The 553,273-nt window shown below is 53.5% G+C and overlaps 31 protein-coding genes and 1 long non-coding RNA gene across 58 annotated transcripts in view; 16 read left to right on the top strand and 16 right to left on the bottom strand.

Annotated features, from left to right (window-relative positions):
• LOC137150299 (actin-related protein 2-B-like) overlaps positions 1 to 6,714 on the bottom strand; it is a 10,508-nt gene extending 3,794 nt beyond the window's left edge. Inside the window, exons 1-5 of the mRNA XM_067544134.1 lie at positions 6,582 to 6,714; positions 1,765 to 1,875; positions 1,350 to 1,565; positions 1,081 to 1,153; positions 23 to 159 (exon numbers count right to left, since the gene is read on the bottom strand). Of these exons, the coding sequence (XP_067400235.1) occupies positions 23 to 159; positions 1,081 to 1,153; positions 1,350 to 1,565; positions 1,765 to 1,875; positions 6,582 to 6,629 (585 nt within the window). The 5' untranslated portion in view covers positions 6,630 to 6,714. The remainder of the gene's footprint in view (positions 1 to 22; positions 160 to 1,080; positions 1,154 to 1,349; positions 1,566 to 1,764; positions 1,876 to 6,581) is intronic.
• Positions 4,565 to 6,656, top strand: LOC137150312 (uncharacterized). Its single transcript, XR_010918943.1, has 2 exons — positions 4,565 to 4,711; positions 6,112 to 6,656. It is a non-coding gene; the product is annotated as an uncharacterized lncRNA (long non-coding RNA).
• A 2,067-nt stretch (positions 6,715 to 8,781) lies between the features above and the next one.
• Positions 8,782 to 16,762, top strand: PELI3 (pellino E3 ubiquitin protein ligase family member 3). Of its 3 annotated transcripts, none has more exons than XM_067544122.1 (7): positions 8,782 to 8,927; positions 12,201 to 12,353; positions 13,106 to 13,235; positions 13,625 to 13,726; positions 14,260 to 14,457; positions 15,115 to 15,303; positions 15,867 to 16,762. In XM_067544122.1, exons 2-7 carry the CDS (start codon positions 12,202 to 12,204, stop codon positions 16,431 to 16,433), a joined length of 1,338 nt encoding a protein of 445 aa, XP_067400223.1. In that variant the 5' UTR covers positions 8,782 to 8,927; position 12,201; the 3' UTR covers positions 16,434 to 16,762. The 3 variants fall into 3 exon arrangements, with proteins under 3 accessions (XP_067400223.1, XP_067400225.1, XP_067400224.1); XM_067544124.1 differs by lacking the exon at positions 8,782 to 8,927 and adding an exon at positions 9,794 to 9,895; XM_067544123.1 differs by lacking the exon at positions 8,782 to 8,927 and adding an exon at positions 11,933 to 12,033.
• A 10,452-nt stretch (positions 16,763 to 27,214) lies between these two features.
• DPP3 (dipeptidyl peptidase 3) lies at positions 27,215 to 41,070 on the top strand. 2 transcript variants are annotated; one of them, XM_067544106.1, is made up of 18 exons: positions 27,215 to 27,298; positions 28,088 to 28,370; positions 28,614 to 28,703; positions 29,026 to 29,163; positions 31,648 to 31,722; positions 32,012 to 32,105; positions 32,381 to 32,511; positions 32,853 to 32,983; positions 33,237 to 33,295; positions 34,039 to 34,233; positions 37,739 to 37,851; positions 38,129 to 38,221; positions 38,495 to 38,557; positions 38,834 to 38,958; positions 39,489 to 39,609; positions 39,839 to 40,018; positions 40,252 to 40,374; positions 40,851 to 41,070. In XM_067544106.1, the coding sequence occupies exons 2-18, from the start codon at positions 28,101 to 28,103 to the stop codon at positions 40,860 to 40,862; spliced, it is 2,013 nt and encodes a 670-aa protein (XP_067400207.1). In that variant the 5' UTR covers positions 27,215 to 27,298; positions 28,088 to 28,100; the 3' UTR covers positions 40,863 to 41,070. The 2 variants fall into 2 exon arrangements, with proteins under 2 accessions (XP_067400207.1, XP_067400206.1); XM_067544105.1 differs by having other exon boundaries at positions 40,252 to 40,414.
• Positions 41,071 to 43,752: 2,682 nt separating this feature from the next.
• On the top strand, positions 43,753 to 53,961 carry BBS1 (Bardet-Biedl syndrome 1). 2 transcript variants are annotated; one of them, XM_067544114.1, is made up of 16 exons: positions 43,753 to 43,892; positions 47,008 to 47,042; positions 47,388 to 47,660; positions 47,883 to 47,929; positions 48,309 to 48,347; positions 48,759 to 48,831; positions 49,111 to 49,242; positions 49,461 to 49,567; positions 50,061 to 50,181; positions 50,484 to 50,642; positions 50,979 to 51,048; positions 51,406 to 51,564; positions 52,136 to 52,269; positions 53,234 to 53,323; positions 53,404 to 53,490; positions 53,717 to 53,961. In XM_067544114.1, exons 1-16 carry the CDS (start codon positions 43,802 to 43,804, stop codon positions 53,801 to 53,803), a joined length of 1,704 nt encoding a protein of 567 aa, XP_067400215.1. In that variant the 5' UTR covers positions 43,753 to 43,801; the 3' UTR covers positions 53,804 to 53,961. The 2 variants fall into 2 exon arrangements, with proteins under 2 accessions (XP_067400215.1, XP_067400214.1); XM_067544113.1 differs by having other exon boundaries at positions 43,759 to 43,892; positions 53,189 to 53,323.
• Positions 53,962 to 54,330: 369 nt separating this feature from the next.
• LOC137150298 (cathepsin W-like) lies at positions 54,331 to 60,163 on the bottom strand. 4 transcript variants are annotated; one of them, XM_067544132.1, is made up of 12 exons: positions 60,042 to 60,163; positions 59,505 to 59,597; positions 58,414 to 58,480; positions 57,848 to 57,961; positions 57,608 to 57,741; positions 57,319 to 57,418; positions 56,678 to 56,758; positions 56,089 to 56,205; positions 55,564 to 55,628; positions 55,348 to 55,438; positions 55,145 to 55,203; positions 54,331 to 54,604 (listed from the first exon to the last, which is right to left on the bottom strand). In XM_067544132.1, exons 3-12 carry the CDS (start codon positions 58,463 to 58,465, stop codon positions 54,491 to 54,493), a joined length of 927 nt encoding a protein of 308 aa, XP_067400233.1. In that variant the 5' UTR covers positions 58,466 to 58,480; positions 59,505 to 59,597; positions 60,042 to 60,163; the 3' UTR covers positions 54,331 to 54,490. The 4 variants fall into 4 exon arrangements, with proteins under 4 accessions (XP_067400233.1, XP_067400230.1, XP_067400231.1 ...); XM_067544129.1 differs by having other exon boundaries at positions 59,505 to 60,103; XM_067544130.1 differs by having other exon boundaries at positions 55,352 to 55,438; positions 59,505 to 60,103.
• A 2,671-nt stretch (positions 60,164 to 62,834) lies between these two features.
• On the top strand, positions 62,835 to 63,293 carry LOC137150453 (Bardet-Biedl syndrome 1 protein-like). The gene is made up of 2 exons (XM_067544411.1): positions 62,835 to 62,966; positions 63,183 to 63,293. Exons 1-2 carry the CDS (start codon positions 62,835 to 62,837, stop codon positions 63,291 to 63,293), a joined length of 243 nt encoding a protein of 80 aa, XP_067400512.1.
• A 2,414-nt stretch (positions 63,294 to 65,707) lies between these two features.
• On the bottom strand, positions 65,708 to 70,985 carry CTSW (cathepsin W). 5 transcript variants are annotated; one of them, XM_067544137.1, is made up of 11 exons: positions 70,850 to 70,985; positions 70,260 to 70,326; positions 69,690 to 69,803; positions 69,433 to 69,566; positions 69,153 to 69,252; positions 68,503 to 68,583; positions 67,787 to 67,903; positions 67,297 to 67,361; positions 67,081 to 67,171; positions 66,879 to 66,937; positions 65,708 to 66,338 (listed from the first exon to the last, which is right to left on the bottom strand). In XM_067544137.1, exons 1-11 carry the CDS (start codon positions 70,937 to 70,939, stop codon positions 66,225 to 66,227), a joined length of 1,032 nt encoding a protein of 343 aa, XP_067400238.1. In that variant the 5' UTR covers positions 70,940 to 70,985; the 3' UTR covers positions 65,708 to 66,224. The 5 variants fall into 5 exon arrangements, 3 of the variants coding, with proteins under 3 accessions (XP_067400238.1, XP_067400237.1, XP_067400239.1); XM_067544136.1 differs by lacking the exon at positions 70,850 to 70,985 and having other exon boundaries at positions 70,260 to 70,827; XR_010918940.1 differs by lacking the exon at positions 70,850 to 70,985 and having other exon boundaries at positions 66,268 to 66,338; positions 67,085 to 67,171; positions 70,260 to 70,842.
• Positions 70,986 to 77,237: 6,252 nt separating this feature from the next.
• Positions 77,238 to 79,573, bottom strand: LOC137150306 (transmembrane emp24 domain-containing protein 10-like). Its single transcript, XM_067544143.1, has 5 exons — positions 79,189 to 79,573; positions 78,664 to 78,784; positions 78,330 to 78,403; positions 77,807 to 77,933; positions 77,238 to 77,666 (listed from the first exon to the last, which is right to left on the bottom strand). The coding sequence occupies exons 1-5, from the start codon at positions 79,390 to 79,392 to the stop codon at positions 77,545 to 77,547; spliced, it is 648 nt and encodes a 215-aa protein (XP_067400244.1). The 5' UTR covers positions 79,393 to 79,573; the 3' UTR covers positions 77,238 to 77,544.
• Positions 79,574 to 87,126: 7,553 nt separating this feature from the next.
• FOSL1 (FOS like 1, AP-1 transcription factor subunit) lies at positions 87,127 to 96,761 on the top strand. The gene is made up of 4 exons (XM_067544142.1): positions 87,127 to 87,302; positions 94,221 to 94,463; positions 95,686 to 95,793; positions 96,273 to 96,761. The coding sequence occupies exons 1-4, from the start codon at positions 87,174 to 87,176 to the stop codon at positions 96,759 to 96,761; spliced, it is 969 nt and encodes a 322-aa protein (XP_067400243.1). The 5' UTR covers positions 87,127 to 87,173.
• Positions 96,762 to 106,097: 9,336 nt separating this feature from the next.
• CCDC85B (coiled-coil domain containing 85B) lies at positions 106,098 to 107,920 on the bottom strand. The gene has a single exon (XM_067544146.1). The coding sequence runs from the start codon at positions 107,263 to 107,265 to the stop codon at positions 106,660 to 106,662; it is 606 nt and encodes a 201-aa protein (XP_067400247.1). The 5' UTR covers positions 107,266 to 107,920; the 3' UTR covers positions 106,098 to 106,659.
• A 2,248-nt stretch (positions 107,921 to 110,168) lies between these two features.
• FIBP (FGF1 intracellular binding protein) lies at positions 110,169 to 116,012 on the top strand. Of its 2 annotated transcripts, XM_067544462.1 has the most exons (11): positions 110,169 to 110,217; positions 110,490 to 110,674; positions 111,066 to 111,264; positions 111,691 to 111,817; positions 112,267 to 112,367; positions 112,861 to 112,994; positions 113,379 to 113,487; positions 113,730 to 113,793; positions 114,441 to 114,527; positions 115,197 to 115,294; positions 115,674 to 116,012. In XM_067544462.1, the coding sequence occupies exons 2-11, from the start codon at positions 110,590 to 110,592 to the stop codon at positions 115,741 to 115,743; spliced, it is 1,074 nt and encodes a 357-aa protein (XP_067400563.1). In that variant the 5' UTR covers positions 110,169 to 110,217; positions 110,490 to 110,589; the 3' UTR covers positions 115,744 to 116,012. The 2 variants fall into 2 exon arrangements, with proteins under 2 accessions (XP_067400563.1, XP_067400564.1); XM_067544463.1 differs by lacking the exon at positions 110,169 to 110,217 and having other exon boundaries at positions 110,528 to 110,674; positions 111,008 to 111,264.
• Positions 116,013 to 118,183: 2,171 nt separating this feature from the next.
• On the top strand, positions 118,184 to 129,523 carry EFEMP2 (EGF containing fibulin extracellular matrix protein 2). Of its 2 annotated transcripts, none has more exons than XM_067544092.1 (12): positions 118,184 to 118,406; positions 120,551 to 120,641; positions 121,391 to 121,439; positions 121,597 to 121,833; positions 122,155 to 122,277; positions 122,380 to 122,496; positions 122,755 to 122,874; positions 123,357 to 123,476; positions 124,123 to 124,249; positions 124,591 to 124,786; positions 126,033 to 126,207; positions 127,052 to 129,523. In XM_067544092.1, the coding sequence occupies exons 2-11, from the start codon at positions 120,558 to 120,560 to the stop codon at positions 126,192 to 126,194; spliced, it is 1,335 nt and encodes a 444-aa protein (XP_067400193.1). In that variant the 5' UTR covers positions 118,184 to 118,406; positions 120,551 to 120,557; the 3' UTR covers positions 126,195 to 126,207; positions 127,052 to 129,523. The 2 variants fall into 2 exon arrangements, with proteins under 2 accessions (XP_067400193.1, XP_067400192.1); XM_067544091.1 differs by having other exon boundaries at positions 118,185 to 118,406; positions 120,554 to 120,641.
• Positions 127,773 to 135,896, bottom strand: MUS81 (MUS81 structure-specific endonuclease subunit). Of its 2 annotated transcripts, XM_067544090.1 has the most exons (16): positions 135,433 to 135,896; positions 134,973 to 135,102; positions 134,350 to 134,495; positions 133,971 to 134,057; positions 133,704 to 133,784; positions 133,337 to 133,425; positions 131,448 to 131,606; positions 130,888 to 131,022; positions 130,532 to 130,659; positions 130,125 to 130,237; positions 129,927 to 130,043; positions 129,494 to 129,589; positions 129,204 to 129,326; positions 128,886 to 128,989; positions 128,589 to 128,672; positions 127,773 to 128,151 (listed from the first exon to the last, which is right to left on the bottom strand). In XM_067544090.1, exons 1-16 carry the CDS (start codon positions 135,568 to 135,570, stop codon positions 128,085 to 128,087), a joined length of 1,797 nt encoding a protein of 598 aa, XP_067400191.1. In that variant the 5' UTR covers positions 135,571 to 135,896; the 3' UTR covers positions 127,773 to 128,084. The 2 variants fall into 2 exon arrangements, with proteins under 2 accessions (XP_067400191.1, XP_067400190.1); XM_067544089.1 differs by having other exon boundaries at positions 128,589 to 128,989.
• A 2,790-nt stretch (positions 135,897 to 138,686) lies between these two features.
• CFL1 (cofilin 1) lies at positions 138,687 to 145,594 on the top strand. The gene is made up of 4 exons (XM_067544088.1): positions 138,687 to 138,841; positions 141,961 to 142,268; positions 143,614 to 143,690; positions 144,431 to 145,594. The coding sequence occupies exons 1-4, from the start codon at positions 138,839 to 138,841 to the stop codon at positions 144,541 to 144,543; spliced, it is 501 nt and encodes a 166-aa protein (XP_067400189.1). The 5' UTR covers positions 138,687 to 138,838; the 3' UTR covers positions 144,544 to 145,594.
• An 850-nt stretch (positions 145,595 to 146,444) lies between these two features.
• Positions 146,445 to 159,128, bottom strand: SNX32 (sorting nexin 32). 3 transcript variants are annotated; one of them, XM_067544085.1, is made up of 13 exons: positions 159,008 to 159,128; positions 158,650 to 158,754; positions 158,267 to 158,377; positions 154,619 to 154,740; positions 154,252 to 154,375; positions 153,558 to 153,662; positions 150,789 to 150,903; positions 150,308 to 150,383; positions 149,489 to 149,528; positions 148,983 to 149,069; positions 148,682 to 148,841; positions 148,458 to 148,543; positions 146,445 to 147,858 (listed from the first exon to the last, which is right to left on the bottom strand). In XM_067544085.1, the coding sequence occupies exons 1-13, from the start codon at positions 159,047 to 159,049 to the stop codon at positions 147,802 to 147,804; spliced, it is 1,230 nt and encodes a 409-aa protein (XP_067400186.1). In that variant the 5' UTR covers positions 159,050 to 159,128; the 3' UTR covers positions 146,445 to 147,801. The 3 variants fall into 3 exon arrangements, with proteins under 3 accessions (XP_067400186.1, XP_067400187.1, XP_067400188.1); XM_067544086.1 differs by having other exon boundaries at positions 148,983 to 149,066; XM_067544087.1 differs by having other exon boundaries at positions 150,798 to 150,903.
• A 4,433-nt stretch (positions 159,129 to 163,561) lies between these two features.
• On the bottom strand, positions 163,562 to 170,709 carry DRAP1 (DR1 associated protein 1). Of its 2 annotated transcripts, XM_067544083.1 has the most exons (7): positions 170,606 to 170,709; positions 167,343 to 167,415; positions 166,793 to 166,886; positions 166,134 to 166,253; positions 165,286 to 165,376; positions 164,773 to 164,858; positions 163,562 to 164,308 (listed from the first exon to the last, which is right to left on the bottom strand). In XM_067544083.1, the coding sequence occupies exons 1-7, from the start codon at positions 170,645 to 170,647 to the stop codon at positions 164,161 to 164,163; spliced, it is 654 nt and encodes a 217-aa protein (XP_067400184.1). In that variant the 5' UTR covers positions 170,648 to 170,709; the 3' UTR covers positions 163,562 to 164,160. The 2 variants fall into 2 exon arrangements, with proteins under 2 accessions (XP_067400184.1, XP_067400185.1); XM_067544084.1 differs by lacking the exon at positions 166,134 to 166,253.
• A 1,294-nt stretch (positions 170,710 to 172,003) lies between these two features.
• Positions 172,004 to 175,733, top strand: CUNH11orf68 (chromosome unknown C11orf68 homolog). Of its 5 annotated transcripts, none has more exons than XM_067544079.1 (3): positions 172,004 to 172,021; positions 173,106 to 173,296; positions 173,527 to 175,733. In XM_067544079.1, exons 2-3 carry the CDS (start codon positions 173,286 to 173,288, stop codon positions 174,299 to 174,301), a joined length of 786 nt encoding a protein of 261 aa, XP_067400180.1. In that variant the 5' UTR covers positions 172,004 to 172,021; positions 173,106 to 173,285; the 3' UTR covers positions 174,302 to 175,733. The 5 variants fall into 5 exon arrangements, with proteins under 5 accessions (XP_067400180.1, XP_067400183.1, XP_067400178.1 ...); XM_067544082.1 differs by lacking the exon at positions 172,004 to 172,021 and adding an exon at positions 172,053 to 172,167 and having other exon boundaries at positions 173,223 to 173,296; XM_067544077.1 differs by lacking the exon at positions 172,004 to 172,021 and adding an exon at positions 172,057 to 172,167.
• A 1,428-nt stretch (positions 175,734 to 177,161) lies between these two features.
• Positions 177,162 to 197,161, bottom strand: RELA (RELA proto-oncogene, NF-kB subunit). Its single transcript, XM_067544076.1, is given in 12 exon segments — positions 177,162 to 180,591; positions 180,872 to 180,964; positions 181,384 to 181,464; positions 181,631 to 181,843; positions 182,306 to 182,350; positions 182,353 to 182,409; positions 182,752 to 182,889; positions 183,227 to 183,318; positions 183,684 to 183,832; positions 184,666 to 184,817; positions 185,966 to 186,004; positions 196,538 to 197,161. Coding segments are annotated over 12 exon segments (1,677 nt in total). The 5' UTR covers positions 196,545 to 197,161; the 3' UTR covers positions 177,162 to 179,980.
• Positions 197,162 to 199,571: 2,410 nt separating this feature from the next.
• On the top strand, positions 199,572 to 210,056 carry KAT5 (lysine acetyltransferase 5). The gene is made up of 14 exons (XM_067544074.1): positions 199,572 to 199,658; positions 199,748 to 199,814; positions 202,185 to 202,253; positions 202,728 to 202,864; positions 203,300 to 203,479; positions 204,273 to 204,353; positions 204,845 to 204,919; positions 205,396 to 205,644; positions 206,151 to 206,240; positions 207,483 to 207,623; positions 208,341 to 208,434; positions 208,511 to 208,670; positions 208,962 to 209,043; positions 209,491 to 210,056. Exons 1-14 carry the CDS (start codon positions 199,647 to 199,649, stop codon positions 209,623 to 209,625), a joined length of 1,572 nt encoding a protein of 523 aa, XP_067400175.1. The 5' UTR covers positions 199,572 to 199,646; the 3' UTR covers positions 209,626 to 210,056.
• A 244-nt stretch (positions 210,057 to 210,300) lies between these two features.
• On the bottom strand, positions 210,301 to 213,863 carry RNASEH2C (ribonuclease H2 subunit C). Its single transcript, XM_067544075.1, has 5 exons — positions 213,764 to 213,863; positions 213,227 to 213,413; positions 212,782 to 212,894; positions 212,350 to 212,469; positions 210,301 to 211,419 (listed from the first exon to the last, which is right to left on the bottom strand). The coding sequence occupies exons 2-5, from the start codon at positions 213,378 to 213,380 to the stop codon at positions 211,387 to 211,389; spliced, it is 420 nt and encodes a 139-aa protein (XP_067400176.1). The 5' UTR covers positions 213,381 to 213,413; positions 213,764 to 213,863; the 3' UTR covers positions 210,301 to 211,386.
• Positions 213,864 to 213,991: 128 nt separating this feature from the next.
• AP5B1 (adaptor related protein complex 5 subunit beta 1) lies at positions 213,992 to 219,119 on the bottom strand. Its single transcript, XM_067544073.1, has 3 exons — positions 219,023 to 219,119; positions 218,097 to 218,271; positions 213,992 to 217,739 (listed from the first exon to the last, which is right to left on the bottom strand). Exons 1-3 carry the CDS (start codon positions 219,109 to 219,111, stop codon positions 215,139 to 215,141), a joined length of 2,865 nt encoding a protein of 954 aa, XP_067400174.1. The 5' UTR covers positions 219,112 to 219,119; the 3' UTR covers positions 213,992 to 215,138.
• Positions 219,120 to 226,345: 7,226 nt separating this feature from the next.
• Positions 226,346 to 237,520, top strand: OVOL1 (ovo like transcriptional repressor 1). Its single transcript, XM_067544460.1, has 4 exons — positions 226,346 to 226,474; positions 236,102 to 236,277; positions 236,630 to 236,816; positions 237,225 to 237,520. The coding sequence occupies exons 1-4, from the start codon at positions 226,375 to 226,377 to the stop codon at positions 237,518 to 237,520; spliced, it is 759 nt and encodes a 252-aa protein (XP_067400561.1). The 5' UTR covers positions 226,346 to 226,374.
• An 8,527-nt stretch (positions 237,521 to 246,047) lies between these two features.
• Positions 246,048 to 247,019, top strand: LOC137150267 (histone H4-like). The gene has a single exon (XM_067544072.1). It carries the CDS (start codon positions 246,357 to 246,359, stop codon positions 246,666 to 246,668), a length of 312 nt encoding a protein of 103 aa, XP_067400173.1. The 5' UTR covers positions 246,048 to 246,356; the 3' UTR covers positions 246,669 to 247,019.
• A 619-nt stretch (positions 247,020 to 247,638) lies between these two features.
• On the bottom strand, positions 247,639 to 465,213 carry PC (pyruvate carboxylase). 2 transcript variants are annotated; one of them, XM_067544070.1, is made up of 25 exons: positions 465,169 to 465,213; positions 428,758 to 428,862; positions 417,617 to 417,729; positions 416,440 to 416,640; positions 373,192 to 373,313; positions 372,191 to 372,326; positions 371,537 to 371,721; positions 366,853 to 367,018; positions 366,213 to 366,358; positions 364,993 to 365,110; positions 364,437 to 364,588; positions 348,919 to 349,037; positions 323,359 to 323,521; positions 290,451 to 290,633; positions 255,718 to 255,862; positions 254,961 to 255,050; positions 253,604 to 253,825; positions 253,149 to 253,305; positions 252,572 to 252,812; positions 251,941 to 252,190; positions 251,398 to 251,642; positions 251,040 to 251,219; positions 250,603 to 250,854; positions 250,124 to 250,264; positions 247,639 to 249,977 (listed from the first exon to the last, which is right to left on the bottom strand). In XM_067544070.1, exons 6-25 carry the CDS (start codon positions 372,324 to 372,326, stop codon positions 249,729 to 249,731), a joined length of 3,540 nt encoding a protein of 1,179 aa, XP_067400171.1. In that variant the 5' UTR covers positions 373,192 to 373,313; positions 416,440 to 416,640; positions 417,617 to 417,729; positions 428,758 to 428,862; positions 465,169 to 465,213; the 3' UTR covers positions 247,639 to 249,728. The 2 variants fall into 2 exon arrangements, with proteins under 2 accessions (XP_067400171.1, XP_067400172.1); XM_067544071.1 differs by lacking the exons at positions 373,192 to 373,313; positions 416,440 to 416,640; positions 417,617 to 417,729; positions 428,758 to 428,862; positions 465,169 to 465,213 and adding an exon at positions 393,445 to 393,558.
• Positions 266,835 to 272,400, top strand: LRFN4 (leucine rich repeat and fibronectin type III domain containing 4). 2 transcript variants are annotated; one of them, XM_067544459.1, is made up of 3 exons: positions 266,835 to 268,213; positions 270,693 to 271,095; positions 271,210 to 272,400. In XM_067544459.1, the coding sequence occupies exons 1-3, from the start codon at positions 266,835 to 266,837 to the stop codon at positions 271,399 to 271,401; spliced, it is 1,974 nt and encodes a 657-aa protein (XP_067400560.1). In that variant the 3' UTR covers positions 271,402 to 272,400. The 2 variants fall into 2 exon arrangements, with proteins under 2 accessions (XP_067400560.1, XP_067400559.1); XM_067544458.1 differs by having other exon boundaries at positions 270,693 to 272,400.
• A 12,490-nt stretch (positions 465,214 to 477,703) lies between the features above and the next one.
• LOC137150265 (cystatin-POGU1-like) lies at positions 477,704 to 485,393 on the bottom strand. Its single transcript, XM_067544069.1, has 3 exons — positions 485,069 to 485,393; positions 479,968 to 480,093; positions 477,704 to 478,097 (listed from the first exon to the last, which is right to left on the bottom strand). The coding sequence occupies exons 1-3, from the start codon at positions 485,297 to 485,299 to the stop codon at positions 478,008 to 478,010; spliced, it is 447 nt and encodes a 148-aa protein (XP_067400170.1). The 5' UTR covers positions 485,300 to 485,393; the 3' UTR covers positions 477,704 to 478,007.
• Positions 485,394 to 492,896: 7,503 nt separating this feature from the next.
• On the top strand, positions 492,897 to 495,537 carry LOC137150496 (cystatin-like). Its single transcript, XM_067544457.1, has 3 exons — positions 492,897 to 493,133; positions 493,691 to 493,810; positions 494,970 to 495,537. The coding sequence occupies exons 1-3, from the start codon at positions 492,912 to 492,914 to the stop codon at positions 495,042 to 495,044; spliced, it is 417 nt and encodes a 138-aa protein (XP_067400558.1). The 5' UTR covers positions 492,897 to 492,911; the 3' UTR covers positions 495,045 to 495,537.
• A 4,722-nt stretch (positions 495,538 to 500,259) lies between these two features.
• On the bottom strand, positions 500,260 to 518,838 carry CTSF (cathepsin F). Its single transcript, XM_067544068.1, has 14 exons — positions 518,615 to 518,838; positions 513,619 to 513,741; positions 510,973 to 511,048; positions 509,199 to 509,299; positions 508,579 to 508,654; positions 505,920 to 506,033; positions 505,536 to 505,681; positions 504,928 to 505,024; positions 504,050 to 504,130; positions 503,522 to 503,641; positions 502,816 to 502,880; positions 502,133 to 502,223; positions 501,508 to 501,566; positions 500,260 to 501,074 (listed from the first exon to the last, which is right to left on the bottom strand). The coding sequence occupies exons 1-14, from the start codon at positions 518,819 to 518,821 to the stop codon at positions 501,000 to 501,002; spliced, it is 1,431 nt and encodes a 476-aa protein (XP_067400169.1). The 5' UTR covers positions 518,822 to 518,838; the 3' UTR covers positions 500,260 to 500,999.
• Positions 518,839 to 520,982: 2,144 nt separating this feature from the next.
• BANF1 (BAF nuclear assembly factor 1) lies at positions 520,983 to 524,104 on the bottom strand. Its single transcript, XM_067544456.1, has 2 exons — positions 523,967 to 524,104; positions 520,983 to 521,722 (listed from the first exon to the last, which is right to left on the bottom strand). Exons 1-2 carry the CDS (start codon positions 524,090 to 524,092, stop codon positions 521,576 to 521,578), a joined length of 273 nt encoding a protein of 90 aa, XP_067400557.1. The 5' UTR covers positions 524,093 to 524,104; the 3' UTR covers positions 520,983 to 521,575.
• A 3,371-nt stretch (positions 524,105 to 527,475) lies between these two features.
• Positions 527,476 to 533,455, top strand: EIF1AD (eukaryotic translation initiation factor 1A domain containing). 3 transcript variants are annotated; one of them, XM_067544065.1, is made up of 7 exons: positions 527,476 to 527,606; positions 528,591 to 528,694; positions 529,346 to 529,516; positions 530,077 to 530,185; positions 530,444 to 530,552; positions 532,056 to 532,109; positions 532,667 to 533,455. In XM_067544065.1, exons 3-7 carry the CDS (start codon positions 529,430 to 529,432, stop codon positions 532,839 to 532,841), a joined length of 534 nt encoding a protein of 177 aa, XP_067400166.1. In that variant the 5' UTR covers positions 527,476 to 527,606; positions 528,591 to 528,694; positions 529,346 to 529,429; the 3' UTR covers positions 532,842 to 533,455. The 3 variants fall into 3 exon arrangements, with proteins under 3 accessions (XP_067400166.1, XP_067400168.1, XP_067400167.1); XM_067544067.1 differs by lacking the exon at positions 532,056 to 532,109; XM_067544066.1 differs by lacking the exon at positions 528,591 to 528,694 and having other exon boundaries at positions 527,506 to 527,606.
• A 377-nt stretch (positions 533,456 to 533,832) lies between these two features.
• Positions 533,833 to 552,952, bottom strand: SART1 (spliceosome associated factor 1, recruiter of U4/U6.U5 tri-snRNP). 2 transcript variants are annotated; one of them, XM_067544063.1, is made up of 20 exons: positions 552,561 to 552,952; positions 551,120 to 551,174; positions 550,041 to 550,096; positions 548,138 to 548,264; positions 546,469 to 546,574; positions 545,569 to 545,646; positions 544,015 to 544,114; positions 542,745 to 542,887; positions 541,090 to 541,296; positions 539,754 to 539,875; positions 539,496 to 539,662; positions 539,043 to 539,173; positions 538,452 to 538,625; positions 537,414 to 537,524; positions 537,088 to 537,175; positions 536,441 to 536,531; positions 535,708 to 535,843; positions 535,254 to 535,343; positions 534,607 to 534,728; positions 533,833 to 534,356 (listed from the first exon to the last, which is right to left on the bottom strand). In XM_067544063.1, the coding sequence occupies exons 1-20, from the start codon at positions 552,913 to 552,915 to the stop codon at positions 534,338 to 534,340; spliced, it is 2,478 nt and encodes an 825-aa protein (XP_067400164.1). In that variant the 5' UTR covers positions 552,916 to 552,952; the 3' UTR covers positions 533,833 to 534,337. The 2 variants fall into 2 exon arrangements, with proteins under 2 accessions (XP_067400164.1, XP_067400165.1); XM_067544064.1 differs by having other exon boundaries at positions 538,452 to 538,622.
• Positions 552,953 to 553,273: the final 321 nt, after the last annotated feature.

The raw sequence follows: 553,273 nt of genomic DNA, 5'->3' as shown, positions 1-553,273 counted from the left end.
CCCACCCCCACCAGGCTCTCACCTTGATGAGGTAGCGGGTGATGTCCCGTCCCGCGATGTCCAACCGCCGGGTGAGGTGGGGCAGGGAGAAGCCCTCATAGACAGGGCAGATGTGGGTCACACCATCCCCAGAGTCCACCACCACCCCAGTCAGCAGGCCTGAAATGGGAGGGGGAGGTTACTGGTCTGAGAGCCAAGGGGCCCATCTGTCCTGGTATCCCACCTCCAATGGCACCAAGACTGGCCACTTCAGGGGAAGGTGACAAAGCCCCTTACTGGCCAAACAAGAAAAAACGTGCCCAGAAGGGACATCTCTTTGGTCCTCCCTCCTGAAGCAGGGCTCCCCTGGTCACTCCCTGCACTGCCCCCCACTCCTCCTGAACCCTTCTCAGCCTCAGGACATACAGTGGCAGTGAGTTCCCCAGGCCAGCACCACTCTGGGTGGGAAAGCTTCCCCTCTGATTGGTTGGGAATTGACCCCCTTGCCTTCCACTGAAAACCTGAGGTTGGGGGAGCAGATGCCCCCAAACTCCCTTCACTTTAGTCAGTATCTCTCACCCTGGATCCTGCCCCTTTGCTGCACCCCTCTCCCCACTAGAGTGCTGGCTCAGGCCCAGACCCTTTGCATTCCCCAACTCTGAGCCCCCCCATGGGAGGCTGCAGCATCCTGTGGGAGCCCCCACGCTGGGCCCCACACCCTGAGTGCTTCAAGAAATCCCCATGGCACCTGCCTGAATGCCCGGTTAGCCATTCAGAGTCCCTACAAGGGGCCATCTGATCCTGTGGTCTGACCTCCTGTATAGCATGGGAGGAGGCTGTCCTGTCCCCTCTTTCCAGGGGGTGGGAGGAGAAAAGCCCCCCCACCCACTAGGCTGACAGATTCACTCACCTGCCATATGGCAGGGTAGATTTAACCACTGTAACATCTTCCTCTGCAAACTCTCTACTGCCCCCGACCCCTCCTCTCCTGCCCCCAGCCTCTCCCACCCTTCCCCTCTGACCCTCCTATACCTCACCTGCTCCACCCTTCCCCTTCCCCTTCATGCCCCCACACTCTCTCCTGCCCCAGCGCCTCCTTACCCTGGGCGTAGAGAGTCAGCACGGCCTGGATGGCGATGTACACACCTTCGAACTGGTACGTCTCGAACATCACCTGGGGGAAGAGGAGAAATCTTGGGCTCCCCCAGCACACAGCTCTGCCCTGCACCTCAGTCCCAGCCTCCTGCCCCCTGCCAGCCCAGTCCTGGGCTCCCCCTTCCTGACGTCCCTCTATCCCTGTAGCCCCTTGTCCCCCCAACCCCCTGGGCTCTGCTGATGCCCCTCTGTCCTGACCCGGCGCCCGTCCTGACCTCGATGATCTTCTCACGGTTCTTGGTGGGGTTCATGGGTGGCTCGGTGAGCAGGATCTTGCAGCTGCGGGGGTCGACGTTAAGTTTCTCGGGCCCGAAGGTGTAGTCCCACAGGTACTTCATGTCGTCCCAGTTGCGCACAATGCCGTTCTCCATGGGGTAGTTCACCTCCAGCATCGAGCGCAGCTCGCTGGCCTCATCCCCTACCATCAGGTCCTGGAGGGGAGAGGGGAGTTGAGATGCCCCCACCAGGAGCCCTGGCTCCTCTGCCCCAGACCCCTAGGGGATCCCCTCCCCCAGGTAAGACCCCTCCTTGGACTTCTAGTGGAGCGCTGCCCCTAGGGAAGGCTCCCCTTCAAGACCCCCAGGGGCCCCTCCCCTTATCTGACCTCCCCTCTCTCCACCAGACCCTGACCTTGATCTCGATGTCCCCGACGCGGGCTGTGGAGCGGATGATTGGGCGCCCAACCAGTGCGGGGAAGATGTGCTCAGGGAAGTTGGAGCCAGCAAAGCCGCATTTAACGAACTGTGGAGGGGAGAGAGAAATTAACCAGGTGACAACCCCCTCCAGTCTCCGCCCACCCAAACACACAAGATTCCCCAAGCTGGGGGGAGAACTGCCCCATTCCTCCCCCCCAGCTGGGTTAGGGGGATCGGAGAGACATGCTGGGGCCACCTGGCTACCCCGGTATCCTTGTGACACCTAGCGGGACCCTGGTTACCTCTGCTCTGCAGTGGGGGGGATATCAAGCTAGCTGGCCATTGGGATGATGTGGGGGGAGGAGAGCAGGATGATACCAGGCTGGGTGGTCACTGGCCGTATCCCCCTTTAAATCCCTCCCCTCCCCAATCGCAGATTCTCTACGCCCAGCCCTGAGCTACCCCCCCAGCGGGAGGGAGCAGAATTACTGCAAAGAACTGTGTCCAACACCCGCTGGGCCATCCTGCACCTCCCTGTGTGCACCCCAATGGCCAGCAGGAGGCACCATCTGTAGGTTGTGCAGGGGGCTCCATGCACACAGGATCACTAGCCCCATTGTCCTTCCCCTGCTCAATACCACATCCCCACCCCCGTCACTCTTCTCACCATGGAGGGAAGTAGCCCTGGACACGGAGTCTGGAGGAAGTGACACTTCTGCTTTTGTACATGCTCACTCACTCTCCCTCCATCCCTCCCACCCCTGCCAAGGCATGGGAGAGGCTCCCGAAGTAACCCCATGCAGGGAGACGTGTATACCCTGCTATTAGGAGTATTAATGTGGCACCTAGAGGCCCTGTAAACCAATAAAGTAATATCCCTTTAAATAGCATGTGAGCCCTTTAGGGGTGCTTACCATGTTCTATGCTTTAAAAGCCAAAGCAGCAGTATGAGATCTGGGCCCTACTGTGCCAGGCACATAGACACAGAGTGAGAGACGGTCCCTGCCCTGAAGAGCTCATAGTCTGAACAGACTATGGATGAGAGGGGAAACTGAGGCCCAGGGAGGGGAACGGTCCTGCCCAAGGTCACACAGCAAGTTAGCTGTGCTACATATCTACATATATATGTAGCTACAAAGAGAACTCAGCTGTCCTGAGTCCCAGCCATATCCCCACTAAAGCACACTGCTTAATTTTGTTCCTATCTCTGGATGGCCTCATTACCCATCTCTATGCCCTGCCATCTTTCCAGGCTTGGCCTCCTGAACACCCAGTGACAGTGAGCTCTGCAAGCTAATTAAGTGTTGTGTAAAAGCACTGGGCCTGATCCTCATCTGCCCCAGGGGATTGGCCCTCCCTGGGTGACAGGGCAATGGACACATTACTCTTTCCCAGCAGTATGAAAGATTCTGCTCTTCATTTTCACCCAGTGCTCCTTGGTTCCCAGAATAGGCAAGAGCGTCCCATGAGCCTTCCTCACTCCCATTAACCTGTGGAACCCTTTGCCACAGGATGCAGCTTGCAGGTTAATTCTGCCTCAAGGTTAAACAGCAGGCCAAGATGATCACAGCAAAAGCGTTGCAAGCTGGCCCTGCCTGCGGTGGGAGAGCGAGCCCTGCAGCGAGCGAGCGGATGTAGAGAAAGAGGAAATGCAAGAGCTGAGCCTGCTTCTGCTGGAACAACACATGCACTCACAGCAGCTGAGAGGCACTCACAGAGCCAGCCTGCAGGCGACTGGCACATCCCCTCTGGCCCTCTCTCTCTCTGCAGCACCCTGTATTCCTGGGCAATTTCCCCTTCTGGCTACAGACTCTGCATGGCCAAGGCCTCTAGAGCAACGGCCCTTACAGAAAAATCTTATTTCCAGTTCCTTTTACTGGCACTTTCCTGGCATCCTCCATGCAAAGGGGGTTTTGCTTCATGTTTCATTTACAAATTACCTTCCGCTTTGGCACAATGCAGGCCTGTTTAAGCCCCGAGTCGGGAAGTGCGGGCAGGCCCCTCATTGTGCCAGGTGCACAGAGCTCCCTGCCCCTGACTGAACGGGGACCCTGAGTGTTGGGTGCTGCATGGACCCAGGTTCTAGACAGTTCTGACAAACTCTTGTGCTGCTGGATAGCTCCAAGGAGACGTACCCGAGTTCCCTGCCGATCACCAAACATAGCTGTTAACCTGCAGCGCTCGCAGAGACATGGGAATTGCCAGACTGGCTCCAAGTCGAGGCCCATCTAGCTGGGATTCCTGTCTCTGACACTGATCAATGCCAGGTACTTCAGCGGAAGATGTAAGGCTCCTGCAGTAGGCAAATGGGGAACAATCTGCCCCACCGTTAGCCTCACCCTGCTCTCGAATGGGTAGAGATTGGCTCAAGCCCTGGTGCATGAAGTTTCCTCTCCCTGCCAGGATTTGTGTCAGCAGCATCAATTCCAACTCTGCAGATTCTGCTTCTCCAGAGATGGCCAAGCCCTTTTTGGAGCCTGCTGAGTTTTCAGCCTCAACTATATCCTGTGGCAGTGAGTCCCACCAGCTAAATACACCTTGTGTAAACCTTGCCTTCTCTCAGCCTTGACCTCACAGCCACAGGGCAAAACTCTCCAATGAAGCCGGTTAAAAAGAGTTTCTCGCTTGGAAAAAGCGAAGAAAAAACTCTTACAGTGTTTGCTATAAATGTATATCTCACACAGAGGCTTCTCTGCAGACAGAGGAGTGCATGTGGAGAGCTGCCCCATGCAGGTGAGCAAAGGGTTAATGTAGGCCTACAAGACCAGTTACCACACCTGGCTGCACCTGGTGGGTGGGCCAGGCCTCACTGAAGAGGAAGGCCAGCTGGGCGGAGCTGGGTTAAGCTATAAGGGGAGGAAGTGGGGGGAGGGCTACAGAAAGGAACTAGCAGGAAGAACTCTGCAGTCCCTGCTGGGGGGCAGAGAGCTCTGAGAGGCATGGTAAGACCCTGGGGATGGACAGGTGACACCTGGATGGAAGCATGCTCCTGTGGCTGATGTGACCTTAGGAGAGGGCCCAGGCCTCTGGGGAGAAGCCCTGGGACTTGTTGCTTGGTACAGAGTCCTGAGGGGAGCTGGGGACAAGGCCTCAAGAAAGGCCAATGGTAGGATGGAGACCAGGGAGCCAGTGCCAAGGTGTCTGAAGGAGCAGAGCTTGACTGCATGTGCTGCTAGGGTCCCTGGACTGGCACCCAGTGCAGAGGGTGGGCCTGGGTTCCCCAACCAGCCCCTGGAGGTGGTAGCGTGAGGCCTCCGAGAAGAGTGACTGAAAGCCTTGAGTGAAGGGATGTAGGGACCACAGGGGCAGGGCCTAGAGCTAAGTGCCAAAGACCCAGCACAAGGATGGGGACTGTGATTAGCTGGCATTTGGTACCCAGAAGAGGTAGAACTGAAGTGTGAGCTGGGTGAGAAAAGGCAGACCACCACAGGCAAAGGGACCATTGAGTGGGGCTGTAGAGAGGAAAGAGCTGCTACTCCTCACCTGGCCATGAGGGGGAGCACCAGGGGTGAGTCCACTCTTCTACAGGGATAGACAGGACTGGACTGGATGGGACCTCCTGGGCTGTCAAATCTATCACTACCACCCCTCTTTACAGCCAGCTCCAGCGGGGTCTGCCCCCCACTCCTAGAGGGAGGCTGTTCCAGAACCTCCCTTCTCTGAGGGACACAAGCCTCACTTCCAGCCTCAGCTGATGCCTGGCCTGTTTTTTTCCCCATTTCTTCTTGTGCCAACATTGGCCTTAAGCTTCAACAGCTCCTCTCCCTCCCTGGGGTTCCCCCTGATGTATATAGAGGGAGCAACCAGGTTAAAGGGACCCGCTTCTTTCAGTCTCCTCTCATAACAGCAGCTCCCTTCCACCAATCAGCCTAGGAGCCCTCCTCTGCCCTAGGCCAGTTCCTCTGTTGAATGGGGGGGCCCAGCACTGCACACACTATTCCTGAGGCACTCTCACCACTGCCTTGTCCAATGATAATGTTTCCCTATTTCCACTGGCCGTGCCTTGCCTACAGGGGATATATGAAGACCAGTCTCTACACAAAGCCATTCAGCCGAGGGGCTGAGGCAGGGTGGCCGGCTAGCTGAGATTCCTGGCTTCTGTTCTTGGCTGTGCCACTCTGCTGCTGGGTGATCACGAGCAAGTCCCTTTTCCTGCCTATTTAGATGGTGAGCTCTGTGGGGTAGGGGCTGTCTCTCGCTGGGGGAGCCGTGCAGTACCTGGCACAATGGGGGCCCCAATCTTGGTCAGGGGGTCTGGCACGACAAGGGCCTTGATTTCCAGCTGGGGCTGTAGGCCCGCCCTTAATGCAGATAAGAAAGAGACCTGCACTTTTCTCTGCAGGGAGCCGAGCCGGGTGTAAAAGCCAGGGCAAGCAGGAAGTGCCAGGCGTCTTGGAGGAGCCCCTGGGCCCCTTCCCGAGCCAGGCCGGTCCCTGCTCGCTCCCTCCCAGAAAGCAGCGCCGTGTAAACCCTGCCCCGGCCACCCGGAACTGCCGGCCAACCCTGAGGAGCGGGGCAGTCGCCCCTCCGCGCCACTGACCCACCCCTGCTTCTCCACCTTTCTCCGCCTGCTGCAAAAGCTTTTACACCGCTTTCTACACAGCTAAGGGCGCTGCCACCAGTCAACCCCGAACCCTCCTGCCCCGGTGGGCCCGATCCCACACTCCCTGCCCCGCTGCCAGCGGGGGCCCGATCTGCCCCGAGCCCCACTGAAATCAGCGCCATGGCAGCACGGCTGGGCCGGGGCTCAGGGCCGCTCTTGCACCCAGACACTTCCCCGGTGCCGGGGTGCGGCCGGGGCCGCCCACTCACCCCCGTGCCATTGTCGCACACCACCACCCTGCGGCCCTGGCTGTCCATGGGGGCTGCGCCTGTCGCCGCCCGAGTCTGAGCCACGCACGGAACCGCGGTACCAGCCCCGAGACCCGGCACCCAGCGGAGGAAACCTGCCCCGCTGATGTAACATCCTGGGCTGGGTCCCGTCGGGGGCGGGCTGGGTCTGTATGGGGGATGGTGCTGCCCCCTGCTGGGGAGAATCAGAAAAGCGGGTGTGGGGGGGACGGAATCTGGGGTCACTGACTCCAGGGGTTCCCAAGACACTCCCCCTCCACGGGAAAAGCTTCTCTTAGTATTCAACCTGCTGTAAAATCCAGGTGCCCAGTGCGAGTTGGGTGACTGCTGGCGTGTCATGACAGGTGTCTGCTTCGTGGGGCACATGGGGGGTCATTCGGTCAAGGAGATGGAAAGGTCACGTTGTCTCGATTGCCCCCATCACTGCAGTATCTCAGCACCCCTCCAGTTACCCTTCCCCTCCTTCTCCCCAGGAGGCGGGGTGGCGCTGGGATCCTCACTGTATGGAAGGGGAACTGAGGCCCACAGAGACGACAGTGGTGCCTGGCCTAGTTCAGCTGGCTAGGGTTTATGGGGCTTGGTTGCAGGGCTGTAAAATTGCTGTGTAAACATTTGGCTGGGGCTGGCTTCGATGGTGGGGGGGAAATTCCCAGAGCTCCAGCTGGAATGTCTACATGGTAATTTTACAGTCCTGCAGCTTGTGGGTGTCCAATTACTGTGTAGACATACCCACGGTGTTCTGGATTCATAGAGCTTAGGCCAGCAATAGATCATCCAGCCTGACCTCCTGTCTATCAAAGGCCCGCCAGTCTCACTCAGTTCCCCCTGTATTGAGCCCCAAGACTTTAGTCAGAACAAAGCATTTCAGTCTCCAGGAGATTAACCTGTTGTGAGCCCCAGGCAGAGAACAGGGAGACAGGGGGGCTCCCCAGTGCCTGCAGCTTCTGCAGTAGCAGGGAATTGCTGAGGTGAGCCATGCCCAAGTGATCCCAGCAGCTGATCTGTGTCCCACGCTGCAGAGGAAGGTGAAAACTCCCAAACTCTCGGCCAATCTGACTTGGGAAAAATTCCTGCCCACCCCCCACTCTGTTGATCAGCAGGACGCTGAGCCTCCGGCAGGACCCACCAGCCAAGCACCGAGCAAGATTCTGTGAACAAGCTCAGAGCCCCAGCGCCTGCCCACCCTTCATCACCCTCCTTCTGGTGTCACATCTCCAGCTGTGGCCGATCCCTGACCCTTCAGAGGAAAGTTGGGGAGCGGGGCGGGCAGGGAGGACTAAATCTGGCCCAGTGTGCATCAGTGAAAAAAATGACTTGGCCAAAGTGACAGTGGGAGGCTGGTGGGGAAGGGATGTGAACCCAGGCTAGGACCCTGGTCCCTGAACCAGCCTTCATTTTCCTCCCCCTGAGGGCAAAGAAGGAGGCAGGAGGCAAAGAACATTTGGAGGCACCATCAAGAGTTTGCCAGGGCCACATGCCCCTCACCCCCCCCCCCAGTGGAGATATGGCAGAAACCCATCTTGAAGTTCTTAGTGTGTGTGTGGGGGGGTCCATATCTCCAACCCCCATCCCCCTGAGCATCACTGGAAGGGGGGAATCTCAAGTCCCGCAACCCAGAGCAAGTGCCCTGTCCCCAGTCCAGCTCCTCTTTCCCATCCAGCGCCCATCAACTCAATCCCCGCATTCAGATTCAGCCTCCTCAACACAGCTTCACCCCCCCCCCCCCCCAGCTTCCATCCTCCCCATCATCTCAGCCCCACAAGCCTAATCCCGTTTCGGTTCCCCCAAGCCAGCTCTGTTTCCCCCACCCAACTCCCCTGCCCCCAGTCCAGCTCCAATCAACCCCGCCCCCACCCAACTCCCCTGCCCCCAGTCCAGCTCCAATCAACCCCGCCCCCACCCAGCTCCCCTGCCCCCAGTCCAGCTCCAATCAACCCAGTCCCCACCCAGCTCCAGCCAGCTCCGACCCCCACCCCCACTGCCAGTTCTAGCCTTTTCCATCCCTTCTCGCACCTGCATAGTAATAAAAGCGCCTCACCCCATCCCCCACGAGTGACGCAGGGGGTGCACGCGTGGCTGGGGGATCCCTGCCTGCGATGGGGTGGGGGGCACGCGGAGGCGGGGGTAGAGCCGGGAGGGGCGGGGTGGTCTCGGGGCCTCCCCCCTCACACCCCGCCCCGGGGGGGGGGGCAGTTCCGCTCCAGCACTGGCGGCGGAGGCAGCAGCAATGCAGGGCTATTCATCCTGGCGGCGCGACGCAGCCGGCTGCTGAGCCAGGCTGCGGGGGAGCTGGGGCCGCGCCGAGGGGTAAGGGGGGCCGCGCCGAGGGGCTGGGGGGACCGGTGCTGCTGGGGGGATTCCATGGGGGAGACAAGAAGGGAGGGCAGCGGCTGGAGATGGAGACCTCGGTGTCAGCCAGGGGCACCTCCTCTATCCTTCCGTACGCGGCTGGTCACCATCCCTCCCCACGCAGCCATGTAACCTTCCCTCCACAGCCCCGGATCCAGCCCTCCATCCTTCCCTCCACAGCCCTGTCACCATCCCTCCCTACGCAGCCCTGTAGCCATACCTGCATCCATCCCTACACAGCCCCGGATCCATCCCTCCATCCCTCCCTTCACCCTTCTGTACACAGCCTGTAACCACCCATCCCTCCACCCCTCCATCCTTCCCTCCACAGCCCTGTAACCATCCCTCCATCCCTCCCTTCACCCTTCTGTACACAGCCTGTAACCACCCTTCTATACACAGCCTCCTTCCATCCCTCCCTGCACAGCCCCGGATCGATCGATCTGTCTGTCTATCTGTCTATCTATCTAATCTGTCTGTTTCTCTCTCAAGGAGACAGAGATCGCACCATCTGTTCCACTCCTTGTCTCACTCACACACGCGTGTGTTTGCTGGAGGGGAGGGGATTGTTTCTTTTGCACCATGTTGCGTTAGATCCAAACCAAAAGGTCAGACAGGGGCACCCCACAGCTACACCCCTCCCCTGACTTCTTGCCCCCAGCAGCCCCAGTCACTTAATCCCCAGCCCCTCAACCCCTGATCCTGGCCCCCCTCCCATCTCACCCCTCCATCCCGTGGATGGCTTGGGGACCAAATGGCTCCCTGCGCGCCCACGCAGGGGCTGCAGTCTATGTCTGGCTGGGGGAAGCGCAGGGATCACCCGGCTCCCAGCCAATAGCTGCAGCAGCCACCGCCTCCCTCCATGCCTGTGTGTGTTTGGGGAGCCGGTTGTGTTGCTGGGAGGTGAGACCCTGGCCCCGCTCCAGGTGGGTTATGTTGGTGGGAAAGAAAGCCCTTGCTCACCCCACTCCCGTGTGTGTGCTGGGAGTGAGTTGTGATGGTGTTGTGTTGGAGGGGGATCCCCTGCCATTTGTGTGTTTGGGGGTTGTGTCAGGGGTGGCAGCCCTTGCACCCTGTGTGTGTGTGCATATGTGTAGGGAGAGGGCTGTGATGGTGGTGTTGTGTTGGTAGGAAGGGGAGCCCCTGCCCTGACTCTTTGTGTTTGGGGAAGGGGGTTGTGTTGTCCTTGTGCACATGTGGAGAGCCCCTTGCAGCCCTGTGTGTGTTGTTGTTGAGTTATGTCTCTCTCTGTCTAGACACCAGGAATTGTTGTGTTATGTTGTTTTGGTGGGGATTGTTTGGCTTCTTGCTTTTCAAAGCAGGAGGGGGCGGGGGGGATGAAGGATGTTTATCCTGTGTGTGTGTGTGCGTGCCAACAAATGTGTCTGTGTGTGGTGTTGGGGTGTGTGTGCCAGGTGAGTCTGCATGTGTCGTTCCCAAGTGTGTGGTGTCAGGGTGTGTGTCTGTGTCATTTCAGTTGTGTATGTCTCTGTGTGGTGACAGCGGTGTGTGTTTGTGTGGTGACAGGGGTGTCAGTGTGTTGTGTCAGGTGTGTGTGTGGATGGTTGATGTTAAAGTTGCGATATTAGAAAACGGACGTTTCCTCCCTCCCCAGATATGTACAGACCAAATAAACCAGTCCCTAGCGCTCTCTCCTTCTGCAGCCATCGGGCTTCTCCTGTTCCCTCGGCTGGGTGGGGGTTGGGGGCACTGCACTGTGGTGCCGGATGAGTTCCCCAGCTAACCACAACACGAGCCTCAATGCCCGCAGCTGCCCTTCCATCTCAGGGAACCCCACAGCCCAGCGATCCCTCCTGTGTCCCCTGCCTCCTATGCTGCTCTGGGGGGATGAGAAAACTGGCCATGCTTGTCCTTTCCTCAGATGCCCCTGCCTGGCTTATGCTTCACTGCCCGGCACAGCAGGGCTCATTGTGTGGCCTGGAGTCTATTGCAGGGGAAGGCCGGAGGGCCAGTGTCTGGAGGCTTCACAGGCCTCTGCACATGGGCAACCCATGGTAATCCATAGGGGCAACTCAGAGCAGTGAAGGGTTTTGGCCTTCAGGACCAGCTGGCTGGGGAGTGAGGAGAAATGGGGCATGGGGCCTTTCCCTCTAGGGGGCTGGCTCTGATCCGTCCTGAGGGAGTGGGGACTGACTGAAGGAAAAATGTTTTCATGGTAACAAGAAGGGCATTAAAGATCTAAAATGTCACCGTGGTGACAAGGATTCCAGTTCAGGAATGTTGCCATGGAAACAATGGGGTTGTTATGGTCAGGAGCGTCACCATGGGGACAAGTGGATGTCAGAAATCAGGGGTGTTGCCATAGTAACAATGGGTTGGGAGAGCTCAGGAGTGTTGCCCTGGTGACAAGAGGAGGTTAAAAGTTAGGAGCATTGCCATAGCAAATGTCAGGGTGGGGAGCTGGGCCCAGTGATGGATGGATGAAGGAAGTGGGTAGAGTCATGGGCTGCCCAGCTCTCCATGTTCCTGTTGGACACAGGGGAGCGAGGGAGGAGAAAGGGCTGGGGGGGGGTTTTAAAACTTTACCTCCCAAGTGGTTGGGACCCTCCTATCTATCCCACACACACCATTCACCCATCCAGATACAGTGGATAATCAGCTGACTGTGAGGTCCCAATGCAATGCTCTGGCCAAAAGGGCTAAGGAGGTCCTGGGATGTATAAACAGGGCAATCTCAAATAGGAGTCGGGAGGTCCTGTTACCTCTGTGTTTGACACTGGTGTGACCACTGCTGGAATGCTGCATTCACTTATGGTGCCCACAATGCAAGAAGGAGGTTGATAAATTGGAGAGGGCTCAGAGGAAAGCCTCACGAAAACATGCCTTATAGTGAGAGACTCCAGAAGCTGAATCTGTTTAGCTTAACAAAGAGAAGGTTAAGGTGTGACTTGATCCCAGTCCAGAAGTGCCTATGTGGAAACAGAAATGGGACAGCAGAGGGCTCTTCAGCCCAGCAGCCAAAGGTCTAACAAGAACTAAGGGCGTGAAGCTGAAGCTGGACAAATTCAGACTAGAAATAAAGTGCAAATTTTTAACCGTGAAGGTAATTAACTGTCGGAACAACAGCTAGATGGGAGTGTAGGGGGGCTGATGGATAGACAGAGGGATGAAAGGATGGATGGATGTAGAAAGATGAATGGGGATGGATGGCTGGGATCTAGGCCCCAGGTTGCATTAATTACCCCCTCACCGCCTGTGCTCTCTCTGCAGGATGGTGCTGGAAGGCAGCCCCGAGGCCGTCAACTCCCAGTCCTTGGATCTGCGGCGATCTTGCCCCAAGGGCTCCCGAATCTTCCCCTCTGCTGGAGAGGGCTCCCTGCTGAGCAAAGAGGCTGTGAAATATGGGGAGCTCATTGTGCTGGGGTGAGTGGGGGTCTAGGAACAAGGTCTGAGAGGGGGAGCCCTGGGGATATGCAGGTTGGTTTGTTATTCTAGAGTCTCGAGGGGTATTGGGGCTGTGCAGGCCAGTTGGTTGTAGCATCTCCAGGGGTGCTGGGTGTGCACGCTGGCTTGTTATTGTAGGGTCTCTTGGGGGTGCTGGGGCTGCACAGGCTAGTTTATTATGGAGGGACCAGGAACCCTCCCTGGTGACGCAGATGCAGCTGGAGTTGGCACCTTGCCCAGACAGGACTCATTCCTAGATCTGCCACTGACCTGCTGTGTGACCTTGGGCAAGTCCCATCCCCTCTTGGTGCCTCAGTTTCCTCTTGGCTATTCAGACTGTGAGCTCTTTGAGGCAGAAAAGTTCTCTTACTGTCTGTGCAGCACCCAGCACCAGGGATGCTTGGGGGCACTGGGGGGTGCTGCCATCCTTAGAAACACTGTTCAACCTTTTGTGTGCTGCTAAGGTGCCAGCTGGAGAGCAGGCTGGGCTGGGCTCCCATGCCTCGCTATCCCAGAATTCTTTGCTCATTGGGGTTGCTGTGCTGGCCCCAGAGGACGGACAGGGCACTGCCAAGACACCTGGTTTCTCTTGCTTTTGTTGCCATCCTGGGCACAGAGAGGAGTGTCTGGCGGGTTGCGGGCTGGACATGCCTTGTGCTGGCTCAGGAGGGGAGGGTGGTGCTGGGGAGGCAACAGTGTCTGTACAGGGCTAACATCCCCCTACCCCACAGGTACAATGGCTCCCTGGCCAGCGGGGACAAGGGCCGACGCCGCAGCCGCATTGCGCTCTTCAAGAGGCCGAAGGCCAATGGGGTGAAGCCGGACGTGATACACCACATCTCCACCCCCCTCATCTCCAAGGTGAGACATGCCCCTGCACCCACTGCCTCATGGCCACGGATGTGCTATTGCCCGCTTTGACCACCAGGGGGAGATACTGCATCTAGACACAGCACTGGGGGTGGGGGTCGCCTGCTCCAATCCAGTCCCAAGGCAGAGGGACTGGTTGGCTGCGGGGGGCCGGGGGAGGACAGGGAGTGGGACACAGGCACTTTCCCCTCTAGGGGGCGCCAGATCTGATCCAGACCCAGGGCGGGGGTACTGGCTGGCTGTGGGGACGGACGGACAGAGAATGGGGCAGGGGGCCTTTCCCCTCTAGGGGGTGCCAGCTCTGATCTGGCTTGGGGAGACAGGGAGATGGGAGTGGTGCTGAGGCCAAGGGGCTCAGGTAAGGCTCTCTGTTCCCCCAGGCGCTCAGTAACAAAGGCCAACACAGCATCTCCTACACGCTGTCCCGCAGCCACTCGGTGATTGTGGAATATACGCATGACTGTGATACCGACATGTTCCAGGTACCGCACCGCTGCTGCCTACAATGTACTGTGGCTCCCCCCCAGCCACCCGGCCACTTGCCCATGACCCCTTAGCTCAGCCCCTGCCACTGCTTTACCTGGCTTGGGGTCAGGGTGCCCCGGTATGGCAACAGCAGGCTGTACAGGCTGGGAACCCAGGCTTGACTAGAGATCCCCTTTTTCCCCATCAGAGCCCTGGCGTGGCCCTTCTGAGCCAGACACCGACTCTGTAGATCCCATTTTGCCACCCTGAACCCGCCCCTGCACCTGCAGTTCTCCCTCACATCCTGTCCTAGATTGTTGGGCATTATTGCTGTGCAGCCCCCAGGCCCCACTCCAGAGGCAGAAGCATCTCAGCACTAGGCGAGGGATCCTTGTATAAACAGTCCCAACTCCACCCCAGAGGTGGCTGCATCTCAGTGTGGGTGAGGGATCCCTGTATAAACAGCCCCCACACCTCTGCCAGAGGTGGCTGCATCTCAGCCTGTAGGGGGCAGGAGGAAGCTGGTGTCTCAGAGCTAGTGTCTGTACAGATCGGCCGCTCCACGGAGAACATGATTGACTTTGTGGTGACGGACACGGCGCCTGGGGGCAGCTGCACCAGTGAGGGGCAGTCAGCCCAAAGCACCATCTCCCGCTATGCCTGCCGCGTCATCTGTGAGCGCAGACCCCCCTACACCGCCCGGATCTATGCCGCGGGCTTCGACTCCTCGCGCAACATCTTCCTTGGAGTGAGTGAGTCCTGACAGTGTGGAGAGCGGGCCTCCCCGCTCAGGGGTGCTGGCTGCAATCCAGCCCCAGACCAGGTGCACTGGCTGGCACAGGGGGTCAGGGAATGAGACACAGGGCCTTTCCCGCTAGGTGGCACTGGCTTCAAGCCAACCCCGGGGCAGCTGGTCCTTGGGGCACTTGTTCAGGGAAGCAGGTGCCTGAGGTCTCTGCCCCCCAGTGGCTTTGGACCTGGAGGGAGTCCTGGAAGGGGAGCAGAAGCCATGGGTCATCGCTGGGCAGGGCACAGTCCTGGTTGGTGCCAAGGCTGAGGGGTCTGGGGTCTTCTCCCAGGGGTAATGGGAGTCCAAGCATGGGGGACAAAAAGGTTCAAACCCTGGGGACTGAACTTTAAGGGGCATCCTGGCTCTGGGTGACTGAGGGCAATGTGTGGGGCTGGAACCCATGGGGACAGGGTGACTGGGTCCTGGTATAGGTAGTGGGGCCCTCTGGGTCCAGAGGGGTGCTGGGTGTGTGTGTTGGACACGGTGGGGGTGGGGGAGATGTCTCCCTTGTGTGGGGAACATGGAGCTGGGTCCAAATGGGGTGATTTGGGGGAGAAGCTGTAGGGAGGCCCCTCCCCCTGCGTTACCATGACACCGGGCTACTCTCATTGGCAGGAGAGGGCGGCCAAGTGGAGGACACCGGACGGGCTGATGGACGGGCTGACGACCAACGGGGTGCTGGTGATGCACCCCACAGGGGGTTTCAGTGAGGACTCGGCACCTGGTGTCTGGCGCGAGATCTCGGTGTGCGGGAACGTGTACGCCTTGCGCGACAGCCGCTCCGCGCAGCAGCGGGGCAAGCTGGTACGTGGGGCCCCCCATCATCCCTTCTGGGGGGCTCCATCCACTGCATTGCTGGGGGGCCCCATACCCCACCCTGACAGGGGGTTTCTCCTGCTCCCAATTCCCCACCCAGGTGGTTCCCCCACATCCAGCTGGGGGGTACAGTGACCTGCCTCTAGGTCTGTGGGAGGCCCCAGTCCCATGTCGGCCACAGGGGAAACTCCCCCCCAATCCAGGATGGACTCAGTGCCCAGAGGGATCCCCCTGATCTGGGACAACCCTCCTCCCTTTGGCCTGATGCTCTTGCCCTCTCAGGAGCACCCCTCCCAGTCCCATGTGTCTTATATCCTCCCCCCAGCCTGATCCCACCCCCACAGTCCCCCATTCTGATGATCCTTCCCCCAGCACTCCTCCAACTTCACAGCCCCCCACACCTGTCTGCGGCAGATATCTCCCTCCCTTGGTCTGCCCCCTCCATCCTGACTTCCCCCTCTCCCCCCCTCCAGCCCTCCCAGTTTAACACCCCTCCCTCTGAACTGGTGCGCCCTGCTCCCCTCCCCTCCCCTGACTCCCGTGTCCCGCAGGTACAGACCGAGTCCAACGTGCTGCAGGACGGCTCGCTCATCGATCTGTGCGGGGCCACGCTGCTGTGGCGGACCACCGCGGGGCTGCTGCTGACACCCACCCTCAAGCAGCTGGAGGCGCTGCGCCAGGAGACCAATGCCGCTCGCCCCCAGTGCCCCGTGGGCTTCAACACGCTGGCCTTCCCCAGCCTGGCCCAGCAGGGCGTGGTGGACAAACAGCAGCCCTGGGTCTACGTCAACTGTGGCCACGTTCACGGCTACCACAACTGGGGCTTCCGCAAGGAGAAGGGGGGGCTGGAGCGTGAGTGTCCCATGTGCCGGCGGGCCGGGCCCTACGTGCCGCTCTGGCTGGGCTGCGAGGCCGGGCTGTACCTGGACGCAGGCCGGCCCACCCACGCTTTCTGCCCCTGTGGTCACGTCTGCTCCCAGAAGACTGTGCAATACTGGGCCCAGATCCCACTGCCTCACGGCACCCACGCCTTCCACGCTGCCTGCCCCTTCTGCGGCACCTGGCTCACAGGCGAGCGGGGATTCGTGCGCCTCATCTTCCAGGGCCCTGTGGACTGAGCCTGTGGACTCAGCAGGAGGGACGTGGCAGGGGATGTGGACTCAGCAGGGGCAGGGCCCGTGGACTGAGCAGGGGAACGTGGCGGGGGACATGGACTGAAAGGGGGGGCCAGGCTGGAGCGTAAGTGGAGGAGGAGCCTGTGGACAAAGTGTGCGTGTGAGTGTGTGTGGTGGGGTGGGGTGGAGTGAAGCCTGTGGCCTGAGGGAGGGGGGCATGTGGACAGAATGGGAGGAGATGCAGGAGCGAGGGGGCGCCCATGGACCAAGTGAATGTGACCAATAAAATAGCAAAAAAACCTGGGGGGAGGGAACTATCTAAAAAGACTAAATCAGGGTGTGTCCGTGTGTCAGTTACTGCCTGCCCCCAGAGGGACAGATGGACCCTGTCTGGCTGTGCAGGTTCCCGTCTCCCCCTCCCCTGATCAGACCCTTGCTCAAGTCGGTGTCCTCCAACCCTTCAAGCTGTTATCCCAGCCAGTGCCCCTTGCTGCAGGAAGTCCCACAGGTGAAGGACAGTGGTGAGGAGAAATGGGGGCAGTGACTGTCCCCAAGAAAGGGCGTCCCAGCTCTTCAGGGTCCCTGAGGCTAGTGTCCAAGCCAGGTCCTGTTACGCAGGCTGGGGCAGCGTCAGCCCAGCTCCATCTAGGTGCAGAGAATGTGGCTCACGTGGGCAGCTCCCAAGATGCAGCTGCCCTAGCAAGGACTCAGGAGTCCTGGAGGAAACCAGCTGGCCGGGAGCTCCCTGCATGATGCAGGGGCTGAGGACTAAGGGCCCGCTGGGTGTGTAATCAGCGGGAAGGGGGGGTCCCCTCTGCATACCACAGTGGCAGACTGCACCCAACTGTGGGGCATGGCAGGTCACAGAGGAGCCAGCAGAACAAGCCCAGTCTGGAAACCCCGAGATTCAGGGAGCCCCTTGGAAGAGTTCCTCCAAAGGAAGATCCCATAGGGGCTCAAGCCCAGTCTCTCTGCCTCTCTATGGGGCTGGGGGATTTGTCAAGCAGGGGTTCCTCCATCCCACAGATGAAGGGCCGAACTAGAAGTAAGGGGTGAGAGCTGACGCCGGTCACGTTCAGCCTGGAACAGAGGGGGGATGTTTAACGAGGAAGGGGATTCGTCCTCGGAAGAACTGACTGACTCTCCATCACTCGGGGGCTTCCAATCCAGGGCTCAGGGGCTTTGCAGGGGTCAGAACGGCCCTTTTTGGCCTTGAAAACTACGGACCAGGATGCGGAACAAGAGGTTATTGGGGATGGTTGACTCCTGCTGTCAATGGTGTGACCCACACGGACCCCAGCTCCTCCTAGTGGCCAGAGCCATAAAGAGGCTTGTGAGTCATCTGAAGTTGGAGCTACCACAGCTGCTCCTTTAACTCAGACAAGGAAGCTGCTGCTTTTACATCCAGGGATCCTGGGCTCAGTCCCTGAGATGCATCAGGGTGGGGGTGGCGTTACATTGATTCTGTAATAGCTAGAGGCTCAAACCAGCATCAGAGGCCCCATCGTGTCAGGCGCTGCCCAGACCCAACTAAGGTTGGGGGCTGGTCGTGCTGGGGACTGCGCAGACCCTGACCGAGATAAGGGCATCCTCATGCTGGGAGCTGCACACCGACACACGGTGAGAGACAGTCCCAGCCCCCAAGAGCCCTGTCTGGGATTCTGATTACGGGCCATGCAAAGCAAGGCCACAACCTTTGTTGCTTATGTACGCCCAGACGGTCTCTCACCCTCACTATGGTCAGGCCCCCCCACCTCTCGCCTGATTCTGACCAGGTCCCCCAGCCAGGCCTCTATTTGCATTTTAAGAGCTGGATAATTTAAGAGCTTGGCTTCCATAAGCAATGACCTGCGTGATGCTTTAGTGACGTAAACTGGGGCACCAGCTTTGTCAGGGAATGGGACACGGGATCTTTCCCCTCAAAGGGTCACCGGCTCCAGTCTGGCCCCAGGATGGGAAACTGGTTGGTTCAAGTGGGCAGGACCCTCTCCTCTGCTAGCAGGCCCAATAGGGAAGCTGAGCACTGAATGGCCACTGCCCTTGGGACCAAAGCCCACCCCAGGGCTGTCCCTGTGGGATGGGGGCAGTGCATCCCAGGGGTACTGGGAAAGGGAAGCTGACCCGTGTCCGCAAGTACATTTGTAAGCTGTGGTCGAAGCTGGGGGCTATGAGGCAGAATCCTGGCTGGGGAGCAGCAGCAGCAGCACCCATTGAGGGATCTTTGCAATATTGCAGGGGACCATGGAGGATCCCTACCTCCCCAGGGAAATGACACAGTCCCCACCCCTTGGGATCTGTGGCAAAGGCCTGAGGTGGGGAGGGGACAACTGGAGTTCCCATCTCTCTTGCACTGGAGTGGTGGACTCATGCACAGATACCACCCCCCAAGGTGCAACTCCCTCCTCCACACTGCCCTAGATCAGATGCTCTGGCCCATCCAGGTCGTGCCTTGGTGGGTTCCTGGTTCTCCAGCCCATTAATCTAGTGTGGGAGCCCCTCTCCGGTCCCTGGGTCGTGGTTTTGCGATGATGCAACATTGCCAAGTAGGGGTCCCTTTCCATCTGTTTTGCCGTTGCCATCAGTCTCTTGACTACCTTTACTGCTGACAGCCTGCCCGTTGCTTTGTGGCTCCCTGGGAGAAGATGGCTTGTGTTCCCATTCGGGGCTGGCTCATTTGGGTTCTGCTGCAGAGCTCTGTGCCTGTTGGCTGAGCCCAGCATGTCAGAAACCCCGCAACCTTACAAAATGTCCCTTCAGGTTCCTCATCACAGCTCCTGCCCGAGTGCCTCCAGAGAGTCCGCCTGCCTGACACGGGAATAACAATCTACGGTGAGCAGACAGACAGTTCCTGTCATCGAGCATGAACAGGTCTGTCCCGCCCTTTCCCCAGGGGTCGGAGGGGATTTTGTGAGGCTGTAGAGTCTCGTGTTGTCAGTCACTATGCTCTTTACACGCTCACACTGTTCCTCGCACGGTCTCAGCTGGGCATTCATGCCTGCCCTGTAGGCCCACTTGGCTCAGCTCAGGTGTGCAGCACCACGTGTGGGAAACGTGGCCATCTCACAAGAAGAGCCATGAGAATGATTAACGGAGTGGAGAACATGCCTCCCAGTGAGAAACTCCTGGAGCTCAGGCTGTTTGGCTTAACCAAGAGAAGGTTAAGGGATGACGACCCCAATCTGTACGTACCTGCATTGGGAACAGAATTGGATGAGGGGCTCTACAATGTAGCAGACTAAGGTCTAACAGAAGCCAATGGCTGGATGTTCAGCATGAACTACAGTGCACATTTTACCAGTGAGGGTAATCATCATTGGAACAAGACCCCAGCGTCTGGGATGGATTCTCCATCACTGGCAATTCTTAAAGCAAGGTTGGATGTTTTTCTAACAGCTCTGCTCTAGTGCAAATGGTAATGAATTCAGGGCAGCCCTATGGCTGTGTTATATGAGAGATCGGACTGCATGATCACAGTGGGCCCTTCTGGCCTTAGATTCTATGAATCTATAATGTCAGCTCTTACCTCTGCAGGAATTACTGCTTTGTCCCTTATAAACAAACTCTCGTCTTGCAGACCCAGCTCCCCCTCACCTGATGGTGAGGTATAACCTCGTGGGGCATTGCTCCTTGTCATCTGGCCATCTGGGTATCTGAATCGTTTTACTGCCCCATCCTATTCAAAACATTGTTGGGATGCCCGGAGTCTCCCCATGGAGATGCGGTGGTATTGTAGCATGTGGCCAGACTCTGTCTTCTTTCCCACAGAACCATCGGTGGCGCAGTCGGAAGTCTGCCCCACTCAGTGTATCTGTCCCCAGCACTGACCTTCCTCACTGGGCAGCACCTTATCCTCGCCTCATCGTCCTGGAGTTTCAATAGCCTGCGTCGTAGTTGCTTGGGTGCACTCAGCAGTGGCTTCTTCCTGATGCTTTCCAATGGCTTGTGATCAGCCTGCACGTCCGCCTTGTGCCCAAAGGCGGGGCTTGTTCCAGGAGTGGGTGAGCAAGGTGGTAGTCCTGGGCACCGACTTCCAGGAGGTGCTGGTACCGCTACGCCGCTGTTTTTTTGGGTTTTTTTCCCCCCTTCCACTCTGATCTTGGCTTGGCCATTAGGTGTTTTTATTCTCAGCCACGCTTGCATGTGGGGGAGGAGTGTGCAGAAACGTTTTTCACCCTGGCTGGTAAAATGGCTAGGGCCACTCTTGCCCCAGGGTGAGCTGACGGAAGTGTTCCTTTCCAAAGAGCACAGCCAGCAGCTTCCTTTCCATCTAGCGCATCTGTCGGGGGCTGCTGGCGAATGCCCTGGGCTGCTGGGTGTGCAGCAGTACTGCCCCAAGACCACCACCTGAGGCATCGCCCTGCTGCTCTAGCTGTTGTGCAGGGCTAGGACTTTACCGCTGGCATCTTACTTATGATTTTCTTTACTCTATCAAATGCCTGTTCTTGTGTCTCCGACCATCCACCTGCTGCCTCCGTGTGGGTTAACAGGCTTCTGATGGGTGTGACCAGAATCTGAAAAGACAGTTGGCCATCCCTGTAAATCGCCGGACTCCCTTCACATCCTTCGTTCTGGACTGTCAATGGCACTCCGCTTCTTAAGGTCCGGCTGTTGTTCCTCGGAAGCCGACAGGTGTCTGATGTAAGGGACTTCACTTCTTTTCAGCGTCTTGGCGTTCAGCTGGCTATTCTGCTCCTGACGCCGGTTTAGGGGTTGTTGCAGCTTGATATCATGGTCTGGATTGCCTCCTCTTTGACATCTCCTTCTCCTCCAGTGTCATCAGCACCAGTCTTGGTGTCTGAAAGCCCCTCTAATGCCTGCCTCATAGAGTCATAGATGCTTAGCGTTTAAGGCCAGAAGGGATCATTAGAGCTAGTCGACACTAGCGCTTGTGTAGCTGCATTATGTCGATGGGACGAGCGAGATCTCTCCCACCAACACAATAAAACCACCTAAATGAGCGGCAGTTGCTGTGTCAGCAGGCGAGCGTCTCCCACTGACATAGTGCTGTCCACACAAGCGCATATGCTGGCAAAACGTGTGTCACTCGAGGGTGTGTTTTTTACATCCCTGAGCATCAAAAGTTTTGCTGCCATCAGTGCTGGTGTAGGCAATGCCTTAGTCTGACATCCTGGATATCACAGGCCAGAGAACGTCACTGCATTCCACCTGCACTGAGCCCAGTCACTTGGGTTTGTCTCAGCTAGCAGCCAGTCTGGATTTGAAGACATCAAGAAAAGGAGAATCCACCACTTGCCTTGGGAATTTGTTCCATTGGTGAATCAGCCTCATGGTTAAAAACGCGTGTCTTTTTTTCTCAGTGGAATGTATGTGACTCCAGCTTCCTGTTGTTAGTTCTTGTTTTGCCTTTTTTTCCCTTTCTCTGCTAGCCTAAAACATCCTTTAGTAATGAATGTTGTGTAGGTGAAGGTGCGTGGATGCCGTAATCAAGTCACCTCTCAGCTTTCTCTTTGAGAAGAAGCTGAAGCTCTTTAAATCGCTCACTCTAAGGCATTTTCTCCAGTCCCTTGATCATTTTTGTGTCTCTTCTCTGCACCTCTCCAATTTTTCAACACCCTTTTTAAAATGTGGTTCCTCCCCCTGCATTGGACGCACCATTCCAGCATTGGTGTTATTAGTGCTGAATGCAAAGGTAAAATCCCCTCTCTGCTCATACTCACTACTCCCCTGTCTACACAGCCAAGGGTCGCACTGGCTGTTTTTGCCACAGCATCGCATTGGCAGCTCTTGTTGAGTTGCTTGTACACTGTGACCCCTAAATCCTGTCCAGAGTCACTGCTATCCAGGATATAGTCCCCATTCTGTAGGCCTGGCCTGCAGCCCTTGTTCCTAAATTTGGTACCCCACATGACAATTTGATTAAAACACTAGGCTGATATAAAATTAACATGGCCCACATTAAGTGGATTACTAGCTGGCTAACTGATAGATCTCCGAATGTAACTGGAAATGGGGAATCAGCATTGAGTGGGTCTTTTTCCAGAGGGGTCCCACAAGGATTTGTTCTTGGTCCTCTGCTATTTAACATTTTTATCAATGACTGGAAGAAAACATAAACTCATCACTGATCAAGTTTGCAGATGACACAATGGCAATGGGGGAATGGCAAGTAATGAAGAGGACAAGTTGCTGATTCAGAGAGATCTAGATCACTTGGTAAATTGGGCATAAGCAAAAAACATGTGCTTTAGTCCAGCTAAATGTAAATGTATACATCTGGGAACAAAGAATGTGGGCCATGCTTGCAGAATGGGGGACTCTATCCTGGGAAGCAGTGACTCTGAAAAAGATTGGGGGGTCATGGTGGATAATCAGCCTCACATGTGCTACCAATGTGATGCTGTGATCAAAAGAACTAATGCGATCTTGGGATGCATAAATAAGGGAATCTCGAGTAGGTGTAAAGAGGATTTGGCACTCTGTATTTAGCACTGGTGAGATTGCTGCTGGAATCCTATATCCAGTTCTGGGGCTCACAATTCAAGAAGGATGTTGATAAATTGGAGAGGGTTAAAAAAAAAAAGCCACAAGAATGATTTAAAGATTAGAAAACATGCCTTATTGTGAGACTCCAGAAGCTGAATCTATTTAGCTTAACAAAGAGAAGGTTGAAGGCTTGATCTCAGTCTAGAAATACCTACACGCAGAATAAATATTTAATACTTCAGTCTAGCAGAGAAAGTGATCCAATGGCTGGAAGTTGAAGCTGGACAAATTCAGACTGGAAATCAGGCATAAATATTTAATGGCGAGAGTAATTAGCCATTAGAACAATTTACCAAAGGCTGGGGAGGATTCTCCATCACCGACTATTTTAAAATCAAGATTGGAGGGTTTTCTAAAAGACCTGCTCTTCTTAAAGAACTCCCCATTTTTTCTGTCTAAATTTTTCTTCCCAATCCATTTCACTTATAATTTTCCTCAGTTTTGGGAAATTAGCCCTTCTGAAGAATCAAGTCTATGTTACTGGTTGGGACTGTCTTCTGTTTGCCCATTTTGAATGTAATCGGCTCGTGATCGCAGGGCCCTTATAGGTAACCAGTAACTTCCAGTCCAGTGATTCATTCATCTTTATCTGTGTACAGTGGAACACCTCGGGGGCTGATGCCAGTGGCATTCATACCCTGCAGTACCTGCCAAAAGGTGCGGCAAAGGTTCTCAGGTGGCTGGATGGCTCATTTAGTTCAACACAGCAGAACCCGTTCTTGAGACCCCAAACAATGTTGTTTGCAATGTTGGTCCCGGATGTTAGAGAGACAAGATGGGTGAGGCAATATCTTTTATTGGACTCACTTCTGTTGGTGAAGAGACAAGCTGTTGAGATACACAAATGTAGCTCGAAAGTTTGTCTCTTTCACCAACAGAAGGTGGTCCGATAAAAGAGATCACCTCACCCACCTGGCTCCTCTATCACAGACAGTGAACGCTTTTGCCCTGATAGATCAGGTGCTATGTCCTCAATGGCTGGCAGTGGGTAATGAGTGACTTCAGTGCTCTGTTCAGCAGTTTTGAGTCAATCCAGATCCTCAGTTTACCTGAAGATTTTCTCATCACTGCAAGGCTGTTGATCTACTTGTTTCAACAGGTATGATGGTGCCTCTTCTTTGCATGCGGGCCAGTTCCATTTTCAGTGGTGAAGGCTAGGGCTACCACGGATAATGGAACTCTCACTTTGATTGTCTCATGAGCTGCACGTGATGGTCTGTTTCTATTTTCAGCTTGCCCTCTTGTCCATCTCCTTGAGATATCTCTTTATTAGTAGCTGAAAGCCCGTGCTGTCACATAGGTGTGGTAGTGGGGCCAAGTAATTCACTACTTGTGCAGTCTCCCTCATATGACCACTGAAACTGTTGCATGCAAGTTAAATGTAGAGCAAGGGTGGTGATTGGTTGAGTTACCTCTGCTATCTTGTTATGGCATGGATAGGTGCCCTACTGAAGCTGTATATAACAATGGTGTAATTTGTAAAGTCAAAATGGCTGAGAACTTAAAAATTGGATGGTAACAAACAAAAAATTGGATTGAATCTGGTGATATTCTGAACCAAAAGAGCTCTCAGCCATACTCATAACTGCTTCTATCGCTTTGCACTGACTCAACAGACAGACCTCAGAGTGACACACAGACAGGTGACAATTGTGGAATCTTATTATATAGATATTCTGATATAGTGCTAGGTAGGGTCCACAATAACTGTTCTCCCTCCTTTCTCATGCTGAAGGTATTCTGGTGTTGTATTGTTATCAGATCCATCGCTTGCATCGCCCAGCAGCAGGTGGTACTTCTGTGTGTCAACTGCTATGAACTCCAAGTAATGTCTCCTGTCTTGTGGGTTTCTTATCAAGCATCTGCAGTTGCCCACTGGCCTCAGAATGCACATCACCAGCACTTGGTCGCATTTCTCCAGTCTGATATTGGTGCTGATCATTGTTGCTTGGATTGCATAGTAGCTGGCTCTGCAATCCAGCTGGAGTCCAACTGGTTGTCGATCCAGCACCATAGCTGTAAATATAGCAGCTGAATGATGGCCAGTTTCTTTTGCAGGGCATGAACATTGAGTGAGTGTCTCTGGACCTGCTAAAGTTACACCATAGATCCCCTCTTCACTGGAAGTCTCAACATCCTCAGTCACTGCATGTACTGCCGCTTTTTCTTTCTGAGGTAGTTGTGGCATTGAGACATAAAGTGCTTCTATATTCCACACACCTTGCACCATTGTCCATAGGCTGGGCATTTTCCTTTCTGCCTTTCATGTCTCTCTTCCCAGTACGTACACTGGCCCGTGATGCCTGCGTTCTTGGTTGGTGTGTCTCTGGCCTGCTTTCTGGGTTCTTTTAGCTTGAGCCTGTGTACTTGGTCTGCACTAATGGCTGTCACTGTTTTTGGTCCTTCCCCCAGATAGCTTAGTTGTCCTTGCTGTTTGGAGGCATATCTCTAGGGTTAGATCTGTTTCTCTCCATGATCTCTTCAGTAAGGTGGAATCATGTGTCCTGCAAATGACCCTGTCTCTAATTAGGGAATCTTTCATATCTCCAGAGTTACATGTGGATGCCTGTGTTCTCAGCTTTCTAACATCATTATCTATTTCCCCTTCTACTTCTTGGTTTCAGGTTAAACAAGGTATCTCTCTACACTGCAGGGATGTCAAACATCCGGCCCGTGGGCCGGATACGGCCCGCCAACGTTTTTGGTCTGGACATCTCACGGCGTTGTACTCTCTGGCGGCGGTGTGTGCTGCCACCAGAGGATACAACGCCGCGAGATCTTGTGGCGTTGTGCACTGCCACGAGATCTGTGCACTCTGGCGGCAGCGCGTGGAGTGCTGTGTGCACAAGTCACAGCGCTCCAAAAGTGCCTAGTATTTCGATGTATGGTATGTATGGCCCACTTGAAGTACATTTCATTCAAATCTGGCCCGCCATAGCAAATGAGTTTGACACCCCAGCTCTATGGTCTCTTTCTCACTCAGGTTGCTGTATTCAGTCCTGGCTCCCAGCCCCTCCTGCTGTAACCACTAGATCCCACTCCCCTCACCTGAGTGCTGTCCCTGGCTCTGGGAGTGGAATGGGGTGTAGTATGTTAGTGCGGGGATGGGCAGGGGCTGGTAGTCAGGGCTCCTGGGTTCTATTTCTGGCTCTGGAAGAGGAGTGGGGTAGAGTGGGGGAAGTGTAAGGGGAAGGGATGTTAATTAGCTTCATTATGATCTTTGCATGCAGCCCACCACCTCTTTGCAAGCCAGGGTGGACCAGTGGCTAGCGCACTAGACTGCAGCTTAAGAAACGTGAGCTCTGGTTCTCGTTCTGCCACAGACCTGGTTTTTCACAGCCCCACTCTCTGCCTCAGTTTCCCCATCTGTAAAATAGGTAAAATGATCTCATCCTGACCTCCTTTGTAAAGTACTTTGGGATCTGCTGATTAAAAGCACTATATAAGAGCTATGGATTATAACTCAAATTTATAATATACGATATTTGTATGATATATAAATGGGTTATGATATAGTAGATGGTGTCCCAAAGACTGGAAGCTAAGCTGTATCTTGGTACTGGTACCAGCATTCTGCTGAAAATGAATTCGTGGCAAGGAAAAGGCCTGGTCGATATTGCTCTCGGTCCGGTGCCGAAGGAGTAGATGAGCAAAGCACCAGCTGACGGGCCTGCAGGAGTTTGTGCCACATTTGATGAATACACTGGACCAACATTAAAGTATAGCCCCCAGAGCACCAATTCCTGGGAGCGCCATTGCTGCTGCGAGGAGACCAGAAACGGAACTCGGAGCCGCTTTCCTTTGCTTTGGGCTTAGGCTGGGGTCAGTGCAGGAGTTGCAGGGGCTCGTGTTACTCAAAGCTGAGGTTGGCCAGTGTGAACCCACAGCCAGATGCGCCTATGGAGCCTCCAGGGCCCACAGACGTGAGGGGGTTATGTTGGACCCTGGGTTGGGCTAGGGAGGGATACGAAATAGAAAGGAAATGAAACCAATCATCCAGCAAAGGGAAGGGCAGGTGGGGCGGGCTAGTTGGGCGGACTGGCTGATTGGCTGGCGGGGCGGGGCGGGGCGGCTGGCTGGCTGGCTGGGGGCTTTAGGACCGCCCCCTCCCGTTGGCTATACCACCAGAGCGCCTGAGGCGGCAGAACAGTGACCAGGCCTTTAAGGTAACGGGGGTGGGAGGAGCTTGGAAGGCGAAGTCCTGCCCATCCCGCAGCACGATTGGCTGCAAGGAGCGTCCGTCTCCCTGGTAAGGCGCACAGATTGGTGACTGGGCGTGGGCCGAGGTTATGAATGGGGGAAGCCGCTGGCTGGTGCCGGCCGGGCTAGGAGCCCCAAGCAGGAAGTCAGGGCAGCAGTGGCAGGTGCGCTGGGCGCGTGCTGTGAGGAGGAAGCTGGGTGCAGGGCGGGTCTCGTGCACCTTTCCGGGAGGGAGAGGGTGTGAAAGGGACTCGGGGTGAGGAAGGGAATCTTCAGAGCGGGCGGGCGTGGGGGTGGTGAAGGCCCCTCCGCGGTGCAGGGGGCATAGGCCTTGCCCGAGCTGGGGAGGCACCTGCTCTGAGCCAGAGCTGGGGGCTGGGCATAGGGGAACTGGGGGGTGCACCCGCAGCTGGGAGGGGGTGCATGGGTGTGTGCAGGCAGTTGGGGTGCAGATATTGTTGCAATACAAGGGTGTGAATGTGCAGTTGGGGGCAGTGTCATGGGGGGGTGGGGCAAAGGCAGAGACGCAGCCACCACCGGGGTGGGGAATGGGGGCTGATTATACAGGGATCCCTTACCCAGCACTGAGATATGTAGCTGGCTCTGGGGTGGGTTGTGAGGGCAATTTATACAGGATCCCTTATCCTGCACTGAGATGCAGCTTCTTCTGGGGTGCTGCATCCTGGGGTGGTTGTGTCATTGCACAGTTGTTTTGGGGAGGGCCGTTGTGTGTGTCAGCCAGAAAGGCCATTGCATGAGTGTGAGGCTGTCCCCCTGGTTGTGCTTTAGCAATGTTGGCTAAGCTGTGGATCAGTAGCCCTGCCTGTCCTCGCTGACACTGCTGTAACTGTAGTGAGGGGTGGGGGTGAGGCAATAACTAGCCTAGGGATGGCTATGGAAGTCAGAGCAGGCTGTGGGTTTGGGATTGAGGGGCACCCATGCTCTCCCCACAGACTGGCCAGCAAGATGGTGGACCCCCAGTACGTGTTGCCCAATGATGTGGGGCTGGCGCTCCTGGACTGCAGCGAGGCCTTCCGGCTGCTGCTGCGGAGCGAGCGGCTCTATGCCCACTACCTGTCGAGAGCCTGCTGGTACGGGGGGCTGGCTGTGCTGCTCCAGACCTCGCCCGAAGCACCAGCCATCTACGTGCTGCTTTCCCGCCTCTTCCGTGCCCAGGACCCCGACCAGCTGCGGGAGTTGGCATGCTCCACTGGCCTCAGTGACCAGGAGTACCAGGTACCACCAGGCCCAGATGCTGGGGTTCTTTCCCCAATTCTGGGAGGGGAGTGGAGTTTAGTGGGTTAGAGCAGTGGGGGGTAGGGCTGGTAGACTAGTCTCCTGGGTTCCTTTGGCTCTGGGAGGGGATTGGGTGTTAGCGGGTTTGAGTGGGAGGGGGGAGGGAGTGTGGGAGCCAGGACTCGGGTTCTCCTTGGTGCTGGAAAGCTTGTCTGGACACCAACTATTCCTCTCCCCACCCAGGCGTTCCTGGTTTACGCTGCTGGTGTCTTTTCCAACATGGGGAACTACAAATCCTTCGGGGACACCAAGTTTGTGCCCAACTTGCCCAAGGTAAGTCTGTGGTTGCAGGGAGGGGCCACATGCCAGGGTCCTGGGGACAGAACATGTTTTGGAGTCTCCATGGAGAGTCACTGTTCCCCAAATGGCCTCTTGTCAAAAACTCTGTGCCAGCCACCTGCACTGCAGTGTGTATTTATCTGCCTCCCCCAGCCAATCATCACTCTCCTTCTCTTTCATTGGCCAAGGAGCAGGTCCTAGATTGGGATAAATATTCTGTGGGGGGGCAGGGGGAGTTTGCTGTTTGGCCCCCTCCCACCCCACGGCTTATCCCCCTCACAATCACAACTCAGTCCCTGTCCCCCTTACCCTCTAGGAGAAGCTCCAGCGGTTGATCTGGCAGAGCCAGGCATTTCAGGAGAGGCCGGAGGAGATAGAATCTCTGTGGAATAGGTGTGGGGAGCTGATGTTCTCACTGGATCCACGGCAGAGACAGCTGGGGCTCAGGGAGAAGGTAATACCCCATACAGACATGCATGCTGATTCTGGCCTGGGGAGGGATGGGGGCTGGGAGCAGATGGGGTGGATTGATTAAAATCAATGGTTTAATCACTGATTTAAATCATGATTTAAATCTATTGTCATCTTGTTTATACTTTTTTAGTTGTTTTCCTAAAGAAAAATTTATTCTCATTGGTTGGTTTCAACCATTCAGACAGGTTGATTTATAGATTAATGAATTCTAAAGCTACCAGGAACCACTGCAGTCACCTAGTCTGACCTCCTGTACAACCCAGGCCCTAGGACTGCCCTGAATTAATTCCTGGTTGAACTAGAACACTAAGGCTATGTCTACACTAGCACTTTTGTTGGTAAAACATTTGTCGGGCAGGGGTGTGAAAAAATACACCCCTGACTGACAGAAGTTTTACCCAGAGAAGCGCCGGTGTGGACAGCATTATGTCTGCAGGAGATGCTCTTCCACCAGCATAGCTACTGCTGCTCGTTGGGGGTGATTTAATTATGCCGGTGGGAGAATGCTCTCCTGTCTGCATAGAGCGGCTACACAGGAGGCCGTACAGCAGTGCAGCTGCAGCGGTACAGCCTAAATGAAGGCAGAAGCTTTTCTGCAGAACAGAAATGAAAAGAACTGTGGTTTGGGTTAATGCAAATAGCAATGTTTGCTCCATTGTAAAACCTGAAAGTAACGGACTTAATAATGGCATGCCCAGGGCTCACTCTGCCCCATCTTCAGGAGACGCAGGCCAGTGTGACATGTATAAAGCTGGACTTGTCCTCAACCATTAAAGATGGTTTTCCCCTGATTGTTGTAATTACACAAGCCGTGGTCTCTCCCCCCTTTGAGATTTGAGGAGGCTCATCCAGGCTGCCTGTTAGATAATTGTGTATTTCGTTCAGTGTTTCTAATGGTTTGCAGTAAGTTTTGGCCTTGCCACAGCCTGTTGGGTGTTCAGACTGAATTTTTAACACATTTTCTTTGGAAAGAGAAATCGATGTAACGATAAAAATAATGGGTTTAAATTAAAAAATGTGATTACAAAAATATTAATTTATATCCACCCTGGGAGCCAGGGGAAGGGGGGGATCGGTGGGTTTGGCCAGTGGCAGGTGCTAGGGGAGGCAAATTGGTATGTGCGGCCAGTGGGAGATGCGGGGGGTGGGGGAAATGACAACAATGGGGGGAGGGTCAGTGGGTGTGGCCAGCAGCAGGCGTGGCTGGTAGCGAGGGGAGGATAGTGGGTGTGGTGTGAGGCGGGAGGGGGGGGGTCAGTGGTGTGAGGGGGTCAGTGGGTGTGGCCAGTGACGGGGGAAGGTGTGACCTGTACGTGCCTAGTTGGCCCACTGAAAATGCTAGAGTCAGGGCAAGCTGTAAAGAGGAGAGCAGATTCTCCTAAACTGGTGGCTATCATTGAAGTTAAATTCCCCAGCCAGTCACAAACAGTGTTTCTGATGTCCAAGACTGGTTATCAAGGAGCTACAACAAGAAATACACAGCTCCCTTTACTGCATTTCAGTCTCTGGTCTTCAGTTAGCAACTAGGTCCAGTAAAGTGAGGAGTTATTTAAAAACTCCATTCACTTTACCAAAATCTTCTCCTGCTCTCCAAAGGGTCAGCCACATTACCAGATCAATATGAGTTTGTTTTTCCCCAAAATACCGTGCTGCCAGCCAATCCTTTAGTATCTAAAACTAAAGGTTTATTATAAAAGGAAAGAAACAAACAAGATGAGAGATGTTATTTGATCAAAGCAATCAAATACATACAATTTACTTCAAAGTCCATATAGATCAGATTCTTATCGATATTGGAGTTTGCAGACTTGTACAGTTCCTCTAATCCTCTCCAGTACCTGGATGGGTCTCAGTCCTTTGTTTCACAGCTTCAGTTGTAAATGAGTTGATCCAGAGGTAGGAAGCAGGAATAAAGACATGGTGCAGCAGCCTTTTATGTCCATGTGGCTGGTGTCAAACACAGCCACAGAGCACATGGCATGGGAAAAACCTCAGATTCCCATGTCCATAGGGTATGTTCTATGTGTCCTCATGACTCATAAGGTGTAGCCCCTGGCCCTGGGTTCTTTCACTGGATTCTTTGTATAGTTGATGGCCCTCAATGAGTCATCAATGCTGACACTAATCTGCCTGGGGGTGTGACCTAATAGCACAGATTTTGGATACATCACACATATCTATAACTCACTGTACAAAGATGACACAGACACATAAACAATGTCGTTATATTTAGCAAATTATAACTTTTCCAATGGTACCTGACATGGCATATATTGTGAGAATTGTTGACATTTTGTCATATTGGTAATAATATAAATGGTAACTCATATTCCAGAAGGGTCACAGAGGGTCAGTGGGTGTGGTCGGCAGGGGGTGGATGGGATGAGGGTCAGTGGGCGTGGCCAGTGGGAGTGGAGGATGGAGGTGAGCTGCTGTCTTTCTAACACCCTTCCCTCCCCTTCAGGGCACCACCACATATTTCTCTGGGAACTGCTGTTTGGAAGATGCCCAGCTAGCCCAAAAATTCCTCGACTCGCAGGTAGCTGCTGTCACACTGACATAGGAAATCACCCCCATCCCTCCAGGGCAATCCCAAGCCTGACCACCTCTGTGGAGTGTGGCTGCTGCCTCTGCATTACTACAGCCCTTGTGCCCATGGGGCAGTGCCCGGCACCAAATCTCCTAGGGTCTGTGCCCTCCATGTTTCCCATCCCCTACTTTGATCCCAGTGCCTCTTCATGGGGTTGTAGGGTGCCCATTGCACGGCGGGGGTGTCATATGGGGGTAAATCTCCCCCCTTTGCAGCCCTATCTCTGCATCTCTTTCAGAACATCAGTGCCTACAACACACGGCTCTTCAAGAAGAAGGACGAGGCAGGAAAGACGTGCTATGAGGTGCGACTGGCGTCAGTGCTGGGCAATGGTAAGACACCGCTCCTCTGCGCCCTCACTGCTTGGGTCCCCCTGACCTGTGCTCCCCACAGCACCCGCCTCCCTGACTCCCTTCCCCCTCCAACCTGTGCTCTCCCCCTAATCCCTCATCCCTGTCCCCCAACCAGTGCCGCCCCCCCCCCCATGCCACCCACCTCTCCCGCTGTCGGGATTCCACCCCTATGCCTAGCCCCGGCCTGCACTCCCCACTCTCTTTCCCCCCCCCAGCCCTTACTGAATTATCTGTCTCTCTGGGTCTCTCCCCAGACGCTCCTGTCGACCCTGAGTTGGCCCCCAGGCTGCGCTGCTTTGAGTTTGAGGGCTGCACATTCCGTGTGACCCGCGGGGACTACGCACCCCTGCTGGAGAGAGTGGTGGAGAACCTACAATGCACCAAGGCATGTGCATCCCGATTCCCTGCCGTCCACTGCTCTGTGTGTGCAGTGCCTGGTGTGGATGGGTCTGTGGCTGTGGGGGGAGAAGGGAGGGGTCTCTCCCAGTGGCTTTTGTAGATTTCAAACCCTAACCCTGCTGCCAAGGGGAAGCCTTAGCTCTCTATCCAGAGTGGGAGGATGGTCTCGGGTCCAAAGTACTGAGAGCCTGGACTGCTGGGTTCTCACTTCCTGGGTTTGAGATGCTGGGGGTAGGAGGGAAGAAATTGATGGGGTGGGGAGAGGAATGGCTGAAGCCAGATGAATAGTCATTGATCAGCAAAGTGTCTGCCCCTCTTCTCTCCCAGGCTCATGCGGCCAACACCAACCAGGAGCGCATGCTGGAGCATTACATCGGTAGCTTCACCCAGGGCTCCATTGAAGCCCACAAGGAGGGCTCCCGCTGCTGGATCCGCGACAAGGGGCCTATTGTCGAAAGGTGGGGGCTGGGAACCAGGACTCCTGAGCTCTGTCCCTAGCTGTGGGAAGGAAGCGGGATTCAGGGGGTTAGAGCAGGGAGGGCTGGCAGCCAGGGGTTTTGAGAGAAGTCGTGCTAACCGGAGAGGGTGGGGGGCTGGAAGAGGAGAGGGACATTCACCTCCTGGGGTCAGTGAAGCAGAGGTCTTTCTCTTAGAGCCCCCTCCCCCTGGCCAGGCCAGGCCAGCTAATGTGCTCTTCCCCCCCTCCCACAGTTACATCGGCTTTATCGAGAGCTACCGAGATCCCTATGGCTCCCGGGGAGAGTTTGAAGGTAAAACACTCCGGGCCCAGATCCCAGCCTCAGAGAGCCCTGGGGAAGCTGTCTGTGCACAAGGGGTTAGAGTAGTGGGAGGGATTGGGAGAGGTGTGTGTGTGTGTGTGTGTGTGCGTGCGTGCGTGCGCGCGTGCGCGAGCGCACGCGCGCTTCCAGGTGTGCTTGTATACTGTAACTGTTAGGGTGTGGCTGATTGCTGGGGAGGGTTTGGTGTTTAGTCATGTAATGTCATGGTTTCAGTGGGGAGGGGGTGATTGTGTGTATCCTGCAACTGTATATTGTAGGTGTGTTTTGGGGGTGGTTGTCATGTATTGTAATGGCTTTGGGGTGGCTGTAGTGGAGGGGTGTGGTTTTGTGCAACTGTTGGTGCTTTGTGTGGGGTTGTGTTTTGCAGTGGGTTTGGGGAAGTTGTGGCGGTGCTGGGGGGCTGTCCCCTTTGTTCCCCAGCCCCTTTAGTTCGGGAGGCAGTTGGTGAAGGGGGGCGCTCAGTCACCCCTCCCTCCCAAAGGCACCTTCTCCCCAACCCTGCACAGCTCACGCTGGAGGTGTGATTCCTGTTGCAGGAGAGGATGCGGGCCCCTGGGTCTGATCATGGGGGTGGGGGATAGTGGGTTGTCTGTTCTGGGTGGGGACAATAATAGGCTGGGCCCATGTCTGCTGTGGGGGGAGGGTGGCAGGTTGGCTGGGCTGGGGGGGGCCAATACTAGCTAGCCCCGCCCACAGCATCTGCTTCTCCCCAGGATTTGTGGCCGTGGTGAACAAGGCCATGAGCGCCAAGTTCGCGCGGCTAGTGGCATCGGCTGAACAGCTGCTGCTGGAGCTGCCCTGGCCCCGTGCCTTTGAGAAGGACGCCTTCCTCACGCCGGACTTCACCTCGCTGGATGTGCTGACCTTCGCAGGCAGTGGGATCCCAGCTGGCATCAACATTCCCAACTGTGAGTGCCACCACACTCCTCTGCGCCCTTGCCCACACTCCTCTGCGCCCTTGCCCACACTCCTCTGCGCCCTTGCCCACACTCCTCTGCATCTCCCAGGTGCTACCCCGAATCCTCTCTGCCTGCATCCCTGCCCAGAACCCTGTGCACCTCCCAGGCACTGCCCACAATCCTTTCCCACCCTGTCACTATCCAGAATCCCCTGTGTCTGCATCCTAGCCATTGGCCCAGGAGGTCAGACCACATCTAAGGCCTGCTGGTCTGTCCCCTTGAAGTGCTGTCCCCCCCATGCTGAGTGCTGGCCTCAATGTCCCAGCAAGGCCGAATGGGGTGCTGTGCTGGGAGGAGTGGGGTGGAGGGTTCAGTAGGGGACGCTACCCCTTGCAATCAGTGCTGACCCCAATACAGCACTAGGGAGCGTTGTGTTGCCGGGGGGGGGCAGTTCCATAGGGGGTGCTCTTGTTACACTCAGTGCAGGCAGGGGACTTTTAAAACTGGAGTTGTACGAAGCTTTCTATCAAAAACCAAACACGAACACACATCTTGCACAAGCCCCCTTACTGCTCAGTCCTTTCAGAGCACATATGACACTGCTGCTCTAACCGGAGATTCCCCTTTGGACCCCTTCAGCAGATCTTCAATCCTTAAAGTAACAGGGCACAGGTAAATCTAAGCCTGACATTTCTTTTCAAGTGCTACCCTCCCTCCCTCCCCCTGGTAAATGTCATGTCTTCCCGAACAAAATATAACACTGTCCATCCATTTGACTTCTTAGCAATAATCCAAGCTCATCACTGTGGCTGTCATTTGAGCTTCTTCTCTGTCACAAGTTCTGGTACTGATGGTGGAATCTTCTGCATCTTTCTTCTGTTTATTTCATATTAAGCAGAAAGTTTCTGTGGCAATTTTAGACCCACTGGCCAACAGTATAGTCCGTTCTGAACACCTTCAGTCCCCAAAGATAGTCATATCTTATGAAATAACAGTTCCTATATGATCAGTGCTATTATCATGTAACTCTTAAGTCACTGGACATATGGCAAGCTATTTAGAAAAACGTACTAAATTAACATAATTACAAACTAATCAGAGCCATAAATTGCTGTAGATCAACGTCCACACTGTAATTCAATCTCCCTTACATCAGTCCAGAATAGAATGCCGGGTAAAGTCCAGGAATAGGTACTAGGTATGGCATGTGAGAAGCATGAGGACAATAGTTGTATTTAGACATTGATAAGTAGGTGTCCTTAACTGTTTGTATGTCAGCATCTGCGGGGTTTTTCTCTTCCTAGTCGGTGATCTGTCCTCTTGGGCACAGCTGTTTCAGGTTCCATGGTCACGTTTTGATAGTCATATCTTTCAACGGCTGGTGCAAGCATCTCATCAATCTGATCAGCAGTTTCCAAATGTACAGAGTCAACAACGTCCTCATTTGCCGGTCAGGGAGGAAATGTTTCTGCCTCTGGATTTGGAGTCTCTGTGCTATGGGCAGCATCTGATACCATCAGATAATGTAGTTAATCTTCACTCTCACTTTCAGAGGGCACCTGGCAAGAGGGCAGCCCTAGGCACTTTTCTAATCACAGGAATTCTTGTCATGGGTAGCAGATTTATTGAGAACATGTTGATGCCAGTTTGTAAACTTCTTTCATCTGCTGTTTCTATTTCTTAGTATAATCTTTATGGTTCCCAGGTGCAGACTGGAGTTTATGGGTCAACCAAATGCAGTGTCAATGGGCAAATATGGTGAACTTCTATATAATAAATGGAAGGATGAGAATCCTGTAGCTCATTTCATGTACTGTTATAGGCAAAAATGGGCAAAAAAAAAAAAAAAATTCTAGGCAAAAATCACTTTACTAAGGGAGTTCTTCCAGTTTGACTTTTGTTCTTCTTGCAAGGTTTTCAGCAGCCTTTCTACGTGCTCGTCGCCCCATGGATGGTATGGAGTTGTGCAAGGTGTTTCAGTTTTATGGTAGTGCTGTAACCTTTTGAATCAATTATTTTCAAACTCTGCCCCTTGGTCCAGATGGGAAAACCAAATTTTAAAGCAAAATCACTGAAGATCTCTGCCACAGTGTTTGCTGACTCAGTGGAGATAGGGTAGGCTTGGACAAAGCTAGTGAAATGATCCATTATGACTAAGATGTGTTCATATCCTCCTTTGCTTCTGTCTAGATGCAAGAAGTCTATTGATACAAGTCCAAATGGTTCTGTTATAACTGTTAGTTAATGGTGCTCTGGTAGGCTGGTGAGGTTTCTATTGTACAGATTCTAGTGACAGTGTTTGATGTCCCTCATTGCCTGCGGCCAATAAAACTGATCTCTTGTGAGACTGATTACTTGCTCTGCTCCTAAATGGCCCATCTCTTCATGTAGTTCTTGATGTACCTGCCTTTTGGATTTTTCAGGTAATACCAGTTGATAATACTAGGTAACTTGATTTTCCACTAAATTCGTATCTTTCTGACAGCATCATATCTTCAGCGAGAGTCAACTTCTTGTGATGCAAACGGTCCTTTCTGTCTCAGGTTAAAGGCTTGGACTAGGAAATCCAGAGAAGTGTCATTTTGTGCTGCTCTTGAGTTCTGCAGGGGAAGTTCAGTTGCATCTTTTCCCTGGCAATAAGATCTTAACACACCTTCAGTTTTGGCAGGCTCAGATTAGTTTTCCCTCCAAATAGCTGCTGAAGCTCAGTCCTGGGCGAAGTGCCCTGATCACAGCTTCCATTGTCCCTGCCTCAGAGGACCCCTTTTGAATCCCACTTTCAGTTTGATAAGACAAACAGTTTGTCCTTTTGGTGGGAGTTGCCAATCTGTCCTGTTGTTTTAAAATCTTTCTTTAGAATTGGTTCTTTTTCCTGGGCCGGGGATCATGGATTTTCCACGGGGGTTTTGCTTGTTCATTTTTTCCATGCTGTATTTCAAGCAATTTAAATGTTAGCACTTTCTGAATGGTCTTTACTTCCTTTGTTTCCGTTTGCTCCTCTTGCTGCAGCAACAAGGTGTAAACTCTTCTCTTTTAATGCCAGCAATGTAGATAGTCCATGTTCTTCCAGCTGTTCACGTTCATTTAAATAGCTTACATATTTGATTAAAGCAAGTTGCCATTTTGCTGCAGTTTCACTGCGACTTGTGCCAGAAATGCCCAGAGAGTCTCTTAAATGCTCATCCTTTGGCTGGTATGAAAGTCCTCCTACCTCCCTGTGTAGGTCCTCTAATGCTCTCACAGCCACAGTGCTTGTAAACAATTAAATCTGCTCTGGCAGCTTTCCCTGGAAAAGTCTCCAGCAGCTTCTAGGGCGGCTCATCTCTTGGAGAGGTCAGATTATTGCAGTTCAGCCTCTCCTGGCTGGCAGTGCAACACTCTCCCCACGCTGTCAGTGCTGACTCCAATACCCTAGGGCAGTGCTAGAGGGCCCTGCATTGCAGGGAGCAGGTTAGGGAGCACAGCTGGGGGCAGGTGGGGTTGAGCTGGGTTTTTGCTTCCCCTGTCCCTCCAGATGACGACATCCGCCAGACCGAAGGCTTCAAGAACGTGTCCTTGGGCAACGTGCTGTCAGTGGGCTATGCCACCCAGAAGGACAAACTGACCTTCCTCACTGAAGAAGACAAGGTGTGGGGGAGCCGGGATCTGTGGATCGGGATTGAGGGGCATCGGCAGAGATGTGGGGAGGCCAGAGCTGGGTTAGCAGGGGTTTGTGAGTTGGGACTGAGGGGCACTGGGGGAGCTGGTGGGGAGCCCATGGCTGGGATGGCAGTGGGTCAGGAGTGAGAGGCATTGGCAGACTGCAGGGGTTGGGAGAAGGCCAAGGCTGGGATAGCAGGGTCCGTGGGTCAGGAGTGAGGGGCACTGCACACCATGGGTGGTTGAGGCTGTGGGTCTCTTGCAGGACCTGTACATTAAGTGGAAGGGGCCATCATTTGACGTGCAGGTCGGGCTGCATGAGCTGCTGGGTCATGGCAGTGGGAAGCTCTTTGTGCAGGTAAGAACCACCCTTGGCAAGGGTGAGGGGAGGAGAGGGCCAGGGTTCCCTGTATAAAGAACTCCTCCGCTTCACCCCAGAGGAAGCTGCATCTCTGCTGCAGGCGAGGGATCCCTGTACACAGTGTTTGGGATGATGTCAGTCATGCGCTTCTCCCCGTGGGCTAGCACTGCTGGTGTGGCGCGGCAGTGCTGGCTGAGGAGGGTTGGGTGGTGGAGGCTGGGAGAGCTGCAATGCTGCCCCATGGATGTTAACGTCTCCCCCATTCCACAGGAGGAGAAGGGCACCTGTAACTTCAACAGGGAGGCTGTGATTAACCCGGAGACGGGGGAACCGGTAAGGAGGCTGAGAGGGAAAGTTATGGAGATGGGGGTGGGTGGGGAGAGCAATAATGCTAATGGGGGAAGGGAAGGGGCAGACCCAGCTTAGATTGAATATCTGTGGTCACTTGGGGTACCCCCCACATGCCAGTCCTGCACCCCAACCCCATAATGTCCCCATGGATGTCTTCCCCAGACCCCTCCTCCCCACATTACCTATAGGGTCCCATTGGGTATCAGTTCCAGCCCCTGAATCCTGCCCCCTAACCTTGGCCCTCCCTCCCCCACACAGATCCAGAGCTGGTACCACTGTGGCGAGACGTGGGACAGCAAGTTCTCCACCATCGCATCGAGCTACGAGGAGTGTCGGGCCGAGTGCGTGGGGCTCTACCTCTGCCTCAACAAGGATGTGCTCCGGTGAGGGCCTGGGCAGGGGGACAAGGTCCATCACCAGGGTTGGGGACAGCAGGCGGATTGGGGGAGGGGAAACTCTTATTACCTGGGTGTGGAGGGGGTGAGGAGTGGGGCAGTAGGTTCTGGCAACGGGGAACTGAGACACTGCGGGGGAGGGTGGGGGAGGGATGGCAGGGTCTCACTCGGTGGCAGAATCTGAGGTTCAGGATAATGCTGCTGTCCTGCAGATACCCAGGGGTGTGTGCCCCACCCCACTGTCAGCGAGTCGCCACCCCTCCATCCAGGCACACTCCTATTCCCAGACCTATGCTGTAGGGACCTGGCGTATTTGCAGGGGCGTCCATCAGGAGTGGATCATGGATGTGGGAACCCTGCAGGGTTTGGGGGGAGTCGTGTCTGGAGGGGAGGATGGGGAGCTCTGCAGAGTTTGGGGGGGGTGTCAGGCTGGGAACTCAGCAGAAATCCCCCCAATGTGGGGAATGGGAGGTTGGGGGGTCCCCAGTGGGCCTCCCTCACTCCCTCCTCCTCTCCAGGATTTTTGAGCTGGAAGGCGAGGATGCGGAAGATGTGATCTACATCAACTGGCTGAACATGGTGCGGGCTGGGCTGCTGGGCCTGGAGTTCTACACTCCTGAGACGGGCACCTGGCGCCAGGTTTGTTGTGGGGGACAGGACACTGGCCCTTTTAAAGGGAGGCAGGGCAGCCTCTGCCCCTCCTCTGGGGTGGGGGAGCATGGCATGGCAGGGCTATAGTGTGTTAAGGGGAGCCAGGGGTCTATTCCAGTCCTGGGAGGGAGTGTGGGATCTAGTGGGTGAGAGTGGAGGGGGGGGGTTGGGAACCAGGACTCCTGGGCTCATCGTTGTACCTTGCTTTCTCCCCCAGGCTCACATGCAGGCGCGCTTTGTGATCCTGCGGGTGCTGCTGGAGGCGGGCGGGGGGCTGGTGTCGCTGCAACACACCACGGGCGCTGACGGCAAACCCGACGCACTCATCACTCTCGACCGCAACAAGATCCTGCCCGTGGGGAAGCCAGCCATCGAGCGCTTCCTGCGCAGGCTGCAGGTGAGGGGCGGGGCTGGGAGACACCTGGGACTGCAGAGAGCAAGGTGGGGGCTCAGTAGGGGGTACTGTCCCCTCAGTCTGTGCTGGCCCCAATGGCCCTGTGCGCTGTGCTACGTGACAGAGGATGGGGGGCTCAGTAAGGCAGTGCTGTGTTGCTGTGAGGGGGACCGAGGTGGGTCTGTGGCTGTGTCGTCGGGAGGCCCGGCTGGGTCTCAGTCCCTTATGTGTTGCAGGTGCTGAAGTCGACAGCAGATGTGGAGGGGGGCCGGGCGCTCTATGGGAATTTCTCGACTGTGACAGACGAGGGACCTGTGCATTTCCTGAACCTGCGCGACACCGTGCTGCTACGCAAGGAGGCACGCAAGATGTTTGTGCAGGCCAACACCCGGCTGGAGGGTATGGAATCCCCCAGCCTCCCATCCACTCTGCTCTGGGGTGACACTCGCTGGGAGGATACAGTTCTGCCCCATAACTCCCTCCTCAGCTGCCCCCCTTTGGGTAACTAGGCCCTTGGGCAGCAAACAAGGCCAAGCCCTGGTTTACCCCAGTCCTGGGCCAGCTGGGAGATCAGGTCTGTGGGGGGCTATGGGGGCAGGTGCACCGAGGAGTGGTGTTGGGCTTAGGTTGGAGCCCATGGGTGAGAGTAACATGGGGCAACAGAGTGGGGTGCACGTGATGGGAGCAGATGGAGGGATACAGGGGAGGGGGTTGGGTGCAATATAGGGATCTGTGATGGAGCAGGGTGATGGGGAGAGTGAGGGGGCAACATTGCGACCTGGTCGGGCTGTGATGGGGGCAATGCCATGACCCTGTTTCCACCCCTCCTCCCCAGGTGAGGACGTGACCCTGGTGCAGTATGAAGGCACTGCGGCCGGCCTGATCCGCTCCTTCTCTGACCGATTCCCTGAGGATGCTGAGCTCTTGGAGCGCCATTTGCTGGAGCTGTCAGATGCTGATGCCCACTTCTGGGCAAGCCAGGGCTGAGAACAGGGAGATCCCCACCATCCCCCCCACTGCACTGGGGACTTAATACACTCAGCTTTTGTATCTGCCTCTCATCTCTTTCTGCTGCGTCCGATGTGTCAAACGAGGGTGGGGGGAGTTTGGCTCAGCTCCCAGCATGTGTCCCACATGTGCATTAATGGGGCTCCTGGCCACAACCTCAGCAAAAAGGGGCAGGAGGTTTAATGGGCCACAAAGACTGACTCCCCCCAATACCTCTACCCCCACAAGCCATTAAAACAACTTCCTTCCCAGAGTTAGCCATAGAACTCCTGCTCTAACCACTAGACACCAATCTCTTCCCAGAGCTTGGATGAGAACCCTGAAAAGCTTCAGTACGTCCAAATTCAAGGTAATGTGTATGGGAGCCAACAATGCAGCTTAAAGCCGTGACTTAGAGATAGATGTAGCAGTTATCACAGATAATCACCTCAGCATGAGCTCCCAGTGCAGCCCTGTGGTCAAAAGGGTTAACATGATTCTTGGGTGTATGAACTGGGAGGCTGAGTAGCAGGGAATGATCTTGCCTATGCCCACAGCATTTGTGTGACCCCTACTGGAATGCTGTGTCCGGTTTGGCTGTACACACTTCCAGCTGGAAAGTTCAAAGGAGGGCCACAAAATGAGCTGGGGGTTGGACAAACCTTAAGCGCTCAATCTATTCAGCTGATCAAAGAGAAAGGTGAGAGCTGAAACTTTTGAAAAGAGAGCAGATAGTGGGGCCTTTTCAACACTGCTGACAAAGGTGTAATGAAACCCAATGGCTGGAAGTTGAATTTAGACAGATTTAACCTTGATCTCAGATGCAGTTTCCACAACATTAGAATGGGTTCCCGGAGGAGGCAGGGGGACTCACCATCACTTGGAGTCTTTAAGGCGAGACATTTTACTTTAATCCAGCATCTGGGAGAAATGATACAGCCAGTGTGTGCTGGAGAGGTTGGGCTGGAGGGTTGTGATAGTTGCTTTTGGCCTTGGACTCTGTGAATCCCTGTTTGTTCCTTTTCTTCAGGGGCTAGGGGGAGAGCAGGCTTGCCTGCATTGCCCTCAACATGCCCTTAACATTTGCAGATCTGCGGTAAGATGATGACTGTAATCAAATGTCATGTTTCAGGGATTCAGCCAGTCACCTGCAGGGAATTAGGAAAAGATTTTTTTTTTCTTCCATGCACAAGTGGCCAGATGAATCTGGGTTTTTTGCCTGCTTTTCCTCCAAAGCTGGAGATGGGACACCAGCTGGGTGGGCTGGGCTCTGAAATGGGCCTGAGAATCCTCTAGCTCAGATTCTTGGTGGAGCTCAGGAACCAGCTGATCACCAGTTTTGGGGTCAGGAAGGAATTTCCTTTCCAGGGACTTTGGCCAGGGCTCATCTCAGCAATTCCTTGCCACCGTATGGGCCTGGAGTACTGGGGCCCCCTTGGTCTCTCACCAGGTTAGTTTCTCTCCAAGAAGGACCCTTTTTGAGTTCCTGTTACCTGCCTGGGGTTCACAACAGGTTAGTCTCCTGAGGACAAATGCTTTCAAATCTTGGGGCATAATACAGGAGAAACTGGGTGAGATTTAACGGCCTGTGATAGATAGGAAGGTCAGCCTGCAGCATCTGTTAGTCCCTTCTGGCTTTGAATTCTACTAAACTGACCCCTGGATCCTAACACACCCGCCACCCGTTCTAACCTATCAGACCCCCACCCTGCCCCTGGTTAGTATCTTGTGCATGTCCCTTTCCTATCATGTCATGGGGATCCTCTTACTGCAGAACCATTTGGAGCATCTGGACTCAGCTCAGCTGGGATCTCCAGGGGACCGATCAGAGCATTTCAGCCTGGGTTTCAAAGGGGGCTGGCCCAGCTGGCTTAGGAGCAGGGAATGGGGCTGCTGGCTATGACCTGGGGCCAGGACTGAGTGGGGGGACTGGCTGGCCCAGGGGTATGGGATACTGGGCCTTTCCTCTCCTTGGGGTGCTGGTGCCTGCAGGTTGGTCGAGTTGGGGGGTCCCATCATGGCTCCTAATGGGGACCATGTCCCTTGGGGGCTGAATCTAGTCCCTCTTGGGGGATTCCCCCCAACCAGCCAGAAGTGAGGCTCTTGGGGTGACTCCTCCCTTGCAGGAACTGCTCTGCTGTTATCCTCTCCCCCCAGTTTCAGTGGGGAGAGATGTGGGGTGGGAGGCGGGGCAGAGACAGAGTTCCCAGGGCCTGAACGGGGGCTCGCTGCCGGCTGTGCTGGGGGAGGAATTTCTAGCCGGAACGCTGAGTTGCTCGGGTTAGTCTCTCTCCCGGAAGGAGCCTTTTGGGTGCGACACCATGTCTGGCAGGGGACTGTTTTCCTGTTTACTCCCAGCCACAGCCATTGGGTTGCCATAGCAACGGATCCTGCCGGTCCTCCTGCAGAGGGAGATGGCGGCCGCCTCTGCCAGCAGCGAGAGGTGAGGGGGGGCGGGTGACCCGCGAACCCCTCTTCCCTGGGCCTGGTTAATTGGGGGGTGTCAGTGACTCGCCCAGCTAAACAGTGGGAGGAAGGGATGGGATCCAGGACTCCTGGGTTCTATCTTACCTCTGGGAAGGGGGGGGGGGGCGTGTCTAGTGTCTAGAGTGCGGTGGGGGTGGGGCTGGGAGCCAGGAGTCCTGGGTTCCATCCCAGCTTCAGATGGGGAGTGCGGTCTAGTGGTTAGAGCACGGGGAAGGGGGCTGGAATTTCTGTTCCATTTGGTGATTGAAAATGCATCCCCGCTTCTCACTGTCGCTCTGTGTCTGCCTGTCTGTCTCTGTCCCCACCCCGTCCATGTCCCTTTCCAGTAAAGAAACCAACTCCAAATGGCTGGATGCTCATTATGACCCCATGGCCAATCTCTACACCTTCTCCTCCTGCATTGGTAAGTCCAAGATCCTCCCATCAAGTGCCCTCAGCTGAGAGAGCTGGGCATTGGGCCAGTGGGATTCTCCTGCATGGAGGCTCATTGAGTGGTTAGAGCAGCAGGGACAAAGCCAGGAGTCCTGGGTTCTGACTCTGGGAGGAGAGTGAGGGCTAGTGGTTAGACTGGAGGAGGGTTGGGAGTCAGGACTTGTTTCTATTCCTGGCTCTGGGAAGGAAATGGATTCCAGTGGCTATAATGTATGGGCAGTGGGGTGCTGAGTCTCCAAACAGCTGGGTTCTGTTCCTGCCTCTGCCATGTTGTCTCTGGAGGTGCTTAGATAAGCCCTTTCCCTTATCTGCTCCTCAGATTCTCCATCAATAACTGAGTGAGGTGCCTTGCAAAGGAAGCTTTTCTCAAAGTCACTTAAGCATGTGTGGTGCTGGCTGATGGCAGAGCATAGTTATGTACAAAGAGACATGGGCTCCCAACCCTAGGACTACAAAATAAACCCTCTGTGCCACACAGTCCCATGCAGGTTTGTTAACACTCCTGAGAATTGGAGCCCTTGTTCTCTCTATATTCTCCTCCCTCTTTGAATTTATTGATTCTCTTGCCCTTCCCTTTGGTGAGACATTGAGGCCACCAGGTCTGACTCGCATTCTCTTTCTAATCAATTTTATTGCCATAATTGTGTATTGTGGCAAGGCTAATGGATCCCAATCTCAGGTGTGGGGTGTGCCGTGCCCAAAATGATGGTGGCCAAGTCCTGTTGGGCACTGTACAGACACATAGCAAGAGACAGTCCTTGCACTTAGAGATTGCAATCTATATATAAAGGAAGGATGATTATCCCCCTTTTACAGATAGGGAAGCTAAATCCCAGAGAGACGAAAACCCTATATTAAGGATCTGACTAATACTAACTAGACCTAGCTAGAAATCAATCCAGGTGCTCTTGATCTGCAAGGAGGCTACTTCCCTTTGAGATTTGCTTCAATGAGGAGGAGGATGCTGCAGCTATGCACTGGAAAGGTCTTAGATAGATTTGCAAGTGCTCAACTCCTGACATTTCTGGCCACATTTTCCATGATTGTTACTTGAAAACCTGGCCCTAAATGATTCACCAAGATGGGGGATTCAATGACAGGGAAGGAAATCTAACCCAGGTGTCTGGAGTCCTAGCCCGGTTATCTTTACCATGCAGCCATCCTCATCTCAGTTTGGGCATGCCCTTCCTGCAGCAGAGTTAATGGAAGAACACTGAAATTTTAAAGGAGAAAATAAATAAATGGGCTTGCCCTTTATTTTTTGCTGCTTGGTTATGGTGAGGTTACTGGAGCTTACTAAATATATATATTTTTTAAATAGGGTTTTGTTCTGCTTGTGAAACATTTAGGAATTCAGAAGTACAGTATCCTGGAAGCCTCTGTTGGTGACTGAGGAGCTATCGGACACCAAGGGAGGGAAATCAGCATCGTTGTGCTAGGCACAGTGCAGATGTGTAGATAAAGATGAGAGTTGGTGCCTCTGGGAGCTCACAGGGTGCACTGCGAGATTGGAGTTTTGGCTTGGAACAAGGTGGTAGATGAAACAGACAGATGAGGAAGGATTGAGGAGTGATTTTTAAAACCTTACGTAGAAGAATTTGGGCACCCATAGATCCCTAGCTGTCAAGGCCAGCAGGGATCATTTAGCTCCTCTAGCACACAGCAGAACATTTCACCCACTTACCCAATAACTTGGGTTTGGCTAAAGCATCTTCACAAAAGGTATCCAGGTGTTCAGTTGAAGTTACCAAGAGATGGGGCATCCGCCACTTCCCTTGGGAGTTTGTTCCAATGGTTAATCATCATCACTGTTTAAAACTGGGGCCATATTTCTAATCTGAATTTAGCTAGCTGTGACTTCCAGCTGTTGGTTCTTGTTCTGCTTTTTGCAGCTAACATAAAAAGATCATGTTGGCACCTGGGATTCTCTCCCCAGGAAGGTATTTTAAAGTTCTGTTATTTAAATTTCCCAAAGCTCAGTCTTTGCTTTTCATTGCTGGCTCTTGAGCAAGTGTTTCTCTCTCAAGGTGAGTGTGCGAGGCACACAGCCACAGCAAACAGGATGTGGAACTTACAAATGCAGGGGAAGGCAATGAAGGGGATGATCTGATGCTTATTTCAATCTGAGGCTTAAGGCCTGGTTGGCAGGAAAGAGTTCTCTGTTAAAGATTCAACCCCCTCCCACTCTTCAGTGATAGAACCTGAGCTCCACATCTCTAGGTCCTCCCAGGGAGAACTCCCTGGAAAGCAACTGTTGCGTTCCTGATAGTGCTGGGGAAAAAACCTTTCCCAGATCTGAAGAAGAGCTCTGTGTAGCTTGAAAATTTGTCTCTCACCATCAGAAGTTGCTCCAATAAAAGATATCACTTCCCCCACCTTGTCTCTCTAATCCCTTCTTCAGCGCTTTACCCCCACGATGTCCACTGCTAATGTCCCTGGGAAGGGGAGATAGAGGTGAGGTGCACTGCGAGGAATAATGACTAATACTGCTGCACTCATGCTAGCCAGGGCTTGTGGAGGACTACCCATTACAAGCGTCTTCGCCACTGATCCCTGACCTTTCATGTCCCTATGGACATTTATGAGACTCTGCTGAGAGCCTCCCAGAGGGGGACTGGACACAAAGCAGTGCTAGACACAGCCTTCTGGTTACAGAGCACTGAGCATAGTGGCTAGATAGTCTGGCTTCCAGAGCTGGGACTAGAGTCCAGGAGTCCTGGCTCCTAGTCCCCTGCTCTAACTACTAGTTCCCACTCCCATCCCAGAGTTGGGGCTAGAACCCAGGAGTCCTGGCTCCTAGTCATCATCTTATAACCCATGTTTCCAGAACCCCTTTCATCTCAAAGTCCTTCAAATTATTACATGGCACTGGCGCACAAACCTCCTCAGCTGGTATGGAATGAGCCAGCACATCTGTGAGGGGAGAATGTCTGCTGCTAATCCCACCCCCCCATTCCCTGCAGCTCAGTGCCCTCTGGCATGGCACTGGGGCCAGCGCTAACTGGGAGGGGAGAGCGCCTCTTATGCCTGCCATGCCATGGTTTCGCTGTCGAGAATGCTGACTCCTCCTCTCTGTTTTGTTCCAGCCCTAGCTGACCTGCATGGCGATGGAGAGTCTAAGGTGAGGAGGGCCGGCCTGCCCACCCACTCCATGCAATGGTCCCATCTAGCCTGGGTTCCCCCCACCCTGCCTCCCAGATGAGACCTGTGGACCTGATACTCCTTACACTCCACCCTGGCTTTGACTAAACAGCAGCTGGATGGGGAGTGACTCTCTTGGGGTGGGCGGGGGTAAGCATTCAGGTTGGGAGTTCTCTCGGGGTGGGAGCAAGCATTCAGGATGGGGATTGTCTCTTTCGGGGTGGGAGGGAGTGAGGATGCCTGTGCTCAGCCCAGCGGGTGGGAGCTGCCCTTGGGAAGGGGTGAGGACTGCCCAACAGTACTCTTCTGTCTCTCTGTTCCCCAGCTGGTGATGGGTGACCTGGGCATGGCTGGGCACACCATGAGGCTGAAGGTGTACCGTGGCACGGGGCTGGCCAGCGAGAGCACCTTGTTGGACCTGCCAGCCGCCGTGACCACCTTCCTGATGGACCAGAATGAGCCGCGCACACCTGCTGTGGCCGTGGCCTCTGGCCCATTCGTCTACATCTACAAGAACCTGCGGCCCTACTTCAAATTCACCCTGCCCCCCCTGGATGCCAACCCCCTGGAGCAGGATGTCTGGGAGCAGGCCAAAGAGGTGAGCAAGTGGGAAGGTGGCATGGCCAGTTCACGGTACCTGTCCACACCCCTGCCCCACATCAAACCAATGGGCCCAGCCCTTCCTGGCACCCCAGATCAGACCCAGCTCTTGGAGTGGGGTCTAGTGATTAGAACAGAGGTGCTGGGAGCCAGGATGCCTGGATTCTATTCCCAGCTTGTAGACATGTGCCTTCCCATCTCTTTCTGCATCTTGTTCTAGGACATGATCGACCCCCTGACATTAAAGGAAATGCTGGAGGGGATCCGGTGAGTGCCTCTTCCTGCCTCCCATGCATCGATTATCACATCACCATGCCCTCCCAGGAAATCCATCCTGCTCCCTGGCTTAGGAAGTTTTGGAAGTTCATGCTAGAGGCATTTAACTTTCGACCCCTGAGGATAAGCTCTGGGGATGATCCTTGAGACTAGAGCCAGCGGGCTGGGAGCCAGGACTCCCGGGTTCTATCCCCAGCTCTAGGAGGGGCGTGGGGTCTAGTGGTCACAGTAGGTGGGGTGGAGAATCAGGAATTCTGGGTGCTGTTCTGGGTTGTGTATGGCAGGGTCAGTGTGATGGTGAATGTATCATACTGAGTTTCTGTCCAATGTCTTCTTCTCTGTTCAACATCTTTCTTTCCTGGTGTGTCAGGGACAAAGCAGAGATCCCCCTGTCAGTACGATCACTGAGGTAAGGCCATCGGGTACCACTGAGGGCAGGGAGTGGCATGAGCACCTCACCCTCCAATGATTTCCTTGCTAACACCAAAGCCTTGATCTGGGAGCTCTAGGAAACTGGCTTTTTCAGCGGATTGGAGCAAGGAGGTTGTGCGGGGGAGCAGGGATGGATCCTGGCAGTGGGGGAGGCAGGTGGTGAGGGGAGTCTAAGCCGGGGGAGGGGCATCGGGGAGGGATCTTGACAGTGGGGGAGGCGGGTGGTGTGGAGAATGTACATTGGGTATGGGGAAGCTGTCCCAAAGCTTGGAAGGGTCTCAGCAGCAGAGCTCCTGTCTTAAGGTGTGCAGGGTAGGGGGGACACTGGGGCGCAGAGCAGGCTGGGTCACTATCCTAGAATCCCTTAATCTGTCTCCCTCACCCCCAGGTTCCTGGCCCAAGAGGTACCAGAGATGGAGAGTTTTGTGAACATACATAAGGGGCAACCGATCAAGCGCCAGGTGGGTTTCAGCCCTGGATCTGGGGGAAATTCTCCAGTTGATCCTTCCAGAGTAGGGGACTCACTACTCCTTCCAGAGTAGGGTGGGGGAAGGTGGAGAAGTGATATTCTAGCATTGTCAGCTCTCCACCCATCTCTCATGGGTTCCAGGAGAGCCATCCAGGTACCCTTACCTCCCATCATGCCCCTTTAGAAAGGGGCACTGCCCTCCCTTGGTAGAGATGGGGATTGGGGCTGCGGGAGAGGTCCATGCCGCCCTTATACCCATCTCCCTGTCCAGACAGTCATCACCTGCATGAGCACACTGAAGAAGAACATGGCGGATGAGGACGCAGTTAGCTGCCTGGTGATCGGGACAGAGAACGCTGATGTCCTCATCCTGGACCCTGAAGCCTTCACTATCCTGGCCAAGGTAAGTGGGTGCCAGGTGAGAGGGTTTATGGAAACAGCCACCACAGCCCATCCCAGATGGTGGCATCTCAGCACTGAGCGATGGGTCCCTGTATAAACAGCCCCTGCACCGCACCCCAGAGGAGGCTGCATTTCAACAACAGGCAAGGGTCCCCCTGCTCATGTATAGCTCGTTCCCATGGCTGTGGGGCCGCCCCACCTCTCCATTTTCTGTCGCAGATGACGTTGCCGCGTGTGCCAGCCTTCCTGGACGTGATGGGGCAGTTTGATGTGGAGTACCGGGTCACAGTGGCCTGCAGGGATGGGAACATTTACATCCTGCGCAGGTGACAGCCAACCGCAAGTGGGGGGCACTTGGGCTGGAATGGGGCAAAGGGGAAAGCAGGGGAACGCTGAGGAGTATAAGATGAGGGACCTGGTATATCCCCACTTCCCCCGGATCAGACCTGTGGCCCTTTCCAGCCCGGTATTCCCTTTCCCTCTGAACACGCCCATGAGCCCATCCCAATATTCTGCCTCCCTGCTGCCCACTGCCCAGCAGCCACCAGTGCCAGTTGCCCATAATGCACCTTTGTAGCATTCTCCCGTGCGGGGTGATTCCCTCTATGCTGGGCTCAGCCCAGGGCCTGGTGCCTGAAGGTTTAGTTTTGCTGAAACATCCCTGCTGGTGGGGCTTGTCTGTGCGCATCCCCTGGGTCCCTGGGCGCAGGGGGGGGAGATGGTAGCCCACAACGCAGGGAGTGTGAGCAGGTGGCTGGGCAGGGCAGCAAGTAATGTGGGGGGCTGGCGCTGACCTGTCTGCCCTCCCTTTTCCTCCAGGGAGTCCAAGCGGCCCAAGTACTGCATCGAGCTGCGTGCCCAGCCTGTGGGGTTGGTGCGGGTACACAAGAACATTGTGGTTGGCTGCTCCAATGAGACACTGCAGGGTTACACTCAGAAGGTGGGAGTGGGCAAGGACACCCCCATAGATCACTGGGGGTGGGGCAGGTCCTAGAACTTGTGTAAGGGGCAGATCTGGGGACACAACTCCTGCTACCAAGGTGCCTCTCCTGGGGGGACCAGCGAGAGATCTCCAAGCTCCATTTTAAGTCTGGTCTGCAAAGGGGATCAGTATTGCAAGGGTGCCAGGCAAGGGATCCTTGTATAAATCCCCCTCTGCCTCACCCCAGAGGCACATAAACAGTCTCTGTACCTCATCCCAGAGATGGCTGCATCTGAGTGCCAGATCCCTTTGCTGTACAGGGGAAGAAGCTATGGACGGTCTATCTGCCAGCCCCACTGATGACCATGAGCCTCCTGGACCAGAAATCGCGGGGCTTCCAGGCCGTGATGGTGGGTATGGCTAACCAGGAGGTGCACATGTACCGGGACAAGAACCTTGTGGACATCATCTGCACCCAGGTAACTACCCCACCCGGCAAAGCCAGTGCCAGGGTTAATGCAGGACTCATGGGCACTATCCCAGCTTTGGGAGGAGGGTGCACTCTCATGGATTAGAGCCAGGCCTCTTGGGTTTTATCCCTGGCTCTGAGAAGGGAGTGGGGTCTGGTCAGTTAGAGCTGGGGGCTGGAAGCCAGGCTTCTTGGATTCTGTCCCTAGATCTGAGAAGGGAGTGGGTTCTAGAGGGTTAAAGTGGGGAGGATAGGAGCCAGAAGCATGGGGTCTGGTGGTTATAGGGAAGCCGGGACACTGGCCAGGCTCCCTGACATCCCATTACCTCCCCTCCATCCCCCACAGGACGTGGTCACCAGCATTTGCTTTGGTCGCTATGGGCGTGAGGACAACACCCTGATCATGACAACCAAAGGTAAGTGAGGGGCGTGCCAGGTGGGTACCATTCAGTTCTGTGCAATGCAGAATGCACCCTGCAGGGAAAGCTGCTGCTGTGCAGGACACCCTGCCTAGCCCCATCTATAAGATCACCCTGACCCTAGCTTAGAAATTCCACTCTCAGGCATCTTGGCATCGGCTGGACTCCAGCTAGTAGGTCAGAAAGGTATTCAACTCCCGTGGGACAGTGTGGTGTAGTAAGGGGCATTAAAGGGACTGGCCTCTATTGGAGATAGTACACCACTGGGGATTTGCCCATGAGTCTGATCCAGGGAGAGGGGATTCAGGACCCTTGCGCCCATTTGTATTCTGTACTAGTTGCCCCACCTCCCAGGCGGTGGGCTGATCATCAAGATCCTGAAGCGCACGGCCGTGTTCGAGGAGAAGGACATATCGCTGGGGCCCCCTGTGGCCCAGAGCATCCGACTCAGCGTGCCCAAGAAGACCAGGCTGTACGTGGACCAGACGCTGAGGGAGCGGGAGAATCCCGTGGGTGAGTGGGGCAGGTGAGGAGGGGGACTGCTTGTGGGCACGTTGGGGATGGAGCGGCTGGGGGTGTAGGAAAATGAGGAGGAGGAAGTGGAGATTGGGGGTGGGACATCTCCCCCTCCATTTCTCACACCTACTCTCCTGCCCCCAGCCAGGGTTTCCTCCCATGGGCCCAGCCGTAGAGTCACCAGTCTCATTCTGAGCATTGGCCATGGCGAAGATAGAGAAGCCACTGGAGTGGGATTTACTTACAAACTCAGCACGTCCGTGCCAATGCACTGGCCAGCCATTGGGGGTGCACTGCTGCAGACAGCAGGGTGGGGGCTCAGTAGGGGGCTGTCTCCTCGCAGTCAGTGCTGCCCAGGGGCACAGTGCTGCACAGAGCAGGATGAGGGCTCAGTGTCTCCTTGCAGTCAGTGCTGACCTTGATGCTCCAGTGCTGCACTGAGGGGCCCTGTGCTGTGGGTAAGATGTAAAACCAAGACCCACTTGTGATTGGTAGACATCCCCCTCGTTGATCGGCCGCTGGTCCCAGGTTGACTTTCTCCCCTCGCTGTCATTTCATCCCCCACCAGCCATGCACCGTGTGTTCCAGATGGACCTGTGCCGGCTGCGGCTCATGGCAGCCCGGGCCTACGTCAAGGCGCTGGAGTCCAGCCTGGCACCCGTCACATCCACCCTGCAGGAGCCCCTTAAGATGAATGCAGTGGTGAGTGGCCCATGGGGGGGCCAGCCGGAGCTGTGCCCACGGGAGGATGAGAAGGGCATGGGGTAGTTGGCGGGAGTCAGGAGAGAGGATGAGAAAATTCAGGATTGTGCAGAGGGTGGCTGGGAGCCAGGACACCTGGGTTTTCCGCAGCTCTAGGAGGGAAAGGGGGGTCTAGTGGGTGGGGGTCTGGGTGTTTTTCCCTGCTGTGGGTTGAAGCTCATGGTCTAACCACTAGACTAAGCTGCCTGCTCTGGCAGGCCTTTGCTGCCCAGGGTGGAGGTGCTGGGAGTGCAGTTGGCCGTGCTGGCCAGGCCATTATAGGATGCTGCATGCACCTGGCGTGGCTACTTCTCTGCAAGGACACTGAGCCACGGGGGACGGGCAGAGAGGATCCCCGAGAACGATCCCGGACTAGAAGCCCAAAGCCTCAGGGAGCCCAGTTGGAAGAGTTCCTCTAAGAGAGCATTTTGAGGGAGCTGGATCCTGGTTCTCTGTCCCTCTGCATGGTGGGGGGATTTGTGGGAGCAGGGGGTCCGTGAAGGTCACAGACAAAGTCTGGCCAGGAGCCACAGACACATCCAGCCAGAGTTTCACAGGGAGAGCAGTTTGCCCTTCAAACAATGGGGGGCAGGGAACTCCCCTTCACTTGGGGGCTTCCAGTCCAGACAGGATGTGTCTCTCTAGCTCACTGAGCAGATCTGGGCCGAATGCAGGAACGGTGGGGGTGGGATCTGGGATTCAGTCATTTCTTTAGATTTCTAGGTGTCCCTTCTTGTGGTTCCTCTGATGGGGAACCCCGCTCCCACCCCAGACTGGCTCTCTGGCCCCTGCCCAGAGCTTGATTGGCTGTGGGATCAAGTACTCCTCTCCCCCCTTGCATTGAACCAAGGCTCAGGATCTTCCCACGCCCCACCTCCAGGTCCAGGGCATCGGCCCCACCTTCAAACTGACCCTCCATATTCAGAACACATCAGCTGGGCGCCCCTCCATCAACCTGCTGGTGAGCTTCCTCTACGACCGGAGCCTCTATGCCATGAAGAGAGCCTTCTTCAAGGTACTTCCCCTGCCCGCACCAACCTCTGACCCCCCTGTGGGCCCCTGCCCTCAGTCTGACTCAGCTTTGTCTCCCTGCAGGCCCCCATGCTGGTCCCAGGACTGAACTACCCCATTGAAACCTTTGTGGAGTGTCTGAGCGACAAGGGGATCTCAGACATCATCAAGGTTTGTACAGGGACACCGTGCCCCCTAGAGACACCTGAATCTTTATATCCTCCCACTGTTCTCCTGGTGTGAGTTGGTGGATGGGGGTAAGACCCAGCAGTGGCTGCATCTCAGTGCCAGGGGAGGGATCCTGTGTGAAGAGACCGTGCACACACCCCAGCAGTGGCTGCATCTGGGCGCCGGGCTCTGCTCTCTCATGCTAGGAGCTCGGTCTCCTCTCTTGCAGGTGTTTGTGTTGCGGGAGGGCCAGAGCACACCCTTGCTGACTGCCCACATCAACATGCCAGTGAGTGAGGGCCTGGCTGCTGCCTGAACCACCCCTGGGGGTCGATAGTGACCAGAGCTGCAGTAGATCCCATAGGAGCCCTCCCTGGATCACTGGATCAGAGCCAGGACTGTGAGCAGAGGCTGTATAGTGACCCACCAGCCACCCCCAGCATGCACACTGCTGCATGAGACCGTATGACGAGGGGTGTCGGGGATGCCCTCCCCACCCCTGGCCAGGGGCCCAGAGACAGCTTACATTGGAGCAGGTGGGGAGAGGATCCAGAGCTCCTGGGGCATCTCCCCCATCCACAGCCCTGAGGGCAGCACCTGGAAATCCCTGCGCTGTGATCATAGCATCCCAATAAAGCCAGCACAGTTGCTTTACAGCGTCTAGGGTGTCAGCGTAGGGGCGGTGCAGGGGCGAGGGGGCATACACAGGTTAACAAGTAAACAACCTCCCCCTGTGCTCAAAGGGGCCACACACACAGCACATAAAAGCCGTTTAATGGATGTTTCAAAGGGTGCAGCAAAGGGCAGGAGCTTTGGCTTGGAACCAGGGGGTGTATCGCTGGCAGGGGAAAGCCCAGCTCTGGGTGCAGGTGGGGGTGGAGCTACAGCAGGTTGAGTATTGAATTTATTCCCCGATCTCACAGCGCCGCCCTTGGCCCACACACCCAGTTATTTCTGTGGTGATAGGATCAGGACTGTCAGCAGCCTCTCTGCAGCACCCCTTTCAGTGGGGGCACTTGACCTTCCGTCCCGGAGCTCCAGCACGTTGGACTGTGGCTGTTATAGGAAACTTGGTGATGCCACAGGCATTCGTGCCACGATGGAGACGGTAATAGCCCTGCCGAGGGGACGTGGTTAGGATCAGAGAGTATGGGAGAGTCTTCCCTCACCCAGGGCTGCTCTTTGCAGGGAACTCGCAGCAGCATAGCCACATCTCTCAGGGGTGCAAGATCCACCCCCGCCCCCCCCAGCAGACAGAGCTGTGTTGATCTAACCCATGGAGTAGCCAGGCCTAGGTACATGGAAGGATTCTTGCAGCAGCCTAGCTCCTCCATCTCGGGGAGATGAATTAACTTCAGCCATGGAAGAACTGTGCTGCAGTAGTGGTTTAAGTGTAGACAAACCCTCACTCAGCCCTCACATGTAACTGGAACAGGGGCTGAACCTGGAGGAGATGGGTGAGATAAAAGCCCACCCCCAGGTGGCTGTGTCTTAGCACTGGGCAGGGATCTCTATAAAAAGAGCCCCTGCACCTCTCCCCAGAGGTGGTTGCATCTCTGCAGGATCCCAGAGCCACATCCTCCTCCAGACAAAACCAACCAATCCACCCCCACACACACTGCTGTCCTGTGGGCAGCCCCATACACTCCCGACTCACCTTCTCTCCCCACTCTTTCCCCCAGGAGTTCTTGATGATCCAATAGTGCTTTTTATTCTCTGCATTAAATTAGTGGAGAAGAGAAAGGGGTTTTAGGGTGCTTTTCACAGCTGAGCCCCCTGCCCAGCCCATTTAACCCCATCTCCCCCACCTCCAAACCCTTGCATTGCCTGTCCATCCCCTGGCTGTGATGCCCCACTCACCCACCCCGTAGCCAACCAGCAGGGCAACATGATCCACTTGGTCTGGATTGCAGCTCATCACCGAGGGCTGGGAGATGCCCTTTTCATAATGCTGCGGAGGCACAAAAATGGGGAGGGTGGAAGTGAGTCAGGGAGGAGGCAGCTTAGTGTGCAGGTCACTGTGCTATAGGGTGAGTAGCCAGCCAAGTAGCCATTGCCGCAGTGGGGGGCACGTACCTTCATGAGAGCTGAGTTCAGGGTGACTGTGACTGAGCCGCAGGTTGCAAGGTGTGCAGCTATTTCTACAAGAGGAAACCCAAAAGTACAGGTGGGAGGAGGATCCACGAACAAACTTCAACTGCAGACAGGGCCCTGCCAGGCTGCTGCTGTCCCCACACCCTTGCTGCATTGGTCCTTGCCCCTCCCTGTGTCCTCTGGGCCCCTTGTATCCCTCACCTCCCCCCTCTGCTGCTCAGAGCTCCCCCAAAGCTAAGCATGAAACTAACCAGACCCTTGTTGGTTTCACACACATCAGCCCCTGCATCCTCCTGCCCATGCACAGCTGCCTCGAAACTGACCAGGGTCTTGGGCAGTTCTGGCCCTGGCTGGCACTATCCCCACCCTGGTCCTGCTCCCTCCACAAGCCCCTTTTGTCACCCCCTGATCCTGCTCTATCATCCCTCACATGCTCCCTGTGCCCCCACCACTTTACCCTGAATGACTCGTTCCCCCCACCTCAACCCCTCTTTTTCCAAGTCTCACCCTCCTCATCTCTAGGCAGCATCTCGAAGCCCTCGATATAGGCAGCTGGCTGATCCTCGTGCTGGCATTTCTCCTCTTTCCCTTCGTAGGGATAGTCAGCATTGCTGGTCAGACCTCCTGGGAGGGAGTGTATGTGAAAGGGCTCACCAGGGCTGGGACCACCTCATTTCCTGCTCCATCCTTCCCCTGTTCTGGACTCAAGGGTCAGAGTAAACCCCATCCCCCAAGTGGAGCCTGTCAAAGAGTTTGGCAGAGCAGGGTCTAGGAGTGAGGAGAGGTCTCCCTTCTGTATACAGTACTAGGGAGACTGCACCCAATCTGGGTCAGGGTCCATGCAGCACCGGGTGTGATGGGAGGCCCCAATCTCAGTCAATGAGTCTGTGCAGCAACAGGGGACCCAATCTGGGTCTGCACAGTGCATGGCACAATGGGGGGGCCTAATCTGGGACAGGGTGAGTACCCATGCCCTAAAATATCCTCACAATAAAACTGGGGGGAGGGATGAATAGGGAGAGTGCTGGTGGAGGAACTGCAGGGGGTTTATTGTCCCCAGGGAAAAGGAACCCATGTTCCTCCAGTGCCTACGTACCCATGCGTAGCACTGTGGTGAAGGCATCCCACACGAAACCCCCGCTGCATCCCACTCCGCACCAGCTGCAGTCCAACACTTCTGCAAGGGAACCAGGAGGTGAGCAGCAAGCCAGCTCCCCCTCTCCCCAGAGTCAGAGCTGGGATCCTGCCCCTGTTGGGGGGCACACACTGACCATCAAAGACCCCAATGGGCACCTGACTGACCTGGCAGCCAGGATTCCCCATTGTGGCTCCCAGCAGGGTCAGCACGTTAATATCTAGTGGGGGATAGTTCCACAGGCAGAGCTCTGCTGATAGTGGCAGGTGAGGGGATCCCAGCCCACCAGGAGGCGAGTCTGTGGTGGGACTCCCCCCACCCCCCTGAGTGCTAATGGGGTGCTAATCCATGAAACCCCCTGCAGGGAGATATGGTCCCTAGATACCCCACACACTCAGCCTGCTGCCAGGGCAGGGTCTCAAGGGTTAAAAGCGTCCAGTTTGGGACAGGAAGTGAAGGGGAAATTTAACAAGATCCTGGGCTAGGAGGGGGGAGGGGATTAGAAGGGCCCCAGCCGGGAGGGGGTGCTGTGCCCAGCGGGGCAGCGCTGGGGTGACCCGCCCTGTTCCAGTCGAGGGGGGCTCCCGGGTCCCAGCTCGTACCTTGCACCGAGAGGTTCCGGGGCTGGTGGAAGTGGATGTTCCAGAGGGACTCGATGTTGGAGACGGCGGCGAAGGCCCAGCAGGAGCGGCACTCCCGGCCCTGCGGGGAGCGGGCAGCCTCAGCGCGGCGCTAGGGGGCGCTCAGAGCTGACCCCCGGGCCCCGCTCAGGGCTGGGGGGCGCTGGCTCGGGTTAGCTGCTGAGTCCCCCATGACAGCCCCGGCCCGGCCCGGCCCCATCTAAGTGCCCGTCCGGGGGCTCCCAACCCCCCCCCGGCCCTCCCCCACTACCTGGTTCTTCACGGCAGTCACGGCCCCCGCCTTCCTCCAATCGCAGGACTGGGGCAGCTTCCCGGGCAGGAGTCGGGGGGCCCGGCGCATGGGGGGCGGCGCGGGGCTCCGGAACATGCCCCGGAACTCCTCATCTGGGGAGATGGGGGGAGATGGAGCTGAGGGGGGGAGATGGAGCTGAGGGGGGGAGCGGAGTGACGGGTGCACGGGCAGGGGCATGGGGCGGGGGACGCTCCCCACCTGTCCAGTCGCTGAAGCGGGTCACCCCGTACTGCCCGGTGCCCAGCTCCGTCTCCTGCAGGCGTCGCGCCGCGAGCAGGTTCCGCGTGAAGATCCCGAAGCGTCTGCGCTGCTCTGCGGGGGAGGGGAGGGCGATGGGCACCGGGGGCGCGACCCCCCCAGCCCCTGGCACCGGACCGCCCGCTCCCGGCCTCAGCGCAATCGGAGGCGGGGGTTTCCACGCCGCCGGCGTCTCTTTCCGCTGCTACCGAGAGCCGCGGGGGCCGGGGCTGGGTGTGAACGCGGCCTGGTGGAACGGACACGGCAGCTGCGGAGCCCCCCCTGCACCCCCGGGCCTGAGACCCGCCGGGGGAGGGGAGCACGAGGGGCCCCGGCCAGTTGCTCTAGCTGGAGCGGCCAGGCCGGGCTCAGAGGCGGCTGGAGTCGGAGGAGCGAAGCAAGGGACCGGGCTGCGCTACCTGCCCCCGCTCCAGCCTCCCCCTCCCCCCGTAACAGGCTCCAGGGAGAGACCCCTGCCCCCCAATCCCCGCCACAGTAGCCCCCGCCCCCAGTCCCCGGACCGTCACCTTCGGGGCTCCTGTAGGTTCTGTTGAACCGGATCAGAAAATCCTTGAACATGCCAGTCACTTCAGCCTGAAAGGCACAAACCGGGGCAGGGTGGGGAGCGAAGGGGAGCCCAGCAGCCAGTGCCCCTGCCTCAGTCCCCACCCCCACCCCGGGCTCCGTCCCCCTCCCAGCTCTGTGGGTGCCCCTCAATCCCGACCCACAGCCCCCGCTAGCCCTGCTTTGGGTGCAGGGTGGAGCCCGTCGATGGCTATGAACATGGCGGGATCTGCCCATGTGGGTGGGTGTCGGGGTCTGGGTGTAGCTGGGGTGTCTGGGGGAGCACATGGAGCATGGGGGAGTGTGCGGAGGATGCATGTGAGGGTGCAAGGAGCGTGAGGCACAGGGTGGCTGACAGTGCGGGTACAGGGCCCTTCCCCTCTGGGGTGCTGGCTCCAATCCTCATCCCCGAATTAGCCATGCATGCACCGAGTTACTGGTTCTCAGCCTGGTTGCCAGGGGGCTCTGGGCACAGACGCTAGGTGTCTTCTCTGGCTTTCAGCCCACCTCCCCCCAAAACTGCTCCACCCAGGTGCGTCCTCCATCCCTTACCTTGCTGAATTCAGGGGGCAAGATGGAACCAGCTGTGAGGGCCCAGACCCACAGCAGCAGGAGGCAAGGACTCAGGACTCCTGGCCCCATGGCAGTAGCTGCTCAGTGCCTGCCCGGGCTCCTGGGAGGGGCGATTATACGGGCACAGACAGGCAGGAGAGCAACAGAAACCACAGAGCTGAAGAGCCGGAGGTGTGAGATCCGGGGGGGGAGGGGCCGGCAGACCTGGGGGGGAAATCCGAGGTATGGGGGCTGGGTCTCAGACTTCCAAGTAGCCTCAAACCTGCTCCCCTGCCCTCAGAGTCTGCGTCACGGAGGAGGAGAGAACTGGGGAGAAGATACTGGAGAGCACTGCTCCATCAGTTCCCATTGTCCATCTGCCCCAGTGGCTCCCTGGCAGGGGGGCATTTAACCCAAGGCACCATCCCCCCTCCCCACCCCCGATGGGAGGTACCAGGACTGTGGGAGCAAAGATATTCATGGAAGCTGCAGCAAAGCGAACCTCTGTGTTTCGGGCTGGCTGGAGCTGCTCATGCTGGAATCCGGCTGGGGTGCTTGGGTCCGTACCCCGAGTCCAGGGAAAAGGCCAGAAAGTCTGCAAGGAACAGGATGAGCCATGACTCCAGCCAACCTCCCACCACGGAGGTGAGGCACACAGCGCCCCCTGCTGAGTTCGCTGCAGCTCAGCACCGCCTAGGGTGGCATTAGGGCACTGGAGCCAGCACTGACTGTGAGGGGCAGAGCACCCGCCACCCATTCCCCTTGTCTAGCTAGCGAGGCGGGGCCGAGCAGAGACTTGGCTGGGCCTGGCCCACTCCCCGCTGAGGCCTTGAACAGGTGCAGGCCCAGACTTTGCAAACAGCTAATCTCCGGCCGGATTTCAGAGCTGCCAGGCCCCATCCCCAGCTCCTTGCACACAACAGAACAGGGCCCTGTGCCTCATCCTGACCCACAACCCCCTGCTAGCTCAGCCCTGGGTTCCCCCAGCTCTGCCACTGCCCTGCCATCCCACCTCACAGGCTGCTGCACCTCTCCCCACCTGGGCCAGTATCAGGTGTCAGCACCAGGACCCTCAACAGCCGGTGAAGGCAGCTGAGGGGTGGGAATAGCTGGAGCTCCCAGAAGCCTGGGCTCTATTCTGAGAGCCAGGACTCCTGGGTTCTACCCCAGCCCTGGGAGGGGCATGTTATTGGAGCCAGGGGACTCCACTCTCAGCTGATTGCCATGAGTCTGTTCCCTGCTGCAGCCCAGCTTGGCTCACAATCCCTGTGGTGGGGCAAGAGCGACCTCCTCAAGGGCCCCATCCCCGTCTTTGCAGGGCCCAGATCACTCAGTACCGAACTCGCTCTGCTCCCCCTGCCCCCAGAGACAGCAGTGCTCTGGCACCCTTCCCCTGAGCCAGAGCCCACTGCGGGGTCACCCGCCTCCTGATCTGGGAGTGGGGAGTGCCCCTGAGCCTGCAGCTTTCCAGGCACTTGGGACTAAAGAGCCTCGAACACTGAGGCAGGACTGGCTGCGGGTCTGGATTGAAGGGCTGGGGCAGAGCTAACGGGGATCCCAAGGCTGGGATGGGGGGTGAGGCTGTGGGAGGGGCCTGAAGGACATCTGTTCTTGTGTTGTCTGCCCACCGGCAGGGTCAGGCTCCTCTGTGTGTGTGTGTGTGTGTGTGGAGAGTGGGTGTGTAGTTGTGGTGTTTTCTCTCCCCAGCTGCCAGAAGCAGGCCCCGGTCCAGGTGGATGGTGGGGGTATTGAATTGTTGTATAGCACTGATGTGTTTTGTAGGGTCTGTGTAGTTGTGCAGCTGTGTTAAGTTGTCATTCTCCAGCTGCAGGGAGCAGGCCCTGGCACCATGGGGAGGATTTCTTTATGGCAATATTTTGTTGTGATGTCGCAGTGGACCACTGTTGCGTTGGGTAGGGGATTGTTATGTTGTTGTATAGCAGTGTTGTGGCGTGTAATTGTATAGTAGTAGTTTTGTGTAGCTGTGGTGTGTAGCTATGTAGCAGAGCTGCAGCGTGTAGTGTGTTGTGTGGTGGTTGTGGTTTGTAGTTATGTTGCACTGTTGTGTAGCGTGCTGTGTTTATATTGTGTAGTAGTATTGTGGTATGTAGTTGTGTTGTGGTATGCAGTGTTATGTAGCTGTGGTGTGTAATTGTACAGCATTGGGTATCTGCGGTATGTTGCATAGTAGTGTGCTGTGTGTTTGTTGTGGTGTGTCGTTGTGTTGTGTAGCCGTGTTGTGTGCAGGAGATTGTGTTACGTTGCTGTGTAGCGCTCTTGTGTTGTCTCCCAGTTGCAGGGAGCAGACCTGGCCCGGGTGGGGGAGGGTCGCACTGCTCTGGCTGCTGCTAGTGGCCCGAGCTCCAGGAGATCCCAGTGCCTGACGGGGGAGGGGACGCGGGGGCTGCAGGCTGCCCAGGCCAAGGCCAGCACAGGGTTCCCAGCGCCCCCTGTGGAGCAGCAGCTGGGTGAGTGATGCCCCAGGTTACCTGCCCCACAGCCCCCCTCTCACCTGGACCCCCCTACAGCCCCACTCCTCAGCCCCTTCCCCTGAGGGCAGCACCGGGGTAATACCCTCCCCCTCCCACCTCACAGAGCCCCTTCCCCTCCCACTGCTTCCCCCTCCCCTGTACACCTCCCCCTGACCCACTGCTTCCCCTTTCATGTCCCCATTCCCTCCATTGCCCTCCTCAGCCCCACTCCTGGGGGGCAGGACTAGAGTGAGTGACACTCCCCCCACTGGGGATCCCCCCAATGAACCCTCAGGTCCCCTCCATGAGTGACACGCCCCTCTCATTGGCAGCACCTCCACCCCCATGGTAACCAATCAGGTGATCAGGTTTCTGTGTCTGCAGATACCTCTTCTAGTCAGACACTGCTAATCCACCCACAGGATCATGCACAGAGTCTCACTAGCTGGTCATCTACTGGATCCCTCCCCAACAGCCAATGAGGGGCTAGGACCGCTGGGTTCTATCCTGGCTTTGAGAGTGGAGTGGGGGCTAGTGGTTAGGGGAGGAGTCTGTGACTCAGGACTCCTGGGTTTGATTCCCAGCTCTGGGGGTGGTGTCTAGTGCTTAGAGCGCGGTGGACCAGAACTTCTGGGTTTATTCCTAGCTTTGCCCCTGCCTGCCTGGAGGTCTTGAGGATGCACTTGTGTCTGTAACCAATCCTTACATCCCCGCTGCACAGCCCAGGCATCTGGTCCTTTCATTCCTATTGCCCCAGAGTTCCACAGCCCCCAAACCACCCCCATATGGAGACCATCCCTTCAGTCCCTGCTTGTCTCCCTCACTGTCCTACTGACACTCATAGGCCCCCTTGTTCCTGAAGACCCCTCTGCAGAGACCAAAAAACCCCAGTTTGTTCCCCTTAGGTTGAAACCCCCCCCCCCCATCCTCCCCTCCCTGCCCCTGGATCTCAGCTGGCATAGCTGGATGCTGCACCCTGAGACATTTGCCTTCACTGTGTGCCTGTCTCCCTCGCCCCCAGATTCCTGGCCCAAGAGGTACCAGAATGGAGAGTTTTGTGAACCCATATAAGGGGCAACCGATCAAGTGCCAGGTGGGTTTCTGCTCTGCCCTGGGTCTGGGGGAAACTCTCCAGTGGATCCCCCCAGAGCAGCAAACTCGGAGGGTGAGGGTTGGAGAAAGGGGATATTCTAGCATTGCCAGCTCTCCACCCGTCTCCCGTGGGTCCTAGCAGAGCCATCCAGGTACCCTTATCTCCCATCATGTCCCTTTAGAGACTGGCGCTGCCCTCCCTGGGTAGAGATGGGGACTGGAGTGGGGGGAGAGGTCCATGCACCCCTCATGCTCATATCAGCGTCGAGATGGTCATCACCTGCATGAGCACACTGAAGAAGAACATGGCGGACGAGGACGCAGTCAGCTGCCTGGTGATCGGGACAGAGAATGCTGACGTCCTCATCCTGGAGCCTGAGGCCTTCACTATCCTGGCCAAGGTGAGTGGGTGCCAGGTGAGGGGGTTTATGGAAACAGCCATCGCACCGCATCCCAGAGGTGGCATCTCAGCACTGAGCGATGGGTCCCTGTATAAACAGCCCCTGCACCGCACCCCAGAGGAGGCTGCATCTCAGCACCAGGTGAGGGACCCCTGCTCATGTATAGCTCGTTCCCATGGCTGTGGGGCCGCCCCACCTCTCCATTTGCTGTCGCAGATGATGTTGCCGCACGTGCCAGCCTTCCTGGACGTGATGGGACAGTTTGATGTGGAGTACCGGGTCACAGTGGCCTGCAGGGATGGGAACATTTACATCCTGCGCAGGTGACAGCCAACCACGAGTGGGGGGCACTTGGGCTGGAATGGGGCAAAGGGGAAAGCAGGGGAACGCTGAGGAGTATAAGATGAGGGACCTGGTATATCCCCACTTCCCCCGGATCAGACCTGTGGCCCTTTCCAGCCCGGTATTCCCTTTCCCTCTGAACACGCCCATGAGCCCATCCCAATATTCTGCCTCCCTGCTGCCCACTGCCCAGCAGCCACCAATGCCAGTTGCCCATAATGCACCTTTGTAGCATTCTCCCGTGCGGGGTGATTCCCTCTAGAAGCCCTGAACCTCAGGGAGCCCTGTCGGAAGAGTTCCTCTGAGAGAGCTGGCATGCTGGGTAGATGGGGGGGGAGAGCATTTGTCATATTGATGTTAATCAAATCATCATCATTCATGGGAGGTATGCCATGTCAGGTACTGTTAGAATGGCTATCAGGTGCTAAGTAAGATGATGATTATATTAATGTGTTGTGTGTAGTGGAAGTTTAGGGACATATTTGATGTATGTGTGTTTCAAATTGTGCTGGCTGGGATACACCCCAGACAGAGAGGCGGCAGGACAATAGCCTGCTTAATAGTCCATCAAAACCTTTACAGAAGCAAAGGGCCCAGGAAGAAACTAAAGGCATACCTGAAGAGTTATCAGGATTGGCCCATGTCACTCTGGACTCCATTTTAGTTCTTGTGACTTTCCACAGTACCAGAGGGAACTATACAAGCCTGCAACTCCACATTTCTTCCAGAAACCTGCTGTATATGGACTTTCAGTCATTTGTATATATCTGATTTGTTTTGACCCTTTAACATTTCTCTTATGGTTTATTTCTTTCTTTTTACAATAAACCTTTAGTTTTAGTTACTAAAGGACTGGCTGGCAACGTGGTATTGTAGGTAAGATCCAAACTTATATTGAACTGGTGCTGTGGCTGACCCTTTGGGTCAGAGGGAACCTTTTTAGTAAAGAGCATAGAGTTTAAATAACTGGTCTCTTTACTGGACCTAGTGTGGATTTGGGAGAGAGGAACTGGAATGCAATAAAGGAGGCTGTGGGCATTTGTGGACTGGCTTCTTGATAACCAGTGTGGGGAAATCAGAAGCAGTTCGTGGCTGGTTGGAAAGCCGGGCTTCAGTGTCACCCACCAGTGCTGGGAGAATCTGCTCTCCTTTTGCAGCCTGCCCTGAACTTGGCATTCTCAGGTGGCTACCCTGGGCATGGATGGGTCACAAGAGCATCTTGAGGGGGCTGGATCCCATTTCTCTGTCCCTCTGCATGGCGGGGGGATTTGTGGGAGCAGGAGGTCCATGAAGGTCACAGAATAAGTCTGAGCAAGAGCCAGGAGCCACAGACACATCCAGCCAGAGTTTCACAGGGAGAGCAGTTTGCCCTTCAAACAATGGGGGGCAGGGAACTCCCCTTCACTTGGGGGCTTCCAGTCCAGACTGGATGCGTCTCTCTAGCTCACTGAGCAGATCTGGGCCGAACGCAGGAACGGTGGGGGTGGGATCTGGGATTCAGTCATTTCTTTAGATTTCTAGGGGTCCCTTCTTGTGGTTCCTCTGATGGGGAACCCCGCTCCCACCCCAGACTGGCTCTCTGGCCCCTGCCCAGAGCTTGATTGGCTGTGGGATCAAGTACTCTTCTCTCCCCTTGCACTGAACCTAGGCTCAGGATCTTCCCCCTACCCCCACGCCCCACCTCCAGGTCCAGGGCATCGGCCCCACCTTCAAACTGACCCTCCACATTCAGAACACATCAGCTGGGTGCCCCTCCATCAACCTGCTAGTGAGCTTCCTCTACGACCAGAGCCTCTATGCCATGAAGAGAGCTTTCTTCAAGGTACTTCCCCTGCCCGCACCAACCTCTGACCCCCCTGCGGGCCCCTGCCTTCAGTCTGACTCAGCTTTGTCTCCCTGCAGGCCCCCATGCTGGTCCCAGGACTGAACTACCCCATTGAAACCTTTGTGGAGTGTCTGAGCGACAAGGGGATCTCAGATGTCATCAAGGTTTGTACAGGGACACCGTGCCCCCTAAAGATGCCTGAATCTTTATAAACTCCCACCGTGCTCCTGGTGTGAGTTGGTGGATGGGGGTAAGACCCAGCAGTGGCTGCATATGGGCACCAGGCTCTGCTCTCTCATGCTGGGAGCTCGGTCTCCTGTGTTGCGGGAGGGCCAGAGCACACCCTTGCTGACTGCCCACATCAACATGCCAGTGCATGAGGGCCTGGCTGGTGCCTGGACCGCCTCTGGGGGTTGATATAGACCAGAGCTGCAGTAGATCCCATAGGAGCCCTCCCTGGATCAGAGACAGGACTGGGAGCCGAGGCCCACTCCTGTATAGGGACCCACCAGTCAACCCCTGGTGCACACTGCTGCATAGGAGCATGTGAAAGGGGGGTGTCGGGTCTGCCCTCTCCACCTCTGGCCAGGGGCCCAGAGACAGCTTACACAGGAGTGGGTGGGGAGAGGATCCAGAGCTCCTGGGGCATCTCCCCCATCCACAGCCCTGAGGGCAGCACCTGGAAATCCCTGCGCTGTGATCATAGCATCCCAATAAAGCCAGCACAGTTGCTTTACAGCGTCTAGGGTGTCAGCGTAGGGGCGGTGCAGGGGCGAGGGGGCATACACAGGTTAACAAGTAAACAACCTCCCCCTGCGCTCAAAGGGGCCACACACACAGCACATAAAAGCCATTTAATGGATGTTTCAAAGGGTGCAGCAAAGGGAAGGAGCTTTGGCTTGGAACCAGTGGGTGTATCGCTGGCAGGGGAAAGCCCAGCACTGGGTGCAGGTGGGGGTGGAGCTATAGCAGGTTGAGTATTGAATTTATTCCCCGATCTCATAGCGCCACCCTTGGCCCCCACACGCAGTTACTTCTGTGGTGGTAGGATCAGGACTGTCAGCAGCCTCTCTGCACCAGCAGCACCCTCTTCACGGGGGGCAGTTGACCTTCCGGCCCGGAGCTCCAGCAGCATGGACGATGGCTGTTATAGGGAACGAGGTGATGCCACAGGCGTTGGTGCCACGATGCAGACGGTAATAGCCCTGCCGAGGGGACGTGGTTAGGATCAGAGAATACGGGAGAGTCTTCCCTCACCCAAGGCTGGTCTGTGCGGGGAACTCGCAGCAGCATAGCCACATCTCTCAGGGGTGCAAGATCCGCCCTCGCCCCCCCCCAGCAGACAGAGCTGTGTTGATCTAACCCATGGAGTAGCCAGGCCTAGGTACATGGAAGGATTCTTGCAGCAGCCTAGCTCCTCCCTCTCAGGGAGATGAACTAACTTCAGCCATGGGAGAACTGTGCTGCGGTAGTGGTTTAAGTGTAGACAAACCCTCACTCAGCCCTTGCATGTAACTGGAACAGGAACTGAACCTGGAGGAGATGGGTGAGATAAAAGCCCACCCCCAGATGGCTGTGTCTTAGCGCTGGGCAGGGATCTCTATAGAAAGAGCCCCTGCACCTCTCCCCAGAGGTGGTTGCATCTCTGCAGGATCCCACAGCACAGCCTCCTTCAGACAAAACCAACCAATCCACCCCCACACACACTGCTGTCCTGTGGGCAGCCCCATACACTCCCCACTCACCTTCTCTCCCCACTCTTTCCCCCAGGAGTTCTTGATGATCCAGTAGTGCTTTTTCTTCACTGCATTGAATTAGTGGAGAAGAGAAAGGGGTTTTAGGGTGCTTTTCACAGCTGAGTCCCCTGCCCAGCCCATTTAAACCCATCTCCCCACATCCAAACCCTTGCATTGCCTGTCCATCCCGTGGCTCTGATGCCCCACTCACCCACCCCGTAGCCAACCAGCAGGGCAACATGATCCACTTGGTCTGGATTGCAGCTTATCACCGAGGGCTGGGAGATGCCCTTTTCATAATGCTGCGGAGGCACAAAAATGGGGAAGGTGGAAGTGAGTCAGGGAGGAGGCAGCTTAGTGTGCAGGTCACTGTGCTATAGGGTGAGTAGCCAGCCAAGTAGCCATTGCCGCAGTGGGGGGCACGTACCTTCATGAGAGCTGAGTTCAGGGTGACTGTGACTGGGCCGCAGGTTGCAAGGTGTGCAGCTATTTCTACAAGAGGAAACCCAAAAGTACAGGTGGGAGGAGGATCCACGAACAAACTTCAACTGCAGACAGGGCCCTGCCAGGCTGCTGCTGTCCCCACACCCTTGCTGCATTGGTCCTTGTCCCTCCCTGTGTCCTCTGGGCCCCTTGTATCCCTCACCTCCCCCCTCTGCTGCTCAGAGCTCCCCCAAATCTAAGCATGAAACTAACCAGACCCTTGTTGGTTTCACACACATCAGCCCCTGCACCCTCCTACCCATGCACAGCTGCCTCGAAACTGACCAGGGTCTTGGGCAGTTCTGGCCCTGCTCCCCCCACCAACTGCTAGTCCTACTCTACTATCCCTCACTTGCTCCCTGTACCCCCACCACTCCACCCTGGATGACCCAGTCCCTCTGGCCCCACTTCAATCCCTTGCCCCCAAGCCTCACCCTCCTCGTCTCCAGGTAGCACCTCGAAGTCCTGGATATAAGCAGCCGCCTTACTGTGGCCCTGGCATTTTTCCTGTTTCCCTTCGTAGGGATAGTCATCCTCGCTGGTCAGACCTCCTGGGAGGGAGTGTATGTGAAAGGACTGAGCGGAGCTGGGAGCACCTCATTTCCCGCTCCATCCCTCACCTGTTGTGGACTCAGGGGTCAGAGTAAACCCCATCCCCCAAGTGGAGCCTGTCACAAAGAGTTTGGCAGAGCAGGGTCTAGGAGTGAGGAGGGGTCTCCCTTCTGTATACAGTACTAGGGAGACTGCACCCAATCTGGGTCAGGGTCCATGCAGCACCGGGTGTGACGGGAGGCCCCGATCTCAGTCAATGTGTCTGTGCAGCAACAGGGGACCCAATCTGGTCTGTGCAGTGCTTGGCACAATGGGGGGCCCAATCTGGGTCAGGATCTGCACAGTGCTGTGGGGCCCCCAATATCAGTCATGGGGACTTTGCAGCACCTGTGGTGATGTGGGGGGGGGGGGGGAAATCTGTGTCACGGCCTGTGCAGCGCCTGGCACGATGGGGACCCAATCTGGTTCAGCGTGAGTACCCATGCCCTAACATATCCTCACAGTAAAACTGTTGAGAGGGATGAATTGGGGGAGGAACTGCGGGGGTTTTAATTGTCCCCAGGGAAAAGGAACCCATGTTCCTCCAGTGCCTACGTACCCATGTTTAGCACTGTGGTGAAGGCGTTCCACACGAAGCCCCTGCTGCACCCTGCTCCGCACGTGCTGCAGTCCAACACCTCTGCAAGGGAAGCAGGAGGTGAGCAGCAAGCCAGCTCCCCCTCTCCCCAGAGTCAGAGCTGGGATCCTGCCCCTGTTGGGGGGCACACCCTGACCATCAAAGACCCCAGTGGGCACCTGCCTGACCTGGCAGCCAGGATTCCCCATCGTGGCTCCCAGCAGGGTGACCATCCCTGCACCTGCCACCTCCTGCGTTAATATCTAGTGGGGGAGAGTTCCACAGGCAGAGCTCTGCTGATGGGGGGGACGAGAGAGGAGGCGAGTCTGTGGTGGGACTCCCCCCACCCCCCCTGCGTGCTAATGGGGTGCTAATCCATGAAACCCCCCTGCAGGGAGATATGGTCCCTAGATACCCCACACACTCAGCCTGCTCCCAGGGCAGGGTCTCACGGGTTAAAAGCGTCCAGTTTGGGACAGGAAGTGAAGGGGAACTTTAACAGGATCCTGGGCTAGGAGGGGGGAGGGGATTAGAAGGGTCCCAGCCGGGAGGGGGTGCTGTGCCCAGCGGGGCAGCGCTGGGGTGACCCGCCCTGTTCCAGTCGAGGGGGGCTCCCGGGTCCCCGCTCGTACCTTGCACCGAGAGGTTCCGGGGCTGGTGGAAGTGGATGTTCCAGAGGGACTCGATGTTGGAGACGGCGGCGAAGGCCCAGCAGGAGCGGCACTCCCGGCCCTGCGGGGAGCGGGCAGCCTCAGCGCGGCGCTAGGGGGCGCTCAGAGCTGACCCCCGGGCCCCGCTCAGGGCTGGGGGGCGCTGGCTCGGGTTAGCTGCTGAGCCCCCCATGACAGCCCCGGCCCGGCCCCATCTAAGTGCCCGTCCGGGGGCTCCCAACCCGCCCCTGCCCCCCACTACCTGGTTCTTCACGGCAGTCACGGCCCCCGCCTTCCTCCAATCGCAGGACTGGGGCAGCTTCCCGGGCAGGAGTCGGGGGGCCCGGCGCATGGGGGGCGGCGCGGGGCTCCGGAACATGCCCCGGAACTCGTCGTCTGGGGAGATGGGGGGAGATGGAGCTGAGGGGGGGAGCGGAGTGACGGGTGCACGGGAGGGTGCAGGGCGGTGGGGGCGGGGGAGGGGCACGGGCAGGGGATGGGGCGGGGGTCGCTCCCCACCTGTCCAGTCGCTGAAGCGGGTCACCCCGTACTGCCCGGTGCCCAGCTCCGTCTCCTGCAGGCGTCGCGCCGCGAGCAGGTTCCGCGTGAAGATCCCGAAGCGTCTGCGCTGCTCTGCGGGGGGAGGGGAGGGCGATGGGCACCGGGGGCGCGACCCCCCCAGCCCCTGGCACCGGACCGCCCGCTCCCGGCCTCAGCGCAATCGGAGGCGGGGGGTTTCCACGCCGCCGGCGTCTCTTTCCGCTGCTACCGAGAGCCGCGGGGGGCCGGGGCTGGGTGTGAACGCGGCCTGGTGGAACGGACACGGCAGCTGCGGAGCCCCCCCTGCACCCCCGGGCCTGAGACCCGCCGGGGGAGGGGAGCACGAGGGGCCCCGGCCAGTTGCTCTAGCTGGAGCGGCCAGGCCGGGCTCAGAGGCGGCTGGAGTCGGAGGAGCGAAGCAAGGGACCGGGCTGCGCTACCTGCCCCCGCTCCAGCCTCCCCCTCCCCCCCGTAACAGCCTCCAGGGAGAGATCCCTGCCCCCCAATCCCCGCCACAGTAACCCCCGCCCCCAGCCCCCGGACCGTCACCTTCGGGGCTCCTGTAGGTTCTGTTGAACCGGATCAGAAAATCCTTGAACATGCCAGTCACTTCAGCCTGAAAGGCACAAACCGGGGCAGGGTGGGGAGCGAAGGGGAGCCCAGCAGCCAGTGCCCCTGCCTCAGTCCCCACCCCCACCCCGGGCTCCGTCCCCCTCCCAGCTCTGTGGGTGCCCCTCAATCCCGACCCACAGCCCCCTGCTAGCCCTGCTTTGGGTGCAGGGTGGAGCCCGTCGATGGCTATGAACATGGCGGGATGTGCCCATGTGGGTGGGTGTCGGGGTCTGGGTGTAGCTGGGGTGTCTGGGGGAGCACATGGAGCATGGGGGAGCGGGCGTAGGATGCATGTGAGGGTGCAAGGAGCATGAAGCACAGGGTGGCTGACAGTGCAGGTACAGGGCCCTTCCCCTCTGGGGTGCCGGCTCCAATCCTCATCCCCGAATTAGCCATGCATGCACCGAGTTACTGGTTCTCAGCCTGGTTGCCAGGGGACTCTGGGCACAGACGCTAGGTGTCTTCTCTGGCTTTCAGCCCACCTCCCCCCAAAACTGCTCCACCCAGGTGCGTCCTCCATCCCTTACCTTGCTGAATTCAGGGGGCAAGATGGAACCAGCTGTGAGGGCCCAGACCCACAGCAGCAGGAGGCAAGGACTCAGGACTCCTGGCCCCATGGCAGTAGCTGCTCAGTGCCTGCCCGGGCTCCTGGGAGGGGCGGTTATACGGGCACAGACAGGCAGGAGAGCAACAGAAACCACAGAGCTGAAGAGCTGGAGGTGTGAGATCCGGGGGGAGGGGCCGGCAGACCTGGGGGGAAATCCGAGGTATGGGGGCTGGGTCTCAGACCTCCAAGTAGCCTCAAACCTGCTCCCCTGTCCTCAGAGTCTGCGTCACGGAGGAGGAGAGAACTGGGGAGAAGATATTGGGGAGCACTGCTCCATCAGTTCCCATTGTCCATCTGCCCCAGTGGCTCCCTGGCAGGGGGGCATTTAACCCAAGGCACCATCCCCCCTCCCCACCCCCGATGGGAGGTACCAGGACTGTGGGAGCAAAGATATTCATGGAAGCTGCAGCAAAGCGAACCTCTGTGTTTCGGGCTGGCTGGAGCTGCTCATGCTGGAATCTGGCTGGGGTGCTTGGGTCCCTGCCCCGAGTCCAGGGAAAAGGCCAGAAAGTCTGCAAGGAACAGGATGAGCCATGACCCCAGCTAACATCCCACCACGGAGGTGAGGCACACAGCGCCCCCTGCTGAGTTCGCTGCAGCTCAGCACTGCCTAGGGTGGCATTAGGGCACTGGAGCCAGCACTGACTGTGAGGGGCAGAGCACCCGCCACCCATTCCCCACCCTGCCCCCTGTCTAGCTAGTGAGGCGGGGCTGAGCAGAGACTTGGCTGGGCCTGGCCCACCCGCCGCTGAGGCCTTGAACAGGTGCAGGCCCAGACTTTGCAAACAGCTAATCTCCGGCCGGATTTCAGAGCTGCCAGGCCCCATCCCCAGCTCCTTGCACACAACAGAACAGGGCCCTGTGCCTCATCCTGACCCACAGCCCCCTGCTAGCTGAGCCCTGAGCTCCCCCAGCTCTGCCACTGCCCTGCCATCCCACCTCACAGGCTGCTGCACCTCTCCCCACCTGGGCCAGTATCAGGTGTCAGCACCAGGACCCTCAACAGCCGGTGAAGGCAGCTGAGGGGGTGGGAATGGCTGGAGCTTCCAGAAGCCTGGGCTCTATTCTGAGAGCCAGGACTCCTGGGTTCTACCCCAGCCCTGGGAGGGGCGTGTTATTGGAGCCAGGAGACTCCACTCTCAGCTGATTGCCATGAGTCTGTTCCCTGCTGCAGCCCAGCTTGGCTCACAATCCCTGTGGTGGGGCAAGAGCGACCTCCTCAAGGGCCCCATCCCCGTCTTTGCAGGGCCCAGATCACTCAGTACTGAACTCGCTCTGCTCCCCCTGCCCCCAGAGACAGCAATGCTTTGGCACCCTTCCCCTGAGCCAGAGCCCACTGCGGTGTCACCCGCCTCCTGATCTGGGAGTGGGGAGTGCCCCTGAACCTGCAGCTTTCCAGGCACTTGGGACTAAAGAGCCTCGAACACTGAGGCAGGACTGGCTGCGGGTCTGGATTGAAGGGCTGGGGCAGAGCTAACGGGGATCCCAAGGCTGGGATGGGGGGTGAGGCTGTGGGAGGGGCCTGAAGGACATCTGTTCTTGTGTTGTCTGCCCACCGGCAGGGTCAGGCTCCTCTGTGTGTGTGTGTGTGTGTGGAGAGTGGGTGTGTAGTTGTGGTGTTTTCTCTCCCCAGCTGCCAGAAGCAGGCCCCGGTCCAGGTGGATGGTGGGGGTATTGTATTGTTGTGTAGCACTGATGTGTTGTGTAGGGTCTGTGTAGTTGTGCAGCTGTGTTAAGTTGTCATTTTCCAGCTGCAGGGAGCAGGCCCTGGCACCATGGGGAGGATTTCTTTATGGCAATATTTTGTTGTGATGTCGCAGTGGACCACTGTTGCGTTGGGTAGGGGATTGTTATGTTGTTGTATAGCAGTGTTGTGGCGTGTAATTGTATAGTAGTAGTTTTGTGTAGCTGTGGTGTGTAGCTGTGTAGCAGAGTTGCAGCGTGTAGCATGTGTGGTGGTTGTGGTGTGTAGTTATGTTGCACTGTTGTGTAGCTGTGCTGTGTTTATATTGTGTAGTAGTATTGTGGTATGTAGTTGTGTTGTGGTATGCAGTGTTATGTAGCTGTGGTGTGTAATTGTACAGCATTGGGTATCTTGGTATGTTGCATAATAGTGTGCTGTGTGTTTGTTGTGGTGTGTCGTTGTGTTGTGTAGCCATGTTGTGTGCAGGAGATTGTGTTACGTTGCTGTGTAGCGCTCTTGTGTTGTCTCCCAGTTGCAGGGAGCAGACCTGGCCCGGGTGGGGGAGGGTCGCACTGCTCTGGCTGCTGCTAGTGGCCCGAGCTCCAGGAGATCCCAGTGCCTGACGGGGGAGGGGACGCGGGGGCTGCAGGCTGCCCAGGCCAAGGCCAGCACAGGGTTCCCAGGGCCCCCTGTGGAGCAGCAGCTGGGTGAGTGATGCCCCAGGTTACCTGCCCTACAGCCCCCCTCTCACCTGGACCCCCCCTACAGCCCCACTCCTCAGCCCCTTCCCCTGAGGGCAGCACTGGGGTAATACCCTCCCCCTCCCACCTCACAGAGCCCCTTCCCCTCCCACTGCTTCCCCCTCCCCTGTACACCTCCCCCTGACCCACTGCTTCCCCTTTCATGTCCCCATCCCTCCATTGCCCTCCTCAGCCCCACTCCTGGGGGGCAGGACTAGAGTGAGTGACACTCCCCCCACTGGGGATCCCCCCCAATGAACCCTCAGGTCCCCTCCATGAGTGACACGCCCCTCTCATTGGCAGCATCTTCACCCCCATGGTAACCGATCAGGTTTCTGTGTCTGCAGATACCTCTTCTAGTCAGACACTGCTAATCCACCCACAGGATCATGCACAGAGTCTCACTAGCTGGTCATCTACTGGATCCCTCCCCAACAGCCAATGAGGGGCTAGGACCGCTGGGTTCTATCCTGGCTTTGGGAGTGGAGTGGGGGCTAGTGGTTAGGGGAGGAGCCTGTGACTCAGGACTCCTGGGTTTGATTCCCAGCTCTGGGGGTGGTGTCTAGTGCTTAGAGCGCGGTGGACCAGAACTTCTGGGTTTATTCCTAGCTTTGCCCCTGCCTGCCTGGAGGTCTTGAGAGTGCACTTGTGTCTGTAACCAATCCTTACATCCCCGCTGCACAGCCCAGGCATCTGGTCCTTTCATTCCTATTGCCCCAGAGTTCCACAGCCCCCAAACCCCTCCCCCCATATGGAGACCATCCCTTCAGTCCCTGCTTGTCTCCCTCACTGTCCTACTGACACTCATAGGCCCCCTTGTTCCTGAAGACCCCTCTGCAGAGACCAAAAAACCCCAGTTTGTTCCCCTTAGGTTGAAACTCCCCCCCCCCCATCCTCCCCTCCCTGCCCCTGGATCTCAGCTGGCATAGCTGGAAGCTGCACCCTGAGACATTTGCCTTCACTGTGTGCCTGTCTCCCTCGCCCCCAGATTCCTGGCCCAAGAGGTACCAAAATGGAGAGTTTTGTGAACCCATATAAGGGGCAACCGATCAAGTGCCAGGTGGGTTTCTGCTCTGCCCTGGGTCTGGGGGAAACTCCCCAGTGGATCCTCCCAGAGCAGCAAACTCGGAGGATGAGGGTTGGAGAAAGGGGATATTCTAGCATTGCCAGCTCTCCACCCGTCTCCCGTGGGTCCTAGCAGAGCCATCCAGGTACCCTTATCTCCCATCATGTCCCTTTAGAGACTGGCGCTGCCCTCCCTGGGCAGAGATGGGGACTGGGGTGGGGGGAGAGGTCCATGCACCCCTCATGCCCATATCAGCGTCGAGATGGTCATCACCTGCATGAGCACACTGAAGAAGAACATGGCGGACAAGGACGCAGTCAGCTGCCTGGTGATCGGGACAGAGAACGCTGACGTCCTCATCCTGGAGCCTGAGGCCTTCACTATCCTGGCCAAGGTGAGTGGGTGCCAGGTGAGGGGGTTTATGGAAACAGCCATCGCACCGCATCCCAGAGGTGGCATCTCAGCACTGAGCTATGGGTCCCTGTATAAACAGCCCCTGCACCGCACCCCAGAGGAGGCTGCATCTCAGCACCAGGCGAGGGACCCCTGCTCATGTATAGCTCGTTCCCATGGATGCAGGGCTGCCCCACCTCCTTACATCCTCCCCTCTCTGCTCCCAGATCTCAGCTGGATGCTGCACTCTGAGTCATTTGCCTTCATTGTGTGCCTGGCCTGCAAGTGCCCCAGGGAGGGAGGGGAGCCCCTGGCACACCTGGGCCAGAAGCCTGTGTCCTGGGCCCATGAAACTGCTCCATGGAGACAGTCACAGAGCAGGTGGGGAAGCACCTCTTTGTCTTACACTTCCCAGCTGCCACTCTCACATGGGGGTGGGACAACAGTCAGATCATTGCTGGGCTGGGGGGGGAAGCAGCTTGATCACTGCAGGGGGTAGTGCTGTCTGCTCCCCACAGGGGAAGACCTGCTAGTGACCTGATCAGTGGGGCTGGTCCATGGGGCAGGGGTGGAAATACTCAGTAGCAGCCTGCTCACTGCAGGGTGTGAGCAGTGCTGGGGGCAGGACTGTCTGATCCCGGGGGGACACCTCGTACCAGCCTGACTGCGGCAGGTTGTGAGGGCCCAGTCATGGCATGATCCCCAAGGAGTGGGAGGGTGACTAGTACTGGCCTGGTCGTTGGGGGGGTGACTGGTTGCAGCCTAGTCCCTGTGGAGGTGTCCTCGCCTCCAGGCCAGTCACTGCAAGCCCTAGTGGTGAATGAGTAGCAGGGGGAAGGTCCCATAGGGGTAGAACCCCCCATGCAGCTAGCCCTCTGTTCTCCCCCCTGCGGGCCCCCACTGCCCTTTGCCTTCCTGCACAGGGGGGGGCTGGAATGGCTTCTGGTCCAGCCGGATGGCACCTGCTCCTGCAGCCCCTGAGAAACCCACATCCCTTCTGGAACCTCAGCATGGACCTCACCTTCATGGCTTTGGATGTGGGGATCTTCCATGGGGGGTGGCAGCTCCCCCTGACTTAGTCACTGTCTCCTTTATCAGCAGGGTGCATCCCCCACTGCTCCCCCAAACTGTCCTCCAAGCTGTGGCAGCGCCATCCCTAGGGGGCACAATGTAGCAAGATGACCCCCGGCACCCCAGGCATCAATCCAGCAGGCACCCCACAAATCTCCCCTACCGCACGAGGTACAATCTCAGGCTCTTACCGTACCCTGGGGTCTGCATACATAGCTCCCTGCATGGCTTTGGGAGGGGGTGTATTTGAACAATCTATCAGTGGAAGAAAAATTATAGAACCCCAATAAAATTACCCCCCCTCCATTTTAATAGCAGCCCGTGTTGTGGCTCTGTGACAGGTGGAGACACCACTCAGCTGCACCAAAGCTCCCCATATTCTCCTCTGCTGCCAGTCCCTGCTCATCCATCCAAGGTCCTGATCCTGCCAGTGGGGGAGGGTCACCCCAGAGTGGAGGGCTGGAGTTGGACCTGCTGCTCTGCTTTCAGCAAGGTTAAGATCAATGTCACACCTTGGTCAGTTTCTTAAGCGTTTAAGTTCAGAAGGGTCCATAGGATCATCTAGTCAAACAAGTTTCTGTTGGAGAAAGTGGAGGAAGTAACCAGGAGGACAGCCCAGATAGGCTTGATTCTCACCAACAGGGAGGAATTGGTCGCAAATCTGGAGAACCTTTAGTTAAACCAAAGCATTTCAGTCTTCAGAAAACGACTGTGTTGCGTGCCCCAGGTAGGAGGCCCGTCAGTTTCTTCTGTTCTCTATGCCCAAGAGTCCTGCCGTGGCAGGGAAGTGCTGAGGTTAGCCATACCCTCCAAAACAGATGGGGGGGGGAGGAGCAACTGGGGTGGTTTTAAAAATAAAAAAGCCAAAGATGGCAGGAAGAGATGGAAGCAGTTTACCCCCAACAAGGGGTGATTTGAATCCAGCCAAGATCTGCATGGTGGGAGGGAGGAACACTTTAAATCAACACAGTTAGACAAAGTGGAGGCAATTTGGGGGGGAGGGTGTTAAAAGGAGCCCAGCTCCAGGCAGAGCTGGAGGAAGGGAGGGGTTTAAAGACAAATAAACCCTCCAGGAATCCTATACCAGGGTCAGTAGCAGAGACAGGAATAGAACCAGCAGACCTGATTCCCAGCCTCCCCCACATTATAACCCACATTATAACCCTTCTGTCCTGCCCCAGCCAGGGACAGAACACATCTGTCATGCCACATCCCAGGTGGCAATGCATAGAGGGGATGTAGTTTTCTCCGGAGCAATCCCACTGGCATGATGGGATGGGGCTTCCAGTGAGTTGGGGGGGGAGGGGGAGAATGCCCCTTCCACTCTCTCACAAAATGTCCTCAGAAGCCAACATCCCGATTATTTATTTATTTTATTTTAAAATAATTACAACCCAATTCCCCCCAGTCAAGATGCCATCACTACTTGATCCTCTAACTACAGGATCATTAAACATGGGGGTATCTGGATCCCCACTGGAGGGCCAGAAACCCCAATTCCCCCCAGAATCCATTCCTGATGGGCAGAGATGTTCAGTGCAGGCACCACTTCCCACTAGTGCTGAGGGAGACTGGGTGTGGATTCTAGGGCCATCAGGAAGGGAGCCTGGCAGGGCGGCCTGTGAGAGAGAGAGAGACACACACACACACCCAGGAGCTGCTCACTCTATGAGCTTCTTGGCCTTGAAGAAGCGGCGCAGGTAGCAGACTTGCCAGGTGGCCAGGCCCACCAGACATAGCATGGAGAAGACACTGAAGTAGAGCACACGAGTGCTGGTGGACTCTGTGGAAAGAGAGACACGGGGTGAACAGGGGACCCCAAAGCATCATTACAAGTGCCTTCCAGCCACTTCACAGGAGAGAACCCACCCCCAGCTCTGAGAGGAGAATAAGGTCTAGCAGGTACAGGGGGTGCTTCCTCACCATTTGTGTCCCTCATTTCCTCCTCCCGCTGCTTCATGTAGGCAAAGTCCTTGACAATGGATTCAGAAAGGTCCTCAAGGCGTCGCAGATCCACCTCCAGGGGCTTCAACTTCTCTGCCTTGGCAATCTGGGGGTGGGGACAGTGGGAATGAGACCATTCCACCCCACACTGAGAGACAGCCGCCTCTGGGGTGGGGAACAAGGGCTGTCCATACAGGGATCTCTCACCCGGTGCCAAGATGCAACCATCTCTGGACTGGGCAAAGGGGCTGTTTAGAGAAGAATCCCATGCACTGTGCTGAAATGCAGCCGTCTCTGGGCTGGGGCACGGGCTGTTTATACAGGGAACCCTCAGAATTCTGACTCCCAGGCACTAGCAGAGCAGAGATACATGCCCAGGTGTACGGATGTTGTCAAGTCTGGCCTTAGACTCAGGTTGTCGGCACCTCACCTTCCCCATCAGGCACAGAACAGAGGGGCAGCTGCACAGGGTGGGGGGGACTAAAAGGAGTGTTACACTCACATTTTCATAGTTCAGGGCCTCCACCCCATGTTTGACGTTGAGGTTGATCAGCTGGTCAGGGACTCGGAAACTCCCTGGGGATGGAGGATGAGAGAAAGAAGCTATAACTATTACAAGGAAGGGAAGAAATAGTTTCTAACCCCCATTTCCTTCCCAGTCAGGAATAGAACCCAGGAGTCCTGGCCCCCAGTACCCTCCTCAACTCTAACCACTAGACCTCCCTCATGATCTCAGGTTTCCTGGCCATGCTTGGTGCAGGAGACCCCATATGAGGGTGTTAGGAAGCTGTGGGATGGGAGGAATGCCCCCAGGACACAGGAGTGACACCTCATACCTGACTGGGCATGGCTCTCGAAGCAGATCTCGTAGATCTCATAATCATCTGTGGTGAAGGCAAATTTGCCCTTCTTGGCATCTTCCTTAGAGTAGAGCAGGTGGCCAGCGGAGTCTGTCACCTGGGGTGGGAGGACAGACTATGACCCCATAGTACCAGCCATCTCTCCAGAGCAGGCTCCCAATGCCCACGCTGATCCTATTCCCCAGGCTCCCTCTGAGAACCCACCCCCCAGGAGGATAGGGGTATAGCGTGTCCCCTCCACCCAGGAGCATGGGGGGTCCTGCGGAGACAGGGTCCCTGATGGCCTTCGTGTGGGGCGGGGTGTCACTAACTTCGTGATCAGCTCTGGAGAACAAAGAGGCCTGGAATGCCTTGGGGTGGAGGTCGAGGTCCTGGTCCCTGGGAGTGGTGCAAAGCTTAAGGCGAGTGTAGGGGACGTAGGCGGGCAGGGCAGCCGAGGGGGCCTGAGGGTGGCCCGGGCAGGTGTTTGGGGGTGCAGCGGGGCTCCCTAGGGGCTCTCACCCGGAGGTCGGTCCTGGCCCCCGGCACCCCCGGCTCCGACACCTCGTACTCCCCGGTCACCATGACGTCGCGGTGCATCTCCTCCTTCAGGCACTTGCGGGTCTGCGCCGGCAGATGGAACGAGAGCGCCCCGCACCCACCGGCCAGGAGCAGCGGCAGCAGCAGGGGACCCAGGAGTCCGGGGCGCAGCCGGGGCACCCGCATGGCGAGCAGCGGCGGGGAACCCCCTGGCCTCGAGACACCTCGTCCGGCTCCCCGAGCTGGTTGAGTCGGTTGCGTCCGGCTGTTCCGTCACTCTCTCCCAAAGCTGATTCGGCCGCGTCGGACCCCGCGCGCACCCGACGTGGCGCTCTCTCTATGGTCCGGCCCCGCCCCAGACTCTGGGCCAAGGAACAGGCCATGCTTCCGCTTCCGGCTCCGCCCTACTTCATCTCCGGCAGCGTGAAATAGGGTATGGGGACGCCGGACAGCGCGAAATTCGGACCGGGGGTTTGCGCAGGCGCTCAGTGATTTAGGCCCTAGCAGGTGAAGGGGGGGAGTGGGGGCTCAGTTTGTGCGGTGCTGAGCCTGGCCCCCCCCCCGGGAGCCCTATGTACACTTGCAGCTGGGCAGAGAGTGACGTGTGGGGGGTCAATCCAGTCTGGGCTGCCCCCAAGTCTGACCTGGCAGGGATTTTATGGGGCTTCTCCCCTCTCCGCGTCTGCGGGCTGTGGGGCGGGGTGGCTAGTGGATGGAAGCCGGGAGCTGGGGGTCCGGGCTCGCTCCGCGGCTGGGGGGGCTGTGTCCAGCTACGGGCAAGTTTATACCTAAGTGAAAAATCAGCTGGAGGCGCTGGGTGGCGCCAGAGAGCAGCGCCGGGCGGCGGGCGGGGCCGTAGGTGCAAGGAGTCCGGGGGTTCTCAGCGGGAGCAGCCGGGGCGTCTCCGAGTCCGCCCTGCCCCGCCCGGGCCAACCAGGAAGTGAGGCCAAGGCTGGCTGTGCGGGGCAGGGAAACCCGGCCCATTTCCTTCCCTTCCTAATTCACTCCAGAAACACCCCACCCCCTCCCCTCAGTCCCTATCCCCCTATGCCCTTTCCACTCCACAGCTTGCCCCCCCCCCCAGTGTCCCCACACCCCCTCCCCCATCTTCCCTTCCACTCCTGCTTCCCCCAATATTCCCATCACCTCAAACCTCACCTCTCTAGTCTCCCTCATGCCCCCTGCATCCTCCTCCCTTTCCTCATTCCAACCCACCGCCCATCGTGTCCACCCCCAGTCCTGATCCGTTCATGGGTTGGTCAGGCAGCAGAACTGCCCCCTGTGGAGTAGGGCAGACGGGGTGGGGAACATCCCAAATGGCTGGCCCTGGTTAAAAGGCTGTGATGGGATGAGGCTGAGAAGGCACCGGGTCCAAAGATGCCTAGAGCGTGGGAGCGGGCATCAAGCCCTGTCACCACTTCCTGCCTGCATCAGGGCTGGCACTGTGTAAAGGAGAGAACCTGGCATCCACTCACCTGCCTTGGCAGCCACAAGAAAATACATGGGCCAGGATGTTGGAGTGGGGGCAAAGAGTGATCCCCTGCCCCCTCAACAGGTCCCTGAGAGATGAATAGGAGTGTGCGTGAGAGAGAGGGGATAGCTGAGAGGGATTTCCCCCCCCCCCCATGGTTATGGCCCCCCTTTGATATCAGAGCTACATGTGAATTCAACGGGGATTGGATTGATAAATGGGTGGGGGAACCTGGGGTCAGGGAGAGGGGTCTGGGGCAGGGAGGGGTTATGGGGTCTCCAGAGCAGCCAGGGGTGTTGGGTGAGGCATAAAAAACCTAGTGGGAAGGGAGGCACAAAGCAGCTGGGATGTTAAGGGGGATGGGATGGGAGCATCCCAGCTGAGGGGAGCTGGGCCTCGGCTGGAGAAAGCTGGACACAGTCCAAGCCTAGTTTCCAGTTGATCTCAGGTACCATGAAGTGACACTCCCTCTACCCCAGGCAGGATTGGGACTGGGGGTGGAGGGAATGTCACCCATTGCACTGAGGGTAGGGGGCTGAGATTCCTGCAGGGTTACCCCCTGTGTAATGGAATGGGACTGGGAAGAGCCCAGTTGCAGTGTTATGGGAGGTATCAGGGGTCTTCCAGCCCTTATCACACAGGACTCAGATCAGAGCCCTGGGACAGGTGAGTCTGGACACAAAGCAGGACTTGAGCTCAAGGGTACCATCAGCAACAAAGGAGAATAGTAGATTGGAAGAGTAGCTGGCTTGGGGGGCACGGAATGAGATATGAGGCTTCTAGGGAAGAGCAAGGGCTATGGGGTTGGGGAATATTCTTTTATCCTGCCTCCGTCTGTGGTAAATTGCAGAAGGGATGGAGCAATCACTCTGCTTGCGTCAGCCCCGCTAGGTGCTGGCGTCAGAGCCAGGAGGGTGGGGATGGGGCAAGACTGCACCTGCTGGAGTCACACAGCCCAGCCGAGAATGGGAACAGCCCTCTGTCTGTCCTGTTACCTACAGCATCCCCAGCTCCCCTGCTGGGTCTGGAATAGCTGGGAGCTCCCCTCAGAGCTGGAGCTCTGGGAGAGGGGTGTGTGTGTGTGTGTGTGTGAGAGAGAGAGAGAGAGTACGTGCCTCCACACATGGTGGGTGTGTTTTGCAATTGCTGTTGTGTGATTGTATGGGCAATTGTCAATGCATGTATGCCCCTGTGCAGCCGGTGAGCGTCTACGCAATTGTCAAGCTGTGTACATGAGTGTGCATGCAATTGGGTGAGTGTGATGCAATTGGCGTTGTGTTTGAATGTGCAATTGTCATTGCATATGATTGTGCAATCAGGAGAGTGTGTGCAGTCTTCATTGTATGTAGCTGAGTGATTGTATTGCTGTGTGAGTGCATTCACACTCTAGGTGTCTGTACAATCACACAATGAGTGTGCGCTACATGCCAGTTTATGGCTGGCAGCCTCCCTGCTCAATGGATGCTGCTTGTCTGACCTTGGGAGGGGTTATTTGGGGAGTTCCCCCCCCCCAAATTAAAGGTCTCTCATCCTTGCATTGACCCCACTGAACTCTGGAGACCTGCTGCTTTGGCTGAGGCTCGGTGGTTGATAGTTACAAGCTGGGAGCACAGAGGACAGGAAATCTCTCTCGGTGCCCAAGATCCCCCAGCTCACGGGATTGGAATGACAGGCGCCTGGGTAGAGGAACGTGCCAGAGGCCAACAGTGATTCAGAGGGGGAAGGGAAGAGATGAGGTCTGGACTGTGCCAGATACAGAGGCGGAGTACCAGCTTGGAGCTCCCTCCTTCACTTTGTGTCTCACCCGGTCTGATTTCTCTACAACAGTGGTTCTCTACCAGGGGTACACATACCCCTGGGGGTAGCAGAGGCCTTTCAGGGGGTCCATCAACTCCTCTAGCTATTTGCCTAATTTTACAGCAGGCTACATAAAAAGCACTAGCGAAGTCAGTACAAATAAAATTTCATACAGGCAATGACTTGTTTATATGGCTGTACATACTATGCACTGAAATGTAAGGACAATATTTCTATTCCAGTTGATTTATTTTATAATTCTATGGTAAAAATGAGAAAGCAAGCAATTTCTCAGTACTAGTGTGCTGTGTCACTTTTGTATTTTAGGTCTGATTTTGTAAGCAAGTCATTTTTAAGTGAGTTGAAACAGGTTATGCAAGACAAATCAGACTCCTGAAAGGGGGACAGTCAGCTGGAAAGGTTGAGAGCCACTGCACTACCCCACCCTGAGACAATTGAATTGCACGCTCTCTCCTGCTCCACAAACACCCGCCGGCTCCAGGGCAGGGCACTGACTGGGCATGGTGCCAACAATTCAGCATGTCAGCCTGGCAGCATCTGCCCCAAGCCAAAGAAGAGACCAACCCTGCCATGCAACTAACTGCCTGGCTTCCCTGAGCTGGGAATAGAACTCAGGAGTCCTGGCTCATAGGGGTCTTCTCCCTGCATTCTGTCTAGCCCTGCCAGTTCATGGAGCCTGTAGGGCTGGGGGGAGGCAAAAGAAATGGGCAGGGGGAAAACTGCTTTTGGTGAGGGGCACAGACCCTGAGCCTTTCTATTAGGCCAGTCCAGCAGACATTTTACTGGGATGCTGGAAGTCTGCTGGCTTAGAGCAGGGTGAGGGAGTCGGGACTCCTGGGTTCTCTCCCTGTTCTGGGAGGAGTTAGTATGTGTGTGTAGGACACCCCCAGACCTTGGGACCAAGATTGGGGTGGGCAGAGATCTCCAGGCCCATGGCACTTGAACCATCTCATCCTGTGGTGCCCCAGCCTGACAGTATTTGAGACTCAGGGCAGGGGGGGGTCCCTAAACTGGGGACAGGGGAATGAGGAAAGAATATCCCCCCTGGACCCACTGCACAAAGAGGCCCTGGAAACCCAGCAGCTGGATAGGAGGGCTGAGCACATGGCTGGTGATGTTCAAGCAGCCCCCTGTCCCCAGCACGGCAGCCCCCAGGATCCCTGTGCTCTAGTATGCAAGGAGTGAACACGCCCGATGGATAGATGGGGCTGTCCTGCGTTTCCCCATGAGATGGGAATGCTGGTACCGTGTTGTCCTGGAATCCCATAGGAGTGACTCTCAACCTGGATTTGCAGCCCCCCAGCTATCCCAGCCCTGGGTCTGTGCTGCATTAGGCTGGGATCCAAACCCCAAGTCTCCAGAGTGAGTAAAGTCAGGAGGAAAAGGAAGGGTGAGTAAGTGGATAAGTATACAGAGCTCTCAGCCCACCTCCTGTTTGGGATTTGGCCCATTCTCCTGTTCCCTCCATAGACACAGAGGGGCCCTGCCTCATCCCTGCCAGCCACGAGCACTTGTGAGCTCCACATGCTGGTGATTTGGAGGGAGCCTGTGAGAAATCCCCTCCCTCCCCTCGCCCGCCAGCTCCACTGCTGTCCAGGAACCAGCCGAGGAAGCTGTTGCTGCTTTCAAGTGTGGATTAAGGTGATCGGGGAGTTTGAAAGGCTGGCACACACGTGATGCTGCTCCGCTCGTGCCCCTCAATGCCAGCCTGCAGCTGCTTGCTAGCCCAGCCCTGGGCTCCTCATCCCCACCTGGCTCTGCTAGTGCTGCTCACTCCCAGTCTGCAGCCTCCCAGCAGCTGCCCCATGGTAGTCCCCAGAGAAATGGGGTGACTCCAGTGCTCAGAGTTTAAATACGGGGGGGGGGGGCAGGGAGGGAAAATGCCCATGGGGGAGCCAGCCATGTCCCCGGCCCTCTCATTGCTCCCCAAGGCTGGTGGCAGGGTGCCGGCTGGCTGCTCTCTGCCCCCCATTCCTGCCAGGTTAGTCACCGGGAGCATGAGATCAGGCACATTCCTGTGTCTCACATCCTGTCATGGTCCACAGGGAGAGGGATTGTTAACCCTCACAGTGCCAGGGCCTGGGAGATTATGGAACATGGGTTGGGGGGAGGGAAGAGGAACAGTCACTGTCCCCCCACCCTATGGCCACCTCCCAGAAGAGTTGATTGTTTTGAGATCGGGGCGGGCAGGAGCCAGGACACCTGGATTCTCTCCCTGGTACTTGGAGGAGGGTTCTAGTGCTTAAAGCGCATGTGTGTGGGGGGAGGGGGTTAGGGTTACCCTAACCCTGAGTTTCACTCCCAGCTCCCCCAATAACCTGCTGTGTGACCTTAGGAGAGTCTCTTTCTCTCTGTGTCTGTGTTTCTTCTCCCACGCTTTGTCTGTTTAGACAGTGAACGCTTCACGGCAGGGACTGTCTCTCACTGTGTTTTAGGCAGTACCTGGCAAAACAGGGGGTCCCAATCTCCATGGGGTCTCCAAGCAGTAAGAGATAACTAATGCTTTCAGGCTCCAGGTGGCTGTGCGGAGTGGGCTGGACATGCTTTCACTCTCTGTGCTGGGCCCAGCCCTGTCAGTTTCCCTTGTAGTCACTTTCAGTTCCTGATTTGGAGGATGACCAGAGCTTGCTATATGTCAGGGATTTACACCCCCGCAGCCCACTCAGAGAGAGAGAGAGAGAAACCACTGATCCCACTCTCCTCCCAGAGCTGGGGATGGAACCCAGGAGTCCTGAATCCCAGTCTCCTCTGCTTTAACCCACTAGATCCCATTCCCTGCCCTCCCAGGGCTGGAGATGAAAGCCAGGTGTCTTGGCCCCAGCACCTCCCCCTCCCTGCTCCAACCCCATAGACCCTCCGCCCCTACCAAAGTTGGGACAGAATACAGGCAGTGGTGCTGGAACAATGTTTATAATGGGGGTGCTGAAGGCGGAACCCATGTATTTGGGTTGTTGTTACTACTTCAAGGCAGGAGTGTAGCAGCACCCCTAATTCCAGCACCTATGAATACAGGAGTCCTGCACCCACCACCTCATCTGGGCATTTCTACTCTCCATGCCAGTGTATCTTCCAGTGGCTTGTTTCTTGGGAGGGAGGTGATTTTAGGGTCTCATCAGCGGGGGCAGGTGGGGTGGCCAGGCTCAGCATCTCTGTTCAAAGAGCTGGGAGGCAGGGGCTCTCTATGATACTGCAGGGGGGAGGGGGCAGCCAGATTGCAGGGGGGGGGGGAGCTGCCCGTGTTGGCTTGGCAGTTCTTATTCTGATGGAGGGAGAGGGAATTCCAGCTCCTGCACTGCCGGTGGGATTAGGGGGATTAGGGGGATTCACAGGGCATGCTTGCTGTCTGGCCCAGCCACTCAGCTCTGGAAACTGGCAGTACCCAGCATGTGCGGAGGGGCAAGGAACCACCTTTAAACTGCCCCTACACCCCCACCTACTCCCGGTAGAGTCACAGGGACCCCTGTCCCCACCCCTGGCTCCCCCCTTCTCCAGGGTCACAGGGACCCCTGTCCCCATCGCTCTGTGCTGCTTTCTCTCTCCATTCATCCCCATACACACCCCCATTTATCCATTCAAACACACCCTCTCTCCCAACACACGCTTTGGTCTGTATAGCCACCCATCCAGACACCTTCCTATCTCTGGACCAATCCAAGGCCCCAGTTGCCCACCTCTCTGTGTGTGCCTACGTTCCTTTTCTAGGCCCCCTCACTCCTCGTATGTCCCAGCCTCCCCCCCCCCCATTTCCCCTGCGGTCCTACCCAGCCCCGAATTCATTTACTGCATGAGAATGCTCGGTGGGGGTAGGGATGCGGAGTCTTCGCCGGAACTTTGCAACTTTGACTGTGAAAACAAACTACCTGGCCTGATGCTGACTGTGTCTGTCTGTGTTTAGGGGTGTATGTTGTGCAGGTTGTGTAAGAGTGCCTGGGTGTGTATTTTGGTGTGCACAGCGATGCATGTAGCTGTGCAGTGTGTGGTTGGGCTGCGGTGGGTGTGTTGTTGTACAGACGTGTGTGTGTGTGTGTGTGTGTGTGTGTGTGTGTGTGTGTTGTTGTTGTACAGAGATGTGTGGTAGTGGTGTACAGGGTATTTGTTGTAGTAAGCCTGGGGGTTGTACAGGTATTGTGATACAGGATGTGTGTGGTGGTGTGTGTTTGTGTGGTGCTGTTGTTGTAGTACAGTGGGTGGGAGATTATCCTGAGCTTGATTCTCTGAAACGCATCTTGAATAGAGCTTGGAAACAAACACAGAGGGGAATCCTTTACTATTCCACAGCAAGCAGGAGGAAATCACACTATATATGGATATCTACGTCATCGAGCTCTGAGTCAATCCTCGGACCGTTCCAAATAGATTGAAAGCAGGGGGAGTTTTTATTTTACTGGCCTTTTAAGGGCTGAACAAACTCCGATTCCGGGGAGACAGATGCATCTTAATTGAATAGGATCCAGCGAAACCGGGGTGGGTTACTGGAGAGGGGATTCCCAGAATCCTGATGGTCTGAAAAGGGCGCGGGGTGGGACTCGCTCCTCCCCTTCCCAGGTTAAAGTGAAGCGGCCCCGGAGTTCCCATTCATAAAAAAAGTAACCGGGCGGGAGGGGAGGGAACCAGTTCAGAGAGACGCTCACCGGACTGACCCACCCAGGGACCGTACAGCCGCAGCGCAGAGCCAGACATGTTCAGGGACTATGGAGCGGGCAGTGCGGGCGGCCCGGGATCCCCGTACAACCTTCGGCCGCAGCAGCCTGCCCTGCGCAGCTTGGGACCGGCCGCCACCTCAGGGACCACGGGAGCCGCGCAGCAGGTAAGGGGGGAAGCGGGGCAAAGGGCCGAGAACTAGGTCGGTCGGTCTGTCCCCATACACTCTCCCTGTCTGTCCATCCGTCCGTCCCCGTGCACACCGCCCCGTCTGTCTGCTCGCCCCCGTGCTCACCTCTCTGTCTGTCTCCGTTCCCGTGCACGCCTCCGTCTGTCTGCTCGCCCCTGTTCACACCTCCCCTTCTCTGTCCGTCTGTCCGTCCGTCCGTCCCCGTGCACGCGTCCCCTTCTGTTTTTCCGCACACCTCCCCGACTGTCTGTCCCTCCGTCTGTCTGTTCGCCCCTGTGCACACCTCCCCTTCTCTGTCTGTCCGTTCGTCCCCGTGCACGCGTCCCCTGCTGTTTTTCCGCCCCCCTGCACACCTCCCCGACTGTCTGTCCCTCCGTCTGTCTGTCTGTTCCCATACACACCTCCCTGCTTGTCTTTTTCTCTCTCCACCTTTCCCTGTGCACCCCTCTATCAAATCTATTCTCTTCCCCATCCCCGGCCCCGTCTGTCCATATACACGCGCCTCTCTCCAGACACACCTTCCTGTCTGTCCATCCCTTGCTCCCCCTGTCCAGCCATCTACCCTACCGAGTCATTCCCTGATCCCCGTCCACCCTTGTCCGTCCAGCCTTTCCCCCCTTCAGTGTGTTTCTTTCCCGCTTTCTGGCTCGCTCTTTCGTTTCTCGGGGGTGGGGGGAAGGGAGCCTCACTCTCTCCCGGGGGGAGCCCCGATGACTAACACTCTGGGTTGATTCACCCCATCGCGTGGCCGCCCGCTGGTTTGACCCCTCCCCCCCGACCCACACGCAGGCACTCGCGTGCCGATGGCTAGGGAATGCAGGGGGTTCCCCAACCCAGCGCCCTACAGCAGAGCGATGGGAGGGCGGGGGTGGTTCCTTTAGCCAGCTGCTGCCTGAGCCCCGGGGCCTAGACCCTTGTGTCGATCTTGCGCTGTGGGGGCCTGAGGTTTCCGTGTCTCTGCCCCCCACCTAGCCAGGCAGAGGCAGCTGCAGGCAGACACCCCAGAGACACCTGTTCCAGCGGAGGTGACTCCCCGTCTGGCACCATGCTACAGCGTTTATGACACACAGTTTATCCCACAGCTGGCAAATTGTGAGAGACACCCCACAGCGACTGAATGCGTGTGGTGGGTGGTGGGCCTGGGGCTCCAGGGTATGGGGAGGAGTGGGAACAGGACAGACCTAGAGATGTGGGGGGGCGAATGGGTGGATTCCCTTCTGCTCCCCCTCCTCTGGCTCCCGATGCACCCCTGCTCCCGGTTGGAGCTCCAGGGCAGGAGCAAGGGATGGTGCTAAGTCATGCCTAGTGAGTCACCAGAATCGGCAGGGCTGAGTCACAGGCTACACTCACCCCGGGGCCGGGTGGCCCCTGCATTCACCCCAGCCTGTGTCCCAGGGATCTGAGATTCCTCAGCCATTTCCTCTTGCATAAGGGTGCCCCTGCAACAGCTGCCAGCCCCACCCCAAAGCCAGCTGCAGTGCCTGCCATCCCTGTGTGAACAGCTGCCACACAAGGGATAGACCCCAGGTGTCCTGATTTCCAGCTTCCTCCCCCTCCCCCAACCCACCAGACCCCCCTCCCTGAGCTGCAAATAGAACCCAGGAGTCCTGACTGCCAGGCCACTAGACTCTACTACCCTCCGAGAACCAGGGACAGAACCCAGGAGTCCTGGCTGCCAGTCCCAGCTGCTATAACCACTAGCCCTGGGTAGGGTGACAGTCATGATTCAGTGCCTGAGAAGCTTTGCTCCCATGCCCAGCCCCCTTTGTGTTTTGGGGGAGTCCCCAGTCCCTGGGGCAGCTTCTTCCTGAGGTGCTCTCTGTCTGACACAGAAGGCGTGGCCAGCGTGCTGCCCCGGGGTGGTAACACCAGTACCCAGCGCAGTCAGCTGGGGCGTGACCCACTAGGGAAACTGGGTCAAGGGTTGGGGAGTGCCCTGGGAGGGTTATCTGCGGGCAGGACTTCCGCGCACACCCTGCTGTTCACACGCAGAAGCATGCCAGAGGGTTATGCTGACTCAGCAGCCGAGGGATCTGGAATCGCCAGTGTGTGCCCAGGGTAGGGGCACTGGAAGACAGAGCCCTGTGTTGTCTCCATCCACCCTGGTGGGTGCTTTGTCTCTGTGCCCTGGTGAGCCTTTGGCCTCGGGACTGACTAGTGCCAAGGTGGGGATCAGGCCCATGCATTATGTTGAGACCCAGCAAACTCATTGTACATGGGGTATTACCTGCATACGAAGGCACCCCATCTTTACCCCAATCTGTAGGGCTCAAGGCATAACCTGGTTAAGGCACCCCCACCCTTTCCCAATCCATAGGGCTCTGGGGGAAAGGCACCTACCCGTACCCCATTCATACTCTAGGGCTAAGGGTCACCCATTCCCAGTCTGTAGGGCTCCAGGTGTAACCTGGTTAATTTTAACCACCATTCCCCAATTTGTAGGGCTCCAGGTGTAATCTTCTGCAGGCTTGCAGGGTCCTTAGCCAGTGAAGGAGCCTTAGACAGTAATATCCTTAACCTCTCTTTATGAACAGTCACCCAACAAAATACACACGCTAAGCATACAATGCTCACCACTCCCAATAAGGCAGACAAACTCCTGGTGGCCAGTCAGGATTAGATCATCTGGGGACCCTAACTGCACAGAATGGTCAGCAGGGTGTTGAGGTCTGGCAGCTCTGATCTCGGGCTGTGTTCTGGAGTTAGGTTCTACAGAACTTTCTTTTGGACCCCAGTTATAGAGTTAAAACTTGGGTCCTGCTTAGCTATGCCTTAACCAATCATTTTAAACTAAAGAACTACAAAACACCAATCCTAGCCCATTATGAAACAGTTCTTTGACCAGTCAGACCCCATCACCTGAGTTGATTTAAATATTGCACAATTAGTTAGTCAACAGATAAAAACAATCAAAGAACCAGACAGAAATCATTCAGATAGACAATAGAGAAGTGGAACCATAAAACGTGTAGAATAGATTTTACAACCACAACTGTTGATAAGTGATTCCCTTGTCAGACAGAATGCTGGCAGACAAAGTTTCCTTTAAACATCTTAAGATCTGTGTCTTTATCTGGTGGTGATAGGTACGATTCAGACAGTAGCACCTGCTTAACAGCCCGATATGACATTGTTTGATGTAATTTAGCCGGTGATGTGAAGATGTGACCACATGCTTCTTGGCTTATGGCTGCTATTGCTCCTAATATGACCGCTACTGCTTAGCCAAAAAAATGAGGCCTCAGACCTTAACAGTCCCCTCCTTCATGAGACTTTAACCTTGCCTGGAGCCCCATGGATTGGGGTAAAGGTGGGGTGCCCTGGTGCATGGGTAACAGGGTGCCACCCAATGGGCCTGGGACAGAACCAGCTGTCACAATGTGGCTCTAGGGCTGGATCAGAACCTTCTAGAGGGGAAGATCTCATCCCCATCCCCCTAAACCAGCCTATCTAGCAGCACAGGGGCTGGATTGGAGCCAGCGCCCACTAGAGGGGAAAGGGCCTGTATCCTATTCCCCACCCTCTGAGCCGGCCAGTCCCTTGATCCTGTCTCCAAGGAGGTGAATTCCACTGCCCCATGCCCTGGGCTCTGCCCCTGACATTCTCCAGTTCCTAAAAAGGTCAGGGGGCTGGGAAGTGACTCTAAACCTCCTGTTCTGCTCTGCACCATTAGCTCCTCATTCACATCATAAGTAACCCACATGGGCACCCCTAAATCTGGGCAGGAGGCAAACAGTGGGCATGGCATTGCAGTAGCAGGGCATCTGCCCCTCTCTTTCACCAAACCAGCTGCTGGGCCTGCACCACTCTGTCCCCTGCTGAATGGAATCCTGACCATGGCACTGTGTATCCTAGACATTATACTGCCAATCACCAATGGGGATTTTCCCAAAGCCTAAGGGGGCCTGTGCCTTTGGGATGGGAGGGTGACTGGCCACCGAGCTTACAGACAGCATGAGCTGTAAAGGTCTTCAGAGCAGCGTGGTATTGATTCAGACAGGGTGGGTGAGGGATGAAAGGGGCTTTGTGTGAGGGCTTAAAGAGGGCGCTGCCCGGGTAACATAAGGCCTAATACAGTAGTTCGGTGTAGTCAGTTCAGGGAGGGGAGGCGAGTCTACTGCTGGGGAGGTGGGGGGAAGAAGGAGGGACTGGGAGTTAGGACTCCCGAGTTCTCTGCCAATGACTTGCTTTGTGAACCAGGGCAGATCCCACTCTCTACTGTTTGTGCTCCAGTTCCCCATCTGTAAAATGGGGATATCAAGACCTGGATTACCCCATCTCCCCATGGCCCCCAAAGGTTTAACCCCAATAGAAGCCTCTGCCCTGATTCTAGGTTTAAAATCGCCAGGCCAGCAGGGTGGGTTAACTGGCTGTTGGGAGCTAGAACCCACCGGCTGCGTTTCCAACCCCAACACGCCTGCATCAGGGCGAGGGGTGTCCCATAGCCACAGGCTCAGTACTGCTCCAGCTTTTAAACAGTCACTTGGAGCGAGGAACCCCTTCAGCAATGGAGCCTGATCTTCTTCAGGACACGCCCTGCAGCCTGTGGGCTCCAGCCCTCCTGTGTCACACCAGGCGAGCTGCCAGGCAAGTCCTGCTGAGACAGACTCTAGTCAGAGGCTTGTCCGTTCTGCAGGGACTAATGCACCTCGGCACACACGTGCAGTGACACTGGACAGCCTTTCCCAAGCAGTCAGGATCTTTAGTCACCTGCAACCCAGCATGGGACGTCCTTAGGTTAGTACAGAGAAATAAAGGTTCAGATATAATCCAGCTGGCCAAGCCAGAGCAACCCACCAGCCCAGCTGCCAGCAATTCCATTGCAGGCTCTGTTTTTCCTGGCCCCTTTGTCAGTCTCAGGAGTGAGTAGCCAGCCTCAGCCAGAAGGCCACTCTTCAGTCCCTCTGGTGACCTCCCAGTCGTTTGTCTCCAGGCAGGACCAAGCTGAGTTCACAGCCCCACCTGCCAACACTTCCCACTGCTGCACATTGATTGTTCAGTTGCTGGGGCTTCCGTTGCCTCTTTGGCCCCTCTGTTGGTCTGGGTCAGTTTCAATCAGTTCCTTAATGATTCATTCAGTGTGGCCCAGACAGCAAGACAATACCCACACCTTCCATCCTGCACTGCCCCCAAGAGCAGACTTAACTTTTTCCTCTGCTGGGTAGCAATGCAAAGTGCAGAGGGAAACTGAGGCACACAGAGGCTTCATAAAAGAGTTACAAAAAAATCCCCACTTTGTCACAGAGGGTGAAGGGTGAAATGAACTGGCAGATTTAAGGGAAAGGTCCAAAACTGGGGGTGGGGGAGGATTTGTTAAACATGGAACCTTTGAAGGCCTCATCAGGTGCATGGGGGGAAGTGTTGAATGGCAAAAAGTGTTTATTACTAGGAGCAGCTGTGTCTCTTTCCTGGTTATTATGTTCATTACGGGGAGGGGGCTGAGATCGGAGGGGTCCCATTGTCCCAGGTGGTTCATGGACACACAGTGAGAGACAGTTCCTGCCCCAAAGAACTCACAGTCTGAACAGACAAACTGCCAGCACTGGCCACTGGCAAGACTGGATGATTTTCTAACAGATCTGCTCTAGTTCAACCAGGAATTAGTCCAGGGTCGTCCCATGGGCTGGGTTATGCAGATACTCAGACTAGATGGTCACAATGGTCCTTCCTGGCCATATAATCTATGAAAGGTCAGAGGGGAAATGGAGGCACCAAGAGGTGAAAGGACCTTCCCCGGGTCAGTGGCAGAATTTGGAACAGAAGCTAGGAGTCCTGAGTCCCAGTGTAGTACTTTGACTTGCTGTCAGAGCTCTGAAGGTGTCTCCAGGTTCAGTCAGATACTTGCAATTTCCAGGCTTTTTGTGCATTTGCAATTCCCAGCTGTAAAATTCCATAAACAAAATTGTTTTTTTTTCCCAATTTAAACCTGGAATTTCCTTGTTTTTTTAAAAAATAAAAGCCTCAGATCTCAAAGCATTTAGCAAAGACAGCAATTTAAGGCCAGGAAACCATTCTGATCATCTAGTTCTAGTCTGACCGCCTGCATCCCCCAAGGGCAGAGTGTCACCTGCCAGTCCCATGGTGCAAGAGATTATTTCCCCTATTTTGTGAACATCAGCCTATTACATTTCTGACCTCTCTATGTAAGAGCAGCTGAAATGTTATCCCCTTTTACCACCAGGGAGCCTTCCCCACGGAGAGATGCAATGACTCATCTAAACTCCCATGTTGTCTGGGGTTAGAATTGGGAATTTAACCCAGGAGTCCTGGCTCAAAGCTCCTCTGTCCTGACTCACCAAACCCCACTCCTTCCCTAGAGACAGAAATTGAAACCCAAGAATCCAGCTCCCAGCCCCACTGCTCTAATCCAGTACACCCCATGCTTCTTCCAGAGCCCGGAGGAGCACCCAGCAGTATTGGCTCCCAGGCCCTCCCTGTCTCTGTCCTATCCCCCTAGACATGATGCCTCCATAAGTGTATCTGAGGTCACAAGGAGACTGAATGCAGCTAATGGCACAGGATTGGCTCCTGGAGCAATTCACAGCTATCATCCCTGGTCCCCAAGCCAAGCCAAGCCAGGGTCCTCACCAATGTCACTGGGGCTTGCTGTCCACTGCAGGCTAGAACTGCTTCCCCATGCCTGTGTGTCCTACACCCTGCACAGCCCATGGCAATGGAGATATTCCTTCTATTCTGAAGCACCAGATGCCCTTGTGATGCTGTGGGAGTGCTGCCCTCTGCTGGCTTCATCCAGAACTGCTCTGCCACATCTGTGTGTCAGTCCTGCCCCCTGTACCGCCAGTGACAATGGGGAGCCCGCTTTTATTACAATGCACCCAGCTGTCCCACCTGCAGCCTCTCACCTTTAACTACCGCCTCCCCTTATCTCCACAGAAGTTCCCCCCAGGCTCGAGCTCAGGGGCTGGCAGCTTCGTTCCCAGCCTCAACGCAATCACCTCCAGCCAGGACCTGCAGTGGATGGTTCGACCCACAATGCTCAGCACAAGCTCATCCCTCTCCCCCTCCACAGCTGCCTCGTACCCCCGCCCCTACGCCCCCTACCCCGCAGGAGCCCGCCCTGGCGTCATCCGCACCATTGGGCCAACCCCGGGGATACGCAGGAGACACAACGAGCATGTGAGTAGGGCAGCTATTGGAGCAGGGAGAAAGGGGTGAATGCCCAGCCCAGTGGGGATGGGGGGCTGGACTCCCGGGGTCCACCCCCAGTTCAAGGAGGGTTGTGAGGTGTAGTGGGGAGGGGTTGGGAGGGATGACTCCGGGGGCGGTGTCTCTCTGTGCCTCAGTTTCCCACTCCAAATCCTCCAGGACAGTGGGAGTCTGCCCATTGATTTGCACTGGCTGGAAGGGGTGGGAGTGGGAAGCGGGGCTTCACCCGGGCTGGGGGGAAACCGAGTCCCTTTCTCCCGTGAGAACAAAGTAAGGGCGGCTTGCACTGAATAGGGGTCCCCCCACCCCCTCCTTTCCGCTCTCCGGCTGGTCCCCCTACCACAAACACTGCGTGGCAGCGCGGCCACCTAGTGGCTAACGTCGGAACCGCGAGCAGGACACGGTGCTGTCCATCAGGAGCTCTCCAAATGCTTAGCGTTGTGGTGTCAGATCACTATCCCCACATGGAGAGCTGGGATAACCCCCAGGAGCCCTGGCTCCCAGCCCCTCCCTGCTCTGACCACTAGGCCTCCCTCTCCCCCCAGAGCCAGAACCCAGGACCCCTGGTTCCCAGATCCATTGCTCTAACCACTAGACCCCATTCTGGTCTGATAAGGGAATCACTCCAGCTGGGATTGGGCTAGGACGCCTGGATTCAGACCCTCGGGGCGGGCAGGAGAGGAAATGAGAGCATGCTGAGTCATGGAGCCACAGGGTGACTCAGAAGGGAAGGGGCATTGGGGCCAGCAGCATAACAGGAGTGTTCCCTCCCAGCCACCCTGGTCTGTGGAATCCAGCCAGTGTCTGAAGCCACCGGGACAGAGTCCCTGAGCCAGACTTTAACCCCTGGGGACCCTTGCCATGTCCCCAAAATGACCCCTCCCCTTCCCCCAAATCATCCCTATATACCTCCCTCTAAAGCTAATTCTCCCACCCTAACTAGAAAAGCAACCCAATCTCACCTCAGCACCGAGTTAAGGACCCCTGTGTAAACAGCCCCCATGCTCCACCCCAGATGTGGCTGCATTTCAGTGCACTGTGAGGGAGCTCTGTGGGTGCTATTCCTTGGGTCCAAAAGCCTGACAAGGACCTGGGCTTTGGCAGTTGTCTCTGGACTGGCATAGAAGGGGATATATATAGCATCACTGTCACTCATTTGAAATTCCCTGCCCCTCTCGGACCCCCATTTCAGATGACCCCCGAGGAAGAGGAGCGGCGCCGAGTAAGGCGGGAGAGGAACAAACTGGCTGCAGCGAAGTGCCGGAACCGGAGGAAAGAGCTAACGGACTGCCTGCAAATGGTGAATGGCCCCTCCTGAATCCCTCCAGCACCCCCTGCAGCACAGCACCCCCTAGCACCAGGCTGGGGCATTGGGGTTGGCTCTGGCTGTGAGGGGAGAGTTCCCTTGCTGAGTCCCCCTTTGGTTCTCATTGGAGGTCACCCAGACAAGTTCTGACCCTGCCTGGCTCTTCAAGATATGGGATCAAAGCTACCTGAATTGTGATGGCTGGAGGCAGGCACCCAATATGTGTCAGGTTGTAGTATCCTTCTTGCTCCTAGAGCTGGTGACAGAACCAGGCAATCCATTTCCCAGCCCCTCCTGTGCTAACCCACCGGATCCCATGTCTCTGCCAGAGCTGGGGATTTTACCCACAGATCCTGGCTCCCAGGCCCCCGGCCTCCCTCTCTAAGCACTAGACCACACTTCCCTCCCCATAGCAAGGATAGAACCCAGATGTGCTGGCTTCCCCTGACCTGTCTCTCCACCTTCTCTCCCAGGAGACGGACCTGCTGGAAGAGGAGAAATCGGGCCTGCAGAAGGAGATTGCAGAGCTGCAAAAGCAGAAGGAGAGGCTGGAGCTGATCTTGGAGGCCCACCGGCCAGTGTGCAAGGTGCAAGATGAGTCCTCAGGGGAGGAAGAGGAGCAGGAGGGGCCGCCCGCCCCACCCCTTGTCAAGCAGGAGTCCCCAAAGCATCCCCCAGCAGCACCACGTCGGCCCCCACCGCCAGTGCCTCCTCGGATCAACCTCCCCCCCAGCGGGGTCCTGGAGCCTGAGGCCCTACACACCCCCACCCTGATGGTCACACCCTCGCTAACTCCCTTCACTCCCAGCTTGATCTTCAACTACCCTGCCCCGGGGGAGGGGGAGCCCCTTGCCGGCCCTGCCTTCCCGCCTGAGCCCTGTAGCTCTGCCCACCGGCGTGGGAGCAGCAGCGGTGATCAATCATCTGACTCCCTCAACTCTCCCACCCTCCTGGCGCTCTGACAGGCATGGCCTCCTGGCCTTGTTCTTCCTGCTCAAGAACTGGCCTCCTGACCCAGAACCTTCTATGTGGTTCCAGACCATTCAAGAACTGTTCCACGCCACCCCAGGCCCTTCTGGAATCATCCACCTCAGCTGTGGTACCTTTACTATCATTTTAGACCATTCTAGCATTTTCCCCATTATCCGAACTTCCTGTTCCTTCCAGCCACATCTGGAATCTCCCCTTCCAATTTCAAACCTTCACTGTCATTCTAGATAATTCTAGACATACACACCCACTCCATCCCAGGCTCCCAATTATTCCACGCACATCCCCCCTCAGCTCTAGAACTTTCACTGACATTCCAGACCATTTTACCTTCTCTGTCATTGGCGTTTCTTGATTATTCCAGAGTTCTCTGGAATCCTTCACCCACAAGTGAGGAATCTGCCCATTCCCTCCTTTTCCCATCACTGCAGAAGAATGTTCTTGTGCTTCAGAACCATCCCAAACCCCTTCCAGAGAAGCCCCACCCTCCCATTCCTTCTTGGGATGTGGCAACCTTCCCAAAATCCCCATCATGCTAGCTGAGTTTTTTCTGGAACCTACTAGAGCTTTCCTGGCCCCCTTCTGGATTGCTCTAGAATCCCCCAGCCATTCACAATCTCATACTAGACTCTATCCAGATGTCCCAGGTCAACAGGCACTCATTCTAGACTTTGACTGACCATTCTAGAGCAACTTGCTCATTCTACCACCTGTCCAGCTGTTCTAAGCTGCCATTGCTCCTTTGAGAACACTCACAGCTGTTCCAGACCTCTCTTGCTGTTTCTAGACTGTTCCAGAATTCCCTCATTCTAGAGCTCACCTGAACATTGCAAACTATCCTTCCATTCATTCTAGAACCCACCCTCTGATCCAGCACAACTGCTAGCCCTGTAAAAGGAGCCTGCCCAGGTGTGCAGGGTTCTACAGCTCTGGCCAGCCAAGACCCAGGACTGATTTTTTTTGCTCCCAAGTTCCAGAAGCTGATCCAGAACCGCAGGGCGTGCTCTGGATGGCACCGTGTTCATTGCAGAGCTACCATTTCTACACTATTTATTGTCACTCAAAGAGTATTTTTCTACCAATGGTGTCTTGTGTCTCAGGAGACAATTAAAAAGCTACAAGCAGAGACAGCTCATGTGTGTGTTTGGCGGGGTGGGGGGGTTAGGTGTTGGTTAGTATATGGCTTGGGGGGTGTATGTGGCATGGGGGGCATTGGACCAATCTTGGATTTGTGGGAGAGGCAGGTGGACTATTAGGGGGATATGGGCAGTAGGGGGTCTATGGGGATGTACGTGTGAATGAGGGGCTTTGGGGGGTGTATGAGGTGAAGGCATGTGGGTTATTGGGAAGAGTGTATGTGGAAGGGCGAGTATGTGCGGTGTTGAAGGGAACATATGAGTGTGTGAGGGCAGTTGATGGATTGTATTGTGGAGGAAGTGTACACACTACACACACACACACACACACACACACTGCTGTTGTGCAGCCACACCTCCACACCCCTGGCACCAGAGGAGCATCTTTGCTAGCTGGCAGCTGTAATGCATTGGTTACCACGTTGCAGGGGATACTCCTTTTAAATACGACCCTCTGCAGCACCCAGTCCTAGCAACCTCCCAGCAAAACCACAGGGGCTGGGCCCAGCAGTGCCATGAACCAATCCCCTTTTGCAACAGTGGCAGCTCTGTCCCGTGTCAGCCGTGCCCGCTGCTGGATTCCGCCAACACCTGGGACTGGGATAAAGCACCTAAATCCTGGGACATGTGCATCCACATGGAGGGGGGAGGGTGATAGGTTGCAAGTTAGAACTGAACCCAACTGGCTCTTAAATATTTGGCCCTTGGGATTACTGGCCCAGTTGTATGTTTGAAGGGAAGCCCAGCTGGAGACGCTTGTGGTGATTAAAAGGACTCAGCAAAGAAATAGCGAACTGAACAAGCAGGTCCCAGCAATTACCAATGAGGGAGAATCAATAGCTTAATGGGTCAAGCGGGGCAGTTGTAGCCTCCCTACTTAATGGGTGCACTATCCTAAACAGCACCTAAACAGGGCACCCAGCACCCCTCCCCGTCCTGGCACCCTAATGCTGGCCCATTGCAGAGGGGAGGCCTGGGGCAGAGGATCAAACCTGCCCCACACTCACCCCACAGCAGCAGCTGCTATCCCAGCTGGGCCTGGCTCCCTGCTCTAGGCATTGCGACCTAGCCCACAGGATCGTAGCACCACTCAAGTTTGGCCCAGCCACCCCCCCCCAGTGCTGCATCTGGAGCAGGGAACCAGGTCCAGCCCCATGGGATGGCAGCCGCAACTGTGGGGTGAGCAGGGGGCAGCTGGACCAAACCTAAGTAGCGCCGTGACCTACTGCTGATTCCTGGCAGTGCAGTCCCACCCGTGGATCCTGGCTACAGTCAATAGAGCAGTTAATTGAACCACAGGCTGAGGGTGACACAAGAAAGAAGGGCTTGGTTTGGCCTGCAGTGGGAGATTTAAGGAGGGAGGCCGAGATCTGCAGCAGTATTTAACTCCCAATGGGAGTAAGGCACCTAAATACCATTGAGGAGCTAGGCCAGATGCAGAAGTGGAGGGTTTTGGCCTCCTTTGTAAAGAAGTCGCTGCCGTTTATCGAACGCCTGTGTTGTGTGCGCCTGAGTGAGTGCGTGAGGCTGGCCACGCCCCCTCATCTGCTTTCTGTCTGGCTGCAGCAGTTTTCTGTCCGAGGTCCTGCCTCATTTTTTGGCGGGGAAGCAAATGAGTCCCGGGGCGTGTGGCCCCCTAGGAAGCAGCTGAGTTGCCTTCCCAGCAAAGAGCCAGAAAAGAGAGGGGCTTATTGCCCTGGGTTGATCCTGACAGGCCAGGTGAGCTTGTGAGGAAAGCAGAAGTGGGGGCCAATCAGGATGGGCGAAGGGCCAGATAAAAATAGCTCTCCTGGACTTGAGGATGCATAATGGGAGTTGGCTGCTGGGACCACAGTGCTGGGCAGCTGTGTTTTGTAGGAGGGGGCTGAACTCTTAGCTACTGGCATCTGTTGCTGGGAATCTGAATTGTGACTTTGGGGTTAGGCTTTTTTGTGCCTGTCTTTCTCCAGCTCTGGGGGGGAGGAATGACTATTTATTTAACCCTTCAGTGAGAATGCAGCTGTGACTCTGTTTCAGTGCTGCTTGAGGTATCTTGGTCCGATAGAGGTGTCATAAGCTGATCTCACTGATTTTTCTCCACTTCCACCCCTGGCTCTTCTCCCCCAAAGATCTGAGACAACAGTGATGGTTAAATCACCTACATGAACACCCCTTTCTAATCCAGGAGTACCTCACTAACCATGGGTGACCAACTGGCAGCAGGGGTTGGTATCTGCTCCCAGGGAGTGATTAACACAGCGGTTTTCCCTACACACTTGACATGGTTGCATAGAGCTGGAACAAAGGAAGAAGTGACGCTCTTAGACGATAACAACAAAAAAAGAGTTCAAACTTCTTTGGCATCCTTTCTTGGGATCTTTTCGCTCACTCCTGTGAGGGGTTAAATGGCACCCAGCAATGGAGCAGGTGGTCAGAGCTTGGAAGAGAGGAAGGATCCCTGGGTGAGTAGCACATTGGTGAAATCTTCCACTTTTTTTTTTCTCCCCTCTCTCTAGGTGGCCAGTCCTGGAGAGGGAAGGGTAGGTAGCTTTTGTGGGGTTGCTGGCTTGAGAAATAGCACTTCTCTTCCTCAAGGAGTTATGTGAGGGTCTGTCTACACTGCAATTAAACAGTCTCTTAGCCTGAGTCAGCTGGCATGGGCCAGCTGCTGGTGTCTAACTGAAGTGTAGACACATCCTCAGAGGGATCAGTCTCCCCTTTGCTCTGCAGGGGCTGCTCTGAAATCAGTTAGGTGATCGCTGCATTCTGGCTGCAGCTGGTGTAGCCCAGTTCTCTGGTCGTATCTAGGCTTTACGTCATTGTGGAAATTCCCATTGTGAATGACTCTTTCCTTGCAAAATCCGATTTGGTAACTGCCTGCAGACGCTCTTCCAAAACATGCTAAACAGGATACGTGCAGGACCCAGGCTGAAAGCAGTGAGGTCAGCCTTCCGCCTTGGGTAACAGACACGGGGGCAGATACCAAGCTTCTCCTCTTATGACAGTTGTGAGACAAGAAATGAAGGGTGTATTCCTGAGGGCTAACCTAGGTGTGAGGTGATGGCTGCTTACCCACTGACTCTTAACCTAGAGACACGCAAAGCCTTTTACATTTCTGATCAGAGTAAATTCCATTTAACATCAGACAATAACAGTTTCCCGGGACCAAGGGAACATGGGTCTGTGCCTCTCAGTGAGGGTTACCCCAGTATAATGATGGTAAACAAATCACTCCTAAATGACAGCCATGTATCGATCATGGCTATCTGGCCCATTACTGCTCTATCTCAGCATGCCACAACCTTTAATGTATCCCCTGGAGGGAAGTGCTGTTATCCCCATGTTACAGATGGGGAAACTGAGGCACTGAGATGAAGGGTAAAATTTTACAAATCACCTAACTGGTATGTGAGCCCATCTTTGTGCACTGACTTATCAAACTAGCGAGGAAGGCTTTAAACTAAAGTCAAAGGGAACAAGTAACAAAGGTTAATATAAAAAAAGCAACCTTAACCGAGAGTTAGATATTGTAGGGTGACATGGCAAATTACAATTAGGATCATAGGAGGAACAAGAGGGCAATCAGTGGGAGAGTCTGCTCGACATCTTAGATGTCTAAACACAAATGCAAGGCAGAGGCGTGCACAAGGGGGGGCAAGTAGGGGTGCAGGCTCCCCCATAATCAGCAGGGACACAACTCTTCCGACCCTGGGGCTGTGGTGGTAAGGGGTACAGACAGTGCCCCTCCAAAAGTGATCAAATATTTATTCCTGTGCACGCCCCGATGCAAAGTGTATGGGGAAAGAACAGGAAGTACTGGAAATATTAGTAGGTGAGTTAAATTATGCCTTAATTGGCATCCCAGAGACTTGGTGGGATAAGCCTCAGGGCTTGAATATTGGTATAGAGGGGAATGGCTTGTTTAGGAAGGATAAGCAGGGTAAAAAGGCAGGAGGGGGATGCATTAGACATCAAGAACATGCGTGCTTGTTCTGAAGTCCAGAAGAAGGTGAGAGGCAGCTCCATTGGGAGTCTCTGGGTAAATATAAAAGGGGGTAAAAATAGGTGTGATGTCATGAAGGGGTGTCTACTATAACCCTCCAAATCAGGGAGAGGAGGTGGATGAGGCATTTCAAGAACAAATAACAGAAACACGCCAAACACAAGCCCTGGCAGTAATGGCGGAGGTTAACTACCCAGACATCAGTTGGGAAAGCAATACGGCAAAGCACAAAATTTCCAATAAGTTCTTGGCATGTATTGGGGACCCCTTTTTGTTCCATAAAGTGGAGGTAGTAACCAGGAGGGCAGCCACTGTAGATTTGATTCTGCCCAACAAGGAGGAGTTGGTAGCAAATCTGGAGGTGAAAGGCAATCTGGGTGAAAGTGATCACGAAACGATAGATTTCATGGTTCTAAGGAAAGCAGCAGATTCTGCTTTCATGACTATGCAAGAGCAGGAGAATAAAATGGACTTCACAAACTGGGAGTCGTATCTAGTGAGATCCTGCAGGGGTCAGTCCTCGGTCCAGTACTAGTCAATATTTTCATTAATGACTTGGATAATGGAGTGCAGAGTGTGCTTATAAAATTTGTGGATGACCCCAAGCTGGGAGGGGTTGCAAGCACTTTGGAGGACACGATTAGAATTCAAAACAATCTTGGCAAATGAGAGAATTGGTCTGAATTGAACAAGATGAAATGTAATGAAGACAAGTGCAAGGTACTGCACTTGGGAAGGAAAAAATCAAATGCCTAACTACAAAATGGGGGAGAACTGGCTAGCTGGTAGCGCTGCTGAAAAGGATCCCTTGTGGCTGAGGTGTTTGCTCTGTGCTCTTTTTAACTAGGGGTGGTTTTAAACCTGCCAGTGATGGGGGTGTGGGTTGCACATGGGCTTGAGTAGACTTGATGTGTCATAGATCCACAGCTCTGGTGCTCTCGCACGGTTCTGGAACAGTCTCTGGGAGGACCCCTTCAGTGTGTCTGCCCCCTTTAGAGTCACTCTTGCTGGGGTCAGTCACCTGATTTTGCCGCCTCCTGGGCCTGAACCTTGGAGCCTTCAGCACCCCTGCTTCATTTCGTGAGCGCCCTTGGGCGAGTCCACCTGAGCTGGACATGTGGGGGAGACTTGTACAGCCAAAGGGAGCACTGCACCCCTAGTTTTCTTAAAGTGGAGTGACTCAGCCAGAGTCGTAAAAGCAGGAGGGTTTATTCGCTGTCTGGAACACAGCATAGAAAACAGCATAGTCCCTCTGGGTCAGTCCCTGAGCCCTCTGGTCCCCCTTTAGTCCTGGTACAGGAATGTCCCCCAGCTTTCAGCAGCCTGCACTTAAAAACCCCACCTGGCCCCTCCTCAGTCCTTTGTCCTCGTTCCCAGCAACCATTGTCACTGGCCCCCCTTCTTAGCCCTTTGTTCTCCACCTGGTCACAGCTGGCTGGCTTCCTAAGGAGGGTGGCTGGGCCATCCATGGTGGTTAGTCACCAGGTGCCAAATGTCTGGACAATTGGGATGGCTGTGGTCTTGTTGGATTCTCCGTACCCCAAGGCACCGCACTGCCGGGTGTCAGTCATACCTGGATCTCTGAGTCTCTGCAAAGACTAAACAACCTTTTCCCACCAGCTAGTTAACCAAGCACCACGTAGGGGAAACTGAGGCACATTCAATATTCATACAAAATATTATGAAAAAAATTCCCACTCTGTGTCTCATGGGTTTTCCTTGTCCTGGTGAATCCACAGGCTGACAGAACCGGGTTTGAGCTGAGCTAAGTGTAACCACATGCAGATTATTTCAGTCTTTAACCTGGTGGAGCTTCAGCATTTGGATCCAGTACCAGGTACCAAATGGGCCTGGGAAGGACAGCTGTGAAGATTGTATAGAGTCTGAATAAACATTTTAAGAACAATAGACATGACTCAGTTTTCCCACTTGCTGTGTGTTGCTACCCACTGGTTTTGTAGGAGTTAATGTCTCCTCTGGGCCAGGGACAATAACCGATGTGGGCTGGTCTCTCCACCTGTCTGGGTTGAAAGGAACGCATGATCGACAACAGGCTGTGTATGAATAGAGGACACTGGAGAGATGATAGGAGATCCCAGGACCGGGTATTAAATCTTAACGACTGGCAGCTAAGGAGGCAGGACGTGGGAACGTGGAAGGGTGGCTTCTGGGGTCAAAGGAGATGCCAGGAGACAGTGTGAAGGACTCAGCTGACCAGACAGAGAAACAGTGCATCCCCCCCATTCTCCCCACAGCTCCCTTGGTGCCACCAGCCCCCTGTCCTCTATTTCAGAGACTCCCTCCATTCTCCCCCCAGCCAGGGTTTCTGTCTGCCCAACCATCTCCCTCTGTGCATCACTCACACTACCAAGATCCCCTTTCTTCCCCCTGCCAGAGGCTCTCCATGCCTTTTCCATACCAGGTCCCCCAGGCCGTGCCAGGGCCTGTGGATACCCCCTCTGTTTTTTCTGGTTTCCCCTGAAATCCATAGGGTGCTGCCTGGTGGGCCCGAGGCTGGTCCCTGACATTGTGGAACTGACTGGCAGCAGTGTTCAAAGGTTATCGTGTTATTGACAGAAACATGCCTTTGAGTAGGGACTTTGCCCACACAGTCAGGCAGAGCTGGGGCCAGGAGGGTGGCTGTTATTTGTATCAGGGAAGCACCAGGAGGCCCCAGGCGGGGATTGGAGCCCTGCTGTGTTGGATACGGTGCCGTGTTCTTGGCCCCCCTCAGTCTAGGGGGTGCTAAGGTCTAAGCTTGCACTCAAGCAGGGCCCAGGGGGGAGGAGCAGAAGCAAGGATTAGTGGGTCGGCAGGTGGCTGGGGACCTCACCCCCACGCTCTATTATGCATGGTGCTGGGGGGGAAGGGGAGTGGGGTATCACCTGCCCACCCACTCCTGCAAGGGCCCAGTGAGGCAGCACAAACACAAGTGCTAACTCCTGTCTGTTGGGGGCTTGAAACTCCCCCAGCCCACTCCGTGCAGCACATCCGTGCCCCTAGTGTGGGGTTAGCACTGACTGTGTGGGGAGAACGTCCCACGGTCTCTGCAGCTCAGCGCCCCCTACTGTCTCCCTGGGGTACTGGGGTCAGCACGGACTGTGAGGCTAGAACCCCCCTTCTCTCTACAGCACAGTGCCAGCTCCTGTGGGGTGAGGCATGGGGGCCGGCCCTGACTGTGAGGGGAGAGCACCCCCTGCTGGCAGCCCAGTGCTCTCTTGGCAAGCTACCAGGTCTCCACAGGCAACGTTGCTGAAAGCCAAGTAGCTGCCCTTGCTGCCTACCATGCTCCCCTCGGGTGAGTCAAGGAACAGCCTCTCCACAGATCCTCCCAGCCCAGAGGCTCCTGGGCTGTGCAGAGCTGGGGCGGGGGAGCCGGACTGCTGATATCAGCTCTTCGTTATCATAGCCTCCAGAGCCGGACAGCTGCTTCCTGGCCTGGCAGCCCTTTGTCTCTGAGATGTGGCCGGCCAGGAAGGGATGGCGAGAGGAAGGTGGGATCGCTCTTCTGAACAAGATGTGGGGAACTAGTTACTCAGGGAGTCTGGACTATCCAGCCTGTCCCCTTGGAACACAGCCCTGCTATCTCAGCCCCAGGCTCTCTCTTCCCCCATCGCCCCCCCCCCCGCTCTTCTGGGATCCCTCAGTCCCAACCCACAACCCCCTGCTAGCCCAGCATCCCACCTTCATTTCCCAAGTCTCCCAACCCTTTATCCCCTACCCTGGATATTTCTATGGGGCTGGGACGTAGTGGGTGGATATGTCACCCTAAGAGCATAGGGGTTAAGCTCTTCCCCCCCCCCCTCTAGCTTTCTTTCTATAGCTGACCTGGGGTGTCACTGCAACATCTTTTCTATTGCGGCTGATCAGGAAATCCCACACTAGGAGTCAGGAAATCGAGATAGCAAGGAAGTGTGAAATTCAAAAAGAGAGAAAACAGGGAAGTGCAAACTCAAAACATCCTGAAGTCTAAAAGCAAGGGCCTGGTGATCTGTAGGAACTGGAAAAACCTGAGACCCATGAAAAGAAAATGACAATAAAATCTCTCTCATGTCTCCTTACTCCCTCCCCCCGCCCTCGCCCCCCCCCCCCCCCACACGGGGCAAAACCATGGAGGATACAAAATTCTGGACTCTGGCAACCAGAGAAGCAAGAAATCACCCATCACGAGACACCGACTGTGCCCTAAATTGCAATGTTAAAACATTTATTATTTTTACTTGGGGGGATGGGGGGAATTGCCCAACCTGCCCCAGCCCCGAAACCCAGAAGCGGCAAAATCTTCACAAGAGCTGGCCTAAGCCAACACAACCCTCTACCCGCCCACCCCCTCAGTCACATTGCGCTCACTGCACCTCGGGGTTGAAGTTAGCACCTGGGGATGGGAGAGGGGCTGGAGAAGCCAAAAGAGACGCTGCTGCTTGCAAGGGGGGGTGGCACCCAAAGTGCATTGTTGACCTGCCCCCAGCTCCGATAATCCACACGGTGGTGACCTTCCCTCCTCTGCAGCGCCCCCTCCCCAGCTCCCAGGGGCGAGACCCCCACCACCCAGCCTGGGGAATCCTCTGCTCTTCAATCCTTGCGCTGGGGACGCGTGAGTGAAGACACTAGGGAGCTGCTCCCTTAAGGGAGGGCACCTGGCCCCCCCATCCCCTCCAGTCCCTTGGGGGAGTGCAGTCCTGGGGGCAGGCCCCCGGGGAGGTCTCTAGTCTAGAGGGGGGGTCCTGGCCACCCGCCCCCTCGGGAGAGTCTCTAGTCCTCGGGCGAGCAGGCCAGGTGCAGCTGGTCCGGGCTGCCCACGCTGCCGGTGCTGGAGCTGCCGTCGCCCAGGTCCCGGGGCCCGCAGGGCAGGCTGAGCTCCGAGGAGCCGACGGGGCTGCTGTCGGCCCGGGCGGCGCACTCCTCCTCCAGCGCCAGGCAGAGCGCTTTCAGCTCCAGGTTGTCGGCGGCCAGGCGCTCCTGCAGCCCCTCCAGTCCGGCCAGCTTGTGCAGGCAGGCGGCCAGCTCGTCCCGCAGCACCCGGGCCGCCTGCTGCCCGAAGAGCTGCCAGTCCCGGGCCAGCCGCTTGGCCTTCAGCCGGTCGTCGTCCAGGAAGCAGCAGAGGTCGCGGAGCTCGCGGTTCTCGGCCGCCAGCCGCTCGTTCACCTGCTTCAGCTCGCGGATCTCCCGCAGATGCTCCTGCAGCTGCCGATTGACGCCCTGGATCAGCCGCCCCCGCTGCACCAGCGCCGCCAGCTTCTCCGCCTCCTCCTGCCGCAGCCGCCGCACCAGCTCCTCCTTGCTGCAGCCCCCCAGCTCCGCGTCGCTCAGCTGGGCCAGAGCGCGGCCGGCCGCCGGCTCGCCGGCCTCGCTGCCCATGGTGCTGCCGCAAGGTGGATCCGGCTCCCCCGCCCCTTCCAGCGCCGCCACCCCGCCTCCTCCCGCTGGCAGAGCAGATCAGCCTCCGGCCGGCAGCCTCCGGCGCGCACGGCCCCCCCCCAACCACAGGTCTTGGCTCTTTCGGGGCGCACGGGGCCCCCTTCTCCTCCGGCGCGCACGGCCCCCCTTCTCCGGCTCAGGGCGCACGGGGCCCCTCTCAACCACCGTGCTTGGCTCTTTCGCGGCGCACGGGCCCCATTGGCCCACGAAGTGGCTCTTTTGGGGCGCAGGCCCCCCGCCAAGCACGGACTCTGGCTCGTGGGAAGCGCGCAATCCCTTTCTTTGTGGGCACGCACCGCCTTAGAGGACGAGTCTCAGCTTCTCCGGGGGAAGGAGGCGCCCGAGCGACCCCGGTCTCCTCCAAGGCGCAGCGTCCCCAGGGACTTTCAGCACCGCACGGCTCCGGCTGGTCCGGGCTGACCCCGGCGGAGGGAGAGGATGATGGTTCCCCTCCCCCTCCCCCTCCTTCCCGGAGTGGGGGATCCCGGCCGAGGCTGCGTCCCGGCGGTGATGGTCTGTGCGGGGGGAGCCGGTTCACTGCAAGCGGCACATCCTGCGGCCGGGAAGCGGGACCCGCCGGGGACAGGGGGTGATAGCGGGGCTGCGGCTCGGAGCGCTGCTGGGGAGGATGGGGAGGGGAAGCGGGGGGAGGGAGCCGTGACGTGGGAATAACAATGGGAAAGGCAAAAATGCCGGCACCACCGGCGGGGCGGCTCCGGGGGAGGCTATAAGGGGGGGGGGGGGAGATAGCAGGCTGGGGGGAGGGGTGGCTAGAATGGACAGCTCGGGACTGGGAGGGGCTGGAGGATCTAGATCGGGTGGGGGTGGGGACAGCGGCGGCGGGGCGGGGGGCACAGGTGCATGCGATGGAGACGGGGACACGGGGAACTCGGGTTGGGGGAAGGAGATGGGGGGATTAGTGCATGGCAGGGTAAAGGGGGGAAGGGCGGGGAGGTCTAGGTCACGTGGCTGGGGCTGGGGGCGGGGGCACATGTCAGAGCAAGGGTGATGGGTGTCTAGGAAGGAGATGGGGGCAGGTGCTCGGGAGCGGGTGCCGGTGATAGGGCTGGTGGCAGGTCTCCCCCAGGGGTGTTTGGGGGGGGGGGCTGAGTGCGCTGGGACAGTACGGTCTGCCTGTGACAGGTGTGAACGTGTGACACTCTGGGTTTATTATTGTCGAGTGATAAGGCACCTGGGGTCCCCTCTGAACTGAACCTGTTATGGTTGGGAGGGGAGGGAATCGATGGACCCTACAGAGGAAAACGCCCCCTACCCAGCCACTGCCCCACTCCCTGCAGAAACCCCCAGCACCATGTTGCCGGGGGACAGCGCCTCCTAGCGAGCCCACCCCCACACCAGCAACTTCTCCCATTGCCCAGCTGGGCCCCCCCCCCTCCCCCGCCCAGTGTTCTGAACAGGAGGGGAGGGGCCGCCAGGATTCCTGTCCCGGAGACAGGAAGGATGTTGGGCTACAATGGAAGAGGAGCTGTGGGGGCGGGGGTGAGGAAGTGCTGTTAACCGTTAAGGCCCCAGGCAGGCCTGGGGTGCTAACACCCCCATCCCCCGACACAGGGACGGCAAGGAAGGGGGCTGCTGTCTGTGAAGGGGCTAAAGGAAGTGGTGGAGAAGGGCACTGAGCAAAGGGGCTTTGAACCCAGGAGTGATCCCTGGCGAGGAGGGTGGTCAGGGGATTGAATCCAGGCATCTGCGGGGCATTTCCAGCAGGGAGGAGGTGGGTGGGTGGAACCCAGGAGTGGTTCCTAGCAGAGAGGGGGCTGAGGGGTTCAACAGCCGGAGTGGGTGGGACGACAGAGCAATCACTAGCAGGGAGGGAGGTTGGGGATTGAACCCATGAATCCAGAGGTCATTCCCTAGCAGGGAGGGGGGTTGGGGTGTACCCCATAGCTGGCAGATAGATCCAGATTCCTGCAATGCCAGGGCTGGTGGGAACAAAGGGCCTGTGTGTTCCCGCTGGGACATTGGCAGCGTGGGCAGTGGGGGAGCAATAGAGGCCTTGGTGGGGGAGGGAGGGGAAGCTGGAGCATGGGCAGAAGGCAGGAAGGGGAGAGGTGGGGACAAGGGGCTGGGAAGAAGAGACCGCAGGGCACCTCACTCAGGGTTACAGATTGTGCCCTCCCCAGGAGACCTCAACCTTGGCAGGAACAGAGCTGGGATTGGACGGCAGGAAAATCCAGCTCTGCAGAGAGTTGGGGTGGGGGCTGTTCTCACTTCGGATTCAGAACTGCCCCAGCACAGTGCAACGGATCCCTATATGGACAAGTCCCACCCCAGACATGGCTGCATCTCACCTCCTAGCAAGAGACTAGAAACAGCAGAAGGCAAGCTGCCAGCTGGTGGCAGCTGAGCTGCTACAGAGAAAGCCGGGGAATCTATCCTGTTCACAGCCTCTGAGGGGGATAAAACTTCCTCCTCTGCCCCCCAAACCCTCCCTGTAACGGCAGCAGAGGACAAAGGAGACCCCAGGGACACCAGACGCAACGCTGAGGGGCGCCCGGGGAACGGGGTGGGAGAGATCTCTGGGGAACGGTGACCCCCCCCCCCGAAATTCCATCTCCTGAGATACGCCCCCTTCCCCTAATCCACATTAAATCATTGGCTGGAGCAGCGCCAGGACGTCCTCCTGTCGGACCCAGATCGGAGTCCTGGCTCCCAGCCCCTGCTCTAACCACTAGTCCCCCCCTCTCCTCCCGAGTCCCAGAACTAGGGGCAGAAAAGAACCCAGGAGTCCTGGCCCCTGGCTGCTTGGTTTGCTCACACGCAGCTGGCTCCGCCCCGTACAGGGTGACGCGTGCTGCGATGCGGCTGCTGCGACCTGGAAGCAAACAGCTCCGGGGTCATATGGAAAGTGTCAGTCGGGGGAGAGCTGCGCAGGTTCGTCTCGTCTCTGTGCCCCGGCGGGGGCTGGGAGCCAGGACTCCTGGGTTCTTCAATCCCCAGCCCTGGCAGGGGAGTGGGGTCCAGTGGTTAGAGCAGGGTGGGGCTGGGAGCCAGGACTCCTGGGTTCTATCCCCAGCTCTAGGAGGGGAGGGGTCTAGTAAAGCAGGGGGACTGGAGGCGGGATTCCCTGGCTCTCAGTTACTGTGTCATGGAGAGGTCCCCATGATGCTAAACCCACCCCACTTTCCCCCTTTTTCTCCCCACAGACTCCCTGTCTCTTCTCTGGGGGCCAGCAGTGGGCAGCAGGGAGTTGGGGTCTCGCTGGTGGAGCCTGGGCTGGGCCCGGCTGAACTGGTGCTGTGGGCGATGACCAACGACCTGGACATCTTCGTGGGGAACACCACGCTGATCGACGAGGAGGTGTACCGGCTCTGGCTGGATGGGTACTCAGGTACAGAAGGGTCGAGGGCTGGTTGCCAGGATTCTGTCCCTGGCCTGTGAGTGGAAGTAGGATCTAAGTGGGTTAGAGCAAGGGGTGGCAGGAGGTCAGGACTCCTGTGTTCTACCCCCAGCTCTGGGAGAAGAGTAAATCTGGGTGTTCCCCCCCCCCCCCAAAACGTGTCTGTGCCTCAGTTTACCCTGGTGCTTTGCTAGTGCCTAGGTGGGAGATAAGATGCTTGTCCCATTGACCTCTGCCCCCCCTCCAATAGTGGGGGGTGAGGGATGGGGTCTGGCCCCGCCCCCATGCGCTGATGTGACTTATGAGCCCTTTCCCCCCTGTCAGTGAGTGATGCGGTGGGGGACTGACCCTGCTGACCTAAGCCCCTTGCCCTCCCCCACAGTGAATGATGCGGTGGGCCTGCGACTGCACAGTGGGATCCTGGAGCAGACGGGGGCCACAGTGGATGTGCTGCAGAGTGACACCATGGATCATTACCGCACCTTCCACATGCTGGAGCGCCTGCTGCACACCCCTTCCAAGCTCATCCACCAGCTACACTTCCAGATACCTCCCTCCCGCCAGGCCATGCTCATCGAGAGGTGGGGGGCACAGGGCTGGGGGGAAGAAGGGGCTGGACCCAAGGGTGGGGAGAGGCCAGATAGAAGCCAGGAGGGAAGGCAGGAGGCTGGGTGGGGAAAGCTTGGTCCAAGGTTGGGGGGAGGAAGGGAGGAGGAAAGTGGGCCTGAGGCTGGGGGACTGGGAAAGGAGGAAGCCCCCCATGGCCGAATGGGAGAGGGGAAGCTGGGCCCAGGTTGGGTGTGACCCTGGGGCTCCAACGAGTGGGGAGTGTCTGAGGCACAGGGTGAGAGGGAGGATGTCTGAGACTCCACTGGGGCGATAGGGGAGTTTGAACATCAGGGGGTAGGGGGTGTCTGAAGCACTAGTGGGGCGGAGAGGGGGCATCTGCTGTGTGTGGGATAGGGTTGTCTGAGGTGCCCTCTGTCTCCCCCTCCATGTGGTGGCAGGTACTACGCCTTCGATGACGCCTTCGTGCGCGAGGTGCTCGGCAAGAAGCTCTCCAAGGGCACCAAGAAGGACCTGGATGACGTCAGCACCAAGACAGGCATCACCCTCAAGAGCTGCCGGCGCCAGGTACGGCTCAGCCCAGGGCTCCCATGAATCTCTGGGGCAGCAGGTACTATCGGACTCAAGCTGGCAGCTCTCATGAGCCTCTGGGACAGTGACCCTTCTCAGGTCACAGGCCAGGGGTTCCCATGAGCGTCTAGGTCAGTGGCTCCCCTCAGGCCCTGAGCCAGCAGCTCCCATGAGCCTATAGGGCAGTGGCCTCTGTCAGAACATGGACTAGGGACTCCCATGAGTCTCTGGGGCAGCAGTTCCTGTCAGGACACAGGCTAGGGATTGCCATGAGCGTCCTACACAACCAAACCTATCTGGAGCCTGGCCAGGGGATTCCCAGGAGCCTCTGGGGCAGTGGCTTCCATCAGGCCCTGGGTGAGGCGACTGGCTGGCGCAGGGTGGCGGGAAATGGGGTATGGGGTTCTTCTCCACCGGGGCTCTGACTCCCCCTTCCCCTTCCTCAGTTTGACAACTTCAAGCGGGTGTTTAAGGTGGTGGAGGAGATGCGGGGGTCCCTGGTGGAGAACATCCAGCAGCATTTCCTGCTCTCTGACCGGCTGGCCAGGTAACAGGTTGGGGGGTACCACTGGGACATACCGTGACGTAGCTCCGCCCTTGGGTGTCCCTGCTGGGTAGGCTTGACCTTTCTTACCCCACACAGAGCCCTCTACCAGGGTAGGGATTCCTGGAGCAGTGAGACTGGGAATTAACATCCCTTTAGGATGCCTGGGCTCCCCCTCAGTGATTGGCTCAGGCTCTCTGCATACTCAGGTAGAAATGATCACGTGACTCCAGGAGCTGGAACCCTGGGCTTGAGTCTGCAGCCCCTGAGCCATCAGCTGGGCCTGCTCAGCACAGACCTGAGCTACTCTGAGCCATTCTTTCAGATCAGGGTCAGTGCTTGGATGGGAGATGTCCAAAGGGAACACAAAGAGGTGCTTTCCCTTGGCAGTCAGTGCTGGCCCCAATGCCATGCTGTGCTGCAGGGAGTGGGGTGGGGGGTTAGGGAGATGGGGAATGTTTTGACTCAGCGTATGACACCCTTCTACCCGCCCCAGGGACTACGCTGCCATCGTCTTCTTTGCGAACAGCCGCTTCGAGACGGGGAAGAAGAAGCTGCAGTTCCTGACCTTTGAGGATTTCGCTTACTGTGCCGAGCAGATGATCCAGAACTGGACACTGGGAGCCGTGGGTGAGACTGGGGACCCCCTACTTGGGAGGAGATGGGGCAAATCATAGCCCCTGGAGAGCTGCGCCTGTACCGCTCCTGGCACAATGATTAAAAACCAACGGTTGGTGCTATTGGGACCTGCTTTACTCCACCGGGGAGGAGACAGGCAACATCACACGTAGCTCAGCTTGGTTCTGCAGGGTTGTGCTGTGGGGAATACACCAGCTGGACTTCCCCTAGAACTGGGAGCTACCCACTGTGGTCCCAGACTTATTCCCATCTCTGTGTAAACAGTCCCCATGGCCCACTCCAGAGATGTCTGCATCTGATAGCTGGGTTAGGAATCCCTGTATAAACAACCCCTGCACCCCAAAGCTTTCTCCCATTGTCCACCTGCTCCCCCAGACTCCAATGTGGACGACATGGACGTGGATCTGGATAAGGAATTCCTGCAGGAACTCAAGGAGCTAAAGGTGCTGATTGCTGATAAGGACATGCTTGATCTGCATAGGAGGTACAGGCCTGATGTGGGTAGGGCTGGGAGGGGAGTGGGGTCTAGTGGGTTAGAGTGGGGGGAGGGGGGGCTGGAAACCAGAACTCCTGGGTTCTCTTCTCCATGTGGCCTGCACTGTAGTGTATGGGGTGGAGCTGAGAAAAGCAGCATTTTTGGGGGTGTCTGTTCTGTCCATATCCAAGCCTGGGGAGAGCTGGCAGCGGGAGGTGTCCGATGGGCATGACCTCTCTGTCCCTCTGCAGCCTGGTGTGCACATCACTGCGTGGGAAGATCTCAGTGTACAACGAGATGGAAGCCAACTTCAAGGTGTGTCCTGGGGCCAGGGGGGTGTAATGGGGGTGTGGAAGGAGGGATTCCCCCTCCCAGGTCCAAGGAGTCCCCTTCAATGGCCAGGCCTCTGGGTGCTCCTGCCCCCTGTTGGCACCACCTATCAATGCGTTTCTCTTACATTACCTGATCACCTGGGTTCCCCGTGTGCCAGTGAAGGGCTTCAGCCCATGGCCTCTGCAATCAGCTCCGTGTCAGGCTTGTCTGGTGCCACAGCCTCATGCCCTGGACCCCCTGCATCCTTCACCTCCATCTGCACCTGCCATGTCTGAGGTGCTCACCAGGGGGCAGTGTCTGAGCCAGGTTGTCTGGCCCCAGCCAGTGCCACTAGCCTTCTGAGCTTTGAATGCCTGGGGGGTGTTGGGGCCACGGACACCCTCCCCTCAGATCCATCCTCCTCTCATTCTCGGGTGTCCCCAGGAGCCATCTCCACCCTCGGCTCCTGCCCCTCTCCCAGCTTGGAACTGGGAGGCAGGACTCCTGGGTTCTATCCCCTGCTCTGTCACCAACTCACTGAGCGACTGGTGAGTCCCTTCTCCTGAGGGGGGGACTGGTTGTAACTACTCAGATCCCTGAGGTGGGGGGGGGGCTCGGTGACTCTCTGGTGACCTGTCTTGGCCCCACAGAACCTGTCTCGGGCACTGATCAATATGGCCTCCAAGCTGATCCACACCAAAGATGTGCGTGACTTCTTCATAGACCTCGTGGAAAAGGTACCAGTCCCGCATGTGCACCCCCACGCCTCCCCCCATCCCATTCCTACATGCCCAGTGGTCACGGCCCCCACACCAAGACAAAGGGGGCTTCACTGACCTGGTGGAAATGGTACCCCCACATCCATCCCCCAACGTGCACCCCCCACATACACTGCCCCATATATACCAACCCATCTCCTCCTCCCACACACATAGTCTTCTCATATTCAACACCTCTAGGATTTAATGCCTGTGGGTGAGGTGAATTTGGGCTGGCTTGGGGCTCCTGGGCACCCCTAGTCAGGGAGAACCTCCCCGAAAACCAGCCCCCAAAACACGCTTCCAGAGAAAATGAGGGGGAGGGAGATTTGATTCATGGCCTGATCACCCCACAGCTTCCATGCTGGTGGTGTGAGAAGTTGGTTAGTGCCCAGGAGGAGAGGGGGGTTATACTGGGGACTCCGGCCCCTTGGGAACTGGGCTGAGACCCAGTAACTTGACCCACATAGGGAATTATAGACTTGAAGACGGCATCTAGAAGGGAAAGGCCCCAGATCTCATTTCTCTGCTCCCCTGAACCAGCCAGTCCCAATCCCTAGCAAGCTGGGGATGAGAGTGAGGTTATGGGGTGCTGGCCCCCCCCCAGGAACCAGGCTGTCTCTGACCCATTTTCCCTCTTCTCCCCAGTTCATTGAGCCCTGCAAGTCGGATAAGTGGAGCTTGAATGACGTTCGTCTCTTCCTGACGCAGTACACGACGTCAGCTCGCACGTTGGACGCCTTCCGGTAAGTGCCACCCACCAGGGCCGTGGGGGCCACCACCAAAATCACTCCACACAGACTCTCCGTCTGCATTCACTTCCTGTCCTAAGCTCTTGAGCCGCGTTCGTGGCAGCTATTAACCAGCAGCCACACCCTGGAGCTGGCTGCATCTCAACACCGGGTGAGGGATCCTTGTATAAACAGCCTCTACACCCTATCCCAGAGGCAGCTGCATCTTAGCACCAGGTGACGGATCCCTGTGTAAACAGCCTCTGTTCCCCACCCCAGAGGTGGCTGCATCTCAGCTCCAGGCGAGGGTTCCCTGTATAAACAGCCTCCATGCCCCACCCCAGTGGTGGACGCCTCGGTGCCGTTGTCTGACATCCCAGTTCTTTACCTGCAGGCACCAGGCGCTCTGGGATCGGTACATGAGCACCATCAAATCCTGCCTGCTCAAGATGTACCACGACTGACAAGCAGGGAGAGCCCTGACTGTTTTAAATACCTGGCTCTACCGCTGCTCCTTCTGCTTGATCCTGCTGCCCCAGTTCTGTTTACCTGGGCTGCATCTTGGGAGCCCTGATGTGATTTTCCCCCCCTACACACACACACTCACGCTGTCTCCCCCAGGCAGTTCTCAGGGCCGGGCGCTACCTCTCTCCCCCTCCGCCCCCTCCCCAAGATTCCCTTTCTCCATCTTTGGGGTTTTAGCTCGTTTTGGAAAATAAATGGAAGAACCAATTGTTGAATTTGAGTTTTTGTTAGTGGTAGTTCAAACCCTGAGCCTAGCCTGGTATCCCCACCACCAGCACCCCCTGGATTGGAGCTACGGGGCCGGGCCAGCATCTACTTCCCCATCTTTCGACGTCCATGGGAGTCTGGGGCAGGGCCATTTCCAGGAGTTGCTATTTCCTCATGGTCCCAATTTGACTCCTTCCATGACTCATCTCTGAGATTCCCAGGGCTCTGGGGAGACTGTGCCAGGTGTGGGAAGGCTCCCTCAGATCTACCCAGGGCCTAGGGAGAAACACAGAGCCTGAAGCTGAACAAACCAAGTGGGATCTTGAACTGCACCCTGCTACATCTGTGCACACAGCTCGGGGGGAGCCCAGGGCTGGGATAGCAGGGGGCTGCAGGGCAGGACTGAGGGATGCTGGCAGAGTTGTGTTGCTGATTCTACTTAACATAACATACTCTAAATAGGAAATTAAGAGCCAAACTCTTGAACGAGCATCCTGGGGTGGGGGATACATGTTGGGGGAGGTTTGTGTGGGATAAAACCCAGCAGTCCTGACTCCCATTTCCCCTTGCCTGCCACGTGTCTCTGTTCTCCAGACAGCCCTGTACATGGGCCCAGTGCCAGCTCAGGCAGGACAACAGAGCCTCCCTGTAGCTAATCCCCTCCCTGGGAGGATGCTCTGTCTGTGCTTCCCCATTCCTGAGTGAGTCCCTGGGGGCACCACACCATACCCCTGCCCTGCCCCCCCTCCCAGACTCCACATAGGCTTCCTGGGTTCTATCCCAGCTAGGAGAGGGGAGGGGGTCTAGTGGCTTAGAGCAGAGGGAGGGCTGGGAGCTAGGACTCCTGGGCTCTATTCCAGCTCTGGGAGAGGAAGGGGTCTAGTGGGTTAGAACAGGGGGAGGGTTGGGAGCCAGGGCCCTGCAGAACAGGTGTGAAGTTCCATCAAGAGAGAAACCACAATCTCATGCATGGGATCCGCCCTGGTGTTTGTGTCCAACACGGATCCATAGAATTTAAGGCCAGAAGTGACCATGAGATCAACTATGTCTGTGTGGCAGCGACCAGAGAATGCCCCCCCGGAACCCCTGCACTGAGACCCAGTGCTTTTGCTGGACTGAAGCATCTTCCCGAAAGACCGCCAGGCTGGATCTGGAGACGCTGAGAGATGCAAATCCACCGCATCCCTTCGCTGTTTGTTCCAAGGGTTAACCACTCTAAGGGTTAAAAATGGTGTTGCATTTCTCCTTTGAACGTGTCTGCTGTTACCATTGGGGGAGACTACTGGGGCATCTGCCCCTAGGGTGGGGGGCTCTGGGCTCTTGCTCCTCTACTTGCAGTCTCCATGAACTCACTAGCCACTTGTGTAAATGAGCAAAGGGCACTGGTGACTGCAGGGGGTGGGGAGGACACAGGACCTGACCCACTAGGGGGGGCCACTGAGTGGCCAGGAGCGCATGCACTGACACAGAACCACCATCCTCTGTTGAGGTGGGGCATGTGGGGGGAGGCTGTGTTTAGAGAGGGGCAAATGGGCCCATATGTGCACCCAGGTGCTCCCAGGATTAACACCCCACTCCCATTCCTGGGGTGGGGTGGAGGTGAGGTGGGGAGGGAGATGGACAGGAAGGGGGGGACGGGTGCAGATGAGTGGGGGGGTTCCATGGGGGATGGACAGAGCTGAATGCACGGACAACAGGAGAGGGGAGAGGGTGGCAGAGGGGGTGTGGAGACAGGGGTTTCAAAGGGAGGGGCAGGCGTGTGTGGTGGAGGGAGGGGGAGGGGATGATGGGGTGGAGGGTGTGTGGGGAGAGGAATAGAGGTGGGGATGCGGTGGATGGGAGGGGGCTGGAGAGGGTGGGGTTGATGGGGTGATTGAGTATCAGGAGGGCAAAAGGGGACGGAGCAGGGGCAGAGGGGTGTGGGGTGATGGGATGGTTGTAGGAGGGGGTGGTTGGGGGTCTAGGTGCTGGGGCTGATGGGGTGGGTGAGGGGCTGGATGGGAGGCTGGGGCAGGGAGGGATTGGGGGTGGGGTGGAGCGGTTGGGGGGCTGGGGGCGGGATTGGGAGAGTGGGGCAGGGGGTGGAGCGGTTGGGGAGCTGGGGCAGGGGGCGCGGTCTCGCAGCTGGCCGGCCCGGGGCGCGCGGCGCCGGCTGTAAGTGGATCCAGGTGCGGGGCGGGTCCCGCTGGCCCCGGGCCAGGAATTCGGGGCAGGGGGGCTGGGCTGGGCCAGGCCGGGGGGAGCCAGCGCGTCCTCTCCCAGGGAGCCTCGGCCGCCAGCGCCAGCTCCGTGTGCGCCCGCCGGGCCGTGGGGGATCGGGGCAGACCGTCCTGTCCGGGGGCGCGGACCGGACCCCCCCGGCCTGAGCACGGGGGGCTGGGGCCAAGTCCGGACGGTAAGTGGGGATCGGCCGTGCAAGGGTCAGTGGGGGGATCCCGGGTGGCCTTATCCTTAAAAGCAGGAAAACACCCGCCCTGCGCCTGGAAACCCCTTTTGTATCCGTGGCACCGGCACCCCCTCCCTCCCCCGAGACTCCCAGAAGTCCCCAGCCCCCGGGCCCATTGGCGGTGATGAGGGGCTAATGGGACGGGCTGGGATCGGTGCAGGTCGAGCGGGAGCCCGCATCAACCTCCTCCCTGAGGCGGCCCCCAAACAAGCTATTTGTGACCCACTGACCCCAAAAGGCGGGGGGGGGGGGATTAACCCTAACGGAGCCAGCTCAGAGGCGGGTGGGGGGTAATTAAGATTCTTGATTGGCTGGATCAAAGTTTAGACAGTCCCCTTTCGCCTGCATCACCCCCTAACTGCTCACCCCCGACCTGCCTCCCCACCTGGCCCACCCCCACACTGCCTGACTCCCTCCCACCAGGCTCCTGCCGGGATACCTCCTGTGGCCTGCGCTCCCCATGCCCTCTGTCCTCCCTCTGCTGGGATCCCTCCCCAATTCTTCTACCTCCTGGCTAGCACTCCCCACTGCACCTGCCTCCCTTGGTGTGGAGATTCCTGCCCGATCCCTGCCCCCGTCTGTATTTCCCATGGGACCCACCTCCCACGGTGTCAGGACCTCTCCCCAATTCCCCTCCCCTGGCCTGTGATCCCCCTACTGTCTGTCTCCACCACGGCTGGGATCCCTCTCTGATCTCTTCCCCAGTCTACATTCCCCACACTGCCCACCTCCCCAGCTGCTGGGATCCCACCCCCGGCCTGTGCTCTCCAAACCATCTGCCCTCCCCCTGCTGGGATCCCTCCCCAATTCCCCCCAGCCCACCCCTGCTGCCCACACCACCCACCTCCCCCCTGCCAGGATCCCCCTCCCCCAGCCAGCATTCCCCAAGCTGCCTGCCTTTCCCACTGCTGGGATCAATCCCCGATTTCCTCCCCACCCCCAGTCTGCGCTCACCAGGCTGCCCACTTCCCTTGCTGCCGGGATCCCTACCCCAGCCTGCACTGCCCACGCCTCCCACCACCCCCACTGCTGGGATCCCCCTTTGTCCCCCACTGCATCCCGGCCTGACTCCCCTACTGCCAGGGTCTATCCCTGATCCCCCCTCCCCCCAAACGTGTCCAGCTCTCTTAGAAATGCCCCTGCTGCACACAAGACTCAGGAGATCCTGCCCTTTGGGAGATCCTGCTTTGATTGGCTGCCCTCCCCACTGCCCCACCTCCTGGGGAAGAGCAGCCAATCAGGGCTTGTGCAGGAGGCAGACAGGGCTCTTCCCTCCCCCCACCTTCTTCCATTAGCAGGAGGACCGAGTTTTGGGGTAGGGAAGAGGGGATGGGGAGTAGGAAGAGACCCACAGCTCCAGTCTGCTGCCTCCCTTCCCTACAATACCAGGCCTTGGGGCAACAGCCAGAGAGCGGGGGCTGGAGGGGCTATGGGAGTGGGGAGATGTCAATTACACATGCCTCTTGTGCAGGACCATGTTCCCTTGCACAGGCTCCCTGGCTGGCTGGCTGGGCAGGGCCACAGGGCTCCAGGCCCCAGAGGCTAATTATAGCGTAGACCCAGCCACCAGACATAAATATTGACACTGCTGGATCAGTGAGAAGACTCCTGCCGCCCCCCAGGCTGTGTATCCGAACCATCCACACATGCTTCCTGCTATGCACTTTGGGGATCTCCACTTTGCTCCCCTCAGTCCCCTAAGGTTCCCCCTGATCCCACCACTGCCACCAATCCCCCGTCCCCTACCACACTACAATGCTCATGCCCAGCCTTGGGATGTCCCTGCTCCCCACAGCTCTGCTTAGTGGATAGCTGCTCTGGGATCCCCTCCTCCCACAAACTGGCTGGGCTGAGGGGCTTTGGGTTTTGAAAGTTCTGGGAGTTGGGTGGGTGACTATTAATAGCCAGGGAAGGGCTATAATTGGCTTGGTGCATCGCGGGGAGTGGAGATGTCAGGCCAAATGGGCTCATGGGTCAGATCCAGTTGAGAGGGGTTTCTGATTACCTGTCTGGGGGGAAGAGGGAGTTGTGGGTCTGGCCTGAGTTGCACTGGCAGGACTGGGCGGGTGATGCTAACCCTGCCTTACTCCTAGCAGGACCATGTGGCCCGTCTCCTGCCTGCTGCTGGCAGCGCTGGTAGGCGCGGCACTTTCACAGGAGCTGGAGGAACCTGACACCTACACAGTAAGAATGTGCCAGCGCCTCCCACCCTGCATGCCCCCTTGGGGTGTGGCATGTGGGCTGTTTATATCTGGGTCCCTCACTTGGCACTGAGATGCAGCTGCCTCTGGGGTGGGGTGTGGGTGCTGTGTTTACAGGGATGCCTCAGCAAAACTCCAATATAATGGAGGGACTCCCATCCTTCGTGCCCATGAGAGACCCTGGACTAACAAACTGGGCTGCACAGCCCCACCGCTCACAAACAGGCACTCGCACTGTCTGCTTAACTAGCAGTCACTCACTCCATAACTGTTCTCAGCCGAGCGCAGCACATCCACCCGGGCTCCTTGCATCCCTCCACTCCTCCCACCCAGCTGCCTGGGTGCCACGCTCCCCTCCACTCTATTTCAGAGGTTCCCTACAACCCCCCCCCAATTTCTCCTCCCACCAGGGGTTTTGTGTGCCCCCTATTCCTCTTTTCCCCTCCCCACCATTATTATGGGATGCGACCTGCTCTGTGTGTGTGTGTGTCCCTGCTCCCAGGTGCGGTCTGTGCAGGGCCTGATCCGTTTTCCCTTAGCTGCCTGCTTACCCTGAGCTGGCCCCAGACACCTGGGTTTGGGTTCCTCTCCTGACCCCGCAAGGTCCATTAGTGCTTTCAAGGGCAATAGGATCCTGCAGGTTCACAGGGGGTGAGTTGGTTGACCCCTTTGTTTTCTTCACCCACTTCCTGCGGACCCCCAACCATAACCCCCTCCCTCTGCCATCCCTAGGAATGCACAGATGGATACCAGTGGGACTCAGACACACAGCACTGCAAAGGTAGGAGGCGTGACAATGTGGGGAATGGTTAGAGCTGGGGGGCTGAGAGCCAGGATGCCTGGGTTCCACTCCCACTCTGGGAGAGGAGTGGGGTCTAGCGGGTTGTTGGGGGGGAAGGGCTTGGACTCCTGGGTTCTGACACTGCACCTGCCCCCAGATGTGAACGAGTGCGAGACCATCCCCGAGGCCTGCAAGGGGGAGATGAAATGCATCAATCACTATGGCGGGTACCTGTGCCTGCCACGCTCAGCCTCCGTCATCAATGACGTGCACTCGGAGGGCCCCGCGCCCCCCAATGCCCCTCGACCCCGGCCCCCCCAGCCCTCGCTCACCGCCTCCCGCCACAACGCCTGCCCCCAGGGCTATGAGCCTGATGGGCATGGCTCCTGCCTGGGTGAGTACACAGGGTATGGTTGCGGGGAAAGAGGGGCATGGCCAGAAGGGGGGGGGGAAAGGATGGTGGAGAAGATGGGCAGGGGGCATGGCTGAGGGGAGGAGCAAGGGAAAAGCCTCAGATGTGTAGGGGGAACATGGCCAATTGAGGGGAAGGTGATTGGTATCACTGGGGGCTAGGGAGTTACTTCCCCCCAGGCAGAGGCAGGTGATTCTATGGGGCAGAGAGATCTTCTGCCCAGGACACCCCTTGGGTCTGATCCTCAGCTCGGGGAATGTCTCCTGCCATTAACCCCACACGTCCCTGTGCTGCCCCCTGCAGACGTGGACGAGTGTGAGTACGAGCTGCATGACTGCCAGCCCAGCCAGGAGTGCATCAATACGGCTGGTGCCTTCCACTGCAAGTGCCCTGATGGCTACCGCAAGATTGGCTCCGAGTGCGTGGGTGAGTGGGCACCAGGGGCGCTCTGCTGCAGGGAGCGGGGCAGGGGCTCAGCAGGGCTGGGGCGGAGGATGTGAGTTTAACCCCTTCTCTTCTGTGTGGCAGACATCGACGAGTGCCGGTACCGGTACTGCCAGCATCGCTGCGTCAACTACCCAGGCTCCTTCTCCTGCCAGTGTGAGCCGGGCTTCCAGCTGGCCAGCAACAACCGCTCCTGCATGGGTAAGGAACCCGCCCTGCCAGAGACAATGGGGGCTGGGAGCCACGACTCCTGGGTTCTATCCCAGCTCTGGGAGGGGAGTGGTGTCTAGTGGTTAGAGCAGGAGGGGGCAGGGACTCAGGACTCGTCAGTTCTATTCCTGTTCCCTTTTGCATCACTTAGTGGCATTTTGAACATTTATATCCCACCATGCCCCACCCAGAAGCAGTCGCATCCCAGTGCTGGGCACGTCGGGGTCTCACCTTGTGCTTTCCTCGCAGATGTGAATGAGTGTGAGATGGGGGCACCGTGCGGGCAGCGCTGTTTCAACACCTACGGCACCTTCATCTGCCGCTGCAATCAGGGCTACGAGCTTGACCGCGACGGCTTCACCTGCAATGGTAGGTGGTGGAGCCTGGCCCCAGTCCTTAGCCCTTCCCTGGTTTAGCATGCCCCAGGCCTATCCCCTCCCATAGTTGTAGCCCCTCCTCTGTTCTTAGCTCCTCCCATTTCTAGTCCCATATTATTGTATATCAACTACCCAGTTCTAACCCTTCCCATTTCCCTTAACCCTTCCCAGCTCGCAATTCCTCCCCCTCTAGTCTCCAGTTCTAGCTCCTCCCACTGTTTTGCTCCTCCCACTTTCCTATGTTCCCTTCCCAGAGTCCCTTTTAACCCCACCACTTTGCTTTGCTCCTCCCATTTCCCCATTCCCTTGCCTTGTGGACCTTCTTAGCTCCTCCCCCGACTTGGTTCCCATTGACTATGGGATGGTAAGGGGGAATCTCTAGTGAAGCTGATCCTGTGGTTCCTGGGGCAGGGGAAGAATGGACTAGGAGGTAGCGGAAGCCGGCTGTCTCTCACCCTACTTCCCGCCCCCCAGATATTGATGAGTGCAGCTACTCCAGCTACCTGTGCCAGTTCCAGTGCATCAATGAGCCAGGGAGATTCTCCTGTGATTGCCCCCAAGGCTACCAGCTTCTGGGCACCCGCCTCTGCCAAGGTACCATTGTTTCCCAGCCCCCAGCACTGGGGCGGGGGAGCTTCCACCACAAAGCTACTCCCTCCCCACGACAGTTCACCCACCCAAGCTGACCCCAGCCCTGAGTAGCCCCTGCTACCCTAAACAAATCCCAGAACCCCAACTAGAGCCCTTGTGTTTGTTTGGTTGGGGAAGGTGGGGGGGGGGGAGTTGTGGGCTGCCGGCAGAGCTGTGTGAAATGCATTGTGGGGTTTTCCCTTCTGTATGCCAGCCATCCCAGGAGAGGCCATGATCTGCCTGTTGGGGGACCAACTCTCGGTATCCCCAGAGCATCCTGCCTCCAGTGGTAGGGAATCTATTGGCTAGGAACGGGCAGAGACTCAGGACTCTTGGGTTCTAATCCAGGCTTTGCTACTCACCTTGGAAAAGTCCCTTCCTCTCCCGGTACCTGTTTCCCCCTCCTGCCCCTTGTCTGTTCAGACTGTGGCTCTTTGGGGCAGAGATTGTCACTGCGTGTCTGTGCAGTGTCTGGCACAGGGGGAACTCTGATCTTGATCTTGAGGTTGTCCAGTGCGGTACCCAGCCCAGAGGGGACTCCTGATCGTGGTTGGGGTCTGGGCAGTGCCCGCTTGCTGACTCCAGTTACCCCAGTCTCTCCCCATCGCAGACATTAACGAGTGTGAGACAGGCACCCACCAATGCACTGAGGCCCAGAGCTGCATCAATTTCCATGGGGGCTATCGTTGCGTGGAGAAGAACCGCTGCCTGGAGCCCTACGTGCAGGTGTCTGACAAGTGAGTCCGGGTGGCGTGTTGGGGTGGGGCTAAGCGGGGTTGTCCTTGGCGGGTGGGATTCGGGTGAAGACAGGTAAGGAAACGCCAGGCTGAGTGGTCCTTGCGTCGTAGTCAGAGCTGAGCTGGATGGCACTAGGCGGCACCGTGCTGCAGGGCCAGAGGGCTCAGTAGGGGGCCCGCTCCCCTTGCAATCAGTACTGGCCCCACTGCTGGGCCTGCTAATGCCACATTTTCCAGTAGCTGGGCGGTGAGGGTTCTGCCAAAATACCAAATTCTATGCAGCCGGTAAGTCAGAGACCCGGGAGTCCTGTCCCCGCACTAACTTTGTCCCTCCCCTCCAGCCGCTGTCTGTGCCCTACCACGAACCCTCTGTGCCGGGAGCAGCCCTCGTCCATCGTGCACCGGTACATGAGCATCACGGCTGACCGGACTGTCCCCTCCGACGTTTTCCAGATCCAGGCCACTAGCGTCTACCCCGGTGCCTACAACGCCTTCCAGATCCGCTCTGGCAATGAGCAGGGGGAGTTCTATATCCGGGTGAGTGGGGACCCTGAGCAGTTGGGGGGGAGGGGGGCTCTGGACAGGACAGATCACCTGCAGAAGGCGGGACTTCCTAGATTTGCCAAATAACCAATGGGTGGGGGTTGCTACCCAGAATGCAGGACTCTCTGGGTTGTTCATAGTGCCAAGCAAGGGGCATGTCCCACTTCCCCAAGGGTGGGATTTCCTGGGTTAGTCAGAGACCCAGCCAGTAGGCACGATCTAACTCCATGAGGGCGGGATGTTCTGAATTGCTTATAGCCAGTGGGTGCTTCCCTGAAGGCAAGACTTCCTGCATTAGTCAGAAACCCAGCTAACCAAAGAGGGAGAAGCTGTTTCACGCTTGGGGAGAGTAAAGGGGGGAGCGCAAGGGGCAGACAGAGCCCCTGGCATGGATGGGGAAGGTTGCAGGGAATCCCTGAACCAGAGGTGGGGAAGGGTGGCACCCAGGGAGCTGTGGGGGGATAGAGGGATGCCAGGAGCCCTGGTGGAAGCAATGTGCTTGGCCAGCAGAAGCTATGGATGCCCACCTAGTTATTACTGGTGTGCGGGGGAGAGGGGGCCCGAGGACACAGGCAGGTGAGTAGGAACTGGCAGGGATGCAGGATGGATCAAGGCAGCAGGCAGTGCCTGCCCTGAGCCCCCTTTTCCTTTGCCTCCTTGGCCCAGAGGGAATTCTCTGCAGCCCATATGGTGCTTGGAGCTACTCTGATGGATGGCGCACCCGATGGGCAGGGCAGGATTTTTAAAGGTCGCTAGATGCCTAACAGCCCTTGATTTCAAGTGGAGTTAGGTGCCTCAAAACCTTTTTAAAAATCAGGCCTTGTTCTGTTGCCCGCTTCTGTTCCAGCACATCTGCTGTGGCATGGAAGAGGGGGGCTGCAGCCAGACAGCACCACAATGTCAGGGCAAGGACTAGGCCCACCAGAGCTGAAACGTCTGTGCTTGGGAGGGGATCAGAAAATAGGATCAGCAGAAAACCAGTGGCCCCTGCTGCTCCCTGCCCATAGGGTAGGCAGCAGTTTCAGCTGCTCTCGCTGGGCCGGCAGCTTTATTTGGGTCAGCAACAAGGGGTGCAGGCACTGCTTTAGTAACACTGAAACAGGATTTTCTCTGTGCCAGCGCCCCCTGGATGGGAAAAGCCCCATGTCCCCTTCCCCCCCTCAGCCCCTCCCCCACTCGGGGCTGGATGGGAGACAGCGCCCCCTGCAGGTTTGCACTAACCCATCTGCTCTCCTGGCAGCAAATCAACAACATCAGCGCGATGCTGGTTCTGGCCCGGCCCATCACGGGGCCCCGAGAGTACGTGCTGGACCTGGAGATGGTGACTATGAACTCGCTCATGAGTTACCGCTCCAGCTCGGTGCTGCGCCTCACCATCTTCGTGGGAGCCTACTCCTTCTAGTGCCCCAGCCTGGGTAAGACAGGGCTACTCCACGGAGGGGTGGTGAGTCGGGGGGGGTCCCTGACCAGAAATGGGGGGCTCCCTGAAGGGAAAAGGGGGGGCCCCATTATCTCTGCTCCCTGCCCCCTCAGCCCCAGAAAGACTGCACCCAGCACTGGGGCACTCCCCGTTCGAGAGGAGCTGTGAGAACGATCCCAGCTGGAAACCCTGAGAGTCAGGGAGCCCTGTCAGGCGAGTTTGTCCCAGAGCCGGTCCTGAGGGGGCGAGGTCCTGGTCTCTCTGCCCCTCCCTCCCGCAGACAAAGCCCCAGCCAAGCCAAAGCCCCACACGCAGCCTGGAACTGAGGGGTGGATGTTTAACAGGGAGAGGGATTTGCCCTTGGAACAACTGACCTGGAGGGTGGGAAGAAACTCAGCACCACGCAGGGGCTGCCCTTCCAACCCAGCTGGGCCATCTCTCTCTAGCTCGACTACCAGACATGGGCTGGGTGCTGGACTTGCTCCAGCACATGAGAAAGGAGCGAAGCTGAGGGCCGTTTACCCCTGTCCTGGCTCTGGCCAGTGCCAGCTGCTCTGGGGGGAGGTGTACAAACCCACGGGGCAGATGGGGAATAATTTGCCCCTCTGTGCACTCAATCTCACTCAGCTGTGTCGTGGGGTGGGCTCAGATGGCTCCTGTCTGGCTGTAAAAGCCAGGAATCCCAGCACGGGCGGAGCTGGCCCACTCCAACCATGCAGCGGGGGTGAAGGGGGAGACACACGACACTGTAACACACCCTTCCTCCCCCTTGCCCTAGGGGCTGAAGCAGCACGAAGCAGGATCCCAGGCCCCAATGTGGTTGTTTTCTGCCCCTGCAGGTTGGCATCAGACCCAAAGGGACGGGGCAGCCGGACCCATACTTGGGAGCCAGCTTTGGCTCGCTGGCTCTGGAGGGACGCCAGTGGGGTGCGGGACTCCAGCCGCCAACACTGGAAACTGACATGCAGCTGGGCCCAAATCTCTCCTCCCTCCAGCATGACCCCAGCCTGCCCCTCCCTGGTTGGAGCCCCCGAGCCGGGGTCCTGCTCAGAAAGGGAGCGCAGGGTCGGCCAACTGTTCCGCTTCCACTTTCTGGTTGAAAAAAGGAAAATTTCAGTAAAAAACACCAAGACCAAACCCAGAGCAAGGCAAAGCTGGTTGAGTTGGAGGTTCTGGTTCTGCTACCAGCACCAGAGCAGGACGAGTCAGGGGGGAAGCTGGATCCAGGGTTTGTGCAGCAACAGGCACAAGGGTGAGTGTGAAATAATAATTGGCCGTGCAAAGCACAAGCAGCTGTGTTTGAAAGGTGGAGCAGGATGGGGGGGCGCTCTCCCTTCCCAGTGTGGAGCAAGGGGGGGGTGCTCTCCCCTCACGGCCAGCACTAGAAGCTCAGCTATGGGACAAGGTAAAACTGAGCCAGCGTTCATTCCTGCTCATTAACTTCCCGGCCCAGATGATGGGGCGTGAACCCGGCATCTGGGCCCCCTTGCCGTGGTAATGCAACAGTGGGATCCCCCATGGGGGCCTGACTTCCCCCGCGGGGGAAGGAAAATCCCAGTGGGAACAAAGGAGCCACCAACTTTATTGGAACAAGGAAAATACAAAGATTTGTTAAAACAAAGCCCGGGGCCAAAAGCCCCAACCAGTCCTTCCATGGGCCCCCTCCCTGCAGGGCCACCAGGCCACCTGGGCATGCGCTCTCCCCCGGGAGAGAGAAGCTGGGGTCTCCCCCCCCACACCTGCTGGAGGGAGCTGGCTCGCTGTTGAAGGACCACAGCACCCCCCACAGTCCCCAGCTGGGCCACCAGGCCCCAGAGCAGTGCCTGTGGACGCTGGGGTCTCTGGCGGCAGGACAGGCGGGAGTCCCCCGGCTCAGGAGAGAGGGCCAGGGCTGCAGTACAGCTGGGAGAGCGTCCTGCTCAGGGCTGGGCCCAGGTTCCTGGAGGAGGAAGCACAAGGGGGTGTTAGGGCTCTGGGAGGGGCACAGAAGGGGGCCCCACCCTCTGACCATCAGCCAGAAACTGAGGCATAGAAACAGTGACTAATTCACAGCCCTGGCTCCCTGCCCCCTCGGCTCTCCAGGGCCTAAAATATCCCTGGCCTCAAAGCCAGCACATAATTCAAAAATCCTAAATAAGCTTTCGAACACAGAGGGAGGTTTGATTGATCCCTGGATTGAATGGATCAGCTGGACTGCGGGTTGGGAGTGAGGGGCACTGGCACAGCTGTGGTAAGGGGGAACTCAGGGCTGGGCTATCGGGGGCTGTGGGTCAGGCTTGAGGGACACTGGCAGAGCTGTGTTGAGGGGGAGCCCAGGACTAGGTTAGCAAGGGGCCGTGGGTCCGGCCTAAGGGGCAGCACGTTGCTCACACTCACCTCTGCAGTTTGCCACACTTGATGGTGCTCAGCAGCTTGTCCCGGCTCTTGGGATCAGGGCAGGCAGAGTAGGCGGCCAGCAGGCTGATGGGTGGAGACGGAGAGTGAGGGAGGCAGGGACTCGGGGCTCCCACCCCCCTCAACCTTTGTAGAGCAGGAGAAACTGAGGCATGGAACAAGACAGGCACTTGGAAGGACAAACAGTCACTAGGAAAGGAGCCCAGCCCTTCCCGTGCTCTAACCCACCACACCCCTCTCCCAGAGCTGGGGCCAGACCCAGGCATGCAGGCCCTGTACCTGGCTGGTGTGCTGTATCTCTCCAAGATGGCGGCCGCTTTCTCCCCGCTCACTCCACTGACCTGCATGAGCTGCCGAGCAAACACCTCGCGCACGGTCTGGGCCTAGGGAGGCAGAGAGAAAGGGGGGCAGAGCCGGGGGGTATTCCAGTAACCCAGCCTAGGGTAGGATCCTGGGTTGTAACAGGAAGGGACAAAGCCATCCCAGCTCCTGGAGCCAGCCCTGCCCTGGGGCCGGATTACAGCCCGCACCCCCTGGAGGGGAAAGGGCCACGACCCATTCCCTCCCTGGGGCTATGGCCACGCTGCCCAGTCTCACCTTGTTTTTGACAGCTCCCTCATTGAACTCTTGGAAGGTCATGAGGGTGCAGCAGTCGCTGTAGGGCTGAAAGGGGGAGCGGCCCTGAGACTCTTCCTTGGTGCAGCTCACCAGGGTCTTGCTCTGGGGAGGAAAAAGAAAGGGGAACCTCATAAATCTCACCAACTGGCCCCTACTTCTTGCTGGTGCCCCTCATGCTTGACCTGCAGCCCCCTGCTAGCCCAGCCCTGGGCTCCCTTCCCCCCAGCTCTGCCAGTGCCCCTCACTTCCAACCCACAGCCTCGGCTCACCCCATACAGCCGGCTCAGGTGGCGTGTCATGATGGTCAGATAGGCAACAGATTCCCGCAAGTCATGAGTGCGTTTGACGAAGAAGCCATCCACTACCTGGTTGGGGGGGAGGAGAGCATCAGGGAGTGGAGGCGGGGGGGGGGGGGGAGGGAGCCTAGAGAGGGGGCCGGGCGGGAGGAGATAGGGCACCTGGGTTCACAGCCTCCTTGAGGTTCGGAAATTTGCTGGCCTTAACCTGCGCAGTTGCTGGGAGCAGCTGACCCAGGGAGGGGCCCTGGATCTGGGTGCTGGGTCAGGGGAGTCCCCAGAAGGACGGCGGTGGGGGCCTGAGGCAGGGCGCGCTCTGGGAGGCTCGGGTGCTGTATGTGTATGTGAAGAGGGCCATGCTGTAGCAGGACGTCCTGGGGAAAGGGTGCTGGGCAGAGGTCCATACCTGGGTGCTGGTGGCTGCCTGCTGCAGGGTGCTCTCAGGCAGGCTCAGGTGCTGGGCCGAGCCCGAGTCCTCCAGTAGGTAGATGGGGTGGCGCAGGCCGCAGCGACGCAGACGGAACTGGGGATAGAGGGGGGGTTAGCCCACCCTGGCTGACTTCCCCCAGAGAACTCCCATGCCGCCCCCAGCTCCCCCCCACACCTTCTGCTCACGGAAGCGCCCGTCGATGATGCTCCCGCACAGGTCAGCCATTCGCTTCCGCTCCACCACGTAGTCCAGGGCCAGCTCCCGCGCTGGGGGGGGGTGTAGCTGCCCTGGGGGGAGATGGGGCTCAGATGGAAGAGGCGGGAGAGAACAGGACACCACCCCCAGGCCACCCTTGGCCAGAATGAGGCAATCTGGGATGCCGTTAGGCTCTGCCCCCCATAATTTCACCAGCCACCTGGAGTGGGAGCCAGGGACACCCCCCAGTATCCCTACAGCCAGGGTGTGTCTGCATGTGGGGGGTTAGGGTTAGTGCCCCACGGGGATGTGGGAGGCAGGGGGGCCCAGGCAGCGACAGTCACACCTGAGGTGCTCTCCCTCCCCGCTGGCCTGGGGGCTCCTACCTGGGCAGGGCTGGACCCTCTCCCGGGCGACCCACATGAAGTCCCCCACATGGAGCTTGCGCACGTCGAAGGGCACCGCGTTCCGCTGCAGCTCGGCCAGCAGGTCCTGCTTCCGGGCCCCCGGGCCACTGGGAGGAGAGATGGGCTGAGCCTGAGGCCTGCTGAGGAGCCCCTGCCATGACACCCCGCAACCCTCCCTGACACCCTGAATGACCTCCCCACCCTCATCTTGCCCCCGAGAGTCCAGACTGCCTGGCACCCCCTCCCAATAAACCTCCCTGCTCAGGACACCCTAATGCCCCCTTCCCCCAACTCTCTCCCACCAGAAGCCCAGAAGTTCAGGGCCCCCAACGCACCCCATGGTCTCGATGAAATCCACACACAGGATGATGTCAAACAGGCCAGGTCTCAACATGAATTCAGGGTTGGGGGGCCTCTGCCCCTCAGAGCCACCCGCTGCCCCCTCCTGGCGTCCTAGGACGCTGTCAAGCCTGCAGCAAAGTGTGGGAGACAGCAGTGAGAGCAGAACTGTGGAGAGGGGGCAGGAAGGGTGGAAGAGTCCTGTCCCAGCCCCCCAATATCCCACCCCCATAGAGAGCACAGTGCTGGGTAATGCTGTAGCAGAAGCTCCCAGCTATCAGCAAAGAAAGGGTTAATGCTGCCCTTGGCTGGGTCATAGTTACGCTCTAGAACAGCCAGCCTCAAGGCACAGGAGCTATGGCTTCAACCACCGAGACCCTACTCCCCTCCCAAAGCCAGGAACAGAACCCAGCAGTTCTGACTCCCAGCACCCCACTCTAACCAGCTAGACCCCCCTGCCAGAGTGCTGCAGAACTCAGGAGTCCTGGCTTCCAGCCCTGCCCCCTCCCCAGGGGTACACCCCACCTCACACAGGCTGTCAGGCGCTGGCACTCACAGCTGGCGCTCCGGGCTCAGTTTCTCTCCCCCAGCAGGATCCATTGGCTCTGTGCTCTGGGGTGTCTCAGATTCTGGGACTCGACCCCCTGAAATCATAGCCTGCTCCACAGCCACGAGCTTCTGGGCTAGCGCCAACCCCTGCGGTGTCAGAGAGTACCTGCAGGAACAAAGGGCAGGTGTACTGACCAAGTCCCCTATGCTGCCCGCACTGAACCCTTGTTCTGCCCCCTGCAGAGCAGGACCCCCTGCCGTGTCCCCAACCTACTGAATCCCTGCCCCCCTCCCTGCTCCAGGCAGCACAACACCCTCTGCTGAACCCCCACCCCATCTTGCCCTGCCCCCTATTGAGCCTCTGTGAGGATCTGGGGAACGTGTGGGTTCAATCTAGGCGCTCAGAGCGGGATCAGGGACTCGCTGCCTGTCTCCTTCCCACGCGAGACGCTCCATTTGCAGGCACAGCCTTTCGCCTGCTGGCCGCCCTGTTCGCCTGCTGGCGGGCTGAGACTCCGAAGGCCGGTGGCAAAGGGGTGACAAGGAGCATCATCGACCTGACATGCCCGACCACCGCAATGGAGTCGCTCTAGACAACAGACTGTCCTGTCCCCCCCATTCCAAGACAGCAGGGCAGAGGCGGCCTGGGCCATGAGGTCACCTGGCCGGCTGGGATCACTGTTGCAGCTGACGGGAGTCACCTGACAGAGGGGTGGAAGGTTATAGAAGGGAGGAGCTGAGCTCTCTGGGGAGGTTCTGGCCATTTTCAGCAACTCAGGCCAATGGAGACGATTTGAGGCAGGGGGCCCTGCCTGAGGCTGGCTGGGGCTGAGCCCTCCCCAGAGAAGGGGGAGCTAGGGGCAGGCGCTGCAGGCAGGAGGTTGTTGGGGCTGCAGGATCTGAGCTCTCTGAGCTTCCTGTGATTAGATACAAGAGCAGCGGGTGAGTCTTTGGGCGGCGTCGGGGGGGGGGGGGGGGAGGGGGTGAGATCTGGGAAGAGCACATGGCCTAGGTTAGGTGGATACTTGACCCCCTTAAAGGTGGAAAAGTGCAGCGTGGGGATGGCCGAGGGGCTTATCTGGGACACGAGGCGGAGAGCAGCTGCAGAAGGCCAGAACCTGCGAAGGGGGAGGCTGTTAAGGACTGGCCTGCTCCCAAAACCTAGAAACGGGCCCACTCCTTCACTGGGATGGCAAGTGATGCCTGGAGATTTGTACCCCAATTCGCTCCCCAGAAGCCCTCAGCACAGAGCTGTATCGAAAGGGCAAGCCAGACACAGCGCTCTGGATGGCTCCTCATCTGGGACCCCGCAGCCGGAACAAAGGAATGAGCTGTCCAGGAGCTGGTCTGAAGATTGCTGCTATGAACCGACAGGACACCCGTACGGACAGAGACCGAAGGCGGAGCTCAGAGAACCAGGGCATAGCAAAGCTGTGGCTGCTACCAACATGGACTCTTAAGTATGGCTTTCCCAGGCCAGCCTGAGGACCCTGTGATGCTGGATCCCAGGTGACTAATCTATCTCTCGGTCAGGCTGCCCTGCCTCGCTGCAGGTCCTCCCTGGTTGCGTCACTCCCTAGGAAGGAAAAGTTTCTGCGGAGTTTTGATCTCTACAGCAAGCTAAGCGGAGACCCACAGTGAGGAACAGGCCCTGCCCCAGAGTCACTAAGGCTGCCAGGCTGTCCTTGGGGAAGGTGTGGGCCCATGGGGCCTGGGGTTATTACCAGGGGAAGGTGTAAAGGCCAGGGCATGCCACTACTGCCAGCAGCACACTACTCCCTCCTGAGCCCCCCATTCCTTGCAACATGGCACCCCCTCCTAAGCCCAGCTCCCCTTCGTATCAGAATGCCCCTGCCGAGCCCTGAACCATGCCTCTTACAGCACAGCATCCCCTACCTGGCTGGGACGTTGGTTTTCAGCACCAGCTCTTTGCGGATCAAGGTGCCCACTGATGCCCAAGCTGTGTACCTATTTCCAGGGTCGCTCTGCAAGAAACGGACACCCCATGTGACTGCTGGCTGGGACCTCCCTGAGCCCCAGCAGAGCTTAGAACGGAAGAGGGCGAGAAGGGGTAGGGAAGGTTGAGGGGATGGGATGATGGGCTCACATCCCTGGGTCAGGAGTGATGGCTTCTCAAGTCCTAACACTCCCCTAGTCAGAGGTGCCTGTCATGAACGCTAGAATCTCACGACGAGTGTTTGATGGTGCATGCACTGAAAGGGACTGGCGGGCCAGGGGATTTTCCAAGGCAGCTCTCACTCACCAGGGTGAAGGATTTGTCACAGAGCGGCTGAGCCGCCCGCTGCAGCTCAGGCTTCGTCAGGAACCCCCGGCTGTGTGGGCTCTGTAAGGGGAAGCAGGAGGAATCAGCACTGGGGAGAAAATGTCAGAGGCCAGCCTCCAAACCCCACTCCCCTCCAGGGCAAAGAATATAACCCAGGAGTCCTGGCTCCCAGCCCCCTGCTCAAACCAATAGCCACCCCCACTCCCTTTCCAGAGCTGGGGATGGAACCCATGATTCCAGGCTTACCATGCTGTCCTTGTAGAGGGATAGCAGCACAGCGTAGCCCCCGGAGCGTGGGGCTGGGACATATCCCCGGGGGGCACGGTGCTTCCTCTAGAAAGAGAAGTGAGAATCAGTAAGGTCTCTAACCCCATCACTGCCCCTGACATCTTCCCAAACCCATACCTATCCCTGCAACCCACACAAATCTGCCCTACCCCAGAGGGAAAATGAGGCAAAGGGACTTACCTAGCATCTCAGAGAATCAGAACCAGGGATAGAACCCAGGATTTCTGACGCCACACTGCCCCCTTCTCTAACCACTAGACCCCACTCCCTTCCCACAGCCAGGGATAGATCACAGGAGTCCTGGCTCCTGCCCTTCTGCCAGAGACAGTGCTCTCACTGTGGGGAGAGGCTCCAGGTCCTCATGTGCGGTCTGTGAGGCAGAGGAGTTGTTGGAGGAGTGGTGCTCTGTGCTGGGGGTATCACTCTCTTGTCTTCCCATGATGGGGTTGGCCCCTCCCACGGCTTCAAAGGGGGCATCTGCACCTAGAGTTCAAACAGAAATAAGATAGGGAACTCCCCAACCAGCCAGTTCCCCTGCCCTGGGCCTGGATCAGAGCCTGTGCCCCTAGAGAGGACAGGAGCTGTCTCTCATTCCCTGCCTCCCTCAGCCACCTAGTCCCCCCACCCTGCAGCTGGGACAAGACCTGAGGGCAGCAGCAGCTCCTTGCTGGAAGCAACCATGCTCACTTGCTGGGCTCAAGGAGGGGCGTGATGGGAGGGAGGGGGAGACAATATCCCCCCACTCCCTAGGAGAGACCCTATGATAATAAACCACTGCCACTTGCTTTTAGGTCTCACAGTTGCTAAGGATCTCTAAACCTAGCTGAACCCCCTACCCAGGAGCCCTGTGCACCCCTATGTGTTTATGCCCCTGTGGGGCTTCCCACTCAGCCGCCTCACATCATGCCATCCTGGGACTCCCTGAGCCCTGACATCCCAGTCCTGGTGCTCTCCACATACCCTGCTCAGCATGATGCCTCTCCAGCCGCTCATCCAGCCTCCGGCAGATCCCATCCCCAAAATGCTGCAGAATTGCGGCCTCACGCCCGCTGTGCAAGGGCAGCGGGTACCGCCGAAGGGAGCCCAGGGCCTGAGGGGAAGGAGACATTGACATGGGGAGCCTGCAGGCCACACACACACCTCACAATGTTAAACCAGGACTCCTGGGTTCTATCCCAGCTCTGGCAGGGGAATGCGGTCTAGTGGTTAAAGCGGGGGGCTGGGCGCCAGGACTCCTGGGTTCTGTTCCCAGCTCGGGAGGGAAGAGGAATGAGGTGCAGTGGTTAGAACAGGGGTCCGGGCACCAGGACTCCTGGGTTCTGTTCCCAGCTCGGGAGGGAAGAGGAATGAGGTGCAGTGGTTAGAACAGGGGGCTGGGAGCCAGGACTCCTGGGTTCTTGGGGGGGAGGGGCAAGCTCACCCTCTGATACACGAACTGGGTCTTCTTGCCCTTCTCAGCGGCCTCATCCCTCCACTCCGTCAGCCACTGCACGAAGAGGGGGTTGGGGCAGGCGGGCACCGGCTTCTTCCGCCCCAGCCGCTGCGGGGCCGCCGCCATCTCCGCCAGGGCCGCCCCCTGCAGCCGGGGGACGGAGCAGAGAGAGCCTAGGCCGGGCTGGGACCGGGAGGGGCTTCCCCTCGGGGGTGGGGGCACAGGCTCCGATCCGGCCCGGGGAGGGGATGGGGGGCCGGCTGGGGGGCCCCCGCTCAGAGCCACTGTAATGTCGGGGGCTCTGGCCGTGGGGTGACGATCGTCCCCCGCGACCCCGGGGGTCCTGCTAACCCTACAGCTGCGGCATGCACGAGACGTCCCGCCCCCCCTTAGCCGGGAGGGGGCGCACGCCGCTGCCGCGACCCCCTGAGTCGGGCGCGATTCTTTTGCCGCCGCCGGGCCCCCAGCTGCTCTTAGCACCGCCCACTTGAGGCTAGAAAACATAGAGAGCGGGCGGGACCGCCAGGGTTAGAGCGCCGCCAGGGTTAGAGCGCCTCCTTGGGGGCTCTCCAGCCCCACCTAGCGGCCAGAAAGACCAACAACCCCAGCAGCGCTGCCCAAACCAAAGCTCCGCGGGTGCCTCTCGAATTCGAAGGAGGGGGAAGAGACTGTGGGCGAGGAACCCAGGGCCCAGGGCTGGGGTAGCAGCAGCAGGCTGAGAGTCAGGGGGGTTGAGGAGGGGAAAAACTCTCCATGGCAACAGAGACCCTCTCGCTGCCTCCTCTCCAGCTCCTTCAGTTACTCCCCGTTGCCCCACAGTGCAGTGGGGCTCTCCTGATCTTGGCCACCAAGCTAGGGGGTCAGAATGGGAATCCCTGGGGGGCAGGTGCCCAACCCCCATCCCTAGCTGGCCCGGCTGTTGGGCCTTTAGCCCAGCTGGGGACAGGGAAGGGCAGAATATGTGGGACAATAGAAGGCATGCACATGTTGGTAAGTAGGCTTGTGAATATTCATGAAGTTGACCCAGATGGAGCCTTCAAGAGGTTGAGCTGAGAGGGGAACCAACTGGTGCGGAGAATCCTTCCCCTCCAGCAGCTATCCCTAGCCCAGATGGCTCCCCCAGCCTCCCCCCTCACACACACAGGTGGTTTCTCAATTTGATCTGTGAGGGGATAATCTAGGGAGCATTTGGTTAATCTCTTGGGATAGATATTCTCCTGCCTGGCCCTGCAGACAGCCCCTTCTCACTTCCCCAACCAGACAGCCTTTGCCCAGCTCTGGGACCCAGCTGCCTCTGGAGTGGGGCACAGGAACTATTTATAGAGATCCCTCCCCTGGTTCTAAGATGCAGCTGCCTCTGGGGTGGTGTTCAGGCACTGTCTATAAAGGGATCATGCTGGCATGGTGGGCTCAGCACTGGTTTTGGGGGAAAGCACTCCATGCTGACTCCTGCAGGATGCCTGGAACAGCAGCATAGAGAGATGTGGAGCTGCTTCCAGTCACCCCATCAGCTTGTTAACTCTGGAGCATAATGATGATCACCTATATGGTGACGTGTACATCATGCTTGGGTTTTGGCCCAGAGGATGGGAGCAGCAGCAGATTGTCCGTCCCTAAGAGCTATAACCAGAGTCGCTTGTAGGGTTGCATGAGCAGGGTGGTCTCCCTGGCTGACAACATCCAGGGAATACTGTGCCACTCAATTTTTTCCCCTTTCCTCCAGCCACTCCCCCAAAGAGATCAGTGAGGGTGGCATCCAAAACATTTTCTACCCTGGTAGGCAAAATGCCTAGGGCTGCTCCAGGTACAGCCCAGCCTAAACTGTCCCTGTGGCAGCATTGCCAACCCCAAATGTTCAAAAATCATGAGTCAGGCTCACCAAAAACCATGATTGCCTTTAAAATCATGAAACTTCGTAAAAATGATAGATTTGGTATTCTTTTTATTTGCCTTCTGCTTTTTGAGTCTTTAGGGTGCAGTAGGGTCACATTTTGAAGCTTTCTCCACAGCGAGGAGGGCTAGAAACTGACCTTTTTTTTAAGAATGGAGGCTGACATCACATATCCACCTGACTCTAGGAGCTGGAGCTTTAAGAAAAACAATAATTATCATGAGACTCATGACAAAATCATGAGAATTGGCAACAATGATGGGCAAAGCCATCCCATTCCCCGCCAGATCTGGGCAGGGGTCAAAATAATCAGCCACGAAATGGAATATGGGAAGGGTGCATGCGTTGGAGGGGGGCTATGGCTCCCGCTAGGGCAGCCCAGGGCCCTCCTCCCTCGGCCCCATATACTCAGAGGTGGGGGGGTGCTTCCCAGGCCGCGGCTGCCCCAGATGTCCTTATAAGGAGTGGATGCTGCAGGAGGCGGGGCTTTTTTCTGTGCCGCTGTTCACGCCCTTATTTGGAAGCGACGCAATGAGAGGGGAGGAGGGACAGGCTGGGCAGCTAGTCAGGCCCAACAGAAACATCCTCCCTACCCTAAACTCTGAGCAGGGCTCTGTTCTAAACAGCAAGTAGCACACAGAGCTGCAAATGGTGCCCGCAAGAAGTTGACAACTGCTGCCTTAGAGCCTGTCTGTCTGTCTGTCTTTGCACGCACAGCTGTCCATCCCCATAACCCCTCCCCATCTCTCTGCACTGCCTCCCCATCCAGCCCCCGGACGAGCCTGCTCAGCATCTCCTTAATAACGTGATTTATTATCACAACTGTTATTCCCAGGCGAGGCCCAAGAACCTGGGGGGATTTAATGGGGGAGGCCAGACCTGGGCCCCGAGCCCCTTCCTCCCTGGGTCCCACTCCTGGGGACTGGTTCCCAGTCCCTCCTGCTTTAACCCACTAGATCCTGCTCGCCTCCCAGAGCCAGGGGAAGAACGCAGGAGTCCGGGCTGCACCTGCCCCCATCACAGCAGCGGGTCTAAGACGATTAGCAGCAGGGGGCGGCGGCGATTAAACCACATTTCCAACCATTCAATGGGCCCGGCTCGCTCTATGTGACCCATGATGCACTGCAGCGGCAGGCCAGGCCGTCCCCGTGGGGGTCTGTCTTCTCAGACCCGACGCGCCAGGCTCCCTGCCCCCCCCCGCAGGACTACATCTCCCATGATTCCCCGGGCGACCGCTCTCACCTTTCCCTCGCGCTCCCTCCGCCATTTCCCCGCGCTTCGCGGCTCCCCACCCACCCGGCAGCGGGCGCGGACTCCATTTCCCTGCGTGCCCCGCGGCTGGCGCCGGCCGGAAGTGCCTCCTCCCCCATAAAGCGGAAGCGGGCGGCCGGTCGGTTCGGGGCGGGGCAGTAGGACTTGGTCCCGACGCCGACCGAGCGAGGAGCTGCTGCTGCAGAGCGAGCCCCGCACAGCCCGGACCGCGATCCCCTTGCCCGCAGCACCATGGTGAGACCCGGCGCCGCCGCCATCTTGTGCCCCGCCGCCATCTTGCCTTTGAGGCGCCTATGGGATCCATAGGGGAAAGGGGGGCTGATGTGCCCGCCAACGCTCTGTAGGAGGCGCCTGTAAGAGCCATCGGGGAGCCCGCTGCCTCCCTATGGGAGCCGTAGCCGCGATCTGCTCTCGCCCCCCACGTGCTCAATGGAGGCGGTGGGGCGCTGTTGGGGGGTCTATGAATGGGAGCTCCATAGGAAGCCTCTTCCCCCCCATGGGATCTGTAGGGGCTGTTTGTCTGCTCCCTCCTATGTGGGGGCTATAGGATCCATGGACCTCTCGCCCTTCCTGTGGGGTTCCCTCCTATCCCCTCTGGGATCCGTATGGAGGTGCCTCCTGGATTCATAGCTGGTGTCTGCTTTCTTCTTCCCCTACGGGTTGGGAATCGGGATCTGTATGAGGGGCTTTTATAGGCTGTCTATAGGCCCTATTGTGGCCACTTCCCTTTATAAGTGTAGGTGTGGCAGGATGTGGATGGGAAAAGTCCCATGTGGGGTTGGGTCCCTTCTCCCACCCTCTGATGGGCTGGGGGCTAGTTCTCTCTTGGGGGGCAGATCCTTACAGGGGCTGCTATTGTGTCCTAGCTGGAAGTGGGGGGTGACAGAGGGAGATTCCCCAAAGCATGGGGTTTGAGGCTTGCCAGTCACTCCCAGTCCCATCCTTTCTGCATGATGCCCTGGCCCCACTGATCTGTGGGATCCTCTGAGCTGAGGGGCCCCATGTCTGGAGGAGTTAGCTTTCCAGCATCGCTTTGGGGTGGTGAGATGCAGGTGACATTTTATGTGTCAGATGGTGCCAAGTCATGAATGGGGGGGGGCCTGCTGAGGGCTGCCAGAGATGTGGGAGGGATGCAGGAGAGGCTGGGGGGGGGGGGGATTCTCTGATCCCTGTTACACAGGAGGTCTGAGGAGAGAACTATAATGGTTTCTTCTGATATTAAAATCTGAATCTAAGCTGAACCAGTCTCTGTCCCCTGCATTCACCTAGCTCCCCCCAGATCAGTGAATCCACTGTTGCTATTAGGCCCCACTTCCAGACTCGGCACCCCATCATTCCTCTCCGATGATGCCGTTGGTGCATGCTTGGCAAAATGTCTGACTCCATCTCTGCCTCGTGCTCCCAGCCCCAGTTCCCAGCTCATGCCCTTGCCAAAACGTGCTTCACCCAGGGCAGCAGGGAGCCCTGATGGCCCTTGACTGCTCTGGATTGTCTTGGAGGGAAGGGGGGTGCCCTCCCTCAGCCGATGCAGCCCTCCCAGTGCTGGTGTGCCTGAAGAGAGATGCTGGTGGGGGTGTTGAGGGAGAAGGGAGAGGTGCTTGTTTAACCTGGTGCATGGGCTCCTAGCCTCGTACCTGACTGGAGATTAGTGGTGACCACATCTTGCGGGGAGGGGGTGGATTGCAGTGGAGGGTGTGTGGGGAGACTTGGGGGGTGGATTACAGGGGGATGAAGGGTGCAAGGAAACCTGGGGGTGATCAGCACAGTCTGCAGGCATGATTGGCATTGATTAATATTTACAGGGTTATGTGTTTTACCATGGGCTCAAACAGGACTGCTGGGCCAGGGAACAAAAGCCCTTTGGCCTTCGATGGGCCCACTCGATTAGCAGGCTTAGGGGCTGCTCCTGGCTGCATCGGCCTCGCTGCAGGGGTGGATGAATTGGCTGAAGTAGGCAGGCTGGGGGAGCCACCACAGTGCTGGCCCCTGACTGGCCCTGTTCTGAGCCCTGCATTGCCCCCGTTCCCCTTTTGGTTCTCGCTCCCCCCTCACTGGGGCTCAGCAGCAGCAGCCGCTGGCTGGTGCTTCCCCTAAAACAGCCTCCCTTCTCCATATAAGAGCATATCGCTGTGGTGCTTTGCCCGGCCAGCTTCGGCGGCCAGCCTCGGCTGAAGGGCTGGCTCGGGTCTCGGCTGTGGGGGGGAGCGAACCCTTGGGATCATCCACAGGGAACCTGGTCAGGGACTCGTGGGGTGCTGGGTGATTAAAATTTGCGGGGGGGTGGCCCTGAACTACTCAGATTAGCCCCTGTGCAGTCAGGCAGTGGAGTGTGAAGTGCTATGGCAGGGCCCCAAATAATGCGGCTCTCAGTCTGGAGGTGTCAAGCCCACCTTTCTCCCCATCCCCACTAGAGCAGCGTGCGGGGTGCTGTGCTCTGAACCCCAGGCCAGGAGGGAGGGTGTCTTGGAGGCTCACCAATCGTAAAGCAGCTGCTTGGGGGGGGGGGGGCCAGGGCGAATGGAGGTTGTAGGGAGCTGCCTTGTGGGGGCTGGGGTTAAATGGGCGGGGGGTAGCAGATTCTGGTGGAGGCACAGGGTGAACATGGCGGGTGGCGGCACAGAGGGGTGGTGAGTGGGTGAGTTGGTTTCCTCCTGGGGCGAATGGGGGCAGGCAGGGCTCGGAGGGGGGAGGGTTGTCGTGCCATCCCTGCAGACAGTTGGTTGCGGCAGGTCCTTTGCCCCGGGGCAGCCCTGTGGGGGAAGGGCCCAGGCTGCTGGGCTCTGATGGGGAAGCGGCGGGTATGGCCTCTTTCTGCAGAGGTCACGTGCCCTGCCGTTTCCTGTGTGGCGTTTCAGGTTCCCTCATGGCGCCTGCCTGGGGCGCTTGCGTAAGGCATTGACACGGTGCTTCCCGTCGTGTGTGCCTGTGCTGAGCTCCCCGGTGCAGCACCTGGGGCCGGGGCCCCAGCAGCCCCACTGGTTTGCTGCTGGCCCTTGTCTGGCCTGGTGTAACCACCAGTAGTGTCCACAGCTGGCCTGATCCAGCTGCGAAGCCCATGGCAGCTGTGGGGTTAATCCTCTGGGCCATTGGCTTAGGGGCCTGGTAGTGTTTGTGGGCCCCAGCTCTGACTTACCTGGCCCTCAAGGCCTCTTGGTGTGGAGCAATAATCCCTCCCTGCTTGGCTTCTCTTGCGAAGATTTGCCCCTTAGGTCTAGGAAGCCCCAGTATCTCCTGCCCATGGCCCCTAGGAGTTGATATGTGAGGTGGGGCTGGTACCCCAGCACTAGGCACCTCATTGCCCAGCCTTTGGGGGCTGCAGGAGCCCTTAATGCCCCCTCTTCTCCCCCCCACAGGCATCTGGTGTAGCAGTCTCTGATGGAGTGATCAAGGTCTTCAATGACATGAAGGTGCGGAAGGCCTCCACCCCCGAGGAGGTGAAGAAGCGCAAGAAGGCAGTGCTGTTCTGCCTGAGTGAGGACAAGAGAAACATCATCCTGGAGGAGGGCAAGGAGATCCTGGTGGGGGACGTGGGCGAGACGATCGATGACCCCTATCTGCACTTTGTCAAGATGCTCCCGGAGGCTGACTGCCGCTACGCCCTCTACGACGCCACCTACGAGACCAAGGAGAGCAAGAAGGAGGATCTGGTCTTTGTCTTCTGGTAGGGCCGTGTCCCCGCCCCATTCCCTCCAGTGTGGTGCTGCCCTCTTGCCCCTCCTGGCCACATCCCTGTCTAGCCACCAGCTAAGGACCCCTCCTTCTAGCTACTGGGGGAGCCACACCCTTCTCCTTGGTCACTCGCTGGTCCCCTGCAGCATCATGTGCCCCTATCCCTGCTGGCTGGACCCATCTGCACAGCACCCCCTATTCTGGTGATGCCCCAGTCCCCTGTTCTGGCCACACCCCTCTCCAGTGTGCCCTTCATCACCCTCTGTCCCTATTGTACCTGCTGCATCTTCTAGTAGAGCCACGCCCCCCAGCCTGGGGTGGGCCCTTTGCCCCGCCCCTTTCTGGCCCTGCTCCACACCCCCTCTGGCCATGCCTCTGCCTCCAGGCCTGAGAAGCCCCCTGGCTCCCTCTCCCCCTGCCAGCAGTGACACCCCTTCCCTCTGCAGAGCTACAGTGAAAGCTGCCTTTGTTCACCCAGTGCCAGCACCCGGCCCCTCTGCTGGCGGAGCAAGCCCAGCAGGGAGTGCCAGCTGCTAGCTTAAAGGGGCTGCTGGCTGGCCAGCTGGCAGTGGGGCCCACAATGCTAGGGCAGGTGGGAGGGGCCAGGGGCTCTAGGAGTGACCCAATCAGTGCGTCCCGTGCAGGGTCTGCCAGCCCCCAAGCCCAGCCAGGGTGCCCCCTCCAGGGTGCGCACCGTGCTCCAGGGCTTCTGAACACATTAGCTTCTTCCTGGTCTGGGGCCAGCTAGAGGCACGGAGAGGCTGCACGGGTGGGAGTTGTGGAGGGCATGAGTGGGTGCAGATGGTGGGGGGGCATTAATGGGGGGCACTAAGTGGGTGCTGGGGGCAGGAGAGTTAAGACCAGCCTGGATTTGAAACTCTCTGCCCAGTGGAGCTGCTCGCAGGCCAGTGGGACAGGGAGCTGCTGTGTTGGCTGAAACCTGTTTGGGGGTGGCATTTATAAAGGCCCTTAGTGGGATGGGCACAGAGCCACCCTGCTGCCTCTGCCAGGCATGGCACTGAGACCCGGAGCCACCCCCGCCTTGCTGACCCCTGCAGTCTCTCTCCTGGGCCTCCCCACCCACAGCCCCCAATGGCCATGGCTATTCTCCTTGTGCTGCCTACTGGGAATCTGTCCCTAGGGTGCTGTTACTAGTGTGTGGCCTTGGGCGGGAGGGGGCTCCTCCCCTGCTCCTTTCAGCCCGTGTGGTTGCTTTGTCCTCTTAGATGTCACTGTGCCCCGGTGGGGGGGCTGTCTGAGACCCTGGGGGCTGGGCTGTGCCTTGGGGAAGGCTCCAGTCCCTGGTGTAGGTCTGAGTCCCTCCCCTCTCCCTGCAGGGCCCCAGAGAGTGCCCCCCTCAAGAGCAAGATGATCTACGCCAGCTCCAAGGATGCCATCAAAAAGAAACTCACAGGTGAGTAGAGTCCTGCGCCCCCGTCAGGCTGTGCCCTGCCACCTCTGGGGCCCAGCCCATGGCAGGTGAGCTAGCTGGCAGCTCTGCAGTGGGATGCCAGACCAGCTCCCAGCCCTCATGGGTTGCTGTGTGAATAGAGCCCCATGGTCTGCCTGTGGCTGCGAAGGCCAGGCCCAGCTGTGCTCTGGCCCCTGGGAGTTAGCACCTGCCTGGCCTTGTGATGCCAGGATTTCTGGGTTCTAACCTGGCTCTGGGAGGGAGTGGGGCAGCTAGTGGGTTAGAGCCACTTGGGGGTGGCTCAGGTCTGGACTTGTCTCCTTCCTGCATTAGGAGGCAAACACCCCCCTCCACCCCCTGCAGGCTGGGGTGTCAGTTTGCTGGGAGATGCTGCATAAACACAGCCTGTGATCCCAGAGGATGGGGCAGTGTGGTGGGGGAAGGACCTAGCCTGGGGTGGGGCAGAGCTGGGAGCACAGGGGTGGAGCCCTGAGTTCTCAGGCCCCTGGTCAGATGGTGCCCTTGACAAGGCTGCAGCAGGGCTTCTTGGCCTGGGGGTTCACAACCTCACTGCCCTGCCCATAGGGAATGAGGGAGAGGGGGCATGGATCCGATCCTGGCTGGAGCCCAGCTGGGGAGCAGGGTGTCTGGCTGCATCTGGGAGGGAGGGAGAGGTTCTGGCTAGATGGGGTTGATCTCCAGTCTGAGGCTTCCCCTAAGCCTCCCCATTTCGCCCACTCCAGGTATCAAGCATGAGTTGCAAGCAACCTGTTACGAGGAGGTGAAGGACCGCTGCACCTTGGCCCAGAAGCTGGGCGGCAATGCCGTCGTCAGCTTGGAAGGGAAGCCCTTGTGAGCCGCTCCCAGTGCCAGTTTATACCGGAGCTTCCATGTTAATCAGTCCTGTGCTACCGTTTTGGGGGTGGGAGGGCGGGGGTGGGGGGATAATTCCTTTAGATAACGTTCAGATTCTTTGCCTCCTAAGTCTCCTTCTCCGGTTTGCACGATCAGAGTCCCTGAGACACTCCACAGCCCGGCCTTGATTGCTGTGCCGGGCATCTGCCAAACCCACAGCCGCCTCAGTTACCTGGAACTTCCGCCTTGGAGCCCAAGGGCACCATTCCCTGGGCACTGTAGCTTCTGCTCCAGGTCCTGGCCATTCCACCATCAGAAGGGACCATGCATTGAACTCCCTAGTTTGGTGTCTAGAGACACCAAGAAGGGACCGCTCTGCAGCTCAGTATGTCGGTCTTGGGACCGTTCCACCCTTCATGGGAATCATCCCTGAGCTCTGTCTAGTTCTGGGACCATTCCGGCAATGTCTCCTTCAAAGATTGATCAGGGACCAACTGGCTTCATCATAATGTTGCCCTCTCCTGACATCCCATCTCAAATATTCCATAGGGCTGAGGTCTCGATGGCCAGATCATTGCTGGCCAAGGTGTTTCCAAAAGGGGTTAGTGACTGAGGGACCCTCCAACAGCCAACTCCAGGTCTCGATCCACTAGCCGTTTCTGGTGGAAGGTGACATCCTAGTAGCTTCTCTTAACTTCATCCCTGTAGCCTCCTCCTGACTCTGGAATTAGAAATTTCTGGTGTGTGTGTAAATTTTTTTTTTAAGGGTTTTGTGTTTTTGGTTTTTTTGAAACCATGAAAGATGCTGATTCTCTCTGGCCCCAATGGAAGAGCTGGGGGTGTCCCTGGAAAGCAAACCCCTGCTGCCAACTCCTCCATGACTTAGTGGCTTTGTGCTTGTTTGTAGTACTGTGTATAAATGGAATATTGTGGAGAAACTTGCAAAATTTAAGTAACTGGGGGCTGGGACACACCCTTCCAGTGGAACTTGCTAATATGGAAGCAGCACCTGTAATGACCTTCAATAAAAAAAACAATAATAATGCTAACAACCTATGGCCCTGCTTGACTTTATTTGGAAGGTGGGAGGCCACCAGGGAAACTAAGGCATAGGGTCATGAGGGCTGGGAATGGAACCCAGGAGTCCTGGATCCCCAGCTGGAAGTAGAACCCACCCCACCTCAGGCTGTACTGCTGGAGCCTGCAATCAGTGCTGGCCTAGTGTGTGGGTGGCCATAGGAGCTGGGTGTGGCTGCTGCTTTATCAGTAACAGCAGCTGCCTTTCCCTGCAAGACACACACAAGTGCAGTGCAGGGGATGGGAGCAGATCCCTGCCCATGGCCACCTCCCTCCTGTACTACTTGTAACCTGGGAAGTGGGCGAGCACAAGTCTGCCCACTGCTAAAGGCCCCTCCCCCAGCCTAAGGGGAGGGGTCCTTGAGCCCAGGATACAACTGATTAAGGGGGACAACTAATGACAAAAACCAGGAAGGGGCATGGGGGTCACAGGTTTAAATGAAGGGAACTAGAAAGGGACAGCGAGCAGAGAATGCCTGGGCTGCTCCTCACCCTTCCTGCATCCATGCTGGGAGTTGGTGCCACACCTCTCAGGTCTGTTAGGCCTGGCTTGGTGCCCCAGCCCCTCCTGGTGGGCATTCAAAGTGTCCCATGCTGGGTGTGAGGGAGCAGCGGTGGCAGGACCTGCAAGCTCTGCCTCCTAAGGATGCCTGGTGCTGGCCGAGCCTGGGGAGGGGTAAGGCCTGGGCGGGGGGGGGATTTGCTGGCTTCCTGCTGCAAGGGGCTGAGCTCCCCCAGCCACGCTGCTCCTTCCCACTGCTAAAGGGGGTGGGATGACAAGGGGGGCAACGGTGCTGCCCACTCCCTGCTCTCACCACCTCTTGGGGTGCTGCTCCCAGAAGCCACCCCCAGCCTCAACCTGTGTGACTGGGGGAAAGGGGGTGGTAGCTTTACCCCCCAAGAGCTATCAGTACAACTGGGTGATGCTAACCTGCTCTAATCCCCCAGCCTCGGGGGGCTAGAACCCAGGAGTCCTGGCTCCCAGCCTCCCCCTTGTCTAACTGGACCCCAGCGGAGTGGTGTGCAGAAGCAAAGGGGGGGGTTCTACTCCCCAAGGGGGTGCTGGGAGCCAGGACTCCTGGGCTGGGCCTGGCCTGTGTGGGGGGTGGTGATCTTTTTTTAAGGCCAGTCCCTGTCCTGTCATGTACAGCCTCAGCTGGAGAGGGGCCCCCTCTGCCCTAGGGCGTATTCCCTCACAGGGAGGCAGAGCTCTCTCTGGCAAGGCCTGAAGCCCCAGCAGCTGTGTTGTCCTTGCTGGGGGAGGCCCAGCCTCTCATGCCCCACAGCAGTGTGTTCGCAGCAGCTCAGGCTGCTAGGACAGCTTCCCTGCTATGGGAAGCTGGGGCCCCAGCTGAAGGGCGGGGAGGGGGCAGGCCACGGGCTGGGGCGGCCAAGGTGAGCAGCTGTGGAGGAAGCAGGGCCAGAGCCTTGGTGCCAGGTGCTGGGCCCTGCGTGAGGCTGCAGGTTTGGGGGGGGGGTTGATAATGAGGCTGCCTTGATGCAAAATGGGCCTTTATTGTGAGTTTGGGGTGGGAGGTACAGAGCCATGGATGGACAGATGGCCTGGGGTGGGAGGAGTTGAGTGAGAACCGCTGCAGCCTGTGGTGTCTTGTCTTCCTACTTGTCTCAAGCAGCTCACCCGTCCCCTGCATCCTCCCTTCATTCTGCCCCTCCTCCTCCAGCTGGTGCTGGGAGCTGGAGTCTAGCCTGGCTTCTTGTGCAGGGCTAGAACAGCTCCCCATGCACCTCAAAATCTTCCCGTGCCCCGTCATGGGGTCTTAACACAGGGTCTGAAGGGGCTCACCTAAGAGATACAGTAAGACCTGGCTCCCAGCCCCCCCTGCTCTAACCTTCCAGAAGTGGGGCTAGAACCCCCGAGTCCTGGCTCCTACATCCTCTCCCTGCTCTCATCCCCTCCCCTCCTAAAGCACTGCTGGGCTGCAGGTGTCTCTGGGAGGCCAAGGGGGGATAGTTAATGGGGTGGTGGGAGTGTTGCCCCCCCCTCAGTCAGCTGTGCCCCTGGAGTTGGCAGAGCAGGTACGGGGGGGGTGGGCTTGAACGGTAGCATGGCTGGGACAGGGCACCATGGGGCTGGGTTACGAGGGGGCAGCAGGAGCGCTGGGGGGTCTCTGCCCCAAGGAGCTGAGAGGCCCCTTCGGCAGGTGAGGGCTGGGTGGCAGCGTCAGGCATCGTCGCCCTTCAGCGCGATCAAGGTGTTCCGCAGCAGCAGGCTACTGGCCTGGAAGAGAGGGGAAGGAGTTAGAGGGGGGTGGCCCCCCATGTGTGACACGTGACTCCACCCCCTCCCACAGCGGGGCACAGAACCCAGGGGTCCTGGCTCCCAGCTAACTGGGTGTGGGCCTGGTATTGCAGGGACTGCAGCTGTGTGCAGGACCCACGCTTGTCTCTGCTGCCCCCCGCAGGCCTCACTTGGGAATTGCAACAGAGGACAAGGTCTGCGCCGAGGTCAGGGGGTGCTCAGACAATCCTTCAGCCCCTCACCCCAGAGTGCCGCATGGAACAGAGCGCACGGTGTGGGGGGGGGGAGCAGAGTACACACTGGGTGAAGAGGGGGACCCTGATCAGCTAACAGAGAGATGGGGGTCACAGTTCAGGTTTGGGGTGGAGGCAGGTGGCTGGGGGTGGGGGAGAACTGAGGCACCCCCCCCAGGCGTCCCAGTTGGGGTTGGACAAGTCCCTGGAGGATGGAGGGGAGGTGGGAGTTGCTGCGGTTTCCCACTCAGGCTGAGAAGGGGGAAGGACCCCAGGAATAGCAGGGAGGTGGGTGGCCGCTGAGGGTCCCAGGTAGGGTTGTGGATTTCTGGGCCTCTCTGATACCTTAGCGTGTTTCAGCTCCAGCTCCGCCAGCTCGATCAGGTTCTTACGAAAGGCGGAGATTCGACGAGACTTGAAATCAGTCAGTTCTGCCCAGGGAGAGAGATGGGAACAAGGAGAGAACCCAGGAGTCCTGGATCCCAGCCCCCTGCTCTAACGCATTAGCCCCCCTAGAGCCAGGGACAGAACCAGGAGTCCTGGCTGGCTCCTAGCCCGTCTGTACTCACCTTGCTTGGCAGAGGCAGATAGCCGTTCAAAGCGCTGGCAGCACAGCTGCTGATGGGCCTCCGCTGGCTTAACCTCCTTGTTCCTCATGCGGGCTCTGTCCAGTGCCTTGTTGGCATTCTCATAATCAGCCAGGGCCCGCAGGCGCCGATACAACAGATCCTGAGGACACAGACTGTTATATATCACCATGCCCCACCCCAGAGGTGGCTGCATCTCAGCGCTGGACAAGGGATCCCTGTGTTTGCAGCCCCTGTGCCGCACCCCAGAGGTGGCCACATCTCTGCACCATGCTGCCTGTACCTTGGCTGCCTGTGAGTCTCTCATGTAGTACTTGAGCAGGTCAGACAGCTTCAGATCCTCATCTGATGCTGCACGGCCCTCCAGCTTCTGGGGAGGAGGGGACAGAAGGGGGTCAGCATGGGGGGGGGGGGGCATTAATCCCACAGCTACTTCCACACCCCATCCTTCTGAGCTAATGTCAGCCCCCTCTGCTTAGAACCCCGAGGTCCCCAACACGCAGCCATAGGGGCACTAGTGAGCGGGGGTGCAAGGCCTCCTGAGAAGGGGGCTGGAGGTGCGGAAGGGGGGACTAGATGACCTCCTGAGGTCCCTTCCAACTCTGTGATTCTATGACATGAAGGCCCTGCCTCCCCACTGCAGGGTCTTTGGAGAAGGGCTGATCCTGGTTGTGGGGTTCAGAGGAGGGTGGGGGACACCAGGGGATGAAGGGGAGAAGCCCCAGGGCAGAGGGGGCCCATGGCAGAGAATGGGAGGGGGAGCGGCCCCTCGTGGGGGCCCTCACTCACCCGCAGCCATTCAAAAAGTTCAGCCAGTTTCAGGAAGCTCCTGGGGAGTGAAGGGGAGACTCATCAGTAACGCCCTCCCCTCCCCCCGGTACTGCCCCACCAGTAACACTCCCATTATCGCCCCCTCCCCCAGACCACCAGTGTCCTAGTTCCCCCTATGCCTCTCCCCTACATTAGGGTCCCCCTGATACAGCATGCCCCCCCAAAGAGATTACCTCCCTATGTCGCATGGACAGCCCCCCAAGACTGGGGCACCCGCTGATCCCACCCTCTCACCAGACAGCACCCCAGCCCCCTCTGTGTCCCCTGCATCCTGCGCCTCATCAGACAGCACCTCTGCCCCTTGATGTCTCCTCCTGCAGCACACCACTCGCTCACCAGACAGCCCCTGGCCCCAGCTCCACACAAGGCTGCACCCCCCCCCCCAGCTCTGCCTGCGCCCAACCCCTATACCAACTATCCACAGGGCCCCCTTGCCACCACACTGGGCATCCCTCCCCCAAAACACCTCCTGCCCCACCACTCTCTCCAGCCGCTAATCCCCGTTTGGCACCCTAGGACGGGGGTGGAAGTATCCCCTGGGTCCCAGCTGGGGTCACTGCAGCGGGGAGCCCTGGAGAACCTGGCTGGCGCTGAGTGTATTCAGGGGGGGGGGCACATCTTATACCAGCCCCTCCTGAGTTTTGGGGAATAGGGGGGTTATTCAAGCCCCAATCCCAGTGCCTTTGTTCCCGACACAGCCGCCCCCTCCCCCAGCAAGCAGTTCTGGGGCCCCATGGGGGGGCTGTAGGGAGCCCTCTCCCTGCACCCAATACTCACATCTGGAGCTGGCGGACTTCCTGTGTGCCCAGGCTGCCCAGTGCCACCGAGATGGGGATATAGTCCTCTGCCAGGCCTGTATTGGGGGCAGCCGTCAGAGCAGGGAATGTACCCTGGTAGCCTGGGGACTCCCCCCCCCCCGAATCAGGAGTCCCTACCTCAGCCCCAGGAGCCCTATGGAGTTCCCCTCCCTTGAGCCTCCACCACCCTGCCCCTCTGGTAGGGGACAACTCCCAGGCATTTGCCACTCTTCCAGGGCATCCCTGGCCCTAAGCGCCCCCTACCCTCCTGGCCCCCGGGGGTTCCCCCCACCACAAGAACCTCCCACTCTAGGAGAGACACTCCTGAGAGAGGCACTACCAGGGGCCAGGGTGGGGCAGGCCCAGGGCCCTGGCAGGGAGAGCCTGGTAACAGGCCGTGCTGTAGGGGAGGGCTCCCCGTTCTGGAGGGACCAGAGAGAGAGAGAGAGAGAGACGCCCACCCCACGTACTCTTGTGGGAGCGCATGACGCGGTCGGCCTTGAGGCAGGTGTCACGCACGCGGGTGTGGTACTCCAGCAGGAACGTTCGCTCGTGCTCAAAGAACTCGTCCACCTCCTGCAGGGGGGGGGGGGAGAGATCAGAGGGTGCCCCGCACACAGCCCCACCCCAATGTGGGGGGAGGGGGGCTGCACACACCATGGAGCGCTGCACAGCTGGGATTGGGGGGGGGGGTGGACATATGGCCCTGCATTGGGGGGGGGGGCGAGGGGGGAATCTATGTGGGCAGGCCTAAGTGTTCACATGGGCACTGCTGTGGGGGGGGGGGGGGATTTGTGTGGGCCATGGAGCTGGGGGGTGGGCCAGATATGTGCATGCCAACTGCCCTGGGGGTGGGGGGGGGGGGGCGCGGTCGTCACAAGCTGTGCCACTTGCTGCAGTTGGGGGAAATCTGTGCAGGTCATGCCATTCTCTGCAATGGTGGTGGTGGGGACACTATGTAGGCCATGTTACTCTCTGCAGTGGGGTTTGTTGTGTGTGTGTGTGAGGGGGGGGGGGTGTCACAGCGACCCATTAGTGGTTTACTACTTTGTGTCAGCCACTCCTGTCAGGCCTGACACACTCACTACACCTAACACACTGTTATGATGTGACACGCTGTACCCCATGTACACCCTTACAGTGTGATGTGTATATCATTCGTGTTCACCCTTGTAGTGTAACTACGTATTGTCTAATGCAGCGTATGGACTGCTCATGACATACTGAACAGTATTGTTATGGCAGCATGTGCCCTGCAATGGCATGCAGACATACAGCTATCAAACCCTGCTATGTCACAGCCCCAAATGTGTGTCTCAATGCAGACAAACACAAAGCTGAGGTGCTACGCCCTGCAGCAGCAGACATACAGGAACAATGGACTGGCCTAATCACCTTTGAACACTTTGTATCAAGTGGAAGAACTCATGCCCATTGCTGGACATGGCTGATCAAGGGGTCAAGGAAACTTGTTAAAAGAAAGTGGCATCTTTGTCTCAGGGCTCTCCCTTGGAATCCATCTTCTAAGCAACTTCAAGGACTGAAAACTACCCCTGGGGGAGGCCCTGGTTGCAAGAGGCATCACAACCAGCCGTGGGTAAGCTAACATCACATTCTGACAAGCTATTGAAATATTAATCTTAGTTTAGGAGGAAAGTTGCCTTTTAGTTAATTGTGACCAACTCCTTGACGTTGATTTATATTAGTCTGATTTATATTCACTTAAATCTTGCTGTGGTCAAGAAATTTTTTTGTTTGTTTTATCTAAAACACTGGAAGTGGATTGAGTGTGTGTAAAGACTTCGCTTGGAGTGACAGAGCTGGGCAATTGATAAATTGATGGACAAATGTAAATGAGCTTGCGGGGTGCAGTGTACCGCACTGAACCCTGCTAGGCGGCAGTTCCCAGGGTTGCCTCTGGGGCTAGGGGTGTTTGCTGGGGGGGTCAGTCCCATGAGCAGCTGGTCACAAGCGCTCCTTCACTAGCCCAGGGACTGACTACTCGCAGGAGGCTGGATGTGGGCTGACCCAGGAATGGGGGGTTCCCACAGGAAAGCGGAGTAAGCCGGGGCCCTGGAGTGAGGAATTGGGGTGACCCAGCTACACACCAGTCCAGATTGCAGGGGGGAGTCACACATGAGATATACCCATAAAGTGGTATGTAAGCTATCATGGGAAAACTAACAACTCCCTGCTAAGAACATGCCTGTGTGATGCAGGCCAGGTGCTGTACAAAGAGTTATAAATATGCACGAGAATTTTGTTCTTCACAGGGGATTGGTGAGCCCAGCCTACCCCAGACAAAGGAATGTGTATTTGCTTAGCTGCCCAGCCTGGTCCTCAGGCAGAGCCAAGGAAGCACCTTTACATAAAAAGATGAACAAAGCCTCAACCTAGCAAGTGGGAGAGAGCCCCTTAGCTATAAAGAGAGGTGGGGGTCTGACCCTCAAACGATAAGCAACTGAATTAACTGCTTGTTTATAGTATTACCGGATTATAACGACAACGGATTCAAAGGGCCAGAGCTCTTGAAATCACAGGACACTGGGTCCTCCAGCCCAGGGGATTGAAGTGTCTGGGAACTGAGTTTAGGGGAGGAACCTGCTCAGGCAACGATTGTAACTTGCTGAAGTTACATTTCAGGTTTAGGAGCACATTCGTCCTTTTGTTTCTGTAACCCTTTCTATCGTCCCTCCTTCCAGGGGTGCCGCGTAAACCTGGGCCTTTTCATTTAATAAACTTGTTTGACTTCTACTACAGCCCAGTTCGGCGCTGGGACTGACTTTGGAGCGTTTGTCTAACCCCGGTTCTATCAGTGAGTGGCCCTGGATTGTCTCCCTGAAGGAGCAACGAACTTCATGGCTTCTGGGAGCGTTCCAGGAGAAGGCTGGCCACTGCAAATCTGTTTGGGGGAAGTCAGGACTGGGAGGCGGGGTATTGGGGTCACCCTGCTAACAGTAACTGGGCAGTGGAAGTCAGGCTGTGACCCGCATGCTTGTAGGCTGGTTGTTAGTGTCTGGGCTGTGAACCGCAACAGCAGAGCCTTAAAGGCACTCAGAGCTACAGGCTGGGCATTGATAAGCTCTCACTGGTCTGGACTGCACCCCGAAATGTCACGGGGGATCTGTGCAGGCCGTGCCACTCTCCATAGGTCGGGGAGGGGTGTCTTTCCCGGGTCCCCCTGGGGGTGCACATTCCACAGCACCTGCACGCAGCGGCTCGTCACTCACCTTCAGCCCGGACACCCCGGTGATGAGCACCTCGTCGGCTGACTTGACAATGTTCCGGAAGAAGCCGCCCAGCAGCTCCTTGCGGTTCTTGCCACGCACACTGAGCTGCAATGAGAGGGAGCACCAAGTGGGGGGGGGAGCAGGAGAGGGAGAGGGCCCCTCCAGGACGCCCTGTAACCCACACCCCTCCCAGCCCACCACAGGGGTGCTCAGAACCAGAGAAAATATGAGCGTTAGGGGAGGGATCTGCGCAGACGAGGGTGGGAGGGGAGAGGAGGGAAGGGCAGTGGGGGGAGAAGGAGGTGCCCCCCCTCACAAACCTGGCTCCTTCCAGGCCCTGTGCTCCTCCTTGCACTGTGGGAGGCAATCTCCCACAGCCCCTTGTTTGTGGGAGGCAGTGGAGATGGGAATGGCTTCAAGTTGGGTACCAGGGGCCTGTGCCAGGGAGACACAGAGCAAGCGACTGAGCGGGGGGGAGGGAGGGTTTGTAGCTCAGCCGTGGTGAAGGCTGCTCGTGGGGGATAGTTCAGTGGGGAGGAGGTGGGGGGTTCAGCAGGGGAGAGGAGAGCTGGGGGTCAGGGGCAGGCTTAGCAGGGGTTTGGGGGGCCCAGCAGGATCGGAGAGAGTCTCGGCTGGGGGGTCAGGTGACTCAGCAGGGGTGGGAGGCTCAGAGGAGGGGTGCTGGGGGTCTCACGTCTTGGTCGTATTCCAGGAAGACGTAGAAGTTGTGGTCCCGGCGTAGGACAGGATGGGCTGCCAGGCGCTGCAGGAACACCTCGTGCATTGCCACTGTCTTCTTAAAGATGGCTAGGTACTCCCTGGGGGAGATAGGTGGATGAGCATCTGCAAGGACAGTGCCTTCCCACTGCCTTCTAGCACACCCCCTCCCCCGAGCCTCCCATATCACCCCATGATACCCTGTACTGTCCCCCACAGTGCCCCCCACTGACCCCTCTGGATCACTCCTTGCTGACCTCCTGTACTGCCCCCAGGGCACAGTGCCCCCTAGTGCCACACTGGGGCGTTGAGGGCAGCCCCCACCCTTCCCTGGTGTCACTCACCCCTCCAGCTCCTGCTTCATTTTGGCGAACTCCTCCCGAGTCAGGGTGCTGTTCCCCTCCCCGAGGCGTTGCAGCTTCTCCCGTGATGCCTCAAAGTCGGGCCGGGGAGGCGCAGGGGGGATCTGGGCCGGGGGGGGGCGGGTGGAAGAACCAGGAGCAATATTAGCGCTGAGCCTTTCCTCCAGCCTCCCAAACCTCTGTGACCCTAACCACCCATGATTCCAGCTGTGGGGCAGACTGGGAGTGAGAGTGGAGCTGATGGCGGGCTATGCGGGAGAGAGGGCAGAGCTGACGGGGCCTCACCTTTGCAGGAGGGGAATGGTTTGGACAAGGGAAGTGGGGGGTAGAGCTGGAGGGGCTGAGAAAGGCTTCACAGCCAGTTGCTGGGGTGACAGGCTCAGAGCAGGGAAGGCCAAGGGCTCAGATGTCCTGTTTGGGGGATGGTGCCCAGGGCGAGGGCAGGGCTAAGAGGGCAGAGCCCTTGGGGGGTCCATCAGGGCAGGATGTCAATGGTGAGAGGATCCCCCTCCTCTATAAACACTCTGCCATCTTCACATACTCCTGCTTGTGGTCCTGGGTCACCCTCCGTTACAATTCACAGATCAGAAGGGCCCTCTGGGATCATCTAATCTGACCTCCTGGATAACACAGGCCATAGAACCACCTGGAATTCACTCCTGGCTGCGTATCAGCATTGACTCCTAATAGCAACAGTGCTGTTCCTTTTCAGAAAGTGCCACAGATGGAATCCATTGCATTTAAATGCTTCAGGTTGACAAGCTTCTTCATGATGAAGGGATCACTAATAGTTAAGCGGTGGCGATTTCCAGTGGCTACTCTATATTGGATGGCCAGCTGTCTAGGGCAGAGGAAGTGTGCACTTTATTTATCGCAGAGATTGCTGGAGAACAACTTGAACTAAGGAGAATGAAAAAGCAACACTGGATTACAGATGATGCCATCAAATTATGGGACAGGGAAAAAAGAGGTGCCGTGCAGAATGGATGCACTGGAAGGTTAGAATCAAGTCAGTGAAGGGAGGAGGAAATAGGCAATACAGGAAAAGAAATGTCTTGACTTAAGTGTCAAGAGGACCTGTTGGAATGATTGAAATCAATGGTGGAATAGTTTGGCGCAGCGCATTGAGGAAGCCTTTGAAAGATGTGACCTGAAAGGTGTATTTGAGATTTTGAAGGTCCTCATTGGATATCCATTCTCTCGGCTTCCGCCAGTTGAAGGCAAAAATGGAGAATACTGCCAGGATATGTGTGCGCAACAGGGCACTTCTGTGAATTAATGAACAGATCCCTGCCAAGATGTAAACTACAACTTAATCCAAAAATGAACCCAGCAGAAAACACACAAGTGACACAAGAGGAAGTGATGCTTGCAGTCAAACAGCTATGACATGATAAAGCACCTGCTCTTGACAATATTTCACCAGAACTGCTAAAGAGTGGAGGCCTGGATTGAGTTCACTGGCTTCATACAGACATCTGAAGAGTTTGGGAACCCGGTCCCTCTTTACAAATAAAGAGTGATCCGCTTGCTCAAATTACAGAGGAATAACGCTGCTGTCAATCCCAGGGAAGGTGTTTACCATCATACTACGGAGCCAGCTGAAATACTGTCTCAGCCCAAAAATGAGAGACAACCAGTGTGGCTTCTGCACAGGTTGAACTACAATCCACACTAGATATGCTCTGTGGGATGTTACTGAAAAACAACTAGCAGAATTTTAACACCGCATTTATCGATTCTACAGCTGCCTTTGACTCCATGCGTTGATCACCACTGAGGACACTTCTATGCCAGGATGGGGTGCCTGAGGACTTAGCAGTGAAAAAGAGAAGTAGCTATGGCAACCTAACCACCGGTGTAGCCAGCGCTAGGTCATAGAATCATAGGGTTAGAAGGGACCGCAAGGGTCATCTAGTCTAACCTCCTGCCAAGATGTCGGATTTGAATTCTTCCGTCGACTTAGCTACTGTTTCTCAGAGAGGTGAATTACCTACGCCAATGGGAGAACTCCTTTCGTCAGTGTAGGTAATGCCGCTGTAGCAGTTTAAGTGTAGACATTCCCTTAGTGTGCCTGCTGAAGGAACTGAATTGTGGTACATTTAGCTGGGTGAGGATCAATGGTTGTATGACAGACTGGTTTTCCGAAGAATCAGGGGTACACGAGGGATGCATTCTCTTACCTACATTATCTAATGTTCTGATAGTCTCTCTGATGACAAAACTGACTGTGGTCAAAGTAGGAGATGTGAAGCTGAAAGATTCATTTTTAGAGGATCTTTAGTGTGCAGGTATTATTGCCTTACTTGGAGAGTTTACTGACCAACTACAGCTCATGCTGGGAGAACTGTGAAAAGGAGCAGAAGCTATGGGTCTTAAGATCAATGGTGATCAAATCAAAGCTGTGTATGCCTCCTTTAAAACAGAGACAAATGACCTGCCAATGACGCATGTAGACAGAAATGACACTGAATGCATGAATGGGGTTATCTATCTGGGTAGTCATTTGTCAGCAGGAGGTTCTATAGCCGAAGAAGTTACACGTTGGATTGGTCCTGCGTTTCAGTATCTTCAAAGGCCTCTGGGCGGCAGGATGTCTGCGTGATAACTAAGATACAAGTGTTCAATGCGGTAGTGATGACAACTCTGTTGTACAGCACAGAAACATAGTCATGAAAAACAGCTGAGGAGAGGGAACTAAACAGTTTTCAGTGTCCAAATTTACATCATATTCTTAACATCTGTTGGTTTGATTTTGTCACAAACAAAGACATATGATCCTGGCAAGCTGCCATCTTGCATCAGTTGAGAAGAAGATTGCAGTGGTGGGGTCATCATAGTCAACACAGAGAAGGTGGTACACTTTTGCAGAAGGTTTATAGAGCTGAGGTCAAACAAAGCAGAGCATGAGGGCAACCACAAATGAGGCTGGAAAATGCAATTTTGAGGGATTTAAGAAACCTAAATCCTCCCATGCTGACTCTTTCTGCAGGAAGATTTTCAAGGAAGTTCAAGAAGGAAGTTCATTCTACGTGCACCACAGCTTTATCATAGCCATGCAACTCTGCTGCTGCTGTGAACTAGAGCAGATTAGAAAAATGGACTGAAAAATTGCCCATGATGGAGAATCCACCTCAGCGCTTGGTAGATTGTTCCATTAGTTAATTCACCTTGCTAGTACAAAGGGGCACCCTATTTCCAGTCTGAAGTTGTCTAGCTTCAACTTCTGGCCCTTGGATCTTGTTAGACCTTTATTTGATAGTCTGAAGAGCCCATCATCGAAGTTCTGTTCCTCACGTAGGCTCTCACACCCTGCTGCGATCAAGTCACCCCTTAGCCCTCTCTTGGTTAAGCTGAGCAGACTGAGCTCTTGGAGTCTCTCATTATGACAACACGTTTTCCAGGCCTTTAATCATTTTTGTGTCTCTTCTCTGAACCCAATTTAGTAACATCTTTCTTGAGCTGTGGACACCAGAACTTCACATGATGTTCTCCCCTTATGACACCCCTCCCCATAGTCCACCAGACCCTACCTCTTTATCATGATCCTCATGTCCCCTCCACCTCTTCTAGAGTCACCTTCTCCAATGTCCCCCTCACCCCCTCCACTCCCTCTCCACTCCCACTTACGATGATGCCAGCATATTCATCATTTTCAGAGAAGGTGTCATGCAGCCAAACAAACTCCTCATGCTGCCGGACCACAGAGAGCACTGGGCGGGTGAAGTGGGGCAGGGAGCTCTGCAACAGGAGGGCAGGGGATTAGACACCCCAAACTTAGCCCCCCCAAAATCCCCTTCAACATTTGAACCTGCCAGAGACCTCCCCAAACCAGGGATCCCCCAGAGACCATTCCAAATAGGGATGCCCAAGCCAGCCAGCCCCCCCAAACTTCGCTAGAGACATTCCTCAATGACCCTCCCAACACCAGAGCCCTATGGAGGGGAGACCCCCCATAGGGGACCCCTTCCACCCCCATCTCCCCAATCCACTCACCCCAGACTCCCCCTCACCTTGGTCTGGACAGTGAATTTCACCTTGTCCCGTTCGCTGACTGCATCTGAGATCTCGACCTGCAAGGAAGGATCAGCCGGGAGCTCCCCCGAGAGTGGGCAAGGCTGGGGAAGAGAGGAGCAGGCAGGTTAGATATAGAGGCCCCCAACCCCAGATCTGCTCACCCACAGCTCCACTGATTGGTGCCCTCCATCCCTACCTGCAGGCCCCTGCTCACCTAACACATGGCACCTGCCCTCCCACCCCCGGCTCAGCTGGTGTCCCTCAGTCCCGACCTGCGCGATGCAGGGCACTGCCCCTCCCGGGTAGGGAATGCGGCACACGACCCAGCCCTGGGCACGGTGGTCCTCGGCTCACCTTGCCCTCCTCCCCAGGCGGCATCTCCAGCGGCTCCTCCATGCGCCCCTAGGAAGAGACCGGCCCAGGATGCCCTGAAGATGGACCCAAGCTCAGGCCTCATCAGCTGACTAGGAATGAGGGGGTGGGAGGACAGCGGCTGGTGTCTCTTTAAATCGGTTGTGACAGCTATTCCACACCCTTCCTCCCATTGGGCAGTGGGCACGGAGTCCTCGCTCCCATTCGCTGGGATTCCCATCCGTCACCCACCAGGTGGCGGGAGGCGGGCATACCGTTTTAAGGTGGCACAGGGAGATAAGTCTGCGCGCTCTGCCTCCCTGGTTCCCAGCTGGGTAGGTGACCTCTGGCAGCTGCAGAGATGGGGGAGCAGGGAACCCTGAGAGGCTGCAGGGGGTGGCACTGGGGGCTGGAGGCATGGGCACCCTGGACACAGGTACAGCGTTGGGGCTCCGGACTTTGCAGGAGCCAGGGGGACCGGGGGCACTTTCTGTATCCCCCCCTCCGTGCTGAGATGGGGTAGGAGAGGCTGAGTCCCGATAGGATTCACCCATGGTGCATTATTCCCTGTATCGAGTTGGGGGAGGGGAGGAACATCTCGGACTTACGGCTCTGTCCCGGAGGTGTCTGTGCCTCTCCAGTCCAGCCCCAGGGCGCGGGATGGAGGGCTGGCTGGTTCAGGAGGGCTGGGCTGGGGGAACGGGTTAGGAGCTTTCTCCTCTAGGGGGCCCCGGTTCCGATTTGGCCCCAGGGGAGAGGGACTGGCTGGCTCAGGGGGTGGGGAATGGATGGTTCTTCTGTGGGTTGAGTTGGAGGTTCCAGCCCAGCTCCTGGTGGGGGTGAGTGGACACCTCCCTTGGCAGCTGGATCCCCGGGCCCAGGCGACCTGCCCACCACGAGAGTCAGGTCCTGGGGTGACTCCCCTTCCCAGGGATTGCTCTCCTGTTGCCCCCCATTCTGGCTCAGTGGGGATGGATGGAAGGGGGGCTGGGAGGACAGGGCCAGGCAGGGCTGGAGGGGGGCAGGCATTTCCATCCCGCTACCCTGAGTCCCAGTACTTGCTTCTAGCTTGGGGGGCCCCTTTTGAGTATGTCACTGATCCCCCAGCAGAGAGACTTGTATTTTTGGTGTCCCCCACATTCACAGCCATTGTGTTGCCATGACAACAGAAATCTGCCAGGCCTGGAGAGGGACATGGAGACCGCCACTTGATGGATGAGTTGAGGAATCCCCCCCTTCCTTTCAGCAGGGGGACAGGGAGCAAATACTTGTATGCTTGGGTTTCAGAGCCCCTCGCGTGCTCAGTCAGGGTATCACCATGCTGAAGTTTCACATGGGAGGAGGGGGGTCTATCAGGGCTATCAATGCCCCCTACCCCACCCCTGATTGAGCATGGCCAAAGGGGTAGCAAGGCCCTGGAGGGAACGGGGCACCACCTCTAGCCCTCTGGAGGTTCCTCCCAGAGGTAGGGTGGGGCCTGCCCCGGAGCACTTTGAATTACTCTGCTGTGTTCATTCCCCTTCAGCCTGGCATCCCTAGTGGCCAAAGAACCAAACTACCCCAGTGGAGATAGCAAATGGGAAGGGGTCACTGGCCCCCTTGAATCACCCATTTCCCCCTCTCTGGGGCCAGATCAGGGCTGGTGCCCCTAAAGAGGAAAGGCTCTGTTTCCCATCCCCCTTCTTTCCCAAGGCAGCTAGTCCCCCTCCCAAATAATCATGCAATCATTTTACAGGTAAGGACACCCCATGCAGAGCTGGGCATAGACTCACCCACAGTGCCAGGTCTCAGCCACTTTGCCTTTCAGAGGGAATGGCACAAACAATGTGCTTGTGTAACCCCTGCTAACAATGCATGGAGCTTTCTCTGGTGGCAAGAGCTCATACCTGCTGTGCTACCTCTGCACTTGCATTCATTGGCCTATAGCTCGATGGGCAGAATGTCATCATCCTTTTAAATCAGGAAGGCTCAGATTCACTCCTTGGCCAGGACCCAACAAGAGTGCACATCCTAGGGCCAGGTCACATCTTCACAGTGATGTTACACCAATGTGGTTTGCTCACTCAGTGCAGCAATGTGAATTGACATGCATCTGCACCACTTTGCAACACCCTTTCTTTGGCTCTGCACAGCTCTGCATCAGTTCAAATTCACCACACAGCATCCTAGGCAGGGACTGCCTGGAGTAACATTCCACCACTTTGCTCTCGGAGCCCCTCTCCAATTTAGCACCATCTTTCTGGAACTGTGGGCACCAGAACTGGCCACAGAATTCCAGGAGCAGCCGCACCCATGCCACAGACAGAGATCATAGAACCTCCCTACTCGAGATTCCCGTTTATGCACCCATGCATTGTCAGATGCTTACCAGAAACGCCAGGAATTTGGGGAGTGAGGGTCAAACTAAAACTCCCATGGTTCCTCTCCTGACAGCTGGTCATTTTGCCCAGTGCCTTTTCTGAACTGCCAGCCAGCACAGCTGTCCCATTGCTGAGCCCCCAGGATCACAACAGTCACTAGTCCAAAGAAACGTAAGTGGGGTAAAGTAATATCTTTTGTTGGACCAACATCTGCTGGTGAAAGTTGGTCCAATAAACGCTATTACCTCATCTCCCCTTGTCTCTCTAATATCCTGAGACAAGCTCGCAGACAGCACGTACAAAGAGAACATTAGACTATTCAGTCTGAGCTCTTGCCTCTCACAGCCCAGTCCAGCCCTCTGCTGGGCCCAGCAAGCTGTTATTGGCTCTTCTTGGTAGGCATCCAGCCTTGACTTGAAAACTACACTTGGCTGGGTTGTCTCTAGCCCATCCTCAGACATCTCCCCCTCCCCCCCCCGAGCCAGGGAGACAACCCAGGAGTCCTGACACTTCTGATTCTAGCACCAGCTCCCACACAGTTGTGGGCCCAGTTATAAGATGAATTGTGTCTCCCTCTAGGGGCGGATCCTCCCACAGACGAGCAGGAATTTGCTTGTAAAAGGAGCTGGCTTTTCCCAAGGCACTTAGAACAGGGAGTGAGACCCGCTCCTCCCCAAAGAGAGGATGGGGAGGCAGGAGCTGCGAAGAAGGATGCACTTGCACCAGGGGACTGGGAGAAAACTGGAGCTGCAGTGGAGTGTGGGGACAGTTAGATGATGGAAGTGGACTGTCATAGCCCAAACCAAAGGCAGGGGGAGAGGTCAGGGGACATAGCCCAGGCCAATGGGGCTGGTGTTTTGGAGCAAGGATGCTGGGTCAGTCCCTGTAGCGGCCAAGGATCCCATGGTTCTTTCCAAACACCCTGATGGTGCTCTCCCCTGAGAGGGGTCAGGGCCCTTTCCTTCCTGCATAGATGAGGAAGCTGAGGCACCAGGGAGAGGAACTAGCTAAAGGTGACACATTGAATCAGTGGCAAAGCTGGGGATAGAACCCAGGCATTCTGGCTCTCAGCCCACTAGGCCCCACTCCCCTCAGAGCTGGGGATAGAACCCAGGCATTCTGGCTCTCAGCCCACTAGGCCCCACTCCCCTCAGAGCTGGGGATAGAACCCAGGAGTCCTGGCCAGCTCTGTTGCCCTTCTCCAATAAGAATGACCCCATTGTAAATTTCACCCCAAACACGGCAGGATTCTAGTGAAATCAGAACTTTATTGAGTCAATACAAAAATCAAACAAACCCGTTAAAAGTCACAACATCCCAGCTCTCAAGGTGGCCGCAAGCCACACAATGTTTAACTCTTCATCCCTGTTCCTCCCACCCCAAGTTAACTTAAAGCACCCACACCCTGAAAGGATGCCAGGACCCACCCACTCATGGAACCAATCCATTCCCAACATGTCAGAGCTGTGTGAAAAGGAGCTGTGGAAATTCCTGCCTCTTACAAACCTTAGGGCTCGGCTTCATTGAGGAGCTCTGGGGTTTAGCAACAATAAAATAATGGAGACTGAATCTGCTAAATACCCAGGAGGGAAAGGAATGGGAGGAAGGGAGGGGAAAAGAAGCCAGGAACCCTGGCTCCCAGCACTTCCCTGCTCTAATCAGTAGATCCTGCTCCCTTCCCAGGAGACATGGCTCCCAGGCCCCCTCAGAGGAGGGAGTGCAAATGGCATGAAGGAAGGAGAACGTACAGAGCCTGGGAGGTTCATTTTTAAAAAGAGGGCTCAAAACCCCTATCCCACGGGTGAAATCGAGGAAGCCGGGTGTGTGTGTGGGATTCTGATGGGTGAAACCACAGGAGCATCTTCCAGTGTGGGATACAGTTATGCCCAGGATAGACATGCCAGAGACACTGAGTCCTTTCATGTGAGGTGAATCCCTCCCCAGCCCTAGTTTCAGCCCCCTCCTTCAGATTCATGCTAAATCAATCATCAGAGCTGAGTGAATTTCACAGGCAGTGGCCGGAGAGCCAGGGGGAAGCTGCTTTGAGATTCACTGTGTCCCTCCCGCCTCCAATGGACGTAGGAACAGCCAGTACAAAGAACCCCCCACCCAGGATTTGAGAGAGCAATGCTGGGAGGGCAGGGGGGAAAGAACAGGGGGACACTGCACCAGGGCAGGGATGGAATTGGATGTCCTGCTTCTAATAAAAAGGGATCCCAGTCCCCACCAAAAGCCATGGTTACTGAATGGAGGAGGGGGAGGGCCAGAGCTGAAGGTGCCACTGAAAAAAATCCTACCCGATGCCAAAGAGGCCCCCGTGACCTGACAGACTGGCACTGCCAGGGCCTGGAATGGAACTGAATGTCCTAGACAAAGCAGAATGGATCACACCCATAACACCAATACAACGGCTAGCCCTACACCCTCTGGGAAAGACACCCTGAGTCTTCGGAGCCGAGGAGGGAGAAATCAAACCATAATTCAAAAGGGAGTGGGGGGTGGCTGCTTTATCCCCATTCCTGTCTCTGGAGACACCTGGAGCTAATCAGTGGGTGGCTCAGTCATGCCCTGTCCATTGGGGAAGGAGACACAGAGAGAGGGGCAGCGAGAAGGGACGGGGCAGTCTGGGCTCTGAGAATCAGGGGTTCGAGCCTAACCCAGGGATACAATAAAAATAAACCACATGGAGGTAAAATGATTTTCTCTCTTTTTTTAATAAATTTAAGAACCGCCCCCACCCCACCACCCCCCACCCCTCCAAATGTAGCAACTAAAACAAACTAAAAGGAAACAGGGCTACGAGTCATAATCTTCCTCTTCCTCGTCCTGCGCTGCGGCGGGTGGTGCTGGCACAGAGGGCATCATGGTGGGCAGGGCCCCGGAGACAGGCATGGCCATGGTGGGCTGTGGGGGGCAGGTGAAGTGCAAATATGGCGCCGGAGAGCTAGAGCCAGGAAGGGGAGAAGGAATAAGTTTAGTTTGGGGGAGGGAAGATCATCTATCCTGTATCCCTCAGCCCCACCCTTGGCCCAATTAGACCCATGGGCCCTTCCAGTATCCTTACCCTGGATTAGATCCATAGGCCCATCCATCCTGGTATCCCTCCACCCTGGCCCCATGCCTGGTAACAATCCCCAGGGGCGAGGCAGATGAGTTTCAGGGTCACTCCATCTGAATCATACTTACTACTTTTAGGCTTCTAGTTATCACTACCCTTAAGTAGCTGACACTCTGCTCTGACCACTAGATCCCACTCCCCTCCCTGAGTCAGGGATCAAACCCAGAAACCTTCCCTCCCTGCCCAAGATCTAAGCACTAGCCAGCACTGCCCAGCCCCTCAACACTACAGGGATAACGTGAGGCTTGGCAGGCCCTACGGATCCTGACTGGCCAGGCCCCGATTCGTACCTGGGGAAGTGGGTGGTAGAGCGGCTGGGGGGCGTGGACTGGGACGTCTCCTCCTCCCCATTGCTCTCGCTGTCCTCAGAATCCTCCTGTGGGGGCAGGTTAGGCAGAGGGCTCAGCATGGAGATGGCACCACCTGGGGGACACAGTGACTGATGCTCCCCAGAGCTGGCCCTATGGGAAACTGAAGCAGAGGGGAAAGGGACTCACCCCGCATCCCACAGCAGGTCAGTAACAGAACCGGGAAGAGAACACAAGAGTCCGGGCTCTCAGCACCCCCCTGATGTAACCACTAGACCCTACACCGCTCCTGGGATACCCAGCCCAGCTGGGAGGGGTAACCTCCTAAGATGGGGTGAGGAAATGGCATTCCATACCCTTCACCACCTGTGCCCCATGGAGGATGACCTCCGGCTCCCAGCATCCCAAGCACCTCAGCACGGCTCAGCCAGGAGGGGGCACTGCTGCATGCAAGAAGGAGCCTGAGGGCTGGGAGACACCTCCCACCAGATTCACCTCCTGCTCAGAATCTGTGCCTGACTGCTTCGGGTCTTTTCCTTTGCTGCTGGTGCCGCCGTTCTTCCGCCCGCTGCCCGGCTTCCGGCCCCTGCATCCGGAGAGAGACCAAGGAGTCATTAGGGGCACTGCTAATGGATGGGAGCTCCAACAGAGACTGGTGCAGAAGGAATCCCTTGACTCACGCAGGGTCACCCAGACAGTCCCCTGACTCCACTGCAGGGCTCCCTGGCCACATCCCACCCCAATGTCCTTCAGCAACACTTCGGGATTCCCCCACCCCAGCCCCCAACCTGGCCAAAGCACTCCCTACTGGGACAGTCACCTATGATGTATCCCAATCCCCTCTCTGGGGTGCAATGGGGAAGACGTATTTAGGAATCGCTTTGCCACATACTGTTGCGCAGCCATCTCTGGTGTGGAGCATGGTGGCTGGGTAACAGCACACAGCAACGCTGCACAGGTTTGGGGTAGGCAAAGAGAAGCCCCACACCTAGTTCTGATGGCAGAGCGGGGGTTTTGGGAGGCAGAATGGAATCAGCAGAATGGGAATTTAGCCACGACACTGAAGTTCGTACCAGAATTCTTAGTGAAGTGTGACAGCCATCTGTAGTGACCACCATCTGTCGGTGTCTCCCTGCAGCACAGCACCTTCTGTGCTGTGCTGGGGCCAGCAGTGCCTAAAAGGGGGCATGCCCCCTACTGAGGCTCCCCCCTTCCCATTCTCTGCAGCACAGAGTCCCTAGTGCCACACTGGGGCATCAAGGCCAGCAATGATCATGAGGGGAGAGTCCTCCCTACTGAGCCCCTGCCCCACTCCCTGTAGCACAACGCCTCCTACTGCCCACCTCCTCGAGACCTTCTCGCCCTCAGCGTGGTTATCCTCCACATCTCCCTGCATGTCAGGCACCGAGGCCACCAGATCCTTGAGGAAGTCGAACTGCTGCTCCAGCTCTATGCACTGCTTCCTGCAGGGAGCGGAGAGCAGCTCAGACTCGGAGGGAGGGGACTGCCACACCCTCACCCCCAGAAACCCAGAGGACCTGACCCCCAGACTCTATTGGCTTCTTGAGGGTTACTAGAGATCCCCCCAGTGTATCCATCCCAGCTGGGGATGCAGGGTTTAACCCCACCCCCTTCCCCCTGTAGTAACACAGTAATCACCATTACCTCCCTGAGCCTCAGCCCTGCTAGGGATTAGTGCTCTACCCCCCGACCTATTCCCCCCCTCCCCCGCAGTTTAAAAGGGGAGAAACTGAGGCACAGAGGAAGGGAAGGAACTGTCCAAAAGTGCCCCAGTGAGTTGGTGGCAAAGCAGGGAACAGAAACTAGGAGTCCTGGCTCCCAGCCCCCTGCTCCAAGAAAAGTGAGAGAGGTCTGTCCATAGCAGGGAGGTCTGGTTGTGAAGTAGATCTGGCATTTCCTGGCTCCAGTACCGCAGGAGTTAGGGCAGAAAGTCCCCAGCTGGGCAGAAGGGGGTGTGTGCACATGGAAGGGGGGTACTTACAAGTGAGAGGTGGTCATGGTCTTGGCATTTCTGGACTGTGTCACCTGACAGGCCTTCCTGAGGAGTGATTCCAGGAAAAGCTCCAGCGCCCGGGCTAGAGCAAGTGAAGGGTTAAGGGAACTCAGCACTGGGATCAGAACCGAAGACTGTTGTACTAAGAGCATCGCTCATGCAGATAGAACCCAATAGTCCTGGCTCCCAGCGATCCCCCATCCTGCTCTTATCCGCTAATCCAGAGGTGAGGTGAGAACCCAGGTGATCTGGCTCCCAGTCCCTCCCATCTCCCAGTCTAAGACCACTCCCCTCCCAGAGCTCAGACAGAACCCAGGAGTCTTGACCCTCCACCTCCCACTCTAACCATTAGAGAAGCTCCCTCTGATTCTCTGTCTAACCTGCTGTTGTAATTAGCCACCAGCCAGGGTGATGAAACCCACAGAGTGATGAACCAAGCCTGGCTGGATGGGAGATTCCTCCAGGATTGCCCAGACCACAAGGCGGCAATTGGGGTTCCAGGGGTGGGAACTGGGCACCACAGCTCTCCCAAGGATACATATAATGACAGGGACAGCAGCGGCCACCTTCCCAATCTCCTCATCTGTCTGCATGATCTTCTTGATCCGAGCCTGGAGGGGAGACGAAAGTAAACAGTTAATATCAGGGGCTGGGGGTTATGTACTGCACCAAGAGCCCCGCCCTCCTGTCAACCCTCAGAGCAATGAACAGAGAAGGCCACCCTAGAGAGGAAAGGACCACATCTCATTCCCCAGAATTAACCAGGGCACTGCCCTGGGATTCTCCCTAACAGTGAAAGGCCCCAGATCCCATTCCATGTCCCCCAGAGCCAGCCAGTCCCTGGACCTAGGGCAGGATTTGTATAGTCCTAGTGCATTCCCTGGCCCTCTGCTTTATCCACAAGATCCTCTCAAGTTACTTCAGATCCCCAGACACAGGTGCCATGCACCTCTGCTATTCTTGCATCACAAAGCCACTCCTTCTCTGGGTCATCTTCACTGAGAACGACGCTGCATTCCCCAGGGAGGCTGTCGCCCTGACATGGGTTGACACAAGAGCAGAGTCTCCATGGATCACTGGCTCCTCAGCCTCTTTGGTGACTAGGAGACCTGTCCCACAGGTTGCTGTTGGGCAGGAGCCAAGGCTGAGAACCATCAACTTGTTCCATGCCTCTCCAGCCCCCATGGGACATCACCTCATTGGTAGCCTCACACCAGAGCTATTCCCTGCCCCTATTATGGCTCTGAGCCCTCCCTGTGCCGTCACTTAGCAGCGCAGCAGGACCTCCTGTTTCTCCCCCCCCCCCCCATGAGATGAGGTCCAGCCTCAGACTCCACCCCTCCAGATGCCAAATCAATGCTCTTTCCTCCATTGGAGTTCGGGGGTTGTGTGTGTGTGTGTGGAAACCAAAGGATATTTGTGTCCATGTCACAAGGCAATAACGTCCCCTACCCCCAGTTAAGGGGCAGACCACAAGGTGTCAGCTGTCACAACCCAGGCATAAACTGCAAGGATCAAAGCTGAGCCACAAGCCATTGGAAACGGGCTCTCCTGGCACTGCACAGATCCCAACCCAAGATTAGGGGGCCCCTGTGTGCCAGATAGTGCATGGACCCTTATCCAAGACGGGGGGGCCCCCATGGTGCTGGGGTCCCTGTTGCACCAAGCGCTTCACACACACAGTCATTGCCCTAAAGAGCTTGCAGTCTAAATAAAGGAAGTGTTGTTATCCCCAGACTACAGATGGAGAAACTGAGGCACAAAAAACATGTCTTGCCCAAGGTCACAGAGGGAATCTGTGGCACAGCCAGGCACTGAACCCCATCCCGGTGCCTTCACCACAAAGTCTGAACCATAGCTTTGGGAATTGAAGGGGGTGAGGGGGATAGATTCAGTGCTGTCAATTAAATTTCACAGTATAAATCCCCAGCTGGTGGACTCAAGAGATGCGGGGAAAAGAATCACAGCTTTTATTTAAAGCAAAAACTGTGTTCCTAGCACTTGGAATTTGCAGAGAAAAAACTTGACATCTTGATCCTTAAAAGCTCCTCCCCACCAGAGGCAAATAAAATGAACCCCCCGTTGATTCCTTTTTTTTTTTAAATCATGTTTTTAAGAGCCTGATGCAGGATTCTTATTCACTTGAGAAAGACAACATAAGTCATTTGGTGGACGGGGGGAGAGATGGGGAACATTCCCCATTTGGCATCAGGATCCCCAGCCCAAGAAAGGAGGAAATGAAACTGACAGGGAAGAGAAGATGAAACTGACCAGGCTGCTTTCAGCTCCCATCCTACCCCAATGCTGAAGATGTGACAAAGACAGAAAAGGGGGGCTTTGTGGTGTGAGCAGGCCCTACTGAATCCAAAAGTAAAAAGAGGCCCATTTCATCAGTAAATCTATCCCCTTCTCCCCCAATACCAGCTCCCTCCTGCCATTCCAATAAGACCCTTTCTCCTTTTGACTGAAGCCCCCCAGCCCTACAGTCCAGTCCTCTGGGAGGAGGGTCCAGAACTAACCCATTTTATGGAAAAGGGAGCAGAGGGAAATGTCCCTTCCACCCTTACTAGGACCGCACAGATGACAATGCTGGGGCTGGAAACCCAGGAGTCCTCCCTCCCAGGGCCAGGGATAGAACCCAGGAATCCTGAGGCCCCTCAAAGACCATTGTCACTGGACAGGGGACACTGAACCACACACATTCCCCCTATTGGCCCACCAGAGTTGATGTCCCAAAGGATAGATGGGGGAAGGAGAAAGAGGTTCATAATGGTTAGGGGGTGTCTGTGAAGAGCCAGACCCCTATATGGGTTGGAGGCACTGACCAGAGAGGTGACGGGGGGAGATGAGGCTTTATCTGGGAGGGGGTTGCCCTACGATCTCTGAAGAGGTGAGAGATCAACATAATGAGGCCAGATCATAGGGGGAAAGAGCTACAGAGGGAAGGGGAATCCTTATGGGTATCTATTTCTATCTGGGGCAGAGGGGATCCCTGGAGGGGGAAGAGGGTAGTGGGGACATCCTTATGGGGCAGCAGGGAAACCCAATATAGGGGAAGTGGCTAGTGCAGGGCATGCCTATGGAGGGCACAGGGGGCCCTATAAAAGAGGGGGCAGCAGGGGCATCACTATGGGGGCAGGAGACAGTGTTGGACCAGGGCTGGTGAGGGGAGGCCAGGAAAGGAAGGGGAAGACTAGGTGGGGAGGGAGATGGGCCCAGGCTTCGGGACAGAGAAGATCGTGGTCTGGACTCACTGGAGGAAGGAGGGAGCTAAGCTAGAGCCCGGGGGAGGATGCAGGGTTCACGGGGGTCAGTCTGGCCCAAGAGATGGGGGGAGGGCCGCTTATGGGATGCTGGGGTGGAGGGAGCTAGGCTTGGCCCGGAGGATTTGGAGGGGTAAGAAGGTCCGTGGGGGGCTTAGGCGGAGGCTGGGCCCGGGGGGAGGGTTGGCGTTAGGGGGGTGCCCTTGCGGGACGGGGCTAGGCCGGGCCGAGGGTAGGGTTGGGGTGCCGGAGGCAGGGCTAGGCCGAGGGGATTGGGGTGCCGGAGGGACGGGGCTAAGGGGTGCCCGTGGAGGAGGGGGCTAGGCCGGCCGAGGGGCGGGGGGGCTAGGCCGGCCCGAGGAGGGTTGTGGTGCCGGAGGAAGCTAGGCCGAGGCCGAACGTGTTGAGGTTGGGGGCTGTCCGGGGGGGTTGCCCGGCCCGGGGATCCGGGGGGGGGAGGCGAGGCAGGCCCGCGGGGGTGGGGTTAGGGGGCCGGGGCGGCCCGGGGGGCGGCCGCAGGGGCCGGGCCCGCACTCACTGGCGGGAAGCGCGCGTTGTATTTCTTTTTCTTGCTCGGCATCGCGGGGCTCCGGTTTCGGCTCCGGCGGCGGCAGCAGCAGCAGCGACCCGACCCCAGCCCGCCCCGCCCCTCCCCTCCCCGCGCCGGCTCCCGGCGTCACCCGACGCCACCCGCGTCCTAGCGCCGCCGGAACACGCCAGCGCCGGGCTGACCTCATCCACCGCCTCTGCCCCCCACCCCTCCCCGTCCCTTCTCCAGCCTGCCCAGCGCAGGTGTCAGCCTGTGATGTGACCCTCCAGCGTCCCCCTCCCCGCCCCCCCGCACTGGTGCCCCCTCCCACAGCCTTTTCTCCCCTCTCCCAGCACCATGTCCGCCAATGCCATCTCCGGGGCCCTTCTCTCCCCGCCCTGCACCAGGGTCCTCCTTTCCTTTCAGCTCCCCAGCACTGGGGTCCTCCCCCCCCCCCCACAGTACCAGGCCCTAGGGTCCCACAACTCCGCTCTCTGTCGCCACCACCCACCAGGACTGGGGTCCTCCATCTGCTTTTCCGCCTTCCCTCTCTTTGCCCCCCCAGAAAGCAGATCTGAGAGCCCCTCCTCCATGGTGGAAGGTCGTGGGGTCCCCAGCACCAGGGCACGGAGGGCCCCCCCTTGACTGTCCCTGCAGAGGTGGAGGGTCCAGACCCACTTAGTTCCCGAGATGCGGGCTCCCAGGGATTGCCTGCTCCACAACGACTCCCCACGCAAAGAAGACGGAAGATCCGTGGGATCTCAGGCTGCCCCCCACCAGAGACGGGGGTCTGTGAAATCTCTGTGCCCTCCCCACCCCCTATGGAGTGTCCCTGGCCTGTCCCCTTTCCCTGAGCGGTAGGTTCAGTTCCACGCAGACTGCTCTCCAGGGGGCCGAGGTTCTCCTTACATTGTGGCGCTCTAAGGATTGGACGCACTGCTTCTGCCCTAATATCCTTGGCTCTTCCACCCACTCTCTGCCATCAGCATCTCAGTGCTGGGACAGGGGGCCCTGTATAAACAGCCCCCTGTGCCCCACCCCAAGGTGGCTGCACCTCAGCACGTGTGAGAGGCCCCTTGTAATGGCCCCGACACCCCACCCCAGAGGGCTTATTTGCACAAGCCCACAGAACCCCACTCAGTGTCAGACTACGGGCCAGCCGCTGGGACCCTCTGGCATGCTTCTCTCGACTTTCCACCAGGGGGCGCCGCACCCCAAAACCGGTCTCGGCTTCTTGGCAGGACCGCGGCCGCACTCCCTGGGCCAGAGCGGAGCGTGGGCTTCCAAGCTGACTGCGCCGCGAGCGCGGCTGGAGCGGATTGGTTGCTTTGGCCCCGCCCCAACCCCCGAGAACCCCGTATATTAACCCCCCCTCCCCCCTCGCGTTAGCCCCGCCCACTCGGTCCTGCGCTCTACCACATCCGGGTCCTTCATTTCTACTACCCTCCCTTTCCTTTCCGGGTTAGGCCGAGGCTCCACCCCTGTGGCCGTTACCCTTCCCCCCCCCCGTCTGAGGCGGGGCGGGGCCTGCGGCATGGGGGCGGCCGGGAGCTGAGCGCGGGCGGGGGCCGGTGAGGCTGGGCCCTGGGTGGGCGCTTGCGGAGCTGTCTTGGGAGGGGCCCGGCCGGGCCCGGGCTTAGCAGGGCTGCGTGGGGGAGGGGCCCGTGGGGCCGGCGGTGGAGCCGGCTTTGGGCCTGGCCGGCGCGGGTTCCCCGGCCCCATGGACAGCCCTAGAGGGGCCCGCGCGCTGTGCCTCGCCTTCGCTCGGAATGAAAGGGAGGCTAGAGAAGTGGGGGGGTGGGGCAGCCCCTGCAGGACTCTTGGGTTCTCTTCCCAGCTCTTGGGGGGCAGTGGGGGCGGGTGGGTTGGAGGGGAGCAGGACTCCTGGGTTCTTTTCCCAGCTCTTGGGGGGCGGTGAGGTCGGGTGGGTTAAAGTGGGGGGAGGGGAGCAGGACTCCGGGGTTCTTTTCCCAGCTCTGCTTCAGAGCTGCTGTGTGGGTGAGTCTCTTCCCTTTTCAGCACCTCGGTGTGTCCCGTCTATAATAAAGAGGTTAAGGAGACGAATGCCTGCCAACTCTTCATAAAGCCCCTGGAGATGGGACCTGTCTATGCTGCACCTCCGGCAGCATCTCCTGAGGGCCGAAGAGTCATAATCTTCCAATGGACACTGTGCTATGACAGTTTAGGATCGTCCGGGATGGGGGATAATCGCTGACTAAGTGATACGGGACAAGCCCATTCAAGTGCTTCTGGCCTCACAAAGGGATGGATGTTGCTGGCATCAATACATGAAGTGCTTGTGCCTAAGAGGCGGGTTGTGCCCCCCTGTGCTATACTGGGATGGAAATGGCTGAGTCCTGCCAGTCATGGACAAGTTTAAAAGACACGGGGCGGGGAGGATCTGGATTTTATACCTGGTTGGTATGGCTGTGTTTCTAACTGGGCCACACAGGTCATTTAGAGTGCTCTGCTCTCTCCTCCACAGTGAGACATGATTTTTCTTTAATAGGAAAGTCAAGGCAGCATCTCTGTCGGGTGCGTACAGCAGGCAGCTTGCCGAGCACCGCTACGCAGATCCTTAGTTGGGTTTCCAGGTGGTCTTTACGTTAGTATCATTTGTTCCTAGCCCTTGATTGCTCGTCCTGCATTTGGATATCTGTCCTGCATTGATTCACTTCCGCAGCAGCCCATGAACAGCAGGTAAATTATTCTGGTTCTAATGGGTTGCCTTAATCAGTAGTGGGCAAGGACCCTATGGGATGGGCTATAGGGAACAGTCCTGCCCTGGGGGGATGGGAGCTAATGGGAGTTCTCCATCCATAGTGGGCAGAGTCCTGGGGGGTGGACTCTAGGAGCTGATTCTGCCCTGGGCCCTGCTGTGGAGTGTGGGCTAGATGATGCATCACTGTTTGTTGCACCCCCTCTCCCAGACCCTTCCATCCCAGGTTCCTCCCCTCCACAGTGATGTCTGGCCAGGATGATGGTGATGAAGCGAAGGAAGGGGCCTTCTCGGCCGAGCACCTGGCCGCTGAGTCCATGGCAGCTGACATGGACCCTTGGGTGGTGTTTGATGCCCGAAAGACCCCACGGGCTGAGTTTGAAGAGTGGCTGCAGACCTACCAGCCCTCACGGGTGCCTCGTTTTGGCAATCCTGAGCGCCGCACTGAACCTGTGGGCTGGATTGCCATCTATGGTCCAAACTACTGCCCAGAGTCAGGTGATGTGGTGGGGCTGCAGGAAGCCTGGGAGCGGCTCCAGATCAGTGGGCGCCATGTCACCTTTGACACTATCCGCGAGCTGGCACTCAACCACCGGGTCCTCACTGGCAAGTGGCTGATGCACCTGGACACTGGCTTCAAGGTGGACCATGCCTGGAGTGGCATCGCCCGCTCAGTGTTGGAGGGGCGCTTTGGGGTGGCCAAGGTCAGCCCCGGCTACCCCAACTCGGACCGCAAACATGTCATCTGCATCTACACAGATGATTTCACTGATGAGGAAAAAGTGATGGATGCGGACGCTGCCATCAGGGGCACCGGCATCAAGTGCCTGCTGTCTTACAAGCCAGATGTCTACACCTACTTGGGCATCTACCGGGACAATCGCTGGCACCTCTGCCCCACCATATATGAGAGCAAGTTCGACCTAGAGTGTATCCCCCGTCGCTCCCGTATCATCAACAAAGTCAGCAACACTGAGGTGACTTAGACTGGTCCTTTCCTCTCTCTGACATGCGCAGCTGGCACTGGTGCCCCCCAACTGTGCTCTGAAACTAACTGCATTTTGGTCTGGTTTGTTTGGGGTGGCCTGCACTTAATGTACATAGAACCTAGAGAGGATTGGAGGCCCCCAGAGACTACAAGTCCCAGCATGCAATGCGCCACACTTGTGTAACAGTCTCCCTCTTTCAAAGGGCAAGACCTCTGCTAGTATCCACAGCTGGCTTGAGATCCTCCAATCAGCAGGGAGGAGCATTGGCTGCTGGGAGATGTAATCTCTGCTGGTCACATTTCTACTAAAGTGGGCTATCTTGCAGGAGTCTCAGCCATGTATGGCACTCATGCATGATGAAGGACTGGCCATGCCGCTAGCTGTCTCCACACTAATGAGGTCCCCTCCCTGCTTCCCTGAAAAGCCACCTTTCTCCTCTGTGCTGCAGTCAAATGGGTAGGAGACTAAGGAGAATCTTGCACTGTCCCTTTAAATTCCCCAAGCCCATAGGGTTTACTGGTGCCCCTCTGCATGCTTAACAACTTCACAGTCTGTGTGCTACTGGATAGCTGAGGGTTTAACTCACTACCACCACCTTCCAGTGCTGCTTGTATGTTGAAAGTACCACAGCTCCCAGCAGCCTGTCCCTTAGGGAAATCTCTGAGTAAAGGAGGCAGTCCTGATCTCCGCTTGTACAGCAGCAGCTAGGTGATATTTCCAACAGCCTTCTCTGTAATTAGTTTCTCTCTAGCCATTCCAGACCCCCATGAGTGGGGAAAGAGGTGCCCCACGAAAGAAGGTGCAGTCAGGTCTGTGCAGGGCCCATTAAGGTGTCTGATGGCAGGAGCAGGGTCATGCCTCTTGGAAAATAGGAGGAAGTAGCAGGTGTCCCACTGCCACCCGCACCAAGTAGGTCTTTCACTGAGCTTGTTCTCCATAGCGCTTTCAGAACAAGAGTCTGTGCAAATATGCACCTGCACATCCCTGGCTCTGCCAGCCCTGGAAAAGGACCGTGTGTTGAGTCCACTGAACAGTGCAGCTTGTTTGTTAAACCCCCTTTTGGGGACACTTAACAGCCAAAGGAGGTGTAGATACAGCACTGGAGCCCCCCTGCACTCGATCCTCTGCCTGCTTTAGGAGCCAGGAATTGGTGCCTGAGGTGCTGGCTCCCTGCCCAGAGGCCTGCTCTGCTCCATGCAAAGGTTTGTCTTTAAAATACCTCTCCTGGGCCTTGATCATATCGAGTCCTGACCCTGTGGGGTGGGGAAGCAGGAAGGATCCCCCCTGAACTCTCAGGGCTGCTGGTGATGGTGGTGGAGCAAGGGGATGCTGAGGAGTTTGGGGCTTTCCTGCAGAATGTTTCTCCCAGCTGTTCAGTGGGTGTTTGAGATGTAAACAGGCTTAATAAAAACAACTCCTCTCCAATGAATGGGATTCCATTTCCTGGGGGGCAATGAGGCTACAGCACCCAGGGGAGGGGGGCAGGCCCAATGCCAGCAGAGTGCCCCAAGCACTGTTAACATCCCCCCTTCAGTGCAAAGGAAGGGGCAAGTCCTGTGTTACTGCAAGTAGCTGCCCTATTGCCAGGTGTTGATCAGGCAGGCAGGGAGGGTGGATGGAGGGGAGAAGGGCCTTGCTGTTGCCCTGGGTCACCTGAAAGCTCTTACACATCCCTGGCCTCTTGCTTGATGCCTGGGGTTAAGGCAGCCTGGAGCAGAGATGCCTCTCCAGAGGAATGGGGGGGAAATCAAATAGCAGGGAGTGGCTAGAGGGCTGCATGTAGGAATTGGGGAGAAGGGGACGACACTGAAATACACAGGTGGAGGGGGGGCAGCACAAGCACCCAGAATGATGGGCTGGAAGAGGGGGGAATATGAGCTTACAGCCAGTGGTTGGAAGCTTCTTTTAGCTACAACCCTGGGGAGTGTGTTTGTATCCCCCCCACAAGCCCAGCTGTCTTCCCTGCTGCCTCCCCAGCTAGAGCTCGGCCTAGAACCCAGGAGTCCTGATTCCCAGTCCCACCCTCTGCTCTGAACAGGTAATGGCACTGCCACGATGGCCCAGTTAGCCTCAAGTACAAAAGTTACCTCTAACCCTATTTAGGCCACAGCAATCCTGCTTCCCCCTCAGCCTCAAACTATGCCCCTCTTACTAATGTGAGCTGGGAGCTAAGTGGCTTTAGGAGTGAAGCAGGCAGAGGGAACAAAGATCCCAGTAGTTTCTGACTTGGACTCAGATTTAAGTTCAACACTAGGCCAAGAGCCATCTCCTAATTCAGAAGTTGGGGATGATACGCTGCGCCCCAAAACCAGACAACCCATCACTTCATCCCTCTGAGCCATCACTGGATCCATTCCCTTACCTACCATGTTCCCTATAGCCCCCAGTGGACCTGCGGTACATTTCTGCTGCCTTATCCTCTGTGCTTTCTTTTGCTGGTTGATAAGAGGAAAAAAGCTGGAGTGGTAGATTTCTACTTGATATTTCGGTTCCTAGACTTTAAGGCCAGAAGGGACCATTACATCATCCAGTCTGATGCTCGGCTATCACAAGCTATTCAGTTTCACCCAGCTACCTCTGTATTGACTCCACTGACTTTAGTTAGATCAAAGCATTTCAGTCCTCAGGAGACTAACCTTTTGTGAGCCCCAGGAAAAGAACAAGAGAATGCAAAATGTCCCCAAGGCCCTTGTAATGGCAGGGAATTGATGAGGTGAGACATGCCCAGATGATCCTAACAGATGACCCATGCCAGAGAGAGGTGAAAACACCCAGGGTCCTGGCCAATCAGACCTGGGGGAAATTCCTTCCCAGCCCCCACGCTGGTGATCAGCTGGATCCTGAACATCTAGGCAAGATCCACCCACCAGGTAGTTAGCAAAGATTCACTTTAGAGTGCCAAGTTGGATGCCCCTGGAAGATGGAAATTCCCCTGCAGAATTGAACAGGGAGAGAGATGAGCAGTGAGAACAATCAGAGGCCTGGTGGAAGAACACTCTGCAGAGAGAAGGGGAGAAAAGGATATACAATGATGGGAGCGAGGTGGCCGTGTGGCCCAAGTTGCTAACCGATGAAACAGGAAAAGGGAGGTGGTTTGTCCATGCAAGGTCTCGTTAGCCTATGCACCTCTATCACACGGCTGCATTGAGGCTGCAAATTTAGGATTGAAAGAGCAAGTGGACATTTATTTGGATAAGGACAGTCAGTCACATTAGTCACTGCTAACCAATAGTTTTCTATGGGGGTATTAAACTGATGCTTCGTTTTAAACTGCTCTCAACAATTATAGGTCAGGCTAAGACCTTAATTGGGGCCGGATTACACCACAGTTGTTCCAGATTCTTGCACCTGGTGCTGGCTGCTGTCAGAGACCAGGACTAGATGGGGCTGATGCAGTCTGGCACGTCTTGCAAAAGGTGGGGATGAATCCTTAATGAGGGATTTTCTGATGAAGTGTTTTCATGAAACACAGATGAGATAAGCTTTAAAATGGAAGGGGAGAGGGTGAGCAGGATGTGCTGTGACACCACATTCCCATCAGACCAAAACTCTTCCCTCCACCCAAGACCATAATTTCAAGACTAAAAATTAAGCAAGTATTTTTTTTTTTTTTTTTTTTAATTTTCTGACCACTTTCTAGAAGAGCAAAAAGAAGGTGAAGCCTCCACAGGGCTTAGCCATGTTAGCCATGATGCAGATCTGGAGTGAGGCCATTGACTGCAATGGGGAGGGGGATACTTGATTCTCAGAAAGGTCAGAGCATAAGATCTGGGCCTACCCCCACCCCTGGAGTCACTCCAGATTCAGAGAACAAGATCCAATCCACCGTCAAGAAAACAATTCTGAACTGGCTTCACTCATGCACCCAAGACACTCCCAGGCAGCCCCTGCAGAGGGGTGGCTGGAACAACAGCTGTCCCAGCTAGATTCTAGCTTTTTGCAGCTCTGGGAGTGATGCTGAGGGAATGGGAAACAGCTGAATGCTGGCAGGGGCTGCTGATGGGGTTGCCTGTGACAGCAGGGGCTGCGTGACCCAGGAGGTCCCTTGCAGCGCTATGGAAAGGCCCACCAGGGACTGGTCTCAGAGCAGATGCAATAGGCGGCACCGTCCCAATGTGCCAATAAGAAGCTGGAAGTTGCGCTTTGACTCAGGTTTATTGAGAACGCAAGTCAGTGGAAAAAATGGGCACAGAAGCAACTCCGTGCCCCCGAGATAGCAAATACGTTAATACAACGTGTCACTACCGGTTAAAACTGCCCCTCTACGTTTAGCCAACAGTAAGACAGTGGAAGCCAAAAAATGGGGGCAGAAACACTATACAAACCCTGCAACAGCGAATGCAAAGGGGTCAGAAAACATCAGTAGGCCTAGGTGCGCCACTGCCTAGCCCTTCCTGCTGCAGGCAGGGTCACCTGGAGGAGTAGCCCAGGGGCTCGGATAGGTTCATAGCCTCTCTCAGGACAACTAGCAGAGCCAGCTTCATTTCATGGCCCTGGGAGGATGTTTTGTGCACCAGGGAACCTCCTCCTGACTGTTTTGGACACTGTCCCCACCCCAACTGCAGGCCCTGCTGTCTCTTCTGAGCCCCTCAGCAGGGATGGGGAATCCAGGGACACAGTGTGGAGGGGCAGTGCCGTCCCCTCCCACCGCATGGCAAGGCACATTATAATACAAGAACTGGAGGATGCCCTGAAACAGGGTGCAGCAGATGTGCAGCACCAACAACCCCCACCCCCTTACTCAGCTTGCAGAGGCCACATACCTCCCAAAGCCAGTGTGCAACAGGGAAGGAAACCGCCCCCCTCCCCCCCACACACAAGGGGGTGCTGGGTTTCCTACAGCTCACCACAGGCCCCCTGCTGGGCAGGAGGGGATCTGTTCACACTCACCAGCTGCAAAAGGGGGGTGGGGAGAGTTAAAGCTGCTTCTGCTAAGGCATCTCCTGGGGGTAGGAAGAGAAAAATCTGCCTCCCTCCTGCCCCAGCAACACAACCACCCTTTCCCCCCCCCCCCCCCACAAAGCCAGCCTGCCCTGGATGCCAGAACCACACCAGCCCTGCTTGGGGAAACCCTTTCTGATTGGCTGCTCATCATCAGAAGGCTGGGAATGGGGAAGGACAGCCAATCAGAGCTGCTGCAGGAGCTAAGGAAACCCCCCCGAAAGTTTTCAGGTAAGGGAGGAGGGAGCAGAAAGAACCCAGAAGCTCAGGGTAGTTTCACCCCCTTCTCCTCTTCCCCCCCCCATGAATAAAGCCTGTCCCCTCCCTGTCCTGACAATGGATCAGTCCATTCTCTGCTCCATTCCTGTAGAGTGTGTGTGTGTGGGGGGGGGGCCCTCTTCTTTGCTCCCTCCCCACAATGGGGAGGGAAATAACCCCTGGAGCTGCCCCCTTAACTGGCCAGGTGGGAGACCTTTCCCCGTGCAGGGGGTGCAGTAAGGTACAGAGCAGGACACTGGGGAGGCACGGGTTGGCGGGGACAGCGAGATCTATAGCCAGATGAAGCCAGTAATACAAGGCCCAGGCAGACCAGAAGGGGGACCTGGGCTGATTGAGTCCAGGTCAGGGTCCGACCCCCCTGGAGGGCTCTCGGCGGATGAGCAATTGCCCCCGAATCCCTTGCGCAGAGCCAGGTGGGGGGTGTCACCGTCAGTCCATCTTCCCCAACGGCCCCAACTAGGAGGAGCTGAACTGGCTGAAGAGGGCGCTGAAGTCCAGATCCCCCATGGTGGTGAGGTTCTCCTCGGGGAGGGTGTCCAGGACCCCATTGATGAAGCTGTTGGCACTGCTGCCTCCTCCGCCCCCACCATCGCCCCGTGGCTCATCCCCAGCCCCGCCCGCCACACCGCGCTGGCTGCTCATCAGGCGGGTGATGGACTCGGGGTAGGTCAGGAACATGCTGTGCTCGGCGGCACACTCCATGGGCGCCCCCTGGTTCAGCAGCTGCCGGAAGTCGGCAGTGTTGATGGACTCCAGGCTGGTGTAGGTGGTGTCGTCCAGCAGGGCTCCCAGCTCCATGGCGGCCGGGTCGCCCCCCGCCTCAAACGGCAGGGGGAAGAAGGCATCAAAGCTGGGCTCAGCCTCAGGCCCGGGGGGTGGGGGCTGGGCCCGGCTGGAGATGCCCAGGCTGGAGAACTCCTCCAGGTTGACTGTACTGAAGCCCAGCTGGGGGGCGGGAGGAGGAGCTCGGCTGGGCCCAGTGAAGGATAAGGGGGAATGCTGGGCCGTGGCCTGCGGCTTCTGGATGGGTGGCAGCTGCCCCATGGCACTCACTATCCCGGGGAGACCTAGAAGAGAAGGGAGAGGTTAGTGCTGGGAGGTGGCAGGGCCAATCCCCTAGGACAGCCTGGCACAGAGAAGCATTATGCGGGATCGTGCAATCCCCACACTCTGGGGGCTGGACCGGAGCCGATGCCCTTTGGAGGGGAAAGGCCCGTATCTCATTCCCTACCCCCTGAGCCAGACAGTCCCTGCCCCTGGGTCTGGATCAGAGCCAGCGCCCCCTAGAGGAGCAAGGCCCTAGTCCCATTTCCCCACCCCGGTGCAGTGTGACTGGAGACCCCTTACCGCTCATGCTGGGTCGGGTGAGGCTGGGTTTGGTCACAGTTGTGCGGGCAGGGACCGCGATACGACGCATTGGGCGTGACTCTGGAACTGGCGCTGCTGGGAGGAGAGACTGAGTCAGTGTCGTGGGGGGGGTGGCACAGCAGAGAACCCCCAGCGCCCTGCAGCTAGGCCACCCTCAGATCCCCCTCCATGTAGGAAGCTAATGGGCTCCATCTCCCAACACCACAGCCATACTTGGTACCCCCAATACTAGGGGCAACCAGGTTCAGTCTCCTGTCCCCCAAGCCCCTTGGCTTAGGTTCCTGAAGCCCAACTGTAAGCCCCCCCCATCTCGTGCCCCTCAAGACCCACCCACCCTCCTGAGCTGCCCTCCCCCCGCAAAGAGCCCGTCCTTCCCTTATCCCCCCACCTCCCTTCCCAGCTAAAAGACTCTGCCTGCCCAGCTCAGACTGCGCCTGTTTTCCTCCCCAAAACCCTAGCCCCCTTCTCAAGCCCCCCTACCCCGGCTTCACCTGCAAAAGGTGTTTTCTGCACAAAGCTCTTGAAGGTGTCCCGTGTTCGCTTGCGCTTCTCCTCGATGCGGTGGAAATCACCTAGGGGAAAGCACGGCCCTTTAGCCTGCCCTGGGGCAGGGTCACCAGGAGGGGAAAGGCCCAATGTCCCATTCCCCACTTTCCCCGCCCCCCCGAGCCAGCCAGTCCCCCTGCCCTAGGGCCACAATGGAGCTGGCACCCCCTAGAGGGAAGGGCCCCATGGTACCTTCATCCGGCAGGTAGCGGAACTCCATGGCGTCGCTGACCTCCTTGTCAGAGGGGCGCCGCAGCTGCATCTGCACCGTCACTGGCTCCCGGAGCGCCTGGTCCTGGTAGGGAGGGGTTTTGAAAACGATGGCGACCTGCCGGTGCACGTCAGCCTGCGAGAAGGAGCCCTTGGCCTCCCATGAGTCCTTGAAGAACCGGACTTCAATGTCCTCTGTCGGGAGAGAAAGGGAGTGAGAGGGCTGCAGGCACCAGCAGGAAAGCTGGAGACAGAACCCTGGAGTCTCCCCCCCCAACCACTAGACCTTGCTCCCCTCCCCACGCTGTGATAGAACCCAGGAGTCCTGTCGCCCAGGCCGCCTCACTCTAACCGCTGGCTTCATCATCTGAGAGCAATGGAACCAGCAGCTTGGGAGGGTTGGGGGTCGGAGTCACCATCCCTGTGGGGGGAGGCACAGCTTTTGGGGATAAAGCCAACTGTGCTGAGATGGAAGGAGAGAGACCCCTGTACTCCCCCCTCTGGGAACCCCCAGCACTTCCATTCATTCCCACACGCTAGGAGCCCAGGCCTGGACCCAGCACCCACACTGCCAGGGAGCCCTCCCCAGCACAGCCTGGGAACCCCCACGAGTACCTGCCGCTCCCCCCCAGCTTCAGGGCTCCCCCCAGCACTCACCCTTCTGAACCTTGTCGCAGAGCAGGAAGATCTCATCCCCCCCAGGCAGCTCCCCGAGTTGCGATTGACCCGGCAGATCTTCAGTTCAGCCGTGTTGGGGGCTCCTGGGGGCGTGGGAGGCGGGGTTAGGGACCCCAGTACACACCAACATGGGGGCACAGGTGGGTCTTCCCCTGGAGGCTCTCACTGGCCCCTCCATATCCTTGTGCTAGGGACTTCCTCTCCCAGCAACCTTCAGCCCCTCCAGTCTCCTGTGCTGCCATCCACTGGCGTTCCAAGGACCCCCACCATCTTCCCAATCTCTGGGCCAAGGACCTTCCCCCACTGCTGTGCTGGTGACCCCCACAAGGACCCCATTCCTTCACCACCCGCAGCTAAGCCAAGCCCCTGCTTCCAATCCCTCCATCCTCCCCAGCTGTGCCAGGCCCCCACCCCCCAGGGCTCACGGTTGTCGTAGATTGGCTGTGACACCACGAGGGGCAGCAGGACGAGGTGCCCGGTGCCCACAGGGTCCTGCACCCACACCTGGAAGCAGAGCCGCACGGCGTTCAGGTCATAGTCCCCCTTCTGGTCGTCCATGTGCACTGTGGGGGTTAGAGAGGGGAGAAATGAGACCCACAGGGTGGCCAAGATCCCCATCCCAACCTCCCCTCTCCCGGGACCGCTGGCTCTGGCCCTCCCAGGGCAATTTCTCCCCCTCTCATGTTGACTGCTGTTGCCTCTGACCCTCCCCCCTACCCACTGAAGGGCTGTTTGTTCCCCCCCCCACCCAGGCATTCATTCCCCACGGCAGTCCCTGCCCTCACCAGCAAAGAGGCTATTGTTGGCTCTGCCCTCACCAGGGCAGTTCTACGCCCTCTCATCGAAGGGGCTGTAGTTGGTTCTGCCCTCCCCTCCCCCCCCCGGCGGTGCCCCCCTCACCATTAAAGGGGTTGTTGTTGGTGCGGATGCGCTGCGCCACGGCCTCGTCCAGCTCCCGCTTCTTCACGCACTGGATGCCCAGGTTCTGGAAGCTGAGAGGCAGGCAGGGGTTACCCACAGCCCCTCCCTGCACGGGTGCCAGCCCATCCATAGGGAGGTTGGGGCAGGACCCCTGGGTTCCGTCCTGTCCCCTGCCCTGCCGCTGCCATCCCTCCCCTCCTGGTGCTGCAGCTTCCCCAGGGTCACAAAGCAAATCAGCAGCAGAGCTGAAAGAGAACTCAGGAGTCCTGATGTCCAGTCCCCACCCCCACATATGTTTTTAACCCACTAGACCCCACCCTTGTCCCAATTCTAGGGACAGAACCCAGCAGCCCTGACTCCCAGCCCCCTCTCTCTAATGCAGCAGACCCCACTCCCCTACCAAAGCTGGGGATTGAACCCGGGCGTCTGGGCTCACCTGTGGATGTTACGCTCGGGCGATAGCTCAGCCTCATAGTAACCATCCTTGCAGTCCTTGCCCACCAGCTCGTGGGGGTGTGGTCGATGGGGGCTGTCCTTGGTCACCAGTGAGATGCGAATCTTCCCAGGGCCTGTGTAATTATTGATCTGGGGGTGGGAGATGGGAGCAGAGGTTAGGGGCTTCAAGGATTTTTAGCAGGGCTGGAAAGGAGCCCTTTCCCCTCATTCCTCACTGGAAATCAGGCTGAGACCTTCCAAACTCACTGCAGACATGACCTTCCAGGGGGCAGCAGCTGCAGGGCTCTAGCCCCTTTGGCATCAGGCCTCAGTGGGAGCGCAGGAGTGTTAACACTCAGAGCCCCCCATCCAAACTCACATAGGGGGAAACTGAGTCACAGAGTGGGGGAGCAGCATGCCCTGGGGTCATGCAGCAAATCAAGAGAGCCAGAGAGAGAACCCAGGAGTCCGAGCTCCCAGCTTCCCCACCCACTCTGTCCCACTAGACCCCACTCCTTTCCCAGAGTTAGGTATAGAACCCAGGAGTCCTGGCTCCCAGCCCTCTGCTCTATCCACCGATTGGCATCCTTTCCTCTCTGAGAGACAGTGGAAATTGCAGCCTATGATGCAGCTGACTTACAATGACTCATGTGGCTAAATGGTCCAGTCCCAGGTTTGCATAATCTCTGGCAGTTATTGCAAGCGTGGGTGTCATGGCTGGGTGCTGCTTGCTTCCGACAAACTCTTTTCTCTTCAAGCTATAGGAGCCAGCTAGGCAGTGCGAAATCCCACAGCATTTCATTAGGGGTCTAGGCCACCCACCCAGAGGGGAGAGACTGGGGAGGGAGCACAAGGCTGGGGGGGGCGGCACAGACCTTGTCCATGAGTGCGTGGGCGGCTGACTTGGATAGTGTGTGTGAGGAGGGGCTGATCTCGATGGTGAAGTGGGGGGTAGGGGGGCACTGGGGCAGGGAGGGGCTGACCTTGATGGTGGGGTGGGTCTTGGTGGTGTCGGTGCTGCGCTCCCCGGGGATGCTGCCGGCCGAGCGTCCCTCGCACTTGTAACGGAAGCGCATGCCGCGCTGCTTGGGCTGCTCGATGATCTCCACAGAGGGGGTGCTGCTGGGGGCAGGCTCTGGGAGCACAGAGAGACAGACATGATGAGTGACAGACAGACCAACCCTCTGCATTCCCCACCTATGCCTACACCTCTGCAAGCAGCAACTGCTGTAGCCTGCGGGATGGAAATCCCCTGGAGCGTGGAGGAAAACTGAGGCACGTGGACTGGGTCAGTAGCAGAGCTGAAGAATAAAACCCAGGAGTCCTGACTTCCCGCTCCTCTTGCTCTAGCCACTAGATCCCACTCTTCTTTCCAAACTGGATCGAACCCAGGAGTCCTAAGTTCCTTCTGAACAGCCCCTGTGCCCCACCCCAGAGGTGGCTGCAGCTCAGCATAGGACAAGGGACCTTGTGTAAACAGCGCCCGAATCCCACATCTCAACACAGCCCAGTCAAGCCTGGGGCAGCTACTCCCGTCTTGAGCTCTTCGCTGGACTGTAGCTTTGCAGTAGGAATGCAATATATAGCCCCTCCCGGCACACGCTCCGCCAGAGCCTGGCTCCAACCTCCCTGGACTAAGGTCATGCTCTGGGCTGTCTCAGAAGGCACAGCCACTGACTGCAGCTTCCGCAGCAGGAATCCACCTCACAATGTGACTAATTCCGAGTTGACAATGAGTCATCCCAGTTCCCAGTCAGACTGGGGAACCCCTAGACCAGGATCCCTCAGCTGGTGCGGAAATGCAGCCGCCTCTGGGGTGGGCACGGGAGCTGTTTATACACAGATCCCTCACTTGGTGCAACCAGGTCTGGGGTGGGATGCAGGGGCTGTTTATACAGGGATCCCTCACCCAGTGCTGAGATGCAGTGTCACAATTAATGGGATTTCTAGCACCATGGCATGCCCTGGTGACACACTGCAGTACTGGGGTAGCAGTTACTCTGAGAAGAGACTGTTCCCTACTGAACCTCTGCCCAGTCACTGTAGCACAGTGCCCTCCTGTGCACTAATCCTGGCTCTGAGATGAGAGTGGAATCTAGGAGCCAGGACTCCTCGGTTCTACAGGGATAATCTCTAGAGCTTACAATGGTTTTGCAAGGGACTAGTGCTCTGAAAGCCCTAATAACCCTGGATGGCAGCTGCTAGTGAAATATATTTATTATTAACAATCATAATTTTGTTAATTACATTAAATTTAAATATCTAAGTTGAACCATGACTCACCTTGGAGGTGCCAGTCCTCCTTGAAGAATGGCAGCAGGTCTGAAAGAAGAGAATGGGAGTGGTTATTGGCATGATTGAAGTGGGGTTTTAGTAACCTCCTGCAGCAAGGAGTTCCTCAGGTAGAGCACGCAGGTAGGGCCATCGTATGGTCCCAACTGGGAAAGCAGCTCTCTTGTCCTCAATCAGCTCCACCTAGTGTCCATGCCTAGTACTGCATCTCATCTGCACTCCACTCTCACTTCCCATGACTATTACATGCTTTTATGAGGCCAATCCTCTGCACTGCCTCTTACTGCCCTGAATCCTCATCCAACAGCAACGGGGCTCATGCTGCCCCAGAGGAAAAAGTGGGGGTGAGATGCAGCTGCCTCTGGGATGGAGCACAGGGCTTGCCAGCAGTTGCACAGTCATTTGGAATTAGAAGTAAAAGACAATGGTGAATGGGGTTAAAACTGCAAGGCATATTCAGGGAGGCAGAATGGAATCTGCTGGGGTGAGAGGTGGCCTAGACACTGGGGTTCACATGCCACGTTACACACCTTCACCGGGGATACTATGATGTCCAGGCAGCATGAGGATTTGGGGGGAGCAGGGAATGCAGGGGGCTCGTGATAGAGGGTTAACAGCTCCTGATCTCAGATCCTGTCCCAGAGATGGGAATCCCAATTCTCCACCGCTGCTCTTTCCCGTAACTCACGTGGGGACTGAGACAGCCTGGCACCACTCCCAATTGCCACAAGGCACCCGGGTTGCAGGCACTGCCAGGTCAGGATGCAGCTGGGATGCCTCCAAGAGAAACTCAGAGCTGAAGGGAACCGGCACTCTCCCGGATGCCGCAGTGCAGCACTAGGGGGCGCTGTGCTGATGCGGACCGCAAACCCACTGTCCCAGGGAATTTCCGGCTCAGGAGATTCCATTCGCTCCCCTTAGATGCACCTGCAGTTCCAGCTGTTCTTACTTGCACCAGACACCGTGGGGCAGCGCTGCTGTGGGGCTGTTGTACACTGCTACGCTCCACCCCAGAAGTGACTGCATTTCATTGGAGGATGCGTGCTTTCAAGGGCAGAGCTAGAATGGTCCAGACACTAGACACATCATTTCTACAGGACCAGAGAGGCCTCCAACTCCAGTTAACAGCAAGCACCAGACAAATCCTGTTACAGAGATTTTCCCCTCTCAAGCAAACATCCTTCGGAAACACGCCCAAGGGATTCCCTTGCCCGGTGCTGAGACGTAGCCACCTCTGGGATGGGTCGTGGGTGGTTGTTTACACAGTATACAGCCCAGGGTCTTCCCAGAACACCCCCAGGCATGTGGCTTCTGGCTGCTTCCTTTGGGGAAAACGATCCCTTGCTTTCTCCCTGGGAGGTTGCTCCAGCCAGGTGATCTGTGTGGATTTCAGGGTGATCAGGGCCTGGCCGGTTTGTGAAGGACCCTGTCAGGCAACACACCCAAATCCTTCCAAATGGGGAGTGAGTGGGGCATCACCACCTAGAGCACGTCTACACTTACAGCGCTGCAGCTTCTCCTGTACTCCGCCTCCCCGAGAGGCAGGAGCTACGTTGGTGGGAGAAGCTCTCCCGTGGACACAGTGCTGTCTACCCCGGGAGTCAGGTCAGCACAACTGCGTCGCTGTGGGGTGCAGATTTTCCACATCCTTGAGCAACATCGTTGCACTGACGCAAGTGGCCCTGGCCTGAGTTAGACAGGCAGGCAGGTGAGCCCGGTGTCTCAGGATTCGTGGGTCCTAGCCCCAACTCTAGGAGAGGACTAGTGACTGGAGCAGTGGACTGGGAGTCAGGGTCTCATTCCTGGCTCTGGGGGAGGAGCCATGTTTTTGGTGCCCCAACCAGGGAGCAAAGGCTCCACCAGGGAATTCCTGGGAATACTGAGCTGCTGAGAACCAGAAGTGAAACTAAACTACACGGGTGCTTCCCTGAAACGTGCAAGCAACCAACGCTGCCCTCCCACCCCATCCACCCCACTGGGCGAAGACATCACAGCCTTGGTCTCATTGCAGTACAGTCCACCCTGGCAGCACGCTGGGGCACTGGGGCTAGTGAGGGGACAGCGCCCCCTACTGACCTCCCCCAGCACACTCTGAAGCCTCCACTATACTGCAGCCTGATTTGGCCCCAGCCCAGGGGCTCCCGGCTCCATCAGGCCAGCAGTTAGTAACTTTGGTTTCTGTTTGCAGAGCTGCTGGGAGCTGCAGGCTGGTTCCCAAGGGGCACAGCTCACTCATTAACCAGGTACCATTGTCCCAGCTGCGCTGCTAGTGGGAGGTGATTTATGGGGCCTGTGCAGGGACCAATGCAGGCAGCAATTTAGGAAGAGGAAGAACAACAGAAACTGTATTTCATATCAACTCAAAACTCACGTGAGGGGGGAGAGTAGCCCAGGGCTGGGATAGCCGGGGCTGTGGGTCAGGATTGAGGGGCACCTGAAGGGAGATTTCTGCCAGTTTCAACACTACCTATTTAAAGTGGAAATACTGGGGGCGGGGGGACACAATATTCCAACCACTGCCCCATCCATACCCACTGATCTCATGCCTGCCAGCTCCAGTCCATGCCCCCTCCTCCCAGCACGCTGCAGCTGCCAGCCGGGATACAGGGGGAGGGGCAGAGGGAATAAAATTCTTTTCTTTTGACATCATGTTTTGTGAAGGAATCCTGTGGCAGGAGGCTGGGCCTACAGCCCCCTCGCCAGGGGAGTGGCCAGGAAATCCCCCCCCACACACACACACAGACAGGGAAAGACAAAGACAATCCCTGCCCTGAGAGCTTAATAACCCAGATAGAGAAAAGTTCCAGAGGGGTAGCCGTGTTAGTCTGTATCCAGCAAAAACAACGAGAGTTCTGTAGCACCTTAAAGACTAACACATTTCTGCGGAAAGGGTGGCAGCTGGGAGGTGAAACTGAAGAACAGAGGGGAAGGGACCTGCCCAAAGTGACAGGGCCCATCAGATTAGCAAAAAGAACCCAGGAGCCCTGTGCTCTATGCACTGGGCTGGGCTGCCTCCACATACAGGTCCACTGAAGTTTCAGGAAACATTTGCTGATATGTAAGACTCCTGGGTTCTAGCTGCAGGTCTGGGAGGGGAGTGGGGTCTAGGGATCTGGGAGGCAGCAAAGTCCAGCTGGTTTTCCTCCCTGCGCACCTTCCAGAGCCCTCCCAGCTATGCTCCCCACTGCCGCCTGAGGCCACTACTCCCCACATCTCTCTCCAAAAGCCATCAATGTGCCAGCAGGAGCCGCCTTTGTGTATTGCTTGTCTACAAGGCAGGTGACACAAACCCATGCCCACATGTACAGGGGAGTAGGAGAGCATGTAGATCCCTTGATTATAAGGCCAGAAGGGCCCTCTGATCATCTAGCCTGACGCTCTGTACAGCACAGGCCATGGGCTGGCCCAGAATTGTCTGGTTGAACCACAGCAGATCTTAGAAAATCGCCCGATCTTGATTTAAATACTGCCAGCGATGGAGAGTCCACCCAGCCCTTGGCAGGATGATCCAACGGTAAATTCCTCTCGTCACTGGTACAAATTTATGCCTTATTTCCAGTCTGCATTTGGCCAGCTTCAGCTTCCAGCCATTGGATCTTGTTACACCTTTGGCTACTAGGCTAAAAAGCCCACTGTTAGCCAATTTCTGTTCCCCGCATAGGTGCTTTCTGTTCCCCGTGTATACACCCGAGACAAGCATGAAAGGAAGCATGTGTGTAAAATACACAGATGCACGACAGCCACAATCCTGGCAGAGCCCAGGGACTGAACTGGGGATCTCCCAAGTTAAAAGGCTGAGGCCAGATCGACACTCGAAACATTTGCTGGTAAAATGATGCCACTTACGGATTCAAAAAAAAATTTTTAAACAACATTTTCTACTAGCCAAAGCGCCAATGCAGCCTCAGTTATAGCAGCAAACGGACTCACAGCAATAATAATCATGATAAAAAAAGTCCTTTCGCCAGCTTGTTTTGCTCAGGGAACTGGTATAAGCTATGCTGGCAAAAGGAGCGTTTTGCCCGTATAAGCAGAGTCTCCATTGGGAAGATTTGCTGATAGGACTTTACAGGTTGTCAGCCCTTCGGGGCAGGGCCTGTCTTTGTGTTCTGTGTCTGCACATACCTCCCACGGGACTGGGGCTTTTGTTCCTAATCCCAGAGAAATAGGAATTGGGGGTCACCTCCTGGGATCAGCTGGGCATGGCTCACCTCATCAATTCCCTGCCATTGCAGGGGCCTCAAGCACTTCTGGCTCTCCACATGGGGCTCACAACAGGTTAGTCTCTTGAGGACTGGAACGCTTTGGTCCACCTAAAGTCATTGGGCTCAACACAGGTGGAACTGGGTGAAAATGAATCCCTCATGTTACACAGGGGATCAGACTGGATGACCATCTTATGGGCTCTTGTGTCCTTAAGCTCTAGAACAGCGGTTCTCAACCGGTGGTACGCGTACCACCGGTGGTACTTACGGGACGGCTGGGTGGTACGTGAGCCGCCGCCGGAAGTGCCCTCCCGCCCGCCCTTGCGAAACTCTGTCGCCGAAAATGGGCAAACGGCGGAAGGGTTTCGGCGGCGGGTATTGTTTCCCCCATGAAAGCCGCCGCACGTCTCTCCCCGCCGCAAATCCCTCCCGCTGCCGCCGCGAAACCCCGCCGCCAGTCCCCTCCCTTTTTTCCCCGAGTGGTACTCGGGTCGGGTACAGTCAGATCCAGTGGTACTGGACCTGACTGTACCTGGCCCGAGTGGTACTCGGGGAAAAAAAAGGTTGAGAACCGCTGCTCTAGAAGACCAGGGCGGATTGATTTAAAATCAAGGTGATTGACATCACCAAGTGGAAAGCCTTGATTTCAGTCAGTGGTTTTAATACATTTTTTCATTTGTACTTCAGTTATTTTCTAAAGAAGGTTGTCAATCAATGAGAAGCACCTATTAAAACATGTTGATTTACAACTAAACAGAGCCTTGACACTAGATTTGGCACGACTTTTAGCTACCTAGGAGGGAACACTAGACCAATATGCATTTATTTACGCAATTATATAGCTTCATATTTTCAGATTCTAATGGAACATTTGTAGTATGTTAGAAAACGATGAAAGATATACGGCTTATTTACTAAATAATTAACTTTTTGCTCATGACTTGTGTCAAGCTGCATTAGGATGGTAACTGGAATTTAATTAAATACATAAAACAGTACCTAAAATGTATTTTTATTAAACCAAACCTTAAATGTTTTGGATACGTAAGCTTCTCTTATCAAAACGTGTTCCACTTTTACAACTAAATGATTTATTAAAGGAACAGAGGGGTTATCTGTAGTCAGTGAATTAAACTGATTAGTTCAGGTCAGCCTGGGAAAATTTTCAAATATGCCTAAGTGAAAGTGACCAGCTCTTAAATTCCTAGTTTTGCCTAAGTCTCTTTAAAATGAGACCGGCTCCTAAATTACTTATGTCATATTTGTAAAGCCTGAAATAAAAAATTAGATGATTTCCCCGATTCTTTCTTTATACAGAAAGTCAGCCTTGAACTCAAAGTCATTGGGGTTTTTTTTTTTAAGAGAGACTCATGGAGTCGGCATATTTTTTATTTAAATGTTTTAAGAGATTATAATGAATGTATAGGCTTTCACATATTTTATATTAAATTCAGATTTCATTTTAACCAGGTTTATTTTTAAAAAGAAAAAAATATAATTTAAACAAAATTTTAAAAATCCAATAAAAAAAATCTGATTTTTTAAAACAAAATAATCTATTTTTATCCACCCTATATGAAACTAGATCAGATCATAGATCAGTCTGAGTCTGGAAAGCTGCCCCACAGAATGAGACTTGAGAGCTCTATCTATTTAGCTTCTCCGAGTGAAATACGGGATGGATCACTTGAGGATTACTTATTCTATTCATTTGCTCTGAAGCACCTGGCATTGGCCACTGTCAGAAGACAGGATGCTGGGCTAGATGGACTATTGGTCTGACCCAGTATGGCCGTTTTTGTTTTTATGAGAAATGACTCAATCCTGGCCTACAAGCACCTCTGTGCAGAGGAGATTTCGAAGAACAGAGGACTCTTTAATCCAGCAGACAAAGGCAGAATGAGACCCAGTGGCCAAGATCTGAAACTTGACAAATTCAAACCGGAAATAAGATGCAAAATTTTAATGGGGAGGGGGATTAACCATTGGAACAGCTGACACCGGGACTGAGTGGTGTCTCCATCACTTTCTATCCAGATTACACATCTCTCTCAAACCAATGCTCTAGCTCAACCACCAGATCTGACCTGGAAGCGGGAACGGCTAAGAATGATTGTCTGGACTGGGTTATGCAGAAGGTCAGACTGGATGAACACAACAGTCCCCTCTGGCCTTTAAAGCTACTATGATACGCGACTGACCAGAACTCAAGATTGAAGAGACAGCGTGGTCTAGTGGCTAGGGGCACTGGACTGGGAGTCAGGATCTGTAGCCAAGCTGCTGCGTGACCTTGGGAAGTCCTTTCCCCTCTTGGTGCCTCTGTCTCCCCATTCACCCTTTGTCCATTCAGATTGTAAGCTCCTCCAAAGCAGCGACTCTCTCACTGCATGTCTGCGCCTGGCATAACAGGATTGGGGCCCCCCATCTCTGCACAAGCACAGGAGAGCCCGATCTCAGTTGGAGTTACTTCCATAAAACAATTAAATAAGCGCATTAGACCAAGGGCCGAGGGGTTCGATGGAAGCTAGGATGAATTGATTAAAAGCAGCAGTCAAAAGGCAAACAAATTGCGCCGCTCCCTAAGAATGGGATGGAGGGTCTTCTAATCCCAGCATACAAACCAATGGTGCAGCTGCATGCAATACTGGGCTGCCATCTCTTACGGGGCCCAGTAGAATTGCAGGGGGCTCAGAGAACGATGAGGCGCCTGGGATAGTGGGGAGCGGTGGGGACTGCTCACCTTGGACCGGAGCTGAGGAGGGTAAAGAGGAAATATTGGGAGCATCCCTGACTTTCTCACAGCTCAAGGACAGTCATAGATTCCAAGGCCAGAAGGGCTCCCTGTGCTCATCTAGGCTGACCTCCTGCATGACACAGGCAGAGGGTTGCCCCGCATTGAGTCCTGACTGAGATCAGGTGGTGGCAAATTCGAAACTGATCGGAGGAAAGGATTTCCACACATGGCACCGTTCACCCGCAGAACTCATTGCCACAAGCTCTGACTGAGATTGGGGGGCTGAGCAGGAATCCAGAAGGGACTAGCCATTTCTCTGGAGAACAAGACCACATGGAGATGGAAGGGCGAAGGCTGGAAAGCCAGACTGCACTTTTGACGGGCTATTAAGCTTCCCACCTCAGAGATGAAGCTGATCTCTAACTAGTCAGAGTTGGGAAGAGACTATTGAAGGGGGCCAGATTATTCCCCCTCAGCCACTCCCATGGGTGCCTCTGAAGCAGCTGGTTTTACAGCCATAGCCAGAGACAGGAGATGGGGCTAGAGGGACCCGGTTTGGCAAGCAGACTAAGTTAAAAGGAAGTCACTGCTGTGACTTCCAGCCAGGTCAGCTCTTTGGGGCAGGGAATATCTTTCTTCTGTTTGTACAGCAGCTAGCATGATGTAGTCCTGCTCCGGGACTGGGGTTCCTGCTGCGACCATCACATACACAACACAGAGTAACACCAATACTCATACTCGATAGTTACACACAAGCCCCCCCTGCTGAATCAGAGCCTAGGCCTGTGTGTATATCAGACGGCAAGATCAGAATAACCTGTTGCACTATTATTACTCGTATTACGGTAGTGTCTAGAGGCCCTGGCCAAGCCTGGAAACCCCTTATCATACCAGGAGCCACACAGCTCCCACAACTGACTGAGATCAGGGCCACCCCGTCATGCCTGGTGCTGCACAGACACACACCGAAAGACAATCCCCGCCCTACAGCCCAGGCTAGTGGCTGGACACGGGGCTGGGACTCAGGATGCCTGGGTTCTAGTCCCAGTTCTGCCATCCACCTTGGGCAAGTCCCTTCTCCTCTCTGCGCCTCAGTTTCCCCTCTCACCCTGTGTCTTTCAACGCTCTGTCTATGCTAGGCAGGGTTTGCTGGTATCACTAAACCAGCAAACCCTCCTCATACCGGCACAGATGTCTCCACTGGGGCTTTTGGCAGCCCGGCTGCTGGTCGTGGTTGTGGATTCTACACTCCTAACCAACACAGCTCTGCTGGCAAAACCTTTTATCCTAGACAAGGTCTAAATTGAAAGCTCTTTGTGCAGGGACTGTCCCTCGCTATGTATCTGGGCAGTGCCCAGCACAACTGGGGCACTCTGTCCCAGCCAGAGGTCTGGGCAGCCTCCAGTACCATCCCCGGATCTCAGTGGGGGGAGGGGAAGAGTCCACACCTAATTCCTAGCTATTAGGAAAGGGATGGCATTATTTGGTTTAACCCTAGGGTCTTGTCCCAGTTGCCGCGAAGGCACACTAGCCCCAATGGTATTTGAGCTTCCGGTTCTGGTGGCGGGGGTCTGGCTATTTAAGCCACTCTGCAGTGTTAGGATTAGCTGTACCAGATCAAACCAGTGGGGTCCATTCAGCCCAGCATCCCACCTCCCTAAGGCAGCCCAAGGTTCTCTCTATGCTGTATGCTGTGTGGAGGGGGGAGCAATTCCTTCCCAACCCCTCAGCTGGAGCCCTGACACATGAGGAGTGGTGACCTCCAGGGCTTGTTCCAGTTCCTGGCTTCTGAGCATACAAGGGCAGGAGAGGAGCAGAGAACTGGGGGTGGGGATAGCCTGCATTGATGGAGGCATGGAAAAGGGAGGGGGACACCCCTTTGAGTTTGTTGTCTAGATACACCCATCCTTTCTAGCGCCTTGGATGGTGGGAAAAATACCTCCTTTAAAATGTGACCAGACTGCCACCAACATGTTCTTGTCCCCGCGTGCATCAATCATCACATTAACTTTGAAACCTAAGGACAACCGGACCGTCCCAAAAGAGCCACGCCATCAGCTGTTTCACATGGGGCCATTCAGCCAAAATGGACGGCTGGCTCAGCCGCAAACACTTCCCCAGACCTTACAGCCCTCGCTGCCCAAACCTCTCCTCCCTCCCCACCTGAATTTCTAGGGATGGCAATACTGAGTACGTCTATATGAAAAGTACCTAGGCAGAAGAGAATCTTAACTGGAGTCTGTAGGTGGTACAGTTCTAGTGAGCTACAAATCCGGGGGTATGCACCAGCAGACGAACCACTCGCAGGGTTATTCAACCAGAATTGTCAGCTCTTTGGGGCAGGAGCCATCTTTTTTTGTTCTGTGTCTGTACAGTGCCCAGCACAATGGAGTCCTGGTCCAGGACTGGGGCTCCTACATGCTACTGCAATACAAATAGATTCATGGATTCTAATGCCAGAAAGGACTACTGTGGTCATCTAGTCTGACCTCCTGTATCACAGGCCACAGGATGGCCCTGAATGAATTCCTGGCTCCACTAGAGCAGATCCCTTAGAAAAAAAACATCCAATCTAGTTAAAACATTGCTAGTGACAGAGGGGCCACCACAGCCCTGGGAAATCATCCCAATGTATTAATTCCCTGCACTGTTAAAACATATACACTGAATTTCTATTCTGAATGTGCCACTGGAACTTGTAAGATCTTTGTCTGCTAGACTGGAGAGCCCATTACCAAATTTCTGTTCCTCCCCTAGGTACTCATGGACTTTGATCAAATCACCTCTTCTCTTTGTTAGGCTAAACAGATTGAGTTCCTCAAGTCTCAAATACATAACAACAAACCACTTCCGGTTTGAAGGGATGAATTTACAATGTCACTGCATTTCCGTCCCGATTGTGGCGGGACGGAGGAGCTCTGGGTTTCAGGATAATATGGAAAGTGACACACTATATAAGAGCTAGGCATTATTATATGGTGGGTTATAGACCCAATACATCAAATCGAAGCTGCCGTTTCCATGCTGTACGGTGTCTGGTCAACTCAAGTCCAGCCCAGCCTCTCCCCTTGCCAAAGGATCGTACCATCTGTGTTTTTCCCAATGTGCCTTTTCTTTCTTTTTTTTTTTTTTTTTTTTAAAGAGAGACAAATTCCTTCCCTGCCCCCCATTTCAATCCCCAAATCCACCGTGCCTGTCTGACCCCCAAAGCATCAGGAAATTGCTGCCCATCAAGGCCCCGGAAGCAGGTCTCAAGATAGCACCACAACAAATCTTTTTCAAAACAAGGCAGGGACCCAGAAATGCAGCAGCTGGGGAAATAATGGGCAGGGAAAGGGACACAGCCAGGGAACCCCAAGCTCCTGAGGAATTCCAGCTGCTCGCCAAGCCCCCGCATAGTCACAACCAGCACTCCAATAATAGGTATTTCCCCACACACACATACACAGGAGCTCAGCTGCTTCCACACACCCCACTGTCCCATCGACTCCCCATGTATGTATTTTACACCCAGCCCGCCAAAGATAGGGGTGAGGGGACTAAACACAACCCAGGGTAAATGGGGGGAACTGGATTTAAGAGAAAGTCCCTGTTGCTGGGGTGGGAGGTGGGTTACACACTTACCATCCATTTCTGCCAGAAGTCAGGCTAGGTTCCAGGCTGGGAATCAAGGAGGTACGAGGGGGTGGGGGCTCCCTGGCTGGAGGGAGCCAAGGAGGGGGGCTCCCAGTTTGGGAACCAAAAGAACCCAGGAGATACTAGGTTGGGGGGAGGGCTCCCGCAGGCTAGGGCTGGCCCCCGGATGGGGGCTCAGGCGATGGATCCGGCCACAATACGAGCGTGTGCAGGGAGGGGGAGGGGGGTGTCTCAGTACAACAGCTGGTCCCGCCCCAAGTGGGGGGGGACCCAATGTAGGATTCAGTGGGGTGGGGCCCCCAAAGGGGAGGATTCTAACTCTGATGGAGGTACTAGGCGGGGTGGGGGGTCCCGATCCCTATGGCGGGTCCCGGCCCCAATCGGGGGAGGGGCGCAGATGGGGGCGCCCCAGGGAGCTTGCCCAGGCCGGGGAGGGAGCCGAGCCCAGACCCTGGAATGGCTCCAATGCGGAAGTGGGGGTCCCGGCCTCAATCGGGGCGCCCAGGGAGGGGCGGGGCCAGGGGCGGGGTCCTCCGGCGGGATCGGGTCCAGGCGCCGCCGCAGTATCCGTATTCCGTTCCCAGCAAGCTACGCAGCACGCGGAAATGCCCGCGCCACGTGACCCGCCCCTCTGCTGGGAAAGCTCCGCCCACCATGCAAATGAGCGGGGGATTCCACGCAGGCGCAGAAGCGACGGGGCTAAGGGAAGCGCAGGTAGCGAGGAAGGGAACAGGGGCAAATTCCGAACCAGAGAGGGGACGGAAAATAGAGGCGGCAGGTACCAGAACAAGGCGTCATAAGGCCATACGAGACCCATACGCTGGATATCATTGGGGTCATATGGCTTTGCGTGTGTGGTATTAATAAGCTATATAGGCACTAGGGTGTGGCATGCCAGGTTTGGAGGGGCAATAGGATGGATGGGGCATTGTATCGGACCCACACATTGGGCAGAATGGGGCCATATGGGCACCAGGGCAGGGTGTTACAGACCAAACAGGGTCCAGGGAGAATCATTACTGCACTGTATAGGGACTGGGAATTTATGGGCTAGTATAAAGACTTGGCCAATGAGTGCTCTTGGGTCATATAAGAACCATGGTGGGTCATTATGGGGCCATTATATGAGACATTATTAGGTCATATTGGGACTAGGGTGGGGCACTACTGGATCATACAGGGACCAGTGTGGTGTGTTACAAGGCAATAATGTACATGGGGCTGCACATGACTTTAGGGTCCCATATAGGACGTGACAAGGCCATAAAAGAACTTGGAACCATTAGAGTCTTACCACAGCTGCTGTGGCCTCCCCAGTGGTTTTAGGCCAAATGCCCACAGCAGTAAATGGCAGATAGCCTACGTTTGATGGCCCTACAGCCACCCCTTTGGGCTTCAGACCTCAGAGGTGAACCCTCAAGGCTATTTCTTGGAAGAGCTGTCGTTCTGTTCCCTGCCTCTAGGACACCATGGGCACCATTATCAAATAAGCTCACTCACACTAACCTCCCTTAAGGAGGACAAAACCACATCACCTTATCTCTGCCCCAGGAGTCTCTCAGGGAGATCACCCCTCCCTGTAAGCTCCTTGCTAGAGCAAAATTCTCCCAAGCCCTCATTTTGACCATGTCACCCCTCTTTTTCTTCCTTCCACTGGAGCTCCTGTCTCTATTGTATGAACCATAAAATGTTTGTCTTCCCTTTCAAGGCCCTCCATGTCCAATCCCCACCTGACCTATCATCTCTCATTTAGTATAGAGAAGTCAACTCCCATCTCCAATCCACCCATGCTGTCAGCATTCACTGTCCACTTGTTACATTTGCCAACAAGACTCTTCATCCATTCTCCCATGCTACCCCTCATGTTGGTGAGGTGCTTGCTGAAAATACCCACAGAGCCATCTCATTGTCCTCCTTCAAACTATTCTTTGTTGGGATGCCTACAAAAAACATGACAACATTTAAGCTGTTGGTATTGCAAACCTACTGCCCATCATGCAAATCAGGATTGTCTCATTGTTCCTGTCTGGCAGTATCCATCTGTCATCTCTTGATTTATGGAGTGTGAGTCCTGTGTCTTTGTTCTGTGTTGCATAGCACCTTGCCCAATGGGGCCCTGATCCTGGGCATGCTGAGAGAAAAGGTTGCCTGTCAACCACCTCCCTGAGGCTGAAAACCTTATACAAGGGTGATTAAAAAGACTGACTTGGAAAGTCCAGAAAAAAGGGGACTAAAGATCCCTAGGGAAACTGAGGCAAGGCATGTAGTGCCACCGTGCGCCAGTGGGCGTGCTACTGAGGCAGAAGGTGCCACGCTATTTTAGGGCGATCAGATGGGCTCTATTCCCTATTATTTGCTTTAAGTGACCGTAGCTTCCTACCCTAAAACAGAAAGGATGCTCTTCGCCTCCCCGGCTCCGACACGAGATCAGTGGGGAGGGGCGGGGACAGGGCTGACAATAATAGCGGCAAGCAGTGGAACAAGCTTAAACTCCTGCGCCCTCCCCGCCCGCCCAGGGCAGAGTCTCTGTCTCGGAGTCAGGGCGCAGGTCGAGCGTCAGGTTCAGGGGCTGGCTGCTCGGTGGGACGCGGGGGCTCGGCTCCACATTGCACAGGGCACCCCGGGAGGCTCCGCCCTGTGCCGGCGTTGAGAGGTTAGAAGCGAGGGCGTGACGGGGAAGCCGAATCTCGGGGACGGCTCCACACACGCCGAGCCCTACCCGACCTGGCCCAGTGACCCTGCCCTGGCCCCCTGCTGCTCTGTCACGTGACGCTAAACGCCTTCCCCTCGCGTCACGTGACTTCATCCATCTAGCCCCGCCAGGTGCCCGCCTGGATCGCTCCCCGCCCCGTTCCCTAGGTTCCCTTTCCGGGTCAGGCGAACGGAACGCCACGGACAGCTCCGCAGGTAGCGCCCGGACCGGAAGGGGTGACCCATGCTCCCGGAAATAGTTCTGTGCAGGGCCGGAGGCTACCGGAGTTGATCCTGAGCGGGCCGGAAGTAGCTATGACAGACCGGAAGGGACCCTACGCGTTCCAGGAAGTGTCCCGGCGCGGGGAACGGAAGAGAAGGCCCCGCTCCCCGGCGAGCATCCAAGATGGCGGAGGTGGTGAGTGGGGGTCTGCAGGGTGGGGTCCGGTAGGGCGGGGGTGGGATTCCTGGGGCGTCCCCGCTAACCGCTCTGCGTCCCGCCCGCAGGGGGAGGTGACCGAGGGCTGCCGCCTGCCCGTGTTGCGCCGCAACCAGGACAACGAGGACGAATGGCGTAAGTGAGGGGCGGGGCTAATGGGAAGGGGTGGAGCCTAAACGGGGAGGGGCGGGGCTAGAGCGTTCATGAGCGTGGGATGGGGCATATCTCTGGAGAAGAGGGGGTGGGACATATGGTGATGTGGGGCCCCCTATGGAGAGGCAGGGCAGGAGGGTCCCCAAGAAGGTCATGGGATGGGGGCAATGAAGGGACCTGGGGGGAATGGTCCCAACAAGGAGGATTGTGGGAGGGACCTAAGGGGGGGGTCTTAGTTTGAAGAGGGGATGAGGCTGGGGCATTTATAGGAAGGTGGAATAGGGAGTGGGATGGGGGCAGTGACCATGTGGAGCTGGGCCTCTCTTTCCTTGTGGAGGCACCATGAGGCCTTGAATCCAGATTATGGGGGTTGTAGGTCACCTACAGTTCTTGACATCCTCCTGGTCTGGGTTTTAGTCTCCCTGTGGAGGGAAATGTTGGCCTGTCAATTTGGAGCTGCCTGCCTATCAGGGCTGTCCTAAGTGTATGGGATAATCACCCCCACTTTGGGTCATGATCCAGGACCCTAGGGCTGCACATATAGGGTGGAGGGGCAATGAGTAATACCCAGAGCACTGCCCCAAAATCAGAATGATCACATATAACTCTTGGCCCTGGTGAGAACAGATGCGGATCCCTGATGCTGCAGGGATGCCCTGGCCTCTGAGTGTGGTCCTGGTATCTACAACATGATGATTCCTTGTGCACCTTTCTTCCCAGTCACTTGTTTTCTCTCATCATATACTTGGACTGTGAGCTCTTTTGAGCAGGGACTCTCTCTCATTATGCAGTGTCTGGCATAGTGGGACACCCCTTGATCCTGGTTGGGATCTGGCTGTTGGTTGGCACAATTGGGGTCTGATCTGTGAATAATAAAAAAGGTGTAGATAGTAATGCCCTGTATATCCCATCCAGGGATCACAAAGCCCCATGAAGCCTCAAACATCAGGCAGGTCACTAGCATTATTCTCATTTGACAGATGAAGAAATTGAGACATGGAGGGAAAGAAACTTGTCCATAGTCACATAAGTCAAATGGCAGAACCAGGAACAGAGTCTTTGAGTCGTGACTCCTACTCCCTTCCTCTTACCAGTAGATTTAGAGATTTTTGAAGGCTACACTTTCCCTCTTTCCCCCACAAAAGCTGGCAAGAGAACCAACGAATCCTGATTCCCAGGCCTCTGATGCTAGTGTGATGGACAGCACTGCAAAGACCCTTCTACTCTAATGACTACTCTTCACTCCCGTCCCAGAGCCAGGGATAGAACTCAGGAGTCTTGACTCCCAGGGCCCTCCTTTATTAATATATAATTAATCTCACTATTTGTGTATTAATTATGGTTTTTTAATGAATTACATAGACACACAGAAAATTGTTGGCTCTAGTGAAATGCTGCAAGAGCTGTGACAAAACCTAGCTTTAGCATGAAAAATATCTCATTCCAATGAAATCCATACAGTGTGTGTTTTTTCCAGACACACTCCTGTATTAACAGGATAACCTCTCATATGTCTATTATCACCCTCCCAAGTTCTGCTAAGATTTCTCCTGCCAGATCCAATAGAATCGCATGGGGGCATTGCCCCAAAATCTATAGCTAACTTGCAGAGATTATTTTTATTTTATACTCTCCACAGCCTTCCCACTTAAACAATTCCCCTTCCGCCCCGCCGCTGCCAGATACGCTCCCTGCGCTGTTGCTGCTGCCCCTGCTCCCTGTTTTTTTCTGAAAGTGGGGCGTGTTTGGGAGAAGGGAGGGGCGCGATTGTGACACAAAGGTCCATGGGGGGGCCTCCATTTAAAAAATTTGAGAACCGCTGCTTTAGCCCATTGTAGAGCACAGCGTCAGAACCAGAGTGTTTCCTGGGAAACTGTCACAAACGGAGATCTTTTGAGAACATGGCAATTTTGAAAAATTGTCCGTTTCTACCTAAAATAAGCTACCTTGCCCTGTCGTTGTTGGGGTAGTGTTTATGTGGAGGCAGTCGGGTCTAGTGGTTAGAGCAGAAGGCTGGGAGTCGGGATTGCTAGCTTCCAACCTTGGCTTTGGAAGGGGTGTAGCACATTGGGGGCCAGGCCACCTGTATTCTAGTCTCAGCTCAGGGAGGGGCAGAAGCAGAGGTGTGAGGGGAAGAGATTTGGGCACGAGCCTCCCATCACAGCACCTAACCCTATGCAGCCTGTTATAATTACGTCCATTTCTGGTGCCAAGCAGCCACCCTGTGCATTCTGTTCCTAATTCAGGACCCATGTGGGGTATAAACGTTAGTGTCTAAGGAAGGATCCTTGCATCTGTGCTTGGAGTGGAAATTTCATTCCCCTGAAATGCTATTTCCTTTCCCCCCTGCAGCTCTGGCTGAAATCCTCAGCGTTAAGGACATCAGTGGCCGGAAGCTTTTCTACGTGCATTACATTGACTGTGAGTAAACTGGCCGGTGCACAGGTGACTGGGTGAGATTACGAAATGAATGGCACCGTTTGGTCTGTCCTGTTTGGGGTCCCCTGTTCCACACGCACACAGCTGGGGGCATTAAGTATATCGGGCATAGTTATGAATGGCCTGAGTTCTTGGGCTTGTTACTTTCCCTCCTGAAGACCCTTCCCCTCCCATCATTCACTTCATTCATATGAGGAAGCCAGGACTCCTGCTTCTGGAGCCGAGACTCTGATGAAGCTAAATGTTTTGGGTTCAGCTGTCCAATTGGCCAGAGGGGGTGCTGTTCACCAGTCTGAGGCATTGCCTCCCCTTCTGCAGCTCACCCATCCCTCTCCAGCCTTGGACAGCCTTTGCACCACTTTTCTGCCTCGGACTAACTGTCCTTAGAGGCCTCTTTCCTCCTCTCCCATCACCCTAGCGGAGAGAGCCACTGACCTGGTCTCCCCACCTCCACAGTTAACAAGCGTCTGGATGAATGGGTGACTCATGACCGGCTGGACCTGAAGAAGATCCAGTTCCCCAAGAAGGAGGCCAAGACTCCCACCAAGAATGGATTGCCTGGCTCCCGGCCTGGCTCCCCAGAGCGAGAAGTGGTAAGAGGAGCTGGCTGCAGACTGGAGAGGACGGATGCTAGAGGGGGCGGGCCGGGAGGAGAGTGCCGGCCTAGGGATCGGGATGACACCAGGGATGGTTGGAGAGTCTTGGGATTGGGAGATGTGGACACTTACCCAGAATGGTGTCCTCCCCGATGGCCCAGGCCGGCTTCCTCCACCTGATCCCGACACAGGGGTTGTAAACATACAGGTCTCCAGGGCAGGGGTGCTAGAGTACCCCTTCTCCTAAGAGCATGACCCAGCATTGGCTCCAGCACCAGCTCACCCCATCTCTCTGGATCCACATACCCCTCTCGCTGCCCGGCCCATGACGAGCTGGGACAGTGGCATCATGCTCCGACCTGACCAGTAATGCATTCCCTCCCCCACCCAGTGTGTTGGTAACCCCCCACCCCCATCTTCATCCCTACTCAGAGGAAGACCTTGGATCTGTCTCTACAACCTGCCTCAGCTCCAGCCAGCGGTAAAACCCTGCCCATCCCAGTGCAGATAACGCTCCGCTTTAACCTGCCCAAGGAGAGGGAGGCTGTTCCCGGTGAGCCTGACCAACCCCTCTCCTCCAGCTCCTGCGTCCAGCCAAACCATCGGACGACGGTACGCACCGGCGCTGGGGATACCTTCCCCCATCTCGTGTCCTCAGCATGACCGCAGGCTGGGATCGCGCCAGGTCGCACAAGCTGGCCGGGGTTGGGCTGGGTCTGGACTTGCATGGGAGGCCCCCAAGGCACAGTGCTGGGGGATTCACTAGGGAGCATTCTCCCCACCCACATAGAGCTCACTATCTTGTCGTGATGCTAGGGGGCACCGTGCTGCAGGGAGTAGGGCACTCAATGGGGGTGCTCTTCCCTCCCAGTTAGTCTGAGGCTAGAGGGAGCTGTAATGACCTCAATCAAATGATGCAGATAAGGAAAGTTCTGACCCCTCTTAGTCATTAAAGATCTCTCGGCCCTTCCCCTAGAGTCTTAGCGTGAAGCTTGGCGTCCTGGCCAAATCACAGCTTGGAAAGTTATTTTCTGCCTCCCTGGAACTTCATGCAGTTTTAGCTGGAAACCAGATTCTTATCCTCCTGCTCTACATTGTCACACAGCACTCCTGTTGTTAAACAGTCCTCATGCCCCACCCCAGAGGGGGACGTCCCTCAGCGCTGGGTGAGAGATCTCTGTATAAACAGGGCTGTGCCCCACCCCAGAGGCAGCTGCAAGTCAGCGATGGGTGAGGGATCCCCCTATAAATGGCCTAGAAAATTATTTTGAGATTACGAGACGCCGTGACGCCCGTACATCTGCAGATGAAAAGCTGCTCCCATGGGGGAAGCTGTGCAGGGGTGGAGGACTGTGAAACTTTGCAACATCCCATGTGGATGAACCATTTTTTGGGTCTGTTTCAGAAGCGGAAAGTGGAGGTGGTTTCCCCAGCAACCCCCGTCCCTGCTTCCACAGAGACCACTCAAGCCTCTGTGTTCCCTCAGGTAAGAGCAGGGGGGCTGATGAGAAATGCTGTGGGGAGAGGTATTTCCATCCCTGGGAGAGCTCTGGGCACTGCTGGGTGTAGGCCCAGGCACTATTGCCCTGAGCCCAGGGCCTGAGCTTCTGGAGTCATGTGATCAGGGGAAAATCACAGCTTCTTATCCTCCTGGTTGAGGAGGAAATGTGATGCATGTGCAACCAATACAGCAATGCCTGTGCCAATCCTTCGGAGAGAGAAGAACTACTGTGAGCATCTCTAAGGGGCGTTAACTCCCAGCCCCACTGGAGCAGAATGGGTTCACCCCCAGTGGAGATGACACCTACCTGCCTGCTGGGGGAAGTTCTGATGGATACTCCTGCTTCCAGCTCTGACTCCTTGGCTCCAGGTGGGGCCTACCTCGTGGTGTTGGATTGCCTTAAAAGAGCCTTGCTCCTAGCCCCATCCGGCCAGCAAAATGATGAAGAGGCTAACCCCTCTCGCCTTCTCTTCCAGAACGGCTCAGCCAGGAGAGCTGTGGCTGCCCAGCCTGGCAGGAAAAGGAAGTCCAACTGCCTGGGCACAGATGAGGTAAACTCTGCCCTGACTTGAATGGGAGGATCAGGTGTTGGCCGCCCCCTGCCAGGGAAACCAACAGCTATAGCCAGCGGTGGAGGAGCTCTCTCAGGTTCCCAGGCCAATAGGGTCCCTCTAGGATGTAGCCAGGAGCAACCATTGACCTGGGCTTTATCTCCCCGGCTCTCTGCTGGCTCCCACCCCTTTCTCTGGGGCAGATGCTGCCAGCAAAAGGAGCAGCCCTGAGCCCCAGGACATGAGGGGTGAGTGATAAGTGAAGTCATGGCCTGCCAAAAGCCAGGGCTCAGCACCATCAAAGTTGGGGGTGCTGGGTGGGGAAAAACCACCAGCCGCCAGGCTTTGGTTCTGGAGTCCCTAGGGAAGGGCACAGGGAGGCCTGATTTGAGACCGAGTGGGGGACAAGGCCCAGAGCGGAGGGGTTAAGAGGGCATGTCCTGCGGCTCCTGACCGTGCCTCTGTGCCGCCTGCAGGACTCCCAGGACAGCTCAGACGGCATCCCCTCAGCCCCACGCATGACGGGCAGCCTGGTGTCCGATCGCAGCCACGATGACATCATAACGCGCATGAAGAACATAGAGTGCATCGAGCTGGGCCGGCACCGCCTGAAGCCCTGGTACTTCTCACCTTACCCGCAGGAGCTCACCACCCTGCCCGTGCTGTACCTCTGCGAGTTCTGCCTCAAATACGTCAAGAGCCTCAAGTGCCTGCAGAGGCACCTAGTACGTACCACCCTCCCCCGGTGCCCCTGCATGGCCCCCAGCAGGCACGGCCCTGACTCCATGATCTCAGGGCTTCTGCCTGAGTGTGTTCCCTAGCATGGCACTAGGCACCGGCCTGCAGGGAGCAGGGTGGGTGACTCAGTAGGGGCTAGTTTCCCTCCAAGTCAGTGCTAATCCCACCCCCACTCAGCACCAGGCAATGCCCCCCACGCTCCACCCCAGAAGATGCTGCAGCTCAGTCCTGAGTGAAGAGTCCCTGTAGCTGTATAATTCTCCTCTAAGCCTAGTTCTGCCATCCTGAAGGAGAGGAAGAGGTGGACTTGATCTCTGGGGAGTTTGCCCGTCGGCTACAAGCAGCCTGTTAACTGCTCCCCTGTGCTCTGCTAGATGCATCCAGCTCTTTCCCTCTGCTTGGAACTCTGCCCACTGGGGTCATTCTGTGAGAGTGAGAGGCTCTGAGCAAGCTGCGGGGTCTGACTGCTCACTTGGGATTCTCTCTCCCGCAGACCAAGTGCGACCTGCGGCACCCGCCTGGGAATGAAATCTACCGCAAAGGCACCATCTCCTTCTTTGAGATCGATGGGCGCAAGAACAAGGCAAGGGACAGATCTGGGGCAGGAGGTCCCTGCACTAGGACCCGGCTGTTGTGGGGCTCTCTGTTCCACTTTTAACCCTGAGGAGACTGCCTGATTCCAGGGTGTGGGAGGCTGGGTGTTTAGCAGGGATGGCTGGGAGTCAGAACTCCTGGGTTCATTCCCAACCTGACGGCTGCCTTTCTGGGTAACCTTGGGAAAGTTCCTTCCCATTGCTGTGCCTCGGTTTCCCCAATAAGGGATTCTGCCCACCCCCTCCTCCATACAATCAAAGAAAGGTAGGGCTGGAAGGGACCTCAAGAAGTCATCAAGCCCAGCCTCCTGTGCTAAGGCAGGACCAATAAACCAAGACCGTCCCGGACAGGTGTTTGTCTAACAACCTGTCTTAAAAACCTCCAGGGACAGGGATTTTACAATCTCCCTTGGAAACCTATTCTAATACTTAACTAGAAGCGTGGCATCCAAAACTGGTCACAGTACTCCAGTTGAGACCTCACTCGTGCTGAGTGGAGTAGAACAATTACCCCCCCCTCCCCTCCCCACATTTTACATACAACACACTTGTTAATACACCCCAGAATATTAGCCTTTTTTTTGCAATTGCATCACATTGTTAACTCATGTTAACCCCCAGATTCTTTTCAGCAGCACTACCACCTAGCCAATTGTTCCCTATTTTGTATTTGTGCTTTTGATTTCTTCCTTCTGAAGTGCAGTACTTTGCACTTTTCTTCACTGAAATTCCTCTTGTTGATTTCAGACCAATTCTGCAATTTATCAAGATCATTCTGAATTCTAATCCTGTCTTCCAAAGTGCTTGCAACCCCCTCCCACAAATTTTCTAAGCCTACTCTGCACTCCGATATCTAAGCCATTAATGAAACTATTGACTAGTACTGGACCCAGGACTTACCCCTGTAGGATTCCAGTTTGACAGTGAACCACTGTTAACTATTCTGAGTGTGTCTTTGTCAGTTGTGTGCCCAACTTACAATAACATCTAGACCACATTTCCCTAGTTGCTTATGACAATGTCCTGGGCAACATGAAGCTTTACAACTGTGGCCTGAGCCACTCTGATGAAGGGGTCAGGAGAAGGTCTGAGTGCGGGTCTCCACCACTCTAGGGGTTTGGTGACTGGTGCTGTGGCCTTCCCCAGCAGGCCCCTGAAGCTAGCTGACACCCCCTGCACCCCTGACGGTGGAGTGGGGATAGTAACACTTTTGGCATATGCTGTTCCTGCAGAGCTACTCTCAGAACCTCTGCCTGCTGGCTAAGTGCTTCCTGGACCACAAGACTCTGTACTATGACACCGACCCCTTCCTCTTCTACGTCATGACAGAGTACGACTGCAAGGGCTTCCACATCGTGGGCTATTTCTCCAAGGTGAGAGGGCATTGCCCCATGCTCTCTGCTCCCCAGATACTCCCCCATCCCTACTCCTGTCCTGGCTCTTGCTCTCTGCCCTCTGCTGTTCTCTGGCTAGCCAGATGGCATCACTTGTGATTGGAATCATTTTTCAACCCTGACCGTCCTACAGGCTGGCCCCACTGCTTGATGGGATCAGATCAGAGCCTCCCCATGGGAGATGCCTGAAGGTTCGTAGAGACTAAACCTTTGGTCAGGGAATCACTGCCTTGTTGCAGCCACTCCCCCATTGACCAGGCTCTGTCTGTGGGCTGCTGTGGCTATCCGGGACATGAAGGCAAGGGCTGCAATGCCCCTAGATGGGAATTTGTGGCTGAGGTGGGGGAGGGGACAGGTGGGCCTGTGGCCATAGTTAGGGATTGAAGGCCCAGGGTCAATGTTGTCATGGCCTCAATCAGTGGCAGGGGGCCTCTGTGGCTATGAGTGGCACAGCATCCGTGGCAGGATGTGAGAGTAGGAATCGGGCCAGGATGAGGATTTGTGGAAAGGGGCATAAGTGGGAAATGATGGTAGGGAGCAGCTATGGATGGGGCCAGAATTCATGGCACAGGACATGGGGCTCTGTAGTGGAAGGATGGGGACAATCTTGATGGCAAGGCATCACTGGAACACCCTAGCATCAAAGTAACCTGCAACCCCCTGGCTGAGGTGTGAATCCTTTGCTGTTTGCCACAGGAGAAGGAGTCCACGGAGGATTACAACGTGGCCTGCATCCTGACCCTGCCCCCATACCAGAGGCGAGGCTACGGCAAGCTGCTCATTGAGTTCAGTAAGTGGCACCCTCCCACCCTGGCTCCCTCCCCTGATCGCCACCCTCCTCACCCATCTCCTCTCCCCTTGGGCAGGTTATGAGCTCTCCAAGGTGGAAGGGAAGACGGGGACACCAGAGAAGCCACTCTCAGACCTGGGGCTCCTCTCCTACCGCAGCTACTGGTCCCAGACCATCCTGGAGATCCTCATGAACCTGAAGTCTGAGAACGGGGAGCGGCCACAGATCACCATCAAGTGAGTGCCCCAGCCCAGGTGACCCCTGCCCACAATCCCAAACTCCTCCTGAATCCTAGAGCAAAGGATTCTGCACCAATAATCAGAGACAGGGAACACGTACCCAGCTGTCATTAGGTTCAGAGTTAACACTTCATGGAGGGCTGCTTCAAAATGACTCCCTAGACTGTAATTCCAGGGCTGGTTGCAGACAGAGTGGCCTCAGTGGCACTGGTTCCCATAGCCTGCCCCACTGCCAATGACTCCCAGGCCACTGCCTTTCATCCCCTCATATCTCCCATTCCCTTTCAGCGAAATCAGCGAGATCACCAGCATCAAGAAAGAGGATGTGATCTCCACATTGCAGTACCTGAACCTCATCAATTACTACAAGGTACCCACCCTGGGGGGGAAGGAAGCTCTGCAGGGAGGCAGGGTGTGTCTGAGAGATTCCTAGAGGTACTCAAAGCCCCAAGAGGGATAAGTGGCTTACTTGTATATGCCATTAGCACACAGAGATACCAGGCCATTAGGGTAGCTGAATTAAAGGGGGCTTAGAGGAAGGACTCCTGGGGTCTGTACCTGGCTCTGGGTAGGGAACAAGGGCTAATGAGTTAGAGCAGGTGGGGGTGGGGTAGGTCAAACTCCTGCGTTCTATGGCTAGTGCAAGGAAACTGACCAGAGATGGGGGGATGCTGACTAGGGTGCCACATGGGACCAAAAATGCATCAGTGGAGACAAGCAGCTAGGTTGGCTCAGACCCCTCCCCTGCTTATCTTGCCAGAGTCCCTGAGAAATTTCCCTTGGAACCCCATCACTGACCCTTCTGTCTCCCTTAAAGGGCCAGTACATCCTGACGCTCTCAGAGGACATTGTGGATGGGCACGAGCGGGCGATGCTGAAGCGGATCCTGCGCATTGACTCCAAGTGTCTGCACTTCACCCCCAAGGACTGGAGCAAGAGGGGCAAGTGGTGAGAGGCGGGGCCTGTCTGCTATCCCCTCCCCCGTGGCCCTGGCATGGAGCCTTGCCCTCATCCAGCTGAAGTACAGCTCCTGGGAGCTTTCCCCAGGGCCAGGACAGACTGGGCAACAGCAACCCCCAGAGTGACCATACACTCTGCCACAGGGCTAGGCTGGGGCTGCATCATTCTCAGCCTGTGGATCGACCCCCATGGGAAGAGGCAGAGGCCCCCCACGCTGCTCTCCGTGTCAGCGCCAGGGTGAGGGACCCATTTGTATATAGGACTTGTGTCTGGCTGGCCGGTTGCCAGGCCACTCTGTACAGCATCTGTGAACGAGGAGCCCAAAGGCTTGGGAATGGGTGGCCCTGGAACCCCGGCATCCAGCTGGCTTCTGCCTTTCTCTGTAACTTGATCAGAGTTTTGATAAAGATCCTGGAACTAAAATGATTGATCCTGGCCCTTTTTAATCAGCTCAAGGAGGAGGAAAGAGGGGAGGGGTGCTCAGGCTGCGTTACCCTCCCCAGGGCTGTGCAATGCTCTGAGCAGCATCAGGTCTCAACTCCCAGGGAGGCAGCCCCTTCTTCCACGAGTGAGCAGTGTCCCTGCCAGCAGTGGCTGCTACGCATCACCCCAGAGCCAGCTGCAACGCTCCGTGTGATGGACAAGCCTGAGCCCTGGAAGGGTGCAGGCTGGCTGGAGTTGGCAGTATGGCCAACCACAAGTTTAGGGCCCCATGGTTGCTCTGCTCACCCTGCCCTGCTAGCTCATTTCTCTCCCTGGAGGCAACAGTTGCAGCTGGATCTGAAACCAGGTGTCCCCAGCAGCAGGGGCTGCAGCACTGAGCAAGACAGGTGATAGGCTGATCGCCGGGGGGGCCAAGACACTTAAGGCTGAACGCTAACCTCTCCCACTACTGCGGCCAAGGCCCTGGGCCCTACTAGTCCTGCCCCACCCTCCTCCTATAGGTCTGGCAACTGGTCCACCTGCAAACAGCAGCCACCCAGTGAATTAGGCCCTGCAAACGGGGACGCTCCCCCCACAACAGTAAATACGCTGAGTATCTACTTGGCAAGAATGGACTCCTGGGGAGGGCGAGAACACACACAAAGCCTGGGCTGAGGCGTGTAGAGAACAGTTTTGGGGGATCAAGCAGGAGCTGAGGAAAAAGAGGCTGCAAGGGCAATGCTGCTGCCCTGTACTGCCTCTAGCTGGTGGGTCCTGCCAGGGGCCTTTTAATGGGCTAACACTTTTCCCCACCTTCCTGCCCATTCAGAGGGAAATGGAGGCACGGGGGCGGGGGGGGGGGGGAGGAGGAGGAGGAGGAGGAGGAGAGAAAGAGAACGCAAGAGCCCTGCTAGGAGTCAGGATGTCTGGTTTCTATCCCACTCAGCTGCTGTAACTTGAGCCAGAGCCAGGCCCAGGCATGCCTCAGTTTCTCCCTCTGCAGGATGGTGAAGCTGCCTTTCCCAGGGACTTGAGGGATCAGTGTTTGCAGCATACAATCCATAGCACTCAGCCCCACCCTCTCCCATTTCCAGCACAGAGGGACAGACAGCCATGGCCCAGGGAGATGCTGTCCCACCCCTGCTTCCAGGTGCTGGCTCAGCAAACTCTGGAATCACAACTCAGACCAAGCAGGCATCTCTGTGAGATCCATGTATTCTCAGCATGGAGCCACCATGTAGGGTGGTGGGGTGAAAACACCAGCAGTACAGACCCCAGAGTCAGCCCATAGCCAGCAGTCCTGGGACCGCTGGAGTGGCGGGGGGAGCGCTCACTGTTCCTTCTCTGACACTGGTGCGTGGATCTGCAATGAGAGAGGGGGGGCCTGTCAGAAATCACCTGTCTCCCTCACCCATGGGATTCCAGCCCTCAAGGGACAGCAGTGCAGGAGCAGCTGCTGCTATTAGGTGTATTACAGTACTGCTTAGCAGCCCTGATGAAGTGGGGAGGTCCCCCATTGTTCCAAGCACTACACTGCTCCCCTCAACTGAGATTGGGGCTCCTGTCAGGCTGGCATTGCACAGACATCCCATGAGACTTACTGCCTGGAGAAGCAGTGTCTAAATCAACAGATTAGGAGGGGAAACTGAGTCACGAAGGGTACGAGGATTTGCCAAGGTCATGAATTCTGAGCCTGAGTCCTGCACCACAATCACCTTCCCTTTGCCTCCAATGCATTCCCCCACCAGGGGGTAGTGCCCATGAGGCTGGGCAGAATGGCTTTGGACAGCATCTTCCATTTACTCACATCAAGGTCCAAGAACTCCCTGCCTCCCCCTGCAGGCCAAGACTGAAAGCCTCAGCACTCTGCCCCCTTTAGGGCCTGGAGGCATTCCCCCCCACTCACAGCTGCTGGGGTACAGGGGTTATATTCTGGGGCAGGGGCCCGGCTCTGGGGGTTGTGTGGAGCAATAATTATAGCATGTACCATGCCCTACACACATAGCCAGCCCTACCACCACTAGCAGTGTGTGTGAGAATGCATTATGGGATGTAATGATTGCCCCACCCCTACCAACTCAAGTGATATTGAGTGAAGCAGCCTGATAATTGAATGGGGGCAGGGTTGAGAACATCATGGACCAAACACAGCTAGTGTAAGGCTCTGTATGGGATGGGAGGGTCTTGGCCCCCACCCCCTTGTAGTTGCTGCAGCAGCAAGATCAGACCCTAACATAGCCCTGGCCATTCTGGGGCTGAGGACGAGCTGGGAGAGCAGCACACCAGTACTTACAGCCTCGGCGATCCCTGGCCAGCTCAGTGCCAGGTGCAGCCCATCGTCTGCACTGGGAGCCTGCTCCAGGTTCCACACCGTCAGCGCTGCAAAGGTCGATTTCAGCCGTACTGTCCGCTCCTGGAGCATGGGGGTTGGGAGTCAGAGAGGGGCATGGGCAGTGGGACTGAGGGGGCCCCCTGCCTGCTCCAAGGCAGGGGGAGGGCCCCCTTTCAGGGTGTGGCCTGACACAAGGCTGTTCCCAGCTCTGATGACCTTGCCCCCAAAGGGGGTAACTCCACCATTCCAACCCACCCCTCCCTGCTGGATACCAGCCCAAGGCAAGGCCATGGGTCCAGCCCCACAGCTTTCCCGGCTCACAAATAGGACAAGTGCTAGAGTACCAGGGCTGCTTCTCCCCTATCCACCCTGATCCATCCCCACAGGGCTCACCTCCTCCTCGGTGCAAGGCCTTTGATCCTCCTTCAGAACCAGCCCCACATAACCTTGGGGCACCATCACCTCCTGCCCCTTGAGGCTCCTGCCACGGAAGGACACACACTTCTCTGTGGGGAGAGAGATCAGCGCTGAACCGGGGAGACGGCGAGCACAGGACCTGGCCAAAGGACGAGCTAGACTATGAGAAATGGTCACCAGCAGCACAGCAGCCCTAGTGCCACAGTGGGGTTCTGGGGTCCATGCTGAGGGGAAAGCACCTCCTACAGAGCCCCCGCCCCCTCCCTGCAGCAGCACCGCACAGCACCGCACCGCACCTCCAATGCTGCACTGGGGCAGCGAGGTCAGCCCTGGCTGTAAGAGGAAAGCTGCCCCCACAGCCTCCCTCCTGCTCCCCGCAGCGCCGCGCCGCGCCCCCGCATGCATGGACGGAGTCACCAACCCTGCGCGCCCTGGCGGATGGCCGGGGTGAAGTATCGGTCCACAGGGGCGCTGCCGTTGTGCTCCACCTCGCAGGGCAGCAGGTGCAAGACGTCCCGGGGCGCCCCGCGCAGGGAGCGCAGGTTCAGCCGAACCGGGCTGCTGCGCTCAGACATCTCGCAGCGGGGCAGGCGATGTTCAGCCGGGGCCTGGCGGGGAGACAGCGAGCGAGAGGGGCCAGCTCAGCTCAGCTCAGCTCAGCCGGGGGGGTGCAGGGGGATCCCTATCCCCGGCGGGGCGGGGGCCGTTCCTGACTGGGGCGGGACGTTTCTGGGGGCCAGGGGAGGCGCCTTGTCAGGAACCCGCATCCCCACGTGGGCAGAGCCCTCCCCGCGAGGAGTTGGTAGTGGGGGGGGGGTCTCTCGGGGGCCGATTCGCCCCACGGGTGAGCGCTGGGCGTCTCCTACCGGCTCGGTCGCCCCGAGCCCCGCTCACCCACCCCCGCAGCTTCCCGTAACCGTCCCCTGCCCGCGGCCGCCCCGCCGCACGGCATAAATACCTCCACACCGCCGCGCAGCACGCCGGGAGCCCAGGTACCGCCCCCTCCTGTCCCGCTGCATGCTGGGTGCTGTAGTCCGGATGCAATGCACACCACCGGAAGTAAGCCTCACCCAGGTGCATGACGGGAGTGGCAATCCCGCCCCAGTGCATGATGGACGCCGTAGTTTCCAGCCTAAGTAAAACCTCTGGTGCGGGAGAAGATTGACCAGATGTCCCGATTTTATAGGGACAGTCCCCATATTCGGGGTTTCTTTTTTACCCCACCCCCTGGCTGGCTGGGGGGCAGGGAATGGGACCTTGGTTTGCATTCAGAACAGGGCTGCCACCTGAGCCCTAGGTGGAGGGAGCCATGGGAAAAGGTGGGGAGGAAGGGGTTGCTCAGGGCACACTGCCAGCTGGCCAGTGTCAGGGGCTCTGGCACGGCCTCCCCTCCCCCAGCCTGTGGTTTTGTACCTCAGAGGGGGCAATCCTAATTCAGACCCTGCTCAGTAGTTGCCATGGAGACGGCTGATTACATTGTGAGTTGTTGGGGCTCAGCCCCACTCCCAGCAAGGCACCCTCCTTGCACTCCAGGCACAACTCAAGCTTCAGGGGGACGAGTAAGAAGGGTGACTGCCCTGGGCACCAAAATTCAGGGACACCAAATTACCTCAATTGGTGGCAGCAGAGCCCAGGGAGGGGGGTGTTTTTTGCTTGCACCTTGGCGGGGGGTAGGGAGGCACTGAAAACATTTTCCATCCTGGATGAAAAGACACCTAAGCCCAGCCCTGCTAACCAGCCCCCATGTCAGCAGAGCAGCCAGGAGCCAAACAGGTCTCAACCCCCCTCCCCCCTTTCAGCACTGGGCCCACAAGGCAGACCCAAAGTCCTTCAGCATGGGAGGGAGGGGGGCAGAGGAAAGACACCCAACTGCCTTTTCAGCACTTCAACTCAGCTGTCCCAAGCAGCACCGGTGCTGGAGAATCCCCATTAGCTGGGAGCAGTACAGGAGCTTGGGCACAGGGCACCACCTCATTGCACCTCTCACAAATGCATAGTACCATCCCCCCCACACTCCCTCCCATTGCATCTCACCACCACCAGGGCCCAATGCACCATCCAGGCCCCCACGCACCCTCCCCCGCCACATACTAGTTCGTTCATTTCACTGCAAATTTTACTTGCAAAAGGCATTTTTACAAATTCATATTTCAGGCTCCCATTCCCACTCACCGATTGCCCCCTCAGGGGACTGGACATATATCTCCATTATTTCCACTCACAGATCCCCCTGGGAGCTAGAGACATGTCCCCTTTACTTCCACTCACAGCTTTCCCTCCCTGAAGGGGGTGCCCCACTCACAAACAGTCCTCAATCCCTATCTGAGGCTCTGTCATCCCACCACCTCCCGCAGGTAGGCATTCAGGTGAGGGAGAACCTTCCAGTTGTCAGTGCGGATGGCAACACGTGCTGCTCCCTGCGTCCCCTGTGCCTGCAGCAGCACGTGGTAGTGGGGTGGCAGGGCTAAGGCAATCTTGTAGATGCCCAGCTCCTCCGCCACGAGGTAGCTGGCAAAGTGAGCCTGCACCAGGACACCCAAGGACTGCTGATTGTTGGGCCAGCAAAAGAGGCTCTCAGCGCAGTCACCCACCCCGTCTGGGCAGAGAGAGGACCAGAGGGTGTCAAAAAGGTGTCGCCGGCTCTCAGGGTCCCAAACCACGGGCAGTGCCAGAGGCAGGAAGATGTCCGGAAAGGCCACCTGCAGTGGTTCTAGCTGGCTACAGTAGGTGAGGCCGGCTTGTGTGGTGTACAAGGCGCTCACTGCCAGCTTGGTGGGGTAGGGGCAGCGGGGCTGCAGGTGGAGCGTGAGGAGGGGTGATGGGCGGGTGGCGGAGAGGCAGGGCACGCACACGTCAGGCACTGGCTCATAGAAGTTGTCGGAACACTCAAAGCGCAGCAGGATGCAGAAGAGTCGCTCGGGCGGGGACCCTGTGTGGAGCAGCCGGAACGTCAGGCTGAGCCGGGCCGGAGAATGCAACCCCAGGAGCTGCTGGCAGCACTCCTCCACTTCCTGGGCATCAGCAGGGCATGGCTGCAGGGCTGGTGTCGGTACCAGCGTGGGCTGGGCTGGGGCCTCGCGTTGCAGCTGCAGCAGGGGTCGTGGGGCTGGGTGCACGGTCAGCGCAGCAGCGAAGTTCTCACTGTCTGCCATGATGGAGGAGGAGAGAGTCCGGGCTTTGAGGTGCCCACCAGGTGCCAGCACCGCCCCCAGCTTGTCCCCAGACAGGCACGCCAGGAGCATGTAGTAGAAGCGGGCCCGATCCTGCACGTCCACATCCAGGTAGCTCAATGAGACGTCTTGGAGCAGCTCGGCCAGCTGGCACCCGATAGCAGGGGGAGGCTGGTGCTGCATCAGGTTGCGGCAGATGCTCAGCAAAGCCTGGCCAATGTGCCAATCTCCCAGCCGTCTGGCACCTGCCAGCCGCACCAGGCGCTGCAGGAACCCCACTGTGCCACCCTGTGGGACCCCACTCTCCTTGGCCATCCGGGCCAACAGCTTGAGGTGCCAGCCCAGCTCTTGCTCCCAGGGTGGCAGCAGTGGCATGCCCACGATCAGCTCCTGCAGGGCCTTGCTCAAGGACATGGGCCAGGCTGGGTCATCCAGCACCACCTGGGTCTCATTCAGCAGGTTGATGAGGTTGGGGGCCAGGGAGCAGCGCTGGCGATACAGCTCCACCAGGGTGCCAGTCAGTTCTGTCATGAGCTGCACCCTTGAGCCAAAGTAACGGGCAAAGAGGTAGGCAGCTCGGAAGAAGAGCCCAGTGGCCTCACGCCCACCCTTGCCTGCCACGGTATCTGCCAGTGCCAGGACATGCTCAAAAATATACCCAACACCCCGCTCAGCCTCAGGTCCCTGGTTTTCCAGGCACACTAGGCTCAAGAGGTTGAGGCGTGCCAGCATGGTGCCGGGGTCATTGAACAGGGAAGGGAAGAGACAGGAGGCCAGGCGGGGGGTGAGCAGGACGGGCAGACCCTCCTCAGAGCCAGAGCCCAGCGGGCGGTTCTCAGGGAAGTGCAGCAGGCAGTCAAGATAGAAGAGTTTGAGGGGTGAGGGCAGTGCGGGGTGCTGGGCCATGCCCACCAGGCGGCGCAGGAGGAAGGCCTCGTCCTCGGCTGTGAAGAGGCTGTCGGTGAAAAGCCCCTTGAGCTGCAGGCTGGCGTGGAGCAGCGCCACGTGGGCCGTGCCAAACAGCCGCACCAATTGCGCCTTCAAGATGGCGGGTGACTGGGTGCGGATCACACTCACCACCTGGGCCAGGTGCCACAAAAGCTGGCTCTGGGCAGATGGCGCCAGCAGATAGGAGTCATCCAGCAGCTGGGACAGCACCGACTTCAGCTCCTTGGTCTCGGCCGGCGTGGGCAGCAGCAGCAGGCGGTCAATGGAGGCTGGAGAGACTGCCCCGGCATTCCCCACTGCCTCCCAGGCCAGTCCCCCGTTGCCAGCCAGCAATTCACTCAGGCCCCCCTCACTCCGGCGGGCCAGCAGCAGCACAGCATTGCGCAGGGCCAGGCTGTACATCAGCGTATAGCCCTGGTGGACAGGAGTGAGCTCCTGCTGCTGCATGGAGCGCAGCAAGTCCAATCGCCGGGAAAGCAAGCCGGGATAGCAGCACTCCAGCTCCCTCAGGCTCTCACAAGCGGCCGCCCGCACCCCGCGGTCACTCAGCCCCTGCCGCTGGTCATTGAGGTCCGAGGCCAGGTGCAGCAGCAGAGAGAGGTAGTCACGGGAGGCCTGGGAGCTCTCCCCAAAGGCCTCGGTGGAAATCAGCACAGTCCCTGCCACCAGCAGCAGGTGGCGCCGCAGCCAGGACAGCTTGGGTGAGCAGGGCAGCTGGGCAAAGTTAGCCAGGAGAGAGACAGCCACCCGTTCGCCCACCTCGGGGTCTGGGCACAGCAGGGTGGGGAACTCCAGCAGAGGGGTCAGCATGGAGACCTGCAACAGAGAGAGAGGAGTGCAGTCAGAGGGCGGCCACAGTGGGCCACGGTGGGCTGCGGTGCACAGAGGCACCGTTAGGAGATAGAAGACAGACCTAGGGGAGAGCCAATAATAGAACTCAGGAGTCTCGACTCTCCCCCCTCCCGGATCTAGCCCACTAGAAACCTCCCCCCTCCCAGAGCCAGGGATAGAAGCTAGGAGTCCTGACTCCCAGTCCCGCTGCTCTAACTACTAGACCCCACTCACCTCCCAAAGCCAAAGAGAGAACCCAGGAGCCCCTGTATAAACTTGCTTTAGCCCACTACACTCCACCACGAACCAGGACTAGAACCAGGAGTCTAGCCGCGCACACACCTTGGTTTGTTCACTGATCCTCTCGCTGCTCAGGTCCTGCAGCAGCTCAGCCAGGAAGGCATCATCACTGCCCCGGGTCGAAAGGAAGGCCGTGGGGCCTGCTCGGAAGGATGTTATAAGCTGGGCCCAGCTCTCCCCACTCCGCACACCCATGGCAATGCCTGGGACAGACCACCTGGGTGGGAGAGAGAAGCCTGTCAGAGCAAAAGGGTGTCCCACGCCACAGCCACAAGCTCCTAGTCTCACTCAAGCTGTGCCCAGAGGTGGCAGTGCTGGACAGGGATCTTTGTGCCCCACCCCAGTGGGGACCACATCTCAGTGCCGGGCAAGGGGTCCCTGAACCTAGTGCGGGTTAGTGAACTGAGACTCAGAACTCTCCCTGGGCGCCAGGTCGCTACTAACCCAGTTTTAATACTGGGGAAACTGAGGCATCAAGAAAATGGGGCCCGGTAGCAAGGCCAGGGAAGGGGGGGCAGCTGGAGGGGCCCGATGGACACACACAGGTTGGGGGGTAGAGAGGAGTGGGGCCCTGGGGATCGCTAGGTAAGAGCACGTGGGCGCTGGGGTGGGCAGGGGTCCAGAAGGTCCGGGATGCTGGAGAACAGTCCATTGCTGGCGCCCCTCAAGGGACAGGAAATGGGGGGACCAGGGGGGCTGTGGCGTAGGGGAGTGTGGGTAACATGGGGTGCTGGGTCGGAGTCCCAGGGGAGTGCGGGGCGGTGGGGCAAGGGTCCGGGGGATTGTGGGAAACGGGGGCGCTGGGGTGGGGCTCCCTGGCGGGCCGTGTGGGGGGGGGGGCTCAGTGGGGCAGCCCGAGCCGGCCCCAAGTGGGGCCCAGCGAATCCCCGCCCCCAGGGAGGGGACCCTCCACCCGGCCAGTCCACGGGGGAACCCCGGGGCTTCCCTCTCCGGCCCGGCCCGCTCACCGCGCGGCCCAGCAGCCGCCTCGGCCCCCGCCCTTCCTGCTTCTCCGCCGGCCGCTAGATGGGGCCACAGCCGCTCGGCCGGGCGGCATTTCCCAATGTGTCCTCGCGTCACTGCCCGGCCCCTCCCCGCGGGTATCCTCACTGCCCCTCCCCCACGCGTCACTGCCCGGCCCCTCCCCCCGGGTACCCTCTCTGCCCCTCCCCCACTTGCGTCACTGCCCGGCCCCTCCCCCGGGTATCCTAACTGCCCCTCCCCCACTTGCGTCACTGCCCGGCCCCTCCCCCGGGTATCCTCACTGCCCCTCCCCCACCTCACGTCACTGACTGGCCCCTCCCCCGGAGGTATCCTCACTGCCCGCCCCAACTCCCTCCCTGCATTACTGCCCGGCCCCTCCCCCGAGTATCCTCACTGCCCCCCAATCGCCCTCCCTGCATCACTGCCTGGCCCTTTGCCCGGGGTATTCCCCCTGCCTCACTTGCCCCTCCAGGTATTACCCCCTCCCGCCTCTCCCATCCCCTCTCCTCTCTATCCCTGCCTTCTCCGCCCATCCGCCTCCACCAGCCCAATGGGCCTATCCAGCCCGGGATTCCTGGCACCCCCCAAGGAAGGACTGCCACCCCACATCAGATCAGACCCATCTGGGCAGGCTCCTCTGTCAGTTTGGGGCACTGGGAGAGGTGAAGGGATAACAGAGCCTAGGGCTGCAAGTCCAAGCAGAGGGGCCCCAGCAGAGCTGTTGAGGAGCCCCAGGTTTGGGTTAGTAGGAGGTTGGGGTTGAGGGTGACAGGCAGGCCTGGCGTATGGGACAGAACAGGGGGGAATGGCGGGGCTCTGTCTCCAGAGCACCTAACGGAAGAGACACTCACTAAGTCCTGGCTCTGCTGCCCCAGGGGTCTGGGGTGGGAGGCCAGGAGTGGGAGCAGGTGCCGACTTGCTTCAGTGTTGTTGTGTAACCTCTGAGTAACAGTCTTGTGAAGCCACCCCCACGCCGAGCCACAGCAGAAACCTCAGCTACCAGGTTGCAGATACCTAGGGCCTGTGTGGTGCCCCGCACCCTGCTATCCCGGCCTGGCTCCCCAATCTCTGCTGATGCCCCCCCAATCCCAACCCACAGCTACCTGCTGTCCCAGCCCTGCGCCCCCAGCTCTGCCAACGCCCCACAATCCTGACCTGTAGCCTCCTGCTATCCCTAGGATCCCCCAGTCCATGCATAACTCTGTGGGGCCAAAGAAGACACACACTGAAGCAGATTGTGCCCCACTGAGCCTAGGACATGACATGGGGTGGGCAGATGGCGGAGAGGGAGACCGAGGCAGATGAACCCCATTGTATCTCCTCTTCTTCCCACTCCTCCATTTCCCTATTTCACCCCTTATCCTGATACAGCTCCTGCCCTCTGGCTCCCCCTCAGCCAACAGCCATAGAACTGATTTTTTGGCAGTGTCTGTGGTTGACACGGGTGGGCATGAGCTTTGTGTCACAAGCGAAACAGAGGCTGATAAAAATGCAGGATGAATTACTTAAAATCTGATTGGGTGGGCCTGCTTTCAAAATAGCCCCTGCTTTCAAAAAACCCACCCAGGCCCACTCGTAGCTACGCCACTGCAGCCATGGCCCTGCTGGGCTGGGGGTACCCTCTAGGACTGGGGCTCAGACACTCCCAGGGATCAAGGAGCCTGGAGCAGGTCCAGATCCCCCAGCACTGGGGGGGGGAGGTTGAGGAAAGGAGTTACTCAAGCCAGGGGGAGGCAGGGATAGGTTGGGGTGTGGGCGGGCAGCGAAACTTAACTGTATGGCAGCGGGAACAGGGCCTGCCTGGGGCACAGGGAGAGGCCCCCACATGGAGCCAGGAGCTTCCTGCTCCCCCAGCCAGGCGCGGGGGTGAGAAGGGAGGAACCCAGCGGCAGGAGGAGAACACGGCATCCACGGAGCAGCAAGGCCCGGGGGAAATGGGCAGGAGGAGTCAGGATCCTGGGTTCTGTTTATGACTCTGGGAAGGGAGTGGGGTCTGGTGGTTAGAGCAGGGTACTTTACCCCAGTGCCCAGACGAACTCTTCTGCTGTTTATATTCTGTCTCAATAAACCCTGCAGTTTCAATCAGATACAAAATTCTCTCACTTCCTGCCCTAAACTGTTATGAGGTCTTGCTGCCAATTGTTATACTGCCCTGTGCCCTACCCCGAGGTGGCTGCATCTTAGCACCGAGCAGGGGAGGAAAAGTCCTAAACATGGATCCCTTTAGAGCTATTCAGTGTCTTTGGGAGGCTTCTCAGAGACACCAGCCCCATGAGGAGATGGGGAAATTGAGGCAAGGAGCAGGAAGGATCGTGCAGTGAGTCAGCGGTAGAGGTAGGGACAGCCCTGCCCCCCCCAGTATTCCTTGCTCCCCCCATCCCAGACTCCGGCCACACCCCTCCCATCTACATCCAGACTGGTTCCCCCGCGTCTGCCCCATCCCTGCCACGAGACTCATTCCCCCCTGGGGCTGAGGCTGGGATGAGTCCCAACACCAGGAACTAGCGAGGTCGAAACTCCAGCTGGGATTTTGGGAGAACCCCAACCCAGAGAGCCTGGCTGGGGGCCAGGACACCTGGGTTCTATTTGCAGCTCTGGGCGGGGAGGAGAGCCTAGTGACTGCGGGGGCAGGGAATGAAAACTGCTGCCCTTACTCTTGGGCTGACTTGGTAACTCAGTTTCCTGGTGTGAGTGGTGCTGCCCCACCTGTGGGTTAATTAGCCAAGTCCTTTGAAGGCACGCTATAGACCCAGGCTGGGTGCTGCAGCGCATGGGCTGCCAGTGCCATGCGCCTGGGTGGTCCATAGTGCCCAGTCCAGCTCATCACCAGACTCACAGCTTGGCTACCTGCTGGAGCTGTCATCCTACAGGCCCAGGTTTGCCAGTGAAACCACCCAGCCAGGAGAATGCCCCCCATGGAGCGGGAGGAAACTGATACATAGTGAGGGAACAGAATTGATGTGTTCTGCCTCACAGCCCCCCTTTTGTTCTGACCTCGCTCCCCACCAGGAGCAGAGCGAAAACCAAGGAGTCCTCGCTCCCCCCCTCACTCTAACCACTAGACATGCTGCCGTCCCAGAATTCCTGTTAGTTGTCTTCTCCTCCCTGAGGTTATTCACCCCGGTATTCAGCTGAACCCGTTGGGCTGGCACCACCTGCCTGGCCCTGGGTGTTTCCCACATCCCAGACATGCTGGCATCCGCTTTGCCTGTGGGCTGAGGCTCAGGAGGCAGCGGGAGCCCTGCCTACACTGGGGTGCCTGGAGATGGCAGGACTGGTTTCACTTGGGACATGGAGGGGAGCCCACCAAGGAGCTGCAGGGAGCAGGTGGCATGCCTTCCCCCTGCAGTCAGGGATGACCCTGATGCCTCAGTGCAGCACTAGGGAATGCTGTGATGCAGGGAGAGGGGGTGGGGAGTTCGGGAGGGGGTTGCTCTCCTTCCACGGGGGCACTATGCTGTTCCCATCACTGTGATTCACTTCTTAGTGTGTGCACAACACACCTCAGGTGGCACGTGACCAGGATTCATCACTGAATTTGGTCTGTTGGTTGGATCATTGGCTTCTCCAGCTTGGGCCGGGTACTGAGGGGGAGTGCAATGTGAATGCTGATCCATGCCCCCACCCTGAGTCACTGATTCAAGTGAGATGGAAAACAATGGCCCTGACCCACTTTTGGTTGTTAAACCTCCTGGCACTTTCCCCACATACTGGGGTGTGAACCCCAATGTCCTGGCCAAACCCCAACTCCGTTGACTTGTTTCTGCCTCCCTGTGCCCCAGTTTCAGGCTGAACCTGGATCACCCCCCCACACACACACACACACACACACCACACACCACGCCAGCGCTGCGTAGCGTTGCTGTGCGCTGTTACACTCCTCCACCACTCCAGTGCGTTCCGCCCCAGGGCTGGCCGCATTGCAGCTGTGGGTGGGGTGATCTTTGCCCCGTTCTGGTGTGTTATGGGATAGGGCCACTAGAGGAAACATAGGCAGGATAATTATACGTTTCAGGCCTCACACTTTTCCCCGGTACTAGTCTTGAGCGGGGTTGAACAGATAATTAATGGGTCCATTCCTTCCCCGCCCAGATAAGGGGCTCATGTCCTGGGCCTGTTGCTCCAATCCAGGAGTGGGGGTGGAGGGAATGGGGTCTTTCCCTTCTAGGGGGCACCAATTCCCATCCAGCCCCAAGTTGGTAAGGGAGAGGTCCCATATCCCATTCCCCCTCCCTTCTGAGCCAGCCAGTCCCCATATCCTGGGCCTGGATTTGAGTCAGCACCCCTTGAAGAAGGGCCTGTGTTCTGCTCCCAGGTTTATGTGTGCCAGGGCCTGGCTTGCGGGACTCCTGGCCCCAGGAATGTGCTGCGTGTGCCAGGAGCATCTCAGCCAACAGGTGCCGAGCTGGCTGCAATTAAGATTCTTTGGAGATGGGTCTAGCGGGGCCCGCGGCTCTGGGCCCCACTCCCCCCCACACCCGCCGGGCGTCGGCTTCCAGCATCCGCCCGACGCTCCGGCTCTCCTGAGCAGCGCGTGAATCACAAACAGTTCCTTTCCCCTCCCAGACTGGGGAATCTGCCAGGCTGCACGAAGCAGCCGCTCAGTGCTGGATGGGGGTGGGGAAGGGGAGAGGCAGGGGACACATGGTTCGAAGGGGCTATATGGGATTAAGTGCTGTGATGGGTGGGTCATGGCTAAACCTCGTCATCATCCCTCTGCTTCTCCCACTCTCCTCCCAGAGGTGGGAATTAACCCCACTCCCTCCTAGGAGGAGAACTTGGGGGTCCTGAGCCTCAGCCCCCTCTCTTCTAACGCTATGGACCCCATTCCTCTCCCAGACCTGGCATTAGAACCCAGGGGTCCTGAGTCGCAGTCCCAGCCCCCACCTGTTCTAACCACCATCACTTCCCTCCTACAGCTCAGAGAAGATCCCAGGAGTCCTACATTCCACCCTAACTCCCCACTCTAACCTATTAGGCCCCACTCTCTTCCCAGAGCCAGGGATAGAGCCCAGGAGCCCTGACTCCCTGCCTTCCCAGCTCTAACTCTCCCTCAAACCCAATGCCTCTCAAAATGCCCCCCAAATCCTCTTCCTCACCCCAACCACACACCCCAGAACAGCTCATCCCCCAGCTCCATACATTCCCCATCAAAGCACTCCTCCACTCACACACGCCCTCAAAAATCCCCCTCCAACACATTCAAACTCAGGGCTTTGGAGGCTGGGGATGCGCTTGTTGCTGGAGTGTGTGCATCTATTTCCATGCGGGAGGAACAGAATTGCTGGGAGATGGAGGATCTGAACTCAGAATATCCTTCATGTTAAAATTTGCTCTGTGGACCATTCCAGACACCCTCCCTATATGTGTGTCTCAGTGGGGGAATTCAGTCCACCCAAGTTGCTTTTCCGGCCTGGCTAAGTGCAGCCTGGCTAAGATCAATCCCGCAAACACACGCCATGCTGACATTACCCTCCAACACAACCTGCACCACCCCGCTGACTTGTCCCTTGAACAGTAACAGACACCTCTAGAATGAGCTGAGCTGCACCCCAGAATAAACAGCACGGCTTCTCTTTCCCACCCCTTCCCTGGGGCTCTTGGGACTAACGTCTGCCAAAAAGGGTTGTTGGCTGCTGGAGCCCATCTTGAGACATCCGGGGCCTGATTCCCAGGAATTCGGGGCTTCACAACTGAGGGGGTGGATTTTGCACAGGGGCCAGTGCCCCCAACGAGGTTTAATTTGTCATAAGATTGTCATAAGAAGGGGATTGTCATAAGAGATGGGTGTGCAGAGCCCTATGGGGAGATTCCAGCAGCTTATTTTGGTGCCTAACTGGGAGGGGAGCAGTGTGGGCTTATGAGAGCCAGGCACTGCTAGTGATCAAGTGCGAGGTGTCCCTGGTGGGGCAGCCACAAAGCCAGGCTCCTGCCTTGATTCTGCCAGCTCCTATGCATGAGCAGAACCCTGCACCAGCACAGCGCCGCTGAGAGAGAAGATTGGGGTCCTGGGGACCACCCAGCGAGATCTGGACCTGTTAGTTGATGGAAGAATCTTGGGGGGGGTCCGTGCACCTATGTGGGTACATTAGTGCAGCCATGCCAGTGCAAGCGTTGTTGTTTTTTTTACACCAGACCGTGCTCATCACCTTGGCATCAGCACAGCACATGCACACTAGGGGTTTACACGCGTGCAACTCACCTTGAATTCTGGTGCAGTACTTGCACACCAGCGGTTTGCACTAGAGCAACCCACTTTTACCAGCAGACGGCTGCAGCATAAGTTGCTGTTCACACCAGTCCAGGGTAATGCACATTGGAAGTGGGGCAGCTTGGGGGCGGGGGGGGGGGGGGAAGGAGAGCTACACTGGTTTAAAACAACTGGAGTGTGGCCAAGTCTTTACGGCCAGCCAGGGACCTTGGCCCCCCTGAACCAAGAAAATCCCTTTCCTGCTGTTAAATGTAACGGCAACAAGATCCAGCTGTTTGGGGCAACCTGGTTGGACCGATCCACACTGACAAGCAGCGTGTTCCCTGCACCCCCTCCGTGGCGCCCCCCCTCACTCCCGCTGCCTTTGGGGAAGTTTCCCTCCAGGAGCGTGTGTTTCACGCCCCTGTTCCATCCCCCCCCCCCCGCCCCTCCCCACAAGCGACTCCGGCTTCGGAAACGCTGGAGCACAAAAACAAAGGAGGGGGCGCCCCCAGCTGTGGGTGTCACACAATCTCCTGCTGACGGCGAACCGGTTGGGCAGGTAGCGCACAGGTGGGTGACACCGTTATTTCCAAACGCATGCGTTATCCCCACCCCCTCCTTCAAAAACAAACTCGCTAAGGCGCTCGGAGCAGGTACGGTTCTTTCCCCTCCCCGCTCCGACCTCTCCCTGCAAAAGTCCTGGCTAACCCGGCAGGACACCGGGAAGCAGCTGCCGGAGATCCCGGGGAGCCTGCCTGCTCCGTAGCCCGCTCCGCGGCTGTCCCTCCTGGGAGGCTGAAACTGACCAGAGTGCAGCCGGCGCGCCAAGGGAAGGCGCTGGGTGAAACTGACCCGGACCCAACGGTCCATCCCCAGAACGCTGCGGGCCTGCCTTGTTGCAACGTTCCATCCCTAGAACGTTGAGGAAACTTTGTTCGCTGCTCTTGTTGCAACTTCACGTGCGCCCTGGAAATCCCTCTTGCTGCTGGTTTATTATTATAGATATTTTTATTTTCGTTTAAAGGAAAAGCCCCTTTCCCACGTCGGGTGAAAGTTTTTCCTGATTTTTATGCAAAGAGGGGGAAGCCTTGTATTTATTGATCGATCTGTTTAAGAATCGCAGCCACTTAATTTATCTTAAAGATGCCTCGGGCTTTCTTAGTGAAAAAATCCTGCGTGTCTATGGGCAGGAGGAACTGGAGTGACTTGCCTGATGAAGAGAGAGGAGAGATCTATGTACCAGGTGAGTCTGATTGAAGGGAGGGTGCCATGATACGTATCTGTCCCCCATCACCCGGTATCTGAGCACCTCACAATCTTTAATGTCCTCACAACCCTCATGGGAGGCAGAGCAGGGCAGCTATTCCCATTGCTCAGATGGGGAAACTGAGGTAGAGTAGCTATGTGACTTGCCAAGGTTACGGGGGTGGGGGGTCTGTGGTAGAGGACAGAATTCAACTCACATCTCCCAAGTTCTGGGCATGAGCCCTAACCATTAGGCCAGCCTTCTTTGCTTCTTTAAAATGTTGCCACTACTGCTTGTGGATGGCACACAACCCATATGTCTGAATAATGCCTGCTGCTGGGGTAGCAAGTCACCTGTTCAAAACTCAGCCCAGGCAGCGGGGGGACAGCCGCCCTGGGTGAAGGGGCTTGGCCTGGTGGGAGTGGGGCTCACCAGACAAGCTAATGGCAGTGCCCCTGAAATACAGCCTGGCACATCTAGAAGCAGGCCGCATGCAATGTTGGAGCCAATGATCCCGTGCTCCCTCTCTGCCCGGCCTGGGGCTAAATGGGGAATCATGGCTTCCATGAAGGGTCTACAACGGTTTCTTGTCGGATTCCAGGAGGGTGACCTTTGGACCCAGCTCATTTCGTTAACTGATCTACCGCTGATGAGAGCCTGTGTGTGTGTAAATCTAGGGACCGCAGCCAGGATCCGGAAAGGAGACCCACAAGGGTTTCCGACCAGCATTTTGGGGGCATAGCTCTTTCGTGGGGAGTCCTTGCCGCGCCAGCCTCTATTTTCTTAATTATTTCCTTGAGATTCAGCCGAGGGGAGCCCCAGCCTGGTCGGTGGCTGCTCAGGCGGCTGGGGAAGTGCAGTTATGCGGAACTTTAGCGTCCATGCTTGGGATGTGGCTTTTAATGTTTAAACTCCCTCGCGGGATTGGCTTGTTTGTTAGCTGAGGGGCTGGCAGGTATGTTGGGATTCTCGCTCCCGCCTGCGAGGGGGAAGGGAAGAGAGGAGGGTCTGGGAGTGCTGCACATGGGGGAGTCAGGAACCAGAACCAATTTTACTGTCACGTTTCCTGGGAAGGATCCTGGAGTCCCCGCTCCATCTAACCACTAGACCCCACTCCCCTCTTTGAGCTGAGAATAGAATCCAGGAGTCCTGACTCCCAGCCCCCCTTTCTAACCACTAGACTCTACTTCCTTCGCAGAGCTGGGAATAAGACTAGAAGTCAGGACTCCTGGGTTCACTCAGCTCAGACCACTAGGAATCCCTGCCATATCTCTAATTCCAAGGGATGTTTTGCCAGCTATTGTTCCACCCACCTGGTTGAAACAAAGCTTTAAAGAGCGAGGATGGTGCTGCGCTTAGGGCACTAGCATAGGATTTGGGAGGGCTGGGTTCAATTCCTTGCTCTACCACAGACTCCCCCTGTGACACTGGGCAAGTCTCTTAAGTTCCCCGTGCCTCAGTTTCCCCATCTGTAAAATGAGGGTGATAGCACTTAGTGTGTTGGGAGGAGGATGGATCATAGATTGTGAGGCACCCAGGTACCACACTGATGGTGGGCTAGATAGCTATTGGGGGAGCAGTTTTTTGGGAGGCTAGTGAAATATTTTTGATCTGTGAGTGCAGGATGCTGGGACTGAATGCTCCAGTGAGATATGCTTTAGAAACCAGGATGGGGCTTGATAAAATCTCATTCTCATCTCAAAGTATAAGTGACTCTTGTTTTTTTTTTTTAAAAAAAAATCCTATGTAAGCAAAGCAATCCCAGGTTGGCCCTATTCTGCCTGTTCAATGTGGCCAGGATCCAGAGAGACCTTAAACTCAGCGGCTGTCTCTTTGGTGAGAGACTTGAACTCAATGTGCATCACTTCTCAAAAAGACGGTTGAGAAGTAACTTGATGATGATGTTGAAGGACAGGACCATCGCAGGGAGAAATACGTGTACTCAGGGTGTCTTTAATTTAGCAGAAAGCAGAACAAGGACCCATGGATGGGTTAGAGCCAAACACATTCAAGTGAGAAAGGAGGCCCCAGTCGTTCAAGCGTGAGGGTGATTAACATTGGGACAAACTGCCAAGGAAAGTGGCAGATTCTCCATCTCTTGGAGAAGCCTGGATGCCTTTTGGGAACATACTGTAGTCAAACACACACTGAGCTCAGTCACCGGGGAACAGGGTGACGTTCTCTGGCGTGTGCCACACAGGAGGTCAGACTAGATAGGCTGAGAGTCCCTTCTGGCCTTTACATCTATGGCTTTTGGGGTTATCCCCACTTTACAGACGGGGGACTGAGGCACAGGGATTTGCCATAGATCTGGCAGCAGGTCAGAGCTGGGAATAGAACCCACTCTGGTGCCTTAGAGCTTGACTGTAAACTTTGATGTCACTTGTTTTTGGTTGGGTCCAGGTCAGATCCTTCCCTTGCTGGTGCCACCTGAGCCACCCCTTTGGGGTTGCGCATCTCCCCCAATTGAGGGCACTGGCAGGGAGAGCTCCCTCCACCCCAGACACACGCAGCCCCTCTGACAACATGTCCCCCAACTCTTCCAATGGGGGAAGGGGAGACTGATTTCTACATCAGTTCTGTCACTTTTGCCCCTAGTGGACAATAGACAAGGGGTTCAACCCCCCTTCCTCTCCCAGAGCGGGGATAGAACCCAGGAGTCCTCCCCAGTCCATCTTCTCTAACCCACTAGACCCCCCCTTCCTCTCCCAGAGTTGGGATGGAGGCCCTGAGAGCTGTTGGAGATGAAGAAAGCGAGAGGCCCTGTAAATCCCATGGTGGGAGGGGAATCACGGCTGGCGAGCAAGGACCCCCAATTAAATCAATGGGACGCGGAGTACCTGGCTCATAACCCACCCTGCAGCACGCAGGGAGTGTGCGTTAGCACCCCGCCTGGGAGTGCCTGGCCCTGGAGTCTGTAATTAGCTGGTAATTAATACCCGGATGCTGTGTGACTAGCTGTCTGTGGATTCCAACCTGCTGATTCTTGGCAGAACCTGGCGTCCGTCTGGGTCACTAACCAATCCAAAGGAGACTGATTTCAGTTAGACGCTCCCACCAACCTTGGTCGTAAGGGCCAGTGTGACATCTCGGCCGCGTTGCAGAGGGGAAACTGAGGACCCAAGAGGGGAGAGAAACTGACCATCACTGGCAAAGCTGGCATAGAACCCAGGGATCCTGACTCCCACCCTGGCTCTAGCCCTCTAGACCCCAGTCCCCTCCCAGAGTTGGGAATAGAACCCAGGAGTCCTATCCACTAGTCCCTCCCTGTAACACTGGCCTCTCCCTTGACAGAGTACTAACTCCTTGATAGGCTGGTTGCAGTTCCTTATTAACCCTGTCTCCTCCCCCAGACAGGTGTCAGGCTTTGCTGTCCCCTCTAATCAGATAAACCCCTGAGCCCTTCTCTGAGGTGTCCCTTCAAATTGGCACCATCTCTCAGAGCCAATGGCTTAAATATTAACCAGTGCAGGTTACTCTGTCTGGAAAAGGAGTGGTGTCTAGTGGTTAGAGCAGAGGGCCTAGTAACCAGAACTCCTGGGTTCTATCCCAATTCGAGGAGTGGAGGGAGGGCTGGATTCTGGTCCTAGCTTTCTCTCTGTGAATTCTGGCATGGCTAAATCAGGCTGGGATATGATTTGGGGGACTAAGAAGGGGGGTCCCAATGAATCCGTTAGCACAGCAGGTGTAGGCGGAAGTGCTGCACCTGGAAACTGTGTCTCTGCATGTGAAACTCCTCCCATCTCCCACGTGCTCAGCAAAGCAGCTGTGTGGGACCAGCTGATCTCGCACTGGGACTAAGGACACCCGGGGCCCAGCTCTGTCATTGACCCTGGGCAAGTGCCTTCCCCTCTCTGGGCCTCAGTTTCCCCTCACTCCGTTTGACTGATACTGTGAGCTCTTGGGGGCAGGGACTGTCTCTCATTGTGTCGGTGCAGCACCTGGCGCAATGAGGGCCCCTGATGTCAGCTGGGCTTTGTGGGCCCTACTAGGACAATCAGAGGGGCAGGGAGAGTTGCTCTCTGCATGGCTGTTTCCCCCGTGTGTGGGGGCAGAGACCAGCTGGGTATTGGTGCCTGGATGGTAGCCCTGCTTCCATGTTGTCTGTTTGTGGGAGCGAGCAGATGGCTACCAGGGTCCCCAGGTGAGCTGGGGCCATGGAGGCCCTTGCCTGTCACAGGCTGTGGGGGCTGTGCACATTATATCTCTGAGCTTGGTCCATGCTCAAGAGTGGGGGAGGTGGGAGGCAGATCCCCGCATCCATTCCCGGGGAATCCCCTGGGGGGAGGCAGTGTGGTTTGCCCCCCTGCAGTCTGCGTTTCTGGCCTTCCCCTTTGTCTTAAGGGCTGGCCGCTCCATTCCAAGTCAGAGCTAGGGAGGGGGCTGGTCCCCTTTCCACACCCTTGCCAGGGGAGCAGCACTTGCTTCTCACCCCACCCACTCCTCCTTTCTCAAGGCAAGGAACCCCCAGGTATAAACAGCACATGAGACCCAGGAGTCCTGGCTCCTAGCCCCGCCTGCTGTAACCCACTGCAACCCCACATCCCCCAGCGCCCGCAATAGAATATTGTGCCAATATTCTCAAAGGGTAAATGGAACAAGCCAGGTGCTTGTAGGCCTGTCAGCCTGCTGTCGATCCCAGGCAAGATAACAGAGTGATTGATACAGGACTCTTGTTAATAAAGAATTAAAGGACAGTAAGATCATTAATGCCAATCAACAGGGGTTTATGCAGAATAGATCCTCTCATACTAACGTGATGTCACTTTTGCTGGGATTACAAGTGTGGTTGATAAAGGCCATAGCAGTGCTGTAACAGATGTAGATTTCTGCGAGGCATTTGATGTGGTGCTATATGATATTGTGATTAAAAAAACTAGATTGATACAAAATCAAGACGGGTCAATGACCTGGATTAAAAACTGGCTAACTGATAGGCCCTCAAATGTAATAGTGAACAGGGAATCAGCACTGAGCAGGTGTTTCTAGGGGGCTCCACAGGGATTGGCTCTTTGCGCTATGCTTTTTAACATCGATCAGTGACCTCAAAGAAAACCAAAAATCATCCCTGCTAAAGCTGGCAGCTGACAGACACCTGGGGAGAGTGGGGGAGAATGAAGAGGACAAGTCACTGCTACAGAGTTATCGGGCTCCCTTGATAAGCCGGACCCATGCAAACAATATGCATTTCAACACAGCCAAATGTAAACATAGACAGCGAGAAACAACGAACGCAGGCCACGCTTACAGGATGGGGGACTCTATCCTGGGGACGAGCGCCTCTGAGAAAGATGTGGGCAGGGGGTGTCATGCTGGAGAATCAGCTGAACATGAGGTCTCAGTGCGACACTGTGGCCAAAAGAGCTAACGCCAGCCTGGGAAGTATAAACAGGGGAAGCTTGAGTAAGAGAAGGGAGGTTCTGTTACGTCTGCATGTGGCACTGGTGCCGCCGCTGGGATCCTGCGGCCGGGGCTGATGGCCACAAGGCAAGAAGGAGGTTGATAAACTGGAGAGGGCTCAGAGCCATGAGAATGATTAAAAACCTGGGCAACATGCACATGGAGCTCAATTGAGTTAGCTTAAGACAGTGACGGTTAAGGGGTGACTTGATCCCAATCTAGAAGTACCTACAGGGGGAGCAAAGATTTGATCACGGTTTCTTCAGCCTAGCAAAGGTAACAAGATCCAATGGCTGGAAATTGAAGCTGGAAAAATTCAGACTGGAAATAAGGAGCGAATAGGTCCCAGTGAGGGGAATTAACCATGGGAACAACAGACCAAAGACCATGCTGGATTCTCCCTCGCTGGCAGTCGAGCAAGACCGGCTGGCTGTCTCTCTAGAAGATCTGCACTGATTCAACCAGGCATTAACACAGGGCCAAGGGCTCCCCTATGTTACGCAGGAGGTCAGACTAGCTGACCCCAGTGGTCTCTTTGGGCCTTGAAATCTATCTGCCCACACTGGCCCTGAGCCTGCAACCAGGCCCACAAGGGAGGCTGTAGCATCCCTGCACATGAGGAGGTTTTAAGACCTGGTTAGACAAACGCCTCTCAGGGACGGCTTGGGCTTACTTGGCCCTATCTCAGCAGGGGGCAATGGACTAGATGACCCCGTGAACTCCCTTCCAGCCCGCCATGTGTATGAGTCTGTCCACACATGCGCTTAACTGTCCTACGGGGGCTATTTGTGTTACGATAGCATCCACAGGCGCCAGGGAGGAGCTGGGCCCTGCTGTGCTAGGTACTGTACAAACAGGTACAGGCCTTGCCTTCAGGGGCAGGCATATGATATGAGGATGTAACTATTCAGTGGCAGACAAAAGTAGCAGGAAGTGCTCTCGCTTTACGAATAACCTCCCTGCAAAAGCCTTCAGGAAAGACCCCAAGCCCTGTAGCAGCTTGCGTGGAGACGTCAGAATTTCAGGCTCTTGTGTGGCGAGCTGGGGGGTGATAACTGTGGGAAATGCCACAGAACTGCTTGAGAAAAGGCAGAACTTCCTGTGGCAGGAGCCCAGTTGCTTCCCTGTGTCTTTCCAGTAGCAACACCAGATCTGCTTTAATTCAGCTAGGGATTAATTGAGGACAGCCCTATGGCCATCCAGGAGGCCAGCCTAGATGATCACGCTGGGCCCTCTTGGCCTTGGTCTCTATTCATTCACTCAAGCTGAAGTTGCAGGTGAGGATGATGCACAGACGCCCTCTAGTACAGGATGCAGTTGCCTCCCATCTCCAGGGTTCAGGCGGCTGCGAGTGCATCCGTTCTGGGCTTGAGGCCCTCCGCTGTCTCCCAGCCCACTCCTGAGGCCAGTTTAAAGCCTTGGTCCTAACTTTCAAAGCAATTAGTGGATCAAGCCCCGGCTACACCAAAGCCAGTGTGCGAACTATAAACCACCGTGACCACTGTAGTCCTGGGGGCTATGCAGATCACAGCACACAGAGCTGGGGCAAAGTGTTCTCTGTGGAGGGGAGCCGGCTGTGCAATAGCCCTTCAGAGATCAGGCTAACACCAAGTCTGACCACAAAGCCATCCTCTCTGAGACCAGATACAGGGGGACCTCCGGGGCCTTTGGGTCTGGTCCCTGCTGGCGCAGCCACCCCCCTCACAGAATCCCTGGCAGAAATGTGTCCAGCTCTGTCCTCAGCTGGGTGGGATCAGTGGTGTTGATAAATGCAAAGTAATGCACACTGGAAAACATAATCCCACGTCTACATACGAAATGAGGGGATCTAAATTAGCTGTTACCACTCCTGAAGGAGATTTTAGGGTCCTTGTCCCTGAAAACATCTGCTCAAGTGGCAGTGGCAGTCAAAAATGCTAAGAGACAGTTAGGAGCAATTAGAAAAGGGCTGGGTAATAAGAGAGAAAATGTCATAGTGCCACAATATAAAGCCATGGCATGCCCACACCTAGAATACTGCGGGCAGTGCTGGTCACCCCAACTCAAAAAAGATCCGTTAGACTTGGAAAAGGTACCGAGAAGGGCAATGACAATTATTAGGGGTACGGAACAGCTTCCATATGAGGAGAGATTAAAATGACTGTGTCTGTTCAGTTAAGGAAAGAGACAACTTAGGAGGGATATAAGAGATGTCTATACAATTATGAATTATTCACCCATTTGCATAACACATGAACCAGGGGTCAGCCAATGAAATTCACAGGGAGCAGGTTTAAAACAAACATAAGGAAGTGCTTCTTCACACAACGCACAAGCAACCTGGTGCACTTGTTGCCGGGGATGTTGTAAAAGCCAAAAATATAACTGGGTTCAAGACAGAATTAGTAAGTTGGTGGAGGATAGGTCCATCGATGGCTATTAGCCACGATGCTCAGGGATGCAGCCCCAAGACATGGGTGCTCTAACCCTCTAAATGCCAGAAGCTGGGACTGGATGACAGAGGACGGATCACTCAAAGTTGTCCTGCTCTGTTAATTCCCTTTGAAGCACCAGAAACCCGCCGCTGTCAAAGACAAAACATTGGGCAAGATGGACCATTGGTCTGACCCAGTGTGGCCGTTCTCATGTTCTTATTTGCCCCCAACTCTTCTAGGGAAGCTGTTCCAGAACATCCCTCCTCTGACAGGTAGAAACTTTCTTATCTGCAGCCTCAATTGACTCCTGGGCAGTTTATCCCCAGGGGTTCTTGGGCCAACATTGTCCTTTCATTTCACTAGCTCTTTCCCCCCTCCCCCATGCATAGAGAGAGCAACCAGACCCCCTCTCAGCCTTCGCCTGGTCACACTAAACAAGTCCAGCCCTTCAGTCTCCGCTCGTAAGATGGGCTCTCCTTGCTGCTGATCAGCCTAGGAGCCCTTCTCTGCACCTGGCCAGTTTGGATTCCTCTTTGCTGAACATGGGTGACCAGGCCTGCACACCGTGTTCCCTCTGAGGTCTTCCCAGTGCCTCGGCCAAAGGCAGTAATAGTTCCCTGTCTCTGCTGGAAACACCTCACCCGATACAAGCGAGGCTCTCTGAGGGAGCCTTTCTAATCTCAGTGACACTCCCCATTCAAACAGCCCCTAGCCTGTGCAGGTTCTCCTCCTGTACAGACAGAAGGGCCAGAGACTCTATGCAATCCACTAGGGACCGATGCTATTGATTTAACGTGGAAGGTGCCCAGACGCTATGGTGCTGGGCTTGCAGGATAACACCATTGGACAGATCGGGGGGGATGGACCCCGTGGGGCAGGGGGAGACAGGGCTGACTGGGGAGGGGGGTGTATTGAGGCTGTTCTGCACTGGGATATGGTGCTGGGGTGACTGGCTAGCTGGCCCAGTTCTGTCCCCCCACCCTGCTTCCCCAGCTGGCCCAGGGGCAGGTGACACCCAGCCGGAAACGCTCAATTAATGGGCTGGGCTGGGCCAAACTTTCCACTAACATCTTGGGGAACCAGTTCTGAGGGTTGTTTACTGCAGCACTAGGCAATGAGGTATGGGGAGTTTCCCCTCTAGGGGGCGCTGGCTCTGATCCACTCCACAGCCAGAGAACTGGTTGGCTCAGGGGGGTGGGAATTGGGTATAGGTGGTGGTGGGGGGGTCCTCCTGTGTTGCCATGACCCTGGCTCAGTTCTCGCCCTCTCTCCAGGTTGCCAGGGGGCGCCCCTCCCCAGTCCATGGCTACTGGCTGTCACAGTGTCTATAACTACTCTGTCTGTGGTGGGAGGGGGGAGCATTGGGGGGGGTCTCAGTACCAGGTATCGGCTGGGCTGGGGAGTGTGAGCGGGGCAATGGCTGACCCCAGGAGGTGCCTCCACCTGGCGCCTTTCACCTGCTTCCGTTCTGATGGGGGGCAGGCAGATGAAGACAGTGAATGCTGTGGGGGAAGGTGCATGGCGAGCCCGTTCGGGGAAAGGGATCCCCTGGAAACTCCCCCCTGCTGGGACATCACCCCCCATTATATGCAGTCTAGGTCAGGCAGACAATGGGTGGGGCCTGAAGGGTTGGGGTTAACTTGTGGGGGTGGCTTGTGAACTCATGAGGCCATAATGCGGAGCCCAGGTGTCTCACCCCCCATGTGGCCCTGGAGGGATGGGCCTGACTCCCCTTCTCCACCGCCTGTACCCCACACCTTGATCTTAGGGAGCAAAGCCCCCCCATATCCCGCTCTCTGCTTTCTCCTAGTCTCCCTGGGGGGCTGTGCCCTGCGCAAGGACTTGGAGCCATCGGTGGCTGAAGCCCCCTCGTATCCGATGCCCTTGGACATGACCCTGCGAGGCCCAAGCTACACAGCCGCCCATCTCCCTGGGGAGGCGCCCTCAGGGGGGCAGCACAATGGGTACCTGCGCCCCAAAATGAAGGTAGGACTTGGGGGCCAGGGGAGCACTTCGAGGCTAATGGTGCATGGGGCCCCCGTGTGGCCAATCTGAGCAGTGCAGGCTGGGAGCCATGGGGAACCACAGGATCGGTCTGTGCCCAAGGTGCTGGGGCAGAGAGTGTGGGTGGGTGTTGGGGGAGGGGCGGGTCCCAGGGAAGGTGGGCCCGGGGAGGTGGGGGATGGTTTGGGGAGGGGTCTGGGGCAGGATCTGGTGCTCGGGACGGGCTCCTTAGGGCTGCTGGTGGGGGGGGGTGTCTCTGAGCCTGGGGGAGGTGACAGAGCCCCATCACTGGCCCCCCCACGGACTCAGTGTCTGACAGCTCCACCCCCTGCAGGTGACGCTGGGCGAGGGGCCGGGCGAGCTGTTCTCCTGCCCCGTCTGCCAGAAGGGCTTCAACTACCAGCGCATGCTCAACCGGCACCTCAAGTGCCACAGCGAGGTCAAGCGGCACCTGTGCCCCTACTGCGGGAAGGGCTTCAATGACACCTTCGACCTCAAGCGCCACGTCCGCACCCACACAGGTGAGCACCCCGCCCCCGCCAGCCCTGCCCCCCACAGGTGAGCGCCCCGCCCCCGCCAGCCAGAACCCATGCAAATAGAAGAGCCCCCCCCCCGCCCCTGGAAATGGGGCCACCCCAGCACCTGCACAGGTGAGCCCCGGCAACAGGCCCCACCCCTTAGCCCTCTATATAGGGTTCTGGTGGGTTTCTTAAACGCTCCCTTCTCCCGATCTCTGCACTGGCCCCTGGGACTGGTGGGTGTGTCTGTCTACACACACGAGGGGAGATTAATGGGTTTCGGGGGGTTTTGGGGGGGTCTGGATCTGTGTGGAAGGGGCTTGGGGGGTCTAGCTCCATGGGGATGAAGGGGAATGGGGGGGGTGAATCTGCATAGGGAGAGCTAACCCGCGCCCCCTTTCCCCCCCGCAGGTGTGCGCCCCTACAAGTGCCACCTGTGCGACAAGGCCTTCACGCAGCGCTGCTCGCTGGAGTCGCACCTGAAGAAGATCCACGGGGTGCAGCAGCGCTATGCCTACAAGGAGCGGCGGGCCAAGCTCTACGTGTGCGAGGAGTGCGGCTGCACGGCCGACAGCCAGGAGGCCCACCTGCTCCACCTGCGCGAGAGCCACCCCGACAGCCCCCTGCTGCGCAAGGCCTCCCGCAAGACGGCTGCCTCTCTGCACAGCCCCCTCCCCCCCCTGCTGCAGGGCACCCCGCCCCTGTGAGACGGCGCCCCCTGCAGAGCACCCGGGAGACAGCACCCTCGAGGGGCTGGGCAGGGGCCTGCACAGCACTGAGCCCCTGTGAGACAGCGTCCCATGGGGGGCACCCACAATGGGGCAGGGCCAATGACTGAGCCCTGAGCCTGGAGACTGAACACCGCCCCCTGCCTGCCAATTGAGGCCTGGGACATGGGCAGCACGTGGCAAATGCTCCAGAGAAATCCCCACCCCCTGTGGGGAAGAACCCCCCAATCTTATGCACCCCCCTCCCCCGGCGCAGCCAGCTATCCACAGGGCACTGACTTTGAACTGCTCCTTCCCCCAGGCTTTGGGGGAGATGGGGGCAGCTCCCTCCTGTGAGCCGCGTGGATGCCCCACACCATCCCGGGCTGGCACTGCCCACGGGCTGGGCAGACAGGATTTTTTTTTGCCAGTGTTTTTCTGAGGGGGTCTGGGCAGCAGGAGGCGGGTGGGGGTAGGGGTGCATTTACCCCCCCCCCCCCCATACACACTCAGGAAGAACCCAGGGGTGGGTTCATTCCCTGCCCCCATCAGGACTATTCTGGCCCCCTTGGCCCCGGCCCCACATGTTCAGCATGAAGTGAGCTTTGCTCCCCACACAGCTGCTGCGCCAGGGAAGGTGTTTAGATTACAGACCCCAGCTGTCCCCACCCCGGGAGTCTCGGGGGCTGACAGGAGACCTGTGCAGCGGGGGCTGAGAATGCCTGGGAAGGGGGCAGGGCTCATTCACACTCCTCAATGCTCATTCAACTCAATAGCCCCAATCACACTTGGGAGAAATATACATGACGTTACCCTCCCCTCCCCCCCATTGCAGAGGTGACGCTGAGCTGGACAACTGGGGGATCGTGGTGGATGGAGAATGTTGACCAGGGAATTGGGATTTATCTGAAACTCCCCCCCCCTCCCCCCAACGTTCCCCTTATTTGTGCTGCTCTCTGGCGGGGAGGGGTTGAGCTACAAATGCTTGAATGGGGAGGGGGCAGCTGCTTCTTCCCCCGGCCCCCTTTCTGTGGATCAAACTGACAGGTAGAGCCCCCCACCCACATCCACTAGATCCCCCTGCTGCCCCCCTCCAGTACCCTTTACACACCACAGAATGCCTGGAAATGGGGGTCCCCAGGATCAGGTCAATCCAGACCCCCACGTGCATTGCCAGCCCTGGGGGCACTCATTGGAGGCGGGTGTTGTCACAGAGACCCCAGGTCACAGGGAACATTCCCCCAGCCAGGCAGAGGGCCCCAGCAATGGTCATACAGGGGTCTGCACCCCAGAAATGGCCAGCTGGGCTGGGTTACCCTCTGCTCCCCACCTACCCCCACCGTGACTGCAGCAGGGCAATGCCAAAGACCCAGCTCCCCCCCATTCTTATTCCCAGCCCTTTAAATCTGGGTGACGGGGGTGGCTGCTCCTCCTCCTCGGGTAGACAGTGGGGGCAGCTATTGGGGGACTGCCAATCCAGTGCCAAAAGGGTGGGGAGAAGAACCTGTTTTCAGCCTGGAGAGGGACCCCCCCCCCAATGCCACCAAGCTGGCCTGCCCAACCCCATCCGTCTGCCAGGTGTCTGTCTGTGCCTCTCTCTGGATGTCTGGGGGCGAGGCAATGGTCCTGGCAGGGGTGTAGCAGGAGGTACTGGGGTGTTGGGGCCTGGATCTTGTTTACAGTTTGGCTGTGGGAAATGAGCCAAACACTTTGTTGTTAGTTGTGTGTTTGTCTCTTTGTCTGTTTGTGAGTCCATTAAAATCAGGGAATTGAGCCGGCTCTGAGCAGTTCTCCTCACGCCTGCACCCCGGCTCCGATCCCCCCACCTAGCTCAATCCTGGCCCACAGCCTGCTGCTGTCCCAGTCCTGGGTCCCCCATTCCAGCTCTCCCAGCGCCCTGCAATCCTGACCCGCGGGCGGCCTTTCCCCCTCCAGCTAAGGCTTGTCTGGCTGAAGACACCATGTGCAGTGGGCTGGGCTGTGATGATACACAACCGGCTGTGTGGCCCCTGCCGCCACGTGCTAATGAGGTCCAAGCATGCTCTGATCTGCCCCCATTGCAAAGGGGCCCCCCAGCCCACCTGCCACAAACTAAGTGCTTCCATTGCCAAGCCCTTAGCTGGGCGATGCGGTGGGGAGGATGCTAGCAGAGTCCATAGAAAGTGGGGCAGCCAGGAGCATGGCTTGAATAGGGGGTGGTAATGGGTCCAGAGCAGAGACAGAGCTATCCCACTGGTCTCCAACTCCCCACTTCCAATCAGCCCCATGGACTCCTCCAGCCTGGTATTTCCCCCCCTCCCCCTGGTTCAGTTGCATGAGCCCACCCAGGTTGGTACCCATCCTCCCATCATGGAGTCATTCCCCCTGACCTCCCTTGGCCCCTCTGATACCACCTGAGCTGCGGTTGTGACCAGTGGCTCGATGGCCAGAGTTCTGCTGGCTGGTTATTCCGGGGACCGCTGGCTTTTTCAGGGCAGCGGCCGCATTTGCAAATAAAGGGCTGTGTTCTCTGCCAGGAGTTGTATCCCGGCTGCCCTCTCAGCTGGTACCGAGCTGCTGCTGCTGTGCCCCAGAGCACTTCCTAGCACCAGCCACGCCGCCATCCCACAAGAAAGGGATCCGGGATACAGCACGCGCCTTGCCCACAGGCCGGCGGGTGAGCTGGATTTCAGGCTGAGCCCATCTGGTTGAGAAGCTGCCCTTGCGGAGGGTCACTCTGTGCATTGCTGCCCTTCTGGGGAACAGCAGCAGGCTGGGCTGTTGTCAGAGCCATGGAAGCTGGGAAGTGCCGTTTGCTTATGCACCAGTCCTGTGCAGAGGTCAGTGTGACCAGCAGACAGGCCCATCCCTCAGGAATTGGAGCCCAGGGAGCACATCAAGAATCGACTCCAGTCCGAGTGCCAGCCACCCTGCTGCCCGCACAGCTCCCTCCCCGCAGAGCCATGCATTGCCCAAACAACGCCATCTTCCGCAGACAGAACATTTGCTCGCACCCTACAAAAAAGAACTCCATTGTGCCCCCATCCCACCAGGCACGGCACAACACAGACAGCCCCTGTCCTGAAGAGCTCACTATCCACAGACAAGGGGTGGAAAGGGAAACAGAGGCACAAATAGGGGCTGGGCCTTGCCCAAGGCCACACAGTAGGTCAGGGCGGAGCTGGGAATAGAAACCAGGAGTCCTGGCTGCCAGCCCCTCTGCTCTAAACATTAGACCCCACTGCCCTCCGAGAGCCGGACTAGAACCCAGGAGTCCCAAAGCCATGCTCACTGTCTAGCACCACTTCTCTTCTCTTCCCTTTTTACTCCATTCTTAGAGTGAGTCCCCAACAATCGTAAATCAACTGGAATTATAAACTGTCTGCAGACGCAGACTCCTGTTTTTAGCGATCGTGATTAATCATGAATTGTTACTATTAAACGGGATTAACGACCCTCCGTCCTGCTGCAGCATCTTGACAGAAAGGGAAACTGAGGCAGACACAGGCGAACTAACTGGGCCGTGATCAGTGAGTCAGTACAGAGCTTGGAATAGATTCCAGGCACCCTGGCTCTCAGCCCCACCCTGCTCTAACCACTAGACACCATCCCCTTCCCAGAACTGCGGTTAGAACCTGCGTCCTGGCTCCCAGCCCACTCTGCTCCAGCCTAATCAAATCTGCACAGATTTTCCTGGGACCCGCAAAAGGCACCTCCTCGACACAGAAGCCACCCTCTGGGCAAATGTCAAGTCCCTGCTGCAAAGCACGGGGGCACTAGAGCTCCTCAAAGAATTTTTTAACGTGGACAAATCAATGAATGGTTTCCAACCCTTGTTCTCGGAAACAGCTGAACCATTTTGGCTGAAACGTTCCAAACAATTTCAGCCGAGGCACAGACGCAGCATGGGCCGTTTCAGGTTGCCTGGGTAAAGACTGCCAGAGACATACACAACTGAAAAGAAGGTCTTATCATGGGAACTGTCAGGCATCCTGAATAAAATGCAAGGCCGGGTCCACATCCTTAATTGAGCCTGACACCCCTTGTAATTGCCACCAGGTGGCCTAATTGAGATCGCCCGCTCCCCTTAACCCTTTCAGTGCCCGCGAGGGGTATACACTCTACCATGGGGTGATTAGCCATTGGAACATGCTCCTACGGGACACGGGAGAGTCTCCGTCTCCTGGTGGCTCCAGGTCTAGAGCAGCTGCCCTGGTAGATGCTTTGGTCCATCTCAAGTGATGGGGCTCCATACAGGGGGAAGTGAATGACAAGCTCCGGCCTGCGCCATCCAGGTCAGCCCAATGGTCCCCTGCGGCCCTAAAAATCTATGACTCCACATGGCCTTGGAAACCCAGCAGCAGAGGCTCTTATCTCAGGCAGGGTGCAGCCATTGAGTGCGTCCTGCTTCACAGGGCGGGAGACACGCAGGGCCTCCCTGGGGCAGGGCAGTCGACAGGAGCATGGCCCTGTTCCATGGCCCCCTCACCTCGCCCGCTGTAACCATGTGGTCCTGGCGGCTCTGCCGGCCACGGTGAGCATTTCGCTGATGTAGCGAGTCAGGAAAGCCCACGGTGCCCAAACCGCCCGACACTCTGGACCGTGTGAGGAGCTGGAAGCGGGGAATTTATGCCCAGCTCAGTCCATCCAATTGGCAACGAGGGGTCTCTACGCCCATCGTTTTTCCTGGGATCCTCCTGCCCCTTTGCTTGCCTGGCTCGTGAAGCCGGACACCAGTGAGCTGGATGGAAGTAACTCAAGGGTTAACTCCCACCAGAGCAGGGTGCTGGGAACAGTCTGGCTGAGCAGGCCCAGACTCAGGGAGGAAAATGGCCAGCAGCTGGGGCCTACACAATTCCCGTGCAGACCTGGCTTCGTGCAGCAGCTGGTCGCCTGGTGCCCACCTGGCCCCTTCCCGCTCGGCGAGCTCCACAAAATGCAAATGGGTGAAGCCAGGAAACGCTGAGTGCAGGGACACGGCCCCACAACCTTAACTCGGCCCTTTCTGAGTGACGTCCCAGCTCCGACCCCACAGGGGCTCCAACCACAGTGCCAACCCGCCTGCATCCCTCCCAGCCAGCCCCTTCCCCCTCAGCCAGCTGCTGCCAGTTACCACCACCAGTCCTTCATTCACCCTTCATCCACTCCCAGAGCACGCCCAGCTCCCCCTGACCGCCGCCAATCCCCCTGGGCCCTGCTAGCGGCACCCTCCATAAGGCAGCGCGGGAAGGAGGCATGCTGGGGCTCCCAAGAGCAGTTGTCATAGACTCACCATCCTGGGGCACCTCCTCCTGGTGAGACCCAGCATTGCAGCCCCTCTGCCTTGCCTGCTGTAACTGCATGGTCTCCGTGGCTCTGCTCTGCCTTGCTCTTCTCCTCTGGGCCTTGGAAAGCTGGCCGGCGACTCGGCTGTCCGACCAGGCCACACTGAGCCTCCTGCCCCTCCCAGGGGAGCAATGGCCCCGCAGTTTCCAGCTACAGAGCCCATCTTCGCTCTGGCAGAGCGCTGCTGCCTGGGGCACTCTTCCTGGCCTTGCCCTGCAGGCCCCGCTGTGGTGCCTTTCTCAGAGAGAAAACTCCCAGCTGCCTCTGGCCTGGATCCCCTCTCCAGGTGCCACAGATTGGGCTAACTGGCCTCATCAGATCCTTTAACCCTCTCACTGCCAGGATGGAGTATACACCCCAGCACAGCACACATGCTCCTCTAGGCTTTGATCACACTCATGGGGGGGCCAGGCAGAGGCACTCACATTTCTCTTCCCCCACCCCCGATCAGCTAATGGCCAAGCACAGCTCTGCCACGCTACTCCAACTAACCCGCCACCACTCAATACAGCTACACCTAGCACCGGGACTGCAGCTGGTGTGCGTGCAGAGAACGCCCAGCAGCTATTGCCTGCTCCACCTGGTGGTCAGAGTTAAGGCTGAATGGGCACTTCTCTCTAATAGCCATCAGAGCAGGTGGGAGGGAGGGAGACCCCACTGTTGGAGGGTGGGGAGCACAGGGGGTCTGCTGTATTCAAACAGCCGGCTAATATTGCCCGTGCCAGAGCTGGGCACACAAAGCCCACTTTACTTTGCTAGCAGGCAGCGGCTCCTTTGAACACCAGCCAGGCTTGGCAGGGGGCATGCTGGCACACAGCTGAGATCTGTAACTGGGGTGGGGGGAGCGAAGAGCACTTCTGTGTGTGACCCTCACAAAGCCCCCGCTCAGCAAAGCCCAACACAGACTTTCCATCCACTTCCAAGCCAGCCAATTCCAATGGGAGGGGGTGAGGGGGGAAGGGAGAACGATGTAGTGGTCCCTCCCTCCAGGATCAAAGTGGCTGGTTTCCCACATCCCACTCCCCTGCATACAGACTACAGGGGCAAGGCAATGACAATTTGATGATGCTTGCTTGTCTGTTTGTAATTAATTAAACTCCTGATGGCAGGGGGGGAGGAATTAGATCTCCCTGCTATAGAGTGGGTGTGATGGTTCAGCACGCCCATGGAATCGCTAAAGCTCCAGCACTGGAGTAATGCCAGTGGAGGCAGGGAGAAATACACTGAGAAGTCGGGAGTTCGGTTTTGCTAGACCCCACCCCTCATCCAGAACTGGGGATAGAACCCAGGAGTCCTGAGTCCCAACCCCCTGCATTAACCCACTAGACCCCACTCCACGCCCAGCATGGAAGGCAGGAACCCTGACCACCCTCCCCACCCCAGGCAGGGCCCAAGCATAATTTTTTCAAGCCTAGTACAGACTTGTAACATGGGTCTCCTCCCACACACATACCCATAGGGGTTGCAGCCTGGGCTGCCCCTCCCCCCCCAGGGCCTCCAGGCCCCAGTAAAGTGTACCCTTTCCCCCCCAGGCTATTGCTTTAATCACTGGACATTATTCCCTTCCCAAAATAAAAGTGAGCAGGTAAAGGCAGCTGGTAAAAGCACCGGGCAAGGGCTCCCTGTATAAACAGCCCCCCACACCTCACCCCAGAAGGAGCTGCATCTCGGCGCTGGGGGAGGGCTCCCTGTATAAACAGCCCCTGTGCTCCACCCTAGAGGGGGCTGAAGCTCTGCACCGAGGAAGGGCCACAGTGACCGTGTCCACATGCTGGCCCAGATTCACAACTGCCCGGCGAGCATGGGGAATTGTGCATGTGACTGACGGGCTTTGGATCTCCAGGCCAGCTGTCTGGGCAAGGGAAGGGGGCGAGGAGGCTTCTGAAACTCTGGGCTCGCTGCCTTGCAGAGATGAGCCAGGACCCTGCAAGTTCAGCCACCCTGGCCTTAATATCCACTGCCACCTTAGGGGTGCAAACGGCGCAGGCCGAGGGGCTGGATTGGAGCTGGCGCCCCCTAGAGGCCCCCAGATCGTATTCTCCCCCTTCCCCACCCCACAGCCAACCAGCCAGGCCTAGGGCTGGAGCAGAGCCTGCGCTGGCTACAGAGGACAGGCCCCATCTCCCAAGTGGAGTAAGGTCTGTTGCTAGGGGCAATGGGAGGCAGGAGCTCTCTACAGATGGCTGCCCTCCGTGGCTGGCGGTCTCCGTGTGCAGCAGCCTGAGGGGGCGCCCAGCTGTCTGTGAAGAGCCGGGGGACCCTTGAGTGGAGTTTAATTTAACAGCCCACTGGAGCAGCGGGTGCCGGGGGTGGCATTCGGCACAGTGCCGAGGGCTGGCGAGGCTCCTGGGCGGGCGGGGGGCGGCGATGGCTGTGTACGGGGGCGGGGGACGAGGCTCTGTGACTCGAAGGCGTTAAATCATGATTTGAGGACTTGGCCTTGAAGTCTATGGGCCCATGGCAGATGGGACGGAGCAGTGGGGGTGCTATGGGGATGGGTGTGTACGGAGATGGATGCTAGGGGGTGTCTGTGGGCTGGAAGGGTGGGTGTATGGGGCGAGCTACAGAGAAGCTCCAAGCCCAGCGTGGCTCGCTAAGCGTGCGCGACCTTGACAGCCCTGCCTTACTCAGGGGCGTGCCAGACCCACATCCCTGGGCCGGCGCGCTGCCCCCTGATCCCTGGCACAGCCACAGCTAGGTTCCTGGAAGCATGCTGGGGCACTTGGCAGTGCAGGCTCACATGAGCTTGACTTCCCAGGAGGCCCAAGAGCTCTCCGAGGGCCTTTTCCATGTGACTAATAAACACTGGTGCACTCTGAACAGGCTGGGCTGCCTCCCTGCAGATCCCCCTGGAGCGTGACTCCCTGAAGAGTCAGAGGCTCTAAATGCGCCGTGGAGAGTGCACGGTGCAGTACGGGGGGCTGGAGCCAGAAGGCCCAGTCTTGGAGCTGCTGAAGAACTGTGGAACTCACCCTTGTGGGCACCTAAGTGGTGGTCTGGGAAGAAAAATGGGGATCCTGCTGAGAGACGGGGGAAAGGCCAGAGTAGCATAGCACGCACCCTGGCCATCGGTGCCATCCCTTGAGAGAGGCATTGCGGCAGAGTTGCTAAGAATGGAGCAACTGGCATGTTAAAGCTGCGTGCGTGTGTGTGTGTGTTAGTGGCCGGCCCCTTGAAAGCGACATGGGTTCTGAAGCTCACAGACATATTAACAGCGGGGAGTAGAAAAGGAAGATCAGAACCTATACACTCCTCGATCCTGCACAGAGCACCGTCCCGTAGGCCCAAGGGAGGAGTGGGTTAGACCTCCCCGGTAGGCTGGGGCTGAGAGTCATGCGGCGGGCACAGCTGCAGTGTATTATATTAATTCTGTTAAAGTGAAGAGGGAGATGAATTATTAACAATCCTGGCAACTTAATGAGCTGGTGGGAGCCACTCAAGGAGTTTGGGGCCGACATGCCAGACTGCAGTGTCCTTCAACCTATTGTCTGTTTAGCATGTTGAACTAGGCTGAGTCGAAGGCTCCAGCAGGATGTCTGGCCAAGGCAAAGGCGGTAAGGGTTTGGGAAAGGGTGGTGCTGAACGCCATCGCAAAGTGCTCCGCGATAACATCCAGAGCATCACGAAGTCGGCTATTCGTTGCTTGGCTCATCGTGGGGGTGTAAAGCGCATTTCTGGGCTGATCTATAAAGAAACTCCTGGTGTGTTGAAAGTGTTTCTGGAGAACATGTGCCGCGATGCTGTGACTTACCCGGAGCATGCTAAGCGGAAGACCGTGACGGCTATGGATGTGGTCTATGCTCTGAAATGCCAGGGTCACACTCTGTACGGCTTCGGGGGCTAAATTCCCATCCACTTTGAAGTTGAAACATCGTGTCCTTCAACCGGCAACTCCAACCTCTTCTCCCCAGTCAGGAGCTCCCTCCGTGCTCTGCACGTTAACACACTCAGGAGGGCTCGCCTGGTGCTCAGATGTGGCTGCTTCTGGGGTGGGGCACAGCGGCTGTTTCTGCAGGAAGCCCTTGCCCGGCGCTGAGATGCAGCCACCTGTGGGGCGGGGCGCATGGGCTGTTTACACAGGGAGCCCTCGCCTGGCACCTGCTGTGGAATGTCCTGGCTAATAACACCCCTGCAGTGGTTCACTAAGCGTCCGCGCCCAGACCCAGGCAGCTACTCCGCTCTGAGTTTGGAGCCATCGGCCTCAGGGGCTGAGCTGAGACATGTCACCTAATGCAGCAGCCGAGTGCCCTGAGCCCGGGGACAAGCCTTCGTGCCAATCGGCCAGTGTGTGGGTGAAGGGAGCCCCCGTGTGGTCAGTGCAGGGTGGGAGATGGAGCCTAAAGGGTCCACAGGGTCTAGGTGGGGGAAAGGCCCTGTATTCAGTTCTCTGCCCCCTTGTTTCCCCACCCTGGGTCCAGCTCAGAGCCAGCATCCGCTAAAGGGGAAAGACCCCCATGTCTCTTTCCTGGGCCCCCCGATTTCATGTAATCGCACCCTGCACTTCCTGAGCTGACAGCGACAGCACGTTCCTAGCAGCACATCAATCAGCTGCTTTAAGCTAGTTTTCCTTTCAGAGGGGTGTGTGTGTGCGTGTCTGGCGCCAAAATGAGAGCGATGCTGTGCGATCTGCACCCGCTGCCCCCTGCTGTCCCAGCCCTGCCCAGCAACAAGTCGCTGTTGGGACTGATGGATTTTGGCTGAGCTGGAAGCACCCCACAGCCAGCGCGCCCCACACACCAACACCCCACCGGCAGTTCTGAGTCTCTCCAGCAGGGGGCAGTCTGGCCCCAATTCTCTGCTATTGTCACACACTCAGCCAGCCCAGCCATGAGCGGTTAGTGAGATGAGTTTTATTGCCCAGCCAGGGTCGGCCCCCTCAGGGACCCCCAGTCACTGAGTCCGTTCCAAAATGGCCTCCCTCCCGCCAGCCCGATGGGGCGCTGGGGAGGACCTAGCCGGTTCCCGGGCGGCAGCTCCTGCACCGCAGACTCTCCTCACTGAGGCGTGCTTCGTTCCCACACCCTTGGGCGGGGGGAGGAGGGGAAATCTCACTCACTCCCCCAACTCTGGGCAAACAACCCTGTAAACATCAGATCCCCCCGCCCCCCCCAACCCAACATGATTGCTTTGGTCACTACCCCATGGGTGCACCCTTTTACCAGCACCCAGGGAGCCACCATGGAATGCCCCGACCAGATGAAGAGACAGGGATATGGGGTGGGGGTGGGGGGTCGCTGGAGAAGGTGCAATCCCACCCCGGTTCTGCGCGGGGAGGGGCGTACGTATTTGGGGGCAGGGGGACGGTTGGCAATTAAGACAATAGACAAGAAACCTGATTACGCGCTAGACTAAGCCAGGGTTCAGGCAGCAAGGGGGGCCCCTCAGCTGAGGGGTCACCTAAGGCAGCATCATGGAAGGGGAAAGAAGCCCCCCACAGCCTGGGGTGGGACCCAGGCGATCGGGTGAGGCACTGATCTCCTACAAGGGAGAAAGGAGTCATGGTTGAGCCTGGGGGGTGGGACAGCCACTAGGGGGCAGCAGAGAAAGCAGTGGCAGGGTGCGTGAGAAGGTGCCCCCGCCCCTCGGCGCTGGGGGTACATGGGCTGGAGGGGTAGGGGGCGAGCAGCCCACATGGGCCAGGGGGTGTAACGGGGCTGGCTGGGGCAGCGCCCCCTGGGAGTTGATGGGTATACTGCAATTGGCAGCAGAGGCAGGGGGACCCAGTGGGGAGGCGGGGATTGGAGATGACAGCATCCCTCTCCCCAACAATGCATTAGCCTGAGCTCAGATGCCCCCTAGGGGTGGCAGAGGGAACTGCACCCGTAGGCTGCACAGTGCTGTGACAGGTGGGAATTCTTTGCAATAGTGTTTATGAAGTACCTGTGTGACTCTGGACCTGGCTGCTTGCATCACTGCCCACTGGGGGGGGAGGAGCTGATTTCGTCCATGGGAGCAGGGGGATAAGGGAAGGGGTCTGCCGTGCCTGCTGCCCGGGCTGGAGCCAGCCAGAACTGGCTGCAGTTGACACACAAACAGAAGGCCCTGCATTGGCAATGGCTTGCCATGGCTCCATGCATGGCCAGGACACTAACCACTGGGCCAGCTGAGAGCAGGGACCTCCAGCAGCCTGCAGGGAGGCAATGGGGAAAGCCCTGCAGCTGGAAACAGCGGACAGGGGTGAGCAGCAGGGACAGAGCGAGCAAAGCTGGCTCTCAGGACAGCAGGATCTGCTGGAGTCCTGGCTCCCCTCAACATGGGCTCTGCTGTAAGCCTGGCTTTCCCAGGCCTGCCTGAGGACCCTGTGACCAATCAGTGCTCCCTCGGCCTGGCCAGGCTGCCCTGCCTCACCGCAGATCCCCCCGGCGCGTCGCTCCGGGTGAAGGGACAGGAGGCTGATCTCAGCTGGACTGGCTGTGAGAGCTCACCGGGGAAGTAGAAGGGATGGCACCCAAAGTCCCAGCCCTGGAGTAGCTGAAGCCACAGGGTTGCCCTGGGGGAAAGTATGGGTCTGACACACCAAAGGGGGCACTGCCAAAAGAGTGTGTAAAGGCTGGGGTGTAACTCAGCCCCCCCTTAAGCCATGACAGGTGCCCAGACGCCCCCCGGTGGTGGCAGATGGAGTTGCAGCCCAAGCTGCAGGATGCACAGTCTCCCCTGTGGGTGGTGGGAGGAACGGCCCCTCCCCCACAAGGTGTGTGACTCTCAGGCTAAGCAGGATTTCAATGGGGATGGGGGGGTTGGAGGGGAAGAGAAAGAAGCTGGTGCGTCTCCTGCAAGCAAAGGGTTAAAAGTGGGTGGCGCACACCCTTAAAGTGACGGTGTGCCGGCTGCATCCGACACATTGGGGGGCTGGTCTCTGTCCAGGATGGGGGAGAGGAAGCAAAATGCAGTGGGGGGGTGAGGCCTATTCGATTTCCAGAATAAGGTCGTCCCCCTCTAGGTTCATGTTGGGTTTGACGTAGATCTTTTTGACGGTGCCACTTATGGGGGAGTTGACCACGGTCTCCATCTTCATGGCGCTGAGCACACAGAGGGGCTGCCCCTTGTCCACCGTCGCCCCCTCCTCCACCTTGATGTCGATGACCTTGCCGGGCATGGGGGCCCCAATTTGGCCCTTGACATCCTTCAGAGCCTTGGGGTGAAAATGCATCTCCTGGGGGAAGGAGGAGAGACGAGGTTAGTGAACACATCTCCTGCAGCACGACGTTAGATCAGGCCGGACCCATGGGCCCGACCCAGCTGTTCCCCACCAAATCAGAGCAAGGGGCCCTTCCAGCCCAGTATCCACTCCCTTGGCACCTTCATGGCTTGTGTGTCTTTGACCAGGATGGAGCGCAGCTGCCCGTTGAGTTCAAAGAAGACCTCACGCTGGCCAGCCCGGTTCAGATCTCCCAGTGCAAGGGCTTTGATGTGCAGGGTCTTGCCACGTTCCAGCTCCACCTGCAGGGGGAGACAGAGGGCGGTGAGGCCCCCAGGGCTCCCTGAGTCTGCAGAGAGCCTGAGCCGACCGCTCTGAGAAGCAGGAGCCGCCCCCCCCAGAATTCCCAGTGCTCCACTGATCCCAAAGCTGCCCCAAACTTAGGGCTTGGTGGCCTTCCCTTATCCCTACACCCTGCTCCCCACAGACCCCAACTGCCCCACCCACCTCAAACTTCTCCTCAGGCTCCCCTGACCCCTACTCCCAGGTCCAGCCCCCCCAGAACCGTATGTCTCCCCATACAGCCCAGGGTGCAGGTCTCCCCACCCGGGTCCAGGCCCCGTACGCTCCGACTCCCCACCTCGAACTCCTCAGCAATCTTGGGTCCCTCCAGGAAGAGGCGGGTGTTGAGGCACTCGACGGGGCCGAAGGTGGCCGTGAACTCCTTGAACTCGTCGAACACCTTGGGGTACATGGCGGCCGAGAGCACGTCCTCAGGGGTGATCTCCTCCTCCTGGTGCCGCGCACGCAGCTCCTTCTCCAGCTGCTGGAAGTCCAAGGGGGGCAGCGAGGCCCCTGGGCGCCCCTCAATGCGGGGCAGGTCCTTCAGCACCTGGGGGGAGGGCAGCAGGATCGCATTGTGGGGGGCTGGATTACTGGGAGCCTGATGAGAGGCCCCGTTGTTCCCTTGGAGTGAAAGGACTCAGGGAGATCCCAATTGAGGACCGTGATGGAGCCCTGCCCCCCCATTCCCTAGGATTCCCCTGCAGCCCCGCCCCACCCATGGTGTAGGCCCACCTTGGAGCGGAAGGGCTCGGGGAAACCCCCATAGGGGATCCCGATGAAGCCCTGCAGGAACTCCACCACGGAGAGCGGGAAGGAGAGTTCGTCTGCCATGGCCTCCACCTCCTGCCGCGACAGGCTGTTCTGCACCATGAACTGCGCCAGGTCCCCCACGATCTTGGATGATGGTGTCACCTGCACGGGCGGGAGACAGGTCAGTGCAGGCTGTCCCCCGTCCTGGGGCTGGTCAGAACTGACACTCCCCAGAAGGGAAAGGCCCCATGTCCCATTTCCCACCCTCCGGAGCCAGTCAGGCCCCCGCCATCGGGCTGGATCCGAGTGAGTGGCCCTAGAGGCCTGTGATGGCTCTGACCTTGATGAGATCCCCCAGCAGCTTGTTGGCTTCTACGTAGGCCTTCTTGACTGCCTTGAACTTGTTGCCCAGCCCCATGCTGTGGGCCTGGAAGTGCAGGTTGGTGTACTGGCCGCCCGGGATCTCGTTCTCGTACACGTCGGCGTTGCCCGACTTCATGGTGGCCGTGCAGTCGAAGGCGGCGTAAAGGCCCCGGGCCATCTCCCAGTACTCGCTGTAGTCAAACACCTTCTCCATCTGGATACCTGAGACGGGGAGAGGGAGGACATGGCGCTCGTCTGGGCTGCAGGGATAGGACGTGGCCCACCCTGGTGAACGGGACAGAGACGGGGCTCCGGGACGTCCCGTCACGCTGAGACCTTGGCTGCACAGCGCATCGGGGCAGAGCCGGGCCACGCATCAACCTCGATCTCTGCTCTAGCCCATCTCAGGATGTTCTTAGACTGGATCCGGACAGACGTCTTATTTGCCGCCCAGCCCGCCGCCATTCCCCTCCCCCAGCCAGGGAGAGAACTCAGCTGTCCCGGCGCCTGGAGGTAGTACCTGTGTCCTGGCTGGTGCCCCGGGTGCAGGCCACCAAGGCGCCCATGCTGGGCTGCGAGGTCATGCCCGACATGGCGTCCACGGCCACGTCCACGATGTCGGCGCCGGCGGCGGCACAGGCCAGCATGGAGGCCACTCCGGCCCCGGAGGTGTCGTGGGTGTGGATGTGGATGGGCATCTCCGGGAAGTGCTGACGCAGCGCCCCCACCAGCAGCTCCGAGGCGTGCGGCTTCAGCAGCCCAGCCATGTCCTGCAAGGGAGGAGAGGGGTGAGAGGAGGTGTGTGTGTGGGGGGGGGGGGGAATTGGAGGACAGTGGGGTGGGGGAGGGGTGAACGGGGCAGGGAGCAGGGGAGGTGGAGGGGGAAGCAGGTGGGGGTGCAGAGATGGGGGCAGGGGCTGCAGGAGGGGGTAGGCTGGGCAGGAGGGAATGGGGAGGCAAGTAGGGCAAGGCATGCTCTCTCCTGACACCCTCCCCAGTGCCAGGATGCCCTCATTGCTCCCAGAGGGTGGCATCTCAATCCATGATGTACTGGGCTAGGGGTCCCACCTCCCCCTGGGCTCTGCTCCCCAATTCTGCCAGTGCCCCTCAACCCCCACCTGGCTACCCCAGCCCTGGGCTCCCTTGGGTACCTTGATGCAGAGGATGTGCGTCCCAGCTTTCACCAGCTCCTCGGCCAGCTGGACGTAGTAGTCCAGCGTGTATTTGGTGCGGGTGGGATCGGCCACATCTCCCGTGTAGGAGATTGCGGCCTCCACCACCCCCCCGGCTTGCCCCGCCGCCTCCATCCCCAGCAGCATGTTGGGCAGGTAATTGAGGGAGTCGAAGACCCGGAAGATGTCCATGCCGTTCTCCTTTGCCACTTCACAGAACCTGGGGGTCCAAGGTCACCCCGGTGAGCCCCGGAGGGAGAAGGATCCCCATCTCACCCACAGGCACTGGGTACTAGGACCCCCCTGTAGAGTTAGCCCTGCTGACCTGGCCCTACAGGTCTGGCGTCAGGCTGAGTCAGCCATGAGACTCTGGAATCCCACCCCTCTTTCTCAGCCCCGATCGCTTCTCCCACTGGAATCTTGCCACCCCCCAAAATATCCTTGCCGGGTGGGGTCTGAAGCCTTGACCCTCTAACCCACAGCCCTCTGCTATCCCAGGCTTGGGCTCCTCCCACCCAGCTCCGCTGATGCCCCTTTACTCCCTGCCCCAGCTCACTTGAAGACAGAGTTGTCAGGGTAGTTGGTGTACCCCACGGCGTTGGCCCCCCGCAGCAGCATCTGGAAGGGGATGTTGGGGATGAGCTCACGCATCTCCTGCAGCCGCCGCCACGGGCACTCGTACAGGAAGCGCATGGCGACGTCAAATGTGGCACCTGGAGGGCGGGGCGGAGAGGTGGGTAGGTGTGATGTGCCCTGTGGGGTTACCCACAAGTCCTGCCCCCCCCAATCCCATGGTGGGTGTTCCCTAGAGGGGAAAGGCCCCATATCCCATTCCCCGCTCCAGCCAGCCAATCTACCTGCCCTGGGGCCAGATTGGAGCCAGTGCCCCTAGAGGGGAAAGGCCCTGTGTCTGTTCCCTGCTATCCCCTTGAGCCAGCCAGTCCCCCTGTCCTTGGGCTGGATTGGAGCTGGTGCCCCCTAGAAAGGAAAGGCCCCGTGTCCTGCTCTTACCTCCCCAGTTCTCAATGCTGAAGAGGTTGTGGAAGTTGTGGGACACGAAGGGTGAGATCTTCTTGAGGTCGTGTGTCCGGACGCGGGTGGCCAGCAGGGACTGGTGAGCATCCCGGAAGGTCGTGTCCATGAGCAGCAGCCCACGGTGCTGCCGCACGGCCTTGGCAAAGCCCTCGGGACCCTCCCGGAGCAGGATATCTCGGAAGCCAGCAGGGGGGTCGCCTGGAAAGGGGGTAAGAGAAGGGGTGGTGGAAGATTCCATCTCTGTAGGGCTCCAGAGAGACCCCTACACTGCTCCCGGCAGCACCCCAGGGTGTTGTTAGTTAGCCTGCAAGGAGTCATTTACACGCCGCACTGCTGGTGCTAGGAGGTGCTGTGCTGCAAGGGGGGGTGGGGGTTCAGTAGGGGGGGGCTCTTCCCTACTCACAGTCAGTGCTGCCCCCAACATGGTGCGAGGGGGCCCTGTGGGATCAGGGACTCAATAGGCATCTCGGCAACAGGTGAGGGGTCCCTGTATAAACAGCCCTCCTGCTCCACCCCAGAGGCGGCTGCATCTCAGCACCGGGTGAGGGATCCCTGCATATGAAGTGCTCTGCGTGGATGATGCCTGGTAAATCTTTTGTCTCTAACTAGCCAGGAACTAGCTCCATGAACGGGGTTCAACAGCTGAGCCGGGGACCTGACGTTCCCAGCGCGTGTGTGACTGATGCACAGGGCTGGCTTTAATTAGACAGGATGGCAGCCACGTCTGGTTATTATCGCAGTTTATTTCTTTGTTGGCCGCTAATCCCCCGCCTGAACCAGGCATTAAGAGAATGAACTACGGAGGTTTAAATCTCATTAAGGTTCTCTTGAGCAGCCTGTGAAATCCGTTTTAAGAGCTGATAGACCTCTAACTGCTCCCTCCCCGGGCCCGTGAGCAGCCTGGATTAGAATACAAGGCAGCTAATGATTTGCTGGGGAGCATGGCAAATGGGGCTGGTAGATGCAGAACTGGCAACTGTGACTCCCAGCCCTGTCCCCACCAACCCACTAGATCCCACTGCCCTCTGAGGGGGAGAACAGGGGAGAGAAAGGCCCTGACTCCGAGGAGCAGGGAGATGCAGGGAGGGAGTGGAATCCAGCCACCAGGGCAGAATGGGGGGCATTCTCCAATGTTGCATAGGGAACTCAGCCATCCTGCCCCCTCAGTCCATCCACAGGGAATGGAGACGGGCAGGGCTGAGGAATGGAGTGGGATGGGGCCCCAGTATGGGGAAGGGGGCACATGCCAGAGGAGGGGGCATGTGGGCAGCAGCCAGTGAAAGCAGAGCTGGAAGGTGGAAGGTGCTGTGGGGCAGGAGAGGAGGGGACTCACCCAAAGGCACAGTGGGCACAACGGGATCAATGGGGGATGGCTGGGCCTTGACGGGGATGGGCGTGGTGGGGCCGTTGACCATCACATGGCCTGGAGAAATAACATCAGCGTTAGAGAGAACTGTGCATGGAACAGGGCCTGAGCCAGGCCTCCTGCCCCCGCGGTACCGCGCAGATCCTGATCCGGGGCCTGGCCCTGCAGTACCAACTAGGGACCCTGACGTGGGGCCCACCCCCACAGAACCAGCTGGGGATCCCACCCTTGGGCCTGACCCCACAGTACCCGATGGAGATCCTACCCCTGACCCATGGTACTGGAGGGGGGACCCTGCCCCCTGGGCCAGTTCCCATAGTACTGGATGGGGACCCCACAGATGGCCCCACCCCCACGGTACCAGATAGGGATCTCACCCATGGCCCCAAACCTGTGGTAATGAATTCTGCCCCAGGGTCTGACCCCCATGGTGCTGGGGGAGGGGACCCTGCCTCCTGGACCCACCCTGCAGTACTGGCTGGGGATCCTGCCCTTGGGGCCCGACCTCATGGTACCAGCTGGGGAATCCCACAGGTGGCCACAACCAGGTGGAACTGGCCGGGGATCCCATCCCTGGCCCTGTAGTACCGGATGGGGACCCCACACCCTGGGCCCAACCCCACAGTACTGGGAAGGGACTATGCCCGGGCCCAACCCCCTAGTACCGGCTGGGAATCCCACCCATGGGCCTGACCCTGTGGTCCTAGCGCAGGGCCCCCCATACCCAGATAATGTAGCAGCTTCTGGGCCCTGTTCTGGCCCGGGCGCAGGTTGAAGAGGTCAGGGTTCTCGTCGATGAACTGTGTGTCCACCGTGCCCCGAAGGAACTGGTCATTGCTCAGCACGTTCTGCAGGAAGGGGATGTTGGTCTGGGAACAAACAGCAACAGGTTCTGAGAGTGGCTCTGGCATTCCGTGGGTTAAATCCCAGAGATTGCTTCTCTCCCCCACCCAGCCCAAGGTATTAACCCTTCCCCTCCTGGAGCCAACAAGCCCCCACCCGGAGCTAGCTGCTAGGATAGAGAAGATGAGCCCATTCTTCCGCTGACCCAGCGCTGTGTAGGCTGGGGCTTAGGATGGCTTAGCTACCTTTCTCAGGAGTGTGAATTTTTTCACCCCCCCCCCCCCAGTGATGTAGCTTGGTTGAACAAACCTGACTGTAGCCCAGGCCTGAGGCTCCAGGAGGGAGGGAGCTGCCTCATGTGTTACAGACATAGCAATGCTGCCTGAGTCTGCGGAGAGCCTGAGCTGATCACTCTGAGGTGGGGGAGCTGAGCCTTCCCGAGGGATGGTGCCTTGCCTGATGCCAGGGTGATGTACACCAGGAGCGGCTCTCCAGGGGAGAAGCAAGGCCTTTATAGCTGGGTTATTAAAGCCTCTTACTCCCTTTGAATCCATTGAATTCCTTGCACCCACCCAAGAGCCGATCAGCTCCCCTGTGCTGCAAATGCTGCTAACAGAGCGAGGCCCAGCTAAGAGAAGATGCGACAATGGTTGCATGGTCTGGTGAGTTAGTGCAGAAGGTGCAGGAGAGTCAGGATTCTATCCCCAGCTCTGGGGGGTTAGTGGTTAGAAGTGGGTGGTGGCTAGGAATCAGGATTCCTGGGTTCCATCTGTGGCCCTGGGAGAGAAGTGGCATCTAATGATTAGATTGGGGGGCTGGGAGGCAGGACACCTGGGTTCTATTCCTAGCAGCACAGCTGCCTAGCTGCCCATGTCTGAGGGAGGGGGAGGGAATGCTACCAGGATCATGCTTGTGCAGGGGGGCGTGGGAGGCGATGGGGACTGGCTGCTGGATGGGAAAGGCTGGAGTAAGCTGAGCCCACCAGGGCTGTCAGGAGGGATTAGACTCTGGGGAGCTGGGCTGTGTCTCATGAGCTGGATGGAACAACTGCTGCTGGGGGAACGGCAGAGTGGAGTGGAGGGGGTGTAATGAATGATCTTGGTGCTGCAGAGTGGGGCTCAGGGGTCAGCAGCTACCCTGGGATCTCCAGCCTCATAAACCCTGGGTCAGGGCTCGCTAGACTCCCCAGGAGCCCCGCCGTGAGGTCAAGGTGAAAGCGCTCTTGCTCTCACACGCACGCAATTACAGCATGAGTCTAGGGAGTTCATTCAGGGGATGGGAGCTGGACGCTCCTGGGTTCCGTCCCCATCTCTGCTGCATGATCCCGAGCCCGCCTTGTCCCTTCCCTGCGCCTCCATTTCCCATCTGCCAGGACGACCCTGACCCGACCTGCGGAAACCGCTGCCAGACCCCTGTGACCAACCCCCTCCTCTCCCAACCATGCCGAGGCCCTTAAACACCCGCCTCTGCCCAGGCCAACGATCCTGTCACCTGACATTGCGTGCTGAGAAGATAAAGGGCTCCTGACACCATGGCCAGGGGCAGCGTTGGTGCCACTGCCCAGCTCGCTGGCAAGGCCTTCATCAGGGATAATTATCCTGCTGAGAACTGACCTCCCTGCTCGGTGCCATCACCCAGAGATGGGGACATGGGAGCCTGCACCTGCCATCCTGTGCCCTCCTTTCAGTACCCCTCTGCCTGCAGGGGCAGTGTTGTGGCATGAGGGATGCTGTCCGCAGCTGGGCTCCCCCCGTCGCTGCCCACAGAGAGAACTCTGCTGCTGCCTCAACCGCCATCTGAGCGCCAAGAGACAGGACTCCGGTTCCATTCCCAGCTCTGCCCCCAACTCACTGCGTACCTGGCAGCCTTCAGGGCAACCTCTTTGTAGTTTTTAAATGGTGAGGTGGCAAAACCATGAACTCAGAAGAAACACAAGAGCAAAAAAGCAGAGCTGGGAAGTTCTGTTAAGTCCCATGTACAGAGCAGGGCTGATTCTATCCAGCAGAGGGCAGCAGGACAGACAGACACACACCAACACACACACAGGTGCTGTAAATCAGTGGCAGAACCAGCAACAGAACCCAGGAGCTCAATCTCCCAGCCCCCCTGCTCTAACCTGATCGAGACCCCTTTGCCCTCCTAGACAGGGGATACAATCCAGAAGACCTGGATTCTCAGCCCGCCTCCCTCTCCAACCCACTAGACCCCACTCCCCTCCCGGAGCTGGGGCTAGAACCAGTCCTGACTCCTGCCCCCGCCCTCCCTGCTCTAACCAGTCGACATCATTCCTCCATCCAGTCAATTAAGGAGGCTCCAAACTCAGGGCTCCCGGGTGAGATTCTTCTCATTAGCAGTTCCAGAGTGGGCGGGCTCGGCAAATGTTATCATAACCCAATATTAGCTTTATGGTTCACTTCCCCAGACCTCTTGGTGGGGGCAGCAGGAGGTCGAGCCTCATGGACTGACAGAGGGGCTAAAAGGGGTGAAGCTGGGTCAGAACGGGCAAAAGGGACCAAAGAATTGTTGGGTGCGGGGGCTGTTTATAGAAGGATCCCTCCCCATTGCCCGCCCTCCCAACCAGTCCCCTCCCTCCTGGGGTTGGATCATAGCCAGCACCCCCTCGAGGGGAAAGGCCCCATGCCCCATATCCTGACATCCTGCCTTACGCAGCCAGCCCTCCCCTCGTCCACCCCGCAGAAGGAGCAAAGTGTAAGGCCTGGTCTACACTACAGAGTTGTGTTGTCAAAAGTCAGCTTCTGTCAACAAACCAGTGGAGGAGAACACACTGAAATGCTTCCCCTGCTGATGTAACTCCCCTGCTCTGCCGACATACTAAAACTACCTGAACGAGAGGTGCAGGGCTTGTGTTGATGTAGACGCTGCGTTCCATGCATCGGCTGGTGGCTGTCAGTCTTGTCAATGGGCAGCTAGCGTCCAGTTGCCCCACCTCCCACCCCCGCGGAGAGCTTGGATCCTGCTCCCAGCTGGGAGCTGGGGCGAGAAGCCCAGGTGGCTGGACCCTGCTCCCGGCTGGGAATAGAGAGGCAAAGGGGAGGGAAGGCAGCCCGCCGGGAGCCTGTGGGGCAGCCGGGCTCCTGGCAGGGAGCTGCCAGCGGAGCTGAGAGACTGAGATTAAGCTCTCAGCTCCCCACACTGCCCGTTAGGTCGGTGGAAGCGCTTCTGGTGTAGATACCACTGACCCAATGAGGGTAGTGTGAACATCAGCCACTGCAGTAATTAACGCGGTGGCTGTAAATCGACCTCACCTAGGTTGAATGATCTTTGTAGTGTAGACAAGACTGGGTTATGTTCCTGCTCACCCTCTACTCTCGCTACTGCTCCTCATTAATTAATCAGGGTGCCGAGCAGCTAATGAAGGAAGAACATAAGCTAGGGGCAAGGAGAAGGGCTTTGGAGCAGGAGGCTCTTGGGTGAAGAAAGTTTCAGAGAGGGAGATACCCCCTCAGTTCCCATTTAATTCTTCACCCCACAGTAGGGCTGTCCCCTCCATCAGTTCCCTGGAGCTCTAGGAGTAAATGTCCCCTCAGCACTGACTCCCCAGCCCCCCATTAGACCCACTACCCACCCAGAGTTGGGGCTAGAATCCAGGAATCCTAACTCTGAGTCACTGCTGCTCTAACCACTAGATCCCCCTCCTGTAAGTTTGAGCAACTGCAATTCTGATCAGTAGGGGCCTGTGGTGCCCCCCCCCCCCCCCCCCCCCCCCCCCACACACACACAGAGTATCATCTAACCCAGTGTCTCTCAACAACCAGGCCATGGACCGGTGCCGGTCCCTGAGGTCTCCCTGACACAGTTTAGGAAGGCAGCAAGCCGGTCCCTGGTATCAAAAAGGTTGTGAAACACTGATTAACCCAATCCTAAACCTCTTAAACAGAAACTCCCCTCATCGCCTGCCCCCCCCCCCCTCAAATTCTGTGCACACCAAGACCTAACCATGCCTCTATTCGCTTAAGTGAACATCTGTTCAGCATCTGGCAGGGTGGAGCAAGCTCAGAGCCCCAGCTGGCATAGGCCAGCACACACCGTGGGGGAAGGCTGCACAGCCCTGCTGCTACCCCTCAGTCCTGACCTGCAACGCCCTGCTATCTCAGCCCTGGGCTCCCCCGCTCACCAGAGCTCTGCCGATAGCCCTCAGTCCTGACCCCTAAGCCCCTGCCAGCCCAGCCACAGGGTCTGCAGGGGGCAGTTGTGAAGGCTGTCCATAGCTGCTGGGATCCCTGGTCCCCAGGACCTGACAGGAACCCCTGGGTTCTGCAGCTCATAAACCCCAGCCTTAGAAACGGGAATTGTGCCAGGAGTCAGGAAGCTACAAACCTTGAGGGAAATCCCAGCTCCCTGTATCGGGGACTGAGATGCTGCAAACGGCTGGGCATTGCAAGGTACTGGAAGGGAGGCAGTAAAGTCTAGTGGTTAGAGCACAGCCTGGCTTGGAGTCAGTATCCCATCGCCAGCTCTGAGGGGAGCGGGGTTTAGTAGTTAGAGTAGAAGGGGCTGGGAGTCAGCATTCCAGGTTTCTGGTTTTGTGATTGGGAGTTCGAGTCTGATTCCCATTGTCGCTGCTCTAACAACTAGACTTCGCTCCCCTCCTAGAGCTGGGACCAGGCACCAGCCCCCTCATTCCTCCCCATCTAGGGAAAAGGGACCATGCTCCACTGTCTCTCCCCCCACAAGTCCAGCTGACAACCCCCCGTCCTGGTATATGGGGACTGAGCACCAGCCTCCATGCCCCCCACCCCTCTTCCCCCAGCTCATCACCAGCCTTGCACACCCCCTTGTGACCCTCCCTCCTGCGTACAGTGACCTCGCACCAGCCTCCTCTCCCCTTTCGCTCCAGCTGCCAACCCCCATCCCAGCCTCACCCCACTCTTCCTCCCCCAGCTGCCGCTTGCCTCATCCTGGTGTATGGGGATCACGCATCAGCCAACCCACCTCCCACCAGCTCCCGGTCCTCTCGCCCCCCACCTGCTGATTCCCCCCAGCCTGGTGGAAAAGGACCATGCACCATACCCCCCATCGGGCCCCCCCCAAGCTTCAGCTGCCACCCCCCAGTTGACGATCCCCTCCCCCCCGGAGCAGAGGGACCATGCACGACCCCCCGCCCCCGCCAGCCGGGAAGGGGCAGAGCCGGCGCCGTGCGGGGAGGGGAGGCAGGATCTAAGCGGCGGCTGGCTCCGCGCATCGCTCCCATCCCCCACCCCGCGGCACAGCTCCGGCGCCCGGGCAGGGGCCGGGGGGCGCGCGCGGTTCCCACCTCCGCCCGCCGTCTGCCGGGGGGGGCGGCCCCGGGCGCTGCCGCTCGGCTTTGAGGCTCGGCTCCAGGAAGCGGAGGGGGGGGAGGAGGGGCCGGGGGCCAGCCGCTGCCCCTCAACCCCCATCGGTCTCTGGTGTGGGGAGGGGATGGACCAGGGGGAGGGCGATAGAACCCAGGAGTCCGGGTGAGAGAGAAGGGGTGTGTGGGGTTACGGGGGAGCTGTCACCTGCCTGGGACCGAGCTATAAAGGGACCGCACCCCTGAATGCTACAGTGGATGGGACCCAGGCATCCGGGAGATGTCAGCGGACCTTATACACGGATGACCCCCCTGGAGAGGACCCAGGCGTCCGGAGTTCAGTGCTGGAGGTGACCTTACCCCCTCCCGGATGTATAACTTGATTGGATAACACGGATTGCACCCCACCCCCGGCGGACAGAACCCAGGCGTCCGGCGATCCGGGGGGTGCCCCCAGAGTGGATCTAACCCTCGCCCGGACACTGGAGTGGAGACCTCGGATTGCATCCTCACCCCCACCCGCCAGGCGTCCGGGGAGCGGAGGGGGGTGCCCTAGGGAGCGTATGTAACCCCCTGCCTGGAGCTGTAACTGGATTGGACAACACGGATTGCACCCCAGGTGGATAGAACCCAGGCGTCCGGGGGGCAGAGGAGGTGCCCCCAGAGTGTACATGCCCGCCCCCCCGGATATATAACCGGATTGGACAATATCGATTGCACCCCCACACTGCCGGCAGAGAGAACCCAGGCGTCCGGCGATGTGTGTGGGGGGGTGTCTGGGCCGGTGCTGCGGGGGGCTGCCAGCCGCGCAGGGCGCTCGCATCTAGCCGCACACGCGCATCCCCCGTTCATGCCACCGCCAGCCCGGCAGAAGTGGAGCCGCGCCGCGCCGCAGCGGAGAGGGGCCGCCGGGGGAGAGCGGGGCCTGCTGGCCCCCCGGGGCAGGGGGGCGGTTGGGATGGGGGGCCCCTCCGGCCGGGGCGGCCCCGGGCCCCGGGCGTGAGCAGCTGGCAAGCACGCGCGGAGGCGGCGTGGGGGGAATCGCAGTCCCGGGGATGAGCCGGGGCGCGGGTGGGGGGCCCGGAGACGGGAGACGTGGCCCCCCCTAGAGACAGAGCGCAAGGTAAAAGCCTCGGCCGCTGTGCATGGGGCGACCGGGGAGGGGGAGCTGGATCGGAGATGTGGGGGAGGGGAGGTGGGGTCTGGATCAGAGCTCCGGGGTGTGGGGGGTTGAGCGGAGCTGGGGGAGGGGTGGATGAGGGAAGCGGAGGCCAGGAGGGGTGAGTGTCTAAGGGCTGGACTGGAGGAAGCTGGAGGGGAAGGTGGGGGGAACTTGGGGGGTCTGCAGAGGGGCTCCGAGGGAGCAGGAGGGAAGCTAGGCAGGAGTTGGGGGGTGGGGACTGGACTGGGGTTGTGAGGGAGCTGGGGGCCCCCGGATGTGTCTCATTAACTCTCAAAGCACCGGTTGAAGGACACCAGAGGGGTACATGTGGGGGAGGGGAGAAATAGCAGAGATACACCCCCAATCTCACATCCCCCCACAAACAGGGGGACTGCTAGCCCCATCCTGGCTGAGGACAGAGCCTGTGGTGTGGGTGGGTTGGGTATGCGGTACGGAAGCAGTGACCTGCCATTTTGCTGCCCTCCCCCACCATCCCAGTCAGAGGCCATCGGGGATGGGGGCAGCTGGTTGCTGTGACCCCACCCTTCTAAAGAACGACCCCCCGGAAGCAGAGCTGGGCACAATGCTCCTCACCCACCGACGGGGCATCCGGCTGCCCATGCTGGCGTGCGAGGGGCGGTTCAGAGCAGAGTAGTGGGTATCTGGCGGGAGACATGGACTGATGTCCCACGGCCCCCCTACGGGTGTGCAGGCGCACACAACTGTACCTATGCCTGCACAAATGCAGAAGTGCACCCAAACAAGCGTGCAGACACTCAGAAGGGTGCCCCTGTGCAGATCCACGAGCACACCAAAACACAAGCTCCTCCACTCCAACAGGAACCCAGAGAAATAAATGGATGTAGACAGAGCGAGCATCTCTTCCCAGCTCCCTTCCTGCCCCCCCCCCCCACTCCTCCTCGCTGCTCTAACCCAGTAGGCCCCACTCCTGTCCCAGTGCAGGCTCCCAGTCCTCAATGCTGTAATCCAATAGAACCTACCTAGTCTCTTTCCCAGAGCCAGAAATAGAACCCAGGCGTCCTGGTTGCCAGGCCCCCCCCCCCCATGCTCTAAACCCCTAGACTCCACCTGAAAGCCTGCTCCCAGCCTCTTTTCTCCCATCCATGCCTCCAATCAATCTTTGAGCTCTCTGACCTGGGTGCAGGTACAGATCCCCACCCCTTGGCTTGTGCTGGCTCTGCCTGAGCTTATGTAACATCAGGAGAGCAAAGATGGTGATGATTGTGCCCTCCCTTGGGAAGGGCCAAGAGGGATCTGGGGCAAATAGAACCCAGGAGTCTTGGCTCCCAGTCTCTTCTCTGCCCCTTTCCCCTGCTCTAACCAGTAGAGCTCACTCCCCTCCCAGAGCTGAGAATAGTGGTTGGCACAAGATCAGGTTAGGATTCAGCACTCCTTGGTTCTATTCCCAGCTCTGCCATTCATCATGGGCAAATCCCTTCATCTCTCTATGCCTCAGTTTCCCCTTAGCAAAACAGGGAGACTGATTCTCACTCCTGCTTTGGAAATCACTCAGGGATCTGCAGGTCCAACATCTCTGGATTGACACCTGTGTGGCTGTGATCACTGCTTTGATACCAACACTTCTCTTCATGGGGGTGCCCCTTACACACACTCTCAGGTCCTTTTTGCCCCAGATTCCCCCTAAACCCAATACAAACAATGCCAGAAATCTCTTCCCTGCCTTTCTTCAAATGCACTGGAAACAGGATTATGAATATGTTTATCCAGCCCTTCCCTCTGCAGCCTCTATGATCCAAACCCAGCCAGGGCCATAGGCAAAAGCAAAATTGACTAGAAATGCAAAGAGAAACTGATTGGTCTCTTTCATTGCTCAAGCTGAGTGAAATGGAGGACCCAGGAATCCTGACTCCCAGCCTTCTGTTCTTAGCACTACACCACACTCCCGCCCAGAGCTGGAGATGGAACCCAGGAGTCCTGATTCCCAGCCCCCTCCTTCCCCAGTATCTGTGGTAGGAACTTCACTTTGATTATTGGTGGGGATCTGTTTCTGGGGCACATGCAGGGGCACAGGGTGGTGGTGGTGCAGAGTTGGCAGAAAGTGGAGGGATGGGAGAGCAGGGAAAAGGGGAATAGCAGGGAAAATGCTACTTCTGTTTTACCCAGTGGTGTTCTGCAGCTCTGACATGATCCCTCTATAGAGACAAGGTGGGTGAGGTAACATCGTTTATTGGACCAACTTCTGGTGAGCGAGAAAACCTTTTGAGCTACACAGAGCTCTTTGCCATGGTCCCTTTGAGGCAGCTCTGAGATTGTTCTCCCTAAACAGTGCTGCATCCTAGACCCCCCAGCCATACTGAGCCATGCAGCCTGGAGTTCCTCTCCATCCATGCACCAGGGCCCAGTCTGCCTGACCCCCCCCACCCCTGCCAATCATGTGCCCATGTCACTGGCATTATCAGGGCAATGCTGGCGGTTAATCAAGGTCCCTTGGCACCGCCCTTCAGACAGAAAGGGGTGTTGCACAGGAAATGGGGTCCTGGCTCCCAATCACCTCTGCTTTACCCCACTACATCCACTGCCCCACCCAAAGCTGGGATAGAACCATGGAGTCCTGACTCCCCATCCTCGCAGCATTAACCATCAGCTCCCGCTACGCTGTTTGAGGCAGGTAGAGAACCCAGGAGTCCTGTCTTGCAGCCCCCCTGTTCGGAGAGTGTAAGCTCTTTGGGCCACGGACTGTCAGGACTCCTGGGTTCTATCTCCGGATCTGGGAGGGGAGTAGTGTCTGTCTAGTGGCCAAGGGGTGGGGAGTGAATGCAGGGAGCCAGGACCCCTGGGTCCCTTCAGGAGCAGTAGCCATATCTGCTGTCCAGAAAGCTAGATCACCCCCTCAGCCCTCCCCTCTCTTCACCCCTCCCAATTCCCTGGCTGGGGGTGGGGGTAGCTAATGCAGCAGTCTTCAGCCTAACCCTCCTGTGGGGAGGATGTGGGGCTCTGCTACAGATGTAGGAACCCGGCAGCTCTTTAAAAATTCAGTGGCTGAACTATCGACCTGGCTGGTCCCTGTCTGCAGCACTGGGCGGTGGTGGGGATAGCACACATTAACCCTTCAATCCCCACGGACTATAGCTCTTCCCAAGTCCCCTCGGCCCCAAGATACCCTGCCCCTTTCACCCCAGTGCCCCTCTCCAAGGCATGCTGGGAGCCCTGATGGTCACCCCCTTAGTATGAACTGCTCACCACATTTCTGGGTGGAGACCCCAGTAAAGTGGAGGCAGGATTATGGGGGGAAAGGTGAGTGGCATAGGGAGCACAGCCCAGGGGGGACTTGGGGAGGAACCCAATCAGCGAGGGAAGCACAGGCTGGAGGGGGGAATCTGGGAGGGATCCCAGTAGTGGGAGATACGGCTGTCATGGAGAGTGCAGGATGGGGGAGGGATTCCGGTAGTGGAGGAGGTGGGACATGTGGGAACCCCGGGCGCAAAGCTGTCAAGCAAGACTGGCAGAACTGGAATAAATAACCTGTTTATTGGGACAGATTCGCTACTCTTCATAAGACCCCCTCCACTCCCAGGCCGGGATAGAAGTCAGCACTCCTGGCTCCCAGCTCCCGCTGCTCTAGCCCACTAGGCCTCACTCCCCTCCGAGTGCAGAGAACAGAACCGCAAGGTTCTACAGGCCACAACAGAGACCCTAGGCCCTGGATTAATTCCTACAGCCCCAGCTCCTGGAGTCATGGAAATATGTGGAACTGAGGCTTCCATTAAAGAAAATAAAAAGATCAATTTCTCATCCTTTTGGTTGGTGAGAAAAGTTGGAAAACAAAACCCAGGTGTAGCTGACACAGCCACGCCTGCCTGAGTCAGCAGACAGCCTGAGCCGATGGCTCCAAGGCAGGGGAGCTGACCTAGGCACCTCCCATCCCCACTGCTTGGGGTGTTCTGTCAGTCCCATCCTAGGAACGTGCTCTAGGTGCCGCCCGCCAACATAAGCAGACATACCCCAGTTACTAGAGGGTCCTGTTGGCAAGCCATCCTCTCTGTGTAGCTTCACTGTAAATGGGGCCAGGCCACACTGGGAGGGTGGGTGGAGCAGCAAATTTATGAAAGGAGCTACCGTGCAGGGTTGGGGGCCATGGTGTGTGGGGAGGAGCCATGGTGCAGGGGTGGGGCCATGGTGTGGGGGACTGGGCTATGGTACAGAGGTTGGGCTATAGTGTTTGGAACAGGATTATGGTGCTGGGCGGTACAGCCATGGTGCAAGGGTGTGGTTATGGTGTGGGGGCGGGGCTATAGTGGAGGGGTGTAGTCATGGTGTGGCAGGCTGGGATATGATGCAGGGGTACTGCCATGGTGTGGAGCCACCATGCAGGGGTGGGGCAGGAGGTGGGGCTACAATGCAGGGGCGTGGCTATGGCATGAGGGATGTGGCCCCATGCCCCAAGCTGCCTATACCCCTAGACCGTCCTTTCCCCGTACCCCTGCTCTTGGCTTCCCATTGTCCATGCCATTCTCTGATCCCCTCTCTCCTCCCCCTCACAGGCTCCACCCACCCGCCAAACATGGCTCGCTTGCTGCTGGTGCCGCTACTGATGGCAGGGACCCTGGTGTCCTGGGCTGCATCCTGCCCCTTCCATTGTGTGTGCCAGAACCTCTCCGAGTCACTGAGCACCCTGTGCGCCAACAAGGGTCTGCTCTTCATCCCAGTCAACATCGACCGGCGCACGGTGGAGCTGCGCCTGGCCGACAACTACATTCGCGTGCTGGAGCCAAACGACTTTCTCAACATGAGCGGACTGGTGGACTTGACCCTGTCCCGCAACACCATTGACAACATCCGGCCCTTCGCCTTCGGCGACCTGGAGAGCCTGCGCTCCCTGCACCTGGACGGCAACCGGCTAATGGAGATTGGCGAGGAGGCCCTGCGCGGGATGCTCAACCTGCAGCACCTCATCCTCAACAACAACCAGCTGGTGAGCATCTCAGCCGCCGCCTTTGACGACTTCCTGCTGACTCTGGAGGACCTGGACCTGTCCTACAACAACCTGCGCGGCGTCCCCTGGGAGGGCATCCAAGGCATGCTCTACCTGCACACCCTCAACCTGGACCACAACCTGATCGACTCTATCATGGAAGGCACGTTCTCCGAGCTCTACAAACTGTCCCGCTTGGACATGACCTCCAACCGGCTGTACACCCTGCCCCCGGACCCGCTCTTCGCCCGCTCCCAGACGGGCATCATTAGCCCCACCCCCTACACCTCCACCATCGTGCTGAGCTTTGGGGGTAACCCCCTGCATTGCAACTGTGAGCTGCTGTGGCTGCGGCGGCTGGCACGGGAGGACGACATGGAGACGTGCGCCTCGCCGCCCCATGTGGCCGGCCGCTACTTCTGGTCGGTGCCCGAGGAGGAGTTCACCTGCGAGCCGCCCCTCATCACTCGCCACACGCACAAGCTGTGGGTGCTGGAGGGCCAGCGGGCCACCCTGAAGTGCCGAGCCATCGGGGACCCTGAGCCAGTCATTCACTGGGTGTCGCCAGATGACAAGATCGTCTCCAATTCCTCCCGGACCATCTCCTTCCGCAATGGCACTTTGGATGTGCTGGTAACCACTGTCCGGGACGACGGCCCCTACACCTGCATTGCCATCAATGCTGCGGGCGAGTCCACGGCCCTAGTGGACCTCAAGATTATCCCTTTGCCCCATCGGGGCAATGGGAGCAGTGGCAAGGTGCCGCACCATGACCCGGGTTCCTCCGACATCGCCACCAAGACAGCGGCCAACACCACTGACTTGGGGGTGGGTGAGAGGAGCGTGGAGGTGTCTGATGTGTCAGCCAGCTCGGCGTTGGTGCGCTGGGCTGTCGACAAGTCGGCCCACGCTGCCTGGATGTACCAGATCCAGTACAACTGCACCGCGGATGACACCTTGATCTACAGGTAGGGGGCGCCACAGCATGGATGGGATTGGGGGAGTGGGTGGAGATGGACGCCATGGCATGGAAGGCTCCAGGAAGACAGACCATGCTTGGTCATTTCCCAGCCACATCACTGGACCACTGTCTTGAGCAGGGGGTGTGGCTGGAGTGCATTGCATTATGGGTATTCTCCAGGGAAAGGGGTGCGCCTGGAACACACTGCATCACGGATGTTCTCCAACATGGGGAGTGGCCATAGTACACTGCGTTATGGATGCTCTGCGGTGGACGGGGCATGGCTGGAACATGCTGCCTTACGGGTACGGCCAGGGGAAACTTACAATGGGAGCAGCCCTGGGGTTGTTCTGACTTACTTCGGGGAAGCAGAGAGAGGGCTTAGCTGAGAATTCATCTCACTGCTCATGAGGCACACAGCTGCCAATCCTGCCTGGGATCTCAGTGCTACGTCCCACCCCAGAGGCAGCTGCCAGGGATCCTTGTACAAACAGCCCCCACAGCCCAACCTAGAGTGGCCGTGTCGCAGAATGGTAGAAATATAAATACTAATGAGCAGTGCTGGGAAATTAGGTTTGTAGGATGTGCAACCTGACAAGGTTTCCCTTGGAATCCGTGGCTAATTCTGCACCGGGAGCTTGCTGGAGAGGCAATGTGAAGCCCATTGGGAGCCAGGCAATGGGGGTCAGGGGCTGGAGGTGGCCATGCCATTCCAGTGGTTTAGACTGAGACTATTACGGTTCATGCTAGAGACGTGAGTGGGGGCTAGACGGAGGGGCAGGGCACAAAAAGGGCAGCAATGCTGGGGGTGGGGTGGTAATAAAGGCAGCTGGATAGGTGGGTCCAGATATAGGGAACCTGGGTTCAGAATTCCTGGGGTCTATCCCCAGATCTGGGAGGGGAGTGTGGTCTAGTGGTTAAGATGGGGGACTGGCAGCCAGGACTCTGGCTCTCTCACGCCTCTCTGTGCCTCAGTTTCCTCCTCCCACTCATTGCCTATTTAGACGGTAAACCCTTGCCCTATTTTGTATATGGAGGTGACTCAATCCAGGTCTGGAAGCCCCTATCGGGGGAGGAGATTTTGGAGAGTAGAGGGCTCTTCAGTCCAGCAAACAAAGGCGGATCAAGACCCACGGGCTGGGAGCTGAGACTAGAAGCTGGACAAACTGAGGCTAGAAATGAGGCCACGTTTTTAACAAGGAGGGGGATTAATGACTGGAGCTGCTGACTCAGGGACAGGGAGATTCTCCATCACCTGAAAGCTTTTCCAAAGTGTCTACATGACTTAGGAATTAAAGACCCCTCTTCAAAAGTGAGGAGGGGCCTGAGCTTCAGAGGCAGTGTGGCCTGATGGTTACAGCAGTGCACTGGGACTAAGGACTCCTGCATTCTATTCTTGGCTTGGCCACTGGCCAACCCTGGCCAATGACTGCCCCCTGTGCCTCAATATCTCCATCTGTAAAATGGGGATATGATACTGACCTCCTTCGTAAAGTGTTTGAGCTCTAGGGATGAAGAGTGCAGAATAAGAACTAGGTGTTCTTATTAACGATTCTCGGGGGGGGGAGGGGGGGGGCCAGCTTGAAACACCTTAAAGGGGCCTGAGTGACCATGGCGGGTATCAGCAATGTTTGGAAACCCAGCCCCTTTTGGGGTCTCAGTTTGCACCCCCCAAATCACAAGTCATTTGAGGCCTGTTGTCGAAGCTGCTTGGGCGAGGATCCCCAATGCCCTACCTTGACCAGAAATGACAGAGCAGGAGACAGAGCTGAATATGCTGGTCGCTCACAGGGTGACTGTGAGCCACCATGAAAGACAATGTGATCCTAGGATGAGGTATTTCAGGTGAGGTAGGGAAGTACTAATATCATTGGACGAGTCCCCGGAAGACCTCATCTGGAACATGGTGCGCAACTTTGGTCACCCGTGTTCAGGAAAGATGAATCCAAACTGGCCTGTTGCAGAGAAGGCCCTTAGGTTGATCGGGGGAAGGGAGAACCGATCTTACGAGAGGAGACTGAACGAGCTGGGCTTATTTAGCCTGGCCAGACGAAGGCTGAGAGCGGGTCTGGTTGCTCTCTATAAATACATCAAGGGGGTTAACCCCAGGGAGGGAGAAGCTACTGAAGCTAAAGGACAGTGCTGGCACAAGAACAAATGGGGATAAACTGGCCAAGAATCAACTGAGACTGGAGATGAGACGGTTTGTGCCCATCAGAGGAGGGAGGGTCTGAAGCAGTGGGAGGCAAACACCCCACCTAGTTTGGAGCTGGATACGTTTCTGACTAGGATTCTCTGCAGGGGTTGGGTTGGCTGTGATAGCAGAGATGGGGCTCAGTGCCCCAGGATGCTCCTTTCAGCTCTACGTCCTATGAGCAGCAGCTGTGGGGCTAGCTGCAGGAATAGCTGGGAGATTCCCAGCCTGGGGGGGTCAGTGGGGATGCTCTGAGAGGTCCTTTCTGCTCCCTAAAATCTCTCTCTTTCAGGATCATCCCGGCCAGCAGCCGCCACTTTGTGCTGAAGCACCTGGTCCCAGGCGTGGAGTACAATCTGTGTGTCCTGGCCATCTTTGACGACGCAGCCACCTCTCTGGCTGCCACGCACCTGCTGGGCTGTGCCCAGTTCTCCACGCAGGAGGCGTACCCAGACTGCCACTCACTCCATGCCCACTTCCTGGGGGGCACTCTGACGGTCATCGTGGGGGGCATTATCGTGGTGACCCTGCTGGTTTTCACCGTGGTCATGATGGTGAAGTATAAGATCTGTGGCAGCGCCCACGCTGGCATGCCCAAAGTCTCCAACATGCACTCACAGACTAACGGTGGGCAGCCGGGGGTGCCCAACGGGATGCTGCTGCAGCGTGGGCCTCAGCAGGAGTGTGGGCCGAAGGCGCAGCGCCGGAGGGCGAAGGGCAAGTCCGTCCGGCAGGAGACACCAGAGCGCAGGACGGCGGAGGGGGTGGTGGCGTGCCAGGGGGACCCATCGGACCTGGGCACCTCCAAGGCCAAGCGGAGCTGCTCGTTGGACATGGGGGAGATCTCCGCCAGTGCCTGCTATGGTTATGCCAAGCGGCTGAGTGTCATGTGGACCAAGCGCAGCCAGTCAGTGCACGGGATGCTGGCCAGCTGTGCGGCTGAGGGCAAGCGGGGCGGGGCTTTCGCCTGCGCAGAGGAGCTGGAGGAGAGCGTGGTATGACCCAGGCGGGCGGGAGCGCACCGAACTTGTCGCATTGGAGCAGCTGGCTTAATGCGGGGGAGGGGACAGCTGAGCCCAAGGTGGAGGGCTCAGAAGCCGACCCGACAACAGTCCATTGGAGGTGGTGACAGCTGACTGGACATGGCGATGCTCAAGCCACCCCAGTAATCCCCTCTCTGAGCCGGTGACACTCTAGCCAATGTGGCAACCCCTGATCTGACCCGGCGACGCTTGAGCCAACGCGGTGACCCCTGATCTGATGTGGTGACCCCAGGTCTGATGCCGCTAGGCCAGGGCCAGAGCACCAGCATCCCCTCCAACACTGGATTTTCCCCAGGGAGAGCGTCCAGTTGGCCAGAGACACGGTTGGGAGTGAGGGGCGGTGGGTTTAGATTTTGCCATCAGGCCTGGTTTGACTCAACACCTGGGGCTGGGAATGTCTGGAAAACCCCGGCTCTTCGTGCTGGCACCCCCACCTTGATACACACGGTGTGAGAGACTTGGATTGGAAAAGGGGGGTTGAGGGGAGAATCAGTACTGGATCAGAGAAGGGGCGCCTGGACAGCAATCAGTACCAGATCAGAGAGGGGATGGGCTTGGATGGGGAATTGGTGCTAGAATGGAGAAGGGGGGTCCTTTACAGGGAATGAGCCCCAGATCAGAAAGGGGGTGCCTGGGCAAGGAGTGGGGCCTGGATGGGGGATGGACCCTGGATTAGAGAGGAGCTTGGACAGGAGAATGGGCCCCAGATCAAAAAGGTTGCACCTGGACAGGGACTAGGCCCTGGATTGGAGAGGGGGCCCGAAGAGGGGATAAAACTTGGATTGCAGAGGGCGCACATCTGGATGGGGAATTGGTACTGAACTGGGGAGCCTGGCCAGGAAATCAGAGCCAAGTTGGAGAGCAAGGGCACTCGGACGGGGAATTGGAACCAAGCATTTTATTTTTTGGTTTTGTTTTTTAAATCATTTGCCAAAATAAATAAATAAATAAACCTGAGTCACTGAGGCGTCAAGATCTGGAAATAGACAGAGAGCAGCTGAGAACTGCTGGGCACGGGATCGCTGTATGAACAGCCCCTCTGCTCTACCCCACAGGCAGCCACAGCGCTGCACCAGTGTGGGATCTCTGTATGAACAGCAGCTCGGCCTGTAACCGGTGTGGCAATGCTTTCTGAGTTGGCCGGGGGGCCGAGCCCATTGCTTTGAGAGGGGAGAGCTGCCCCAAGTGTGTGTGCGTGGTGTGATGTTGAGAATCACCAACTTGCACTGGGGGCCTGGCAAGGGCATGGAGGAGGGCATGAGATTGTGGGAGCTGGGCGGGGTGAGGCGGTGAAGAGCAGGACTGTGAACTGCAGCTCCAGACCTTGACATTTCTACACAACAAGCATTACCACGGCAACAACAGCGGCGCATGAAAGAGCCTGTAGCCTTGAGAGTGAAAGATTTTCTGGGCGCTGCACACTGGGGATGGCAGAGTGGGAGCGTCTTGCTGCAGAACAGATGCACCCTTCTCCCTAGAGAGATCATTAATCACCGCATTCTCCCATTCCCAGTGAGGTCACAAAGGGGCACATGCACTCCGGGCAGTGTCCCCACCTCATAGCGACTGGCTCAGGCTCTCGGCACACTCAGGCTGGTGTCACTGTGGCGGTTATATTTGGGATAGCTCCCTCTCCCGGAGTGACTGGCTTAGGCTCTCTGCAGACTTGGGCAGTCATTGGTCACACCTGGGTCACCTCTTCTCCTCAATCACAATGCCAGGAAGTGGTGAGCCTACCACAATCACCTGACTCCAGGAGCTGGGGCCTTGGGTGCAGGCCTGTAGCACTAGTGCCATTGCCCAGTATAGGAGGGCTGCCTGGGATGGGACACCTTTCCACCCCATAGCAGTCACCTGCACTCTTGGAAACAGCAGAACCACCCCCCCACACACACACAGTGCACTCCAACCCTGTGCGCCAGGCCATTACATTGGTTCTTCCACCTTCCAGGTGCTCTTTGGACCACAAGGGAAGATAAAAGCCAGGTGTTGATGGCAACAGGGGAGGAGGGGGGAGCAGGATTAAATTGCTTCTGCTGGGGGGGTGTAATCTGACTGAGGAAGAAACTGAGAGCAGGAGGAAGAATGGAAGGGGAGCTGGGGATGAGATGGCTGGTGAGGGAAAGAGTAAAGGAATTGGGGTGGGGTGGGAGGAGGTATGGACATGGATAGAAAGAGGGATGGAGGGAGGTGGAGGGTAATGGATGGATGTATGGAAGGAGGTGTGGGGATGTATAGACAGAGGGGTATCGGAGGTAGAGAGATGGATGATAGGGAAATGGGGAAATGGATGGATAGAGGGCTGTTGAGGCATAGGGAGGTGAGGGATAGAGGGGTGGGAGATGGACGGATGGATTGAGGGAGTACAGGGGTAGGGAGGTGGGGGAGAGATGGATGGGAGATGGATGGATGGGGGTAGGGAGGTAGACATGGAGGGGTGTGTTTGCAAATGACTCTTGGGTGTGGGGCTGACTTTCCCCAGCTGGGATGGGCCCTAAATGAAAACGAGTCCCATGGTCTTGGCGTGAGTGAGCTCAGCCAGGCTGGAGGGGGAAGCCTGGCATGTGGGCAGGGGTTAGATTGCTTTGCACCAGGGCTAGGGAGACATTCGGGCTGAGCTGCTAAAGGCGGCTTAGGAACGCAGATGCTCAGATCAGTGGCTTTGAGGCATTAGGTGTCTGCACAGCCCAGCTTGAGGCTGGTGGGCAGACTCCCACACAGCCAGTGGGTGTCCCCTGCAGCGCTCATAGGTTTCAAGGTCAGAAAGGCCCTTTGCCCATCTCGTCTGATCTCCGGTGTAACCCACGCTGGAGGATCTCCCACAGCCGTTCCTGCCTCCAGTCCAGATCTGCTGGTTGAGCTACAGACTCCAAGTGAGAGAGAGAACCTATTGCAGTTGAGGTGCACGATTGCACATGGGAGTTTAGTTTTTGTGCCGGACACAAATGGTTGTGGTTTCCTCTGGCCAAAGGATGAAGAGCTACACACTCCAGGCTAGACAAAGTGTGCTCCTGCACTACAAGATTCCAGGATTGTCACCTGTCTGTGTGTCACTCGGAGGCCTAGACTGTCTGTTGAGTCAGTGCGAAGCAATGGAAGCAGCTACAAGCATGGCTGAGAGCTCTTTTGGTTCAGAATATCACCAGGTTCAATCATCATGGGGTTTCGCAGCCTGTTACCTTCCAATTTTTACGTTCTCAGCCATTCTGATGTGACAAAGGACACCTGAGCGGTGTCTCAGCTACAGCAAGGTATGTATCCATGCCATGCCAAGAGCTCTAGACCACTGTGATAGCAGAGGTAACTCAACCAATCACCACTCTTACTCTACAGATGATTTGTATGCAACCATTTCATTGACTGAAGGAGGGAGACAACACAGGTGGTGAATTACTTGGCCCACCTACCACACCATCTATGTGATGGCATGGGCTTTCAGCTCCTAGTATCATAAGAACAACAATCCCTAGCTCTTTTCATCCCTAGATCTCCAAGTGCTTTACAAAGGAAGTCAGCATCATTCTCCCCGTTGCACAGGCGGGGAAACCGAGACACAGAACGGGGAAATGACTTCCTCAATGATACCCAGCAGGCCAGTGGCTGAGCCAGGAATAGCCCCAGGTCGCCCAAGTCCAGTTGGCTAACCACTAGGCAAGGCTGCCATCATCAGTTTGCCAACCCCAGATGCTGCAAAAATCATGAGTCAGGCTGAGAAAAATCACAAGATTGTCTTACAAAACGTGACATTATTAAAAAGCCGTCCAGGTTAAATCCGTCCAGGTTCTGTTTACTTTCTGGGCTTCTAACGTCTAGTGGGGGCTGGAACAATTTGTACAGTGGGGATGCTGAGAGCCACTGAACTAAACTGTAAACCCTGTATATAATGGAAAGCACTTCAAGTGAGGAGGTGCAGCACCCCCTCCCCCTAGTTCTAGCACCTATGAATGGGAGACAGTCCCCTACTTATTAGTGTTTTGTCTGGCCTAATAATTCAGTATATAAATAAATAAAGTGACATTAAAAGGGACTAAAGGATGCTGATTGGCAACATGGACCCTTCCAGAGAGGGAAAACTGGCAGCTAAAACCACTCAGCCAGCGATCAAAAACCAAAGTCATTTGCCATTGTGATCATGTGTCTGTTGTGGGGCTGCTTCCTACTTTTGGACCCTAGATGATTTCTAGGTCTGTCCAGGGATTTGGGCTTTATGGAGCTACTAGCTTCTATTTTACACCCTAGCTCTGTGCAAAAGAAGCCAGCAAACTTGAAAATCACATCATTGGTGGGGGTCTGTAAATTGGGAGCTCTGTGATCGAAGAGCCCCAAATTTGTACCACAAACTCCACCCCACCCCTGTGACCTGCATGACAATTTTCAGGGGTATCAGACCTTGTGTGGAGATTTCAGGGTGTTTCAAAATCCTGACTTTTCCTCAGACAACCCCACGAGCAATACAGGAATATCTCGTCTTGTTTTCCCATAGGAGGGGCCTCAAGGTGGAGAGGCTCCCCCAGCCTCAGCTTCCCCATTGTTCGTTTCATCTCTTCCCCCACTCCTGCTGCGCACCCTTCAACCCTGCTAAATGATTCCCTCCTTAGAGTTTGCATCCAGCCTAGCAGCTTCAGAGATTCACAGACAGTAAGGCCAGAAGGGCCCATCAGACCATCTAGGCTGAGTTCCTGCATAGCACAGGCCAGACACTGTCACAGACTTATCCCTGCATGTGTTTGACTAAAGCATCTTCTTCCACTGTGGTTTGATGCCATTGAGGTGGAGAACCCACCCCTTCCCTTGGCAGTTTGTTCCAATGGCTAATCACCGCCCCGTGAAACAGGGGAGCCCTTATTTCTCAGTGGAAGGTGTCTGGCTTTAACCTCTAGCCACTGGTTCTTGTGCTGCCTCTCTCCACTGCATTAAAGAGAGCTTATGCCATGTCTACACTAGCGAGCTTACAGCAGCACTGCTGAACGCTTGTGGAGCTGCTCTATGCCGACGAGAGAAGCACTCTCTTCGACATAATAAAACCAGCTCAAAGAGCAGCGGTAGCTATGTTGGTGGAGAAGCTCTCCTGCCGACATAGCGTTGTGCACACTGCCATTTATGCCGGTGAAACTTATGTGGCTCAGGGGGGGTGTTTTTTCACACCCCTGAGCCACATAAGTTTTGCTGACATACATGGTAATGTAGATATGGCCTTAGTCCCTGGGATTTCCTCCCTGTGAAGGTGCTTAGATACCATAATCAAGTCACCTCTTGAGCATCTTCATGAGAACTAAATGGATTGAGGGTAGCTTAAAAGTTACAATTCAGTCCAGCCAGAGGTGTGAAAAAACCACACCCCGACCAACAGTGGTGCTGACAAAACCCCCAGGGCAGATGCAGGTAGGTCGACAGAAAAGTGCTTCAGGTGTTCCTATGCTGACAGAAAAACTCCTCTGTTGACGGGTTGTACCAATATCGGCTCAGCAGCACAGACATAGCCTGAGTCTCTCATGGTCATTTTTTTCCAGCCCTCAAATCATATTCGTGGTCCTTTTCCGCACACTCTCTGACTGTTCAACATCCTTTCTAACACGCAGCACCCAGAACTGGCTGCACCATCCTAGCCCGGGTCTCCCCAGTGCCGTATGCAGAGATAAAATCCCCACCCTGCTCCTACTCCCGTGTATGCAGCCAAAGGTCATACTGGGAGCTCACGGCAGTTGCTCGTCCATTATGACCCCTGAATCCTGTCCAGAGTCACTGCTCTCCGGGACACAGTCCCCACTCTATAGGCATGGCCTGTGTCCCTTAGATGTGCGACCTTGCCTTTGGCCGCATTAAAACGCATGGTGATTCGAATGGGCCCAGCAGCCCAGATCAATCTGGTGGACTGCCCTGGCCTTCGCATTATTCATTGCGTCGATGTGTCACCCACCAATCTGATCATCAGCAGTTTTATGGCAACCTCCAGATCCCTGATAAAGTCACTGAACAGCGTCGGGCAGAGAACAAGTTCCAGCAGACTCTGGAGTCGCGGAAAGCTCAGCCTCCTTACAAACCAGCTCATCAAGCGCCTCTCCCTTGCCAGCCCTGCAGGGATAATTCAGACCAAATTCTGGACCAAAGGTTGCGTTGAAGGGACTTAAGCATCCCCCTGAGACCCACTAACAGGTTGCAGCATGGATCAAGAATGCCTGGCGACAGCAGTGCAGGGACAAGGCCCGGTTGGCACAACATGCCAATCAAATCAAAATCCTTTATGGGGCTGGGGGAGCCGGGCGCTGGGAAGCTTTGGAGTGCAAAATTCTTCCACAGCAGACAGGCAGGTGGGCTCTGGGGTGGCGCAGAGGTGAAAAAATGCTCTGCACATTGAGGACATCAAGTAGGAGTAACAGAGAAGGGCCATGTCCCAGGCACGGATGTGATGCCCAGCAAGAGGAAATGTTGGAAACAGCAATGGAGGGGGAATCCAGGGTTCTCTGCCTGGCTCTGGGGAGTAGGGATTAGTGTTTCAAATGGGGGTGGGGACAGAAGTCCTGGGTTCTATTCCTGGTGAGTTCAGTGCCCAGACTCCTGGGTCTTATTTTTAGCTCTTGGAGGCAACGTGATCTATGGATCAGGGGCTGGGAGTCAGGGACTCCTGGGTTCTCTTCCCAGGTATGTTACTGACCTGCTGGGTGACGTTGGGCAAGCCACTTCCCTTCTTTGGGTCTCTGTTTCCCCTCCCACCCTTTGATTAGCCTGAGTGTCAGCTCATCGGGGCAACAGCGAGAGGAGGACTGAGTGATTGCCACGCACCGACGGGGGAGGGCTGCGGACAACTGCACTGTAACCCACATTGGTTTGTAATGTGGGCTTCACATGCTGTCCCAGCCCTTGGCTCCCCCCATCCCAGCTCTACTAATGCCCCTCAATCCCAGCCCGCAGCCCCCTGCTACCTCAGCCCTGGGCTTCCCCCACCCCAGCTCTGCCAGAACCCCTCAGTCCTGACCTGCAGCACCCAGCTCTCTCAGCTCCACTGGAGCAGCATTCTGCCTACGCGTACACTCTGGCTTTGGCTCATGCACCGGGAGCATGGATCAGCAGCAGGGACTGAGGTCTTGGAGCCCCATGGGCTGTGGATAAACTCAGAGGAATTGCGGCTGCGTGTGGCAGCACCTGGAGTGAAATGTGCTGGGGTCACATGGGGAGAACTGCGCCAGCCCTAAACAAACTACAGGCCCCTCAATCCCAACCCACAGCCCCCTGCCACTCAAGCCCTGCCCCCCCGTCCTGATTTACCTATGCCTCTCAATCCCAGCCTGCAGTCCTCTGTTAAACCAGCCCGGGCTCCCCTGACCCCCCCCAGCTCTGCTAGTGCCCCTCAATCCTGACCTGCAGCCCGTTGGCTATTTAAGCCCAGGGCTCCCCACACACATTTAAAAATAGCCTCATCTGTCAAGACACTGCACAGATCCTCACTTGAGCTTCTGTCCTCAAAATACACAGCCAGCATTCTTGGGAGGGAGTGGGAATCGGGAGTGGGATCTAGTGGTTAGAACAGGCCAGGGGAGCTAGGACCCTGGACTCCTGGGTTCTATTCCTGGCTCTGAGAGGAGAGTGGGATCTGGTGGTTAAGGGCACGGGGGTTGAGAGTCAGGATGGGGGCTAGTCTCAGCTCTGGGAGGGGAGTGAGGTCTTGAGGGTTAGAGCTGGGGGAGGAGGGAGGCTGGGAGCTAGGGTTCCTGGATTCTCCTCTGTGCCTCTGTTTCCCCCATGTGGTTGGTGACGTGTGAGGTGCCTGCGTGGGCAGTGTCGTTACCATTCCCCAGCCCTGTCAATTCTAATATTGGGTTAGTATTGACCTAGTAGATATAGCATTAGACTGGGAGTCGGGGCACTTGCGTTCTATTCCCAGCTCTGCCACTGACCTTGGGCAAGTCACGTCCCCTATCTGTGCCTCAGTTTCCCCTCCCACCCATTTGTCTATTTAGACTGTGAGTTCTTTGCAGGGACTATCTCTCACTGTGTGTCTGTGCAGCACCTGGCATGACAGAAACACCGACCTTCATGGGGGTCTGTGAATTGCCTGCTAGAACAGGAGCCTGGTCTTGGACGGGGCCTTTAGGTGCTACTGGAATAATCATCCAAGGGGCATGCTGTCTGCCTAGTGTTGCAAGACAAGCAGATACAATCCCAAAAGTGCCGGCAGGACCGAGGGTCAAGCAGCCACGTAAGCTGGAAGATGAGCCATGAAGGGACTCGGAATGACGTGATATTAAGACCCGATGCCTCAGGCATTTACTAGAGCTCATGCTGCTGGGATCTCCGCCCCTGTTTGCACCTAGCTCCAATGTTTCCCAAGTTACACAGGGCCCTGGGTGGGTCACTGCACAGTTAGGTGGTCTCAGGTGGCTGGAGAGAGAGAGTGTGTGTATGCCCGTGTGCCTGTGCCAGGGAAAGAAGGCCAGAGGGGAGCTGGATTGGGGTGGAACTGCTTTCTCAGTGGAGGACAGGAACTAAAAGGAACATGGTAAACTCTCCTCATCTTGTGTCTCGATTATTGGAACAGCCCCGCTGCTCCTGTCATGCCCGGCTCCCATCCATTCAGCAGGTGGTCATCCTGCCAGCCCATCGCTTTGACTGGGTCACCCCTCTCTCTGCAGCCCTTCCCTGGCTCCCCCCTCCCCTACTGCACCAAACATAACCCACTCATCTTCCTTTTTAAGGCCCTTCATGGCCAATCCCCACCCAACCCATCAGCTCTCACTCGCTCCTGAGATGTCAGCTCCCCCTGCGATCAGCCCAGGGTGCCAGCCGCCATCGTTGCATTTGCACTCAAGCCCCTTTGTGCTTTTGCCCAGGTCACCACACACACTTGGGGGGAGCTCCCTGTAAACGTCGGCAAAGCTACCGAACTCTCCTCCTTCAAAGGCTCCTTCGCCATGATGCCTACAAAAAAATGAAGAGCCAGGCTGCTGGTGTGCAGAGACCACTGCTCATTCACGCTGACCCGTGCCATGTCATTGTTCCCTTGTGCTCCCCCGTCTGCCTGTATCCATTGGTCATCTCCTGTCTTTTCCTTAGACTGGAAGCTCACTAAGGCAGGGGCTGTCTTTCTGTTCTGAATTTGTACAGCACCTGGTACAAAGGGGCCCGGCTCCATGTCTAGGACTCTTTGGCCCTTCCGCAGCGCTAATGACATCATGATCACAAGAAGCTCCCTGTATAGGGCAATCCCAGCTAGATGTGACAAGTGACTGGAATCCCCTGTAACTGACGCTGCTGGCAGGTGCCTCAGGTGAATTATGGCCTGGAAACAGGATGTGCCAGCTCCCCGGGGCTGTAATTCATTGCTGATCATGGGGCATCAGGAACTGGGATCCCCTCCGGAGGCCATGAGCGCCACGGGTTGTATATCTACAGGGGAAGTGACTGCAGGTTATAGGCAGCCTGGCAGTAGCTGTCAGATTCAATTGCCGAGATCCCCTTATGGCTTCAATGCACTCCCTGGCTTTGAAGGAGAGGGGAAGATAGGCAGAAATACAGGCAGAGTAAGAGAGCTGTGATGTTAAGTGGGGGCTGCCTCAAAGGGGTCAGGGAATGTGATATGGGGCTTTGTCCCTCGAGGAGGCATTGACTCCGCTCCACCCCCAATGCAGGGAGACGGGCTGGCTCAGGCGGTAGGGAATGGGACATGGGGACTCTCCCCTCTAGGGGGTGCTCGCTCCTATTCGGACCCAGGTTGGGGACCAGATGGCTCATAAATAATGACTAAAAATCAATTCCATCCACTCCATGTGGGTCTCAGTCCAGTTTCCCATCACTAGACCCCTTGAGCTCCTTCATGTCCCAGTTTTCCACCTTGCTTTCCATGCTCACCTCACTGGGGGGAGGTAAAGCAGGGGGCTCTTTTGAGCTTGTAGACAGCATCTGGGTCTGCCATTACCGTCAGTAGCAGACTCAGATCTGGGCAGTGCCTGGCACGATGGGGCTCTGATCCTTGGTTCCATCAAAATGTAGAGAAACACCAATGATCACCTCACACCCCCATGGCCGAGCAGTACAAGATTCCCATTTCGGGGATTCAGGCAGGGAGCAAACCATCCTACTGCTTGCAACAGCTCCGCATATGAAAGAGCACCATCAAACTACGAACTATGCGCCATTTGTTCCAAGACTGGATCCTGCTGGCATGCTAGGAACTTGTCCAACAATGTGCAACAGCACCACCTGCTGGCCATCCTACAGCACTAATGCTAGCTGTCAGGACTCCAGCCTGCAAACACAACATGTGCTATGAAGGAGCAAAGTGGGTTAGTGGGTCGGGCCCTGAGTAAGAGACCTGAGTTCTAGTCCTGGCTCTACCACTGACCTTGTGCCTCTGTTTCTCCTCCTGCCTTTTGTCTAGAATGGAAAGTCTCAGAGGCAGGGACTGTTTCTCACTGTGTCTGTGCAGCGCCTGCAAAATGGGGACCTCGATCTCAGCAGCACCTGGCACAAGGGGGCCCTGATCTTACGGTGCCATAATAATCAGCTGGTGGGAAAAGTGCCCCAGTCTGTTTTTATGACCACCAGGGGTCAAGGGCTGTGTGTCTGTGGGCTTCTGCAATGAGCATTTTGCCAAGTGCTGTATGGACCCCGACTGAGCTTGGGGCCCTCAGTGTGCCAGACGTTGCACAGACACATAGCGAGAGACATTCCCTGTTCTGAATAGCTAAACAGACAAAGTTGAGGAGGAGAAACTGAGGCAAAGAGTGGGGAAAGGACTTACCCAAGGTCTCACAGGTCAGGCAGTGCCAGGAATGTAACCCTGGAGTCCTGATTCCCACTAGACCATGCTACCCACTAACTCACACTATTTTACACTCAACCCACCCCCACGCTTGCCTCCTGTTCCCTCATGGTGGAAGGCTAGGATGGTGTAAGTTCCTAAGATAAAAGGTTCAAGAGATACAAGAAAGCCAGGCCTGGGATTTAATGGGTTCTGTCTCCCCTTGAGGTTCTGGGGATGGATCTAGTTGCTGGTGCCATCCTAGGTATCCACCTGGGTGAAGCACTCACTACAGCAAGGAGAGATTGCCAACTGCCAGCAAAATGAGAATGTGATAAATCACTGGGCACACAGGACAGGATGGCCCCGAACTAAAACATATTGGTATACGAAGAGGGGTAATTTAGTGCTAACAGGCCAGATGGTGCCAGCCAACCACGCCATGACGAAGACGGATTGGGGGACGCACCAGCGCGTGGACTGAACAAACAATACACACAGCACGGGCTGTCGGTCTGCTAGCGAGAGGAGAAGGGTGAGTTATGGAGCAGAGGGAGGGGGTTTGTGAACAATCTCTAGCAAGGGGTAGGCGCATGTTTTAGCAATCTCACTAGCAAGGTGTCTGTGTCTTAGTAACCTCACCGGGGTGTGTGGGTGTCCTGGCCCTTCATCATGCTTTTAAAGCAGGCAGTGTGGTCTAGTAGATAGAGCAGCACACCGAGACTCAGGGCAGCTGGGTCTGTTCTTGGCTCACCCACTGACTTTGGGCAAATTTCTTTCCCTTTTGGTGCCTGTTTCCCCTCCCACCCTAATAAATCAATCAGTCAATCTACCCAAATCTTCTAACCATCACCCTTAACCAGCCCCATCATTACAGTGCCTGGGCAACTTGTATCTGTAATGTATTATTGTCACAGCATCCCTCTGAGGCAGATACTACCCCCAGTATAAAGACTGGGAAACTGAGGCCCCAACAGATTAAATAACTTAGCCCACCCACCAACTACTAGATGACAATCCTCTCCCAGAGCTGGGAAGAGACCCCAAGAATCCTGTTCCCAGCCCCCTGGTCTAGCCCATGAGACCCCACTCCCCTCCCAGAGCTTGGAAGAGAACCTGGGTGTCCTGCATTTTACCCCAGCCCCTAATCCACTAGATAACGCTGCCTCCCAATTAAGATTGCCACAGTCACCCAGGGCTGCTTGCCTGGACCCCCGTCCTGCCTTAAAAAGCAGAGTAAGCGGGGTTACGTAAGGGCTCTGAGATGCTAAAAGCAACCTGCCACGCCCTAGTCCCCATGCCCACAGCTCAGCAAAACTGCCAGTGCTGCCTGGCTCCCTGCGCCCACTCTCCTGCCTTTATTACTGTCTAGATCAATGGCAGAGGCTGGCATGGAGAACAATTTCAGCTGACGCTCTCCCAACCCTCCCCACTCCCTAACTCTTTTGCCTGGAAGCCACGGGAGCTGGGCCAGGCTATTGACCCACGGTGCTATTTGGGCACCTGCCAGGGCCTGGGAAATCGGTGACACTGCAATGGCTGTGCTCTGCAGGCACTGGGCCCGGGAGGGGTGGGGGGTTTGTTCTGATGAGCCCACTGCTGTCCCGGTTTGTGGAGGAGGAGCGGGGAGGAGTGCTGCCACGTTTGCTCGGCTATGGGCAGGTTCCTTCTGGCATCTCTCTTAACCCCATGCAGTCCCCTCTTTAAGGCAGGACGGAGCCTGGCTGGTATCTTTAGGAAGGGGACATGGTCATTGAGATTGGAGGCACAGAAGCCCTGGGTGCAGTGTAACCCCTTCCTCCCCATCTTTCTACCGGTGACAAGGCCTGTCCTGCCAGTGATGGATCCCCCGCCCGGGGTGTGCAGGCGGGTGCTCTCTGCATGCCAGGGAGTTGATACAGTGTTTGGAGCAGAGGTGGTTCTCTCTTCCCAGAGCCAGGCTGCAGGTTGCCTTCTGCTAGTTACAAACTGAACCCACTGGTCCACAGCAGTTCAAAGGCACTATACAAGTGCTTGAGCAGCTGGGGGCAGTGGGGGCTAGTGGGTGGGAAGTCAGGGCTTTGGGGTTCTATTCCCAGCTTTGGGGGGGGGAGTGGGGGCTAGTGGCTAGAGCAGGGGGAGGGCTGGGAGACAGGACTCCTGGGTTCTATTCCCAAGTTTGGGAGGGGTGTGAGTTCTGATAGGCTAGTGCAGAATGGGCACTGTCAGGACTCCTGGATTCTATTCTTGGGAAGGGGGTGGGGGTCTAATGGTTACAGCACAGGGTGGAGCACAATGGAGGGCCTGGTATCTGGGTCCCATTCCCTGCTCTGGTAGGGGAGTGGGGTCTAGTGGGTTAGAGCAGGGGGAACTGTTCCACAATGCTGAAGCCTCCTGCCATTTCCTCTGGCACAGAGGGATCAGCTGCAGGAGGTGGGGGCATGTGGCCTACAGCCGCACCTGTCTAGCTGGGGTCAAGGAAAAGGCCAATTTCTCTCCTTTCCCAGGGGATCATTTTTGCTAAGGACTTATCCAAAGCCGAATCAGGTGCTGAATATTCAAGTGGTGTCCCCAGTTGTGCTGGAATCCTAAATAGATGCGACCAGGCAAGAGGGAGAAATTAACAAGCTGTCAGAGCAGCATGTGTAAATACAACACCTTGCCACAAAGCATCAGCATAGCCTTCCTGGCCCAGAATAGCCCCAGAGTCCCCTGAGCAGGCAAGGCACGTGGGATGACAGGATCTCTCTTACCATGGTTATCCTAAGAGCATCTAGCGATCCTGCCCAAGTTCAGGGGCTCGTTGAGCTGAGCGCTGCGCAGATTCCCACCAACATTGGGGCCCTCATTTTACTGGGCATTGCCCAGACACAGTGAGAAACAGTCTTTGCCCCAAAGAGCTCACAGTCTGAAGGGACAACTGGGAGGGGGAACTGAGGCACAGAGGGGGAAGGGACTTGCCCAAGGTGACACAGCAAGTCAGTGGTAGAGCCAGAACACCTGACCCCAGCCCCAACCACTAGACTCATCATCCCACTGCACTAACCACTAGACACCATTCCCCTTCCAGCGTCAGAAGGTCTGACTCCCACACTTCTACCCTAACCACTACCCTGCGTTGCTTCCCCAAGTTCTCCTTCAATCTGGTTAGCCGCACATCAGGAACATTTCCACTCCCGTTTCACTTTCCAAGTCCATGATTTCTCTCAGTCTCTCGAGATACCCATCCACTACCAGGCGACAGCAAAATAACCCTTTGTGAGATGCAGGATCTTCTCATGCCAGCCTTTTCTCTGTATGCAGATCATTTCCATTTCCATGCAGCGAAAATCCTGCTCAATTTTCCCTTACAGGCCCCTGGAATCTCTTTCCCCCCATCAAAATCAAGAGCATATCATTATGACCCCATCAGCTGACCCCATCGCGCCAGGCTGCGGTGCAGTACACTCTCAGCTCATATGCAGACAAAGAGACTTATTAAGTCAAGCTCCTATAAAAACTGAATCCCAAAATTGAGAGATATGGCAGTGGACTATCCAGGCGCTGTTTATTTAAAGGCTCTGCTGCACGGCACAATAAATGAACGGGAATAAAACAGAGGTGTAAATCCTACCCGAATCCTGAAATGCTGCTACAAATGCTAGATCAGATACTAGGGTGATAGGCAACCGTATAAAACCCACCAAAAAGCCAGCCCAGCAATGCATTAATTAAGATCCTTCCTGGATCCAGTGATGATCTCACAGATCTCTGGCTTCCATTATTAGGGCAATGCCTAGGGTCCCAGACTGGAGCCCCCCCACCCTGGCCCCCGTGTCCTACACACACAGGCCTGAGAGACAGTCCCTGTCCCAGAAAGCTCACAAGCCAAGGAGACAATGGGTGGGAGGGGAAAGTGAGGTGCAGGGACTTGCTCGAGGGCAGGCCACGGCCAGAACCTGGGGGCTGGGCGACAGAGCTGCAAGGATGCTTTTCTTATCATGACAGCAGGTGGAGACACATTTCTTCTCTCCTCTCCTGCAGCCCACTTCCCATCGAGGAGCCGTGCCAGGCGGCTGGGGTCTTGGCAGGGGGAGGAGGCGGAGGGAGGGATTTTGTCACGGGGTGGGGCGGAGGGAGTCCTGGAACAGGGACCGAGTCATGGCAAAAGGGATGGGAGGGCAGGGCTGCGGGTGGAGTTATGGCACAGGGACCCTGCGGCTGGGGGTTGTGGCTGCTCCTGTTGCCTCTCCAAGGCTCAGTCCAAACTGAGGCCAGAAGGGACCACTGGTCACCAAGCCTGGCCTGTACATCAACCCATCACTGCTCAGTGGAATAAAATCTCCGCTCCCTGGAGGAACTGATGGGGGTGTGTGCGTGGGGGGCAGGGAGTTAATCAATTGTTACATCAAGCCCACCCAGAGGTGCAGCCTATCTCCCTCCCCCCCCTCCCCCATACCACTGCCTGGCATCAATCTAGCCCCCTTCCAGCATTGATCTGACAAGTTTCCTGGTGCCGGGCACAGATTTCTCTCTCCAGCAGAGCTGGCACAGGGGACGACGCTTCTCTGCCCTGGAGGGATCTTTCAGTACAAAAATCTGGATGCCTCTCCCACCCACCCCCAAACATGCCTGCCTGACTCATGCTTTTCTGCTCAGGCAATGGGGCACATGTGTATCATCCCTTTGAGATCAGTGACTCCCCCCCCCAGCTTCCCACAGGGGATGTCTCAGGGACACTGTGTGGGCTATTGAAGAGGGCTGAGCCTGAGCTAGCAGAAGCGAGGCAGCATGGCTGGAAGCCAGGACTCCTGGGTTCTATTCCTGGCCCTGGGAGGGGAGTGGGGTCCATTTGGTTACAGCTGGGAGGCAAGCTGGGAGTCAGGACTCCTGGGTTCTGTTCCTGGCTCTGCCACTGACGTGCTGTTTGGCTAAGTCCCTTCCCCGCTCCGTAGCTGTATCTCCACCTACTCTTTATCTAATCAGATGTGTGAGCTCTTCAGCGCAGGGACTATCTCTCACTATGTGTCTGTGCAGCGCTCGACGCAATGGGAGCCCCGATCTAGGCCCCACTAGTTTAGGTCCCTAAACTAGGAATAGAATCCAGGAGTCCTAGCTCCCAGTCCCCCCTGCTCTAATCCTTTAGACTCCACTCCTCTCTGTGAGGAACAGAAAAAGTGTGGGAGGGGAAACTGAGGCACAAGGTAGCAAAGGTACCTGTGCAGAGTCACACCCTGAGTCAGTAGCAGAACTGGGAATAGAACCAGGAGTCCTGCCCTACATCTCAAGGTTTTCCAACCTTCAGCTTATTCTTGTGGGTTTTTCTTTGCCATGTTTTGAAATGCACACCCCAGAGCTGGATGCAGTGTCCCAGTCACCAATGCTGCCACCTCCCTGCCGATTCACCCCTGGATTGTGTCAGACCTCAGGGCCATATCACACTGGGAGCTTACGGTCAGTTGGGTTCCACTGAATCCTTCCTTGAGCCCCTGTTCCCAGGATTCATAGACGGTAAGGCCAGAAGGAACCACGGTGATCATTTAGTCTGATCTTCTGGGTAACACAGGCCACGCGTCTGCGCTGAACTAATTCCTGGCTGAACTAGAGCACAGTTTTTTGAAAAACATCCTATCTTGATTTAAACACTGCCAGTGATGGAGAATCCTCCTCAGTCCGTGGGAAGTTGCTCTCATGGCTAATTACTCTCCCTGGTGAAATGTGAGCCTTATTTCCAGCCTGAATTTGTCCAGCTTCAGCTTCCAGCCACTGGATCTTGTTCGACCTTTGGCTGCTAGACTGAAGAGCCCGTTATCAAATATTTGTTCCCCCTGCAGGTACTTAAAGACTGGGATCAAGTCACCCCTTAACTGTCTCTTTGTTAAGATAACAGATTGAGCTCTGGGAGTCTCCCACTATAATGGACATTTTCCAATCCTTAATCATTCTCATGGCTCTTCTACGACCCCTCTCTAAATTCAACATCCTTGCTGAATTGGGGCCACCCGAACGGGATTCCAGCAGCGGTCACAACAGTGCTAAATAGAACCTTCCTACTCCTACTCGAGAGTCCCCTGTTTATACATCTGCAGATATAATCCCCGTCTTGTAAGTCCCCACAACATGCTACATTCACTCAGACTGACACGGTTATTTTGTGCGTCTCTGCTACGTTGGGTTGGATTCTGCTCTCATCCCAGCACCAACCTGGAGTGACCCACTCTGCTCTCTCCAAAGGTTGTTCTTCCCCCCCAGTTGGTATCCCCCTGTTGACCCACCCCAGTATCCCATTAGTTCTCTTAGCCTCTGTGTGGTACTGGGAGCTCATGTTGAACTGGTGATGTGCATATACCCCCTCGGAGTGGATGGCTCTCCCACCAGACCCCTGCTCTGATGTAGCCGGAATCCCAAAGAGCAAAGGCGTTATTCAGAGAGTCTGCCGGGGAATGGGCAATGCAAGGGTTCAATCAGCACGGGACACGCCCATTGCAATGGCTTGTGTTTGATCAGTTCTCCACCCCTCCCCCAACCTCCCAGGTCTTGGAGTCAGGATCTGGCTCCAAAAACCATTGAAAGGACAAGGCTGAATTTGATGCCCCAAATAGCAGAACTAACGCTCTCCAGCCACAAGGGGCAGAAGAAGGCAATGGGATAACTGACCAAGGGGGAAGCACCTTTATTCACCTCCTTCTAGATGCCCCATAAACAGGAAGAGAACTCCTCACCAACACCTGATTAAAACCATACTCAAAGAGGGCTGATTCCACACCTTTCTGGAGTCCTAATCCCACTCCAGAGGGTGGGGTCAGGATCCAAATCCAGGAACAGGCCCAAAAGTCAGAGTTCATTCAGCCCCCTCTCCTTGGGGCTGATGGAGACGGGGTGAAGGCTGCTGGTTTTTCTGTAGGTAATGCCAGCTTGCCGACAGCCTAAGCTAATGAGGACATCCCCCTAGGTACACCCCGCCCCGTGCCACATACAGACCCCAGCACTGTAATCACAGACAAACCTCCAGGCAGCCCCTCCAGCTGGTACCTGAGCAATGTCCCTCTGCACACTGAACGTAAGGCCACCAGATGCTCCCCTGAATGCTGCTCCATGGCCAGCAGCACATGGTGCTATCCCCCCAGAACAAGCAGCGCTGGAACTAGCCCACACCAAGCCTGGGGAAGAGATCATGTGACGGACAGACCCACCAGTAATATCACAGCTGATGTGTGTGTGGGGGGTGGGACCAAAGGGAGCTGCAAAATGCAATGCCTCCCACAGTCACCGGGGCTGCACTGTCTGGCTGGACTGCAGGGTGCAGTACCTCTCGCCAGCATTGGGGGGAACTTGTCCACCTTGACCCCCTCAGAGGCTGCATTACACTCAACGGCTGCCAGGGGAGATTCTGGAGCACATGGTCTGCATGCAGCAGAAGACAGAGGCGCAGGCCAGGGAGCACAGGCGGGGATGGGGCTGATTCAGCTCTGCCCCACTGCACTGCAGGGTGTGGTACCTCTGGCTATCAACGGGAGATGCATTGACCACTGCAAGGTGTAGTACCTCCTGCCACCACTGGGGGCTGCGTTGACCACAGCTAGGTGTAGTACCACACGCCACCACTGGGGGATGAGTTATCTATAAGGGCTTCATGTTTTAGATTTAAATCAATAAAACAGCCCCATTCCAAAAAGGAAAAAGAAAGGGAGCGAGAGAAATCAGTGTTTATCCAATAAACACTGGAAAAACACCAGAAGTGGTTACTTGTATCTAAGGGCTTGTCTACATGGGGCAGTAATGGAGACCATGGGGAGGTAATTTCTAAAAAGAACTATTGTGTTGTGCATTAATTGGTCCATGTAGACCCTGCTGGTGCGCACAAAAGGTTCCCAAGTGTGCTTTAAAGTAGGGCTGTTTGAAGCAGGACTACCTTAAAGCACACTAGGGAATATTACATAGCGATTACCCATTACTGTATATTCTCCTGTAATGAGTAGTTTATACAACATACATTACTCATCACAGTGTGTACAAAGAGGAAGCCCTGAAAGAAATTTTGGACAGCCACATAAAACTTAAAAATTGTTAAAAATAAAGCCTGAAAATAAAATGAATACATTCCAAAACCAGAAGCCCTAATTGTACACCACAGGGTGTAGTACCTCCTGCTACCACCGGGGGATGCGGACCACACTGCAGGCTGCAGACCCTCCCTCTCTTCCCCCCCAGGCACCAGACCAGAATTCAGGGGCTCCCTATTGCCTGCTGTCCCCAGCGGCGGCCCCTACAAAAGGCATCAGGGATGCATCGACACCCACTCGGCCTCTCCTACCTTGACGCCTCGGATGCGGAACTCAGCCAGGGCTCGGCTCATCTTGGAGGCAGCCGTGGGATGGTCCTTCCCATGGGCGATCACCTTGACCAGCAGCGAATCATAGTGAGGGGAGATGACAGCCCCCTGGAAGGCGGAAGCACTGTCCAGACGGATACCCATGCCCTCACCGCTTCGGAAAACCTGCATGTGGGTTACAGGAGAAAAGAAGCATGAGGCTATGGCTCTGATCCTGCTCCCTTATTACATATGCTATGGTAGCGGCAATCCAGATGGGGCAGTGTTGAGATGGGATAAAACAGACTCCATTGAAATTGGTGTCCCCATTGTGCCAGGTGCTGCACAGACCCTGGCCAAGACTAGGACCCCACATTGGGCTGGGCGCTGCACAAACCCCCCGACTGAGATCAGGGCTCCCAATTTGCCAGGTGCTGCACAGACTCCAAATGAGATCAGGGCCCCAGTGCACCAAGCACTCAGCTGGGTCCTCCAGGTACTACTGCAATATAAACAATCAGAACAAATGATCTTTCCCTTGCCAATTCTGCTTGTTGCTTTTTTTGATGCTCAGTTTGGACAGGGCAACCAGCCTGGTCAGTTTCAATTTGTATTTCTAGTCAGTTTCACTTGTTAGTCTGAAACCCTGGTCTGAGGCTGGGCCTTTCAGTCTGAAATTTCCCCTGGGCGACACCAAAGAAAATGCTGTTTACAGCAGGAGGATGAAAGAAATATACAGATCTATATGCATGGTGACGTTTCAATCATGCTTAGGTTCAGGGGGAGGCTAAGCTGACCTGACAGTGCCCCTTTAGACACACACAGCACAGCCACAGCATTTGCCAGCCTAGATTACATCACTGGACCTTCAAATCCAGTCTTCAGAAACAGCTGCTCATGAAGGCTTTTGGAGAACAGGAAAGCACCCCTCCCAGCTTGTCACTGCTGTCTTGTGACCTAGATTGGGGGAACTGGCTGGCTCATGGGTAAGAGATCAGGGATACTAAATGGGGTCTGCATTAGACAGGGGTGGGGGAGGAGGAATAAGATATAGGCCTTTCCACTCCATGGGGTGCTGACTCCAATCTGGTCCCAGAACGGGGGATTCAGGGAAGTGGAGAATTGGGATACAGGGTCTTTTCTCTTTAGTGGTGATTTTAAGAGAGATTTTAAGGCCAGAAGGAACCATTATTAAAGCTGCAGATATTATTCCCATGAGAAATTTTCTTCTTGGGAAATGTGATTTGTTTGAAACAGACATTGTGCTGCAGGAAAGCTTGGACTTGGACAACATTTTCCAACTGCCTTGACTTAATATTATCATTTGTATTGCAGTAGTGCCTGCGGGCTCCAGCCACAGACCAGGGCCCCTGTACAAACACTGAACAAAGAGTAACAATGTCATTTCTTTTTTGGAAACTGAAAAACGCGGGGGTTTTTAGCATTGAGGGATTTTTCTCCCCCTTTTAATTTGTCCCTCAATAGAAAAAGAAGGAAAATGATTTTTTTAAACTGTGAAGGGGGAAGGAAAACTTAGCATTTTTCATATCGAAATTCCTGCAGACAATCCAAATTTTTCTTACTGAAATATTGCAAAAGGTTAGGTGTTTTTTAGGAAAAACATTTCCCACTGCTACCGTTATGCCCTGTGCTGTCCAGACCCTGACCAAAATCAGAGCCCCACTGGGCCAAGTGCTGTCCAGACCCCAACCGAGATCAAGGCCCCATTGGGCTGCGCACTGCCCAGACCTTGACCCAGTTCAGGGCCCTTGTTGTGCAGGGTGAGTTGTGGTGATGTGAGATGACTTGTTGGGTCTCTGGATTTTCTCTTATTTAAAGCGAGGGACGGATTTTTTATAGGAACTCCTTGGAGTCGGGGCAGCTTGTGTCTAGCAGTTGGAATAAATCATGCCCCAGCAACCTCCATCCTCTCCCTTTTGCTGCTAATGAAGCTAATAAATCAGAACGATAAACTAGAACGAAGCTGGGGGGTTTGCTTACAAATGCTCCTTAATGGGGCTCCTTGTCAGATTACGATTAAAGCTGTTTGCTTGTTTCTAAAATGGAGAAGCCTCTCAATATGTTACTTGAGGACACTGGCTGGGTCAGGGGCGTGCAGAAAGGGATCCAGGGGAAGGCTCTGGATCCAGTCCAACCTCAGGTCTATTGTACTAATTTAGCCCCATTAACAGGACCTCCAACTCCCCTGCTCTTGCCATAAGATCTTAGAGATGAGGATAGAACCCAGGAGTCCTCTCCCCTCGCCCCCAGTTCTAAAGCTGAGGAAATATCCCTAGGTATCTCATAATAGGTGAGACGCACGCAGAGTCTGCCGGCAGCTAAGGAGTTAAGGTGCAAGCCAGACCTCAGAGAGGCTCCTGTCATTCCCTGTCTGTGACTGACGGCTGTCAGGCTGCCATCACAACAACCTGACATGGGATGACAGAGGGTGAAAGTCAAATCAGATGCAGTGCAAACATCTAGCTCCCGGGGATTTCTGGCTCTGACGGTAGCAGCTTGTGTGAGATCCTCCAAAGTCTCCCCAGCGGGCTGTAGCTTGGGGCTGTGCGCGAGGCTGGCCCATGTGCCAGGTGCCAGCTCCTGGAGTGACGCAACTGCGGCAGGATCACAGCTTCCGTTGAAAAATAAAGTGAGTTTCTAACCCTTGTGTTGGGGCACAAAAGCTGGACCTCGTGACTGACGCCTGCCTGAGTCTGCAGAGAGCCTGAGCTGATCTCTCCCAGAGGGGGGAGCAGCCCTGGGAACAGAATGCAGGAGTCCCAACACACAGCCCCATTTGCTCTAACCACTAGAACCCACACCACTGCCAGAGCTGGGGGCAGAACCCGAGTCCTGGCTCCCATCTCTGCTCTAACACAGGGAGTAAGAGCCTTTTACTGTTACTGGATACAGGCTCGCTTCGGGCTCGAGTGGCTGGGGAGCTAAAGGCCAAGGGGGCTAGTCCCCGCTCTCTCTGTGTGTGGACTGATGGTTCTAGCCTCTGTGGTGTTCAAGCCCCTGCCGGCTGTGTGGTGATTTGGCAACCCACTGTGAGATGGCAGGGACAATCTGAGCAGGAGGGGAACTCAGACCGACCTACAAACCCCTGCACCTCTGGCTTTGCAATCCCTGCGCAGCCCCTGGCCTGGCTTTGCCTGTCTCCTGGTCCATGCAGGGCAAGCAAGGGAGTTATTGGGAGCTCTCCTGCATGCAGTGCATTGTGCCATGGGTGAAGGAGAGGGGCTGACATTCCCCTGGATGTCTCTTCAACCCAGCCTGTACATGGGGGCGAGGGCGGGGGTGGTGTGGAGCGGAGGGAGGTAGATTTACTCTGCCAGGGCTCACACCAACACCCTGCCAGTTAAGCTAATTATCGTCCTCTGGTCCCCAGTCAGCTGTGTGAGAGGTGTCAGTGGGGCTGAACAGTGAGAGGTAGGATGGCCTTGTGGCAGATGATGATGAACTGGGAGCCAGGACGCCTGGGTTCTGTCCCCCAGCTCTGGGAGGGAGCTGGGACTGTCATTTAGAGCACAAAGGCTGTCTCTTCCCTGCGTGTCAGCAATTCCTTTCCCCTCAATGGCACCATCTCTGTGCAGAGACATTCACAACATCGATGCATTATTAAAACCCGCTCCCTGGGGGGAACCAGCCCTTTGACTGACACGCACAAGGGTGCATGGGGGGGGGAGTTGAGCCAAAAAGAGGACTCTGTCCTCCTCCCCCTGCCATGCCCTGAGGCCAAGCCACCCTGGCTCACTTTCTTTCGTGACTCCCTGATGGTCTCTGAGTCGACAGGCTTGCCACAATCCTAACACATCCTGCGAGGCCGGCTGGGAGCCGGGAGAGGCTCAGTAGGGGGCGTTGTGGTTCAAGGAGTGGGGCATAGTAAGGAGTGCTCACCCACTCCAGCTGGCCTGGCCCTTGGGCTAGCTAATCCCTTGTGAGCAGAAGGGATTCAACCCATTGGAATTCCAGGGCCATATGTTCCCGGGCGGCCAGCTGCTGTCTCAGCCCCCACACAGCTGCCCCGGGGCTCTCTGCAGCTCCAGAGAGCACCTGAGACTCAGAGCCATTCTCTCCAACGTCCTCCTCAGGAAGGGTCTGGGCTGGGATGCCCCCACGTGGCTCAGGACATATAGAACCGAGAGGTAGCCTCTCTCTGTGCTATTTTGGTGCAGTTGAGATGAGCAGCTGGTGTGGGAGGTTAAAGGGGAGACTGAGATCTCCAGGTTAGGACACTGGCCTAGGAGTCAGGACACCTGGGTTCTGCCCCAGTCTGGGAGGAGAGTGGTGTGTAGTGGTTAGAGCAGGCAGGCTGGGACTACAAACAACTGTGTTCTGTTCCCAGCTCTGCTGCTGACCAGCTGTGTGACCTTCGATATTGCACTTCCCCTTTCTAGACCCTACTCTCCCCTCCCAGCCACAGGGCTGGGCACTCAGGAAAACAGGATCCTGTCCCAGCTCCACCTTGGGCAAGTCCTTTTCCCTCTCCTGCCTGTTTCCTCTCCCACACTCTATTCACACTATGAGCTCCTGCCTTTCACTATATGTCTGTGCAGCGCTCAGCACACTGGGGACCCTAATCTTGGCCAGGGCCTGGTAATATCCTTTTAAGACATGCATAACCTCAGCTCTGCCCTCTGGTGCACAGGCACGATCAGGGCTAAAATTGAAGAGGGTCAGAAACCTATTCTCCAGCACTGCAGCTTCTATTTGAAAAAGTCAATGTTTTATTCTACAGTTTGGGGAGAAAAGCTGGAAAATGGGACCTGACTGTATCCAATGCAGTGATGCCTGCCTGAGCTGATCACTCTGAGAGCTGCCCTGATTGTAACTGACACAGTAATGCTGCCGGAGTCTGCAGAGAGCCTGAGCAGATTGCTCCAAGAGGGGAGAGCTACCCTGCTATCTCAATAGGCTGTGAACTCCCAGCCCTGTTGCTCTGGGGGGGCCCTGTGAGGCAGGGCAGCTCTGTGTGTGAGGCAGGGCAGCTCTGTGTGTGAGGCAGCTTTCCCCAACCCAAACAGAGACATACGGCTTCTGGGGAAGTGAATCTCAAAACGAAGGAATTGCTGTAGCTCTGTGGGGTGAGGGGACCCCTGCAGGAGTGGGGCATGGGGGTAGGAGTCACAGGGGATCCATGTGTCTCAGTGCCTGGGTTGGCTTGAACTTGCCCTGGAATGACTCTTGGGGGGAGAGGGGATCGCTGTTGCTGTGGGGAATGGAAGGAAAGATGAGACCTCTTCTTCCTTCCAGGTGTGGGGCATGCAAGGGTGGGGCATAGCTACAGGAGGTCCCCTATGTCTCTTTGCTACACCCTCTCCCAGCATGGGGGGGTGGAGGGGAGGCTTGATCAAAGCTACCAGCCAGGTCTAGTGTCCCTTGCTCTCCAGCTAACAGGCTGGGGAATGCCAAGGCTGGGATGTATCACCCCAATGCTTAGGAGCAGCCGGGCTGGAGAATCAGCCGCCCCCCCCACCCTTGGCATCATCCTGCCCCTTGATCCTGGGGGGTGGAAACAGATGCACAAGGATGGCACTTAGCTCACACCCCTCCAAAGGAGCTGGGAGAGCTGTGTGCTGGGGCAAGCAAAAGGCAGGGAGGGCACCCCAGGGTGTGAACGGAAGGCTGGCTGGCTGGAATGAGACAGCCCCGCTCCTGCAGTTCAGAGGGGGCAAGGCGATGGCATTCACGGCTGTTGGGGAGCGTGAAAGGTTACAGTGTGTTTGTGTAAACAGCGGCTCTGACTTAACCTGCTGGGAGGCTGGGGGCACTGCAGCGTGTGCAGGACACCTTGCTTCTATCTGGTTTATTGTTATCCAGTGTATTGGCAGGTCGTCCTCCCAGGCGTCCTGCACCCCAACATACTAGATCAGCGGGACAGGCAGGAATGGAATCTAGTCCTGTGCCCCAATACAATAGATCAGTGGCACAGCCAGGAACATAGACCAAGCACCCTGCACCCCAACACCATAAATCAGTGGCAGAGCAGGAATACAACCCAGATGTCCTGGCCCCTGCCCAGTACCCAGCCTACTAGGACACACTGTCTGCCCTGCAGTGCTCCAGTGATAGTGTTTCCAAGTAATGGATATTTATTAACACCCCTCCTTACCTTAACCTAGCTGTGTGTGTGAATTAGAAATGTGCCTTAATGATTAATGGTCAGCTGGCCAGGAACCCTGCTTTGCATCAGTTAGTTACTGGGCTATAAATATAGCCACTCCAGCCTGGGACCCGTCACCTGAAACCTCAGCTCAGAGCTTCGCTTTGTCTATTTATAAACCTGGTTTTTTTCATCAAAATTAGATGCTTATGATGGCTACTATTAAAAGTCACACCCCTGACTCCATGTGGAAAATGTGCCCTGCTGCTATGAGATGTATTACAGCAGCGCTGAGAGGCCCCGACCGAGATCAGGAACCCACTGTGCTGGGTGCTGCATAGACCCCAACAGAGATCGGGGCCCACATTTGTGCCAGGCGCATCACAGACCCTGACCGAGAGGAAGGTTTTCCAGCCTAATGCCTCCCCTGACTCAATTTTATCCCTTCGCTCCACCATCTGTGGATGAAAGTTCACTTCAAAGTAACTCCAGGAGAAGATCCCAATCTTCCTGATATGCAGTCTGCCCTTCTGCATAATATAGGTCTGAGAACGATCCCCTAGTCATTCCTTCCTCCAGCCCGGCTCTGGCGCTCGAGCTAGAGTGCAGCTTTCAGACAGATGTCCGGTCCTGCTTTAGAAATTCCAAGTGATGGAGAATCCACTTGTCATAATACCCCACATGAAACACACACTCCAGAAGCAGAGTCACCATGAAACACATCTGCTTTTCCCTCTAAAGGAATTTTCTGGGATTTCCCTCTGGCAGCTGCTTTCCCAATCACAAGAAGTGATTTCACCCCTGTGTATGTCATATGGGAGGCCATGCATCCCATTCTGGTGTCAACACATTGCAAAGGGGGTCTGACAAAGAGCCACTAGAATGAATTGAGGTCTAAAAAAAGTCTGGTGCGACTGCTACTGGAGTCCTGTGTCACCAGTTCTGGTGTCCCCAGTTCAAGAAGGATGTTGATACATTGGAGGGGGTCCAAGAAGAGCCATGAGAATGATTTCAGGATCAGAATGCATGCCTTACAGTGAGAGACTCCAGGAGATCTATCTACTTAAGGTTGAGAGTGACTTCATCCCAGTCTATAAGAACATACCAGGGGAACAGAAATGTGATCAGAGAGGGCTCTTCAGTCTGACAGAGCAAGGTCTAACCAAATCTAATGGCTGGAAGTTGAAGCTGAACAAATTCAGACTGGAAATAAGGTACAATTTTTTGTCAGTGGGGGTCATTAACCACTGGAATAACTTCACACAGGCTGCCGAGGATTCTCCATCACTGGCAATTTTTAAATCAAGGTTGGATTTTTTCTAAAAGCTCTGCTCTGTTCAACCAGGAATTAATTCAGGGCTGGCCTATGGCCTGTGTTGTACAGGAGGTCAGACAAAATGATCACAGTGGGCCCTTCTGGCCTGAGAACCTACAAAAATCTGAGGTTTGGGGAGCTCGACCTGTTCAGTTATTGAGGAGACTTGACCTCAGCCTGCAAGCACCCCCACAGGAAGATCTGGAAAAGCAGAGTGCCCTGCAATCCAGCAGACAAAGGCAGAATGAGGCCCAACGGCTGGGAGCTGAAGCTGGACAAATTCAGAGCAGAAATAAGTTGCACATTTTTAACAGAGAGGGGAATTAATCATTGGATCAGCTGACCCAGGGACTGGGTGGATTCGCTATCACTTGGAGTCTTTAAATCAAGACTCGACTTCTCTCTATAAGATAGAGTTTAGCCCAGCCACCAGATCTGGGCTGGAGGCAGAAATGGCTGGGGAAAATTCTCAGGCCTGTGTTATACAAGACATCAGATTGGATGACAATGGTCCCTTCTGGCCTTGAAATCTATGAATCTATGCAGAATGCAGAGAAGAGCCACTGAAATGATTTGAGGGCTGGAAAACGTGTCTTACAGTCAGAGACTTACGGAGCTCAATCTGTTTAGCTTCTCAAAAAGAAGATCAAAAGGTGACTTGGTTACAATGTACAAGGACTGTCGTGTAGAAAACACCAGATACTAAAGAGCTCTTTAATCTAGCGGACAGAGGCGGAACAAGAATCAATGGCTGATTCCACTGAGAAAAAGGGCATCAAGCTTTCACAAGGATAGTGATTATTGGAACAAACTCCCAAGGGAAGTGGTGGATTCTCCATCTCTTGGCGTCTCCAAATCCAGCCTGGCTGCCTTTCCGTCAAGACACTTTATTCAAACACAAGTGACTGGGCTCAACACTGGGGGAACTAGATGACATTCTCCGGCCTGTGTTGTACAGAAGGTCAGACTGGATGATCTTAATGGTCCTTTCTGGCCTTAAATTCTATGAAAATACTGTGCAGATCCTTCTCCGAGCTGAAGACAAAGTTGTCTTGCTCCTGTGGTGCGGTCTCAAATGCTTACAAAGCAACTATTTTTTCCTTGGCTGTCTCCAAAAGTCTCAGTGATGTAAAGGAAGTTGACAAAGGGATATTATTTATGAGACTGACGAGGGAAGATGGGAGGCAGCTAATTAAGTGAGACGGGCGGAAGGACTCATCAGCAAGAGACTCAGCTCCCTTAGCCTGCTGGATAATGAAAGAGCTGAGATGTTTTGGCTCTTTATACCCCAGATGGAAAAGAAGACGTGTTTGCTTGGATATAGGAACAGGATTTATGTACTGGGATAACATACATGCAAATTGAAGGGAATGTGTTGTAATAATCAATAATAATAATACCTACTTCATTTATAGCACTTTTCATTGGTAGATCTCAAAGCACTCTACCAAGAAGGTTGGTATCATTATCCACATTTTACAGATGGGGAAACTGAGGCACAGAGGGGGGAAGGAACTTGCCCAAGATCACATGGCAGATCAGAGCCAGACGTAGAACCCAGGAGTCTGTTCTAACCATTAGCCCCCACTTCCTTCCCAGAGCTGTGAACTGACCCCAGGTGTCCTGACTAGCACCATTTGGCAAAAAATGTTGAGGTTTCAATGTCTGTTTCCATTCCAATGTGGAACGAAAGCAAAACCTGCTGAAACGTTCATGGAAAAAGGAGAGAGAGCAAGCAAATATGAGTCCACCACAGCCAACAGCCCAGTAATCAGGGCACTTGCCTAGGTTCTGAGAGACCCAGGTTTAAGTTCTGGCTCTGGATCAGGCAGAGCTGGGCCTCTGAACCTGGATCTCCTGCATCTCAGGTGAGTGCCCTCACCACTGGGGTGGGGTACTCTCTGGTTTAGAGCAGACAGCCCAACCTGAATCTAAGACACCAGCCAGAAGCAATTTTGCTTGAAAGTGACCCTTTATCATGAAAAGTTTCAGTTTTGATAAATGGGTATGTTCTGATAAAAATGTTTTGTAACAAAGTTCCTGACCAGCATCTAGCACAACAGGGGCTCCGATTCTAGCACAGCACGGGTCCATGCAGCGCCTGGCACAAAAGGGCCCTGATTCCGGTTGAGGTCTGTGCAGTGCTGGCAAATAGGAGCATCCAATCTCAGTTGAACCATAACACATCTAATTATTCTTATTATGGTAGCTCCTAGAGTTCCCACTTAAGATAAATTCAGGCTAGAAATACGTCGCAAATTTTCAACAGCTAGGGGGATCAACCATTGGAACAACCGATGCACAGTCAGGCTGGAGTCTTTAAATCAAGAGCAAATGTTTCTCTGAAAGCTCTAGCTTTCTCTAGCTCTTCTGGCCTTGAAATCGATGGATTTCTGAATAATCCCTTGGAAGAGGGTCTGTTTGGATAGACACTGGGCTATACTGGCCATATAGCAGAAATCTAAATAAGATCAAGCTTTTCATTCAATTTACAATTAAAGTTCTCCCCCAGGAGCTTGTGAACAGATCACTGAGCCCAGAATTAATTAAAGACAGATGAGTCTCATAATGAGGGGATTTCATAACTGCTCCAGCCAATATAACTGGAATGCTGCCCTGGACAAAACATGCATGGAATGATGCAGGGCCTTGCAAACTTGGGTGGGGGGCAGGACAGGGGAATGGAGAGGGCATAGCTTTTTAAAAAAAACGAGGAGGGTTCATATGTGGGACTCCTGGGAGAGGAGTGCTGTCTAGTGGTCAGAGCAGGTGCAGGGCTGAGAGCCAGGACTCCTGGGTTCTAGCCCCAGCTCTGGGAGGCAGTGATATCTTGTGGTTTAAGCAGGAGGAGGGGCCGGGAGTCAGGACTCCTGGCCTCTATTCTAGGCTGTGGGAAGAGCGTATGGTCCAGTGATTATAGCCTGAGTGCCTGGAAGTCAGGACTCCTGGAGTCTATTTCCAACTCTATCTAGTGTTAGAGCAGGGTGGCTGGGAGTCAGGGCTCCTAGTTCTAGTCTCAGCTCTGGAGAGGAAGCAGGGGCTAGTGGCTGAAGTAAGCAAGTGACTGGGATCCAGCAATCCTGGGCTCCGTAAAATCCCACTGCAGCAGATACAGAGCCGACATTTTGCAAAGCACCAATTTTTTCTATTGCCAGGAGCTTAGGAGAACAGTATGTGGGGCTGGGCTGGGCTTTCTCATCTCTATAAAGCAGGCAGGGCTACAGATTGGTTCTGAGTTTACAGATCAGCGCTAATTAACCTCAATTGTGCTGAGGCAGTGGTTCCTGCCAAGAGTTATTGCCGTCTCTCCCCGAATTCATCGACAAACAAATCCCCGCAGTGGGTAAATAATGCAATTAGCAGTTACTCTGTCGAGTCACATTGCTAGGTCACGGGACAGCTCCCAGCATTTTTCCATCCAATCCTACATTCAGCGGTTACTTCCAACAGCACCTTATAGGGGATGGAAGACAGCATGGTCTAGTGGGCATTAGGGCTCCTGGGTTCTGTTACCCACCATGGGAGGGGAGAGAGGTCTAGTGGCAGAGAGGCCTGGGAGGCAGAACTCCTGGGTTCTGATAACCACACAGAATTCCCAGTGATATTGAGGCTGTGATTCACAACCCCCTCAAAGCACAGGGGAATCACTCCGGTCCTTGGCAGTACAGAGTTCATGACACGCAGGTCAGTGTCAGGGATTCTGTTGCTCACACAAGCTGCCTTTTGTGCCTTCCCCTCTCAGCTCTACAGCATGCTACAGGCACCCGGGCCACTTAGCTTTCTATTAGCAAGCTAAATGAGGCAGAGAATGAAACCTAAAAGTAAGAGCTAATAGAAAATGTTACCGGCTGCTATGATCACCTGTTCTGGGATCCACAAAGGATGGTGGAAAATGAAACACACATTTGAAATCACACAGCCTTACCTCTCCTCTTTGAGAGATGCCTCAACACCCCAGTAACACACATCCTGTTACCCAGAGACGGTACCGAGCACTGTGGGATAAAGTCTAACCCTTGCTCTTTGCTATGGCAAACGTCAGGTTTAGATCCAGCATAGCAACAGGAGCTACTTACAGCTGGCTGCACTTAAACACAGGCCTAAATAATCACTATGGGCCTTTCTGGCCTTATACTCTATGATCTAATGGCCCCTTCTGGCCTTAGAGGCTAGGACTACATTAATCTCCTCCCTGAGTAGGTGCTTACAGACAGGGATCAAGTCACCGCTTAACCTTCTCTTGGAGAAACTAAACAGATGAACAGCTTAAAGTCTTTTATGGAAACAGACTCACTTTAAGGCCATTCTGATTGAGACCCAGCTCTTGTATAACCCAGGCCATAGAATCTCCCCCCAGCCATTCCTGCATCCTGCCCAGATCCAGTGGTTGAGCTAGAGTGCAGCTTTTAGACAGATGTCTCATCTTGATTACAAACCCAAGGTTATTCATAGATTGTAAGGCCAGAAGGGACTACTGTGATTATCTGATCCGATCTCCTGTATAACCCAGGCCATAGGACAGGGAAGAGACTCGCCCCAGGTCACCCAGCAGCTCACAGATGGGAATAGGAGGCAGGTGTCCTGAATCCCAGAGCCCTCTGCTCTAATTCACTACACTCCCCTCCCCGAACAGGGTCTAGTAGTTATGTGGGGGAGGAGACACGACTCCTGGGTGCTACACCCAGCTCTGCCACTGACTTCCTGTGTGATCTGGGACTGTTACTTAATTTCCCAGTGCTTCAATTTCCATTTCTGCAAAGTGGGGTAATAATAACTAAAAGGCAGTTTGGTCTAGTTACACTTGGCCTCAGGACACCTGGGTTCTCTTTCCACCACTGACCTGCCATAGAACCATGGGCAAGTGTTGAGGTAGCAAGAGTCACTAGACAAACGTTTCTGGCCAGGGTTACGCATGAGGTCACAATGGTCCCTTCTGGCCTTCAAATATATTAATCTTGATTCCCCCAGCTCTGAAGCAGCTGCTCCCCCCCAATCAGAATGCCTGTCACTGACGTGTATCGTCAATGCCAGCCATCTGCCTCTCACCCAGCTGTCCCAGGGGGACAGAAGAACCAACCTGCATTTGTGTTTCCACAGCTTGACACCTCACCTATGCACAGCACATACTGGAAATGTCAAGGCAGCATGGAAGGGATTGGGGCACTGGCAGGAGAAAGCTCAACACCACGGCTTTAGGTACAGGGACTTTTAAGGGCAGCGTGGATTCTATATAGAGTCCCCCACATATACATCTCTTTGTGGTATCTCGCAGCAGAATTTTCATCTTTTTCCAGTGGAACATATATTATCTGTACTACAGTAGCGCCTGGAGGACGCAACTGAGATCAGTCTGATTTTGGTATGTGTATTATTAGTAGCATTATGGTAGTGGCTAGAGTCCCCTGTTATGGTGTGTACATTCTTAAGAGCATTATAGTCACACCTGATGCACCCCAAGTGAGACCAAGAATCCATTGCGGTGTGCATATTAGTAGTATTACAGTAGCTACTAGATTGCCAGCTCTGACCAGGCACAGTGAGATAGACTGGGAGCTCTTCAGGGCAGAGACTAAATAGACAAAGGGTAGAGGAGAAACTGAGGCACAGTGAGAAAAAGGGACCTATCTCAGGTCACACAGCAAGTCAGGGACAGAGAGATGGGGATAGAAGCCAGGAGTCCTGACTCCCCACCCCTCCTGTTCTAACCACTAGACCCACTTCCCTCCCACAGCTTGGGATAGAACCCAGGAGTCCCGACCCTCAGAGCATGCTGATCAACCTGCTGGATCACACTGCTCTCCCAGAGCTGGGAATAGAACCCAGGAGCCCTGACACTCACTGCCGTGCCCTAGCCATTAGACTACACTCACATGGGCATCTCATGCCCACTGGTGCAAATGACGTCAGGAGCTAAAGGCCAATAAAGAATCAAGTACTCTGTCTAATCTATGCTGGCATTTCTAGAGTGCCCATCCCTGGGGGGTCTGGGCTCTGCTCTTCATGGGTTCTCAGCACCTTGGGGGTAGGAGCTTGGAAGCTCACAGCTCAGCTCACAGGGACAAACAATAATCCCATGAAGATCAGGAGCAGAAGCATCCAGAGTTGAGGGTGTTTTTGGCCCCCAGCTTCTCTCTCTCTCTCTCTCACACACAGACACACACATCGCCCCCGCCTCCCACAGCAAGGGGATGGCAGTCTCACAGCACAACTGCAGCTAGCTTTTCATTGTGCTTTTCACAATCAAGCCAAGGCACCACATGAGACACGTTAATTACAGTGGGGGCTGTGTCTTCAGCACAGTCCTTGGGCCTGGTTGGTTTTGACTGACCCGCAGAAAGAGCATCAGAGACACGACCAGTGAGTGAGCCCTACAGAAAGAAGGGCTGGACCTCCCTTCTTTTGGAGCCCTGCTGGCACCGTTCCAGGTCAACTTGCTCATGGGCAGCAAAAGGGGGGCAGGGTGTCACTATACTCCTGCCAGGACCCTTCAGCCTGTGCAGTGGTAAGGGGCTTCTCCACCCCACCTTTGCGGGGGGAAGGGAATGCCAGCAGCACTGACCACAGAGGTGGCAGGGACAAGGGCATAATGGAGGGGGCCCAGGCCGGCTCTGACTGGAGACCCAGCTGCCAGCGCCTCCCCTCCCAGTCATGCGCAAGGCTGCAGTGCGGGTGAGCCCTGAGGCTGGGGACCCGCCACCTGCACAGGAGGTAACAGGCTGGGGTGCCCACATCCATGGCACTGGGGAATCCCCTGCCAGACTTTCAGCAGTGTGGGCTGGGAGGGGAAGCCTTGGCCCTTCCCTGAGCCCCTTGCCCTGGGGGGCAGAGCGGGGGGAGGGAGGGGCTGCAGTCTGAATGCCAGGGCTTTCCAAGTGAAGCAAGGGTGCTGGGGGCCTTTGGGTCACACTACACCTCCCTCTGTGCTCTCCAGGCGGCGCCCTGCCTGGCACTGGGGACCCAGGGAAGGAAGTGCTGGGATGTGCTGAGCCTGGGCCCCCTTGCCATGCTAGCCCCGGGGTGGGGGGCTCAGGGAAATACTGGGTTTCCCTCCCAGCCCAGAGTGCTGGAACTCCTGCAGGAGCTCCCCCATTGGATGAGGATACCGGCACCCCAGCCTGTTACCTCCTGTGTGGGTGGCAGGTCTCCAGCCTCAGGGCCATCTTGCGCTGCTGTCTGGGGCTTAACCGGGAGGGGAGGCAGTGGCTGCTAGGTCTCTGCTCTGCTCTGGCCAAGGGGGGTGAATGGGGGGCCTGGGCCTCCCTTTGTAGTGCCCGTCAGAAGTACCTGAATGCCATTTCGGATCGCCAAAATAGTGCTGGAATGCCCTTCCAGCGTGTCTCAGCACCACTTCTGCACTGGACACAGCCTCCCTCACGACAGCCACACAAGAGACATAAATCACCACACCCACAGACACACAATCAGCTCCTCTCCCCCCAAAATCAAACACACACAGCGTCAGGATCAAGGTCACATACACACTCTCTTGGGTTCTGTTACCAGTTCTGGGAGGGGAGCAGTGTCCACTGGTTAAAGTGTGAGGCGGGGGTGCCAGGGCCAGGATTCCTGGGTTCTCCCCCCAGCTCTGGGAGGGAAATGGGGTCCATGGCTACAAGAGAGAAGGCAGGGAGTCAGGACTCCTGGGTTCTGTTCCCAGCTTCCTCGTCACTATTATATTCATGCAGCCCTTGTGAAAACTAGCTCTCCAAATGGCTTATCTTAACAAGCAGCTCTTCTCTGAAGTACTTGCTCAAGGAAACACACAGATTTATTTTACATTAGTGGTTTTAAGGTAGCCCGGAGGCCTACCAGGTGGGCACTGCACAACTCCCAACCAAGATGGGGCCCCTGTTGTGCCAGGTGCTGCACAGACATAGTGAGAGACAGTCCCAGCCCCAAAGAGCTCTCAGTCTAAATAGACAAGAGGTAAGAGGGGAGACAGAGGCCCACGGAGCAGAAGAGACTTGCCCAGGTAACAGAGCAGGACTGGTCCCACCAGCTGGCTCTCACCACCAGACCCATTCTCCTCCCAGAGTTGGGGACAGAACTCAGGAGTCCTGATTCTCCCCCTGCACCCTCGAATTTGGAACAGAATCCAGGAGTATTACCCAGCGAACAACACTGCCTCTGTTCATGGGAATCTCTCCTCCCAGAGACTGCCGGCTCTGTATGCACTGAGGGATTTGTTGAAGCATTGACTGACATCTTGAGCAAGATGAATGTCCCAGATGGGGTTTCTTCTCTAATTCTGTGCTTTGATCAGCTCTGATCCACATCCATGGAGCTGCTGTTTCCACAATCTGAACTTTAGCAACCCTGCTCTTTGCATGACACCTCCCAACACTCCACCTTAGCATGCGGCTCAGTCCATAGCAGAAAACAGCTTTTGACAGGTCCGTGTTCGTTAACCTTTCAGCTGAGAAACCAAGCCTGGTTTTCTAGACCCAGATGCTGCTCCTTTGTGGATCAATAGATTCCTGCCACATCTTGTAGATTACAGGGATTCAATCTCCCACTGAGATGACAAAAGCTTCAGGTTCAAAGCTAGAACCAGTGGAAATTTACAAACCACAATATCACCCCGTATCTCAGCCAGGGTTTGTACAGCACCGAGCACAACAGGGACCCTTATCTTGTTTGGGGTTTGTACGGGCCCTGCATAACGGGGGCCCTGACCTCAGTCAGGGTCTGTGTAGTACCTGGCACGATGGGGGCCCTGATCACAATCGGAGTCTGTGCAGTGCCCAGAACAATAGGGCCCCTGTCTCAGGGAAAGTGGGGGGTAAAGTTTTTAGGCGCGGTATGCGATGAATGTAAATTGATTAGCAGTTACGCCAGTAAACGCTCCTGGTACTGGCAAAGCCTTCGCCATGTCCCAGAGAAGCTGGATGTGACAGGCAGCTCAGACAAAATGCACAGCCCAAATCCGGAGATGCTCTTCAAAGCACATTAGGAATTTTCTCCACCTCCGCGGCGGCTGATTCACACCAGAGCATGCTGGTCCGGGGAGGCTGCGTTCAATTAATTTTTTTGGAAGAGATGGCGTCGCTAATCTATTCCTTTTCAAACCCTCTAATTAGCCCTTTGATTAATTATGCATCCGCAAGCGGCTAAGGCAGCATGCTTTTGAAGAGCCATTTCCTTGCATTTCACTCCAGTTCCGGCACGCAGTGAGTCCTGCCTATTCCTGGCTCTGCAAGGGCAGCGTGGTCTGCTGCTCAGAGGGGGCTGGGAGTCAGCCCTCATGGCGTCTATCCCTCCATCTGGGAGGGATTAAGTGGAGGGGGGAAGAGCCTAGGAGACAGGACTCCTGGGTTCCACTTCTGCCTCCACCATTGACCTTAAGCATGTCCTTCCCCTCTGTGTCAGGACTCCTTAGCTCTATTTCCAGCTCTGAGAGGGGAGTGGGGTCTAATGGTTAGGGGTGAGGTGAGCTGGGAGTCAGGATTCCTGGATTCTAATACTGCCGCTGACCTACTGTGTGACCTTAGGTAAGTCCCTTCTCCTGTCTGGGCCTCAGTTTTCCCTTGTCTCTTTAGCCTGCGAGCTCTTTGGGGCAGGGACTGTCTCTCCCTGTGCACCGGTGCAGCGTCCGGCGCAACAAAGGGCCTGATCTTGGTCAGGCTCTGTGCAGCACCTGCTTTCAGCGGGAAGACGCAGCCCCTAGCACGAAGGGACAGTTGGTCCACAACTGCGACTTCTAGGCGCTACTGCCATCCAAATAATGAATAATAATGGCACAAACTTCCTGTGCAATTGACCTTACACTGGAGCGGCAGTGGGAGAATTGGAGGGGAGAGGGGCATGGTGGGAAGGATTTTAATAACTGGGTCGTGGACTTTAAGTGCTTTTTACAAAGATGAGTTTCTGATCATATGTCAGCAGCAGCGAGGCATCAAAACACATTGATTCACTGTTGCAGCTGAGCCGGCTCCCAGCAGACATTAGGGGCTAATGATATTTATTCAGCCTATTATGCTCCGTGCATACCAAGGTGTGATCCCATTATACATTAACCAGTGGACCGGTCCTGTTTCACTATTCATACAAACAAGCCTTGATGGGGTGGAGCGGCACAACAGACGACTAGCCGCTAATACATATTCATCTAGACACGTGGATTTCAAAATCCCATTGCCCTGCGGGAGCAGAACGCTTCCAGGGAGGAGAGATAGTTTATGATTGTGATCAGGGCTCCACACTGATTAGATGCAGGACTCCTGGGTTCTATCTCTGGCTCTGGGAGGCAGCAAGGATTAGTGGTTAGCGCGAGTGAGCAGGTGGACTGGGACTCAGGAGTTCTGGGTTCTATGCCTGCCTCTGAAACTGAGCTGGGGCAAGTCCCTTACCCTGCGTGTGCCTGTCTTTTCCCTCCTGCCCCAGCTCTTAGAGGCAGGGACTGTCTCTCATGCTGTCTTTTGGCAATGCCTTTCCCCATGGGAAAGGCTGGGGTCTGTGCAGCACTCGGCCCAATGGGTGCTGTTATCTGGGGCCTTTTATTGTAATACACCCAATAATGCTAATCAGCTCAGGTGGCAGGAGCTACCTCTGAGTTTGGTGGGTGTATGACCAGGTCCTAGCATAGCTGGACTCTGATCCCTCACTGGCAGCCCTTGGTGCTACCATAACATATCTAATGCACGAGGAAGAGAAACATTTCAGACTCCAGAACCTAGCTGACAGTGCGTTCCAGATGGGCACCGTGCCGTGATTATTAAAGGGCCAAAAACTGCTTTTATAAGGGAGCCTTGTGGGTAGGGATACAACACAGCTGGCTCAGGACCCCCCACCTCCTTCCATGGCCTGTTATGTTAAGAGCAATTATTGTCCACATCTGCACAGGGAAGGGCCTCTGCTATTTACAGCTCCTCCAGCCTTCTCCCCACCCCATCACTCCCCCTCCTCCCTTCAGAACTGGGCAGAGAGCTCATGTGTCTCCTCCCCATCCTCTAACCCCTAGACCCCACTGCCTCCAGAGTTGGGTGCCTGCCCCCAGGTTCCTGTGGTTTAAGGCCGGGAATGCTGGGAGCCAGGATGCCGGGGTTCTAGTCCCAGCCCCAAGGCAGCTGTAAGCCAAACAATAAATGTGACAGATGCATCTCTCTCACCTCCCTGTCTTTTGGTGCTTTTGAGATGTGTTGCCATGGAAATCAGACCCCGAGGGAAGTGGGGGTGGGGGGAAGAGTGTAGAATGGAAAGTGCCTTGTGCCCCTACTCCTCTGCTATCCCCTCTGTATCAACCCTCACTGGCCTCAGCCACCCAACCACCCTCTCCAAGGTGACACCAGGGCAGAGGGGTGGGAGGGCTATGCATCCCACAGCCCCATGGATAGCCAGACTTTTCCACAATAGCGTGTACTCCCTCCCAGCCTCCTCTGGCAAACAGAATCCTCCTTCCCCTCCCAATTTAAGGCCTCTTCACATTGCGCCAATCGGCCTCAGCTTTGCTTCCAGGGTGCGACTGGCTTGGAGAGAATCTCACTCCTCTCTCTGGGGGGTCTCCCCTCCCCTGCCTGTCAAAAATTCAGCCATCCTCACCCCCCTGGAGTGGCAAGATGCCCAGCTTGGGTCACAAGCGTCCTCTCTGCCTTGATGCATCATTAACCATAGCAGAGACGGCACTAGCAATTTGGCCAGAGCGCCTGCATTTCCCGCCAGCATCTCATGTTCCTGTGCGCCATCCCACTCCATCTTTCCACCATACTGTTGCCAGATACCTTGGAATTACGTTTCTCTTTGGCACGTTCAGCATTGCCCAGGTTGCATCCACCCACCCCGACTGGATTGTAGCGCATATGGTGCAGGCCCATGGCCAGGCCAAGTGACTGCAAAAGAATCACGACTTCCATTTTAAAAAAAAAAGGCAGTTTTTACCCTTTGAGGAGAAAACGTGGAACATGTGGCCAACGCCAGCCTGAGCCTGCAGAGAGACTGAGCCGATTGCTCTGAGAAGAGGAGCTGCCCCATGCATCTCAATGGGGTGTTAACTCCCACTCCTCTGAGGCACCCTGCCAGCCCCAGCCCAGCAGGGGGAGTCTGTGTATGGGTGGAGGGGCCTGGTACCCCAATGTGAGCCACATCCCAGCTCCAGGAGAAAGACAGGATCATTATACTCATTTTACAGATGGGGAAACTAAGACACAGAGAGGGGAACTGACCTGCCCAAAGTCACTTAGGGAGCAAGCGGCAGACTAAGAACAGAACTCTGGTGAGCCAAGTCCCACTCCGACATCTCCCCACAAAAATGGGGCTAAGCTAGAGAGCTGAAAGGATAAATTCCTCCCTTGTTCTATCTCAGTGGTTGCCAGCGTGGGGGACCAGACCCCTGGGGTCCACCATAGAGCATGCGAGGGTCTGTCCCCTGAGCCAGGATCAGAACATGCCAGGACAGCGTTCCGGCACTTTTGCCGTATGGAGGGCGCCTTTTCTTCTCAAAATGGCGTCCTCCACACACCGTGATGCTGGCAGGGGCATTTCCGCACTGGCAGAGGTGTGCCAATTGTACTGGAAACAAAACGGTCCAGGACATTTTGTCAGCTGCCAAAGGGGTCCTTCGTGGAAAAGCATTTGAGAACCACTGTTCTATATGATTGGGGGGTGGGGGGAGCGCCGCTGAGAAAATTCAGAACCCAGTTCAGTAAAACAGTTAAACAGGTGCTTAAATAAAGCGGGGGACTTCTCAATTGCTTGAAGCGAAGCATGTGCTTGAGCACTTTGCAGAATCAGGGCCCAGCTGCACTGGGTTTAAGCATGTGCTTGAATGCTGTGCAGAATCCACCCAATAGCGTGAAATTGACAAAAGAAAAATGAGAAGCATTTAAAACCTAGATGCCGCTTTCCAACTAAGATTCCTTGCGGGGGAAAGAAAACCCAACAGGGCTACAGCTCTGTTTATTTTAGCACAAGTGGGGCTGGCTGCCTGTTTGCGTTAAATTATTTTCACACTCTGCAGCATGACCTTCCTCTCGTCTGTTATTTGAGAATGAATCGTTGGAAATTAAATTTGCTCTGATTCGAGGGGTTTTTAAGCTTCTCCAATTGGCAAACAGCTTAAAAACCATTGACAGCAACACATTCCCAGCACTTCTGTGACTAAGGGCATCGGAAGATACGTATCACAATAGCGCAGCCAGCTCTGGGAGCCAGGTTGCTATGTTTTAATTAGAGGTGGGGGAAAGGTTTCCAAGGAGCAGGCTTCTACTTGAAATCAGTACTTCACCTAAACCAAAGCAGAGCCCAGGGAGATGGTGATTACATTTTCAATGGAAACATTTCAAAAAAAGTTGACTCAAAATGGAGGATTTTGTTTTGGCTTTTTTTAATTTAATTTTTAAAACTTAATTCATTTTAATATATTAATAATACATTATAGTTTGTATTTATATATATTTAGTATCATATAGCATTTATATTTACATATTATATATAAAATACATCATACACAATGTAAATATATATAAATATAATCTATCAATGTGTTAGAATGGATTGTATTAATGTTATACGTAATACTCATGTATGCAGTATTTAATGTTTTATATTATAATATTTCAATGATGTTCTTCTGAGATTTCCAAAATGAAAATATTCAGGAATTTTTGTTCTGCTGTAAATTTAGAAAAATGACCTTTCATTCCAATTTGGGCCAAAAGGAACTTTTTAAACCTCAGAATTTTCCACAGGACAGAAATTTCATTTTCCAACCGGCCCTGGTCTTTATACCACAAGAGGCAAGGTCACGCATACAGGGACAAGGAACATCAGCCGGATTTACAGGAGGGGGTGTTGTGCCTTGGGACACGTGGACTCTGGAAAGGTCTCAAGGAAACCAACTGATCATGAATGGGGCATGAATGGGGCATGAATGCAGGGGCTGAGATCTAAAGCAATTGGGGGCTGGATCAGCAGGGGGTGTCAAGCAAGATCAGGCAGATGGCATCTCCTTTGTATGTGGCACTAGTGCCTGGGACACTGCTTCCAGCTCTGTGGTGTGCACATGAAAACCATTAAAGAGCCAGGAAAACCTGAGAGCTAGGGAGCACCATTTATTTAATTTATCCAAGAGAAGGTTAAGAGATGACATGATTATGATTTATTACCAATGCAGGGAGAAGATTTTGGAAAGCAGAGAGCTCTTTTAATATTGCAAAGGCAGAACATAGCCCCATGGCTGGGAGCTGAAACTGGACAAATTCAGACCAAAAACAAGGTGATAATTTTTAACAGGGAGGGGGATGAACAGCTGACCCAGGGACAGGGTAGATTCTCTGTTTTTTAATGGAAATTGGATATTTTTCTAAAATCTCTAGCTCTCTTATGAGATCTGCGCTGGATGCAGGAATGGCTCGGGGGGCAGAAGAATTTTTGGCCTGTGTTATTCACAGAATTTAAGGCCAGACTGGACCATCAGATCATTTAATCTGACCTCCTGTGTATCAAGGCCATTCAATTTGATCTAAACTCCCTTTTATTGAGCCCAATATCTTAGTTCTCAGGAGACTAATCTGTTGTGAGCCCCCAGCAGGGAACAGGAGATGGATGGCCCCCGCCCTGTGATAACAGGGAATTACTGAGGTGAGTCATGCCAGGTGATCCCCAGAGGCGACCCGCATCCGGTACTTCTGAGAAAGGTGAAAAGCCTCCAATGCCCCTAGCAATCTGACCAGGGGGAAATTCCTTCCTGACTCCAACTCTGATGACCAGCTGGAGCTGGACCCAGAGCATTTAAGCAAGACATGCAGGAGAGCAGACTGGTCACTTATGGCCTTAAAAATCTACAGGTCTCTGAAAAAACAAACAAAAGCAGCAGTCTGAATTCCTGCTACCTCGCCTCGGGTACCAGCACCTGCAGATTTAACAATCTGAAAAGGCACCCAAGCCAAGAGTTTGTTTTGCTATTTAGGGGCATCTTTCAAAGCTCTCTCTTTGGCTCCGTCAGCATTGTGCTGTATTGGTTTAATAGTCCTGACCCTCAACAAACACACCTCACCTCCCCCAGCCTTTCCTTGCAAAGTCTGGAAGAAAATTCCATTTCCTTCAGCAAAATCTGAGCTTTTCACTTGCCCAGGGCGAGCAGGATTGTGGTTGAGTTACCCAGTTGAAGGGAGAGGTGAATTGGGGAGTTACAATGTTAATGATGGGCAATCCCATGCCTCGGCCCTGGCCTGGATCTTGAACGGCAGTCATGTGTGCAGTTTAGATGGAGGAAAAGGGGAAAATGGTGGAACTCCTAGTGACCGGCCTTTTATCTTTCGTGCTTTAAAGCCTCAAATCCCAAAGCGCTTTGCTGAGAAGATCAATGCCATTTCTCTCAGTTTTACAGATGGCAAAACTGAGACACATGGAGGGGAAGGGCTGTGCCAGCGTCACATAATAGAGATGGGCAGGTTTCCCAAGTCCTGTCCAGTACTCTAACCACTGTACCACACTGCCTCTAAGACACCCACCCACCTCCCCTTCCACTGATAGAGTTCTATCCCCAACCCTGCCCCACCTTTCCTCTGTGCTAAGGTACTGAAGGTAGCTATCCCCCCTCCAGCATGTGAGGTAGCTGCGAGTGGCCCTCGCCAGACTGTGTATGTTTGCAGCATTTACTCTAATAAAACGATAACACATACAACATAGTCGCAGCCGCCAGGATTCCCGCGCAGATGCCAAATCCAGCATGGGCTCCTTCGCTAGCTCGTCAGCCCAGGCTCAGAGAGCAGGTGTGAACTGAAATACATCTATTTGCCATGGCTCAACTGCTTTTCAGCCTAATTCTGTAACTGTAAAATCCATAGATCTAAGGCCAGAAGAGACTCTGACCTCTTGTATTGCACAGGCCAGAGAATGTCACCCAGTTACCCCTGGATAAAGCACAGTCACTGGTGTTTGATTGAAGCATCTTCCAGACAAGCAGCCATGACGGATTTGAGACTCAGAGGAGGAGAATCCATGACTTCCCTTGGGAGTTTGTTCCCATGGTTAATCGCCCACACTGCTAAAACACTGGGCCTTATTTCTCATTGGAATGTGTCTGGCTTTAACTTCCAGCCATGGGCTCTTGCTCTGCTTCTCTCCGTTAGGCTGAAGAGCCCTGGGATTTTCTCCCCGCAAAGGGGAAGTCACTTCTTGCTCTTCTTTATGAGAAGCTGAACAAACGGAGCCCCTCACGTGAAGGGATTTTTTCCAGCCCTCAGATCATTGTGGTGGCTCTTCTCTGTCCCTTCTCCAATTTTCCAACACTCAATTATCCCATGCCCCACTTCTGCTCTGGTCCTGAATTTGAGCTCAGCAGAGTCAGCTGTGAATCAGGATAAGATGTGTGGCTGATGGTTACATCCATAGGGCTGAAGGCCATGATGATCATCCAAGTCAGACCTCCTGCATAATAGGCGAGAGAACTCCTCTAGCCCAGGGGTGTCAAAGTAATTTCCTATGTCAGGCCACATTCGATTAAAATTAACTCCTAGTGGGCCATGCCCTCGCTGCCTTACTCGCTGCGTCCTCCCTTTTGGTGGCAGCTCAAAGCATCTTACCTGCCACCGAATAAACTAGCAGGGGTTTTTTTTTCGGCGGCAGCACGCATTGCATTGCCCACTGCCAAGAGATCTCACGGAGTCTGATCGTAATGCAGCAGCCGCCAGGGGCCAGAACAAAAAGGTTCGCGGGCCGTATGTTTGACAACCCTGCTCTAACCCTTCCTGCCTCCAGTCCAGACCAGAGGGTTGAGCTAGCTGCTGGGTAACATTTTTGAAGTCCCTGAAGGCCAGATCCTCAAAAGATACTGAGGTGCCTAACGCCAGCTGAAATCAGTGGACCAGATTCATAGTGGTACTGCAGTGTCTAAAGATGCAGATAGCCAGCTAACGGTATTCACAGAAGTGCTCAGGTTAGGTACCTGACTCCTCTTGAAAGACAATGGGAATCATGTGCCTAATTCACTTAGTCTGTGCAGCATCCAGCACGAAGGGAGCCATTTCCCCCACCTTGATTGGAGCTCAGCACTACCTTAATGTAAATTACACCAATGGAGTCCACAAAAAGTGGAAACATGGACAAATTGCTAAGGGGATGTATAGAAGAATAGCACTAGCCTGTAGGGACAAAAATCAGAAAGGCTGAGGCACAAAATGAATTATGCCTGTCAAGGGACAGAAAAAGCTACAAGGAGAGGTCCTTCAAATACATTAGGACCAAGAGAAAGATGAAGGAAAGTGTAAGTCCTCTACTTAGTAGAAGGAGAGCTAATAATTGATTACATCAAGAAGATTGAGGTGTTTAATGCCTATTTTGCTTCACTCTTCACTATAAAGGTTAATGGTGACCAGATACTCAATCCAAGTAATATTAAAAACAAGGGTGAAGGTATGCAAGCCAAAACAGGGAAAGAACAGGTTAAAGAATATTTAAAGAGGTTAGATGTACTCAAGTGGGCATGGTTTGATCAAATTCATCCTAGGGTATTTAAGGAACTAGCTGAAGCAATTACAGTATCTTCAAGACCTCGTGGAGGACAGGTGAGGTCCCCTACGACTGGAGAAGGGCAGACAGCACCTATCTTTAAAAAGGGGAACAAAGAAGACTCATGGAATTAGAGACCAGTCAGCTTAACTTCAACGCCTGGAAAGATACAGGAACAGACTATTAAACAATCAGTTTGTAAGCACCAAGAGGATAATAGGGTTTAAAGAAATAGCCAGAATTGATTTGTCAAGAACAAATCATGCCAAACCAACCTAATTTCCTTCTTTGTCGGGGATACTGATCTAGTGGATGGAGTGGGGGAAGCAGTGAATGTGATATATTTTGATTTTAGTAAGGCATTTGACACAGTCCCATGCGACATTCTCATAAGCAAACTAAGGAAATGTGGTCTAGATAAGATGACTATAGGGTGGGTGCACAGCTGGTTGAAAGACGGTACTCAAAGAGTAGTTATCAATGGTTCACTGTCAAACCGGAGGGAGTATCTAGTGGAATCCCACAGGAGTCAGTCTTAGATCTGGTTCTATTCAATATTTTATTGATTACTTGGATAAAGAAGTGCAGAATATGCTTGTAAAATTTGCAGATGACACCAAGCTGGGAGGGGTTGTGAGCACTTTGGAGGACAAGATTAGAATTCCAAACAAGGTTGACAAATTGGGGAATTGGTCTGAAATTAACAAGATGAAATTCAATAAAGACAAATGCAAAGCACTATACTTAGGAAAGAAAAATCAAATGCACAAGTACAAAAAGACGAATAACTGGCTAGGTGGGTAGTACCGCTGAGAAGAATCAGGGTGTTATACCAGATCACTAAATGAATATGAATCAACAATGTCATGCAGTTGTGAAAAAGGCTAATTATTCTGGGATGTATTAACAGGAGTGTTGTATGTAAGCCATGGGAGGTAACTGTCCCGCTCTGCTTGGCCCTGGTGAGGTCTCAGTTGGAGAACTGTGTCCAGTTCTAGGTGCCACACTTTAGGAAAGATGTAGACAAACTGGAGAGAGTCCAAAGGAGAGTAATGAAAATGAAAAAGAGTTTAGCAAACCTGATCTATGAGGAAAAGAAAAATATTGGGCATGTTTAAAAGACAACTGCATAACTGAGGGGGGGACCTGATAACTGTCTTCAAATGTGTAATGGGCTGCTATAAAGAGGATGGGGATCAATTGTTCTCCATGTCGACTGAAGGTAGGACCAGAAGTAATGGGTTTAATTTGCCGCAAGGGAGATCCAGGTTAGATACAAGGAAAAGCTTTCAGACTTGAAGGCTAGATAAGCCGTGGAATGGGCTTCCAGGGGAGGCTGTGGATACCCTGTGATGTGAGGTTTTTAAGAACAGGTGGGACAAACACCTGTCAGGGATGGCCTAGGTTCACTTGGTTACGGCTCAGTGCAGAGGCCTACATTTCTGTGATTCCAGTGCATAGTTGCTCCTTCTAGTTTTTCTAGGGTTACAGAAGGGATCAAAGCCCCAGCTGAAGTTTCTGCCGTTTGAGCTGCCAGGAATAGACTTCAGCAATCCTGATAGAGCTCCCCATCCCGCACCGCAGGTCGAAAGCGCTCTCCATCCCAGCTTAAATGGGATACATGCTGGATCAGCCAGGCTCATCCACAGCCTGCTAACAAGGCGCAGAGTAGCACTCTGCGCTGGGTCAATTATCCCTCCTTCCTCCTGCTCGCAGGCGCTAAGCAGCAGCCTCAGCTCCCTCTGGCTCTGAGCAGAAAGGCAGCAGTGAAGGGGAAGCCAGGCAGAATTTCAGCTCACTAAAGCAGACGTGATTGATGGCTCAATTCACCAACTGCCCCTGCAGCCAAAGAGAGCTCACATCCTTCTGCTTTGTGCTTCTATGGGCACAAAGCAAGTAAGGAGCCGGTGTCCTGAATACCAGCTCCACCCTGCCCCAACCTACTAACCTCACTCTCTACTCAACAGCTGAGGAGAGAACCCAGGAGTCCTAGCCCCCATCCCAGGCCCCATCCACTATGCCATGCTGCCCCCCACGCCAAAAATCTTGGGTTCTGCTGAGCCAGTTGTGGCCATGTCCAGGGAGGCTGCACTAGTGCCCGGCCCCTCCAGGGCTCTGACATGTGGAGCAGCAGAGACATCCCCACCCTCAGAGAGTGGCTGGGCTCTGGGGTCAGAGACTTGCCCAGCACAATTGCACTCAGGTTGGTGGCCAGGGCTCACCCAGCCCGCTCTGAGCTCAAGCTTCCAGCCTGCAGAAGGAGGGGGCCACGAGTGAGTGTGGTGAGGGGTGGGGTGGAGCAGGGAGGGCTGAGAACACAGTGGGGATGGTGGAGGCTGGGAGAGGGCCCAGCATCTAATCACATGCACTGCCTGAGTCTGGACTTCCTGCACTAACCCCTGAACCCCACTCTCCTCCCACAAGTGGAGCTGAACCCAGGAGTCCTGGCTGCCAGCTGTTCTACTCTAATGGACTGGAGGACAGAACCCAGGAGGCCTCACACCCAGTCCATCCCACCAAAGCTCTGGCGGGAAGTATGGTCTAATGGCTAAAACAAAGGGGATTTCAGTCCAAGTCCTGGATTCTCTTTCTGACTCTGGGAGGGGAGTGGGGTCCCCTGGCTAGAGCAGGGGGCTGGGAGTCAGGACTCCTAGCTTCTGTTCCCAGATCTGTCCCTGACCTGCTTCAAGTCCCTTCCCCGCTATGGTACCTGTGTTTCCCTCCCACCCATTGTCCATGAGTTTGTAATCTCGGGGGGACAGGTGCAGTCCCTCGCTGGGTGTCTGTGCGATGCCTGGCCCCAATGGGGCCTGCTCGTGGGCAGGGCCTGCTGCCTTTACTATAATATTATTTCCTACCCCTAGTTAATAATTAAGAGACAGCTGCAGATGCCTGAGCCTCCTCCTTAATCCCCAGGGCTTTTTCAATCAGAGCTGGAGCCAGCTGTGTGTGAGATGGAATAGAAACTGCTAGCAGATACCGAGCTGGCAGCGCTGCACTCTGTGCCAAGGACACTGGTCAAGGCAGAGAGCTGAGTAATTTGCCGAGCCAGCCAACCTTCATAGCACAGGCTGATAAGCTACCCTGTTGCTGCTCAGACCCAGGCCGCAGAGAGTCTAAGCCAGCTGGATCACATCCCATATTCACCGAGATCAGCTCTTATCTCCCCTCCTCGCACCACTTGACCCCAGAGGACAGAACCTAGGAGTCCTGGCTCCCTCTGATTTAACACACCAGACCACACTCCCCTCCCAGAGTGACAGATGGAACCCAAGAGTCCTGTGTGGAGCACGCTGAGGATGACAGCCTGGTTTGCACCCAGCAGAAGCAGGAGGGGATGTTAAATTACCAGAAGTCAGAACAACCTGGTGGGTGGATCACGCTGCTGACAGAAGAGATGCAAGGGAATTCGAGAGCTAGAGGAATGCTGGCATGGAGCGTGGTACTGCAGAAAGCCTTCGTTCCAGCAAGCTGCTAAGCAAGGGGGGGGGACACAGGTGCCCTCTGCTTAGTGCAAGCGATGCAGCCAGCCCTGCCTGAGTCTGCAGAGAGCCTGAGCCGATTGCTCTGTGAGGGATGTGCTCTAGGTGTAACTGATGCAGGAAAGCAGCCTGAATCTGCAGAGAACCTGACAGTGGAAGAAACACTGCAGAGTGTGAAGCAATCGGTTGAGAGAGAGAGCGGACGGCCCAGTGGTTAGGAGCACTAGCCTGTATTTTGAGAGATCTTGGTTCAAGTTGTTTTCCCTCTCCCACCCCAAATGCACAGCTGGCCAGAGGTCTTGTGGGTTTTGGGGTGGGCGACTTCACTTCCCCTGAAGCATCAGGGATCAGCCACTGCTGGAGACAAGACACCAGATGCGATGGACCGGGCTCTGAGGTGGTCCAGAGAATCCTCTCTCTAGCTGCCTGGTGGGTGAGTCCTGCCCAGATGCTCAGGGTCCCACTGACCATCAGATTGGGGTTCAGGAAGGAATTTCCCCCAAGTCAGATTGGCAGGGACCTTGGGGGTTTTCACCTTCATCTGCAGCATGGGGTTGCCTGCTGGGATCACCTGGGCACAGCTGACCTCAGCAATTCCCTGCCATCACAGGGGTCTCAGGAGCCCCTTGGTCTCTCCTGTTACCTGCCTGGAGCTCACACCAGGTTAGTCTCCTGATGGCTGAAACTCTTCAGTAACTATAATCTTGGGGCTCACTATAGGAGGAACTGGGTGAGACTGAGCAGCCTGAGATAGACAAGAGCTCAGAGTGGGTGATCTATTGATCCCTTCCGGCCTTAAACTATGAAATGTCCTGCTCTGCCAGACACCCTGGGAGACTTTGGGCAAGCCATGCAGCCTCTCTGTGCCTCAGTTTCCCCATCTGTAAAATGGGGATCATTCCCACGGTGTGGTGAGAGTTGGTGCATTAGACTGTGAGGTGCTCTGATATGATGGTAACAAGTGTCCGGGTGAGCATTAAGATAGGTTATAAATAACCTAGGCAACTGCCCTATCTAGCAGACTCAGGCTCCATGGTTCAGGGCCCCCTGTTCTAATAAGTGGCTGCATCTGAACTGCTCTGGGAATCAATGAAAGTAGGAAACTGAAACCACTGGCCCACAAAGCAGCTAGTTTGAATCAAAGTGGGAGGCAGCGGCGCGTCCAGGGGAGCAGCCGAGCGGGCCAGCTAATGAGGCATGGAAAGCTGTAGGAGAGCCACAGTCTGGTCAGAGTGGGATCCCTGAAGCAATGCAGGGTTGGAATTAGAAATGCCGCGTTTGCTACAAGACGAATTCACCTGGAGGAGCAAAGTGAGGGGTTTAGCGGCGTACCGAGGGTCTCCAGCGCCCGGGGGCCAAGCCTGCATTTGCAGCCCCTCAGGCCTCATGCTGCCCCCGGCCTCATGTGCCCCCCGCACAGGGCAGAAGGGGTCCCTGGCACCCACAAGATGGCAACGCTCCCCAGCTGCCCTCGGGAGGGGAGTATGTATCTGCGGGGGGGGGGGGGGAGAGGGGGGACACGACACATGCCGCTTACCTTCACCCTGACACCCCCCCCCCACACTTACTGCCGCGTGGCGCCTCCTCTCCAGCCCCGCAGCCCAGCGCTGGCTCTCCCTACCAGGCGAGGCAACCTCACCCCCCAGCCAGGGGGTAGCAGGGGGAAAAGGGGGAAGCTGCTCCTGGTCACATACAGCTCCCTGCCTCTCGCCTACCCCTGGGCTCCATCCAGCCACCCCACAGCCTCCTGAGTCCCCCAGCCCCGTCCCTGCGGGTCATGAAGGGCCAGCCTGGCACCCCTGTCCAGGCCAGCACCTGGGGGCCTGCCCTCCCTGTCCCTCCATATGCCACCGGTTGAGATGTACTCCAGGCCCCCACTGAGCAGGATCTTGAGTGACAGCCCATATGGGGACCAAAATGAAGAGACGCAGCAGACAGTGTAGTGGACTCAGAGTCAGGACCCCTGGATTCTTTTCTTACTTCTGCCACTGATCTTCAGCAGGTCCCTTTCCCCCCTGTGTGCCTCAGTTTCCCCTCTTATGCTCTTCAGGGCAGGGACCATCTCTCATTTTATATCTGTGCAGTGCCTGACCCAACAGGGCGCCAAGCTCAGTCGGGATCCAGGCAGTGCCTTGCACAACAGCAACGCTACCATAACACAAACGAACAATAATAAAGTGAGAGAGAATGAGCAGTACAGCTGACTGGGAAAGTGAATTTCACTTCCGGAAAAGAAATTGAGCTTTCCATCACTTTTTGTCCTGAATTCAGCCCAAAAGCTGAAACCTCAAAACTTTGCGAAGTAGAATTCCACAATCATCTGTTCTCGAAACACCAAGACATTCCCGCAGCCAGAACGTGCTGGTGTTTCCAAAACAACATACGCTGCTGGGGAGCTTGCGAGGGCTCAGCTTCCAAGCGCCCTGCCCGGCAGGCCACCAGAGGAGCCAAAAGGAAACTGTCAGGTTGCTGCCAAAAGTTGTTGAAATTGACCCACTTCCCTGAAATGTGGCAATTTTGACCTATCAGCATTTTCATCATTGCAGCAAACTAGTCCAATTTCCACAGGTTTGGTTTTGTTTTTTAAATTGTGCAGGTGAGTAACCATGGGAACAAACTGCCAAGGGAAGTGGTGAATTCGCCAGATCTCAGCGTCTCCAAATCGGCATTGGATACCTTTCTGGAAGATGGTTTAATCCAAGACAAAGGACTGGGCTCAACACAAGGGGAGCTGGGTGAATTTTTCTGGTCTGTGTTCTGCAGGAGGTCAGACTAGACGGCCAATAGTCTCTTCTGGCCTTAAAATTGATGCGCAACCTGGCTGCAGGGCACTTAATTATGTGTATTACTGTTCACCCGCCAGAGATTGGCTTAAACCTGGAAGTAGGAGTTTTGCCTCCAAAATTAGTTACTCCCATTAACTACTGTAACAATGGATATTCTTGAGCCCCCCAGAAATGAAGCCACCCCCTCTTGAAATCACGCTCAGTTCTTCATCTCGTCTGACCAGGAGTCCCCTAAACTCATTTCCTGCTATGTGATAAAGCCATTTTCTTGGGATGAGTGTCATTAACTGTCCCCTTGTTCTTGGGTTCTGAGACAGGGAAGACAGAGGCTCCCAATTGCCCAGCTCTATCCCAGTCAATATTATGCAGACTTTATGCAGTCCCCTCAAATTCGGCTCCTTTTGAAGGTGAACAAACTCCATCTAGCCAGTCCTCCTTCACAGGAGTTTTTACTAGGTCTCTAATTATTCTAGTTACCACTCCCTGAGCCCCCTGTGATTGTCGATCCATACTGCACAAAGAGCAAACACACCCAGAGATCCAAGCTACATGCCCCCACCACCAACCCCCCATCCATCCAACCCTGAGGTAAGTGCCTCAGCCACTCCTACAAAACAAATTCCCAGGACCCCCACCATTCTCAGGACATCGGAAAACACACACACACACACACACACACACACACAGGATCCTAGCCCCCCCATTTTTCTACTTGGCATGTCCCTCCTCTCCTGCTGCCAACTGGCGGGGGTGGGGGGCTGTATCAGTGCCAGACTCTTTTGCAGTGATCCCCAGTTGTTAGTTTGAGTGGCAAGAGTTGTCGCGTCGTTAGGAAGGGAACAGGGAGTCTGAACAACCGAACGCCCACGCCTGGAGTTTGAATGGAGCAGCTTTTCATGCAGACGTAACCCAAGCGCTTCTGTTTATTGCAAGCGCCCCAGAGAATCTAGCACAACACCAGGGAACACGAACAGCCAAGAAGGAAGCTGGTGGGTTGATTTTCACATGCTGAAGTCTTCAATAGCCAGGGATAGAACCGAGGAATCCTGACTCCCAGCCCTCTCGCCCCTGCTCTAACTCACTAGCTCACACTCCCCTCCCAGAACTGGGGACAGAACCCAGGAGCCCTGTCTCAGACCTCTAACTGCTAGACCCCCTGGCTTCCAGGGATCAGGCACAGAGGTGGACTTTAACACATGCTTGCCAGTGGATTACACTAAAATCTGCCTCTACACTGAGTTTCACACACTGCACTGTGCATAACATGTCCCCACCCCAACACACACACAGCCTCCCTTTTTCTCCTCTTCCCACATATACCCCAGTGCTGGAAGCATCCATTACTTGGGGAGAATATTTCCCTGAAAGCTTTTTGAGGAAGGAAAATGGGGTTTTCCACACATGGAGAATTTCCGCAGAAAGTTTCCACCAGCCTCAGAATTGTAGATTTTTCATTGAAAACTGAAAATTGAATGGCATGGGGCCAAACGCCATCCAGTGCTTGGAAGATTTTAGCTATGGTTACAGGGAAAAGGTTTTTTTTGTTTGGTTGTTTTTTAAAAAAATTTCTATAGTTTTCAACCCCAAAGTCTTCCAGTTTGGGGCCAAATTTTTTCTTTCCAAATTTTCCAGGTTTTGGCTGAAAATTTTAGGATTTTTTTTAAATCTAAAAAGTCAAAATTTTCTCCAACAAAGAGCAGATCAGCACGCGACCTACCCCAGAGGGATACCAAACTGGGCCCGTATGGCCCAGCACCAGAATGGGGCGATGTCCTACCTCAATGCGGCCAGTGTCGGGTTGGAAGCCGCGGGAGGGGTCCTCAGTGGTGACACGACACTGGATGGCACAGCCATTGATGCGTACGCTGTCCTGCCGCAGGCCCAACTCTGCCAGGCTCTTCCCCTCTGCGATGTGGATCTGGGCGTGCACCAGGTCCACGCTGCCAAGAGAGCAAGGGGAGGGGTGCGGGGTCAATGTTAACCTTGGACTGACCACAGGGCTGCCAGTGTCCCCCAGAACCATTCCCAGCAACCAACCTCCTACATGGAGCCCAAGTGTCCCCTATTGACCTCCAAATGGGGCCCCATCCTCCTATTCTGTTACCTCACATGGGGCCCCCATAATGTCCCATATCACCTGCCATAGCCTCCCCTCCTCCAGCATCTATCCCTGTCCCCAAGGGACTGGGGATGTATGGGTACACTGGTTCTCCAAACACCACAGCTACTGCGCTTTGGGATTCTGCAGGGTTTTCTATCCATCAGTTTCAAAGTCATCCAGACACACAGGCCAGGACTGGCATCCCCATTATTATTATTATACAAGAGGGGAAACTGAGGCACAGAGCGGACAGAAGTCCCTTCCCATCCTTTGTCTAGTTAGACTGTGAGCTCTTCAGGGCAGGGACTGTCTCCCACTGCATGTCTGTGCACTGCACATCATGACGACACTCTCCCCTGCCCCCCAACTTTGGTTGGGCAGTGCCCACCAGGATGCCTCCCTCCCCCAATCTCAGGGCCTCTGAATGCTACTGGAATACTACCTATAGTCATGATAATTTAAGCCTGTGTTTAAACTCTGTGTACTTAACTATAAGCTCTTAAGGGACTTTTTAAAAAAGCCATTAGGAGCCTAAATCCTATTGACTTTTAACTCCCATTTGGGCCTTTGAAAACTGCCCTCAACATGCTTTGCTGAACCAGGGCCACAAAACTGGGATTTCATCCAATGATCCTGCCAATGCGATGCACCAGCCAGGACCAAATCCAGCTTGCGGGCACTAGCGTCTGATTCTGAACCCGCCTGAGCAGGATTGCTCAGAAGACATGAAGCTGGTTTTACATAGTCCCCTGCAGCTAAATTGAAGCATTCAAAGTCATGAGTTGAGCCTCCTTCCCCTTGAGGGGGAAAAAGTCATATTTGGTTTAAGTATCAAGAGATCTTTAGAAAAAACAAACAGAAATCAGGAGGGTTTATTTGCCTCTTGATTTGGAGCCTTTAGAAACTCAAAACTGAAGGTGGGGCTAATACACACAAGTTTGAAGCAATTTAAATATGCCAAGTTTAGCTAAATAGCCACTGATGGAGAAATCTGGGTTGGCTGCGGGAACCCAAAGAGGAACAAAGGAAAATTGAAGATACAATTGTTCCTAAGAACAAGATCTACCAGTTACATTGTAGCCTCAGGACAGACAACACAACAAAGAGTACACCAAAAAAAACAGAGAGCAACTAACATCAAAAGACCACCTAGTCCCGGATCCTCTCTAGCTTGGCGAGTTGGGTAAACAAACCCCCAGATTTTCCAGTGTATTGGCAATTTTCAAATAGCAAAATAAAAATACAAATTTAGTCCAAACCGAAATAAAAATGTTTGGTTTGAGAAGAAATTTTGGGTTGAACTAAAACTTTTACTTCAGTTTTGTCAAAACAGAATCCTCACACCACACCCCCTCCCCCGAATTTTATTTCAATTGAACGTTTTGAAATTTTTAAAATAAAATTAAAGGAAATTTTGAGACGAAAAGCTGTTCTGAACATAAAAGATTCCCCCTTTCCCTCCCAAGAAATGTCAAAATTGGCCTTTTCCACATTTTTAAATTTTGGGATTTTTTCCCCCTGAAATGAACAATTCCGTAAAACCGACAGAAATTCATGAAATATTTCAGAGTTACGGAATGTGCATTTTTTTCTGAAAAGCGTTTCACATGAATTCCACCCAGCTCTATCAAGGCATGCTTAAACCAGCTACTTCTCAGGATGGTGCATATATTTTATAACCTCATCGTCCTGCCTGATCTCTTGCATTAGAATGAAGGAGGGTTCCCCAATACTTGGCTGAGCTCCACCTACAAAATACACTCCCCTCCCACTACCAGGGCTCTGCCTACACCATAAGCTACACGCAGGCATAGTCAGTTCCATAGAGGTTTGTTTGATGAGAGCGAGATGTTATCAGGATAGCTGTAATGCCCAGGATCCCATGGTGCTAGGCACTGTGCAAACAGAACAAAGATCAATCCTCCCGTAAAGAGCTGACAAATTGTGTCAGTTCTGCTGGGCTCAGCTCCTTGTGGGTCTCAGCACTGTACGGGACCATCCTGATCACCCAGTCTGGCCTGGAGAATCTACCCCAGTCACTCCTGCCTCCACCCCAGATCTGGTGGGCGAGCTAGAGCTCAGCTTTTGGGTTTCAAAGATTTTTAGGCCACAAAGGACCAATAGAGCATCAGATCTGACGTCCTATGTAGCACAGACAATTTATCTCACCCAGTTTCCCCTGTTCCTTGAGCAGGAAGATTTTAGTTAGACCAAAGCACTTCAGCCTTCAGGAGACTAACCCTTGTGAGCCCTAGTTAGAGAACAGGAGAGACTGAGGGGCCACCAATGCCTGAGGCCCCTGCGATAGCAGCAAATTGCTGAGATGAGCCAGGCCCATTGATCTCAGCAGGCAACCCACATCCCATGCTGCAGAGGAAGGCGAAAACCCTCTAATTGGTCTCTGCCAATCTGACCGGGGAAATTCCTTCCCAACCTCTAATCTGGCCATTAGATGGACCCTGGGCATGCGAGCAAGACCCAGCAGCCAGGCAGCTACAGGGGAGTCACCAAATCTCCTCAGAGCCTGGGCCCAAACTCTCCAGTGTCCTGTCTCCAGCTGTGGCCGTTCCCTGATGCTTCAGAAAAACACATCCAACCTTGCTTTAAAGGCTCCACATGAAGGAGAACCCACCCCACCCCTCCGTCAGCTAATCTAATGGTCAATGCCCTTCCCTCTTCAAGAAAGCTGGCCTCCCTTCGAACCTGAATTTGTTCAGCTTCTCTTCCCAGCCACTGGCTCTCATTCTGCCTTTAAAAGCTCTCTGATCTCCAAAATCTGCTCCCCACGGATTAGGGATCAGGATCAAAATTCCCTAGTAATGAACAGTTATGAGAAACAATAGGGCAAATCTCCCTTCCATTACTGACTGGCTTGGACCTGGACAAACAGACTGGAAATAAGGTGCAGATTTTTAACAGGGACTAGGATTAATCATTGAACAGCTGACCCAGGGACACAGCAGGTTCTCCATCATATGTGGTGTCTTTAGGCCAGGTGTTCTCAAACCTTTTCCACTGGGACACCCTTAGACAACATTTCAGGCTATGACGACCCCCTATCCCATGCCACCCTTACTTCTGCACTGCTGCTGGCGGTGGCACGGCCTTCAGAGCTGGGTGCCCAGCCAGCAGCTGCCACTCTCTGCTCTGACTTCAGAGCCGGGCGGCCAGAGAGCAGTGGCTGCTAGCGTGGCATGGTATGGTATTGCCACACTGACTTCTGCACTGCTGCTGGCAGTGCTGCTGCCTTCAGAAGCGGGTACCCAGCCAGCAGCCACCTCTCTCCGGCCACCCAGCTCTGAAGGCAACGCAGAAGTAAGGGTGGCAATACTGTGACTCCCCCCTACAATTAGCTTGCAACCAACCCCCTTTTGGGTCAGGACCCCAGCGTGAGAAACACTGCTTTAGGTCAAGATCAGACGTCTCACTTTTAAGCATAAGCACTAATTCAGCAACAGTGGACTCAGAGTCAGGACTCCTGGGTTCCAGTCCTGGTTCTTCCAGGCTAATCCCTTCTTCTCTCCGTGCCTCTGTTTCCCCTCCCACCCTTTGTTTATTCAGACAGTGAGCCTTGGGGGCAGGTTCTGTCTCTCAGTGTGTCTGAGCAGAGCCCAGATCTCAGCTAGGGTCTGTGCAGCCTCCGGCATGACAGGGTCCTGGTGCGATAACACAGAATCATAATGATAAGAACTGAGGTATTTACAGCGCCGTCAAAGTGACAAGCGAGCCATCAAAACTCAGTCAATAGGATAAACGCCTGATGAGGGCTCTAATAAACCACCGGTCTCTGCAACAGACACACGTTAGGGGGCGATCAATATTTTATGATCCATGAACTCAAAGCTTGGTTATAAATGCAACTGGGAACAGGGACTGTTTTAAATACATCTGACTGTGACATAACCCCAGGCAGCTTAGATCTTGCCTTCACCCAGACAAAGAGATTCTGAGTGGGGCCTAGTGATTAAAGAAACAGGGGGATTGGGAGTCAGGACCCCTGGGTTCTTTTCCCAGCTCTGGGAGGGGGTGAGGTCAAGGAGTTAGAGCATGGGGCTGAGAGTCATGTTTCCTGCTCTAACCCACTAGACCCCACTGCACTCCCAGAATCAGGGCTAGAACTAGGGCGCGCTGCCTCCCAGCTCTAACAACAGGCTGGGACTCAGGCACGTGGCTTTAATAAAGGGGAAATTTTAAAACAGAGCCAGAAACTCCCAGAGTTTAAAGCCAGAGGGGACCACAAGACCATCTAGGCTGACCTCCTGTACAGCACAGGCCAGATTGTCACTCAGTTCCCCCTGTATGGAGCCCTGCCACTTGGGTTGTCTAAACATCTTCCAGCAAGGCAGCCAATCTGGATCTGCAGACACCAAGAGATGGAGAATCCATTGCTTCTCTTGGACGTTTGTTCCATTGTTTAATAACCCGCACTGCTAAATATTGGTGCCTTATTTCTAATCTGAACATGGCAGATGCCCTGAACTCCGACAGAAACATTAAATGCTGTCGCTCAGTGGAAAGGCAACTTCATTGTTAGTGTGATGGGAGAGCCCAGAAACCCCCACCCAAAATCACAGCCTCCTTGTGCTGCGTGAGCCACAGCCCCCACCCTGTACCCCCATGGTCATGGCCCCATTGTGCCTGGTACTCTACAGACTTACTGTGAGAGACAGACCCTGGTCCAAAGAGCTTGCAATCTAAACAAGGAGTGGGAGGAGAAACTGAGGCAGAGCAAGACAAAGGGACTTGCCCAAGTTCACTGGCATGGCCATATACAGGACCCACAGGTCCCAAGACCTAGCCCAAGGCTGCCTCCACTAGAGCACACTGTGTCTGCTGAGTCAGAGTGGGTTATCCTAGTAAGCTGGGATCGTAAGAGGCTGTGGGTCAGGATTAAAGAGCAACAGCAGAGCTGAGTGTGTGAGGAGTGCCCGGAGCTGGCAGAGCAGGGGTGCGGGCTGGGATCGAGGGGCTGTGTGTGAGACCAGGGCTAGAGTCTGCATGGCAATGGCAGCTCCCTGATAGAGCCTTGCCTGTTACCGGCCTCTGTCCAATCACGTCCCTCATTTCCAGGGACAAGTCAGGGTGACGGACAGCACTGTTGCTGGGGTAACCACCCCATGCCATGCAGACAGGCAGAGTAGCTGGGAAGCTGATGCCAGGCTTCCAGCCCTGGCATGGGGCAGGGGAGTCTGGTCTCCTTGGAGCTCTGACAGAAGCAGCTCACGCTCTCAGCAATGCCAGGTGCCTGCCTGCTAATGCAGGGGAATCTGGATAGTGAGAATAGCCCCGAACGAACAACCCCCCAGGGCAATCATTGACCGGGGGGCAGTGGATACGGTATCCACCAAATGCGATGGGGAAACGCCCCACATGGAGCTGTCATTGCACTGCAAACTCCAACGCTGGTCTCCCACCCCCCTAGCTCTGCCAGTGCCCCCTGACCCTGACCACAGCCCCCTGATATCCCAGTCTCAGGCTTCACCCCCCAGCTCTGTCAGTACCCCTCAATCCCAATGGGGGCTACAGGTCAGGATTGAGGGGCACTGGCAGAGCTCAGGGGGGCTGGAGCCCAAGGCTGGGATAGCAAGGGGCTGTGGGGTGGGACTGAGAGGCACTGGCAGAGTGCCAATCACAGCACTTAATTAACAATTCCACCCTGCTCCTCCAGTCACACAAGCAGCTAGTGCTAATTGTTGCTACTTTGGCTTTTAATCATCCCCATTTCTCCTGGCACAGGGCAGATGCTGCTCCTGGCCTCTGGACCTAGTGCCCCACTCTTCGGTCCAGCAAAGCCGGAAGCATCTCAAGAAGATCCAGCTTCAGTTCCCAATTTGGGTGTTTTTAAAATTTCAAATTGATCTTCTTCATCACATTAGCCTGCGGAACTCATAGCCACTAGATCCCACTGATACCCTACCCTGCTTCCAAATATACAAATGAGGAGACAGTGAATGAGACAGGAAGGTGGCAAATTCAGGATCCATGAACGGGGAAAGCTTAATGCTGTTGCCCCTTCATCCCAGGGTGTTCCCATTCAGAGGGGAAACAGATGATCCCTGCTCGCTATTTCTTTGGTGCCATCCTGTTCAATTACCAAGAATACAAAGGAAGCCCTGTTGCCTAAACACAGGAGAAACAAACAGCAGACAGTTTCCTTGCTCTGCAATTCCACCGAATATCTCCAGCCAGTCCTGTGCCCAAGCAGCCCTGCGTTTCTGCATCCACTAAGGGTCACACTCATGACTGCTTTGCTCAATGTTTGCCTCTCTCACCCAGACACACACAGCTGCAACCACTCAACACCCCAGTCCCCGCATCTGCAATCAGGGGACCCCTTAGACTAAACAATTTAGCTTCCCATCAACCTTGCCATGCACCCCACTTTCTTAGACATGACTTCTCCAGCTCTTTCACTCTGTAAAGGAACACTCTGCTATTTAGTCAGAAAGAAGGGTGCTTCGCATACCTATCAGATTTAGCCAGGTCTATGATGATCTATAAATCAGAGGCCTACTGGATGGCAGTCATCACCTTCCAGTGTAACAACACACCACCATATGAACTGGGGAATGCATCACTGCAAGATCCCACTGTTATTCACCCTGCCTCGAAACGCTAAGATGGGGGAGACGGTCTGATCAGTGCCTCGTGCTCTCCCCCCGTCTCTCAGTATCCACCTGTCTTATGCTTAGCCTGGAAGCTTTTTGAGGCAGGGACCATTTTCCTGTTCTGTATCTGTACAGCACCTAGCACCACGGCTCTGCGACAGGTAATGCAAATAAGAAGTAACTGGCTGAGCTTGCAAAGGCCTTGCACCCAACTCAACAGCACGTCTCAGCCTGTCATGCAGTAACTTCCAAACACCACATGTGAGCCATTGCCAGCCCTTGGGGAAGGCCCTAGGCAGCAATGGCCAGACTCTGGGGACTGGAGCACACGTGCAGGCCCAGCCAGCCCTTCAGCACAGCCCCAGAGTACAAGCCTGACCATCCCAGAGCCCCCCTCCCAGCAGCAGAGCTCCGCATTTCCACCACAGCTGCCCCATCATGCTCCTCAGCCTACATCCCCCTCAGAGGTAACCTGGCCTTGCAGCCAACTGCTCCAGGGTACTCAGCCCCTTCCCAGGTAGCCAAGTCCCTGAGGCCAGCTCCAGAACAAGAGAGCCACCAGCCCCCTTCCACACAGGCAGGGCCCAGCAGCACCAGTCTGTCTGGCTGCCAGTCTAGCAACGTGGGCTGGCTCTCCCCACCTACCAAGCACTCCAGCAGGCCCTGGCTCTCCCCCAGGCTCCTTGCCCCAGACAGAAGCAGCCCATCTACTTCCCTCCCTAGCTGGCCATCCAGTGCTGGGCTTTCACCAGCTTCAGCCCAGAACCCTTCCCAGGTGTAGCTGGGCCAGGCTGGCTGGCCCTTAAAGGGGCAGGCTACCCTGTTACACCCACCTTCAAGCACCTCTGCTGCTGTCTGTGGATCAAACAACTGGTTGCTGGCACCAATTCATGCTTCCCAGCATAACAATGCCCCCTGCTCATCTCTGCCCACCCTCCCAATAGAGTGTAACATGGTGACACCCAGACATAATAATGGTGGGGAGGGGAAGGGCACACAGCCCCTGGCATGGGGGCAGGTTGGGGGGCCCTAATATGCGGGAAGGGAGGTTGCAGGCACGCAGAGCCTTTGGAGTAGGGGGGAAGGTGGGAATGGAGTATAAGGGGTCACTCCAAGCCCCCACCATGGGCAAGAATAGGGGACCCTGGAATGGGAGAATGGGGGGCACACAGAGCCCCTCCCATGGGGAGAAATTGTGGATGGGGGGGAATAGGGGACACACAGAGCCCCTGGCAGCAGATAGAGACTGGAGGAAGTTGCAGGGAACCCTTGAAATAGAGGGGGATGGGCAGGTGGCACTCAGGGAGTGGGGGGAATGGAGGGATGCCCAGGGCCCTGGTGGGGACATAACGCTCGACTGACAGAAGCTATGAAGTGTGTGACCCGCTAGTAGCAATTCTCACTTATAGCAGGGCCAGCAAGTGAAGTGGAAGACGGCACATTCCAAAGTGACCAATGGGAAATGCGTTATATGCAGCCCACCTTCAGCTTGGGGTACATGTTCCCACTAGACCCCAGTGCTATTCCCCCCGGTAACATGATATAAAAACAAGGGGCAGCCAGCAAGGGGTGGCAAATTGAGAAGTGATCAGTGTTACTCTGGGGAACTCCCTGCCACAAGACACAGTTGAGATGAAGAGCTGAGCAGAATTCCAAAAGGGGATTGAACTTCTGTTTGGAAAAGGGGGGGTATCTGGAGTGAAACTAGTAGGAGTTTAAAGACCCATCAAGAGCTTTGGCTTTGATTTAACCCCCTTCTGCTCAAAAGCTTAAAGCAACTGCACACACAGGGGTCCCTCACCTGGCACTGAGATGCGGCTGCCTCTGGGGTGGGGCACAAGAGGTGTTTATACAGGGATGCCTCCCCCGGCACTGAGATGCACACTGCAATGAGACCATGCAACACTATTGTCCTCACAACACTGCTGTATGCCTCGGAAACATGACAAGTAGTGAAAGGAGATGCCAAGAAGCTGAGTGCGTTTCACCAGCTTTGTCTGAAGAGAATCTGGAGAATGTCTTGGAGACGTTGTGTAACCAATGTGGAAGTGCTGTGCCCCACGGTCAGCAGACTGTGGACTCAATAATTAGAGAGAGGAGGCTATGGTGGCTTGGCCATCTCGTCAGGCTACCCCATAGCAGACGCACAAGACGTGTCTTCAACTGGATTCCAGCCACAGGAAAGAGAAGGAGCGGAGGAAAAAGAACGACCTACTGCAGGACAATAGAAAAGGATGCTGCCATCATAGAGACAACTTATGATGAAATCAAACATCTTGTTCCGGACAGACAGCCGTGGGGAAAATGGGTTGTCTCATGTGGCACTAGGCACAGCACGCCCTGAGGGTATAACACCCATGGCTGGCCACAGCTGCCTGCTGACTTGGGCTTACAGGACTTGGGCTAAAGGGCTGTTTAGCTGTACTGTAAACATTCAGACGCGGGCTAGAGCCCAGGCTCTAGGACCCTGTGAAATGGGACGTCTACACCACAATTAAACAGCTCTTTAGCCAAAGCCTGAGTCAGATGGCCCAGGCTAGCCATGGGTTTTTAATTGCAAGTGTAGATATACCCTCAGTCTAAGTAAGACTGAGCTTCTTCTGGGGTGGAACAGGGATTCCCTTGCCAGTGCTCAGATGCAGCCACTTCTGGGGTGGGGCACAGGGGCTTTTTATACAAAGACCCCTTGCCTGGCACTACGATGTGACCACCCTCTGGGGCAGGGCAGCTGTTTATAGAAGAAATTATGGAGGAAATTTTCCCTAGAGGGAAGTTATTCTATTGCTCCTCATTAGAGGGTGTCTTGCATCTTCCGCAGAGCTAGCTGCTGCTGGAGACAGGTTGCCAGGCTAGATGGGCCCATTGAATCACATTCCACTGATCCCCCTCCCCTCACAGGGGAAACTATTACATCTGTTGAACAGGTGGGGAAACTGAGGCAAAGAAAGGCTACGGGATATATCGAACATCAATAGGAGAGCTGAGAACAGAGCGCAGGAGTACTTAATCCCAGCTCCTCCTGCTCTAATCACTAGAGACCACTCTCTTCCCAGAGGTAGGATAGAACCCAAGAGGCCTTAATCCCAGGCTTAGCAGCTAGCTGTCAGTGACGGATTTCCAACTATCCTGGGGGAAGACAGATTGCTCTGATGAGAGTGGAGGGTTCAGGCTGAAAGGTGCTAGAGAAATCTTAGCTCCATGGCTGGAGCCAGGTTCATTGTTCCTCCTTGAATAATGCCCATCAAACGGTGTTATCTCCCAAAGACAGGTGGCTGCCTCGCACAACACCAACAACAAAGCTGCATGGCTGCTGTAGCTGGGCTGGGCCATCTATGGAAACATGAGGTAGACAGGTTAATACTGCCTTGCAGTCACACAATGTGTATGCCTATAATGCCTCCAGCACAGGAAGTGGAGGGCGGGCAGATACTGGGCTATATGGGCCTATTGGTCTGATCTGGGTGAGGAGCATAGCGGGCTGAGATGCAGATGCCTCTGGGGTGGGGCATGAGAGCTATTTACACAGGGATCCCTCTTCCAGCACTGAGATGTAGCCACTTCTGGTGTGGAGCATGGGGGGCTGTTTATATGGGGGAATATATATTATTATTATATTGAAAAGTTCCAGAGGGGTAGCCGTGTTAGTCTGTATACAGCAAAAACGAGACTCCTGTAGCACTTTAAAGACTAACAAATTTAATTTCTGCAAGCATAAGCTTTCGTGGGCTGTAACCCACTTCGTCAGATGTAAGGAATAGAAATCACATAGGAGGTGTATATATAGGTACCCAAGGGTAAGTAACAACAATGGGGAAGGGTAGATATAAGTGAAGTCCAGTCAGTTAGAGTAGCTGAGGCCTATTCACAACCATTGATTAGGAGGTGAGAATGTGTGAACAGTGACAATTACTTCTTGTAATGAGATAACCATTCCAAGTCCCTAGTGACACCATCACAGGTCCTAACCACATCAGCCACACCATCAGGAGCTCATTCACCTGCACATCTACCAATGTAATATATGCCATCATGTGCTAGCAATGCCCCTCTGCCATGTACATTGGCCAAACCGGACTGTCACTATGCAAAAGAATAAATGGACACAAATCAGACATAAAAAATAATAACATCCATAAACCTGCAGGAGAGCACTTCAATCTCCCAGGACACTCTGTAGCTGACTTGAAAGTTGCCATACTTCTACAAAAAAACTTCAAAAACAGACTTCAAAGAGAAACTGCAGAGCTGGAACTCATCTGCAAACTTGACACAATCAAACTGGGTCTGAACAGGGACTTGGAATGGTTATTTCATTACAAGAAGTAATCGTCACTGTTCACACATTCTCATCTCCTAATCAATGGTTGTGAATAGGCCTCAACTACTCTAACTGAATGGACTTTGCTTATATCTACCTTCCCCATTGTTGTTACTTCCCTTGGATATATATCTCCTATGTGATTTCCATTCCTTACATCTGATGAAGTGGGTTACAGCCCACGAAAGCTTATGCCTGCAGAAATTAAATTTGTTATTATTATATTGTATTCCCTTTATTATTTGGGGGGAAATTCTATGGCCTGTGTTATACAGTAAGTTAGACTAGATGATCACACAGTCCCTTCAAACTTTGGAATCTATGAATCCCTCACTTCGTGCTGAGATGCAACCACCTCTGGGGTGGGGCAGGAGACTGTTTAGACAGGGATCCCTCATGAGGCGCTGAGATGCAGCTACCTCTGGGGTGGGGTACGGAGGTGATTTATAAAATTACAGCTGTTGCAGGAAGAGGTAGCAGGAGATGGGGCTGGAGAGCCCAGCCAGCACTGGATAATTCTGCAACCAATCTCAAAGTGCTTTACAGCTGCAATTAAGGCCCACAGCCCCCTCGGGAGGCTGGGAATGGCTGATGGGAGCCCCCAGCCAGACACAGAGGTTAAATGACTAGTCCAAGGGTAGAGCTGGCATTAAAATGAGTTAGCGCCAGTGTGCCACGTCCTCCGCCCTCTAGCCAGGCCACCGTGCAGAGAGAACAGGATGGGGAGGGCCTACGCAGTTGCAGTGGAGTCGGTGGATAGTACGTTGAACTGAGAGCCGGGACTCCTGGGCTCTGTCCCCAGCTCTGGGCAGGAAGCAGGGTCTAGCGATTTAGAGGGGTGGGAGCTGGAAGCTAGGACTCTTGGGTTCCATCCCCAGGTCTGGGAAGGAGTTAAGGCTACTGGTTGGGGGCAGCTGGGATTCAGGACACTTGGTTCTATCCTCACCTCCTTGAGGGAAGTGGGGTCTAGTACTCAGAGGCCTGGGAGGACTCCTGCATTCTAGCCCAGCTCTGGGAAGGGAGTAATATCCAGTGGTTAGAGCAGGGGTGCTTGAATGGCACAAAGGGGCTTTTGTATAATGGAGAAGTCCATTGTGCGTGAATGCCATGTCTTCTCCCTGGGCCCTGCTCTCATCCCTTATCCGTGTTCCCCTGACAAAGCTATTTAGCCTCTTTTCCTCTTGACAAATTGGTTCTGAGATGGATTTATTTATTTTATGCAGGCCCAACAATCCTTAGATTGTTGTTTGGGCCTTTTTATGCAGTGATTAATTGGGAAAGGTTGGAGTTTTTTATGTTCATTAAAGGTTACAGGATAAATATGCAAATACATCAATTTAAAGAGCTAAGCGTGTCGTAAAAGCAGCCTGCACACTGGCCCCAGCGTGGATATAAATCTAGCTACATATTAGCAAAATAAATATAAACTAGGTATCTTATTAAAGAAGCCTGAAAGGTGGGTTGTTTGAGCACTGACAGCAGGATTCAAATGATCTTTACAGGGTAAATCTGCTGCAATCTAGCTCGGTTTTAATCTGCGCCTGTCGTTATAGCATGGGAACTTCGCAACCATGAATGGATTTATTTGTATCGCGGTAATAAGTAATTGAGATCGGGAACCCTCTTGTGATGGACCACAGCCCTGATTGTTCTGGGTGCTGCGCGCATCCCCACCTGAGATCGGGGAGACCTTGTTGCGCCAGGTGCTGCATGGACACACAAGAAAAGACAGTCCCTGCCCCCGAGACCTCCAAGTCTAAACAGACAAAAGGTTGGAGGGGAAACTGAGGCATGGAAAAGAGAATATACTTAGCCATGATTAGAGGCAGAACAAGGTATTAGAACCCAGGAATCCTGACTCTCACTCCTGTGGCCTTGCTTCTAAACCAGATCTCTCGCTTTAACCTCACCCTGCTCCTGGGGTGAAAGGAAATGTGATCCCCATTTTACAGGTGAGGAAATTGAGGCACAGAGTGAGGAAGGTCATGCACGGGAACCAGGAATTGAGCCAGATCTGCAGGGCCCCAGCTTGGTGTGGTAACACCAGCCTGATAGTCGGCTTAGGAAACAGCCTGGCATTTCTTGTAAGTCTCTGGTCTGGCCAGCCTGCCAGGGGTTTGTGATAGTAAATGCGCTGAAGTTTACAAACCGGGCTTGGAACCTGTTCTCAGTATAACCATAGTCACCCTAGGAGACAATTATAATTGTTACAGGAGGAAACAGCAGGTGGCTATGTTTCAGGCAACATCACAAGCTGTTCCAGTGAGAGAGAAGCAGGAGGCCTAGTGGATAGCGCAGGAGCAGTGGGACTGGAGCATGATCCAAACTTGGGAAACCAGCAGAAAATCTTCCCTGCTTCCTTTCCTGTAGCTTCCAGCTCTAAAAACAGACTCTCAGCAACATCTCCTCCCTGCCAGAGGGCAACAGGACCTTTAATTTGGATAAATACAAGGTTTCCAGTGTCAGATTTTGGGCAATCAAAGATATAAGAGGTGACATTGGCTAAGCCCAGCCAGAAGCAACACGCACAGCTTAGAGGTTCTGCGGCAGTTTGAAAGAGACAAGAGGTTTGCAGAGCACAGAGAGCCCTGTTGGGACAGTCAGAGTCAAAGGAAGAGCTGCAGTGGATGATGGGTTGTTTCAGCAAAGGACCTTGAGATACAGCACAGGCTTTAATATAGCGTTGCATGTTCGTGTGATAAATATTGTGTATTGTACCTGCTGGGGTGAGAGCTAGTTCTGTGGTAAGAGAAATCAGACAGGCTGCCAGCCAGTCACATAAATCAAACATTACTCTGACCTCCTCATTGCTTGTCATTAGGAGCATTACGGTAGCATCTACAGGCCCCGACCAAGACTGGGGCCTCCCTTGTGCCGGGTGCTGCACAGAGTGTGAAAGACTGCCCTGGCGCCAAGGAGCTTACCATGGAACTATGCAAAGGGTGGGAGGAGAAACCAAGGCATAGAGAAGGGAAAGGACTTGCCCAAGGCCACCCAGCAGGTCAGTGGCAGAGCTGGGAACAGCCCCCAGGAGGTTCAGATTCCCAGTCTCTTCCTTGCTCTAACCATTTGAGCCTACTCTCCTCCCAGCACGAGGAATTTAGCCTAGATGTCCTGACTCTCACTCCAACCTGCTCTGCCCACTAAACCCTCATTTCCGTCCCAGCATTGAGGATAGAACCAGGAGTCCTGGCTCCCAGCCCCTCCCAACCACTGGATCCCATGCCCCTCCCAGGGCCAGGAACAAAACCCAGGTGTCCTGCTTCCAGCCCCATCCCCATCTGCTCTAACAAGCAAAGCACACTGCCTCTCTTACACAGCAAGGAAATGAACGCCAACCACACATTTAGAAAGAATCGTTCTAGGGGAAGGTCATAAATATACTTGCTTTTTGTGTATTTTTTATGGCGTATTGATCTCAAGGGAGAGTAATTTGTCTGGCGTGTGCCAAAGCATGCGAGCAATTATACAGCTCAGACTCCTTCTCAGCCAGCTCCCTGGAGCCAAGGTGATAGTGAGGGATCTCAGTGGAAATGCCAGCATACATAGCTAGCTCCAGGCACATACATGGGGATCATATGCAGAGTATGTTAAATGTGCATGCAGTGTATATTTAACAGGCATGAAATATATTATATTTGTATGCAGCGTATTACATTTGCACACACTGCATTAAACATGCACACAGCATATTACATATGCAATATATTATATATTATAGTTGCATGCAGGAAATATATTTAATATACTACATGCAGTGTATTAAATAAGCACAAAGTATATTACATCTGCATGCGGAAGATTACCTGTGCATGCAGTAAACTACCTGTGCATGTAGCATATGCATATTTGTATGCAATAAACACCTAATTGCGTGAGGTATATTACATATACATGCAGCATATATATGGGCATGAAGCAGATTATATTGGGATGCAGTATATTAAATAAACACATAGTATACTAGATCTGCATGCATTCAGTATATTGCACTAGGGACACCTGTGTGTGTAGGTATGCAATCTATTACATTTGCATATAGTATATTAGATTTGCATGCAGTATATATATATTGACATGTGGTAAATGACTTTTGCAGGCAATAGATTAGATTTGCAAACTGCATATATATTTGCACGCAGCATATCGCCCTATGCATATAGCGTGTCTAGAATGGCATCCAATCTATTACATTAGCACTGCAGCAGCCCCATTCACTTTCAGTGCCACCAGCTCTGTTTGTGTCTGGATTTTTCTGCCACCTCCAATTAGATTCCTCCCCCCCAATAAATGAGGTGAAATTATCCCTCCTAATGCTGTGGCGACCCAGCCAGGTGCAAGGTGGCCTGCAGTTTTGGATGGCTGGGCCGGATAATGAACACAGTACATTCTGTGTGGCTGGCCCTGACCTCAGAAGGCAGTAGCTAAGCATGAGCAACCTTTGCTGTTAAGGAGAGACGGATTAGTTTGCACCAGTGCTGGAGAATGTAAAAGAGCAGATGGAAACTTTCCAAGAGCACAGTTGGGAAAGGAGAGAGAGAGGATCCTAGCACATGCCCGCAAAAAACAAATGCACACAATGAATGAAATTAATAGGCAGCAGAGTTAGAACGAACAAAAGAAAGTATTTCTTCACACAACGCACAGTCTACCCGTGGAACTCCTTGCCAGAGGATGTTGTGAAGGCCAAGACTATACAGGGTTCAAAAAAGAACTAGATCAGTTCATGGAGGATAGGTCCATCAGTGGCTATTAGGCAGGATGGGTAGGGACGCAAAACTATGCTCTGAAGTGTCCCTAGCCTCTGTTTGCCAGAGGCTGGGAATGGGGACAGGGGTTGGATCACTTGATGACTCTTTGTTCTGTTCACTCCCTCTGAAGCACCTGGCATTGGCCACTGGCAGAGGACAGGATACGGGGCTAGATATATGTGTAGGTATGCAATCTAGGTATGCAACCCTAGGTCTGACCCATTATAGCCGTTCCTATGCAACACCTACCACATGCCTGATTTTCTGCAGCAGGGGGCAGCAACCCCACGCCCCCAGTACTATCTAAGAATGTGGGAGCTGTGTGTTGAATCAGATCCAGGAGCCCATCTAACCTGCTAGATGAACCTCCCTTTCCCCCATCCCTGCTGTGTTGGATCAAATCCAGGGGCCCATCCAGCCCAGTATTCCTCCCTGCAACCTCCAGATCAGACCAACATGCCCATCTAGCCTGCTCTTAGACCTTTGACAAAGACCATCGCCAGAAGCTTCAGAAGAAGGTTAAAAAAACCTCAGAACCTGCTGATACCATGACCCTGACTGTGCTGTTAGCCAGGGAGGACTGTGGCTCCAAGCTGAAGAGAACTGCTTTTACTTTAAGCATTGCTGCCATTTATCCAGGTACCTGCCTGGCCCCGGTTATACCTTGCCAGCGGGTAACCATTAGAGATCACTCCCTTCTCACTGCTGAAAATAGAATCTCGGAGTCCTGATCCCCCCAAGCCTTCTACTCTAACCAGTAGACCCCACTTCCTTGCCAGAGCCAAGAGAAGAACCCAGGCGCCCACACCCAGGAGTGGGATCTAATGGGTTAGAGCGGGGGGCTGGGACCCAGGACTCCTGGATTCTGTCCCCAGCCCTGGGACAGGAGTGGGGTCTAGTGATTAGAGGCGGTGACTGGGTCCATGTAAAATATGGCCAAGAAACTGCCCAGCCACCCGAGACGGAGATAGCCTTCCTGCTGCCCCAACACTTCCCTCACAGAGAATCGAAGCAAAGAGAAAAGCCAGGCAGACTCCCAGCCCAATAGATCAGCCTAGATTCTCAGAGCAGGGGCTGCCCACCCAATTAAGGAAGAAAGCCAGACTGAAAAATAAAAGCAACAAGGGGGCGGGAGAGTTTCTCTAACCACAAGCAGCCGTGCCAGCCGCTGCACAATGAAGAGCCGGACACATGCAAGGGTGGAGGCAAACAGAGCCAATTTCAAGAGCTCCACATGGCTATTTTTAGACACGGCTCTACCTGTCTGTGATCTATAGGGCCAGGGAGTGGTGGTTATGGGAGCCGGAACAGCTATGGAGCATGACTGGGATCTCTCATTATTATCTACAAGTAGATCTACCCCAAAGGGCTAGGAGAGAGAAGTATCTTGGATACAGCATTCACATTTATTATTCCGGTGCATATTGCAGTGACATGCAGACGTCAAAGATATTGCGCCAGGCTCTGCACAGACCCTGATCGAGACTGGGGCCCATGGTAGCGCTAAGTGCTGCACAAACACACAGTGAGAGACAGTCTTTGTCCCAGTGATCGATCTTACAACCTAAACTGACAACGGGTGGGCGGGGAAACTAAGTTGCAAATTGACAAATAGACTTCCCCAAGGGCAGGGGGAGAGCCAGGAACAGAACCCAGGTGTCCTGGTTCCCAGTCCTCCACTGCGCCAATCCACTAGACCCCACTCCCCTTCCAGAGTTAGGAATAGAACCCAGAAGTCCTGACCCCAGTCCACTCTTTTAGCCATTAGACCACACTGCCTGACTCCGTTTAAAAGGATTTGCTGCCAGTGTATGCAACAGTGCGACAGCACCTGAACTGAGCGAGGTAACACTGACAGCCACCAAGCAATGAGACACAGGCTGAAAAGCAGAGCAGTTACTAGTGGTTAGCCAGGACTCCTGGGTTCTATCCCAGGTCTGGGAGAGAAAATGGGGTCTAGTGGTTAGAACTGGGGGGGAGGGGCAGCCAGTAAGGATTCCTGGGTCCTATATCCTCTCCAACCCTTTACCCTTCCATGCCTCCATTTCTCTGAGAGTCAAATACTTCACTGCAATGCCATGCAGGCAGGAGGCTGGTTGGGAGGAAGAGGGAAACGCGTGCAGCCTTCAATCAGCTCTGCAGGGCTAGAACATCATTCCAGCCCTGACACGCTCACAGTTCCCGCTTGTAGCTGCTGGAGCCACCAGGCTGAGCTATTTGTATTCAGCCCAGGCTCCTCGGGTTGGAATTTCAAAGCGATTCTGCTTCCCAACTCCAGCAAAGGAACGTTCACTGCTCCGGCCTCCTCCTTGCCAGCGCCAGCGCCCCCAGCCCTGGGGCGATAGCCAGAAACCCCGGTCAGCTGGAAAGCAACACCACCACCACCCCTCAGTCCTTGCAGGTGGTGAACGGGAGCACCAAGCTGTTAGCACCATCTTCAGGGGAGAGGGAGTGGAGTGAGAGTGCTGGCTGAGGGGGTTGCGCCTGGTTTCTTCTGGCCCACCAGAGGGTACTCTAGGGATAGAGCAGATGCACCAGCTGTAGGGGGTGCTCCTGGCTCCTCCAGTGCCAGCCTCTCCCAGCAGGAGGTGCTATAGGGCACTAGCTCAAACTAAGATCAATTTGGCGACTGGTGGAAGAGATGTCATAGCTTGGAAACAGCTCCCTGATCTCCATGCCCTGTATGGACAGATCTCCGATGCCAGACCGCCTGGGGAGACAAATCCCCCACGAACCCAGATCCCCCCCGTCAGACACACACCCCCTCCTCTCTGCAGCAAAACAGGCCTGGAACTGTCAGCAGAACACATGGCCTGGCTAAAGATTCCCTGGGAACAGAGACGGCTGCTTGGGGAACTGTGAAGCCAGAGGCTGCGTCCTGCTAATTAAAGCTAATTTTTGTAATTGGCTGCATATGTCCAGTGCTGACGAGGATTTACAGCACTACTGGAAACACATAGCACCACCCCTCCCCAACCCTAGTCTCCCAATTGCCAGCTAATTGACTACAACTTCACATCCTGGCTTTCCAAGACACACTCTCTCTCTCTCTCTCTCGATGTCTGTGCATTGCTTATACAGGGATCTCTCACCCAGGGCTGAGGTGCAGCCTCCTCTGGGGTGGGACACAGGGGCTGTTTACACAGGATCCCTTGTCCGGTGCTGAGATGCAGTCACTGATGCTTTGAGGCCACCTGCCTGCTCCAGGATTGCATTAGATCTCAACCCCTGCCTCCCCGTTCACACTGGGAGCTCACGGTAGTTGGGTTTTCACCAGGATCCAGCACATATCTGGTGTCCCTGGGTTCCAGGGCACAGTCCCCTTACCCCCCGCCCTGTAAATGCACCTGAAATTTCTTGTCCCTGTACACACGACCTTGCCTGTGGCTGCATGAAAATGCACCTTGTTCAAATGAGCTTGGCTTCCCAAGCGTCCCAGAGTTAGAAAAAGGTTTTGAAGGGGTGTCTCATGAAGCGTAGATCCATAGACTGAAAGGTCAAAAGGTACCTCAGAGCATCCAGTCTGACCTCCTGTCCACAGGTCAGTCCATTTCACCCAGGTCCCCCTGGATTAAGTCCAGTATTAAGGGTGTCTAAAACATGCCATCTAGTGCTGGGCACTGTCAGAGACAGACTGGATGTTGGCCCTGTGCCACTCTGAGCTACGTTCACCACCGCTCAGTAGGCACAAATTGTCTTGGCCTCATCTGCACCCATGTCACAGGGCAAACAAAGGCTGGTGCAGCAGTTCAGGCGTCAGCACGGCCCTCCTGGGTTCAACCCTAACCCTGCTCCATCACAAGTCCCGGAACAGACACAAGGGGCTAGGTTCGCAGAGGTACTTCCTGACTGCCGTGCCTGTCCGCTAAGAGCCCCCGGCAGTCTTCCTGCCCAGGAGAATTCCTGGCTCTGAGTCAGGCGTCCCATGCCTGGCACGTAAGGAAGGGATGCTCAGAAGCCAGCAACCTGTGCAGGGAGCCATTTCAGCTAGCCAGGGGTGAAATGCAGAGGAAAGGGGCAGGGCTCAGGGTCCAGCACCTCACTCACCTGTGACCCCTCTCCTGGAGTTGGGGCCTAAGACAGGGGGGCCCTTTCTCATGGAAAACCAGTCAGCCCTGTCTCAGAATGGCCACTAGCTCAGCGTTCAGGGCACTCCCCAGGCCTGTGGAAAGACATGTTCAAGTCCCTGCTTGGGCTCAAGCCGAGTGGGGATTCAAACCTGCATCTCCCACTACCCAGGTCAGGGCCCAAACCACTGGGCTATTCCCTATTCTGGGACAGACTTACACACATGCTGTCATTTGCACAAGGCCCACTCCTGGGTATGCTTTGAGCACACCTACAGGATCAGGCCCCACTGGCAAGCGAGATGGGGGAACACATAGTCTGAGAACTGCTGGGGCTCCGGGCTGCTTGTAAGCTGTGGTGTGACCTCAGGAGTCAGGTGGTTTTGTGCATGCCAACCAGAGGGACACAGGCAGCAGCTGAGCAGGGGGTTGGAAATTCTCAGTGGTACCTAGATGTTGGACGTAGGCACCTAAGTCCTTTTGTGGGTCTAGCCCCTAAGTACCTTTGTGAATCTGACCCTTGGCTGCTCCATGCCTCAGTTTCCCCATCTATACAATGAGGGTAATAGCCCTGTCCCACCTCCCACAGGGGTTGTGAGGATAATGCATTAGAAAATGTAAGGTGCCCAGGTGTCATGGGGGACAGGTTAAGTAACTGAGATAGAAGCACACATCTGATTTGCCAAGCATGTGTGGCCGAGATCATGACAAGATGACATGTCATCGCAGTACATATCCTCCGGGCCTTAATCAACGCAGGGCCTCGTAACCAGGGGCCAAATGTCGCTCTGTGGGAGTGCCAATGAACTGAACAAGGTGTCAATGTGCTTGGGGTTTCGGTAACTGCACAGCTGTTCTTAACACTGTGGGCTGTATTGTTGTGTCTATCGATGGCACTTACACGGCCCCCTCACCATGGTGTCCGAGCGCCTCACAATCATGAATGTATTTATCCTCAGATCTGCTCTGCTCTGCCCCGCCTACCAGGTCAGTGTTCACCAGAAAGGTTAGGAGTGATTGGACGTCTAACATAGTGAATGCCAGTGAAAATGAGGTAGGATCAGAGGCTAAAATAAGGAAAGAACAAGTTAAAAATTACAAGTTAGATGTCTTCAAGTCACCAGGCCTGATGAAATACATCCTAGAATACTCAAGGAGCTGGCTGAGGAGATACCTGAGCTATTAGTGATTATCTTCGAAAAGTCCTAGGAGACAGGAGACATTCTAGAGGACTGGAAAAGGGCAAATATAGTGCCAGTCTGTAAAAAGGGGAATAGGGACAATTTGGGGAATTAGAGACCAGTCAGCTTAACTTCAATACCCAGACAGATAACGGAGCAAATAATTAATTAATCAATATGCAAACACCTAGGTGATAATAAGGTGATAAGTAACAGTCAGCAGGGATTTGTCAAGAGAGTCAGACCAAGCTGATAGCTTTCTTTGACAGGGTAACAAGCCTTGTGGATGGGGGGAAGCGGTGTGGTATATTTTGACTTTAGTAAGGCTTTTGATATTGTCTTGCATGACGTTGTAAACAAACTAGGGAAGTACAACCTAGATGGCACTACTAGAAGGTGGGTGCATAACTGGTTGGAAAACTGTTCCCAGAGAGTAGTTATCAGTGGTTCGCAGTCCAGCTGGAAGGGCATATTGAGTGGGGTGCTGCAGGGATCAGTTCTGGGTCCTGTTCTGTTCAACATTTTCATCAATAATTTACGTAATGGCACTGAGAGCACGTACTTATGAAGTCTGTGGACGATATCAAGCTGAAAAGAGTTGCAAGTGCTTTGGAGGATAGGATTAAAATTCAAAATGATCTGGACAAATTGGAGAAATGGTCTGAAGAAAATAGGATGAAATTCAATAAGGACAAATGCAAAGTACTCCCCGTAGGAAGGAACGATCGGCTGCACACGTACAAAATGGAAAATGACGGCCTAGGAAGGAGTCCTGTGGAAAGGGATCTGGGGGTCTTAGTGATCACAAGCTAAATATGAGTCAACAGTGTAATGTTGTTGCAAAAAAGCAATCATCATTCTGGGATATATTAGCAGGAGCAAGACACGAGTAGTAATTCTTCCGCTTTACTCCGCACTTATTAGGCCTCAGCTGGAGTATTGTGTCCAGTTCTGGGCGCCACATTTCAGGAAAGATGTGGACAAATTGGAGAAAGTCCAGAGAAGAGCAACAAAATGATTAAAGGTCTAGAAAATATGACCTATGAAGGAAGATTGAAAAAACTGGGTTTGTTTAGCCTGGAGAAGAGAAGACTGAGAGGGGACATGATAACAGTTTTCAAGTACATAAAAGATTGTTACAAGGAGGAGGGAGAAAAATTGTTCTTAACCTCTGAGGACAGGACAAGAAGCAATGGGCTTAAATTGCAGTAAGGGCGGTTTAAATTGGACATTAGGAAAAACTTCCTGTCAGGGTAGTTAACCACTGGAATAAATTGCTTAGGGAGGTTGTGGAATCTCCACCATTGGGAGATTTTTAAGAGGAGGTTAAACAAACACCTGTCAGGGATGGTCTAGATAATATTTAGTCCTGCCATAAGTGCAGGGGACTGGACTAGAGCAGGGGACTGGACTAGATGACCTCTCAAGGTCCCTTTCACTATGATTCTATCAGGGGAGTTATCTCCATTTTACAATGGGTAAACTGAGGCACTGAGCAACTAAGTGATTTGCCCAACATCTGTGGTGGAGCAGGAAGATAACCCTGGCCTCCCAATTCCTCAGCTAGTATCCTAACTACTGGGCCATCCTTCCTTCATTCTGTAATTATTTATCATTCATTATTTTATTATTTATTTGTGGGTTTTGAGTAATTATCTGTGCAGCGATCTGGGCCCCAATCTTGGTCAGGGGGTCTCTGTACAGTGCCCAACATAACTGGGGGGAGAGGGAGATTTCAGTTTAGACTTCTGATTGCTACCATCATATAAATAGGCTTGGAAGGATGAGATTTTTATCAGTAAATGTCAGTAAATGTTGATTTCGCCACACATACACACACACACAAACCGACGCAAAAATATTTCCATCACAATAATCAAAATGTACAGACAGGCAATGTAAGAAAAATGCTGCTTGAAAACGTCTTAGAGTTTGATTTAAAGATATTTACGTTGTATATTTTGACATCCAATGTTGACAACTTGTGTTTTAACAGTGATAAAGCTTTAACTTTTTGAATCCCAGCGTGTACTGTCATTAAATAATTATTGTCTTGTCCCCTCCATTGTTTGACCTTCCACATAATTTCTTGCAACTGTGAACATTTAAATCAATACAAATTTAAAAAGTTTAAAAATAAACACCAATATTATCTGCCGATATTATTAAAAAAACAAATCAAATTCACCCAGTCCTTTAGATCAGTGGTTCCCAACCTGCAGCCCGTGGTTCACTTGCAGCACAAGGCTGTGGCACATGGGACATCCTCAGGGCGATTCAGGTTGTATATATATTGTGTGGCTGAACTTAGAGAGCTTCATATGCAGCTCACAATGGCAAATAGGTTGAGAACCACAGCTCTATATAAACAACGATGGGATGCCGAGTGAATCACAATCTCAGCATATAGCAGGACTAGGACATCCAGCGTTAGCTGAAAGATATTTCGTGCTTTTCTTAAAGCACCAGCTCCCAGCGTCGTGAATGTCTGAGGAAACTCCACTATTTTTTTTTTTTTGAAGTAATTTTCTAACCCTCGCAGTTGGGGAAAAAGCATGGAAAAGATTAACCTTCAGGACTCCAAAACCAGAAGGCAAATTTAAAACACAAGTTGGATTTTTTTAAAATCTCATTCTTTTCTTAGCCAATTTCCTGATTTTAAAGGCCTTCTTGCAGGTTTTTTTTAAGCCAAGCTCATAACTGTTAAGCCAATATGGTGATTTTTCAAGCCACTGTGGTGATTTTTCAGGGGATCTCTGATTTTTTCTACACCAACCCGATGATTTTCAAGATGATCTGACTTGTGAATTTTGAATGCTCGAGCCTCAGGCCCTCTGATATTGCTGGTGGCAGCTCTGGTAAAACACCAGCCAAGCTGGGAGGAAGGATTTCCTTCTTCGCCTGCCAGGCAGAGTGCGTGGGCTCCCACGGCTTTTAGAGGGCTCAGTCTAAAGTCGTGTGTGTGAAAACAACTCCCAGCTTTGAGGAAGTGAATGTTCTGAATTCAGCCCAATGGCTTGGTCTGCAGCTAAATGCAAATGCAACTTCCACCATTTAATGGCCTATTTAGCTGCCTGCTCATACAACAGCAACCCAGATGTGGTCTCAGTTCTCCAGGTATTCAACTCTCCGGAGCATATTACACGGGGCTACAAGCCATGGCGCAAGTCTATTCTATTCTACATAGGTTATCTTCCGATGGAATTTGGCTTGCATTAGCACCTAGGAACCCCAGTCATGTGCCAGGACCCATTGCGCCAGGTGCTGTACAAACAAAGAACAGAGAGACACCCCTGCCCCAAAGAGCTTCCAGTCAAAGTGAAAGAGACAGCTTCTGGGGCATACCTGGCTGGGTGGGCCAGTTAGTCTGATCTGGGATGGCAGGATAAGACACCGAGCTAGATAGGACCATTGGTCTGATACGGGCCAGCAAGCAGCGTTCAGATTCAGTACACGCCCTTTTCCGTCCCATCCCGCATGTCACACACAACGTTCCTCCATCCTCCCCTCCCAATGGCTGTTCTATGCCCCTATGCTTGGAACACCCTCTTGCCCCTCTTCATTTGCCAGGTGCCCTTGCACCCCGTTCAAATCTCTCCTCTGATTTCCAAGCCCCCTGCAACCCACCTTCCTTGTCCTAGGCTTTGTGTCTAGCTTATTTGCAAGGATCCTGAACTGTCTGGGGCAGGAGATGGGTCTTGTCCCTGACTATGAGCTGCTGGGTGCCTAGGTTGTAGTATATAAAATATTCCTGCTCTAGAACTGAAAGAGGAGAGCCAGGGTAACCAACAATTCACGTCCCAGAATCCTAGCTTTTGTTAAAAAAAGGAAGTCTGTATGGCTTCTGGTTTCATAGAAAACCTTTCAAATGTGAAAGGTGCATAACTGATGCAGCAACGCAGCCTGAGTCTGCAGGGAGCCTGAGCCAATCAGTCGAGGGGGAAGGATTTCCCTCAGCGTAACCGACGCAGTCTGGGTCTGTAGAGAGCTTGAGATGCTTGCTCCAAAAGGAGGGAACTGACCCATAATTATCTTCATTGGGCATTACCTCTGAACCCTAATGATGCACATCTCAGTGTCTACCTACTCACCAGATCTCTGTGTGAGCCCATTAGAAACACCCCCATTTGATGATGGTTCTCCCTTTGGAGATCAGTGAGTTAGCCAGTTTTTAAGTCCATTTGACAGGAGCCAGACGATGCCATATACAGAGCTAATACCACTTCTCTGCTCCTACTTCACATTCCCCCGTTTACACTGCTGTGAAGGTGCCCCATCAGCACAGACTGGAGCGCAAGAGGCGTCACTTACTCTGTGATCTCTTCTGTCACCGTGTGCTCCACCTGAAGCCGGGAATTCACCTCAATGAAGTAGTATTTGCCATGTTTATCTACGAGGAACTCCACGGTGCCGGCATTTTCATATCCTACCTGCAAGAAGATAAGGGATTCATAAGGGACTGAGAAGTCTAACTGTGTTTCTCGGTGGCCAACGTATGCAGAGCTGTTGTGGTCTGGGTTAGAGCATAGGACTGGGAGACGGGGCTGCTGTGTTCTATCGCTGGGAGGGGAGTGGGTCTAGTGGTTAGAGCAGGGGGCTGAGAGGAAGGACTCCTGGATTCATCCCTGGCTCTGTGCGGGGAATGGGGTCTAGTGGATAGAGAAGGGCTGGGAGTCAGGACTCCTGGGTTCTGTTTCCCTGGCTGCTGTTTCTGGTCAGGGAAGGGGACTGCCTCTGGGGATGCATATGGCAAGGTAGCTATCGGCCAAGTGGAGCTGCGTCCCCAGGAGGTGGGGAGGAGGGCATTGCAGGGACAAACAAGCAGACAGGTGAGCAGCTGTGGTGTCCTCATTCTGTCCCTGGCAGTTAGCATTTGACATCTTCTCAGGGCAGCTCGGCTGGCTGGCTCGCAGCTGAATCCCGGTTGAATGCAATCAGATTTTGTTATGATATGGCTCTTAATTAGATCCCAGCCCTCCCCACCAAAGCACTTGACTCCAGAAGATGCTGCATGGGGAGATTTCAGATGCCGGGAGGTGACGGTAATGTAGCTGGCGTGATTAGCTGCAGTGTAACATTCATATGCTGCTGGTTGCCAGGTTTTCATCACGGCTTCTCTGGGAACAGCTGAGCAGACTTTGGGACAGGAGGAAAAGCTTGAACTAGTCATATTCATCATGGCTCCCTGTCCAGCCAGGCGCTGCCCAGACCCCGCCACCAAGAGTGGGGGGGTCTCCTCCATTGATCTGGGTGCTGCCCAGACACATAGTCCCTACCCCAAAGAGTTTACAGTCCAAATAGGCAAAAGTGTGAGGGGAAACTGATGTGCAGAGAGGGGCAGGTCAATAGCAGAGCTGGGAGTAGAAGACATGTGTTCTGACTCCTAACCCAGTGCTCTAGCCTCTAGGCCACATCCTAAGGTTCAGGAGTATTTTTCCTGCTGGGGGTGTTATTCCATCATTGTCCATTCTGGGCATATCCTGTGCCTTCCTATGCAGCAGTGAGACCTGGTCAGGGCTGGAGAGGAGACATTGCCATTGCTGGGCCCAATGACCTGCTCCTGGGCAGGGGAACTGTGGGGGTTACCAGGCTAGCGGTGTTCATCGAGCTAATCGAGGGAGTGAAAGAGTGGTAGGGACAGGCTCAATGGGTCACTGGCTGACCCAGGGCAGCAGGACGGGCCCATTGGTCTGATCCGGGCTGGCCGTGGGGACAGGATATCGAGGTAGATGGGATCATTGCTCTGATATCCACTAAGCTATCCCTAGTGACCTTGGGCATCTGGGATGTGTTTGCTGCAGTGAAACCACAGACACGCAGATCTCTCCCTCCTCCTTTTGATACCCCCTCCCGGCCTCCAGTCTCCTTTTGATTCCCCCCTCCTCACCCTCCACCCAGTGGCCCCTGCCTCCTCTAGGAGGCAGCTTTCGAAGCCATCCCACCCCAGAGCCATCCCCCACACCCTCTGCCCCCCACTCATCGGTGCTGGTTCCTGGGCTTCTCAACCTCTTCCCGGCTCAGCTTCCCTTTGCCTTATCCAATGTGACTCAAATGCACCCTGCAGAGAGCACGTTGCTTGCATTCACGTTGAACTTATCTCAGGCCGTTTGCAAGAACCATTTCTTTCCCCTCATCTGTCCAGGGATCCCAGGTCATTAAAGATTCACGGCTGCTGTCGGGGATAGCTTGGAATCTCTGTGGCCCAGCCACAATTACACGTGCCTGGGACAGGGTTAAAGTTGCTTTGCAAACAGAGGGGGATGGGAGGAAAGGCAATTTCTCTCTCTTAGTGTGGCTCTCCCCTTTAGCACTGGTGTCTCTAATGTGACTGCAGCAACTGCAGCTGCTTTCTCTGCCAGCTGCTGCATCCTCCATGCCAGCAGGCAAAGTGCAGCCAGAGGTATGCTATGTTAAATCTGGGAATCGGCAAAATATGTAACGGGACGTTTGGAGGTTTGGCACGTAACTAGCAACCGCTACTGGCATGCAGTTCAAGTGGTGGGTGCTATGCTTGGGGCACCCTTCTGAAATGGGAGAGGGGCTCTCTCTCACCAGGAGATGGAGAATTCAGGAGAAACGTTCCACTGGGTGCAATCCCAGAACCCTAACTATGTCCCCCTGGAGGGAGATCTACCACTGTACTTCCGCTGCTCAGTCTGTGCCCAGAGGTGTTGAGGATCACATCACCTGCCTCTCACCCTTTCATTACTCTGGGTGTTCCAGTCGAAGTCCTGAGCGAGAGGGAGCCCAGCCAGCGTGAAGTGCTCCCTGTCCCAAAGAACCTGCCGTCTGATTAGACAAAGGGTAGGAGGGGAAGGGACTTGCCTGAGGTCAGTGGCGGAGGCGGGATTCGCACTCAAGTCTCTTACCTGACAGCACAGCGCTCTAGCCATTAAGCCAGAGTGGGATCAGCTGCTAACCTGTCTATTCAGGTCAGGTTACAAAGGGCTCTCCTGCAGCACTGCTGCAAACTAGCAACCCTGCCTCTCTGAATGAACGGTTACTTCCTGGATAGACATTAACTAGTGATAATGGAAGCAGAGCTCTCAGCCAAGGGCCTAGCGTAAGTGGGTAATTTCAGCCTGGCAATAAGCACGGCTGCACAGTCCTCATCCCTTCCCTCTTCAATCAGAAATAAACACTCCATTCTGCCGGGAACACAGCCATCGGAACATGAGACTGCCACTATCTATGGGAAGGGAGCACCAAGTTCTTTGGGGCCCTCTTAGCAGTTTTACGGTAGTACCTAACTGAAATTCCCCATCGCGCCTGACACTGCACAGATCCCGACGTAGATCAGGGCCCCCCATTTGTGCCAGGCACCGCACAGACCCCAACCCAGATCAGGGTCCCCCATTGCGCTGGGCGCTGCACAGACCCCGACCCAGATTGGGGCATTTTTCAACCAATTCCCCCCCCCCCCCCCCCCGCCATTTTTAGCAAATTTGGGGCCCAAACATTTTCCAGCTTTTGGCAATTTTGGGGCCCAGGTTTTTTGGTTTTCAGAAGTTTTTACTTTTTCAACTAAAGGTGGCTCTTTTCCGGGGGTGAAATCCCCGCTCCAGACCAACTCTCTGCAGCAGAGTGGGGAGAAACCTGGGTCCCAGAATTCCAGCCATCATCCCACAATCCATTACCGAAGTTACCCAGAATGCACCTCACCTAGCAGCAGTGCTGGGCACCCTGGAAGCCCTTCCCAGAGTACAAGGGGGCATCATCAGAGCAGGACCACTGTGGGGGTCCATGCTGTAATGCCTGTAATAGCAGGGCAGCTCAAATTGCAGGGGAGCATTAGTGAATCCTGACTCATGCTCTCAGCTCCCACTGCTCACTCCATTGTCCAATCCCCCTGGGACAGTCAGACTCCCAGCCCCCCTGCTCTAACCACTAGACACCAATCCCCTCCCAGAGCCGGGAGCAGAACCCAGGAGTCTTGGCTCCCAGTCCCGACCCCAACTATAACGACTAGACTGAACTCCACCACGCCCCACCAATAGACGTAAAGGGTATTTCTCATGGAAGGGCAGCAGAGACGACCTGGTCTCCGCTGAAGTGGAGGGTGCCAGGTGGCAAGTGCAGACTGCTACCTCATGGAGCCCCAGTCTGGGAAAGATATCAAAGGACAACCAGGGACCCCACTCCAGCCTGTGAATCTTTACACTACCATTGATTTGGTCTGACTCCCAGTCCCACTCCTCTAAGCGCTAGATCCCTCTCCCCACCCAGAGCTGAGGACTGAACCCACGAGTCCTGCACCCAGCCCCCCCTTTCTAACCACTCACCTGCCCTCCCACAGCAGAGGATAGAATCCATAAGCCCTCACTCCTGTCCCCCCAGCTCTAACCTCTAGATTCCTCTCAGTTGCAGGAATAGAACCCAGACGTTCTGGCTCCAAGACCCCTCTCCCCACTCTAACCCACCACTCTTCTCCCAGAGCAGGGGATACAATCCAAGAGTCCTACACGCCAGTCCAATACCCTGTCCACTAAACCACAAAGGAGCATCCCTGAATCTGAGTGTGCATGTGCATATGTGTGCATGGTTAAGATCCTGGTGACACGAGGCTAGAAGACATGGCTGTTGTGTCTGCCCGTCTCTCACAGCCACACCAGCAGCTGGGGCTCGGGACATGTCAGGGAACATGACTAACTGAGCAGATGCTGCGCTGCAGTGTTGAGCACTGAGATGACGCTTGGATAACAAGGGAGGAGTGGCCAGCGTGCTAGACTGAGAGTCAGGACACCTGGGTTTCATTGCCAGCTCTGGAGGGTAAGTGAGGTCTAGTGGTTAGGGCAGGAGGCCAGGCTGGGTGTCAGGACCTCGGGTTCTTTTTCTTCCATCCCCTGGCCTGGGTAAGCCCCAGACGATCAATTACTGATACAAAATCTGGCTGACCTCGACACAGCCTGGGGGATGACCTTGTGCTAGAAGACAGGGACAGGAAACTTCTCTCTGCAGCCGCAGCACGACATCAGACAGAAAGCATCTTGGATCTGACCCATGCCTGCTAATTAAAGAGGGAGCCTGCAAACTGTGGCTTCTAGGAGTTCAAGGGTAGCTGAGGGTGGGGAAAATCCTTGAATGGAACAACCGGGGGGAGGTGGGGGGGCAGTCCAAGGCTGGGAATTAAATAACACAGACAGGAGAATATGGATTAACTGTGCATTCAATCTTTGCAGGGTGGGGGGGAGCGGGCGCCAGACAGCCATAAAGGGGATAATGAAGCATGGAGCTCATTAAAGATGTTTTAACTGTTCGGCAGCTCCTGAATTTGAAGAGGCACGGACAGCAATGATATTTTCCCCCCTTAACGAGGCAGCACGGCTGGGATGCAGGACTCCTGGGTTCTATTCTCAGCTAGAGGAGAGAAGTGGGGTCTAATGGGCTAGAGTCAGCAAGATAGGAGGTCAGGACACCTGGGTTCTATTTCCAGCTCTGCTACTTACTAACAGCAAGTCCCTGCCCCACTCTGTGCCTCAGTTTACCTGCTCACCCTTTGTTAATTTAGACTGTAAGCTCTTGGGGCAGAGACTGTCTCTCACTGTATCTATGCAGCACCTGGCACAATGGGGGCCCCAATCTCAGCCAGGGTCTGTGCAGTGCCTGGCCCAAAGGGAACCTCCATCTCTGTCAGGGACTCTAGACTCTACCAGAAATACATTATAACGCTGTGAATCAGAACTCACCCTATGTCTTAAGTAGGTGGGGCTTATTTTGTGGGAGGAGCATGGACCCAAGTCCCTGTGCCCTCGGAGATGGCTGGGTGAGGACGTTGGGCCCTTCCGTACAGCAAGTGCAGGTAACGTCTGGGTTATGACCACATTCCACAACCTGCCTCCTCCAAGCCTGGACACTGGAACTGCTTCCCACCAGTCCACGGTTCTTTTCCGACATGCTTGTAACTGAATGCCGGGGTCACACGCCAACACTCAGGGGTCGCCCCAAGCTATTCCTAGTGCATGAGCTGCCAAGCCAACACCCACTCCCAAAGATGTAAACACAGTGTAAAAATAGCGTTTTAAGCTGCTCCTTGCCTCACATCAGACTGTGGAAGATTTTTCTACCCCTGCTGTGGCTGCAGATTAGTGAGGGAGCGTCTGGGGAAGGGAGAGCCCCATATGAGCCTGGCTCATGTGTAACGGGAATTCCTGGCTAAGAAAGACATTGGGCTGGTGATGCAGGCATTGGCCTAGGAGCTGGTTTCTACTCCTGGCTCTGCCGCTGACACACTGTGTGATCTTGGGAAAGTGCCTTCCCCACTCTGTGACTTTGTTTTCCCTCCCGTCTGTTGTCTATGGTGAGACTCCAGATTCCTGAGTGCTATGCCCAGTTTTAGAAGAGAAGGAGAGAATGGTAGTTATAGAAAAAGAAGCTGAGAATCAGAACTCCTGGGTTCTATGCCTGGCTCTGGGAGGGGGGTGAGAACAGCACCCAGGAGTCCTGAATCCCATCCTTGCTGCTCTAACCACTCCACACCCATAGCTGGGAATAGAACCCAGGAGTCCTGACTCCCAGCCCTGTGCTCTAACAATGGAGACCAGCATCATATTTTAAACTAGTCCCCAGATTGGACATCTCCACCCCACCCTGAGACATGGGCAACACCCCAATCGTCTGCAGATTCCTCTAGAGATGCTCCACATGGAAACGCATCTGTGTTTCCTATAGCTTAAATTACCTGCTAACGAATTTGAGGGGAAATAATCTCTTAATTATCTATTTAAGAAAAAATGTAGTACAGGCAGCCTAATCAAATCTCATTTTGATCATTAAATGAAAGCACATTACGAGGCGATTGAGTGGGTTTAAGAGTGGGATCAGCAAGGCTGGATCTTCCTGAACATCAGCAGCTGGAGAAAAGACACTGGAGTAGCTACATGCCTAACAGACCACTGGGCTGGCGGTCAGAACTTCTGGGTCCTATCTCCAGTTCTAGGAGGGAGTGGTGTCTGGTGGTTTGAGCAGTGGGGCTAGGCGCCTGGATTCCTGGGGTCTATACTAACCGTGCCACCAAATTTACTGTGTGAAATTGAACAAGTCCCTTCACCTCAGTTTCTTTTTCCACACTCTCTTTACACTGTGAGCTCTGTAGGACAGGGACTGTCACTCAGGGTGTGTCTGAGTGGCACCCAGTCCAATGGTGGCCCCCCAGTCACACTCAGGATCTGCGTGGCACCGAGCAAGACAGAGCCCCTGATCGCAGCCAGGGCCCCTAGGAGATTCCATAACCACCCCAGTGAATTTAGGCCTTCACAGTATCAGTCCTTTCCTCCCTACAGTGGGGGAAAGGCACATGAGGCCATGCATGACACCCCACAGTTTGCAGCAGCATCAGGAATACTGGGTTTGCATTCCCAGAAACCCTTGTGCCTGAGACTGCATACCCAGCTGGTGGGGCAACCATCCTTGCACTGCATCCCTATTCTTTCAGGTAGAAAACTGAGAGGGAAAAGGGAGGGTGGGGGGAATCTGCCATGAGGGCTGGAGGATGGATGTATGCAAATAAAGTTATGCATATTCAAATGTGCAAATCACAGTATTACCTTATTTGCATAGAGCACCCAGATCTGCATCCTAAATGGGGTATTGTGGATGTTAGGCACAGCTGATGTGACTGAGCAATGGAGCCAAGGAGATCTGAAAGCAGCTGGGGTTTGAAGGGGATTTGGGAATGTGAAGGAGAGTGATCAATGACCCAGCTCTGTGGCTGGCGTCTCATCTACTCCCTCTGATGTCTCTTTCCAGAGGAATCCCCCACTGAACCTGCTGCTCTGCAGACAGCATCACAGAGTTCTCAGTGTTGCGCTGAGTTGGCTCTGGATGCAAATGTAGCAATTTAGACACTGTTCCCGGCCTGGCTTTGTATTAAGTGTCCCCGAGATCGGGTCCTCCCATCATGCTGGGTGCTGCACAGACATGATGCAGACCATGGTGTCACTGGGCCGGGTGCTGCCTAGATCCCTGGCCAAGATCAAAGAAAGGGAAGTGCCGTTATCCCAGTTTTACAAATGAGGAGAGACCCAGACAAAGCGAGTGGCCCAGAGAGTCCATGGCAAAGCCAGGAACTGAACCATCTCCCAAGTCCTAGGTTAGTAATCTAACCACTGGGCCATGCTTCCTCTCTAGGAAAGAAGGGACATAGGAATACATAGATTCAGGCACAACGGAGATACAATCTAGACAAGTTGAATGGGTGTAGCGCTCAGGACTCCTGGGTTCTATTTCCCACGCTACCGCTGCCATTGGTCAAATCCCTTCCCCGCTCTGTGCCTCAATTTCCCCACCCATTCTTAGTCAAATTAGACTGTAAGCGCTTTGGGGCAGGGACTGCATGTGTGTGTCTGGGCAGTGCTCAGCCCAGTGGGACCCACTCTCAGTCGGGATCTGCACAGCACCAGGCACAATGGGGATCCTGCTCTCAGTCGGGATCTGTGCAGCACCAGGCATAGTGGGGACCCCAGTCTTGGTCAGGGTAGGCAAACATAGCTGCTTTATTGACTGGGGGAATGGAGAGGGGAAAGGTTGGCTCTGTGGGGGAAGGAAACTTAAAATCCTTCTCACTGACTAGCAAGGAGGGATGAGCCTGAACTGGAAGGGGATGGAACTGGCTGAAAAGCTAAACAAGAGGAGGAGTAATTAGAAGCCTGTTTTCTGAGCACTGATCATGAAGGAGTCTGAGAGACAAAGGGAAATTAGGGTGAGCAGCCATTTGTCCTGGGGACTTTAATCAAGCTGCAAAGAAAAACCCATTCGCCAGGAAAGGCAATTCTCAGCTGATTATACCAAGTGTGCTGTGCCCAGGGCAATGATGTCATACAGGCCAGCTGATCTTCAGGGGGCTTAGTGCGCTGTCTGGGATAGTTTAGAGGCCCCACCTGAGATTGTAGCTGTGCTGGGCACAGAGGAGGCCCTGATCGCCGTCCCGGTTCTGTGCAGGGCACCCAGCACAGTGGGGCCCATGATCACCCTCAGTGTCTATGCAGTGCCCGTTACTGACTGGTGCCTTTAGTACGCTGAGCAGCCCCTGTCCAACGCATGCCAAGCGGCTCCATTAGTTCGTTGGGGCCATGATAACCAGGAGCTCATTTACATAGTAGAGAACAGGAGCGTCAATTTGTAAGCCCTGATTCGTGGCCTGTTATTTCATCCTGTCATTTACGATTCATTGTCCCCGAAGGAAAATAACCCAGCAGGGCTTCAGACGTAGCTTAGATGCATCACTCCCAGGCAGAGATGCATGGAACCAGCGGACTGTGTGCATCTGCTGGGTGAACGCTGCCCCCTAGTGCCAGGCATCCTGCAGGGCCACTGCATCTGCACCGCTGTGAGGCAGAAGACGCCCAGATAGCTATGCCATGGAGGGTGTGGGGACATGTGCCAGGAGGCTTGGAAGCTCCAGTGGCCCACTAGGGGCATTTGCTGCCTAATTCAATTAGCTGGGAGAGGAGAGCGCACAAAGAGGAAATGACAGTTGGGATCTTGATGAGATGCAGAATAACAGGCAAAAATCTGCTTATTTATGTCTTCCAGCCACTAAAACCCACTCCCCTCACCCCCTGAGCTGGGGACAGACCCCAGGAGTCCTGACTCCCAGCCCACTGCTCTAACCACTAGAACCCACTCCCCTCACCCCCTGAGCTGGGGACAGGCCCCAGGAGTCCTGACTCCCAGCCCACTGCTCTAACCACTAGAACCCACTCCCCTCACCCCCTGAGCTGGGGACAGACCCCAGGAGTCCTGGCCCACTGCTCTAACCACTAGAACCCACTCCCCTCACCCCCTGAGCTGGGGACAGACCCCAGGAGTCCTGACTCCCAGCCCACTGCTCTAACCACTAGAACCCACTCCCCTCACCACTTGAGTTGGGGATAGACCCCAAGAGTCCTGACTCCCAGGTCCCCGAACTCATGGCTTAAAGTGGATCACGGATTGGTTGCCACAAGGTTGCCAAGGAGTCTTGTGTGGGTCCAGATGCCAACAAAGATCAAGCGTCTGGAGGGAGAGACAATAAACTCATCAGCAGCTTTGCTGCTGGCTTTGTCTTTTCATAATAAGAGACGGAGATGGCACTGGCAATTTCAGGAGAGAGGCTTATACTGATGCTCCCACTGCGCATTTAACGGCCGCCTGCCTTCCAAAGTCATGTGGCAGGATTGTAAATCCAGAAGGGGACATTCTGATCAGCCACTAGACCCCACACCCCACCCAGACCTGGGAATAGGACCCAGGAATCCTGACTCCTCCCAGCCCCCCTGCTCTAGCAATTAGGCCCTACTCCCCTCCAGAGCTGGGAATGGAAGCCAGGAATTCTGACTCCCAGCCACCTCTGCTCTAACCATGAGATTCCATCACCCACCAGAGCTGAGATAGAGATCAGGACTCCTGGCCCCACCCGCTACTCTATCTCCTAGAACTCATTGCCTTCCCAGAGCCAGGAATAGAACCCAGGAGTTCCGGCTGTCCATGAATAGTTCATACTGGGGGTGTCTATTTCAACAGCTGCTGCCCCAACTTGTCACACCATCAGCGAGTGGGAGGTGCGGTGAGTTCCTTAGGAAGTCTGGTAATTACTCACTTCACAGAGGAACAATGGGAACCCAGTGCAGAGGGGGAAGGGACATGCTTAGACAACAGCTGCTAATGTCACCACTCAGAGCCGGCTATCACAGCACTCTCACCGCATCAGCACAAATCACTTCTCCCAGCGCTGGAGCCCTGGGCTCCTTCCAAAGCGGACTGACAGCCCACATTCCCAAAACACACAGCAGAGCTAAGGGTCCTGACTCCTAGGCCCCACCCCCTCTCTAGCCACTAGACCCCACTCCCCTGCAGGAGCTGGGAACAGAACCCAGGAGTCCTGACTTCCAGACTTTCTGCACACACCCTTTCCCCCAGCCCAATTCTACCAAAGCTGAACACATCACATCACTAGAGGTGGCCTGAAGTTTTTCAGGAACCAGAATTTCCCATTTTGTGGGGAAATCCACAATTTATTTATTTCTTAGCTTGTTCTCAGGTAACTTTTCAAAATTTCCTGCAGAATGAAAATCCTGGAACATTTGGACTTGGGGCCACCAAAACAATCCATTTCGAGTGTATTGTTTCAATTAATTTCGTTTTTGCTTTTAAATTATATCAAAATATGAAATAGTATATATAGTAGATAATAAATATCAGACATATCAATATATGACATAATATAAGATATAGTATTATAAATATAATTAAAACATTAACATTCAATTAGAATTAAACCCTTAATTACAAATAATAATTAAATGATTATTTTAATATAATATCAAAATCTAAAAACCAAGCAGTGTTGCCTAGTAGCTAGAGCAGTGGCTCGGGGCTTGGGACTTGTAGATTCTATTCCCAGCTCTGCCACTGGACTGCTGGGTGATATTGGGCAGGTCACTTCCCCTCTCTGTGCCTCGGTTTCCCCATCTGTTAAATGGAGATAATGCTACTGGCTTGCTTTGTAAAGTGCTTTGAGATCAAAGGATTAAAAGCTCTAGAGAAGATCTGAGGTTAATTATTATTATTATTATAAACCAAATACACTGAAATATCAAAATTATAAAATTGAACCCAAGCGCTTTCGCTGAAACTGACAGCTTGCTGCGAAACATGTTGATTTCAGCTACACTGTATTTTCCAGTAGAAAACTGTCCCATATAAAAATTTGTGAGCAACTGGGGGAGAAGGAAGCATGCTTGCTTCGACTGTCCTCCTGAATCACTAAGAGCACCTGACATTTCCTGTTTGCCAGAGTGTGATGCATCTGGATTTTGTTCAGGGTTTGTACAGAGCTTAGCATCACGGGTCTTGCTCCAGGCCTTAAAACTTTCCCTTTCTAGTTTTTTGACAAAAAGCCAGAAGATTTCAAGAGAAACTGCCTCAGGAGCTCACTCAACCATTAATGTTGATTTTCAATAAGTCTTGGAGCACTGGGGAAGGTCCAGAAGGTTGGAAGAAAGCCAATGTTGTGCCAATATATAAAAAGGGTAACTGGGATGACCCAGGTAATTATAGGCCTATCACTCTGATATCGATCCCAGGTAAGATAATGGAGCTGCTGATATGGGACTTCATTAAAAAAGAATTAAAGGACGGGGATGTAATTAATGTCAATCAACATGGGTTTATCGAAAACAGATCCTGACAAACTAATGATGTCTTTTCTGATGAGATTACAAGTTTCCTTGATAAAGGTAATAGTGTTGATGTAATATATTTAGACCTCTGTAAGGCATTTGACTTGGTACCACCTGACATTTTGATTAAAAACTAGAAAGGTATAAAATTAATATGGCAGATATTAAATGGATTAATAGCTGGTCAACTGACTGGTCTCAAAATGTAATTGTAAATGGAATAAATCAGCATTGAACAGGAACTAGTAGAGTCCCACAGGGGTTGGTTCTTGGCCCTAAGCTATTTAACATTTATATTGATGACCTGAAAGAAAACAAAACCATCACTGATCAAGTTTGCAGATGACACAAAAATTGGGGGAGTGGTAAATAATGAAGAATACAGGTCACTGATACATAGTGTCACTTGGTAAAGAAGGCACAAGCAAACAGTATGTGTTTTAATATGGCTAAATGTAAATTATACATCTAGGAACAAAGAATATGGGCCATACGCACATGATGGGGGACTCTGGGAAGCAGTGACTCTGAAAAAGATTTGGGGGTTGTGGTGGATAAGCAGCTGCCCATGAGCTCCCAGTGCAACACTGAGGCCAAAAAAGCTAACGAGATCCTGGATGCATGAAGAGGGTAATCTCGAGTAGGAGCAGAGTGGTTATTTCACCTGTGTATTTGGCACTGGTGCAAAGTCTGCTGGAATCCTGGGTCCAGTTTAGGTGCCCACAATTCAAGAAGGATGTTGATAAATTGGAGGGGGACAGAGAAGAGCCATGAGAATGATTAAAGGATTAGAACACATGCCTTCTAGTGAGAAACTCAAAGAGCTCAGTCTAGTTAGCTAACAAAGAGAAGGTTCAGGGGTGACTTGACCTCAGCCTGTAAATAACCTACATGGGGAACAGAAACTAGATAACGGGTTCCTCAATCCAACAGAAACAGGTATGACACGACCCAACGGCTGAAAGTTGAAGCTAGACAAATTCAGACTAGAAACATTTTTAACAGGGAGAGTCATTAACCATAGGAACAACTTATCAAGGACTGTGGTGGATTTTCCATCACTGATAGTATTTAAATCAAGATTGGATATTTTTCCCAAACAAAATCTGCTCTAGGAATTATTAGGGGGAAGTTCTCTGTCCTGGGTTCTCCAGGAAGTCAGACTAGATGATCACAATGGTCTCTTCTGACCTTGGAATCTATGATTCTATGAAATGTTCATTTTGGAGAAAAGACATTTTCAATGGAAAACATGTTTTGATTCACAATTTCATCCTGATCTTGTATCTATTTTATGGTGACACCTGCCTGAGTCTGCAGGAAGCCTGACCTGAACACCCTGAGAAGGAGGAAGCTGTCCTGGACACCCAAGAAGTGTTAACCCCTAATCCCACTGCTCTACATGCGGCAGGTCTTAACTCCCGTTTCCCAGGTTCCAGTCTGGATGCCACCCATTATGACTGCTAGGACAGAATCTGCAGGATGTTCCTGCCCCCATTTTATACTGCTGGTTGGGACAAAGGATCTCAGCCTCGTAGAAATATGAATATGATTCACCAACATGAAGATGAAGCCTCAAACCTGCTCCTGTCTCCATTAGACACAAGGCATCCTCAACCTCAACACACCCTATCCAGCTGCTGAAATCTGCCCCCTGCTCTAACCCCTAGGCCCTACTCCCCTTCCTGACCCAGGAACAAAACTCAGGGGGTCTGGACTCCATGACCCTTCTACTCTAACCCATTAGACCCCACATCCCTCCTAGAGCTGGGAGTAGAACCCAGGAGTCCTGATGATTGGATAAGGTCCAAATTTAACACCCACACATTGGGAAATCCAAACTGTGCACGCATGAGCACACACACATATGCAGACACACACGCACAAAGGGAAATCCAAACTACACACACACACACTCACACCAGCCTCATTATCTCCAGCAGGGGGTAACATCTCACACGTGCACACACGCACGCACTCTCAGAGATCACTGCGCCTTTGGGGTCCGCATCAGAGGCAGTTTTCTCTCTGAGCCAGACTCCATTCCCCCAATGTCCCGCTGCAGTTAACCTGGCTCAGAGCTGCAGCGATGATTTACTAAACTGCAGAGATTAGGAGCGTCCCAAAGGGGTTCTTAGCAGACGGGGATTCAAGAGGTGTGTTCTTCTACAGCCATGCCAGTGGATTTAATTTTCTACGTCCCACCCCACCTCCTGCAGGAGGAAAGCAGAACTGCAGTGTTATTATGTGTGTTATGGTAGCATGCAGAGACCTCTGACTTTGGGCTAGTTCCCGCCCCACTCAGTGCCTCAGTTTCCCCTCATTATTTTACTATTTAGACTGAGCTCTTTGGGGCAGGAACTGTCACGCTGCGCAGCATTTGGCACTGAGGAGCCCCGATGCCAGTCTGTGTGTGGGCAGCACTCAGCACAACATGACCCCTGTTCCCCGTCGGGTCCATGCAGTGCCTGGCACAACGGGGTCTTGCTCTCAGTCGGGTCCTACTCTAGACGCTGCCATAATACACCTAAATAATGAAGTAGATTCCTGGTCACACCATGGCTATGCAGGCTGCAGTCAGGCTGACAAGCTGAGCCACAGCGTCCCCGTGACCAAGACCAGGTGCTCTGAGAATAAACACCAGCCATTTAAGAGGTACAGCAGGCCCCGGCTCTGTCAAGATCCATCCTTCTCAGCGCCCATCGGATTCATCGATTCCACCTCCAGCGCAAGTGCGAAGGACTCGGCTACCAAAAGGGGGCGACAGAGATGGACAGATGGGCCCCATTCCACAACACGGGCTCCTGAGTCCAGAGAGCTGTCAGCACGGGAAGGTTTGAGACGCCATGGTCTTACGGCCCAGGGCACTGAGTTGGGGGTCAGAATTATTATGATTTATCATTTGTATAGTAGCACCTGGGAGCCCAGGTCATGGACCAAGACCCCATTGCACTAGGTGCACAGAACAAAAGAGGATTCCTGCCCCAAGGGCCTTCCAGCGTAAGTACAAGGCAAGAGACAACAGATGGGCAAGTACCAGTAAACAGCGAGACAGTCCTGGGCAGCCTGCTGGGCAGCGGGCGCAGCGTACCAACCGCCTAACCGATGGCAAGTTTTTTGTAGGCATCACAATGAAGGAGAGTTTTGAGGAGGGCTATGAAAGGTGGATAACGAGGTAGCTCTGTGGATTCCTGGGTTCTATTCCCAGCTCTGGAGGGGAGTGAGGTCTAGTGGTCAGAGCAGGGGGGCTGGGAATCAGGACTCTATTCTCAGCTCAGAGAGTGACTTTGAGGGGGAAACTGAGGCACAAAGGGGGGGGGGAGTCCTGATACCCATCCACTTCTGCTCTAACCACCATACCCTCCCAGAGCTGAACTCAGAAGTGTTGGCACCCAGCCCAATGTCCTCGTTACTGGACTACATCCCCTCCCAAAGAAAGCTAATCTTTTTAGACAGAAAGGAAACAATTTTATATTTCACAAAGGATCAGATGGTGGGACAGATGAAACCAGACAAAGGCTCCTAATGAACAATTAAGCCACAACTACCCTGCCCCTAGTCCTGATCCACAGTCCCATGCTATCCCAGCTCTGGGCTCTGCACACACAGACAGCTCTGCCAACCTGCAGCCCCCTGCTAGCCCAGCCCCAGGATCTCCAGGGTGATTCGTACCTGCTTGGCCAATCTGACGGCGTCATTGGTGAGTTTGCTGCGGAGCTGGGTGTCAAGGTGAGCCGCCGGGGCAATCTCTACGACCTTTTGGTGCCGCCTCTGGATGGAGCAGTCCCGCTCGTACAGGTGCACCACATTCCCATACTTGTCCCCTACAGAGAAAGGAGGGTCAACGCTGATCCCCTTCCAGGGAGTGGGGACCCTGGGTAACTTGTAGAAGAGCCCCCAGGCAGGCAACACTCTGCCACTGTCCCCCAACCCTGGGGCCAGATTGGAGTCAGCGCCCCTACAGAGGAAAGGCCCTGTATCCCATTCTCTGCCCCCAGAACCAGCCAGTCCCCCCACCCTGGGGCTGGATTAGACCTGGTGACCCTAGAGGGGAAAGGTCCTGTGTCCCATTCCCAGCCCCCAGAGCCAGCCAGTCCCCCCACCCTGGGGCTGGATCAGAGCCAGTGCCCCCTAGAGGAGAAAGGCCCTGTGTCCTATTCCCTGCCCCCAGAGCCAGCCAGTTCACCCTGGGGCTGCATGAGGAAGGCAGATGAATATTAAGGCTCACCCAGAATCTGGACCTCAATGTGTCGTGGCTTCTCAATGAACTTCTCCACAAAGAGAGCCCCATTTCCAAAAGCAGCCAGCGCCTCTGAGAATGCCCGGGTGTAATTCTCCTCCAGCTCCTGTAGGGGGCAGATGAGTAAGAGACTGACTCAGCAGTGTTGCCTAGTGAACAGAGCATTTGACTGGGACTCAGGACTCCTGGGTGCTAATCTCAGCTCTGGGAGAGGAATGGGGTCTGGTGGGCTGGGATGTAGGTGGCTGGGAGCCAGGACTCCTGGATTCTATTTCCAGCTCTGGGAGAGGACTGGGGTCTGGTGAGTTAGCGCAGGGGGTGATTGGGAGTCAAGACTCCTGGGTTCTATTCCCAGTTTTCCCACTGACTTACTGATGGTCTTTGACAAATCATGAGACTGGGGTTCCTGCTGCCCCTTGTGTTGCACAGAGGCAGTCCCTGCTCTGAAGAGCTCACAGTCTAGAAAGACAAAGGGTTCGAAGGGGAAACTGAGGCACCAAAAGGGAAAGGAACCTGCCCAAGCTCCACACCAGAGCTGAGGATAGAATCCAGGTGTCTGGCCTCCCACCCCAACAACTAGATCATGCTGCCACCATAAGGTAAGGTCCCTTCAGTCCCTGCTACCATCCACTTTGGAGCAAAGGGTAACACAAGGGCACCTCTCTCTCTGCTGTGCTACAGAGTGAGTCCTCCAGGCAGTGTAGAGATGTCACACTTCCCGTACACTATGCAGTCTCGGGATTTCCTGGGCCATGCTGGGAGCAGATACAAAGCAGCCCAGTGCAGAGCTGGCCCAGGTTGCAGCCTGAGTAGCAGGAAGTTTTTACCATATTTCTGTACAGAGTTTCCATTCCCAATAAAGGGTTTATCTTGAAACCGCACTGCTCATGAGTAAGATACTGCATCTGCTTTCATCACCCTGCTGAGCTCCAGGAGGGGAAATTAAAGAGATGTAGTTGTCCTCTGGCAAGGGAGTGCAAAGATAGCAGAGGATACAGGCGAGACGGCTCCTGGACCCAGTGGTTTGGCCCAGGAAGACAGGAAGCCAGCGCTGCAGCTGGGAGCTTTTCACATGGGATGCATAGAAGAAGACTCTCGCGCCATCAATGAGCTAGAAACTGCACATGCCACTGACACCCTCAGCCCCAGAAGCTGAAGCCAGAAGGGTACTAAGGGCAGGTGTGTCTTTGCTCTGGAATCAGTGGTACCTCATAGCTGCGCACGACCCTCATGCCTCGTCCGCCTCCGCCAAACGCAGCTTTGAAGATGATAGGGAAGCCATACTTGTTGGAGAACTCATGGGCCTCGTTGAGAGATGATATTGGGGAGTCGGTGCCCGGCACCACAGGGACTCCTAGGAGAGAGCAGATACAGCCATGTCGTTCCCAGCCCTGCCACTGACCTTGAGCAAATCCTTTCCCGGCTCAGTGCCTCAGTTTCCACTCCCACCCTTTGTCTAGTTAAGAGACAAGTGTGAGCTTTTCAGGGCAGGCACTGCCTCTCACTGTGTATCTCTACAGAACCTGGTACAACAGGGGCCCCAGTCTTAGTCAGGGTCTGTGCAGCACCCAGCATGACCGGGGCTCCAGTCTCAGTCAGGGACTCTAGGCACTACAGTAATAAACTTAATGAGAGTGGATTACCGCAGCCTACGCAGCAAGTGACAGGCAGAGGCATCTAAGATGCAGCACCTCCAGCAGCACAGTGCCCCCAGCTGCACTCTGGGGTCGGCCATGCCTGCAAGGAAGAGCACCCCATACTGATCCCCCCACTCCATGCCCTACAGCAGAGTCCCCCCCAACACCACACTGGGGCCAGCACTGACTGCGAGGGGAGAGCAACCCCTACCTGCAGCAATGGCGATGGCACGGGCTTCCACCTTGTCGCCCATCTTGCGTACCACCTCCGGGCTGGGGCCGATGAAGCGCACTCCAGCCTCACTGCAAGCCTGGGCGAAGTCCGAGCGCTCTGACAGGAAGCCGTAGCCGGGGTGCACAGCATCCACTTCATTCTCCTAGGGACACAGACGCAGGGGCAAAGGCATTAGAGAAATGGCGTGTCGGCTCTTTAAAACCCACAGGCTTTCAAGTGCGCAGAAGGTTAGGGAAACTGAGGCACAGAGAGGGGCCAGTTGAATGGCACAAGAGCCCTGGCAGCCAGCTCCCTGCGCTGTAACCAGCAGACCCCACTCTCTTCCCAGAGTCAGGAACAGAATGCAGGTGTCCTGACTCCCAGCCCGACCCCCCAATCCAATCTAAGATTTAATGATTAATAATAATAGATTAATATGAATGTGTATGGTTATACTTAATATTAATTATTATACATTAATAATCACAAATATATAATCCATTAGTATTTACTAATCACAAGCCATGAATATATTAATTATTAATAATGAATCATTATCACATAAACATGTATTAATATATAACATGCATTAATTATTACAGCTTTTACATAGCTAATAATCATTTATTATTTTCAACTATCACAAATATAGAAATCACCACAAATAAGATAGATAGCTAGATAGATAGATATTTGTGGTGAGTAATAATATTCCATAACTAACCCTTACCGCACATACAGCTGGTGATAACTAAGAGTAAGTGAGGGATGGTTGTTTCTAGGCCCAGAACTGTCTGGGCTACGCTGGCCCCAGGCCTGCATTAGCTACTTCCTTGACCATCACTAGAGCCCTGGGAAATTCTTTTTATTTTTTGTAATTTTTCATTTTATTTTGGGGGAATTTTGTGTTATTTTGTTTTATCCATGTGGGGGGGCTTGGGTCCTGCCTGAGGGGGGGAGGCTCAGGGGTGGGTGGGAGATGGGTTTGCAGAGCAGTGGCTCCTGTCCTGCAGGACGGGGCCCAGCTCCCTGCTCCGGGCACCGTGACCTGGCACAGACCTGGCAACACCGCTCAGGTTTGGGCTGGCCACCGGGGAGCCTATGCGCAGCTAGGCCAAACCTGAGCGGTGCTGCAACCTGGTACACCAGGCCACAATGCCAGGAGCAGAGAGCTGGGTCCAGCCGCGCGGGACAGGAGCCGCAGGAGCTGCCACTGCGGGGCACAGCTCTCTAGCCATAACTAGCCACTCGTTTGCTCTGCCTTTTATTGCCCCATGCAGGATCATGGGGCTGGCTCCAAAGCTAATTTAAGGTTTGGGTTGATCCCACCACCAGCAAGTGATTTAATGAACCCTGGTGTAAATCCAGCATCAGGGCTGTTACTTCCATGGGGCCCCCGGTCCTCTCCACATTGCTAATGAGCCGCTCTCTTCTCCTTTCCAGGTGAGCAGCCCCTGAGACAGATATATGGCAGAACAGGCTCTATAGGGAATGCAGGCTCTCTGTAATCATCCAGGGACTAGGAGGAAGCAGGACTTCTGGGTTCTATCCCCAGCTCTGGGAGGGAAGTCTAGTGGTTAGAGCAGGGGGGTTAGGAGGCTGGACTCCTGGGTTCTACTGCTGGCTCTCCCACTGACACTGGATAAGTCCCTTCCTCTCTCAGACCCTCTGCCCTTGTCTACACTACAGAATTACTCAGTGTGACTATGTTGCTCAGGGGTGTGAATAATCCACATCCCTGAGAGATGCGGTTACGCCGACCTAAGTGGCAGTGTAGACAGCGCCACGTAGCCAGTGTAGACATAGCTACCGCCTCTTGAGATGAATTAACTACGCCAATGGGAGAAGCTCTCTCCTGTTGGTTTAGAGCATCTTCATTAAAGCACTACAGTGGCACTTCAGCATTTTTAGGGCTATACTTAAAACTTACAGTGGCATAGCTGTATCAGCATAGCTGTGCCACTGTATGAGTGCTTGTGTAGCCGTGTTATGTCAGCGGGAGAGGGCTCTACCGCTGACGTAATAAAACCACCTAAACAAGTGGCGGTAGCTATGTCAGCGCTATGTCGGCGACGCTCTCCCGCTTTCACACCCCGGAGCAGCAAAAGTTTTGCTGGCATAAGTGCTACCGTAGACAAGGCCTAAGGATAGATCTTCCCTCTGTCCCTCAGTTTCCCCTCCCACCCTTTGCCTCTTGAGACTGTGTTTTCAGGTGAGGATTGTTTCTCAGTGTGTGTGTGTGCAGCACACAGATCTCAGTCAGGTCTGTGCAGCTCCAGACACAATCTAAGAAGGCAAATGGTTGGAAGGGAAACTGAGGCACAGAGAGGGGAAAGGACTTGCCCAAGGTAAGTAGAAGAGCAGAGACTAGAACCCAGGAGTCCTGACTCCTATTCCCCTTGCTACAATCATTTCACCACACTGCCTCTCACTAGCTGTTCTTTCAGTCACCTCTCTTTCAGGAAAGGCCTCTGTTTTCTTGGAGTGGAGCTAGTTTCTTCATAGATTTTTAGGGCGGACCACTCTGACCTCCTGCAGTCTGACCTCCGTAACCCAGCCCTGAGAATCCCCCCAGCCATTCCAGCTTGCAGCCCAGGTCTGCTGGTGGATCTCAGAGCAACGCTCTAGTCTAGAGAGACTTCCAGTCCTAGAATCCGTTTGCCTCCCTGTGCATCCCACTGCCTGGATTAAGTAGAGACGGAAACACTCTTAGAGCAACGGCTGGGACATCTGTTCTGGGAGAAATCACTCTGTCTGCCAGCCACTAGTGCCGCTCCTACCAGAGGCACTCTGTTCTGAGAATCTCGACTCCGGCAGAGGGGATGTGATACTCTTGACAGTTCGTAGTGGAGAATTGGTGTCACTCCATTGGAGCGCTTTGGGTGAGCAAGCATGACAACCTCCTGGCACTGCTGCATGGGGAGCTGGCGGGATTTTGGGGCATGTGCTAGGCCAATAGCAGAGATGAGGACAGAACCCAGGAGTCCAACTGCTCAGCCCCGCCCTGGGTTCTAACCACTAGACACCACTCCCCATGCAGAGCTGGGGACAGAATCGAGGCGGTCCTGGCTCCTAGGCACCCCCTGCTCTAACCACTAGACCCCACTCCCCATGCAGAGCTGGGGACCCCCTGCTCTAGACCCCACTCCCCATGCAGAGCCAGGGACAGAACCCAGGAGGTGTCCTGGTTTCCAGCCCATGGCCCTATCCAACAAAGCAGAATATAAGGAGGCAAATGGAACCATGTGCTTTACGAATTCTCCATCTCTTTCCACATCTTCATCTCATCTCACCAGACGCCCAGAGAGGGCCCCATCCCCGCCTCTTCCTCCTCCCCCTCCCGTCAGCAGCTGGACAAACAAGCAGTGAGGATAAATGGGAGCCGAGTTCACTCAGATCCCATTATCCTCTCTGGTTGCCAGGATGACAAAATGCGTTAATGTGGAGTGGGGATTGGCTGGAAGGACAGATGAATTCCTGGGGGCTGGATACAACCAGCAAGACTGTTCAGCCCCCAGCAGCTGTATGGTGCAATCTAGCTGCTCAGCAATTGTCCCTGCATCAGGTGACTCCTCCAATCTCCATTAGGCACAGCAGCATTGACTTGCTCTGAACGTCTTGCTGCAGGATCTTGTCCGTGCTACACAGGTCATGCCATGCCGCCCCAGGGCTGCACTGCAGGACAAAGTCACTGCAATGCAGGATTCTGGGTAGCCTAATGCAGAGGGCATAGGATTGAGACTCAGGACACCTGGATTCAGTTAGTGACTTCTCCCACCCTCCCTGCTCTAACCACTACACCCCCTTCTCTGAGCTGGGACTAGAACTCAAGAGTCCTGATTATTAACCCCTCCCCCCGGTAACAACTAAACCCCAATTCCTTCCTAGAACTGAGAAGAGAATTCAGGAGTCCCGCTCCACATCCCACGTGCTCTAACTCAGTCCCTTGATGAATGCAGAGATTTAAACTAGTATGGAAAAGATTTTCCTGGAGAAAAATCCGGTTTCATGGGAAAAATGTCAATTCTTGCAGGAAATGTCAAAACGAGTACTTTTGTCTTAAACTGACAGACCAAAACTCCTATTTTCCTTTCTTTCCACTTAAAATGTCCTTTCATCCTGGGATTTCACTGTTTAAATAAACTGAAACGGCATTTTGACCCAACTCTGAAATTTGATGTTTGGAAATGTCAGTTTAGATGACAGTTCGATGTTTAGAAATGTCAGTGTGTGACCCAAAACTTCACAAGGAACTTCTCTTCCAATTTTCAAAGTTCAAAATGCCACCAAAGGGTCAAATGCACAGAATTTAGAATTTTCATCCAATTTCCAAATGTTTGAATGTGTCCATTTCAAACTTCCAGAATTTTCATGTCTTCCAGAACTCAGAATTTTTGTGCAATCAGCAAATTGTTGCATTTACCTCACAGTTCACATTTTTGAACTTTCATCACATTTCAAATGTTCCGAATTTTCAATTTTCATCAAATTTCAAAAGTTTGGGGAAAATAGGAAGGAAAAATATTTTGTAAAACGTTTCTCAAATTCCTGCCGTCTTCTGGGACCAGCTGTGCCAGTTAGTAACCTGTCTCCCTTGATCCTACTGTACCCCAAATTTTGTGCTAGCTAATACCCTGTCCCCCATTATCCTGTTGTATCCCCGCAGATGCTTCCCTCATACCTTGGCTACTTTGATGATGTCAGGAATGTGCAAATACGCTTGGACTGGGGGCAGTCCCTTCCCAATGAGATAAGCCTCATCTGCCTTCTGTCTGTGCATTTGCCCTGTGTCCTGCTCGGAATAGACAGCCACTGTCCGGATCCCCAGCTCGGTGCAGGCTCGGAACACCCGGATGGCAATCTCCCCTGCAAAACACACACCAAAGAATGACCCACAGAGGTTGTGCATGGAGGCAAAGGAGTGTAACCGGCTGGCTGAGTCTGCAGAGAGCCTGAGCCAATCACTCAGAGTGTGAGTGGTGCATCAATGATGCCTGAGCTGATCACTCCCCAGGGGAGCTGACCCAGGACATCCCAATGGAGTGTTGTCTCCAGCCCCGCTGCCCTGGGAGTGCTGTGCCAACCCCATCCCAAAGAGACTCAGTGTAGGGCAGGAGGAGCTCAGCCCCTTGACCCAAGGCTGGTGGGGTCAGTCTGAGGGGGGGCCCTGTTGCCAGTCCTGGTTCTCTGGGAGGAGACACCCTCTGCCACTGTAGTGGGGGAGATGGCCATGCGATGGAGTGGGGCCTTAGCATGGCAGTGGGGCCACAGAGGAATTGCCAGGATCCACTGCTGGAGTGGGGTGGCAGCAATGGGCGCAAGGTGCATCTCTTACCTCTGTTGGCCACCATGACCTTCTTGATGGGCTTGTACTCCACCTGCTGGGTGCTCTGGAAGGCGGCATGGATCAGGGAGAGGCGCTTGATGCCCAGGAACCCCAGGCCCCCTCTCATAAAACACAACTGCAGCATCTGAGGAGAGACACAAACAGAGGGGGCACGTCAGAGTGATATAAAGGGCAGCACATGTAGGGAACAGGCACCGCTCTGCAAAGGCTCCCAGGCACCAGGGACAGTGGGGACAGGGCTGGGAGAACGCCCTGCTTCAGTGAATGGATATGAATACACCAGAGAAAAAGCTCCCTGCAGCCGGATGCCCGTCCAGCCAGGGCTCCCTGCAGCCAGATCAACACCTAAGCAGAAGCAAAAGGGCTATTTACAGCCAAGAAGGCTATCGCATTGGGACTGGTGCCTTAGAGGGGCATGGGTGTGAATTCTGCCATAGGATGAATGGGTCTGAATTCAGAGTGACCCTCAAAGACTGTCCCCTCTTGATATTTCCTCTTATTACTGTGTGTGTTGCAGTGACGCCTACAGGTCCCAACCGTGATCAGTGCCTGCACAAGCCTGACGGAGTCCAGGATCCCGTCAGCTGCACAAACTCAGAGATCAAAGGCTCCCTTGTGCTGGGTGCTGCGCAGATCCTAACTGAGATCAGGACCCCCACAGTGCTGAGAGAATGGGAGACCCTGGTATGGGAGGAGGGGAGAATGGGGGGCACAGAGACCCCAGCATGAGGCAGGGGGTGGGAGGAGTTGCAGGGAGTGGCTGGAATAGAGGCAGATGGTTGGATGGCACTGAGGGAGCATGGGGGAAGGGCAGGGATGGAGGCAGCCCTGCTGGGTGCAATGCACTCGGCCAACACAGCCTACGATGTATGTGACTCTTTACTTCTAAACTCGACTAGCTTTAAAGGGCTCTTAGTGCAGCAGCCTGAGGAACCTGTCTGCAACTAGCACGCGCCTTGTGGATAAACAGGGAGGTGGAAAAAAATCACCTGGCGTTTAGCAGTAGATTTATTTTTACAGCCGAGAATCAATAGCGCCTCCGACGCATGGGCCCAAAATTAGTTTTCAGGTGTCATCAGGCTCTGGGCTGGCTTCTCCCCCCAGTCGGGTCCTTGGAAATGAGACAAGTGGAATGAAGGAGACGCTAAAACAGCAAAGGCAAAGTGGCAGGTTGGTCTGGATAACACCATCAGAGCCTGGGTGTGTGAGAGGAAACAGGGTGGGGGGAACTGGGACATGGGGCCTTTCCCCTCTAGGGGATGCCGACTCCGATCTGGCTCCATGGCAGGGGACTGGCTGGCTATGGAGGATGGGGAATGGAAAATGGGTTCCTTCCCTTCTAGGGGGGCACCAGCGCCGATCTGGCTCCAGAATGGGGGGACTGGCTGGAGAGACTGGCTGGGTGCTGCGCCTCCATGACATAGGCGCATATCCCTCCTTCTCTGCAGGGAACATGCAGGTTAATGCGATGCACCTTTATGAGCCTCTCCTTGAGAGGCAAGTTTTCCTGCTCTTGGATCGCTCTTGTGGCTCTTTCTCAGTGCGCACCGCAGAGCCGTATCACAGACACAGATGCTACATACAGAGGTGACCCACTTCCCTCTCCTTCGCGACACCCCCTGCTGATCCACCCCAGATGGTGCGAGATCTCTGCCCTCGCATTGCACTGGGAGCTCATGGTCAGTTGTTCTCCATGAGAACCTGAGTCCTTTCCAGAGCCCCTGCATTCCAGGGTGCAGTCCTCCCCCGCATCTTGCAATGCACCTGATGTGCTCTGTGCCTGGATGTACAACCTTGCCTCAGGCTGTATTCGAGTGCACTTTGTTCAAATGAGCCTAGGTCCCCAAGCGACCAAGCTCCCTCTGTACAACTGACCCCTTCACCATTTTTCTTTCCCCCTCTGCCAAGCTTTGCACCAATTGCAAACTTTACCAGGCACCCTTGCATTGTGCCAGGAGCCCACAGCCAGCGGATGTCCCAGTATTGCAAACCCAGACATTCAAAAATCATAAGTCAGGCCCCTGAAAATCACGAGATCAGCTTAAAAAGCATGAGATTCTAATATCAGGTTCTTTTTATTTAGCATTCAGGGGGGTCCCATTTTCAAGCTTTTCTCCCTAAACCCAATGGGCAGAAACTCGTTTTTAAATGTAAAACAGACAGGGTCACATGTCTCCAGGAGCTGGTGATTTAAGAAAACACATCAAGATGGTTAAGGGTTGGTTTGATCACATTCTATAAATACCAACATGAGGAACAGATATTTGATAATAGAGGGCTCTTCAATCTAGAAGACAAAGATCTACCAAGATCCAATGGTTGGAATTTGAAGTTGGACAAATTCAGACAAGGAATAAAGTGTAAATTTTTTTAACAGTGAGGGGAATTAACCATGGGAACGATTTACCCAGAGATGTGGTAAATCTCCATCACTGGAAATATTTAAATCAACATGGGATGTTTTTCTAAAAGATCTGCTCTAATTCAAATGGGAATTAATTCAAGGCCATCTTATGGCCTATTATGCAGGAAGTCTGGCTAGCTGATCACAGTAGTCCCTTCTGGCCTAAAAAAATCTCTGAAATGTCACGAGAGTTGACAATACTATTATAACCACCATGCTCCTCTGTCCATTTCAGAGTCATCGCTTTCCCCCATCTGGTAGCATTCCACCAAGCCACACAATGGGCCAGGAGACAGCTTCACCGTAGAGAGAACTGTGATGAAAATAATTTGTTAGCAAACCATCTGATCACCTGGAGGCAAAATAGCAAAAGTGCCTTCTTTCCTCTAATTAAGTACAAAACACAGATAAAAAGAAAAGCCCAGCACTTGTTTCCTCTGGCTTCTTTGGGAATCAAGAGGGTGGAAGTGATTGCAAACTCCTCCAAATCTCTATTAATGAGATTTTTGCTGCTTCAGGCTTTAGACATGCCGCAAGCAACACAGTTTATAATTCTGTCTCCATTAAATATGCTTTCCTACTTAGATTTTTTCTGCACAGATCCAATGCTTTACAAAAGCTGACCCAGTGTAATAGAATTTCAGGAAGAGAAATGAATGTCAAGTTGGGATTTGAAGAGACAATTGCAGCTAAAAAGTCCCCCAAAGCACAGGCACTGGTGTGGGTAACACTCAGAACTGGGGGTCAGGATGCCTGGATTCTATTCACAGCTCCACCATTGACCTCATAGAATCATAAAAATGTAGGGCTGGAAAGGACCTCGAGAGGTCATCAAGTCCAGCCCCCGGCACTGAGACAGGGCCAGCTAAACCTCAGCCCTCACTGACAGGTGTTTATCCAGCCTGTTCTTAAAAATCTCCCTTGGAAGCCCATCCCAGACCTTAACTAGCCTTGGAGTCAGAAAGTTTTCCTAATATCTAACCTGAATCTCCCATGCTGCAAATTAAGCCTGTTACTTCTTATCCTACCTTCAGTGGGCATGAAGAACAATCGGTCACAGCCCTCTTTATAGCAGCCCTTAACACATTTGAAGACTGTTATCAAGTGTCCCTCAGTCTCTTTTCTGAAGACTAAACATGCCCAGTGTTTTTAATCTTTCCTCATAGGTCAGGTCATCTTCTAAATGTTTTTCATTTTTGTTGCTCTCCTCTGCCTCTCAAATTTATTCACATCTTTCCTGAAGTGTGGTGCCCAGAACTGGACCCAGGTCTCCAGCCGAGGCCTCACCAGTGCTGAGCAGAGCAGGAAAGTTATCTCCTCCCATATCTTACATACAACATTTCTGTTAATACCCCCCAGAATGATATTAGCCTTTTTCTCAACAGCCTCACCCTGTTGACTCAGATTCAATTTGTGATCCACTCTAACCCCCAGATCCTGTGTGTTTGATTTTTCCTTCCTGAGTGCAGTACTTTGCCCTTGTCTTTATTGAATTTCATCCTGTTGATTTCAGACCAATTCTCCAATTTGACAAGTTTGTTTTGATTCTAAACCTGCCTTCCAAATTGCTCACGACCTCTCCCCCAGTTGGTGTCATCTGTACATTTTGTAAGCAAACTTGGCACTCAGTTATCCAAGTTACTAATGAAAATATTGACTAGTACCAAACCCAGACTGACCCCCACAGGACACTACTAGATACCTCCTCCCAGTTTGACAGCGAACAATTGATAACTACCCTGCGAGTATGGTCTTTCAACCAGTTGGGCACCCACTTCACAGTAAGTGTATCTAGCCCACATTTCCCTAATTTGTTTATGTGACTGGAACGTGGCTCTGTGTAAAAGGCTTACTAAAATCAAAACATACCACATCTATTGCCTCTCCCCACCCAGTAGGCTAACAACACTGTCAAGGAAGCAAATTAGGTTGGTTTGGCATGATTTTTGTTCTTGACAATTCCAGGCTGGCCATTCCCTTTTTCCTTATCATCCAAGTGACTTTCCAGTTAGGCTGGATACTACGCAGAGCCTAACCAAGACTGGGGAGCCCCATTAAGCCTGGAACTGCACAGAATGCAATTTGGGGCTCGCTGCACACAGCCTGGCTAAGATCAGGGCCCCCGCTGTGCCAGGTGCTGCACAGACACAAGAGGCAGTTTCTGCCTCAAAGGGCTGACAGTATAAATTGACAAAAGCTGGGTGAAGAAACAGAGACTTGCCCAAGATCAGAGTTCAGAACAGAACCCAGGAGTCCCCGTCCTTCACTGCTCTAACACTAGACCCCACTCCACTCCCAGAACTGGGACTAGAACTCAAGAGACCTGGCTCCCACTAGCCCTCACTGCCTCTGACTTAGCCTCTTAAGGAATGTGGATCTAGCCGCAAAGTGACGGAATTTGTTTCAATCAGCCTGCTTCCCTCGCAGGCTTGCCAACCCTGGTACCTAGGTCAGGAGATCCCTGAAAAGTGGCTTCTATTTACACGCGCTGGCGACCACTAGAAAGAACGGGACAGGAGAGTCTACTGGGTTTGCACCTGTCAGGTTGAATTTGCCAGAAACCCTTTTAAAGCATGCGAGATGTCACTGCTCTTGGCTCTGTGAAAGCACGGGAGACAGAGCACAAATTGCAGTGGTCAGGTGCATGGTGAAGAACACGCATTTTACAAGAGATTAGCCCGATTCAGGCAGGCTTTCAACAGTGCTCAGCCACAGACATACCTCTGCAGTAGAGACTGAAATGTACATGTTCAAAAAGAACTGTTTTGAGCTTTTGATTCAAAACGACTTTTGGTTTTGAAATTTCCTTTAATTTTAACTATTCCTTTAAAAAAAAAAAAAAAAAGCTTGACCCAAAATAATTTTTTTTCAACTTTTTGATTTGCCAAAATTGACAGAAAATGTTGTGTTCCATTCAACCAAAACAAATTTTCTTGATTTTTTTGGAATTGCCAACAAGCCAAAACAATCTGTTATTTGATACCATCTACTTTTAACATCATTGGAGCTTAGAAGGATGTGTGCGCTGGGGGCTTAAAATTCATCCTGGCTCAATTGCTGGGAATGCACGGTGATAGATGCATTCCTTTCTAGCCCTTCCTGTCTCGATAACCTCGGCCTTCAAATCACATTCTTCCACGTGCCATCTTACCTCTCCCATGCTGCAACTCTTCGGTGATTTACATCAGCCACTACTAGGGTCAGAAACCAATCATTTAGTTTGAAAGCCTGGAATCCCTGCTCCCAAATAGCATCAGCCATTTATCCTTCACCTCAGGGGCTCAGCACTGATCAGCTGTTTCCCCCTCACTCTTTTTTATCTTGCGTGCAAAGACTGTAAGTTCTGCAGAGCAAGGACTAGTGGGTAGGACATTGGAATAGACATCAGTACGCTGGGGTTCTATTCCCAGCTCTAGCCACTGACCTTGGACATCCACAGACCTTCCCCTCTGTGTGCACCTGTTCTCCCCCCCCACCCACACACACTCTTTGCCTATTTAGAATGTGAGCTCTCCAGGGCAGGGACTGCCTCTCACTGGGTCTGAGCAGCGCCTGGCACAATGAAGGGCTCCATCTCTGTCATCTTGGTTGGGGTCTGTGCAGCACCTGTTTTAATGATGGCCCCCCTGTTCTCAGTCAGGGCCACTAAACACTTCCATGATGATAGAAGGGTATAAGAACAGTATGAAAGAGCCAAGGCTTCAATGGATGGAGTCAGTGTCATTATTGCCCATTGGATGAGCACTGCCTTTCCATTCAAGGAAGCCACAAATTTGTCCTGCTGAGCCACAGCATCAGCTGTCAATATCGCTGATACTGTGAGGAGAACACTGCCTGTAAACAGGGGCTCTGCAATGATCCATAATGCCAGTCATTCGGAGCCTGCAACCAGAGACCCCAGCCCAGATTATGGACCAAAGTGGTAGCTAAATTCTTCTCCATCCCTGAAACACCAGTCATCTTTAAAGATGAGCAAACAGGGACCATTCAAAGTGGCTGTGATTTTCCTAAAGCTCCTACACTGAGACAGTTCATCAGAGAAATGAGGATATATAAAACGATTGGCAAGTGTTAGCAGAGTCAGTGCAACAGTACAAGGGAGGTGCTAAGATGGGTCACCCATCCCCTGCAAGTGTCAGAACACCCCCACATGCACACCTCAGCCATAGGATACACTTCAGGAGGCAGGCAACTCCTGCATGACCAATAGCTGCCTTCCATGGATACTAATGCATCCTCTGCCTTGTTCATTCCTTCTCAGACCAGCTAGGCCTGGGGCAAGCCAAGCGTTGCTCAAGGGGCACAGTGGTTCCAACTTCAATCAGCTGGGTCTGGCTAATGCATCGTTGTTGGTTTCCAAAAATACAGCTTTGCAGGAGAGGGGAAAGAGGCTGCCAACCTTTTTATCGTAGCATGCCCAATTGCACATGCAAAAGTGGCAGTTTTATGGCACCGAGTGGGGGTCTATTAAGAAGCACAAGTCTGGATTGCAATGAGAGGGGATAGAAATCGCATTACTGTACGTTAGCCATTATGTGCGGACAGCAAGCCAGGGATGTACAGATGCAGCCAGATGCCTGGCTCCAGCTGTGCAAGCAAGATGCGCTGAGGATGCTCCACGGCTACCCACAGAACTGATTCGAGGTCTGGAGAAAAGTGCCTTACAGGAGGACTGAAAGTGCTCCAGCTGTTTAGCTTCTTAAAACAAAGATCAAGAGGTGACTTGATTACAGTGTATAAGGACATTCATGGGGAGAAAATCCTGGGTACTAAAGGGCTCTTTAATTTAGCAGTGAAAGGCAGAACTAGAAGAACCAGTGGCTGGAAGTTAAAGGTAGACACATTCATATTAGAAATAAGGCACACATTTTTCACACCACAGGAGACTAACCTTTGGAACAAACTCCCAAGGGAAGTGATGGTTCTCCATCTCTCGGTGGCTTCAGTTCCAGACTGGAAGCCTCTGGAAAATGCTTTAGTCTGACACGACTTAATGGGCTCAATGCAGGAGTAAAAGGGTGAAATTCTCGGCCTGTGCTATACAAGAGGTGAGAGTAGATAATCTATTGGGACCTTCTGTCCTTAAAAATGTATGAATCCAGTTCCCAGTACAGAAAGGTGAAAATATTTTCTCTACCGATGACATTAGCAGATTTAAGGTAACTAAAACTGTGGTCAATTCCATGGTGGTTTGTAGTTTTCATATGTGGTTGCAGGTCACGGTGATCACTGTGGGAAGGCTAGGCTTGAGCTTGACCTTCTACCATACATTCACAAAATCTAAGGTCAGATTCTACTTGATCATCTGTTCTGACCTCCCATATAACAAAAGCCATAGGGTTTCCCTGAAATAGGAGTTTGAACTAGAGCAGATTTTTTAGAAAAACATCCAATCTTGATTTAAAAATTTCCAGTGATGGAGAATCTATCATAGCCCTTGTTAAATTATTCCAGTGGTTAATTCCCCTTATTGTTAAAAATGTGAGCCTTATTTCTAGTCTGAATTTGTCTAGCTTCAACTTCCACCATTTGGATCTTGCAAGACCTTTGGCTGCTAGACTGAAGTCCCCATTATAAAATGTTTGTTCCCTGTAGGTAGTTATAGACGTAAGTCACCCCTTACCCTTCTCTTTGTTAAAACAAACAGACTGAACTCCTGGAGTCTCTAACGCATATTTTCTAATCCTTTTAATCATTCTCGTGGCTCTCCTTTGACCCCTCTCCAGATCATCACCATCCTTCTTGAATTATGGACACCAGAACTGGACACAGGATTCCGGTAGCAGTCGCACCCGTGCCAAACATAGAATGCTTCCGCAGAGGGAAAAATCCCGGGATGTTGCAAGCACTTGGGAATCTACAAGTCTCAAAATACAGACAGTTTGTCTTAAAGTCTCAGCTCCCGGAATCAAGTGCTTCTGGGAGAATTTCAGCTTTCATTTAAAAAAAAACCCCAAAACAACAACAACCAATTTTCTAGCCCTTGTGGTTCTAGAAAAAAGCTGGAAACCATTAACTCAAAAGGCTCACAAGCCAGAAGGCAAATCAGAAGAATCCTCCATTTGCTATGTGAGAATCTCATGATGTTTAAGCCCATCTCATGAGTTTTTTAAGCTGATTCCTGAAGTTTGAACTTATTAGGGGTCTGTGCAGCACCCAGCACAATGGGGGCCCCCAACCTCAGTTGGGGGCTTTAGATGATACCGTAATACAGATAATAGTAGGATAAGCAAAAACACAAAACAAACACAAAGCAGCCTTCCATGTTCTATTAGGACTGTACAATCTCCTGCTTCTATGCAGAAGCAGCCGAAAATGGGGACTATGCTTTGTGACACATTTTGAAGCTGTTTCTAGTTTGAAACAAACCCATTTCCTGTCTTTCGCTAAATCTTCTCCAACATTATTTTTATTACAGAGTCCCATGTTTCCTCCCAAAATACCTGCATTTTTGTTAAACATAATGTGGCAATAATCTTTCACTGTGGAGCTGGAAAATATGGTGGGGAAATTTTCCTGAAAAGCGGGAAAATGTTAAGATGGTTAATTATTTTCATTTTTTGAGGAAAAGGTTGGTTTTTGATCAAAAATAAACTTTCCATGGGAAAAATTGTGACTGTCTCTGATTGTGAAAGGGAAAGAGATGAGTGAAATCCCACAGCTCAGCAATAGCCTTTGTCCTACTTGGACAGAGAATACAGAACAATATCTTCAAACAACATCAGCCTGGCCAGTTAAACAGTAGCCTCCTTTACCTATGTATTAACTTAACCCATGGGGGTTGAAATAGAGTGATGCAAGATGAGATTCTACTGTGGGGATCAAAGTTTGCCCCATAGGTCTGTTGTATAGTAGACATATCACTTATTTTTGTGTGCAAACTAGACACTGGCAAAATGAAGTCAGATAAGCCACAAAGTATACACAGTTAGGAAATCAACAGAGCAGAAATTCAGACGATGGGTGGACGATTTTAGGATGGTAAGTAAGAGCATTGTAATATTATCAATTATTCACCAAAGCAGGGATCTATTTGTTAGTAAATTCAGAGATTAAGGCCAGAAGTGACCATTAGATCACCTAGTCTGACCTCCTGTATAGCACAGAGCAACGAATTTCACCGAATTCCCCCATATTTTCTCAATCACTTGTGTTTCACTAAAATGTCTTCCAGAAAGACATCCGTCTGGCTTTGATGACATCAAGAGATGGAGAATCCATCACCTCCCTTGGGCATTTGTTCAAATGGTTAATCATCAGTGCTGTTAAATATTGGAGCCTTGTTTCTAATTTGAATGTGTCTGGCTTTAACTTTCAGTCACAGGGTCTTATTCTGCCTTTCTCCACTAAGTTAAAGAGCCCTTAAATACCTGGATTTTCTCCTCATGAAAATACTTAGACACTGTAAACAAATCACTTCTCAGTCTTTTCAAAACCCAAACAGATGGAGTTCATTAAGTCTTACTGCATTCAGCCCAGATCTGGTGGTTGAGCTACAGTAGATTTTTGTTTGACCCAAAATGGACTTTTTCAATTTGCTGAGATTTTCAGATTCTGTTTGAACTGAAATGATTTTGTTTTTATTTTTCAGAGCTGCCGCTAAATGAAAAAAATCACTTATTTGCCCAGCTTTAGTTGGAAACCTTCTTCTCATCTCCAGCCTCAGTTGATTCCTGGCCAGTTTATCCCCATTTGCTCTTGTGCCAACATTGTCCTTTAGCTTCAATAGCTCTTCTCCCTTCCTGGGGTTAAACCCTCTGATGTGTTCATAGAGAGCAATTAAATCGCTGCTCAGCCTTCCTCTGGCCAGCCAACCAGGTCCAGCTTATTCAACCTCCTCTGGTAAGATGGGCTCTCCATTCCCCTGATCAGCCTAGGAGCCCTTCTCTGCATCTGGGCCAGTATGACTTCATCTCCCTTGGACATAGGTGACCAGAGCTGCGCACAGTTTTCCAGGTGAGGTCTTCCCAGTGCCTTGTCCAATGGCATTAATACTTTCCTGTCTCCACTGGAAATACGTCGCCTGATACACCCTAAAATCGCATTTGCCTTTTTCACGACCACATCAAATTGGTGGCTCAAGCCTTGTCTACATTACACTGTTTTGTCGACCAAACAGTGGAGGTGTACACACTGAAATGCTCCTCCCGCCAATCCAGCTTCCCTGCTATGCCGACATAATAAACCAACCTCTACGAGAGGCAGAGGGTTTATGTCGGTGCAGTTAGGGCGACACAGTGTCTGCTACTTACATCGGCTGTTGGCTGTCATTCTTGTCAATTTCATGGCTAAGTTGGGCAGCTAGAGCCCAGCTGCCCTCTTGCTTCTTTGGAGAGCTGGGCAGCTGGACCTTGCTCCTGGCTGGGAGCCAGGATGAGAAGGCCAGGCGGCTCAACCTCGCGAGAAGTCCTGGGCAGCTCCCTTCCCCCTCCCGTTCCCAGCTGGGAATGTTGACAAGGCTGTCTGGCTCCTGATGGGGAGCTGGGGGGGGGACAGACTGAGAAACTGGGGCAGCTGGTCCTCACTTCCTGGGGGTGAGAAACCCTAGGCAGCTTCCCTCACTCCTAGCAGGCAACAGGGAGCCAAGGGGGTGGGGGCAGCCTGGCTCCCAGCAGGGAGCTGCGAGATCGGGCTCTCAGCTCCCCACACTGCCCTTCTTAGGCTCGTGGAAGCGCTCATGGTGAGGACACGCACCACTGACCCAAGAAGGTTAGTGTGGACATCAGCTACTGCAGTAATTAATGCGGTAGCTATAAATCAACCTAACATAGCTCGACTTATCTTTGTAGTGTATATGTAGCCCTGTGATAGACTAACATACCCAGCCCTCTTAGTGTATTACAATTCCCCCTGGCCAGGGACTGAACCCAGACCTTTGGATCTAAAAGCAGGAGGTTGCTAAACCTTGAACTAAGAAAGTGATGCTGCTGGAAGCACCAGTGGACTCAAACCAGGACTTCCACTAAAGGGAGACAAAGCCACATTGTGGGTGAAGCTAGCATCAAGGAATTCAGTCCTGGTGCTAGAGTGGGTCAGAAAATAGATTTTCCGTCCTGTGGGAAATACCAACATTTCAAAGTTTGTTTCATTCTGAGTTAAAATTTCCAGTGGAATAAAGGTTCTGACAAATTCAGATTTGGAAACATCAAGTCATTTTGTTTGGACAATGTCAAACCATTATAATAATATCATGTAAAATATTAGAGAATATTAATCTATATAAACATATTGACATTCATATCTTAATGTAATATACAATCTAAACAAAATTCATTGACATGCTAAAGTCAAAAAGATTTGTTATACAAGAGCTAGGTATTTATTATTAATTATTATTATTATTATTATTACTATTATTGAAATAGAATGTTCTGATGATCCAAAATCAAAATTCTTTGGAATTTTCATTTCACGAGAAGTTTTAAAATTTCAGCTTTTCATTCCAATTCAAAATGACCAGTGCAGGAATGCTGTGCCCAGCTCCCATATTCACAGCTCAAGAAGGATGTTGATAAATTGGAGAGGGGTCACAGAAGAGCCATGAGAATGATTAAAGGATTAGAGAACCTGCCTTATAGTGATTGAGCTCCTGGAGCTCAATCTGTTTAGTTTAGCAAAGACAAGGTTGGAGGGGGAGGGGAAGCTGACTTGATCCCAGTATATAAGTATCTACCAATTCCAATCGCAGCAAGCTTTAGTGCCAGGGCATCCTTGGTGTATTTGCGAATGTAGAGCTGCCAATCAGTCAGCTTTGGAACAAGCCCAGATGAAATGTTTCACCATTATCGAAACGAGAGAAGTCCAGACAATTCAGTTAGACTTTTTCCAGTCAGGAATTTTTTCAAAATTGGCAGGCTCCTGCAAAATATTTAATGGATTCACAGATTCTAAAGCCAGAAGGGACCTGTAGGTGTTCAGCTCTTTCGCCTGGCCTCAGATCATTTGGACATATGCTGGGCCTTTAAGGCTGTGCTTTCTACTTCAACTCCAGTTATCCTCAAATCCCTAAGTCATATTCCTCCTGCGCCTGGTGGCAGGACCCTAGGGAGTCCAGTTCTCACGGATCTTTCAGAGTACAGTGGAAGGGATACCTCCTTAGGGACTATGCTCACTCCCCCAGCAGTCTCACCCGATCCTCAGGGGCTTCTAATCCCTTTCTGTCAGTTGTTGCTGACACAAGCAAGGCTGGGAACTAAGCTGTAGCTGCCCCTTGATTCCCTGGGCAGCAACTTCTTATCCCAACTTTTCCTGATGCAAGCAGGGAGGTAACAGAGTGTGATCATCTGGTCTGACTTCTTATCTAGCACAGATCACAGGGCATCCCTGCATTAGTTCCTGATTGAACAAGAGCAGATCTTTTAGAAAAAATCCAATCTTGATTTAAACACTGCCAGCGATGGAGAAGCCACCACAGCTCTTGAGAAGTCATTCCACTGGTTAATTCCCCTGTCTGTTACAAATGTACACATTATTTCCAGTCTGAATTTGTCCAACTTCAACTTCCAGCCATTGGATCTTGCTGGACTTTTCAACAAACCTGCAATTTCTGATGGAAAACTGCTCCATTTTCTGAATTGCACTAGTGATCCAGGGCCCCAATCCAAACCAGGTACATTGCACTAGGAGCTGTAGAAACACGTATGGTCCCTGCCCAGGAAGGGGGGGGACTATTTTGTTGCTGTGGGGTGGGTTTTTCAAAAGGGCCCAAGGAAATAAGGGCCTAACTTCCACTGACAGTCACTGGGAATTGGATGTGAAACTCCCTTAGGTCCCTTTGGAAATTGTACACTAAAGAACAGGGATCCCCATGGCGCAGCTAAGGAAAGGGAAGCACTGCGAGTGACTTAACAGCAAGTCGGCGTCTGAGCTAGGAATAGAACCCAGTGTCCTGGCTCCCAGCCTCCTCTGTTCTAACCACTCAACACCCCTCCTCTACCAGCGCTGCGAATAGAACCCAGGAGTCCTGACTCCCAGCATCCCTTGCTCTAACCACTAGACTCCATTCCCTTCCCAGAGCCAGAGATAGAAAACAGGAACCCTCACTCCTAGCCCTCCCCTACTGTAACCACCAGCCCTCACTCCCCTCCCAGAGCCGGGAATAGAACCCAGGAGTCCTGATTCCCAGCATACCCTGCTCTAACCACTAGACTCCACTCCCTCCCCATCAGGGCTGGAGTACCATGAGTTGCCAGCAGGGCAAGCTGGCCCATACACCAGCCCAGGCAGCAGCTCACACTGCTACATGGGTTGCCATATGCCAGTTTTTCCCGTGAGCTAATGAAGCGAAGGCGGAGCAGGCAGGAGGGGGAATCACGGAACAGCTGTTGTTGCAAGTCACCTGCAGTCCCAGGGAGCCCCAGGGAGATGGCCTCCTGCAGGCAGCAACGCTGCACAGCCAAACCGGTCCACTCAGCTGCACCAGTCTAATTAAAACACAGGCCATTAGCCCCCCACCTCTCTTTTGCTGAACAGAGCAATGCCACTGGTCCTTGTTATGCCTTTTTCCACTTGAGTAAAGAATCCTGAGTGCTGAGCTTTCCCAAGGATGAACTGCCGGTCTGTGCCCCACCCCGCGCTGCCCCACAAATCCCAAATGAGTCCAGCCCCCCCCATGTCTCGGAGATGAGATCATGGTGTCGCTGGGCGACAATGTTCTGACAGGACAGATTCACAGATTCTAATGCTGGAAGGGCCCACTGTGATCCTCCAGTCCTACCTTCTGCCTAACACGGGCCATAGGCCGGCCCTGAAACCATTCCTGGTTGAACCTGAGCAGATCTTCTTGAAAAACATCCAGCTTTGATTTTAAAATTGTCAGCCATGGAGATTCCACTGCAGCCCTTGGGAAGGTGTTCCCACGGTTACTTACCCTTGCTGTTAGAAATGTGCTTCTTAGTTCCCGTCTGAATTTGTCAGACTTCAGCTTCCAGACGTTGGATCTTCTCAGACCTTTGTCTGTTGCACTGAAGAGCCCTCAAACATTGCTCACCTCATCAATTCCCTGCCATCACAGGGGCCTCTCAACGGGCTAGTCTCCTGAGGACTGAAATGCTTCGGTTTAACTAAAGTCATTGGGCTTCTGTATGAGGCTCATGATCCTAGAGAGCCCCTCACAATAAAACCTGGCATTATAGGGCTCTGCCTCAGTTTCCCTTTCGTCAGCCTTTGGCCTATTCCTCCCATAGCAGTGATTTGCTACGGTAGATCTGACAGCCCTCCAGCCATGCTACTAACATATGTCCACTCCTTCCGGGGTACCCACATCCAGCTGGAACTGGTAGGCCCTCAGCTGGCTTCTCCCAGCTGGCATCTTCGAAGTGCCCTGGCCTGCCTCTATCTGGGCCAGTCACAAATGCTTTCTGCACTGCACAAAACTCATTGGACTCGCACTTTTCTCTTCAGAGTAGCAGGTCCCAAGATTGCCCCGGGGACCCCTCAGGAGAACTCAGACAAGCACTTCAGAAGCCTCTTCTCCCCCTCTCTGGCTTGAACCTCGTCCCCCCTCCTAGGCTTCTCTTCAGCGCCCATTCCTCTTCGGCAACACCAGCCCCAGAACTGCTTCCCTGAGATTTTCCAGCCACAGCTCAGCCCAGCGGCTTTCCTACTCAGCCAATCCCTAACTGCTAGCCTGGCCCTTTTTGAGTCCCACACCCAGCATAGGTGTAGCAGCACAGGCCTGACTGAACAGGGCCTCCTGGCCCTTGAAGGGTCAGGCTGCCCTTTTACTGCTCAGTCTAGGGGTAACTCGGTGAAATTTAGTAGCCTGTGCTATACAGGTGGTCAGACTGGACAATCTAATGCTCCCTTGTTGCTCTGAACTCTTGGGCACTATGAAACTCCTAGCCAGATTGGAAGGTAGGCATTGCCAGTCTGGATTAGACCTGGAGTCCCTCTAGTCCCATATCCCATCTCTGTCAGTGACTGACAAGAAATCTGGAAGTAGATGGGGCTAATCTGACCCCACATTAGCTCTCACGCTGGTTTCTAATGGTTAGAAATCAGCTCAAGCTCTGAAGATGGAAGTCTGATCTGCCAGACAGCTTTTGCATTAGCCTCAACTATTCCAACTCTGGATATTCTTGTTCTCCATAGAAATGGCCAATTCTACTAAATTTTTGGCCTTACAACTTCCTGTGGAAGGGAGTTCCACAGTCTGTGGGTGAAACATATAGCTGTGGATTGGTGTTAAACCTGCCACTTTTTAACATCATGGAATTTCCCCTTGTCCCTTTATCCCTATGTGACAAGACAGGGAGAACAGAAGCTGCTGCTTAGAGCTGGGCAAAAAATTTTGCACTAAATATTTTTCAGTGATAAATGCAGATTTGGTGACTCTGAATTAATTTGCAACTTTGCATCGACTTTGCCAATTTTTTTATTTCAACAACAAAAAAATCCTCAAAATTTTTTTTTAAAAATCAAAACCTTCTGTCTCCATATTTTAAATGTTTTGATTTTTCAGGTTGATGTGACGTTTTGTTTCAAGATTTCCTTCAATTTTTTTTTTAAATCAGAAACAGGTTTTAAATGACTCAAACTGAAATGAAATGTTTCATTCAAGCTACACGATTTTTTTTCCTCAAATTTTCAATGTGCTGAAAATGTTCCTTTTTGTTCCAAACTGGAATAGGCTTTTCCCTGAAATTTTGAAATTGCCAGTGAACCAAAAGATCCATTTTTGGCCCAACTTTATTGCCAATTTCCCTCTTCTAGTCATTCTTTTGTTTTCTTTTTTTCTTTGGGATAAACAATGGTTCTCTTTTCAATCTCTCTTCATAAAGTCTTTCTAGGGCTTTGATTGACCTTCTTCGTACCCTCTCTAGTTCCGCAAAATCCTTTATGAGATGGCCAGTAGTTTGTACAGTATCCATTTAGGCCACACCCACTGATTTCTATAAGAGCATAATAACATTCTTGGTAATATTCGCCATCAGGTTCCTTCTGCATCCTAACCACTTGTTGGCTTTTTTGATCTCAGCTTTGAATGGAGTTGCTTAAAAAATTTTAACTTTTTTTTACTTGTCCTTAAATTGCTTCCAAAGCAACTTGATTATTTCACTGCATAGCACAAGATAAACCAGAACTAGACAATGTGAGGATTGAGTCACTTTCTGCTAGAAAAACCACTTATCGCCATTCTCATATAAACATAGGGTAATATTTTCAAAAGCACTTAAGTCATTTAGGAGCCCATGTACCACTGTGACCATCTAGTCTGACCTCCTACATACCACACGCCAGAGAATCTCCCCCCCAGTCATTCCTGCCTCTAGCCCAGATCTGGTGGTTGGTCAATATATGGGTTTCTCTTTGCCCAGATATTGCCCACTCTTGCAACAGCTGATGTTATTTTATACCACAAGCACACATCGCATAGTAAGACTGCAGGATTATTATTAATTAACATTTTATATTGCAGCAATGCTTAGAATACAACCAGGTCAGGGTCCAATTTGTGCTGGGCACAAACATAGGGTGAATGACAATCTCTGTCTCAAAGAGCTAACAGTCCATACAGACAAAGCGTGGGAGGGGAAACTGAGGCAGACAGCGAGGTAGGGACATGCCCAAGATCACAGGCAGACCTGGGACAGAACATAGGTGTCCTGATTTCCAATTTAGTATCCTGTCCACCAAATTCAGAACACACTGTAGCTACAGGCTTATGTTAGTTACAATTTGTACCGCCCACACTGCTCTGAAGATGCTGCAAAGAAATGCCCATCTACTGACATATAAGACAAGAATTAATGGATGGATGAGATTCAATGAGTGAGTCAACATGGAGGGTGGAAATGTGGCTACCAAAATGACAGCATGTACACAATTCCTAGCCCAGCCATAGTACTGATCACAGTAACCAGAACTATCTGAAAAACTGATTTTTCCTTTCATGGATATTTTGAAATTCCTGAATTTTGTTTTGAATCTAAACAAATGTTAAAATAACAATAATTTTCCAGAAAATTGCTATTTCCCAGAAGTTTCAAATGGGAAAAACCAGCATTGAAAACCTTGATATTTTTTATAAAAACTAAATTATTTGATGTTTTGACATGTGGGACCTCATGGGAACTGTTGTTTTGGTGCTTCATGATCCCCTTCAATACAGGATGGTATCCTTGGCCATACTACATTTACCATGATATCTTCTTGCTGGTGCTTCATGGGAGTTGTCGTTTGGATGCCTCATGGTCCCATTCTCCTCTATGAGTCAGGCTCATTGGTCAAACTACACCTCCTACAGTGTACCATGATCTCCCTCTTGGAGTGATGAGGTGGTGCCTCATGTGAGCCCCTAGCCTTGGTGTCTTATAAGAGATGTAGTCTGATTGGGGAGCCCAGCCCACAGAGTAGAAAGGGGCGTAAGGCATTCAAACTACAACTCCCAGAGGCACTGCAGTAGCATTTTCAAATTCAAATATTTTAATTTTGGGGCACTGAGGGATTTGACAAACAGTTGAAATTTTGCTTGGTCAAAATGCCAAATTTTCCATCAAAAACAGTTTGATAGAAAATATTTGACTGGCCTGAGTTTTTCACATTAGGATTTTGTCACATGGTGAAACTCAGCACCGTTTTTCCTAGCGTGGATGCAACTTTAGAGGGACGAAGAACATTGAAAACTAATTGAGCAGAACAGCAGCTGCGTGGAGCTAAGCAAAGGAACGCAAATAAAAGGCAGGTAAACAGAACTTTGAGCCAAATGCTGGCTTGCTATACCATTATCAGTTCAAAGGCTCCCTTTCGCTCACTAGCAGCTGGCTGGAAATGCATTGACATTTCCCATAATGGACGTTATGGGGAAACAGACTGGAGGGGAATTGGGTATGGAGTGTTAAGCTCCGCATGCCAGCAAGAAGCAAAATTCAATTCCACCACAAGGGAAAATCATTCAGAGCAATGCATGGTGCACTAAATTGAGCATTGCTGTGATTTAGGAGACCTGGGTCTACTCCTGGCTCTGTCAATGGTCTTGGGCAAGTCCCTTCCCTGCTCTCTGTGCTTCTGTTTCCCCTCACATTCTTTGTCTAGTTAGATTATGAGCTTTCTACTCTCTCTCACTGCTTGTCTTTGCAACACCTGACAAAATGATCTCAGCTGGTTGATTGCCTGCTCCGTCTCTTCTTTCCATGCTGCAGTTGAGTCCAGTCCATGCCCGAAATTGTACCACGACCAACCTCTATTTAGATGCATGCGGATGGAAATTGTTCCCAATGATGGCTCTCTGCTTCTCCAGCCACACGTCACTCAAGTTTGCAATCAGTAGGAGTTAAATCAGTTTGGCAGCAGCAAAGACAGGTCCCAATTCCATTTTAACTAACAGCTGATCTGTGCAAAAAGCAGCACCAAAAGAGATTAATAGATTTTCAAGCCAGAAAGGACCATTATGATCATCTGCTCTGACTTCCTGGATGACCCAGGCCATAGAGCCTCACCCAGCAATTCCTGCATCAAGCCCATAACTTCTGTTTGAGCTACAGCATATCTTCTAGAAAGACATCCATCCTTGGTTTATAGACTCCAAAGGATGGAGAACCTACCATATCCCTGGGTCAGCTGTTCCCATGGTTAAACCCCCTCCCTGTTAAGAATTTGCACTTTATTTCCAGTCTAAATTTGTCCAGCATCACCATCCAACTACTGGATCTCGATCTGCCTTTTTCTGTTGCATTAAACAGCCTTGCTCTCCAAAATCTTCTTCGCTTGCAGATGCTTATAGACCAGGATTGAGTCACCTCTTAATCGTCTCTTGGATAAATTAACTAGATTGAGCTCCTTAAGTCTTTCACTATAAGGCCAGACTTTGGATCATTCTTGTAGTTCTTTTCTGAACCCTCTCCTATGGTTCAAACTGCAGACACCAGAAACAGACATATCTTTCCCATAAAGGTCTCACCACTGTTATATTGGAAAACATGCCTGATAGTGACAAACTCCAGGAGCTCAATCTATTCATCTTAACACAGAGAAGGTTAAGGGGTGATTTGATCCCAGCACAGTACCTACATGGTGAACAGAAATTTGATAATAGGCTCTTCAATCTAGCAGCCAAGGGTCCAACAAGATCCAAGGGCGGGAAGCTGAAGCTAGATAAATTCAGACTGGAACTAAGTACAAATTTTAGCAGTGAGGGAAATTAACCATGGGAACAATTTATTGGGGTTGTGGTGAGATCTCCATCTTTGGAAATTTTTAATTCAAGACTGGATGTTTTTCTAAGAGAGATGTTCTAGTTCAACCAGGAATTAGTTAAGGCAGTCCTGTGGCCTGTTATACAAGAAGTCAGACTGCAATGGAAACACAGAGTTACAAATTGATCAGTCAATCACACACCTCATTTGGAACCAGAAGTACGCAATCAGGCAGCAGCAGAGACAAAAAAAATAAAATAAAGTACAGTATTGTGATAAACGTAAATTACTAAAAAATAAAGAGAAAGTTTAAAAAAATGATTTGACAAGGTAAGGAAACTGTTTCTTTTAAGATGGTTAAAAGCAGCATTTTTTTTCTGCCTAGCTATATTAAGCTGTATTAAGTCAATGTTCAGTTGTAAACTTTTGAAAGAACAACATAACGTTTTGTTCAGCGTTACGAACAACCTCCTTTCCCGAGGTGTTCATAACGCTGATGTTCTACTGTACTTGGTCACAGAAGTCCCATCTGGTCTTGGACTCCATAAATCTATACACAGAAGTGATGCTGCCTTCCTATTCCTACTTAATATTCCTTTGCTGGTCCACTCCTGGTTCGCATTACATCTTTAAGCTTGGTCTACACCTAAAGCCTAGGCTGATCTGCTTCCATCACTCAGGAGTGTGAATGTGATCCCATCTGGCCTTAAACACCATGAATTCTTCTGTTGATCTAGCTACTGCCTTTCAGGAAGGTGCTTTTGCTACAGCAAGAACCGCTTCCATTGCAGTAGTAAGTACTCTACACCACAGTGTTGGATTCGGGGCCTCCACTGTGCCAAGCATTGCGCAGATCCGCAGTGAGAGACAGTGCCTGCATTGAGAGGCTCAAAGTCTAAATAGAGAAAGGTGTGTTGTATCTCTTTGCTCTTTAGATAACAGCAATACGAAGAAATCTGGAGCAGAGCTGGATCCCAAATAACACAGATTACTAATCACACACACGTCAGGTCTAACCCTGGGCACATTACTACTCTGGTTCTGTTCTGGCAGCTTTTAAACAACGTAACACAGCGAGCACTGCTAGAAGGTTCACAAGCTATTCCTATACACCACAGAGGAGGACGGGAAACTGAGGTGCAGAGAAAGGAAGTGATTTGGTCACACAACAGGTGAGGAAACATAATCTAAGCGTCCAGACTCCCCACCCCCTCCTCAAGCCAGGAATAGAAGCCAGGCATCCTGATTCCTAGGCCAATACCCTATCCAGGGGATACAGTGCCCATTATCCAAAACACCTGATGAAGCAGGTATGAATCCCCACTCTAGGGAGGAGGGAATTGGGCAGAGAGAGGGGAAGGGATTTCTCCACTGTCACACAACAGGTTGGGGCAGATCCAGGAACAGAACTGAGGACTCCTGACTCCCAGCCCGTCTGCTTTATCCCACCAGACCCTACTCCCCTTCCAGGGCTGGGAATAGGATCTGGAAGCCTTGAATCTTCCTTCCTCTAACCCCTAGCTCATGCTCCACCTTCCTAAAACAGGGCTAGAACCCAGGCCCCTTGAGTGGTACCCTAGCATCCTGACCACCGACTCATACTGCGCCTGCTCCCTGGAGTCTCCTTGTCGCGTGTCCCCGAGATAACTGCCCAACTAGCCAAGACGCAGGGAGTCTGGCCATAGACCAGGAAGGGTACCTACTGCGAGAGTCTCTCTGTAGAGGAAGCGAAGTCAAGGCAACGCCTGCCCTCGCTGGACGTCCCCGATCTCCCGTGTCTTTATACACAAGCCACAGTGCTGTGCTAGCCCGCTATGTGATGCCTGGCTGGCGAGCTGGAAAATCCGTCTGCACTTTGACAGCGATTGCTTAACAAGTAAACACACTCATGTGCGAGGGTGGGCAGGAATCAGAGCACAGAAGGTCCAGTTCTTCACCCCCTCATGAGCCTGCCTGGAGGCCTAATGCCTCAGGGATGGGCATTCTCAGGGGGAGGGAGAGGCGAGGGATGCACTTAGGGAGAGGTGGGCTAATGGGTAGGGCATTGGCCTGGCCTGGGAACCAGGATTCCTGGTTTCTATCCCCAGTTCTGAGAGTGACTGGGGTCAAGTGGTTGGAACAAGGGGCTGGGAGTCAGGATGCCTGGGGTCTAGTCCCAGTTATAAGAAAAGAGATGGTTCAAAGGGCAGGGGGCTAGGCAGGGCACCAGGACGTCTGGGTTCTATTCTAAGCTCCGGGAGGGTTGATGGAATTTAGTGGGTTCGAATAGTGGTTGGCTACTTTGTGGGTAAGACCTCAGCCTAAGACTCAGGACACCTTGGTTCTGCCACAGACTCTCTGTGGGACCTTGGGCATGTCACTTCATCTAGCATGTGCCTCAATTTCTACCTTCTATCCCACCGCATAATCCATTTGTTCTCTTTTCTGTTTAGTCTATAACCTCTCCAGGACAGAAGCTGACTCTCATCAAGTGTCTGTGCAGTACCCGGCGTGATGGCAGCCCCAATTTCAGTTGGAGTCTGTGCAACACCTGATACAGTGAGGCCCTGATCTCAGCTGGGGTCTTAGATACTACTGTAATAGAATTAGTAATCAAGAGACTGCCTGTCGTCGTGTGTCTGTATATTTCTTAGCACCATGGAGCCCTAATCCTGACAATAACCTCATTGGACCTAATTCATCTCCTATTGCTCTGAGCCAGCTGGCAACATCCTGGTAAGATCAACATACCAGGAACATTTCCCTGCAAAATTAGATAGTGATATGCACACAGCGAGCTGAATAATCCAGCCGTCATGAAATGGAAATATTCAGCTCTTCCCTCTCATACCATTTGTATCCACTGGTGTCTGAAAGGTGCTACTCATTCAGAGGGGAGATTCCTACGGGAGTGGGACACATGGAAAGAACTGAGAGCCAGAAGGAATGAGTGACTCGTGTTGAATGCCAAGGAGCAATACTAATGTCACATGGTTAAGACTCACATGTGGGACATGGCTGCGTGAAGCCTTCCTGCAGAAATCTCAATCCCCACGTTGTGCAGCTGCTGTTTTCCAACATACGTATTTACAACAGGAATAAATAAAGCTTCACTGTACGGTAAGGAAAGACGGGGGAACAGAAAACACTTAGAGTGCTCAGTCTTGGTCTACACACAAACTGAAACCTAACCCAAAAAAATGACATCTTAAAATGAGCAAGGGACAGTTTGGGAGTAGACAGATAGGGACTACATAACAGTGAGGTCAAGTGGATAGGGGATGGAGCCAGGACTCCTGGATTCTATCCCCAGCTCTGGGAAGGGGGTGGTGTCTAGTGGTTAGAGCAGGAAGGGCTGGGTTCTATTGATTAGAGCCTGGGAGTAAGAGTCAGTACTTGTGGGTTCTGTTCCCAACTCTGGGAGGGGAGTGGGGACTAGTGGGTTGGAGTAGACAGATGGGGGTCAGGACTCCTGGATTATATTCCTGTTGCATTCAGCAATTACTCAGTGCTTCAGGAGCTTTCAAGAAAACTGCTTTATTCTGCCTCTGGTTTCAGTTGGCTGTGCATAACAAGAGCTGCACAGTGCCTACCCAGACTCTGTCTGGGAGGCACAGCCCTTAATACCACAATTCCCAGCGTTGGGAGGGAGTAGGGTCTAGTAGTTAGAGCAGGGTGGGCTAGGAGTCAGGGCTCCTGGGTGCCATTCCTGACTCTGCTACCGACCTAATGTGTGACCCTGGGCAAGTCCCTTCTCCACTCTGTGCCTCAGTTCCCCTCCCACCCTTTGTCTCTTTTGATTGTAATCTGTTCGAGGCAGGGAATGTATGTATGTGTCTGTGCAGCACCTGTTACAATGGGGGCCCTGATCTTGGCTGGGCCTCTGAAGTGGTCAGCATTATAAAAAAACTTGCCCATTTAAGGTGTATCAAGTTGGGCATCAAATATTTTTATCATTTGCATTACAGTAGCAGCGTCTGAGACTGGCACCCCTGTCAGACCAGATGCAGTGCCAACTCCAAGCAACATCAGATCCCACCCTGGGCTGGGAGCTGTGTGGATTCTGACGAAGATCAGGGCCCCAGCAGGCTTTGTGCTGCACATACCCCAACTCAAGATTAGGGGCTCAGATGTGCACAGCAGAGACATTCAGTGAGATATAGTCTCTGCCTCGAAGAGTCTAGCAGACTAACAGACAAGATAGATGAAGGAAGGATTATGATGGGGGAAACTGAGGCACAGCAATGGGAGGGAATGTGTCCAAGGTCAGCAGCAGAGCTGGGAATAGAATCCTGACTCTCAATCCAAGGCCCCTGTTCCAACCCCCTTGGCCAGCAGAACTGAAAATGGTCTTGCTCTGCCCTCAGCTCTGGCCCTCCTTAGTGGCACAAGTAATGCACTGGGTCTTTTTCCCACCTTAGCCCTTTTACTGGTGTCAATACCTTTCCGCCGGGCCGTGAAATCCATTTTGAGCGTACAACACACCACTGACACGCAGCCGGCAGCATGAAAACACTGCCCCTTCTCCTCCCTGTGGAGCTGTGCTAGACAAGACTTGTGACCTACTTTCTCTGCAAGAACACCCGCACTGAGCGATCAAAGAGAGACAAGGCAGTGTCGGGAGAAGATCGCTTGAAACAGAGTCAAGTCGACAAACTGAGACAGCCTCAGCTTGTTAATTGCTCCCTGATCTGATCAGAAGTGGAATTATAATTAAACAGCAAGTGTAATATCCGAGGACTTGTCTTCACACAAAAAAAAACAACCCACCAACCTGAAAATAGCGTGTACTTACCATGTAGCAGCTAATATCCAGTGAAATCCAGTGTGGACAAGGTAGTTTCTAGTTTTCACACAGTGTGACTTGGTCCCAATCTGGAAGGATTCACATGGGGAACAGAAATTTGATAATGGGTTCTTCAATCTAGCAGACAAAGATCCAACAAGATCAAGTGGCTGGAAGCTGAAGCTAGACAAATTCAAACTGGAAATGAGGTGCCAATTTGTAACAATGAGAGGAATAAACAACTGGAACAACTTTCCAATGGTTGTGGTGGATTCTCGAGGCGTGTCTACACTAGAAAATTAAGTCGACTACAGTTAAGTCAACATACAGCTACTGCAGTAATTTCATCAATTTGTAATGTCCATACTATGCTCTTTCTGTCAATGGAGCACATCCCCACCAGGAGGGCTCACACCAATTTAACCTTACAGAGTTAGGTTGATGTAAATTGCCTTACATCGACCTAACCCTGTAGTGTAGACCAGGCCTTTGACACTGGCAATTTTTAAATCAAGGTGGGATACTTTTCTACAATATCTGCTCTAGCTCAAACAGGAATTAATTCAGGGAAGTCCTATGGCCTGTGTTATACAGGATGTCACAAGAGATGATCACAATGGCTCCTGCTGGCTTTATAATCTATTAATCTATGGTAGCAAGCCAAGATTAATCCTAGCCTTCCCCAAATGGTTACCAGAACCTGCTATCATGTGTGAAAGCTACAAACTGCCTTGGATTGGCCCAGAATTTTAATGACCACATCTTAGCAAACATGATAAGAAAACTGCTTTGTTTTTAGTGTGAATGCAGCCAATGGAGCCGATCAAAAGCCTTTCTGGAGGAAAAATGTTCTGACAGAAAGGGGGTTTTGGTCAAAATGGAAATTTCTGTAGAAAATGTCCATCATCTATGACATTATTTGGGTTCTTGGCAAAATAAATAAATAAATAAATAAAATCAGTTTTCAGGAACTTAAATATCAATTTTTTTTTTAGTTTTCCACTAAAAAGTTTCAGTTTTCCAATAATCAAAAATTTCATTTTTCATTTTTTCCTCAATAACCCTAATATATTGCTGTTCAGTTTCCCAATAGCTGAAATGTTTGAGTTCTTGGATTTCCAACATCTGAAATATTTTGTTTTTCAATTTTTTAGGAAGAGCTCTAATGTGTGTGTGTGGGAGGCGGGGGACAAATTATCCCACATCTGCTATTGTAGGGTTCATACACCTTCCAGAAAAGCATGTGAGATGCTAACACAAATGGGCCAGTCCTCTGATATTGATGCTAACCTTCCAGATCCGTTCATCTTTTCACATCTGTGCTCTGAGTGTATTAAGAAATAAGGCTGCTAAAGTTTGTTCTTTGTTTGGTTGTTTTTTTGACCTTGCTAATATTTACCCATTCGTTTAGGTTTTGTTTCTCCAGCAAACAGCACAGAGCAGGAAATATCACCCTGATTACGCAGCTGCTGAGATGCACCCCTTTGCAGTAATTTGGCTCCACTGAACGCTTGTGTGTACCAAATTTTTACGCAGTCATGTGGCTATTGGTTATATTACAGTAGCACCTATAGGCCCCAACCAAGAAGATCAGGACCCCTGACCCACAGACCCTGACCGAGATCAGGTCTCTCATGTGCCAGGCACTGCACAGATCCTGACCGAGACTGGGGCTCTCATTGGGCCAGGTGCTGCCCAGACCCCAACTGAGATCATGGCCCTCATTCTGCCCACTGAATTAGATATCACTTCTCCAGAAAGGAGTGATGATTGGGGAATTTCAAGCTGTCTGCTGGCACATACTCCTGTGGAGTAATCTGGCTGAACTGAAAGTTTGCATTTAGTGAGGTTTTTACAGTGCCATGGCAAGTAGTTATATTATGGTAGTGCCTAGAGGAAAGCTGCATATTTGGGGAAAGTTTCAGCCAAATTGGTTCAGCCCTTTCTGAGAATAAGGTCAGGGAATATGTTGTTTTGCCAATACTAAAAAAAAAAAAAAAATCCTGGCCCATCTTTTCTTTCAGAAGGTCTAGTGTCCCCATGTTTTGGAGCAGGGACTTGAAATTTGGCCAGGGGCTGGCCTGGGGCTCGGAGGTGTCTTTTGCTGTCCCAGGGAAAATCTGCCCAAATTTGGCCAAGTGATAAGCCTTTGGAAAATCTCATTGTGTATAATTTTCTCATGTCCCTTCTTATTTCTATCCTCTCTAGCGATCCCAATCTCTTCAATGTCTCTTCACAGAAGAGTTTTTCTAAGCCCTTGATCAATAGAGAAAGCATTCTCTTGTTTGCTAAAAGCAAATATGTGAAACCTGCCTGCATTATCTGCTCCTAGGAGATAACGTGGAGTTGGTTCTTCTAAAGGTTCAGGGACTCTGCAGCATGAAGGTAACAGCAACAAGCAACAGTGGCTTTGAGATGCTAAAAATGCCAGGAAGATGGCGACTCTTGTTACTGCTCGTTAGCTACTGAAACCTCTTGGAAGATTCCAAACAATTCTATAGCTCAGGTGTGGTTTTGGGGTAATGGACTAGGAGCCATGATTCATGGGTTCTGGTCCCAGCTCCAGGAAGGGAGTGGAGTCTAGTGGTTAGAGTGTGGGGGGAAGAGGGGAGCCAGGAGTCAGGATTCCTGTGTTCTATCCCCAGCTCAAGTGGGAAGGGTAAGCTAGTGGTTAGAACAAGGGAGGGACTGGGAGTCAGAGCTCCAGGATGTTCTTGGCTCAAGGAGTGGGATCTGGTGGTTAGAGTGCAGGGGGAGAACTGGGAGTGAGAACAGTCAATTTCTATTCCCAGCTCCGTCACTGACCTGCAGTGTGACCTTCCACAGACAGTGACCTCTGGAGGCAGGGACAGTCTCTCACTGTGGGTCTGTGGTTCAGCAGCTGGCAGAATGGGGGCTCCGATCTCCATTGGGACTCTAGCTGTGAGCATAATACTTTAATAGGCAAGGGCTTGTGGACTCCTCTGCTCTAGCTCCAGTTCACAGTGACACAACAGTTCTCTGTAGGGATTATTATTCCCCAGGAGAAAGCGCCAGAGGAGTGGGCTCAGCTCAGGCTCTCTGCAGACTCAGCCGGGCAGCACTCAGAGCAGCTCGCTCCCCCCCCCAGCCCCTCAGAGCGATCAGCTCAGGTTCTTTACAGACTCAGGGAGGCATCACTGTGCTAGTGACACTTGGGGCAACTCTCCCAACTTGGCAAGCAATCAGCTGTGGCTCTCTGCAGCCTCAGGCAAGTGACTTATACCTACGTCACATTCTGCAGCTTTTCTCCCCCACCACAAAAGCTAAAAACTGTCAATATTTTAATACATGGAAGCTGAGATTCCACTTCTTCTTAGCATATGCGCAGTGTGCCTCCGGTGGCACGTGACCAGGATTCAGCACCAAATTTGGTCACTTGATTGGATCATTAACTTCCCTGGCTTAGAACGGGTACTGACAGGGAGGGCGACATGAACGCTGATCCATGCCCCTCGAGATTCCGCTGCAATCATGTGACTCCAGGAGCCAGGGCCTAAGTCAGAAGCTCATCGGGCCTTTGCATCAATTCCGACCTGCCCACCAGATCTGGCTGCAAAGTGAGTCAGGAGAATAGCTCTGCAGCATCAGGCCATACACCTTTATAAAACCCTGGCATGAAGAGCTTTGCAAATACACTCTCTTTCCCTACAGCATGACCCTGTCAGTTGGTGAGTTCAACACAGGGGTAACTGGGTGCAATGTAATAGCTTGTATTGTGATAGACAGGAGGTCAGATTAAGATAATCTGACTAACAGCTTTAAACTTTATGAATCTATGACAGCCACCTGCAATCTCCCCTCTGTGACCCACGTGCAGTTTTAGCTGCACAATCTCCCTGCCTGCTCCCCAAACATAAATTAGCCAGAGTGCAAGCAGATGCTCCAATTACCAATGCAAATTGCTAACCATTCCGAGTTGAAATTTACAACGCCTCTGAAGACATCAGTAACCCAGGCAATAAAACCCAGGCTTTATTGTATTTTAATAATTCTTGTGCTCCCAAAAAATCACCCTCTGTTAAAAGGTTGCAGCTCAGATTCATGACTGACCGGCTATGTAATACCATACTGGGGGAGCCAGCTGGGCTTAATGGTGTAATAAGCGTGCATCTGATGCTGCTAAAACGGCATACAATCGAGGCTGGCACAGGCTGCTAAATTAAGGCAGATTTTTTTCAAAACTGATGTGATTTTTCACTGTGAAACTGAGCCTAACGGTGATCAGGAAAAGGGGGAGGTTATTCTTCCAAAAATTTCAGACAGTGGAGCGTGTGCAGGTAGCCTGACAGGCCAACATTGGGCTTTGTGGGACAGCTCTGGGGGGGCTCATTGTAGCAGTACTGTCATATGAACAAGAGGATGCAGCCACATGAACGTTTTATTGATCTAATGCCTGTCTCGATTGGATGCCAGGGATTACTAGACTGGATCAGAGCTGGGGTCTGTCTGGCTCAGGATCCTGGTTCAGACAGCTGCTGGCACCAGTCGTCTCAGAGGAAGGTGCAGCTGAGGGATAATCTGCCCCCACAGCAGGTCTCAGCCTGGTCTACGAGACCAAGCTTGTGAAAGCCTTGCACTCAATTCAATGGGATTTCTCGGTCTGTTGGTCCTTCTGTCTGTAACATGACAGCCTTTAAATGCCACATCCCCAAGCAATTCCAAAACATCAGGGAACGTTCCAGGCCTCAGTAGCCAGAACACTATGGACTTGGGGGAAAACTGGAAGGAGGAAAATGGAGGACACATGAAGCCCCTGCCAGCTCTTTAGCACAGCCACAGCTTCAAGTACCTCTGCAATGGTCCATTGATCAAACCACTGGTTGGTGGCACCACACGCACCCTCAGGCATAACACCACCCCATCCAAGCAGTGTTGATCCTTCCAACAGAGAGCAACCTGGTGACCCCCTGAGTGACCAATCACCTAGCAAGCAAGACGAGTAAGAGGAGAGAACGGACGTGTGCACAGCCTCCGGCACAGTGGGGAGAAAGGTGGTCCCTGGAGGAATGGGGCAGACAGAACCCCAGGCAAGGGGGAGAGATTGGGGAACTTTGCTGTGGGAAGAGAGGGCCACACAGAGCCCCTGGCATGGAGGGGCAAGGAATGATGGGGGGAAAGAGAGTAATGAGGGTTCACACAGAGCCCCTTCCATGGGGTGAGAATAGGGGAGCCTGGTTTGCAGAAATGGGGGGCACACAGAGCCCCTGTCATGGGGGGAAGGTAGCAATGTGGAGGACAGAGCTGCTGGCAGGAGCGAGGCTGGAGAAGTTGCAGGGAGTCCCTGAAACAGAGGGGGATATGAGGGTGGCACCCAGCAGGGATGCCAGGAGCCCCTGCTGGTGACAACTGCGCTCGACCAACACAAGCTACGAGGTGTGCGACTCGCTTGTACTTAGAGGGCGACTTATGCCCTGACACAGGAGGTTTAAAATCCCTTCCAGAACGTACTTTATCTTCAGCTATCCCACTCCGGCTATTCTCGCTCTCCATATCATTGTCCAATCTCTTTTTTGATCTTGCAAAGACCTTGACCTAATGACTTCCTATGCAAGGAATTCCACAGGCTTATTACACACTGCAGGGGGAAAATATTTCCTTCCCTCCATCTTTGCAGTTGTTGCGTCTAAATTTCACCAACTGCACCCTTGGCTCTTGTGTTATAAGACCAGGAGAACAGACACTCCCATTCTCCTTTCTCTAGCCCTGCCATTACAGCATAGATTGCTAACACGTCCCTTCTCCTTCGTCTCCTTTATAAGGGAAACAATCCCCGTCTCTGCAATCTCTCTGGATGAGTATACTTGTCTGTGTGGTGTAAACGGGTAACGTGCACTAAGGAAATACCAAGATGTCACATCATTGATTTCCCCTGCAGCAGAAAGTTGATCTGCAAGGTCTTGATGTCTGTTACAATTTGGCAATGGGGTGACAATATTTCTGTACCGCACCAGCCTGCCTGAGGCCTTTATGCACCAATATGATATAAAGCTTATTTAATAACACTGCTTGTGGACAGGGGCTGCTCTGAGGCAGACAGTGCAAACATTACAGCACTGAGCTAAGGAAGCAGTAATGCCTAGTGGACAAGACACTGGGCTGGGACTCTTGGTCTGTAAATACCTACATGAGGCACAGAAATTTGATTCTGGGCTCTTCAGTCTAGCAGATAATGGTCTAACAAAAGCCAACAGCTAGAACTGAAGCTGAAGACATTCAGACTGGAACTAAGGCACACATTTTTAACAGTGGGAGCAATAAACCATTGGAACAACTTCCCAAGGGCAGTGGTGAACTCTCCAACACTGGCAATGGTTAAATCAAGAAGGGATGTTTTTCTAAAAGATCTTCTCTAGTTCATCCAGGAATTAATTCAGAGCAGGCTGCTGGCCCGTTATACAGGAGGTGACACTAGATGAACACAGTGTCCCTTTTGCCCTTAGAATCTATGAGACCTGGGTTCTATTCCTGGCTCTTCCCACACACCTGCTGGGTGACTTTAGAACAGTAATTTTCCTTTTCTGTGCTTCAGTTTCCCCACCTATGAAATGGGGATAATGATACCGGCTTTCTTTGTGTGCTTTGAGAACAAAGGGTGAATAGCGCTAAAGAAGAGCTAGAGATTATTAGTGCACAAGAATCAGAATGAAAGACTTGTGAGAAACAACCATGAAGCACACTAGTGTGTCCACGGAGAGAACTGCATCTGAGTTTCATGTCGGTTTCAGGCCTGGTTAGTAACACAGGTGGAAGCAATATTGCTGACTCTTGCGCTTTTTTTATAAGCCTCAAGATATCTGGTATCTTTCTTAAATCCCCTGCTCCCAGAGTCATGGGTTTACAGGCAAACCTCAGTTTCAACTGAAAATAATAAAGTCTTTAGCCCTCACCCCCACAGAGAAAGTCAGGAAAACATGAGCCTTTCTAGTCTCATGATTTTTCGAGGCCAGAATCCTGAGTTTTTTCAACGCCTGGGGCTGGCAAAACCACAGGGGGATTTATTTTTTAAGCATTGATTTTTAAGCAGAAAGCATTCCTCGGGAACAAGACATCTGGAAGATTTTTTCAGCCTCCATCACAAAAGCTCATCATTTCAACCTCTCACATTTCTGAACATGCTTTGCAGTGCTTTCAGTGTGCCTGCACACAGTGCCATCTGGAGCCCTTAGTAGGTGTCTCAGGCATTGTCATCTACCTTTATGACAGTCTGACTGATGCCACACGTGGGATCAGTATGCGAAGAATGAGCCAGAGATAGCGATGTCTCCCTGGCGCTGATCCTCAACAGCGAGAAGAGGCATAAAGGTTAGACCACACAGAGTGGATGGTCAGGGAAATCCTTAGCAAGGCAAATAGAGCTAGGAGAAAATTTTCAGCCGAAACTTTTCTTCCACTGAAAAATGCAGATTTGGAAACACTGGAATATTTTGCAAATTTGTGTTGGTTTCCCCAATTTGTTTCCGTCCAAAAAAAAAATCCTTTAAAAAATTCCCAAGTTTTTGGTTCAACAATTTCAAAAGGAAACGTTTCTATTTTCCAGTTCAAAATGCCTTTTTGGTTCAAAATTTCTTTTATTTTACGTAAACGTAAAATGTTTTAAAATGCTCAAAATCAAGTAAAATGTTTCATTGCAGGTTAAACAAAATGGTTTGCCTGACCCAAAATTAAGTTTTTCCCCACTTTTCAATTTGCTGAAAATTTTTAAAAATTCCATTTTTGTGTTGACCCGAAAAAATGTTTTCCTGAATTGCCATAGAGCCAAGAATCCACTGTTCACCCAGCTGTAAATGCAAGGGAAGCAACCAGTGTCTGAATTCTAAACTGTTTCTTCCTTGTAATAATAATAGCTAGCTCTCAAAGCACTTTACAAAGGCAGTCAGTATCATTATCCCCATTTTACAGATGGGGAAACTGAGGCACAAAGAGGTGACATGACCTGCCCAAGACCAGTGGTTGAGCCAGGAATAGAACCCAGTAGTCGGGAATCCCAGGCCAGTGCTCTGCCTCCTAGGAAAGTTGTTCCCAAACTTTATTAATTCATGTACCACCTCTTTAAAAAATTGATGTTTGAAATACCACACACAAAATTTCACCTTTTAGGCCTTACAAGACTTTAATTAAAGTGTTTATGACCTCACAGCAAAATAAGTTTTGAATTTAGCTGCTGGAGGTCTGCCTGGGGGAAGTTAGAAGAGAAGAGAGTTTGGCTAGGGGTGTCTAGGCCAGGAGGTTAGAGGGCATGATTTTTAGAGCTGGTTGGGAATTTTTCAAACATCCACTATAATCACTATGTATTATTAGGACTCAGGTCACATCCAGGAGCCCCAGGCACAGATGAGGGCCCTATTGTGTTAGGCACTGTACAAACATTGAATGAAGATTCTCACGGCATCCTATGACTCAGGCAGGGTTTTTAGAAAACTGCCAGCTCTCGTGAGAGTTGGCAACACTGCAAAGATGAACAAACACTAGGTCAGAACTCAATGCAGGAAAGGCTGGGCAAGTTTCTTTGCCGTGTGTTATACCGGAGGGCAGACAGATGATCACAGAGGACTTGGGCACATTGTGAATGTTGTATCAAGTATTAATGCCATGGGACAAGGCACTGGACTGAGACTTAATCTGGAATAGTGTGTGCCTTTCTGGTCACCCACGTACAGGAAAGGTGAATCCAAACAGCAGAGAAGGGCTCCTAGGCTGATCAGGAGAATGGAAAGCGGATCTTACCAGAGGAAACTGAAAGAGCTGGGCTGATATGAAGAGGTTGGCTGTGATGCAAGGGAATTTGACCCAATGATCCAGAAGATTTCTTCCTGTGTTCCTATGTTACTCCATGTCTACACGAGAATGCGGCTATAACTGTTTTTTCCAGCAGAAACCGGCCTCTGTCCCTGCATCCACTGTCTATTGCTGATTCATCTCCTGTCGTACCATGGAATCACTAAGCCTCTTTAGAAGCAACTTAAGGACAAGCGAAGGAAAGAATGAAACTTTTAGAAGCAGCTTAGCTCTGCTCAGGGCACAGCTGCAGTCAAAAAAAGCCAGTGAGAAATTAGGATGCAGAAGGAACAGGAAGGAGAAGAATACAGAGAATGCAGGCTAGTCCTCCGCTATCGCCGGCAGTCCCATCAGAGAATGCCAGTCAGAAACGTATCCAGCCCCATCTTCAGACTAGCTGGGGTGTTTGCCCCCCATTGCTCCTATGGAGAGGCTGATTCAAAACTTCCTTCTCAGGTCCAGCCTCAATTGATTCCTGGCCAGTTTGTCCCCATTTGTTCACATACCAACATTGTCCTTTAGCTTCAATAGCTCTTCTCCCTCCCTAGGATTCCCCTCCCCCCAATGTATTTAGGGAAAGCAATCGGATCCCCTCTCAGCCTTCACCTGGCCAAGCTAACCAAGCCCAGCCTTTCAGTCTCTGTGCGCAAGATCAGCTCTCCGTTCCCCTGAGCAGCTATGACACTTTCTGGGTTACCCAAGGGGTGTACAGAGTGAATCGCTATAGCCTGGTCACAGCACGAGGGAGCCTTGTCTGTTCCCACTGGGGGGCACACACCCAAAACTACCAGCTGCTGGCAACACAAACACCCCACTCCAGCTCCACAAGCCCCACTCTTCCCTCTGCAGGCTAGCAATTTGCACACCCCAAACCTTAGGTGAGTCTTTGGGACAGAGCAAAGCTAAGCTGTGGCTAACTCTATGGAGGTAAGTTCCAGAGGGGTAGCCGTGTTTGCTGGATACAGACTAAAACAACGAGAGTCCTGTAGCACCTTAAAGACTAACAAATTTCTGCAGGCGTAAGCTTTCGTGAGCGGCAACCCATAAAGACATCTGACCAAGCTTATGCCCGCAGAAATTTGTTAGTCTTTAAGGTGCTACAGGACTCTCGTTGTTTTTGCTCTATGGAGGTAAATATCCCCAAAGTTCCAGGGCACAAGTCCCTCCAACCTGTCTGTACACCCCACTGCAGTACACTCAAGTGCACAGTCTCTCCACTCCTGCACCCCCACGATGCACACAGATTCACTGCCTCTAGGGAAGCAATGCCCCCCTGTTAGAATCATAGAAGACTAGGGTTGGAAGGGACCTCAGGAGGTGATCTAGTCCAACCCCCGGCTCAAATCAGGACCCATCCCAACTAGCTTCACCTCAGTTCAACGCTGTCCGTATCTCTCAGTACTTAGGGGTGTCTATGGTCAGACCAAATAGACGTTTATTTGACAAATCTCAAGCCTGAAGGAAAGATCCAAACTGAAGCAAGTATCAGGATTGGAAACATAGTTACACAGATAAAAGAAAAATAAAACACACAATCTGGAGTCAGTACTTATTAACAAGTCCCATTCTCAACCAACAGTCAGTCCATCTATTCGAGAGAGCTGGGATCCCTTTCTCATGAGACATGCTGGCAGGGTGTCATCTCAGTAATGGATACCATCTTGTACCTTTCCTTCTCCTATTACATAGTTCCGGGCTTTTGTCTCTTTTCATAACCGGGGCATTTGGGCAACTTTAGTTTGCTCAGCCGGCCTCCTATTCAAGATTTTTTATTGTGCTTTTTAAAGGCCCAGGCCTGCACTTTGTCTGGACTGTGAACACTTGGGCCTTGTCTACACTAGTACGTATGCCGACAAAACTATTGTCGCTCTGGGGTGTGAAAAAACACCCCTCTGAGTGACGTAAATTTTGCTGACATAAGCGCTTGTGGACAGCGTTATGTCAGTGGAAGAGCTCTCTCCCGTCGATATAACATGGCTACACAAGCACTCTTACAGTGGCACAGCTGTACCAATAAAGCTGTGCTGCTGTCAGTTTTAAGTGTAGAGTAGGCCTTAGATGTCCACTTTTCTCACTCTAGACTGACTTAGGTCTGAGAACCACCCCACTCCAGGTGATCAGTTTCCCCTCCAGCAGCTTCAGAACACAACGTTCTACATGTTACACAACTCAAAGTATTTTCTGTACATACACCCCGCAGTAACCATGACAACCAGCGAATTCTTGGCTTTCGGCAGAGACCACACACAGCCCCATTCGGTGAAATATCACGAAGATGGCAATCACAGGGGAAACACGCCCATCTGGGCATATCTAGACAAGTCCTTGGGTTTGACTTGTAACTATATCCCTGATCTGTTGCCAACATGGGCTACCTGGGTCACATCAGCCTAGAGCCCCCTTGGCACCTGGGCCAATCTGGATTTATTAGTCAAAAGGAAATGTTTCAGTCATTCCCTGTTGATAATTTCTACGCCATTGACAGTCCTGTGAAACATTTTGGTTTTGTTGAATCAGTATTTTCCAACAGAAAAATGTTCAGTCGGGAAATTTTCAACCCACTCTCGCATTAGCTAACCTCAAGTGAGCAATCAGTTAACTCAAGGGACATATAATTCTTTACTTCCTGTCCTAACCTAGCCCCTGGTGCTGATGTACAGCTCGCCACATTCTGTGGCAGGTGAAGCCATCCATGATGTGGAGGATATGACAACATTTGCAGAACTTCTGATGAAAGACACCAAAGTGTTAATACTCAATCAAGTGCCTGAGATGTATTTTATTCTAACCACCGCTCCTGTCATGCTGCTTTGGCTGGAAGAGCTATAGAATGAAATGAGACACGATCTAATCAGCCATTCTGTTAGGGTAGGCGAGAGCAATTTGTACAGACAGTTCTCTGCATCATACACATGCAGCCGCCTTCCCCCGCTCTGCCTGGGAAATAAAGTTGACATCAAATACTGTGCTGATCACCGTTGGACCAAGGCTCTTTGGGGAAAGAGCGGTCTTTTTTTTCTGGGTTTATACAGCACCTAACACACTAGGGTGCTAATACATGACTGTGGCTCCTAAGCACTACTGCAAGCTATCGCATTAACAGATAAGAGACATACAACCACACTTCTGACAGGGACCTAGCTCTGCATCTGAGCTGGTCCTTGGAACTATATTCCCACCCTCCCATTCTAGCAAAAAAAGTTAATTAAAAGAATTCCCCCACACCCTAAATTCCATCCAATATTTTCATTGATTTTTTATTTAATTTTGGGCAGCTGAAACCCGAACATCGTTTTTGACATCCAAAACAATTCAGTTAAAAGCTGGAAACATAACAGGTGTGGGACAAAAACCATGACAATTCTGGACAAAAAAAACCCATAACATTTTGTCAAACAAACATGAGAAATTTTTGACTGGCTCTACTTGAGAATCTTTGAACATGGATGAAAGTGCTGCAGACACAAAGAGCTGTCTAGATACATTAGAAATGGCCTGGGAGAACTATGGAAAGTTGAGACTAGAACCATCTGGGAATGTTTGCTAACCCATTTTTTCCATCAAAAATGCTAACTCATTTAAACTGAAACAGGGTCAAATTCAACAAATTCTCTGACTCAAAGAATTTTGCAAGGAAAGTTCTGAAATTTTTTAATTTTGACATTTTCAAATCGGAAGGCTTAGGTTTTTCTAGTCAAAAGGACTTTGAATTTACTAACATTTTGAAATGAAGACAAAAAGAAGAAAAGGTCAAAGTCAAAATGAAATATCTTGAAATTATCTTACTGTTTCAACTGCTTTTTTAAAAATTGTGGTTTGTGAACATTTTCAAGATTTCAACTTTTTGTCTCAGTGCAGGTTGGGAACATTTTTTCAATATACTGAAAATTTCAGCGGGATGGGATAATCATTTCCTGGCCAACTCTAGTTGAGTTCCTACTTAAAGAAAACACAATCAAACCAATCCCACACCACGTCCCATCCTACAACTCAGTCATATGATCACAGTGCCATAGCACCCTTTGTAATAGGATCCACCTTTCTCTTTCTTACAGTCACCATGTCATTACTGGTTTCTTAGTCAGCAATACCCATTGAAATTGACAAGATGGCTCACACTTCAGAGCTGTTGTTTCAGGCTCTCTGCAAATTCAGCCATTCTTCACAACCAGAACAGCCAGAGACCAAGGCCTTGTCTGCACACAGATTTTTGGCCAAGTGTGGCAAATTTAACACTCAATTTGATGGTATTTCTTCATCTGCCAGTAACACAATACCTGGACCACCAAATCCAATCAATTCCAAAATTTCTGGGAACGTGCTAGGCTGGCATGGGCACAGGAGGACCCTGGAATGGGGGCCAGGGGAAAATGGAGGTTGCACACAAAGTCAGCACAGAAGGCAGAATGAGGGATCCTGGTATGAGGGGAGAGGAAATGGGAGGCATACAAAGTCCCTGACATTGAGGGAAGGGGTGGGAGTTGCAGGGAGTCCCTAAAACAGAGGGGGTGGGATGGTGGCACCCAGGGAGCTTGAGTGATTGTGCATGTTTGGGGGATGTAAGGGAGCCCCAGTACGTGCAGTGAGCTCTGCTGACAGAAGCTATGAAGCGTGTGCCCCTCTAGTTGTACTGGTATAATCCTATTGATTGAAGGGGTAATTTTTGATTGGTCTAGCACAACCCCTAATGTGGATGCAATTATATCAGTGTAAAGGTGCCTTGCACCAGTATAGCTCATTCCCTTTCCTGGACAGGCATCAGCTATACCAGTATAAGAACTTTAATACCAACTGCATCCACAATCGTGCTGCTTTAACTAGACTGGTGTAGTTAACGTGGTATTCAGTGGGTGTTTTCAAATAAAAACTGAGATTCATAGAGTCTAAGGCCAGAAGGGTGAACTGTGATCATCTAGTCTGATCTTCTGCATACCACAGGCCATAAAACAGCCCTGAATTAACTCCTGGTTGAACTAGAGCAGATTTCTCAGAAAAACATCAACTCTTGATTTTAAAATTGCCAGCGATGGAGAATCCACCAGAGCCCTTGGGAAGCTGTTCCAATGGTTAACGACTAAGGATACGATTCGGTCATGGGGGTCACATGACTTTCTAGGACCTCTGACTTCTGGGGCAGGGCTGGAGCAGCTGTCAGCTCTGGGGCTGCCACATAATAGCAGACCGGTCAGCCGGCCTGGCCCCAGGGCCACCAAACAGTTGATCAGCCAGCCAGCCCGGCCATCAAACAGCTGATTGGCAACAAGCCCGTTGGCTGGGACAGCTCTGTTTTCCTCCCTGCCACAAGGTATTTTTAACAGAAGTTAGGGACAGGTTGCGGCTCCTGTGAATTTTTGTTTATTGTCTGTGACCTGTCCCTGACTTTTACTAAAAATACCCATGACATCCCATATTTCCCCATGTATAAGACGCTCCCATGTATAAGACGCACCTTAATTTTGGGGTCCAAAATTTGAAAAAAAAAATGTATTATGGTAAAAAAATCTAAAACCACTGTATAAGACGCACCCAGTTTTTAGACCCCAAATTTTTCGAAAAAAGGTGCGTCTTATACATGGGGAAATACGGTAATCTTAACCTTATTAATGACTCTCACAGGTAAAAATGTGTGCCCTATTCACATGGGAATTTGTCTAGCTTCAGCTACCAGCCATTGGATCCTGTTAGAACTTTGTCAGTTAGCATGAAGAGCCCATTATCAAATTTCTGATCCCCATCTAGGCACTTAGAGACTGGGATCAAGTCTCCCCCTTAACTTTCTCTTTGTTAAGCTAAACAGATTCAGCTCCTGCAGACTAAGACTTGAAGGATAGGTGACATCAATTGAGAGGTCACCTAGCCAGAGCCCCATGCCCCTCCACACTTTGGAAAACACACAGAGCTAGTTCTTTATCCATGAAATGAATGCTGGGATACCACAGACACACCAGTAATCAATTCTCTACTTCTAATCACTGAGAGAGAGAAATAAGGTGAGTTTTACTGAAACATTGGCAGGTAACGCTACAAGAACCAGATAGACACGCAAGATTAAAGGAGAACACTGAGAAGAGATATTTAAAAGGTTTAAAGAGATATTTAAAGGGCAGCTGGTATCCCATTGGAAGGACTGGGCCTGTGCCATCCTGCTGGAGAGAGAATGCAGCACAGAATAAGTTATTTAGCATATTATTATTTATATGTATTACGGTAATACTTAGAGGAGCTAGCTGAGATTCCCTCTTGTGCCGGATGCTGCACAGACCCTGATCAAGATCAAGGCCCCACACCGTATCAGGCATTGCACAGACTCCACCCACCCACCATCGGGGCCCCCCCATCATGCCAGACACTGTATAGACCCTCACCCCCCTGACCAGGTCAGGGTCCCTGTTGTGCCAGGTACTGCACTGATGCATAGGGAGAGACTGACCCAAAGAGCTCACAGTCTAAACAGAGGAAGGGTGGAAAGGAAACTGAGACACAGAGAGAGGAAGGGACCTGCCCAAGGTCAGTGGCAGAGGCAGGAATAGAACTCCCAGTCCAGTGCCCTAACCACTAGCTAACACTGTCTCCCCATACCCTCAGGAGTAATCATTTCTACCTAATGAAATTTTGAAACACCAGCTAATCCAATCCTCAGTTTAATTTGATCAAGGCCACTGAAAGGAAACCATTTTCTTTGAAAGGCATCCACTTCCCATGGGGTTCAATTGTTATTACTATACACCAGCAGCTTTTACTGGCTAATACAATCACCAGGCTATTTGCAGGTTGCAAACATTAACAGGGAGGGCAGAGCAGAGAGCAGGGTTTAGGGTTAAACATCCAATAAACATTGCCCTACCATTAATTCAATCACTGAGTGATCTGATCAGAACCCAAAACAAGTGTATTAGAGGGGCAGGGGCAATTTAGAAATCTGTTGATCTCAGGAGCAGTGAGTTAATTTGTGCTGTTTACATTTTTTTGCTTTAAGGCTGATGCTTCTCAAAACAGCCTGAGGGATTTGGATAGTGGATTCTCATTCAAATTAAATGGGAATCAGCCCATCCAATTCCTTATTCAGCTTTGAAAATCTAACCCCCTATAGATCACTCTTGTGTCACTATGTGGAACACCAGCATAATCACAGACAGGGAAAACAGTGAACGTGACCATCCACAAGGTGCTGTCAAAGGAAACTAAGCTCTGGCCTCCTTCCTGTCAGCCAAATGCTCCCCTCCAGCTTTGAAATTTGTGGATCTGTAATTTAGGGGAAAATTACTTTGCTTCTAATCTGTTGCCAGTACAAGACAATAGATTCAGACAAGAGTGTGGAGGCTGTGTGTCCCTGAATAACTTCCACATCTATTGTGATCAACTGATATCACCTGAGCTTGACATTATTATTTATTTATACTTTAGGCTCTGACTGAGATTGTGGCCCCCTGTGCGCTGGGCATGGCAGAGATCCCAACTGAGATCAGACCCCCATTGTGCCATGCGCTGCACAAACCCTGACTGAGCCTGGGACCTCCACCTCCCACTCCACAATCAGACCGAGATCTTGTCTACACTACAGTTTATTTTAGGATACCTTACGTTGTTCAGGGGTGTGAATAATCCGCACCCCTGAGCAATGTAAATTATACCAACCTAAACACCCGTGCAGACAGCACTATGTCAGCGGGAGAAGCTCTCCCATAGCTACCGCCTCTCGCAGAGGCTGGAGTTATTAAGCCAATGGGAGAATGCTCTCCTGTTGGCTTAGAGCAGTGTTTCTCAACCTGGGGGTTGTGACAGTTTTAGAGGGGTCGCAAGTGCAGAGCTGGTATTGGGGGTGGCAAGAAAGACAATTGCCTGGAGCCACAGGGGTGCCATGAAACTAAGTTACATGCCTCAGCCCCGTGGGGGTGGGACTCAGGCTTCAGGGGGACAGTAGTTTGGAAAGGTTAAGAACCACTGGCTTAGAGCATCTCCACCACAAGTGTGAATCAGTGCAACTACACTGCTATAAGTGCTGTAGCGTAGATGTAACCACTGTCTCTGCCCTGACAAGCTCACAGTCTAAAGAAACCAAGTGTGGGGAGGGGAAACTGAGGCACAGAAAGGAGGAAGGGACTTGCCCAAGCTGACCCAAGAATCCCATGTCCCAGGACAGATAAGGAGTGGGGGAGGAGGCAGGGAGGGGGACAGAGGCACCAAGAAGGGAAGAGACTTGCCCAGGGTCAGTGGGAGAGCTGGGAACAGAACCCAGGAGTTCTGAGTGCCCTGTTCACTGGATGAGACTGTTTCCCAGGTTGTGTTGCTGCCCCCTTGTGGTCACATGGCTTTATGCTTCATTCTCAGCAGTGGAACAGACTTGATTAAATCGCTAGGCACTGTGGGATGTTCTCATTAAGTTTTGCCATGAGTCATTGATGGCTCTCTAAATTAATCATAAATAAGCCACAGAGCTATTTGTACTGGGCACTCACCGATAAAGAAGCCATGTGTCCACACACAGCAAACAGAGGCACAAGGCATGTTGTACAAACTTCACTGAAACACTTAGTTTACAGCTATCAGAAGCCAAAGTACACACAGATCTGAAAGAAAGGGATTGTGCCTGGAACGACAGCAGGGCCCTTGATCTTGGCTGGGGCCCAGGCAGTGCCTGGAATGACAGCAGGGTCCCCCAATCCCAGCCAGGGCATGGGCAACAACCAGCACAACAGGGGCCCTGGTCCGTGACTGGGGCTCCTAAGGCAATACTGGAATACAAATAATGATTAGTATTTTAGAAAGCGTTGCATGGCGCCCCAGTGTTCTGATGTGCCCAGGGTCCCTGATCACCTAAATACAGCCCTGTCTCAGATATTTTATAAGCCATTTGAAATAAAACCTTGTGTCCACCCTGGATTGGTGGGATGTAGAGGGATGGGAAAGGGTGTTTTACCTTTGCACTGATCCTCCTGCAGTCACTATTATGCTGCCACATCCTGGAACAATATTAATCTCAAGCCAGCTCTGCAGCTAATTCCATTATATTGCTGCATTAGGGGGCATGAGACCTGCTACATTCCTGAGATGCCTGATGTGAGGCAAAAATAAAAGGCTCATCCTTGCACAGTACTCAGTATCCCATGCTACACTCAAAACACAGCGTGGTCTACTCTAGCGGATGGGGCACTGAGCTGGAAGTCTGGACACCTGGGTTCTGTGCCCAGCTCTGCTACTAACCTTGGGCAAATACCTTCATTCTGCAGGCTCGCCCATTGTCCAGTGAGCTCTTTGGGTCAGAGACCGTCTCTCACTGTGTGTCTGTGCAGCACCTAGCACAAAGAGGGCCCCAGTCTTGGTTAATGGCCTCTAGGCACTACTGGAATACATATTAATACCAGCCCCTCAGCAGTTTTGGTTTGGTTTAGAATGGTAGTGACAGAAAAGCATCAATTGGCCTTAGCAACACACACGCACAGACAGACACACACACATTGTCCTCAACATCTCAAGCTACCTAAGATGCTATTATTCCCATCGTACAGACAGGCAAACTGAGGCAGAGATGAGCTAAATGACTTGACCAAGGTCACACAGGAAGTCTGTGGCAGAGCAGGGAACTGAACCAGGTCAGCCAAGTCCCAGACGTTGGACCATCCTTCCACGTCATAAGAACATTTGCAGCTACCAAACATGAGTTAAAGAGCAGAAAAACAAGAGGACCAACTGAAAGGCACCCATGCCGAGCAGCAAGTCACTCCATGCTCCCCTCCATATAGTTTCCCTTCTGTTAAGTTGACCTGGAGCTTCCTGTAGTGAGTTGATGCATCTTCTGATAATCTTTTACCGCTCTCTTCATCCCTGCTTAAAATTTGCAAATCATTAGCCCTGGAAATGGATTTCTAGCATGCATATTTCTTTAAAGGCCTTGTGCGGGCTGGGAAGAATGCTGGGCTCCGCTAACACATGCTAGCTAAGCCTCAGTTACAGCCCATGCTAGGGGAAGAGGTTAGCACCTATAGGTAAATTACAGGATACAACCCAACGAGTCAAAACTGAGATTTTAGGCTACAGCCCAACATCTGCACGAGAAGAAAGGTTGAGTTTAGCTTGGGCTTAGCTAGCATATGTTAGCAAAGCAGATCTAACGTGACCACTTAACCTAGTCAAGACAAGGTCTTGTCTATGCATATTTATTTTTGCAACCACGCAGCTTGTGGGCAAGAGAGGTTACGTTTTGCATGTTGCGAAGGCCCAAGCAACTCCAAAGGAAATCAAAGTGTGCCAAGTTCCACAAACCAACATGCCGAGATGCCTCTTACCTCCGCCAAGTTGCCAATGCTGCAAGTTGATCCAACAGCTGAGTCAACCCTTACCCTTCCGTCCCTTCTCAGCCTGAGAGAGCAAATAGGAGCAGCCCGTGTGACTCGGAATGCTGAACAAAGCTGGTAGGCTGCATAGTGGCACACCTATTTACCTGCCTCCCAGGTCATCGCCTCTCAATGGAGCTGCCTGGAGGCTGTTTGCTGAAATTCCAGGGCCAATGATTTGCAAGTTTTCAGCAGGGCTGAAGAAAGAGGCCACTTGACAAAGGACATCCAAAGATTGCATCAGGTTAGAGGAAGGTCCAGGTCAACTTAGCCAAAGGGAAACTATAGGAAGGGGAGTTCAAACAAATTAACTGTGAATTGAAGGCAGAATAACTATTCCAGATTAGCTCCCTGTGTGGACTGCTCTTACCCTGAATTAGTTTAAACAATTCCCAATGACTTATAATAAATAAAACTGAAACAGCAGCCCCTGAAGTTTCCTGTAGAGATGACAGCAAGAACTCTAAAGGTATGTCCACACTGCAGCAGAGCGGGTGCTTCACAGAGCAGGCAGACAGACACATGCTAGTTCTGCTTAAGATGACGCACTAAAAGGAGAAGCATGGCCGCGGTAGCATGGGCAGTGGTTTGGGCTAGCCACCTGAGTACAAATCTCCCAACCCTTTGGTACCTATTTGGGTGGCTAACCTGAGCTGCCGCCACAGCCACATGGCTACTGTCAGCAGACTAGCTGGGGTACAGCTAGTACACGACTGTCTAAGTATGCTCCCAGCCGCAGTGCCCACACCCCCAGTGAGGCAGGACAGACTGACATTAATTCACCTAAGTTACAAGCTAATAGTTACCTTTGTCTCCCGTTGCAAGATTGTATTTTTCAATCATGGCTGATTACACCTAGCGGGTCACTCACTGTATTTTTCTAACATCTGCCTTTTTTCTTCCCTCTTCTTTTCTATTCCTCCTCCTTCTGTGAAGTCTCTCTAGAAGGATCCCTCACCCTGCCACTCGTCTCCTCTAGACCTTTCTCTTTCTATCCATCTTCACTCCTACAATAAAAAGACACAATGATTTTTTTTTAATTTCATTTAACCTGTGGTTGGGCTGACCCATTTGCATCTCCTTCCCATCTGCATTACTACAGCTGATCAGAAAAAACAATGACATTTTCCCTCAAGGAACTTCAAACCGAAAAGTCTTTACATAGCATCACAGAGTTTCATAGCTTCTAAGGCCAGAAGGGACCATTGGGTCAACCAGTATGACCTCCTCATACCACAGCCCATTAATTTTCACCCTGATGTCCATCTATTAAACCAAACATTTTAGCCTGACTGGCCCTGTAACAGGAATCTGATAAATTGCTTTGATGTAGGCGCCAGAATAGACTCCAGCTCACTGTGCCATAGCTGAATGGTGCAGAGAAACTTCAATGCTCAAGCCAGCACAGCTGACACCAATGCACCCCTTCAGGTCATTTTCAAGTGTCTGTCCCTTTAAATTCACAGCAGTTGTAATTTGGGTGCCGCATGCTCCCATTCGCCTCTATGGGCCACGCTCCCTGGCCAGACTATATGCCCCATGATGTATAATGGCCACAGACTCTTATGGTGTACTGACCCCGCTCCAAGAAGAGGAACCATGGTACATCATGGGAGATGTAGTCTGACCAGAGTGCTCAACCTATAGAGAACTGGAATGTAGGCATGTGAACTACAGCTCCCAGGAGGCACCATGGCAGTATTTCCAAATAGAGATTTTCAGTCTTTGAATTGTTACCAAAAAAAGGAGAATTTTCCACAGGAAACCATCCCCCCTACCAATTTTCTAGTCTCTTCCATGGCTCACGGTACAGCATGCATTAGGAGCACTGCATCAAGCAAAGTTACCCAAGTGAGAGCACAGGTTGCACTGCTGGGTGGCTGTATTAAATGAGCAAAGCCTTCCTGCCCTGTAAACTGGGTGAGGAGTCATTAAATCTACCCCTTGGCCCTTAGCACTGACAAAAATTAAAGGGAGACTAACTTTTGATCTCTGCTGTGTGGGTCAAACACACACACTGTCTGGCTCGAACCTGATATCTCCGAATTAGCCGTTGCCAAGATTCCCTGCTGGCTGGACTCTCATCAAGCTGTCGTCTGCAAATGAACCAGAGCAGGTGAGAGGTAATGAGCAGGCTAGTTAAAATCCTAGAGCTATTGAACGTTTCTATCTTAGACATTTATATAAGGGGCCCTCATCTCTGCCACACGCCCACTGTAATTGTATCTACAGCCCCCTGTGAGGCAGGGAGATGTTCTCCCATTTTTACACATGACGAAACCAAGGCACAGGAAAACTATGGGCTTGTCTACACGACCAATGCTTTGCCAGCATAGTTACACCAGGACAGCTACATCAGCAAAGCCCCGTAGCGGAGATGCAGCGTAAGCCAGCAGGAGCTCTACTGCCAGCATAGTAACACCGCCTCCCTGGATGTTACCCAAGTCAACAGAAGCTCTCTTCCCTTGGCGTAGTTTGCCAGCATAGCTATCTTGGCTATGGGGTGCGATCTTTTCACACCCCTAGTTGACACAATTATGGCAACAAAACTTTGTAGCAGAGACTGACTATGTCTACACTACAGCCCTTATAGCAGCACAGCTGTACCGCTGCAGCTGCGCCACTGGAACATCTTCCGTGTAGCCGCTCTATGCCGATGGGAGAGCACTCTCTCATCGGGATAATTAAACCACGCCCAACAAGTGGCGGTAGCTATGCAGGCGGGGAAGCGTCTCCCGCTGACATAGCGCTGTCCACACCAGTGCGTCTGTCAGTGACACGTATGTCGGTCCAGGGTGTGTTTTTTCACAACCCTGACTGACAAGTTTTACCGACAAAAGTGCTAGTGTAGACAAAGCCTAAGCCCAGGTGACTTGCCCACACACAGAACTGGGACCTTTATACCAGTACAATTAAAGCAGTGCATTCGTAGCTCTAATGTGGACTCAGTTATACCAGTATGAAAGTGCTTATAGCGGCAGAGCTCATCTCAGCTTTGGAAGGGGAGTAAGTCCACAGCTGTGGGAGAGGTGTTAGGACTGCTTTAACTAGACCCATGCACGGGTGAGCCTGCAGAATCGCTAGGAGAGCTGTGAACTACCCCATTCGTCTCTGCGACCAGGTGTAACAGTGATCGATTATAAAGCCAGAAGGAACAACTGTGATCATCTAGTCCACCCTCCTGTATAACACAAGTCAGAGGATTCCTTGAATTAATACCTGGTTGAATCAGAGCAGAACTTTCAGCAAAACATCCACTCTTGATTGTAAAATTGCCAGTGCTGGTGAATTCACTCAGCCCTCCGTGAATTGTTCCATTGGTTAGTTACCCCCATTGTTATGCAGAGATGAGCCCACAGAGAACCAGAACAATAGCATGAAGAGGTGTGAACTGCTCCATTCATCTCAGTGAAAGGTCAGCTCAGTTGCCCAGTGACCACTGGCTGTGCACCGTCAAAGAGGCTGCTATGCTCCACCCCAGAGATAGCTGCATGTCAGCATTGGCTGAAGAAACTGCTGTGTATGTAACTTGTATTCCAGTGATACATTTCCAAAGTGCCCAGGGGAATTCAGGCAAGATGAAAGGATGTTTATGAAATACATAGCTGTTATTGTAACAAGAAGCTTATTGTAAACTCCCACTGAGTGCCTTGGAAGTGCTACAGATGGAAGAAAATTAGGAGAGTGGCATGAGCTAAACTGTATCTACTGTTTCTTTTTCAACCCAGTTTCCTTTGTTTCTTCAAAAAGCCTGTTTACTGTGCAGTTCTACTCTGCAAAGGGATACTAAAGGGGGCATTGTGTGCTGTATATTTATTGTCTCTGACTACAGCCAATTTGCTCAGTCTGCAAATAAAAAAGATCAACCCCGACTGTCAGCTCTGCAAATTTAGCTCAACTGCCTAACAGTCATTCATGAAGCCCTGGGATCTAGTTCCTGTTCTAGTTCTTCTCTTCCTGGCTCTGTCATTGACCTGCTGTGTGAGCCTGGGCAGATCCTTTCCCCACTCTGTGCCTCGGCTTCCCCACCCTGTCTATTTAAATTATAATCTTGCTGGGGCAGGAACGGTCTCACACGGCACATCTAGGCAATGCCCAGTATGATGGCGCTGATTTTGGTTGGGGACTTTATGTGCTACTATAATACTTGAACTAAGAGGTGTGTGGTCAAATAGAGCAGGGGGACGCCAGGGAATCAGGACTTTTGGGTTCTATTCCCAGATCTGGAAGGGAAGTGGGATCAACTGGGTTACACCATAGGTGGCTGGGAGGCAGGACTCCAGGGTTCTATGCCCAGGTCTACAAGGGAGTGTAGTCAAAACAGAGGCTTCGAACTCAGAGTGCTCACTTCCAACCCCCTTAGGTGTTTAGCAAGCATGGTAAGCCCTGGATAAAAACAGACTGTCCTCATCAACACAGACTCCCTTTGTGACTATGATCATGTCACTTCTTTCCATGCCACAGTTTCCCCTATCTGTAAAATGGGGACAATATGGGCCTACCTCACTGTAAGGGGAAAGCCACAGTAATTAGCGCATCTATAGCCTCAGATGAAACACGCCGTAAGCAACAAGTATAAACGGGCCCTAAGGATTTGAGTTTGCTAAAGAATTAAGTCGCTGTTAATACAGATGGATCTCAAAAGGAACCTTTGCCTTCTTTTCACCCAGGAGCTGCCCTCTGCTGGCGAGCAGATGGCACAGCAGTGGGAAATTCTCCTACCTGTACTACGCAAGAAAGAGGAATGTTGGATGCAGCGAGTAAGGTGCAGCGCCCCCGTTCTGACACTGCGATCTGCCCACCAAAATCTCAGGTTTTTGGGTTATTTTAAAAAGCCAGACTATAGTTAGAGTAGCTATGCAAACCTTAAAAACATGAGCAGAGCGTAAGAGCTTGTGTGCACATGGAGTTATCCAGGACTAGCTAACTGCAGTTAGCCAAGGCTCTTACAGGTGCCCCCAGCATCCCTCCCTTCCACATGCACAACCCAAAGTTCAGAGGTGCTTTCAACCCGGCTAGCTGGCCTGGCTGGGTGCTGCTCCAGGCTGGTAACTCACCTACCTTGCAGTGAGGACGCTGGCGAAATCACTCAAGTATTGATAGTCCAATGCCTTCCCACAATTCCCCCCATCTGCTCAAAAAGAGAGACAAGGCCTCCTGCATTTCACCAGGAAAGAATTCAGAGTGGCTCAGCTCGCTGGAGCACAAACAACCTTGGGACGTGCCCCCAGAAAAGTGCTAGCAACACAGAAGGGGGAGCGCGGCACCAGTAAGCTAAGGACACAGTCATTCAGGTACAGCTTTGCAGAGTGGCTGCTCACACCCGGGCGCTGATCCCTCCCGTTAACTCTGCAGTGACAAACCTAGCCTTTGTGGCTTGGAGACGAAGGCTGGAACTGCACCTATAGGAGTCGAGAGAACATTCCTAGTGGCAGTATATCAGTCTCTTATCTTCGGGGTGGGTTTATTGTTCTACAGATCAAAACAATATAAGAGAGGCAGCATGGCCCAGGAGCCAGAGCACTGGACTGGAGACTTGGGTTCTGCCACTGACTCATTGGGGACCTTGGGCAGGTCACGTCACTGCCTTTGCCTCAGTTTCCTCATCTGTAAAATGGGGATAATGATCCTTTTCGTAAAGTGTTTTGAGATGGAAAGAACTATATAACAGCTACACATGTAAGGCAGGGCAATGCCACGAGCCTCTGCTATTTTACAGATGAGGAAACTGAGGCACAGAGAGGCTAAGTGATTTGCCCAAGGTCACACAAGAAGTCTATGGGCAGAACTGAAAATTGAACCCAAGCCTCCCACCACCCAGATGATCACCCTAACCACTAAGCTATTCTACCACTACCATCTCCTACTATCAGACAGTGTCCCTCTGGGCCTCCCCCCTAACTTGAGCTGGGAACACTCTTTGATACTCCCAGAGGCAACCAGTCAAGTGGTCCCCATTCCTAGTCTGGACTAATGATCTTCTCCCACAAAAACCTAAGAACAGGGCTGTCTGACCCCAAAGCCACCCACCCACCAGTTGCTCTTAAAGGGGCAGACCATCCGGTTACAACCCCTATGGAATTCCCAGCCGGGTTCCTTGATCACCTCCCAGCCCTTCCAACTACCTCCACATGATCCTCAGTCAACGGGACCTACCACTAGGCTTTAGAAAGTGCCTCCCAAATGCTGGGGAGCGAAGGGGATGAGGAGTTAAGTTTAGAGACCTAGCTGGATCCCCACCGTCAGAAAAATATAAGACAGACGAGACCAGGAAACTAATGCCTCCAGGACAATTGCTGTGCAAACTGCAGGATTCAGAGAAACAAAAGGTTAGCAGGGGCCATTCTGATCACCTAGTCTGACCTCCTTCACAGCAACCATTCTTGCATTCCAGCCCTGGCAGACACCAATCCTCTGCCAAAGCTAAGAGTAGAACCCAAGCGTCCTGACTCCCAGCCACCTACTCCTGCCCCTCTTCCCTCCCAGAGCTGGGAATAGAACCCAAGAGTCCTGACTCCTGCCCTGCCCCTTGACTCCACTGCACTCCCAAGAAAGAGAACCTAGACTCGCAGTTCTCTGCTCCAAGCACTAATCAACTCTCCCAGGGTCAGACACAGAACCCAGGAGTCCTGACTCCCAACTTCCCCACCCCCTAAAGCCACTGGACCCCACTCCACTCCCAGAGAGGAATAGAACCCAGGAGTCCTGATTTCCAGCCACCCCCCTGCTCTAAACCACTAGGCCCTTCCCAGAGCCAGGGATTGAACCCTGAAGTCCTGATTCCCAGCCTGCTACTCTATGCGCTGACCTATGAAGGCCTGTGATGGGGGAGTGCACCTCGCTAATGCAAATATACCAGCTGTGCTTGATGCAGAGGCAGTGCCCATACTCCAAGGCTGCACAGAGCAGTCATGCACCTTAAAGTAATCTAGGCCAATGTCCAGTGACATGAACGGGATAGCACAACTCATTAGGCTGACATACAAATAATAACAGCAGTACCTAAAGTCTCTGCCTGAGATTGAGGTCCCCGTCGCATCCGGTGCCATACAGACCCCCACTGATAGCATCACACTGGGCACTGCACACAGAGACAGTCCCTGCCCTGAAGAGCTCACAGTTTCTATTTATCAGAACAAGCTACATCAAAGTAAGGCACCTTTATACTGGAATAACAGCATCTGCACAATGGAGGCTGGACCACTTCTGGTCAAGAGGAACAGAATGTGCATGTACAGTCACCTTTAAATGGAAGTGTTCATGTGTGGGGCATGGGATCATTTCAGTGGTTCAAATACTTCCCACAACCAAAGGAATAAGAGCACAAAACCTGGATAAAGCCCGAATCAGCACTTTGCAACAAAGATCTCATTCTTCTAAATCTCCCAGGCTTGTGCATGGCTGCAGTATTAAAGGACTGAGCTGGGGCACAAGAATTCTTGCATCATTTGAAAGCCAGATGAAAGTAGGAGAACGTTTGAAGCATCAGATACAAGGCGCTGCCGGAACTCCACCAAATTTAAGCAGAATAAAGAGCTCTGCTGTATGAACGACATAAATGGAGCCCTGCTGCTCCCGGAAATATATGCAGTCATGCCGCTTTAGTCAGCTGCCTACCGAGCAGCCTCTGTTCTGCCCTCTGCCACAGTGCACCTGAACAGAGCTTTCTGGTGCTTCTATTTGGGGATTTCCCCAATTTTCAGAAAGCACCAAGCACTTGCTCTTGGAAAAATAGGCCTTTTTAAAGGAGCCTGAGGATGAACAAAGCTCTGACACTGAAACACTCCAAAATCGGTATCCACATCTGAAAATCCTGCCCTCTGTCTCCAGGTAGCTCACCGCCAGTTCAGGTAGCTACAATGAGGAAGCCAGACTCATCCCAGACCAAGGATGTCTGCCTATTATTAGCATTATAGCAGCACCTAAGGCTCTGCCCATGACTGGGGCCCAGTTGCTCTAACCACTAAATACCACTTCTGTTGCAAGATCTGGAAGGGAAGCAGCATCAAGTGGGTAGATTGGGTGCTCAGAATCATGACTCCCAGATTCTATTCCCAGTTCTAAGATGAGTGGGGTCTAGTGGTCAGAACAGGAGTGGCTCGGAGTCCAGGACTTCCAATAACTAGATTAAAAGCCCCCTGGGGCATGGACCATCTTCTTGTTCTGTGTTTGTACAGCACATAGCATTGTGGGGGCCTGGACTAGGAATCAGGCTCGCAGGCACTACAATAATACTGTACAAATAATATCAGGACTCCCAGGTTCTATTTCCAACTCTGGGGGGGGTAGTGGGTTCCAGTGGTTAGAGCAGGAAGCCTGAGGGTCCAGGACTCCTGGGTTCTATTCTTGGCTCTAAAAGTAGAGCCAGATTTAGTGGTTAGAGTTTGGGGGCTGAGAGTCAGGACCCCCACTTGACTGTGAGAGAATTTGGACAGCACAAGTCACTGCCCTGGGAATTGAGTGTAATGCCCCTGCCCCCAGAAGCAATGCAAGGTAATTGGAGACCTTTGGCCAAGAGGAGCAAAAGAGTCTGTTCACATGGGACAAGGTTTGCTCCTTGCGACTTTAAATCTCCCCCATCAACCATAGCAGCTCCTCTTCATTGGGAAGCACTTAACCAATCACAGTTAATATGTCCCCCATCAGTCTTCAAATTAATTTCTTGAATTAATTTAAAGATTAAATGAAATGACTGTCCCGCAGCCCTGGTTGTGACACGGGCTGCAGCTAAGCAGGGTCGAGTGGGGATAGTACGTGGATGGGACACCACGAATACTTGTTCCTCAGACTGTGCTGTCCCCAGTGTCCAAGTGCAGTGCGAAGGGGTGTTGTGCAGCCGGGAGAGGGGGGCTCAGCAGCGAGAGCTCTCCCCTGAGACGGTGCTGACTTACTAGGCTTTCCAAGGCCTGATCTAAACACGTGTTTTATCCTGGTATAGTCATGCTAGTTAGGCATGTGATTTCTCACCAGTGCAGTTATACCAGTCCAGCCCCTACTGTAGACACAGTTATACCAGTGTAAAGGTGCCTTATACCACTACAACCTTTTCCTCTTCCTGTACAGGAATAGCTACACCAACCAGTATGATCACTTTTACCCCAGTATAACTGTGCCCACACTAAGCAGGGGGTACCGTTTTACACGTAATTAACTCATTGTAAACCCAAGTGGAAACAAGAAACCTGTAGTTTTAACCTCCAGGTAATTAAGCAAGATCAGCACAATAATCCCCTGCCCAGGGGTGACCTCTCCTCGTTGGGACACAGTTTATAATCGGCAAAACTGCACTTTTAGTGGTATTGCTCCTTCCAGCCTCCCTGACTGAAATAAGATACAGCAGCAAAAGTGCCACTTTGCTGGTATAATTGCATCTGGGCTCATGGCTTTTCCTGGCACAGCTCTATGGTCACAAATCTCACCACACCCCACCCTCAAGCTGCAGGATACGGAAGGGACTCATGGGGTGGTTATGTGGGGACGATGTGGAGTTATGGGCTATGCCAGCAGAAGTCTGTAGCCTAAGACTACCAGTGCCTTACCTCCACTCTGTTTTCACAGAAGGATAGCTGCCATGTGTTAGTCACCCCAGGAAAACACAACTTGGTTTGGGGGGTTTTTAAGCAGTGAGGACAAAGTCTAAGGAGTTTAAGTCTCACGTTTGTACCTTCACATGGCTGAGGTGCTGGAAATCTGAAAGCTAATGAAAGCTAACTGGGCTTAAAAAGATCACAAATTCATTTCCTTTTGATTCAACATCCGCTTGAATTGCCTGGAATAAACTACATTTCCATGAAAGCTTAAATGTCTGGGGAATTTCCAGGGATCAGTGACTCTGTGGCCAATTAACCAATGGAGCAGCTTGCCATGGGGTGTGGTGGAATCGTCTCACTGTTTTCTCATGCTCCCCTGTGGGTCTGTATGCATCCGTCGTCTCTTGTAAGCTCTTTGGGACAAGGCTGGTCTCTCCCCCGCGTCTCTGGACAGCAACCTCCTGCGTCATCAACTCCGGGATCCTGCTACCGCAGCCAGCCATGTCTCAATCAGAGTCTGCGGGCACCTGGCATGACAGGGGCCCCCCCAATTCATTGGGCCAGGCCTCTAAACACTAGCCTAATGCAATAACAATTGCCTTTTTCTCCTTGATTCGTCAAGATGGTGTATTCTTCTCACTGACGCCAGACTCCCCCCCTCCCCCAAGCTCTCCTCCCATGCTGTCACTCAATTGGCAATCTTGCTTCAAACCACCTAACGAAGGGCCCGATCCTGAGAGGCACTGGGTGCCATCAGCTGCTAGGGAAAGGATGGGGAGGTCTGAGATTGAGCAGTAATTTACAGTATTCAAGCCAAAACATCAGGGGGGCGGGGAGGACAGGACTCAGCTATGTGCTGTGATTTATCCTTTTAAATATCATTTCATTCTGATTGCCACAATTCCATCACCTTTTGCTCCGAGTGTTGGAAGGCAGCATGAGTCTGTGATTAACAGACACTACCAGGCAGATATACTGGTTTACCGATGCAATATTCTTATCTTATTCAAGACAGTCCACACACAGCCCAGTATTTCCTTCCAGCCTTTGTATCTTTGGTAGTCCATGGGGAGAGATACTTGCTTGGAGTGAAAACACAGGAATGAAGGAATGAATCATACAGTCACAGGAAATGTCCGTGTTGAAATGAGAGTCCATTAATTGCATGTTTGTTATACCAGCTAATTTAGGGAGGTTTCCAAATGTACTCACTGCAAAGCAGTGTGGTCCAGTGCGTAGCCCCAGTGTGGGGCACTACACAGACACCATACTTCACGACCTAGATTGGGGAGGGCCCCCCCCCATCATGCCAGGCACCGCACAGACCCATCTCTCTGACCGAGAGCAGGGGAGCCCCTCCCCATCGTGCTTGGTGCTAAAAAGACACATCATGAGACAGGCCTTGCCCCCAAAAATCTTACAATCTAAACAAAAGAGAGGGGAAACTGAGGCCCCCAGAGGGGTTGCCCAGGGTCAATGGCAGACACACTGCCAGGAATAGAACCAAAGTGTCCTGACTCCCAGTTCTTGGCCCTAGCCACTAGATCACACAACCACCACGGAAGAGTTCTGAGCTCTAATTTTAGGCCACACGTGTAAGTAAATGACACCACCACCCACCACACTCCATAAATCAACTTTACAAGAAGTGACACCTACACTAATTCAAGCCTCTTGGAAAATATTAACTGACTCACTCCCGGTGTCATTTAGTACCGGAATGAATGGCAAGTATCCATCTGTCACCGCTGGCACCCAATTACTAACCCTGGCCTTGGCATCTGTTTATTAGTTTAGAATCACATAGGGCCTCTCCATCACTGAGGCTCTTTCTAGACTTGAATGTGCAGCTGTGTTGAAGTGTGTAATGATTCACTGCCAGCTAACATGTGCCATCTAGAGCTGTTCAGATACATGAGTTTTCAATTCATTGGCCAAAGGGTGGGGGGAGGAATATTTAAAACTGGTTTTGGGTTGATCAGGAATGACTTTTTTTTTTTTTTTTTTTTTTTTTTAACATTTTTGGAGAACTATAAAAAAGTTCAAAACAAAATGTTTCATTTAGTCTGAAGAGTTTTTTCTAAACACACCTTTTTTTTAAACAAAACTGAAGAAAAATTTGAAACAGTCATTTTGAATTAAAAACAATTTTTAAATATATTTTTAATTTTAATATATTTAATAATTTTAAATATATTTCCAACTGAAACAATTTGGTTCAACACCAATTCGTGAAATGTTTCAGTCAACAGCAAACCTGCTGATGGTGAAAATAAGTTTCACCTGAAACATTCTGTCCATCTCTATTGTTAAACAGCACAACTGGAAATTCTAATGAGGACACTTCAAGTCGCCTAATCCAAGGCTTCAACTAACATAATTGTGAAGTGTAATGTAGACACTTGACAAAGGCTTGTTCCCAGTCCTGGCCATGATGAACAGGACAACCCAAGATTGTTTCGAATGTCTAGAGATTGTGGCACTGGAGTTAACTCAAGTTAATTAACATTTTTGCAAATGTCATGTAATACTAATACCACCTACCTCTTATCTGGTGCTTTTTTTCCAGTAGATCTCAAAGCATTTTAAAAGGAGGTCAATATCATTACATCTCACAGCTGTAATTCAGGAAGTCATGTGGATAAAAATGGCTGAGAACTTAAAAATTGGATAGTAACAGACCATGAATCCCAGTGATGACTGAGCCTTGTGATATTCTGAAGAAAAAGAGTTCTCAACCATGCTTATAGCTTTTTCCATCGCTTCACATTGGTTCAGGACATTCAGTGACACACAGACAGAGTGACAATCCTGGAGTCTTATTCTGAAGATCCCATTTTACAGATGAGGAAACTAAGTCACAGAGTAGGGAAGTGAGTTGCCCAAGGTCACCCAGCAGGCCAGTGGAAAGAACCTGATTGCCAGGCCACTGTGCTATCCACTCTAATAGCTCACACTGCCTCTATACAGTCTACAAACTTGAAGCAGTACATTCTAGTGGTTAAGGCACCAAACTCGGGAGGCAGGAACTCCTGGGTTCTAGCCTCAGCTCTGCCACTGATCTCCTGTGGGACCTTGGGTAAGTCACTTCTCCTCCTTGTGCCTCAGTTTCTCCTCCCAAGCTTTGTCTATTTAGCATGTGACTTGGGGGGGTAGGGGAAGGAGGGAGGGACTGTCTCTTGCAGCACCCAGCATATCAGGGCCCCAATCTTTGTTGGGACCTCAAGGTGTTACCATAAGGAGGAGTGTGATCTTGTGCCGGGTTCCACACAGACACATAATGAGAGACAGCTCCTGCCCTGCAAAGCATACACCGTTAGAACCCAGGAGTCCTGAGTCCCAGACCAGCACTGTATCTAACAAGTCACATGGTCTCATTTGGTTTTGTCATTTGCCTGTAAAGGGATGTATAAACTGTGAGATCGCTTTCTTTTTAAGCAATATAAAAAGCAAACCAGATTATTCAGAGAAGTGATTACTCTTCCCAGACGGCAGAGAGGGAATGTACCAGAGAAGCAAAGTTGATCAGCCTTAGAAATCAACAACCATGTCCCTGTGAAGAGAATTTTAGTATGAAAAGCAGAAGAGACCTACATTCAGGGAGCCTGTGCCTCACTTCTAGTGCATTGGGATCGTGGGTGAGAGGCAGGGCGTCGTCTCCAATCCGAGCTGGGTTTCCAGAAGGCGAAAGGCTTTATCCTACAGACACAAAAGAGGAAAGTTAAGGGAAGCAAAACAACAATAAAATGGGACGGTATCCAGAGCCCCCCAGTGAAAGAGCCAGGGAGAGTTGTGCTGAGAATAGCAATTGGAGCAGAAATGCAACTGCTGAGGGAATAGAAAACGCAGGGCTTTGGAACTCAGGACACAGGGCTAGAAGAAACCCCTCCTGAGGCAGTGAGTGCAGTCCCTGCTGTCGCAGGCAATCATGGCACAGGATCCCGGTAAGAAACTTAGCAATGTTTGTTCCCACTGCTCCCCTGGGGAGACAGCTCCAGAATCTCCCTCCTCTCATGGGTAGAAACCTCCTCATTTCTAGCTAAAAGTGATTCCTGGCCAGTTTATCCCCATTTGTTCTCGTGCCAATATTGTCTTTGAGCTTCAGTAACTCTTCTCCCTCCCTTGGATTTCTGCCCGAATGCATTTCTAGAGCGCAAACAGATCCCCTCTGAGCTTCAAGGGGAACAGACAGACATCAGCTCACGTCATCAGACTAAGTGGTTGGCTCATCTAGAGAGGATGGATGGTCCAGTGGTCAGGGTGTTAGCCTGCAACCTGGAAGACCTACTCCATCACAGACGCTATGTATGACGTTGGGCAAATCACTTAGGCCCGGTGCACACACACAAACCTAGGGTGGCCAGATAAGTGTGAAAACTCGGACACTTTTTTCGAGGGTATGGGGAGTAATTGTGTATATAAGATAAAGCCCCTAATATCAGGACAGTCCCAATAATAACAGATCGGTATAACTATTTCAGTGAGAGCTGTCTGTTTAGGTCAGTGGTCCCCAGACTTTTTAGGTCGCACCCCCACCTACCCATAATAGACTGTCTGCACCCCCATGTCCTGGGAGTCGGGGCTGGAGCTGCATCTGAAGCCACGTCCGGGAGCGGGGCTGCTGTCAGGGCTGCCGCCAGAGCTGTAGCTGCATCTGGGAGCCAAGGCCAGGGCTGGAGCTGCAGCTGGGGCCAGGGCCGGGGCCAGGGGCAGAGCAGGGCTGAGTGGTGCTCCCTCCCTGTCCCCCATGCGGGCTGGCCCAGGCCCTGCAACACGCCCCTGAATGTTCCTTCACACCCCCAGGGGGGCCATCCCACAGTTTGGGGACCACTGATTTAGGCCTATTCTATGCACAGATTTTGTACCAGTATAACCATTTCAGTTATGGGGTCTGTTTTTTTTTTAACAATTTATGTGTAGATTACGGTGTGTCCAGGAGCCCCATTTATGAACTAAGATCCCATTGTGGTAAGTGCTGTATACACTAAGAACAAAAAGATGGCTCCTGCCCCCAAAGAGTTTCCAATCGGAGGGCTTGTATACACAGCAAAATTGACAGGCATGAGGGATCCTGGAAGAACTATTCCACAATAGTTATTCCACAATAGCTCTCCGCGTGGATGCTCTTATTCTGGAATTAGGGTGTCTTTTTATGGTTCAGTTTAATCCACTTTAGAAACCTGATTCCGGAATAAAATTACTCCAGAGTTACTCCAGAAGAGACCCATAAATTATTAAACCAGAAGGGATCACTATGACCTTCTAGTCTGATCTCCTGTATAACACGGGCCCCCAGGAATGCCCTGAATTAATTCCTGGTTGAACTAGCATGGACCTTTTAGAAAAAACATCCAATCTTGACTTTAAAACTGCCACTGATGGAGAATCTACCACAGCCCTTAGTAAACTGTTTCAATGGTTAGTAACCCTCAGTGTTAATTTTTTTTCGGCCTTATTTCCCGTTTGAATTGTCGAGCTGCAGCTTCCAGCCACTGGATCTTGCTTGACCTTTGTCTACTAGATTGCAGGGCCCACTATCGATTTTTAGCTCTAACATTTTAAAATTTACCCCCCAAGTTCTTCCAGACTATCACCCTGCATAGACAAACCCTGCTCAGAAAACAAGAAACAACAGGTGGATAGACAAATGGCCAAGCAGTTATACCAGTATAGCCAATTCTCCTTCCCACATGGGAATAGCTTTGGCAGCATATGCACTTTTATCCCAGTATAACTGCATCCGCATTAGGGGTCCTGTGAGGTGCCCAGCACAACAATCTCAGTTGTAGCCTCTAGCCACCACCTTTGTACAACTGAGCAGCACCGCTGTCATATGTGAACGACGAACAAGTCTGGGGTAAGCTATTTCCGTATTGAACAAGACACGGCATCTGTTACAAAGCTCAGTGTTCATGGAGGGAGGGGGAAAGGTTGGAGTTGAAAAGTTAAGGAATCCTGACAAGAGCAGGATTTAACTGAACATCAGCTGGGGCCTTTTCTCGCAGCTGTCTTATTCGCTGAGCTTGTCCAGAGGAGTTTTGACAGATAGAGATAGAAATGGTGTCAACAGCATGAGACAAGCTGGCAATCAGATGCAACAAGAGGCAGATGCAATGATTTAAGAGACGCTCTAGTAGGCACCTTGAGTCTATGTGAAAGCAGCAAGCATCCACTGCTACTGCCCACTAGGCTAACAATCATGAGAGCTCTCTTGGGACTGCCAGATTGGATCAGACTAGGATCCATTTAGCCCAGCGTCCTGTCTCATAATATTGTATGTGCAGCAGCTGGCACAACAAGGGCCCTGATCTCAGTGGGGGGTGGGTGGGTCTGTGCGGTGTCTGGCAGGAGGGGGGCCCCCATCTCAGTCAGGGGGACAGCGTCTATGCCAGGCACTGTAAAATGGAGGTCTGATTAGAGCCCTGCATGGAACTATTTTAATCCTGCTCCCATCCCAATCCTGCTGCAGGGCTCTACGCTAGTCCCACACAGGGCTCTAGTTCTGATCTTGGTTGGGCACTGCACGGCACTGATCTCTGAGCCCAGGCCAGCCATCAGGCTGAATAACACTTCCATGTTCCACCCTGGCCAGGGACTCATAAGAGAGACACCCCCCTCACCAAGAGGGGGAAAAGTGATGCATCATGAGACGTAAGCTGGAGCACAGCACACAAAAGGGAATGGGAGTATAAGCCCCCTGAACTACAGCTTCCATGAGGCACCACAGCACCATTTTGAATCAAAACATTTTGGTTTTAGAGATTGCACTGAAAAGTCAAAATTTCCTGCAGGATTAAAAGGAAACAAATCCTATTGTCTATTGTTTCAGCAGTTGTTAATTTAATTTAATCAAACCTTTAAATCCTAGTCCGGACATGCTTTAATGACAAAAGCAGCTCCAGTTTAGCACATTAGCTCAGCAGTGCTAGGCCAAAAGGCACTGAATTTCTTTCTGGCTTGTACATGAGAATCCTGAGCTAAATTCCAGTTGGAGAGCCAAATGCTGCCTGCCTGTCTCAGAGAGGGCAGAATCTATCACTGAGGGATGATGCCTGGGAGAGAAAATAACCCAGTTTTACTCTTTGATCCCAGCAGTGGTGTGTTTATCTTTAAACTAAGCACATTTGCTCGGTGGTCCTGGAGAGAGAGAGAGACAGAGGCCTGCAGTGCTGGTTATGTACAGTCAAAGTCAACAGACCCCGTCAACCCACATTCTCTCTGCTCTCAGACGATGTCTACACTACCGCCTGCGTCAGCATGTCACTCAGGGGCGTGAATATTCCACCCCGAGTGACTTAAGTTACACTGACATAAGCGTTCACGTATACAGTTATGTTGGCAGGAGAGCTTCTCCCACCAACATAGTTTATGCCGCACAGAGGTGGGCTTTTTATGCCGACGGGAAAGCTCTTTCCCATCGGCACAGAGCGTCTTCACGACGCGCTGCAGCGCTGTACGTATAGACATACCCTGAGAAGCTTGCTGATGAGTTTTTATTCCATGCTGCGCAGTTTGATTTCTCCTTTTACACCGCCATTGGCCCTAACTGCCCTCATGGTGTTTTGACTCTTTCCACTATCTTCTTCAACACACATGCACAGTCCTGCCCTTATCATGGGAGACAGATTCATTCATTTCTTTTTTAATCTCCCCTGCACCTCGCCCTTGTAATTTTGAAACCCTCTTCACAGCAACTCAGTGGAGCTGCTTAATAGTATTTTTCCTGCAAAGGTTGCTGCGGAATAACCCTTTCTTGAAAACTAGACAGCTCCAGGCAACTTTCTCAGCCAGCCACTCAGTGATAAACCTGAAGCAGCTGGGGAGAGCGTATCACACTGTAGCAACAGGACTCAGTGACCCAGGAGATCCTTTCCAGTCCTATGTTGTGTACACCCCCCACCCCTCCGATGCCAATACAAGTCAAGTGCAATAGACAAAATAGAGTCAGATCTCCTATCAGGCATTGTGGTCCAGTGAAAAGCGCATTAGGTCAAAAAGGCCTGTATTCTACTTCCAGCTCTGCTGCTCTGCGACCAGCCAAGGCCTGGCCTGCACCTAAAACTGATACCAGGCATCACGAGATTATTTAAGGCTACAGTTAGGGTTTTGTTTTTTTTTTACTGACAAAACTGTCAGCATAAGTACTACCGTAGATACAGTCATACCAGCAAGAGAGTCCATTTTTGTTAGTAAAAGCTGTGTCTACATTCCTAGCTCATAAGGGACCACTGTGATCATCCAGTCTGATCTTCTGCTAACACAAGACATAGGGCTTCTCTGAATGTATTTCTGTTTGAACTAGAGCTCTACAAGTATAGCTATACTGGCATAGCTATACTGGAAACCTCTTTCTAGCATAGACAAAGCCCAAGTTTCTGTGCCTATGTTCTCCGTCCATCTATCTTGTCTACCCTAGAAGAGGCCTTGTCTATCCTAGAACAGCTTTGCCGGTATAACTCTCCCAGCAAACCCTAAATTAGACGAAGCTTCTATTTGCAAACCAAAGTGTTTTTGCCAGTAGAAGTTATACCACTCCCAAAGTGAAATAAGCTACAGCAGCAAAAGGATTTTTATGCTAGTATCAGTGCATATATACCAGGAATGTTGCCGGTTTACAAAAGTCCAAAAAGAAAGACAGAAAAAAAAAGACACACACACACCCTCTCTCTCTCTCTCTTCCCCCTCCCTACCCTCCCAGGCAATTTTTAAATCAAAACATAATTTTTCAAAAATAGTTTTCTAAAATATCTCCTCCAGCTCAACTGGGAATTAATTCAGAGCAGTCCTATGGCCTGGCTATACCAGCGGACAGACCAGAGGATCAAAGTGGGCCCTTATGGCCTTAGAATCTATTAATCTAGGACATTACTATACCAGCCAGAGTTTCTAGTGTAGATCTGCCCTGAGGTTATAAGCTCCACAGACGTATCCACCCTAAGAAAAAAAGAAATGTCGTTAGATCCTAGTGAAGACTAGGCAGTTTGTAGCTTTCACATGTTAGCAGGTCAAGGTAAATATGAGTGGAGAGCCTAAGGTTTTGTCTCATGCTTGCCTCCCTGTTAACAGGGAGGTGATTTCACCTCTATATACGGAATTTGGGAGACCAATACTGGACAACGGCATCCAGTTCTGGTGTCCCCATTTTAGAAAGGATGTTGAAAAATGGGAAAGGGTGCAGAGAAGATAAATGATCATGAATGATCCAAGGGCTGGGAAAAATGCCTTACAGTGAGAGATTTCATAGAGTTTAAGGCCAGAAGGGACCATTAGATCATCTAGCCAGACCTCCTGTATGTTACAGGCCCTTAAATTTCACCCAGCTGTCCCTGTTTTTAGCCCAGTGACTTAAGAAATTCACTCTGTTTAGTTAAATCAAAAAGATCAAGAGGTGACTTGATCACAGTACATAAGAACCTCCGCAGGAAGGAAATAAAGGCTCTTCAGTCTAGTGAAGAAAGGCAGAAGAACCAATGGCTAGAAACAAAATCCAGACAAATACAAAATTAGGTACAAAGCACAAATTTTTAATAGCGAATGTGATCAACCACTGGAACAGACCCCCAAGAGAAGTGGTGGATTCCACATCTCTTTATGGCTTCAAATCCAACTGGATGCCTTTCTGGAAGATGCATTAGCCAAACACATTATTGCATTCAATACAGGGGTAAATGGGTGATGTTCTGTGGCCGGTGATATAAATGGAGGCCAGAGTGGATGATCCAGTGGTGCCTTCTGGATTTACAAATCGATGAATCTTCCTTCCGACTGAAGACAAGGCGTTAGTGAAGTTAACTGGTTGTGCGCTAGCACAGGCACTAGAACGCTAGCCGATGGCATTTTCCTGCATTTGCACCTGCATCTCTTATGCCCAAGGTTAAGAGCAAACGTGGACAACCTGGGAAAAGCATGTGGCATGCGTCCATATACTAGTCCTGCTGCTAACTACATAGTCCTTGCCTTGACTTGCTAACATATGTGAAAACTACAAACCATGTTAGTTAAACGAGTAAGAACACACCTCTTTGCCTAACGAAGAGAAGACGGCCTACAAAGCATTCAGTCAGCGAGTTCTCACAATTCACCTTGGGGGAGGATAGAGAAAAATGTAAACCAGAATGTTTGCTTTGGAGTTCTTGAGATTGTTTCACATGATTTGAGCCCTCCAGTTATCAAAGGGATGGGGGAGGGGGCGGGGGAAACAAGATTGTCTTAAGCTGCCAAGGACTTGTGCAAAATCCAAACAATTCAAAGCATTTGTAAGCTAGTTCCTCCCTACATCCAACCATGCATGCAAAACATTGTTGTCCTTTGTGGAAGGGGATGCACTTGGGGGGAAAAAATACACAGACTAAATTTTTGAAGTGCACAGTCAGAAAAGTGACAATAGATGGGCAAATAAGTGTTTCTTTTGCAACCTCTCCTAGTGTTTCTTCAAACTCCCCTGATCATGAAATCCAAGGCCAATATTTTCATAGATTTTTAAGGCCAGAAGGGATTGTTCCAGTCATCTACTCTGACCTCCTACATAGCACATGCCAGGGAATCTCATCCAGTAACTCTGCATCAAGTTCATAACTTCTGTTTGAATTAGGACATGAGTTCCTTGGGAAAGGGACTGTCTTTTTGTTCTGTGTTTGTATAGTGTGTGCAATGGGGCTCCCTGTTCCTTGACTGAGGCTCCCAGGTTACCCCAATAATAAAATTAATAATCATCTTGTAGAAAGATATGCAGGTTTGATTTACAGACACAAAGGGATGGAGAATCCACCACATCCCTAGTTGTTCCAATGGTTAACACCCTGCCCTGTTAAAAACATGGGCCTAATTTCTCATTTGAGGCCTGGTCTATACTGCCAGCGGCAGTCGACGGGAGCTACGCAAGCTATGTAGAATAGCTTGAATATCTCCCGGCGACTTACTAACTTTTACTTATGGAGGTGTCTCCACTGTGCTGCGCCGACGGGAAATGCCCTCGGGTTGACGGAGCATGACTCTTCGTGTGCGGGGTGGATTAACAGCGTTGATCGGAGGGCGCTTCCGGGATGGAATGAGCGGGTCTCCATCACCACTCAATCAATCCCACAGAATCAATCCTGCACTGCTGCAGAGCCACCAGCAGTGTAAACATACCCTGAATTTGTCCAGCTTCAGCTTCTAACTGTTCGATCTTGTTCTGCCTCTTTCCTCACAGACTAAAGAGCCCTCTGCTATCAGAAGTCTTCTCCCTACACAGGTTCTTCTAGACCATAGTCAAGTCACCTCTTAGCCTTCTCCTGGATAAAATAAATAGACTGAGCTTCTTCAGGCTCTCACTGTAAAAGCAGAGCACAAATCATTTCGTAGCACATTTCCCAAAATTGACTAGTGACAGAGTGGGAATTTCCTGTGACATTTTGTATGAAGACTGTGTGTGCCTCAGTTTCCCCTATAGCTGCATCATCACCTAGGAGTTGAAATGGGCTGTTTACTCTCAGGCAGGCTACCACATAGGTGTGGCTGATGCCTAGTTGTCTCACGTTTGGAGCCCATCTCATTGGAGGGGCTGTGAAGACAGCTGCAAAGCCAATTCTTGAGACATTTGCTACCTAGCAGCTGATGACCAGGGATGGTTCACCCTCTGCAGGAAGCCAGCTTTCTTTGACCAACTGGACAACAAATGACTGAGGAGGGGGCAGGTTGGACTGGCCTGGGAACTTGGACAAAGGGGGACAATGGGACAGAGCAGAAGCCAGGAGGGGATGTGACACTGACAGAACAGTCAACTTGTGTGTGACCCATAACAACGTAGCTGGAAGCACTGAAGTGGTAAACAGAGACATTCTTTGCAGATAGTTATCAAAGCCCTGTTAAGTAGGCTACAAACTTTAATATGTTTGCTTCTATTGTTAGGGAATCAAGGAGTAGATACTAAGTACATTTTGTCTGTGTTTACCTAGCTCTTGTTAAAAGTTTACCAATGTGATCTAATTAGCTTGTAGATACTAAAATTCTGTCCCTGTCTTTAATGATTTATTATGGTATTCTATTGGTTGAGAGATCAAAAGGGGATATTATCATTTAGATAGAACTTGTGGTGTAATAATATTATTGTCCTTATTTCTCTGTAAAATTTGTAAACTCCACAGTGACCTACCTGTGAACTGTTTGAATGATTAATTGCCTTATGTTAATGAATACCACTAATTAACTGTGTATACAGAGATTAGCTTCAAAGCAACAATGCACATTACCTATTTTCATCCAAGAAAGGCCCTGCTGTGACAATGGCTGGCTCAACTATATGAAAAGCCTTAGGCCTGATCCTTTTTTGTCTCCGATTTGTTCAAAGGAAAAGGAAAATCTAAACCCACGAGACTAAGATCTCCAGATCTATCTGGATTAACCCTGGAATTCTCATGGAAAAACGTGAACAAACTCTGCACATGGACTGCCTATTGGACTATAATCTTTTAAATGGAACCCAGAAGGACTTTTACAAATCAGCAGCCTCCCCATCTCTGCTATGAAACTGACCTAAGAACTTTACTCATATCTCTGTATATATATTGATCTTTAACCATAACAACTCTCTTCTTTCTATTTATTAATAAATCTTAGGTTTAATTAATAAGGATTGGCCCTAAGCATATATTTGGGTGAGATCCAAATTATTCTTTGACCTGGTGGGCAATGTGTCTGGTCTCTTGGGATTGGTAGAACTTTATATATGGTGAATAAGGTTTTTAGTAATCCTCACTATATTAGACTTGGCTGTCTGGGTGGGAGCCAAAGGCTGGGTAGCTTAAACGGGCCTGTATTTTAGATTCTCGGTAAGTGGTGTGGCATTACAGAAACTGTTTTGCTACAATCTAATTATAGAATAAACCACCAGTTTTGGGGATTGCCTGCCTATTCCTTGCAGTTTGCCCCGAGTAAGCATTCTCCATATGGCCCTTGCAGACACCACAGTCACAGGAGAACATACCACTTAGCGGGGCTCTGGGCTGATCCAGATGGACCACTGTGTAACTTCTCTCTATGCCAGTGTTTCTCAATTAAATTTGGCCGCGGAACTCTTTTTAACTTCTGTGGGGCCATGCGATACTCTCCGCTGAAAAATCCGGGACATCTTCCCCTTTTCGGCGGCGCGCGCTGTCAGTTGTTTTCGGCGGCGCAGTTTCAATTTTTCGCAGAACCCTGAAATTCATCTCGCAGAACCCCAGGGTTCCACGGAACATCAATTGAGAAACACTGCTCTATGCTAACAAAGGATTTCCTATGCGGTGTTCCAGTTGCCTACTAAACCCTTCTGTTTGGGCAATGCTGTGTGACTGTTACTGCAGATGCTATCAGAGGTGCATTGTTCCCAAAGGTTGTACAAGTCTTCCTCAGGGGTCTGCCTCAGTGGAGCTCGCTGAAGAGTTCTCAATGGGAAGCAGGAGCGCTGAAGGAAGAGTGAGACCCCAAGGGGTTCTGGCTCCCTGAAAGGGTCCTCCCAGAGGCTGTTCCAAAGCTGGGGTGATAGCATCAGGCCTGTGGATCCGTGACAGGTGGCAGCAGAGGGGAATGCTGATTGCACAAGAAGTATTTTGCAATAAGCGACTTGCAGCAATAAAACAAGTATAGCCAAAGAAAACAGCAAGATGATGGTTTATAACCATTGCCCTAAAAAGGGCACCACAAACCTGGCAGTGAGAGAGGGTTAGGCATTGGGAAGCTCAACAAGGTGCAGCTGACTGAACAGCTGGAGAAGGATGATTGGCCCAAGAAGCAGGTTTCAGGCCCAACTGGGGGTCCAAGAGGGTCCAGGAGCACCAGAGGCAGCAGCCGGGGCAGTGACAGAGAAAGCATCCAGGACAGCAGCAATGCATCCTCAAGACTCGGCTCCCCACCCAACAGGGGGTCTTCAGGACCTGACTCCCAATCGACAGATTTGAAGGGCTGAAAGTTTGAGCTGACAGCAAAGGAGCTAGATGACTGGGAGAAGCAGCGAAAGCATTAGGGGGAGCAGCAAAAGCATGAACTGGAGACGGAGAAGCAGAGGGGCAAAAGAACCCACAGAGGGGTAACTGGGGAAAGGTCCTGGGATGCCAATTCCACAGGGAATCTGGATACCAAATTGTTGCCCCAGTTTAAGGAGGGGGGATGCAGATACCTACCTCACTGCCTTTGGAAAGGCTTGCGATTTGAAACAGGTTGACCTTGCAGACCGGATCCGCTGTCTCACCACCTTACTCGGTCCCAAAGCCATAGTGACATACAGCCAGATGGATGGAGTGGATAGTGGGGACTATGACCTATTCAAAAAGGCTTTACTGATTAAGTTTGAACTGAGCCATGATTTTTATAGGAAAAGGTTTTGGGATGTGCAAAAGAACCAAGGTGTGACCTACATAGAAGTTGCCGCCCTGATGGGAGAGTATCTCCACAGCTGGGGAAGGGTGCAGGGGTCACCACGCTGGAGGATTTGTATAACTTGGTTGGGTTGAAATGACTTTATAAGATCTGTCCCTACGAGCGTAAAATGTGGTTAGTAGACAGGAAGCCCAAGGATTTGCGTAGTGCAGGCTGGTTGGCAGACAAATCTGTGGACAGCAGGTCCAAGCATGAAAAGAGAGACCCAAAGGGACTGGCTTACACATGGGTCCGGGCAAAGAGACCCCACAGAGGCATCCCAGAAGTGGGACTCAGGGAAACCCAAAGTTGGTGGAGTGGCTGATGGGGGCAGACCTTGTCCCAGGGACCTCAGAGACCTGAGATGTAATATCTGCCGGCGGACAGGACATAAGTAGGTGAAATGGCCAAGGCTTGATGAAATAAGGTTTGGCCGGGGCAGAGAGGCTGTGTCGGATCCGGAAGGCAGCCTGTAACTCAGGCTCCAGGAGCAAACTATGTTACTGAACTTCCCAAGGAAAGCAGTCACTCACCAGCTCCTCAGGGACACCAGGGGCGGTGACAGATGGGCTCCCACTCCAGGCATCGGTACAAGTCCTGTTGTCTTCTCTTGCTCAGACACATCCGATCCCCAGTGGGAACGGAAGATGGTTAATGGGAAGACATTAATGGGATGAAAAGATTCTGGGTCAGAGAGAATCTTTGTCAAACCAGGTGTGACACAACCCCATCAGATGTGGACAGCTGTGTAACTTGGGTGAAGGTCCCAGACGTGAAGCCAGATGCTCCTCCTATAGCTCAGATCCTTGTGCAGACACAGGAAGGATTGTGGTGGCTGGTCGTTGGGGCTCTCCAGGATATCAGCTTTGACATACTTTTGGGAAGTGACTGTATCACTTTAAGACAAGATCCAGACCCTGCTTCTGTAAGGCCAAGGATTTGAATTCACGGAGCTGGGAGGTTGAGAATGCAGATGTCAGTGAACATGCAAATTGCCTGGATGGCAGCGAGGAAGGGGTTTTTCCCCCTTGCTTGCAACACCAAGGAAAGGCTGGTAAGCACAGGATACCTTTCTGTCTGTTATGTCTCCACCCATCCCCACACAGGAGATGTGAGTCACACTGAGTCAAGCACAACTTCCCCGAAGCCTGATGCAGTGAGCAAGGAAGCAAGGGCCCTGTCTACCCTCAATGGGGACGCAGAAGCAGGGAAAGAGAAGGGCCAAACATGTTTGTCATGTCCAGGGGTGAGAGAAACTCCAGAGAAGGGGAAAGCAGCTGAAAGTCACCTGGTCAGAGCGTGGCCGTGGTGGGTTCTCTTCCCCAAGAGAACTGGGATCACAGCCCACCAGGACAGAGGGATGAGAGAGCACTCTGCCCTGCAGGTGAGGGCAACAGGGTGAGCCCAAGAGGGGAGATGGGCCCCTGGCATATGCACAGCCCTGGGATTGGGACACAGCTCTGGAGAGGCCCTGCCAATGTGCAGGAGCACCTGCCTCACCAAACCCTGGGACACCAGAGTCCCAGAGATGGCATTGGGTTAAAAGCAAATGCTCAAGGGATCACCCCCTATTCCAAACTGGGGTAAGGATGCCCCAGGTTGCAGCCAAGCCGGCTGACACATGGAGGAATGTGGGCTCATTGCACTTCTCACTCCCTGGCAGACAATGGGGAGGAGGTAGTGGCAGGACCCCATCTCAGATTCAAACCCGAAGGTTTTGGGGTGGCGGAAGGGCACAGGGCCGCATGAAAACTCTTCCCGTGCACCCTGCTAGTGCCATCTAATTGACCAGCCCTAAGGCAGGATGCGAAATGGCTCTGAACTGTGTGCTGGAAACTAAGTGTAAGTGTGACTGATTAGCAACAGCCCTAAAAGAATGTTGAAAGTGCCTAGTAGAACAGCTGCAAAGAACTGGGAAAGAGGCTGTGGCCTGTATAGATATCCCTGGTGGGCTCGAACTTCCCCAGTCACTGGTTAGAGTGACCCCACTCAATTTGGTCTCAAAGTGGGAGGAGCTGTGATGGAGTGGGAATCTTCTGTCATATTTTATATGAATGCGGTATGTGCCTCAGTTTCCCCTATATGCTGCATTATCTCCGAAGGGGTGGAAAAGGGCTGTTTATTCTTGGGCAGACACCACATGGGTGTGTCTGATGCCTAGTTGTCTCGAATTTGGGGCCCATCTCATTGGAAAGGCCATGAAGACACAAGGGGTCTGCCTCAGTGGGACTTGCTGAATAGAGCTCATGGAGTGCTGAAGGACCAGAGGTCCAGCCTAAGAAGGCAGTGAGGGTGCTTACCCTCAAGGAAGAGTGAGACCCCAAGGAGATCTGGCTCACTGAAGGGGTCCTTCCAAAGGTTGTTCCAAAGCTGGGGCCATGGCACAGATCCTGTGGATCCATGACAACTATTAATGTAGGTCCCCTGAGTTGATACACCTTAGAGAGGCCTTATTTTCAGAAAGTGCTCACGCAACTGCCTGATGTGCCCTTTCTCGAACCAGAAGACAAATAATTTTTTCCCCAAAACTCAACATTTTTAAGGCAATCATGATTTTTTGGTGCCAGACGCATGATCTGTTTAATATTTGGGGTTGGCTGTAGAGCGTCTTGGGGCTTTTCTAGAGGGGGAAATTGTCTGGAACAGCTACAGAGCTTTAAATTCACCCACTACCTTATTCCAAAAGAACTTCCCCATGTAGAAAAGTCCTTATGCTTAGACTGTAAGTTCTCTGGGGCCAGGACGGTCTCTGTGTGGTGTGTCTCGCACAATGGGGGCTTGATCCATGATTGGGGCTCCTAGGCGCTACCCCAATACAAATACATGATAACACATCACTCTGGGTAGCTGCGCATTGGGGGACAGGTACCCAGAAGTCACTGCGCTTTAGGATAACATGGAAACGTGGCAAAACATAAGCTGCTTCACTCTGCGCTACTTACACAGCCCTCGTTACTCTAGCAGCTGAGCACCTGGCAACCTTTACTATATTTACCCTCACAACACCCCACTGTACGGTACTGCTCTCCACATTTTACAGGCAGGGATCTAGGCACAGAGAGGTTAAAGTCCAGATCCTCAAAGGTCTGGATCTGAGGATCTGGATCTAAGTGACATGCCCAAAGTACCACAATAAGCCTGTAGCAAAGTGGGGATTTCAACCCAGCTCTCCCAATTGTGAGCTAGTACCTTAACCACTGGGCCACCCTTCCTCCATTCAGCAGGGCCTATGCAGTTGAACCAAACTGTTTTGTGCTCCAAAATGGTTCAGCTCCCTAGATCAGAGAAGGCTGAAAACCAGGCCTAGCAGCAGCAGGAAAAGCCAGCAAGGTTGAGTTTCTAAATGGAGTTTGCGGTGCTGGCTGGGCTTGACTTGCAAAGAGACAGCACTGCAATAGAAAACCCACAGCACGGAGTCTCACAGCCCAGGTCAGCTGGCTCGGGCTGTGTGGCTAGAAGATTGTAGTGCAGCTGTTCTCAGCCTGGGCTTCAGCCTGAGCCTGAACGTCTATGCTGCAATACAGCCCCGCAGCCTGAGCTCGAATCAGCTGACCTGGGCCTGCTACAGCCACGCCATCGGCAGCCGTGCTATGGGTCTTTTACCACGGTGTAGATGTGCCCTGAGTGAGATGATAAATACACAGCTGCAGGGGGACTGCTGCTGGCTCTGAACTAAAGTCACCTGCTGCAGTAACCACAGTATACTGCAGTCGTCTGCAGCCAAGGTCCCCAGTCTGGAGGAAGGGGATCTCACCCTAAGGCCTGGTCTACACTGGAGTGTTTTGGTCGACAAAACAGAGGTGGCGTACACACTGCAATCAACCTTCGGCTGACAAAACTGCCCTGTTTTTTTGACAAAATAAAACCACCTCGACAAGCTTCTGTCAGCTTAGTCAGGACAACGCAGTGTCAATGTAGACACTGTGTCCTCTTACATCGGTGGAGGGGCGGTCATTCTTCTCAATTTAGCGGAGCCGTGAAATTGACATGGCTGTTCATTCCAGCAGACAGCAGGAACAGAGAAGCCTGGCAGCTTCCCCCAGCTGCTGGCAGGGAAATGGGAGGGGAGAAGTCCCCAGGGGCTTCCACAGACACCCAGTTGGGACCAGAAAATTGGGGGGGGCAGCCCACAGGGAGCCACAGGCTCCAGGCAGAGAGCTGAGAGATGGGGCTGCCCACACTGCCCTAGGAAGTGCACCTGGTGAAGATACACTCCACCAACCCACGGAGGGCAGCATGGACATCAGCCATCGTTGTAAATACAGTGGGGGCTGTAAGTTGACCTATTTTCTAATTGTAGACAAGGCCTCAGAAAGGTGGCAGCTAGAGGTCTGAGGCACAAGCGTGGCGCCTTCAAGGAGGACAGAGGTGCAGGTACCTCAGAAACTGTGATACCTTCACTAGCCACTAACTAGGCTGCCAGACTGCATCTCTTCATCCCCACCAAACCATTAGACACAATGGCAAGGCTATTTGGAAAGCGAACCTGTTAAAAGGAGCCAGGTCTGTTCAAATGCTCTATGCACCGAAGTTAAGACAGCTGCAGAAAGAATCCTCATTAAGTCATCAAGACGCTTTGAACAGAATCTAGCTTAAGTAGATTTGCTTCAGTGGAAAGCCAGGCTGCTCTGAACTCTCCTTTTAAGAGGAGGAAAAGAAACCTCTACTCTTGACCTTTGCTGATTAGAGCAAGGCTAATCATACACAGCTCCTGTTAAATTCCAGCAGCCAGCTCCACACAGACAATTCAGGCAAAACAGCAGCAAAAATGGGCAAGTGATTTTCAAAAATCAAATCGAGCAGGAATGGAAGGCAGTTCAGAGCAGGGTAATAACAATCAGAAGCAGGAAATCTTGCATACGAGGAGAGACTGGAAGAGATTTGGGTTTTGTGTGTGAGAGCAGGATATGGGAGAGGTATGTAAAATAATGAATAGTGTATCTAGCTAGCCAATGAACGTATACGATCCTCACTGAGCACCTCATAATCTTTTAATGGATTTAGCCTGACAACACGCCTGTGCGGATAAGGAAATACTGCTGGAAGGTTGCACGCTTCATAGCTTGTGTCGGCCAAATTCACTGAATCCACCAGGGGCTCCTTGCATCCCTCCATTCCCGCCTACAGCTCCCTGTGTGCCACCCTCCTATTCTTCTCTGTTTCAGGGACACCTCACAACTACTGTCGATTTCCCCTCTGCCCCATGCCCTGATTTCCTCCCCACACTCACCAGAGGTTCTGTGTGTTGCCCCATTCCCTCCCATACCCAGTCTCCTCCCCTCCACCAAGGGCTCTGAGTGCCCCTCATTCCCCCTTCCTCCATACCAGGGTGCCCCATTCTCACCCCATGTCAGAGGCTGTGCACGCTGCCCCCATCAGCCACATGGCATTTCTGTCTGCCAAATAGGGAAACTGAAGCACATAGAGACTAAGACTTGCCCAGAGCCACACAGGCAGGTCTTTGGAAGAGCAGGGAACTGAACCCAGGTCTCCCAAGTCCTAGTCTAATGCACTAACCATTGGACCTTCCGTCCAGTCCTGAAAGAGACTGTCTTTCAATGTACCAGAACTCAGGGAAAGCCAATTAAATTGGAAGAGGTAACGTTTAAAAACGGACCAAAAAAACCCCCATGTATAGTTTTAGCCAGTGGAATTCACTGAGACTGGATGCTGAGGCCAATAAATTAGGCTCCAGAAGTGCATTACATAGTGATGTGAATATTAAAGCCAGCCACATGGTAATAAGCGGGAGAAGCTCTGCACACCTTCACCTGGAATACTGGGTTTAGCTGTGGTTTGACCCCCATCTCAAAAAGCAATATTGCCATCTTAGGTAATAAAGAGCCCATTCAGATGTGGGAGACTCCCACTTTAATTGGCAGCTGTGTCATGAGAGGGGAGGGGTGGTCCAGAGGGTCAACCCTCCTCTCTGGCTCCTCCTTCTCTATCGTAACAAACACAAGCTATTTGTCTTCCCTTTCAAGGCCCTTCACAGCCATTCCTCACCTACCCATCATCTATCATTCACTATCAAGCTGTCGATGCCCACATGCCATCAGCCCATGGCGCCAGCCTCCGCTGCCCTCTTGTTACATTTGCAAACAAGCCCCTTCAGGCTTTCTCCAGTGCTGCGCCTCATGCTTGGGAGGAGCTCCCTTTAAACACCTGCAAAGACACCTCATTATCCTCCTCAAAAATCTCCTTCGCCATGGTGTCTACCACATACTCAACAATGCCAGTGGGGCGCTGAGAACATTGTCTACCTTGCTGACTCCTTAGAACCCCTGTTTGTCTGTTTCCATCTGTCGTCTCTTGGCTTATACTTAGATTGGAAGCACTTGGGGTCAGGGACCGTCTTTGTTCTGTGCCTGTACTGCACCTAGCATAATGGGGTCATGGTCCATGGTAATACAAATAATAAATAATAATAAGTGCCGATGAACATTGGAGAGATCAGAGCACAACCGGGGAAGCTAATTAAAGCAAGTGCCCTTTCTTTATTTAAAGAGACAGGATCTCCTCTCTCTCAGGGCTCTTACCCTCGCTGCAGATGATTAGTCAGCTCCCACCTGGACTGGCATGTCTGGTGACCTGTGTGCACTCAACAACTTGGGGGTCATCTGAAGTTCTATTTAAATATCTCTGGCACATGCTCAAGAGTGACTGAGGTTGGCAGCAAATGCATCAATGCAGACTTCTATGGAGAAAATCCCAGGTATTAAATGGCTCTTTTATCTAGCAGAGAAGCAGGACAAGGGCCAACAGCTGGAAGTTAAAAGCCAAACACATTCAAATGAGAAATAAAGCACAGCGTGTTAACAGAGCAGGTGATTAACCATTGGAACAAACTCCCAGGGGAAGTGGTGGATTCTCCATCTCCTGAGGTCTTCAAGTCCAGACTAGATGTCTTTCGGGAAGATATTTAGTCAAACATACATGATTGGGCTCAATAAAGGGTAACTGGATGAAATTCTCTGGCCTGTGCTATACAGATAGATGATTAGCATTTATTATTTGTATTGCTTTAGTGCCTAGGAGTCCTAGTCATGGACACGACCCCATTGTGCTAGGCGCTGTACAAACACAGAACAAAAAACGATCTAATGGTCCCTTCTGGCCTTAAAGTCTATGAAGGGGCAGAAAAATGTCTAGATGGAGAAAAAGAGACCTCCCTCGGCTTTGCACACAGACCTCCCCTCTGTTGTATCTTGATGCTCTGTGCAACAACAAATATGTGGGTTTCCTCATAGCCGCAGCTGGATCCCAAATAACTGTGTTTACTAACTGGGCCTTGTACGTTTGCATATAGCTACTTATATACACTGCTGCTGGGTTCTGGTGTATTCTGCAATAGAGGACAGGGAGGCCAACTAGAACGGTTCTGATCTATTTAAAGGGATATTACCCAATTCCTAGACACTACCATGGCCTTTACTAACCACGCCCTGATTGGATGATCTGACTTTCTGAAGTGCCCCTGGGACACTGTATCTGCACTTTTTTTTTTAAAACCCAATTCTGCATGCACGCAATCTATTAAAGATCACATCTACACAAGCTCTAACTTGACCCTTCTAGATCACATGACTACAAAAGCAATCTGTTTAGCAAAGAAAAGAAAAAGAACCCAAACAATCATGTGTTCCCTTTCAAAAAACTGGACCAGCCACAGTAGTTGGGACTCCGGCAACTTGGCAAGCTGTCAGCTGGCATGACCCATGAGAACCAACATAGCACCTCCCCCTCTAACCTTGCACAAAACCCTGCTCAAACTTAGCACCGTGGGGTTCTGCCGCAGCGTTTGCTATCAGTGAAATCTGCATCCTCTTACCCAGAAGAGGGGTCGTTACGTGGGGTGGAAAGTTTCTAGCTGTGAAATAAGTTTTTTTAGGGGGTGGGTGGACAGATGTTTTACTCCAAAATGAGTTTTAGGTTAAAGTTGTATTTTTTTTTTTAATTGCAGCAGCTAGAGACCTGACTGAGATCTAGGCCCCCACTGTGCTGGATTCTATAAAGTCCCAGACTTAGATCAGGGGCCGGGGGTGCACTGGACACTGCCAAGAGACAGCAAGAGTGAATTGCTGGTCAATTTAGTTAACCATCTGACATTTAAAATCAATTTAGACGTGGCTTGCATCGATTTCAGTTAGTAAGGAATCAGTTTTTGCTAAAAATCTACATAAATCAGGATTAAGTCAAATTAATTGTTTTCTATTTGTTTAACTGCATAGGTTTTTAAATCAATATGTATTAAACCAAAGTAACTATGTAGATCAGGTTCCTATCTGCGTCCAGGAGAATTTATAGGCTAAGATCTAAGGCAACGCATTTCCGATTTCCGGTTGAGATAGGGAAGTATTAATGCCATTGGACAAGGCACCAAGACAACCTCATGACAGGCGGAGAGTGGGGGACACAGGAAGGTGACGGGCGGCTGCTCCCACTTCTGCTCCTGTCCCTCCATTCCCCCCGCACGCCATGAAAGGCCTGCCTGGACTCTCCCCCAGGCCGGGGGGGTGAGGGCACCCCCATTCGAGCCAGCGCCACTCTGCGGGGCTGGAGCAGAGGGTAAGTGCAGGGTCGGCCCTTTGCGATGGGTGGGGGGCAGGGGGCACAGGAGGCTCGGAGGAGCGCCCCAAAGCACCACCCCCCTGTGTGTCATGAAGGGCTGGCCCAGCCCCACTCCCCAGGCCGGGGGGGAGTTGGGTTGAGGCCCCCACATCGAAGCCAACACCAGGCTGCAGGGCTGCCGCTGCAGTGGGAGAGGCGGGCACCGCATGGCAGGTAAATGCAGGGAGTCGGCAGAGCCAAGCTTACATTTGTGCGCCTCCCCCTCCTGCAGGTACATACCCCCCCTCCTCAGGGCAGTTGTGGGGGCAGCACCAGGACTCCTCCTGCCCTGTGCAGGGGGGCATGAGGCCGGGGGGCAGATGCAAATGTAGGCTTGGCCCCCGAGCGCCGGAAACCCTCAGTACACGACTGCTTATGAGGTCTTCAAATCAAGATCTGGCTGCCTTTCTGTAAGATGCTCTCATGAAACAAAGTCCTGGGATCAGTGCAGGGGTAGCTAGGTGACATTCTCTGGCCTGTGCTATACTAGATACTCTAATGGTCCTATCTGTTCCTAAAAATCCTATGACTCTATATTGGTTTAAAAATAGATTTAGGTTGACTTAGCTTCTCTGTGCCTCTTCTTCCCATGTGTAAAATGGAAATAATTCCCTAGCACATGGAGTGTGGGGAGGATAAATACAATACAAGTTCTGAGGTGCTCACATACTATAGTAGCAGGGGCTCTATAAACTACCTAAGGTAAAACTGGTGTAAGTAGCCTAACCCATTTTCAAGGGCAATGCCCTCTCTGGGTGCCTCTCCTATGATGCTCAGATCCCCAGAATCATTGTCAATAATTTATACTAGGATATACACATAGGGAGGGGTCTTAATCATGGGTCACTGTGGCACTTTGCCAGGTACTGCACAAACAGAATACAAAGATAGTCCCCACCCCAGAGGGACAAGGCCTCATGGGATCTTCGTGGAGAAAAATCCACATGATCAGGCCCCCAAAGAGACAGTGAAATATCCTCCAGTTACATATACCTACGTGGCATTTCTGATGCCCAATTTCTATTAGTTTTAAACGGAAACTGGGTTTCCAAATTCCTCTGGCAGCTTTTGAAGATCTCAGCCCTGTGCGTGTTAAGATGGATTTAAAGGGCCTGGAGGAATTGCTAATTACTGTGAGGAAGAAAGAGGAACTAAGTGTATGTAGCTTAACTAAACAATGACTAATGGGCACAGCCATCTACTTCTGCAGCACGTTAACCCCGAAGGAAGGAAAGAAATTGGGCACAGTGCAAGAATCAATGGGTGAAATTCTCTGGTGTGTGTTGTGCAATCTAGATCAGTGTTTCCTCAGCCTTTTCAGATTTGTGGCCCTTTATTCCAATTTAAAAAAATTTAATGACACTTACACTTACTATGAAGATAAAGTATCAATGATAACTCTAATGAATTTATTGGGATGTGCATTTCAAGAGATTTCATAGAGTTTAAGATCAGAAGGGACCATTGGATCCATTCTGACCACCTCTAAAGCACAGGCCCATACATTTCGCCAATATACACCTATATTAAGCCCAAAGACTAATGTAAGGTTACATTAAAGTATTTCAACCCTCAGGAGACTAAACTGTTGTGAGCCCCAGGCAGGGAACAGGAGAGACCAAGGGGCTATCAATGCCTGAGATCCCTGCAATGGCAGAGAATTAAAGTGAGCCAGGCCCAGATGATCCCAGCTGGCAACTAGCACCCCATGCTGCACAGCAAAGAGAAAAACTGCAAGATCCCTACCAATCTGACCTGGGGGAAATCCCTTCCTGATCCCAAATCTGTTGACCTGTTGGACCCTGGGCATCTGGGCAAGACCCACTAATCAGGCAGCTAGAGAAAGGGTTCTTGGTACCACCTCAGAGCAGCAGGCCACCCAGTCGGTTGTCCCGTCTCCATCCCTGATGCTTCAGAGGAAGGTGGAGAAAAAAATAGATTGGTACAGAATACTTGATGTTGAAGGCTGAGGGTGTGTGGGGAGTGAGTCAAGCAAGGTTTTCTTTGCTTTAAATTGTAATAATGTTTTCAAGAATTAGGGATCCTCCACCCATTGCGGGTTGTGACACCTTCCCCAAGGGTCACAACCCACCAGTTGAAAAGCACTGGACTAGATTATTAGAATGGTTCCTGTGACATATGTAAGGGCTTTCTTTCATAATTATTAATAGTATATCTGGATCTGTCACTAGAAAGGAGTATCTGTCCATGTGGCTTGACCATATCATCCCTCTTTGCATCCCTCCACTGGCTCCCCCTTCTCTCTCTAGCACGCACATCAGAGGAAAATTACTTGTCTATCCTTTCAAGGTCCAGCCCTTCATGGCCAATCCCCATCCAACCCATCAGCTCTCATTCACTACAGCGAAGCTGACTCCCACCTCTGATCAGCCCACAATTCCAACCTCAGGAGGAGTTTCCCGTAAACATCTACAAAACTACTTCATTATCCTCCTTCAAACTCTCCTTTGCCGTAAGATGCCTACAAAAAATACTTGACAAGGCCATTGATGTGTAAATACCACTGCCCATCATACTGACCAGCATTCTCTTACTGTGCTCCCTCGTCTGTCTGTATCCATCAGTTGTCTCTTGGCTTATACTTAGTCAGCTCTTTGGGGCAGGGACCGTCTTTCTGTTCTGTGTTTGTACAGCGCCTAACACAATGGGGTCCTGGTCCATGACAGGGGCTTCTAGGTGCTACTGCAATACAAAAATACATCATAATCTGTACCATATGGGGGTGTATATTTCATTCTAGGTCTGACTGGGTAGCACAGAGGGAAAGAGAGGGGAGATCCTTTCTAAGGCCAATTGTACACTAGAAAAGCTGTGCAGGTATAGCTTAGACCAGTCGAGCAGTGAAGCAAGCCATCCCAGCAAAAGCAGTCGTTTGCCGTGATTACTGCCCCTACACCTGGGCTTTAGCTGGCATAGAAATGTCATCCAAACACAAAAAGCACAACCCAATTCCCCACTAAGTAGCAGAGGTAGGCCAGAACTCTCTTGTGTGGGCCTCATCTAGTAGTCGCTGAACAGCTTGCCCTGAAGGATCATAAAAAGACCATGCCAGAGCAATTACACTTCATCACTATATCGCTCTTCTGGGAGGGCACCCAGACCTGTTTGAACAAGGATGGTCAGCCTGGAAGAACCAGACTGAGAGGCAGCAGATCTGGGCTTTGCTTGGAGAATGTAAACTGGTTCTGTTCCTGGAACCTAAGACAGGCCTACCCTACGTACTTCTGCCAATGGTGAAGGGAGCCATCTGACTGAGTATAGTGCCAATGAAAGACCCTGGTGTAAATTAAGGTAGAGTGGGAACTTAAAGCACAACAGCTATTCCAAAATAGCCCCCCATATGGACACTTATACTGAGCAGTTCTTTTTTCCAGTTCAGCGGAATGCAAATTCAAAGGAAGATCATTAAATCCAGTCCCAGCTATCACAGCCAACCCCCTCCTAAAACCCTGGCAGAAACTTATGAAGCTCTATCTTCAAACTAGCTGGGTTCTTTGTCCTCTACTGCTTATGGGAGGCTGTTCCAGAACCTCCCTACTCTGACAGCCAAAAACTTCCTTATTAACAGCTTCAGCTGATTCCTGACCAGTTTAACCCCATTTGTTCTTGTGTCAACATTGTTCTGTACCTTTTGTAGCTCTTCTCCCGCCCTGGGGTTCTCCCCAGATGTATTTAGAGAGAGCAACCAGACCCCCTCATTTGGCCAAGCGTCTCCTCTCATAAAATAAGCTCTCCATTCTGCTGAGCAACCTAAGACAGTTCTCTGTATCTGGTTCATTACGCTAAACCAGAATCAGTGTCCATAGAGGAAGTTTGATTGCAATAGCTATTGCAGTCAATTTCCCAGAATAGATCTAAATGCTGAAACTATCTATCTAACAGCATCGCCACCCCTCTGATTTTATCAAGAATCTCACAATATTTCCATTTTCATAAAGCCTCAGGCTCCCGGCATCATGTGATGGTGTTAGAATGTGAACTTTCATTAAAAAAACAAAAAAACAAAAAACAAAAAAACAAAGAGATATTGTCCTTCACAATTCCAAGAAAAAGCTTGAAATCATGAAACAACTGCCCCCTAAAGACTCAGAAACCAGAAGACAAAGAAAAAGACCCCAATGTTTTTTAAAATCTCTAGATTTTTAAGCCAGTCCCACACTACTATAGTGCTCAGTTGCTGATTTTTTTAACACATTGGCAATATTGCTGTCCTCCATGGAGGCCGGGTGAATTTTCATTGCATTGCCAGATTACCAGTGTAAATCTGCAATAATTTTCAAGTCCTTCTCCCCTTATCACTACAGTCTTTCAACTCTTGTTGGCTTGATAAACAGCCCCCCCCTGCCAATCACAGACAACAGGGGCCTTCGTTTACCCTGCCAAGTAGCATACACTGTTCTCCACACTCAGTCACGCAGGTAATCCAATTAGTAACCAAAAAGAAATATTCAAAGAAAGTAGAGTTCTAAAATGAAACAGATTTCAACTTGTCAGACTGCAGAGCAAACTGCTCTGGGGGGAGGGGACAGCTGCCCTTTGTGTAAGCAATGTAGCAACACCTGTACAGAACCAGAGCCAATTGCTCCAAGAAGGGGAGGAGGGCTGACCCTTGTGTAAGAGACATAGCTATCTACCTAAGAAATGTACACAGCTCTCATTACTCTAGTATCTGAGCACCTCATGATCTTTGATGTATTTAACCTCACAACACCCCTGTGAGGTAGAGCAGCACTATTATCCCCATTTTACAGATGGGAAAACTGCGGCACAGAGCGGCTACGTGACTTGTCCAGGGTCACAAAGGAGCTCTGTGATGGAGCAGGAACCTGAACTCCCAAGTCAGAAGCTAGTGCCCTAACCACTGGATCATTCTTCCTCTCTGGAGTAATGCCACTTTGGACTTGAGCAGCTGCTAAGGGCTTGAGCACTGAGACCAGTGGGCTCCATGGCTTGGACCTTTGAACATAAAGCAAGGATGACTGCGTTGTGGAATTGTGGGATGCATTTATCTAGTGATTAGAGCAAGGGACAAGATTCTTTTGTTTCTAAGAGGGCAGTCGAGTGATTAGCACAGTGGCTCTCAACCTTTCCAGACTGCCGTACCCCTCTCAAGGGCCTGATTTGTCTTGTGATCCCCCAAGTTTCACTTCACTTAAAAACTGCTCGCTTACAAAATCAGATCTAAAAATACAAAAGTGGCACAGCACACGGTTACTGAAAAGTGGCTTATTTTCTCATTTTTTACGATAGAATTATAAAATAAATCAACTGGAAGATAAATATTGTCCTTACATTTCAGTGTATAATACACAGAGCAGGATAAGCAAGTCATTGTCTGTATGAAATTTTAGTTTGTACTGACTTCGCCAGTGCTTTTTATGTAGCCTGTTGTAAAACTAGACAAATATCTAGATGAGTTGATGGACCCCCTGGAAGACCTCTGCATACCCCCAGGGGTACGTGTACCTCTGGATTAGAAGACAGGTGAAGCTGGGAGTCAGATTCCTGGATTCTAGCCACAGAGAGGGAAGGAGGGCCTAGTTAGAGAAGGGGTGCAGTTAAGACAAAACCGAAGCTGTATTCATAGCTCTGCCACTGACTTACTGTGTGCCCTTGGCCAAGACCCTTCCTCCTCTCTGTGCCTCACTTTCTCCTGCTGTAAAATGGTGATAATGCAACTGGAGTGCACGAAGATCATAAGATTTCACAGACCCCACACTCTACTCAAATTCTAACTCAGCTTCCCCCCAGGCCCATCTTCTATCCAGTCTGAACCACAAAAAGAACCACACTAGGCTGTGGAGGACTGGAATGTGGTGTATAACTCAGGTCACTCACGTTCTAGAAAGATGAATCCAAACTGGCCCAGCTGCAGAGAAGGGCTGACCGGGGGAAGAGAGAGCTGATCTTACGAGAGGAGATTAAAAGAGCTGGGCCTGCTGACCTGGCCAGAGGAAGGCTGAAAGGGGATCTGGTTGCTCTCTAAAAACACACCAGAGGGCTGTAACACCAGGGAGGGAGAAGAGCTATTGAAACTCAAGGACGATGTTGGCACAAGAAGAAATGGGGATAAACTGGCTGGGAATCAATTGAGGCTGGAGATGAGAAGAAGGTTTCTACGCATCAGAGGAGGCAGGTTCTTGAACAGCCTCCCAGTTTGAGGAGTGGGGAGGCAAACACCCCACCTAGTTTGAAGATGGAGCTGGAGAAGTGTCTGACTGGGATTTTATAAAAGGATTGGCTGCGATAACTAGACCCAGGAGGCTCCTTCCAGTCCTAGAATAAGCCCATTTTACTAAAGCTTCTTTCTTTCCCTCAGATTCAGGAAGCTTCCTCCAAGGGTTGATCCAGCTAACTCAAATCACTCTCGCTCAAGCAACATTAGCCACATTGTGAAATAACCCTTGAGTGGCTGCGTCCGCAATACACACCTCCCTTTGAGCTGCTAAGAGCACATCCCATGGTTCTTTGCTCTGCAGTCACCTGAGCCATTCTGAGTTCTTTCCCAGTGAATTGTGGGAAAGCTTGTCTGGACACACAGGAGGGAGAGGGAATTGTGAGAAGGCATTGGAGGACTAGTTGCACTTGGGAGGCGCTAGCCTGCATCCCCACTACAGAATGGTCATGTTAAATAATCCCTAGCTCTTCTATAGCACTTCTCATCCCTACATCTCAAAGCGCTTTACAAAGGAGGTCAATATCTTTATCAAAACTGAACCACGGAGAGGGGAAGAGACTTGCTCCGTCACTCAGCAGGGTAATGGCAGAGCTGGAAATAGTGCTAGGTTTCCAGAGTCCCAGTCTACCATTCTAGCCACTAGGCTACACTGCTGACAAGTTACATTCACTTGAGTTTCAGCCTATTACCCGCCTTGGACCAGCCATCTTGAGTTAAAAAGCACCACCACACTTGAGCCAACAGTTTGTGCATGTGTGGACAGGACTTGAGTTTAACACAAGTTAACCTTCCACTGAGGACAAGCCCCAAGGGGAGTCAATCATAAAAACAAAAATTATTAAGATCCTTCATTTGCACATACCACAGTGCTGAAGGCATTTCCATGCAAGGACTTGACTGCAGAGCAAGCATCCTCTTCACCAGCAAAGGATGCATTTCAGGGTTACTCATCAGCTGCCATTCCCGCAAGGGCATGAATCAAGACGGTGCCAGCGGCAAGATCAAAAACGTGCTCTGCCGTTGCACGTGAGACAGGATGCTCCTACTGGTGTGAAGGCTAAGAGCCATGTATCCACTGGCTGGGGGTTGGGTCAGGATTAAACAAGCTGAGGCAAGACAGAACAGTGTAGGAAGGTGCAGGACGCAAAATCATGTGGGCACAGCAGCAGGCAGCTTTAGGGAAGAGGCCCATCTCAAATGTTCACTGCAGCCAGTTGGACTATCATGCCGATTACGATGGAAAAGCTTTAAGCAAATAGGAAGGCCAAGGCACCATTTCCTGAAGGCGATCACACTCTGGATTTCTCCTATCCCCCTGGAAGTTCTTTCCCGAGCCAGATGCCCTAGGATCCTTTGCCACCACATTTCCTGCAGCTGTGTCATAACAGAGGAGAGCAGCTGTCTTGGCATTTAATAGATTTTTAAGGCCAAATGGGACTAACAGACAATCTAGTCTGACTTCCTATATAGCACAAGACCTAATTACCCGTGTACGTGTTTCTCTAAAGCATCTTCCAGAAGGGCATCCAGTCTGGACATCTCCTCAGCTACACAGGCTACCATCTGCACATCAGCCCTGTCCTCCACACCCTACACTGGTCGGTGTCGAATTTCTAACCAAGAACAAAGTCTCAGTCTTTATCTTCAAGGTACTCCATGGTCTGGGCCCAAAGTATTTAAAGGAGCCCAGATGAAGATCATGGTCAACGAATCTGCTCGTCTGGCACAAAGAAGCTCTCTACTATAAGGGTAAAGCTTGCCTATGTAGCAGACAGAGCTCAGGGGCTGGTCTGAGGCTGTGGAATGAACTTCCCCAGGACAAAGGACCATCACAAACCTCCACATCTTCCATTCCAAGGGAATGTTTTGACCTTGCCTTCTCTAGCATAAATACAGAGCAGCTGTATATTTTAAAACATCCAAAACCCTCCCTACCAAAACAAGACACTCCTCTGCACATGCTGCTCCCCCGGGAAAGAACAAACGCCTACAGGTGTGTAGATGCAGCTGCTCCATGCTCTACTGGAAGGCATTCACATACTACAGCAATTAGCGGGGTATAAGAAACTAGACAGAACAGATTAGAGCTGATCAAGTTGTCACTGAATGATTTAGGAATCAGTGGCGATAAGTTTTCACCCTTTGGAACACAGGAATCACTGGATTAGACCAAAGGTCCATATTGTCCAGTCTCCTGTCTCGAACAGCAGCCAGCACCACATGCATCAGAGGAACGCCACACTTACAGGGTAACTTTGAGCTGGATAAGCTTCCTCTTGACTTCTAAAAATTAGAGATCAGCTTATGGCCTGAGGCATGAGGTTTTATTTCATTTTAATATTTATTGAAACAACTCTGGACATTTTTGTCATATTCAGACTAGAAATAAGGCACAGATTTTTATCATGGAGGCAGATTAATCATTGGAACACCTGACCCAGACAGGGTGGGTTCTCCATCACTTGGAATCTATCATTCAAGACTGGATTTCCTGCTAAAAAGATCCACTCTGGTTCAACCACCAACCTGGCCTGGAGGCAGGAATGGCTGAGAGAATTCGCAGGCCTGGGTTATGCAGGAGGTCAGACTGGATGATCAGAATGGTCCCTTCTGGCCTTAAACATCCATGAGTGCTTGACTTTTTGCACCACGAGCCCTAGCACTGCATTAAAGCTAGTGTTTGCATTCAATAGTGCCTTTACCCAACACAGACCAATAACACAAGACACTCAGCACCATTTGTAATGTTGTGTTAGGAGACAGAGCCAGTTACATTGTACAAATTACAAATAGATGCATCACTAACATTTATATTGTAGCAGCATCTGGAAACCAGCTGAGTTGGGGATCCCACTTTGCCTGCCCAGACCTCAACCAAGATCGGGGCCATCGCCCACACTATGCTGGATGCCACGCTGACCCTGACAAAGATGGAGGGGCCTCAATTGTCCCAGACACCACACAGAGCTCCCCCAAACTGAGATTGGGGGCCCTCCATCATATTAGACATTTCACAGATCCCATGACAGAGATCAGGGTGGGAGCCCATCATGTTGGGGGCAACCTAGACCCTTCAGCGTTCAGGGGAATCCCCCATTGTGCCACATGCCACACAGACCCCCTGGCTGAGATTGTGGGTGACCCCATTGTTCTGGGCATCACACAAACGCATGTTAAAAGACAGCACCTTCTTCTTCATCTTTTGTGTCTTTGGAGAAGATGGAGATGTAGTGATTAGGATGCTAGTGCGAGACCCAGATTCAATTCCCCGCTCCACCAGAGCTCTTGAGTGTGTCCCTTATTCTCTCTGTGCCTCAATTTTCCCATCTGTAAATTGGGGATAACAGCTCTGCCCTATCTTACAGGGGCATAATTATTAGTTAAATTGGAGAAGATGGGGATTAATACAAGAATCAAAAGGTGGATAAAGAACTGGTTAAAGGGGAGACTACAACAGGTCATAGTGAATGGTGAACTGTTAGGCTGGAGGGAGGTTACTAGTGGAGTTCCTTAGGGACCAATCTTAGTTGACATTTTCATTAATGACCTTGGCACAAAAAATGGGACTGTACTAATAAAATTTGCAGATGACACAAAGTTGGGAGGTATTGCCAACACAGACGAGGACCAGAATACTATACAAAAAGATTTGAATGAGTTGAAATTGAAAATTAGAGTAATAGAAATGGAATGAAATTTAATAGTGCAGAATCATGTACTTAGGGACGAAGAACAAGAATTTTTGCTATAAGATGGGGACTTATCAGTTGGAAGTGACAGAGGAGGAAAAAGAGCCGGGTGTATTGGTTGATCAAAGGGTGGCTATGAGCCATCAGCATGGATGCAGATGTGAAAAAAGCTAACGCAATCCTAGAATGAACCAGGCAAGAAATTTCCAGTAGAGATAGGGAAGCATTATTACCATTATACAAGGCACTCGTTTGAAACTCTGGTCTCCCATGGTTAAGAACAATGAATTGAAACTGGAACAGATGCTAGTAGGATGATCAAAGGAATGGAGAACCTGTCTTATGAGAGGAGACGTAAGGAACTTGGTTTGTTTAGCTTAACCAAAGGAAGGCTGAGGGGAGATATGCTTGCTCTTTATAAATACATCTGAAGGATAACCATGAGGAAGAGGAGTTATTTAAGTAAGGGCCAATATTGGCACATAAAAAAGAATATAAACTGGCCATTGGTAAGTTTAGGTTAGAAATCAGACAAAGTTTCTTACCATCAGAGGAGTAAAGTTCTGGAACAGCCTTCCAAGGGCAATAGTGGGGGCAAAAAGCCTAACTTGTTTCAAGACTGAGCTTGGTAAGTGTATGGTGGGGATGTATGATGAGACTGCCTACAATGACATGGCCAATCCATGACTGCTAGCCGCAAATATCTCCAATGGTCAGAGATGGAGGGCCACTAGATGGGGAGGCCTCTGAGTTACTACAGAGACTTCTTTCCCAAATGTCTGGCTGCTGGGTATCAACCACATATTCAGGGTCTAACTGATCACCACATTTGGGGTTCGGAAGGAATTTTCCCCCAGGTCAAATTGGCAAAGCGCTGGGGGATTTTCATCTTCCTCTACCGTGAGGCCTGGTCACTTGCTGATTTGAACTAGAACAAATGGTGGATCCTCTGTAACTTGAAGTCTTTAAATCAAGGTTTGAGGTCGTCAGTAACTCAGCTATAACTTGTGGACCTATTCCAGAAGTGGGTGGGGGAAGTTCAGTCATCTGTGATGTGAAAGAGGTCAGACAAGTTGACCATGATGGTCCTTTCTGGTCTTAATGCCTAGGAGTCTATAAACATGTTCAAGGGTGAGGGGTTCCCAAGCACTACAGCAATACTTGGGCCAGGTAAACAGAGAAGTGGATGAGACAAACTGGCAGATACTACAGTGATGGGGGGCAGGCATATCAGACAGACTTCTTAAGCAATCAGGAGCTGCGATTGCAATACCCAGCATGACTGGGCTTGCAATCACAGCAGTGACTGAACCATCGCTATACCAGGGGAATATAAAAGCAGCATTTGCAGAGATTCGCTTCCATTTTTGTTTGCTACATGTCGTTACTGGGTTGTCCAACTCACAGTTGTGTTGGTGTGAGAGTCTCTGCCACCCTTCGCCAACAAGCAGCAAGCTTAATTCTGAAAGCCGGCTGCGTTTTGCTACTGAGCGCTGAACACAAATTATCTCGTCTTTTCCACCCCTTCTCACACAAGGAATGATGCAGCAGAAGCAGCCAGATGCAGACAAGGAAGAGGAATCCTTGCGCCTGTCCCCTGTGGAGGAACCCAAGGCAAGAAGGCTCAGCTGATCAGCAACAGCCTGCAGCACAGCAAAAGTTACTTGTGATTGCAAAGTGCTCCCCCAGATGAGAGGGTGCACGGGAGAGGAGGGGCACGTGTGCCTCTAAAAAGCTCCCTTTGCCCCATCACACACACATATATGTATGGGTGAGGGAGTGCTCTGTAAGCACACACATGCACACTTGTATGTGTGCTTGCAAAGCACTTCCCCCGCACCCTCACGTGAGCGCCTGCTAACTGCTCCCCCCATACAACAGGTATGCAAACTGCTCCCTCCATACTCACACTCACACCTGCAGAGCATTCCTCTTGCATGTGCATGCACGCACACACTCACTCGTGCACACCTGCAAACTGCTCCCCACTGCATACTTATACTCATATGTGTGCCTGCAAAGAGCTTCCCCTACATACACACAGTCCACACTCACATGTGCACCTGCAAAGTATTCCCCCTACGGATGTCCACAGAGCATGTGCACATTGCTCCCCCACATGCACACACATGTATGCAAACTTCTCCCCCTATATCTTCCATGATACACTTAAAATCCTCCCTTCCACAGTGCCAGGCGCAAGGGGCTGTATCAGCAGATTCTGAAATCAGCTGATTGTTACAATCATGGCTCAGAATTGCTCTCGCTTCACCAGGGATGTCAGAGTGTGAGCCCTCTCCAGGAGCTGTGCAAACAAATCAGACAGACTCCTTGTTCTATTGTATAAGCGAGATAGAGGTAGAGAGAAATGTTAGGATAGTACTGTTTAGTGTGGCATAAGTGGACTCCATCTTGTTAGTTTCTTGAAGTAAGCTCTTTCCTGAAACTTGTATTATTGAATCTAAAAATATCTTGATCAATTCTTTGTGTGAGTGAGGAATGTATGTGCAAGGCATAAAGACACCAACCTAAACTGCTCTAATAACAGAAAGAGGAGTAAAGACACTAACTGCCATCCTAACCCTAAAGGCCAAAGAATACCCATCAACGACCCTAAAGTACAGACAGATCCACCCTGGGAACAAAGAAAGTATAGAAATAAGAGAATAGTCATGCTTTCAGTTAGCTGGTGTTTAACAGCTATACTGAACACAGAGGCAGCATGACAAAGCGAGGCCCATAGATTTACGTGAGAGCCAGCAAGTATAAAAGATGGGTAAAACATGGAAACTTTGGGTCTCATTCTGCAATTGTCATCTTGGAGTGTCGGATTCACGTCTGACAGAGGCCTGGCTCCCTCCTCGTGCCCAGCCTAGTTGTCCACTAGGCTGGCTCAAGCAATGCATAAAAGGGCTTAATTATATCACACCAGCTTGCAGAACCTTAAGAATGTGTGTGTGAATGTGACTGCTTTTTAATATTCTTACATGTACAATAAATGGGGCATATTGCCTTGTCCCCTTGAATAAGATCCTGCTAGTCTTTTCTAAGTATAACAAGAGATGAGGGAGATCTGCTGCCTCTCTACCCACTCCAGTGCAGAGCAACTGATGACAGAAACCCCATGTTATCCCAAAGAATAAAGGGGGGGACATTCACAGGGGACTACAAGATTGTTGTCCAATGGCTCAGAATGACATTTTGCCACCACATGGAAGACACAAATATAGAAGCAAACTTAGCATGGGAGACAAAGTATGTTGCTGAGGCAACGGCCTTTGTTCCCCAGAGAATGGTGCTGCATTCTGCCTGACTCTGCAAGAACCAAAACACACATGCTGGACGCCACTCCAGATGCCAGCACTGATACCGGTGCACTCTATTATCAGGCAGTACAACCTCTGCAGGCACCAGTTAGCCAATAATCCTATCTAAAAGAGTTCAAATTACACATGATGAGTAATCCTTCTATGGCCCTCTGTGCCTGGATCTCAAAGCACTCTACAGACATGAAGGAAGCCACAAAGTTTTTATGTGAGGTTGGTCTTATCCCACCATTTTACAGATGGGGAAACTGAGGCACAGACTGGCCATGCCTAAGGTCACACAGCAAGTCAGTGGCAGAGATAGGAAAAGAATACAGGAGTCTCAACTCTCAAGACTACTTGATCCCCACTCCCCTCAAGGAGGTCAGAACAGAAACTAGGATTCTTGACTCTTTGTTCTCCTCACTCCCTCCTCTAACCACTACACCTCACTCCTCCTTCCAGAGCTGGGAACAAAACCAGCAGTTATGAGGCACCCAGCCCACTGCCTTAGCCACAACGGCCAACACCTAGATGTCCTCAGAGATTAAATCATAGCCTTTTCTCCCAACTTTTACTACCCTGGTAAATCATTTATTGGCATGACCCTTTAACAGCCCCACTAAGGGCTTACACCTTGCTGACCCACAATCATTAACTAATCAATGTTTAAATAATTAGCTAATTAGCCTTTAATTGAAAAAACTTTCAACAGACAACTCCCCAAAGACAAACTACATTCTATTACTAGCCAAATGTGAAAACAGCTGTTTCACAGGCAAGCCAGTGGAAGGGAGAGGGGAATACCAGGCATAATCACCATGTGCTCTGTGGTGATCCCTGCAGCCAGCATAAGCTATCCTGATCCTGAAGGCAGGGAAATTGCAGGCACATTATGCCTTTAAGGATAATCCATTACAGGTTTGACACAGAACCTACCAGGCCAGATTCTTTGCCCTGAGTTATTCAGAGCTGGTGGGAAAATAGGGCTATTGTCCACTGAACATTTGGATTCCCCTCCACCCACCCAGAAATTCAGATACCAAAAAATTTCAACCAAAACTTGAAATATTTCAACTTGGAAGTCACACCATGAAATGTAGTTTGGCTATCTCATGCTCCCATTCTCCTCTACAAGCCAGATTCCCTGGTTAGAGTATGTCTGTCTCCCATGATGCAGAAGTTTCCCCTCTTGAACAGGGTCACAGAACATATATCACAGTCATTTGTGACCACAGTGCATCCTGAAAGATGTAGTTCAGTTGCCTAATGCTGCCCATTCTCCTCTCTTGACTGGGCTCCCTGGTCAGACTACATGTTCCATGATGCAGCACAATGTCCCTTCCTGAAGAGTGGAGGCAATGTATCATGGGAGATAAAGTCCAGCCAGAAAGCCTAGCAAACAGAGGAGAATGTGGACATGAGGAAACCTTACAACAACTCCCATGAGACACTGCAGCTGCATTTCCAAATAAAAACATTTTAATTTTCAGTCATTTGGTTTTTTGACAAAAAAAATCAAAAGTGTTCCATAGTAAGCAGACAATTTTCATCAAAAATGTTGTCAAGTCAAAAAGTTTTGACAACAAATTTTCAGCCAGCCCTAGTGTTCTGCAGGTCAGACTAGATGATCAGAACGGTTCCTTCTAGCTTTAAAAACTATGAAACCCACTATGGAAATAAATAAATTGGGTCTGATCCCTTTTTACAATGCAGCCTGAAAGGATCTTTTCCAAACACTTTTCTCTGCTTAAAATATCATCGTAAAACTCAGCTTCTGTTTTGACAGAGGTCATTTTGTAAGATGAAGGAGGTCTCTCAGCTCTTAAATGAGCAACTAAATTGGCGGAATGAAAATGAACTTATTTAAAAACAAAAAAATCTGCAAGTCTTCATCCAGCAGCAAAAGAGTACAGACCCTAGTTTCTCTCTTTTAAGTAGGAATGTGCCTAGAGGAAACAGCAGTGTTGTCTACCGGGTAAAACACTGGACTGGGATTCAGGATTCTATTCCCAGATCTGCCAATGGCCTGCTAAGTGACAGTGAGCAAATCACTTCCCTCCTTGTGCCTCAGTTTCTCCATCTGTAAAATGGGACTAGTGACACTGACCTACTTCGTAAAGTACTTTGAAATCTACTGATGAAAAGTGCTATAGAAAAGCTGAGTATGATCATCATCAATTACCCTCAAATTGTTATACACATGTGGCTGAGCATTAAGATGTACACTATTCTTGCAGCCTGGGGGCGCCATCTCTGCGGATAATGCAAAACAGATGAGCTAAAGCCAAACATTCCCCTCCAGATTTGAAGTCTGCAGCAACTGGCTGTGCCCCCAGTCCTGTTCCATTCAGAGCCTGAATCCCTGACACAGCCAAGCTTGAGGTTAGAATGCAGCTGTCAGTTTCAGAGACAAGGAAGTAGCTGGGAAATCGTTTGGGAGGAAGAGCAGCGTGGCACTCAATTCCAATATTTTTTTTGAGATAGGGCAACCAGATCTGCACGCAGTATTCAAGATATGGGTGTACTATGGATTTATATACAGACAATATGATACTGTCTGTATTATTATCTATCCCTTTTCTAATGATTCCCAACATTCAGTTAGCTTTTTTGACTGTCACTGCACACTGAGTGGCTGTTTTCAGAGAACTATCCAAAATGATTCCAAGATCTCTTTCCTGAGCGGTAACAGCTAATTTAGACCCCATCATTATATTTGAATAGTTGGGATTATGTTTTCCAAAGTGCATTACTTTGCATTTATCAACATTGAATTTCATCTGCCATTTTGTTGCCCAGTCACCCAGTTTTGAGATCCCTTTGTAACTCTTTGCAGTCTGCTTTGGACTTAACTATCTTGAGTGGTTTTGTATCACCTGGAAAAAGGGGTAAAAAGTGAGGTGGCAAAATTTACAGATAATTTATGAATGTATTGAACAATACTGGTCCCTGTACAGACCCCTGGGGACACCACTATTTACCATTCTCCATTCTGAAAACTGACCATTTATTCCTACCCTTTATTGCCTATCTTTTAACCAGTTACTGATCCAGGAGAGGACCTTCCCTTTTATCCCATGACAGCTTACTTTGCTTAAGAATCTTTGGTACACATGGAGCAATTCAGCCCAGTCCACACAGGGAAGACAAGGGATTCTGATCAATACAGAGAAGGAGGGACTAGTCCATATGGAGCTATACAACCTAGTACATGCTATGGACAGGGAAGCCCAGCCCAATCCTTGACAGGGTGATCCACATAGATGAAACAGCCTGGTGTGGGGGGGGAGAAGACTGGACCAAACAAGGAGCCCAGCATTGATCCATGTGAAGTGATACAGCCTGATCCATGTCGGGAAGGGAGGGAGGAGCTGGCCCATACTGTGCAATAAAGCCCAGTCTATACAGGATGGGAAGCAACTGGAACATACAGGAGGAGCAGAAGCCTAACCCTGGTCCATATAGGGTCATACAACCTGGTCCATGGGGGAAGAAGCCCAGTCCCGGTCAATACAGAGGATGGGGAGAGTTCATCCCTGTCCATACGCTGAGGGTACAGCCCTGACCCATACAAGACAATAAAGCCCAGTCCACAGGGGGATGAACTGGCCCATGTGCAGGGCCAGTCCGTATGGAGCGAGAAAGGGCTGGTTCATGGGGTGTGAGGGGAGTCCACTGTGGGGGGTCCATGCAAGAGGAGGAGTGAGGTCCAGCTCTGGTCTATGCGGGGGTGGGGAGGTCCAGCCCTGGTCTATACTGGAGAAGGGGCTGGTCCATATAGGGGTGCCGGGGCCCCAGGCCACCCTACCCAAGCGCTCCCTCTTACCGCGCGGCGCCTCAGCCACTCGCTCCCCGGCTGTCACGTCAGGTTAAGCTACGAGCCGCCGCGACTTCCTCCAGCGCCTCCGCCCCTCAGCGTTTGCCCCACCCACTTGGCTTCTCATTGGCCATCCCACTACGCTGCCACCTCCCATTGGCCGTTTTTGCCACACCCCCATCTCCCCTTGGGCTCGCCCCCAGCGCCCGATCTGTGGCGGAGCAGCCCTGTCACTCATCGGTTCAAGCCTGGCGCCATCCCGCCCACGAGTGACTCAGACACATCTCTATTGGCCACCTCCTGGGAGCCGGTGTCTGCCATTGGCCAGTATCACCCATTCCCTTTTTCTATTGGACAAGGCAGTTGTCAATCGGATTCCAAGAGCCCCGCCCAAAAGGGATGTAGCGGCGTCATCTTGAACCCGCCCCCCCACCAGGAACGGCCATTGGCTGACTCAACTAAGACATCGCCTTCCACGATTGGTTGGAGTAAGAAAGGGGCGGGCCCCAACGTGGTGGCGGGGGCGAGTGACTCATTCATGACAGCCGGGCAGGCACTACGTGACGTCACGTGACCATAACAACACAGCTCTCTGCGGGGGTGAGGCAGGTTCTGGAGCGAGGGCGCGGACAGTGTCTAGGGGCTGCACGGGGGCAGGGGAGGGGGGGGGGCTGCTGGAGGCTGCAGTGCGCACGGGCTGGGAGGTGCCCCTTGGGGGCGGCCTGGGACAGTCCCCCCGTCCCCAGTGTCCGTAACAGCGAGCGGCGCCGGGCTGCCACAGGCGGGGCCGGGTAGGACTGTGCCCCCAGCACCCCTACATTCCCTGAGCTGCCCGCCCGGGCCTCCCACCTTCCGTCCTGCAGCTCCGCCTTGCGAGAGACCCATCATCGCCGCAGGTCTCCATCACTCTGGGGCAATGAAGTGGCTCCTGGGGAAAGAGCCAGACCCCTGCAATGTTCAGGACGGGCGATACAGCTCTCTGAGGACTCTGCTCCCGCTGGGCATCCACCTTCACTCTGCCTGGCCTGGGGCTTGTTATGCACACAGGACTTGTTCTGATTCCATCCAACGGAGGTCACGTCCGCGTTCTCACTCTCCCCTCCCCCCACGGCCCACCCCCAAAAAACCCTCTCTCACTCAGTCACACACATCCGTAGGATCAAGTCCCTGCCCATGAGCCATTCTGCTGCAAGGTAACTGGCAGGTGACAAAGGGATGGCATTATTGGCAGCTGCTCCTCCATGCATCATAAGCCTGGAGTGGGTGATGGAAATGAACTGGCAAGGAGAAAGGAGATGCAGCGGGTATTATCCTGGGGAGCAATCCCTGCTGGGAGCCCGGTAGCTGTGCAAATAGATGCATCATCTCTGCACCCATTTTCTGCAGCACTATAGTTCATGCTCTTACAGAGCCTCCCTGAAAGGTGGTAGCATGGCACAGTCCTCTCTCCTTAGGTGGGTTTTGCTCATCACAGTTTGCAAAGCTAATGGGGGTCAAGGTCTACAGAAAAACCTGCTGCTGCAGGAAATGGAGGACGGGCTCAGCAAGAAACACTCACCCCTGGGAGCTGGTGCTGACCCCAGCATGGCACTAGGGGTTGCTGTGGGGCAGGGAGCTCAGCAGGGGGCACTCTCCCATCCCAGTCAGTGCTGACTCCCAGGCCCCAATGCAGCAGTAGAGGGTGCTGTGCACTTTATAATACTACCTGTTGGAAAGGGACATATTGCCAGGCCCTTCCCCTTACAACACAGCTCCACTGAGGGTCTGGCTAGCCCCCGAGGTCACTTAAGTTAAACACCAGAAAGAGAATCTCTGATCGCTCCAGCAGTCTCTGCAGGCCAGGGCTCCCTTTCCATACATTTACTGCTCCCCTTTTCAGCACCATCCACAAATCTGATTCTCCTCTGAATTTACAAATGCCCATGAGACACACAAAGAGCAGCAAGCGTGGGCATAAGGCTGCATCAAATCTCCCTTATAGGCAGTTGCTTTCCTGGAGGGACAATTTATTCAGGACTCAAAATATTATCCTCACTACATGAGTCTTATGTTAACAAGTAACACTGGTTTACATTGCAGCTGCACCAATGATCTAAGCACTGGAGCAAATTTAATCCTTAATAGGCACAGCATCATAACAGATGCTAGTCAGATAATCCCAACTGAGATCAGATCCCCTGTTGCACAGACTGCAGCAGAGATCAAGGCCCCTGTTGAGCCAGGTAGTGGGCAGATCCTAGCCACCGTTGGGGCCACAGTCATGCTGGGAGCTGCAGAAATCTCAACTAAAATCAGGGCCACTGTCATGCTAGGCACCACACAGACAGAGACAGTCCCTGCTGAGCTCACAGTCTAAATAGGCAAAGGGCAAGTGGGCCCAGTTCATGGTCACCCAGCAGGTTAGTGACAGATATGGGCATAGAACCCACGTGTCCTGAGCCCTAGCCTAGCATTGTTCCATTGGACCAGCTATACTGCTGCTGTTCCTGGGAGCTGAGGTGCAGGAGCAAGGGTCACATCCTCTTGATCTTTCCCCCTGTGCTGCTGATTTTAGCAACGTGTCAATGTTAAAACACTACTCTAGGCATGTGTGTTGATGTGTGTTGGGGCAGGGCTGCCTCACCCAGGGTCTTGCCCATCGTGTACCTGGGAACAGCTGGACTGAGACATTCTGGGATCTCAGAGCAATTGAAGATACTGTACTGGGATCAGCTGGGGACTGGGGTATGAGAGTAATAGGATACTGGGGGCAGCCAGGATCTTAGTGCACTGGAAGCCCAGGGCCATAGTCAAACTGCTTTGCCAGCAGATGGAAAGGGAAGTGGTTTGTAGGGAGGCAGATGGGAGCAGCCTCACGCACCTTGTGACAGGCTAGTCCCCATGTCCCATGAGCACACAGTCACCAGGGGCCCACTTCTCTTCCCCTCTTGCCCGCTTCTCATTGGTTGGACTCACACTCGGTGTCACAACCAGCTTCCTTCAGGCACCCAGCTCCCCCTCCCCCAGCCTGGGGTTGCCCTGGTGCCCATTTCTCCCTCCTCCCAGAGGGGAAGGAACATTCCCATCAGCCTAGTTCTCTCCCCAGGGCTGCAGGATCATCCCCTGGGGTTCTAATATTTACCCTCTGAAATGCTGAGCTCCCACCCCACCCTTCCCTCAGGTGAGACTGGGAGAGACGGGGATTGGAGAACAGTGGAGATGGGAGCAGCTGGGAGGCCCAAGGCTAAGAGAGATTGCGAGCAGGTCGGGACTGGGGTCTCCAGTTACACAGCCCACTAGATGCCCCTTACTCTGCAGCATCAATTTCCCCCTTTTGCTTCACGTCGCTCTCTGGGGAGCACCCAGCCCCAGCTGCTCTGAGCTTTCCTGCCCCAAACCCTAAGCACTCAAATAAGGGTTAATCTGGGAGGGTGGGGGCCTGAAAGTTTTGAGGGGCGGTTTGGATCTGGACTCCAATTTACTTCCCAGCGGAGGCAGGGTCTGATTATACCCCATAGCTCTGACCCAGGGCTTTCAAAGCACTGTTCTAAGGCAGTCAGGATAATTACCCCATGTGACAGATGGGGAAACCAAGGCACTGAGAAGGAACATGACTTGCCCAAGGTCACTGGGATGGCACCCAGGAGCCCCGGTCAGATGCTAGGACCTCATGTGTCAGGCACTGCCAGATCTTGCCAGGCCAGCCAGCTGTGGGGCTAAGGGAGCAGGACCCAGGGGCTCTAAGCTGCTGACAGTGCCCGCTAGACCCTCCTCAATGCCTGTGCTGGTACAGCAGGGACATGTGATCCCCCAGGGCAACGTGGAGGGGATTTTTGATGAGCAGCAGCATCAACCTTTGACCCCGTGGGCTGAGATTTGCCAAGGAGGAATTTTGTGATAAGGTAGCCACAGCAGGGACCTTTGGCCCCACGGGACTGGGAGGCGGGGTGTGAGACTTTCCATATGAGGCCTGTTTGGATGGAACAGAACCCACAGGTCCACACCCTTCTCCAAGGGGTGAATCAGCCAGAGCAAAAAGGGAAGCACAAGCCACTTGCCCTTGGGTATCTGTCTGCGACAGAAGCATCTGGTGTCTGCCGGTCAGCAGGGACAGGATCAGACTCAGTGCCGGGGGCAGATCAGGCCAGCCCCACTACAGAGATGGCCCACAGCAGGAGTTTCCGGAGAGCATACTCCCTCCGCACCCCTAAATCCCCCAGCCTTCTGGATCCCACATATGGCCAGCTTGAGGATGCTGCCCCGCCCCATGTGTGGGGGAACAAGACAGAGAGCTCGGACAAGGCCAAGCAGAGGGGAAGGAGGAGAGCTATGAGCCTGAGAGGATGGAAGAGTGTGCGGGGAGAGCCCCCAGCTGAGAGGATTCCCATCCCAGGGGAGATGCCCCACTCACTAAGCCGCGATGATGGGGAGCTGCTGATCGGGGAGGCTCAGGGCAAGGGCCATCACAGGATGAGGCAGTGCAAGAAGGTAACAGCTTGGAAATCGGGGGGGAGGAGGGGGCAGAGAGGATGGCATGGGATGGATTTGGGGGTGCACTGATGGGAGCCCCCAGTGTTTTCCTGTTCTTCCCACCAATCCCAGCCTAGATTTTTTCCAGCAGCCCTTGCGGGTTTCCATTCCCCCTGATGCCCCTCTGCCAGTGGTGGCATTTTCTGCCCCTTTTTTACACCCCCTCCCCCCACTTGATCCAGTTACCCCCCATACCCATCTCTAATCTTCTCTGATGGTGACATCTTCTGTCCCACCCACCCCCACTTCCTCCCCTCAGACCCAGTGGTGTCATTACCCCCCTCTGCTTTTACCAACCCCCAGCTCCAGCCTTTTCTAGCGGTGGCATTTTCTAGCACCCCCCCCTCCCCAGTGGGGAAGTTACCCCCCGGCCCCATTTTTGCCAGACCCTCACCTCTCCAGTAGTGGTCTTTTCTACTCCTCACCTGGAGGGGGGAAGGAGGTGCTACATTTTTTGATGCCCTCTCATGGTTGAGGGTAGAGGACTCTGCAGGCCCACATCTCTGTTCCCTCCCATACACACACCAGGAAGGCTGCTAATGGCTTATGTTAGGATTTTGTTGCTAAAGAGTTAATACATTACAGCTGTAAATTAGTAACAGGCATGTAAACCCTGCCCACAGAGGGCATTATACATTGTTAGAAGCCTTTTGATCTGTCCGGCTCTAACCATTTCTTTAGACCTCTATTATCCCTTTATCCACAGAGGGGAAGGGAGAGCCAGGGCTCCAGGTATTAGCCTGTAATTCAAGAGACTGGGTTCAATTCCCTGGTCCACCACCCAACTCAGATAAGTCTTAGTTTTACAGATGGGGAAACAGAGTCAGAGAGGCTAAGAATAATAGCATTGCACTGCCTCACTAGCATCGTTGTGAAGAAAACTCTATTAAGGGTTGTGAGGCAATCAGGTAATGGTGGCATGAAATGGTCTCCCTGGTTCTGGGGCCAGATCAGAGCCTGCACACTCCTCCCCCCCCGTTCCCCCCCCTCCCCCCCCCGGAGGTTCCTTTTCCCCCCTGAGTCAGCACCCACTAGAGGGGAAAGGCCCCACATCCCATTCCCTGCCCCCCCAAGCCAGACAGTAGTGGGAGGAATAGAGAGAAATAGCCTTCTTACGAGGACTGGGCCAGAAATGGTTGGCAGATCCCATGAGAATTGGAGATTTCAAAAGCTCTTCCCCTCCCCTCACCACCACCCCCAAAAAAAACAAACAAACAAACCTCCCCCATACACCAGAAAGATTTTGTGAACCAAACTGAAAAAAGTTTTGATTCAGGTCCATGGAAACAAAACATTCCAGAATTCTTTTTAAGCTTAAATGAAGTTAAATTTAAAAGAAAAAATTGTTTCAAATCAAAACATCAAAGTTGGTTTAGCAAATATCAAGACAGGTCGTTCCAGTCCTGTCTCCCTTCTCCCTACACCCCCCAAATGTTTTATCAGGTCAGGAAATTAATCAAAACCGGCCCATTCCACAAACAGGTTTGGTTTCAACTAATCCGCATTTTTTGGCCAAGAATGTTTTGTTGACTAGTTCCCAAGCACGTGTATCAGAACCACCCGAGTAGAGCGCAGCCGCTACAGGTCAAGTTGAGACTTGCTTGCTGCTTAACTGATGGTTTTTCTAAGTCCTCGAAAATTGCCATGTCTCATGGGCGGCCTTGGCTAGGATTAACACTACAGATATGGGGTTGATTGAACAGGGATTTTCAAGATAGAGCCCCCTAAAATATCACGTGCTGTATAAACATTCTGGTTCTTATTATGTACTGTTTTGACTGCAGTAGTGGCTAGGAATCCCTCTGTCACACACATCCCCTCACTAGCTGTACTGGGGCTCTACCTACAGACCAGAGTCCCATTGGCCCTAGGTGCCGTGCTAAATAATAACCAAGAACCAGTCACTTCCCTGAAGAGCTTACAGTCCAAGTACCCAGGGCATCTAAGCCTCTTGTAGGTTTATCAGCTTAGTTGTCTTAAAGACTCAGCAGCAGGGGCCTGGTGGGATGGATGAGCCATGACCATCAGTCTCAGGATAGTCCGTGTCCTCGGGATCAGCCTCTGCTCAGTGGCGTTTCAGATTATAACAGGGCAGAGAAACTCAGAGTGGGAAACATGCTGTAACCCGACTTCTGACTGCGATGAGCACCCCCCACCCCATTCACCACGCCCCAGACCCAAAGCCGCTCTCTCCCTCGGCCACATGGAGTTCGAGGCCTCCTCGCACCCGAGTCCTGCCAATCACGCCACAGATTCGGGCAGTGACAAGCCACCCTTGCTGAGGGCTCCCTTGATTGCATACAAGCTCCAGCCCCCCCCCCCGCCATAGCCTTAAAGGTGAGTCTAAACGTCACCGCTTCCAGGGTCTCCCACGACCCTTGTCATTCACCGGCCAGCCAGATTCTTCTCCCAGCGCACAGGCCCAGCAGGTTGCCCCAGGGCTCCCCCCAAAATGAAGAAGCTTAAAGAGCCTTCCCCGTCCTGGGGTTATTCACTAGTGCCAGATGTTTAATGCCCACCTTGGACTTCCCCAGGATCCCATCCCTTAGCCAGGACAGCAGCCTCCAGGTCCCCGGAGCCTTTCACTTCTCAGCAGCTCTTCTCTGCTTCCCCTGCCAGGGATTGCCCACAGTTTGCTGCTGCCTCCCTCATCTAGCAGCCCTCCCCTGCCCCCAGCTAACCCAGACATGGCCGGCCGAGAGCATTTTATGAGAAGCTCCCAGCCTCTCCGCAGCTCATAGACTTTGAGGTCAGAAGGGACCATCATGCTCCTCTAGACTGACCTCCTGCACATTGCAGGCCACAGAACCTTCCCCACCCGCCCCTGAATAGACCCCAACCTCTGGCACTGGTCACTGACTGAGGTGGCCCCAGGTGGAATTAGGTGAGTTGCTAAAGAGTCCCTGCTGGGAGGCATCTAATTAGTCACAGGGGACTGCATCCATTCCCTCTTAAAGGGGCCTGGCACTCTGTGACAGGCTGGATTGGAGCCTTTCCCTGTAACCCCCTTCGAAATAGCCAGTCCTCTGGGCCTGGGGTCAGATGTCCCTTAGAGGGGAAAGGGCCCATATCCCTTCCCAACACTCTGAGTAAGCCACTCCCACTAGCCTGTCTCCACAGAAGCGACTTGGTTCAGCCAGGGGGAATCTCCTGGCAGTGGCTGGCTCAGCCTACAGCCTGCTGGGATCCTGGCTGTGACTTTGTCCCCAGCCCTACCTGAGTCATGGCCTTTGCACCTGTCCTAGGGCTGGGGGGGAGGCAATAATGGAGACATCCCCTCAGATCACACCCTCCTTTGCCCATTCACCCCGTTCTCTACCCTCCAGCAGGTGGACCGAGCCCTCCGCAGAGGCTGGGAGACCTTCGTGGCTAACCTGCCCAGCGTGACACTGAGCCGCTCCACTCCCCCCTCCGATGCTACCCCGCTGCCGGTGAGAACATGTTGAGGAACCAGGAGAAGAGACAATGACTCTGGCTGGCTGGGCCACTTCCAGAGACAGGAACTTCCCTGAGTAGCAGCAGCAGCCACCAATCTGCACATTGGTTGCATCGGGGACTGGGTGCTTCTTTATAATGACTAGGGATGGGCCCAGGCCACCCATCCAGATCCAGATCAATTGATCTGTTCCCACACACTGATCTGTTATCCTTCCATCCTCATACACACCCCTCGGTCTGTCCTCATGTATACTTATCTGTCCATCCCCACATGCACCTCTCTATCCATCCATGCCTATCTATTCCATACACACCCCTCCATCTCCATAGACACCCCTCTGTCTAGCTTCACATATGTCTATCTATCCCTCCCTCCCCGTACACACCCCTCTGTCCATCCCCATACACCTCTCTCTATCTAGTTACCTTCACACACAGTCTCTCAAGGTTTATCTCCCATGATCCAGGCTTGCTGGAGTCCAAGATCCCAGCCTGGCCTCCTCTCTGATAACCTGGGAACAGAAATCTCAGCTCTGCCTACACTAACTGCATTTCCCCTGCAAGGCCCCAGTCCAAACCAGTAAACGCTGGTGCTGCTTCCCAGCCCTTTCTGCTGCTCACATAGCTGGGGCTGTAACAACTGGGCAGCATTTATCTACTCCCCTGCATGCTGCCAACCACCGTGGGGGTGCCAACTGTGCTGTAAAGTCTCCGCATCACAGAGACTCACCTTATTAGCCCCACCCCTCATTGACCTGCCATAACATAGCCGTCCAACCTGGCAATCCCCCACCCCAGGAGCATGGCACTAAGAACCTCAGATTGTCTCCTGCTGGTGGTGGTGGGGGAAGCAGGGAACCAATTGATTTTTCAGGGGGGGTTGATTTTTCACTAGGCAGAGTGACAGGGGTTTCTTAGTAGCCCCTCTTCCCAGTGTGGGGAAGTCCCAGACATAGGTGGCAGAGGCTACTGCTGGGCAGTGCCAAGTGTGGCCACGAGACATGAGGAGGGGAGCAGCTGGGGTTCCCTTAGAAAGAAGAAGCGTGATGGCTGAGGGGAGCAGTGCCAGCCTCAGAGGATGCCACACCCACAGCAGGCAGTGCCCATCTGAGATGCCCTGCCCAACAGAGGCAGGGCAAAGGGAGCCTGATGGCAAACAAAGTAGTAATTCTGAAACCAATCTGGCCACCCCAGCCCCAGCCCCCCTCTCCAGGGTCAGGAGCTCTCACTAGCTGGGGGACACGGATGCTCCTAGGCAAGTCTCCAGCAAGAGGGACTGAACCAGTGATCTCAGGATCTAAATACACAAGCCTCTCTTGGCAGAGCTGGAAGCCAGGCTGCTGCCAGGCTCCTCAGCCTGTATTTGTGGCCCAGCCACCACTATAGAGGGACAAAGCACCACACGGCGGGTCTAGGGCTCTAGGAATGAAGGCCTAGGTTGCCATGGTTTCAGCACTGCATGAATGGTCCTTGTAACCTGATGTGCTGCCACGCCGTGCGCTAATAAACCCTGAAACCCCACCACAGCATATGAGCCTGCTTCATTGCCACCCCACGTGGCCCCTTCTAGGGGGTGTCCATAGCTGTTTTAGCTGAACCAGGCCCCTGATTAAGCCTTGTCCTGGGTGTTCCAAATTTTTTGGCAAAACGGGGCATTTGTCCCATTATTCTTGTCCCATTTACTCTTGAGAGAGCAAACAGGACAAATGTCCAGTTTTGCCAAAAACTGGGGCATTCCCTCCCTGGTGGGGCATGGAGGAAAGTTCAGGGAGGGAAGAGGGAGGAAAGAGCTGCAACATCAGCCCCGCACAGCAGGGCGTAATGCCAGGCAACTTGGGCCAACCCCCATATGAGATGGGAGGGCCCCCCTGAGAGCAGCCCCACACATAGGAGTGGACTTGGGTGAGCAACTCAGGCCAGCTCTGTATACAGGGGAGGGACCTCGGGAGAGCAGCTTGGGCAAGCTCCCCATACGGGGGTGGGACTTGGGTGAGCCCCATGCAGTATCCCCATTTTCCCTTTGGGAAATATAGTCACCCTGCCCTTCTTCTATCAGCTGGGTTAGGGGGATGGGTAGCATGGCTGACGGGATAGGGCGGCACTGGGCCAGCACCACTCTCCAACAGATCCCACACACACTGCTTAGGCCACGTGACTGGGGGCCAGGACTCCTGGGTTCTCTTGGATCTAGGAAAGAAGTGGTGTCCAATAGTTAGAGCAGGAAAGCTGGGAGTCAGAACTCAGGGTTTATTTCAGAGGAGGAGGTGGAGGTGGGGGGGGTGTCTAGTGGATAAGAGGAGGAATTCGAGAGCAGGACAGCTGGGTTCTATAACTGGACTAGGCACAGGAGTGGGGTCTGGTAGTTAGAATGAGGAAACTAGGAGTCAGGATTCCTGAGTTAGGTTCCTGAAATTAAGACGTGATGGGGGCCAGTGGTTAGAAAAAGAAATAGGAAGGCAGGATTCCTGGGGTTCCCCTCCCCTTCTCTGTGCCTGTTTGCCCCCACATTAATGATATTTACCATTGCTGTGAGGGCCGCAGGTAGGAAAGTGCAGCATGTTATATAACTGAGAGCAAGGTTGTAAATAACATCACTCCCACAAAGCCAAAGTCCAGGAGCCAGGGCAGTCAGCCCCAGCGGGGGGGCGAGCTCTGCAGAGGCACCAACAGTCCAAGAAGGTTGCAACACCAAAACCTTCCCCAAACCACATTGGCAACCCCTTGCCTTGTACCAGCCAGTCTCTTGGCCGTGAAGGAAAAAGCCAGAATCTCCCCCCATCACCTGATGTTACAAATTATACCTGGGTTTTTGCCCCTTTGGCCTGAGCAGTTTGCAAACAAGCAGGGCTCTGTGGGGATTTTTCATTTCTAGGAGAAATGCAAGATAGGAGTCAAGTTTATTCCAGAAGTAGTTTTCTTGATGCCTAAAACAAAAATGGACCTAGAGTGCTGTTGTCCTTGACACAGTACAAGCCCACAACAGCCACCAGCGATCAGAACAAATAAGATTTTTTTGATTTGCTGGAAAATCCAATCCTAAGGGACCATTCAGTGCAACAAAAGTCAGTCTACTCCCCACGCTGAAGGCTGGAAGCTGGCTGCTTTACTCAAGGGCATCACAACAGAGTTGGGGGAAAAGCTCCCCACCACCAAACTAAAGCAAAAAAGTAAGAGGGGGTGGAGTCTGATTCCATCCCATAATACTCTGGGTAACCCAATTAACTATCATGACTTTATTATGCTAAGGATCATTGTTTTATTATTAACGTGCACAACATTAGGCCCAGCTACGAACCCGGTGTGGCTTGCGGGGGGCAGAGGGGAAGGTGTTGCAGCAGCTTCTAACTCACAGAACACAATGAGCACCCTAGAGGGCTCACCTGCTATTTAAATGGATACCATCCTATTCCTATACAGTACACAGGGGTCACATCAGTGCAGACGGAGAGGAGATTTCTCTGCAACTCAGGGACAGTGCGGATTTGAGAATAACCTAAAGCAGCCACTAGATGGCGATAGGGCTCATTTTATTTCTGCTCTTTAGCCCAGTCTCTGGCAGTGTCGTGAATTGTAAGGGCAGAAGGGACCATTATTAGCATTTGGGTGGGAGCACCCACCAGCCCCAGGCATGGACCGGGACCTGTTGCACTAGGCGCTGCCTGCCCCACAGAGCTTCCAGTCTAATCTGGCCTCCTGCAGAGCAGGTCAGAGCAGAACCCAGCCATTCCTGCACCCAGCCAGGTCTGCTTGGGCGTACTGCTAGCCCTTGGCCAATGTTCAGAGTCCTGCCTGTGCTGTCTGCTCCGCCCACTCCAGACTGAACTCATCTCCCCCCTCTCCCCTCCCACCCCAGCCAGCCACTCCCCTCACTTTCAGGCCATATCAGAGAAGGTGCCTGTAGAGGGAAGAGGCCCCCCCACATGTTCTAGTCCCCACCCTGGGGCCCAGATTGGAAGCTAGGATATAGACATCAGTCCAGCTCCAAGCAATTTGGGTCCAAGTTAGGTCACTATTCAGGTCAGGCCAGCACAGCCCTGACCGTGGGAATCAGGCATTTCTTTATAACAACTAGAGCTGAGCCCAACTGTCCAAGACAGCCAGGTCAGGCTGTCTGTCCACCAGACCCATAGAGCTGCCTGTTGTCACATGCGTCTGTCTAGCCTACTGGGTTTTTATACCTTATTCACCTTCCTCATTGTGCAAGGCAGCTGGGATCAGAACTCCCGGCTTAGCCCCGTTCTCTGATAACCTGGGAACAAATGTAGCTCTGTACAGACCACTGCTCTGACTGCTTCTAACTCGGAGGACTCAAAACATTTAAAGGGATACTGTCTTTTTCCTGTATATGTCAGGAACTGAGTACAGAGGAATTAGGTGGATTTACTATTATTTAGGGTCTTTAAATCAAGACTGGATGTCTCTATCTGAAATAAAAGTTATGATCCAGTTCAACTGCCAGACATGGGCTGGATGAGGTTCCATGGCTTGTTGTTAGCGAAGACAAGCATGATATCCTTGACACCTATGAAGTATTCAATGACAGAAGAGAGGGATAGAAGAAATGAGGGAATAAAAACACCAGCCATTGAACCACAGGTTCAATACATCAGTTTTATTCCCTAATCTTAGGGGATGCCAAATCTTAGCTATGACAGAAAGCATCCAGCAGCTTCAGTTTTGTCATTAAGCAAGGCTGAACAATCAGACTCCAGGAGAAGCGGGGCCCAGCCATTTCCAAACCCCCTGTGATGGGGGGGGAGGGGAGGAATCTAAGATCCTGATCTCCCTCCACCGGGTAGGGAATTTGGCTAGGTGATTAGAGAGAAGTGAGAGCCGGTGTGTCCCCCATGCAGCACGAAATCAGCAGCAGATCAGTTCACGGTTGTCAGATGGGACGGATTTCAGGATTCAAATACAGAGCAATTCTGTGATAACAGCTGTGTCTGGTTGAGCCAGGGACGGGACCAGACTTGGAACTCACAGAGCAGTTTCTGCAGGGGGAAAATGTCCCACAGTTAGTCAGTCATGAAACACAGGATGGCTGCTGTTATACCAGGAGAAGTTGGCTTATGCCCAGGTATATTGCATTGCAAGAATCAGGCCCATCGTTTTAGTGACAGTCATAACACCCAGTCACACAGTGCTGTATAGTGTATTGGCCTGAGCTGATGGGAACCCATTATTTACAAATGTGATCCCAAACCAGCACTCATGCAAAGCCAACACTAAGAGTGATTCAGCTTATGCCCCATACACCTAGTCTGTTAGAAGAGTCTTATTTTCTATTTTACTTTCTCCAAAGGGCACCATCAGTTTAAAAGATTGGGGGCTTTTTTTAAAAAAAAGTTTCCTTATCTGAGTCACTATTGACTAGGGCAGGTCAGAAAATAAGTTCTTTCCACAGAAAATGTCAACTTTAGGGCAAACTATCAAACCCCCAAAATATTTCAGCCAAAAACTGTGCTATTTTGATTTCAAAATGATGCCATGATGCTTCACAAGAGTTGTAATTCAGGTGCCTTATCTCCCATTCTCCTCTATAGGCCGTGCTCTCTGGCCAGACTCCATCTCTCAAGATTCACCACCTTCTCCCCTCTTAGCCAGGGGAGGGGTGTATCACTGTAGGCTGGATAGGGAGCGTGGCTTATAGAGAATAATAGGAGCACAACGTCCCTAATTACAACATGCACAAGATGCTAGGGCACCATTCTGAATCTAAATATTTCAGTTTATGGCTGAAATATCAACATTTTCCGTGGCACCTTTTTTTTTTTGGGGGGGGGGGGGAAAAGTTCAGTTGGAAGTTGGGGTTTTGATAAAACTAAATTTTTCATTAAAAAAAAACCAAACAGTTTAAGTGGAAAACTTTTGACCAGCCCCTGTTATGGTCAAACCATAAAGCTGCAATTTTCCAGGGAGCTTAAGGAAAATCATATGGCTCATTATCCTAACTGAATCCCCCTCCCCCACCCTTTTTCTATTACCATTCTTCTCAGCCGGGACAGCAAAAAGGAATTAGTTTTACTTCTATTTACATTCTCAGGCAAATTAGTTTCAGACTCTGGTTACACTCAGTTTCAGTGTTTGGATTGCCAGCCCCTCAGGGGCATGTTTTAAAGTAGAAACATTTTTATTATTTTAAAATTACTATGAAGTCTTGAGACATTTTTAACACAAAGCTTTTGAAGCATTCACTTTAAGACTAATGTACTCCAAAAGCTTGTATTTATATAATTACACTAGCACGTGTAGTCCTTATCTGTGATCACAGCCCCACTATGCCAGGTTCTGACAATCCCTACCCTGCAGAACTTGCAAACTAAACAGATGAAGGGTGGGCAAGGGAAACTGAGGCACGGTGAAGGGGGAAGGGACTTGCCCAAGGTCAGAGATGTCATGCAGCACCCTGTACTCTAAGTTGTCCAAAATAACCCAAGTCCAACTAAAGGTGCTGTCTCTTCCGCTTTGGAGAAGTTCCCTGTATACATCTGCAAAACTACTCATTATCCACCTTCAAATGCTTCGTAAAAGTTCTCCTCTGCAATGATGCCTACAAAAAAAAAAATTTCAACAGCTAGACTGCTAGTGCGCTGAGCCCACTGCCCAATAATGTCTCACTGTTTTCCTGGGGTCCCCGGTCTGTCTGCTGTCTCTTGTCTTATACTTAGATGGGAAGCTCTCTGGGGCAGGGGCCATCTATTTGTTCTGTGTTTGTACAGCACCGAGCACAATGGGATCCTGGTCCAGGACTGGAGCCTGTAAGTGCTATAGTTCTACAAATAAGTTCTGTGTCACAAGACAAAAATGAGCCCATACAAAGTTGATGCCTCAACTAGACACTATGCCGTGTTCTCTGCTCACCTGTTGCTCTGATGTGGGCGGCAAGGGGCACGTGCTGATGTCCACGTTTCCAAGGCCTGCCCTATTTTTCTGGCACTGGGTGGTCACCAGCTGTACGGTCAGGTAGTATTTCATGCCAGCCACCACCTGGAACAAGAGCAGAGATCCCAGTGTGAGGAGGATTCCAGACATTTCCCACTTCTGATCAATAGCGGGAAACTGAGGAATCAAAGCGTTTCAGCTCCACAAACTGCAGTTGTTCTGTTTGCAGATGGTAGTGCTTGGAGGCCACAACTGAGATTGAGGGCCTCTTCATCACGCCAACAACTGCAGACAGCCTCTTCCCCCTCCCCCCGCAGTTGAGATCAGGGCCCCCCCATCTGTCAGGCGCTGCATAGACAATACCCCCCCAACTGAGAATGGGACCCCGATTCCTCCCACCTGCCCTTCCATAAAAATCAACACCCCCCCATCGCAGGCGCTGCACAGACACGGGCTGATCCAGAGCTCACTAAAATCAATGGAAGACTATCCAAGACCTGAAGAGCTCACAGTCACAACAAACAAAGGGTGGAAAGGGAAACTAAGGCACAGAGAAGGGAAGGGACTTGCCTAAGATCAGTAACAGAGCCAGGAATAAAACCAGATCTCCTGAGTCCCAGTCCAGAGCACTCATCAATCACTGTATTTAAAGCGCTTACTTGTTCCTTACAGTAAGCTGAATAAAAAGCCAGTTCCAGGAAAACAAAGTTTCCATTACACAAACACACACCTCAAATATTCTCAGGAGGGAGGAAATGCCATCTTTTTCAGAAACCAAGTTTTCCCAAAATGAATACTTTTAGGCTTTGAAAGTGGCAATGTAAAAGATTGGAGCCATTTTGGAAAGTACAGTGTCCTTGATCTCTACACAACATTAAGACTGTGAGGAAATGCACACACAGTTTGGTTCCAAATAGCTAGATACAAACATACAGTACTTAGCAACACATGCACACTGCTTCTCTGCAAAGATCTGGCGACTTCTGCAATACAAGGGAGGCTGAAACTATTTAAAGGGATACTACTCAATTCCCATACATTACAAAAGAGAAAAGGAAACCATAACAGGGGTGGGGATGGGGGGGAATTTGCAGAAGCGAAAATTAAGAAACAGGATGGATGTTTTGGTTCAGTATCTGTTGAGAAATTGAACAAAATAAACAGCAAAACTGTTTGATTTAGGAAGAGAGAAAAATTAACCAAAAAAGACTTTTCCTTCAAAAATAATATTTGGATAGTGGCAGCACTGAGGAGCCTCAGTCATGTCAAAGACCCCCCCTGTGCTAAGCGCGGTACAAAACCACAGAACAGAAAGATCATCCCTCGCCAAAAAGACAAGAGATGAACAGAGACACAAATGGGCAGAGATGTTTGTACTGGGGACCTAGACCAATGTAGCAGTGTAGAGTCAACTCAGCCAATGGGACGGAGTCCAAGCGTAACGAGTGCAGTATTGGAAGCTACCATCATACTTCGCAGACTGGATAGGGGCCTTTGGCTGGGCAACTGCGTGTCCTTCACGGGTGAGGAACAACGCTTTGGCCTAGTGAAATGTAAACTGGTTTATAATTCATAGAGTTTAAGGCCAGAGGGGCTCAGCAGACAATCTATACTGACCTCCTGCACAGCACAGGCCAGACAACATCACCCAACAGTTACCCCAGGATTGAGCCCAATAACTCACATTTGGCTAAAGCAGCTTCCAGCAGGGCAGCCAGGCTGGATTTGGAGATATCAAGAGATGGTGAATCCACTACGTCCCTTGTGCGTTTGTTCCAGCTAATAGTAAAAACGTGTGCCTCACTGGCATGTGTCTTGAATTTCCAGTCACTAGTTCTTATTCCACTAGGTGGAAGAGCCGTTTAATACCCAGGAAGGTACCGAGACACGCTGATCAAGACGCCATCTCTTGATCGGTTTAAGAAGCTAATCACATGGAGTCCATTACGTCTCTCGCCGTCAGGCATTTTTTCCCAGCCCTCTGATCACTTTCTCTGGCTAGTCTCTGCACCCTCTCCAATTTCCCAACACCCTTTTGAACACGAGGCCCTCAGAACTGGATGCATTCCAGTTTCGCTCTCACCGACGCAGATGTAAAATCCCCTCCCTGCTCCTACTCACTACGCCCGTTTATACAGGTCAGGATCACGCTGGTCCTTTTTGGGCACAGCCTCACACTGGAAGCTTATGCCGACCTGCTGGTCCACTGTGACCCTTAAATCCCTTCTCAGGGTCACCGCTTTCCAGGATACAGTCTCCCAGTCCGTAGGCACGGCCTGCACTTCCCTGTTCCTTGACGCAGAACTTTGCTTTTGGCTGCATGACAACGCCTTGTGTTGGAACAGGCCCAGCTCCCCGAGCAGTACAGATCACTCTGGAGGTCAGGCCACTCCTCAGCACTATTTACCTGTCCACTAACCCTTATATGGAATTGTTATGACTAACTACATCTGGCACCAGTGGAAATAAAGACTCCAAGGGAGTTGTGTGTTTGTTATGTCCCTGAGTTCAGCTGTTCCAGTGGTTAATCCCCCTCCCTGTTAAAGAAGTGCACCTTATTTCTAGTCTGAATTTGTCCAGCTTCAGCTCCCAGCCGTTGGGTCTCATTCTGCCTTTGTCTGCCAAATTAAAAAGGTCTGTTATCAGAAATCTCCTCCCCATGTAGGTACTTGCAGACCGTGATCAAATCACCTAACAGTTGTCTCTTGGAGAAACCAAATAAACTGCATTTCCCAAGTTGAAGGTTTTTCAGCCCTCAAATCACTTTTGTGGCTCTTCTCTGAGATCTCTCCAATCATTGATACTCTTTCAAAGGACGGACACCAGAACTGGACACAGTACCCAGTCATGGTCTCACTGACACCATAAACAGAAGTAATAGCACCTCCTTACTCCTGCTTGCTTATCCCTCTGCTTAAATGTCCAAGGATCGCATCAGCCCTCTTAGCTACAGCATTGCACTGGGAGCTTATGTTCAGCTGATTTCCTAAACACCCTTTAAATCTTTTACAATAACTGTGTTCCAGGAGTCCAGACCTCCAATTGTTCTTGTAGCTCTAAACTGAACCCTCCCCAATTCCTCCTCTCACCCGTCCAAGAAACCAATGGTCGCTGAATCAGACCAGCAGGTCCACAGTCACAGACTAATGAGAAAAGGCAAAGAAAGCCTGGAGACTATCCCGATGAGAACCAGAGCTTTTTGCACCCACACGGCAAGTTTTAGGACACAGTAAGCCTTGGACAGATTGCCCCACCGAAGCCCAGAGTGATCCTTATGAAAGGCTGGTTCTTCAGAGTGTTACATGTTGGAAAGCTGTAAACAACATTCCATGCGGAGCAGCATTCCATCGTGACCTCACATCTGTCTAGTACAGGACGGCTATAACCCAACTCAATAAAAACCAACTTTAAAGAGCACGAGGCTCAGCATACACAAGTTCACATAGGAGAAACTGAGAACTGTCACTGTTCATGCTAGACAGGAAAAGAAGGAGGAGGAAGACAGGACAGAAGGATTAACAAATGATGACTGCGATAAAGAAGGGAGATGGGGAACTTCTTACCCTTCCTACAGGCCCTCCCACCAATCTTGGCCTAGAATCCACACAGCACCTGACACGACAGGGGGCGTCGCCTCAATCTTGGCTCAGGCTTCTAGGCACTAGTGTAACACCAATAACAACTGTCTGACTTAGCCCTGATCTCCCCTAGAAGGAACACAATAAGATCAGACAGTCCTAGACCAGATCCATCACCACACATGCCTTCTTCCTCCAGCAGTTATATTTTCACGTACACAACATGGACTAATCCAGTGGGTAGAGGCAGTGGAAAGACAGGGCATAGCTAGAAAAGGTACTATCTTCTTCCAGTTCCCCAAGTGCATCCCTATCAAGCAATAGGCCCAGGCCTCAACTTCTTTTGGGGGTGGGAACCTATGGTTTAGCCACTCTCTGACTAGATCTTCAAGTTATGTTCCCTGTCTCCCCAGTCCTGGCCAGGGTCTGTGCAGCAAGTTCAGGGCCCCATCATATTGGGTGCATGGGAACCCGACCACCAGATTGCAGCCAGGGTCCCACAAAGCACTCAGCACAGAAGGGGGAGCCCCCAAAACAACAAGGGCTTTCAGCAGTGCAGGAATAAAACCAGTGGCAATGAGACAGATCCTGCTTGACTGGGTGATTAGGAGAGAAGCAAGGCAGGGCAGGGCAGGGCATGGGCTGGGCAGACACAGTGCCAGAAGGGAATGAGGCCCTGGGTGCAGAACAGCTTTCCTGGGGCTTGGGTACAGCAATAATAGCCCTACCACCAGCCAATGCTGACTTCCCCTCTAGTGCCCCGTATTGCACCATAAAAACATGAGGCAAGCACCACTGCAGCCAGGAGGCCTGGAGACAATTTTTAAAATGAGAGTGGAGGCTCTGGCACTCAGGTGCTAAGCAGCTTACAGTGATGCCAACAAGTATCCTTCTTGACAACCCTCTGCACGGGGGATCCCCACAATCCCACGCTGCGCACACTCACACAGGTAAGGGTCTCTCCACAGCCACGAGGGTTGGAGATGTGATTAACGGGAGCGGAGATTCAGGGGCTTGGATACACAGCCACACATGTAGGAAATAGTGGCCTTTTAACAGTTGGGGGGAGACCATGACCCCCAATTGCCCAGTTCTGGCATCCCCTACTCAGCTGTCACTGAAGGAGCTGGCACAAACGGGGAACTGCAGGGACACCTTGGCCATCTCCCCCCCCCCCCCGAAAGCCACATGCCCCTAGACACCTGCCCTGCAACCTACTACCCCATAACCAGCATATTTGCCACCCACCTGGCCACAGGGGCCTCCCAGCCCCACATCGGGTCCAGTCCCTGATCCCCCCCGAGCTGTGCGCCTTCTCCTACTCCTCAAGCGACCGGCCCGGCCCGGCCACTCCCTATGCCCAGCTTCCCCTCCCAGCCTAGACCCTTCACTCAGTTCCAAGGCTCCACTGGGACCGGGACCGGGACCCCGCCCCGGCTCCAACCCGGACACCTGCACCGGCACGCCCCGTGCTGCGCCCAGCCCCACCCCGCCCTGCTGACCTGGCTGCGAGCCCGCAGCACCCGCTCCGCCCGGCAGTAGCGCAGGCTGTTGCTGGCCCGGTTATAGGCCTCCACCGCGAAGCGCACGGCCGCCTGCACGCCGGGATCCGAGATCGGCACCTCCTGCACCCCGCCGACAATGCGCTCCCCGCGCAGCCCCGGCCCCGCCAGCAGCAGCAGCCCCAGCGCGGCCAGCCAGACCAGCCACGCCCCTGCTCCGTGGCTCGGCATCGCCGCGAGTGACGCAGTCAGTTGTGCGGCTTTGGCTGAGGACGGAGCCGTGAGCTGACACAGAACGGGCGGCAGCTGATCTGCGGCTGACCCCGCCCCGGAAAAACACCACTAGCCCCGCCCCTCAAAGCCCCGCCCCGCCCCTGCTAGTCCCGCCTCCGGGGAGTCCGGCCTGCCCCCTAGCCCCGCCCCCTTCTAGCCCCGCCCCCTCTCTAGAGAGAAGATGCCTTCCCCCGCCCAGCGGCTCCCCGCGCTTGAGAGACGCTCCCTGCGGCCTCCCGCAGCCCCGTCCTCAAACCACCCCGTTGCTGCGACGCCTGCAAAATCCTTGACAGCGACCAGCACAGCAGCTACCTGGGGACCGGGGGGCGGGGCTTACTGAAGGTGGGCGGGGCTGGAGGCAGCGCGGGGGGAGCAAGCAAGAACTGGCTCCTCCTCTCTCTGCCGACCCCACCCTCGCCATCTGTCCCCTCCACCCCTGCCCCCATTCCACCACCATCTACCTGCCTCCTCCCCTACCTGTTACTCTGCCCTCTGCCCTCACCCCTCCAGCCCTCTGCCCTGCCTGTCTCCACACCTACATATTACCCTGCTTCCTCCACTACCCACGGGCCCCACCTCCTCCCCTAGTTTATCTCTTCTCCCCTATCCCTACTGCCTTCTGCCCCACACCCCCAAACATAGGGCGGCAGAGCCTCCTGCTGCTATTCTCCTTGCAGTAACATTGCCCTCCGTAGTGCCTCTCAATAAATCAGAGGTTGGGTAGCCTTTACAAATAGGAAGGGAGCTCACCCCCCACTGCCACCCGCATAATTCGAGCACCACATGGGGTGTGGGGACCAGTGCCCATCATGATGACAGTATTGTTTCCTTATGCTTCCCCCATCTGTATGCCTGCATCCATCCGTTGTCTCTTGCCTTACACGTCTATTGGAATCTCTTTGGGATATGTCTTTTTGTTCTGGGTTTGTACAGTGCCAAGCACAGTGGGGGTTTTGCTTCCTAACTGGGGTTCCTAGGCACTTGGTGATACAAATTTTAAGAATAATTCCAACCCTCATGGAGAGAAACCCACTTATACAACCTCCCCCCAATGTATATATACATGGAGATTATATATGGGGATAATCCCACCAGCAGGGAGAAAAACCCACCCCAAAAGGAGATAATTCCACCTACTCCAAAACGGCCAAAAGGAATTAAAACAAGGAATTAAAGCAACATCTGGATGTTTCCCACAAGGAGAGAGAGCTGACCATGAGGCTGAAGTTGGTTCCATGAATAAGGAGTTTGATACCCTGAACCAGTGTTTCTCGACCTTTTAAGAAGCAAGTACCCCCTAACTTCTGAAAATTTTAATAAATACCCCACCTCTCAATTTTCCATGGGATTTTATATTTACAGACCAATGTGAGCCGTATGTTGGAAGAAGGGCTGAGTATATAAGGCCGTGATATGACAGATGTCAGATCTAGTGTGGGTAGGTTTCCACCTTTACACCTGGGGTGCACAACTCAAGTATGTATCTGGGCTAGAGGTGATGTTGGCCAAAGCTTTGAGGCTTTGAGCGGCATGCCAATGCTAGGAAATATAAAGCGCCGTGCCAAATTTTTTGCTTGGAGCCAGGGAGGGGGGCTGCCACCTGGGCAAGTTGCAGGTGGCTGCTGCCTGGCTGCCAGCCCAGGAGATGGGTGACTGCCACCCAATCTGAACTGGGGCAGAGGAGGCTTCTGTGCCGGCTGGGACCCAGGGATGTGGGCAGGCGGCTGCTGCCCATCTTCAAGCCGGGGTGCTGGAGGCTGTCCCGCGGCTTGGACTCAAGGTGCGGGTGGCTGCCACCCAGCTGTGAGCCCAGCTCACGAGACACAGGAGGCTGCCACCGGGCTCCCACGGGGGAGCTGGGACCTGGCAGGAAGCGGGGGGCTGCTGCCTGCCTCCCCCAGAAGCTAGCGGCTACCACCTGCCTCCTAGCTCAGAGAGCTGGGACCGGCTGGGAAGTGGGCGGCTGCAGCCTGACTTCCCAGGACTGTGGCAGCTGCTGCCCGCCTCCCAGCTGGGAGCTGGTATCTGGTGGGAAGTGGGGGACTGCTACCCACCTCCCCCAGAAGCTGAGGCCGCCGCTTCCCAATGGGAGCTGTGGCTGGGCAGGAAGCGGGGGGGTGTCGCCCACCTTCCCCAGAAGCTGGGGGCTGCTGCACATCTCCGAGCTAGTAGCTGGGACTGGGTGGGAAGTGGGCTGCTGCTGCCAGGCTTCCCCAGAAGTCGGCAGCTGCTGCTCGCCTCCCCTTCTCTCTTTTTTTCCCCGTGTACCCCCTGCCTGTGTCTCATGTACCCCTAGGGGTACGCATACCACAGGTTGAGAAACTATGCCCTGAACAAGGATCTGGGAGTAAGAAACCAACTTCAGCTTCTTGAGCTGACCTGTGATCAGAGAGAAAATCTTTTTGACCAGAACTGATGGGGGGGGGAGGGGGGGCGACATTTGTAGCAGGGGCCCCAGCTCAGAGGGCCCCCCACAGTGGTGTTGGAACAATTTTTATAGTGGGGGTGCTGAAAGCCATTGAACAAAACTGTAAATCCTGTATATGATGGAAACCACTTCAAGCCAGGGGGTTCTGCCGCACCCCAGCACCTCTAGTTCCGGCACCCATGGCCCCCCAACATGTCTTTAATGTCTGTGTAAATAAAGTGAAGTGGAAGTGGATGCAGACCCATCAAGCATGATGTAGCATGGCCCCACATTACTCTCAATGGGCCTGGAAGTAGTGGCTACAAAGTGGAAGCCCAGCTGCAACATTCCCCATCTAGAGTGGTGAGACCAACTGAAAAGATGACCAACAGCCTGACTGCCATACACTCGAAGGTTTCTCAGGAAACAAGAGAGATGGGAAAGCTTTGGCCAACTTGGGACTTGCTAACAGAGAGAAGCTGCAGCAAGAACTTAAGGAGCTAAAAAAAATCATCTTGAGAAGGAAATCAAAGAACTGCACAAAAAGTAGAAGGGTCCTAATTAAATTTGCTGATGACACATGGCTGGGAGGCATTGTCAATACAGAGATCGGATTATTATACAGGAAGAACTGGATGACTGAGGACTGGAGTAATAGACGTGGGATGAAACTTAATAGAACAAAATGCAAGCTCATGCACTAAGGGGCTACTAAAGAATTTCCACTGTCAGCTCATCCGTTGGAAACGACTGAAGAAATCACAGGATGACTGTATGATAATGTATGTTAGTTGATCACAGGAAAACTACAAGTCACCAGTGTAATGCTGTCATGAAAAAGGCAATGCAATCCTGGGTGTATTAGGCAAGGGATTTCCAGTCAATGTAGACAAGGCACTGGAATACTTGTGTAAGTCTGGTCACCCATGTCCAAGCAAAAGGAATCCAAACTGACCCAGTGCAGAGAAAAGCTCCTAGGCTGATCAGGTGAATGGAGAACAGATCTTATGAAGCAGCTGAAAGAGCTGGGCCTGTTTAGCCTACAATGGCTTTGTGAGATCTGTCCGTTAACCAGTTCCTAATCTAGGTGCTTTACTGATGCTGTATAGTGCTAATGTTTTAATCGGGCTGTCATGGGGTATTAAGTCAAACGCCTTACACAAGTCTAAGTACATTACATCTATGCCATGACCTTTATCAGCCAAACTTGCAATCTCCTCAAAGAATGAAATCAGCTCTGTTTAATGAGACCGATTTCCTGCAGATAACCCTTTGGTCAGGTGTCAGCGTACAAAAGTGCCAGGATCAATTAGCTAGGGCTTGCTTCGGAAAGCGTGAATGCTAGCTCAAGCCTCCACTCAGAAATGCTAAGTTATCACCGCAGGGCACCCTTACACCCCCCCCCCCTCCATAAGCACCAGTGCAGGGTTTAAAACACACAGAAAAGGCTCTATTGGGCATTGGGGGACACATAAGAACCATAAGGAAAGCCAGCAGTTAATTAACCAACAATATCTATTAGGTAAGACCCCACACCCTCCAGTGTCTTAACTTCAGGTTGTGAGTGATCAATGAGGCAATGCCTTCAAGCATTAGCTGCTTTCCTTGTCCACTGCTCCCCAGTTGTTGGCACAGTCACCTGACGCAAGGGACTGAATGTCTTAGCTGGGCGGAAGCTAGTCTGCTCAGGTGTCCATTTTCTTGGGTCCAGAAGGGTGAAAACAGCCAGCATGGAGCAGGTAGGGGCCATGTCTGCTTTCCTAAATCCAACTGGCCCCCAAACACCCTGGACAGTTCAAAGGATGCAGACCCCAGCCCAGGGATCACCATGGAATGATGAAGAAACTGAGGCAGGGACTTGCCTTTAGTGTTTATTGCTTTACATGATTAAATATAAAAGAGGAGAGAGGTGTTAGATTGTACAAAGTGTGAGTGCACTGACTGCTTCACAACTGCTGCGTGCCCCTAGAGAGATACACTGGAAGCCAGAAGCATCATCACCCCATGGGAGCCCTCACCCTAGCACACCCCTGGTGGCCCAGGGCAGCACCACCCCTGCCTCCTGAGTTCAGGGTTACAAGGGTGTCAAGGTGACAATTGAAATTCAATCAGTAAATCAGTGATTCGGTTTCTCTGGCTCACCAGTCACTACACTCAGCCCTTAAATCAAATAAGAAGGTAAACTCAAGAATTACTTCAACATTTCACAGGAAAGTCAAGGAAATACGCCTTTCTTTGAGTCTAATCAATTAGATGAAGAGTCTGATCTACAGAGAAGTTGATTCTTGCCTTTGTTTGAAGAAAGTGTACCTTCCAGGGCAGGTCTGTGCCACTGTGGCGCTTTTGTGAAGATGCTCTATGCCGCATAGTTAATCCACCTCCCTGAGAGGTGCCAGACACGGTGACAGGAGAAGCTCTCCTGCCGACATAGCGCTGTCCACACTGACATTTAGGTCAGTATAACTATGTCACTCAGGGGTGTGGATTTTTCAGAGCCCTGAGCGACACAGTTATACTGAAGTAATTCCATAGCATAGACCTGGCCTGAGGCCTGGCCTATGTTAAAAAAGTTGGTCAACCCAGCTGTATCGCTCAGGGTTGTGAAAAATCCACACCCCTGAGCAGCCTAGTTAAGCTGACCTACCCCCCAGTGTAGACAGTGCTAGATCAATGGGAGAACACGTCCGGCAACCTAGCAACTGCCTCTCAGGGAGATGGATTACCTCTGCCAATGGGAGAATCCCTCCTGTCAGCATAGGTAGCGTCAACACTGAAGGGCCGCAGTGGCACAGGTGTGTGGCTGTAGTGTTTTAAGTGTAGACATAGCCTTAGGTCTGGTCTACAGACCTAGATCAGTATATCTACTGAAAATCCATACCCCTGAGCAACATCGTTAAACCAGCCGAGCCCCCTGTGTAACAGTGCTGTGTCGGTGGGAGAGCTTCTCCCGTCAACATAACTAGCGCTTCCCGGGGAGGTGGATTAACTACGGTGGCAGGAGAGCTCTCTCCCGTTGGCGTAGGAGCATGTCCATTACAGCGCTACAGTGACACAGCTACATCTCTGCAGCTATGCTGATGCAAAGTTTTCAGTGCAAACCTGCCTTTAGTTGTTGCTTCAGGCTGGGTTTAGTTGATGGTCAGAATTCTTCACTTCTTCTCTGGATGGTTGGGACAGGGAAGGCTTCAGGTGCAACTTTTAGGTGTCATGGGTGTGAAAGAGTCCCTTTCCTTCCACAAGGTTAATGTCTTTTTTGGGGGGAAGGTGTGTCCCTGTTGCCTTGCTCTGCCTCAGGAACACCCTTCCCAGTGTTGCCAACTCTCATGGTTTTGTCATGAGTCTCCTAATACTTATTGTATTCCTTAAAGCCCCAGCTCCTGGAGTCAAGTGGATATGTGATGTCAGCCTTCATTCTTAAAGAAAAACTATGTTTCTAGCCCTCAGGGGTCTGGAAAAAGCTTCAAAATGTGACCTCAGTGCACCCTAAAGGCTTAAAAAAGCAGAAGACAAATAAAAAGACACCAAATCTAATATTTTTACATAATCTCGTGATTTTTGGTGAGCCTGACATGATTGTTGAACATTTAGGGTTGGCAATACTGGAGATTCCAGCATGTTGATAGTATTTCAGTCTGAGGTCACAGTAGAAGATTCCAGTCTGCGGGGGAATGTTTTTGTACAAAACCCTTTGGTGATCACACATAGACAGTGTCTTTGTAAGCAGGACATGTGAGAGGCCCACATGAGGAGGAGTCAGTAAAAAGACTTCTGCTTAAGCCAATCTTAAGTGTCTTGACCAGTGGTTCTCAACCTTTTTTTCCCGAGTACCACTCGGGAAAAAAAGGGGTGGGGGGGGACTTTCGGCGGTGGCGGGGTTTCGGGGCTTTGAGAACCGCTGGTCTTGACGATTTCCATATACTGGACGCCCATCAGCATTACACACTCGCGCATTTCTACACATCTTCATGCCAGTGAGCTAATGACACTGGGCATATGCTCAAAAAGGGAGGGCAGAGACTAGGGTGACTGAGAGACCTGAACCTAGTAACCTTTTGACCTGCATACCAAAAAGCAAGATTTGAAACAAACATATTTTGTTTGTTCACCCTCCCAGACGTTGCAGGCAGTTTTACAGTTCTTGTACACAGGTTGGAGCTCCTTCCCAGTCTGGGACCAATTTTCCCAGTTCAAAGTCTTTCACGCATTCTCATTGCTGTCAGTCAAGATGGGAAGAGAAGTGGTTGGCATCCTTCCCCCCCTCTTTTATATCCTGACCCTTTTTACTGGAAAGGTCCTTGCTGAGTCTTGGGGTCAGGCAGCCCGATGATTTATATGCTTGAGCAAGTGACTTTCAAGTGGATTGTAAATCTCTTGTTTACAACACCCCTGCTGGTGAATGGCCGGGGCTGATTGCTTAACACCTGGCTGGGTGTTGGTCACCCCTTTGTTGCCACTGAAGAAGTCTGTTGGCGTTCCCAGATGTACATGTTTCAGTAACAAACATAAAGCACATCTCATAACTCCACATACAGTGTCAATACACACCTGTTAACAGGACAGTGACACTCAGCTGGCTCTGGCTTTTCCAATGGTACCTCACAAGGCCCACTTTGTACAAGATTTATCACAATTTTGTAGACGTGCTTTCCACAACAGTGTAGTGTCACAGGGAGGTTTCCCTACTGTCAGCAAGGCCTTTTTCTGTGAGGCATAATACGTACTCAGTGGTTGTTGCTCAATATGTCAGCTAGCAGGGCTCCCTGTTAAGGAATGTTTCACCATCTGCTATGGGTGGGGCTCTCTACCACAGGGCAGGGCTCTCATAGGAATGGCCACACCCATTACATCCATGAGCCTATCTAGCCTAGCATCTCGTCTATGAGAGTGGCCATTGCCAGTTGCTTCAGAGGAAGGTGCAAGAAATGCCTCACCTACTGGGGAATTCTGGAATGACTCAGCCCATAGAGGCTGTTTCCCCCTGGCCCTTATTGGCTGGATTGAGCCCTGAGAGTTTATTTCCCATCTATACTTGGGTCTTACCTAAAGTAGGGTGGGGCCATCAGAAGCACAGGTCTCTCCCCCTTTGGGTGTGGCCATCCCAAGGGGTGGGGCTCCGTGCCTATATCTTAGCACCCTGTTCCCCAAGTGTGGCCATTCTCAGCCATGGCATTCCCTGCAGCAGCAGCTGGTCCCTGGTTGTGCTTGCTGCTCCTTGTGGGTGTTCCTTTCACTTTTGGGGACTCTCTTGCTGGGGGTCTGCACCCTCTGTCAGTGTCAGACCCAAAAGTCCAGCAGGGGGCACGCCAAGCCGTACAGGCCTACAACCAGCGCAGTAAGAGCCTCTACTACAGCCGGGCAGTGCAGGTGCTGAGTGCCCATACACAGGTGAGTGGATGCAAATGTTACAGAGGGCAGGGGAGGGGAACTTGTAGGGGAGCGGGTGCTGTGCATGGAGCCCCCAGTGAGGGGCCTGGGATCCAGGGGACAGAGCTAGGGTGGGCAAGGCTGCAGGGTGTAGGTGGATGGGATCTGGTGGGGCTGGGACCTGTGAGGGGATCAGAATGTGTTGCCAGGCTCCTTGCCCATCCCCACTCCAAATCCAAGCACCTAGATGTTCCCCTGCCCCAATACCACTGAAAACCCTGCCCAAGGCTTCCCCACCTGAGCCCCACAGTGGGAGGCCCTTTGGCTAACTTTGCTCTTTTCCCTCTTGCGCCCTGTGACACAGGGATGGGTGCTAATAACCCCAGGGGTGCTGGGAGCACCTAAATCATAGCCCGAGTGGGGAAACTGACGGCCCAACTGCCCTCTCTAGGACACGGCCTAAGGAGCAATGAAGAGGCTCAGAGCTCAACCCCTCATGTTTCCTGGTGCTCAGTGCAGGGAGGGAGGGGTGTGTGCTGGGACTCATCTCCAGGCTGTGCTCCCCATTCTCCCTCCAGGTCGTGTCCGGGTCCATGTTGCATCTGACCATGAATCTGGAGAAGACCCTGTGCAAGAAAAGTCGGGATGCCGCAGTGGACCTCAGCAAGTGCCGCCTGCCGCCCCCGTCAGAGCAGAAGGTGAGAGGATAGGACTGGGCCTAGTTCTGAGGGTTCAGGGCATCAGTCTGGTTTGCCAAGAATTACATTTGGAGGTGAAATTCTGTGCTTATTTAAAGCTACAGCCATCCCCACCCAATGTCATTGGGGCACATCCTCTCCTGCCCACAGTGGGTGAGAGACGCTCCCTGCCACAGAGACCATCCCATCTCACCCCACGAGTGGTGGGAGGGGCCCAGAACCAGGATGGGCTCCCTGCTGCTCTGCTTCTGCAGAGAGTGAAACTCAGACTCTGCAGCCAAAGGGAAATGTTTTTGTTTGGTTTAAACTCTGTGAAAACTGTATCATTGTCCTGCCCTCCTCAATAGCAGGGGCCCATCCTTGCCCCAATTCCACGAGAGACAGACAGACAGACAGAGAGAGAGAGAGAGAGTGTGTGTGTGTGTGTGTGTGTGAGAGATTGCAGCCAACCAACCTCTGCTGGTCCCGGAGAAAGTACAGAAAGTGGGGAGAGTTGCTTGGTGTGGTTCAGAGGCAGGTATCAAGGACCCTTTTGGTATTCTTGCCTTGCTGCTTTCCCAGTTGAATCCATCTCCAATACTAGCCAGCTCTTGGTGTATCTGACTGGAGGGTAAATGTGTGGGCACAGATTTGGGGGAGTTAAAACTTTACGGTGGGAGCCCTTCCATGAGCTGGGAGCTGATTTTGGGGCAGGGGCTGCCAGGCATGGCAGAGTCACAAGGAGGGTGACTGGGGAGGTCACTAACCTGAGGCCCAAGGAAGCCGGGTTTAATTTCCTGCTCTGCCAGACTCCCCGTGTCAGCCTGGGCCAGGCACTGGCTGTGCATGCCTGGGTTTCCTCATCTGTAGAATGGGGCTAATAGCACTGCCCTGCCACCCAGGGTATATGTGAGGATAAATACAAGAAATACTGGGGTGTAGATGTATCACTGAGCTCTGTTAGCTCTTCAGGTGTTTTTATGACATCCACAGCACCTCACCACTGCACACACAGCAATGAATTTAGCCTCACGCCCTCCTCCCCCCCTCATTTTACCAATGGAGAAAGACACAGGACTTGCCCAACGGCATGCTGTGAGGCTGGGTGAGAAAAGGACAGCTGGGTTTTAATGGTAACCCCTCAGTCACCCCAATTCTAACGTGCTTCATTCCATCCTAGAAAGTGTACTGTAAGTTCCAGATCTGGTCTCAGCCCTGGCTGAACAAGACACAGATAAGTCAGCAGTGCAAGTAGGTCCATCACCAAGTCCTGCTGTAGCTAACGCCGAGATGACGGGGAACCAAAACATCTGCTCCACCATCAAAGCTTCAGCGGAGACCGGCTGCCTCCCTCCACCTCGCACTTCTTTCCTCTAATCCGCCAACCTTATTCCCCATCAAGTGGAGGGAGATCAGTGTCTTGACTTCACCCTGGGGGTTGGAAATCAACCCGTTCTTCTGCTTCTCGACTGATTTTTAATCTCTGTTTAATGACAAAACGGGAGCCCCTGGGCTCTTTCTGTTATTGCTGGGTCTTGTACCTGCTTCACTATGGCAATAAACCACTTTACTGCAGCATCTCACCATGGATGGGTCAATGGCTGGTTATTTTTCATTTCTCCACCTGCCTCTTACCTCACCCCCCCCTTTATGTCCAAATTCCCAGCACGATTTGCATGGCTGCAAAACACCCCCAACCTCAGCACCTGCTCTGTGCTGCTCCTGCCTCATCCTTCAGTGGCTCCTGTGAGGTTCGGGCACTTCACACATAAAGTAGACAGGGGCCAAGGCTAGATTCCAGTCACCAAACATTTCCCCCCCACCCCCCTGGGATCTGAGGTTTGCAAACTCTACATGCCCAGGCCCCATGCCCACTTGTATCAATTTACCCTGCTGTAACCCCACTGATGGGGCTCAACTAATGTGAACACACCGGTGTGAACATCCTCAGTAACTAATTAGAGTCAATCACTCTAGGCTCATGCGTTTACACAGAGGCTCTGCACCCAGTTAGCCCAGTAACGGCTCACCAACAGTTGCTTTGTAGAAAGGTGCCAGAGACGCAGTAGTGAGGGGATAATTCACAGGTTGGGTTCGTGGCCCAAAGCCGTTGGCTTTACATCCAATCCCCTTCTAAATATTTTAGATCTACTGAAACTCTCGTGGTCCTGTTCCCCACAGGACTGTCTACTCCCTTTCTGATGCCAAGGACTTGGCCTTGGGATCTGGTAGCCGGGAAGGCATGTGGGAAAAGTATTTCTCCCAGCCCTGTAGATTAAGGATAGCCTAGTAGCTTCCAATACTACCACTTAGGGGTTCACTTCAAATCCCTCTGCGCTAACGGTAGGGGGAGTGAAAATTGCTGGGCCTCTAAAAGCTCCCATGGCTGGAAGCTGAACCTAGACAAATACAGACAGGAAATAATTTTTAATGGTGGGGGCGTTGCAGGAGCATCACTCACCACTGGTCTGGCACCTCCTGCTGGTTGCTCTGGAGATTAGCTGGAGGCCAATGCCCCCTGTCCGTGGCTCGCACACTCTCACTGTGTGCTATCTGCCCACAGCCCAAGACACCGCAACATCCTCCTCAGGACTCTGCCTTCCGGCCATATTGCTGCCCCTGCTCCCCCCTTGGGGGGGGATTTAGGCCCTCAATAGTCCCTGGCAGTCCTCCCCCTCAGTGTCACTCACCCAGTGGCTAGTAGGGAATCTGGGCCTGCCCTCATCTCCAGCCCAGGGCCCCTCAGCTTTAGCCTCACTGCTTTGTCCCAGAGCTGCTTCCTCCCACTGGACTGGGGTGGTTTCCCTTTGCTTCCTGAGCCTACCAGTTCCTAAAGCTTCCTCCCTCTTCCCAGGGAGTGTCACAGCACCCACTCCTCCCTTTCTCCCTGGAGTGTCTACCTTTCCCCAGCAGCCCTGTCCTTTTTAGGCTCCACCTATTCCTACCCAGCTGAGCCTCTTTAATTAGCTGCCTAATTGGTTAACTGGCCCATCTGGTCTGCAAGATGAGTGGGAGGTAGATGCCCCCTCACAAGGGGGAATTAAGCACTGGAACAACATCCCAAGGAGCTGGGGTAGATTCTCCATCATTTTGGAAAGAGGTGCTGTAATTCAACCAGGAATTAATTCAGGGCAGTCCTAGGGCCTCTGTTATACAGGAGCTCAGACTGGATGATCACAGTGGGCCCTTCTGGCCTCAAGTCTCTGCATCTATAAAAGCAAGCATAGAAATAAATCTTGGCACTCAAGGGGGGAGCACAGTTGAGGGCTTGAAAGGAGTCTAACCGAGGGAGGTGCCCTCCATTTCACTTCTCTTTCATCTTACCTATGAAAAGTCCACTTTAAAGCAGCACCCATTCGTTTGTGAGGGAGTCCATGGCCCCAGACAGAAAATGCAGCTCAGGCACCGGGTTTATCATTTATTATTAGTGTAGAACACATATCAAGGAATATCAAACCCTACAGCATTGTTTTGAGCTCTTTCCACAACTGCTCTGCGGCAATCCCAGCTTGCCATCTCTCTCTTCCAGGTGCAGAGATCAGGGGATGTTCTTGGGCAAAGAGAATGGCCCTTAGCATTTTTCCAGTACAAGAACTTGTAGAATTTTTCTCCATGAAAATGACAAAGGGAAAAATCCAGATTTGCCCTCAAAAACCTCACCACCCTTCTTGCTCCTATGCTTCTAACAGCATCCTCCAAAAATAAAATGCTTAACAAACCGTAGCCCATTGCTCCTCTCATACATGTGAGGCAGGCTGTGGTTAGTTGAGCTTTCCTCCTACCTGCACGTACAACTCCCTTGCTGTGGTATAATGGGGACAGTTGCCCGTTCTTTTAACCAGGGTTCAGTCCCACAAAGGATCAGAGACCCAGACCTCTTTTTGTGCCATTTCAGTCATTGAGCCTGATCAGCTAATTAAGCCCTGAGTTTCCAGAGCAAGGGGGAAAAAAACCAAACAAAAAACCGCAGCTTATCTTTATTGCTTAAGAGAGCTGAGCTGGTGCTGAAAAGTAACGTATGGTATTAAACCCCCCACTCACTCTAACACACTGGAAGGACTAGATCCTTCCTGGGTAGGCATAAAGCTACATCACAAGAGGCTACTGCCCCCTTGCCTTGTGCAAATCCACCTTCAAAGTGCATTTGATCAAACAGCCCCACAAGGGGAAATACTGCAGCGGGACTCTAGCAGCGTTAGTCCAGAGCCACCCAACCCGTGCTAAATGCGGCCTTGCAAAACAGAAAGAATCATACACAACAGAATGGTGTTAGCAGCAAGATCACAGCTAGGTTCACGCAACGGTATCCTACTGTGCATTTACAATAGTGTGGTGGCAGGAAGAGACACAGGGAGCCACAGGGCTTCCCCCCCATCCTCCCCCATTTTGATCACCTCCTCTGACAATAATATTTTGTCTGAATAAAGGGCTTCCTACATGAATTTGAACTGCACTGAGCAGAGGGGAGATAGCCTGTTTGTTGTACATCTGGGGCTTGGCCATGGACCACACAGCAAGGCAGCAGCAGAGCTGAGAGCAGAAGATCTGTGGCAGACTGTGCCTGCCCCAGTTTTCCATTGCCCCTCCCAATGAGGCTGCAGCAGAGGCAACATAAAAGCTGGGCAAAAATTGTTTGACCAACCTGGTTTTTCAGCAGGAAATTGGGTTTCCGAGTAAATGAATTTTTTTTTGTGAAAGAAAATCTAGATTTGTTTTTGGTTTGGTTTTCTTGCTTGTGGGTCAAAAAAACTCAAACACCCAGCAATCAAAGTGTTTTTTCCAATTAAATATTTCAGTTCCAATAGACTATTAAAGTGTCACAGCGGAGTTCATTTGCCTCATGTCCCTCTTCTCCTTTATGTACTGTACTCCCCAGACAGACAACATCTCCCAGGATACACCTCCTTTGCCTCTCCAACTGGGGAGAACGCATTGGCATGGGAGATTAGTCTGAGCAAGACGCCCAGACTATAGAACAGGGGTAGTTAATTATTTTTTGTCAAGGTCCAAATTTCTTGGTCAAGGTACAGTCAAGATCCAGACACCAAGAAAATAATAAAAAAATTAATAAAATAATTAAATTAATAAGTAAAAAAATATTTTTGGCTCCATTCAAAAGTGTCTGGCAGTCAGGATTTGGCCCACAGTCTACCTATTGACTACCTCTGCTATACAGAATGGGCATGAGGCACCTAAACGACAACTCCCATGAGGCACTGGGGCAAATAAGCAAGAGGAGACCATAATGCATCATGGGAAATGCAGTCCAACCAGAGAACTCAGCTTAGTGGCTTTTTACAATCAAATTTTTTTGGCATTTGAGTTTTTGCCCCAAAAAAAGAAAAAAAAAAATCCTTTCCACTGAAAAAAACCCAACCATTTTCTGCCCAGTTCTAGGCAGGATATTAACGCTCCTGTCTGGGGGCTGGGAAAGCCCAGGGCCAATGTTAGACTCATTGCAGAAACTAAGGAGTGGGCCCCACCCCGCCTCCCTTACCCACTCACACACTGGAATTCTGCAATGTTTCTGAAGCCAAAGCCTGAGCCCCAGCATGTGGAGCCCCCTGTGGTGTGGGGCCCTGGGCAATTGCTATCTCCTAACGCCAGCCCTGGAAAGCCAGTCTGGCATTAAAGGGTCGCTGGATTCTCCACAGCTCAGAGTGGCTGAAAAATACAGAGCATGTGTGACATGGATGGACTACAACTTACAGCATGCAGTGCTCCAAGCTGTCTTTTCCCCACCCTCCCAGAGAATTGCTGCCTCCAAGAGCTTCCCAGGCTGGCCAGTCCTGCTTACGTGCACCCTGGTGCCAGGACTGAGCTCTGGAATTTAGGGGAGCTATTCTTTCACCCTGCCTTGTAAGGGGAGCCCAGAGGGAGCATTGCCCCCCCTGCCAGGGTAAGGAGAGGGAGGGGAGGAAATACCCGGTCCTTCAAAGCTGTTGATGCAACCTGCACTTCCCGAGAGCCAGGAGAATTGGGGGCACCACAGTTAATGGTTTCCAAAAGCCACAGCTGGTTGGGAGTGTGACGCAAGAGCCTGGCCCTTTGTAAACCCAGGCTCCTTCAAGATGCTTCCCCTGCAACGGAAGCTTTTGAAAACCTTGCCCCAAGACAGGAGATGGAAGCAAAAAGGGCTTTTTCGGGGAGAGAGGTGCAGAATCCAGAGACTGGTCAGTTTCATAGGATTAATGCTCTACCCCGTCTTTAGAGTGCTCATAGTGTTTCCCTGTAATAGATCCAGCCAGCCAGGCTAGAAAAATAGAAACCAGCAGCCCCTGCTAGGGATAGTGTATCAGAATTAGAGGCTAGGGGTGGCATATGCAAATTAGTGTTACCAGCTTTTCAAAGTGCCCCCGCTGGCCTGATGGGAACAGGCATAACTGGCAAAGGGTGTGTCAGACCCACCAGCAAAAGCAAACATGTGGGGTGGGATCGTTTCTCTGCCAGGAGAGAGCGAGCTGCCTTCAGAGCATGGGTTGAAAAGCAGCCTTGGTCCTGGGAGCCAGGACGCCTGGGTTCCAACTGTGTGGGGCGGAGGGAGGAACACAAGAGGTGTGGCGCGTAGTTCCAGGATATTGCACAAACCCATGGCTGGAGGAGGCCCAAGGGACTGTAGCATAGGTTGGGCAGCAGCTCCAATGCGCCAGCATCCTGCTCTAGGTGGCATGTGTCTTTCACCCCACAAAGTCTGTCCCACTGACTTCAGCTGGGGGGGTCTAGGGGAGAGGGCAGTCATCTCCTGGAGGGAAAAGCCAGGAGTCTCAGCAGTGGGTGAGCTTGCAAAGAAGATGCAGCCCTGGGAGATGGCCCATAAGGACTTATTCTGCAGTGGAAATCCCAGCCAAGGTGTCCTCCAATCAGTGTTTGTTAGGACAGGGAGCAGACCAGGGCTCCCTTCTGGGCTCGAGATGCATGCATGAGCGCACCCTTGGGGCATGGCATAGCCTCCCCCATCCTGCTGATTGGCCTGCCCCAGGCCAAGTCTCTGCCCCGCCCCCTTTGCTCCACAGCTTTTCCACACTGTGACATCTCCCCCAGCTTAGCCAGGGTCCTTTCTCCCTTCTCAAGTCTCTCTCCTATGCTCTAGGGAAGCTAGCGGGCCCTAGCACGACAGGTGCTGGGGCTGGGGCAGTGACTGTGGGCAATGTAGTGAGACAGAGAGGAGGGGAAACACAGGGAGGTTTTGGGGGGCGAGGTCCTGCAATGTCTAGTCCACCACAGCTGAGCTGCACATGGTGTTCATCCCGCAGGCTCTGCTGCCCCGGTACAAGTAGTAGTAGCCCTGGGGAGGAAAAAAGAAGAGGGGTCACTAGGTCCCCATCAGCCAGCAAGTCACTGCTTTGGACCTATTTCTCCCAGCACCTGCTCATTGCTGCTTAGCTTTGGGCACCCCACTGTGGCAGGCTGGGAATCCCGGGAGAACCACAGGGGCTGGTCTGTGTCCAGCAGACCTGATGAAGCCCCCATTTTCTACCCACTGCTCCCCAGCCCTGGCTCTCTACTGCCAGGCATGATACTGGGGAACTGGGCTAGGCTGGGAGTGTGGGGAGAAAACAGAGGGAGGCCTGACCTGCCCTCCCTGGAGAGGGCTGGGGGAGGATGGGAAAGCCAAGCAGCCAGTGCAGGGGACAGGGATGGAGAGAAGAGGGACAAAGCCAGGTGGCCAGAGCAGTCTCTATCCCAGCCCGCACCTTGCTGCTCCTTGCTGGACTCACCTGCTCGCCCCAGTTCTTGCCCCAGCTGTTTTTGATGGCCCAGAAGGGGGTGCGGCCACCTGGAAGGTAGAAAGGGCCACCATGAAGGTTAAGTTTGAGGGTAGGAGGCTGGACAGTTCCTGCCACATGGCTGGGGCCCAGACCACCATGAGCCAGGGGATTGGCATCATTAGCCAGCGCTGACTGAGCCCCTGCTGTCAGCTTCCACTTTTGCAGCAAAAGGGATTCTGCAGCTTACAGCAGCCCCCGAACTCCTGGGTTCCAGCCCCCGCTCTGGGAGGGAAGTAGGGTCCAGAGGTTATAGCAGGGGCTGGGAGCCAGGACACCTGGGTTTCTCTCTGACTCCGCCAGACTCACTATGCCTTCAAGCGAGCCACCTCCCGTCTCTGTGCCCCTGGTCACTGCAAGTCCATGAGGGAGGGCTGGGAGCAGCCGGGACTCGGCTCAAGAGTGACACATGGTGGTGGCAATGAGCGTTACCTGCTCCAGGCAGGACAGTAAGGAGGAAAGGCCTGCAAGGCCAGCCCAGGAGAGAAACAGGATGGGCCCAAAGTGGCTCATTAGGGCTAAGGGATGTCCCCGAGGGGAGGGGGGCTCCTGTGGATTCCGGACTAGCGTCACTTACGTGTCCCGTACCCCACCAGCAGCACAGCGTGGTCAATCATCCAGGGGTTGCAAAGGAGCCGGAAGGGGTGGGAGACCCCCCTTCTGTAGAACTGAAGGGGAGAGAGCCGAGGAGCGGAACGTCAGCCGGATGAGTGCACAGATCCCTACAATGCCACCCAGATGCAGCTGCCTCCAGGGTGGAGCACGGGACTGTTTATACAGGGATCCCTGGCCTGGTGCAGAGATGGGACCACCTCTGGGGTGCGGCGCGTCCCTTACTGAGCCCCTGCCCTGCTCCCTGCAGCACAGCATCACCTAGTGCCACGCCCAGGTACTGGGGCAGCATTGACTACAAGGGGAGAGCACCTCTGCTGAATCTGAGCAGCAGGTCCTCCGGCATCCCACTGGGGCCAACAGCCCATGGCTTCTGCTAGAACTCAGGTGCCAGGTCTGCACCCCTCACCCGGAGAGAGTCCCAGGGCCTGGGTACGATATCTCAGCAGCCTCAGGGCTTTCGCATAGCTCTACCAGAGGCACACGCCACATCCCAGCAGCACGCACCAGGCTGTAACGAACCAGTGAGTGGGGAACGCCCCACTAGCAGGTGGAGTCTGAGCTCCATTGGAATCCCACCCAGGCTGTACAGATGCCCCGCACAGCAGGGGCAGGAGTCGGTGGCTCTGCCCCGAAGCGTCTGCTCACCTGCATGGCGAAAGCATTGAGTGCGATGGAGATTGGGCCGTTCTTGACCAGCCAAGCTGCAATCTCTGGAATGGACGGGATGGGTGAGTTGGGGCTGTGGCAGGAGAAGGCGCTGTGCCTATCCCAGAGCTGGCTGGGAAGGGGGCAGGGCCATACCAGGTTTGTCCTCGTATGTGCCAGGCATCAGCAGCCTCCAAGGCCATGAGACACTCATGTGCCCAATTGCCCAGGGGTGTCGGCCTCACTTGGCTCATGAGGTTCCCTGGGCGCCTCGCAGCCAGGACTCCCTGTGGGCTCTGACACGTGCAGCTCAGCTCACAGGGGTGTGGCGGTGGCTGCACGGCCTGCGACAGGCATGGGGAGGCAGCATGGGCTAGTGGAAAGGGTACTGGACTGGGACGCAGGAGACTGGGCTCTACTGACAACAGGCTGCCTGACCCTAGGCAAGTCCCTTCCTCACTCTCTGCCTGCCTTTTCCCTCCCACCCACTGTTTAGGACTGGGACTCTCTCTCACTGTGGGCAGCGCCTGGCACAACAGGGGGTCCCATCTCCCAGAACACAGATCACTGACAGCTGTGTGGAAGGGCAGGTCTCTTTCCACATGCAGCTCCAAGTCTCCCTCCCTCTCCCGCCTAGCTCCCAGCGACTGGAGGAAGGCGTAGGCAAGGCAGACGGCAGCAGTAGGACTCAGGGACCTGGACTCACCTGTCTCATCCCGGGAGATCTCCACAGAGCTGTTGATGTAGACGGCCACCTTGCTGGTGGAGAAGCTGCAGCTCTGCTTGTGGCCCTCATAGCTATAGTCGCCCTCCGTCTCCAGGCCACCTGGAAGGAGCAATCCCCGGGAAGGGCAGGTTAATAGCGCAAGGGGCTAAGAGACAGATCCTGCTGCAGGGAACTCGCCTGAGGCTTGTACAAGACTAACGGGATCTGAAAAAATTCTGCGATGCCCCTCAATCCCGACCAACAGCCCCCTGCTAGCCCAGCCCTGGGGTCCCCATCACCACCACCCACAACTCAGCCACTGGCCCCAATCCCAGCCCGCAGGCCCTGCTAGCCCAGCCCTGGGTTTCTCCCACATGCAGCCCTGCCAATGTTCCTCAATCCCGACCCACAGCCCCCTGCTATTCTATGTAGCTGCGGCTGATCTTCCTTAACTGCCCAACCCTTGATCTTCACCTATTTGCCCCACTCAGGTTGAGGCCTCGACCTCCCAGCTGGTCCTGAGCTTACCTAGCTGCTCAATGGCCTCATAGGCATTGGAAGGCAGCCCCCCTCCACAGGCATGATCCAGTCCATCGCAGTCCACCAGCTCTGCAGGGAGAGAGACTGGCACTAACCGATCTGACGCTCTTGGACTCCCATCCCCCCCAGCTGTCCCCACCCCCAGCTGGCTGCTCCAGTCTCTCTCAGACAGGTAGCATGGGCTGTGAGTCAGGACTCCTGGGTCCTATTCCCCGTTCTGCCACTGACCCGGGGCTAGCCCCTTCCCCTCTGCGTGCACGTTTTCTTCCCTCCCCACCCCCCCCCGGCTCTAGTTAGCAGGAAACTCTGCAGGGCAGGGACACAACGGGGGCAATCTCAGTCAGGGTCTTGCATAGAGCTCAACACCACAGGGTCCCCCTGCTCTTGGCTGGGGCTGCTTGGCTCTACCACAAACCCAGGCCAGATCAGATTCGCTGACAGTGCTGAAATCAGAGTGGAAGCTGCAAACACCTCTGGGGAGGTCAGGACACTGGAGGAGGACTAGCTCCCACATCCTGACCCCTCACTCCCAATAAGGGGCGTAAGGGGGAACCCAGCAACCAACCCCCCTTCACATTAAAGGAAGTTTGAGTTCTTCACTCTGGTGCAGGGATCGACTCTTAACAGGGATTTCCGAAGAGCCTCAGGGAAACCAGCTAGGTCCAGGGAGCCTGCAAATCCATCAGGCTCTCGGAGGCAGCAGCCGCACCGTGCAGTCCCTCTCCTGCTCAGGACTCAGGGAGAGTCCCAGGTGGCATGCTTGGGCCATGCAGGCTGGGAGAGCGCCAGGGTCCTGGAGAAGGAATCCCTCTTCTACCCGTCACAGCTCAGCCCTGGCTCCAATGCCAGGAGCGCCAGCCACATACCCTGCTCCGAGAGCGAGACGAGAGACCCCCTGCGCAGGAACCACTGTCCTTCCACGTTGCCGGTGACAGAGAAAGCCCAGCAGGAGCCGCACATGCCCTGGAAACACAGGGCCAGACAGATGATGTCCCACGAGTGACCCGTCAGCCTCCCAAACCCCATCTGGCCCCAGGAGGGGGTGCTGTTGGAAACAATGTGGGAATGCTGGCTGTAGGGGGGCTCCCAGCCACTCCAGTCCTGACCTCTCCCAGCAGAGGGTGCTGAAAGGAGCAGGGCAGGAGCACAGGCTGCCAGGAGCTCCTGGCCTCTCCCAACAGAAGGCACTGCCTGTGCAATTGGGGGTGATGCCAAGACAGCTATCTGAGCACTGGGGCCATGACATCTCTGGAAGGGTCGTGCACGGGGATCAAACCCGCAAGTTTGGATCTACCTCTGAGCCGCTGCAGCTTGTGCTAAACCGGGCAGGGTGCATTAGCTCAGAGGCACGAGCAGCCTCAGCTGCTATATCTGGTCTAGCCACTAGTGGGAGGCAGAGAGCCCCACCAGGTAAAGTTGGCATAAGCTCCCCTGCTGCTGCCTTCAGGGGAGGAGGATTACCACGGAAACCCACCTGGTCCTTGATGCCAGTGACGGCTCCGTGCTCCCGCCAGTCCCATTCGGCAGGAGGTGGGTCGCTGGGGATGGCAGCCGGCTTCATAGGCCGGGCCGGGAGTTTAGCCAGCAGCGGATTCAGGTAGAGGGAGCGAAATTCATCTTCTGAAATCAGAGAGAAGGTGGCTCAGGAGCCCAGGATATTTGCCTATGGTCTCCCCTAGCAGGGGGTGCTGCAGAGCGTGCGGCAGGAGCTGGCTGTGGGCAGAGCTCCCGGCTACTCCAGCCCCGGCCTCTCCCAGCAGGAGGCATGCAGCGAGTGGGGAGCTCCTAGTCTTTCCCTGCAGGGTGTGCCGCCAAGGCTCCATGGACACAATGAGAGCAAAGCCGCCAACCCACTCACCCGTCAGGTCGCTGAACTTGGTGACTCCGTACTCGGCCGTGCCCTGGTCTAGCTCCTGGATCGTCCGAGCCTTTTCCAGGTTCTCCGCAAAGATCTGCAAGCGCCTCTCGGTTTCTAAAACAGTGAAATGGACCCAGGAAGCCAGAGTCATTGTGAGATCAGGGGTGTTGTAATGGGTTAAATTCATTGTATTGTGTGTGTGCCCCGAGTCCATGTTGAGAAAGGAACAAGTAACCAATTTATATGTGATAAATGAAAGAAGCTATTGAAAGTTGTTAATGGTGCTTCAAGGTTTTGTAACCAATTATTTTTGTAGTTGTTTCTAGTTATTTTTGTAATAGATAAGGGGAAATTGTTAGTTCTGAGATAAGAAAGTATGAGTTATGAGTCACATGGGGGAGAAAACTCAAAGGCAGAAAAGAACCCTGGCCTGACTGAAAAATGACCGATTAAACTTGAAATAAGGGGGACTTGTGAACCCAGCAGTTCCGGGCCCATACTTGGAAGTTTGCAGATGCTGCAACTTTTAATTGGCAAGTTACACCTGGTTTTGTTTCAGGTAATCAAGTCGTGCAAATAATGAAGTGGAACAGAGGACAAAGGACGGGATGAAAATCCAGTTGACTGTTGCAGCAATCATCTTGTGCCTTGTTCCGAATGCAGCATCATATGAGCAAAATGTGTTATATTAAGTGGCTTCCAAACTTGCAAACAAAACAAATAACACCAACTGTTGTGTGTGTAAGTCATACAGTCGTTCATTAATAATTTAAAGAGGCAAAAGAACCAAAAAATAAAAAGCAATAATTAAATATAGTGGTATAAATAATTAGGTTTTGTTATGTTGTTTTATTATAAAAAAGCTTTTTGCTTTGTTAATCTTATTGTGTTAAGGTTAAGTACAAAATATTAAAGGTATTACATTTGTTGTAAAGTTTAAAGTTTTAAATGTTAAGATAAAAGTGAAAGTGGTTAGAAAGGAAAATTGTTTATTGAGTAAATCTCAACATGTCCTCGGGTCAGGGGGCCATGTCATAACGAGTTAAATTCATTATATTGTGTGTGTGCCCTGAGTCCATGTTGAGAAAGGAACAAGTAACCAATTTATATGTGATAAATGAAAGAATCTATTGAAAGTTGTTAATGGTGCTTCAAGGTTTTGTAACCAATTATTTTTGTAGTTGTTTCTAGTTATTTTTGTAATAGATAAGGGGAAGTTGTTAGTTCTGAGATAAGAAAGTATGAGTTATGAGTCACATGGGGAGAAAACTCAAAGGCAGCAAAGAACCCTGGCCTGACCGAAAAATGACCGATTAAACTTGAAATAAGGGGGACTTGTGAACCCAGCAGTTCCGGGCCCATACTTGGAAGTTTGCAGATGCTGCAACTTTTAATTGGCAAGTTACACCTGGTCAAGGATAAACTCCTGGCTTAGGGATTCCTCAAGGAGGGACTGACAAAGTGACGTAGAAAATGCCCATAATTGGTTTGGCGGACGTATAGGCTGGAGTGGAGATAAAAGGGTTGTCAGACAAAGCAAAAATTAGAGAGCCTTCTCGTGAGGACCACCGAGCCTCCCCAAGGGGTACACCAGAATCGTGCCTGCAAGAGGGTCTGATAACCCATCCTGCCTCTCTCCAGCCTGTTTGTCTCTATATTAATCAGGTAATTGGGCTGATAACCCATTGGGACTTGTCCTGCGGATGATAACCTGGGTGTGAATACGACAGAGGTTCCACCTGGATGAAAATACCCGAGGTGCGAATACGATAGAGGTTCCACCTAGATGAAAATAACCTTGGTGTGAATACGATAGAGGTTCCACCTGGATAAAAAATAGAGCTCTAAATAAAAAGACCAGGTCATAAAATATTTGTTGTTTTGCTGCAGCTGAGTTCATCTCTGTATGTGGTGAGTAGTGAATGTGAATGTAAAACTAGCAATAATTCTACTTGTATTCCAGGAGTGATTGTGATTGTAACTGTTGGAATAACTGCTTTTTGTACATGCTTTATAATTGTTAGTTGTTTTCTTTTTTTTTTTTAGTTTTATATGTGTTTTGAGAGTTTGTAATAGAATAAGGGAATATGATTTGTAGTAAAATAATTTGTTTAAGTTACTAGTTGTTGTATTAGTAAGTTTTGTGTCTAGAATTTAATCATTGTATTCAATTTTTGTTGTTTGTAATTATATAAAAAATGAATCAGTAAAAGAAAGATTCAATTTAAGTAACTGTAGCAAGTTAATAAATAAAGGCTATTAAATGGTTAAGAATCTGCGTAAGCCTGTCAAATGTTTCTGGGAAGTTTGCTAAGTTTTCTAACATTTCCAAGCCTTACATTCTGTCTTAAAAGGGAATATAGACGAGCCGCCTTAGTGTCTTAAAGCATCCTTCAAACTGCTCCCATAATTTAGGAGGCTGTTTATCCCTAGTAATCTTGATAACCTTAGCAAAACACAGCACTAAGGCACGTCAGGGGGATCTCAGAACCTCTCCTTAAATGTTGCAGGAGCCAATGTAAAGAATTCTTGGGTGGGGGGTGGGAGGAGAAGAGCTGAAAGGGTGATAGGAGCATGCTCAAATGATTCTGGGGTGTGGCAAGAACTGAAAAGAAGGTGGGATGGGGGCCCAAGAGATATTGCAGCGCCTGGGGCTCACCTCTTTCATCCTTGTAGCTCTTCTTGTAGGTGACCAGGAAGTCTTTGAACAGTGAGATCAGCTGGATGGATGCATTCTAGGGACAGAGAGGCAAGTTGCTTAGAGACCTGGAAGGTTGGAGGCAGTAACAGTGACTGATGCTGGAAGAAGTGCCATCTGCCAAGGCCATGGCAAGTGTCTGACTGCAGGGGGCGCTAGGGACCCAGTCTCAGCCTCCTCCTGCTGCAGGTCTGTCTCTGGAGCAGTGCAGGAGGTCAGCCCCATGAAACTATACAGGAGGGCTGGTGACCAGTGGAGGTGCAGCCTGAAGCATAGCAGTGTGGCAAGGGAATGAAGCCAGAAGGCAGGGCGGTGGCATGAGAGAAGGTCTGAAGCAGGATACTGGGGGGCTGGAGAAATACAATGAAGAGGAGCACCCCGGCCCAGGTGACCTACTCCCTAATCCAGTTGACACCCCCCTATCCTGGTAGCAAGAGGCCTCATGTTCTAGTGCCAGCCCCATAATCTCTCCCCACTGGGATAGAGCCTGAGTTACCATCACTAATAGGCAGGCTGGGACCCCTCGAGGGACAGGACATACTGGGTTAGAGGAGGAGGAGGAGGAGCGAGCCAGCACCCACCTGGGAAAGGGCCTCCAAGCGAACCGGCTCTTCTGGTATCTTGGCACGAGCTGGCTCCTCTAGCTCCAGGGATGCCGTACTTTGGACCTTCTCCAACGGCTCTGAACATAAAAGGAGGCAGCAGCAGGCACTGGGGTTAGTCCAGACGTAGTTACCGTATAGATCTCACGCATCTGGGGAATGAGGGCCAGGACCATGCCCAATAGCCTCTAGTGCTTGTGCTAAAGGAGATCTCCCCTGGTTAGCAGCAGTAACAGCTTCCTTACCTGTTAGTAGCCACTGGAGAGCACACTCACTCTTCTAGAGTCACAGATTGGAAGGCCAGACAGGACCATTGTGGTCATCCACTCTGACCTCCTGCATAGCCCAGGCTAGAGAACCTCTCACAGCCCTTCCTGCCTGCAGCCCATATCTAGTGGCTGAGCTAGAGCACGGCTTTTAGAGAGGCATACAATCCCTAAAAATCTCCCAGGGGCAGGCTGGATTCTTCATCACTTGGACAGTTGTTCCAATAGTTAATCTCCTCCCTGTTAAAAATGCGTACCTCATTTCTAGCCTGGACTTGTCAGCTTCCATGCCCAGCCTTTGGGTCTCAATCTGCCTTTATCAGCTGAATTAACGAGCCCTCTGCTCTCCCAACGCTCCTCCCTGGAGACATCCTTACAGCTTGAGTTCAAGTCACTTTGGCACCTTCTTTTTGTTAAGCAAAGCAGAAAAGGCTCTAAGAAGCTCAGTCTACACACCAAAGTAGTGCTGCTTTAACTATACCACTCTAGTTAATGCGGTGCAACCCCCTCTGCATGCATGCTGGGATAAATGTGCTTATACCAGCGTAGCCAGTCCTGTACAGGAAGGGGAATAAAGGCACCATTAGCCCAGGAAACTGCATCCACACTAGGGCTGGATGGGTATAACTGTCAGTTAAAAAGATTATATATATTATAGAGACCCCTAACTGGCAGAGTTATACCAGGGCATAAGGTGTGTCTACAGCGGGCCTTCAGCTCTCACTCCAAGGCAGGTTTTCCAGGTCGGAAGCTGAAGCTAAACAACTTCAGACTGGAAAGAGAATACACTTTTTTACCAGCAAAGGTCATTCATCATTGGAACAACAGACCAAGGGCTGTGGTGGATTCTCCATCACCGGGAATGTTTAAATCAAGACTGGATATTTTTCTAAGACCTCTGCTCTAGTTCAACCAGGAATTAATTCAGGGCTGTCCTATGGCCTGGATTATGCAGACTAGATGATCACAGTGGTTCCTTCTGACCTCAGAACTGATGAACGGTGGGGCTCTTCTCTGACCCCTTTCCAAATTTGTCACCATCTTTTGTGTGGAGAAGTGGATGCAGTATCCCAGTAGTGGGCTCACCAACGCAGGGAATGGCTGAAATGCAGCCATGTTGGGACCGAGACAGGACAGCTCTGCAACAGTGCATAGCAATGCTACACAACAGATGGGGAGGACAGGACAGACTCTGGCATCCACAAGGGGGGAATTTAGGTCAAGAGAATGAAAGCACCCACGCTGGAGTCTGGCCAGGAGAGTAGATTAACAGCCAGCCACTTGGGAAAGTGCCAAAGGATTCTTTAATGGCCAGAAGGGGACTAAAACTTCCATAACCAGCCCCATTCAGGAAATACACCTTGAGTGGCCCTAGGCCAAGTTCGCAGGTGGGGGAGGGGTGTGGCTTTGATTCCAGACTTAATGTTCTTGTTTACATTCTAGTCAGGATCCTCTAAACAGAAGACACCCATGTAGGCCTGCCATACCAGCTGGATGACACTCTTGCTTCACCAGCCTCTTCCTGTCCATCCATGGTTGACTCCAGACCTCAAAGTGACAAGCCTTCCAGAGGAGGGGGGGGGGGGGGGGGGGGAGAGAGAGAGAGAGAGAGAGAGAGAGAGAGAGAGAGAAAAACAATCCTTGAGTCAGAATTTCATACATGAACATTACAGACACCTGATTGGAGGCAGGAGGGATGAGTGCAGTGGCAGGGGGCAGGAGGGTGCTGGGTTCTGTTCCCGGCTCTGGGAGGACATGGGGCTCTCTACTGGGTTAGAACGGAAAGGCTGGGAATCAGGACTCTTGGGTTCTAGTCTCACTTCTGCCACCACCATGTGTGGTGCTGGGCAAGCTGCTCAGGTGTGCTCTGTGAAATGGGGCCAGTGTTTCCCCAATTCCTGGGTGGGGCGCATGTGTCTTAGCTTATGTGCAAAATGCTCTGTGACTCTCAGGTGAAAGGGGCCAGAGAAGAGCCGACTCCCTACTCATTCCACAGCCCTCTCCTCCCAGACAAAAAGCTGAACCCGAGTTCCTCAGCTGATCCTCCCCTAATGAAAGCTATAAAAAGATCCCCTAGTTACAGAACGTTTGGGCTAAGGCCAGGTCACAAGACAATGAATAAGAGGATTCACAGACAGAGGCCTGGCTCATGGGACAATGACTGGAGAGTCTGACACAGGACAAACACAGACCAACAGATCGCTTACAGTGTAACTGGACTCCTGGGTTCTATGTTAGTAATCTTGTCCCTTTCCCTATCCATCTCCTTTCCATTTCAGCGCCATCTCCTGGAGTCCTAGCTCTGCTGCCTGCTTGTGATAGATGCTACTCCATTTAAATACCGCAAGAAACTGGCACTAGTGTGCATGTGCGTGTACAAACACACATGCCCTTGGTTCTGATTTCCACCAGTGGAAGACAATCAGCTATGTGTCTTAGCCCCCCTACTGTAAACACACTAGAGCAAGTCTCCTGTAGCTCAAGCAGTAGTGATGCCGCTTCTGATGTAGGTAGACCCCAGCTCTCTCCTGCGGCTGCTATGAAGTCCCCATAGTCCAGTGAGGAACACCCACATTTCTCCAGTTCTCCCACTCTGACCCTAAGGAATGTTTTGGCAGGAGTGAGTGCTGTGTGTACAGGACAGGGGCTGGGTCGCCCACAGAGTTCTACCCCCATCATGCTTTGGGAACAACCTCCCTTTCTAGAATCCCAATCAGGACTTGGAAGAGCCCAATCCCCAAACATCCAGCCCACATCTTACTACATGCCAGATGAGACTACCCTATGTGTCTGCTCACTGGGATCATAACTGTCTGCCTTCTCTTTAAAACACAGCCTCAGGAACTACAGATCCCAGGATGCTACACTCAACAATAAGTGGCCTCCACTTGAACCAAGATGAAGTAAGGCATGCTGGGAGCTGCAGTACCTGTCGGCTGTACCTTCATACCTCTTCCATTTAATGCAAATTAAGTGTATCCTTTGGGCTCCTCCCCAGTTGGAGATGTGGCCCTCGGCCAGGTGTCCCCGATTTCAGAACTCTAGGAGTTACTGGGGGAAGGAGAAAAGCACTGATTCATAATATCTGCGGCAGATTCTGCTCTCTGTGGTATCAGTGTAAATCCAGAGTAACCTCATTAAAATCAATGCGCTGAATCCACACTGGTGTCACTGAGATCAGAATCTGGCCCTATCTCCATGGAGGTCAGTGATGTGACACTAGAGTCACATCAGTTTAACTGAGCTATTAAGAGTGGGAAGGTCTGATTAAGTGGATCCTGTGATGAAAGGGGATTTTTCCGTAACATTTTTGTAGCCCCTGTATGTGCCTCAGCTTCCTCTATGTTTTGCATGGCTACCCAGTGGAGGAAAAAGAACTGTTTGCACTCAGGGCAGGCTAAGAGACGTAGGTATGAATGTCGCCTAGGTGTCTGAGCCCGAATGGGTCATAAAAAAGGACTGGCTGACACTGATCCCATATCCGTAGAGAATCCGAGAAGCCAGGGGCAAATCCAGTCCTCAGGACACGGACAACTAACAACCAATGAGCCAGAGGGAGATGGATTTCCCCACCTCTCAGCAGGGAAGCTGAGCAAGATCCCCCAGCTTGAGAAGAAAGGACTGGGAAGGTCTGAGATGGGGCGATAATGGCTGACTGCTGGATGGAGTCTGGGGCTCTCACCTCGGCGCTGATCAAGGACATCAGACGAAGCCTGAATTTGGAGTTCACTACAGTCTGCCTGGGCTTGGGGCTGGCCAGAACAGACTCGGACTAGGTTTTGACCTTCATTTCTCTGTGCTAACCTGAGGACAACCTACACGTGATCCAGTTGACTAATACACCCAACTGTTTTGGCAACACTGTTTGAATGTCAGTGCAAATGCTGGGTGAGGTACATTAATCTCTGAACCGTGTACAAATCTGCCAGGAGTCTCTCTCAGCTGGACTCACTGAACAGAGCTCATAGCATGAAGCAGGAGTGCTGGAACCCCAGAGGTTCATCTAAAGAGGTAGTGAGACCCCCCGTTGGGTGTATTGACAGGGTTCTTCCAAGATCCTGTTCCAGGGTGTAGAGCACCAATCTGGTGGATTGGACCCAAAACAAAACCACAACCCAGCACCTGGTCCTTACTATTTGCTCCGGCTCCACTGAATTTTCACAGTTGGCCGCATCCTGGTTTGTGAATCCGTCCTGGCTGCACGGTGACATCAGCAGCAGGGTCACATCCAGATAGTACTTGATCCCATTCACCACCTGCAGACACAGCACAGTTCTCAGGTAGGCAGAGCATGGCACAGTCTGCTCTATTACTGCTAACTCCAGCCCAGAACTTAGGGAGACTCCATGCAGTGACAATAAATGGGGAACTGGTGAAAGGCTGAGTCCGGCAGCCTCGGTAAAGATTCCCCTCTATACTCATTACAGCCAAGTTCTCACTCACCTCTACAGCAAGGGATGCTATAGGAATCTTGCTGGGACAAACTAGGGTTCAGATTTCATAGCTTACTTATTATACAGGCAAATATAACGCATTTTCAGAATGTTTTAAAGCCAGAAGAGACCATTAAATCATCTACTCTGACCTCGTATATTGCATAATTCAGAGAACATCACACAGTTACCCCTGTGTTAAGCCCAATAACTTGTGTTTGGCTAAAGCACCTTCCAGAAAGGCAGCCAGGTCTGGATTCACAGAGTTCAAGAGATGGGGAATCCACCCCTTCCCTTGAAAGTTTGCTCCAAGGGTTAATCACTCATTGGTAAAAATGTGCATCTTATTTTTAATCGCAATGTGTCTGGTTTTAACTTCCAGCCATTGATTTGTGTTCTGCCTTTCTCCACTAAAGAGCCCTTTAATACCTAGGATTTTCTCCCCGTGAAGGTACTGTCACAACAGCATCAAGTCACCTCTTGATCTTTTTGAGAAGCTAAATGAGTGGCGCTCCTGAAGTTTCTCTGTCAGGCATTTTTTTCCAGCCCACTTTTCTGCACCCTCTCCAATTTTTCAACATTCTTTCTAAAACGTGGCCCCCAGAATTGGATGCAGTACTCCAGTGCTGGTCTCATTAATGGTGTATACAGAGGTAGAAGGCAATTAGAAAGTGTTCGACCAGAAGCAGTTCTTTATAAAACTAAACAATGATCTCCCAGTACTGGTCTGAAATTTGAGGGTAGATCTGTGCTAGATTCATAGATTTTAAGCCAGAAGGGAACCACTATGATCATGTAGCCTAACCTCTTGCCTGACACAGGACAGAAAATTTCACCCAGCAGCTCCTGCAGCCAGCCCAATCATGTGTGGCTGAATTAGAACCTAACTTGTTGACACATGTCCAATATGCTAGCAAAGCTCTAAAAGCAAAATCGAATAGAAACAAGAGTGAAACTGCCTGGTCTATTCCTCATTGTTCCCAGCAGAGAGAAATGCAACAAAGGCGTAAGTAAAATGCAATGTACCAACCCTAACTGGTTATCTCCTGTGCTGGCCTAGCTGTGACTGACGGGCACATCCTGTCCATATGTGAATTCTCTCTAAGGGTGTGCCTACACTGAACCTGGGAGGTGTAATTTCCAGTTTGGTTAGGTGCACATGCCCTAGCATGCTAAAAATGGCTAGCCACCAGAGTACAATCCTCTCTGAGATCCCAGGAACGTACCCAAGTGACTAGCCCAAGCCACCACCTGAGTACATACCTAGGATCTCAGACAGGATTGTACTTGGGCGGCTAGCCCAAGCCATTCTTTGTGCCGTCGCAGCCACGCTGCTATTTTTGGCACATTTGCTCAATCAGAGCTAGCGTGTGTACGTCTGCCTGGGCTGGGAGTTACACTTGCCAGCTGCAGTGCAGACATATCCTAGTAGGATTTCCTCACCTCTCGAATCTCCTGTTCGCTTAGAACACTTTGCCCTATTTTTGGTTCCGATAATTGGTTTATTTGTATTGTGCTAAGAGGTGGATAAATTATTACAGATTCCTGTTTACCAGCATTTGGAAGGGTTAATCATGTACTTTTGTACAAGTGGAAAGATGCGACGTATTGTTAATTATGCTCACTCATTCCTGCTGGTTACAAATCCAGAATAGGGGTCTAGTTCTTAAGTCACACCACTTTGGCACTGCAAAGGGATCTTAAAGTTATTATTTGTGTTACTGTAGCTCCTAGGTGCCCCAGGCATGGAAGTAAAGTGCCCCTCGAGCATATCTCCTGCACCAGTCAGGGTAGAGCTGGAGGGCTCTGCACTGACTTCTCCCAGACCCCAGAGTAGGGGATGTGGCACGCCAGCTACTCTCTGCTTCCAGGGCCCACAGGGGGACATGGGAAGCAGAGCACATCATATCTCTGCCATGCAGGCTCCTGCACAGCCCCAGGACGCTATGCCTTCCCTGCTCTGGAATGGGATGCCTCTGGCACTGAGGGGCCTAGAGTGGAGTGCAAGATTGCAGGGGCGAGGGGGTATCTTTACAGGGCTATCCTGAAAGAAAAGCTTGTACACGTGCAGCTCAAAATTGCAACAGCTTTTTGCAACAGCTTTGACTAACACATGATTTTTAGCAGCCAGTCATCTATTACTGCTAGGGATTTTCATAGAAATTGCCAGACTGGATCAGACCCGATGTCTGTCTAGTTAAAATCCTGTTTCTCACAGTGGCCAATGCCAAATGCTTCAGAGGAATGTACAAGAACCCTACAGTATGAAGATATGGGATAACCTCCCCTCCACTCCATTAGCTCTCACCCTGGTCTCTAATAGATATCAGCTTAAGCCCTGAAGCACAAGTTTATATCCCTTCCAAAATTGTTATCATTGTGTAGGATAATGCTGAATATTCCTGATATCCATATAAATGGGCAACCCTTTTTTTTTTAATCTTGCTAAGTTCTTGACACCAATAACTTCTTGAGGCAAGTAGTTCCACGGGGTAACTACAGAGTGTGTGAATCATTTATCATATTTTCTTTTATCAGCTTTTAAGTCAATCGAAACATCGGACTGGAAGAGATCTCCTGGGTCATAAAGTCCAGTCTCCGCTATTGCAGGCAACCCTATCATAGAATCCAGCCGAAACCTTACGCAGCTCCATCTTCAAACTAGTTGGGTTGTTTGCCCCCATTGCTTCTATGAGGAGGCTGCTCCAGAACCTCCTCTGATGGGTGCAAACCTTCTCATCTCCAGCCACAGCTGATTCCTGGCCAGTTTATCTCCATTTGTTCCTGTGCCAACATTGTCCTCTAGCTTCAATAGCTCTTCTCCCTCCCTGAGTTTTCCCTACTGTACCTAGAGAGCAATCAGATCCCCTCTCAGCCTTCACCTGGCCACTCATAAGATCAGCTCTCCATTCCCCTAATCAGCCTAGGAGCCCTTCTCTGCACCTGGGCAAGTATGAATTCATCTTTCTTGACCATGGGTGACCAGAACAGAATGGTACATGGTATTTCAGATGAGGCCTTACCAGTGCCTTGTAAAATGGCATTCATACTTTCCTATCTCAACTGAAAAGATTTTGCCTGATACATCAGATTAGTTCTTCCTCCCATTGAGTATTGGTGTGTCAGATTAATTTTCCTCTCACGTCGTAGATGCAGAACCCCATGGAAAAGCTCATTTTTCTAACATGAATTAGTTTCTTGTATTATTTCTGTTCTCAACAGTATTTCCAGCTACTCCAACTATTGTCTTCTGCAAATTCCATTCATGTGCTATGTCTCCTGAATCATCTGGTTAGAGCCAGGCCCCATGGTACTAATTAGGCACCACCCCAACTCTAACACCTTCCTGTTTATCTCTTTAGTCCCTTAGAGAATGTTCAGCCCACATGACTGCACTTAGATCCAAGTCAAAGTGAATCCATTTTTCAATTAGGATGTTGTGAGACACTGCAGCAAATGTTTTAGTAACATTCCAACCTACTGCAGATTCTCCTTGTGTCCATTTGTTTAGCTACAGAAATGATCGCATTTACCTGGACAGGATGATTCTTTGTAAACCTTTTGCTCACAAATCTGTTACTCTCTCTGAAGATATACTAATTTTTTTCCTTCCCATTATTGTATGCGGAAGGAAAGTCAGATTCATAGGATGGTCACTGCCCTTAAACACACACACAAGTAATCATCAAAATTAGTAATTCCTTCCAGTCCACATAACCCAGTTTATTCCCCCAGTTTGCATAATCCAGTCCACAGCCCCTTATCTAGTCCATATAACCCAGTCCCCAAGTCTCACAGTCTTTTTGCCTTGTACCTGTCTATAAGGACACCAGCAGTGCTTTCAATGCATATTCTAGACTTTATTCCAGGCCATACCCTCTTCTAACCCAGGCTATCTCCCACCAGATCAACCTTCAACCCCTAAGATCCATATGCCTCAGAGCTTGTCTACATTTAAAACACTACAGCAGCACAGTGGTGTCTCTACAACACTTCAGTGTAGGCATTAGTACCTACGCCGATAGGAGAATTCCTCCCATCGGCATAGGTAATCCATCTCCCCAAGAAGCGGTAGCTAGGCTGATGGAAGAAATCTTCTGTCAACCTAGTGCGGTCTACACGGGGACTTAGGCGGGTGGATTTTTCAACTTTGAGCAATGTAGTTAAGATGACCTAATTTTCTAGCACAGACCAGGCCCAGGCCTCAGTCTACTGCAATCCCTATTCCTTTCGTCATTCCTAAACCCACGTAACCTAGTCCCCAGCCCGTCTGCCCTGGATCCCGGCCCACTTAACCCAATAATATACTCCTTTGCCCCCTACAAGCTGTAGGTGTACACCCTCACCTCTACAAATCCAACCACAGCCTTTAGCCACGCTCCCACACACTGAGCTCCCCACTGCAGTGCACATAACCCAGGGCAGACCCCACTAGCCCTGACACACCCCACTCCAACCCCTATGCCCCAGCTGGTCCCCCCACACCCCTTTAGCACTGCCCCCCCCCCGTCCATGGCCCGACCCCGAGCTACAGAACCCAGCCCCTGTCGCGACCTCTCCTCCGAACCCCGGCGCGCAGGCAGCCGAGGCCATAGGACGCAGCTCGCTGTCCTTGCTCCGCTGCACCCAGCCCGGGACGGCCACATCGCGCCCAGCCACTCAGCCGTGGGCTGGCTCCCCGGGCCCGGCCCCTCACCTGGGCCTGCGCCCGCCGGATGGCCCCCAGCCGGGCCGGCCCCCCGCGCTGCCCCGCGGCCCGGCTGTAGCTGTCCAGAGCGAAGCGAGCCGCCTCCAGGGCCGCAGGGTCCCGGGCGGCCTCCAGCTCCCGCAGCGCCCCGGCCCCCAGAGCGGGCCCCGGCCCCGCGGGCAGCAGGACCCCAAGCAGCAGCAGCGGCACCAGCATCCCCACCACCGAGCGTGTGTGAGCGGTGATCGCTCCGCGCCGCCTCCCACTCCTCGGGTCCAGCCTGCGGGGCGGGGCGTCCTGCTGCCATAGAGACAGGCCCGCCTCCTCCAGCCCGTGGGGGGGTGGCAGCAGGCCACCACACTACCGCTTCCACTCGCTTCGCCTGTGTCTTTTCTCCAGCCCACCACCCGCGGCCCTGCCCCACCTTACGGGGGTCTGGCCCCCCCGCCTTTGTACCCCACGTGCCAAAGCACCCCACCTTCCCTACACACAGCCCCAGAGCTCCCTGGATGCTGCTCCCTTCTCAGGATGAGACTCAGTCCCCCTTCCCCTGCGTGCAGGGCTCCCACATGAGGGGGGAGGGTAGATGGTATCAGGGCTGGAGGCCCTAGGCACCCAGCCCAGGCTGCAACCCCCATTACCATGAGGAAAAAAAATGTCACAGCTCATGAGATTGTACGTATGGGATGAGGGACTGTGGTATGTGTGTGGGAGGGAGCCCGTGTTACAAGTTTGTACTGGGCCCCAAAAAATGATGCTTGGGCCCTGCCCCTGTCTCATGAGCCCTGCATGGCTAACAGCTGGCTACTGATTCCCCCGAGAGCTTGGGCAGGAGCCAGGTGCTGTGAGAGCTCCTGGGGGATCAACCCTTTCTACCCAACTGATTACAGTCCACAGCATTGGAGATGGGCTCAGGTCCTCCCCTACAGCCTCGTAAGTCTAAACATGCCCAGTTCTTTTAAACCTTTCTCCTCAGGTTTTCTCAACCTTTTCTCATTTTTGTTGCCCTCCTCTGAACTCTCTACAGTCTGTCCACATCTTTCCTAAGGTGTGACACCCACAATTAAACACCATATTCCTGCTGAGGCCTCATCTATGCCAAGCAGAGCAGACAGTTATCTCCCCTCTCTTACATACAACTCCTGCTAACACCCCAGAATGTGAGATTTTTTTTGCAGCTGCATCACATTGTTGATTTATGTCCAATCCATAATCCACTCTAATCCCTGGATGCTTTTCAGTAGTACAACCAGCTAGCCAGCTCTTCCCCATTGTTCATTTGATTTTTCCTTCCTAAGCACAGTACTTTGCACTTGTTTTTAACTGAATCTTGTCTTGTTGATTTCAGACAAATGGTCAAGGTATTTTTGAATTCTAATCCTGTTCCCTACTAGCTGCCTGAATTCCCTTAGGTACCAGGGCCCTCCCTCGCCCCTTGAGGATTGAACAACTGCAGGGTAGAAGTGATGAGGTTGGCCAGTGCATCTGCCAATTTCTTCAACACATGGGGGTGGCTCTCAACCTCCAAGACATTACCTGGACAGAAAAACCTTATCACAGGGAATCTGTCCACACCTGGAATGTGCATTCCCAGTGTAATATTCAACCACAGGGAGATAGACAGCTCCAAGCAGGCTTAAATGATAATGGTATGTGAGCCCTTTCAGTACTACTTCATTTCTACCATTGTTACCACCAGATACAGTGTGGCAAGTTACTGGTCCACACACCCCTGGCCACAAAAAGGGACAAGACTTCTGTGATAGGGTGTATAAACCTAATTGTCACAGCCACTAAGAGAAGGGGCAGAATAGCTATCTCCTCAGCTCCAGCTACTTGGGTGACCAGCAACATTTGGATAAGAGGCTGCATCCCAGGCAGAAGGCACAGCTGTCAGAGAGGCAGAGGACTACTTTGTGTCAGCAGCAAATAGTCAGGAAGTTGCCCAACATGCCGGTCCAGACACTCCAAGGACTGGGGTGACGTTGGGGGAACCTGCCAGCTGAAACAGGTATCCCTTCTCTTGCACCCCACAAGCTAGAGGAAGACCTGACTCCTTAGGGTCCTGCTACCAGGTATACATAAGGATTTAAGGATAGTTGGAGCTGAACTGAAAGGCTAGAAACACAATGTCTTAAAGGGCCAGCCCTTTAACAAGCCCAGGGAAATGAGAGAGACAGAATTCCTTCGCAGGCTTAGACTAGATTTTCAACACCCACCCCCAGCAGCATGTTCTCCAGCCAAGATCTAAGCCCCCAAGAGGCTATGCCCTATCTTCATAGTGCTATGCCCTTCTGCAGCCAACACCCCATCCACATCTGCTCCACCACCTCCTAGATCCCCTAGGAAACAAGTTAAAGCAATGAGAGCCCTGGAATATTAACACAGCTGATTTTTATTGTTTTTAAAAAACTTTACAATGATGTTTTCTTCCACTGTTACTTTTCCAAAGAAAGCCAAGTGGCATAAAACGATCTGGAGGGTCCACAAACAACTGCTCCAGAAATAAGCCAGAAAGATTAAAATCACAACTTTTTTTTTAAACTAACAGTGAGCAAGACTCAAGTCAATGAGAGTTTGAATTAAGACAATGGAAGAGCTCCCCTTTACAAGCATGCAGGTTATTAAGGCTTTAGGAGTTAGCTGGTCTGAAACAGTGAGGAATCTTGTATCTATAAAAGCCAAACACAGATCTAATAAAAAGGTATAGAGTAGAACATTACCCTCCCTTTCTCCAGAAGAAATCTGATTAGTTACATTAATAGCAGGTTCTAGGGACAATTCTTTTCCTTCTGGCTAGAAATCAGAGCCAAGTAAATAGATATTCTAAATGCCACAGGGTTTTCATAAATTACCAATTTCATTCTGCCTTCTGGTACAAAGTGGAAGGGTTGGGAAGATTTTTTCCCCCCTGCTAACTATGAAAGCCCTAATAGTGACTGCTAGTGTGGAGGCAGCAAGGGCCAACATTCACAAGAAGGCGTCACACCACTCCCGCAGACAGCCAGCACAGTCTCTGGATTGCTTGGCGTTGGCTCCACATGTGTCTTTCAGCCACTCCCGGAAGAGTTCTTCATCTTTCCTCAGAACCAGGAATTGCCCAAGTACCACATATGCCTGAGAACAGAAAGGAAATGATATCAAAACTGATAGTTAAGATACTTGCAAAGCCCACTGCTAAATGGAGGTGGGGATAGGACAGTCCCAGGCTGTCTACTGATTGGTCTCTAGAAGGCATGTGATAGCTGAACGGTTTTTACACCATCTCATAAAGCAATCTCGATACTAACATAACTAGCAGCTGAGCTCCTCACAGATCAATGGGCTTTAGCCTTGCAGGGAAGTGAGTGCTGGGAGCAACATCCCTGTTTTACAGATGGAGAACTGAGGCATAGGGTGGGTTAAGGCCATGTCTACACTTAAGGTTAGACAACACAGCTATAATGGCAAGCAAAGTCTCCCAGTATAGACAGCGTAATGGCAGAACAGTCCAGTTGCCAGCCTAGCTGTCAGCAAAAAAGTCACATCCCACACTCACATAGCTATGCCAATGAAGCTTAAGTTCATAGAGGAAAGTCTGTGGTTCAGGTGGAGTTGAACGCAGGTCTGAGTCCCAGGCCATTGCACTATCCTTCCTACCTACAAGAGTGCATTTTGCTGTCCATTGTGAACATCTCGAGCAGGTGTTCTCAACCGGTGGTACGCGTACCACCGGTGGTACTCGGAGGATGGGTTGGTGGCACACGAGACGTACCCTGCCGCCGCCGCCGAATCCCCCCCCCCCCCCGCCGCCGCAACCCCCCCTCCGCAACACCCCCCGCCGGCTGCACCGCTGCGAATCCCCCCACAGCCGAATACGCGTACCCTACTGCCGCCGATCCCCCTCCCCCCCGCCAAAGACGCATAGCCTACCGCCGTCTTCCCCCCTGCTGCCGCCGAAATCCCTCCCTCCACAATCCCTGCCGCCGCCGAAATCCCTTCCTCCGCAAACCCTGCTGCTGAAAAGCAACCCGGCCGGCTCCGCATGTCCCGATGTTAGAAACCCTTCCGCCGAAATGTGGGTAACGGCAGCCAGGATTCAGCGGAGGGCACTGCTCTCCGCATTCCAACCCTGCCGATGCCACTGTTCTCCCCTTTATTTACTCGGGTACCACTCGGGACAGGACCATTGGTACTTGACCTGACCCGACTGGTACTCGGGAAAAAAAGGTTGAGAGCCGCTGATCTAGAGCCATTATTCAGGGTGACCTCTAGTGGACAATATAGTAAGATAGAAATAAAAGTCTTGCATTCACCCAAACCACAGTGGCTGGGATCTCTGAATTCTCTACAACTCAGGATGACAGTGTGCGAAAGAATTTCCTTCCACACACAAGGGATTCCAAACCACAGGGCAGCTGGATTTTTTAAAACAAGGGATCTGGAGAATTTATGGCTTGGAGCTTTTGTATTTATGCCCATTAAGAGACATGACATAGTTCAGGTGAAAGCGGAATCAAGGGTGTTAGAATCTCTGTAGAGGTAAGAAGAATTAGGCCATGGCCAGGATAGCTTTTCCAACCCAGTCTAAGCAACTCTGAGTGCCTGGGCAATCTTGTAAGAGTGGGATAGTGATCTTTTAAGGAAGATACTGGTTAAGGTAAATTGTCACTTGTCCTGCTCCTAACCTTGTTACAAGAGGAATTATAGCAGGTCTTGCCCAATGTGGTTTTGGGCCCTACCTCAGTTTCCCCTTCTCTCGTTCATCAGATTTCACACAACAGGTGTTTTCTCACTAATCCTTTTCTTTTCAGGAGTCTGGTTTAATTCATGTAGAGTTCAAACCACAGATCCCAGCCTTTCTAGTTGGCTCACACCCTCCATGCAGAGGTTCTAATCTCCCCCAGGCCCATCTAGGACCTTTGGAGGACTCAGCCTAGGGCTCATCCTTGGCTGTTCTTCCTGCTCTTTAATGGAACGCTCACTCTGACATCTGCTCTCCCTGAATTCAGGCAGCCTTCCTACCTCCTCCCAACAAGCTTGGTTCTAAGTCCCATGTTCCCACAGCATGTAACTACCCATTCTCTCCACTAGAGAAGGTGGGCTACATCTAGAAGAGCCATAATCCCCTTAAACAGCTAGCTAGCTCAGTTTGTGACAAGAGCATCCAAGGGAGAAAGTGCCCTGTGATGGCACCTGATCTAAGAGGAACTTTTGCCCCTTGGAGTCATGCAAGGTGCTCCAAAATCGCTGGTGGATAAGTTTCAAGCCCCAGTTTCCCCACACTGTTTCCCCCAAGCCACTAACCCAGTCAGAGCTGAGCTTTCTGAACTCCACCCTCTAAAGATACACAGAGCTGCACAAAAAAAAGTCTCCGAAGACCTTGTCAAAGCCTTTGTCTTCCAGCTTCTTTCCAAGAACATCCCCAATCCCAGCTAGAGTTCCCACAGGTTTTTCTCCCATGGGCTCAGCCACGAAGTCCCGGTGCTTCTGGGAAGTGGACGACATACTGGATGGTGCTAGATCTGAAAGGAGAGAAAGTCAGAGGTCAGCATCCACTGTAATAAGAGGCAACATGTGCCACAGAGCCCTGAATCCTGCTGTACCAGAGATCAATGTTAGCTGCACCTGCACACAGTCAGGATTTGAGGAACTGAGTGTGTGAGAAAGATATTTTGGTCCAAAATGCAAGATCTTACCCACTCTAAGTTTTAAGTGAGGACAGTAACAAGTGCAGGTACTTACTATTTACAAGACCCTACTAATCATAGTAAGATACCAGTAATTCTGTTGTGGTCAGATGCTTACAAAAGTCCTTTTTAGTTGTGATCTCATATTCTAACAGATCTTCCACAAAGCACAGAGACTGCAATTCAGATTCATTAACAGCCATCCGCCAAACCTCTGAGAACACTCTCAGGTCTGTACAGGCACACAGATCACTTTCAGAAAAGCTATAAACTGCATGGCTAGTGCCCAACGCTATATATAGAAGAGATGTATATACCTGTTCTATATATAGATATCCTCTGTCACATAGGCCAGTCTGAATGTAACAGTGGGAAGTTATTGGGCTCAACACCGTGGTAACTAGGTAACATTGTATGGCTAATGTTATGCAGGAGGTCAGAATAGACCTAATGGTCTCTTCTAACCTTTAAAAAAAAATTTAAGGAAGATTGGAATATGGGCCAAGAATTATCTGTGTACAGAATCTGCACAAAAGGGCCTTTGATCACTATTGAAATAGAAAATTATTATTAATTAGTTGTAGGAATCTTAACTCCCTTATCATAGCTCTCAGCTGCAATTATGAGATTGGATGAAGTATTTCAATTTTCTCTCTTAATGCCCAACTTCAGCTTTTAGTTTCTTAGTGTAGTTGTAGAGATTGTCAGTTACTTAAAATAAACAAGCCCTCAAATTACAGGTGGGGGAGGGGGGAATCTGTTTTCTGAAGTGTGGGAGTTTTATATTTTTGGGAAGAATCCAATAAAAGTAGCTTCCAAGATACTTGACAGCTAGTGTCAAATTTTATCCACAATTCTTAAGTTAATATTTGAATATACACCCACAGTGTTAGCTCACTGAATTGTCTGCATACAAGACAACTGCAATCTAATGAGAACAACAGAAGCCACTGGCAATGGAATCATCTCACGAGAGGCCAGGAGCAGAACAAATGGTGCTAACATATAGTTAAGGCAGGAATAAAAGCTGACAGAGCTTCTGGTACATGGTGAACAAAAGGAGACAAAGATACAAAAATGGTTATTTGTATTTAAAACTGCCTTCCCCTTTACATTTTCTGACCACAGGAGAGAGAATTCACAGATCAAGCATTAATTAACTTCGTAGTCCTGTAAAACTCAAGCCTATCACACAGCTGATCTGACAGGAGGAGACAATGGTAGCCCTGGACTTTAAATGGAGTAGAGGTTTTTCTTGAAGCATGTTTCCTAGTCAGCTTCCTTATCCACACCTCATAGGCAGAGAGAAGACCCGTGGACATACTATAGAAGCTAGTTAGAAGCTGTGACCCTCCGCTTTAAGGATGGGAAGGGAGACTGATGTCCCAGGAGCAACATCCTGCACCCAGGAGTCTCAGCCCCCTTTTCCTGCTTCCCCCACAACCTCCCAGTACTTCTGACCCCCTTCCACAACAATTCTTGCCCAAAGCAACAAAGCCTATCCAACGTCTGAGTGCCTCCAGTCCTGTCCCCATGCATTTGTCCCATCCTCCTCAGCCCCAACTATCTCCAAATACCAGCAAGCCCCTTGCTCAGCCTCCACACACACCCCTCCAGAAAGACACCTTTTCTCCAGCCACCCTCCCCCCTTTTAAGAGATCCTGCCCTTGGCAGATGCACCCTCACCTACATATACCCTCACCCCTCCTTCACCAGAAAGGCAGACACCCCGCCCTCCCTTCTCCAGACACACTCAGCCCCACCTCCCTCCCCCCAGACCCACTCCTCAGAAGATCCTCCCTCCAACCATTCAGCAACACCTTCCACCACCCCCTTCCATCCCAATCCGGCCTATAGACACTTTCAGCCCCAACAGATACCACCCTTCACTACAGACACCCCTGACCTTCCGGCCCATCATAACCTAAACCCTCTCTCAACACCAGAGACCCCGTTCCAAACTCACCACACCTGCCCAACATCCTGAGTGCTGCCCTCTACAGAAACCCCCTTAATTTCAGACACCTGCACTCTACCCCTCCTTTTCCCACAATGTAGCCCAGTGGGTAGAACACTGAACTAGACTCAAGAAACTTGGGTTCTATTCCCAGCTCAGCCACTGACCTTGAGCAGGTCACTTCAACTCTGTACCTCAGTTTCCCCATCTGTAAAATGGGATAATGCTGACCCTCCTTTATAAATCACTTGAGATTTACAAATGGTATGAGCTAAGGATCATCATCATCACCACCACCACCACTAACTTAAACCTCCCCCAGACACCAACAGCCCAACCCTCACACAGAACTCCTGGCCCCAGCCCCTTCCTCTATGGATAAGGCCCATCCAGCCCTCCCAGGCACCGTCAGCCCCACCCATCTTTCCAGAGACCCACCTGCCCCAAACACTCCAGCCCCTCGCTCCAGGCTCCCTCCGCCTCTCTTAGAGACACCGCCCATCTACCCCATCTCCCTCCTCAGCTCCCCTCCCTAAGCTCCCCTCCCCTCCGCCCCACCAGGCTCCCCTACCCAGACACCACCCTACCCTCAGCGGCCTCCGCCCGGTGCCACAACAACTCACCGGCTCCGACCGCTACTACTGCTGCTGCCGCCGCCCCGCGCCACAGCTCCCGCCCAACCGGCTACCCACTGCGCCTGCGCAAACCGCACTTCCTCTTCCGGGTCACGCCGGGAAGGCGCTCTATAACGCCCTACACAGCCCTCCCAAGGGTGCTCCGCACGCATTTTTAACCATAGAGTACAACGTGCTTCTAGGATGCATCTGTTCTGCTCTATGATTCCCAACAGCCCTGGCGTCCTCCCAGGAACGCTCCAGCCACATTTGAACCATCGAGTTCGGAACCTACACTCTAGCCAGCTGAAAATTCGATGGTTACCAATTACCAACTCAGCCTCCCGCCGGCAGTAACCAATGGGCGGGCGGGGCACAGCCTCTACCTCTGCCTGTTCTCGTGGGTGGCCCGTAGCAACCCCTCCATCCCATAATAACGCCCCTCGCGATACCCCAGCCCGCAGGGCGGCCGAGCCCATGGCAGAGGCTGAGTCCGCGCCCGCGAGCCCAGGCTGGGGCAGTGGGAGGGACCAAGGCCCAGCGAGAGTGAAAGGGGGCGGTGACCGGAAGTGGGGCGGGAGGCGAGCGGGGCACCCGGAAGTGGGGCGGGGAAGGGTTTGGGGGAGGCTCCGCGGGAGAAGCAGGAAGCGGTTGTCGTCGGCCGGAGTCTCTTCGTCTGCGCTCGTGGGTCGCGCTGTTCCGTATCCGAATCCGGATCCGAATCCTTCCTTCCTGCCTGCCTTCCATGTGGAGACGAACAGGTGGGGACAGGAGGGTCCAGCGGAGGGAGACGCAGGGACACCCCGACCCTCCCCAGTCCTGCCTGTGCGGGGGGCAGCGGCAGTTTTAGCCCCTGGGTATCAGGACAACAGGAGCCCCCCCCCGGGGTGTTCGGGGCAATGGTCCCCGCACCAAGGTCCCGTCCAGCCCCTGCCCCTGCCCCGGGACATGGAGGCGATCCGGGCGCGGGAGATGGAGAATCGAAGGGGACGAATCTGTGCGATGGGGGTGGGGGGCAGGACTCCTGGGTTCCATCCCAGCTCGGGGTGTGGGGGGGTCCTAATGCTTAGAGCAGGGCTGGGAATGACTCTCAGCGCGGGCTGATAATGCAGGCATTAGCCCCGTCTTTGTAGATGAGGAAACTGAGGCACAGCGGTGACTAATTCACTGGACCCCACTCCTCTGACTAATCACAAGGAAGCCATAACAGGGTTATGGCACGAAGTGACTGGATCAACCTCGTCTCTGTTTCTGTGGTCTTTGCTTCATTCTGGGGCCTTTGCTTCATTCTCTGATGTGGATGATTTTGTCTGGGAAGCTGATTTAACCTTAAAGAATTAACTTCCCTCATGCAATCATCCACAGACTTGCTGGCCATCTTTCCAGGCAGCATAGCCCAGTGGGATGGTGCACTTAGTTAGTACTCAAGATGCCTGGGTTCTAGTCCCTGCCATGCCCTTTCTTTGCTTCACTTTCCCCTCCCACTGTTTGCCTGTGTTGTCCCTTCCCCTCCCCTCTCTGTGTCTCAGTTCCCTATGGATGATCCTGACCTCTTTGTGGTGCAGCACTTTGCGATTCATGGCTAAAACATTTTCAGTAGAATTATTACTATGGGGAACAATGTGTGGATCCTGGCTGGGAATTTTCCCACAGAGCAGAGGTATCTTGGAGCTGCCTCCTTCCCCGAGTGAGGGAGTCTCAGCCTATTTCCATGAGCCACAGAGTTGTCTTTGTTCCTTTTCCAGTGTGTCAAGGGCTGGTGGATGCCTCAGGGACTGAATTCAGCACTGGATGCTCAGCTATCAGAGACGGACAGCCTTTCTTTATTCCCCAAAAAACTACTTTGCAGGTAGTGGTGCTGCTTGCTGTTGGCTTCTTGGGAGAGTAGACAGTCTCTACCCCCTCCTGGGGGATGGTACCTCTAGTAACTTTTTCTGATAACTTAAGAACAACAGAACATTCTTGATAGGTTGGCGGTGTGGTTTAGTGGCTAAGGCATTAGCCTCAGACCCAAGGCTGCCTGGGTTCTGTTCTCCTCCTCTATTCCAATGACCCTTCTCAGTGTGCCTCATTTTTTGTTCCTGCCCTTTGTCTATTTAGAATGTGAGCTCTTCAGGGCAGGGACTGTCTTTCACTGTGTGTCTATGCAGTGCCTAACACAGTGGGGCCCCCATCTCAGTTAGGGAGCTGGCAGGGTTTCTGTACCCCCATGGTACGGTGTGCTGCACAGACCCTGATGCCATCACGCTAGGCAGTGTACAGACAGTTCATGAGAGACAATGCCTTCCCTAAAGACATTGCACTGTATGTAGACAAAGGATGTATGGGGGAGGAGAGGCAAAGATCTCAAGTCAGCAGCAGAACTGGGAATAGAGCCCACATGTCCTGATTCAGTCCAGTTTCCTTCTCACGGGAGGATTCTTTGCCTTTAGAAGCTTATTTGATCTTGGGAAGACACAACAAGACTCTTCTCCCTCTACTGTTCCTTCTCTCCTTATAGCCTTCCAGAACACGTGTGCCTTCCTGTCATTCAGCATATCACCTGCCCTGCAGGGATCCTCTCTCCAAGGGCTAACACACCAAGATGTCCCAAGCAACCAAACGGAAGCATGTGGTGAAGGAGGTGTTGGAGGACTATGTGGTGCCATCTCCTCAACAGCAGATTGTCCGGGTGAGAGAGGGAGCAGCCCTGCTTAGCTGGGCTCCATTGGAAGCCTGGGGTTTTTCACTTTCCTCTCAGTGTGGGGTGCGGGTTGCCAGTGGGGAGCATCTGGGCATGTATCATCTCAGCAATTCCCTGCCATCACATCGCATGAGCACCATGCTTCAGTGAAAGGCAAGAAAAAACCCGGAATACATCTGTCCAGTTGTGCATTGGGGAAGAAGATCCTTTCCTGCAGGCAACTGCAATCCAATCTCATGCATCAGGGCTTCAGCCAGTCCTTGCCTTGCTGCAAAGCTGCGAGTGTTATGGGCAAGGCAGAGCACGTGGAGTGTGCTCCATCTAAAAGCCCTATATGAGTAGTAGATTTCAAGGCCAAGAAGGGGCCAACCTGATCATCTAGTCTGACCCTCAGCCATTCCTGATCCAGCCCAGGTCTGGTGGTTGAGCTAGAGCATCACTTTGAGACAGGCTCCAATTTGTAGGCGCTAAGTGCTGGAGAATCCACTCCCTCGGGAAGCAACTTCTGAGGTTAATCCCCCTCCCTGTCAACTTGTTCCTTCCTCCAGGTCTTGGGGACCCCGGGAAACAACCTCCATGAGGTGGAAACAGCCGAGGGGACCAGATTCTTAGTGAGCATGCCCACAAAATTCCGCAAGAACATCTGGATCAAACGAGGTGAGTAGTATAGTGCACCTGGGTTCATGGCACCTGTAGAAGGGAAAGGCCCCATATCCCACCTCCCCTGGATGCAGATTGGAGTCATTACCCCAAGAAAGGAAGAAGCTCTTGTGTCCCATTCCCTGCCCCCGAGTCCACCAGTCCCCCAACTGTGGGGCTAGATGAGAGTGGGCAACCCCTAGAGGGGAAAGGTGCTGTCTCCCATTCCCCATCTAAACCAGCCCTCCACCCCACTCTGTTCTTTTACCATTGCAGGTGACTTTCTGCTCGTGGACCCCATCGAAGAGGGCGAGAAGGTGAAGGCTGAGATCAACTTTGTGTTGTACAAAGACCATGTGCGGTACCTAAAGAAAGAGGGGCTCTGGTAGGTTTGTGTTGAGCTGTGAGCTCACAGACTCCCTGCTCTTGTTCCCCTGTCACCAAGATGCTGGAGAAGACAGTTAATGGGCATTTGCCCAGGCCCAAGAATCATTCCTCAGGTTGAGGTTTCCCCAGCTGGTCCCGTCTCCTCTTTACATACCACTCCCTGCCCGAACCTTGCTGCTTCCCCCAGCAGTGCCCATCTGTCACTTGCCCTGCTGGGATTTTGGCCATGGGATTTCCCCTCACAGCCTCCTGCCCCGTAGGGAAGTATTAGCCCCCTTTTACAGATGGGGAAACTGAGGCACAAGGTACACAGCGTGACTTGCCCAAAGGCAGTGGCAGAGCTAGGAACTGAACCCTGCTCTGTCCCATGCTGGGCCAGTGCCCCCAGGCCACCCTCTTGGAGAATCCACTACAGACCTGGCTAAGTTGTTCCAAGGACTAAATTCCCTCACTGCTCAATTTGGGCTTCAGTTCTCAGCCTATGACTGAGATGGTCTGATTTCCACCACTCACGAGTGAGAGGAATAGAAGCAGAGTAGTTAGCTTAGGGGGTTCGCTCCCTAGGTGTTGTGTGCAGATGGGGGTGGTAGTTCTCTAGCAAGGGGACCATTGCTTTGTCTGCAGGGAGCAGATGCTGTTTATAATCAGTTTGGTGCTGATGTGATTACTGTTGGAATCCTGGGGCCTTAGTTCAAAGAGAACATTGACAGGTAACAGAAGAGCTACAAGAATAAAAGGAATGGAAAACGTGCCTTATGATGAAAGACTCCACAGAGCTTAACCTTAGCTTAAGGGATGACCTTATCTCAGTCTACATGTACCTGCATGGGGAACAGAAACTTGATAATGGGTTCTATAGTCTAGCAGACACACATCTAACAGGAGCCCATGGCTGGAAATTGAAGTTAGACACATTCAGATTTGAAAGCAGAAGGTTCATTGGAACAACAGATCAAGAGCTGTGGTGGATTCTCCACTGCTGGCAGTTCTTAAATCCAGCTCTGATGTTTGGCAACATTTGATCTAGTTTGAAAAGGAATTAATTCAGGGCAGTCCTATGGCCTGTTATACAGGAGTCAGATTAGATGATCCCAGTGAGTGCCCTCTTCTGGCCCCCCCGATTTATGAATCCTTATCAGTGGGGAGGCAGGGACAGAGTAGAAGTAGTTTCCCTTGGAGTTTCTCACTGAAAAGCTTTTGAAAGCTTGTTAGCTAAAAATAAATCTGTTTCTAGTTAATTGAAAAGCCAGGAAAACTTTGTCAGATGAAGTTTTTCCATGAGTTTGAGTTTCGATGAAAAATAGTTGGGGGGCTGGGTCAGTTGGGAAAACAAGTATGTGCTAGGCCTTGCTCCTGGCCCCTCCTGCACAGGAGGCTCGCTGTCTGCTGAAGCAGTCTCATACCCTGGGATTGGATTGGAGGTGAAAGGCCCAGTCTCCCCTTCGCTGAGCCATCGTCTCACAGCCAGGGCTGCACTCATCTCATGCCTTGTTCCCTGTAGGCCTGAGGCCTTCTCCTCTGACCCTGCAGAAAGTCAGCCCAGCACTGAGATCAGGTGAGTGAGGAAGGGTGGGGACAGCTGCTAAACTGTCCAGGAATAAATTAGACTGGAAATTATGTTTCTACCCATCAGTAGAGGGAGGTTCTGGAATAGCCTTCTGCTGAGGGGTGGGGGCACACAACCCACTCAGGTTGCAGGGGGAGCTGGATAAGTGTCTGATGGATTCTACAATGGGCTGGCTGCAAGAGCAGGGATGGGGCTCCACTGTCAGTGGTTCTCAAGCTGTGGCCCATGGGCCACTTGTGGCCAAATCAGCACACAGCTGCTGCTCCTGTGACATCCTGAGGGCCATACAGGTAGTGTATATATATATATATATATATATATAGTGTGGATGTGGCCCACCTAACACAGAGCTGCATAGGCAGCCCCCAGTGGTAAATAGGTTGAGAACCACTGCTCCAGCAGGTCCCTTCCACTCCTAGGTAACTCAGTCTCCATTCTTAGGCTAGTGCCCTAATCATTGGGGCAGCTGCCTCAAGGAGGAAGCCCCATGATGGCGAGGGCCACAGGCCTGGAACTGACAGCCCCCCCCACCCCCCTTTCTGCAGCAGGGACCGGAAACAAACAGTTGCACGCTCCTCTGGGGAAGAGGAGGATTCAGAGGACGACAGTGACCTGTTTGTGAACACAAACAGACTGCGCTGTGGCTGCACAGAGAGCACGGATGACAGCGAGGAGGAGGAGGAATCAGTGACCAGTGACCAGGATGAGGAAGAAAAGTAACAACCCAGGGCAGGAAATGGATTCTTTGAGCCTCCTAAACACCTGATGTGTGAGGAGCACAACACTACAGGAAGGAGGCTCTGTCTTCTGGGGCCTGAACTCACATCCACCAACCTGGTGAATGCTCCAGCTGGCTTGGAACTGCCTCTCAGGGCTGGTCCCTGCTGGGGACACATTTCTTTCCTCCATCACCTCAGCCCTGTGAGCTGTGAGTTGCTCCAGCAGCCAGCTCACTGGAAAGTGCTGGACCTGTTGTGCCCCCTTGGTGGTTATTTCACTCTTAACCCAACCACCCCAGGGGGAGAGCGGCACTGCTCCTCAGGGCAAAGGGGTTCTAGGTAGCAGCACTGCTTGAAGCTGTATAGAGGGGGTGGGGAGGAGTAAAGTTAGAGCAGGGGGGAGGCCTCATCCAAGATGGACCAGCCCAGTTTCATCCTCCCTTATTAGCCCTTTTAATGGGTGAGTGGACTGTGCCTTCTGCTGCACTGCAGGCTCCTAGGGCAGAGCACTGGGCGCTGTCTGTACCCAACAGCAGTGCTTTGTAAAATGATGTCTCCCTCTTTGCCTTATTCAATAAAGACTTTCCCACAGGCAGCCAGGTGGGTTGATTTGAAGCTTTACAAGACAAGGAGCAGCGTGTTCCCACAGCAGCTCTGGGTGTAGCACACTGATCTACGCCAGCTACCAGCCCATGGCTGCTCCTCCAGCTCTCTCCTAAGGCAGCACATGGATGGGCCATGCCTTCCCCTCCCCTCCACAGTGCCAGTGAGCTGTGCTGCAATCATCCTGTTCAACAAAGCAAGATGCTCTGCAGACATAGTTCAAGGCCACCTTGGGGCTAGGAAGTTGGAGTGTGGTAGCACCTCAATCGTGGGGCAGGGCTCTGTTGTACTAGGTGCTGTACAGAGCAAGAACCAGGCCCTGCCCCCCAGGTTTACAGCCCCACCCACGAGGAGGTAGCATCTCTGTACAGTCAAGAACAGGCCCCAGCTCCCAGGCAGGAATTGGTGCTTTTAATGAGTGATTTGGTTTTACATCAATACAAAAACAAGGTTTTGGTGCTAAAGTCACAGCTTAACTATATACACAGCCCTGCCCCTGCCTGTGAGGGAGAGGCCACATCAGCCTGTCTTGCATCCCAAACATCACCAAAAGTTGAAGGGAGAGTTTAACAAACTGCACCCCTGTGGCTTGGACAGGGGCCCAGGTAGCAGCCCCCTCAGTGGCAGAGTGACACCCCACCCCCAGCAGATGCTTAGAGGCAGAAGCCACCAGAGGGAGCGCTACCAGGGGAAGAGTTCCCCCTTCCATGATGGACTTAACATTCTACCTACAACTTCTTGTAGGTACGTGAGGTGAGAGTGGGGCAGGAGTGGAGCGTTACCCCAGGAGGGGGCAGATTCTCCACCTTCAGAACCCAAGATGCACACGGTCAGGGTCAGACCAGATGGGAGCTGGTGGGCAGGCGGCATCTGCTTCCAGGGTCTGCTGGCAGCTCACTTGGTGATGGTGTTTCTGGTGAAGTAAGGAGAAAGGGGACATGAGTGAAGGACCAAGGAGAAGGGGTCACAGCTACATGGTAGGGGTCCTGCTACAGAAGAGTCCAAGCACCCTATATTAGCCCCACTAGGTGGACATGACATGGTAGAGTCATGTCCTATGCTCCCCACCCCAGCACCAGCCTGGGGATTTTAGGCCACAGGTCTTGGCATCCCAGCCCTGTTAAGATGAGAGACCATGTGATGGCTGGGACAGGGGTTCTTACGCGTTCATGCTTTTGCCGCTGCCGCTTAACACAATGTAGGGCGTCTTCTGGGCCTTCTGCTTCTCCTGCAGCAGCGCCACCGTGCCCAGAGGCGTGTCACTGGAGCTCATCTTCTTCAGCAGCTGGGAGGGGAGAGCCTGGGTCAGTACAGCCCCCTGCAGACATCCACTAGGTGTTCCCTCTCCCCATGCCGGAGCTCCAACTAACAGCCCAGCACACCTCCACCCTCACTTAGTGCTGAGGCAACCAGGGGATGGGGGTGTGTGCGTGCGAAGGGGCTGGATCAGTCCATCACACAGCAAAGGAAGAACGGTCCTATTCCAGTTTAAATAGCAGAGGGATTTGGCTAAGAGTCGGGCTGTTAAGCCTGGGCCCGAGGACAGGGCAGGACCACTGATGACTTCAAATAATCAGCACTTTTCTGACGTGGAAGAGGCAGCACAGCACTGGAGCCAGCACCGACCACAAGGAGACAGCAGCCACCCCATGCTGCTCCTGGGTCCCCCTGGGCTCTCCTCAGCTTTCCCATCCATGCCCATTGCTGCTTAGCAAACAGGATGAAGCTGGACATGCCTCCCACGCACCTCCACCACCAGCCCTCTTGTGGGCTCTGCCCAGGGGGACCTACAGCCATGTCACCCACTCACCGCCTCTTCATCCAGCTTCTTCATCCTCCTCTCAGTCTTCATCTTACCAGAGCCCTTCCCATGGAAGCGGTGAGAAAGCTGCCGGAAGGCCTGGGGATGGAGCACATGGGGGGGAGGGGGGGGTGTGTCAGCACAGACTGTCACACTGCCCCACCTGGGAGTCTCCTCCCACCCACTCCACATGGAAACAGGGCTGGGAAACCCTTAACTCCCTTCCCCATCTGTCTGGCAGCAGGGAGAGTAGGGGATACATCACAATACTCCACCTTCACCATCACAGCCCTCAACCAGCCCTCAACCAACCCTCCCCGCCCCCCCGAGAAACATCCTCCCCTTTCACCATCATAGCCACTCCACCGGGGGGGGGGGGGGGGGGGGAAGAGGAGGAGGAGGAGACATGGCTGCATCACTGCAGACCCCCAGCACTCAGTGCCCCCATGTCCCGCCCCACTACCTCCTTTGGGGTGAGCTTGCGTCCTGTCTCATCCACGTATTCAATCTTGACATCAGGTTTGTAGCCATCCTTCTCCTTGAAGTCCTGGGTGAAGCCCCTGTACTCCTCCCGCCGGCTGTACTTGTCATCAATGGCCCTGGAGGAGCCCAGCCCATAGGGTTAGTCAGTGGGGGTTAGTTAGTCTCCCCTCGCAGTCACTGCTCACCCCAGTGTGGTGCTAGGGGTGCTGTGTTGCAGAGAATGGGGCAGGGGGTACTCTCCGCTTGCAGTCACTGCTGCCTTGAATGAGATGCCAAACTAGGGTTCTTAGCCCCTTTGGCCACTAATAATCCCCTCAGGGGCCTTTCAGTGGCATGAGACTAGGGCCCACATCCAAGTAGGGAAGATGGGTGTTCCTGGGGGTGCACAACTAGTGCCCACATCACCCAAACCACCATCACAACTGCCGCAGGCTGCCAGCCTCAGCTGCGAGACCATGGGCCATTCGGCTGGGGTTGGGGGAACCAGCCATGGGGCAGGGCAAAAGGGGCACTGCCAGCACCCATTCCAACAACAGAGCCCGTGGAACCCACTCCATCCCTCTCCAGTAATGGCAGGTGCCATGGCCGTGGCTACCACAGTGGGGCTTCAGCTCAGGAAAGAGGCCCAGGCGCCAAGAGCCAGAGGTGGCAGATTTGATCCTTGCTACTGATGACCTACCCAGGGGTTTTGCCCACCCCGTGATGCCACTTACATCTTATCCTCAATGCAGTACACAGCTGAGGGCAGCGACTTGTTGGGGGCCTTCACCCTGGCCACCTTCTGCACAGTCGTCTCCAGCAGGCCTGCCACAGAGAGGAGAGGCATGCTTCAGACCCTGCTGGGGGCAGCGAGTGCTATGGGATGTTCTCCTCCCCCACCCAAAATCATAAACACCAGCCCCAGGAGATCTCAGAGCTTCTGAATCACACAGGGCAAAAGGGATTTTCAGGGGCCGCATGTCCTAGTGGATAGGGCAGCAGACTGGGACTCTGAACTCCCTAGGCTCTATTCCCAGCTCTACCACACCTTGGGCATGACCCTTCCCCTCTCGGTGCCTCCGTCCCCTCCCACCATTCATTGGAGCCAAGCTCTCCAAGTCAGGGACTGCCTCACTGCCTGGCACAACAGGGGCTCCGAGCTCTGTACATCCTGCCTTAATGCAAATTAAACAAGAAAGTTCCCTCCAGTCACTCTCAGCACCGAGGGTTTTCAGAGCAGGCAATGAGCAGCTGGGCCCTGCAGGGAACAAGGCGCCAGGACTGGGCACAGTCATCTGTACATGACACAGCAACAGCAGGCAAGCATGGGAGCCCAAGAGGTTTCTGGGAGAGGGGGGCCCACCCTAAGCCCCCCACTTACCTTTGTTCTGGCAAAGCAGGAGGGCAGCGGCTAGGCCCCGGTTCACTATGGGCTCCTCATCCAGGATGGTGGTGGAGGACGCTGAAAACTGCAAAGGGAGGAGGCAGGGTTCAGGGCTTTGGAACCATGTTTAGAGTCCCCTGCTAGTCAAACTCTGGGCTCCCCTCTCACAGCTCTGCCAGTGCCCCTCAATCCTGACCTGCAGCCCCCCAGGGTTCATTGTGTTATACTGGGGGTGGGAGAAGAGGAAGATCCTCACCAGAAAAAGCTATGAAGGCAGTGACTCCTGCCCCCACCCACACACCACTTTCCCCAGCTGTACTCACATCCTGCTGCTGTTTCTCCTCATCCAGGTTGACCGTGCTCCAGCCGATGTTCTCTTCGCCATCAGAGTCCGAGCCTCCGTTTGCTGACCGCTCATCATCCCGTTCAAAGTCCTGGGAGCAGAGAAGAGGCCACCTGGGGCATCAGCATGAGAGCACCCCAGCGGGGCTGGGATCTCCCTCACCCCCACAGGCACTGCAGCCTCATACTCCCAGCCAGGGTTGGCCAAAGAGCCCAGAACCTCAAAACAGAAGCATTTCTGCCACTGCAGTGCCTCCTGGGAGTTGTAGTTTGGTTGCTTCACATGCCCATTTTTCTCTATAGGCCAGACTACATCTCCCAGGATGCGCCATGGTCAAGGACTCCCATGATGTAGCGCTGCTCTGCACCCAAAGGAAAGGATGTGGTGCAGAATGAGAGCTTTAGGCCTCATCTACACCAGCACATATGCCAGCTATACTTTTGTCGCTCAGGGGTGTGGAGAGAGAAAAAACCCACCCCCGAGTGACAATTTTTGCCAGTATAAGCGCTTGTGTGGACAGGGAGACGCTCTCCCGTGCCAACACAACTACTGACCGCCCCTCATTTAGGTGGTTTTATTATGTCGGCAGGAGAGCCGAGGCTACACAAGCGCTCTTATAGCAGCATCAGTGTACCAATACTATGTCACTGTATGTGTTGTTTGTTCAGAAAGCCCAGCCCATAGAAGAAAATGGAAGCATGAGGCACCAGGATTACAACTCTCATAAGCACCATAGCATTATTTCTGGGTCAACCCCCAACCCACTAGGATCCCAGTCCAGGGCTTTCCCCCAACCCACCCAGCTGTGCTGGTGCCAATCAGTCTCAACCCACAGCTCCCTGCTATTGCAGCCCTAGGCTCTTCTCCCTGCCCCACTCTGCCAGTGTCCCATAATTCTGACCCACAGCCATCTGGGCTCCTGTTAGCTCTGCTGATGTGCCTCCATCTGGGGCAGCTTCCTCCCAGCCCAGCCCAGCCCACCCTGGACAGGGGAAGAGGAATCCTCAGGAAGCCGCACCATGAGCTCCTCCTGGTCCTCACGGTTGCCAGCCAGCCCATAGGTGGGGATCTCGCCCAGCGTGCGGCAGAACTCTGAGGTGGCATTGAAGACTATCGCTCCTTTCTTCTCCAGCTCCTCGTCGTCCTCCCGGCTACGGCGCGTCTCCAGTTTCTTGACTATCTCAATGACCTGCTTTGGGAGCAAGGGCAGCAGGATTAGAGGCTGGGGGAGGGGGCTCATGCACAGGACCAAGGATCACTAGGAGCCCCCAGAGTCAGGGCAGCTGGACCTGCACTCAGGAGAAGGGTGTGACTGGGCACCACATGCTCTATTCTGGGGTGGGAGGGTTCAGTCAAGGAGCAATGGAGACCAAATGCATCCATCCATAGAACAGGGGTGACCCCAGGATTCTCGCTCTGGGAGGGGAGTGGTGGCTAATGGGTGGGGGGGGGGGGGGGAAGAGGAGGAAGGGAGACGGATACAGGAGCCTGATTCTCTCTCTGGTTCCATTCTCTTCGATATGGTTATGATGGTAGCACTCAGACTGCCCCCCAAGACCAAAATCCAAGCCCCCACACTCCTGATTGCCCTTGGACCAGGCCTGCTCACCTTCTCTCCACTCTCCTTCAGTTGCTGCATCTGACGGAGCTTACGGCCCTTCTCCAGCTGCTTCTGCAGCTCCTGCTCTGCCTCGTCCTCCTCCAGGGCAACTGGGGATTTGGGCACCTTCTCAGCCTCCTCTGCAGGGAAAGAAATGCAGGAGGGGGAGGGAGTTAGCAGCAAGAATGAGCATCCCAAGGGGCCTTTGCTTCAGCAGGCTGGGGTGCTGGGGGTATCAGGCCAGACGCTGGGGGCTGCTGGATAAGAATCCAGGCTCCCAGGGCCCCCGACACTCTAACCCAGTGTTTCTCAACCTTTTTGATACCAGAGACCAGCTTGCTGCCTTCCTAAACTGTGTCAGGGAGATCTCAGGGACCAGTCATTGAGGAACATTCCTCTAACCCACTAGAACCCTCTGTCCTGCCAGAACAGGGGAAAGAACCCAGGAGTCCAGCCCCTCACCATCACTGCTGATTTCCATGTTCTCCACACGGTTGTCATCTGACTGGGGCGGCAGGTCTGCAGACTCATTCACATTCTGCTCCATGTCCCCTTCCTCCTCCTCTTCCTCCTGCTCCTCCCTCTCCCTCTCCCTCTCCCTATGGACCCTTCTCCCTCGGCCCCGTAACCTGTGGGGAAAGAGAAACTGGTTAGCGCATGAGTCAATCCCCCCATGCCTCCCCACCCACAAGACCAGGATCCCCAGCCCCTCCTAGTTACCGAGAGCCAAAGTCATTCTCGTTTGTCTCATTGCCCAGGGGCAGCAGCTCGTCAGCTTTCACTGGCTTCTCCTTCTTCCGCAGCTTCTTCACACGCCGTTTGGTCTTCTTGAAGGTGACGTCCTGTGGGGAGAGACAAGAGGGGTCAGTGGTGCACAGCCCCTACACCCCTCATCCACACAGCAGGGTACTGGTCCAGTGCGTGGCACCTTGCCCCAATCCCCATGAGCACCCAGGGTCTGGCACCTTGCCAATCACACCCTCAGATGCTTACGCATGAACCCCTGGGGCCCTGTGCCACACCAACCAACCTCCCCCCTTCCCCTCCCAAGCACCTGGGCCTACAGCCACAACTGCAGGTGCATGCCCCAGGGTGCCACCACCCACCCCTAATACACACATACCCATGAGCAACTGCGGTGTATAACCCACCAGGCCAGGGGGCAGCTGACGCCCAGCGCACCAGCCCACATGAATTCTGTGTCTCACAAGACCAGACATCAGTATCCAATCACCCTTAAAAACATCCTCCGCGTATGGAGGCAGCACTATCTTGGGGTTGGGATCCAGGACTCCTGGGTTCTATTCCCAGCTCTGCCACGAACCTTGGGGTCAGTCCCATCTCCTCTGTGCCTCAGCCCCTGCCCCACCTTTTGTCTAGTCAAACCGTGAGCCCTTTGGGGCAGGGACGGTCTCTCAAGGTGTGTCTGCGCATGGACCGGCATGGGCAGGCCCTGGTCTGTTTGGGGGTGCTGTGCATTGCCTGGTGCACAATGGGGTCCTGATCTCAGGCAGGGGGCCTTTTGCAGCACCCAAGACAGTCTCCCTCTAGGCGTTCTTGTAGCAGACATAATAGAATTAGCCACCGTTTCAGAGTTTAAAGTCAGAAGGGACCATTAGATCATCTAGTCTGGGCTTCTTACAGCACGGGCCAGGGTATTTCACCCAGTTCCCTCCAGATTAAGCCAGACTAAAGAATTTCATTCCTCAGACTAGCCTGCTGAGAGCCCCACGCAGAGAACAGGAGAGACTGAGGGGCCCGCACTGCAGCAGCAAGGAATTGATGAGGTAAGACAGGCCTAGCAGACGACTCCGCCCCATGCTGCAGAGGAAGGTGAAACGTCCCAAGGGCCCTGACAATCTGACTTTGGTCAAATTCCTTCCTGACCCCAAATCTGACAATCAGCTGGACCCGGAGCATCCGGGCAGGCAGCTAGACAGAGGATTCAGTAGACCAGCTCAGAGCCTGGCCCACCCCATCCCACATCCCAATACTGCAGCAGAGAGCTGGATCCCAGAATAAACAAGGAGCCAGTGGTAGCATGAGGCCTCCTTACCATCTCCTCTGGGGTGAAATACTCCGAAGCCAGGTGTAGGCCAGGTGTCTCCAGGCTCTGGGCCTGGCTGCGCAGGCTATCACGGACCTGCTGCAGCTCCCGCTCCCATGAACCATCTGCCATACCACCCGAGTCCAGCTTGAAGGATTTCTTCTTTTCCCCTTCAATCTCCTCATCATACTTGGACAGGATGTTCTTGTGCTTGCACTGGGGGAGAGGAGAGCACGTGAGATCCCCCTCAACACAGAATCCCTCCCCCCCGCACCATGGCCAAACCTCTAAGGCCAGGGGGCATAAGGAATTCCAGCAGGGACACAAGAGGGGAATCAGAATGACAGGGTGTGTCTCTCACAAGCTGCCCATGTCCTGCTCCCACTTGGGATATGCCTTCCCCTCTGCTGATTGGCTGTTTCCTCTAACTCCCTCCCACTGCCCCAATTCATGGGCTCTCTGTCTGCCTTGGTCTGGTTAGCTATGCCGCCCCATATCCCACAAGCAACCCTCCCCTGCCTAAACAGAGCCCTGCAAATATGCAGATATCTGCTTTATATCCACAGACCATTTTTTGCAGATCGTGGATCGGATGCAGATCTCATAGGTGGGGAAGCAACTGTTTATAGATCAGTTTTTCAGGCTGCTTCCCTGCCTTCAAGATCCAGGGGTGAGGGCCAGGCGATCAGTTGTTTAGCAGTGGCTGGCTGCATCCATGGCTGAACAGCTGATCACGAGGGAAAGGGGGAGGGATGCGGATAAATATAAAATAGGGAGTGCAAATTGCGGGTCGGACAGAAGTTGATTCTCGCAGATCCACATTTTTGTATCTGTGCAGGGCTCTATAAATAAACCATGGCACCTTTCTGCTTTTCAGAGATCCAGAGTTTAAGGCCTGGAGGGACCATTAGAGCATCCACTCTGACCTCCCGTCTTTCACAGACCAGACACCTAGTTCCCGCTGTATGAGCCCCATAGCTGGTGTTTGGCTAAAGCCTCTTTCAGACAGCCTCCAGTCTAGACTGGAGGGCACTGAGAGCTCTAGTTAGATTATTCCATGTCTGGAGCATTGCCTGCCACCCGTGGGGACCCCCACACCCTGATCTCAGCCAGGGGACAGGTCACAGAGCCTGTAGTGGCAGCCCCCATCCCACAATGTTGGACAGAAGGACTGGTCACAGCACCTACTACAATGCCTTTCTCCACCCTGTACAGATGCTCCAGACCTCTCAGGATCAGGGTTTGAACTGCAAACCCTATGAACAAAGCTAGTCTCTTGCACAGTCCTGGCCTCCACTGTCATCCAGGAATCCAATTACATGAAGGTGTCTTCCCAGGCAGGCCAGGAAATGCTCTGCACGCTAATGCCATGGCCCTTTACAGTCACTGTACTGCTGTAACCCAAGAATCCTGATGCCCATAGGCCTGGATCGAAGGTGGACAGAGAACAGTGTTAAGTCACAGCCATCAATCACAGGGGTGTGCTAGTAGCTTGATTAAAGGAGGTGGCTTTGGGGATCTAGGTCACCTATGATCATATTTCATGGCTACCATTAGCCCAATGATTCCAGACACATGGGAGCCCCGCTGAGGAATCAGGGCCCATTTTAAACTACAGGAGGAGGCATGAGAACCAACATAGCCTGGGCCTGCACCCTCCTTACAATGGCCATGTCATCCACGCTCTCCTCCTCCTCATAGGGCCTGTACTCCGGCTTCTTCTTCCGCAGCTCCACGTTCTTCTTGGCTTTCTCCTTGTCCACTATATTTACGTTCACCAGGACATCCTCCTCCTCCTGCAGGACACCTGGGAGACGAGACACCATCACCACAGGGTTAAAATACAGCCCTAGCTAGGCCCCAACCACAGTGCTCCTTGTACTAACGAACGCAGCCCAATCAATCAATCTATTCAGAGCCCGCTGCATTCAAATAGCCAGTGGGGACAAGAGTCTGTAACGACATCCCCACCTCCCTCTTCTCTAGCCCTGCAAGGTGCTTTATCTGGCATTTAATCCCCCACCACACTCCAGAGAGGCTCCAAATAGGGAAACCGAGGCCCAACATGTTTGAGTGGCAGCACCAATGTACAGCCCAGGAGCTCTAGTCTCAGGCCAGGACCCCCTTGTGCTAGGTACTGTACAAACAGAACAGAGACAGTCCCTGCCCCAGAGAACTGCCAGTGTAAGTAACTCCTGATTTTCCTGTCATCCTGCTCTAGCCACTGGGCAACCCTCCCTCCTTCTAGTGATGATTTTGGGAAACCAGTGAATCATTAGTGGCTCAATGCTAGCTGTCCTGGGGGTGGGGGGGGTGGGGGGGGGAAGTATGCTGATAAAAGGATTCTCCAGCTAAACTGCTTCTTGCACAGCGGGTGCAACACCAAGTTCGATGGAGTCCTGCCTTCTGAAATATGTCCCTTGCTGTCCAGACTCTGGAATATCCACCATTATCTCTATTTAATGAAGAGAGGCAGTTTGGTGTAGGGCACTGGACCGTGAGTCAGAGACCTGGGTTCTATCCCCCACTGGGTGACCTTGGGCAAGACCCTTCCCTGCTCGGTGTCTCAGTTTCCCCTCTCACCCTTTGCCTGTTTAGACTGTGAGCTCTTTGAGGCAAGGACTACCTGAGGGCAAGGTTTGTGCAGCATCTCGTATAACTGTGTTGGCTGAACATCACCACCCCCATCCACCCAAAAAATTAGTTCTGCCGGTACACAATTGTTGTGTAGAACCTCTGAGCAATTCGACTAATAGTTCTTTTTCCAAGGATTTACACAGGCAGGCCAGAAAATAAACTCAGATCTTATAGCAGGACAGCATGGGGTGGAGGCTCTAGTGGTGGCCGTGTAGTCCTGATAGAGAGACCCCACTGCCAGCATGATCATTACTGCATGCCCATGCTGAGAAGTGCAGGTGAAGCGCCTCTGGTTACCTTTGTCTTTGAGCGTCAAGATAACGGTCTCTCCTTCCTGGAAGGAATCGATGGTATGTTCCACGGTCAAGCCCTGCAGATCCCGGGAGCTGTAGTTATCCTGCAGAGAGGAAGATCCCACAGGAGAGAATCAGGCTGCAGGAAGTCAGCTTGGGAGGAGAAGGCCCAAACATTCCCCCCAAGCCAGAACTCAGGCACAGCCACCCATCCCCCAGAGGACAAATAGAGTCAGATTATAGAGCCAGAAGAGACCACTGTAATCACCTCATCTGATCTCCTGTACAACACAGGCCACAGGATGGCCCTGAATCAATTCCTAGTTGAACCAGAGCAGATCTGCTAGAAAAATGCTTAATCTTGATTTAAAAATTGCCAATGATGGAGAATCCATCACAGCCCTTGGGAAGTTGTTCCAATGGTTAAGTACCTCACCGTTAAAAATGTGCTGCTTATTTCCAGTCTGAATTTGTCTATCTTCAGCCTCCATTGAATCCTTTTAGATCTTTGATAATGGAAGGCTCTTCAACCTCAGACAAATTTCTGTCCCCCCATGTATTTGATCAAACACTGGGATCAAATTGCCCCATAACCTTCTTATTGTTAAATTAACTAGATTGAGCTCCTGGCGTGTCTCACTCGAAGGCATTTTTTCCAATCCTTTAATAATGCTTGTGGCTCTTCTCTGAACCCTCTCTGGTTTAACAGCAGCCTGCTGGGTTTGTACACACCAGAACAGGACACAGGATTCCAGTAGCCAAGCACAGTATGGTTTCAGCCTGCCGACATAGCTAGAGCAGCAGGTTTTGGATTAGATGCCAGATCAGGAGATGCGGGGGACCTGCCATTTCTATCCCACAGCTTAGTTGCATTGAGGTAAGGAAGTGACTCTGGCATGGATCAGGGCCATAGCACATGGAGTCCAGGATAGTCGCTGGGGAAGCCGTTGTGACAATGGAGACATCAATACTACTTCTCCAATAAGCAAACATGGCTCCTCCTTCCCAGCATGCCCCAGACCCAGAAGTGTGCAGACCTTTCTCTGGGGCACTAGGATCCATGCAGCATTCCCTGCCCATCAGCTATGTGCGTGATGGGGAGAGACACTACAGGGAGAAGCCAGTCAAAGACAAACTGGAAGGAGCAGAATCAGAATCAGCTGAAGCTGGGACCATAAGACAATATATTTTACTGATCTGAAGGGACTTTCTCTACCCTGCACTGACTGGGGTTTATTCTATCCTGCTCCCTTCACTTCAGACTTGCTCCACAGCTTCCCTATATACCCTCCCTGCCCCTTCTCCCCATTCTTTTTCCCATCCCTGCCCCCCCAGGAACAGCTATCATGCTGTTTATGGCCATCACATTGTTCACTCTGCTTCTGCGTGCTACCCCTTTCCCACAGCTGCGTCTGTCTTGACTGTTTAGCATGTAAGCTCCTCGGGGCAGGGTCTCTGTGTTCATACACGGTTTAGTACAATGGGGCCCTGACTGTGGTTGGTCCCTAGGCATTGCTGATGCATTTGTACTCTGCCAGCACCTCCGAGTTGGTCTCACCTTCTTCTTCTGCCCAAATTCCTCTTCGACAAGACTGCTGATGCCGAATTCCTGGTCCATCTCTTCAAGGAGTTTGGCCTTAATTTAACAACAAAACAAACATGTTGTTTTTAAAATGAATTGCGGTCACACAGGACATGTTAAGATACAGGGCCTAGTGGTCAAGAGTTGTGGGGAGGGCTAGGAGCCAGGATTCCTAGATTCCCAGCACTGGGAGGAAGTAGGGTCTAGTGGTTAGAACAGGGGCTGAGCATTAGGACACCTGGTTTCTATTACCCACTGAGCCTGGTCTACTGGTAAAAATAGGTGTGTGTGGCAGAGAGAATCAGAACTCCTGGCCCAACCCTGCCATTTAATCTACCTGTAGTCCTATCACTTTCTCTGTCTAGTTCTCGGATATTGGCTGGGGGACCTGCACAGTGCCTGGCATGAGACTCCCCCTCCTCCCTTCTGGCTCAGGCCTCTAGGCACTACCATAATACACCTAAGCAACAAGAGGGCTAAGTCTGGCTGCTGTCTATGCATTCTGGCCTCTGGAGCAAGCTCACAGCTGAACAGAGGATGGCTAAGCTGAAGAGTATTTCTTCCAAAGCGTACAGCAAGCCATTCCCAGGCCAGCAAATGTTTGCACTCGCCTCAGGCCAGCCACCATGCAACTCTCTGCCACACATGGCAAATTACAGCTTCAGTCCCTTATTGCAGAGGCAACCAGAGAGCTGGCACAGCTGAGAGCAGGGGAGATGGCACTAGCTGCTGGGATAGGGATGGAACATGCTATTCAAAGTCCTTTATTACTGGACTGAAGACAAGAGCAGCTGGGAACACGTCACACATGCGCCGTGTTCTCAACAAAGTGCCCATGCAGCCCAGATGCTCCGGAGGCTCCAGGACTATACCAACCCTCTTCTCAGCCAAGTCCTTCTCAATCTGCAGCTTCCGGCTCCTCTCAATCCAGGCAGCTGTGTCATCCAGCCAGGGGTCATCCTCTCCTAGAGACTTGATTTTCCTGAAAGGGGGGGAATAGACACAGAAGCTAGCAGGAAAGGAGGCCGTTCTGCATTGGAGAGCTTTCACCACCACTACCTCCTCCTCCCTGGAGACCTTTGGGTCCTTTAAATGACCAGGAGCTAAAATGCCTTCCCTGTCCTGAGGAAAAGCATTGGTGCTTCAGTGGCAGAATTCTTATGCCCCCCACCCCTCTTTCCATGGGAGACCTGTGCTCAAATTCTGGTCAATGTAGAGCCATGCTTTAGAGAGGGATGGAAGAGGAAAAGAAGCGAAGGATGGTTCAGTTGTCAGGGCACTAGTCCACAACTTGGGAGACCCAGGTTCCATTCCCAGTTCCGCCAGACTCCCTGTGTAACCTTAGGTCCATCACTAAAGCTGCCCAGTGACTCAGTTTCCTCATCTGTAAAAGGGGATAATCCTTCTTTACCTCACAGTGAAGTGCTCCAATACGATAGTGATGAGAGTCACTGTAGGTAACCAGATACCTGCTAAGCAAAGCAGGAGGGTTTTAGGATTCCCAATTTCAGTCTCAGCCAGAGACTAGAAATCAAAATCCAGGACAGATGACAAAATGGCTAGCTGCATGGCCATTAGCCAGCATCTCTGAGTCTGTGATATCCAGCATGACCAAGAGATTCCATATTTCCCTACTGTCCCTGCCTCAGGGGAGGGAGTGTGGTCTGGGAATGGCACACCACACCAGAGCTGGCTTCTATTCCTGGCTCTACCTCTGGCCTTAAGCAAGTCATTTCCCCTCCCACCTGTATCAGGTTTTGCTGGACCCAAGGTTGGCACATTAGGAATTGCCAGATGGATCAGAGCCGAGGTCCAGCCAGCCCAGTATTGTGTTGCTGGCAGTGGTTGGTGCCAGATGCTTCAGAGGAAGGTGCAAGAACCCTGCAGTAGGCAGAGTTGGGACAATCTGCCCTCCAGGAAGATCTCTTCTAACACTTCACAGAAAGCAATGGGCTTAAGCCCTGAGGCACAAGGATTTATATCCCTTCCAGAACTGACTGTATTAGCTACAGTAGATATTCTTCTTCTTCATAGAAATGTCCAATCCCTCTTGGAATCCAGCTAGATTCTCAACCTTCATATCCTTTGTCAATGAGTTCTGCAGGCCAAAAAGAACCTAGTCTGCGATCATCTAGTCTGACCACCTTTATAACACAGGCCAGAGGCAGTAAGGCCATAGGCCATACTGCCCTGAAGTAATTCCTAGTTGACCTAGATCAGATCTCTTAGAAAAATGTCTTATCTTGACTTAAACATGGCCAGTGATAGAGAAGCCACCACTGCCCTTGATCAATTGTTGCAAGGGTTAATTACTTTCACTAGTAAAAATGTATATCTTAGTAATGACACATCTTGAGCAAAGTGGTCATTAGCTCAGGCTGTTAGAACCACACATTCCAGGTTCAACTCCTGCTGCCAACCAGTGTCATCCTTACATTTGCATAAAGCATGAGGTCAGGCCAAGGGGCAGCGGATGCTGACACTGCATCAAACTCAACAGTAATATGGCCAAGTGTGAACAAAGCAAACGGGGGAGAGGGATTACCCTAGTTTCTGGTTGAGAAGCCGCTTTTCCTTAGCGGCTGCTAGTTTCTCCCGGATCTCCTCCCTCTGCTTCAGCACGATGGGGTTGATCACCTCGGCTGCCACAGGGTCCTCCTTACTGCCCACTTCTGCAAGGGAAAACACACAAGACAGGGGAGCTGCAGCAGAAGGAGCCAGGCAAATACGTTATCACCCCCTTGCCACTTGCACTCCTCCTGTTAGGGCTTGGCTGGAGAAAAGAATGGCACAGGGATCAGCAGAGTGCCTTGATCAGCTGAGAGAGGGCATGGGGGAGGGGGAAGTCTTTCCACATCTGATCACAGGGTGGGCCTGATGTCTCTCCCCTTCGGTGAGAGCCAGAGCCCTGCTCCCTATGGAAGGAGCGTCAGTGGTATCTGGCAGACGTTTGGTCCAGGGGAGGGGGTTGCTTAGCTGTCAGTTGTCATGTTTCAGCGCACTTGGTCCAGGACAGTCTATAGGCAAACACCGTGTGGTGATGCTAGACAGCACAGCCTAGGCAATCAGAAAGGCAGGAGAACCATGGGGAGAGTCTGTCTGTGTCCAGCAGCTTCGATAAACACCACCCTTCACATTCGTCACAACAGAGACCTGCTCTTCTCTATCAGAAGACGGTGCCCTCTTGCACCTTCCAGTTCTGCTTGTCCTTCCACCATGCCTAGTGCAGAAAAGCATGCTGGATGTAGCCCCCAGGGGCCTCAGCTGGCAAAGGACAGAATTTTCAGAACCACGGAGCACTGACTTAACTCTGCTCCAACTGGCTTCCATGGGAGGGTTGCCAGGCCAACAGTGAGCATTCTTGAGCAGCACACCCAGAGCATCTTGCTGCCCAGATGGAGATAATTCAGATTGAAGCTGGTGAGACTTCCAGCCAGACCTCACCTTGAAGCATAGACTCAGGTTCAAGTCCATGCTGTGTCACAGACTCCCTGTGAGACCTCAGGCAAGTCACTTATGCCATGTCTACACTACAGACTTTTGTCAGCCAGGGGCATGATTAGGTGTGACTTGTGACTAACAAGACTTGTGCTGGCAACAGCCTCTGGTGTAGATGTAGCTAGACAGGCAAATCTGCACTTTGATGGTGTTTCACTTTAGGGGGATAGGGTTACTGGACCAGTACAATGCCAGTATAACTAAGTCACATGCTTTGCCAGCATAGTATACTGGTATTCCTATACTGGTAAAGTACTCCTAGCACAGACATGGCCTCTGTCTTTCATTTCTTTATCTGTGCACCAGGGATATTAGCACTGTCCTACCTCCCCAGCGGGTGTTTAGATAAATACATTAAAGGCTGAGGTGCTCAAATGCTACAGAGGTAGGGGCAAGATAAATACATACAAAAATAGTGTTATGTGTACAGTGCCTAGCACAATGGGTCTTGGTCCATGACTGGGGCTCCTAGGCGCTACTCCAGTACAAAGCGCCTAAGAGAAAGATATTTAAATTGTTTCAGGAAGTTGAAGGGCCCATTAGGTCACCTAGCCTGGCCTCCTGTATAGCACAGGCCAGAGAATGTCATCAAATACCCCTATGTTGAACCCAGTGACCTGAATTACACCAAAACAATTCAATCCTCAGGAGACTTGTGCCTCATGCAGGAAACAGGAGAGACCTGGGCAGCCCCAGTACCCAAGAGCCCAGCAACGGTAGGGAATCGATGAGAGATGAGGGGTGGGGCACAGGAGCAAGGATCCTCCAGCAAATACCCTCACTGCAATACATCAAAAAGGGGGAAAGGCCAAGGTGACAAAATACCAGAGACCTCACATTTTTGTGCCATTCCTACAAAGAGATGTTAAAGCCTTAATAAGTACAAAGTGGTTTGAGATCAAACACAAGGTTTGGGGTTTTATTTTTATTAACATGAAAGCCAAACTTACCCTTTTTGATGGTATTGACTTCCAAAGGCTTCAGCCCAAGTTTAGCTCGGAGTTTACTGCAGATAGAAAGAAACACAGAGTTACGTGGCATAGCCACCAGAGATGCACATAGCCTACGAGAACAGAACTAGGAAGGATCCTCCAGTGATTCAGGCATCAGTGTGGGACTCATGAGACTTGGGTTCAATTCCACCCCCTTACTGTGCAACACTGGGCAAGTCAGTCACTCTGTGCCTCAGTTTCTCATCTGTAAAATGGGGATAACACTTTGCTACTTCATAGGGGTGTTGTGAGGATAGATACATCAATGGTTAGGAAGCACTTGGATACTACAGGAATGGAGGAGGCAGATAAGTACCTAAGCTTTGTTCTATGTTTGCACATTGCCTAGCACAACAGGGTCCTGGTTCCTGACGGTGGTTCGTGGGCACTACTGCAACACGAGTAATAAAATCCAAGGCTGAGGTTTGGCTGCCCAGTCCTCATTGGTGGAAATCAGGCACACAGATCCCCTATGCCTTCCCTGGGGACTGCACCTTGACAGTGGGAAAGCTTGTGCATGCCAGTGACCCTGACAGCTCTGCTGGCAAGTTTTACTCCTGCCAAGGCAACCCAAGATCTCCCAAGTTCCTAGTCCAATGCTCTGCCCACTAGGCCATGATGCCTCCTTTCATAAAAAAGGTTATAGAAACACATGATAATCCATTCCAGCCAACAGCATGATAGACAAGATGGCAGAGCCTTGTCATGCCCTAAGTAATGTCTGATGGACTGGGAAGAGTTTAGATTTCGAGTAATTTTTGTGTATCTCAGACCAACTGCCCATTCATTTCTTTCTAGATCCCCAAAAGAGCAAGGGGGCTCTGCTTTCTCAGTGCCAGCTAATTAGGGAAATAAATTACAGGCCCCAAACTTCCCACACACGAAACTAAAGCCACTTAGCCTCTATGTTCAGTTTCCCCATCTGTAAAACGTGGATTAAAAGTACTACCCAACCTCATAATAAATGCATTCAGAGCTCAAATACAATGGGAATTCGAGAAGGCATGTAAGTACCTTAGATATAGCATCTTACTTACTTGGTCTCTTCAATGCTGAGAGAAGCATCCCCTGAGCTGGCCTTTGAGCTGGCAGCTGTTTAGAGATAAGTCAGGGAGATGTTTGTAAGCAAGACAAAAGCAACAGAGTTCACATTTTCATAGATTTTGAGGCCAGAAGGGACCACTCTGATCAACTGGTTTGAACTGCTGCATAGCACATACCATGGGACACCACCCAACTACAATATGCTTTTTATAACAAATAGTGCTGTGAAAACACACACCCCTTATGGGGATCTCAAAATTCAGCTTGGTTCTTTTGGCCCTGCCAATCAATTGGAATAAAGATCCCACAGAGGGAGCCAAGCTAGTTATTCTGGCAAAGAGACAGAACAGACTCCAGCTCACGCTATTCTGGTGCATCAGTAAGGTCAGTGGCTAGATGCTATGTCATGACAGAATAAGGTACCGCAAAAAAGATACGCTAGACAGATGTAGCTAGAAAGAGTCCCTAGTCAAATCATGAACTGCTACAGTTATTGTACAGAGTTACATATTAAGAATCCTTTTCAGGACACTTTATACATACATGTCTCATGATCAACCAAGGAGGCCCCTTCACAACAGGCCTGTCTTGAACTCATCTGCCCCAAAACTTTTCATAACCTCTTCAAGGGCAATTGCAAGCACATGCATGCTCAGCCTCCAAACGGCTCATGAGCTTACTTCTTGGCTTTATTTGGATCTCTCACTTCCCTTCTCCATCAAACTCACCCCACCACCCAATAAATCAGCAGGTCATGCCGTCCCTAAAGCTCATGCCCTCCCGCCTCCCCCAGGACAACACCTGAAGCTTCCTCCTCCTCCAACCCAGGAGGCCTGTCACATCCCCCTCACCCAGAAATCATAACTTCTCATTTCTACCCCCTAATGAGTTCATGCCTTCTGACAAAGCCAACAACCCAGTGTCACAACATAGAAGGACCCACATACGCTCTGACCCAGCACCTGACCCCCATAACTTCTCTCCTAACAGTGAGTCCTTCCCATAAACCCTCATAACCAACACAACCCCCCCCCCCTCACCTCTAAATCACCAGACCCCTGCCATCCCAGGGCACCGCTCACCAACCCGTATAGCCTCTGTCCATCCCCTGACCTCATTAGCCCCATCAGCCCTCCCCCCTCAACTGCACAGACTCTGGATCACCATCGCTCTTCTCCAAAACGCTTAGCCACACCCCAGGCTTGGACTCCAATAGCCCCCCCCCACAGACCCGCCCGAGTGCCACTGACCCCAGCCCTTCCACTCTTGGCCACCGACAGGTCCCCAATCCCCAACCCCCACCTCTTCCTTTTAGGTCCCTTCCCCGAACCCCGGCCCACTCCCCGCCACCAGCTCTCTTCGGAGACCCATGGGCGCCTCCCCTCAACCCCCACTTCCCATGGGCGCCTCCCCCAGATCACCCCGGGCTCTGACCTGCCTCGTATCCCTCGTCGCGCTTCTCCCGCTTGATCCGCCTGGGAGCCTCGGCCTCCTGGGCGCCCCTATCGCCAGCCCGGCCATGGCTTCCCCGGGCCGCCGCGGCCGCCTCCTCCCCTCCACTCCGCCGGCTGCTCCGCTCCCCGCGGCTCCGGCTGCGCTTCCCCCGCCGCTCGCCGGACCCGCCGCTCCGGTGCTTGTGCTTCTTGTGCTCCCGGTGCCGGGAAGAGGAAGCGGCGGAGGCGGGGGGCAGTGGGGGTGGTGGCGGTGCCGGTGGCTGCTGCTGCGGCGGTGGCTGCTCCTCGGCGCCCCCGGCCTCCGCCCGCTCCCGGTGCTTCTTGGAGGAGCCCATGGATAGGATTGGAGACGCAAAATGGCCCGGGCGCAGCGCGACACTTCCGGGGTTGGCGTCACTGCGTTTGCGGGTCATTATAGGGTAGCCCGAGGTCACCCCTAACTACTTCCGGGTAATTGACGAGCCACTTCCTGCTGCTTCTGGGTTATGTCACTTCCTGTTTCTCCAGCAATTGAAGTCCGGGTTTCTCCTACGTCACTTCCTGTTTACACGCTGTGCTGCCTGGACACCACCTTCCGGTCACGGGCTGCACAACATTTCTAGCAAAAACAAGGAGCCTTCTGTAGCACTTCAAAGACTAAGGAATATAATTTCTGCAGGCATAAGCTTTAGTGGGCTGTAACCCACTTCATCA

This window comes from Emydura macquarii, unplaced genomic scaffold (assembly GCF_026122565.2).
Source record: "Emydura macquarii macquarii isolate MOO-44397 ecotype Brisbane River unplaced genomic scaffold, CSIRO-AGI_Emac_v2 contig_968, whole genome shotgun sequence".
NCBI lineage: Eukaryota > Metazoa > Chordata > Testudines > Chelidae > Emydura > Emydura macquarii.
This window is presented reverse-complemented; position numbering and strand designations above follow the sequence as displayed.

Excerpts from the sequence above, each read along its gene's own strand:
- PELI3 (XM_067544122.1), top strand. The coding sequence starts at position 12,202 with ATGGTGCTGGAAGGCAGCCCCGAGGCCGTCAACTCCCAGTCCTTGGAT. Across the intron at positions 13,236-13,624 it reads CCACCCCCCTCATCTCCAAG|GCGCTCAGTAACAAAGGCCA; the intron begins GTGAGACATGCC and ends CTGTTCCCCCAG. Across the intron at positions 15,304-15,866 it reads CGCAGCAGCGGGGCAAGCTG|GTACAGACCGAGTCCAACGT; the intron begins GTACGTGGGGCC and ends CGTGTCCCGCAG.
- DPP3 (XM_067544105.1), top strand. The coding sequence starts at position 28,101 with ATGGTGGACCCCCAGTACGTGTTGCCCAATGATGTGGGGCTGGCGCTC. Across the intron at positions 38,222-38,494 it reads GTGGGAAGCTCTTTGTGCAG|GAGGAGAAGGGCACCTGTAA; the intron begins GTAAGAACCACC and ends CCCATTCCACAG. Across the intron at positions 40,019-40,251 it reads GCTTCCTGCGCAGGCTGCAG|GTGCTGAAGTCGACAGCAGA; the intron begins GTGAGGGGCGGG and ends TATGTGTTGCAG.
- BBS1 (XM_067544113.1), top strand. The coding sequence starts at position 43,802 with ATGTCCCTTTCCAGTAAAGAAACCAACTCCAAATGGCTGGATGCTCAT. Across the intron at positions 47,661-47,882 it reads TCTGGGAGCAGGCCAAAGAG|GACATGATCGACCCCCTGAC; the intron begins GTGAGCAAGTGG and ends ATCTTGTTCTAG. Across the intron at positions 51,565-52,135 it reads GGAGCGGGAGAATCCCGTGG|CCATGCACCGTGTGTTCCAG; the intron begins GTGAGTGGGGCA and ends ATCCCCCACCAG.
- LOC137150298 (XM_067544129.1), bottom strand. The coding sequence starts at position 59,759 with ATGGGTGGCGGGTGCTCTGCCCCTCACAGTCAGTGCTGGCTCCAGTGC. Across the intron at positions 58,481-59,504 it reads AGCCAGCCCGAAACACAGAG|GCTGAAGTGACTGGCATGTT; the intron begins GTTCGCTTTGCT and ends TGTGCCTTTCAG. Across the intron at positions 55,629-56,088 it reads GCTGCCTAGAGATGAGGAGG|AAATAGCTGCACACCTTGCA; the intron begins GTGAGACTTGGA and ends TTCCTCTTGTAG.
- LOC137150453 (XM_067544411.1), top strand. The coding sequence starts at position 62,835 with ATGGTCATCACCTGCATGAGCACACTGAAGAAGAACATGGCGGACGAG. Across the intron at positions 62,967-63,182 it reads CCTTCACTATCCTGGCCAAG|ATGATGTTGCCGCACGTGCC; the intron begins GTGAGTGGGTGC and ends TTGCTGTCGCAG.
- CTSW (XM_067544136.1), bottom strand. The coding sequence starts at position 70,518 with ATGTTCATAGCCATCGACGGGCTCCACCCTGCACCCAAAGCAGGGCTA. Across the intron at positions 66,938-67,080 it reads GCTGGTTGGCTACGGGGTGG|TGAAGAAAAAGCACTACTGG; the intron begins GTGAGTGGGGCA and ends AATTCAATGCAG. Across the intron at positions 66,339-66,878 it reads GGAAAGAGTGGGGAGAGAAG|GGCTATTACCGTCTGCATCG; the intron begins GTGAGTGGGGAG and ends TCCCCTCGGCAG.
- LOC137150306 (XM_067544143.1), bottom strand. The coding sequence starts at position 79,392 with ATGCGGGTGCCCCGGCTGCGCCCCGGACTCCTGGGTCCCCTGCTGCTG. Across the intron at positions 78,785-79,188 it reads GGGCCAGGACCGACCTCCGG|GTGACAGACTCCGCTGGCCA; the intron begins GTGAGAGCCCCT and ends CTCCCACCCCAG. Across the intron at positions 77,667-77,806 it reads GGAAATGAGGGACACAAATG|AGTCCACCAGCACTCGTGTG; the intron begins GTGAGGAAGCAC and ends CTCTTTCCACAG.
- FOSL1 (XM_067544142.1), top strand. The coding sequence starts at position 87,174 with ATGTTCAGGGACTATGGAGCGGGCAGTGCGGGCGGCCCGGGATCCCCG. Across the intron at positions 87,303-94,220 it reads CCACGGGAGCCGCGCAGCAG|AAGTTCCCCCCAGGCTCGAG; the intron begins GTAAGGGGGGAA and ends TTATCTCCACAG. Across the intron at positions 95,794-96,272 it reads TAACGGACTGCCTGCAAATG|GAGACGGACCTGCTGGAAGA; the intron begins GTGAATGGCCCC and ends CTTCTCTCCCAG.
- CCDC85B (XM_067544146.1), bottom strand. The coding sequence starts at position 107,265 with ATGGGCAGCGAGGCCGGCGAGCCGGCGGCCGGCCGCGCTCTGGCCCAG.
- FIBP (XM_067544462.1), top strand. The coding sequence starts at position 110,590 with ATGACCAACGACCTGGACATCTTCGTGGGGAACACCACGCTGATCGAC. Across the intron at positions 110,675-111,065 it reads CTGGCTGGATGGGTACTCAG|TGAATGATGCGGTGGGCCTG; the intron begins GTACAGAAGGGT and ends CCTCCCCCACAG. Across the intron at positions 114,528-115,196 it reads TCATAGACCTCGTGGAAAAG|TTCATTGAGCCCTGCAAGTC; the intron begins GTACCAGTCCCG and ends TCTTCTCCCCAG.
- EFEMP2 (XM_067544092.1), top strand. The coding sequence starts at position 120,558 with ATGTGGCCCGTCTCCTGCCTGCTGCTGGCAGCGCTGGTAGGCGCGGCA. Across the intron at positions 122,497-122,754 it reads CAACAACCGCTCCTGCATGG|ATGTGAATGAGTGTGAGATG; the intron begins GTAAGGAACCCG and ends CTTTCCTCGCAG. Across the intron at positions 124,250-124,590 it reads TACGTGCAGGTGTCTGACAA|CCGCTGTCTGTGCCCTACCA; the intron begins GTGAGTCCGGGT and ends CCTCCCCTCCAG.
- MUS81 (XM_067544089.1), bottom strand. The coding sequence starts at position 135,570 with ATGGCGGCGGCCCCGCAGCGGCTGGGGCGGAAGAAGCCGGTGCCCGCC. Across the intron at positions 135,103-135,432 it reads CCCAGTTCGTGTATCAGAGG|GCCCTGGGCTCCCTTCGGCG; the intron begins GTGAGCTTGCCC and ends CCTTCCCCTCAG. Across the intron at positions 133,426-133,703 it reads GTGACAAATCCTTCACCCTG|AGCGACCCTGGAAATAGGTA; the intron begins GTGAGTGAGAGC and ends CGTTTCTTGCAG.
- CFL1 (XM_067544088.1), top strand. Across the intron at positions 142,269-143,613 it reads GATCTGGTCTTTGTCTTCTG|GGCCCCAGAGAGTGCCCCCC; the intron begins GTAGGGCCGTGT and ends CTCTCCCTGCAG. Across the intron at positions 143,691-144,430 it reads CATCAAAAAGAAACTCACAG|GTATCAAGCATGAGTTGCAA; the intron begins GTGAGTAGAGTC and ends CGCCCACTCCAG.
- SNX32 (XM_067544085.1), bottom strand. The coding sequence starts at position 159,049 with ATGGAGGAGCCGCTGGAGATGCCGCCTGGGGAGGAGGGCAAG. Across the intron at positions 158,378-158,649 it reads AATTCACTGTCCAGACCAAG|AGCTCCCTGCCCCACTTCAC; the intron begins GTGAGGGGGAGT and ends CTCCTGTTGCAG. Across the intron at positions 148,842-148,982 it reads GAGACTCACAGGCAGCCAAG|GATCTGTTGTATCGGCGCCT; the intron begins GTACAGGCAGCA and ends CTGTGTCCTCAG.
- DRAP1 (XM_067544083.1), bottom strand. The coding sequence starts at position 170,647 with ATGCCGAGCAAGAAAAAGAAATACAACGCGCGCTTCCCGCCA. Across the intron at positions 166,887-167,342 it reads TGCTGTCCCTGTCATTATAT|CCCGGGCGCTGGAGCTTTTC; the intron begins GTATCCTTGGGA and ends CACTTGCTCTAG. Across the intron at positions 164,859-165,285 it reads GCACAGATTCTGAGCAGGAG|GAGGATTCTGAGGACAGCGA; the intron begins GTGAATCTGGTG and ends CTGCCCCCACAG.
- KAT5 (XM_067544074.1), top strand. Across the intron at positions 202,254-202,727 it reads CTACGTGCATTACATTGACT|TTAACAAGCGTCTGGATGAA; the intron begins GTGAGTAAACTG and ends CCACCTCCACAG. Across the intron at positions 205,645-206,150 it reads AGTGCCTGCAGAGGCACCTA|ACCAAGTGCGACCTGCGGCA; the intron begins GTACGTACCACC and ends TCTCTCCCGCAG.
- RNASEH2C (XM_067544075.1), bottom strand. The coding sequence starts at position 213,380 with ATGTCTGAGCGCAGCAGCCCGGTTCGGCTGAACCTGCGCTCCCTGCGC. Across the intron at positions 212,895-213,226 it reads CATCCGCCAGGGCGCGCAGG|AGAAGTGTGTGTCCTTCCGT; the intron begins GTTGGTGACTCC and ends CTCTCCCCACAG. Across the intron at positions 212,470-212,781 it reads GGCCTTGCACCGAGGAGGAG|GAGCGGACAGTACGGCTGAA; the intron begins GTGAGCCCTGTG and ends CCCATGCTCCAG.
- AP5B1 (XM_067544073.1), bottom strand. The coding sequence starts at position 219,111 with ATGCCGCCCGGCCGAGCGGCTGTGGCCCCATCTAGCGGCCGGCGGAGA. Across the intron at positions 218,272-219,022 it reads GGCGGCTGCTGGGCCGCGCG|GTGGTCTGTCCCAGGCATTG; the intron begins GTGAGCGGGCCG and ends TCTCCCACCCAG. Across the intron at positions 217,740-218,096 it reads GGATCAGTGAACAAACCAAG|GTCTCCATGCTGACCCCTCT; the intron begins GTGTGTGCGCGG and ends TCTCTGTTGCAG.
- OVOL1 (XM_067544460.1), top strand. The coding sequence starts at position 226,375 with ATGCCTCGGGCTTTCTTAGTGAAAAAATCCTGCGTGTCTATGGGCAGG. Across the intron at positions 226,475-236,101 it reads AGGAGAGATCTATGTACCAG|TCTCCCTGGGGGGCTGTGCC; the intron begins GTGAGTCTGATT and ends GCTTTCTCCTAG. Across the intron at positions 236,278-236,629 it reads ACCTGCGCCCCAAAATGAAG|GTGACGCTGGGCGAGGGGCC; the intron begins GTAGGACTTGGG and ends CACCCCCTGCAG.
- LOC137150267 (XM_067544072.1), top strand. The coding sequence starts at position 246,357 with ATGTCTGGCCAAGGCAAAGGCGGTAAGGGTTTGGGAAAGGGTGGTGCT.
- LRFN4 (XM_067544458.1), top strand. The coding sequence starts at position 266,835 with ATGGCTCGCTTGCTGCTGGTGCCGCTACTGATGGCAGGGACCCTGGTG. Across the intron at positions 268,214-270,692 it reads GATGACACCTTGATCTACAG|GATCATCCCGGCCAGCAGCC; the intron begins GTAGGGGGCGCC and ends TCTCTCTTTCAG.
- PC (XM_067544070.1), bottom strand. The coding sequence starts at position 372,326 with ATGCTGCAGTTGTGTTTTATGAGAGGGGGCCTGGGGTTCCTGGGCATC. Across the intron at positions 365,111-366,212 it reads GGGTCGTGCGCAGCTATGAG|GAGCTGGAGGAGAATTACAC; the intron begins GTACCACTGATT and ends TGCCCCCTACAG. Across the intron at positions 249,978-250,123 it reads AAGACACACAAGCCATGAAG|GAGATGCATTTTCACCCCAA; the intron begins GTGCCAAGGGAG and ends TCCTTCCCCCAG.
- LOC137150265 (XM_067544069.1), bottom strand. The coding sequence starts at position 485,299 with ATGCCGAGCCACGGAGCAGGGGCGTGGCTGGTCTGGCTGGCCGCGCTG. Across the intron at positions 480,094-485,068 it reads TGCTGCGGGCTCGCAGCCAG|GTGGTGGCTGGCATGAAATA; the intron begins GTCAGCAGGGCG and ends CTCTTGTTCCAG. Across the intron at positions 478,098-479,967 it reads CGCCCACATCAGAGCAACAG|AAACTGCTCTGTGAGTTCCA; the intron begins GTGAGCAGAGAA and ends TTCCCCCTGCAG.
- LOC137150496 (XM_067544457.1), top strand. The coding sequence starts at position 492,912 with ATGGCATTCCCTGCAGCAGCAGCTGGTCCCTGGTTGTGCTTGCTGCTC. Across the intron at positions 493,134-493,690 it reads TGCTGAGTGCCCATACACAG|GTCGTGTCCGGGTCCATGTT; the intron begins GTGAGTGGATGC and ends TTCTCCCTCCAG. Across the intron at positions 493,811-494,969 it reads CGCCCCCGTCAGAGCAGAAG|AAAGTGTACTGTAAGTTCCA; the intron begins GTGAGAGGATAG and ends ATTCCATCCTAG.
- CTSF (XM_067544068.1), bottom strand. The coding sequence starts at position 518,821 with ATGCTGGTGCCGCTGCTGCTGCTTGGGGTCCTGCTGCCCGCGGGGCCG. Across the intron at positions 505,682-505,919 it reads CAAGTTCAGCGACCTGACGG|AAGATGAATTTCGCTCCCTC; the intron begins GTGAGTGGGTTG and ends CTCTGATTTCAG. Across the intron at positions 502,224-502,815 it reads TCAATGCTTTCGCCATGCAG|TTCTACAGAAGGGGGGTCTC; the intron begins GTGAGCAGACGC and ends TCTCCCCTTCAG.
- BANF1 (XM_067544456.1), bottom strand. The coding sequence starts at position 524,092 with ATGTCGTCCACTTCCCAGAAGCACCGGGACTTCGTGGCTGAGCCCATG. Across the intron at positions 521,723-523,966 it reads AAGACAAAGGCTTTGACAAG|GCATATGTGGTACTTGGGCA; the intron begins GTCTTCGGAGAC and ends TTCTGTTCTCAG.
- EIF1AD (XM_067544065.1), top strand. The coding sequence starts at position 529,430 with ATGTCCCAAGCAACCAAACGGAAGCATGTGGTGAAGGAGGTGTTGGAG. Across the intron at positions 529,517-530,076 it reads CTCAACAGCAGATTGTCCGG|GTCTTGGGGACCCCGGGAAA; the intron begins GTGAGAGAGGGA and ends TCCTTCCTCCAG. Across the intron at positions 530,553-532,055 it reads CTAAAGAAAGAGGGGCTCTG|GCCTGAGGCCTTCTCCTCTG; the intron begins GTAGGTTTGTGT and ends TGTTCCCTGTAG.
- SART1 (XM_067544063.1), bottom strand. The coding sequence starts at position 552,915 with ATGGGCTCCTCCAAGAAGCACCGGGAGCGGGCGGAGGCCGGGGGCGCC. Across the intron at positions 545,647-546,468 it reads AGGACTTGGCTGAGAAGAGG|GCCAAACTCCTTGAAGAGAT; the intron begins GTTGGTATAGTC and ends TGTTAAATTAAG. Across the intron at positions 544,115-545,568 it reads AATTTGGGCAGAAGAAGAAG|GATAACTACAGCTCCCGGGA; the intron begins GTGAGACCAACT and ends TCCTCTCTGCAG.